The sequence below is a fragment of the Lepus europaeus genome, chromosome 3 (assembly GCF_033115175.1).
Source record: "Lepus europaeus isolate LE1 chromosome 3, mLepTim1.pri, whole genome shotgun sequence".
In the NCBI taxonomy this organism is placed as follows: Eukaryota; Metazoa; Chordata; class Mammalia; order Lagomorpha; family Leporidae; genus Lepus; species Lepus europaeus.
The window spans coordinates 105,178,292-105,726,363 of record NC_084829.1 but is presented as its reverse complement, the minus strand read 5'-3'; the positions used below and the strand labels follow the sequence as shown (position 1 = coordinate 105,726,363).

At 43.8% G+C, this 548,072-nt stretch overlaps 2 protein-coding genes across 4 annotated transcripts; one reads left to right on the top strand and one right to left on the bottom strand.

The window, feature by feature from the left end:
* Positions 1 to 39,055: 39,055 nt before the first annotated feature.
* SOBP (sine oculis binding protein homolog) lies at positions 39,056 to 204,757 on the bottom strand. 2 transcript variants are annotated; one of them, XM_062186575.1, is made up of 7 exons: positions 204,476 to 204,756; positions 192,050 to 192,188; positions 190,058 to 190,243; positions 166,029 to 166,180; positions 112,403 to 112,498; positions 59,032 to 61,005; positions 39,056 to 40,759 (listed from the first exon to the last, which is right to left on the bottom strand). In XM_062186575.1, exons 1-6 carry the CDS (start codon positions 204,569 to 204,571, stop codon positions 59,035 to 59,037), a joined length of 2,640 nt encoding a protein of 879 aa, XP_062042559.1. In that variant the 5' UTR covers positions 204,572 to 204,756; the 3' UTR covers positions 39,056 to 40,759; positions 59,032 to 59,034. The 2 variants fall into 2 exon arrangements, with proteins under 2 accessions (XP_062042559.1, XP_062042560.1); XM_062186576.1 differs by lacking the exon at positions 39,056 to 40,759 and adding an exon at positions 52,174 to 54,243 and having other exon boundaries at positions 204,476 to 204,757.
* A 40,687-nt stretch (positions 204,758 to 245,444) lies between these two features.
* PDSS2 (decaprenyl diphosphate synthase subunit 2) lies at positions 245,445 to 535,682 on the top strand. Of its 2 annotated transcripts, XM_062186573.1 has the most exons (8): positions 245,447 to 246,025; positions 358,495 to 358,629; positions 421,356 to 421,554; positions 444,817 to 444,891; positions 478,888 to 479,061; positions 480,610 to 480,741; positions 501,862 to 501,894; positions 534,938 to 535,682. In XM_062186573.1, exons 1-8 carry the CDS (start codon positions 245,712 to 245,714, stop codon positions 535,094 to 535,096), a joined length of 1,221 nt encoding a protein of 406 aa, XP_062042557.1. In that variant the 5' UTR covers positions 245,447 to 245,711; the 3' UTR covers positions 535,097 to 535,682. The 2 variants fall into 2 exon arrangements, with proteins under 2 accessions (XP_062042558.1, XP_062042557.1); XM_062186574.1 differs by lacking the exon at positions 444,817 to 444,891 and having other exon boundaries at positions 245,445 to 246,025.
* Positions 535,683 to 548,072: the final 12,390 nt, after the last annotated feature.

The window sequence follows — 548,072 nt, the reverse complement described above, 5'->3', positions numbered from 1 at the left end:
TCAGCTCTCTGCTATGGCCTGTGAAAGCAGTAGAAGATAGGCCAAGCCCTTGGACCCTTGCACCTGTGTGGGAGGAAGCTCCTGGCTCCTGGCTTTGAATTGGCACAGCTCCAGCCGTTGAGGCCAATTGGAGAGTGAACCAGAGGATGGAAGATCTCTTTCTCTCTGCCTCTCCTTCTCTGTGTAACACTTTCAAATAAATAAATAAATCTTGGCCGGCGCCGTGGCTTAACAGGCTAATCCTCCACCTTGCGGCACCGGCATACCAGGTTCTAGTCCCGGTTGGGGCACCGGATTCTATCCCGGTTGCCCCTCTTCCAGGCCAGCTCTCTGCTATGGCCCGGGAAGGCAGTGGAGGATGGCCCAAGTCCTTGGGCCCTGCACCCCATGGGAGACCAGGAGAAGCACCTGGCTCCTGGCTTTGGATCAGCGAGATGCGCTGGCCGCAGCGGCCATTGGAGGGTGAACCAACGGCAAAAGAAGACCTTTTTCTCTGTCTCTCTCTCTCACTATCCACTCTGCCTGTCAAAAAAAAAATAATAAAATAAAATAAATCTTAAAAAAAAAAAGAAAAGAAAAAGAAAAGGACCCCAGTCAAGGAGAGAGCACAAACCTACACATTTTTGTATTGATACACTGTATGGAATGTTTCATATGTTTTTAATTAAATTTATTTTTAACTTATGTTTCCTAGACTATTTCAGGAGAAGTTTGTCAAATCTTTGAAGATAATTGGAAATGCCTGGAGGTGACCGGGCCTGGGATTCAGTCGCTGTCACAGTCCTGACTGAGGGAGCCACCAGGCTCTCTTTCTCCCTAAGTAGACGCAGTAGGTGAGCACTGCCTGCTGTGGGCTGCTTTTCAACCCTTCTCCAATGTAGGCCATGCGACTCGCATTTTTTAAGAAGACACAGGAACATGAAGGAGTAGACAATCTTTCTTGTAATTGCAATACAAGAGGGTCTTCAGAAAGCTCATGTTTCCATGCATATTATGAAAAAAAATCCACTGTGCGTGGATTTCACAATATTTGCACTGACATAAACATGTTCCAACACCATTTTCCACCAGTGTTTTCAAGTCCCTTCATATTTTGCCAAGGAGAGTGGTACAGAGCTGTCCACAGGTCTGATTTGGAGCTGAGCACTTGCCGGCTGTCCCTGGCTTGCCACACGTGCACTGTGATGGCAGTGCACCAGGACCCCCAGAGAGGAATCCAGCAGACGGCCAGACACCCAGAGGCACAATTATCCCTATATCCATTGTGTGAGGCCAACCCCAGCAGCAACACCACATCCACGCACACACATTGCCTGTGCCCTGCCCACTGCTGCTTGTGGTGCTGGGAGCCTAAGTTTTGACTGTCATTCCTTCCCGTGACTCCCCTCATCCAAGACTAAGCCTTCACGCACAATTGGGAGCTGGATTTTTGGAAATTTAGCATTTATTTGAAAGAGAATCGCTTTTATTTATTGCCACCCGTTAAGGATTCTGGAAACATGTCTGCTAACAATTTGCTGTGTGTAATTTGTCCTAATGCTAATCAGCAACAGCTGGGACGCTTCCTGTGGTCAATTCCTCTGTGGTTACGGTGGTGTCATCACAGCCCTGCTTCACCAAGATGCTGCACTTGAGACGAGAGCTCACTCCAGCTCCCCGGGCCTTCAGGAAATTCCTCTCGCCGAGAAGCAGTTCTGGGCAAAAGCACGGTTTCAGAGGATTTTTCTTCTCTTTATTCTCTGCTTTCCCAAGCTGCACCCCAGACCTGTACTCTTAAAATCCTACAGAAAGAACAAAGGGGTTTCTGCGCATGCTTAGCGCCGAGTTTAACTTCTGGAAAACAGAGCTTGCCAGTGGCCCCTTCCTCCCGGTCAGAGAGGGCGCAGTCCCATGGATGGGAACTGAGAGGTGGGAATGGTGAGAGCTGGCTCCGCAGTGGGTTAAATAATGCTGCCAGGCAGTGTGGGGACAGGGGCTTCTCTCTGCTCAAAGGTTTGCCTGTACCATTTAGACCAGCTCGCAGCTGTCAACCGAGCACGCCCGGCTTGGTAGCTCCGCCACGTGGCCTGTGTCTTAGGGCTGGACCCACACGCTAGATGCTTACTGCGAAGGGCACGTAACCATCGTCCATTGGATCCAGGTATGGAACATGCCCAGAGTCTTACTTCTCCAATCAGCTCACTCACTACGATAAAAAGGACGCTTACTAGGTGTCATCTTACACAAATCATGGGTGACCCAGGGCCACCCCCATCATAAATGTGGCCTCCTCAAATCTCAGGAAGGCTCTGCCGCCCCACCCAGTGCTGGGACCACTTCCCCGTGACCCTGAGAAGCAGCTCTGCCTGACCACTTCCCATCACAGGAAGTTCACTCCCTTAGGAAGTGGCTTATTTTCTCTGTTGGCCAGCTCCGGTTGTGAAAAAGCTCTCAGAGAGACACAGATGTCTGTGAATCAGACACAGACGTTTGAGATGAAGCCAACTCTGAAATCCTCCTCTTCTTAACAGAGCTTGTCCCTGCTGTAACCACGCCTATAATGCAAACTGACACGGGTGAGTAGATCCCGGGAACAGGCTTCACTGGGTTGTGATACGGGAGCAGATGTTTTACATACATGCAGAACGCAGGCAGGTCCTGGTCATCAGCTTGTCCTGCTATGCAAGCTGGCGAAACCTTTGTGGTCTCACTGTAGTTATACACAGAGCGGTGGGCACCCAGGCCTCTGAACATAAGCATGAATAAATGGATCTGTGAGGTCACGTGGCTCACTAACAACTGAAAGCAAGTATCGCGAGACTCTGAGCTCCTCCACCTCATCGTACTCATCCGTGATGCAATGAGCCAGGGGTGCTTTAGTTACCACAAAAACAAGTTAGGATCTGTGACAGGGAAGTAAACATCATATACTGTGGATTTACAAAAGCGTTAAGCACTTTAGGAACCCACGTGGGAGTTTGGGCTTGTGCTTGTGTGCCAGCATAAGAGATCATGTATTTCAGAGTCAATGCAACAAAAAGGGGAAATTAGAGAAGGACTAGTGAGGGGAGAGTTTTGCTTTCTGGTGCATTGTCTTTCATTCAGAAGAACTTTCTAGCAGTGATTTATAAATGAGACCCAATAGTACACGTGACATATAGTTTATTAGCTTGCTTACATGAAATTCCAGATTATGGAGTGAATGCTCCAGGGAAATATTTAAATCTTGATGACAGGCAAAAGCAGATATGATCCACACCTGCCTCTACAGAAGGCACCTCATAGCAGTCATTGTGTGCCTGACCAGACGAATGAGTACTTGACTGGCTTCCATGCTTTCCCCCAAAGGCCACTAGTTTCTTTTCTAACACCCACCCAAGCTTCATCTTTACTGCAAGGAGAATTGCTAAACAGACAGACCAAAACAAGGCATGCAGAATTTCCTTTCCACTGGCCCTCCAAACACTCGAGCAAAGAGTCGACCGGCCCTGCCCTTCACTCCCCTCGTTTTGTCTTAAACTCTCTCACCTTCTGCTTGCCCAGGCTCTCCCGCCTACTGTAGTAACTGATGATTTACAGTGAGACCTCTGGAACATCTCTCCTTTTTCCTTTTCAATCCATGACATCTCTTGCAAAAAAAAGGATGGTTCCCGCTGGACAGTTCACTGAGCCAGGACAGTGAGCTTCTCTCTGGGAGAGGGCAGACAGCTCCATCCATGAACTCCACACTCCCAACACCTTGCTGTCCTTGGAAAGGGCGGGTAGCAGAGGTTGGCCCTCCCCATGAGCCACCAGACCTCCAGCAAGTGCTGAAAGAAATCATGCAGCCCATGGAGTTGGAAGGAGAAGCCCCTTCCCCTCTATCTTCCCCTCAGAGCAGATTCAGAAATAGCAGGGGTTTGGTTTTTTTCTCCCCAAAAAATGGTTACATAGGAGCCTTGAGGGTAGAATCACATGACTGACTGGGTTTTCATAACCATACAAAGCATAGAGCGTTTCACCTTCAAGGAAAGCATTGTGAAAGTCTGGAGACTGTTGCAAGGGTGCTGTTGTTGCTCACAATAGTTTTGGTCTCTTTTGTGGCTGCCTTTAAAAGCAGGACCCATGCTTTTCAAATGGTTGGTGGAAGCCCATCATCATTTCTTTTTTTTAAACATGTATTTATTTGAAAGGCAGAGAGAGAGAGAAAGAGAGATCTTCCATCCACTGGTTCACTCCCCAGATGGCTCCAACAGCCAGAGCTGGGCAGGGCTGAAGCTAAGAGCCAGGGGCTTCTTCTGGATTTCCCACATGGGTGCAGGGGCCAAAGGAGCTGGATCAGAAGGATGCAGCAGGTGGCAGCTTAACTCACTGCACCACAGCACTGGCCTCTCCATCTTCGTTTCATTCCCCCCCCCCCTTTTTTTTCCTTAAGATTTATCTATTTATTTGAAATTCAGAGTTACAGATGGGGGGAGGGGTGGAGAGAGAGAGAGAGAGAGAGAGAGAGAGAGAGAGAGAGAGAGAGGCCTTCTATCCACTGGTTCACTCCCCAGATGGCTGCAACAGCCAGGGCTGGGCAGGGCTGAAGCCAAGAGGTTCGTCTGGGTTTCCCATCAGGGTGCAGGTGCTCAAGCATTTGGGTCATCCTCCACCGCTCTCCCAGGTGCATTAGAAGAGAGCTGGATTGGAAGTGGAGCACCCAGGACTTGAACCAGTGCCCATATGGGATGCTGGCACTGCAGGTGGAGGCCTTACCCACCGGGCCACAATGCCAGCCCCAGTCATTAAGTTCTTGAGTGTGGATTTTGCCTTATTTTTTTGGTGCAATCCAAAGCCACTAGGACCATGCCTGGCGAACAACACAGGTAATCACTTGGAAGTTTTGAATTGACATATCTTTGCAGCTACTTGCTTGTCTTTCTCCTGTGTGTCTCCTTCCTTGGTCCAAATGGTCTGAACAGCAACAGCCACAGTTCATGTGTTAAATATCTTACGTGTCAGTAGAAGGAGATGCCATGTATAGACTTTGAAAAGCACCATTCCTTGGATGTGAAACATACAACATGTTCATTTTGGAGTAATTACAATTGCTCTATCTTTGGACATGGTAAATTTAGTATGTGGTAAGTGTTTGTTAATGCACAGAGACCAGCTTCACACTAGAAACCTAGAATCCTGAAGTTGGGAAGAAGCAGCCTGAGGGAGGGGAAGTCTCCAGGGCAGACCTTTCCCCACACCTTCCCCCTGGGACCCACACCACTCTGAGTAGCGGTGGGGCAGAGTATGGTGCTGTGCAGAAGAAACAAGACCTCGGAGTGGCCTCCCCCATGCCCTGTCTCCTCATCTGGAGAGGAAGGCTCATCCAATGACCTTTAAAAACATTTACAGCTCAGTTTTTCGGGGTGCGGTGCCAGCACAGTCACGGGCTTATGGTTCCGCCCTCTCCTGTTGAGTGACTTCCAGCTCTGCATCTCCTCCTTTCCCACCTCACTGAGATGTTTCCCGAGCTTCTTCTCTTTGGGGGTCCAGGTGATTCCTCAAAGCCACATCAGCACCATCCTTTCCCATTTAATTCTCATGCAAGATCTCCAGGTTTCTGTGTTTCTGCTTTTCCTTCTCTTGCCAGTGCACAAGCTCATATGCCTATAAAGAGGAAGAGGTGGATAAAGAAATAATGAACAAAAAGCCTCTTCCCGCCATGGTCCAGCAGTGCCAACCTCTGCCTGTCCAGTTGTTGCTGTCCACAGCAGTCCCTGGCTCTGCCAGGCTTTCTGCCTGATCTCCTTGTGTTCTGTCTCCATTTCCAAAGGTCTATGCCCTCTGAGAGGCTTTGTGCTTGAGATTCAGAACAAGAGTCTTACCCTGTTAATGGTGTGACTCATCCTGAGGCCTCACTGCCCAACCAACTATGGGACCCTCCTTATTCAGCCCTCAAGGTCAACAGCAAAGTGACCCTCAATGTACCTCTTGAGAAGCATGAATCGCTTCTCTCATTCTGCATCTGCACAGCTGCCTTGACATCCAGGTGCAAAAACAGTCATTCCAGTTCTGTGAAGAACACGTATTGTCCAGACCCACTTAGCACCAACCGACCTCCAACACCAGGCCAGAGTCTGGTGTTTCAGTGAGGCGAGTCCAGCCCACATCAAAGACACAGGGCAGTGACCTCCATCAGAAGTATTTCTGGGTGTTCACACATGGACAAGTCTACTGAGATGTGTACAATTCAAGCAAATAGGGTAAGAAGATGATGTGTTTCCCAAAGGAAAGTCTGGTTTGGAGAAGACAGAAAAGCAGCAAACATCTAGAAAGGGAATCCTGTACTCCTGGCCTTTATCCAGCACCATCACACATCCTTAAGGTCTTTCTAGAAGTCAAAGCTGTTTCCTCCTCAGGAACTGGAAGTGTTTCTGTCCAAGAGCGGAAGATTTGGGATGGGGGGGGGGGGGGGACTTTGATCTCTTTCTTTGTATTCTAAGCCACAGCATTTAATTTGCTATTATCTTCCAACCAGATCTTTGATCATTTGAAAATTAAAAAAAAAAAAAAAGGCCGCTTTCATCACATCCTCAAGAAAATTTGAAATCCCAGTTGCTTTATACAGCAAAGAATTCTTTTTATGGACGTTGGTAGATTAGAATGTTTCTCTCTCCTGCATCTACCCAGAAGTAATTTTATGAACACAAAGATTTTATACTTTAATTACATTTGTGGATAAACATACTTTTTATTCAATATGCCCACTAAAAAACTTCATCAATGGATGAAATAAAATCGTTTCATCATGTCTTCTGTTGCTACTTTTCTTCTGGGCTATCTGTGGAAACTTTTTTGTTCTTTAAGTGCCACTGTAGTATTACAACGCTTCCAGAGGCCAAAGGTGTGTTTCGCTAGTTACATTTGGCTGCCACCATCTGACAAGGCCCTTGCTCAATCACCAGGCACACCGGCCGGGGAGGAAGTGGAAATGTACGTCCTCTGAGCCTGTGAGGTGGGAGGATGACGACTGCAGCTGTGCCTTTTGTTTCGCGAGCTGACGGGTTCGTTTTCAGATTCTTTCAACTCAGCCTTACTTCATCGAATGTTTCCAGCTCTTTCTCCACTTCTCCACCCCGGAGGCCGGCTGTGGAGACTTTCTGATCTCTCCCCAGCTGGGAGAGGGGAGCAGCTGCCTCTTCTCCCTGGTGAAACTGCTTTCTTTCAGCTTAACCGCATGGAACCACCAGAAACCTGGGGCATAAATAGGTCATCTCGGGAAGATGAAGACAGGGTTGACTTTCTCTACCTTGCTCTACCTAGACTGTCTTTCCTCCTTGCTAATTAAAGATTTTAAAAGGATGTACATGTGTGCATGTTCCTGTGTGCTTCTGTAATTAGGTTTGGGAATTTGAATGAAAGGACATCCAGCTGAAGCGTGTGCAGCATTTGCTTGTGCTGGGGCATGAGGGCAACAAGGACTTGATGTGTGCACTGAACACATTCTAATTATGTGACAATTCATGGGGCTGTTGCTCTTTATGCATATCATGGAATCCTGCAACATTAACTCTGCATTTTAATCAGAAGCACTTGGGGAGAAGGGAATTTAGGCAATGCTGAGGTTCTAGGGACTAGCTTTCTTTTTTCTTTTTAAAAAAGGCTTATTTATTTATTTATTTATTTGAAAGGCAGAGAGAGAGAGAGAGAGAGAGAGAGAGAGAGAGAGATGGAGACATATACGGGGAGAGAGAGGAGAGAGATCTTCCATTTGTTGGTTCACTTTCCAAATGGCTGCAAGGGCCAGAACAAAGCCAGGAGACTGGAATTCCACCCAGGTCTCCCACATGGGTGCCAGGGGCCCAAGTACTTGGGCCATTCTCTGTCACTTTCTCAGGTGCATTAGTAGGGAGCTAGATTGGAAGTGGAACAGCTAGGACTTGAAATCGTGCCCAAATGGGATGCCTGGCATCAAAGGTGGCAGCTTAACCTGCTATGCCACAGCTGTGGCCCATATCTCTTTTTTATTTTTTAAATATGTATTTATTTGAGAGATAGAATTACAGACAGAGAGAGGGAGACAGAAAGGTCTTCCATCTGCTGGTTCACTCCCCAAATGGCCACAATGGCCAAACTTGGGTTGATCTGAAGCCAGGAGTCAGGATCATCTGGGTCTCCCATACAGGTGTAGAGGCTCAAGCACTTGGGCCATCTTCTACTGCTTTCCCAGACCACAGTAGACAGCTGGGCTAGAAGAGGAGCAGCCAGAACTTGAACCAGTGCCCATTTGGCACCTCAGCACCAGCCCTCCATATTTCTTTTTCAAACACCAACGGATATGATTTTGCAGCGAGCCCTCTGCAACTGAACTCACTGGAGTGGGGAGCAGCGCTTACATCGGAGAGAAGAGCAGTAAACCTGGTACCTGGGGAAAGAATGTCTCCTTGATTTTTGCTCTTTGCAAGGATGATGCAATCAGTGATTCCCAACATTGGGACAAGCCTCTCACCTCAGTGTTTCTCTGTGGTGTGTCACTTAATGGGAAACTGTAATAGGCAATTTGGTTCTGTAATTCAGTTTGCAAAGCAAGCAAACATAAGATAACTAGGTTAAATGTAAATAAGCATCACACTAAGGTACGGAAAACGGGGTTGGGGAGAGATACCATGCTCATAACTTAGAAACAACATGAATTTTATTCCTCACGTGCCATGAATGTAGACTTTATCAGGGTTATTTATACTCTAGCTTAATGTCATCACATCCTGTTCATACAAATACTTTATTTGTACATGAACACACATGTGCTCTCACTGCAAATGTGAGTATTTACAAATCTCTCATTTGTAACAAGCATAACAAGCTTGGCATATTCTTTAGGAGTCAGTTGAACTTCCTCATTTTTACAGTGTAAGGTGTTTTAATAAATAGACCACTATGTACAAGACACCATATCAGGGGCCAGTGTTGGGCCACAGTGGGTTAAGCTAACCCCTGTGATGCTGGCATCCCACAGAGATGCTGGTTTGAGTCCAGGCTGCTTTCTTCCAAACCAGCTCCCTGCTAATGCACCTGGGAAAGCAGTAGAAGATGGTCCAAGTGCTTAGACCCCTACAACCACATGAGAGACCTGAAAGAAGCTCCTGGCTCCTGGCTTCAGCCTGGCACAGCCCCAGCCAGCCATTGCAGCCATTTGGGGAGTGAACCAACAGATAGAAGATCTCTCTTTGTCTCTCCCTCTCTCTGAAACTCTGCCTTTCAAAGTAATAAATCAATCTAAAAATGACACTACATCAAAATGTGCTTTTAATTTTTCAAAGACTTTTGTTTTTATTACTTTATTACTATAACTTTTTTTTTCTTTTTCAAAGATTTGTTTATTATTTGGAAGTCAGAGTCACAGAGAGAGAGGGAGAGACAAAGAGAGAGAGAGGGCTTCCATCCTCTGGTTCACTCCCCAAATGGCTGCAATGACTGGAACTGGGTCATCCGGAAGCCAGGAGCTTCTTCCAGGTCTCCCACATGAATGCAGTGGTCCAAGCACTTGGGCCATCTTCTGCTGCTTTCCCAGGCTCATCAGCAGGGAGCCAGATCAGAAGTAGAGCAGCTGGACTCAAACCAGCACCCCTATGGGATGCCAGTGTTGCAGGAGGTGGCTTTACCTGCTACACCACAGCACTGGTCCCTACAACTTCCTTCTTTGGGCCCATTCATTCATTACTTAAAGGTTTGCTTTTCTGTTTTTAATGTATTCTTTAACAGTGACTAGTAAGTACACTATAGTCAGATACGTAGAGTTTAAGTAAACAAGCCTGGGTCTTAATGATTTTAATAGTTAGAGGTTTTTTAAAATGTTATTTTTAATGCAGTATTTTTTCTTAGTATAATATATTGAGACCTGTAGCTGATTGAATAAGATTTTTAAATCTTAATATTTCAAGATAATGCAGAATTTTATACTGATATAACCATTACTTCTGTTTTTAATAAAGAATGAAATTTATGTGAGCCTCTGTGTATTTTATCTTGACTTATTTCTTTATCTTCATTATTATTTCATTAGACTGGTTCATACCGGCCCATAAGTACAAGGGTACTTTCAAAAGTGCATGAAGGAGGCCAGCGCCGCGGCTCAATAGGCTAATCCTCCGCCTTGCGGCACCGGCACACCGGGTTCTAGTCCCGGTCGGGGCGCTGGATTCTGTCCCGGTTGCCCCTCTTCCAGGCTAGCCCTCTGCTATGGCCTGGGAGTACAGTGAAGGATGGCCCAAGTCCTTGGGCCCTGCACCCACATGGGAGACCAGGAGAAGCACCTGGCTCCTGGATTCGGATTAGTGTGGTGCACCGGCCGCGGCAGCCATTGGAGGGTGAACCAATGGCAAAAAGGAAGACCTTCCTCTCTGTCTCTCTCTCTCACTATCCACTCTGCCTGTCAAAAAAAAAAAAAAAAAAGTGCATGGAGGAGTAGGATTTTTGGCCCGACAGTTAAACCGTTTGTATTCCATATCAGAATGCCTAGGTCTGATGCCCACCTCCAGCTTCCAACTTCGGCTTCTTGCTAATGTTGACCCTGGGAGGCAGAAGTAATTGGGTTCCCACCATCCACGTGGGAAATCCGGATTGTGTTCCCAGCTCTCATCTTCAGCCGAGACCACTCGGGCCATTGTTGACATCTGGGGAGTGAACTCTGGGGAGCTCGTGCTCTCTGCCCATCTGTCTCTCAAATAAAATTGAACTGCACGGAAAATGGAATGAGAAAATAAATTTATTTGTGTGCAAAAAAATTTGAAATCCACACATATGAGGTGTCACTAAAACTTTCTTCCTTTTTTTTTTTTTTTTTTTTTTTTTGCAGAGTTAGACAGTGAGAGAGAGACAGAGAGAAAGGTCTTCCTTCCGTTGGTTCACTCCCCTAATGGCCGCTACTGCCGGCGCTGCGCAGATCCGAAGCCAGGAGCCAGGTGCTTCCTCCCAGTCTCCCATGCGGGTGCAGGGACCCAAGCACTTGGGCCATTTTCTGCTGCCCTCCCGGGCCACATCAGAGAGCTGGACTGGAAGAGGAGCAACCAGGACTAGTACCCGGCGCCCCAACCGGGACTAGAACCCGGGGTCTGGTGTCGCAGACAGAGGATTAGCCAAGAAAGCCACGGCACCAGCCCAAATTTTTTTTTTTAAGTTTTTTTTTTTATTTGACAGGTAGAGTTATAGACAGTGAGAGGGACAGAGAGAAAGGTCTTCCTTCCATTGGTTCACCTCCCAAATGGTTGCCACGGTCGGCGCTGCACCAATCCGAAGCCAGGAGCCAAGTGCTTCCTCCTCTGGTCTCCCATGCGGGTGCAGGGCCCAAGCACTTGGGCCATCCTCCACTGCACTCCCGGGCCACTGCAGAGAGCTGGACTGGAGGAGGAGCAACCGGGACTAGAACCGGCATCCATATGGGATGCCGGCGCCACAGGCGGAGTATTAACCAAGTAAGCCACAGTGCCGGCCCCACTAAAACTTTCATGAATGGCCGGCGCTGTGTCGTAGTAGACTAAACCTCTGCCTGCAGTGCCAGCATCCCATGTGGGTGCCAGTTCGTGTCCTGGCTGCTCCTCTTCTGAACCAACCCTCTGCTTATAGCCTGGGAAAGCAGTAGAAGATGGCCCAAGTCCTTGGGCCCCTGCACCCACATGGGAGACCTGGAAGAAGTTCCTGGCTCCTGGCTTTGGATTGGCTCAGCTCCAGCCATTGAGGCCATTTGAGGAATGAACCAGTGGATGGAAGACCTTTCTCTCTGTCTCTCCCTCTCACTGTCTGTAATTCTATCTCTCAAATAAATAAGATTAAATAAAAGAGTTTAAGAAAAATGAATGTTATGGAAAAACAACGCATGGATTTCAATCTTTTCTTTGCACCCAAATAAGTTATCTTTTCATTCCATTTCCCACACACTTTTTGAAGTACTTCCCTAGATAGCAAGGAAAAACTTCCCCAAGGGGCTCCTAGGACAGCCAAGGCTTCTCAGGCAGATTCACCCGCTGCGCTGACCTGGGAGGCAGCTGTCCCCAGGCAGCCAGCGCAGAAACTTAGCAGGAGGCCAGGGTTCCCCCGGAGCTCATTTCTTTTCATACTCGCCTATTCCATCCTGTGACCACAAGGTGGCAGCACTGCACAGGGAAGAAAGCTAAGATTTGCTCAGAGTGTCCACCCTGGTCCTTTGGGGCCATTCTCTCCACAAGGCTCTCCTTCCTGGTCAGGAATCAGCGACAAGAGGCCCTTCCTCCGTGGAGGTCGAGACGATTAAAATTAATGACAGTGGTGGTCAAAGCCTCTCAAACGGCAGCTGTCACAGCTGTAATCCTTTGCAAGTTTCCTGCCCTTGTGGCATGGCTCTCACTCTACTCTGGGGGTCAGGTTTGCTCCTGGTGTTCAGTCCAGTCTCGACCCTGACCTGCCAGTTCCCTACTCAGAAGTCTCCATCTAGCTGCTCCTGCTTAGCAATGACCATGACCAAGGGCCACATGGCTCCCAAAGGACAAGGAAAGGAAAACTCTCCCGGTCAGCATTCTCTGCAGCTGAGGGAGGCCAGTAGGGAAGCTCTGGAGGCAGCTCTTGGGAGAACTGGGGGTGCAACCTGCAGAGCCTTCTCTCACTCCCTGCCCTTGGTTTACTTAACATGGAATAGACTCTGTAGATAAGCTTGAACCTTGCTACTTGTCCTGCCTCAAAAAAAAAAAAAAAAACAAAAAACAAAAAAAACAAACAAAAAAAAAACACCTCCTCCCTCTCCCCCAGCACAGATCCAAACTGGGTAGTCCTCCTCTGTGTCCATGAAGTCTCTGAGCCAATACAAGAAGACTCCCCCTACAAAAACCCACCCCAAGTATCCTCCCTCATCGAGGTTCTCTGAGCTTACACTTTGCAATAGTTGGGCATGAGCTCTAAAAATCCAGATTCCACTACTAGTTTCTCTCATTATAGTTGGTCAAATAGTATAAGTAATATCCTACTTTTATAAGGATATATATAATATCCTTATAAATATATATAATATAAATATATATATAAATATAATATATATATATTATAAGTAGGATATTACTTATAAAAGGTCTAAGGGAGAAGAAATCCTGACATAGATGTTATGTTTTAGCTGTCAAATCTGAAGGTAGATTTGGCCACTGGAACGCTTAGATCTGGAAAGAAAGGAGAAAGCCCCATGAGAAGTGGGGGGGGGGGGTCATCTGGGAATGATCACACTGTGGGTCAGGTATGGAGCTAGTGAGCAAAGCTGAAAGAATGCATTCAGCATTACTTTGTGCTATAGACTTGCACCACCTAAAACTCCACCCCCTTCCATGCTGATCCATCAGGGCTGCAGGCTGGACACAACCACCTCCCCATCATGCATCACTTCAGTTCATGCAGGAGACATCATGATGACCATGTACATGCCAAGGCTCCACATGGAGACACCATGACACCTTCCTAGAGATCGACACCCGTACTGAAGCCCCGCCCAAACTCCACTCCATTTGTATATTCATGAGCGCACCAGCCCCCTACCCGATAAAGGACGACCCAAACTTGGGTAAGGAACTTAGCCTCTGAATGTGTACTAACCTTTAAATATCCTGCTTTCCTTCCTGCACTCTATCTGTGTCTCTGCTTTGAGTTCTCTCTCCACGACAAGAACTAGGAGCAAACCCAAGAACTTGGAGCAAACTCTGCCCCGACTCCCCCAAAAATCAGACATCACTAGGACACACTAGCAGAGCCCCCATAGCATAGGAGGTTTGGAGCTGTTGTACAGGTATGTACACACCTGAATGTGCGCACACACAGGCACTGCCCTCCTCGCCCCCCATTTCTTAACAGCTGGAAGGTAGATCAGACCAGGAGCAAACCCTGATACCAGTCCAGGCTTTTCCACTTTGGGGAAGTCACTTCATCTTTCCAGACCCCGGGGAGTTGGACTAGACAAGACCCACACTCCCACAACCCGAGCCTGGCCCATTTCAACAGCCCGGGGTCTCTGGCTTAGCAGTAGAGCAGGGCCTTTCTGACCAGTCTCTCTCTTCATGATTTTGAGGGTATTTGAGCTGGTCTCTGTGGGGACGAGAACAATTACAGGAGCTTATACGAGGGATCTTCAAAAAGTTCTTGGGAAATGCCTATTAGGAAAAAAACAATGCATGGATTTCAACCATTTTTGCACCAAACTAAACTTATCTTTTATTTTTATTTTCCACCAACTTCTTGAAGTTCTCACACAGCACTGAGATGATGACTCACTTCAGGGGTCTCTCTGTCTCTTGTAAGAATCTAAGTGGGAGAGGACTTAAGACCAGAATGGAGTTGATTTTCTTAGGCAAGTTACCAGGAAAAAGAATTTCCCTCCCACCACATGGATCCCTGTGAATGAGCTATTATCCCACTCTGGGGATTTAAAGTGCCATCACATACGCTGAGTAAGAACAGACCCTGCCTTCTCATCTCCCCTGAAGAACTGTAATTCATTTTAGTGCCCAATGAAGTTGCACAGGTCCCCATTCCTCCTTTCATAAAAAACTCATTTTTAAAAATCAAATTGTTTTTATCCTTGAACTCTGCCCAGACTGATTCCTATGAACCCACCTATGAGTAGCTCCTAACTTATTATTAACCTATTCATGGATGTAATAAAAAATACTGAACAATGAAGCTATTAAAATAAGAAGTCTTTCTGTAAAACCCCTCAGGGAATGGAGGACTGAAGAAGTGGATCTGACAGTAAGTCTGCTGCCACAGTTTCAGGCTAACAGGTTTGGCAACAACATTTTGTTAGCAGCAGTTAATCAGTGAATCCCATTACTTAATAAGGTTATCGCTTTTAGCAAAAGCTGCAAATTACCATTCCTTTCTCTCTGGGCTGAAGATAACATCCTTAAAATTTTGCATCTACAAGTAGTATCTTGCCAGCAGAAACCAGGGAACAGAAGCACACAGAAAATGCCATTGGTGTGCCATTCGGGCTGAGTTTGTAACCCCCAAATGTGAGAGTCGCATTAGCCTGCCTTCAGCTTGGTCCCCTATGGCTTGGTGCTGGACTGGAAAGGGTACCCTTCTGGTAGAAAAATTGCCTTTTCATCACCAGCTTCAGGAGACACCTCTTGTGGCCACCAAGGAGAAATTCAGAGGCTTGTAAAAGACTAACTTCAGTCACCACCAACCCCAGGTCCCTCTGCTCGTCAGCTTGGAGGATGCCTCATCAGACCGTTTTCGCCATGAGCCTATACATAGTCACCCATCCTGTTCCTTTGCAGGGCCTAGGAACCTCAGAGGACTCTGGTGCTAAGCTGTCTCCATGGTGCCACTGCCCCATGTGGCGTAACCACATGGAGGAAAGCGTGGACAGGAAACACTACAGGAGCCCCTTGTGGATGGGGGTGCGGGGGGGGCGCGAGAGAAGCTACTCCCTCGGTGAAGAACACAGGACAGGGGGTGCTCGGGAGAAGAGTCACGGCGCCTTTGCAGGCGGGCACCTCCAGCAAAGGGACTGGGCCTCGCGCCCAGGCCACCTCATCTCCATCGTCTTTCCAGTTCCGCTGTCGCTGGGTTCCAGTTTTCTTCTAAAAACTTGCAGGGGGGACGGGTCTGAGGCTGCACCGCGTTGTGCGTACACACGGAGTCCACACCTCCCTCCGGGGACGACCCCATTTCCCTCGCACGCCCCCACCCTCCACGCTTCCGGCAGCCCCCGGAGCCCCTCTTCTCTCAGCTGCCCACAGCTCCTGGCGGGAGGGGCCTGTGTTTGCTGGCTGAACCACGCTCTGTCCACTCCCAGGGGAACTCAGCATCCGTCCTGGCCTCGGCCCTCCGAGCACGTTTCTTGGCGTTTGTGGAGTCCTCGTGCCTGCCTCCCCACCCGCACCCCGGTGAGAACAGCACAGCTTCCCACGTACATTTTCCACAGAAAGCTCACCGCCAGGGGCCTTGGTGACTTGTGAACATTCCTTCCAAACCCGTCTCCGGGAAGCTGGAAGGCGGCTGAACCATTTCTTCATTAAAAGGAGACCCGTTCCCAAAGTTCGGGAAACAACCCCCGTGCGCTTCGTGCTGTCTGCTTCGTGCTAAGACGCCGGACCCCAGGGACAGGGAGGTCCAGACCCCGTCTACGACACACAGCGGCGCCCAGCAGAGGGGTGGGCGTGGGGCGCCGCGCGCTGCCGCCTCGGTTTCCCGCCCTGCGCACACTGCGGCTGCGCACACTGCCGCCCTGCGCACACTGTGGCTGCGCACACTGCGCCTGATGACCCGCTCTTCTCCGAGGGCGACGACGATTTCTGACAGGAAAAGCCCGTGGAGGCTCTGGATGGGCTTGTAAGGCGTTAGGCTCCTGATGTTTGACTCTGCCGCTGGGCAGTGTGCCCTAAGGAGGCACGGATAGACGGACAGACGGATGGAGAGAGTGGGGTCTGCCGCAAAGCCCCGGGGCAGGGCCTCAGGAGACTCCGGGCCGGGCACCGCGACCGCCTCAAGGCCTCTGGCACCTGAAGAGAAAGGTGGGGTGCAGGGTGCCCCGGGCAAACTGGGCCCACGGAAGGAACCTCTGCCTGCTCTGAGAGGGCCTGATTCTCCTTCGCGTGGCTCTGAGGGCAAAGAGGGGAAACCCAACCCCGCTGTGTTTGGGTCCTGAAAGGAGAGGCCTAGGCAGTTGGCCACTGTCCCAGCACTAAAGGCCCGGTGACCAGCTGAGGACAGTGCAACAGGCCACATGGCCTCAGCTTCTCCACTCAGCCCAACAAAGCCACTGAGTTCAAAGTTCACCTGGCTTGGTTTCCTGTGAGAGGCACACTCCAGAGAGCAAGAAGCGAATCTGCACTTTTCTCCCTGTGTTCTGACAGGTCACGGGCCAGGGAAGCTGGGGCCTGGACTCCTATGTACGCCCCCTTCACTTGGAGCTGCTTTTTTCTGTCTCATTCGATTGTGTTGGGAGAAAAATTATCTTGAAAGCTGCTGGTTTCACGGAGCCTTTTCAGATGTGTAGTTCTGTCTTCCCAATAATCTTCCGTCTCCTGCAAGGAGTACCCTCGTTGTGAGCAGTCATCATCATCATCATTGTCACCATCATCACTGGTTAAATTTGGATTATGATTTAGAGAGTCCAGGCAAAGTGAGTATAGAATGATGTAGAAGCTCTCCTGCGCCACTCAGAGTGGGCCCGCCTCAGGATGTGCATACTTCCGGCCTCTCTCCATTCCCCAGCAGCAGGAAGGGTCTTCAGGCAGACCTAAGCTCCATGACAACCCTCTGTGAGGAACCTCAAAAAATGTTTCTTATTTATCACCTCTACAAAAGGTCATAAGATTCCCTGAGGTGAGTGGCCCAGCAGCAGCCCAGATGCCAGATCGGGTTTCCTCTGTTCTCCGCGGAAGGCCTGGTGACCTTGTCTGGCCCCCACAAGGAAGTGGCTTCTCTCTGAACAATCAGATGTAGGAAGGGCAGCCAATGTAGAAGGAAAAGAATGGTGAGCGGTGCTATTGGTATTCCAGCAAATTCAATACATAGGTAATGGGGAGGAGCTCCCAAACAGTCACTACAAAGCTAGCCCTGCCACAGAGAATCCTGGAAGAAGGGACTTTGCAGCCTGGGGACCAGTGTTGAGGTCCTGTCCTTGCCTCTTCCAAGCACCATGACTTTGAGCAAGTGACAGCCTCTCTTAGGTTCTGCTTGTTCACCCAAAACATGACCATGACCATCACCATGAATAGTGGCTTGGATAGTGAGGATGAAGGAAGAAAATAAACAGATTCCCTCACCTGTTTCCTCTTTTCTGCGACTCTCAACTACAGAGGGATCGCCAGTTCCAGGGGGCTGGGCCAGTGAGATAACCAGCATTCTCTCTGTCCTGTGATTAGGGACTAGACAAGTTCCCAGAAAGGACGGGAGAAGATATCAGGAGGGGACTAAGCAGGGCTTCCTTTTCTGGATCAAGATTCAGGCCATTTCCCCCTTTTGGATGGGTCCTTACTTGGTTACCCAGTTAACCTCCAGCCCAGATTCACCCACCCTGAAGGAAGCAGGGTAGGGTAGGCCACACTGCAGCCAATTACATGTAGAACTAGATAGGACAAAGAAAGGAAAGTGATCTAGTCTCATGAAGTGGGGACATAGAGCATGCATTTAGAGTTGAACACAATCCTCAGCACCTGGAGTCACTGTGATACTGTGACCAAAATTATATTATTCTTTTGTAATCCACTTGCTATGTCCTGTCTCATGCATAGGATCTTGCAGTAATCTGTGTAATTATGAATATAGCAGGAAGGGCAAACACAAGAATTGGGTGTCAGACTACCAGGATTTGATTCCTGACCCTGCCATTTCCTAGCTGTGAGTCTCTGGCAGCTTACTCCATGTCATTTTATCCTCATCTGTAAAATGGGGCTGTTAGTAGTACACCTGTCACAAAGGAGTGTCACAAAGGACATTTAATGAGGTCATGTGTGTCCCATACCTGTCATATTGTAAGACTTGTATTAGGATAAATAATGTAAGCCACTGGAACAACAACCCAAAATACCAGGGGCTCACCAAGGCTTATGTCTCGTTCTGTCACAGCCCAATGTGGGACCCAGCCTCTTTCCATCTTGTGATGTCACTCTCCTCGCCATGTGTCCTCTGCAGTTGCCACAGAAGGAAAAGAGCAACAACAGGGATTGCGTGGCGGGGGGAGGGGGGTGGATTTTGTCAGGCCTGAAACCTGTGTCTATCACTCAGCCTGCATTGACCCAAACCCAATCTAATTGCAAGGAAAGCTGAAAAATATAATTGTCTTTGGGTATGCAGGCAGAAATAAAAGGGGTTGGTGAGCAACTAGCTATCTCTTCCACTGCACACACTACATTTGTGCTAATAATGATGCTCCTATGATTATTATTCACAGAAATGGCAAGGAGGGCATGGTCAAACACAACTTCAAACGAGGAGACTCAAGGTTAAACAGAAGACACATTGTTCATATTCTCCACTCTGTTCACTTTTTGATGTTGGTTTTGTTTTAAAGATTTTTTAGAGAGGTAGAGTTATAGACAGTGAGAGGGAGAGACAGCGAGAAAGGTCTTCTGTCCACTGGTTTACTCCCCAAATGGCCACAACAGCCAGACTTGTGCCGATCCGAAGCCAGGAGTCAGGAGCCTCCTCCCAGTCTCCCACATGGGTGCAGGGGCCCAAGGACTTGTGGGACATCTTCCACCACTTTCCCATGCCATAGCAGAGAGCTGGATGGGAAGTGGAGCAGCCAGGACTAGAACCAGCGCCCATTTATGGGATGCCGGCGCTTCAGGCAGAGGATTAACCTACTGCGCCACGGCGCCGGCCCCTCTATTCACTTTTTGCCTGACCAGCCATACTGGAAACATTTGAACCATCTGCTTTGAGCCTTACCTCCTTTAGAATTCCTACTCACCTTGTAGGAGAGAAGCTCCTGGCCATACAGCTCCTGGAGCTGTATAAAATGCAAGTGACAACAGAACAAAGAGGAAACCCGGAGACTATATGACTAAAGATAATCAACTCGAATCAATAACCATTGTATTCACTGATGACCCATTCAATGATCATCAGTGGATATGGGGGAGTTACATAGGATCCCCATGACACTGAGATGGTTAGAAGTCCCTTTGGTCCTTTCTCCAGTATGATGTCAATATTGGATTCCCAAAAGACTTCCAGCAGGTTTGTTTGCCTTGGATATTTACAGAAAAATCCATTCAGATGCTGAAGATGTAACCAGACCTCTGTTCCAAGCAAGTACTGACTCTTAAGGACCATTCCTCAGGGTATGTGGACACTTTTATTTATTTTATTTATATGGCATGGGGGATGCACACAGCATGGAGTGGATTATTGCAGCTACTTTTACAAACAATCTGCTATGGACATTGTTGCTTTATGGCTGTAAGCAGGCCCCTAGTCTACTTACAGAGGTGGCAGCAGCAGCCACTTGGCTACAAAATAGTGAGACTAGCACAAGTGGTGCTTAGAGTTATGCCAGCTGAAAAGCAAGGAGAAGGTGTGGATCTTGGTGGTCCTAACCTAAGTTCACTGCAGTGTGTACAACTATTTTAGAGAGCAGTGTAGAGATATCTAATAAAGATGAAGATGTGCTTGTGCTACAACTTCACTTCCACCTCTAGAAATTCTCATAGGTGTTTAAAAGAGGAGAACAAATATATTGACATAATATTGTTTGAAGTAGAAAAACTTTGGAACAACCTAAAAGTCTATCAACACCAGGGATGGACAGATGAACAACTGAATACTGGTATACTCATTCAATGGAATAACATGCGGTAGCTAAAAAGTGATACAGATGTATTGACATAAATAAATATCAGAAATGCAGTGGTGAGTTCAGAAAAGAAAACCAAAGAAGGAGAGATAGTAATATGAATGACCTTCAAAAAAGTTCATGGAGATGCATATTATGAAAAAACTGCATAGTTTCAATTTTTTCCACACCAAAATAAGCACTTTAATTACATTTTTCCTTAAACTTTTTGAGGTACCCTTGTGTAAATTGTTTAGATGTTTTTAAAAGATTTGTTTATTTATTTGAAAGGTAAAGTTATAGAGAGAGAGAAAGAGATCTTCCATCTGCTGGTTCACTCCCTAAATGGCTACAACTGCTGGGGCTGGGCCAAGCAAAATTAGGAGACAGCTTCATCTGAGTTTTCCACATGGGTGGCTGGAGTCCAAGTACTTAGGCCACCTTCTGCTGCTTTCCCAGGTACGTTAGCAGGTAACTGGATTAGAAGTGGAGCAGACAGAACTCAAACTTGTGCTCATATGGGATGCCAGTGTTGCAGGAGGTAGCTTAATCTGCTGCATCAAAATGCCAGTGCCAATTGTTTAGATCTTAAAAAACATTAAAAAAAATGAAAGCTCATTTTGTTTTAAGATGTACGCGTGTGTACAAGACACAGAAAACACACATGGCAAAGTGTGATGGTTAATCATGTGTCAACTTGACTGGGCCACAAGATGCCCAGATTGAACATAAGCTCAGTGTGTGACTGTGAGGGTGTTTCTGGGTGAGATTAGCATTTGAATTTGTGGGCTCAATATAGTAAACTGCCCTTGCCAGCGTGCATAGGCATCATCCTGTCCAATGAGGGCCTGGATGAAACCAGAGGTGGGGGAAGGAGGGTTTGTCCCTTTTTGCCTGCTTACCACATATATTCATATTTCTGTATCCATCTCCCGTTGATTCTGTTATTTTAGAGAACCCTCGCACAGAAAAACACTCTCTATATAGAAGTTGTTTCCAGGACAAGGAAAAGGGATCATAGAGGAGTACAATTTTGTGATAGGGGCTGGTGCTGTGGCATAGCAGGTAAAGCCTCCGCCTGCAGGTCTGGCATCCCATATGGGCACTAGTTCAAGTCCTAGCTGCTCCACTTCCAGTCCAACTCTCTACTATGGCCTGGGAATGCAGTGGGAGATGGCCCAAGTCCTTGGGCCCCTGTACATGTGTGAGAAACCCAAAAAAAGCTCCTGGTTCCTGGCTTTGGATCAGTGCAGCTCCAGCCATTGCAGCCAGTTGGGGAGTGAACCAGCTGATGGAAGACCTTTCTCTCTCTCTCTCTCTCTCTCTCTCTCTCTCTCAGCCTCTCTGTAACTCTGCCTTTCAAATAAAATAAATAAATCTTTAGAAAAAAAACCCACTTATCATGCATTAATTTAGACACTTAACAAGCCTGAGTTCTGGTATAACGGGTTAAGCACCTGCAATGCCAGAATCCCACATGGGTGCCAGTTCAAGTCTCAGCTGCTCCACTTCCAACCCAGCTCCCTGCTAATATGCCTGGGAAGGCAGCAGAAGGTGATCCAAGTCCTTGGGCTTCTGCACCCATGTGGGAGACCAGGATGAAGCTCCTGGCTCCTGGCTTCAGCCTGGCCCAGCCCCTGCAGTTGCAACCATTGGGGAGTGAACCAGTGGATGAAAGATACATATCTTCCTTTTTCTCCCTGTAACTCTGCCTTTCAAATAAATAATTTTTTAAAAATTTACTGGGTAGGCAGATAGACAGGGAGAGAGAACTCCCATCAGCTGGTTCAGTCCCCAGGTGCTCTCAGTAGGTGGAACAGACTGAAGCCAGAAACCAGGAACTCACTCCAGGTCTTCCATGTGAGTGGCAGGAACGCAAATATTTGAATCATCTCCTGCTGCCTCCCAGAATCTGCATTAGCAGGAAGCTGGAGTCGGGAGCTGGGGTTAGGACTTGAACCCAGGCGCTGTGATTTGAGTCTTTTTTTAAAAAACATTTATTGCAAAACAATTTCCATTAAAGTCAGATGTCCTCAAGATCATCAGCACTGTAAGAAAACAAAAATAAATGAGATGTATCAGGATCAAAATGGAAAAGTTAAAATTAGTATTATTATGATATGATATTGTGATTTTTACACAGAAAATCCAAAACAACAGATAAACTACTAGAACTAAACAGGCTTTGGTCAATTGCTGTGGACATACACATACATGCACATGCATACACACATACACATAATTGCCTATATATCAGTAATAAACAATTAAAAATATAGATATTCTTCATAATCCCATTACAATAGTAGTGAAAAGCTATAGTTTATTTAGTGGTGAATCTAACATAAAATGCCCAAGGTCTTTTATAAGAAAACATGTTTTATATAAAAGAGAAATCAAATAAATGGAAAGATACACTATGTTCATGGATGAAAAAAACTCTTTGTCACTTTTCACAAATTAATATATAACTTAGTAAAATTGCAGTGAAAATCCCCTCAGAGTTTTTCTTGGCTTGTTTTCAGAGTAGCTAATTTCCACTAAGGGAAGGATCACAGGAGACGCATAATGACCAGTAATGACAGCCTCATCCATTCTCTACCATCTTCTAAGTGTGATAGGGCCTGAGCCCTGGTCCCATTCTCCCCTAAGGTCAGGAGCAGGTGAACCTTCAGTTGGGCCGATGGGTAGGAGGAATTTGGGCATTAGCTGTGTTCTGTGTTTTTAACGAGCAGCAATGGAGAAAATTAGTTCCTGCTATTGCTATTGCTCAGGAACCAAACCCTCTTCTGCTCTAGGGTCTGGCCAGCCAGGACATAATAAATAACCCCACCAGTGGAAAAAACGCTTTCATTCAATTCCGTGAGTTTATAAATCAGCGTGTTACTCAGTTGTCCCCTGACTTCATCTCATATTTTTCTCCATCACTCCACCATTGGGGATAGTGTGCTGCAGGAAAAACTTCCATTCTGCAATGTGCATTTCATCTTCTTCCAGTATGGAAAAGCAGGCTCAGTGAAGAAGGAGGAGGAAGCCTCCCCTGCCAGCGCCGCTTGGAAACAAGCCACGGAAAGGCATCCAGGAAGAATCGAGTTGGAAGATGACTCTATCAAGCTGGATCAGAAGTTTGAGGCTAGCAGCACACCCTGGAGACGCCACACAACCCACTGGGGAGGAGCCAGCCACTTCTGCCCGCTGCAGGGTCTGGGCCTGTCTCCTGAAGCAAGCTGCAGGACACTGCTCTGGTCAGAAGGTGAACTGGTGGCCACACCCACGTGCAGATAGTGCCTCATAAGGGGCGAGTCCCTGTGTCTCACTAGACCCACAGAGCAACCCTGTGACTTGCCATTTGCAAAATGGGGCCTATGCTATGGGGGAGCCAGCCCGGCAATAGCCAGAACTCCCACCTAGAATTTCAAAGGGCCAGTGTCCTGACTTGTTTTTTTGTTTTTGTTTTTGTTTTTTTAAGATTTATTTATTTGAAAGGTAGTCAGGGCCGGCGCCGTGGTTCACTTGGTTGATCCTCCACCTGTGGCGCCGGCATCCCATATGGGCGCCGGTTCTAGTCCCGTTCGCTCCTCTTCCAGTCCAGCTCTCTGCTGTGGCCTGGGAGGGCAATGGAGGATGGCCCAAGTGCTTGGGCCCTGCACCCGCATGGGAGACCAGGAGAAGCACCTGGCTCCTGGCTTCGGATCAGCGCTGCACGCCGGCCACAGCAGCCATTGGGGGGTGAACCAACGGAAGGAAGACCTTTCTCTCTTCTCTCTCTCTCTCTCTCTCACTGTCTAACTCAATCTGTCAAATAAATAAATTAAAAAAAAAAAAAAAAAAAGGTAGTGTTACAGAGAGGCAGAGGCAGAGAGAGAGAAGTCTTCCATCTTCCGGTTCACTCCCCAGATGGCCGCAATGGCGGGAGCTGCACCGATCTGAAGCTAGGAGCCAGGAGCTTCTTCCAGGTCTCCCACATAGGTGCAGGGGCCCAAGGACTTGGATCATCTTCTACTGCTTTCCCAGGCCATAGCAGAGAGCTGGATTGAAAGTGGAGCAGCCGGGGATTGAACCAGTGTCCATATGGGATGCTGGCACTGCAGGAGGAGGCTTTACCCACTACGCTACAGTGCAAGCCCCACAGTGTCCTGACTTCTATCTCAACACCCTGCCCACCCCCACCCCCCAACATACACACACACACACACACAGTTGCTTTCCGTGGCCCTGTCTCTACCCCTGACCTGCTCTGACCTTGTCAAGTTGCAGCTTGGGCTTAGGCAAGATGCCCTGCTGCAGCAGTTTTACTCATCAGAAGGAGAGAGAGGAATGGGGCAGGTACACGGGCAAGGCTGACTGAGGGTCCTTGGTGCCTCTGCCAAGTCCAAGCTAGGAATTTCTGCATGCCTGGCATTCCTCCTGGGGCCTAGGCACCAGCTACCACCTGGCTGGCCCACTGCTGACATCTGGTGGCCGACAAAATTCTTGCCTACTTCCTATCGCAGAATCACAATCAGCGGGATGACTGAACAGTAGGAACCGGCTAGACTGCTCTCTGTCCTTCCGGATTTCCCAGCTAGTCACTCATCTGAACCCACAATACCAGACATATGCTATGGGGCTGGTGTAACCCTTGCTGGGGGTCTGCAGACTTCCGTCAGGGTCAGGCTGCCAAGGGCCCTCTAGGTGGCACCTGCTGCCCAAGGCAGGAACCAGCAGGCACAGTGCTCGCCAAACAACTGACATGATTTGTCCATAAAATAGGCCTGAGCCAGACACCTGCACACTGGGTCTACTTAGGGGCCATGTCTCTGCTGCTACACAGTGTGAGTGTCAGGTGGCAGGCAGAGGACACCCTGCTGGAAACAGAGCTGGTGGTAGACAGCCTGTCATGACAGCCATGGAGGAGAATAACACTGCAAGACACAGGAATCACCAAGGGGTTCTTGTGACATCAGTGAGAAAATACTTGGCACTCCAGGGAGAGCCTGCTCCCGGTAATAGGTAGAGGCACCTGGTGTCCATGTGCATCTGTCTTTGGAGAGTCCTGCCCCTCCCTGAAAATGTGGTGAGCAATGATTTCATCTGAGGTGTTTTCAGTTGTCCTAACAGTGGTCATCAGCACACCTGTGATTAGCTTGATTAGCTTCCCAAGAATCGAAGATGGTTCCATCAACAAGCACCCTGATCTCCCAATACCCCAAGTGGCCAAGGGTCCCAAAGCAACCACTTAACCTCTGGCCTTCTGTTTGCCCACCTACACAATAAGAAGTTTGAGCAAATCTGTATTTTATTAAGGTGTGCTTTGTGAGCAAAGATGTGTGTGCATCAAAGACCACAGGTCTTATTAAAAGATGCAGATATGTGCATTGTAATCCGTTCTTCAAGTAGTTCCTGAATACGCACGAGGTGGAAAACTGTGAGACTAATTGACGTAGGGTCTATGACCTATTCTTTTGAGACCTATGCACTGATGGAAGCAGATCTTGTACCTGAAAGAGCCCACTGGTGTGTTGAGAACACGGACATGTGCACACAAAGGTATAGCAAAGCATGACAGTGCTGGGGGAGAAGGAGGGGAGGTGGGGAACGGAGGAGGTGATGCTGCAGTGAGTCTGGAAAGCTGGGTTCCCCTGGGGCCCAGTGCTGCCGAGGGAGAGCAGGAGGGACGCCGCAGAGGTCAGCGGCATGTGACTTGCTGGGACTGTTGGGACTGAAGCCCCACCCGCAGCAAGGCCAGCGCCTGTAAGAGGAGAGGGACGCACTAGGGATTAGCCTGTGATTTTCAGTGGATCCAAAAATGGATCCAAAGCCCTGGTAATCTCATCCTCTCCTTCCAAAGACACACGACGAGGTCAGGTCCTCACACAGGGAATGCCCAAGGGGCTCGGCACAGGTGCACCACAGCAGGCAGGTGGGAAGGGCATGGGGGTCATAGGTCATGGGTCATGGGTCAGCAAGCCTAGAATTTTGTGCCATCAAATTCTTTTCTTAATAAAAGATAATTAAAAATTAGTAGTCATTTTGCCTTTGTATTTCTCTTTTCCTTTCTTTTCTTTTTTCCTTTCAATTTCTTTGTCTCAAACTTAAAACTGTTTATGTTTCTCTAGCAGCCAGAAAGACATACCCAAAGAATGTCATTGGTTTCCTGCGGCATGGGCTCTCACCTTATGTTTCAGGCTATCTTCTACCCCTCCGTATGAGTTTGGCCCACGACTTCCTAGCCAAGTAGCCATCCCCCTGGTCTCTTCTGTCCAGTGACCTTGGCCACAAGTTGAGCAGAAACAAGGCCATGGTAGGCAGTGTCCTCTCCATCTCCTGTGCTGTGCTGGAGGTGCTGCCATCAGCTCACGAGAGCTGTGGCTAAATTTCCAGGCATCTTGTGAGCCACTGCTAAACGTAGACATTATTATTAAAAATGAAATTATATGCAGTTAAAATTCAATAAGTTATATTAAACCAATGGCAATAAATGTTAAAATGTATCATTTTTCAATTACTCAACTACATTGCATTATTATCTATGCTCTTGAGGTTATTTACATCTATTATATCAGAAAAGTGGAAATATCATCTAATGGTGTGCACTGCCCACGTCTCAGTGACTCCAAGTGCAGCAGCATCGCCTTTGAGCCTGAGATCTAGCACGCTGAGATTCACACCCTGGGCGCAAATTGGCAAGTGCTAGAAGTCAGGTTTTGATTGATCATTTTATTTATTTATTTATTTGACAGGTAGAGTTACAGACAGTGAGAGAGACAGAGAGAAAGGTCTTCCTTCCGTTGGTTCATTCCCCAAATGGCTGACACGGCCGGCGCTGCACCGATCCGAAGCCAGGAGCCAGGTACTTCCTCCTGGTCTCCCATGCGAGTGCAGGGCCCAAGCACCCGGGCCATCCTCCACTGCCCTCCCGGGCCACAGCAGAGAGCTGGACTGGAAGAGGAGCAACCGGGACTAGAACTGGCACTCATATGGGATGCCGGCACTGCAGGCAGAGGATTAACCAAGGGAGCCACAGCACCAGCCCTTGATCGATCATTTTGTTGCTTGTCTAGAGTTGGGAAAGTGAGGGAACACGTTAGTCATGCAGATGAAGCCTAAAAGGATGTGTTCTATCTGTGCCTGTCACTCTATCCCACAAAACTTTGAGGAAACGTTTTCCCAGTATTTGAAAACTATTCATCTGATTTCGAGAAGCCACTCCTGTCACTGGTGAATGAGCAAAGATCCTACCCAGTCTTGTGGCTTCACTTTATGTAATGCACTCACATCTGGGAAAATATCATTCAACATTTATGTCAGAGCTGAACTCATTCAGCAACTGCAACCAGATATGATTACAAGAATTCAGCCAAAATCAGCAAAGGCATTCACTGGGAAGCCATTGGTTCTACGAAGACGCTCACAAAGACTGTTGTATACTATATCATTGTTCGCAAATGGTGTGCTACACTTCCTTAATAACAGCAAAATTTCTAATCAACTTAAGTATGTGCTTGGAAGCACGCAGTTTTTTTTCTTCTCCAGAGAGCCCTCAACATTGATCAGCACACTGTTCATCTCAGAGCTTCTTATCTGATTGATGCGTGTAGGAGAAAGGCACAATTCCCAAGCTGCAGGAGTGCAAACTGGGTAATGGGAACGTGCCCACATAAGGCTTTCCAAACCTACCCTGCCATGCACCACGCTGTTTGTGAAGCCACTGGTTTGTCTGCAGTGCCGCTGCGTTGTTTCAGTAGGAATTGCATGAGATTCAGGTGGCGGGAAGGGGAGGAGAGAATCCTATCTGCCAGATGACAAGAGAGAATTCTGCCTGTGGTTACGGGAGTGATCACCGAGACAAACTACTCTTCAAGCAAGCGCAAGCGCCACCATCCCCACCTCTGCAGCCCCTCTTCCTGTTCCCAGAGTACCTGGGTGCTGAGGCCTCCCCAGTGGAGCTGGGCAAGGCCCCACCCCATATGCTAATTAGCACCTAGAAAGCACTCCAGGGCCTTAACAATATGGGGCAGGAAATGGTTAAGCAGGGAGGGCCCTGAGCCTAGGCAGCTGTGGGCTGGGAAGGGACAGCCGTTTAATTACACTATACAGGAAGTGGAGGCCTCCGTCTCTCAGCCCATTGGGGAAATCCATTTTCAATTCTGACCTCAATGTGGAAGTTACTCTTCCTGCCAAAAGAAGTGGAGTACAACCTTCCCCACACCCACAGCACAGCAGAAGGAAAAGACAGAACACAGACAGAGCGGAACAGCGCCAATGGCCAGCAAAACTGGCCAGGGACAGAGCAGCAGCTTGATGGAGTCACGGGTCACCCTTCCTTAGCGGCACAGGGATGAGACGACTCAACACACTTGAGAAATGAGGAAATGCTACCTGGATCAGCAGGAGATACCGGAGATCAGCAGAACTCAGGAGAGGAGTCCAGACTGACAAGGTCACAGCACCCTATGGGTCCCATAGCAGCCTGTCAAAGGTAGACCAGGAGGCTGCTGGTTATTTTATATATATATATATATATATATATATATATATATGATTAATTTATTTACTTGAAAGTCACTGTTACTCAGAGAGAGAAGGAGAGGCAGAGAGTGAGGGGGTCCTCCATCCACTGGTTCACTCCCCAGATGACCGCAATGACTGGAGCTGCGCCAATCCAAAGCCAGGAGCCTCCTCCTAGTCTCCCACATGGGCACAGGGGCTCAAGGACTTGGGCCATCCTCCACTGCTTTCTCAGGCCACAGCAGAGAGCTGGATCAGAAGTGGAGCAGCCGGGACCCAAACTGCTGCCCATATGGAATGCCAGCACTGAAGACAGTGGCCCAACCCGCTGTGCCACAGCGCCAGCCCTTCATGGTATATATTTTTAAACTAATACTTATGTGTGTGTGTGTGTGTAATCCTTGATTTTCTTTTTTTAAAAGATTTATTTTATTTTATTTGAAAGGCAGAGTTGCAGAGAAAGGGGAGGGGACAGAGAGAGAACTTCCTTTTGAAAGTTCACTCCCCAGATGGCCAATGGCCAGGTCTGGATAGGGCTGAAGCCAGGAGCCCAGAACTCCATCCAGATCTCTCACATGGGTGGCAGGGACCCAAGCACCCTGGCCATCTTCTGCTGCCTTGCCAGGTGCGTTAGCAGGGAGCTGGATTGGATGTAGGTGAGCAAATACTCAACAGAGTGCATATGGGATGCCGGCATCTCAGGTGGCAGCCTGAGTTGCTGTACCACGATGCCAGCCCCATTTTCCTATCTTGATAAAGTCCCAAAGTGAAATTGGAAATTGCTGCGGATGGACAACTGACCCAGAGATTAACCTCTAGGATGTGATGCTCCGGCTGAAACCCAGGTGAGAGCCCTGCCCCTTTCCACCTCATGGCCATCGGGGTCTTTAAGAGGCCTGTTCCCATCTAGCTGGGCATCAGGTTTACAGGTTCACACACTCAGCCAAGCCAAAGCCCAACCAGGAAGTCAGCAAGCATGGTGAGAGTTGACATCTGGAAGAAGGCTAAACAGGACCCGGGACCCCAGCCATGAAGCACTGAGACGCTGGGCAGGGAACAGTCGGGTAACTCTGGGGCTGGAGGGACCAGGGGAGGGGGCCATTTGCAGCTCCTGTGGGCTTTCCAGAGGGGACTGGAGAGGGGAGGAGAGGAGCTCCCATAGGAGATGCTGCCAAGGCAGAGAGGTCGGAAAAGAGATGCCCTTTCCCCAGTCTCCCATGGGCTGGCCTCCCCAGGGCCAGGTGCTGCACCATCCAGAGCAGAGCAGAGAAAGGTAAGGGCTGGGTCTGTGGGCAAACAGGCCCCGAGCCTGCACACTTGCCATCATTTCATTCTGGAAAGAACTCCAAGAGTGGGAATTACAATCTCCCCGTCACTGGTGGCAAGACCAAGCCCCCAACACTAAAGGCCAGCACAGCCAACAGCAGCAAATGCCAGGGCTGTGGTAGAAGCTCAGCACCTCCATCTGTCCACCCACACTGCCCGTGCTCTGTGTTTGGCTGTGTAGTGGGGTGGGCAGGGGGGATGTCTACTGAGACCGTGAGGCTCTTCCAAGCTGGTTCAGTAGTAGCTGTTCTTAACCTCCTGCTCGCTCCTGTGCCAGAAGCCACCATCAGGGTGCCACATGGTGCTCTGGCCACTGTGCACCAAGACTACCAGCCAAGGAGGTGGACTTGGGCGAGGCCTTCCCCGAGCCTCCGTCGGAGGCCTCTGTGTGCCGTTCGGAAGGGCAGAGCAATGGGCCAACCGGGCGGCAGTGCCAGCTCATTACCCAGCCCTCCTTCTGCTCCCTGGAACCGCAACCCTGCCGGACGGGCCGGCATCTGCGAGCCTCATGTCAGATGGCCTGGATACCCCTCGCAGTGGGGCTGGTATTTGGTTGATCCTTCAGGTTCCCATTTGGCTCATAAAACACAAACATCTGCTAGGGCTCTGCTTGACCTGTGGCCGATGTGGGCGTGCAGAGACGGGGGCCAGTGAGGAGGGAGAGAGGAGGAGCGGGCAGCCTTTGTGGTTCTGCATGAAATGCTGTGTGGTGGGGGCCGCTGTAGCAAGGAAGGGACAGGAAAAGGGGATGAAACTTGCACAGCATTTTGTTGGGAAGCCCGAGGTAGAATCCGCGGATGCTCTCCCTCCGTTGCCTCGCTTCCTCCAACTGTTCCTTTTTCTCACCAGTTGGCTATTATTTTCTAACGCATTTTGATAATTACTTTATCAACCAAGAAAGATAAACAAAAGCCTAAAAATACATCTGAGCGAATGAATTCCCAGAGCCAACCCATCTTCAGTACTGTGATTTTTGTGATTTTTTTTTTTTTTTTCACGGAGATGCTTAGGGAGCAGTTTCAGGGCACAGTTGCTTCCTGACGGGTTCTGTAGGACAGAACCGACTGTCTTTGCCCTCCTGCCCCTCGTGGAGAGGCCCAGAAGAACTCGGCGTCTGTCCTTATTAGAATGGCTTGTCTGCCTCTGATTTCTTATGAAATCGCCAGATTATTGGGCCAAGAGTTGAGCGAGCACTTCACGAGCCACCTTTAAAAAAGAAAAAAAAAAAAAAAAAAGGAAAATGCGGGGAGTGTTTGTGAGAAAGAGTGGCAGTGACTCAGGGAAGACGGCTGGTGTTCCAGAAGCCAGCAGCTGTCCAGTTATGCCCCGGGAGCAACTGGACATAAACCCAGCCATCCGCCTCCTGCACATCTCACAGAGGGGCCCAACCCAGCCGGCAACCAGTGGGCGCTGCCTGTGGGCACGGGCACCAGCCTCAGCTTCCGCCTTCCACCTAATTCTGTGGGGTTGGCATAGAAAAGTCACTGGGGCAGCACCGTCCCGGTGACCTGTGGGGAAACCACGTGTCCTCCCAGAGCCACCTCCAGTGCCCGTTTCCCAAGGTCCCGAGCACACCTGCCGGGGAGGGGGTGGGGGTGGGGTCTGTGTTTTGCTTCCTATGAAGCTCAGCGCAGGACTGACATATGCGGTGGCTGTTCCCAACAAGCCACAGCAGGTACTGCGGGGATGTCAGACCTGAAGGAAACCGGCCAATTTATAGCTGCTCACGTAAAAGCCATCAGGAGACTCCTGAAACGATTCTCCATATGGCACCGGGATGCTTCCAAAAACTCTATGAGAAAGGGGCTTGGAAGGAATCCTTTCCTTTTGGAGACCAGGAGGGTAAAACCAGGCATCTGTGGCAGCCTGGAAAAGACTCAGATACCACCCCACCACCACCCCCAAAGCCTGCTCTGTGTCCCTAGGGGCGGCCCAGGCCGGCAGGGTCGCGGCCGGTAGGTGCCTCGGCTTCTCCACGAACCGCGCTCATGTTTTCTGGCAGACACAGGCTCTCCAGTTACATTGTACGGAGGCTTCGGGACAAGGTTTGCCAAATGGAAAAACATTTGGAGGTTGGGAAAATATCGTGCACATAAATTACTGAAGGCGCAGAGAATCTAAAAGAGGGGTGAAATCAGAAGCCAAGGAAAAGCCGGGATGGTGCCAAAGTAGAAATGGAGAGAGAGAGAGGAGAGAGACAGAGAGAGACAGAGACAGGGAAAGCGATGTAATGATTTCCCTTAATGACCTGCCTTCAGACCGAAAGGCGAGTTTCTAAGCCACACTTGAGTCTCATAAAAGCCGAGTGCCCGAGTATGGGGAAACAGCCTTCAAATGCCTCCAGCAGGCCCCCCGTTTTTCAACCTCACTGAGCACAGCTCTCCATGGACAGACGATGGTAAGTGCAAGAAACACAAAAGGCTCATTGTCTTTGACAGTGGCAAAGGCCAGTTGCGCACTTGTTAATTTCCTGATTTATGACACTGGAGAGATGGAAGTGAGAGAGGGGCTCCCCAGCCCCCTCTCTCGCTCATCGTCCTCTCGCTCTTTTCTGGTGGTGGTGGTGGAAACTATTAAAACAGAGGCAGATCAGGAAGTTTGTGATAAAGAAAAGCCAGGCTCTCGCCCGACACCCAATCTCTCTCTTGGCTTAAGTAAACTTGCTCCTTCAAGGCCTGCCATCAACAGGGTCCAGCTCATGTTTCACCACTAAATCTGAGTCAACAATCTCTAATCTGGACACTGGGTTCGGAATCCAGGCTCAGGTTGCACTTGGAAGCTGACAGCAGGGACGAGAGCAGAGAAAAATACAGCCTTTGTTTCTGGTTTGATCGTCCCCTCCTTGCCCAGCTGAGGTCATGTGTCGTTCCTGTCATCAACAAGATAAAAGTTTGCACCTCTCTGGGCCTGAGACGTCTCTCCTGCCGTTGATGTTGAGGCCAAGAAGCTCTGTAGCCCAGAATCCAAGGGCCAAGTTTGTGGAGAGCTTAGATTTGGAGTCCTTTTCATCTTTCTGACATGTGATACCGTGACATAGGCGGCCCTGGCAGGGTTGCTATGCAGATATACAATTTCTGAAAAGTTACACCCGGAAAACGAAAACCCTGGACTGGATCAGCATTTCACGTAGAACAGGGATAAAATGTGTAGCAGTTAGGCTAAAAGGCTAAAAAAAAAAAAAAAAAGTGAATTAAAGTTTCATGAAAACAAACTTTTTTTAAAAAAGGATCAATATGTATAAAAGTATCTTATTGCATTCTGGGCCTTTGGTCGTCAGCCCTAATCCAGCTACTGTGTGTGTGGAGGAGCCGCTGAGCCACATGGGGGAGATTGGCCAGAGAGGTCTCCACATCGGCTCAGGGTTCGGGGCGGCGTGGCGGGGGGGGGGGGGGGGTGCCAGGTAGACTGAAGTTAAAAACGCGTCTGCTGTTTTACAAAACTCTTCTTTTTTCCAAACTGTTTTCATTATTTTTATTTTGTCATCAGCCTTCCCTTTTGTTTAAATAAACCTAGAAAGAAGAAAAAACAATACCACCTAGTCTCAAGTTTCCAGCTAAATGTGCTTCGGCATCCACCTTCCCTTTCTTTGCCAAGGTCAAGGTCATGTCCTCCAGAGCACACTCACTCACAACCTAGCCTCTTCTAAAAATATTGTTTTCGAGTATTTCCAACACCAGAAATTATTTTACGTGGAACACTTAAATGGAATGTGATGGGTTTGCAGGAGACTTGGGAGAGAGATTTTCCTTGTGATCCCCATGGCCCAAGATCTTCCAGCTCAGATGTTGGTATGCTGTTCTGGTGCCCTTCTGGGGGCCGACCTCATTCACAAAGCTGGGGAGGTGGTGGCCCCACACCTGCTGCCCCGACACCAGCATCTCCCAGCAATCTCCACTGCTGGACGTCCAGAGGGAAGCCCAGGGCAGGAAGTGGGAAAGGGGCACAGGGGACATGGAGGAGATGGAAGGAGCTCACTGGCTATGGAATGAGAGGCAGAGGAGCAAGCAACTTCATCACATCAACAGGGATGCAGCCCATAGGCGGGGTGTCTGGAACACAAAGACCACCGAGCCTCCTCCCGCCCTGGCCCCCAGGACTTCTCTCAAGCTCTTAAAGGAAATCAGAGAACCCACGAACTCCCAAATCCAACAGAGCAGCAAAGAGAGAGGAGTGTGGGGCCCGGGTGGGAGGAGGTCACCTGCCTGGAGGAAAGCTCCCTGGACCTTGTGATTGGTTAGATCATGAAGGTGGCAAGCATTGTGATTGGTTAGATCATGAAGGAGGTTTGCCATGAAGCGTTGTGATTGGTTAGATCGTGAAGGAGGTTTGCCATGAAGCATTGTGATTGGTTAGATCGTGAAGGAGGTTTGTCATGAAGTGTTGTGATTGGTTAGATGATGAAGATGGCAGGATTTGCCATGAAGTATTCACACCCAGGACAGGGCTGGCTGGAGGGGTGTGAGGTGAAGAAGGCGTGGCCACTTGATCTTCTTCACTCAAGACCTGGGAACCCCTTTGGTGGTCCTCCGTATCACCTCCGGGTTGATGCTCCATTCACTCTCACAGATGAAATGACACGTGTGGAAGGCACTGGTGGAAGATGTGGCCACACAGCAGGTGCTCAATAAGGAAATAATCGTGCACACGCACATGTCTACCCACTCACCAGATGGTAGATCCCATGCAGAGGTGCTGAAGTGTCGCCTCTGGAATCTACTGTCTCAAGGCAGCTCCAGGCTCTGCCATAGCTTCTGTGGACTTGGCTTCCTGTCTGCGAGATGAGGATGACAGCACCAACCTCACAGAGCTGTTGCGAGGCATCAGAGAAGCAAGGCAACGGAGGGGCATTTGGTGAACTTGGAGTAAAAGTTCCTGGAAATTAAGAGGTGTCCATTCCTGCTTGGAGGCATTCACTCTGCTGGTTTGGGCCAAACCTGCCTGTGAGGAATGGGCGAGGAGGGAGCGCCAGCCCTTTGCTGAGGTCTGGAAGCCGGCTGGAAGGATGTCTTCGGGCAGGCATCCCATTGGCTGATTCGGATTCCAGCTGAGTTATCAGCTGAGTAGATGCTGCTGTTACTTCTGCAGCTGTCAAAAGTGCAGGGCACTGGAGGCAGAGGGTTCATATTCCCTCCTGGTTGCTTGGCCTAAGCAAGTCACTTAACCCTCCTGGATTGCATTTTTCTCATCCAGAAATAAGGATCCTGCTCCTATGTTCGGCAGGTGGTTTTGTGAGCATTGCCTGCCCCTGGCTAGGGGAATGCTGTGGTGTCTGGCATTTGGAAGTTCTCCACTCATCTGTCCACCTGGCCAGCCTTTCGTTCACCTGGTCAGCCAGGGGTCTGAGCACAGCCCAGAAGTGCACAGCAGCCTAGGAGTCCATGCCCTGGCCTCCGCCTGCATGACCCCAGGCTGCTCCTGTTCCACATCTCCTCACCATCTAAGCCAGTACCATGGGAGGAAGCCCAGTGGGAGCTCAAAAACAGAAGAGCAAGGAGTGGACAAAGCCTTTGGTTCCATGGATCTCCTATCTCCCTGCCCTAGGAAGTTGAACAAGGATGCCAACTTGCCTCTCACCTCTCATTCTTTCTCTGAGCTCCTGGCACAGGTCCCCAACCCATGTCCCTGCAATGTTACCTGCCGACACCACACAGTGCCAGTTCCATTTTTAGTCTCGCTAAGACCCGGTGTCAGGAGATGTAGCTGTCAATGTCTTTTTCTCTCCAGACCCAATATCAAGGTCAAGGACACTTCAGTTTCCCTGGTTTAGGCTGCTCCTCAGCTCCCTGCTGGCCCCTTCTTCAAGCCTACATTTCTTTGGCTAGGATGTGGAAATGATGGTGACGGTTGTACCTCCTCGTGTATTAAATTAAATCCATGACTTAGTAAGGCCCTTAGGCAGGGCCCCTGCACCCAGGCAGCACCCTGTGGATGTGAGCCATTTTTCTCAGAACCAGCTTCCGCCTTTCCTAGTACACTGGGGTGGCCACTGGTTCATTCCACCCACCGCCAGGAAGACAGGGTCTGGGGACTATGTTCCATCTGTGAGTGTGTGTGAGGATCCCAGGATTATCTCGTCTCTAAGGCTCTTCCGGGTGAAATGTGTAACAGTTCCGTGACCTGGAACCAGGGGTTAAACACAGACGCACAGGGGCAGTGACTGAGCCTGGCCTTCCTCGCGTGGCCTCTGCACTCAGTGCTTGGCTTTCATTCAGAAGGTGCCCACGGATGTGCTGACCGGAAGACTGGCAGGGCTGGCACCAGCCACCGCCTCCCCTGAGTGTCACAAACACAAGGTGAAACCCCAGTCTTCTTGCGCCTTCTGCACAACGGCTCTGGTTGTCAGGCGCTGTTGTCCTCATCTGTTGTTAGGGGCGTCAACTCAGCCAGAATGGTTCAGCTCCAAGTTCAGTGACTAACTAGCATCTGAAGCCAGGAGGGCCACAGCGTCTGCCTCCAAGGAGCCTGGATGACCAGAGGGGACTGTTTTGCACAGTCCCACAAGTGGCTGTGGTCGACTTAAATAATGCCATGGATGCCCATAGGGAGAAGTAGCAGTAGCTGTCCGTGTGCATGGCCTAAAGAGCTCCAGTCCCCCAGGACTTTGCAATCTAGTATAGTGTTCTGAGCGCACTGCACGCTGCTGCTCGCTGTGGTGGAGGCCAGCAGGGGCTGGCAGGCGAGGGGAGGAAGTGCCCCGACCCCGAGGGTTCCCAGGACACCCTCCCTGGAGGAGCTGTGCTGTGGGAATTGTCCAGGGAAGAGGAAAGAAAGACATTTGGGGGCAGAGGCCATTCTGTGGGCCTAAGACAAAGGGAATGGGCAGGGAGGTCAGGAAACAGCTCTTAATTCAGGGCGGGACGCGTGTTGGCCAGGCTGCTGGGCAGGGAGCTGAGGTGGATGGGTTGGAGAGGCAGCAGGGCCTGAGCCTCGGCCCCGGCCCTGGTGCTGTGTGGGCAGCACGGGCTGGCACCCACACGCTAGGCCCAGGTGGAGCTCTGGCTGGCCTCCCTGCATCCGGGGAAGCCCCGGCACTGAGGGGGCAGCTTTGTTCCGTTGGGAATGCAGCTTCCCAATGTGCAATTACCTAACCCTGGACAACATCCAGGGCAACTCCTGCTGAGGCCAGTAAGGGACACATCTTCCCCGCAGCCCCATCTTCCCTTTAGGGATAAGCCACTGGAACAAGGGCTGTCCACTTCTTTCCTCTCTGGTCCTCTCTCAGCATCATCTCAGGGTCTTGGGGGAGGGGGCGGCTTCATGTCAACGGGTTGGGGGGGGGGCCTGAGAGCCTCCAGGGAAAACACTGCCTGACCCTTCCTCAGAAGGCAGGGCATCTCCGGCACTCTCCTGCATCCAATAAGGGGTAGGGGACAGGAGATACCCATTAACTTCCGACTCTGGCTTACTTTAGCACGAGGGCCACTTTAGAATAAGACCGAATTCCTGCTACAAATTTCCCAGAATTCCAAAGGACCCTTTGGGAAGATATCAAGAGCTTTTCTTCAGATTGGACTGGAAGCCTGGGCTCTGGCCCCAAACCCCTTGGTTTAGAATCCCATTCTGCAGCTCCACTGCCACACAACCTTGGGTGGTGACTACATCCAAGGGGCCCTAAGCTCTCCACGTGGAGTACAGGGAACGGACTGAGCCCTTTCTCACGGGCTTGCTAGTATACACACTGGTTACTGCTTTCCGTCGTTCTCTCCGTCTTTCTTTATATGTGGTTTAGAGGGCCTGGGAGAACTATGCATCCAGGGGGCACTAAGATCAAGCAGAAGAAGAGCAGGAGGAAAGGTACGGGTGGCCAAGGAGAGGCCACATAATCTTCCCCATGTCTGAACAAAGGTGCCTTTTGTTTCCAGAAGGGTCAACATGTTTGCTCAACGTCCTCGGACTATAGACAAAAGCCAAATCGAGATCCTGGATGACTGTCTCTCGGAGTCACGCTATCGGGGAGTTTGCAGCTGGGGGTCCCGGCGCCTTCCACATCCCCGGCTGAGTCTCAGCATAGTTTAGATGGTGTCACCTCCAGGAACACATCCCCGCCCAGGAGGCCTCCTGGACACCCCCCACACTCTGCAAGAGGGAACTGTTGCTGTATCCAAGAATCTGCAGAGCTGACTCGACCCAGTACAGGGCTCTGGACAAGTCAAGATGCTTCGCCAGACTTCACATCTTTCATGTCCAGAGCAAAAGGATCGGGTTAGTTTACCTGGGCTAGGACTAGGTATCAGTGTATGCTCTACCTTAGAAACTTTCTGATGTTTAATGCATGTATAGAGAAAAGCTAGGTGGACCCATCCCACGTAAAGCCAAAGCAAATCGTCTCCCAGCCTGTAGGGTGACACGACATGTGGGGGTGAGAGCACCCATGGGAGAGGGTGCTTCCTGAACCTTACACCTGAGCCCTTGGAGCCGAAAAAGAACAGAGCTCGGAGAGCACTTGGAAAGGGGTCTGTACATCCTCGAGCTGACTGCACTGGCACAGCGCTGTCAGCCTTAGGTGTAGTAGGAAGCAGATGGAGCGGGCTCTCATCGGCAGAGACCAGGTCCAGAACGGCCAGTGCCAACACCATAGCTTGCCATCTTTCAACACCTACAAGCTTTAACTTCAGAACTATTTCTCAGGGAGATGGGGGTGGTGGCAGGAGGTGGGCAAAGAGATGAAGACCTTGTGTAACGGAACCACGACAATCCAATCGTCGTAATAATGAGAAAAGCCAAACCCGCACATGTGAGTGCATTTTTTTTTCCTTAGAGATTTATTTCTGTTTGATGAATCTGACACCAGTCAGGGAGAGAGGAGAGTGTTGTGAGCCCAGCAGGGAAGCGAGCACCCAGAGGGAGGGCCTGCATCTCCCTGTGTGGGTGGGGTGGGGGGTAGGGTGGGTTGGTGGCTTTGATTTGTTGCTGGAAGTTTCTCTTTTTTTGTTCACTTTGATAAATCTCTCCCCGGGCTCGCGAGCTTCCCCTCCCTCCCTCCTCCCTTCCCCAGCCCTCCCCAGATTTCATTTTTAAAAAGCGAGCTCGCTCGCCAGGTGAGTCCCCCAAGCTCTCACAGCTCTAATAAATAAGGAGCACCTGTAAAACAGTAGCTTGACTTGTTAAGTGACTCTGTACAAAGGAGAATATAGAAACAGTATGTACACCGCATCCGCGGCCCCGCGGTGTCTCCAGGCCACCGCCTCTCGGGCCGGCCTCGCCCGCTGCCGCCGCTGGGACCGCCATCCCTCCTCCTGCTGCGGCCGAGTGGGGCGGGGGGCACCTGGACCCCTCCAGAGGGGACAATTGCTTTCTTTGAGTTAGTAAACAGATACACTGAATCACAAGGTGGTTTCTTTTCTTTTTTTTTTTTTTTAAGTTTTCTTCTTTTTTGATTTTTTTTTCTTAAATTTTTTCTCTCTCTCTCTCTCTCTTTTTTTCTTTACTCATCAGAATGGGACACTCCACGACTGTCTCACCAACTCAGTGCCAGGACACATGCTCTAGAGGACTCTGGACTCGCAGCTACAACTGCACAAGTGCACACAAGTAAATCTACCCTGTTACCCTCCACCACCGACTGAGGATCCAATTGCACATTTCTCTTCACCGTGACAGGAGAAAGCAAACAGTGAAACAGAGTCACGGGCGATCTTTCTCACTTTCCCTCTTGTTTTCATTGGTTTGTCCATACCATTCTCATTATCATGAAAGGATTCCGCGTATAGGGAGATTGTCTCACTAACTTCCTGGATCACCGAAAACCATCGGGGGCTGAAATTCCATCCGAGTCGTTCGTGACGCCCAGCAAATACTCCCCCTCGGATTATTTTACACCTTGAGGGCAATTTGGTCTTGAGTTCCACACTCCTGCTCTGTTCCCAAATGGGGCGCTATTTAGGGGAATTTAAAAGAGAAAGCTGAGAAGAATAAACATTTACCGAGTTCTCTTGGCGTTCAGTCTCTGAAAAACCACAGTATAAACTATTCATGCTGCTTCTTACATCTGTCAACTCGAAAATTAAAAGCCATAAAAGTGTAACACTGAAAATATGGCATCAAAAAGGATAAAGGTGGCCTTTGTAAAAAATAACAAGAAAAAGTATATTAGCCAATAAAATATTCTAACTCTTCATTTCAAAGTGCATCCTGGGCGGACAGAGACGCAGCCGAAGTGCGAGGACTCCCGGTGCCACCCCTCTCTGCCATCAAAAACGTGAACAGTATAGGTCCAAAAAACCGTACAATGCAAATCACAACTCTTAGTGTAGCAGCAAAACCACAGCAGTTTTTAAAAAGATTTTTTTTTTTTTAAAAAAAGATGTCTGTTTTCCAATCCGTGTCATCTTCCAGCCTCAGGTGCTGAACCTTAAAGATGGAGTGGGCAGAATACCTACATTGGTCCTTTGTGGCTTGGTGGTGCTCTGTGTTTTTGTTTTTTGGAAAACCAGAGGCCCAAATCCCTAAGTTCCTCCAGGGAGAAGCAGAGATGGCGGTAGCAGTTAGGCTGGGCCCGCTTGGTGGGTCCAAGACGCCGTGGACTTCTCTGGGCTCCCGGCCACCGAGGGAGGGCTGCTTCCTCCGAGACTTAATGACAGGAAGCGGCTTTATTTGCTTGAGTTTTAGCCAGAGCGGGTGGTGAGCTGACCAGCTGGTGTCATTGGATGGCGTGACATGGTTTGCTCTGCGCCCTCTCTCCACGCAAGGTACCCTGTGAGTTGAGCGTTCCTGGGAAAAGAGGAGAGAGGGCTGTCAGAATCCACAGGGCCGGATCCCCCCACCTTCACCCAGGGGATGAGAACCTAGGCAGGGATCAGAAGGCGGCCGTGTGTTCAGACCCAGGAGGAGCCCCTCGATCCCAGGTAGCACCACGTGACTTCATGAGGAGTTCAATCCATGGGCCAGCATCGCCAGCTTTGTGCCAGGAAATGAAACTCCCAGTCGCTTGCTGGAACACCACGATGCGCATGGCGCACTACGCCCTCATCCATGACCCCAGAGTCCTTTGCAGCCTAGCCACCTTCCCCTCCGCGTATGGCACACCTGGCCACACGAGGTCGCCTGCGCTGCCCAAAGTCACCCCTGGTCAGCCAAGGTCTCGGGGTGGGGGAGGTGGGTGCCCGCAGCTCCGGACGGCAGCCCTGCACTCCATGTAACAGCTCTGGAGTTCGCTGCAAGGAGGGCCAAGAGACTCATTTTTTTAGCAAATGAAAAATTACCACGTGCACGAATACATATCTTCCCACGTTTCCTGCAGAGGCGACTGAGCCTGAGGCAACGGGTGCACCTCTCAGGTTGCAGGTCTTGTCTGTGAGCTGGGTGGGCCATGGATGTGTTCACCTCCAAAACCAACCGTGGCTGGGAGACCATAAACCCACCAGGCCTTGGCGTCCGAACTGCACTCTTCGGTAGGGAATCGGTTTGTGGGGGAGGCCCATGACCAGGCCCACCCACAGCCCTGGGTCTCTCCTCCTCACCCCAACTGGTGAGCTTCATGTGCTCCCAGTCCCTTGTTCTGTCGGGAGGAGCAGCCACTTAGACGCCTGCCAAGCCAACTGCCCCGGGCTGGGCCTGCTCTGCTCAAGGCTCCACACCCAGCCCCTAGTGCGGAGTCTCCCACTCTGCCCAATGAGAGCCATGCCCCAACCCGGTACCTTTGCCTCCTGCCAACACCTGGGATGTCACACTGAATGGGTTCCGTTTTGGTGTTGAGAGTATTCTTAGAACAATGAACGAGTAACTTCCAGGAGGTGGTGGAATTTAGGGCTTGAAGAGACCCCAGAGATGCCACACCACAACCTCCTCGTTTTTCCAGATGAAGAAATGGAGGCCGCAAAGAGACCTGGGAAGTTGCTTAGCAAGAGTGTGAGGAGGTCAGGATGCCCGCTGGGAGGACTCAGTGGGAGCTTGTGCTTTGAACCCTGCTAGCCAAATCCTGGTGTTAACGGCAACAATAATAAGCAGCAGCCAAAAAACAGGGTTTGAAAATCTCTACGTGCACGACAGGAAATGCCTGAGTTCCCCAAATCACATTAAATCACCAGATCTGTGTGCATTTAATATGTATATTAAATAACCAAAGTGAAAATGCAAAACACCACAAGTATGCAACGGGGGTGGAATTACAAGGCCATGGAAACCTTTGCATTTGGCATGGTCAGATTTGGAAATGTGGGCATTTCTCTCTGACTAAAGAGCTCACATTTGATTTCTTTCACTCCTCCCTTCTTCATTTCCTTCCTTGCCTCCCTTCTTTCCTTCCTCCCTGACTGGCTCCCTCCCTCCGTGAAGCTCTTTCTTCCTTTTTTTCTTTTCTTGAGAATGAGAGACAATGAAGAACTACAAAAACATCCCCATAGGAAGTTACAAAAGGCTGGGAATGAGCTATGGAAATGGGAAGTGGATCCAAAGACCCAGGGGTAGCTTCTTGTGGGGACAAGGCTATTGCATTTAGGAAACACAGCCCGGAAGTTGCTGTGGAGCGAGAGAAGCCATCCCTACTCCTGGACCTGGGGCCAAATCCCACAGTCAGATGGGGCCTCCTTCGAACTATCTGTTTAAAGGGAGAAGAAAGGGGGAGGGGGGAAGCGATGTTTAACAAACTCCTTCAAAGACTGGGAACCACCGCCATGTTTAATGGCTTACTTAAGAATGCTGCAACTACTTTTTCAATGATGTGGCTTCTTCTTCTTCTTCTTGAATGCAATCATTATTAGCAAGAGATTTCTCAAATAAGTTTCTTTATATTCAAATCACCTTTGGACAGAGACCAAATGTGGACAGCACCCACCGACTTAGAGGAAATTTCCAGGCTTTCACAAGGGACTGGGGAAACGGGCTTATAATGAGAGCGATTCTGGAACCTAAGTACAGCCTTTGCCATCCCAAACACTATAATAATCGTTATTATTCGCTGCGATCTATTATCGTCTGGTAAATAATATGTGTTTTCCCCCGAAGTTGCAAAGGGTGCAGCTGCACCACGCTCTATTTTTTGCAGTCCCACTCTTGCTGCTCAGAAAGGCTCCTCACACTGAGCTTATTTTAAGAGAATGGCAGAGCAGACCATTTGCGCACTTCCCCTCCCTGTCACATCCATGCCCATGCCTGGGACACCCACCAAGGCCAGATGGTGGCAGTACAAGTCCCTTGCTGCTGATAGCATTTGAGGAGGGGGTGGCGCCGAAGGCAACCTTGCATGTTCTTCAGGCTCGGACTGGCTCAGGGCAAGCCTCGTGGTGGTGACCCAGGAATGGACTCTGGAACCAACGATGATGGAGAGCCAAGCTTGGGCTTCAGTTTCCTGGGGTTGTATTGGCACACAAGGAATGGAATCAAGAGAGTGGGGAGGACGCAAGCTTGGATTTTTTTGAAAGTGAGTATGGCAGGAAGCTCTGGAGCCTTGAGCCCTTGCCAAGCACAGGGATCTTACAGAAAATCTGTCTCCTCTCTGTCGACATTTTTTGATCTGTGCAAAGGGGAGATTACTGCAGTAAGTGCGAAGAGACCCGAGCTACGGTCCAGCTTGCCCCTAACCAGCTGTGTGTCCTTGGATCTGGTCCTTACTCCTGCCCCAAGCCTTGATTCTTCCTCTAGGAAACAGGGGGGCTTGGAAGAAATTTTCTGTTTTATCTTCCTTCTCTCACATGCTGTGACTGTGAGATTTTTGGATAAAGGCCAGCATCGAATATGTAGAATTATACACTTGAGCATCTGGGTATTAATCTGCTACCAATGTATAAGGAGGACTAATTTCTAGACCCTGAAATCTAAAATTTGAGTCTCCTTGTCTCTGTTCTCTCTTCCCCCTCTCTCTCACTCACACTCACACACACACACACACACACACAGCCCTCTGGTATCTCCCTTAATACCGGGGTTCTGTGGAACTAGTGGTGTCTGTGTCTCCTGCTTTGGTTCTTCTCTGAGTTGGGAGATTTTCTGAATACAGGAAAACCCACCCCTGTTATGCGAAGCATCACACATACAATGTCACACAAAGAAGCCCATTTCATGTACCATGTACGAACGCGAACCATGTGGGCATTGTGCATGAAGACCAGCACCACAATGCGAGGTCCCCACTGGGCAGGTATGGCCAGCCATCCTCACAATTTTGGGCCTGATTGCCCCCTTTGGTCAGCAGGAGGAAACACCCTTTTCAGGGGCAGGCGTTTGCCTAGTGGTTAAGATACCCTCGTCCGACATTGCAGTGCCTGGGTTCAATACCCAGCTCTGGCTTCTGACTCCAGTCTCCTGCTAGTGCAGACCCTGGAAGGCTGTGGTAATGGCTCTAGTAACTGAGTTCCTGCTGTCCAGGTGGGAGACCTGGACTCCAGTGTTTGGGGAGGGAACTAGTGAATGGGAGCACCTTCATCTCTGTGTCTCTTTCTACCTCGCAAAGAAGAAAAAAAAATTTTTTTTAAATAGGAACAAGAAGGCCATCCTCTTTGTGGAGCCATAGCCACACACCAAGTGCATGGAGTGGCTCTCCAGCCACCTGGCGAATGCCTCTGCCAGCTCATGGGGGAAGCACTGAGCGAGTGAGGCACGCTTCCTCCTTTTCACACAAACCTTCCTAGAGGATTATCAAGAACAAAGATGCGCCCGAGTACTAATAAATTCCTTTAATGTTGTTGCTGGTGAAGGTTGGCCATTCTCACTTTCACTTCTCTGATCTTTGCAGCCTGAGATGTAAACCAATTGCATTTCCTAAAATCTCCTGGCAATCCTTCCCAAAAGCAAGCGTGCATCCAGAGAACAATCTCTTATTCTGCACCCCAACATTTCCCAGCTAGTTCTTCCCCCTCCACCACGATGCCTGCCTCTATTAATCCAACCCATTTTCCAGACTTTGAGTCCTACTTGGTTTCTCAAATACCTTTGCAATTAGCATAACCAAAATCCAGCAGGCCTGCCCTGTCCGACTCGTTTAGAAGGCAAGCTCCTCCATGGCTGTCATATTTATTCCCCGGAGTCTCAAACCCTGTGGCACCAATTCTATGATGTGCAAGAAACGCCTGCTGCCAAGCTGGCTTGCCTTTGTGCAATCACCCAGGCTCCGGCACAGAGCGGCTCACTCGGGGCGTCTGCCCATCACTTATCACAGTTAAATACAGCCATTACGTGCTGGCTGCTGCAACGCTGTTTATCTGGGACAATAACGAGTCCCCGAGGACTGCAGCGCTCTCAGGTAGCTGCGGCTATTCTGGGACACTCACAGGGGTAGGGGCCGGCAGTCAATGGACAGAGCCGCCTGCGCCGGCTGATAAAGTCTGCGTGCGATGCCAGATAGGGGGCCGCAGCACACCCATCCCAGGAAGGGCTGCAGCTCTGGCAGCTTTGGCCAGAGAGGTTCCTTCCCTCCCTTCCTCCCTCCCTCGTCAGCCACGGCTCCGTGCAGAGTTTTGAAACAGCGTTTACCTGGATGGAAATTGCTTCCAGTTTTGACAACGATAGCATCTCTTAGAGTCCATTCATTGATGAAAATAGTGGGGAAATACCCCTTCTTCCTACTGGAGGATGCAACAGAAAGCAGCCCATGGTGAAGCCAGGCTGTGGGGACCCGCGGGGAACTTCAGCCTAGCTCAGCGCTGGGCTCCGAACCCCAGCTTCCTTCCTGGGAGCTGTTCACCCTGTGGCTCTGATGAACTAAGTCTCAAAAAAAACCCTGTTTTAAGCAATATACAATGTATTGTAATTTTTTAATATAATTTTCTCCTTTAGCTATCTTATCTTAATCAACAAAGCTCACAACCACAACTGGGATACCTCCATCACTAATTCCTAATGAAAACGCTGTTTTCTTTGCTCAGGGGGCACGATGAGCTAAAAGGGGAGCTGGCGCTATGAGCTACAAGAGCCCATGCCAATTCTTGCTGGCTTGTAGAAGTTCCTAAGGGACAAAAAGCCCTGAACCAGGGAACCCCGTGTTGGGCACCCACCTAGGCTTCACCTGCTCCTCTCTACCTCAAGTTCTTTCTGGAACCCAGGACTTTGAGCAAACCCAACAATCCTATCTGGCCTTTTTCTAAGAACGTGGAAAGATATGCAATTAACTGTGCACTTTTTTTTTTTTTTTTTTTTTTTTTTACAAACATACTGGCTACGACCATCCGCCCAGAAGAACGACAAAATAATTACTTCCTATAGCTAATGTTCTACAGGAAACTTTGCAGAAGGGCCAGAACCCTTTGCCCCTGGCTTCCAGGATGAAGCACTTCCTGTTGCTGCTTGGGAACCCGGCGGTGTCTTCAAAGAAAGGAGTTGAGTTCTACTGAGCACCCGCATCTTGTCAAATACAGCACTCGGAATTTTAGTAAGTTCATTTCCCTGGGAAACAAGTAGAACTTACATATTTATTTCATTTACACACTTATCTCATGTAAGCAAAAATGCTGCTAAAGTGTTTATTATTGTGTCTACTTGATAAATGAAGCACGTCGCCTGAAAGGTTAAGGAACTGATTTGTTCAAGGTCACCTGCTAGAAGCAGGCAAGGCTGGATGAAGTCCAGCTTCCAGGACCCCCAAATCCAGCCCATTTCTCAGGGAGTGCTGCCCCATCCATGCTTTCTCTCCCCTTACTTATCCTGACAGTGGAGGCTGTCAGAGGCCTTAGAGACATAGGCAGACAAGAACTTGGAGAAGTTATTTGGTAAGAACAAAAATGCATTTTCATTCAAGTCCCATCCGACACTCACACTAGCTGACGCTGGTTCCTGTGACTCAGGAGGGCCCTGGCCTGCAGCTCTGCTCCCTTGTGTGACTACAGGAGCAGGTGTCACTGTGTCCCTGCTGGAGTGGGAGATGCTAAGTCCCGGATGAATTAAGCGACTAGTCCAGGGGCCAGCCAAAAGGCCAGGGTCAGATTCTTCTCCTGTTTTCCACTGCACTGTCTCTGCAGACGGCTGCTTTCCACGCAGTCTGCCTTGGACACAAAGCCAGATGTTTATTGTTTTTAGGAGTGAGTTGTTCTCCCTCTATTGTTATCTGAACACAGGCATTCTAGGTATGAAGAAAGAAAACAGAGAAAAAAGCATCTTCGTGTGGCCAATGGCTACAGCCAGTGGTGCAGCAGCAGATTTTAAGATTTTAGGAGAGGTTTGGAAAAGTTGTTTGTCCCACCCTTTACCTACTGTTTTCAACCAGTCCATCAACAGAGAGGGAGGGAGGGAGCCAGGGAGGGGAAGAAGGGCAAGCGAGTGGGACAGTGCTTCATAGTAGTGGAAATTCCACCACAAAAACCAAGAGTAGGGATGTGGATTTTCCCTTGCGCTGCACAGGGAAGTGCGGGGAGTGGGGTGAACCATGGCTTTTCTGCTGTCTTTCAGCGCCTCAGCCCCAGATGTTCAGGTAAGAGCCGCTTTGCCTCTGAGGTCAGCTGCCCGATGGGAGGAAGCCATGCAGTGGGTGGCTCCAATATGACCCTGGTCCCTGGCACAGGGAATGAAACTCAAGCAGCTCGGGCTGGCTCCTGTGTCCCACTGACAGGAAAGGCAGATGAGGGCTCAGGTTCTGATCCTGGCTGCTCCACTCTGACCTTGAGTGTTCTCTCTTCTCCCAGCCTCAACTTGCAAAAGTGGAACGCGAGATCTTAGGGGAATTTCTGGAATGGTTTCCCCGACCTCTGAAGCTGACAACACTAGCGTGTTCCATTATTTTACATCGCCCATCTCTGGGGAGTTCTGAGCCGCAGGGCCCACCAGGAACCAGGGAGATCCAGGGGCATTTTAGCTTACGTTTCTTCATGGCAGAGTTAAGAACTCCACGAAGTAGGGGTTATTAACTTCATTTGTGCTACAGAGGACATGCACAGTGGCTTTGTATGAAGCATCTGGAGCCAGCCCGGCTACTCCAGCCAGAGCTGCCATTTCCTGGCCCCGTGAGTCTGGCTAGGGTCCTCTATCTCTCAGTGCCTCAGTTTCTCCATCTGTGAAATGTGTTTATAATGGTATTCCATAGCATTGTGGTCAGTATGTAGATTGTGGAACACTGCCCACATGTAGAAAAAGGCTACTTCGAAAAAATTCTTGGAGAAATGAAATTAAAAGAGGAATCCCTTAGGGTGCAAAAAAGAAAAAAAAAATCTGAAATTCCTGAGTGATTTTTCTCAATACGCATTTTCCATGAACCTTTTGAAGATTCTTTGTCTGCATGGATTTCACTTTTGGGGAGCACCAAAATAAACTGGCCTTTTAATTCTCAGTTTCCATGAACTTTCTGAAGTACCCTCACAAGAGCTGTTTTAATTATTTAATTAAATAATTAAAATTAAAAGAATAATGAAAATTAAATAATTTTAATTTAAAAAATTTAAATTAATAATTTAGGCCCAGAGAGGTTATAAAACCTGTCCAGATCCCTGACAGCTGGTGTAACACGGCTGGTTTTCAAATGCAGTCAGGTCTCCTCCAGCCCTGTGCTGTCACCCCAGGCCCGGGGACCTCTCTAGCGGGATGGTCACTGCCATTCTAGGGGTACCTATGATGGGACCCCCATCACATATGCTTCCCTCCAGCAATGTTACACTCATGACCTAGAGCCTGGCTCACAGAGGTGAACTATCCTCCCCTCAACCCCAGTAAATGGCCCCAGAGGATTTGAACCCAAGCCAGGCCCAACTGCAGACAGGTGTCCTTTCCGATTCAACCACAGGGCCACCAGCAGCCTCTGCTGTTGTCACCCCATGTGGAAGCTTCAGATGGTTTCTAAATGGAGAAGGTTGCAAGCTCCCTTCACAGTAGCTGCAGCCCTAGGGGGCTGGGATTCTGGTTGCAGGCAGTCCCCCGTCGATATCTGAGGGGCAGCAAGTACCCCACGCCACTCCTGTGGCGCTTCGGTTCAAAGACGGAGGCTGGGCACCACTGTGGCATCACTGTCCTCACCACGGTCCTCATCAGGGACCTGCTAGGAGAGCTGCTGTCTGCCTCAAGGCCTGGGAGAATATGGGCCCCCACTGTGGGCCCAGAGAGAGAGACATGTCCCCCTCTCCCTGCACTGTGGGACTCCAGTGGCTTTAAGCACTTAGACCACAGACATGGCTGACCACGCTACTTGCACGCTGCAGTGCTGCCAGCCAGCCACGGGTCCTCAGCTCCTCATCAGAACGCAGCATCAGTGAGGCTGCCGGCCCCTCGCTTCCCGTCTATGGCCAGCTGCACCACTAACTTTTCCCAGTCACGGACCCATCCCCTCACACCTCCATCCAGTCCCTGGCTCCTGCCAGGTCCCTCCCCACTCCCCCATCTAGTATAGCACACGTTTGGCTGCATCTGGGCTCCAACATCTGACTGCACCGCTCACTCCTCCCTGCCAGCCCATGTCCCTGTTCAGCTACAGCAGCCACCTCGAATTCATGTGTCGGGGACACTAGCAACGAAACTCATCAGCTATTCTTTTTTTTTTTTTTTTTTTTTTGACAGGCAGAGTGGACAGTGAGAGAGAGAGACAGAGAGAAAGGTCTTCCTTTGCCGTTGGTTCACCCTCCAATGGCCGCCGCGGCCGGCGCACCCGCGCTGATCCGAAGGCAGGAGCCAGGTGCTTCTCCTGGTCTCCCATGCAGGTGCAGGGCCCAAGGACTTGGGCCATCCTCCACTGCACTCCCGGGCCATAGCAGAGAGCTGGCATGGAAGAGGGGCAACCGGGACAGAATCCGGCGCCCCGACCGGGACTAGAACCCGCTGTGCGGGCGCCGCAAGGCGGAGGATTAGCCTGTTGAGCCACGGCGCCGGCTCTCATCAGCTATTCTCTGCTGAGACTCTTTTCCCTCGTGTGCTCAACACACGCTGGTGATGCACTCTGCCAGCTTGTGCCCAGCACTGGACTACAACAACGCATGAGCTGGACCCAGCTCCTCTCACGTGGAAGCCTACTGCCTACAGGAGATAGCAGGGGCTAGGTTCTGCATGTGGCTGGGGATTTTTTTTCTTGCCTCTTTCAGGAAGTTATTGGCCTTTTTTTTTAAAAAAAAAAAAATTGTTTGAAAGACAGTTACAGGGAAAGAGAAAATGTGTGAGCTGGTTCACTCTCCCAAATGGCTGCAATGGCTGAGCTGGTCCACACTGAAGCCAGGAGCCTGGAACTCCATCCGGGTACCCCATGTGTGTGACAGGGGCCCAAGCACTTGGGCCATCTTTCGCTGCTTTCCCAGGCTATTAGCAGGGAGCTGGATAAGAAGAGGAGCAGCTGGGATGCAAACTGGTGCCCATATGGGATGCTGGCACTGCAGGTGGTGGTTTAACCTGCTGCACCACAATGCCGGTCCCAGTTATTGGTTCTTTAAAATAATTCACATCCACTCACACTCTTCTTCGTCCCTCCCCTCTTCCCTTCCCTCCGGTAACCCAGAAACGGCAGTAAAGACAGTGTTAGAATTGCAAAATGATTATGTTTACTACACTCCACTGAAATGGGCTAAAGCGATTGCTGTACTAGGAATGAGCGAAAGGGGCCTCCCACCGGGTGGATAAGATTAGGAGTTTATTAAATGTTGCAGATTGTAATCTAGGAATTAATTATAAATTAAGGATTTATAACATCCAAATACAGGATTTTAAAGTCGCTATTCCCATGCATATGCCACACAAACTCACGCACACGTGCACACACACACACGGCTGTAACAGATGGGCAGAGGAGCTGCCAGGATCACGACTACCATCCTGGACCAGCGGCCCGCATCTTCTCCTGCAAGGTCACGGTGTTTCTCTGCAAGAGCATTCTTCATAGTTTTTCACTGAGTATTTGAAATGTGTGTTGCTGAAACCTTGGAGGACACGAGCATAGCCAGTAAGTCCCATGTTTATGATGTCATCATATTAAATGGGAGGCCTGGAGGGACCTGGATGTGTTTTTGGTTTGGCAAATCCTCTGATTATTTTTTCAAATATTTGGGGTTTGGCTAAAACCAAAACGTACTTTGCCAAGCACTTTGGCCTTAATTTTTAAACCCATGTATATTTTAAGAGAAATTCAATCTATATGTTTCTGACTCATTTACACTTAACTCATGAAAATGCGCTATCAGATGTCCAAGAAAGTCTATGAGCCTTGTAAGCCTTCTTTGCCCTTTGCTTAGCACAAAGTTGTGTTCTGCCAGTCATCAGACTGCGAGCCTCTGAGGCCCATGATGCGCTGGAAATTTATAGCTCCAACGCGTTCTGCCCTTCCCTTTTTTCATATTAAATGCACCCACAGGTTACCTACGACAAAAACAAGATCCTATGTCTTAGCTTCTAAGATGGCTAGAGGTGAACAGCGAATTCAATCGACTCATCAGTAAATTGTCCCTAAGACACTTCGGGGAAACAAAGCAACACGTATTGTCCATGTGGACATGAGACCCAATGCTCTAATGGAAGTGTTACTAATGAGAAAAAGGAGTGGGACTCAACACCCTGCTAGTTAGAACACTCTAGCTTTCAGGCAGGGCGTCGCGGCTCACTAGGCTAATCCTCTGCCTGTGGCGCCGGCACTCTGGGTTCTAGTCCCGGTTGGGGCGCCGATTCTAGTCCTGGTTGCTCTTCTTCCAGTCCAGCTCTCTGCTGTGGCCTGGGAAGGCAGTGGAGGATAGCCCAAGTGGTTGGGCCCTGCACCCGCATGGGAGACCAGGAGGAAGCAACTGGCTTCTGGCTTCGGATCAGCGCAGCACGCCGGCTGCAGCGCGCCGGCTGTAGCGGCCATGTTGGGGGTGAACCAATGGAAGGAAGACCTTTCTCTCTGTCTCTCTCTCTCTCACTGTCTAACTCTACCTGTCCAAAAAAAAAAAAAAAAAAAAAAAAAAAAAAAAAAAAAACACCCTAGCTTTCAAGAACTGGGGATATTTTTTTAGAATCACAGATAACCAATCCTGTTTATGACATCTTACACATTTTTAAAACAAGCTGAATCTACTAAAAATGGCATTGGAATTAAAACCAGCAAAACTAGAACACACATGCGTGCTGCAGCAACTCACTTTGTATCTTCCATAGTGACGCTCAGATCCCATTCAATTACAGTATTCTGGTGGGAGAAGGCTTTTGGTTGAAGTACTTAAAAATGGCTTATAAATATTTAAAGTAGAAGCATCTAACAAATCATAATGACAAAGTTTTACATTTAACCACATGTGCTCCAAATATCTTGAAATTACTCTAAATATGGGTTTAAAATATCAAAAGAGCTTGCTGATGGGATGCAGAGCTTTGGAGAGAAACTTAAACCTGATCGTTCTTGATCCCACAACACCCAATCTGCACAATTTTTAAAGTGTGTGTGTGTGTGTGTATGTAGATTTCTTTGGAAGATCATGTTACCATCTGAATTTCCAAAACAAGAGCTGAAGGATGAAATATAGGGTTTCCCCTCTCTCAACCAAATGCCCGGTTTAGCCACTTTGCTTCTAGATAATTTGTTATTGTAGGTCGGCTCAAATTTAAGAAAGTAACATTTTAGAAACACTTGGAGAACTAAGCCAGCTGCACGGAGGATATCATTACAAATTGAGACGCATGTTGAATAGGAATAACATTCATTTTCAATACCAAAAACACATCTAGGGAAATAAGCCATGCAAATGAGGAGGACATAGACTTTTTAATTGCATTTTTTGAACATTAGATCAATGTTTCATACCAAATAAGGCCATAAAGTGCATTTCTTCTTTTCATTCTTTAAATACTGTCAGCCACAGTCTTACCTCTGCCTGTAGACCAAACAGCTTGCTATCAAAGACAGAGAGCAAATCAGAGGCTCAGGAGGGAGGCGATGGGATAACCAGAGCTGCAGCAGCCCAGTATCTGGACAGGCATTTGGCTGTGGAGCAGTAGAAGCTTTGATTTGCTCCAGCCCTGACCCCTCAGCTGTGTGGAGAGGCTGTTCTGCTCCCAGCTCCATCTCCCCATTCAGCACTGTGCGTTTGGGTAACAGGGTAAAATCCCTTCCAACCGCAGCCCAGTCCTAGGAGTGCCAGAGTTAAGAGATCTCGGGGGTGGGGAGAGGGGTGCTGTCTGCTTTCCAATTTCCGAATAGTTGGTGGTACACTCAGGAACTGTCTTAAAGCACTAGAGGCTAATTGCAAGTTTTTGGTACTGTCATTCTCTTTTGCTCCATTTTCATTAGAATCTTTTACATGACCCTTAAAGCTTCTATGTGTGTGTGTGCTTCCCCTCCCTGTGGATGTCCTCATGGTCTCGCTCCTGACCCCACCCTACTTGTTTTCTAAGCAGAACACTGCAGAAAACCACAAATCTGGAAGAGAGCGCTGCACAGTTAGGAGACAGAGCTGCCATGTGGGAGCGCACAGAGAATGGGATCCCATGCCCAGTTATAGATGACGCCGGTGTTAACTGGGTAAGCTTATCTTTTAAAGCTAGTTTGTTGTTGTCTCGCCAAATGAATTCCTATGGTGCCTTTGAGGTATCTAAAGGAACGAAAGTTGACACAGGCGGAATGCATCGCTTTCACACTCATCCTCAGAGGAAGCATCACCGGCTGAGAGGCAACGGGAGGATGCCCAAGTATTCTGCATAGGACTAGGGGCAGTGAAGGAAAATGGGATGCACCTGCCCTGCCTTGCCCCCCACCATCCCTGTGGTACAACCTCCTCCCCCAGGAAAGTCACCGAAAGGCAGGACTGTCCAGGTGGGGGTCAGGGTTCTCCATGAGCTAGCTGCTCCCCACTGGCTATGGTGTAAGGCGTGTGGGCACAAAGGCAGGTGCACAAGATTGGAGAGGGAGTGAGTCACTGCACTCAGCAGTCAGGGAGCTTAGCTGGGAGGCTTGCAGAAGGCAGAAGGCTGGTCACTTGGCCCCATCCTCTTCCCAGTACACTTGCTTCAGAGGAAGCTGGGGGCTGGGGAGAGATCCCAGACACTGCCACCTCCAGGCCCTGGCATTCACTGACCTGCTCTGTTCCCTGACTCAGCCACTCTGCTCACCTAGCCTCCGAGGCAGGCTGAGAAGCGTTTGCTGCAGAATGGCAGCGTCTCCCCATAGAGCATAAACTGTGAACGTGCAAGGGCCAGGGGCGTGCGTCTCCACTGGCTTTCTTTTCTTGGCTCCCTCTTCGTCTTTCCACCACCGGCACCTGCAGGATATGGTCCCTTGAAGAGAAGTCCCTTGTCCGCTGCCTCGCCCAGCACACTTCCTGCAGCAAGCATGACGTGACGTGGCTGCAGCTGGGATTCTGCAGCATTAGGCTCTTGGCGAAAACACTGTCCAAAAGTGCATTCTACATTTTAAGAGAAGCTTATAATTAATTCAGCTTTCTCGGAGCACAGAAAAATTTCATTTCAGATATTGCTCCGGAATCATGTGTAAGATAATCCTTTGGAGATGTAGAACACACTTTTCTGAAGCCAAAAATCTATAAGCCTCTCCTCCCAAGAAAATTCCTCTGTGCAAAGGCACATAAAACTTTCCATGAAACTTCGGGGGGAGTGGCTGAAAGGCGTCCATAGACCAGTCCAGGGAGCCAGAGAGCAGCTTTCGGGAACTGCCCCCTGGATCAGAAGTCTGGGCAGCACAGCCAGGGTTGGCGCTGCACTTGCACAACTCTGAGTCCCTCTTGAAAGTCTGCACACTCGGTATGTCCCCTGCTGCACTCTCATCCCAGCCCTGCTGAGGACGGAAAGCTATGGCTTTCTATCCACCCGGTCACATATGTCAATTCGTATTCCATCATAATCTGATGGACATCGTAGCTAAAAGCCAACTGCTTGCCCAGGGAAACCCTGCCTGCAAGCCTCTTGTCATAGCGGGCCCAGCAGTAATGAATGTGACATGGGGAAGGTCCATCTTGACACCGTTCCTTCCAGAAAACTTCCCAAGTCTGAAATGCTCACAGCAAGCACCCTCCCAGATCCTCACCACTCAAAGGTACGCATGGCACAGAGCCGATGGCGTCTCACTGGCTCTTGGAAAAGGGGCCTCGAACTGCATCCTAACAGGTGGGCTGATCTTTACCTTATGGGTCATCACTAAGGAACATTTCCATCCAACAAGTGCTGGAACTTGTCTAGCTCGGGATCTGAGGGCATCCAACTGGTACTGGTTTCCTCATGACACTCTCAGCGTTTCTTCTTTCCCTCGCTTTAAAAGTAGGCATCTACAGAACCACTTTGCAAGTATGGGCTTACTTCCCGACTCCTCCCAGGCAGCCTCGTCGCTTGAGCAAGTCAATGAGCAAAGAGTTACTTGTCACCTCCAGCCATTTGGCTTTCCTAACGGGGTGAACCCCTTGCCTTAAAACGGTTGTTCCTGGGACTGTGGTTCCACGAGCAGACTAGTACTACTAACTAGACCCATCCTCCAACCTGCCCTGAGGAAATGGAGTTGACTTCTTGCAGCTGAGCCTGCAGTAGCATCACGGAATCAGGTCCATGGAAAAACAGTCTCGAATTTGCTCTCTGGCTTTAGAGACACACAAGCAACTTGGGAGCCACAAAGGTGGGAAGTCACATGAACCTGCTGCTCTTTGAGAATGGAAAAAGTGAGGTTTCTGAAAGGGTTACTCCTGGGACACATTTTTTTTTTTTCCACTGATTATTTTACTTAGAGCGGCTATGTCATTTCCCTGGAAAATTGAGGAGGGGGAATATTTTCTTTTGAATATCTTCAAACATTTGCAAATGGTTACTCTGAACTCCCCAATGTACCATAAACAAGTGCAAACTGTAGAAATTCAGAAAATGTACAAACACAAACAGCTATCCACCAAGCTTCCAGGAAAAGACAAAGCAGGGAGTATTCTACTTATAAATGGGATTCTTTGTGGACAGATAGTTTGGGAAATGTTTATATGTTGTTTTCCTTATTATTTGGGGGGTGGGGAATTTCTTTTTTCCTAATTTACAGAAGCTGTAGAACTGGTATTTACAGGCTTAACAGTCAAAGATTCAAGAGAGTCTACAACCTTTCAAAATCTTCAACTCAACCTCATTAGCTCTGCTTCTGGAGAAAGGACCTGTTCATTGACATAATTTGTAATCATATCAACCAACAAGAATGCCTAAACTCAGGTAACCAAGAACAGGACAACTTCAACATGGGCGGGGGGAGACGGCCCGGGGCGGGGGGGCCACAATTTGCAAAGAACCAGCAAATATGATGACTTCCTTGTAAACCGCTGTTGCTGCCTGGGTTGCTGATTTCAAAACCGTCTGCCTTGGACCTACTAAATGAGTATTTGAAACATTGCGAGTAAGGTGGACACAGGGAGAAGGATGGAGAATGCTGACCGAGGGGACGGACAGGCTCTTCTGTGAGAGCAGATGATTCACCATCAAGCCCATGACGATTTCACTCACCTGCACCTCACCCACCGCATCTCAGCCCGGGTTTTTTTGTTTTGTTTTGTTTTGTTTTTTTTTTTAAGCTTTCCACTTTCACTTTGTCACCACACAGGATGCTCACCTTCAGGTCCCCAAGGCCATGCAGTCTTTTGTTTAATGGATGCATTTCCCACTCCCCCAACCACATGAATAGGCTGGGTTTCTGAAGCCAGGGGAGAAAAACAGCACCACGTGCACACAGAACACCAGGAGGGGCCGGGAGTGAGTGAATTACAGCAGGCAGACACTGCACGGTGAGCTGAGGCACAGCTACTGAGGGCAAGAGGAAGTGTGATCCGGTGGAGACGAAGCGGGCCTGCCCCACCTTCAGTCACCTGCCTTGTCACCCCTCTGTAGCTGGCGAGCCCGAGTATTCCTGACTTCAGAGAACTGCCATTTCCTGGGGGACCCATCATGAAAGGAACTCTCCAGTCTCGAGCAGTATTGGACAATTTCGTCATAGCAATCTTCTGAAACTGGCTGAAACCAGGTTAATATTTTTCACAAGGACTCTGATCCACACACAAGACCCCAGCCTGATTCTCTATTCAGGAACCTGTATCATCCAAACAGTTATCCTATGTGGTTACGTTTTTAGGTTCTTAGGATCCCTCGCTACTTAGAGGCTTGGTCCCTTCTTATCCCAATCACAGTAGGAGAATCTTTCACCCTCCCATTCCTCCTTTGATGTCACACAGATGAGTGATACTAGAATGTGTTTAAAATGACAATTCCGAAAGCTTCCTTTCTGAAGGCCGTGCCTTCTTTGTCACACACCTACCCATTACTCACGGTTTTGTCAACCAGATTAAATTACTCCCGTGAAGAAATCAGGGGCATTTTCAATTCAGGTGACTGTGAGAAGGCTGAGGCCATCTGTCTTCAGCCAGCAGAAGTTGATGATGTAAAATCAGGCAGGAATGGTGAGGTCGATTTTAGAATCCATCGGTGGCAAAGGAAACCTCAGGCTATGGTGACTGAGAAACCCTGCTTGCAGGCCAGCTAAGAGACAAGGGGCAAGACACACGCCATCAGGTGTTCCCCGATTGCCTGTGTATGTCCCACTATGGAGTCATGTGTTGGAAGTCCAGGTTTGCCACTGCTGCTGGTAAAATAGGAATTAAACACCGTCTGAAGAACTAGAGAAGCTGGTGGAGAGGCTTAGTTTGTTTCATTTTCTAAAGGAACTTTGCCCCAGGACAAGCGCAGTGGAAAAATGAATGCTACTAGGTAGATTACCAAAGGGACTAAGTAGCCTCTTTCCACAGTGGCTTAAAGAAAATGCTAACTCCGGAGTTGGCTGGCCTTGGGATCTCTTCTCACTACTTTAGCGATCTTGGGCAAGTGATGTAATTTCTCTGTTTCACTTTCCCCAACAATAGAACAAAGACAATGACTGTCCTTACGGACACAGATGCAAATAATATGGCTGCAAAGACCCTAAAAAGCGAGCCTGTACCCACAAACGTGAGACAGACTCTTCCTGCGAGGTCCGCCTCTCCCACCCCAGGCCTCCTTCCTCCCGGGTTTGTGTCCTCACTGGGTCCCCACCACCTCGAGAGCAGGAACCACATCACATTCACTTCTGCAAAGAGCTGTGCACAAGTTAGGGGCTCAAAAAATTGCACATTTCTCTCTCTTCTCTCACTCTCCCTGAACAGTTGATGAACTCAACCAAATTCCAGCTTGCTTGCTGTCCACCTGGATGGAGAGGCCAGCCTAGGTTCTGGATCCAACAGGCCTGAGCCCACGTGCCGGCTCTAATGGGTCTCTAACCCGCATCTTCCTCCTTAGTAACAGGCAGCTGATGCCTCTTCCACCAGGATGGGTAGGAGGAGCACACCGGGCCACCTTGGCTACAAGGGATGCACCTGCCAGTTCCCCTTCCATTCTCTGTAAGTTCTGACTCCCCCTTAGTGCTCCCAGGCCACTAAGAAGCATTCTCCCCTTGAGGTCAGAGATGTGCACTCACTTCCACAGTGCCTTCCCTTCCCCTAACAAAACCTTCCCGGGCCTGCTGAGGTGAGCGCTGTGCCAGCTCAGCCCCTGAGCCCCCAAAGCCGGAGAAGCAGAGCTGGTCAGGGATGCTTGAATCCTGCGCTGGGGAGCACCGGTTGGTGCCACAGTGAAGGAAGAAACGAGGGAGGAGGAACTATGCGTCATTGCTCTAACCTCCTACCAGGCAAATGGGGCTTCATGACCTGGGATCCACTGGCAGACTCACGTTAAGAAGCTTAGCTTCTATTTTCATCGTATGTACGGAATCCTGTGGTTATCAAGGACATCTATTGATGGGGCCAGCTCCAGGGTTCACCCGACCTTTTTGCCACTGCCCTGGCACCTCATGCCTGCACGAGGGAGTGACCCAAGCCATCCGCCTTCCCCTCCACATTCCTCCTCTTCTCCAACAGGGTGAGCTATGGAGAGAGACCTAGAGAAACAGGAGCCAGGGTTGCAGGTCAGGTTCAAGAAGGGCACGGCATTCGCCACCTGTGGCTGTTTCCTCAGCTGTAAAATGGGAATGAAGCCACCAAACAACTGGTGGACCAGCAGGCTGGTGGTATGAGCCCACACAGGGCGTTCTGTGAGCCACGGAAGGCCAACTCCTGGCCATCAACGCGCGCCTCGCGAGCCGCGGGGAGAGGCGCCCTGGCACGCGTGCAGCGTGCCGGGGAGGACATACAAACCTTTTACTTATTCTGATTTCTAATTCGGAGGCACCTCCTTTTGAGTGGCGGCTCCAGGTCCTCGGGCCCGGCGCTGAGCATGGGCGAGGAGATGACGCACGGCGCCATGGCAGTCTTCTCGGCGGGTTTTGGCACAGGCTGGATCACGCAGCCGGTCTTGGGCAGCATGCGCAGCGCGTAGGCGTGGTCCTCGTCAGCGGGGTTGTTCAGGTTCGGGTCCGACTTGTCGCCCCCCGCCAGGGCCTCCTCCCCTATCAGCTTTTTGGCCGCCTCCCCGTCCAGGTGGCAGTTGGAAGCGCAGTTGTTCTCCTTGACGGACTCCAGCTCGCTCACCACCGGCTCCTCTGGCGACAGCAGCTTCTTGGGGGGCGCAGGCGGCGGCGGGGGCGGGGGCGGCGGCGGCGGCTGCTCGGGCGGCGGCTCCGCGCCCTTGGCGCCTTCGGAGGCGGCGGCGGCTGCGGCGGCGGCGCCGCGCGTGCCGTTCACGATGACGTTGCAGGCCGCGGCGGCCTCGGGGCCCGCGGGTGCGCCCGGGCCCGGGTCGCCGGCGGCGGGCGGGCTGCAATGGCCGTCCCTGCAGCCGCCGCAGGTCCTGCGTTCCGCGGCGCCCGGCTCGCGCTCCGCCTTGGCGTGCGCATGCAGCGCGCGGTGGATCACGTTGTGCAGCCGGGCCCGGTGGCCCACGGTCAGGTCGATGACGCCGTCCTGCGGGCCCTGCAGCACGCCGGGGAAGCCGCCGAGTGGGCCGCCCGCGCCTGGGGGGCTGCCGGCGCGCCGCGTCAGGTCCACCACCTCGCTCCGGCCGGGCTCGGCGGGCGCCAGGCTCAGGGCCTGGCCCGAGCAGCCGGGCGGAGAGTCCGCCGACTTGGACGAGCCCTGCTTGGAGTCCCGAGGGGACAGGGAGTGTCCGCCTGGCTTGCCTCCCGCCGCCGAGGAGTCGCCAGGGGCGCTCGGAATGAAGTTCTCCCCGTTACTGGAGAATCCGTTGGGGGGCTTGGAATCGTTCACGTGGGGGATGGGGATGGGGATGGGGATGGGCACGGGCAGGGGCACGATCACCGGGTATGGCACGAGCAGGGTCGGGGGCGGCACCAGCGGGGCGAGCGACGGCAGCCCGAAGTTCATCATCTGGGGCACGGGCATCGGACCGTTTGGCATCATGCTCACCGACGGGAAGGGAAGAGTCGGCAAGGGGGCGCCCGGGGGCGGCGGGGGCAGCAGGCCCGCGGGATTCCCCGGCATGGTGGGCGTGCTCGGGGGGTGGATGTGCGGGGAGAGCATGGGCCGGTGCATGGGGCTGGAAGTGGGGCCCAGGTTCCGGGGGCCGCCGGGCGGGGGCCCGATGCCGGGCAGCATGGGGTTGGGCAGCGGGCTGTTGGGGTTGGAGGCGTGGTGCGGTGGCCCGCGGATGAAGGGCGGGCGGATCTGCTGCATGATCTGCTGCTCCATGAAGATGGGCAGCGGCACCGGGCCGCGGTTGGTCATCACCATGGGAGGGCTGCGAGGCGGGACGCCCAGGGGAGGCCCGATGCTGGCCGGAGGCTGCACCGAGACAGGAGGGATGTTTGGCGTCTCGCTGATGGGGATGGACTTGGGCACTGGCGTGGGGATTTTAGTGACGGAGCAATTGGCAGTGTCAGATGGAGAGACGGTGGTGGACGCCGCCAGGCCAGGGCCCTGGCTTTGGCCAGCTGCAGCCACCGGGGAGGGGGCCTTCCTGCGAGCATCTGTTAGCGGGATATTCCAAGAGTCTGGAGTGAGCAGCTGCACCCCGGCGCCTTCTGCTTTATTTTCCATGGGAGGGTGCAGTGTGCTGCACAGCCCAGCTGGGAGATTGGCCTGTGTCTCTTTGTAGAAAATGTCCATTTTGTATTGATTGAGACATTTTGCACTGCAGAACTGAAGCCGCCTTTCCCCGTCCCCAAAATCCAGGTATTCTTTTGTGTGTCTTATGTGCTTGCACCAGTCACATACCTACAACACAGCAATAGAAAACCACAACAGGTGAGATCAGCGATTGCTTGGGCAGACGGCCCTTCACTTTGTCACATAAAGACTCTTTGAGTCTTAACAATTTTTTCAAGCAGGCTGGAGGGGATTTCCTTCTACAAGGCAAAATTCTGAAAGCAGTGTGAAATGATGGGTTTGCTTTAAAAACGTTAACTCTTTGGGACAGCAAGGATCACAGTCTCCTATCCCTCTCCTCCCCCCCCCCATTTTTCTTTTTCTTTCTTTTTTAATTCTTTTGTCCCCTTTAAGCATGATTTAAAGATGGTTCTAGAAAAACAGGAGTGCATCTACCTGCCCCCTGGGGGGGCTATCTGTCCTCAGGTGTCTGCACTCACTGTCGATGCCCATCCAGACAGTTAGGGAGGCAAGCAGTCTACAGAAGGTTCAGCAACTTACAGCGGAACCCCTTAAAATTCTGCCCATGCAAAGTCACTTGGACTGTGTTCGATAATGCAGTTGGAAAGGGTGTGCGGTGTTAACCAGTAACACAAAGCACTACACATCATTATGTCTGGCTTCCAAGGAGAAACTTGGAATTCGTCATGAAGTCTGTGTGAGGTTTAGCTATTCCCAACCTGTGATGTTGCAGCAAGCTAGAATTATTTTTTAAGCTGTTTGCCCACTCTCTCTCAGTAGTCAGAATTTTTGGTGACATTTCTTGGCAGGCAGTCTTATTTAACAACTTTTCAAACACCAGAGAACATTTTCCAAAAGTTGTTATGGCTTCCCCCCCCCCCCCACCTCCCTTACTTCGTATCGACTCCTGGCAAAAGAAAGACATCACCAAATTTATTTTAAAGTTGGGCTGTAGAACTAATTAAAGGCTGAGAGCTTTTCCCAATTGGAAATCACTAGACATCAAAGTTCAAAAAATAATCATTCTCGGCTTCAGAACCCATTACTTTGGAGAAATTATTGTGATTTCATTAACACATTAATTTTGCAACACCATCAGCTCTCACAGATGGTGAAGACATGATCTACAATTCAAATATGACTCTTGTTTGCACAAATGTCTTTCCTTCATATGGCATTTTAAACAAGAATTAATATGAGTAATCTTGCCATAGCTATAAACAGATAAACAGATGTCAAAATTTTCAATAGTTCTTTCAGTGCCGTACTTGTTTTTGGACAGAATTTTACACACACCATCTCTTTTCTCTTCCTTATTCTTATATATATATATATATATATATATATATATATATATATAATTTTTTTTCCATTTCCCTAGCATTGAAGCCACATAGCAGCAGAGACGGAATTGTGAAACACAACAATGGTAAGTTTATTGAATTCAAGTTTCTCCCCCATAAGGTACTGGTTCCAAGACTCTTCTAAAGGGAACCCTGTTTTTGCTAAAGAGGGTGCCTTGTTCTGCTGTTGGTGTGTGCTTTTTTTTTTTAAAACTCTCATAAACGATATAATTAAAAGACGATACATTTTAATAATGATTGGTCACATAAATGATGCACAAACAACATATGCTGGGCATTTGATTACTCATCTCATTTAACTCTCAGCTTTTCCTGATTGTAAACAGTGGTGGCATGCATGCTAGCGTGGGATTGGGCGAACACACACGGCAGATGTGGGTCTGTATGTGTAGATCCACTCTTTGCCTTCTCACCTTTTTTTTTCCCCCCACTGATATTTTCAGGTAATAAACGTGACGGTGTGAGATTGAAGAACATACCCTTATTGCACAGATTAGTTTTTGTTTGGTCTCATAACGAATTAATCTTTCACAATGCTCCTTGACAAAAATGTTAGGGGAGCGAGAGACTGCTAAGTGACCTTTGTTGATGATACAGGCACTGTCTCATTTGGTTATCGAAAGTTGTACAGTTGCTGGAGTGACCAAAAAAATAATAAAAATAATTTCAGTGCTAGGGTGTTTTGGGTTCTGCCTGAAATGAGGGATGTCTCTATTATGGTTGAGATGACAAATTTACAAATACCGCAGAATTGCCTCTGATGAGAAGAGACCCACAGACTCTACCAAATTCTCATGTACACAAAGGCTAAGAAAACTAATAGTGAAAATATGATACACATACATTGGAAAAACATGATCATTTTAATAAAGCTAATGTATAACGATGTGATATGTTAATTCTGTTATGAAATAAAACCTCTTGCTTTTGTTTCACTATTAAGCATCCATGGAAATCCTAAAGTGTAAATTTATAAGTTTAAATGCAGGATAAAACATAGCTTCTTTAATAACAGACTACCAAAAATATTATCAATAAATTAAGCTCATTAAAATAATATACCAGTGTTTTTTGGCATATTTCTTTTGGGTCTTATTTTTAATCATAAAGGGAAATAATTTTTTGAAATCCTCAATTGGTTTTAAATTGCTGGATTGAATTATTTGCCTCTAGAGAACTTTTGTTTCCTCAAGCTAATTAAATATTTTCAAGTGGAGGCCGGCGCCGTGGCTCAACAGGCTAATCCTCCGCCTTGCGGCGCCGGCACACCGGGTTCTAGTCCCGGTTGGGGCACCGATCCTGTTCCGGTTGCCCCTCTTCCAGGCCAGCTCTCTGCTGTGGCTAGGGAGTGCAGTGGAGGATGGCCCAAGTCCTTGGGTCCTGCACCCCATGGGAGACCAGGAGAAGCACCTGGCTCCTGCCATCGGAACAGTGCGGTGCGCTGGCCGCAGCGCGCTACCGCGGCGGCCATTGGAGGGTGAACCAACGGCAAAAGGAAGACCTTTCTCTCTGTCTCTCTCTCTCACTGTCCACTCTGCCTGTCAAAAAAAAAATATATATATATTTTCAAGTGGAGTAAAACAATCTAAATATAACTGAAATGTTTTCCCTTTACTTTCAATAATTCATTGATGAAAAGGAAATGTTCATAGATCTAGTTATCAAGTGAGAGTTTATCTGCCTTGTTTTATCTATTTCCACATTAAAAGAATTAGTGACATCAAAGTTGGTAACAAAATCCTAACTTTCTCATCAATGCAAAGCCTAACGTTAGCTACTTGATTTTCCGCAACACTCGGAGTTGAGGTGGCAGTGTGGCACCGTATGACTGTCTCATTTTGTAGTATGCGTGTGCACGTGTGTCTTCTTGCCTTATTACATTTCAGCTCAGAACAACATCTAAGAATACAGAAAAGCAATCTTCATGATGAGGCCAAAAAAAATTATTAGAGAGGAAAAAAACTGTCACTTAAGAAATAATGAATCAAGTCTGTCTTACAGGACACATTATTTAAGATGAGGTCAATGAATTTATGGCACAAATGGCTATATCATGTGCGGCAATAAAAGGCAATTCCATTATTCATTTTACCTCCAACTAATGACAGCCTTCTAGTAATTAAAGATTTCATCATAAGTGCTTGTGCTGATTACTTAAGATGTGGTAGTTAGGTGAAAATATATATTGCATTTCTCTCTTTAATAAAGTAACATTGGCATATCCATGAAATGCATAGCTCGTGTCTCCTAAACTGTAGTTTTCTGAATTGTGATGGTGTAGGGTACCCCACTCCCATCCCCCCACAGATATCTTTACATTTTACTTATTTAACTTTTTGAGGCATTGTTTTTGCCTCATTATGCCAAGAGGTACCAAAATTTCCTCAGATACTGTAAAAGGTAAAGATTAAGAAGCATAGCATTCAGCTCACTGGGATGATTTCTCCCTGTTTCTACCCAGGCTTTGTTTCTGTTGGAATCTGGCCTCTTGGGTTCCACTCGCCTCCCTAACATGTCCCACAGTGGACAGAGGCTGAAGCTGTTTAATGATGCCAATCTGGGGACCGAACAATCAGCCAGTGCAGAACCACTGAGCAAGACAGCTGAAATGCTTCGTGTCACAGATTCATCGTGTATCACCAGGAAGACAAAAAGATCACAGAGGAGATAAACAAATGTGTACTCCATTCAGCCCTATAATAGCAGTCCTCAAAAAGATTAAATTTACCTTCCTGGGATTTGTCCAATTCGAAACAACAGAATGAACATTTCCTTTCATCCATTTAGAGTATTTATATTTTGGTGGCTGGCGGCCAGGGTAGTACTTACAAGCTCAGTGCCTGATGGATTCACTCCTTTCCTGTGAAATAAATGTGTGGCAACCTACACCACTAAACTGCTCGGAAGACACTGCCTCAGCAGAACTATCACTTGCTCTTGACATAAGAAAACTGAAAGGCAGGATTTCTGGTTCCTATAACTCTTTCCATCTTGTATTGCCCCTGGAAAGGAAGCAAGCTATTCATGTTGGCAATGGAGTTTCTAGTTTCATAGAAACGTCCCAAGTCAAAGCCAAAGTATGCCACGAGGTTACGCGCATGGGCACAATATATACACTCTGCTCGGCTTAAGACTCAAGTAGCGGTGGGGGAGGGGAGGGGTTCCTAATTAACACATTAATCAGCTGTCAGCAGTGGGAATAAAGTTCATCCTGTAATGGAACCCTCCACTACCTTCTGAGTGGTAATCTGGCATCGGACAATATTATTTAATTAAGAAACCCTTTTGTTGGAATCTTTCTTATTTAGGCAAAGACATTTGCCACAAAGGAACAGTTAAAAAAAAAAAAAAAAGCATCTTCTTGAATTCCATCAATTTGAAACACCAGCTAGAATCTTCATGTGCTTCTATCCATGAATCCAGCACCTGGGTAACAAATTGCAGCTCCTTAAGCACGTTTGTAGTTTGTCCTAAGAGGATGGTGCTCTAGGCCTTGGCATATTAAATGTAGCATTGAACTTGTCATCCAGGCCAGTTCGAAAAAAAAAAAAAATCAGTACCTCATTCAAGAGCGAAGACAAGGATGAGAGACACCGCAGAGGTGCTCAGTGTTGCGATTCTGGGGACTGCCCTACTTGCAGTCACCTCACAGTATGATCTGAGGGCCTCGGGCTGACCCCCATCTGGGCTCCTGCTCCCAGCCCTACCCTGCCTCTGGCGGGGGGCTAGTGCAGTGTACCTGGCTGCTACGGGCTGTCACGGAAAGCGCATGGGATTCAGAGTCCCACGTGGAGGGACGAGTCTGGGCACCACGACTAACTGGCTGTGCCGCCTTCTAAAGAGTCTGCTTCGGCCGGCGCCGCAGCTCACTAGGCTAATCCTCCGCCTTGCAGCTCCGGCACACCGGGTTCTAGTCCCGGTTGGGGCGCCGGTTCTGTCCCGGCTGCCCCTCTTCCAGGCCAGCTCTCTGCTATGGCCCGGGAGTGCAGTGGAGGATGGCTCAAGTGCTTGGGCCCTGCACCCCATGGGAGACCAGGATAGGCACCTGGCTCCTGCCATTGGATCAGTGCGGTGCGCAGGCCGCAGCGCGCCAGCCACAGCGGCCATTGGAGGGTGAACCAACGGCAAAGGAAGACTTTTTTCTCTCTCTCTCTCTCTCACTGTCCACTCTGCCTGTCAAAAAAAAAAAAAAAAAAAAGAGTCTGCTTCTTCACCTGCAGAGTGGCGCTATCCGTAGGTACGAGTGAGCCAGGCAGGTGTAACAGAGACTCATTCTAATGCCCCGCGTGCCTCCATCATGGCTGCTGGGTTTCCATATGTTTTTGGAGGGAAACTGGTTCTATGGCAGTGTGAGAAGAGAAGGGGAGATTTTTTTGCTCACCGCTTTCCTATGAGCCTGTGCGTCTCTGAGATAAAAATGAGGCACGTGACCCTCCAGGCAAGTACCCAGAAACCAGTCCCCCCTGCCTGCTAGGAGGCGGCCCCCAGAGGGAGCAGAGGCTGATCTTCAGTGCCAGGGAAGCCAGGCAGCAGTGTAACACGGCCACTCGCCGGCCTGAGAAGCAGCTATTCAACTGCTGCTGCGACCTCTTCTTCTCCCAAGGCTACTCATTCTCTAATTCAGGCAGAAGCTTGATAAAGCAGCGTGCTGCTTGGAAATGAGTGTTAGAACCATTAAAATGAATAATTCCTCTTAGGCTCAACTGCTGTTTGAATAGTGTAAGCCATAAACTGTGCTGTGCATGTTTTATTAAAAAACAGAGCTGATGGTCGATCTGCTGGACTCATTGCAAGGCAGAACGCTCGTCCAAAGGCAGGGCCAGGAGTCCCAGTCACAGACGCCTTGAAGACAGGATGGCCCCACCCTGCGACAGGGGACTGCGGTGGTGGGAAGAGGTGGGAGAGCCGAGCTTAGCAATTCCCAGTCTCCTTGCAAAGTTGGATCTGAGAATGGAGGAAGGAAAAAGGTGACCTGGCTCAAGATGTGCAAAGCCATACGGAACTCAGGAGAGTGATCTGGACAGAAACAGCAAGGGCTTCTGAACAAAAAGCAAATCCATGGAAAAGTTCATTTTCAAAATCAAACTTTCTGTGGGTTTAGATGCCAACATGATGATATTTGCTACATACTTTTTTATTTAAGGATCTTTTTGTTGCTGTTGTTTCATTTTGTTTTGTATTTCTCTTCTGCCTTCTGCTCCCCAGATAGGATTGAGAGGCTCTGAGAGGCTCAGAGTATCTTTGTTAGATGTGAAAGTCTCATTAGAAAGCTGCACTTGGGGCAGGCTCTGTGGTGTTGGGGGTATAAGCCTCCACCTGCAGCATCGGCATCCCATATGGGCACCGGTTCTAGTCCTGGCTGCTCCACTTCCCATCCAGCTCTCTGCTATGGCCTGGGAAAGCAGTAGAGGATGGCCCAAGTCCTTGGGTCCTTGCACCTGCACAGGAGACCTGGAAGAGGCTCCTGGCTCCTGGCTTCGGATCAGTGTAGCTCTGGCTGTCGCAGCCAATTGGGGAGTGAACCAGCAGATGACGGAAGACCTCTCTCTCTCTCTGCCTCTCTTCTATCTGTGTAACTCTGACTTCCAAATAAATAAATAAAAATCTTTTTAAAAAAGAAAAAAAAAAAGAAAGCTGCACTTTGGAACTATATAACATGAGTCAAGTGCTACTTAGAAGTTTCAAGCTGGATTCCAGGAACCTTGGCAAAGGTCACAGGGCAGATCCTTGTCTTTCTCATGTCCCATAAGCTCTGTAAAGCAGAACTGGGCTTGGTTTTCAGGATCTCAATGAATTTTGAAAAATGGCTCATTACTAACCCAAGTCTCTGAGTCTACAGTGAGAGCAAGAGGTCGAATCCTGGCCTGTATTCAAGGACTTCCAGTCCATCCTGACAGCCAAACACATGATTCAGAAGAAGGTGACTTTCCCCTTGGGCTGGCATATTTGGTTGCCTAAGAGTATTAGCATATCATCACAGAACTCTCTGCTTCGAATAAAAGCAACTTACATCTTCCCAACCCAAGTCATCCAGGTGAAACTGAAAAATTCTAATGTCAGGAAATCTGGTCTACGTGGCGCTAAATGCCTACCTCTCTTGTTTTCCAGTTATTTGGCTCTGGGAAGCCACAGAAATAGCGGAAGAGATCCCAGAGCAATGAGATTTAGCTCTGGAAGTGACCTCAGAGATCATCTGGTGCTCACCTCCAACCTCCAGCTCCTGGGGGGCCCAGGCATTGAATCACTCTGAGCCTCAGGTGCTCAGCTGTAAAATGAGATCATCAATAGTGACGGCACTGCCCGGGAAACACGGGAGGAGGAAAGGAAACTGGCAAGTGACATGGAACAGACTGGCAACAGACATGGAAATCGCCCTGCGTAGAAAGTAATGTATCCTACGCTGTCTCCGATTGTCACAACTCGGCCACGCTCAGCAACTCAACGCTCTCTCCTTTTTGTCAACTCCAGATATTATAGCTTACTGCCTGCCTTGAAAAAGTTGCCGTCACATAATACAAGTTCTGCATTCAAAAAGAGCATCGACTGAGGGCTCACTGTGTGTCAGCCACTGTGCTAGGAGCTCGGGATCTGAGCTGAGGAAAATGTAGTCCCTGTGCTCACATAGCCCAGAGTCTACTGCAGGAAATGGGAGGAGCAAGCTTCTGTTTCTACTCAACCGTCTTTGCTACAAAATGAAGCTTAGGAGAAAACTGCACTTCGAATTGTAATGATCTGTTCAAAAATACACACTGAATTGTGCTAAAGAAGGCACTGGCTATGCAACAGTGTAGGCAAGAGACTCAGTCAGTACTCGCCCTCGAGGAGTTTAGAACAGTGGGAGAAATTGACACATAGCTTACACGTATATACTTGACTCTCTTTTCAAATGCATCTTTGGCCTTGTGTATTGTTTTCTAAATACATAAGGGGGCTTCACAAACAGTTCATGGAAAAATGGCATTTAAAGATGTGGCGCTGTGGCATAGCCAGTAAAGCTGCCGCCAGCAGTGCCAGCATCCCATATGGGCACCGGTTCAAGTCCCGGATGCTCCACTTCCGAACCAGCTCTCTGCTATGGCCTCGGAAAGCAGTGGAAGATGGCCCAAAATCCTTGGGCCCCTGCAGCCACATGGGAGACCCGGAAGAAGCTCCTGGCTCCTGGCTTCAGATAGGCAAAGCTCCAGGAAGTTGCAGCCATCTGGGGAGCGAGCCAGTCGATGGAAGACCTCTCACTCTCTCTCTCTCTCTCTGCCTCTGCTCTCCATAACTCTGCCTTCAAATGAATAAATAAATCTTTTTAAAAAAGATAATGCCCACTGCCTATCAATTTTTTGAAGCCCCCTTGTATATCTGGATAATTAAGTTCCAGCATTTGTGACTATAAAAGCCCCCTCTCTACATGGGAATGTTACAGAGAGTGATTTGGGGATGGTACAGAAAGGAGGCCCATCAAACTGATGTGATAAGTGAAATGGGCTAGTTGTCACTTCCCTAGGTAGCCATTCACCTCATTTCTTCCATCATGCATCATTTCTTATGGCCTTAGTTCCGTAACTACCTAAATGTAGCTCATCACTCATCAGCAATATCATTTTTTGGGTAGTGGGCAGCACCACTGAAAAGCCACTGGACCAAGGCTGTGCGTGTGCAGGTAACTCAGGTCAAGGGCGCTGCTGGACAGAACTAACAGCCCCTCTGACAATCCTGCGTTGTGTGCCCCACCTCAGCCCACTTTCTGGCTGCTTCTCAAAGACCTACAGCTGCTCCTGGTGGGGTCTCTTTTGCTAACTAACTATACACAGATTGCTTGGAATCTGCCAGGCACCTGGCTAATGGCTTAACTTGCATTGCCTCACTCAGCACTCTTTTAACAGTCTCTTGCACACTTCTCTGCACCCTGAGCCACAGACTGAACCCCACCCTGTGTGTGCTCCCATTGCCCCACTTCAGCCTCTGCTGTCGATTTTGTCCAGTCCTCAGATCTCCCCAGGACACTCCATCAAAAGTATGGCTTTTATTACAGTGACTACTGCAGGCCCCAAGTCAAGGTAACACTCATAAATTAGGTCAGTAATGGTAGCTGGCGTTCTTTAAGCACTGGTGACCGTGCTACATGGATTACCTCATCTAATCTCCATAAGTGCCTTATCATATAGATAACTGGGATTTAGACAGGTGAAATGACTTGCTAAGGATTACCTGTACAGATAATAGATGGCAGATGCTGTCTCACTATCTCACGGCTTTTTGTATTTTCTTTCATAAGCACAGGATTAAGATGGTTAACTAATATTTGATAACTCTCTTTTGAAATTCCAAAAGTACAGACATTGAGAATTCTAAGGAACTTCACAGCAAGTGTGGGTTTCCATCAACACGTAAGTGGCCTTCCTGGTGACACCCATATCCACTGCACAGCCCAGGAGGGGTTCACACCACTGTGATCGGTCTCCTTCACACCAGCTTTTCAGTTGCAGTTAAATTTCAAAGCTCTGTGCTGCAGAAGGCAGCCTGTTTTGTTACTGGGCAGTGCAGGTGATTAAAAAGTTTAACCACTGCACTCCCCCTTCCACATCCACCCACTGATGGTAATACTGTCCTCCAGAACACAGCAACCCCTCTTCCAAATCGCAGCCTTTCAGATACTTGAAGGGAGCCATCATATTTCCTCCAGATTCTTCTTCTTTTTTTTAATTTTTTAAAATTTTTTTATTTTTTGACAGGCAGAGTGGACAGTGAGAGAGAGAGACAGAGAGAAAGGTCTTCCCTTGCTGTTGGTTCACCCTCCAATGGCTGCCGCAGCTGGCGCGCTGCGGCCTGCGCACCGCGCTGATCCGATGGCAGGAGCCAGGTGCCTATCCTGGTCTCCCATGGGGTGCAGGGCCCAAGCACCTGGGCCATCCTCCACTGCACTCCCTGGCCATAGCAGAGAGCTGGCCTGGAAGAGGGGCAACCGGGACAGAATCCGGTGCCCCAACCGGGACTAGAACCCGGTGTGCCAGCGCCGCAAGGCGGAGGATTAGCCTAGTGAGCCGCGGCGCCGGCCTCAGATTATTCTTCTATGTCCCCAGTGCCTGTACCCTGTCCCCTGTCCCCAGGAGACAAGTTCCCAGAGTTCTCCCCAGTGCCTGCACCCTGTCCCCTGTCCCCAGGAGACAAGTTCCCAGAGTTCTCCTGTCCTGCCTGTCAAGACAGTGAGCACGGCTGCCTGTCACTGAGACATATACTTCACCTTGTTAATACCCCTCTTGAAAGGTGGAGCCCAGAGACAGATGCAGTAGCTTGGCCAGTGGGGAGCAGTGAGATTCTCCCCTCCCTCATGCAGAATACAGCACCTTTGCTAATGCCACCCAAGAATGCATAGACTTTTCCATTGAAGGAATGTGTGTTCTATGAGGGGACTTCAAAACGTTCATGGAAAATATAATGAAAAGATAAGCTTATTTCACTGCAAAAAATGTTGAAACCCATGCATACTTTTTTCAAACTTTTTGAAGACTCTCAAATATCAGTTTCTCTTATGTTATCACTTTCACTGTCTCTCTCTCTTGAAGATAACTTGAAGATTTCATTCATGTTATCTCCCTTAATTCTGACAACAAATTTGAAAAAAAAAAAGTACTCTGTTTTTTTCCCCCTATTTTACTTGAAAATGAGAAAATAAAGGTTCAAAGAGATCCTGTGGTTTTCCCGAGCTCTCACAGTTCATAAATAGTGGAGCCAGGATTGAGATCCAGAACTTCCAACGGATCCTCGTTTCACTCCACTGTGCTCCTATTCTTCGGAGTTTCTGGTCAACCAAAACCTTTTCCTCCTGGGTGCTCATCAACCATGAGCTTAATGACACATGCAAGAACTTTTGAGGTAAGCCTACTGGTGGTGTAGAGTTTCAGAAATCAGAAACCCTCTCCCAATTTTGAAAATTTGGTCAACATCTGTTCATTTCTGTCTTTTTGGAACCTCCTCCATTCATCATGATAGAGCAAAGATGATCCAAAAGTAAATATAAAATTCTCTACAATTTTCCCTATGAGGGTTGGAAGATCTAAATTTGTTGAGGGTAGCAGGTGCTCTCTGCCTATATCTCTCCCCAACTTGACATTTCTGGCCTGCTTTGTGGTATTTGTCCCACCATTTTTAGTATAGAAAACATTCTCTTTATAGATGCTATGGAAACCAAATAAAAGTTGCCCAGCTCTGCCTTTTCACTGTCTTTTGTTGAATATTACACCACCTGCTCTAAACCCTGTTCCATCCACTTCTACTTCTTTTTCTTTCCATGATAATAGACTTACTAGCGCTTTTCACTAACTCAGGCATTTATTTCCTCCTGGGCTTAGACCCTTTTGCATCTTAGCCTTCCTGATAAAATATTCATCTCAAACTTACAGCCCCCCACACTCCTCGAAACACCACTGAGCCTCTGGCTGCAGGACCAAACCCACCATCCTTTGGCATATTTAAAAAAAAAAAAAAAACCTCATGGCTTTTCTGCCTTCTCAGAACATCCACAAGACATGGGGAAAATTTTAAATGTCTTGGTTTTAAAGTAAATGGTAGTCTCAACGGATAGCTCAGTAAATTGCCCCCTATCTTGCTTCCTTGCTACTTAATCTATCCTGTGTGTTTACTCCAGATTTTGTAGTAAATACCCAAAAACTACCCTTCGGATGCCTCCTTTTATTTTCCTCAAATTCCCATTTTGCGTGCCCCCTCAAGCATGCGGATATATGTTCCTGAACACCTATCAGGTATGTCAGTGGGGCCCGTCATTTTGTTTCAGTTCTATAGGGTAGCCCTAGTCTAGGCAAAACCCCTCTCCATGTCTCAGCGGGCTCTCCGGGGCTGCGTTCTCTTTTTGTGCTCACAGTTGAGGGTAACTCGGCCCCCACACCTTTCTTCATTGGCAGAGAGACGTCAGAAGCTCTTTCACAACTGGGAAGAACGGGCTGCTCCTCTACTCCCTCACCTCTTCCAGTGTTACCTGCTGCTCTTAGCCCGTCCAGTTCTGTGGGTTTACTGGGATGATTTTTCTTTTTTCAACCTTGCCTTCCCACCTCACAACTTTAGGTTTTTTAAAATGCGAGCCACCATCTCAATCATTTGGGAAGCAGTGTGGTTTGGTGTGGGACGTGGTGAGTGAGGAATCAGAAGGCCCAGGTGCTGCCCTCCCCTGCAACTGTGAGTGCTGCTTCTGTGCCCTCGGGCCCCCTGCCCACCTTCAACGTCTGCTGTAATGATCAAAACAGTGCAAACGGAAACACACTATATATATATATATATATATATATATATATATATATGTACATATATATATATATAAAGCACCACGCAAATATAGACATCCTATGGTATTATTATAAGTATTCAGAAATAACATGTTCATCATTTTAAAAAACAGGGCCAACTGGTTTACCTATGCTCTACTCTTATTCACTCATTATTCTTCTATTTCATTTCAGTTAGAGAAGACAAAGAGGAAACCCACTGCTATGAATTTTCCCAGGATGTGTACATCAAAGGAAAAAGTCCACCACAGAAACACAACCCAGAAACCCAAATCAACAACACACTTGACCTCTAGACTCTCCTCTCTTCTCCAATGGCATGTGGAGTGTGTGACAGCAATGTAATTGCAATAATGAGGAGGTTTGGGGGCCAGGATGTGGTCTTAAGCTCACTCTGGCTGTTTTAGCCCTAGGCTCAGCTTCAGGCCAGCACCAGTCACCCGGGTCAGAGTCACCAATGGAATCCCTTATGCTCAGCCACCCACAAATGTGACATTTATGGCATCTGGTGCACAAGGCTGCAAATTCATAAGGCCCAGTGTGCTGGGCTCACAAACTTGAGGAGAAGGAATAATCTGCGTTGCCCATTGTCTTGTCTTTCTTCGTTAATTAAAACCTGTGTGAGACAGCCTGCACAGCGACACATTTTCAGGTGTCTGGGAGGAATGTGTTGGACTGTTTCTGATTTCTTTGGATCTGTGTGTTGGTTCCTTTGTCTCTGAAAAGCTTCCTGGCTACATGTGGTCTGATGGCTTGCCTGGTTCCCTTCCATCTTTGTTCTGGGAGTTTAGCCATTCTGTTGTACTAACTACCTGGTTGAAAACCAACACCTCACAAAGGCTAGATTCTCCGCTAAGCATCCCTCTTACAAGTCAGCCTCATCAGCAAATCCTGGGTTAGCCCAACCTAAGCTCCTCATCCAGGCTGAACGCCTGACTTGCCGAACGGAATGAAGCAAGACAAACTGGGATACAGATCTGCATTCACATACATTTAAGCACACCTGTTATTTACATAGCTGCTTTCTTTCAATAAATTCAAGAGGCTTCACAGACACTCTCACAATACCACTCCCCGCAAGTCTGTAAAGAGACAAGCGGCCAGATAATATATCTTATTTTAGAGATAAGTAAATTAAGATGAGCAACAACAATTATGCATCATGTGTCAGCCTTTGGGGGAAAGCCTCATCTCATGCCGCCTGTGTGACTAACTGCATCATTCTGCTGCTGGCCCACGGTGAAGAAGGAATGAAGTGGAGAATCCTTCTGCTTGGCCGATCGTTCAACTGGACTCTTTTTTTTTAAAATTAATTAATTAATTAATTTATTTTTTGACAGGCAGAGTGGACAGTGAGAGAGAGAGACAGAGAGAAAGGTCTTCCTTTGTCGTTGGTTCACCCTCCAATGGCCGCCGTGGTAGCGCGCTGCGGCCGGCGCACCGTGCTGATCCAAAGCCAGGAGCCAGGTGCTTCTCCTGGTCTCCCATGGGGTGCAGGGCCCAAGCACTTGGGCCATCCTCCACTGCCTTCCCGGGCCACAGCAGAGAGCTGGACTGGAAGAGGGGCAGCCGGGACAGAATCCGGCGCCCCGACCGGGACTAGAACCCGGTGTGCCAGTTGAGCCATGGTGCCGGCCTCAACTGGACTCTTAACGCCTGCATCCAAAGAGAAACAAAGATGACACAGCTGCCTGCTCCAAAAAGCCTATACAATGGGCCCTGGATCCAGTGAGATACAAAAGAAAGATTTTGGGGAGATAATCTATATATGTGAAACAGATTCTTCCTTTTAGTGTTTAGTATCTAAGAGTGAAATAAGCAGTATGGCTGGGCATACTCAGTTGTATCAAGACATGTCTTTGGTACAGACTGGCATGTACAAAAGTGGAGAAGAACTGGAAAGAGAAGAAAGAGGAGGAAAAGAGCTGGCTACTAACTACTTCTGCATCAGAACAGAGCCCACTGGACACTGAATGTCTGCTGTGGCCATGGTCCCCTGACCTCCCGGACTGTAGATGATGGGACCCAAAGGTCCCTCAAGGCATTGATGTGGGCCCCTCCTAAGACAGAGTAACTGAATGAACCAGTTATATTTTCTTCTTTGGAGAGTGTGAAATCAAGATAATGCCAAGGGTCTAGGTAGTGGTAGGGACAGAGTCATGGGAAAAACAGCTAGAGAACCATAGAGGAAAGGCAGTTAGCAAAACCCACAGGCAGCCTGGGGGGTAGAGAAGGGAGCTGGAAGTGACTGGAGTAGAAGTTCAAGCTGCAAGGAGTTGCAAATCCTTAACAGCCAAGCACCAAACCAGGAAGCAATGATGCCTGTTCCTGGGGACAATGAGACAGTCCTGTTACACCTTATGTTGCACCATAAGGCCATCTTCACCATCAGAACAATGAGGACAAATAGCAGTGGTTATTTGCATCTTCCTGAATTCCTGGGACTTCTGTGTAGTGACCTCCACATAACTTCAGGAAGCCCCGGAGTTTAGCTCAATTTAACATACTTTCTCCTATTTAACCCTTACCACAACTCTCCCTGGAATTACTCTCTGCTCGAAGACTAGGAAGATCTAGGAAGGTGCAACGACTTCAAGGTCCTAGCAAGATCCCACAATACTTGCCACCATGGTGAAGAAGCTCCTCATGGCACAGTCCCCTGCATCTGCTATGGATGTCAAGGCTAGGGTGGGCCAGTTCATAGCCAGGTGTTGGGAGGCCATGTTTCTGCAGGTTCAGAAGCAGAAAGCTGACACCAGGACAAGCCTCTTAGGGAGCAGTACTATTTCTGAGGGTCACCACAGGAAGGAAATGTGAATGTTCCATCAAGTCCTCGCCCATGCCTAAACCCTTGGCAACTGCCTCCTCCTCATTAACCACTTCTACTCCAGCTCGCAGTTGATCAATGTGTGTGCTGAGAGACACCAGGTTCCACTCCCAAAAAGGAGTCCATCATTAGCGCAGTTAGGGAAATGTTGCAGACCCTACACTCCTGGTTGGGATTCTCAGCGCACACTGCCATAATTAAGCCTCCAGGAAGTTCTGCAGAAAAGAAACATGGCTGACTGCATTCATCCAGAGTTTACCCAACTTTTCAAATAGAACTCTTTTTTTCTAGAAGGATCCTGTAGGAAAATACTGGGAAAATGCTACTTTAATGAACTGGAGGTATATAAGATAGGGCCAGGACATGTAGACCTTACTATGTTCCCAAAAGTAAAGCTTTCTGTTGGTACTGGGCCTGGGTCTGACAGCCCCTTTGTACCCCAGAGTGCCATCTGTACATGGGAAGGGTTCAAGTGCAACTACTGGTTGTACCTGAACTATCAGAGAAGGGGAGGTGGATTCCCACGCCTGGGCCCAGCGGCGTGTTCATAGGCTCCATCCTGCCAGGAATCAAGGTTACTCGTCCCCTTGTGGCACTTTTCTCGGCCACACAGCTCCCCCTCACCCCTGATCAGTTTCCTGTGCTCACAGAGGCCTGGGCCCTATTACATTTCACCCTGTGGTTTCTGCTTCTGCAGTCACTACAAACTCAATTTCTGTCCCCTCAGTTCTAGTTACCCCACACAGCCCGCAAGCCCGGCAGGATGTCATGAATAGTGTTACCTACGGTGTGACCTTCCAAAGTTGGAGGCCGCACCCGAGAGCATTTTAGGTCACACGGTCACACAGCTGCATTTTCGGCCTGATGGCTGAATCCAGGAGCATCTCACCTGCAACCAGCCACCACCATGGCGGGCTCTTCACATGCTCCCAAAGCACCGTGGCCACAGCAAACAGCCTGGCCGTATTTTCATATTCACACACCAGGGACCATCTTTATCTGTCTGCTGAATCAGAACAGAAAACCAAGAAATACTACCTCAACCAGCCTTGCTGGCAGACTAATTTTGAAACAAATTCAGATGGTCTATGAAGGTTTATTCTACTCCAGCTCATACTGATCGTTTTATCTCCTCCATTTGCTGCCATAGGCTGCTGGGCAAATCCACTCTCATTAAGAGTGAGTGACAATCATGTCCTAAAGGGCCAGAAGAACCGCAGTCTCGGGGTGAGAAGGGCTGAGTGGCTACCCTTGCACTAAGGAAATGCTTCTAATCAGACACCTACATCCTCTAAATATTTCATGGTCTGATAATTCCAAATCTAAGAAGCATCATATAGTCAAGTACCCACCAATATGACTAAAAAGTGTTGCAGGGTCGGCGCTGTGGTGTAGCGGGTAGAGCCACCAGCTGCAGTGCCAGTGCCGGTTCAAGACCCAGCTGCTCCACTTCTGATCCAGCTCTCTGCTGTGGCCTGGGAAAGCAGTAGAAGATGGCCCATGTCCTGGGTCCCCTGCAGCCTTGTGGGAGACCTGAAGAAGCTCCTGACTCCTGGCTTTGGATCAGCACAGCTCTGGCCATTGCACCCAACTGGGGAGTGAACCAGCAGATGGAAGACCCTTCTCTCTCTGCCTCTGCCTCTCTGTAACTCTGCCTTTCAAATAAATAAATAAATCTTTCTGTTTAAAAGTGTTGCAACAATTACTTAATGAAAAAGAGTAAAACTGTAGATGCTGCCCATATCCAAGTTGTTAGATACTTTAAGAAAGCTGGAGGGTGAGGGCGTGTCAGCCTAGTGGCCAAGCCATGGGTTAGGATATTCACATCCCGCATTGTAGCAACTGGGTTTGATTCCTGATTCCACCTCCAGTCTCAGGTTTCCTACTAATGTGGGCCCTGGGAGGCAATGATGATGACTCAAGTGATTGAGTGCCAGCCACCTGGACTGAGTTCCTAGCTCCGGGCTTCACCACCTTCCCCGCCACTGCAGGCTCTTACGGAGTGAACCAGCAGATGGGAGCTCCCCCCCTCACCCACCCCATTCCCTTTGTCTCTCAAGTGAATAATGTTTTCATAGGAATTTTTTAAGACTGCCAAACTGTTGGGGAAAGAAACAAAGAGAGCACAGGCTTGGCCTGGTGATAGTTAACATTAACTGTGGAGTAAGCAGGCTCCCTGGCTAATTGAGCTTCCGCTGCGCACCAGTGAGACGTGAGAGATGAGTTTGGATTGGAATTCCATTACGGGTTTTTAATAATTAAACATTACATGTTTAGAACCTCATTCTTCTGTACTGCTTTTAAAATATTAATCTATTTACATCAGCTGGACGTCCTGCAGCTCGACACGCAGTAAATGGGAGTCACGCTGAGACAGACAACTGTGTTCTTAGCGTAAGACATCTTAGATGTTCACCAACAGCAAAAGCAATGCTTGCCCTCTGTTCAGCCCAGTGCTGCACAGTATTAGCTCTTTGAGAAGGTGCTCGTTCCATTTGTCTCGACACACACATTCCTCGTCATTCGTAAATTAGCAAGAATCCAAATCAATCTTATTGACATGTCCCTTAAGGTCGCTGGAGCACCCTGCCCTCTCAGAAGCAGGGTCAGAAAATGTACATGGCAGGCCTGTGAGGGTCTCCTTGATATCACCCCCCACTGCGATGCAGCAAAAAAATTCAGTCCCAGGAGCACGCACGTGCACACACGCACACACACTGCAGCAAGGGATAACCCTGCTCTCCACAGAGCCTCACGCCAGCAGGACCTGCCCTCGGGTGCTCAGAGGCCACCTTCTCCCAGGGCAACATTGCTGCTTTGGAGTCTGCCCCTCCCTCCTCCCACTTCGTCACCCGTGTCAGACTCTGGCACAGACGGCAGCTCAGCCACTCCCCCAGCGGCCCTTCCCTCTGCTTCTGCTTCTGCTGCCCCTTCAGTCTCTCCCAGCTCAGAGGCAGGGCACCCTGGGGACAGAGACAGGTCTTCCTACATGCCTGGATGCACATGGTGCCCAGGTCAATGGCCTGAGGTCAGATTTCCATGGCATACGGGGATACTGGGCCAGGCAGGACAACCAAGGGCGGTCTACATCAAGCCACAGGGAGAACTGACATGGCAAGGGCCCCCTACCCCAGAAATTATGGACCCCACTTGTGCAACCAAGGCAATCATCAGACCCACATCTGCACTCAGCCCCTCGCAGAGGGCACTGTGGAACACACTCTGATTTGTTTTCAAAGTGAGGATTTTTTTCCCTTTTATGACAAGGCTAGTAGTGCAGACCAGGCATGCTTTAAGGCTGTTGTACAGCAAAACATCGCTTTACTTAATAAAAAAATATGTAGGATTCAAAATGGAGAATGACATGGGAGCTACCTCTGTAATAGTAAAACGTATCCTCAGCTGCCCACTGACCCCTGCGACCCCAGAGGGAGTGAGATGAACTGAAACTCCTTAGCACTTAGACACAAAGATCTCCGAACATCAGTATATCCCTCTATTGTCTTATGCCTCAGTGCTCTTGCATGGCTTATGCAAAAGACTTCAATACAAGTCTCTGATACTAATCAGAAGGAAACCTGGGTCCCTGCACCCTATCTAGGTAATGCACAGTGCTAGCAGGGCTGGTCCAGGAATACGGTCCCAACACTTTGATCCGTGGTCCCAGAAAGTTGGGCGTCTCCTTCTCCATGCACAAGTGGCCTTGGAAAGAGCAAGTAGATTACTAGAGTATGAAGAATGCTCCAGAGGGAAGCAAAAGTGCTATGCTTCGGTGGCTGAGGTCTCCGTCCTCCCCAGCAGTGTTGAATCCTCTTTGTAGTGGGCATCCTCTTTTAACTCAGAGTTTCAAAGGACAGGAACTGGCAAACTGGCTTGATTTCACCTCCTCCGCCCACCCTCTGGAGGCAGGATTAACAAACAGGAGAGGATGGGGGGGCGCTGTCCCCCAATTCCCACACTGAAACACGTCCCATGGGAACCCCACCATCCTTCAACTAAGGATGAAATTGGTGAAATCAGCAAACACATGCTGTGGACGGATGGCAGTAACTCCGAAGCAGAAATACCCACTGAGCGTCTCACATTCATAAGACAGGCGAAAGGGGGCAGAGAACGCCAAAGCTCTATGTTTCGCTTGAGCCCCAAAAGCTATGGTTTCCTCGAGGAGATTCTCTCAGCCTTTGTCTCTCTGATTTTCAAGTGACTTAGAAAACAGAGAACAACAATCTGCAGGGATACCTAAAAGCCCAACACATCTACTGCTTGGAAATACCCCACTAATATCCAGTCTAAAGCTTTCCTTAATCTTATTCCGTTATTCCTAACCTAATGATACCCCTTGTTTCAAGCTAAACAAATTCCTTCCTCGGTATTTACGTCCTTCAGATGTCTGAAGGCTGTGATTATGCCAAGCACCGCAGCCCTCAGACCTCACGGATGCGAGCCGCATGGACTATGAGGGATGATCGCACAGCCCCTGTGTGTGCCGCAGACTCCAGCTGGGTCTCCCCTGCTTTGTTAGCACACGAGAGCCCGACTCCGGGGGCAGCTCCACGTTGAGTTTTCTCATTATTAGCGCAAAAAGGGAAATGCTGATAGCTCAGAGCAGTGCAAAGTTATCAGGAAACATCCCATTGATGTTCCCACTGAATTTATGACCAGAAGGAGACAAATTCCTTAACAGTAATTAACTCTAAATATTTCAGAAATTTCCATCACCAATGCTTAGCAAATTTTTTTTTTTAAAGGAGAGGCATACTTTAAACAACTAGCAAGATCGATATCACATTTCCTTTTGAAATTGGTTTTACATTCAGTGAGTGACAAGTGAGCAATCTTTGGAGGGTCAAAGTCATACTGCCTTGGCATTGAACTGGCGCCAGGGGGTCATTGGATTGCACTTCCCAGTCAGTGCAAGGAGCACTACTGTGATGAGCGTGCGTGGCTGGTCATCTGACTCCACTGCCAAGGTTGTGCCAACAGCAACCTCACTACCAGCAAACTCTCCCTGCCACTGAGAAGAGAACTGCCTTCCTGCAGCCGCTACCCACGGGCCCGGCCCTCCCTCTCCCACAGTCACTCAGAGCACAGCATCCTCCTCCACGCTGCAGCCCTTCATACGCCTGGGCTGGGGTGGGGTGTGTTCCCCTGGCCTGTTTGTCCCAGAGGGACTATCCTCTGTCACTCGCACTGTCCAGACCATCAGGGTCCGGGCTGTTCTGTCTCACACCTCCCCTGCATTCTCAGCATGTGACCCGAAGTGAAATACAACACCCTTCTGAACCCGCACCTTGGGGAGTGCGAGAGTTGAATTTGCAGATTACACGGTGTGATTTTGTGGTTGTTGAAAAGGTCTCCCTTTCCTCTCTCTCAGGTATGATATTCTACTTTAGCTATTTCTTTAGCTTACTAAAATATTACAAATCCAGGAGTCCCCTGTTAAAAATCCAAACATCTCTGAAGGAGTGACACTGCAAGTCTCCGGCAGACAATATGAATCCATGTATTCAGTCACTTTGGACTTGGACTTGGATCCTGACAAGGTCATTTCCCAGCTGCACACCCACAGCAAGCTATTTATCCTCTCTGAACAGGAAGGAGTTAAAACAGGGGTATTTGGGTCCATAAATCATCATGACAATAATCATCACCCACTAGCCAAGTATCTGTGGACTTAAACACATGTCTCCTCCGTTTCTTCTCACTTTCTACTTCTACAGTTCTCTGAAAACAGACCTGATTTCCATAAGTAAGAATGGAGTGGCCGGCGCCGTGGCTCAACAGGCTAATCCTCCGCCTAGCGGCACCGGCATACCAGGTTCTAGTCCTGGTCGGGGCGCCAGATTCTGTCCCGGTTGCCCCTCTTCTATGCCAGCTCTCTGCTATGGCCCGGGGGTGCAGTGGAGGATGGCCCAAGTGCTTCAGCCCTGCACCCCATGGGAGACCAGGAGAAGCACCTGGCTCCTGGCTTTGGATCAGCGCGGTGCGCCGGCCACAGCGCACCGGCCGCGGTGGCCATTGGAGGGTGAACCAACGGCAAAAGGAAGACCTTTCTCTCTGTCTCTTTCTCTCACTATCCACTCTGCCTGTCAAAAAAAAAAAAAAAAAGAATGGAGTGATCACGGGAGGTGCTGTGGTGTAGCAGGTAAAGCCGCCGCCTGCAGTGCTGGCATCCCATATGGGCAGCGGTTCTAGTCCCGGCTGCTCCACTTCCAATCCAGCTCTACTAAGCCCTGAGAAAGCAGTAGAAGATGGCCCAAGTCCTTGGGACCCTGCACCCACGTGGGAGACCTGGCAGAAGCTCCTGGTTCCTGGCTTCAGATCGGTGTAGCTCTGGCTGTTGTGGCCATCTGGGGAGTGAACCAGCAGATGGAAGATCTCTCTCTGCCTCTCCTTCTCTCATTATGTAACTCTGACTAACAAATAAATAAATCTTTAAAAAAAAAAAAAAAAAAAAAGAATGGAGTGACCTCTGCAGTAGCTAGCAGCAAGGAAGTCAAGGAGTTTCATAACATACCCGAGTTGGGTCCAGAAACTCTGATCAACAATGACTGAATGGATACGTATTGGTAATAAATATTCTCTGCCATCCTTTTGAAGAATTTTGAGGCATCACCCTTGAAACAAGGTCCAAGAGCATCCCTAATCTGGAAAGCCATTTTTCTCCCAGTTGTAATCTTAAGACCTTCAAGAAACTCTAAATATGGATCTCAGCAGCAGAAACCAAATGCAAGCGACCGCAGCCTTGACCCCTGTCTGGGATTTAGAAGCTGCAGTAGGGCAGGCACAGAGCCTCCAGCTGGTGTTCTGAGCTCCTGCATAAAACAGCTCTAGACCTGAGTGTGCATAGTCACCTAGTGGGCTCGTTAAAACACCAATGCTGATATTTGTACACCAGTGTTCATAATGGCATCATGCGCAACAGCCGAATGGCGGAAATAACCCAAGTGTCCATCCACAGATGAGTGGATAAACAAAATATGGCATACCCATACAATGGAATATTATTCAGCTATCAAAAGGAAGGCTGTATTAATACATACTACACCCAAGGTGAACCTAATACCCTAAGTGAAATCAGCCAGATACAAAAGGCTACATACATATGACTCCACTTGTATGAAATACCCAGAACATGCAAATTCACAGACACAGAAAAGTAGCTCAGATGTTATCAGGGGCTGGGAAGAGAGTGAAGAGTTACTGCTTAGCGACTACAGAGTTTCTGTTTGGAGGGATAAAAAAGTTTCAGACATGAGTAGTGGTGACAGCTGCACAACACTGTAAATTCATTTACTGGTAGTAAATTGCACACTTAATTATGGAAAATGTTGGAGCTGGTGTTGTGGTCCAGCGGGTTAAGCTGCCGCCTGCAACACTGGCATCCCATGTTGGAGTGCCAGTGTGAGTCCATCCATCCAGTTCCCTGCTAATGCTCTTGGGAAAGCAGCAGAAGATGGCCCCAGGACTTAGGCCCCTACCACCCACATGGGAGACCTGGGTGGGGTTCCTGGTTCCTGGCTTCGGTCTAGCCTCATCCCAGGCAGTCGTGGCCATTTTGGGAAGTGAATTAGTAGATAGAAGATCTCTCTGTCACTCTGCCTTTCAAACAAATAAATCTCTTTCAAAAATGGCAAATGTTAGGTTACATATGTTCCACCACAATATAAAAAAAAATTTAAATATTAAAAAAAATTTTTTTTAACCTACAGGTCCCTGGGTCCACCCCAGAATTTCTAACTCAGTCAGCCTGGGTGAGACACAAAAATCTGCATTTCTAACAAGTTCCCAGGTGATCCTGCTACTTTAGGACCCAATTCTGATATCACTGCTCTAAGCCAGCAAGGGAGTGGCTAATCAAGCCTTCCAAACTCCCCTCTGTCTCGAAAAGCTCAAACTTTTGTGCCTTTGTCAACACAAGCTGGAAATAATAAAAACAGCTGAGCTCATCATCTTTGCATACCGGCTGACTTGAGGCCATCAGCTCTGCCCTGTGGTCTTCTTCTCCCTCAGTTTTGAGCCACTGTGGACCAGCAGGAGTGCCAGTCGTTAACACCTACTCAAGGAGGGCAGAAACAGGTGCAAGCCAGAATGGGTGCTGGGCCAATGAAGTCATTGTCCAGGCCTGGTCCCCAGACATCGGGCCAGACAAATCCAAGCTCCCTGTGTTAGCAGTGAAATGCTTTCTAATGGGACCTAGAAAAATGCATGCTGCTTAGAGCTTCAAAGGAACTTGTGTGCCAGGCCTGGTGAGCCTGCTTGGAGCCAGGCACGTATACGGGCAGAGAGGGTGCAATACACGTCTCCTCCGGGGTCTGGTAAACTGCTCCAGAGCTCATGTTTCTGGGATTCTCTTTTTTGAGGTTCCTGGGTTCACCTCAAGTTCACTGGTCTTCCCGATGTGTATTACTTAACTTCTTCAATTTAACATATTTTTATTCTTGCTCATGGAAGGGTTATATTTCCACACGTGCATGCTTAGTTGAGCAAAGTGTGCTGGGCATTTTCCCTGCAGACGTAACACCGTGTGGCTTTCTCACCCAGAAATAACCGCATCCCCGTCGCCACCGTGGAGCAGCCTGACATCAGTGATGTGTAAGTATCCATGGCAACGCAGGTGAACCCGTTGCTAGGCCAGCCGGACATCCCATGGAGTTGGTCCTCTCACTGGACTGAGAGAAGGCGATAGCTTTGACCGAGCAAGCAGATAATGCTGGTCCTTTTCAATTGGCAGGGCTGTCATGTTTAAATACGAGAATGTTGCTTGTAGCCAAATGTTAGTGACAGCAGCCTGTGGCGCCTATCACGGTTTGTACTCTTACTCCTGCTAAAAATAGGCCTGCTTTCTCCAGAGTCCTTCTGATTCCACATCTGCAGGAAGTTTTTGTTGCCACTGCCGGCCTTTTCCTTTCTTTCCCGAAGATTACTGTTGGTTGGCTCCACCAGTCCCCCTCCCCCTCCTCCTCCCCGGGAGAATGCCATTCAGAACGACAATCACCACCCCCCAGCTCAGACAATCCCACAAAGGCCTCACGTGGCTTCTCAGTTATTATCACAGGCCTCCACCTCTGAAGCCCTCAGTGAGGAGCGGACTGGGCAGCTACAAGGGGCACAGTCATCTGACCTTTAGAGGTTGATGGCATTGGCTGGAGAGGTTGGGCAGCAGAACAGGAGGGAAGATTCTGTGTTGGGGACCCACTGGGAAGCATCAGCCAAGCAGACAACCTGCTCCATCCAGTGTGTCTGAATCTTTTATTATTAGTATTATTATTAAGATCGATTTTATTTATTTGAAAGGTTTAGTGAAAGAGAGGGAGAGGGGGAGGAGGGAGGAGGAGGGGAGAAGGAGGAGCAGGACAGTGGGGGAGGAGGAGATTCCATCTAATTCACTTACCAAATGGCTGCAATGGCCAGGGCTAGGGCAGGCCAAAGCCAGGAGACTCCCTCTGGGTCTCCCACATGGGTGGTGGGGACCCAAGCACATCCACGGCTTTCCCAGGCACATTATCAAGGAACTAAATTCGAAGTGGAGCATCTGGGATTCGAATTTGTAATCCAATATGTGATGCTAGCACTGCAAAGGCAGCTTAACCCACTGTACCACAATACCGGCTCCAGTCTGGATCATTTTGTTTCCTAGGTTTAAACCTACACTTTACCCATGAAACTTTGGTAACGATGCATTGATTAAAAAATGACAGGTGGGGGGCGGCACTGTGGTATAGTGGGCTGGGCCTGCACCTTTGGTACCATATGAGCGCCGGTTCTAGTCCCGGCTGCTCCTCTTCTGATCCAGCTCTCTGCTATGGCCTGGAAAAGCGCTGGAAGATGGCCCAAGTCCTTGGGCCCTTGCACCTAAGTGGGAGACCTGAAAGAAGCTCCTGGCTCCTGATCAACACAGCTGTAGCTGTTGTGGCCATTTGGAGAGTGAACCAGCAGATGGAAGGCCTTTCTCTTTGTCTCTCACTCTCTCTGTCTGTAACTCTACCTCTCAAGTAAGTAAATAAAATCTTAAAAAAAAATGGCCAGTGGAACAAGTGTTGAACTCTTCTCAAGGCAAGCATTTAGTTGGCTTTATTAAATCTCTCTGCTGCATGTGGGGTGTGTGTGTGTGTGTGTGTGTGTACGCGTGTGGTGAGACAGGTAGAAAAGGGCATGAGTGTGGGGATGGAGCAAATGGAGCAAATTGCTTCAGGTGTGTTCAGAACCAGCCACAGCATCATGTTTGGACTTGGTCCTGAGAGCCTTTAGATGATCCAAGTACCTTGCAACACATCAGAATCACTCAAAGAGCTTTTTCTCTGGCCCCTGTCCACAGGATTCTCATTCAACTACTCTTCCTTCCCAAAGGCTTGGGTAGCAACATGTGGCACCCACCAGGGCCTTCTGAACAAAGGCCATGCTATAGTGCATGAGCCTCAGACCTCCTGTCGCCCTTCTTTCTCGGACATGTCCCCCTAATACTCTGCTGCTTCCATGGCCCAGCCCCCTTGGATGGCCCCTCCACTTCAGGAGCGGCAAGGATTCTGGCCATGAGATACCTGCTGTCTTGCTCAGGGAGACCAAATAGGCACGGTGGGAAGGGGGAAGTCTGTCTCATTCCCTTCTGCTCCAGCTGCCCCTCTAGAGCGCAAAGCTTGGTAGGAGCTCGAGAGGTTCACTGAAGTGTTAGGTGTTTTCGCTGTGTTTTTCCAGGCATTCACAACCTGTGCAGCAGTACAGGTGGCCTCCAGTTGGGAGAAAAGATGTGACTTAGAGGACGTGGCTATAAATGAATTCCTATGGAGTGAGCCCTATGGAGGCCCCAACTTAGCTTATGGAAACTGGGGATTTGCATTTTATGGGGGCAGAGGGAATTGGAGGAGCTCATGGAACTGTAAATCCTCAATAGGAGAGGTTTGAAGTGTACCAGACAGACGAGAGCTGGTAACACTCAGGCAGCACTTTAAGCTCAGGCCCGGGCTGCCCAGGGCTGACTTAATGCTCCCTCCCCGGTTAGTTCTCTAGGACCAGCGGTGATCTGGGCCGTGCAGGCCCCTACTCCCCTCCAGGGCTGCTTGGAACTTCTATCCTCCTCTTCCTGCCTGGGACTCCTTATGCCTAATGGAGCTGGGCACAAGACCACCCGCCACCCAGAGCTGCTAACACCACTTACTACTTTGCCTAAAAAATGCCCAGGATCAAGCAGGGAGGTCCTGGGAAACATACAGTTACCGACTGCTAATGCGATTTCTGTGCTGTGAGGTGGCCTAAGAAAAAGACTCTCTGGATTGTGCTTCCCAGTTGCTCTGCCATTGCTCTCTGCCATCCAAAGACACCAATTTATCCTTGGAATCTGCTCCAGATTAGGCCACAGATAGTAGCACACATCTCAGGGCTTTTGTTGTCTTTAAGGTTGAATATCCCTTGTCAGAAATGTTTGGGACCAGAAGTGTTTAGGACTTCAGTTTTTTTTTTTTTTTAATTTTGGAATATTTGCATATACTAATAAGATACCAGAAGAATGGGACTCAAATCTAAACACAAAAATTCATTTATGTTTCATTTAGACATAGCTTGAATGTAATTTTATACAATGTTTTAGCAATTTTGTGCATGAAGCAAAGTTCGTGTACGCTGAAATATCAGACACTGGCATCAGATCAGCACTGAAATAGTTTGATATTTTGGAGCATTTTGGATCAGGATCAGGGGTTTTGAGCCTGTGTTATAAAATCATGTACCTTTCAATCGCTTATTCACACCTCTTAGAGTGGTGGTCTTTAAGGTGGGGTGGGGGATCCCGAAGGGTGAAGACCTACCATTGAAGTAAGAGAAGAAAATCTTGAATGTATATTTACAGCTATAGTTAATCACTGCTGTTTTGTGGGAATTTATAATGTATATAGATATTACAACAGGAGTACATGTCTATAATATACCAGTAAGTAAACATTATGGGTGTGTGGTCAAATTTTTATTAGTTGGGGGGGGGGTATGATTAAAAATCTGCCGAGATCACAGGTGTAAGGGGCGCAGTCTCGGCCTCATTGTCACTGAAATTAGCAGAGCAGGGTGTGAAAGCACAATACGTTTGATTACACTTCCCAGGATTTTCTTTGGCGGTGGTGGTTGGGTGTTGAGGGTTGAGGAACAAATCACAAATGATGAATGCCCCTTGTTAGTGTCAGGCTCTGAAGCCTCCTGATGCCAAATCTAACGGATCCATGTGATTCCCTCCTGGTTGAGGATTGGATTCCCAGTTTGGTGTGACCCTGAGTTTTTGTCTTATCTGTGTCTGTCTCTAACTTGTTTTCTGAAGACCTTGCATGTAGTATCTGATGGAGAATACTTGGAAGCATGATAAAAGCTTTCCTCTTAAGAGAAGTATCTATTTCCACAGTGAGATAGCTGGGCACTGCACGGGTCTACTGGCTTTGGAGTCCAGAGTTACTAGAACCGTCAAACCTACTTTTGAGGATGCCACCCCATTTCAGTCCCCTGAGTTATTTTCTCCTAAAGATGTTTTTGAAATACTATTTATTGGGCCAGCACTGTGGCATAGCAGGTAAAGCTGCCGCCTGCAGTGCCGGCATTCCATATGGGCGCCAGTTCGAGTCCCGGCAGCTCCACTTCCGATCCAGCTCTCTGCTATGGCCTGGGAAAACAGTAGAAGATGGCCCAGCCCCTGCACCCATGTAGGAGACCCAGAGGAAGCTCCTGGCTCCGGGCTCCTGCCTTCAGAACAGCACAGCTCCTGCCCTTGCGGCCAATTGGGGAGTGAACCAGCAGATGGAAGACCTCTCTCTCTCTGCCTCTCATCTCTGTGTAACTCTGACTTTCAAATAAATAAAATAAATCTTTAAAAAAGAGAAATACTATTTATTATCATTGTTATTTCAGTTTTTAAAAAGAGAAAAAAGTACATCAGGACCATACAACTAGGAAAAAAACATCATTTCAGTGGAAAAGAGAATCCTTCCTCAAAAAAGGGCCAGGACCTCCTGCCTCCGAATAAAAGCAGCACCCTCAGCTTCCTCTTCCTCATGTCCCCACCTGTACACCACTGTTTATGAAGCTCTGAGAAGCAGCAACACAACAGTCCTACCAAGTCACACAGAGCATTTTGCTCCCCTGGGTGATCAAGGGAGAAATGAGCCCTGTCCTGTACCACATGTGTGTCCCACTTTCTCCTTCATCACTCTGTCTCCTCCTTGCTTAGCCATCCTTTCCCTCCAGGGCCTTGATCCCAGGCAAATGGAACTCAAAATGTCAATCCTCATAGGGCATTACGATGGCATAAGGTGACATTCAAAACCCAGAGAAAGTAACCTCTAATAGTGGGGTTTCATGTAAGTGGGCAGCTCATCCTTCCACCCGAGTAGCACAGCATTTCACAGCATAGTCAAGGCTACAAACAAACTCACCCCTCTCTGGAGCCAGCCCAACAAAAAGGTCCATTGCTCCAGTAGCCATTAGGATGCTGGCCTGACATAAGGGTCTCATACCTGCCCAGGAGCAAAGTTCTCTACAGAACCCATAAAATGCTGATATGGTTAATTCAATCACTGAAACCAAAATAAACATCATGACCATAAAATATTATTATGTTGCTTATAATGCATGCATATAATCCAGAAAGCTCAACTTCATGTACACAAAAGGCTGCCAAACCACATGATCAGGTCTTTCTGAGTGAGTTCATCAGTGTTCATTTTCCTGTTGCTTGTTCAGCCTCAGAATTGCTAGCCTATGCTTGCCACAATAGGTACCAGGTGCCAAATGTATAAGAAAAAGTAGGAGAGAAACTCTCAAATAGAAAAAAAATTATATTCATTAACTTAATTTTTTCTGCAACAATGCCAGCATTTGACATCAGCAGCAGAGCACAAGGGGCCAGCTGGAGGCACACCAGTGTTCCTTGGTGGCCGAGTGATAACAGACTAGAATAGTTCATGTTGGGCCTGTCCCAGAAATTCCAGGTGGCCATAGCCATGATCCTTTAAGTTACTGTCCACTTCCTGTTGTGCAATAAATTGTTACCAATTGCCTGAAAAGAATCAGGACACATTATTGGACCACTGTTTGTTCTCTCGTGAGCAGGATATATGAGGCAGATTGGGAAGTGCAACGGGAGTCCCAAGTCCCTCCATGATTTATAGCGACAACAAGCAGAATATTTGAAAGCAAGGGTCCTGGAAATGTACAGAAGCCATCAGTGACATCACACAAGCATGTCCCCGGAACTGGACTTATAGTCCAATGCTTTGCCATAAACACCTTCTCTCCGGTCCCTTTTCTCAGAATGAACAACAGAACTCAGAATATGCAAAACACAACGTCTGGAGTCTACCACTTGCTAAGCTCCTAGACCTGTTCAGTGTCCATGAAGGGAAGGGAGGAACGAACGGCAATGAGCCCCACGTAAGCATGACTGTAATGTGCTTACAGGGGCTGAACTGTAACTGCCCCTGCCTGGTGGCCCTTCCACAGTGCACACCCACCTGCCTGGGCAAATCCAGCTTCTCCAGTCCTTCATACAGAAAGCAAGGTGATAGGAACGGGGATCCTGGTACATGTTCTGCCACCCCCAACTAGCCCTGCGAGATGACACCCTCTCTTTGACTTCCAGGTATTAAACAATGGAACCCAAATTCCTTGCATTAGAAGGCACCGCGGGCTCATCTCCCATATCAGAGTGCCTGGTTCCAGTCCCATTTCTGCTCCTGATTCCAGCTCCCTGCTAAGGCAGACCCTGGGAGGCAGCAGTTGATGGCTCAGGTAGCTGGGTCCCTGCCAGCCATGTGAGAGACCCAGACTGAGTTCTCAGCTCCTGGATTTGGCCTGGTCCAGCCCCAGCTGCTCTAGGTGTTTGCAGAGTGAACCAGCAGATGGATGATCTCTGTGTTTCCAAATAAATTTAAAAAATAAGGTCTATCAAAAAAAATCATACCCTAGCCTAGAACTTTTCAAACTCCAGTGCACACATGAATGCCCTAGGAGTCTTATTAAACTGTAGTTCTGAGTTAGGAGGTCTAGGTGGGGCCTGAGATTCTGCATTTCTAACAGGGGCCCACGCGGTATCCACACTGCTGGTGGCAGACTACCCTTTGAGTGAGGGACTATACACTTGGGATCGGAAAAACAGCCCGAGGTCACAGGGACCATACAAGGTTACTTCAAAGGGTTAATAGAAAAAAACATATATTATGAAAAAACTGCAAAATTTCAAAATTTTCTGTACCAGGCCAGTGTTGTGGTGTAGCAGTTTAAGCTGCCACCTGCAATGCCAATTCAAGTCCTGGTTGTCTCACTTCCCATCCAGCTTCCTGCTGATGGCCTGGGAAAAGCAGCGGGAGATGGCCCAAGTGCTTGGGCCCCTGCACCCACGTAGGAGACCCGGTTCCTGGCTTCAGTCTGGTGCAGCCCTGGTTGTTGGCAGTCATCTGGAGAAGTGAATGAGCAGATGGAGGATGCTCTCCCCTGTGTCTCTTCCTCTCTCTGTAACTCTGCCTTTCAAATAAATAAAAATAAACCTCAAAAAAAAATCTCAAATTGTTATGCCACAGTGAATTTATCTTTTAATTATACTTCTCCATACATTTTTTGAAGTTCTCTCATATTTTCTGAATCGCAAGCCCAGATGCATGGTCTGAAGGAAGATTTGGGTCTGCTTCCGGGAGCCACACCAGGCTGCAGAAACTCCCCACCTCAGGGCCCTTCTCAGAGAGCGGGGACAGTGGTTCTCTAACCCAGCTCCGGAGGACACGGCCGTGGGCGGGACCAGCTGCAACTGCTACTGCAATCAGATCACTTTTGTCTTCTCCCAGACCATTGGGATGAAATGTTAATGCACTGATTTGGCAAATATAAATTTTTTTTTTCTAAATGTTTTCCTCATCCCTAATTAGAAACTTCCAAAATGAAGCTGTGGCAGAGAATAATCTCTTGGTAGAAGGGCAGCTGGCCCAAGAGAGAGGCAGTGACCCCTTAGCACCACTACCTCTTGGGTTCTCCCATTTTAGCCCTGGTGGCCCCACGTGGGTCTGTGGACAGTGTACTTGATCTTCAAGGCTCTGGTGCAAGCATGGGTCTTTCTTTGCCTTGCTCTAGCGGAACTTAAAAAAGAGGCATTGTGGTAGATGCTAGATGAGAACAAAAGGGAAATGTATCCAGATCATACGGGAAGCACAATGGGTAATCCGTTGAGCATGACAAATTGATGGAAATTGGAGCAGGGGCGGTGAGCATGTATAGGAGTGAGAGAAGACAGTGTGAGGGCGTGAAGAAAGCTCTGAGCAGACTGACAAATGGTGGGGACCTGCAGGGGAGGTGGCCAGGAAGAAATTCCTGGAGCCAAGGTGGCCGAAGAATTTTCATGAACTAGAATGTTGATAATGTTCAGTCTTCTACAGTGCTAAGAATTAAAGCCCATCGCTAACTGGGACTTTCAGTAAAAGTTGGCGCGTGCACTTGGGGACACACGCACACCAGCGTTTGGCTTGGAGAATCTAAAATATCAAGCTCTCAGGCTCCAAATAGCCAGCATAATTTACAGACCTCAGCGCAGATGCCTCTCAGGGTGTTATTACGCCACCCATCTCTAGGGGGCACCCTCGCGGGAATGCCAAGGAGCCTGCCCTCTCCCTGTGTTCACCTCTTCAAGTTTCCAAAGAGAAGGAGGCTTGCAGGGGAGAGAGGTGGCCAAAGGTATGGGGGTAGGGTAAGGGTGGGACAGAGGGTTGGGGCCTTTGTGTGGGAGTACAGGGTTATGTTGACACATAGGACATCACCCCCTTGTCACGTGAGACTCCACTCTCTTCACCAAGGGAGTAGCCAGGTCTTGAGAGGAGTTGAGCAGTGAAACAAAATGACATCACAAGACAATAACCACAGCCTGCATGAACAAGAATGACTCAAATTCAAGACTTAAGTCCCAGACCAGGGCTGCTGTACCTGCTCTCAACAAGCACTCAGAGACGACAAAACCAACAAGCCAGCAGCAGAGCAATACTAATAGAAAACAAGACACAGTCAATCCTGCTCAGACAGCTTGATTATATATTTGGGAACCTGTTGGCTCTTGTTTATGACTTTATATTTCAAGTGTGTATTATAGACGGCGAAGATTACTCCCAGCTCACACTACGGGAATTAAATATGTCAATAACTCACGGTGTCCTGAAAAGATTGACACCATTTCTATATGCTGGGCCACCAGAATGCATTCGAGGGTCACTGATCTATGAAAACAGACAATATATGTCACATAGGGAAGGCTGTGCAAATCTTGGGACATGTGGTTCTCACACGACAGCCACAGTCCCTGTGTCCGCCTGTGGGTATAATGCGCCAGCAAAGGATGTCCCCCAGTACAGCCCTGAATCCTAGCCCAGCAAATAGGGAAATTGGCTCAATCCAAACTTACTCTCCTTCCCTTTCAGTTTTTTTAAAATGACTGCAGGGGCTGGCATTGTGACACAGTAGGTTAATCCTCCGCCTGCAGAGCCAGCACCCCATATGGGCACCATTTCTAGTCCCAGCTGTTCCACTTCCAATCCAGCTCTCTGCTATGGCCTGGGAAAGCAGTAGAAGATGGCCCAAGCCGTTGAGCCCCTGCACCCACATGGGAGACCTGGGAGAAGCTCCAGGTTCCTGGCTTCAGATTGGCCCAGCTATGGCCACTGCAGCCATCTGGGGAGTGAACCAGTGGATGCAAGACCTTTCTGTTTCGCCCTCTCACTGTCTGTAACTCTACCTCTCAAATAAATAAATCAATCTTTAAAAATAAATAAATAAAATGATTGCAAACGTTGGGAAAACTCCCGAACCCCAGAGCTTAAGAGCCACAGCACCCTCAGCCTCCGACCCTGTCTCCAGGAGAGCCCAGGAGACCTCACGGTATCTCACATCTCCAGGCAAAGGGGTCTGGTGTGGAGACACTAGCTTGACGCACCTCTGAGCACAGAAGCCGCCTTCATGCTCCTATGGCACTTTTTTGGGGTTTCTATTACACAGTGTTTAAACTGCTTTTGAGACAGTTTTCCACTGTGTTTTAAAAGCCAGCCCTGGCATGTCTGTAAACATCAGTTCATATTCCTGGAATAAATCTTTTTTGTGTTCCATTCTACTACCCACAGGGGTACAGATGGCATGTTTTATGTGGCGGCCACTATTTACAATTCAATCCCATGGAGGCCCATGCGATGCCACAAATGGAGCCCACACAGGAAGATGGCCCCTTGGGCACAGCCGTTTGTCCCAACAGGGCAGGAGTGCCAGGAAAGGACACACCCTGAAAGTACACGGGGTGCCTCTGTGGCTGGCACACAGTCTCCATTCAGGGCCAGCGGGGTCCTGGGCATCCCGAGAAGGAGCCCTGCGAGGCAGACTCTGCCCAAGAGATGGGGGAGGGGGGCGCAGCTAGTATACAGGGCCAAGGGTTATAAGTAGGGAAAACACCACACAAAATGCCCCAGACTGGCTGTGGAGTTTACAACATCAGCGAAGCCACCTTCTCCTACCACGGAGGTTCACCACATTCGTTTGCATGTTCCCAAGCATCTGAGAGCTCGATCTCAATGCATCCTTGTTTATATTTTGATGGACAGCCATCGATCATGATAGATTTGACCTCGTCAGCACCTCAATAGGCAGAGAGTGGGAGCAGGGTTGTTTATGAGGGGGAGGATGGGGGAAGCTGAGAATACTCACTATGGAGGAACACTCACAAGAAGCCACTGCTGCCTCTGTCTTGGACTAAGATAGCATTTGCCGAAAATGTCAACAGATTGCTTCTTGAGTTTGAGTTGTGCAGACATCAAAAGCTTATTTTAACAGGGCCTTTTGCTTAAAATCGCTTGGTTGGTTGAGGCATTTAGAATGTCTCTGACTATATAATTTGGATTAAGAAGTCCTTGTTGGGTTTTACTGGTTTAGCATAAATCAGGACATAACTGGAATGGACCTCTTTACATAACCAGAGCCTTTAGGCCATTGATGTAGTAAAATTCGCTCTTTGTTCATGTTGCATTTTTTTCTCCTTCTTTCTTTTTTTTTCTTTAAACATGGCTTAGTTACTATGCAGAGGCTTAGCACTCTTGCACAGGGATCAGTTCCAGACGCTGGTTTGATTTGAAACAAGCCAAGCAAATTTGCCCGAATGTGATTTCAAAAGGTTTTCCTATTTCTATCATCAGGAGATTGGAGGAAGCTGAGAGGCAAGTCACTATTTGCGTTCAAATAATGCTGGCCTGATTTTCTCAGGTATTTGGTATTATTCAGTAGACATGCCAGACAGATGACCCTGCCTCTCTGCAACTCTGCTATTCTCCCCCGTCAGGACCGTGTGTCTCAAAGCTAATTTCAAAAGGCAGATTACTTATAATTGCAGATACATTTTTTTCCTTTCATTTTTACCTTCCTTTCAGTCTTTCTTTTTACCTTTCTCTTTCCATATCACATTGATGAGATGAGACTCAAAAAGTTAATGGTAATTGCTCTCATCTTAATTTAGCTTTGAGAGAGAGAGAGAGAGAGAAATGCGTATAATTTTCAGATCTGAGTGCAGGTCATTACAGGTGTGTTATATTAGTGTATTCATGAGTCCCCTGGGACAGCCATGCTGCGCTATCCAATAACTTTCCTAATGTGTAATTACACACCATCGGACTATAATTGATTAATTGAAAAGAGAATGTAGGCAGATGTGAGGGCAAGACTTCTGCTGCTCATTAAATGAATATGTCCTTGCTTCTCTTTAATAAGTTAAGTGGAACTACTCAAAAGCAATTAAGTCAGTAGTGAAATTCATTAAATTTTAAGTAATTATTGGTATTAAACTCTGTAATAAAATTCAAGACTTTGCATAGTTCTGTTTCATAAAGAAGCATGATAAGTCTATGGGGCCAATTTAGCAGAATGAGGGTTCCAGAGAAGACTCTGTCTTAGATGCCCTGGCATCCTGCGTGAACATCCCCTGAGACAGAATGACAGCAGGAGCAGGTGTTTCTAGCAGCTCTGACCGCCATCCTAGACCAGTCAGGGCCAGAGTGTCACTTAAACCCAAGACTGTAATTGTGTTTCCAAAGTAATTCTTTCATTTAAAAGCTTAATCTAAATAATGAAAAATAAAAATATCTCTTTTAAAAATCTAAGGCCTTGCATATTACAATCAATACTTTCTCTAACATCTAAACTTAAATGTAAAAATGGATCTGCAATTTGGAGAAAATTCTTTTTTTTTTTTTTTTTTTTTTTTTTTTTTTTATTAAACTTTTATTTAATGAATATAGATTTCCAAAGTATAGCTTATGGGTTACAATGGCTTCCCCCCTCCCATAACTTCCCTCCCGCCCGCCACCCTCCCCTTTCCCCTTCCATTCATGTAAAGATTCATTTTCAATTCTCTTTGTATACAGAAGATCAGTTTAGTATATATTAGGTAAAGATTTCAACTTTTTGCCCATATAGCAACATCAAGTGAAAAAACTACCATTGGATTACTAATTATAGCATTAAATAGCAATGTACAGCACATTAAAGACAGAGATCCTACAGAATTTTTTTTTTCAAATTAATTAATTTTCTATGCCATTTCCATTTTAACACCAGGTTATTTTTTTTTTCATTTCCAATTCTCTTTATATACAGAAGATCACTTCAGTATTTAATTAGCAAAGACCTCATCAGTCTGCGCCCACACAGAAACGCAAAGTATAAAAATACCGTTTCAGTACCAGTCGTAGCATCACTTGGCTTTAGACGACACATTCCAACATGGGAAGTGGGATACACAGCAGACTCATAGGATGGCAGATGTCCTAAACAACACTCTGGCCTCAGAATCAGCCCTCAGGGCATTCGGATCTGGCTGAAGAGCCCATGGGAGTATAGCAGGCATGGAAAGCCAAGATATCATGGGGAAAAAAAAAAAAAAAAGACCTAAATGAATGATCTCTGTGAGTGAGATCCCAGTGGAAAGAACGGGGCCATCAAAGAAGGAGGTACCCTTCTCCGAAGGGAGGAGAGAACCTCCACTTTGACTATGACCCTATCGGAATAAGATCAAAGTCAGCGAACTCTAAAGGCTTCCATAGCCCTGGCAACTCATGACTAGAGCCTAGGGAGATTACTGACGCCATGAACAGGAGTGTCAAATTGTTAAGTCAGCAACAGGAGTCACTGTGTACTTACACCCCATGTGGGATCTGTCCCTAATGTGTCGTCTAAAGCCAAGTGATGCTACGACTGGTACTGAAACGGTATTTTTATAATTTGGAGAAAATTCTTTCCTCACCTTACTCTTCTGACTTGGCCATGAGGTGAGGGGAAGGACGAGACTGTGCCTTGCTTCAGGGATGGGGCCACAGATGGATCCCAGTGCCCAGAGGTGGCTCTCACACATTCTGCCACTATTCATTTTGCCCACAAAACTGGAAAATGCAGCAAAGAGGAACTCAGCTCCGCCAAGGCTGCCGCATTCCAGACATTCCTGACAACTCCCCAGACACAGGAAAGACCTTGGAGTCTGAACTGACTGTGGAAAGTTGCCAACAGGGAGCCGCACCAGGGCAGCTTGTTCACTCATTCATTCATACACCTAGTATTTCTTGAGCATCTCCTCAAAGCCTTGAGATGACGTTTATACATATACATATACATATAATAATACAACAACACACACACGGTTTAATATGTAAATGCACAACATAAAAGCTAGGGGTGAATTCTATAAAAATCTAACCTATGTAGTGCCCTATCCAAGATGAGCTTGTGCCCAGCACACAGTAGGTCCTCAGTAAAAGCTTGTGAATGATGGAAGCCATCGGTGACATGGATTCTGGGGGAAGCGTGATAGTGTGTGGCATTTGTATAACGTTCTCTATTTAACTTGTGGAAGTGGTGAAGATTAGACCTTAAATGTTAATGTCTTGGCCAGAATAAACCAAAAAGATGGTGATGATGGCAGCTGAGTGAAGAAGAGTGGATTCCAGAACCCTTTTGCCCAGACTTCAGCAGCATCCTTGAAAGCCCTGCCATTGCTTTCTGGCTATAGAAAATTTAAACTGTAAACCCACGAATTGTGGTCATTTATGTTAAAAACAGTAGACTTAACCACATATTTTTTTAAATTTGTACTTCAAAAATCTAAACATAACTTTGTATGGCGAGTTTCACCATCTAAAAAAATAAAAAAGAAATCATTGTATTTTCATTGTTCCCTGATGCCGCCACTGGGATCAGTGACAGCCGGTCCACCAGATGCATGGCTGCAGGCCTGCTGGTTCCCCCAGGGATCTCTCCTATTTGGGACCAGTGAGAGGCCTCCACACTGCAACCCTGACTCAACACAGACATGTGTCTCCTACCATTCCCCATAGGAGGAGGGAAAGGCATTTTACATATATACTGATTCCTGTTGGAAGAAAAAAATTCCAATCCTCACACACGCTGTAATTTTAGAAAGCATAACTAAAGTTAAAACTAAATTAGACTAAATAGGTATATTAAACTCGGAGAAAAAAGCCAGGGCAGAGGGAAGACATTAGGTCTCATTTTCTGTTTGCATGTGTTCCTGCCATAATGGGCACCTTCTTGTCCCATGGCTCATTTTCATCTTGAATACAACCTGGATAATCAGTGTATGAACAGCCCGAGTATTTAACAGAGGGCCACACCTTGAGTTTTCACAAGTTCACTAAATGACATTTTGCTCACATTATTGGGGATTTTTGTTTCTCTGTTTTTCGTTTTCACATCTGTAACAAGTCCCAAATGTACTCCAGACAACTAAGTTAGACCACAGGAAAATGGATAGATTCTGAAACTTAGCTACATATGAACAAAGATGGCCCTCCAGGTGGGTGCTGGTGTTCACCCCCAAAACAAAAGCAGAATCATAAATGGTCAGGTAATTAGAATAACCAGTCGATATGGGATTGTAAGAAAATTAATTTGGGGGGATTAACTAGCAGACCCTTTTTGGGTAGGATATTCTGTTTTCAAAAACATTCTGTATTAGTCTAATGTTCTAACTTAGTGAACCCCATAAATTTGATAAAATGCTTTCTCTTTGATGAAAATCTTGAAAATCGGGGCTGGTGCTATGGCGCAGCAAGTTAACGCCCCTGGTCTGAGGCACCGGCATCCCATATGGGCACTGGTTCAAGACCCGGCTGCTCTCTGCTATAGCCTGGGAAAGCAGTAGAATATGACCCAAGGACTTGGGCCCCCACACCCATGTGGGAGACCTGGAAGAAGCTCCTGGCTCCTGGCTTCAGATCGGCGCAGCTCCAGCCATTGTGGACAATTGGGGAGTGAACCAGTGGATGGAAGACCTCTCTCTCTCTCTGCCTCTCCTTCTCTCTGTGTAACTCTGACTTTCAAATAAATAAATAAATCTTTAAAAAAAAATCTTGACAATAGGATGGTTGTTGGACAAACAGCAGTTGTCCATTCTGTGCCTTGTTTGTGTACAAAATATAAGAAATCAGTAAGACCACATGATCAAAAGCTGTGCACTGTGAGATTCTCACCATTAAAAAAAAAAAAAAACCTCATGAGATTATTTATTAGCATTCCCTCCTGACTGTAAGCAGCTGAGTACAAGCAGAGCACGTATTGCCCTTTATTAGTTAACTTTTATCGGTGCTTACAATATGTTGAGCACGCTATATGTATTATCTCATTTAACTATCATAGCGACTCTAAGTGGCATACACAGGTATTTCTCCTGTTTATTATAGATGCAGAAACTGATCATCCTAAAGCCACAAAGCCAGGAAGTAAATGGGGTCTCTGTGGTTCCAGAGTACATCTCTATGAGGTTTCTGCGTTATTTCCAGAGGGAAGAGGTTACTGTGCTCCTGTAAATGCAGATCCTAAACCTCTTTAAATAACCCCAGTTAAGGAAGCTTCCCCCCACCCTCGTTTGTGCCTGTACAGCTTTAATCACACGGATCCCAGAATCATTCTGGATTACAAGCATTTTGAATTTCAGCTTCTTGCTTCTACTTCGATCTTGTTTTCCTCACTGCACACAACTAGTTACTTACTCAATTAAGACTATTATCCGAAATCTAAATTTACAAGAAAATTGACTTGAGATGAATGTTTGCCAGTTATTTATACTAAGATGGTCATAAGAATTTGATGACCAATATTTTTGGACAGCCATTTGCAGAGTCTTTATATCATCTTTCCAGCTGTGAGAGGTCTTTGTGCCTGAACTGTTCTAAATGCATTCTAGAAGTCTCCCCAGCCCTCCTCCAACTTGCTTTCAAGAAAACACTTCCTGGCTTAGATACCTACTGCAGATCCCTATGGGCTAAGGCACCAAATGTACATGTGCTGCTCTGCTCCCACTTTTCTTGTCCTCTGATCACAATCTACCAACTTGATGGTATTCTCGGCACTCTCAAAGCAATGCCCGCTCAGTCTTCCACATGGCCCCCCATGCGCAGGGTGCTCACCCCACTCCCCACCATTCTACCTCTCTCTCTCTGGATGTCCTTCCACTGCCATCCGTCCTCCAAGGACCAACCTAACTCTCATAGTTTGTTCACGAGTTTCTTAGGAGAAAGAGCCACAATTTTATACTTTGTACTGTAACACCTGACTTTAAGGCTCAGAGCTTAGGAGATGGTAGGTACCTAATAAATGCATGATGGTTCAAAGAAAAACATGGGATGGGCATTCCGTTGTGGTAGGTTAAGCTGGTGCTTGGGGTGCCCGTATGCCACACTGGAGTGCTGGTTCAAGTCCCAGCTTCTCTGCTTCCCATCCAACTTCCTGCTAATGTGCCCAGGAGGCAGCAGATGATGGTCCCTGCCACCTTTGTGAGGGACCTGGATGAAGGCCTGGGCTCCTGGTTTGGACCTGGCCCAGTCCCAGTTGTTGTGGGCATTTGGGAGTAAACCAGCAAACAGAAGATCATCTCTCTCTCTCTCTCTCTCTGCCTTTCCAATAAATAAATAATTAAAAAGAAAAATGTCTACAAAATCTGGGCAATACAAATATACTCCCTAACAACATATTCTTGTGTTAATTCCACATTTTGAGTTGTGTCCATGATGCTGCATATCTACATTTTAAAAGGGATTTTAAATCTTTATAGGTAAATTGCACTACATTATAGTTGTCTTCATGCAGGGTACATAAAAGAATAAATTAAAGATTGGAGATATAAGAAACTACTCAGACCAAATAAGCCAAGGAGACCATATCCCCTGAGAAAAGGTCTCTGGGGTTTGAATTATCAAGACTGGCTGTCTCCATTGATTCAGCTCAATTTTCAACTTGGCTAATCTGATGACAGTCAGTGCATTGTTTAAAAATCAAAATGCATGACGGCTAAGGAAAAAATGAAAATAAATATTCCATTACAACTTGATTTTTTCCATGTATTTTCATACATTCATATGTAAACATCAAATTAGTTCAGAAAAAATATTACATAAATGTTTGAGATGAGTTAAATGCCATAAATTCATAAGCACTTCAGCAATGCTTCAGTTTTTCATTTTCCATTTTATATGTATAAATATATCCACTATATATATATATATATATCCATTTTATATATATATATACATATATGTCCACTTTTCTACATAGGATATCTAAATTTGCCTTCATTGTATGTTAAATTTGTATAAAGGCAATGGTTGTGCATATTTTCAAAATTCAAGCTATCTGATAAATACATAAACATTTGTCTAAGCCAAAAATAGTGTTTAGTTTCTTGCGAATGTCTTCACATGTTTATCAGGCAATTTGGAAGGTAAAGTACCACTGACTCAAAGGGCTATAAACAGAGGCCTCTAAACTATTTCATCTGCAATAATCTATGTGTTTTCTTCACTTACATTTCTGCATGTTCCATGCAAAGGATCACTTTAACACCAGCTCAGTATTTAAACATTGCCTCCCTAGCAGTGATGGCTCCAGTAGCTGAATCCCTGCCGCTCACATGGGAAACCTGAATTGCATTCCCAGCTCCTGGCTCCGGCCTAGCCCCAGCATTTGCAGGCATCTGTAGAATGAATGGGCAGATGGGATGGTTCTCAAACTCTCTCTCTCCTTCTCTCCCTCTCTCACTCTCTTTCCTGTCTCTCAAATGAAATTAAACAATAATAAAAATAAAATACTGCCTCCCTTCCTCAGGATCTACTGCTTGAAATGCTTATGTGGTGTTTTTCTCTTTCTTGTTCACAAAAAGGAGTACATAGCACCTTCTGTTGCAGTATCAGAATTCGACTTAGATTCAAATTTTCCGTTCAAAGGAAAGCAAGCTACATTGAGATTGGAAAACCAAAAACAGCAGAGTATTTCATAATTCATTTTCAAGGGTAACTTTTCCTATATAATTTTATTTCCTGAAGCTAGATCATAAAAGTATACTTTGTCTCTTCTGTAGGTGAGGAACCTAAAAGATAATGGTGTTGGTGATGAAGATGATGGATAAGGGCATCTTAACTTATAAAAACACACTTTATTTTAATGCAATCTACAAATTTTTTTATTGAGAGAGGCAAGGAAGGGGAGGTGAGTGAGAGAGAGAGAGAAAGAATGAGAGAGAGGGAAACAGAAAGAGAGAGAGAAAGACCACTACCAAAGCATCCTTAAAGTTTTTTGAGAGAAATATTAATGGATATGTAATCCAAAGTAGAATACTAAGCAATTCTGAGTAATTAAGGTAAAAATACTGTTTATTATTTCAAAATCAGCTTATCTGGGGTATTGCTTAACTGGTTCAACATTTTATTTGCAAGAATGAACAAAGTCATCTACATCGTCTCTGCTGAAGGGAAGGTGTGCAGCTGTACAAGCTCAACCAGGATAACCAGAGGCTGACCTTCCACGTGGCGCCCTCAGTGGCAGACACACAATCCAGAACTAACTAACTTCTGGGCTTTAGACTCTTACCTGAACTAGAACCAGGGAGTTGTGTTAGTTCATGCATTCATTCAGCAAATAATTGTTGAGCATCTACTTCCATGGCTCATGGCATCGATATCACCATCGTTACTAAAATGCCATTGCTTCAGTACCAACAGGGGAAAGCACACTGACAATTAAACAAGGACAGGTCATCAACAGTAATATGTGGCTCCAATTTTTGCAATGTTAAGACACTTCAGGAAAAAAAAAATGCAACCTAGAATACATGAAAAATGGTGTGGGCCAAGCAAAGTTTTCAGGGGCCCAGTGACTAAACAAGACAAAGCTCCTGCTTCAAAAACTCCAAGGAAGCCACATCTGGGATCAAAATAGTGGGTGCAATCCCCTGGCAAAGGTCCAAATTTCTGGTGTACACAGCCATGCAAGAGGGAGGGAGGAGTTGGGAAGAGAGCTCTCCAGGAAAGCCTGATGCCTCAGGCCCAGAGAGTAGAAAGTATCCAAAAAATACGAGACAAAATTCAACAAGAAAGTGTATCACTTTAAAGACTCCTGTTTTCTTGGACCTGTTCATCTGCAGCTTTACCATGGGCTTCTAAATTCCTTCCTCTCTTTAAAAACTCCTTCCTGCCAGTCCTCCATCACCCCCCACATCTCACTCTCCAATTTGCCTCCCCTAATACTATGTTATTTTTTCTCAATTCCAAATATTTTTTATACTCTTTCCCTTTTTCTCCCAAGAGACTTTCATTAGCTTGTTCTTCTAACCATAAACCAAGCTTATGACTGAACGTGATTAATTTCAGTTCTGGCTGGTTACTTGTATATTTTTATATTGATAATTGATATCCTATCTGATTTCCTGGTTTTACTTGATATTTGACCTACAGTTTCCTTGAAGCCATCAGAGGCAAATTCTCTTTGTTATTTTAGGTAATTGATAAGTTCTAGCAACTAAAGCAATGAGGGAGAATATAACTGACACCCAGTTCTCATATGCTACTTTATGACAGAAGTCTCCAAGGAAATAGATCCGTTCCATCTGAGGAATTCAATTCTACCAAATCTAAACAGTTCAAGCCTTTTGAAAATGACCTTGGTGATCATTTAAAAAGAAATCAAAATCTTCAAAAGAAAACTTAGCACTTACCATACTTAATCTATAGCTGTTAGATTTTTTTAAAATACACTCAAATGTTTACATCACATTGAAAAATACATATTTTCCATCATCTGTAGCTATGCTGTGAATATCCCAAGCCTAGCAAATAAAAAATATATACTTTGGCTCTGTTCCCCATAATTTATTACACACTGGGAATTCTCAAATACTGACATGCCTTCCTGAATAAAATCACCCTTCCTAACTCTCCCTGTAAATGTTCTTTTTGTCTTCAGAATTCTACAAAAGAACTGTTACGAAAAAGAAGCTTAAAAGAGTGATTCTGAATTAACCTCTTAACTTTCACATATGCCCTCCCCACATACCACCACTACCATAGAATGAACTCCATCTCTGACCCTGGGATGGAAAGCCATGTAAGAGGGAATCCCCTACCCTGAGAAGGCAACCGTAGACATTGGACTTGAGCACAGGCTTGGGCATGAAGTCAGAGAGATGTGGGTCAAATCCCAGCTCTGCACCTGCTCATTGGACCCCCGCTCTTCTGGCAGGGCAAGGAATATAACATTTTTTTACAAAAGAAAAAGCTTAGCTCTAATTATCTGCACTACCCTGTACTTCTAATTTCCAAGGATAATTTTGTGGCTTTTGCATGAAAATGTGCATATGCAAAACTCTCAGATAATCTATTGCTAGAAAATCTGGCCAAGTGGTAGCCTATAACATGCTTGAAAGCAAGAAGCCTTGGATTAAATAATTATGATCACAACAATGATGTCTGAGTGATAATTGTTGATCAAACACTATTTTAAGCACCTACGGGTTTCACCCATTTAGACCTCACACCAACCCTACCAGGGAGCTGACAGGACAGACACAGAGATTCAGCAATGGGTCCAAGACTACACAGTCAGTGGGGTGGGGTAGGGGAGATTCCTGAGTCTGAACAAAACAATCTGGCTCAAGAGTCCAATTCTTCACCACAACACCACACTGGGAGAAGTTTTAGATTCTTCTTTGAAAAAGTACTCAGACATTGTGGTACTTCATCAATCAGCGACATTTGCTATGGAGCCAAGAGGCACCTCTAGCTCCTCAGACCCAAACAGGATGAATGTTCCAGGCTTTCAATGAAGTTCTTTTACCCAGATTAAAATACTACATTTGAATTTGCATCCAAACCAATTGAGAAGAGACTCCCAGTTGGAAAATAAAAACAAGTACTCCCAGGCCTCTGCCTCAAGATTTTGTTCTGTCCAATGCATTTCTCTAGCCCTGTTTTATTAATAGTAAGACTTCTGCGTACTGAGCTCTTACTAAGTGCTTCAGATACTTGGTGTCATGGTCTCCTCAAAACAATCTCAGAGTGGTGGGCGTTTGGCCTTGGAGTTGAGACACCCACGTTCCGTATCGGAGTGCCTGGCTTTAATGCCCACCTCCAGCTCCTGATTCCAGCTTCCTGCCAATGCAGACCCCTGGGAAACAACCATGATAGCTCAAGTAGTTGGATCTCCTTCCATATGGGAGACTTGGGTTGAATTCTTGGCTTCTGACTTCGGCTCTGTCCAGCCCTGGCCATTGCTGGGGAATGAACCAGCAGATGGGAGCATTCGTTCTCTCTCTCTCTCTCTCTCTCTCTCTCTCTCTCTCTCTCCTCCCTGTATTTCTCTTTGTGTTTTCCTGTCTCTCAACTAAAAACAAATCAATAAATAGCAACCTCATGAGTTAAGGATGTGCTGTTTTTATCCTTGTTGGATTGATAAAGACACTAGGGCTCAGGGAAGGTAAGAAACTTGTCTGGGCTGCACAGCTGACCGAGCTGCAGAGAAAGGACCAGAACTCCCACTCTTATCCACCAGACAACAGTGTCTCTGTGGAGAACACATCCCTCTCTGAGGCTCCAAGAACTACTGCAGTGTACTGTGTGAGAAGCCAGGATGTAAACCAAGCCATTATTTCCCTGCCCTTTTTGTGCAATGGCCCTGAAACTGGAAAGGCAAAGGTTCTACCATGTCTTGGAAAAGCGAGCCTACAGGGAACCAAGGCTGATCAAATTAAAGCCCCAGACCCCCACAAAAGGCCCCTATATCAGAGCAGAAGCTGAGGGATTCCTAGCTCTCCCCTAAGGTGGCTTCTCCACTCAAGAGAGGAAGTTAAAAGATTTGGATGGATGGAAGGGGAGGAAGGATGGTCCACTGTAGTCAGAGGGTCTTCATGCAGGAAAAGAGAAAGGACCTGAACCATAAAACCATGGCAGAAATGGAAGCCAAGAGATTGAAGAGAAAGAGAAGCAAAAGCCACAGCTAGAGAGCAAGGTGAAGCAGCACTGATGGAACATAGGGATGTGCAGGTGAAGTACGCCGGCTGAAACGGAATCCACCCCTGCCCCCTGGCTACACAGTTTGCTGGAGATCATTATTGTGCCATCTCTTTTGGAACTGCCCCCCACTTGGTCTAAGATTGCTCCTTCATTTCCAGAAAGTTTTATATTTTAAATAATAGTTCATAAAAGCATAGGAGCAGAGGAATCACTCAAGACTAAAGGGTAGAAAAAAGTGATGTGAAAGACCAACTCTCTCTAGACAGCACCTGCCCTGAGGTTTTCTGGTTTTTCTATATCTTTGGGGCTATTACAATTACTATTTCAGGAAACAGTAGACTATGCATGTCTACATCACATGATGTTTTATTTGATGTGATGGGAGTTCAAGTGTGTCACCATGAATTTTAATTTTCAGTGCCTGTGCTAACATCAAAGCAACAATATGTAAATTTAAGTTGAGCCAGGGCATGTATCTGGCTTTTATCAGAACACAATATTAAGGGTCGGGTCTTTGGCTAATTGCACCTATTTTGAAAAGCCCATCAACTTTTCAATCACCTTTCAAGGGTTCTCATTCTATCTCCATGAACGGAAGAAAGGTTCTAGCAATGGCTAATATATGACAGAAATTCAGAACTTCCTCTGATAGCTGTGATGAGGCTACCATGTAGTAGTGAGCTGGACTGCAAAGAGATTTGATCTTATTTTAAAATAAATACATTTAGGACCACAGGCCTGAGAGTCAAAAAAAAAATTCAAGTCAGCATTGGGATGATAGTCTGTCTTTCACCCTAAAGGCTTTTTAAACTTGGTCTGATCTCCCAAGCCTTCCAAGATTATGTTGAGCAGAAAAAGAAGGTTATGGTGCATAACCAGGAGTCATTTGTTCTCTGTCTGCATAGTCCCAAAGCTCCAATTCCCAATCCACTCAAAATCCATGAATTCTTTCTAGCCAGGAAAGAGGGGTGCTAAAGCCTTTTAAAAAAAAAGAAAGAAAAACAACCTCCCAAAGCATCTAAGCTTTCATAATAATCTAGAAACAAAAGGGAAGATAGGATAAAAAGAAATAGATAAAGCAAGATTAACCCTGAGTTGATAATTGTTGAAACTGGGTGAAAAGAATGTGGGAGTTCATTATGTGACTCTCACTACTCTAATTTTGTGTATGTTAGAAACTTTCCACAATAATCTTTTTAATCCACAGACACACTAGGCACTTCCATGAAGCAGAAGCACTAAAATCCATACTCTTTTGAAGGGTGTCAGTTATTGAAACTTCTGCAACTGGGCCTACCTACCTGTCCACACCTTGGCATTCTAACACTCTATGCTAGCCCAACTTAGACACTAATGGGGCTGGGAGACACTTGGCCTGCACATCTCACCTGTATGCCTTTGCTAATGCTATTACCTTCCGCTTGGAACACCCCCTTCCTTTACACACCAGCCCCGATGATCAAAATTCAACCCACATAAGCCCTACACTGGAGGAATCTTCCTTTGTCAAGTCTTTAATGCTGGCAGATGGGAACAAACTCTTCCTCCTTTGCACTCCAGAACTTTGCCAATGCTCTTCTGGGGCAGAGCTCACTGTGCTATGAAAACAATCGTGATTATAAGAGGAATCATAATAGCAGCTACCATGGGCTGAGTGTTTACTATATACCAGGCACTTTCAGATGTATTGCATTCAACCCTTACAACATCCTCTGAGGTTCTAACCTCCCACTATCACATTTTACCAATGAAGATCTGAAGCTCAGAGAAGCCCAAGAGGTGACACAGGGATCCAATGGGATGCGAAGTCAGATATATCACAGTATGTTTTGAGCTTTTGTGGCCATGATCCCAGTGACGTGGTATAAATTAGTCTCGCTGGGGCAGACTGGACTTTCAGAAGACCTGAGAGCCCACTTCCTTGATGACTATGACACTGTATGTACCTTACTCCTCCTGCTGAACTCTCACCACTTCCAGGGAAGGAACGGTGGCCCTTACTGTTTTGTGTCCCCACTGGTATCACCTAGCACAGCGCTTTGTATGTAGAAGATGTTCGGTAGTGTCTTGTTAAGCGAATACTGCATTAGCATAGGGCATCTCCTATGGCTAAGCAGAGCATGCAACTCTCAGAATTCACCTATCTGCCTCCATAAGGAGGTGAGACGCAAAAATCAGTCCACAGAGCAGCAGCAGCTCTCTCTTCCCCGTCATCTCTGTTCACAAGGCCACAAAATGAAAATAGTTTTCATCTTTTCTCCACACTGGCATTGTAACTGACCAGAAAGAATTCTTCCCTAACGCTATTTTTACTTAACCTCCCAGCTGTGTGCCCCGTCTCTCTCCCTCTGCAAAGCTCTCACCCCTAACAGCCGGAGGAAAAGCCAAAGGGATTCAGACTTTTTCCGGGTGAGGGCTCAGGAATCTGGAACTGAGGAAGACAGGCTGAGCCCCGCGCCCGAGCTGCCCCTCTTTTATCTCCCCTTTCAGACTCCCAAACTTGGCTTCCTTCCAACCAAATTCTCCCTACATCGGTTGCTGCTGTTCTTCGGTCATATTTTGACCTTCTCTCTAAACACAGTGATGCTCTCTGGACTGGTCCTAAAAACACTTGGAGGGTAGGCTCGGCTGCCTTCCATTCCTTCCCCCAAACCTCTCAACATTCCTCTTCTTCTAGCTGTCAGTCTTTTCTGTCCAAGGATCCAGCTTAAGCTATGGGCCTGCAAGGTCTTAGTCTTAGTGGCTTTCAAGAACTGAGTAAATGCTGGCTGATGAGATGGTGTAAGCTCTCCCTACGGCTCTTAGTCTGACTCCCACCATTGATACAAGAATCTTAATAGACAAATGAGAAACCTTCCAGTCCCAGAAGAATAAGGCAGTAATAATAAAGGGACCAGCCCAGCCATGGAGCTACACTTCAAGGTAAGTGCTAGTCACCCAAAGCTAACTCTAAATGTTCCCTCTGCTGAGCACTTGTACACCATGTCACCACAATGTAAATGTGATGGTCATAAATCCCAGAAAAATACTCTGGAAACATAAGTTTGCAGCACACACCTATCTATGAAGAGGTAGATGGGGCTACGCTAAATTGTGATACAGCAGATAGTACTCATTTTATCTAATGTCACTCATTTTGACAACCTTGCATTTTTAAAGTTAATAATTAAAAAAACCATAAGGAAACTGTTGCGCAATCACGAACTGAAGAATCTTGGCCACCAAGCTAATATCTAGTCATCTGTGTTGTACATTAAGTGTGAAGGCGCACATCACAGTTTGGGATTTAAATGGAAAAAATCGATACCCTACAGGAAATCTGCAGTTGTGTAGCAGATATTTCTATCAGCGATGCCTTCTTTGTGAGTGCCTTCTGATTACACACACTTGTGTACTCCAGGCATCGATTTTACTTTGCTTTTGTTTAGGTTACTTACTATTCTTCTCTCTTCCAAGAAGCAGAGGCTGGGGGGCGGGGGGGAGGGAAGCACAGGTAGGGGTAGTGGGGAGCAGAGACAAAGTCAAAGCAATGTCTCTCCTACCTGGCCAGGGCACTTTTTATCTGTGTGGGTGGCCTGGAGGACTAGCCTGCTAGCCACGTGCTCCTTGTTGTCTGGGAGCCCAGAAGTCAGCTGTGCCCTCACTGCAGTGCAGGAGCTGTGTGGGGGGAGAAAGCGGCTCTGGCTGCAGCGAACCATGCAAGAGACTTCCCACCCCCACCCCCAAGCTTAAAAAGCACTTCGGAGCAGAGCTTGCCATCTTCTCTGACAGCTTCTTTAAAAATCTGCTCTCAGCTGAACTAAGAAAACTCCAAGGACTTCCTCTTGTCCTCTTCAGAATGAACAAGCCTTTTCCATATAGAAGCACAACTTCTCAGGGCTTCGTCATCAGCCAGACACCATCCCTTTCCTTGAAACCGAAAACAATGAAATTTTTCTTTGGAGAAATAATAGTACTTGTGTTTTCTCTTTATTCTCCTTTTTCTTTTATCACAGGCAAATATGTTGAACAAAATAAAGCATTTGCAACAGATTCTAGAAGGGTGAAGGTTGTAGCAACTCTCGCAAAACTACGGCCAACACAGCACTGTGCTTAAACCCAGTGATGATGCAACACCTATTTGGGGAAAGGTAGCTGTTCACATAGATGCCTTACATCCTCCAGGATAAAGTGACCACAGCCAGGACTCCAGCATGTTCATTTTCTCCCAATAAATAAAAAAATGAATTATGGCATATTACTTTTAACAATTTCTCTAAAAATAAGGAAGTACTCCCAAAAGCATCCTGATACCAAAAATACAGCATAAATGACCCCTATGATCTAGCCATAGATATGGAGAGAAACATCACATCTGAGATAAGTGAACAGGATTTCCCCAGGATGGGTGATGCTAGCAGGCCTGGAAGTGGAAGAGCCCTCTAAAACATAAAGGTGAGCTAAATTTTTAGAAAGAAAAGTCAGATTACAAGCAGTAAACTTGCCTGTGGATTGCTTGGGACTACACAGGCAGAATGAGCAGCACTAGTGTGATTGTGGAGACCGTGGAATGGGGAACAGAGGTTCTTGCCGTCCACATCTAGCTACTGTGGCTGGAAGGGGTGAGAACCACATTTTTCTCTCTTCTCCTGCTCTTTGGACACCTTGTGTTTAATGAACAGCTGTTATCAGACCTTAGCTCCAAAGACTTTTACATGCGGGATTCCCTAAAGCACAGACCTGACGGAGCTACCGGAATGTGTTCGGCCAAAACGCTAAGCAGAAATTAGGCTACCTCAAAACGTGACAACTGAGCCTCCTCAGCCTCTCTCAGCGTTTTCATGGAGTTGGAGCAAATGTTTTGGCTTTAATGTAATTGAAAAGAAAAGAACATTTAGGGACAACATAGCTAGAGCCCTCATAAAGCTTCATTTTCAAAAGCAGTGTTTGAATCTCTAAATAAATGACAATTCATTCTCTGTTTACTTTAGGTAAACAGAAAATGCATTGCAGAGCACTCATTTTCAAAAGCTAATCAAGAACATTAGGTCCCAACAGATTCATTTAATAGAAATATAATAGGCATTCCTGCTTGCTTTTCATCTCATCTTGCTGTAAACGCTAAAATGAACAGCAAATTAACCCTGCGTTGGAACAGAGCTTCTGTCACAGCTGATATCCTCTCTCTCACTTCTTGTAAACATCCCGGATCCTGTCACTGCTTTGACTCCTCTGCAGAGGGGAGACGACTGAGTTTGGCAAGGGAGGGAAGGAACTTGAATTCTAAAGGGAGTACTGCGTGTCAACTCTGCTCTCTTTCCTCGCAGAACAAAATATTGCGATGTTGTCTTCTAAAACAGTGCACAATTAGGACACAGGAGGAGGGATGGGGTTGGGTTTTCTGCCCAAGCTACATATATCAGCTGTCTTCCTCTAGATTGTCAACTTCACTAGCCGTTCTCCAAGTGGCTGCTTATCAACTACCATACAAAACAAGCTAATAAAGACAGGGCCATTCAAGTTCTATCATCAGATATCAATGATGTGCAAACAATTTGAGATCTTATAATTAATAGTCAGTGATAGCAGAATTAGCATTTAGAACTCTATACAGAAAAACTATAATATTTCATAAATTATGTAATCATGAACAAACCCTTCCAAAAACTGTTTTCACTGTGCTAAAGTAACATTCTAGACTTGTTGTAAGTATGTTATTCTTACAAGTAGTTCGCAGTTATTCTTGAAGGCAAGCCTTGGAGTTTCCTTAGCATAGTGCTGCTGGGGAAAATTTTCAGCATGTCCATCTTCATCTCTAGCCTGAAGGGAAATATAATGGCCTATTTAGGGACTTACAAATAATGGTAGAAAAAAAGCTAAAAGCATAACAGCTCAGATCATTAAACAAACGGGAATCCAGAAATAACAACATCATTAAGAAGTTTGTTTAAATACGCAGTACGCCTTTTAGATATCAAAATTTGGGATTTGTTTTTTTTTTACATTGTTTAGTTTGAACATGCAAATTCATTGTGGTGTAATACTTAAAACAACAACAAAGCAAACCAAAATCAAATAATTTTGTTGGAAATGGCCACCACTTTTGTCATCGGGTGCACATTGGTCATTGCACATTTAGGATTATATGACATACGTACGTGTTTAAACTTCTTGGCATGCTTAAGCAATCTCTAGATAATGCACTTTTAAGAAATTCTAATAGCAAGGCCATAAGAAAAGCAATTTGCATAGTTATATTTTGCATTGTAATACTATTAGAGATAACTGATTCCTCTCCATTTTTAAATAAAGATCTGAAAGGAGCGATGATCTAGTAAGAACAATGATTCTTTAATCAAATGCAGTAAAAAAGTAGATTTAATTAAGAAGCTGCATTAAAAGTTACTGGTTATTTTGATCTACACTGTTAATTAAGAACGCTGAAGTTTAAATGGAGACATTAACAGAACCCATTAGCAATACCGCTTGCATTCAGTCTTCTCTTTCTAATCTCCATCGGCTTCTGGTTTGGAGTTGGAGGGAAGGGAGAGGTAGGGGAAAGGAGGCGTGTCTGTAGCACACTCATTAAACCATTCATTTGGGTGACACTTGCACTCCGCTCTGCTCTCATCTCGTCTTAGCCTTAACTGCTCTCTCTTTCCTGGCCTCCTGAAATTCGCAGCTGAGCTGTCTCCCTCACATATGGCTTGCATATAATTATGCATATTCCATTTTGCACTGCATTAAAATGATGAGCTCCTGGCTCCCTGCCAGCTGATTTTAAAAAGCCCCAGTGAAGTAGGAAAAAGGAGAGAAACACAGGGAGAGCCGCACACAGGAAGCAGCAGGTAGTTCTGTCTGCTGTCTTTTTAGATAAAATGTATGTCTGGCACCAAGGGAAGAGCTGAGAACTACCTGTTGTGATGTATGGATTGAGGGGGAGAAAACAAGGAATGTACATCAATGGCATAGTAATGACAGTGAGTATGCATCCCATCGTTTCTCCTATAACGGGGTGGGATCTGCCTGGACCAGGACCTCCCAGAGCTCCCCGGCTACGTCGAGGATCTCAGTTCAGACAGGGCCCTAGATGCAGTACACTTCAGAATGCACTGCTTGTTTTTTTAAAAATGCTTCTGTTACTCATCCCGAGGAGGGAACCAGATGCAGTTTGCAAGTGGAATGCTATGGTCAGTCACAAGAAGTTTGCAGGGGAAAAAATGGCTCTGATTTGCCTTTGTTTTTAAGATCTATGAACATTCTGGGACTTGAAGCCTTCTTATTGTCCTGTTTTATTTCTGCATCAAATTAGGATCAAATAAAAATGCAGTTATGGAATTGGCTACCCACGACAGAGAGGAAAGCATCAGTGTTGTTCGTATCCCGTGGCTAGGAAGGGACCGAAACCAGCAGCGCTGGTTCTCTCTGCATCAGTCCTGCGCGGCAGCAAAGTGTGCATTTGTGCAGCTCCCCTTGAGCCCATCTTACACCCGAGCTGGCCAGGCCAGCAAAGCGGTGCCTAAACAAGAGCCAGTTGCAAGAAAGCACAGAGATGCCAGCGGGCAGCTACAACTTCATAGTCCTCCGAGCAAAATCCCAAGCAAATCTGTGAGGTGCAGTTCTCTCTCTCTCTTTTTTTTTTTTTTTTAAAAAAAGGGTTTACTATTTATTTGAAAGAAAGAGTTACAGAGAAGGAAAGAGACAGAGACCGAGATAGAGATAGAAATGGGGGGGGGGATTATTTTCCATCTGCTGGTTCACTCCTCAAACGACTGCAAACATCGAGGCTGAGTCAGGACAAAGCCAGAAGCCAGGAATTCCATCTGGGTTTCCACATGAGTGGCGGGGACCCAGGCACTTGGACCTTTTTGCACAGCTTTCCCAGGCACATTAGCAGGGAGCTGGATCAAACAGAGCCGCCAGAACTGGAAGCAGCGCTCAGGGGGGATGCCCGTGTCGCAGGCAGCAGCTTCCGCCGCTGCTCCACAGCGCTGGCCCTGAGGTGCAAGTATCCCAAAGGCAGGGACCACATTCCATCTTTCAAACTCTGCCATGCCTGCTGCCTTACTTTTAGTTAGTACTTAACAAACATTTAAGTGAAGAAAAAAAACCCATACATGGCTAGAAATTAGACCCTACCATAAACAACTCTGTGGAAAATGCCACCTCCAAATATGCTAAACTTGATGGTAGGTTTATTCTATTCCCGATGCACTATGATACATATGCTTGGAAACACACTGTGCATATAATTTACAGGGGCTACTATTTACATATGTATGCCTATATTCAGTATATATGGATCTTGTGTATAAATATTCATAAGGTGGAATATGTTTATTATGCATGTACTATGTATACACATTCATACACACCAGATGCCTAGGGATATTTTCAACATTAGTGGCAAAAATACATTCATTCCACTTGCATGTAAGGTGCTCACAATGTTTTTTATGTGTTTAAAGGACCCAAAAAATCCCATTATCTAAGATCTGAGTGTGTTTCCTCTAAGGAGCTACAGATTGCATATAAAGCCTTGTCATTAATGAGGTTAAATAAAGCACCAGTTAAGAGAAAGGTGAGGGAGAATGGGGCATTGGAAGCACAGGGAGAAAGCCAGACACTTGCTTCTATCTGGAGCTGTTTTGTTCACCTCTGCATCAAACTCCTATGGCCCTGGACCCTCTGACACCCAATCTGACTCTCAAGTCCAAGAAACTCCATCCCCTAGCGACTGGCTACATTTCTGCCACATGCCACAGCAACATACAGCACATCAAGTGCAAGGAGCCGCAGGACCATCCCCTCCACAGGTCTGTGCAAACAGAGGCACGTACACCTCTCACCAAAGCACTTCTCTTTGCATTTTGGAGATTTCTACTGCGTAAATGTAAATTTTATTACAGTACTAAGCAGGATTAAGTACATTCATCTAAGGGTGTAATTCTCTACCTTGGATGCATATTCGAATAATCTGGGCTTCTTTGGCCTTTTTTTTTTTTTTTTAACACATTGATATGCCTCAGCTCACTTTTTCTAGATTCTTATTTAATTGGCCCAGAGTGGGGACTGGACATGGTGGCTTTTCTTTTTAAAGCTCTCAGGTGACTGTAATGTACAGTACAAACCGGGCAGGAGAGCACCTAAAGGTATCCAGGGGAGGTGATTGGCATAGTTGGCAGAATGTTCTAACCAGGTCCCAGGCCCACTGGAATGAACCACTGTGCAATGGCAGGAGGATACATCGTGTGGTCCCTGCAGCGTATCTCAGCCTAAAGATTCAAGAGGTTACACGACCAGCTGGTTGTGAGCAAAAATCCTCATCGTCTCTGTCTTAGTTTCTGGTACAAAACAAACAACCTTGGAAGAACCAGTGCACCACTTCCTCAAAAGGGCTACCTGCACCACTCTACCCATGTCAAGGCCTCCATTCTGTCCTCTCTTAGGCGTGATATGATTTGAGGCATGACTTCTGATTCCCCGGGCAGGGTGGGTGCCTGGAGGCTCACCACATATCCTCAGCAGCAGCCACTGCCTTGTGCACAGTAAGTGCTCTGCAGGAACGAGCTTCATTATCCTTCCACACAATGTGCTGGTCACGTGGGATAAAATCCACGTAGGATCACGTAGAATAGTTGATAACCTCTTATGTGTTGAAGTCAATGCCTTATTCTACATATGCCCATTAGGGGAGCCAGACAAGAAGTGTGCACAGAGGGAAGAGCATGGGAATCCTGGAGTCGTCCAAGGCAGATCAACTTGCAGCCAGCTTTATCACTGTTCTTCAATTCTCTACAGTCCATGTATTCTCTGAGTGTTTGTCTCCGAGTGGACCACCCCACTGTTGATGTATGGCTTAGTTCTGAAGTGACAAGTTCAGAAAGAGCAGGCAACATCAAGACCTTTCGTGAAAAACTAACTCTCTCCATGGGTCTTATTCCTAACAGCTTTTTTCTGACTAATGGGCTAGATATTTATGCCATAGGGAAAAGCAAATGAGAGGCTATTGTTTGCATTTTAGAATCAATGGGACTGTCAGATCAAAGGTGCCTTTTTGATGTATTCTTCCAAGAAACCTACACTGTTTGCCATCATACAAATAAAACTAAAAATCCTTCAATTAAACTGCAAAGGAGGTTTTCCTATTTTGCTGACACTCATGCATCCGTTTTTGTGCCATGTTTAACATTTAAATAAACACTCAATTATGTGAGCAAGTCAGACTAACTGTCTCTCCAAAACCTCTGTTCTAAATTTGGTATTCACCTCTTTCCCTGTGATTTATTACTAATTTTCTTCAAGTTCTACTTGAAAATTTTCACTTATTTCTTTGGGCCAAAGTCTTAATGCCATGTGCATTTTGGAGCAAGATCCACATTTTTTCTCTGCTGGAGAGTGCCTTTGGAAATGATAGAACATTCTGGAAACAGTGTCACTTGCCCACCCTAGAGAAATGTGATTTTTCTAGCTCACCAAAATGGATGGATAACTAGGCTTGGAATTTATACCTCCCTGTGATGAGTAGGAGATTATACCTCTGAGTCTTTCTGATTCTAGGCTTTCTTTTGAAAACAAGAAAAAAGTTTGACTGAAATCCACTGGGGAGAGTCCTATAAAGCATCCAGACTTAGCCTTCCAATGCTGTAGCAGATACAGTACATGTCAGCTCACACATGTGATATGGTTACCAGCCTTGGGAATATCAAAAACAATACATCTCAACATTGTGAGAATGGCTTTAGAGAGGAAGTGTTGCAAAGAAAAAAAGAGAACACTAATTTTATATTATAACTAACTGTTTTGAACCAGGAAGAATAGAATTTATCATCTTCAAAACACAAGGTAAAGGGCCAGCGCTGTGGCATAGTAGGTTAAGCCTGTGCCTGCAGTGCTAGCATCCCATATGGGTGCCGGTTCAAGTCCTAGTTGTTCCACTTCTGATCCAGCTCTCTGCTAATGGCTTGGGAAAGCAGTGGAAGATGGTTCAAGTGCTTGGGCCCCTGCACCCACACGGGAGACTTGGAAGAAGCTCTTGGCTCCTCACTTCAGATCGGCCCTGCTCTGGCCATTGTGGCCATTTGTGGGGTGAACTAGCAGATGGAAGTTCTTTCAGTCTTTGTCTTTCCCTCTCTCTGTGTAACTCTGCCTCTGAACTAAATTAATAAATATTAAAAAACAAACAAACAAACAAAACTCAGGGTAAAATCATGGGGACACCACTTGAGAAAACTTGGAATTTCATTTTCTGATATCCCATTTCTGGTCTGTCCTGCCTTTCTCAAATGTCTACCCATGTTCCCTGTAGGAAGCCCCAGAATAAACAGTGGATCTCACACACTGCCTTTCAGAGTGCTGTGAACATCTTGGTGAACTTGACACAAAGGTCAAACTTGACCTTGAACTTGGTGAACTTGACACAGAAGTCAACTCAGTTTCTTTGCCCTCCAGTGAATAGACACCTAGGAGCTCTGTGCAGCGAACCCCTGCCCCTGGCTCAAGTAACACTGGGAGCATCCTGTGAGTTCCTGCCCAGCTGCTCTCCTCTCTGTGGTCCAACAACTCCTCAGGACCACATCCCCCGTTCCCTTCTAGTGGGTTTCCTGGCCTTTACCCCCATCTCCTCTGGGTAAAACTAGATTCCATCTCTCCTCCCCACTTCTGGAGAGTTCTAATGCATCCTTCAAGCCTTTGTTCAGATTGAGCTCTGCCTCCTGGTCCTAACCTGAGCTCTGTGCTTCCTGTATCTGTACACATTTCCATTCCAGCCACTGCACTGAATTATAACCATTGCTGTGTTTGCCTCCTCCACTAATGAGCGGAGTGCTTGAGTAAAAACTGTTCCGTTCAGCTGCAAATCTCCAGAGCCTGGGCTAGCACTTGGCATATTATAAGGCCTCCATCAGTGAGGGAGGGAGGGAGGGAGGCAGGGAATGAGTTCCTGTCTTCCAACCCTAGCACACTGGATATCCTCATTTATACTTTAGTCCCCAGAGGTTGAGTGTCCTGCCCCTTGCACCTCAGGAGTGATATCCACACCTGGGTACCAGCAGGGCTCTGCCGGGGCTGTGGGATCACACCTGGAGCTTCACTATTCCATACACTTCTGCCCAACACCTGTTCCTACCCCCCATGTGGTTAGACTCTAGGGTCTTAGCCTAGTGAGCTCTTGCACTCAGTGCACTTTGGCCAATAATCTTTTTGCCCCACATGTTTTTCTCCTCTAACTCTTCCCCTAAATCCCCACTAAACTGATCCTCTGGTCTTTGCCAAATTCTGACGTTCAGAAGTCCACTCCTAGGTTAGATGAGTCAACCCAGTGTCTTGCTCCGTTTCTTTTTTTTTTTTTTTTTTTTTTTGACAGGCAGAGTGGACAGTGAGAGAGAGAGAGACAGAAAGGTCTTCCTTTTTGCCGTTGGTTCACCCTCCAATGGCTGCCGCGGCTGGTGCGCTGCGGCCAGCGCATCGCGCTGATCCGAAGCCAGGAGCCAGGTGCTTCTTCTGGTCTCCCATGAGGGTGCACTCCCTGGCCACAGCAGAGAGCTGGACTGGAAGAGGAGCAACCGGGACAGAATCCGGCACCCTGACAGGGACTAGAACCCAGTGTGCCGGCGCCACAAGGCGGAGGATTAGCCTATTGAGCCACGGCGCTGGCCCTTGCTCCCTATTTCTAGTGTTCCTCTTTCTCCTAGCACCTCCAGTCAATCTGTAACTCCTTTTGGTTTCGGCTCATGTCTCATCTACCTTTCAAGATTAGGAACTTCTGGAGGGCAGAGGCCATACAGCCTACAGAAGGCCTCTTGATGCCTGAGTAACAAGTAACCCTGCAGACAGATGTTGAGTGGATTCATTAATCCCTTCTTCCTCTTTAGCCAGGGCCCAGATGTGTTCTGTGTGGGTTTTTTTTCCCCTATTCTGAGCTGCATATGTCTACAGATGGATACTCCTTAAGTATGAGACATTTCTATACAAATATTCAAATCACTGGACAGACTACATGGCTCCCAGACAGGACTGTGAACACAAGCAGCTCAGGCTGAGAGCTTTGTCCTGGACTGAGGACTCCCTCCTAGCACCAAGTTCCCAGCTCTAAAGATACTCCTGGAACCCCCAAAACATCCATCTCTGGCCCCAGGCCTCTGCTCAACTCCCATTACCCACTAATCTTTGTGTCAGGTTCCCCTGTCCTCCCTTTCATCTGTCTGTCTTGGATTATCTATGGGGATTCCTGCAGTAGCACTGTTTTACTTTGCTCTTGTAATAAAATGTACTTAAATTCCCTTGTAACGTGTGGACCCAAGGAGAAGCATTTCCCCAGCCAACCTCCTCCTAAGTCTCCACCCTCCTCCACTGGCAAGCCAGGGGCTTTCTCTGCACCTCTTCAAGCTCCTCTGACAGCTCCCCTGCCTCTGATGGATGAGATGCACTCACGTGCTGCAGCCATTTTTTCACTCCATGCAAACTTTTATATGTACCATAAATGTTTAATATCCAGTGTTTAATATCCAATTTGGAGTCTTCAAAGAATAACGGGAACAAATACACAACATGAAGATGACGGGAACTGAATCAAGTTTATGGCTTCCCTGAGCACCTCCTTAAAGTTGTCAGGTCAGAGCCACTCAGAGCCTCACGCAGGGGCTGCTGCGCCCGCGCCTGATGAATGGCTGCCCTTACCCGGGCCCTAATGGATTGCATAGCAGATTCCACATCAGTCTGAAATATGGCTTCCACGTGAACTAGAATCTATCATGCTTGGCCCATCACATTACGGCTGCATCTGGGATAATCAGAGTGGTGGCTAAGTGGTTCTGAAAAATCCCTGTTTTTACTTCTGATCTGTAAATCTATTTTCCCTTTATTGGACAGGTGACCCTTCTGCATTTATCTTGCACTGTTCTTTATCGGGTCACCTGAATGTGTTTCAGTCGGGTGAGAATTGCTATTTCAAAATTTCTACAGTAAGGCCCAACAGCTTGGGCAACCAGCCCTCTTCTTTTTTATTCTCTGCCGAAGCGACTCCACCCTCATATTTGGAAGCTTCCAATTACTCCTGGACCTGAATCCACACTGGGTTATCCAGGCTCCTTGATGGGTCTCTCCTCCATTCCGCCTCTGCTCCCCGCCTAACTTTGCCTTTTCCACTATCATCTGCATCTACCACCCAGGGACTGGTGAGGAGAGACAAAGCACAAAGAAGCCAGACCTTTCCACTTTGCTGCTAGTTGGCACTCAGAAAATGCTTCTGTAATTGGCCAAAAATAGGCATTTCGGGTTGCCTTTTCCTCCTGCTCTCTGAAATCGCTAGGCAGAGGGGCGAGGCTCATATCTTTATACACAGATGTCACCAAAGACCAGAGCACTTAGAGAAAATATGAAACAGGCAAGGTCTGGAGGGGACACCATGACCCCAGCTGTAGGGCAGGAAAACAATCCAGATGTTACAAGAGACTCACCATCTACAGGGCGTCTCCCCCAGAAATAGCCTGGCCGCTGACAGAATTAAGAAACACTCCCAACCAGATGGAAACTCTGCCCTGGACATTATCAGAGGTTAACATCTCTACAGCTCCATGTATGCACCAGACACCATTCTAAGTGCTGGATATGTGTTAACACATTTAAGACAAATCCCTCTCCCCTGCAAAAAAAGAAACACTTACAAGGTAGGTCCTATCATAGCTCTGTTTTCACCTACGAGGAAATGGGCACAGAGAGGTTATGTAGTTCTCACAAACACACAGCTAGTAAGGGTAGGAACCAGGATTCAAATCCAAGCAGTCTGGCTCAGAAGTCCCACTCTATATGCTGATGGTTTCCTACTCCTCACGCTAGTGGCAAAAATAAACCAGGGTATGTGAATGAACAATATTAAGCTATCTCAATAACCGAAGAGAAAAAGAAAGAAGGAGGGGGAGGGAGGAAGGGAGCATCTACATTCTCAGAATTGCTGTCTAGGAACTATACTGAATCTGTTGAAAACTGAAAAACTAAAAATACAAATTAATTTTAAAAATTTAAAAATTTAAAAACTAAAAAACAAATCAGTGTGCAATAACTTGAAAACCCTGGCATCATTAAATTTAAAAGATACATTAAGTATCATGGATGGAAGGTTTTCATAATTCTTTGGTTTTCGCACTCCAAGATCAAATACGCCAAGAAAATCAGGGAAGGAAGGTGTTCAATGACAAATACAACAGAAGTGCAGAGGGAGCAGGGAGGGGAGAGTGCAGTGAGTCAGAAAAGAACCTAGGAGAAAGAAGTGGCAGTGACACAAGTCAGCAGGTCTCTGTCACAGCCTCATAAGACAGCACTTCAAAATTTATAAAATTAATTCCTAAACCAATTGATTTACCCTGAGTCTTATTAAATAAGCTTCAGCTCATTGATTCCAACAGAAAATACTTGCCCTACAGAACTCACTCAACTATTCAGACCCTTTGCCAATCTCCCTTGTGAATTTCCACAAGCATCATCAATATCACGATATCTGTAACTGATGCCCACAGAGGACGGTGCACAGACTACAAAGGGCATTCGCGTTCCCTCAATGACTCTCACCATGCTCGCATACAAATGTAGACCGTGACTTCGGTTAATGTGAGTCCATTCATCCAAGTAGTGAAAATCCTTGGACAAACGTGAAACTGAGTGTCTGGACTTGCTCTGCTGAGAAACAGCCTGGGCTGTGGTGATCGTTCAAAGAGTGGGAGGAAGCAGAGCCCTAAAGACCACTTGGCCTTCCTCTGCTCCATCGAGTGTTGGTGGGAATGACTGAGGCAGAGGCACTACATGGCCAACTGGCTCCACTGGTGGGAGTATCGTGCAAGAGGCTTGCACCACCATCCTGCGTGAGTGAACCTGCTCTGCACCACAGTCACAGAGCACACCCTTCATCCCAACCTGTCATGTCACATGTGCACAGGTCTTGGCAAAAAGGAGATGGACAGTGGAAAACGTGTGAGAGGATGTGGGTGAATCAGTGCATATTTCTCACCACTTCTGGGGGAAAAAAAAAAAACTCAGAGGGCAGACCCTGGGGAGGGTGCTCATGGATAGCCATGAGTCATGAGCTGAAACGAATGGTGACTTGAATTAGTTTCTCCTTCTGAGGTCGAGGACTATAAATTCTCAACTAGAGCAGCGATACTTGTCAAAGACATGATGTCACAGTTGTTATTTGCAATAAGGGCTCAGCGCTTGGACCAGATCACCTTTCTTTTCTCCCATCAGCAACGGAAGAAATGCCATCACCAGTGTCTGCATAGATCTTTCTTGGATACTTCATATGCTAAGCTCTGTCCACGCAAGCCCTGGCTCCCACCACCCTTTGGAACAGGCCTGTGGATGTTCCAAGGATGCTTTCAGCCATCACCTGTGTTCTTGTCACTGACTCCCTACCAGCTCCAGCTTTCCATACCACTCCCAGCTCTGGACCCATACCCTGGTGCTGGCCCTGCCTCAGGCCCTTTGATCTGTGCCCATGGCCTTGGTCGTGTCACTCTTGTCCTCACCCTGGACACCCACAGGAGAGAGTATCCCCACCCTGGTCACTGTGCTGGCCTGAGACAGTTTTATTGTCAGCATCCTGTAACAATGCCTTCAATGCAATTTGTCTTACAGGGTGAGGTTTCTTCAGGAAGAAACGTAAGTAAAGTTCACCCCACGTTTGTAAAGATCTAAAGTCATCCTGAACACAAAGAAGAAAAGCCCATGACTGGGATAAAATCCTGTCTTGGAAGTGTACTGCCCACACAAGTGTTCTGCCCAACATGTAGTGATGCTGTGATCTATGCCAGTGGACAAAGGCAAAGAAGGAGGATGGGGTAGCACACCCGTTGGCTTTGCCCCCAGGGTCTTTCAGAGTGCGAAGTGTGGATGTGATTCTGAACAGGATGGTCCTCCTGACAGCTTCAATTACAATCCACGTGCCAACTGACCTGTTAACGCAGGCACCATCAGCCTTAAAGACGACAAAAATCTAAATTGCCCTGTTTCCAATCAGTCCCTCTAAGGAGCCAAATGCAGAGATGGCAGCAAAGGGATTTCATAAATAATGATGTCTGCTCAAACGACACTCTGGAGTCTTCGTTTTAAACCCCCAGCCATTCTGTCGATGATGGATGAAGGTGATAAATGTGTTTAAATCGGGGATAATGACGCAAACAGAATTTGACTGGGTTTAGGGGTGAGCCTGTTGAAGTCAACAGCTGAGTATCAGGTTAAGGTACATTCTAGATGACAACTTCAGTTAGTTCTGGCTCCTCTGTCACCGTCTTTGTTATTATTACATTTCCAGGGGGTATGTTCTGGGGTATAGGCCAGGTGGAGGAAGATAAAGAACGACTTGATTTCCACATCTCTTCTTTACGTAGTGTAAACTGAGAACAATAATATGTGGCTCTGCTCTGTCCTCTGAGCAGCCCAGCCCCTTCTGTTGGCCCCATCCCCTCCCTCACTCAACCTTCCTGGTGGCCAAAGTTCCCAGGCCCTTCCACTTCCTCTGGAGCTCAGTGTCTCAATGGAAGGAGGCGCTCAAACCACAGACTGGACCCCACTAGGGAAGGCAGCCCCACCGAGAGAACCCAACAACTGCTTTGGGGAGCTATCGCCAGGTCCAAAGGAAGAAAACTCAATCTGGAAGACACTTGGACAATAATAAGATGGAAGGATTATTCTGGACCAGACACTGTGCTCAGCACTTTCTAGACATCACCTCATTAAAGTGCCCCATACCTTCGCACAGTGTCTATCACCACTCCACCACCACATTGCTAGTGAGGAGAGGTTAAGTAACCTGTTCAGGACCAAACAGCTGACAAAATGCAAAGCTGGCTCTGAATGCAGGTGTTGTAACAACAGCTACAGGCTCCTGACTCCCCCAGAGGCGTCAGCAGAGGACGCTTGGTAATGGGCAACAGTAACTGCAGATGTTACCGGCAGGCAGAGAAGTCGTGGGTCAAATGTTCACTCCCCAGGCATCCTTGAAAGAAGAGTGGGTGAGGTTGCTCCGGGCTCTTCCCCTCCTAATGAAGCTCTGACGCCCAACACAGCTCGGATGGCCAAGAGAGCCAGGACCCCACCAAGGGCCCAAGGGCCAGTCCATTAGGCTGTAGGCAACTCAGGCAACAAGAGCACAGCCAAGGCGGAGCAGACCTGAACCCCAAAACCCACCAGTATGGAGAGGAGTGGCCTCCCCAGGCATTGAGTTAAGGGACAGAGATGGGAGGAGAGGTAGGATGGGGACTCCAGATGGAAATACAAGTGGTGAGGAGGAAGGGGGTCACAAGCATCTTTCTGAGAAATCCTACAAAGAGACATCCCTGAAGTCAACAGACTTCTCATTAGATGGGGAGGTGGGAGGGGGTGGTGGAGCAGTATGAGAAGGGGGTTGCTTGCTTTGAAATCTGATTTCTGTTTGATTTGCACACACCACACTATGGGGTTCCAAGGTGAAATTGAAAAAATTTGAAAACTCCAGTTTTTTTTTCTTAGTTACTTAGACACAAACACGTTTTCAAGCACACACAATTCAGGATTGGTAAACCTCTTTTGTCATTGTTGCCTAATTATAGAACAGAAACCTGCTATAGTTTCACTGGGAAAATACTAAAAGGGGAATACAAGCTATCACTTGCAAAATTGTTGCTAATGTCAATCTTCCCTTATTAATAAAAACAAGCAGCGTTTACATGCCAGCAAGTGATCTCCTGTCAAAAATAAACCCCATTCACTTCTTTGCCTAAAGGGATAATGCACCCTTGCTTTTGAATTATAAAAATGTTTTACCCAATTCCATAAACTGTAGGATGCTCTATATTTATACCAAACCACTATACGTGGCATAATGAACCCCTAGAAAGTCACCACTTCCCCCTAAATCTCCATTCATTCATTTGTTCATCAATTACTGAGGGTCTACTATGTGCTTAGCACTAGTAGGCAGCTGGATAACCAGCATCTAAAGTGAGCTGTTACCCAGTCTGCATGTTCAACACATTTTAATCTTTTAAGTTCAGTGATCACATAAAGCAAAAGGTCTGCTGCCAAGCTCTATCTATGCAGAATTTGGAGTGTCAAATATCACATATTTATATCCTACTTAGAATTTAGATTTTTCTACAATTACAATTTTGTAAAGATAAATAAAAGTAAACTACAAAAGATAAGAAACAGATGTAAGCCGCAGAGCCTCACCAAAGACCCAGGAAAGCCAGACAGGGAGAATTTCCGAACAATCTGACATTTTCACCATTTCCAAAAATGAGCAGAAATTATTTTCTTATTTGGAAGTCTGAATCTTTTCTTTCTAACTAAACATTGTTGTCTTAAGTGGGTCTCTATTAACTTTAGAATTCAGGTCAAAAATGATGTCTTTGAGGTTCAGCTTCTTCTTGTTGTAATGTGTTCATCCCCATCTTCTTTTCGCCCCATTTCCTCTTTGCAATACTTAGATGTGACTCTGCATCACCTCATCATTTTCTCTGCCTAAGACAGAACTCCCCTCCCTTGGTCACCTGTGCAACCTGAAACACTCTGCTTTCATTTCATTGGTTCATTTCATTTCAAAGTAAAAGATCCTCCTTGTAAAAAAAAAAAAAAAAAAAAAAAAAGCAAATCTTAAATTTGATTTCTCCCACGCCTTGCCTGTGCTCTAAAGGTATCATACAGCATTCCTGCTCCTTTGTTTCTTTATATTCAAACTGCCCTCCTGTGCTCTAGGATTGGAAGCCTACAAAGACATAATCAAAATGCAGTTGTATTAGTTTAGATTAGCACCTGGGGCAGCAATTCCTGTAAATGAGACAGACAAGGCAGTAGCTATGTTGTCTGCCTTGTTTCAAGGTAAAAATGAAAAATGACTTCTTTGATGGGGAAGACTCCACGGAGACCCAGGTTAGAAACGCAGCTTGTTCCCCGGCTCCCAGACAGCTCTCTTGCCCATCATATGGCTGACAGGTGTGTAATCACGTTCCTTAGTCACAGTTCTTGTTAAAATAACCAATTACCAAATGAATGAGAATGGAGCGCCAGTGTGACGGTGGCCACCACTGCAAAGTGCCTGGGTTTTCAGAGAATCTCTGACCTGGCTTCCCCTCAGCTAAAGATGCTCTCCAAGGTTGCAACAAATTTTACAAAATACTGAACATTTCTTCTTTGGTTCCTGCTGTTTGTCGATGGAAATTCCTATGGGGCCACCATGCATGGCTAGTCATGTTTCCTGGACAACTCAACATCATCCCCAACATTTCCTGTCCGTGACCTCACCAGAGAATGTGCTTCTCTCTGGGACAGCTGTCTCTCTGCCCACCCAGATTCCAACATGAACAAGGCATTATCCACCATGAGCCTGCTCTTTCCCTTGGGCTACAGCAATTCCCACCTTCAACCAGACCTCACAGTGACAAAGGACTAGGCTGAAAGCCAAGAACCCAGCCATTGCAAACCTAGCCTCACCAGGCAAGGAATTCCCTAGATCCACTGGGCAGCAAAGGCTGACTAGAGGGAGCCTATAGAGCCAAGTATTGTTCTACCTTGTGGATATGGTCAAAAGCAGCAATTCTTTGGCATTAATGCAAAACACAAGCACAGAAAATCCACTTTCTATTGGCCCAAAGTTTCTCTGTTACTATGTTAGTTAAAGGAGAAAGTCTACAAATCACTCAAAGACAATGAATACAGTTGAGATACTGACTTATTGACAATGGGTTGATGATAGTAGCACTGATGTAGACTTATGTGGGCCTTCTTCACTTACAGACCAGCGTCTTCTCTGTCAGACATACCTGTTGCAGGGCCTGGGGGTGGAGAAGTCCTGCCCCTCGGATCAGTGGTCCAAGAGTTAAAGAGCAGGCGAAAGGCAGCTGCTGCCCTTTGGATTTGTTTGCATCTATAATATGGGGCCAGTGCCTGTTACTCACATTCAGTTGAATGAGAGTGATTGCAACTGCATTGTAACACTGACAGTCTAACTCAAGACCTTGAGCCGGGGGTCCACTGGTCTTTTTTGGTTAGAAATACTTCCTGCTGTCCAACAAGCATTAAATTTTCAGTGAAAGCAAAGGAGGTGATGATTCAGATTTTAGAGAGCCAATATCACAGTAAAAATTCTCTGGATTGGTTTATTTAGGCTAAAGGATACAAGGAGTAGCAAGACAAACTCAAACAGATGATTGGGAAGAACAATGCTTTTATATCCCTCATTCTTTTTTTTTTTTTCTTTTTATCATGAAATCATTCTTTTTACAAAAGATATTCCACTGAAAGACTTACCTACAAAGACCAGACCAACATGCCTTTCCTAATAATATGTTTGACCCATTCCACTGTGAGGGAGACGAAGAACAGATAACTGCTTTGAGGGAAGAAGAAGGACCTACGGCTTCCCCTTCATGTCACTCCTCTGCAAATGATGAGATTTTAACGGCGGTCTTATCCTCAGCATCGGTGCTAATTACTCCTTCCGCCTCCCACTGGAAGCGCACCTGGAACTCCGCACTTGCCTTAACAAGGGCTGGCCTCACTGGCTAACGCTGAGGGAGAGGGATGAGGTCAGAGTTGTCCAAAGGTGAATGCAACCCTGAATAATAACGTGATTTGCAAGGGGGATGAGAATGCCAGCAGCTGCTGAAAGCAAGGATCTCCTACCAAGGTGTGGCAGAAGCCTGGTGCTGCGTTACGTACAGGGTGTCTCTCCTCCACTTATTCGTACGCTCCTGGCAATTTTGGCAGCGGCACCTCGAGTGAAAAGCACACTACTTAGCACATATGGCAGAGAGAATCTTGTGCATCAGTTGAATGCATACTGTACTACATACACATTCTGTTCTATCTCCGGGTCCAGCCGTGCTGCAAACGCTTGCAAATTGGGAAACCTTCTGTGCAGTAAAAATACGGACAGGAGAAGCTAGACTGTGACTTATAAGATGCAACTCCAGCCAAAAAAACCCAAAAGTATTGAAAAGTTAAGGCGTGTGCTTCATACTCATTGCAACAAAGGCAGTTCTCAGCCCACCTCTGCTACATCTCCCCCGCCCCATTCTGTGGCTGCAGGCACCATGGATGGGCTCCCCTGGCACACATGCAATGCCCTCTTAGAACCTCTGCATGGATCCACTGTTTTATTTGGGGAACATTTGGAATATGTATGGAAAAATGATTTTAGTGAAATTTCTCCGATTCACCTGGGTAGGGGCTAATAGTGAAATGCCTACTTTTGTCCTTTGACTCCAAGGTCTTCAGCCCACTGTCCTGCAATGGATGCCTCTGCCCTCCAGGAGTCACGAGCATCGTTTCTACTTCCTAAATGTTTCTAAAAGGCGAATCTGATACTGCTCGGGATTCAGAACTCCTTGTATATTTGATCTTTCTTCTTGGCCCACTCTTCCCTCCCCTGATTCCCAAATCATGATTTTTAAAATAACTCTTTTAAACAACTGTTTCAGGGCCAGCATCCTGGCACAGGGGGTAAAGCCACCACCTGCAACTCCTGCATCCCATATGGGCACCAGTTCAAGTCTCAGTTCTGGCTACTCCACTTCCAACCCAGCTTCTTGCTGTTAGCCTAGGAAAAGCAGTGGAAGATGACTCCTGCCACTCACCTGGGAGACCTGGAAGAAGCTTCTGTCTCCTGGCTTCAGCCTGGCCCAGCCCTGGCCAGTTGCAGCCATTTGGGAAGTGAACCAATGGATGCAAGATCTCTCTCTGTCTCTCCCTCTCTCTCTGTAAGTCTTTCAAATAATTAAAAATAAATCTTTTAAAAAAGAAAACTGTGGAGAGTGACATAAAAATCCTTTGTCACTTGAAATCACGGGCCTTCCCTTCTTTTCCACTAGCCTTACATATATTAGGACAAAATTGAGAATTTAAAGACTGTTAAGAAATAAAGACAGTAGTGCTCATAGGAGTCACTGCGTAAAGGTTTCCAGAGCTTTCCGGCAGCTGCAAATGGTAAGGTCTCCTTGCTTCACAAATAAAAAGTCTGTGATGTAGCCAGGTGATCTGACAGAAAGTACAGGAGTAATAATAATAGTAATTAGTAATACTAATACTGGATTCTCCACCAGGTAAGGCTTGTAAAGAACCAAAGGGAAGGGGCAGAGGGTGCCCTGAGGAACGCCCCGGCGTCTCCCGACTTCCTGCCGGCTGCTCCTTCTCATTCAAGGACACACCTCTGCTCCTCACCCTTTGGCCCAACGCTCCTCCCGTGCAAGAACAGAGGTGGCTAACAGGGCGGCAGACTTAATGCTGCCGTGTGTGCTGCTCCTCTGTCCTCAGTCATTCTGTGTGTGGCATTCATGGCTCCGTGTCTGTGTTATTTAGAATCATATCCTCTGACAAATGTTAGGAGGGATGGAAGTTAACCCCAAACTGGTGGGAAGTGTACAGTTGCCTGAGGCATGCTTTGGCTCATTTGTGTCGGTTGTTCATTTTCAATATGGTTTTAGTTTGTTGAATTGCTACAAACAATAAAATAATATGTATTTAAAGGACTGTGTTTTATAAGGACTCCACAGGCAACTTCACTGCACTGCTCACAATCCGGCGCTGGCATTGTCCACGCCTACTTTTCTGTTTTGTGTATATGCAGCTGCTTTTTTATTTTAAGGAGGAGGAATACATAGAAAACATAATAAAGTCAATAATTGAAAATGACTCGCCATTTGACTCCTTTGTCAATAGTGTATGATGATTTTTACCAGTATATCTGAAATTTTTTAAAGATTTATTTATTAATTTGAAGAGAAGTTACAGAAAGAGAGAGAGAACACAATCTTCTGTCTACCAGTTCACCCCTGAAATGACCACGATGGCCAGGTTTGGGTCAGGCTGAAGCCAGGAGCCTTATCCAGGTTTCCCATGCAGGTGACAGAGACCATATATTTGGACCATCTGCTGGTGCTTTCCCAGGCACATTAACAGGGAGCTGGATCAGAAGTGGGGCAGCCAGGACTCAAACTGGTACTCATATGATATGCTGGCCTCACAGGCAGTGTCTTAGCCCGCTGTGTCACAACACCAGCCCCACATCTGAAATTCTTAATGGAGATTTCTAAGCAGTACAAACCAGCCAAAGGAAGAGCAATATTACATACTTGGGTAAAGTCTCAGATTCTTAAAATGGACTTTTTTTTTTTAAGATTTATTTTTTATTTACTTCAAGGGCTGAGTTACAGAGAGAGGAGAGATACACACAGAGAAATCCTCCATCCTCTGGTTCACTCCCCAAATGGCCACAACAGCCGAGGCTGAGCCAGGCCAAAGCCAGGAGCCCAGAGCTTCTTCCAGGTCTCCCACAGGGGTGCAGGGGCCCAAGCACTTGGGCCACGCCCTGCTTCTTTCCCAGACACATTATCATGGAGCTGGATCAGGAAAGGAGTGGCCAAGTCTCGAACCAGTGCGCATAGGGGACGCTGGCGTTGCAAGCAGAGGCTTAACCTGCTACACCACAATGTCAGTCCCTTAAAATGGAACCTTCAACAGGGTCACAAAGGGAGCAGCCAGTTCAAAGTAAATTCCGCTCCTGTTTCGACCCAATCATCTGTAGCCAGAAAATGTGCATCTGTGGGGATTCTCTGGCCTACTTCTTGGAGTCTCTGCTGGTTCTCCCTTTGGAACCTCCTTTTGTGCCAGACCTCCCAGGGTGAAGACATGCCATAAGCATCCCAGCTTGCCTCTGCTGGGGCAAGCACTTTCTGCACCATATCCTTACTCAGTCAAGAAATTGCTTCCTCAAACTCTATATTTTTGGGCAGTTCTGGTACTATTATTTGTGTCATCAGAATTTCTGCATGTTTTACTCACCAAATTCTGGGACTGGATTGAGTTTTAATACACAGGAAATTCAAATCATTAACCAAGGCTCCTCCTAGACAAACATCTTCCCATATTCTGAACTCATTCCCCAGAACGTCAACAACAGGAGTGATGGGGAAGACACAGGCAAGATCGGGTCTTTCGAGGAGTTTTCTGTCTGATTAAGATTATACCCAATTCACATTAAAGCCAAATGGAAGAGGCTTGTTTCATATGTGGCCTGTTGGCCAGGGCAGTGGGAGAGAGCCATCCTCTTGGGTCGGAGTGCACAGAAGAAGATGGGATTTTAGGTGAGTCCCATAAGCAGGATTTCAATAGGAATTTTTTTTTTTTTTTTTTTTGACAGGCAGAGTGGATAGTGAGAGAGAGAGACAGAGAGAAAGGTCTTCCTTTTTGCCGTTGGTTCACCCTCCAATGGCCGCTGCAGCCGGCACATCGTGCTGATCCGAAGCCAGGAGCCAGGTGCTTCTCCCGGTCTCTCACGCGGGTGCAGGGCCCAAGGACTTGGGCCATCCTCCACTGCACTCCCGGGCCACAGCAGAGAGCTGGCCTGGAAGAGGGGCAACCGGGACAGAATCCGCTGCCCCAACCGGGACTAGAACCTGGTGTGCCGGCGCCGCAAGGCGGAGGATTAGCCCAATAGGAATTGGCCCAATAGGAATTTTTAAGGACCTGTCCATTCTTCAGTTTCACACTCAAGAAGCGAACAGAAGAGGGAGAAAATGTGTTCTGGATTCTGGATCAGAACCACAAATCTAGCTATGGCCTATTAATCCCTTAACTTCTGTCATCTCCCTAAATGTGCTCCCGGCCAATTCTCAGCTGCTTCCATTCACAGCCATTTTTCCCTTGGAAATGCATAAGAAATCAAGTTCTCGTGTTTTAAGCCAAGAGACCCAAAGCTTCTGACCATGCCCAATGATATGCACTGCACTTGACATATGTGCTCAACGAATATTAGGCAGTGAACTTGAGATATCAACCAAGGTGCAGGTCCACCATGCTCCCTTCTAAAAGATGGTATAACTGTTTTGTAGCACAGGACCCAGCAGGTGCTGAGTGAACCACGGCTAGACATATGACCCAAAGACAGCCACTAGATTGGGTGTCCAGCAACCCATGAGGTAGCCTACTGCAGAAACGAGGGATGATTCCACCAGATGTTCTCCCTCGGGAAGGTGAACGAGCAAACACCGAGAGCCTGCAGCAGGTAATGCTAAGAGCTGAAACGAAAGGTCATGATGCTGAGAGGAGTTGGAAAGGCCATGATAAACTTGTGCATGCTGAAGTGACGAAGACCAGGAAAGACAAAGCAGCAAAGAAAAACACGAAGCAAACAGGGAAAACCAGAAGAAGCAGAGGTGGCAAGGAGCCAAGCCCCAAAGATGCCTCAGTTCTCAGATCTTCTGGTTCCGACTCCAGCCCCCTCTCTGTGAAGAGCCTGGTTAAAACAGTAACATCTTTTGTCCTTTTTTTTTTTTTCAAGATTTACTTATTTGAAAGGGACAGTGACACAGAGAAAGAAAGAGACAGACAGAGAGATGTTCCATCTGCTGGTTCTTTCCCTACATGGCTACAACATGTAGCCTGGGACCCAGGAACTCAAGTGCCTAAGCCATCATCTGCTGCTTCCCAGGCACATTAGCAGGGAGCTGGATCAGAAGCAGAGCAGCCAGCACTCAAACCGACACACCAATATAGGTTGCAGGTGTTCCAAGTGGCGGCTTAGCCTGCTGTGCCACAACAGCTGCCCCACATCTATCCTGAACTGAGCTCTACTCTCCCCCTTCAGAAGTCTGGGTGCTTGTTTTCTTTCTCTCCTCTAGTGGAGAGGGGAAGAGTTACAATGGATGACAGGAGCCTCAAAGGGAAAGAAAATCAACTATCTCAAAATGTGTGTTTCAGGCTGGTGAAATCACAAGGATGCTGAGGACCATCAAGTATCTCATCACAGACTTTCTTTGCCAGCTGAGTCAGGTGGACTGGGTGCTCTGTGAAATCCAGACAAGGGAACACACATGGGTGAGAATAGTTTTTGTTTTGTCCTTTGGGGGCAGACAGCCATGTTAACAAGAATGAGGGTGCCTGCTTTCCTTTATCCCCTGAAATCACCACTAAATGCACAGATGAGACAGTGCTGTCTGTTTGGTAAATAATGGAGTCTGAGTGGATTCTATTTTTGATGGAGAATCAGCCGATTAGTTCACATCCTTTCACCCTTTGGGGTGTCTGTCATTTCTAATTTCTGAGAGTGGCAGATGTCAGCTCCCTTGGCAAGGAACAATTTTTAAAAATCTGTTTGTACACATAAGCTGACACAAGCTCAACTGAAACCCACTGGGGGAACATACAGGACTCTGCTTGAGGCAACTGGAGACTGTGGCTTCCACTGCTTTCCCTGTACCGTGGGGCGGGATGAGCCAGGATGCCTTCTCGCTCCTGTATCCTTTTCCAGCTTACAGGTTTGGAAAATGCACAGACCGGTCAATTAGTATTAGTCATTCCACTTATCTCCTGATACCTCCCCAGTAGTAGCCAAAACCCAGCTGTGACTCTCTACTCCTTAGAACCCTGTCTTCTTTCCTTTGGCTCTCCCCATCCATCTCACACCCATCTGGAACCGGCTTCAGCTCAGGAGGCCTGAAAACCTAGAATAGGCCCAAGTCATCTCCTACCCAGATGAACACATGAAAAGAGGGGCAGTTTTAATGTGCTCTCTCTCTCTTTCTCTCTCCACACACACACACACATAGACACACAGACACACACACCCCTCTCCCAATAATCACAGTCTGGATCAAGACTCTGTACCTGCCCTTAGGAACCCAGCATGAGAAGGCATGGGGAAATGTATAATCCTCCTCCAAGGTGAGGGCTCTGAAGCAACGTGGCTCTGATGAGACAGAACCCGCAGCTGCAGCCTTGTGCAGACTGAAGCCACAGCAGATCAAGACCGAAAGGAGCTCCATGGGACCTGCCAGAGCCTCTGAACCCACAGACAAGTAGGCCTTATTTCTGACCATCTGTGTATCATCTCCTTTGCTTCATTAAATAGCACTGAGTTATGGAAAGATGACTTCCTGGTGTCTCTCTACTCTTCACATGGCAAGGGGACTTCACTCCTTCATTACAGCATGAGCTGAAATAACCACAGGTTCATCTAGCCTTCTCACCCACACCAAAGAATTTGTGTTACCGTCATCTAAACTTCAGTTTCAATAGTCATCTCTTCTTTCTCGCTTTATTTTGATCTGCTGCCCTTTCAGGCAGGGATGCTGTTTTCTTTAGCAAACCAAAGGCAGTTTGTTTCTGAGTTAAATGTCACTTCAGTATTTCCCCAAGTGAGATGTTTGGACCAGTTTATGGGTTTCCTAAGCAACAGAGAAATGCTGGAAAAATATTTGGTATCTCAGGTCTGCAAGTTGCCTGAGACTTTGGCTCCCCAAGGCTAATGAAACAGATAGATTGAATATTCCAGTCTCAAAAAAGTTTCAAGTTGAAAAATAAAAGATGGCCAGAGAGCATGGAGCTCTGAAAGCTGGGCTCCTGAAGCTCCACTCCTCAAGTCTATGCTCCCCAAACGTTTTCATGCTGAAATATTGGGGTGACGGAGAAACAGTCTCTGCACAAATCCAGAATCATGGAGCAATGAGCAACAACTAACGTGGGAGGAGGGAAGTAAGCCTCCCCAGCTAAGCACAGCATTCTAGAGGAAAATTCCTGTGGGAACCTAGATTATGCCCTGAAGGCTGAGATTTGATTAACCTTCTTGTAGCATGTGTAACGACAAATGTTATTGGTCATAAAATTATCCAGCCCTTATTAAAACACAGCTGCAGCTCTGGGCTCAGTGACCTCCTGGGGGAGAGATTTCCATAAGATAGTGATATACTTTCTGGAAGGAGAGTGCCTTCCTAGAGTCCAAACTATGGGAGAGTGCTTTACACTTTAATGAGGAGTTCTTGAGAGAGACCAGGCTCCCAAGTATTAAAAGCTTTAAGAAATAGAAGGGCCAGATTACATTCAGTCTGCTACTTGGTGGGCAGCCAGCCTACGGCTCACAATATGGATTCATCCTTCTTCAGAGGGAAGCGCGCACACATTTGTGTGTGCAGAGTTGCAGTCACACAGACATACCTATTTTGCATCCAAATGTTTCCATTTCTCTTTGTCTTATGTAATCATAGAATGTCAGATGCAAAAGAAACTTAGACATTCTCTTGTCCAACTCCCTATCCAACCTCATCACATAATAGAGCCGTATAAAAATGGTACCTAGCTCCCAGCCTTTGAAAGTGCTCCAGAGGGGCCATGCAACACCATTGGGATGGTACCAAGAGCTGCCATGGCCAATGGAACTGATTCTTTTCGGCTCTGGGTACCCATTTGATCTCTGTCTTGAGTTTGGGAGCCTCCTGGGGGAAGGCAGTACTCTGCTTTTCCAAGCATACTGGAGTATCACTGTGTTTTACAGGAATTTTTGTTTTAATAGACATAAAGTAAGAACAATGAAAATGCGGATTATTTTCTATGGTTTGTTCTTCACTATTTATACATTACTTTCTGCTAGAAGCCACTAGAGTCATTTTCATTAATGTTGAATCCTTTGTGAAATTTTAGATCTACTCTTAGAAATCCTTCCCCCAAAATACAGAATTTAATTTCTCCAAAATGATAAATTTATATGCTGAAAAAGAAACAGAACACAATATTAGAGCTGCATCTCATTCATTTTTTCACAAGAATATAAATTTCTGAGTGACAAAAATTTTTTATCAAATGAAATAAGCCCTCAATGATATAAACTTTTTTCTCAAATAATGTAAAGTTTTTCTTGTGAAATTATTTTGGATTACCAAACTCCTACAACCTATTATACTCATTTTTCTAGTTATTGTATGTCATACTCTCATTGTCATTTCATCATTTTTAAAACTTTTTATGAATTCTTTAAATGTATGCAAAAAGGGTGGGAAGAATGAATTTCCAAATTCTCATCATTCAACTTCAATAATCATGAAAATTTTTATCCCACTTACTTCATCCATCTCTGAATTTTTCATGGCTGAAAATCCTGAGACATCATGTCATTTCACATACAGCAAGACAGATTTCACTTCATTGCTTTTTACATTGTTTTGATTCATTTTATTTTCCTTTTTGAGGTCTTTCAGGTTTGGCCCTCAAGCAAACCAGCTCAGAAAGTCTGGTCTCTTCCTCGAGAGATCTCAGCATCTCAACATGTCACAATCTCATTCTGTCACTCTACTTAGGAGAAGGGAGAGGGGAATAAAATTTTCCCAAAACAAGGACATTCAGTCTCTACCGTGAAATACGATGTTTTGATCATTAAAGTGCATTTAATGATGCCAAAATGGCATCTAAAATTCTTTGGGGAAGACCAATAAGGTGCAAACTATACTACTCTGCCAGCATAACATAAAATAAGCTGCTTTTTCTATTTGCCTTTGTCTTATAAAATCATATGTAATTTCATCAAGACATCATGGCACATACATCAAATGACGAGCCAATACCTAAAGACCATCTTTTTAAAAAAATTATTAACCTCAAGAAGACTTCCTGTTAACATATCACCATTAAATGAAATTCAGTATTTAAGAGCCAGCGAGCCATCAAGAAGCATGCAGGAGATGAGTTAGTAATATTTTAGTTCAAAGAATACATGATTTTAATGATCTCATTTGAACACCACAGAATCCCAGACACAGGAAGAGACAGAAACGTGTGACACACCATTCAAGGGATCTCTTTCTCTCTGTTGTTCTGACTTCCTTTTAAACTATCAAGCTGTAATAATTATTCAGTCTAAGCAGCCCCCAGTAAATGAAACAGCCCTTAGACAGCTGTCAAGGCTCAGTCTTCCGGAAGCTTTGATTTTAATGAAACTCATTAAGGAAAGAAATTAACAGAAAATATCATAATTTGTCTTGTTTCAGAAAACTAAACAGAAACAAAGGGCTTCTTAACCTGACAAGGAGTCTGACCAGCCGAACTCCTTTATTATACTCGGAGCTCCCCACCAGGCCGCTCTGTACAAGCACAGAATAACAGGCAAGTCCCTCCTCCTGGGAGACAGCCCGGCCCAGCCCAGCGGGACATGTCGCCCCCGCCTCACGGAGCAGTCAGGGCAGGAGTCTTCGGAACCATGTTATGCATGCACAGAATATTTAAGGAAATCAAAGACCATGGAAAACAGTCCCTCTTAAACGGCCACTGTTGGAAAAACTGTCTACACATATGGCTGAAAATCTCTCTTCTCCTAAGTCTAACTTCTCTGCAGATAACGAAGGAATATGTAACTGGGATTTTTATTTTTAATCATTTTCTTTTCTTTTGTTAATTTAAAGAAACCCTATGAAGCGTAGTCTGTAATGCCTTGCAGCACAAATTGAGCTGAAATGTCTCAAGACAGGAAGAAGCTCTGCCATCGACCAGCTTGGTACTCTCCAGACGTGGATAACGCCCAACGTCCTTACATCCACTGATGGGTTTGAGATGGAAGATCTTATGATTTGGAGATGCATGGATTCCAGGTGGGTCTGATTGACAACCTGATAGGTCGGCTGCCCTAGAGACAGACTTTTCTAGAAGGACGGACCTTGGAAATGTTTGTATGAAACTGAAAGCAAGTATATTATCCACAGTGGTCTCACTGCTGCTTCCCAGCTGGAAGCACACACTTCTGAGTGTCTCAGGAAACAGCCTGAAAAGGCGGTTGGGCTTTCGCAGAGACTTAGGTTGTGTCAGTAGGAGGACAAGATAGGAAGGAGAACAGGACAGGGCAGGGGCTGTGTACGTGGCACTGCTGTGCCCACCTGGCACTGCCAGGCCCACGAGCCATGCACACCGCGACCACTTTCGCCTGATGGGAGGATACTCCAAAGCACAGTGTGGTGGCAGAGAGAAGCCAGAGTCCATGCCTAGCCTGGCCACTCCGGGGCTCTCTGACTTGGGTAAGTTACATAATTCCAGCAAGTCTCAGTTGCCTTCCATGTAAAATGGGTCACTAACACCATTTCCATCAGACTGCAGAGAAGATTAAACAACCTAAACGCTTAGCCTAGCGTCTGGTGAAGCAAGAACTCTAAAAAGGGGCAGGAATTGTACCTGCAGGCCCAGGGAGAGGGCGTTGCTGCGTTAATCAGTGGGGGGCGGCCAGATCTAGGGGAGGGGTATGCTAGACCTAGAAAGCCAAGTGCTGGAAGGAGAGGAACCAGAGAGGAAGGAACCTCTTGGGAGCTTGTCAGAGAGCCTGGTGGGGAGCAGGCAGGGTGCCAGAGTCACAAAACTTGGCTGGCTTGGCACGCGGGCTTTGCGCTGTTCCATAGCAGATTCCTGGGAGAAGTCTGAAGCCCTTCCTCAGCTAGCGCTGTCTCTATTGCACGCATCTGCACGGGAGACCCCAGAGAAAACTGCACGAAACGCATCTAAATGTCACTTGGGATGGGGGAGGTTAGGGAAGGCTGCTGAAATCCTGTTTTTAAGCAACCAGATTGGTGAGGTGAAGGCAGGAAGCTGCTAGGAAGGTAGAAACTCCCAGACTCCAGGAGAAAAAGAGAAGTCGGTCTGCAGCACGGATCGCTATTTCAGCTGCTGAAAAGGTCATTTCGAATTAGTTCTTTTCTACCTTGTCTGGGCTCCATCTGATATATATGGGGGCATCAGACCACCCCCTTCCACACCCCTGCCTCCCCCCAGTAAGGTCATAAATCAGTTCTGAAGAGACACAGTTCCTTCTAAAGGGAGAAGGAAATTGACACGTGTATGGCAAACCACCTAGAGACCATGACACAAAACTCCACGTGGATGGTACTAAGTGGAAATAATCTGATCTGTGTGCCACCCAAGCTCTGCACAAACCCATATTCTCACACACAACATAAGAGGTTTCATACTGGCCGGCACCGCGGCTCACTTGGCTAATCCTCCACCTGCCGCGCTGGCACCCCGGGTTCTAGTTCCGGTTGGGGCGCTGGTTCTAGTCTCAGTTGCCCCTCTTCCAGTACAGCTCTCTGCTGTGGTCCCGGAAAGCAGTGGAGGATGGCCCAAGTGCTTGAGCCCTGCACCCGCATGGGAGACCAGGAGGAAGCACCTGGCTCCTGGCTTCTGATCGGCGCAGCGTGTCCGGCCATTGGGGGGTGCACCAACGGAAGGAAGACCTTTCTGTCTGTCTCTCTCTCTCACTGTCTAACTCTGCCTGTCAAAAAAAAAAAAAAAAAGGTTTCATACTATGATACCACTGAAAGGCCAAGAAGAAAACAATTACTCCTCCTCCTACTAGTAGCTCGGGAAGACTGACTGATCTGCAACAGTAGTCCATAGCCCTGTGATTCAGTGGCAAAGCCACGTGGATGGGCAATCAGGAGACCAAGGACCTTTAGACCGTGGATATATTTACCCCAGGCAGGATTACGAACACATGGTAACTCTCAGTCTTTGGGGACTATCTTTTTCTTATTTCATGATTGCTTTTTAAAGTTTCCTAAAGTAAATCCTATCTTAATGTTTTCACCTCTGGTCCATGTAGAGTCCTTGTGCTAAAGGATGGCGAAATGAAAGAAAAACAAACAAACAAAAAAGATGCTCAACTAGTGCAGTGCTGACTTTTTCAGTCTCCACACCTTCTGGATTCCCAGGCTCAAAAGCTGCAAGCAGCACTTGATGCTAAGAACAAGGCCATCTACCAGCTTAGAAGCTAGTGTTTCTTCTCATCATTTAGTTCATCTAAATGTGGTAAGCAAATCAAGATGTCACTCCATGCTCCTTGTTTCAAAAAGCCACGCCCAATTTATTTAGTTCAGACCTACTTCACTTTCTTGTTCTATTAATATTTATCGAGAATTCTTTATAGGATGGATCCAGTCTTCGACACTGGAGCTGTAGCCGTGAACGAGGGACATACTGCTCTCTTTTGGAACGTTTATGATAACAGATAGAGTAATAAGTTTCTGCACAAATATGTGATGTTCAGTAGCAAATGCTAGGAAAAGGAAAAACAGCTGTAAAAGTTTAGAGAGCAATGAGGGCTGCCAACCACATAGCTCTTGGTTGAATAAAGTAAAAAGTGCTCAACCTGTAATACCGCCAGGGTGATTTCGGAATTTTCCTTATCCTATGTGCTATGAATTAGCACGCTAGATTGAACATGCTAGCCATGATATTCTGCAGCTCGACTTACTAATTCTATTTTACTTACTTTATTTACTTTACCCTGCCTCCTTCTAGAAAGGATTTATGGCAAAACTACCCTGCAGTGGCACAAATTTCCTTGCCCCTTTGCTATTAAAGAGCTAGGTCTTTACCGAAAATAGCAGAAACACAAACTCACTTCCAAAGTATTTTATTTTCTCTCATCTGAAGTTGATTTCTTTGACAATTTAAGTGTGTCAGTAAATAGAACCAAGATCAAATGAAAAGGCTAAAAGTCAATACAGGGAGCAACTCTTCCTTATAATCACATATTTTGTCAACATGTAACTTTGTCATGTTTTCCCCAATGTGTCGTTCTCAGCAGCACATCAGAATTGATCTTGTGAATCAGCATCCAAAGTTTAAAATTTTACCTACTAGTCTATATACAATGAATGCTGATGCATCGTGGGAGAATGGAGGGAGAAGGGAGAGATTATAAATTATGCAGAGGCATACTTTTCTGTTCTTCCTCTGAATAATGGAAAAAGTCATAATGGCACTAGACAAAGGATAACCTAAAAACTACAAGGAGACATGCATAACTGATCTAGGCCCCACAATAGCCAGAATTTAGAATAACAATGATGACCGCCCTGCAACCCCCTGTGTTGGTATAGAAGCTTAATTCATGAATAATCAAGTACCATCTACACAAAATGGGAATAAATAAAGCAAAATCCCTGTTTCAAATTCACAACTTGGCACTCAGTGTCCATCTACTGAAACACTCGATAACTTCCCAAAACCTTGACTTATTTTGACCAAGTCTCATACACAAATAAAGGATATCAGATGCATCTGTATTTGTGGTTATCTTGCCTTCCCACAAGAGTAGCTGTTAAGTTTTCAAATACTGTATCTTCCACATTTATGTATTTATCTTTTTTTCTCGAAAGGCAGAGAGATGGAGAGACAAAGAGAGAGAGAGAGAGAGAGAGAGAGAGAGGCAAGCAGACAGCTCCTACACAATGGTTCACCTCCCAAATGCCCACAATGGCTGTGCTTCTCTCAGGATGAACTGGGAGCTGGGAACTCAATCCAGGTCTCCCATGTGGGTGGCAAGGATCCAACCACTTGAACCAACACCCGCTGCTTCCCACAATCTATATTAGCAAGAAGACAGAATTGGAAGTGGAACCAGGTATCAAACCCAGGCACTCCAATTCGGAATGCAGGCATCTTAACGACTGAGCCCAAGGCCCACCCACATAATTTTTAACAGCTTGAGAAAAATTTGATATGGAGATAGCAGAAGCAGATTTCTGCTTGTACAAAGCAAACCTACAGTTCACAGAAGCACTAATAGTTGCCTTTAGGTATATATTTAAAATCTCCATTTAAAACATGTTTTTGCTTTTCAAATCACCTCTACAGATGTGTTCATTAATTACGCATGCAAGGAAAATTTTTTTTTCCTTTTCCTGTTGACTTCAAAGAAAAACTCTAAAATGTAAAACATATATTCTATACCTTAGTCTTAGTTCTGATGTGTGTTTATATTGTATTTATTCACAAAACAGTCACTTGCATCAACAACAAAAAGAGTGTTAAATGCCAACAAAATATGAATACATTAAATAAAGGAGGTGGTAAAGATCAGAGAGGGGAGATTAAATTGAAGTCTGGAAGTATATGGATGCCTTACGCATTATAGAATACATTTCAAATGCATGTATTCTTATGACTGCTATTGATGACACGATAACAATTAATTTCCTTTGAAGCTCATTTTATAATGTTATTGGGCCACAGCCTTTTACATTACCACATGGCTCTCTTTTATCAGTCCCCTGGTCTTCAGAGCTGCCAGATGGACCCATCTGTTCCAGGGTTTGACTAGAGGCTGTTTCACCCAGGAAGTGAAGTTCAAGGTAGCCTGGCTCCTATAGCTGTGGAAATGTCCATCACAGCCAATCACTTACACTTTACCTCTTGTTCTTATCCTACCAGGATTCTTGTCTTTGAGTCAATGCTTATAGATGAGGTTGTGCTACTTAATTTGTTAGGCACAAATTCATGCAGGCAAACTATATAATTAATTCATGCCATTTTGTCAAGCCAATTAAAAAAAAAAAAAAAAACAGGATGGGGAAACCAAGCCATTACCTCATTTGATGCCTCCAAACTGTGTGCTCTCAGGTGTGATGGGTCAGAGGGGTCTCCAGAAAGTGTCTGAGGCTATGAAAATCATGATGCTGTGAGTGCTATGAGATTACAGGTAAGCTGATTTGTGTGCGTTGTGTGAGTGCGCAGGTGCAGAGTATGTTGGTACAACTGAAAACCTTTGACTACGTGAAGACTTTGGAGAGGCCATTATTAGGTCATTCAGTATATCAAGGACAAAGCACTGATTTGTAGGTTAGCTCCAGAGTGTGCATTTCCACCTTTTACAAATGACGAGCCACTGAGCAGGATCTTTAGACAGCATCCACTTTCTAACACAGGCTACCCGTGCCCTGTTATAACTTCCCTTCTCCTTTAACCAGGAGAGCTGTGGTCTGCTTCCTGCAGCTTGCCACAGAAATCTTAGATCAAGTGTAAATGCATATTACAGAGCACCCTCTGGCATGTGTTTTTAAAGTCCTCAATTTAAAAACTTTCAAAAGTCTTCAACTATGCAATCGGAAAATGTTTCCAAATCCTCTTTCCTCTCCCCCCATCCCCACAACGTAACAAATTCCATTGTTTATTAAATCCAATGTTTTGTAAATTTGATACTGCCTGGCTCATAGGGGAGAAATATCTTCCAAAAACAACCCAAGCAATTTCTGGAGAACAGAAAAGCAAATCTGGAGAACCCCCTTTTGCATGGAGAAGGCAATTCTAGGATCAGGAAACACAACAGCATTGCTAACCAATCACGGATCTGTCTGGGTCATGCGCTATCCATAGCAGAAAGAGGCAAGATGGCAGATGCCCTGGGTTATTTTAATTAATTTAATCATGTGACTAATTGGTCTCTGCTGGGTTTCTGTGGTAACTGCTTCCTAAGTGCTGATGGGCAATTGTGTTAAATGTAGCTTGGAATCCGCATGCAGGGCGCAGTGCCTTGGAGAGCACGGGAGCAGAGCTGTGCAGCTGCGCTCCGAGGTGCCCTGCTGGGCCTCTGATTGTCTGAGTGGAGAGCGTGTACAGCTGCACTGGCCTCTGGAAACAGGGCTGCCTCCCTCTGCTGAAGGAACATTGCTTACCTACGACCTACGTGGGCGAGAACTCACTGTGAACATATGAAAATGATCTGCGATCAAAGAACGAGCAGATTCAGCAAGCACTAGGGAATCTGACGGAGAAAAGTATGTGGGATAAAGGGACACTGGGATGGGAACAAGGAGAGGGGAAATAAAGGATCCCAGAAGCAAGCATGTGTTATTCATAGCTGTCCAAATGATACTAATAAGCCATCTTTTTAAATGCCTTCTGGGCTTTTCCTTTTTTTTTTTTTTTTTTCCATTCTCTTACAATGCCATTCCTCCTTGTCACCGAGAAGGTGCGTGGGAGAATGGGTGGGTGGGTGGCTAGTTTTAGAGCACAGTCTACTTCAGACAGATGGAAGGAAAATGACTTCCAAATTTTCCCATGAAGTGGGATATGTTTGTATTTGCGCAAAGCATTCTCGCACCTGTGCAGAGAAAAAAAATGTAATCACAGATTTCCCTCAGAAGGGAATTTAAAAAAAAAAAAAAAGCAAAACCACTAACTGCAGCACAAAGATGCTGCTGTATTTGAGCAAACCCTTCCATCTGCAGTGCTGGGCAGGCTTTCAGGACAATAGTTTCTCCCCACCGCATCGCAGACCTCTGTAGAAAGAGCCATCAACACTTGCACCATTCCAAAAACTCAAAAGAAACAACTTCCTGAGATCATTCCTGTGTCAACTGGAAGGGTCGCATGAATGATGCTTTTTTTCCATGGAGAGAGTGGGAGGCAGTGGGAGGATGGTGATGTTTTTCTCTGACAAATACCACAGTGACCCACAGAAGCCATGCTGTGTTCAGTGTATCCCAAGCTTCTGCGCAGAGGCAGCTCCAATGGGCATCATTACCTCCCCTAACCAGCCCTCCTGGACATGAAGAGATGATGCCTTGGTAGATTAAGCTAAGTTGGCATCATCTAAAAATTTCATATTAGAGATGAACATTTAATAGACTGACAGTTTAAATTCCTTTCAGAGGTGGCAAGGAGCTCTGTTAGTATTCAAATGCATTTGACAGGACTACCAGGTGGCAAATGTTATCTAATGCAATGTTTTACTAAGACCTAGAGCTTACCCACACCCATTATGTCTCTGTAATGCAAATGGAGGACTCTCTACATCACTTCACCAGAGTGTGGCTTCAATGCCATCTGTTTGGAGAGGTCTATGGCTGCTCTAAGTCCTGGACAGACTGCTGAAAAAGGCTGTCACTTGATTCTCAAAGCCTACACTTGGAAGGAGCATCATCTCCAGGTTTGAGGCAGAATCCCTCCTTCCCTTGCTCCTATGAAGTTTATCATGAGAAGTTACTCTAAAAATCTGCCTGGGGCCACCAAGCAGTACCAGTCAACCCCCATTCTGGCCATGCTATCCACCATGCTGATAGATTCACGGTTCATCTTCACCTGTTCCAGGTACCCAGGTCAGAAACCTCCCATCGTCTCTCTGAAGGGGAGAAACCTCATTTCTGGAAGAGGAAGAGTGGGAGCTGAATTCTCCCACACCCAGTAACATTTACTTAAGTGGATTCAAGAGATCCATTAGTGGATTTCAAAAAGTCCATGAACCTCATGAAATTATCTATAAAATTATGACTGCGTATCTGTGCCCTAGGGAAAGCTTCCAAATTAAACTTTCTGCAGATGATCAAAGAAGGACATGACTCAAACAAAAGCTTAAAAATTCCCATCTTGGGGCCGACACTGGGGTGAGCAGGTAAAGCCACCAGCTGCTGTGCTGGCATCCCATATAGACACTGGTTCAAGTCCTAGTTGCTCCACTTCCCACTCAGCTTTCTGCTATGGCCTGGGAAAGCAGCAAGAAGATGGCTCAAGTACCCACATGGGAGACATGGAAGAAGCTACTGGCTACTGGCTTCAGAATGGCCCAGCTCTGGCTGTTGCATCTATTTGGGGAGTGAACTAACAGATGGAAGACCTTCCCCACCCCATTCTGTGTCTCTCTGCCTCTGCTTTTGTCTCTCTGTAACCCTGCCTTTCAATTACATAAATAAATCTTAAAAAAGAAGAAGAAGAATCTCCACCTCACCCAGCACTGTGGTGTAGTAGGTAAAACCATCACTTGTGTCTCTGGCTGCTCCACTTCTGATCCAGCTCCCTGTTAATGGCCTGGGAAAAACAGCAGAAGATGGCCCAAGTGCTTGGGACTCTGCTACCCACGTGAGAGACTCAGATGAAGCTTCCGGCTTCAGCCTGGTTCAGCCCCAGCCATCGTGGCCACTTGGGGAGTGAATCAGCAGATAGAGGATCGATCTCTCTCTTTCTCTCTCTCTCTGTCTCTCCGTCTTTCTCTGCAACTCTGACTTTCAAATAAATACATCTTTAGAGAAAAAAAAGAATCCCAATATCAAACAGCTGTCTACGCATACTCACATCCCACTCCATCCCCACCCATCCCACCTCTAACATGGCTTTGAGTAGTGAATTATGAAACAGAGAGGCCTTAGTTATCATTTCATCAGCCTACTTTAAAATAGATTCGGTCACCATTTGTACTTGGGTAGCCAGGTTGTCCTTTCAACAATTCCCCTGATGCAGGCCAGTCCTTGCAAAGGATGAGCCTTATGCCATGATTAGCAACACAGTTCTGTGGATCCAGCCTGGACTTCAGATTGTGACACAAAGAAAACCAGGCCAAAGATGGTGATAGTCTATCCATCCATTCCACTCTCTACCCTCCCAGGCTCAGAATTACAGTGAGAAGCTGCTTACGAGCTGTCCTTCCTAACTGTCTGGACCTCCTCTACCTCCCTGGCTTTGTCCTTCTTACCTCTTCCCCCATCAAGTCACTTCTGCCTTTCTTTGATTCGTTATCACTTAAGCCAAGAACTTGATGTAGCACACTGTAAAAACTGAGCATTCCCTACTACTATCTGATCAATCCAGTCCTGCATCAAGACAAATGCAAGCTTTTATAAAAGAACAGCTACTGAGCATCTTAAGGGATAAATGTCACTCAATTTGGAGCCCACAATGAATTTTTAGAATAACTGATAACACCTCAGTTTAACTTGGTGAAACTGTGGAGCTGAGGTGAAGGAGAACCCAGCAGTGATACCTTAAAGGTCTCCTAATCTACCATAACAATGACAACATAGCTATTAATCTAGTATTTTTGAACTGGGCTCTCAAGCCAGGAGTGAATCCAACCATCAATTTTTTAATGGACTAGAACAGAACGAAACAAAATATCAGTGAATTATATAGAAAAATAAGTATTATTTCATGAAATTTTTGTTTCAGTTTTGTGCGTTCTAAAATCACAACATTTTTCCTTTTTTTTTTTTTTTTTTTTGACAGGCAGAGTGGATAGTGAGAGAGAGACAGAGAGAAAGGTCTTCTTTTTTGCCATTGGTTCACCCTCCAATGGCTGCTGCGGCCGGCACATCACGCTGATCCGAAGCCAGGAGCCAGGTGCTTCTCCCGGTCTCCCATACGGGTGCAGGGCCCAAGCACTTGGGCCATCCTCCACTGCCTTCCCGGGCCATAGCAGAGAGCTGGCCTGGAAGAGGGGCAACCGGGATAGAATCCGGTGCCCCAACCGGGACTAGAACCCGGTGTGCCGGCGCCGCAAGGTGGAGGATTAGCCTGTTAAGCCACGGCGCCGGCCCATTTTTCCCATTTTAACACTTCTGAAATCATGATGCATTTTACAATTGTTAGTTTAGTCAGTATGTAGTTGTGACATAATTGTGTCGAAGTCTTCTGTTGACACTTTCTGGTAAAATCAAGAAAATATCAGCATCAAAGTAACTTAAATTCTACGAAATAGGTTGTGTGTGTGTGTACTCAATTTCAAAGAAAAATGTATTTTTTACTACCAGTTCATGGTAAATAAAAGTTTGAAAAACAGCATACCAAGCCATTTTTTAAAAGGTTACACATACAGTTACTAATATTGGTGTTCTAATCATAAAGAAGACTGGCTTCTCTTGCTCTTTGGATAACTACAGTTGTAATTCTCCTCTTGTACTGAATACATCATCAGAGTCAATGTAGTATCTGCCCCTCACTGTGTGAGTCCTGCAAGGGCCACAGATGTTTCACTGGTGAAAGCAGGACATTGGAGAAGTTTCTAGTATCACTTTAAGCTTGGACAGTTCAGGAAATGTGTAGATAGGTAATATACCCGTCACATGTCTGCCAGGCTCTGCATTACTGACTGTTTTTTTTTAATTAATTAATTTATTTATTTATTTTTATTTTTGACAGGCAGAGTGGACAGTGAGAGAGAGACAGAGAGAAAGGTCTTCCTTTTTGCCGTTGGTTCACCCTCCAATGGCCACCATGGCCGGCGCACCGCGCTGATCCGAAGCCAGGAGCCAGGTGCTTATCCTGGTCTCCCATGGGGTGCAGGACCCAAGCACTTGGGCCATCCTCCACTGCACTCCCAGGCCATAGCAGAGAGCTGGCCTGGAAGAGGGGCAACCGGGACTAGAACCCGGTGTGCCGGCACCACTAGACAGAGGATTAGCCTGATGAGCCACGGCGCCGGCCTTACTGACTGTTATATTTTCTACTTCTCTGCCTCCTTCATCTGCTGAAGAAGATTCTTCATACATCAATCAGAAGTCAGTATGATGTCAGACATGAACTGTTTAACTCATGTAATGTTTCAAATATTCCTATAAGGTTTGTGGTGTTTTAAAATGTTAAAATATAATATAGGCACTCTAACAAGGGTTATGCATCCGTGTTTTTAATATGTGACATGTAGAGCTCTCAGTCCTGACTCATATCCTCTTTGAGCCTCATCATGCTTGGTTTTCTATCCATCCCATTTCCTGAGTTTACATTGTGGTCTCTGGACTAGCATGTGTTCACTCATGCATAGAGCCTGGCCCCTAGGCTGGGTAAAAGTCACCCTAGCGTCCCTGTTCTTCTTACCCACATCTGTTGCCGTACGCCTCCGTATCATTTGTTTACTCCTTTCTTCAACTGTAAGAGCCTTAACAGGCAAAGGCCTTTCCTTATTTATCTCTGTATCCCAGCCACAGAACAATCCCAGTGCTCTATGGATGCTCAGTGATGCTTACTGTGTAAGTAAATAAAGAGATGTACAGCACGAGGTCGACTTCCACACAGGCACAGAAAAACTGACACACAGAGACAGACATTCTTCTAAACAGAATCCATGTCTCAGATTGTCTGCGTTCCATGGGCACCCAGCGCTGAGAGAAGGCCCCGCTCCTTAAGAAGACCTCACTGAGTCATGCATTTGTTGCAGACATCAACTGTACACGAATGCACGTTCTTGTTCTCTCTCTAGCCTTTCACTCACCCACCCGCTCCATCACCCTGGCCCAAGCCAAGAGTCTGAGTCTTGTCCTGAAAGAGGGCTGAGTAACAAAAAGGGTTATTCCAGTCTCACAACCCAACACCAAAGTAGAAGCAACTGACTTCCTTTCTATCCCCACTGACCATCCAGGTTTGGAGAGGAGGGACTGATATCCAGACCCTGTGGCACACTGCCTTGTCCAGAGTCAGATTACATAATCATAAGAGTTAAATTTAACTTATAAGTGCTAAATGCTTGCATTAGAAATATAAAGAAAGTGAGTAAAGAGATTCCAATCAGGAGAGGAGTTGTGTTGGAAGAGGGAACAGAAATGTTAAGTTATGCTCTACCTCTAATAACTTTGATGCACTTTAATTTTTTTCTCCAATCCTATTTAATGTGAAATGATGCCGTAAATGGGACAACTTTTCCTGAATTTCCATTTAGCTCTGGTTGTCCTGATTTAAACATTTATAAATACCAATGACTTTATGAGCTTCACCCCTGATACAAGTTATAGGGCCTAGCGGTGTGCCTCTTCATAATTTGTTCTCTGGGTTTTAATTCACTTTTTTAAAAAAGATTTATTTTATTTATTTGAAAGGCAGAGTTACAGAGAGAGAGGGAGAGACAGAAAAAGACATCTTCCATCTGCTGGTTCACTCCCCAAATGGCCAGGCCAAAGCTGGGAGCATGGAATACCAGCCATGTCTCCCACATGGGTGCAGGGGCCCAGTCACTTGGGCCATCTTCTGCTGCTTTCTCAGGCTCAGTACAGCAAGCTGGATCAGAAGTGGAGCAGCCAGGACTTGAACCAGTGCCCATATGGGATGCAGGCAGTGGCTTGAACAGCTCTAATGGCCCTTTAATTCACTTTTTAAGTCAAGTTTGAATGCCCTGGAATTTTAGAGGCCAATATTCTTTTCTACTTTATTAAACAATCCAGGATGAAAAAAAAAAAAAAAAGCTGAAAATCATTGGCACAAGGCTCTCTCTTGGTGCCAACAGCCCATAAGATTGGGGATTCTTTGTGTTTGTTTAACCAGTATTAACTTGATGTCAGGTTCAAAGCTCCATTAGATTTATAGCACTGGTGTCAGCTACCTTCACACTTCATTCACAGATTCCATATGTTCCATGTACTCTCAATAGTACCACTTCAATCAGAAGCAAGATAGTCGCCACCTTAAATCATGGACCTGGGATGTGAGTCCACTTTCCCTCTCTTTCTCTTCCACTGACCCTTCCCTGAAGTGTGCTTCAACATCTGTGTAGTACAATACAAAGGGAACATGTTTTCCCAACCCACGAACTCATCAACTTGAACCCTGAAGCATGGCATCTGAAAACCTAACTGCAAGAGCAGGAGCAGCTCACAACTGCTATGCAGGACCATTAGCAACCTGCTTGCATTTCCAGGGCTGCCTCGGTGGATTAATGTATGCACTATGTATTAAACCATCTGCCGGAGTTTGACCCAGTCTTTCTCCATGGTGGCCAACTGCAAAGGTTACTCTGAGCGCTAAGAGGCAGGGTACACTTTCATTACATTTACCTTCGCCGGTTCTTTAATTTTATTATTAGTTCCTTTGTCCTCAATAATATACCTTTTCAGGCTTTTGGATCCCATATTTGTATAGCCTGGAACCTAATGAAAAATATTTTTAATCCTCTATGTCAACTCTCTCGAAGTTCAGCATTAGCTGCTTATAAAAATCAGGGTAAAGAATGGACTACACATTGCCTGTGAAGATGAGGCAGAGCATGATTCTCAACAAAACATTTGACATACTTTTGTTTGCTTTAAAAATTGTCTTTAATGCAATCAAGCACTTAAAAGCTTTTTTTGTTTAAATTTAATTCTCGGTAGACAATACAAAGAGCCGCCTATGAACCAGACCAAGTTTCCCTCCGGGGATGCTGAAAGGCAAGCCCCTCAAGTAGCACACAAATTAAAATTTTCTGTTTCCTTGTGCTGACAGTTGGATGAAGAGAGCTGCATCTGATGTCAGGTTGCCTAGGTATATTTATCTATTTACAGAGCAGAATATTTCATTGTATGTAAATGTTTGTGTGGTTCTTTTTCACCCACTATTTATTTATTTGAGAAGCAGAGAGAGAGAGAGACAGAGAGCATTCCCATCTAGTGCTTCATTTTCTAAATGCCTGCAAAGCTGGTGCTGGGCCAGGCTGAAGCCAGCAGCTAGGAACTCAATCCAGGTCTCCCATGTGGGCAGCAGGGACCCAATTACGTAAGCCGTCACCACTGCTTGCCAGGTTCTGCATTGACAGGAAGCTGAAGTCAGAATGCAGAGGCAGGTGTTGAACCCAGGTACTCCAATATGGGCCAAGGGCATCTTAAATAACATCTATGCCAAATGCCCACCCTCTATGGAGTTTGTTTTGATTTTTCTTGGGGGAAAGATAATCCTCTGTCAGTTTTTTTTTTTTTTTAATAGGTAGAGTTAGACAGTGAGAGAGAGAGACAGAGAGAAAGGTCTTCCGTTGGTTCACTCCCCAAATGGCCACTACGGCTGGCGCGCTGCGCCGATCCGAAGCCAGGAGCCAGGTGCTTATCCTGGTCTCCCATGCGGGTGCAGGGCCCAAGCACTTGGGCCATCATCCACTGCCTTCTCGGGCCATAGCAGAGAGCTGGACTGGAAGAGGAGCAACCGGGACAGAACTGGCGCCCCAACTGGGACTAGAACCTGGGGTGCCGGCGTGACAGGTGGAGGATTAGCCAAGTTAGCCGCGGCGCCAGCCTCCTCTGTCAGTTTTTAAATGAAACCAGTTTAGGGCAAAGTAGCAAACGTCCTCTCCTTCCTGTCATCTACTTCCAAATAAGCAATTCGAATATTAAATGACACTACTCCTAATATACACCCTTGGAATGATATGCTACTAATCCGCTGTACTCTGAGGCATACCATCCACTTCTAATTCAGGTTTTAATCCAAGGCAAGGCTTTATTCCTAGTTTTCAGTTGTTTATTTTTCCTCAAGGGTCCCTTCGAGGGAGTCGGCCAAACTCTAAGTGAATTACATGCATTTTCTGAAAAGCCAAACAACTTACCTTTTTTTTTTAATATATAAAGCTACTATGTATTTGGTCATTTTTATTAAGGTCTACAAGTATACTGAATGCAAATGCACAGCAATTTTGTTATTGTTTTTTTTTTTTTTTTTTTTTCCCTTCAGAAGAAGCTTCTCATTTAGTGACCCTACAAACTCTGGACTGAAAATGTTCAGGCTACATTTTCTCTATATTATGAGACGCTCACGGATCTCAAATCCAGAGGCTTTTGTGTGCACATCTGTGTGCGTGCACATGCATGCATGGCACAGGGAGTGACTTGGAGGATCGCACCTACACACCCAGGTCCCTCAAAAGAGGCTGGATGCTCCCCTGCCCCCATGATTTCCTAGTTCTCAGGTGATGTGTACAATTTTTCCTCATACTGTCAGCAGCAACAGACTTTATTCCCTTCTGATTTATGACACTTAAGCCTCTCAAATTTGCTTCCACTGAGATTCCTTGGAGATTCAAATCACCATGTACATGGCACCAAATCCCTATTAAAAATGGCTCTGCATCAAAAGCTAACGCAGGCCAGGGGAGCCACACCCAACCCTCACCACCCTGCATCTTCCCTTTGCTTTGTTTTCTAAGGTCCTTAGTGCACAGCTCCCAACAACCAGGGTACACCAGCTCACTGTGCGTCCTCACTGGCCTTGCTTGCTGTGTGAAATGTCATCTCTTTGCCCTCTCCGCATCGCAGGTCTTCCAAGTTTCCTGTGACAGATTTTGCACTTTTCTAAAGGATGCCTTTTTAGTACTAATAAAAGTTTCATACTTGTCTGCTTAATCACGCCAGCTTTACTGTCCCCTTTTTACTTTTTGTTTTTGGCTCAGAGGTATATGAACCATCTGTGCCTCTAAAACAGTTTGCTTAAATAGCCTCCAGGCAGATTTTATGGTTTTTAAGTTTTTTACTTTAACCTTCAGCCTGCTGTTAGCCATTTTCATCACAGTTTTAAAATCAGCCTCTTTTGGAAATGATTGTCACTATGTGTGGTTTTCAGGAGCTCCTGGAACTGGAGAAGGGGCTCTGACTCCAGTTGAACTGCAGGTCCCCGGTCACACTCACCCGAGGCAGGTGCAGCTGTGTGGCTAGCTTGGATCAGGGTCATCTCTTTTGTTTGGTGTCCTGAAGAACCCCACACACACCTCTCATCTAGAATATCCATGTCCACATTGCCCCGTTAAGATCAGGGAGGTAAAATCTGAATTCCTTACCTGCCTATTTGTTTGTCACTACATTTCCACAGAGTTGTCATCCTAGGCACTAAAATTAGATACCAGGCTGAAACAAAGAATACAAAGAAAGGGAGGAGAATCTTTCCTTTCCGCCACACCAAGAAGAGCCCTCTGTTATCGTGCCAGCACACATGCTGTGCTGCTTCCACCAGGATCACAATTGTCTAGGTCGGGGACTTGAGTGTGAATAAGTACGTCTCTGTCCTGGAATTTGTCATTTCCCAAACTCACCTGTCTGCCCTTGCATTAATGAGTACATGGCTATCCTCACATAGTTCTCTCTTTCTCTCTCAGACACACACAAACACACACACACACACACATAACAAACCGATATCTCTTCTCCACACCCAGAGATAGAGAAGGAGGGGTGGATGGTGGTGAGTACTGGCCATTCTGTAGCTCGCTCTATCAAAAAGATTTATCTCATTTGTTTTCAACCATGTTCACCAGGTGATAATTATACCATTCTCTCTCGAATCAAATCATTTCTGCCCAATCTTTTCTCTATTGTCATTATTGCTTTTCTGATACATTTGAAAATTGAAAGCACTTGATTTCTTATAGTTAGCATTACTATTTTTATTATTTACAAAATGCTTCTACCTTTAGAAGCTACAAGCCGTCAATATGCTCTCTGAAATGAATGAGTATTAATGTGCTAACTCTGCAGTCCCTGAAGCTGAGTGAAAAGTCGAGAGAGGCCAGCAGGCAAGCAATGAATCCCCAAGGGTTGTTTGAATGAATGAATGAATGAATGAACAAATTTACAAATGGATAAGCAGAATTATCATTCCAGGGAATATTCTGTTCATTCAACTATTTTCTCAATTTTAAGTAAAGCTCCATTTCTTCACAAGGAATTGAAATCAGCAAAGAAGGAGTAAATCATGGCTAGAATTAGAAATCGCAGGCTACGTTCTCAGCTCTTCCTTCCCTCTTTCCCTACTTACACCTATTCATCCTTCAGATTTCAGTTCTAGCACCACTTTCTCAAGGAAGTTCCCAAATCCTCTGACCAGCCAAATCCCTGTGTCAGAGGCTCTTGTGACACTGTGTCACAGCAATTTCACAGGTGCATGATTATGTCAATAAACCACTGCCCCTCACTAGACTGCAAGCTTCAGACAGGCAGGGACCAGGTTTTTGTTGGCCACTGTAACTCCAATGACTACCACAGTGTCTGGCACATAGAAATGACTCAACAACTATTTATGGGTAAATTTTTTAAAAAGCAGACTAATCAACAACTGCAAAGTTGTAACCTTCCTGACCTCTACTCCTTTGGCCATCTGAAGCTAATGCATTCAGCCTCATACTGGATCATAATTGTCTTGAACACTCCTTTCCCTTCTGTGTAGCCAACACTTTTCAGCCACAGGGAAAGTAGCTCCAGTGTGTGGCTGCAACAGCAGCCTCATTCCATTATACATCAAGTCCAAAGTACTTGTCTTACATCTAATATGATCTTGGTCAACCTCTGCCAGGCCACTTACACTGATGACACTATAAATAGGGCTATCCTGGGGCCATTGCCTGCAGTGCCGGCATCCCAAGTGGGCGCCAGTTCAAGTCCCAGCTGCTCCACTTCCGATCCAGCTCTCTGCTGTGGCCTGGGAAAGCAGTAGAAGATGGCCCAAGTCCTTGGGCCCCTGCGCCCTTGTGGGAGACCTGGAGGAGGCTTCTCCGGCTTTTGTGGCCAGTTGGGAAGTTAACCAGCAGATGGAATACCTCTCTCCCTCTCTCTCTCTGCCTCTCCTTCTCTCTCTGTGTAGCTCTTAATTTTGAATAAATAAATAAATAAATCTTGAAAAAAATAGGGCTATCTGCTACTTGAACTGCATCATTGTTCCTCTTCATAACTAGGGATATATATGTAAGATTTAGCTGAGTTAACCACAATCTCTTTTAGCTCAGCGCACTCTAATGTTCTATGGAGTCCAAAAAGAATAGAAGAGTACCTTAGTCCTGATACTAAAGCCACCATTGTAATAATCAGGTTTTTCTGAACAGTTTGTCTTGGATGGAAGCAGTAATTCATCTAAGCACACTTTAATGAGCGCTACCCACATTTTTACCTTCACTCCACACTAGGATTCCACATGACTAAAGTAGAAAGGAATGACACATTTCATGCATAAAGAATTCATCTTCATACAACAATGTCATGAGATCACCTCTCTCTCTCTCGAGCAGACATCTGCGGGCACCTACCACCAGCCATCCCTCTAAGACCTTCCGTCTTTTAACTTCCCAGATTTTCATTCTGTGGTCCATGGGCTTTGGAGGAAAATGAGCTCAACTCCAACTTTGGAGGGAAGCCATGATTTGCCCAAGCTAATCAGAACATTCCATTGTCTTGATGATAGTCCCTCATTCTGCATAAGCAGGTGATGTAAGCATAGGTAATGAGCATGAATTTCACACTTTTTTGGAATGCTAGAACACAGGAACTCATTCTATTGGGCGTGAGCACACTGGGTTGGGGACAGACCCCCAGCTACCCCACAGGAAAAAAAAAAAGTCATTGTGACAGAACATTTAACCCATGCATCCTGGTTCCTTTCCTCTTAACACATCCCTTCCCTCCCAAAACTAAATTAGCCCAACACACTTTTGTTATTGGGAAATATTTCATAACTACTAATGAATAATTCAGCAAATAAGATATTTTAAGTTTTCTACTGCCAGACACACCCAAATTTGAAAGGAATGCTGCATGCAGCCTTCCTTACTCTCCAAATCCCCATCTGCATACAGGATCTTAAATGTGTTACTTCCTTAACAGAAGTCCAATCAACAATAAAAATCAGATCGTATCACCCACACTACTTCACAGCTACCAACAGTTGCCACCACACTCAGAATAAAATCCAAGCTATCACCTTTCCGGTCTGCATGATCTGGCTCCTGACCACCTGGATCACTCAGTTCCAGACCCTCTGCCCTTCTTGCTACTGTTCAGAAATGCTAAGCCTGTGCTAGCCGTAGCACCTCTGTTTCTCTGTCACTCCTGATCCTCCCTAGGGCCCTCCACTACAAGTTCTTCACACAATGGGCTCTCACTTGCTTCTGTCTCTATGCGTACATAACTTCCTCAAAGGTAACTGCCGCGATCAGCAGATATAAAAAAAGGTACCCCACCACTTGCCATCCAAGAAGCACTCTGCTTTTTCTTCATAGTACTTCTCACTACTTTGGCGCTGTGGCGCGGTGGGTTAATGCCCTGGCCTATAGCGCCAGTATCCCATATGGGCACTGGTTCAAGACCTGTCTGCTCCACTTCCAATCTGGCTCTCTGATATGGCCTGGGAAAGCAATAAGAAGATGGCCCAAGTCCTTAGGTCCCTGCACCCGCATGGGAGACCTGGAGGAAGCTCCTGGCTCCTAGCTTCAGATCAGTGCAGTTTCGGCCACTGCGGCCAATTGGAGAGTGAACCATCAGATGGAAGACCTCTCTCTCTCTCTCTCACTCTCTGCTTCTCCTCTCTCTGTGTATAACTCTGACTTCCCAATAAATAAATAAATCTTAAAAAAAAAAGAAATTATATTACATATATATTTTTAAGCTCATATACTACCTATCTCCCTCATTAGAATGTAACCCCCATTAAGGTAGGGACTGTTTGTCTTGCCCAATAACGTATGCACCAAACCTAAAACATGCCTGGCACATAAAAGGGGTTCAATCTATCTTTTCACTATATTGTTAAATGTATGTATAAAAAGGTCATCTGTTTGCTTTTTAGCTTAGATAAAAACAAAACCCAAAAAAAGAGAGAGAGACTCTTATCTTTTATCTCCTATTGGGTAAAATCCCCTTTTCTTTGACATCACAATTTATACTGACCCAATTTATGAAACATGCAATCCTTTCAGATAATCACAGAAAAGTGTCAGGGTTTCAAACACTCCCTCTTAGGGGCAGGTGTTTGGCACAGTGGTAAAGACACTCCCTGATAGCCAGCGCCACGGCTCACTAGGCTAATCCTCCGCCTTGCGGCGCCGGCACACCGGGTTCTAGTCCCGGTCGGGGCGCCAGATTCTGTCCCGGTTGCCCCTCTTCCAGGCCAGCTCTCTGCTATGGCCAGGGAGTGCAGTGGAGGATGGCCCAAGTGCTTGGGCCCTGCACCCCATGGGAGACCAGGAGAAGCACCTGGCTCCTGCCATCAGATCAGCGCGGTGCGCCGGCCACGGCGGCCATTGGAGGGTGAACCAACGGCAATGGAAGACCTTTCTCTCTGTCTCTCTTACTGTCCACTCTGCCTGTCAAAAAAAAAAAAAAAATACTCCCTGAGATGCCCACATCCCATATCTGAGTGTCTGGTTTAAGTTCCAGCGGCCTGCTAATGGCACCCCCTGGGAGGCAGCAGGTGACAGTTCAAATACGTGAGTGCCTCCCACTAACATGGAAGACTCAGACTGAGTTCTGGGCTTCTGGCTTCAGCCGGACCGAGTCCCGGCTGTTGCAGGCACTTCCAGCAGAGGGAAGATCCCTGTCTCTGTCTGTTTCTCAAATAAAGTGAAAAAATAAACAATTTTTAAAAGATTCCTCTTATAATAGAGTATTGGATGTACAGTCATATCACTGCCCACCGTACTATAAACAATCATTCTTTCAAAACAGATCATAAGATAGCGTTTATTGGATCCATATGGAAATCACCATTTTATTGTGGAATGTTTGGCAAAATGCCTGTGAAGGAGATTAGCAGGCACAACACCTTAAAATTCCTATGATCCATAGAGCTCCCAAAATACACTCACTAGGGCAGAATCCAGTTCTAACTGCCAATGAGCTAATCAAGAACATTAAGAAAAGTTAAAGTCTGTGTAGCAAAAATCTTTGATTTTTTTTTTTGTCACAAATTCCATTATTTCTATGGAAAAACAATCATTTCAAAGTCAAGGCAGCAGTTTTTCCATGGTCAAAAGTGGTTAAATACTTTTAAATACATTTCAACATATTTACGGAGGAATTCTCCCACATGCCTCCAAAGCTTGCTCATAAATCAGTATAATATTTCCAAAGCACATTTGGAAGTAAAACATTCATATCTACTAAGTACACTTTCCTCTATTCGAATATGAATTAGGCAGAAAATATTTTATCTTAATTTATAATAGGACTGGTTAACCCTTAACTAATAGCAAACTGACGAGAAATATTTTACCATGGAGGATTAATCAGGGCTCTCCAACTTTATCAATTTGACATTCTGAGGACTTAATCAGGAGTGGATTTTATTCTCTTATTTGCTTTTCATCATGATGATGACTTACAAAGATATTACATGTTAGAATAAATATAATTCTTGAGCTTAATCTTGTCACTTTAAAGAAAAGCTATTTTAAACGATATTCCATAGCTTAAAAATAGTCCTCACAGAAGCAACACGACTGAAGATTATGTCACCTCTGGGCCACATTCAGCCCCTGAACACTGAACAAATATCAACAATGAAGCCTGAATCTGACCGTCCGGCTGTTCGCAAGGAGACTGCACAGATTCTGGGAGGGTGTGATTCCTGGACACTGGCTTCCGTCCCTGGCCATTGATTATCTCCATCTTTGCTAAAGACTACAGGACTTTCATTTAACTAGAGTGCTCTGTAAATTGCAGCACAGTTCAAGCATCTTTTATGGACTCATTAAACCATTGATCTGTCTTCTAGGGCTTGCAATAGTGTCCAGCTCTGGCGCAGAGCCCGTGTTCACAGAGAATGCAGTAGACTGATGTTTGCAGCTTCCACAGGCAGTCCGTCAGCAGACATTAGATTCCACTGTATGCACAGCCACCCTAAGAGTGGATTGTAACACGGAGAATTTCCCATTCTCAGGCTGAACTGCTGAAGCAGAAACTAAGTAGCCATCTGCAGCAAGATTGTGTTTATTCCATCCTAATCTGTGATCATAGGAATGAACAAAGAGCAAAGAGCTCAAGGAACAAAGAAGAACACATGGCTTGCTCTGCTCACACGTTTGCTTCTGTATACAAAAATTACCTAGATGTCCTGAAGTGGAAGAAAAATAAAAATGACCACAGGCATGCCTATAGCTGAGATTTCCTGCATATGGCCCTCAAGTATACCAGGTTTTAGATCAGACATTGCAAACATGTATGAGGGAAATTCTGGACCCAATTTATTACCTAAGAATATCTCAAGACAAGCCACTTTTCCTCTGATGCACGCAGTTCTTTAGATACTTAACGATTTTAACAAAACACGTGAATCAATAGAGCATAACCACAACTCCAGGAAAATACACAATTTTCCTCTCCTGGATTCTCTGGACAGCTCACTAAGAACTCTTAGAACCCTCTTCCTCCTCTGGTCTTTATTAATAAAGACTCGTGACACCTTCCTTTTAAAGTCAGCCGCAAAGAGTGACTCTGCTGAATGCAGCTTACAGGGGGAGACACACATCAAAAGACCCATGAGATAATCCTTTAAATGCTCAGTGTTCAGATAAACCTGAACACTGTTAGCAGCAAGGTGAGAAACTTGGCAATGCTACTGACTGGATCAATAAGAAGAACGTACATTCCAAATAAATAGATCCCTTCCCATTCATTTGTTTCATGGAACTGCCCACTGCCCAAACAGACAGTCGGACTATGAACTCCAAACACACACATTCATCACTCTGGAGCAGCAGTCACCAGAACACCGTGCGGCTGATGCAATCTGACACTGTGGTTAATGTTAAAAGGGAGCGTGCCTTTTAGATGGATTGGATAATTACCAGCAGTTCAGATGAGAAAAACTTGATTTAAGTGAACAGCATTAGCTATCACCAGCAAGATGGCCAGAGATTTACTGTGTCTGAAAATTAACATTGTAGCATTTATGTCAATAGCCCTGTGTATTGATTTCTAGGTGTATGGATTCAGATCCATGAAAAATTCCCCCTCTTCCTCCCCATGGAAAAGAAATACTGAACACACATTGAGGCTTGAAGCTATTTAGAGTTTTGATCCTCCTTTCACATTTAATCTAAAATAATATTATTCAGATTTCACCCCACAATCTCCCAAAATGTGGCCCATTAAGAACTAGAAGTGGGGAGGGCATTTGGCCTGGCAATTAAGACACCTGCAGCCATACTGGAGTGCCTGTGTTCAATGCCTGGCTCTGTTCCTGACTCCAGCTTCCTGTTGGTGCAGACCCTGGAAGGCAGCAATGACGGCTCAAATAACTCAGTTCCTGCCATGTGTGTGGGAGACCTGGATTGAGTTCCCAGCTCCTTGCTTCTGCCCCCAGCCTGAGGTCATTGAAGGCATTTGGGACGTGAACCAGCAAAGGGGAGCTCCTCTGTCTCTCTCTCTCTCTCTCTCTCTCTCTCTCTCTCTCTTTTTCTGCCTCTCAAATATGTAAATAAAAATGCTTTTAAAAATTAGTGGTGGTTGTTATGCCTTTCTTTCTGTACAAACCCACTTGCCCTATTCTATTTATCTATCAGGTATTTCTTCGACTGGTGGTTTTCATCCTTTGGTAAACATGAAGATCCCACTCCTCTTCCTGTACCTCTGATGGCTTCCTAGGGTGCCATGTCCCACTCCACCTGGAGAACCTCTGCTATGGAACCCTCTCTAGCTTTCCTCAGGGGCCCGCGTGTCACCTGAAACTAACCCACACTCTGTATCACGAGCCATAGCCTTCCTGCTCTAGCCCCAGCCCGAATGGATTTCCCAAGGAAATGTTTTCCACCTTCTCTGCTATTGCCTTTCATGGGCTCTCATCTGCAGCAGCTCATCGATATTCCATCCCATGTTTCAAAATACGAGAGAACAAGAGAACAGCTGGGTTTCTTGTTCTTTCCCCAGAGCTTCCTGAGGACACCTCTGTTTGCTGTAACCAAAAGGGAATTTAGTCATCAGCTTGGGAGGAGGTCACTCTCCTTGCAAGGCCATGGACAGGCCTGAAGCATGGTTCCAACAGACACCTCAGAACCAAGAAAATCATCCTGCAGGCCAAGGTGCAGGTAGACAGACCCAACAGGCTCACTGGCGCCCGATTCGAAACAAAGCCGAATGCACAGGAAGAACCCTGGGGCTCCCTGGGAGCGTTTACTTGTAGACCAAAGGCAGTGGCAAGAAACTGGCCACAGCGAGTCTGTGGCCTGAGCCTCAGGGGGTCAGGGGACATTAACTGCGAGTCATTTCTTACTGTCTTTCTTTAAATCCTCATGAATGGTAGTCATTTGACAAACCAAATCTTGCAGGTGTTTAAAAGACAAAAACATAGGTCAATCACTAGATGAACACATTAACTGTCACATAATTTTTATCCACTACCAGCTACTATAATTAAAGCCAAAACTGAGAAATCTATCCGTAGACATATTCAAGTTTAATGAAAAGACTATGTAGTTTCTGTCTAAATAAAACTTAACTCCAAATAACTTGATACGTGCTACTTAGCACCGACTGCCTCCAAAAGAGATCTCTTCTACGAAAGGACCACTATGTATCCAGGGCTATAGTTTGGAAGTAAAAGAAATGCTTATTATGCAACAGTCTGCTTGTTGAAAATACATGAGAAATTGCTGAAAATCATAATGGCATCATTTGGAAATTTTTTTCTGTCTATATCTTTTATTTTTAACACATACATATCCTTATTTCTTATCCACACAGGTCTACTGAAGAGCAGCGACATTACGACACTGAACAAGAATTTCTATTCTTGTTCCAAATTATGGGAAAACTAAAAACAAGGAAGCACAACTTTGGTGATCTTAGGAATTTTTATTTTTTACTAAACTATTAATGCTACCAATCCAAAAAGAACTCTTGAGACCTGATAAAAACAAATGACCATCCTTTATACTGCCTGTGTTGGCAGTTTGTCTGGAGTTTTGATTTCCTGCTTGGTGTGGGGCTATTAGTTTAGATAGTAGGATATTTCCCACGCAAAAAGAAAAAAAGATCAAACATAGGTCTTTTGAAAATGACTACTATTTGCGGTCTTGTTTGTTACTCTGTTTTTTAGGGGGATAATGATTTCAAGGCATTATTCCCTTAGGAAAGAATATTTTTAAGTGTCTTTCATCTTGCAAAGTAAAACTGGTATTAGCAAGTTGGACTAAATGTTTCTGCATCTCTTGTAAACCACTGAAGAGTCTGTAACTCTACAAGTGCTAGGTGAATCACCAAGCCTGAAATGTGTTCAAGTCCCTCCCTACTGTGGCCTCAAAAGGGGTCTGGGGAAAGAGCTCACTATTAGAACCCTGAGAAGTCTCCAGTGTCTCAAACAATGAGTTTGACATCTCATCGTTCATCCAGTGCCCATAGACTATGTAAGTGTTTTTCTTACCCACTGTTTCAAAAACATTTGAGCCAGCAACTGGGCCTTTTGGGGATAAGGATCCTATGAAATATATTATGAATTAACACTACACGCTTCTCAGAGCCAACATCCTGAAATGTGTAAACTAGTAGTTAGATGCCTTAAGTGAATACAGCTGCGATTCGCGGCCTCTCCCAGCAGTGTTTAGTGGAAGCATTTTGAAGAAAGGCTACATCCTGGTAGCCATCCAAACAACTCTTCAAATAAAATTCTAAATTCGGTTTTCAAATACAACCTACATGCCATCCTCCATTAACTTGCCTTCAGTCTATCCCACCTTGCTTCGTGGTGCCAAGTTTTGTGAGAGATAAAGGTAGCACTTTTCAACCTAGCTCATTAAACAGACACAGAGGCCCAAAGAATAAGGAAGGTCAGAGAAGCAAATGAAATTTAAGGAGTCCATTTTCAGTGGGCCTTCATATTGAGACTTGGGCTATTTTTGTCCTGTTTTTAGCAGCAAATCAATTCCTGCATTTGTGGGGAGGAAAGCACACGGACCACAGCACAGCTGTTCCATTTACATTCACAAATGCAGGTGTTGCTCAGACACAAAACAGAGGTCAGCTGAAGACTGCTCCTAATTAGCTACCTTTTCTACTAGGACTTTTCTTTGTAAAGTTATGCATGCAATTCAAGTTCAACTTAGAGACCATTTTTAGATCCCAGCATGCTATCCAGCAAGAAACAGGCTGTCATTATAAGGCACAATTTACAGCATAGTTAATTTTACATGTTTTTGTTTTAAATCTACATTATACCTAAGACAAAATTCTAGTCTGTACTCACATGATTCACTCTGTTTCCTATTCACTTCTCAATATTTAAAACTGCAGAAGTTAGGCAGAAAAATCTGCAATGGGAGGGGAAAAATTTTGCCCTTTTTCTAAGAGTAAGTCTACAATTTTTATAATGAGGACTAAGGACTGTGTTAAAAGACACAAGAAGCAGCTATGGACTGTTGTCTTCAGTAGGAAACATCCTGAGGCTTGTTAACGGCAGTTCTGAGGAATGGCAGGATGGAGACGGGTATCTAATACAACCCATTAGGAAACCCAAATCCTACATGCAATGACCACAAAGTCCTATCAGTTAACAGAAATGCAGCAGCTGTACATGTTTATTGTAATACAATATAATAGTGTCACCGAGATAATATTCATAAAATTAAAAAAAAAAAAGAATCCAGCAGGTAATGAATTTCTCTATTAAAAAAAAAAGAAGGTATAGCATGGCACAGCTTTAGAATACACAAATAAGGCGAAGACTGCAAAGAAGACAGGGATTGTGTGTGCACTAATGAGCTCCTAGGATCAGCCACAAAGTCACTGCTAAACAGCACACCACTACAACTCCCAGGTGTCGCAAAATGTCCAAAGATCTACCCCAATTGCTCCTGAGGGGGAGTGGAATTTACCATTCCTCCTCCTACTGCTGAATTTACCTAATGTAAGTATTCCAAAAACTAATTCTTAGCTTGGCTCCCAGTTAACTATTTTTCTAAAATACATGCTTCTGGAAGTTTAGAATCCATTTGACCTGAAATTTTATAATGATGCAAATACGTATTTTGGACTATTTTTCCAAAGGGAATCGGGTGCCATTCTCCATAGGCACACTATAAAGTAAACTCTCTCTCCAAATGGAGCATGGGTCACCAGGTTTGTGACAAATCCATCTTGCTTGATTTTATTCACTACAAGCAAAGCCCATCAAGATTCAGACCCATAACCCTTCAGAATTATAGAAAGACAAAAAGCCCTGTTCTATAGCCATATTCTGGGATGGAATGCAAAGTATTTTGTTGTGGTAAGTAGGGCTTTGAAGAAGAAAGAGCTAGGCCCACTCCTGGGATTGTTACCCCAGTGCTCAACATTCAAAACAGGAGCCCCGGGGTCTTGGAGATCATTTTAATCCCTCTATATTAAAACAAAATGTGTCTCCCATGTGTCGTTCTTCCCACCCTCCTCCCCAGCCACTCTGGCCCCTCCCCAGGGCAAGTGAACTCGCCTGCTGAATGTCCCAAAAGAATTCCAAACAATTGCCTTACTTGCCTCTCTGTTCCAGTGAAGATTATGAGCCTAATTCTTAGAGACTGTTACTAAAACTCCACCTCGCTGAATCCTGCAGTCCACTTCTTTCAACATCATGTTTCTTGGCAGAATGAATGTGACCCAAATTTGCTGCAACAGTGCTTCTTGCAATGCAGTGAGCCCATGATCAGCATTTCAGGATTGCAAATACATTTTTTAAAAAAAATAACTATTTCCACAAAAGGACATATTTTTTGATATTGTCTTATGGAAATGTTTAGCAAAACATGGACGATTTTTATGAAATAAGGAAACTTAAGAGAACTAGCAATTGACTTCAATCCTTGGTGGCCAAAGGCAATAGCTGATTAAAAATCAGTTATGTGTGTATGTGTATGTGAAATTACAAAATCATCATGCATCCCATTCCCATCAATTGGTGGCTACTGTTGTTCTAATCAGACAACTGCAGACTCAAAGGTAACTTCACAATACACAGAAACAAACTATAACTATGGCTATTCCTGTGTTTACCCACCATGCTTCTCACAAATGCGTGCTGTGTGAGTGATGTTGGTTCATGTGTTCATCATTTCACCTTGTCTCAATTATCAGTCAACTTTCCCGTAAGGTGTCCAGAGAGACTTGACATTTTTCTTGTCTAGAATGTGTGGGTCAGATTTTGGAAAGAGCAAGAGCAATCACCCCACAGGGAACAAGAATCAGAGTGAGTGGACTAAGAGCTTCCTGGCCATGCTTCCGTGGCTAGATTCTCGGCTCTTACAAGAAATCTCTACCACGTCTATTCCATGAACTCTAGACTGCGCGCTCTCCTGCTGAGAAGACACTGACGACTAGGAGACCAGCTGTGACCCTGGTGTCCTCCTCAGATTCATTCACCCTCTCAGAGCTCAAACGCCAAGCCAAGAGAAACTGACGAACAGGTTACACATGAAAAGGGGATTCTTTATTCCAAAAGGTTAGGCATGACAGGGAAGAGAATGGACAAAACAGAGAGGAAAAACACACGGAAGTACAAGGTGCGCAGTGTTGGTGGCTAGAAGCTAGGAGCACATGCGCACACGTCGGGGCAGGCGGCGGCCGCCTCTCCCAGGTGCTCTTACCTTGTTTCTCTTGAAGTAGGCTCGTCGGCACGCTGCAAAGCACTTCTCGCTGCAGAAGCTTTTCACCTCGCTTCCCATACTCAGGGAATAGCGCTTGATCCCCACTTTCTGGCACCAGGCACACATTATTTGTACATTTGACACATCATCTTCTATAATAAAAGTATAAGAAAAATGTTCATATCAGAAGCAAACATCCCTTCAAACTTAGACACACCCTGAGCCTGACGGTGTCTGCTATTTGTTTCCAGATCTCACCATTTTCTGACCCAGTAGAACAGCCAGTTTTGGGGGGCAGTGGGACAGGGTTCATGGTTTTTTGTTTGTTTGTTTGTTTGTTTCTCTCTGGCTTTTTTTTGATGGGGGGGAAGGACTTCCCAAATTTCCGAAACACGTTGACTTAAAAACCAGAGGATGACTACAGAGCCATGAAGGTTCTTGGGGCTTCTTAGCCTAGTAAAAGTGCTTAATCTGCCCAGTGAAACCAGCCCTATTAGTAATGACGCTTGCAAAATAAATGGCCTGTTTCCTCAAACGTTCTGCTGAAAACCTACAAGCTGTGCACTAGGTGGGATGATATGTAGGGTGTTAACCTATAGATGTGATGCCCTCATGTGCAGCTTGACAGTCAGGGGCCTGGCTGCACCTTCGCGTGTTCCCTATCCCTGTTAAAAGGCAGTGGCTGTTGTTCACTCTTGCAATGTGATGTTACCCAAATGACATGTGTAGTCGAAAAGGGCAAGATGTGAGGGGCCAGGTCCTGGCAGTGGAAAGGGTGCCTGGCTCACAGAGCAGTCTCCGGCAAGACAGCCTTCCAGTGCTGCCGTCCTCAGGGAGATGCAGGCCCAGTGTACACTTTCCTCCTTGTGATGTGGTTCCTGGCCTCTGGATGGAGGGAGGTAACAGGTGTCAGATCATCCTCAGCCTGATGGTGGTCCTCCCAGCTCCTGGAGGAACTGTCACACCCATGTTAAGGGAACACTCAGAGTGATTTTAGATAGAATGCAATTATTTCCAATATTTAAAATGCTGCATTGCTTTTCCTTTGTAGGATAAGGAAAACAAATGCTAACACAATGAGCCTGTGATGTCACAAATATTACTGCTTAAAACAGGGCTTTCAAAGCAAGGCACTTAATAGAATGTATTGAGTAAAGAATGGTGCAGGTGGTAAGAAATTATACCAAAATTTGTGATGTTGATATTCAAATAAATGAACTCTGGGAAACACTGGGCTCTTTGGAGGAAAATAAAAGGAGACCTCAAGTAAAAGTCCAAGAAATATTTCCTTGCTGCCTTCTAGGACCTTTGGCTGTATCTTGAGTTTTCTCTGTCCTTCATTTGACAATGTGTGTGTGTATGTGTGAGGGAGAGACAGAGAGAGAGAGCACCACTATTGCACTATTGGCCACATCTCTTCTTTTATGGAAATTTTTTGGTACTAACTCAGACTTATGCACCAGACATGAATTGTAATCACAAAATCCCCAACAAGCTCTGAAACAGTGTTGTCTGATTTCTGAATAAAATCCTCCAAAGACTAATTGCTAAGCAAGGCCTGGTCCATGAGTTGTTGACATATTCATGGTTCACAGAATCTGTCATGCAATCATTCCATTTCCAGGGAAAAGATTTGGTTTGAGGCAGTACGGTCATCAGCCTGCAAAATTAGAAGCAAACTAATTTGTAGTGCAGTGATACGGCTTTGTTCCCCTGAGTATCATCACTCAGCAACGTGCAGCATTTTATTTACCTTAATGGAATAAATATTGTCATTTTAATGACCTTTTCTATCTCACAAATTACACATTGTGATCTATTGTTAATTATCCAATGAAAGAGCCTAAAAATGATCTTTGATGTTAGTCAAACATTTTTGATAGCAAAACTCTTTAAATGGAGTCAAAATAAGAATTCAAGTGTCAATTACTGCATTTAATCATTTGTCATATTCAAAGAAAGTTTTTATTTATATTTTATATGGCTTTGAATACGGCTTCTGTCAAGACATTTTACATGGTTTGAAAAAATCAACAGAACTATACAATTTACCTTGGAATATGGAAGGGTTTCCTTCAGTTATATTAGAAATAACATCTTTTAAAAATAACAACCATCACTACTAAACTAACTAGCATTAATAGTTTCTATTTTTCCTAATCAGTAAGATGCTTTGAAATCATAAATTCCTGAAAAAGAAGACAATACAGCAAAACGCTCACGAATGATCCTTGGCTATAAGCTTGAAATCTGTAAGGAAAAACATTTTTATGGGGAAATTATTTGGTCTCACATTTTAATGAGGAGATCCACTTCCCAAAAAGTCATTTGAGAACATGTATTATGTTCCCTTGTTATTTATTCCTTCAAATGGCCTGATTTGGGAAACAAAATATAAGATTTCTTAAGTCCTGGCTCTTTTTAATGAATTTAAACTGAGCTGAGAATGGGTGGCAGCAAAGCTATTGGAAGGCAGGCACCTGGCCTAGCCACCAGGGCCTGGCGTGGAGCAATGTAGCATAGGGAAGAAGGCAGCTCCCGGGTCCTTCTCACACCTCGTTCCATCCTCACCAGACCGGACCACTGATTGCTTAAAGGGAGAATGAATGCTTTCTTATACAATAGACCTACCAAATAAACAAAACAGTAAATTTCAAAACAAATTATTTTTGTAAGCCATTCTTACTACAAAGTAACAGGATGAGACGATGAGACAGAATAAATGTGCACTTTTGACCTGGAAGTTTGAAAACTTGAAAATGGTACCAGCATCTGTCTTGTTCAGATAAATGAATATTCCCATCCATTTTTTCACAAATTTTGTTTCACAAAGGCAATCACTTTGGAAAATTTCCATCAGATTTCTCCTTTCTGTCATCAAACAGTTATCAACAGCTAATGATCCAAAGAAGAGTCTGATGGATGGGTTATTCCAAAAGCTCAAGAAAACATTTTAAGATATCTCAGGTATTCAAGGCTAAAAACGTCATCTCTATCAATATTATATTTAAGAAACTAAAAGTGGACTGCAATTGTATACATTAATTTGTCAGCCAAATTTGGCCCAAAATGCTGCTACCAGACGTGAGACAGTACTCCCATCCTAAACAGCATGGCTGTACTCCTGGAAAAGTGAACTCCCCCTAAATTCTTAGATCCAAAGGGATGGGTTTATTTCACCCAGCTCTCTTTTCATTTGAACCCTGGTAATTTCATGCATGCTTACAACAGCAAAGTAGAAGTCCCCAGTCCTTTAGCTTTGCCAGCTTGATCTGCTTTAAAAATTTGTATTAAAGAAAAATATTGCTTCAAACTAGGGAAAGCCTGATTTCCTATCTTAATATTTAGGCTAAAGGTCTGTGCCATTACAAACTTGATATTTTCTCAAAGATTCACAAAATAGATTTTTGTATTACTTTATCTTATGGTCATTAACCTGTGTATTTCTCATAATGAACAATGCAACAACAAACACATGATGTTTACAGCATTAAATCACATCCCAAAGCATATAGTTTGCATAACATGATAAAATTTTCATATTATAATATCATATAAATATGCATCAGTCAAAATATGCATGTTTCAATTAATCATGAAAAATTTACACCACCTCTTTAGGATATAATTAGGCAGAATGTTTAGGGTATTTTCTTTCCAATCTAATGTTCAAAGAGCTACAGAACATTTTTTTCTACTTTACATCCCAGAAGGAAAAGTTCAGATTAATTACTTTAAGATGAAATCAAAAATTGTATTTATTTACTATAGCACAGAGAACTGTGAGATCAACCATTTCTGGAACACCATGCTGAAGCTGCTGGATAAATTGTCTTATCTGGTGACTTTTGAAAATAAAGATGACCACTGGTCAGTGATCTTCTTGGAACATTTGAACTGGCGCTGTAAACATATACACTGGCTTAACTGACCAGATCCCAAGGAAAATTCGGAGGGCTTTACCCAACTCCAAGCAACTGAACAGTAGTTCAGATTTTTAACTTTTCATGGGTGTTTATAAGACCTTGGAAGAATTCTGAAAGGACTTGCTGATAATATTTATCTCCTCCAACAGCTCCCAGGATGCACCCACCCAGACAATCACTTCAGAATCTGAATTCTATTTATGACAGGTTGCAAAGCATTCTGAGGAGATGCCTTTGTGTTCCCCAAGCATTGAAACAAAAGCACCTCAGGGCGAGCACTGTGAGTCTAGTTCATGGAACCACTTTACTAAGGACTGAATAAAGACCCAGCCTGGAAGGTGGGCAAGAAACCAGGGTTAGAGTTTGCTTTCTTAGCAGTTCTTCTGTAAAGAAAAAGTTCCTTCTTGGAAGAGTTCAATTCCAAAGACTTTATGATGGTCCATGTTAAAAGTCTCTACAGAATCGCCCCAAAGTGGCTCTGTAATCCCCTATGCTTTAAAAGTGAACACACAAGGAGATCCAGAGAAAACTTGGATCATTGGACCAAAAGGAAAATAACCATAACTAGTTACTATTCAGTATTCAGTAGGTGCCAGGTACAGAGTATGGTTCATGTCAACATCATCTCATCTTAACACAACCACCGGGTACTAACATTATCCCCGCTGTGCAGGTGGGAAAAGTGAACGCAGAAGCCAGTAGGCTCCAAAACATACAGCGCATGCATGAGGAAGCCCGGATGAAGACGAGGAGGCCATGTGACGGGAGAGCCCTTTCTCGGTCAGTATACCTTCGAGACCATGACTTTTCTAAGCCTATGAGATCACACCATCCACACGGCCTTTCCTCCACAGCAAAGACTAAACACACTCCCACAGCACATGCCAGTGACATGCCAACAGACAGAGAACAGGGAATCCAGAAGGCCAGGGTGTTTTTGAGGAGACAGCTAAAGAGTTAATCAATATTTGTTGGTTGATTTTTTAAAAACTCAAGTTAAGTCCCACAATGTAAGCTTTTCCTTCTTCATGACTGTGAGACATGGATCTGTGCAAACCTTCTGTCCAGACTTGCACCAGTTAGTGCTCCTAAAACACCAAATGATGAGACAGAACCCATAATATTTGGATCTCAGAAAGCAGTTACTCTAACCACAAGCTAACAATACTCTTTTTTAAGGAGGAGGGATCACAACAGGACATGGATAAGTCTGGCTTTCCATGTAAATGGGAGAGTATCTGCATCCATAATTTCAAGAGTACCAATAAGAATATCCTGATTCAGGGCCAGCGCTGTGGTGCAGCAAGTGAAGCCACTGCCTGCAGAACTGGTACTCCATATGGGTGCTGGTTCGAGACCCAACTGCTCCACTTTTGATCCAGCTCCCTGCTAATATGCCTGGGAATGCAGTGGAGGACAGTCCAAGTGCTTGGGACCCTGTATCCCCGTGGGAGATCTGGAGGAATCTCCTGGCTCCTGGCTTCGGATTGGCCCAGCTCCAGCTACCGTGGCCATTTGGGGAGCGAACCAGCAGATGGAAAATCTCTCTGTCTCTTCCTCTCTCTCAGTCTCTCTCTCTCTTTTACTCTACCTTTCAAATAAATCTTAAAAGAAAAAAAAATAGCCTGCTTCAAAAAATTATCCCTCAGTTACCCACTAAGATGAAATTCTACCAGTAGAGGGTCATTTCTTTGACTATATGTTGCTTATAACCCATTAAAATACAAATTCCCTGAAAGCAAGAAGGCTCAGTACATATTTGTAATTAATGATTTATGCTTTAGAATGAGAGGTTCTTTCTGAAGAACAAATTTTCACAAGGAATGGGGCAACATACTGAGGAGAGAATTGGATTCCAGTGAGGAAGCTTGTCGGGGGGCAGAGCCTCTGGTCACTAGTTAGCTAATGTCTAATCTTGGGAATATAGCTAGAGCAACCTAGGAGCAGCCATATTGAAGGCAGAACAGACATAAAAAGAGTACTGTCCGATCACACTGTAGCATAATGTCAAATATTTTCAGAGTGCCTTTTAAGCGTGAATATAAAACACAGTAGACATCGAAGGGGATGGGAAAGAACAGCATACAACTAGTGATTGCTATAAAAGAAAAACAGCAGGCAGACCCACTTATGACCATCCCAAGGGATGATTTATTTAAAGCAAATGAAGTAGTCTAGATAAACCAACCTAAGTTGTTACTATTTGAAAGACAGTGTGGCAGAGTGTAGAGACATGGAGACAAAGAAGTACTGACATAGCCCATCCTAGTTGTGTGATGTGGGCAAATTGTCCGAGGCCTAACAATGCTTACTGTAGCTGTGGTGAGGATCAAATAAGAGAAAATAAGCACATACTCTATGTAACTAAGCCTTCCTTAAAATGACTGGTGCTTAGGGCCATAAGGAAAGGCTAAGTGTCAACCACAGGCAATCTGAAGAGGCTGCTGACCAGGCACCTGTGTCTCCCACCATGTCCCTTCACATGGAACACATGAACCACTATCCTTGAATACCAAGAGGAACCCGGCAGTTGGTTAAGTTTCACTACCTTGAATTGAGTAAAGCCATTATAATGAATAAAAACCCTCACAGCTATTCTTTTTAAAAAGTACTTAACTTGAATTAATAGTTGACAAGATGTTGCCAAATATATCACTGCACTGCCAGATATTCTGTAATTAATAGATGGGAATTCTTTGTAATTATTACATTAACTATCCACACATGGGTGGATCTTCCTAAGTGCCTGAGAAGTTCGCTCTTTTAAAAAGTACCAGAATCACAACTAAAAATGTCTGCCACCTTGGTAACAGAGCCTTCAAAAATCTCCAAGCAGTAGATTGAACTAACGGAATTTTATTGTACTCATTTTCATTAAAAAGATAGATGCAATTAAATGATAGAAGTCCATTCACCTACATGAATCTTTGTATTACCTAAAATTATACCTAATTTTCTTCTGAAAATAGATTTGAAGTAATTTCAAGAATTTAAACAGTCTATATTCCTCTTAATAGATAGGACTTAACCTCAAATAAATCTATATCTCTCTATATAAACTAAAATTTGGTTCCAATATGTAAAAGGAATAAGCACATACTACACAAAATCGCAGAAAAACAATGTAATGTTAAATTAATTTTCAGTTTTCTAATGGAACTTTTTAAGCTCCTTTTAATGATGTATATATGCATTGGATGAATGTGTAGTTATAGATGGAGGTAAAGGTTGTGATTTCAGAAACAATTAAACATCTACACGCAGGTCCCTGTGCTAGGTAATGGTGAAGAATGCTGAGATGAGTAAAACAGGGTCCTGCTCACAGGGGAAAAGACGGAAAGGATATGGCTCATCACATGCAGGCAGACTGCAGTCAGGGTGAGGTGAGGAGAGCTGTGAGAGCTGTGGGCAAGGGCACAGCGTTTGAGATGAATCTTGAAGGACCTGGAGAGGAGGAACTTCAAGAGAAGGAGAGAAAGAACAATGAAAGCGCAGCAGACAGGGACTGGCAGAAAGACGCAGGTGGACAGAAGTCCTCAGGTCATCCAGGTGCCCAGGACTGTTGAAGGGAAAAGGAGACTAGCCTGGGACTGGTGGAGCCCGAACCAGGAATCTCCTGACTGGCATTCTGCTATGCAAATAGGGAGGAGGCTCATCTTTATTCCACCAATCATAAGAAGTTCCAGAATGTTCCTCAACAGAACGTGACAGGATCAGAGATATGAGAATTGTTACTCCAGAGGGAAGGATCAGAATCGAGGAAGACTGGAATCCAGTTCTGCATCTAGAAGCTTCACTAAAGCCGCGTGAAGGCAGGGACCCCGTCTCATTCATCTTCACCTGTTCAGTGCCTAGCACATACACAGCAGTGCTCAAACCATGTGAAATGAATAAATGGACAGATGAATGAATGAATGAATGAGAGGAAAGGATATAAAGTCCTGAACCTATAGGTGGATGGTGGAAATGAAAAGATAGATGTAAGAGTGAAACTAAGACAAGCACTAAAACGAAGGGATGTAACTGACCCAGAGAATCCATCCTCCTGTGTTTCTAGTCAAAACAGACACTGGAAAAGTCCAAAGAGTTCTTCATGGAAACTGACTCTGGAGTTAAAGTCAAACAAAAAGAAAAGTTTTACATTCAGCGTCTCTGCCTCACTTATTTTTCCAGCACTCAAAGAAGGAATAAAAAAGTCACAAAGTAATACAGGCTGAGCATCCCTGATCCAAATATCCAAAATCAGAAATGCTCCAAAATATGAAGCTTTTCGAGTGCAACATGACACCGCAAGTGGAAAATTCCACACTTGACTTTGTGTGATGGGTTTCAGTCAGTTTCAATCAAAACATAAGTGCACTAAAAATTCTGTATAAAATTACCCTCAGACTGTTTGTTTAAGGTGTATATAAAATACAAATGAATCTCATATTTAGACTTGTATCCCATCCCCAAGAGATATTTTATATATACATACACACAAATATTCCAAAATCCAAAACTGAAAGCACTTCTGGTTCCGAGCATTTTGGATAAGAAATACTCAACCTGTGGTTCCCTCTTAAATAACTGAACTTGGGATCTTTACCATGACACCACAAAGCACATGTGACTCTGGTTCCCTGACATTCACCTGAATAATCCCCCATAATTTCACCAGTTTGCCAACAAAGGGGTTTCTTCTCGTAAGTCTCTTTGACAACCTCACCCTGCTTCTCAGTATTCACTGTAGGGCGCCTGTCTCTCCTGCGCACTCAATCTCACAGACAGGAACAGGAGAGGAAAAAGACAGACTGTCAGAGTAAGGAAAACCCACAGTCCTGCATGCGACATCTCCCTAAGCACATTCTACAGAACACTGATCTTGTGGGGCACTGAAATGGGTGTTATTTTTTGAAAGATTTCCATGGTTAAATATGTATGGAAAAATACCAGGTGAAACAGAGTTAGACAACAGCCTTTTTAGTGCAGGACATTTTGGTTCCACCCATGTATAATTAAGAATCTTCAAGAGGGAGATAGAGCCTGCTATATTTCAAATTTGACCACAGACACAGCCTTTCACAGAAAATTCCCCAGACTGGACCCCCCAAGAAGCCTCCCCCAAGATGCGTTGCTCTACTGCCCTACATTAGCACTGAGGCATGAGCACTTCCATGTGGGTCATTAATTATCAGAAAGGTTTCTCCTCTTTTGCCCAGAATTGGATCTTTGCTGCCAGGAGCCTCTTTTGTCTGCACTGGGCAGAAGGACAAGGCCTACAGCCATGTGGCCAGGGCTGGGCATGCTAACCAACACCACTAGTCCTCAACAAATACCACCAAAGTGACCAAAGACGCTCATGGACACAAAGTTCCATGGAGTCTGCTACACACAGCAAACACAGAGAAGGCAATTCCCCGTTCCAGTACAGTCCACAAAAATATGGCAGAAACCAACAATAAGTCAAAGAGAAATAACACTGCTCTCAACAGATTGAATAATTCATATTCATTGTGTGGTTGCCATAGACAAGGAGCTCGAGTAAAATCCTCCCCCCAATCCTTGAGCCCTAGATCTGATCTTATGACCAATCTAGATGATTGTGAAAATACTGCTATCAGAAATGGGTCTGCTCTCCTCCTCCACGGCTAAAGCCCACTCAGCGTTCAGTCCACAAACGCACATGATTAAGAGCAGGGAATCAGGTCAAAAACTCTGCACCAGCAACTCCAACACTGCCAGAAAAGCAAATCAATAAGTATTTATCAAGTCTACTTACGTGCCAGATGCTATTCTAGGTGGCTTGTCCTTCTGGAATATTGCTCTCTATACCAATACCTACTGTCCATACTACAAGTGGCTTCCTGACTCACTCTGTCAAGTGCATGGTATCCACTCTGCATTCGGGGAATTCTGACACTCCTATACGACCATGGCTCTCAGCTGCTCAACGCTCTCGGCTGGCACTCACTATCCTCAAGGAGCCAGGTTTCCTCAGCATGGTGTCCGTGGCTCCCTGGATCAAGTCAGCCTCTCAGCCCATCTACACCCCAGCCTCTGGCTTCTTTCATTTCCTTGAAGCTCTTGCTTTCCACTCCCAGGCTATGATGAGTTGCTTCCTCATCCTCAACCCCACATCCTTGACCAGTTCAGTCTTTTGTATCTTTTTTTCTTAAGACCTTTTATTTGTTTATTTGAGAGGTAGAGTTACAGAGAGAGAGAGAGTGAGAGTAAGTGACAGTGAGACAGGTCTTCCATCTGCTGGTTCAATCCCCAGATGGCTGCAACAGTCATAGCTGGGTGGATCCCAAGCCAGGAGCCAAGAGCTTCTTCCAGGTCTCCCACACAGGTGCAGGGTCCTAAGGCCTTGGGCCATCTTCTACTATTTTCCCAGGCCATAGAGGAGAGCTGGATCAGAAGAGGAACAACCGGAACACGAACCAGCGCCCATATGGGATGCTGGCACAGCAGGTGGAGGCTTAGCCTACTACGCCACAGCACTGGTCCCTTTGTATCTTATGTTAAATCTTATCCTATGGAAGTCTGCCCTGACCCCAAATATGGATTTGACAATCCTCAACCTTAATTGAAAAAAAAAAATGTACGTATCTGTCTCCTCTATCAGACCGTAAGACAGGAAAGATAGGAACCACATCTGTCTTGCTCACCAAAATGAAATAACTGACCTGGGACTTCTGCCTAAGGAGGAGAAAAAGCGGAATCTTACCAGGGGCACCTTGGGTGGTCAGATGCCCAGGGTGGTACCATCTTTGGTGGATCACTCAGAACAAAGTTGCCTTAGAGGGAAACACCAGTGAAAAGCCCCAGAACAGAATGGGATCATTATTTCCACTCTCCCTGGCCAAGTCCACAAACTAAGTCTTCTCAATTTAACAGGAACTCTGAGAAGTCAGCATTGGGAATGTCCCTAGAATAACAAGAAATTCCAGAAACATAGCCACCCTCGGACCAGCAAGGGAAGGCACAGCTGACACTTCCTCTTATTTCCTGTTGGCATCTTGGCTCCCTGGCGACCTGGGGCAGGGTATCCTAAAAGCATTATCCAAGCTAGGTCATAACCCCAAAAAGAGTTTAGATAATGTTGCCTCAGAAGTCACGGGGTTATATGATTATATGGCGTCTCCACGGAAGAAGAGGGTTCTGATCCTGTTTCTGCCATGAACAAACTGGGTGAGTTTGAGAAGGTCATTTAGCCTCTCCAGACCTCATTTTCCTCTTATATAAAAGACAACCTTTAACTAAAACATCTCCTAGGTCACTTCCAACTAAAACTCTACGATTCCAAATCTTTCCAAATAACAAGATCCATTTAAAGGAGCACCAGCATAGGACACTCTCTTTCCCTTGCTCTTTTTCTTGAGCACCTGGTTGGCTTTCTTCACTCTTTCTCCTTCTGTGTGGCCACTACTGTTATGCCTTAACCTTTGCCATAACAGCCTCTTACAATTTTAGAAATGGCCCTGAGTGTGCCAATATTTTCACCACCAAGAATTTGTTACCCTTTTTATTCTCACTACATATTTATGCTGAACTTGAAAAACAAGAAATGTTCATAAAATTTTAACTTTTCATATTCCCTTCCATTAACTTCTTGTCTTTGTGGACTCAATACCCACGGTATTTTTATCCTGAGTTTTCCAGAAAACACAATCTGAGACTAAGACTTGCATTCAACTGGTTTGTTGGATGTATAATTCCAGGAAATAGAAGTTGGGGATAAGGAGAATGAACCTGTGGACACAGAGGTGTCAGTAAAAGTATTTGTTATTGAATTGGCCACTGCTAAGGGACACTGGTTTCAGACACACAGGTAATTTCATAACTCTACACCCACGGGACAAAAGAAAGATGGATTCATATATCAATTCTCATCCTCCATTGATCTAGTGTGTTCATTTTTCATTTCCACTTTGCATACATCTGAATATCAAAGAATCCACGTGGGATGTCCATGCTACCATGTCAGAGAAGCCCAGAGCAGAAAACTAGAAACATACACCACAGGCATGGGGCAAGGTACTTTCAGAATAACACATGCCCAAACTGGTCAAGAACTATAGCAAGTGATTAGCAAGTACAACCAAGAGAATTTGGAGTGCTACACAGAAGTGCCACATACACAAGAGCTACCACCACTGTTGAGCCTGATTTCTTTCTTTTTTTAAATTTTATTTCAAAAGTAGAAAGAGACAGAGACAGATAAACAGAGATCTTCCATCCACAGGTTCACTCCCCAAATGTCTGAAACAGCTAGAACTAGGCCAGGCTGAAGCCAGGAGTCCAGAACACACTCCGGGTCTTCCACATAGGTAGCAAGGATCCACGCACTTGAGCCATCACCTACTGCCTCCCAGAGTGTACATTAGCAGGAAGCTGAAATCAGATGTGGAGCTGAAACTTGAGTCTAGGCACTGTGATACGGGGTTTGGCCATCTCAAGTGGCATCTCAACTGCTGTGCCAAACACCTGCCCCAGAGTCTGGTTTCTTAAGCATGGCACTGCTAACATTACAGGAGGGATAACTCCTTGTGGGCTGATCTGTGCATTCTAGTATGTGCACTAGGATGCCAACAGCACTTCTGCTTTTAGTTAATTGTGCCACCAAATATCTCTCCAGATATTGCCAAATCTCCCCTGGGGGGGCAACGCTACCACCCCCCCGAAGAACCACCAATGGGGGGGCTGGCACCACAGCATGGTGGGTAAAGCCGCAGCCTGCAGTGCCAGTATCCCATATGGGCTCCAGTTCAAGTCCCGGCTGCTCCACTTCCAATCCAGCTCTGCTATGGCCTGGGAAAGCAGTAGAAGATGGCCCAAGTCCTTGGGCCCCTGCACCCACATGGGCAATCAGAAGAAGCTCTGGCTCCTGGCTTCAAATCAGCTCAGCTCTGGACACTGCAACTATCTGGGAAGTGAACCAGCAGATGGAAGACCTCTCTCTCTCTCTCTCTCTCTCTCTGCCTCTGTAACTCTGCCTTTCCAATAAATAAATAAATCTTTTTAAAAAATATTATGAGGCTGAGTTTCTTAACACAAGAGGAGTTAAAAATTTCCCTTCAACTATGAAAACACTACATCAAATATTCTTAACATTCTTTTGAGACATGAATCTTTTTGAGATAAAAAGGACCAACTTGGGGCTGGCACTGTGGCGAAGCAGGTTAACGCCCTGGCCTGAAGCGCTGGCATCCCATATGGGCACCAGTTCGAGACCCAGCTGCTCCACTTCTGCTCCAGCTCTCTGCTATAGCCTGAGAAAGCAGTAGAAGATGGCCCAAGTCCTTGGGCCACTGCACCTGCATGGGAGACCTGGAAGAAGCTCCTGGCTCCTGGCTTCAGATCTGCATAGCTCCAGCCATTGCAGCCATCTGGGGAGTGAACCAGCGAATGGAAGACCTCTCTCTCTCTCTCTCATCTGGGGAGTGAACCAGCGGATGGAAGACCTCTCTCTCTCTCTCTCTCTGCCTCTCATTTCTCTGTGTAACTCTTACTTTCATACATATATATATGATATACCTACAATTTCACATTCAACTTCAAGGGCCATGTTACCTAGATAAGCCCATCCAAGGAACCCCCAGGAGCCTATGTCAATATCTGTTGATGGGCATTTTGAGTTGTTTACAGTTGTTAGTTGTTACAAGTAAATGCTACTATGAAGATTATTTTATATGTGGAGTCTTCAAAAATTCACAGGAAATTCATATAATTAAATACTATGCATGGATTTCAAAATTTCATTGCATCAAAATACATTTATTTTTAATTCCATTTTTCCATGAATGTTTTGAAGTACTTCCATATGTCTTTGTCTCATATCTATATAAGCATATTTATATTGAGGACACACTTAGAATTATTGGATAACAATATATGTATATTTTTAGCATTAACAGATACTGCCAATCAGCTTTCAAGAGTGGTTATATTGATTTTCACTCTCACTACCTATGCATGAGAGTTCCAGTTGATCCACATTCTCATCAAATCATGGGTCATTAGTCTTCCATGTCAGCCCTTCTAATGTGTATGTATTAGTCTTTCATTATTATTTAAATTTTATTTCCCTAATGAGTAATAGATTTGCATAAGATAGTTTAAGAGAAAGCACTAACCATAAAGAAAAGATTAAGCAGACTATATTAAGAAAGTTGATTTTATAAAGTTCTTTCAAAAGATTGAGAAAGCAAACCACTGAGTAGGAAATGATATTTGTAATGAATTCCCCAACAAGATATACACTGACAATACACAGATATAAAGAATTTCCATAAATAAAAAACAGCCTTTTAGAAAATTGAGCAAAAAATATAAACAGGTGCTACCCCAAAGAAAATTTCTAAGTGACAAATACACATCAAAAGTTGTTCAATCCTCAGCTGGGACAACAACAAGCTGAGAAGCTTCTGCACTGCAAAAGAAACACTCAGTGAAGAAGCAACTGACAGAATTGGAGAAAATGTTTTCAAACTATGCAACTGATAAAGGATGAACATACAGAATTTATAATGAGCTAAAGAAATTCAACAACAACAAAACAAACAACCCAGTTAAGAAATGGGCAAAGGACTTGAACAGGAATTTTTCCAATTTTAGTATATGTGCTGCCGAAGCGAGCACCAGGCATTTTTCAAGAGAAGAAATTCAGATGGCCAACAGACACTTGAGAAAATGCTCAAGATCACTAGCCATTAGGGAAATGCAAATCAAAACCACAATGAGGTGTCACCTCACTCCAGTTAGAATGGCTCTCATACAGAAATCAACAAATTACAAATGCTGGCGAGGATGTGGGGAAAAAGGTACCCTGGTCCACAGTGTTGGTGGGAATGTAAACTGGTGCAACCACTGTGGAAGACAGTCGAGATATCTAAGAAATCTGAATATAGACCTACCATATGATCCAGCCATCCTACTCCTGGGAATTTACTCAAACCAAAAGAAATCAGTATATGAAAGAGTTATTATCTGTACTTCTGTGTTCATTGCAGCACAATTTACAATAGCTAAGATATGGACTCAACCCAGATGTCCATCAACTGTTGACTGTGTATATATACACACACACACACGCACACACACACAGTATGGAGTACTACTCAGCTGTAAAAAAAAAAAAAAAAAAAAAAATCCTGTCTTTTGCAACAAGATGGTAGGAAATCATTATACTTAGTGAAAAAAGCCAGACCCCAAAATACACATATCATATGTCTTCCCTGATCCAAGGTAACTAACAGTAGACCTGAAATGTAATGTATTGGAGTGAAATAGACATTGTGAGAACCGATGATTGCTTATAGCCCTGTCTCTTCCATTGAGGAACAGTGTTTTGTTATGTTTTGTTTTCTTTCTCTTCATACTATTTGTTGAACTCTTTTACTTAGAGTAGGGTTAACTATAAGATCATTAAATATACTGAAAACATATCATTCTAAGAATTAAGAGTGGGAATCTGAGAGGAAGGGGCAGGAAGGGTTGGAGCATGGGCAGGAAAGAGAGTTGGGGGGGAAGTGCCACTATGTTCCTAAATCTGTATATGAAATATATGAACTTGTATAAGTTAAATAGAATTTTTTATAAAGTTCTTCAATACTTTAACTCATATGCTATAGATTGGCTGGGGGGTATATAAAAAGTGACATTTCTACCTATCAAATCTGAAGGGTTTTTTTATTGCTTTATTCCATTCTAAGTGAATTCCAGAAAAAAGGGAACAGAAATTATAATAGTGGTCATCTTTATCTTATTCTTAATCTCAAGAGGAAAGCTTTCAATATTTCACTATAATGCACTCTGTAGTAAGTTTTTTGTGAGTAGTTTTTCTCAGGTAAAGGAAGTTCTTTTTCTATTTAGCCAATAGCTGTTATTACCTATTGTGTTAAATTTTATCAAATAACTTTTCTGCATCTAATAAGAAAGTCTGTATGAGGTTTTACTTTACTCTGTTAATGTGGTTAATTACTCATATATTGACTTATTTTTAAAATTTAAGCAAACCTTGCATTTCTTAAAAAACACAAATTAGGTATGATGTACTATCCTTTTGTATATATCAAAGACTTTAATTTTCTATAATTTTGTGGAGTTTTTTTCATCAGTCTTTACAGTGAACAGAATTCTTCTTATCTAATTTAATCTAATTACATTAAATTATCATTCTCTTTATTTACAATGCCCTTGACATGTAATGTGATTAAGCTTCTAACTGGAATCATAAAATGAGCAAAAGCATTTCCTCTTCTTCTATTCTCTAGGAAGAGTTTTTAAGTTTGGTTTCATTATTTTCTTTAAATGTTTCATAGCATTTACCATTGAAGCCATCTAGGGCTAGAATATTCTTTGTAAAGGCATTTAATTATTTGATTTCTTTAATAGATGTAGAACTACTGAGGCTTCCTATTTCTCTTGTTCCTCTTTTGAAAAGTTAAATTAAATGTAATATGCAATTTGTAGAAATTCTGGGAATCATTGCATTAACATCAAAATGATTATGTCTTATATGGATGGTATGTTCTTTTTTCTTTATTCATATTTCACATTTTATAGCACCTTTTCTCTTTTTAAAATATTATATAAAATAACTCACTTGTTCAGAATAAAATTTAACAGTCATTAAAAGTTGTCAAAGGGGCCGGTGCTGTGGCACAGTGGGTTGAAGCCCCAGCTTTCAGTGCCGGCATCCCATATGGGCGCCAGTTCAAGTCCCGGCTGCTCCACTTCCAATCCAACTCTCTGCTGCAGCCTGGGAAAGCAGTAGAAGATGGCCCAAGTCCTTGGGCACCTGCACCTGCGTGGGAGACCTGGAAGAAGCTCCTAGCTCCTGGCTTCAGATCAGCGCAGCCCCAGCCATTGTGGCCATCTGGGGAGTGAACCAGCGAATGGAAGAACTCTCTCTCTGTCTTTCTCTGGCTCTACCTCTTTCTGTAACTATGTCTTTCAAATATATAAAATAAATCTTTTAAAAGAAAACAAAAACGTTGTCATAAGGAGTGGATGTTTGCCCTGGCAATGAAGCTGCTGGTTACAATGCCCACATTCCACCTGGAGTGTCTGAGTTTAACGCTCAGCTCTGGCTTCCGGCTGATGTGAACCCTTGGAGGCAGACACAAGGGCTCAAGTAAGTAGGCTTCTGCCTACACCTGGATTGAGCTCTCAGCTTGCAGCTGCAGCCCCCCGCCCCACACTGCGCAGTGAACCAGTAGATGGGAACTCTCAATCTCTGTTTCTCTCTCCCTCTCTCTCTCTCTCTCAAATAAGTAAATAAATACAATTTTAAAGTTCTCTCCTATAACAATACATATAGCGGGGCCAGCGCCGCGGCTCAATAGGCTAATCCTCCGCCTGTGGCGCCAGCACCCTGGGTCCTAGTCCTGGTTGGGGTGCCGGATTCTGTCCTGGTTGCTCCTCTTCCAATCCAGCTCTCTGCTGTGGCCCAGGAGTGTAGTGGAGGACAGCCCAAGTGTTTGGGCCCTGCACCCGCATGGGAGACCAGGAGGGAGCACCTGGCTCCTGGCTTCGGATAGGCGCAGCGCGCAGGCCGTAGCAGCCACTTGGGGGGTGAACCAATGGAAAAAGGAAGACCTTTCTCTCTGTCTCTCTCTCTCTCACTGTCTAACTCTGTCTGTCAAATAAATAAATAAATAAATAAACTTTGATTGTATAAAAATAAAATGGGGCCCATATCATACTAGCTAACATTTTTGGGTTTAATTTTTTTTATCTTTTTTATCCCTTTGAATTTCAAATGACTGCTTTCTGGCCTGCATTGTTTTAGATGTCATTTCTCTCTAAATGTGTAAATAGATCAGTTCTTGTTATAAAGTATCTACAATTTTTGTTACTCCATTATAGCCCTTGTCCTCCAATCTCACACCCTCCAAATGCAGCTAAAACTATATCATACATTCCAAAGTCAAGCTAAAATAGTGTCTTGATTATATGCCAACTAAACTGTAAATGCTTGGTAGTTAGGGATGATGATATACATTTGTATTGTCTGCTACAATATAAGAAGCATTCAATAAAAAATGGACTGAAAGACTGGCTCTGTGTTTTGGATAATCCAGGGGCTAAGGATAAGGGTTATGGAGTCGTAATACATAGTTTCAAATATCAGCTCTGTCACTAATTACTTGTGTGACCTCATGCAAATTGCTTAATTTCTCTGAGTCTGTTTCCTCATCTGTAAAACAAGGCTAATAATAGCATCCGCATACACTTGTTGTAAAAATTAGATGATATGATCTATTTTTAGCACAATGCCTGGTCCATAATAAGTACACAAAAATATGAGCTGTGACGAGATTATAGCATGATGTTATTAACTCCTCCTATTTCTGCCACTCATCATAATTTCTCGTGTCCTTGGCCTAGGTGGTTTGTAAAACAAAGGGTTCAGTGAACCTCTCTTACTCCTTTTTGAGAACTAGATCTGGTACGTAAATAGTAAGTCATCCAAATCCCATTAACTCCAGGTAATTTTATTTAATAATCATATTTTGAAAGCTGGACAAATAAATCAATGCCAAAGCAATTTTGATTAAATCCTGTTTTCTCAGTGGCTATTTGGGATACATCATTCATATGCAAGCCCCAAGAATATTGAATATCAGATAAAATAAATAATGACCGTAATGCAAAACACATTCTAATTCCCACTTCCCTGCAAGTACAACTCCATGTAAGAATTCTAAGAGCCAAAAAGTAACATGCTTATTAACTGTGGGTCACTCAGCTATATACACAGAGCTTAGCAGGTCACAAGAATATTTCCATATTCGAGTTAAGCTAATGGTTCCTTAAAGCCCAGTTCTTATAACCTCTTAGGAATTTCAAGATTTGCCTGAAAAAATAGATCATATTTCCATGACTATGACTGAACACAAATTTGGAAAGCTCACTGAAAGCCAACCATCCTGGAGGACAGGAAGTGGTCATTGTTTTCAAAGAAAGACAAGCCAGTTCTGCACACAGGAAATGGAACCGGTCTTAGGAGAGGGAGCTCCTCCCCCTCGACAGGAGCCAGCGTGCACCATGTGGGTGGGAACGTGGTGGGGAGAAGAGCAAGGGCACTTAGCATTTAGGGGGAGAGGCATTTTATTCCAAACCACTACATGAATGCATCAGGAGAAGTCTGCTGCCTCCTTTTTTTCCACATTTCATTTCATTTTAAGGTAGTCAGGGATTTGCAGGGATTCTGGACACAGAATAGGCAAGTTGTGAGCCCCTGGGGAAGCCTGTCAGGACTCAGATCTAAACTGTGGTTTCCTAGATACGAAGCGTTTTCTGCAGCAGGGATGCTTTCACTAGAAAAAAAAAAAAAAAAAAGTTGCTTCATTTCCTCTTTCCTTGTGAACAAAAACAACTACACTAAGAGTTTCATTGATTTTTTTTTTTTTTTAATTCTGGGGAGCAAAATATTGAGGTGGAGAACGAGGATGAGACCAGGAGACAAAACTGGTTTGAGTCCCATCTGGGCCCCAGTCTTCCCTTGGAGCAGAGGCGGACAAGGAGGGGACGCTCATTCGCAGCCTCGGAGCGGCATCAGCCAGGACAGGCGCTATTAGACTTGTAAAGCAGGAAAGGCCGTCATGAGGGCTTTGTAAAACCCATCTACCAGAAACCCACTCTGAATGCTGTATTTCACTCCTGGAACTCGGGAGGGGCAGGGCAGGGACAAGTGTTTCAATGAGGACTCAAGATCGCACCATTCTCATCGTCCAGCCCAAAGCCAAGGCCCAGAGGCTCAGGCCCACGTGAAAATCTCTAACGGGAAGAATTACAGCAAGGTTACAATATAATTAACCTGAGTTATCTTCCGAAATGCTCGCTGATATATTGCTTATCACTTCAGCCTATATTCATGATGTGATTTTTAAAATCAGCAAAGGAGCCTTTCGCCTTTGTTCAGACCAAAAGGATAAAGGCGTGTTTGACCAAAGAGAAAGAATTGTCAACAGTTTTTAGGATTTTCTAATATTAGTATAACTGTTTTTTAAATGGCTGCTTTGTGTTAGTCACCTCCTCAAGCCTGCAAAGGGAAAAGTCTGTGATTATTATTTAAGGATCATGGTGATTCCCTCCACTGCATGGGATGGGGGGGGGGGGGGGGGAGAGCAAAGTCAGGGCTATTATCCTGTGTTTATAACAAGTCTGTTACCATAGTAACACCTGTGATATCACAAATGGTACACCAAGGGCCAGAGGCTGCCTCTAAGGGGGGAGGGAAGCTCACTTTCAGAAGACGGACGCTAAACAAGTAAGGCCAAAGCAGGGTCAATACCGTGGTAATCACCAAAACACAAGGAGCTCCCCTCTTCCAGAGAAAAGAGGGGGTTGAGGAGGGGAGGGTCAGAAAAGCAGTTCTCCAGGCCCAAAAGCTAACACTCACACTTCTGTACGCAGCTGTGAAAAAGGAGAGTGGAAATCCAGGCGAATGTGGTATCGCCGTGTTCCCAATCATGAGTATTCCACTGGGCCCGCTGGCTGCCAAGACATGGATGGGATCCAGAGTTCAGCTTGCCTGAGCACATGAAACACGCTCTTGGGAACTAGGGCCTGACCAGATGGAGCCCTCCGGGGCCCCAGAAGAGATGCAACTGGCCTCATGACGGCAAGCACTTCAAAACCAAGCTAGGGTTTACTCGACAGGCTACTCAGGTTTGCAGAACCATGGTCTCCTGGGGCTGGGGAAGAACTCGTTGAGCCTCCCAGAAAGATGTGAACTTTAAAAATACACTTTTGCAGGAAGATGCCCTGTTACTGGGAATCTGGGAGTAGTATATGTACAAATATTGTCATTCCAATACAGCCTGGGGAAGTTGTATAGGAATATGCTGAAAAGGCAATTTTATATTAAAAAAGAATATTGGATTAGGAGTCAGAAACACCTTAGTACTATTCTTGGCTCAAGTACTTAGAAGCCACATGACTTCAAAAAAGTCATTTACACTAGCTTCAGTTATTTGTTTCATTATATCTAACATGCTATTTCCCAGAGTTAATATTGTAAAGATTAAATAAAACAAAATAAAGAACACTAATGAGTTTCAGAAACTGTAAAGAATTTAATACAGACACAAGGTGTTACTATTAGCATTCTCGCAAAGCCAGCTCACAGGACAATAGTGTAGCACAGCATAAAGTATACCCATGATTCTCATCTTCCCTGTGTCAAGACATGGACATTTGCCTGATACAGTCAACTCTGAATCTCAGGGCTGATTAGTGAGAGGCTTTGCTTCTGGTCATCATATCCTTGATCACTTCCCCTCAGCAATGCCATCTTAACCTACAGGCAGCCAGAAAAGTGATACTGAATGTACCCCAATTGAAACTTTGCTAAAAGTTTCAGTAAAGGAAGAGTTGAAATGACTGGGTGTTTTTGGACAGTTTGTGGGTAATTAAGATGGATGGCATCCTCATTTCGCTCCTCAGGAAGTTGTGGTCAAGGCCAGCCTGTCTGGACAGATTGGAACTAAACCCTACAGAACAAAGGCATCTTCTCAGTGAACAGCAAAATGAGCCATCCTTGTCCTCCACAAGTGCCATGTGATTAGAACTCAAGCCACTCATTCACTCTACAAATAGTGGTGTGCCAGAGCCCACCACATACCCTGAAACCACACTATCTTCCTGTTCTTGCTACTGTCCCCTCCTTATGCTATGACATGAAGTCCACAGCCCGATTCTCTGAAACACTATTCAACTTCCCATTATCCTGAGACTCTGGCTAATCTCACCCTGGGCAAGGCTCAGCAAAGGACAGTCCCTGGGTCAAACTCTGACCATTGCCTCTTTTGCAAATAAAGTTTTATTAGAACACAGCTACATTCAGTTGTGTATATATTATCTATGGCAGCCTTCCTCCTACGAGAGCAGAGTCCTATAACTGTGATGGAGCCAGTCAGCTCCACCTGGCACTTTACCAAAAAGGTTTGTTGACTCCTGCCCTGGGATAGTGCAACCAAATTAGAATTCATCTTCCCAGGAAGTTTCTGCTTAGAGACTAACAGAATAAGCTTCTTGAAAGCAAAGAACCTCTCTGCATCTTGGTCTTTTCACACAGAGCCCTGGAGGTGGACAAAGCAGATACAGAAAATTAAACACATCCTTTCCTACATTTTGTTTTCAACAGATGAGTGCCTCAGAGTTTCATGGAAGACAGCACAAAACCACTGGCTTGGTTACTCTGGCTTCTAATTCCTCAGAGTTCCTACGTCTAAGACTTCCAAGGCTCGGTTTTTGGCGTCTATCCCTTTTCATATTTATTTCCTGATCTGATGTGGAATTAGAGTTAAATAGGAGCTGTGTGCTTGAATTCCACGTGGCTGGCTCAGCAGGAAACTCCAGGGCAGGTTTTTTGGCATGCCAAACTCCTGTTAGCCTCAGCTATGCTAATTTCTAAAGCTGTTTGCTTTGCTCAAATAAATCTTAGGGACAAATTTGCATTTGGATGCACACCTTTTTATGCACAACTTATGTGCAAGATAACTCTAGGGCAGAATAAGGACTTTAAAAAAAAGAAAAAAGAGGTATGGTGTTTACTAAATGACTTGTGTGGCAGGTACTATGCTAAGTGCTTTACAAATTTTTTTATCTCATCTCCACAACAACCCCTCAAGGCACTACTATGATCCCCATTTTACAGTCAGGAAAACTGCAGGTACAGAGCTTATAGAACTGCTCCATGTTCACAGAGCTGGCAAATGAGAAAGCCTAGTTATGAGCCCCATCTGTCTGAATCAGAAGCCCATGTTCTTCTCACTCAGTCCTATTGCCTAATTGATACCCTCATCATCAACATCACCCCTCACCTAAGCCACTGAAGATACCTTCGAACATAAACTGGTTACAAAATCAGGCACAACTTTTTCTCCAGTTGGCCTATGCAAAGTTTGTCTTTGAACCTTGAGAGATAAAGTTGGTCCCTTCTGTATCACAAAACAGCCACCTAACATAGAATAGAAATATAAGACAAACTTTAAATAACTGACCAATTATATTTGTAACTAGTAGACAAAAACGATTTTGACAAGTAGTAGATTTAATGACATATCTAACATCCTTGGTATGGAGGGACAGTTTTTCTGTGAAAATATAGCAGGCCAACCCAGAGAATCTGGCCATAACCATGAAGGAAAATGTTAGTAGCACTTATAGTAGAATGTGAATGTATCTGTAACATAAGTTGAGTTACTTTTATCTATCTTCTCTGCTTATGGAAACATAGCCAAATACTTTCCTAATAAAAATAAAAGCATTATCTTTACTTTGTTACCATAAGCCCTGCTACTGAAAGTCAGTATTTATCATATTCAATTCAACACACAGAAATATAACTAGTGTCACAATTAAGCATTCTAGCTTAATCCCAACATTTCACAGCAAGGCAGAGAAAACATTGTTTGACTTCTTTCTCAGTGTGAAATGTATCTGCAGCCTGGCTCGAAGCATCACATAATGCTTAGCCCACTGCCACTTAGGTCCAACACACCGCCATCTTATTTTCTGAAAATGCAAAAGAACTGATTACATTTCCATGCAAGTGAAATTCAGCTCTCCGTTTCTTTAAAAGCTCTTAAAGAGAGTTTTCCAAGAATTAGAAAGAAATCTGTGGAGAAGATGCACAATCAAAGTTGTTTCTTGAATGGCACGTTGAGGACCACACTGCCACATGCTTTTATAAAACTAATCCATTCCTCAGAAAATACAGAGACCTGCCCCTCCTAAGACACCACCCAGCTAATCCATGGCATTATTATTTTCTTGCTAACCAGTCATTGCATGTATCTCATTTATTTTTAATTATTTCATCCATTTTTAAACAAGTGACTTCAGAGAAGGAAAATAATTTTTTGAAGCTCGTAGTAGAAAAGGTTTATTATTTGCTGAAAGTTTCTAGCCTAAGCAAGAGCAGATAAGGGAATTTTCCTAATATTACAATAATACATTAAACGATGCATCCACTAGCATTTCTAATCTATAAAATTCCTGAAACAGATTTACTGAAGGTAACTAGAACATTTAATAATTATTCTTAACACAGTTAAAACAACTTTCTATGAATCATTATCATTGGAAACCCTAGTAGTGGCTTACCTGCTGGTGGCTTTATAAAAGGTGGTGGAATTAAAGGTACAATAATGGGCACATTGCCATGATCCTTTGACCCTGCAGGTGAGTCACTAAGTCCATTTCCAGTGGCGAGCCCTGAATAGCCTGTGCTTATATTGTATGGTGAGATAACACTGTCCTCAGGTAATTTTGGTTTTGGCAAAGAATTTTCTGTGTAAAAAAAAAAAAAAAATCACATTCAGTGTGACAAAAGAGCTTATTCAGTAGATTTTAAAATTTTCCTTATTTTCTCAAGTAAAATGGTCATGTAACAAAACACATTTTTCCCTGCAAATCTTTAAACAATTTATTAGAACTCCACAGTCCATTCTGGACCTTTTTAGTCTTGTTACCATAAATTTCCAACGGGCGTCTTTATAATTTGCTCCACTATGATAGCTAATATCCCAGTTGAATCATGGTGATGAATTTTAGCACCGTAAAATCCCATAGAAAATTGAGAGGCAATTAACCTTTTCCATGTGTGAAGTGATATATACAGCAGGCATCCTTCTCCAGCTCCTAGGTATCAGGAGAAAGCCTAAAATGTGTCTCCCCCAGCACTGTACCCAGACCCCACTGTATTATATACATAGACCGTAATAATCAAATGAACCCATGAGAAAGAAGCAGCTGATTAAAAAGAAAGCTGCTGTTTCACAGGTTATTGATAATCCTCATTAAAAACTAACAAAAATGAAAATAAAGACAAATGACAACGTTATGAACTTTGTACATTTTATCCTTGCAGACGAATCATTAAAAAACCCTCAACTATGGAAAACAACTTTTGGCCTTTAGTAGTACATCCTGGCACACTCTCTTTCCATGTTCCCTAGAGGCAAAAATTATTACCTAGCCAAGTATTATATGAGCTATTAGTTTGTAAAATATGAATTCACGGCTTGCATTTTTCATTTACAGCGAAATGGATGATACTATCTCTGTAACACGATGTGTACAATTTCATAGCAAGCTTAACATAAAATTTGCCACATGCATTCCACCTGCCCGCAGGACAGCTCAGCGATGTTCTTTCTTTGTGTTTGTTGGCACATAAGAAGGAAAAGCACTATCTTAAAGACTGGAAATAAAATGTTTGAACAGGTAGTTTATGCCAATAGATTTTGAATGCAAGGCAAATACTGATTACACTGGCAGTGATGTTGCCTAATTAGCTTTACCTACATCTTATTAAAGTTCCCCAAATGGGTTACTTCTCTGTTCTTTCACAAACAAATATAGCTTCATAAATTCAGTGTTCATACAGGCATCTCTGTATGAACATCTCTGTAGCTATCTGGCACTGCTGCCCGTTGGGAAAATCAGTGTTAACTCAGCTCTGCCAAGCCTCTGTAATTTCCCCTCTTTCCCTGGGCTTGCGTGAATATTCTTATAGGATAATATGGGATACAATTATTTATTACTTTCTCTCACTCCTCTCGTTACCCAAGTCAAAAATGTAAAGTCAGAGAAAGACAGAAACTTCAAATACAAAATGAAAATAGAGCTTCTCTTTAGAATTCTCACCAAATAAATAAATAAATAAAATAAAATGGAAGGAGGAATGCCAAAATCACCGTGCATCTCACTTGCAGTCTGAAAATCTAAATCTAACATTTCACTTACAGATCAGTCCTCAACAGTCTGATTATATATATTAAAAGGATCACAAATCTAGAAAAGTAATTAATATTGTCTCTTTCTATACGCCTGTGGTCAGTACAACAGCACTGAAGGACCCTAGTCCCTGTCTAGTTTCCCGACTGCTGGAAGGAGATTTTTGAGTCTATTTTTGTTTTAGGTTGTGCTCTTGTATTGTGTGCAATTCTGCTCAGGGGAAAGCACGGCTGGGGATGTATATTTAAATCAACCATTGGCATAATCAACAAAATGAGGCCCAAAGCAACTCAATTCTGGCAGGTTGAGATAGTTAATCCTTCTCTGAATGAACAAAGGGACATTAAATGTCATTACCTTTGAGAACAGAAATGTGCTGCCGGCTCTCCCCATCTGTAGGGTAGCTCCTGAATTCAATATCTTCACCATCTTTTAATTCAACCTTATCATAGCCATACCAGCCAAGGAGTTCATTCATGGTGTTTTCTGCAAAGTTCTGAAAGAGAAGCATAAGCTACCACTTATTTCTATAATCAATAACTATTTGAAAAGAATGCATAAATTGAATTGTTTGCCCCACAATTTACTGCTAGCTCAGGCCCACTTCCCCCAGACTAGTATTCGTTTTTCAAGTCACAGTCAAAAATTATCATGCATTTAAAGCTCAGAATGATGCATCCCATTACGACTGGCCTTCAGACATTTGCAATTTAAAGAGAATAAGGAAAAGGCATTTGTCAGTTTTGCTTATGAATAGGAAGTCATATTTTAGCAAATTCTTCTGCCAAGTCTATATTCCACAATAATACAAAAATATTGAAAGGTAGACACAAAAAAACAGCTAAGAAAAGATTTGAAAAATGAAAACAATTAATAAACATTTGTGCAGCTCAGATTGGTTTAAATTAGCATTGCTTTCTGAGTTAGGTGCTGTTTAACATGACTCTTTTTTTCAGAGAAAGCAAAGTTTCAACAGAGACATAATTTTTCAATTGTCAACCCTTACCATACAGAAAACTCAACAGGGTACAAGGGTCTCCCTTTTTAGCTTTCCCTTTTACAAGAGTGTTTTTTTTAAGGTCAATGCGTAATTTGCTTTGCAAATTTCATTAAGATTCTTACTCCATGAAATCAAAGGTCACTATGATTATCTCCTGACAAGTAACATGAAAGTACAAGTAACTTCAAGGTTACTAGCCAGCCCAAATTTTTGGACAATGAATAAAACTACTCTATGATCTATAAATCAATAAACAAACATAAGACATTATTATTGTTACTGTTATTATAGATATCAAACTTTGAAAAATAAGTATAGTTGAGATTTAATATTTTATATCAGATGACTATTATTTACTTATCAATTGTTACATCTAGAAACAAGATGTGAAACTGTGTGTGTTTATGATCTTAATGCTCATTTCTACCTTAAACATCTCTATTTGCCAGAGGACTGTTAGCCTCCTAGATTGAGCTAGGAAAACCATATATTCTAACCTTCTCTGTGGCTCAAAGAATCTTTAATTATTCTCCTTGGAAGCTGTCATTTCCAAATTACACTGGGATGTATAATTTATGTACCTGAAACAAAGCACCAAGGCTAAACCAGAGTGTGCACAGCCACAATGTGTGAGCTCCATGTTTTCTTGAATTTCATGATTCCATATTCAGCAAGGTTTGCATAAAAAATAAAAGATATCATACTACTGACTCCACAAAAACAAACCTAGAATTTCAAATCACCCACGAGGTGCTCAATTTTTTGCTTTAGTACCCATTTAAGTTCTAGGCTCCAACTGGGGTCAATCTGTGATGGTACAGTGCACCAACAATTAAAAAAAAAAAAAAAGCTAGCCAGACTGATTCAGGGTTACCATCCAAAAGGCCAACGGTCAGCCAGACTATGCTTTACTGAGGCATTTATTCTTTCTGATAGCTGGTCATGTCCACATTAAATAGACATTTTTTTTTCATGAACACACAAAGATGTGATGATCAATATGAATAATAAGCTCAGCGACCTGGGGAATACCACTCAGAAGGACTGGGCTAAATGCTGCTCTACTCAATCAAAGGAGGTTCTTTTAATAGGATGTTAGTCTCCCCTAACACCCAATGTCTTTCACTGAGCTGAGTGCCTGACTTGAGAATGACAGTCCTAAAACACACAAATCGAGGTTCTCCATCAGTGGGCTGGCAGCAGAAATCTCCAAGGATGAGGCTTATACCCAGCATCAAAAACCAATTCCCAACAGCATTAAAGGACAAGTTCAAGCCAGCCTATTGGTCCCTGTGCTGTTGGCCTGCAATCTCAAGAGAACTGTGTCAACAAGACAGAAAATCTTTTGCATATTAACTCCAGGCTCCCACACCTAGTTTTGTAGACTATTCCTATCTGGGCACCACTTTCTCTGATTCTGCCTAACCTCTCAAGTCACACAAAGGCTATAGATGCATAATTCATGGAGCAACTTCCCAGCCAAGGATATAGATTTGTTTTAGTTCAGTTGCAAATCCAGACTTTCAGAACCAATCCTAGGGATGGGATCCAGAAATTTCAGACATTTGGATAAAAACTGAAACCTCAACTGGATTATTAACACCAAATTCATATTATTTGGGCATCTTAACTGCACCAATTTAGTTTATGGTTTCTGCTGAAAACTCAGAAGCTTCATGGAACAGTCAATATGAACTTGATCTATCCCATGATTTTTGAGTTACTATAAATGTCACGGAAAATAAACCCTACAGCATTCTCCTTCTTGTCACTGAAAATAAAAATAAATAATGCTTTGATATATGACTGCAAAAGCAGAAAACAAAAGGCTTTTAAAACCTCAAACCATAAGTTTCAAAAGTTTCATGAAAGGAAGATTGAGATGAAAGAGAGAAAACAAAGAACAAAGCTTCTTTAGAATAGCTACAAGAAGTAGACTATTACTTCTGTCATATGTGCTACTGCATAAGAAACCAAAGGATCCCAGGAAGTAAATTATTTATTTATTTAATTCCAAGGTGGTGTTTGATGCTAGATATCATATGGGTTCATTATGGTGCTAAGCCAAAGCAAGCAAAATAAATTTTTGCAGTGATCACTCAAGAAACATCACATTTTCTAGGGGAAATGAATGTAATGTTTATGGTTTTTAAGAGTTTTCAAGTCTTTCTGGCACAGAATTACAACAAATTTTTTTCAGCATTATTTGTATTAAAATCCTTTAAACAAGAAGTTTCTATTAAAAGACATTCATTTCCTACATTTCTCATTTTTTTAAACATTAAAAAATGTGAATAGAGTTAAAATGCAGAGAGATTTCTGGGTAAGGATACTCATTAGTAAGGTAAGCTACTATACTAATGGAGGTTGTAGAATTTGCTCCCCCAAAATTTTTACCCACCATTTCTGCTGGAGACCTAAGATAGGAAATGAAAGCAGAGGTTATCAAAAGTTCCTAACAGCTTTGGGATTCTAAGGAGAAACAGAAATTTTACTTACATAAAATATATATATTTATAACTTTTATAAAGACATTGTATAATTATAATAGCAACACCTCATGAATTTTACGGAGCAGTCACTATTTCAAATGTTTTATCACTGCTCCTATAAACCCTCGAAATGTGCCAGAACTTTTGATGCTTTGGCACCCAAATTACATTTTTTTGCAGACCGCCTCTCCCCCTTGGAAGTGACACAAAAATCCTCTCTCTACCATGTGGTCCAACTTGGAATTGGAAAATAGGTCACTATCATTATAATGATAATTCTATCACTTGCAGCACTTTTCTATGTTCTTTAATTCTCTTATTCCTTTCAATAACCCTACATGTTACGTATTTGATTTCTACAATAAACTTTTGGTGAACCTATGTGACATCCTCATTTTATAACAGCAAATCAGAGCATCAAGAAGATAAGAAACAAGCATGACAGATCACAAAGTAAAGTCAGAACAAAAATACAGATCTTCTGGTTCTGATAATTCTGTAGAGTCCAGTGGATCAGCAATTACAACAGAGCCACTTCCCTGGACCAAAGAGTTGCAAAGAAATCATACCAGAGGATGCTCATATCAAATATAAAGAGGGTTCCAAGGCCTGAGATTTCACCTGCCTTCAAATGTGATCACTGGCCTCAGCTCTCCTTACTGACTTGTATTGTTGGAGAAGAGGTGCTCGGAATTCACAACCAAAAATGAATCTTCTCATTTTACAAGGTTCTGACAGCACATCTGACTCTAATTGCTCTGTCCTCCTAACACGGATACCTGAGTCCCCTACCTCCAGCTCATCCTCTCTCCAATTCCCTGCCCGGCTAGGGCCCCTAAGGAAAGAAGGCAATCTTAACGTTTTGTCTGAACGTTTATATATGATCTCTTCGTAACTTTCTTAGAGGCCACAGAAAGATGGGTGGGAAATAAATTTTACTATTTCCTCATTCCTCCTGGGTTCTTCCTATACTATCAGAATTTATCTTTGTGGGATTTTGATTCACAGGACATTCATTAGACATCCTCCTTACTCAACTGGAAATACTACACAAATGTCAAATTGGAAACTTAATGGTTTTAATCGAACATTTCAGCATGTAAATAATAAAGAGTTGACTTCAAGGCACTTTGTAAATATCAATCATTTAAAAGTCTTGAAAATACCTCTGAAACACAAGAACTTCAAGGTCTTCAAAAAGGACTGATGAGTTCATTTATTTTGGAAACATCAAACAGATTCTAAAAGGTAGGTAAGCACCACTGATTTTTTTTTATACCAGGCCTTGTATAACTGAATGTTGATGTGTTCTCAAATTTATGTCCTACCCAAGACAGCATGAAGTATTCCAAGAGCTCTCAATCATTCACCAAACGAGGGAAACGTCATGCCCTCCCTCTCCCCATAAATGTAATTCCTATTTTTAATCCAAGTCCCAGTTCTAGCAAAATATGTCATTTATCACAAATACACTATGAGTTATCTGAGGGCAAAAGCCTTTTATTTAATTTTATGCCTCACCTAGCACAATACCTGACACTTAGAATGTTCCCAATAAATGTGCAAATACATTTGGATACATTCACAAATATCAGAAAAGATGTACCAATACAGAGAAGTGATCAAACAAAATTAAGGAAAATGTGATTCTAAAAATAAACATGTAAAAATTTTTTAAATTACGTAGTATTAGTGAGTATTCTCATACTATTGGGAATTTAATTTGATTCAACTTTTGGAAAGGGCATTTTGAATCCATGCATTAAGAGCCTTAAAATTTTTGCATACTCTTTGATAGTGATTTTATTTCTGAAGACTACAGGAATTATCCTATGGAAATAAGTACAGAAATATCCATGTTCAGGAATATTTATCTCAGTGTTGTTTTCTCAGAAACAAACTAAATGTCAAACAATAGAAACTTGGTTAAATATGCTATAGTTTAATCATAAAATGGAATACTACTTTGCCACTGAGAGACATGCTATAGATAAATTTTTATTGCTATGAAAAGCTATTAACAATGTATTAAGTTTTAAAAGGAAGGTTAGTACACCAGGCGATCATTTTTGCTTTTTAAAAAGCTACATATCATACATAGAAAGAAGATAAAAAGGCATACATCAAAATGTTGACAGTAATTGTGTCTGGGTAGGAAAATTATAGGCTTTGTTTTTCTTTTTGCTTATTCTATTCATTATTCTACTATTTCTGTCATGCCTGTATATTATTTTTGTAAAAATAAAAAACTAGTTCTAATTAAAAATTAATTAACACATAGTCTCACTCATCAACAACTGCATCAGCCATATTTACAATCCTAATGATAATAAGAAGGATCTGTCAGTTACATTACTTAACTTAAAAACCTCCTGACACATATTACCAAGAAAGCAGAGTACATGAGATATATAATCAAAGGAAAAAGGAATTCCCAATCCTGAACAATTTACAAGGCAGGAGAAAAAATATTAGGATCTCTGCTAGTTAAGGTTATGAAAAATAGAATGATGTTATTTTTGGGAAAATATTTTATCTGCCTTTCCATCTGTACGTGTTCTGACTTCTGCAGTAGATTTCAATTAGGCATCATGGACTTGGTAATAAAGAAAAAGGAAGGATCTATGGCAGAAAAGGAGAGTCATGTTCAAGTTCCAGAGTAAAGCAGGAATTGAACTCGGTCAGGTACTTAGAGGTCGTCTCTAGGTGCACTCCCAGCCCCCGCTCCAGGGCAGAGTCTTAAGTTGTTTTTCTTAACACAGATCCAGTAGATCAGCTTTATTTTATATTTCTGCTAAGAACATGGTCAGGAGGTAAAATTTAAGTAGTGCAAAAGAAATACTTGAAATGCCCTTTACCGATCACAAAGTACCTTCAGACTCATGATCCCACTGGCTCAGACAGAAGAGTGAGGATAAGCTATTGTCCACAGATGAGCAATGCATCAACATGCATGAAATAATAAGAGAAGACAGAGTCACACCCTTGGTCAAACTTTACGTGTTGTGTGCTGCTGTTTTTATCTAAACTACAGCTTTCCAGCTTGAAACCCTTCGCAGATAGTCACTGGACTCCATTTTGGTTGCTTCTGCCACACTGTTCTCAGCCCCAACACGATGATTCACTGCAGTACTAAATGCAGAGTACACACGGTAACACGAACACCCAACTCTGGCTGAAGGAGCCCTGAGGAAAAACAGTCATGTCCTCTTTCTATCAGTACATTCTGAATTGGATGGCTATATCACTGGCATATAAAACTAAAATTGGGGGACTGGCATGATAGGGAAGGAGGTCTAGCTGCTACTTGGGATGCCTGCTTCCCGTAGGGGAGTGTCTGGGATTGAGCCCGCCTCTGTTTCTGATCCTGCTTCCTGCTAACGTGTATACCCTGGGAGGCAGCAGATGATGATTCAAGTACTTGGGTTTCTGCCACCCACATGGAAGACCCAGCTGGAATTCCTGGTTTCCTGACTTCCTACTGGACCAGAACTAGCAGTTGCAGGCATTTGGAGGGTACAAGAGTAGATGGTAGATATCTCTTTCTCTCTCTCAATCTGTCCTTTCACCTTTAAAATAAACAAATCTTAAAAAAAAAAAAAACTAAACTAAAATTGTGTGTTTCTGCATATAAAGTCTATGGTGTCACATGGCCTTCTTGTGACATAGCAAACAATCATGTCCTCATATTTTAATCTGCTGCCAAGACATAAAATATCCTAAAAGGGTCAAAAAATACTGTGAAATCACAGATCATGGCTCTCAGCTAACACTGTGGCAGGCATGGCAGGTGTACAGCTGTGTGCAGCTGTGTCAGATCACAGCTGCAGAACTGCCTTAAAAATCACCACGACTTGTTACATTGTTTCCCTGCCTGTGCCAAAGCCACTGGCCTTAAAGCAGTGCAGAGTTCCACCAGCTTTTGGTTATATAAGAAATATTAACACCCATCAGTCTACAGATCCTAAAATATACATTCAGCAAATCTCACTTACCACATGCTTTCATGTCTGTGTACATGTTTCATTTGGCGCTATCAAAAACAAGTATTCTATTTTTTCTTCTTTTTCTACGCTGTAGTATCCCTTCCCTTTTAGGAAAATATTCAATAATCTTATTAGCTTCAGAGTGCAAGTGTGGCTAACTTCCCATTCCACAAGAGGAAGTATTAGACTTCAGGGATTTTTATGATCCACCTCCTACTACTCCTAATAGTTAAAAAGAAGTAGACGAAGAATTCAATAGATAAAAGGGACATTTTCTTAGAAGACATAAAGACACAAAAAGTCTAGCCACACTGATGAGATGCTTTCTTTCCTTGGAATTCTCCTTTTCAGAGAACTACTTGCACTCACTAATATTTGCCCCTTTTTGAGGCCCTGTTTTGACTTTCCTTTAAAACTGTTAGCTCTTGGTTTCTATAAGTCTGTCTTTCACACAAGGAGAGTAGGGTTTGGCTTCTCCGAGCAGCGCTTGGCAAGCACAGAGGCAGGAAACGCAGAAGGGAATGAGTCTGTCAGACTCATTTTCTTCTCGTTCAAATGTTTATTTCAGATTTGGGAGGAAGTGGAGTGGTTCCTTTCCATTTCCTCGCTCGCCTCTGGAACCAGCAAGTTGCGTGAGGCTCAGAGACCGGCACTCCACCACACATCACACTCACCCGCTCACAGATGGAGAAAAAGACTCTTTCCCAGAATGCACAGCCTTCCAAGCGCTCTGAGGACCATCTCTTTGGGGCTAAGCCTGGAGCCTGGAGCAGAAAAACTGGGATGCTCAGGAGCATCCAACACCTGCTTGCGAGGGCCAAGGGCCATGTTCCCACAGGAATTAGTCCCTAGTCTTGCCACAGGGCACACCTGAGGCCACTGCTCAGCAAGGGGGGGCCGACATAATTTGTAAATGCCACAGTGGGATCTGGCCCCAAGCCAGCTTTCTAAGCTCCTGAGACTCTCTGTGTCTGATACCAGGATGGAACTTTAGCAGCAAACTTAAAATATACCTGTTTCAGTAGTGAAATGATTTCCAGTTCACACTCTGAGTTCTCTAATTTTGTGTTTGTAATGGCAAGCTATTTATCTCAGTGCAGTCACCAGCTCAGCTCTGCAACTTCCTGTACGGTCTATGCGATTGACACAGGTCATTTTTAATGCCAAAGGGAGATAGATGATCAGAAACCAAACTAGAAAAGCTTGTGGTACGTTTACTACTAAACTCTAACAGATGTGCCTGACTCAAACTGCAGGCATCGGGACTGGAGCATAATTTTAGGTACAAATTACTTACTGAGAATATTTATAGACAGAAAACTTCTTCAGCAAAGCAGAAAAAGTCTATGACATTTAACACAGATTATCCTATAGTTTAACAATTGATAAAGAAGCCAAACATTGTAAGTGCATTAATTATGGTTTGTTTAGGAAAGTTTCCAAGACAGAGCGCTTAATCTAATCATGTTTGTTTTGTCAAAGAGTTTGAAAAGATAAAAATACAATCCATTGACTCATCATCTCTGCTCGCAGTTTGGATTTTTTATTTGTATCATTGTTCAGTCACTACTGATCACAGTTCACTAACATCTATATGCACAAAATACATATCGCTACGTGTGACAATATTTATACTTACACATATTTTTATACTCACACATTTACTAGTACAAACCAGTTTTTATATTATATCTACTACATTCTGGATGAACTCCTGAAACTAATTAACCCTTCCATATGTCAGAATTCCCTCCTGACATCCATCCACTATAATACATGTGAGCCAACAGTATATGAGAGAAAGATTATATTAGATACAATCCCAACATTCATTCAGAAACAAAAAGGAGTCAAAATAAAAATTGCATTGCCATCTGATTATTTTAAAAAACCTATTAGTCACTAATTGAATAAGGCATACTAATCGTAGGAGCATAGTGCATAACCAGTCTTTTTAACCAAGGAAAATCAGACTGAAGGGAAGAAAAAAGGGAAAGATAAAGATTGTTAAAGGTCGTGGTGAGGCAAACATTTCTACTTGGAGATATTTTCACTACAGGACACTATAAGCAAGCTAGCCAAGTCATGTACTTCTCACACACAAAATTATATTGTATCAAATTTAAATTTGTTACAATGCCATGTACATTAAACCAGTGATAACGAAAATGTAACTCAATATCTGATCTAGGGAAACAGCAACCAACATTAGCTCCCAGCCACATGAAGTCAATCTCCAATGCCATCCCTGGTGTCAGCTAAACCTCAGCCAGTTTGTCTTCTGCAGGCATTTTTAAATAAATATGTGATTATCTCAATTAGGAAATCTTGAAGGAAGTCTCTGTGATGAGGCAATTTTGTTGCTCATTCTCAGTACCCTGCATTTGCTGTACTTAAAATAGACATTTGTACCAATGTCCTTTCTATTACCCGAGGGGGGGGGGGGGGGAATCACATACACACGAGTCCTTTTTCTTTCAGCTCACAGAGAAGCAACTTGATCCAACCCGAGTTGAAACCTGAGTAGGTCACTGTACACCACGATAAAATTCCCTAATCCCTGAGCCAAATCTCCCTAAGGGGGGCCTCCTCCTGAGCCTCTACTTCCCAGGCTGACTTTTCCATTCGCTCTCTCCTCTTTCCCCCTTTCATTTCCCCTACCTTCAAGCCTTGATATGTGATCCTACGTGGGGGCTCAGGTTTCCGTTTTTACAGCTTAGGCCGGGCTAGCTGTATACATTCCTTTCTTTCTGCTGGGCAGTGATTACTTACCAGGGCTTCGTTTACACTGGTCCAGATGAAAGCCGTTCAGATGAAGGCAAACACAGCCAGGCAGCTCCAGCGGCACCGATATGAAGCTGCACAAGGCCACATTGTGTTCTCGGTGACATTTTGCTGCACACATTTTTATACAGGGCAACCAACTTGTTATGTTACACTACCCTTCAGGTCCAGCAGCTAGACGGGTAACAATACCACGAGATTGGGGGAGGGGTTTTGTCGATGCGGTTCTTGACATTAAAAACAGAAAAATATTAATGAGCTCGAAACCCTTTCGACTCTGAGAAGCCACTTATTAAATGAGGATTGGGGTGCTGTTACATCAGAGGGGCACCTACAGGGTAATTCCACTAAACACGCTGGCACGGTGTGTATGGACATGACTGAAAATTCTGGCCAAGGGTCCCTCACATTGTCCCAAGCCAGAGAGAAAAATAGCATCCCACAGGCAATGGAATCATTTGCTGTGTTGAACTTCTTCTTTAATGCTACTCTGGATCGAAATGACGAGGATTAAAACTACAAATGGTAGGTGGTGATTTGGAAGAAAAAATACCATTTTCAAGAGAGGAAATTCTGTGCACTAAGGTTAATTCCATACTTAGTCCTGCAGCACTGGCTAAAACTTGTGTAATTTTTCCCCTTCACACAATGTTGTTTTTGTTTCTTCCTCACCAGTTCAGACAAACATCTGTTATACTGTAGAAGGACAACTATCTCCCAAACCACGGAGTGCGCCTGCAGCCAAAGTCAACAACACGAGCCCCGAGCTCAGAGCACAGTCAGCCTTTATATCCAGCCGGGATAACATTTCACATGTTTTGATTAAAATTAGCTAATTTGTAACTCTAGAACCTATGAAACTTAAAAACTGCCATCCATATAGATCCCATTAGGCAGCGTTTTAAAGGGCCAGAGCATGCTACAATTTCCTAGCTGCCCTCACCTCTCTCCTCCTCCCTCATTCCCAACGTAAAATGAAATGGAAAAGTAATCTGGAAGTGCTGGGCGGGAGGACATAGTGAGGAAGAACGGTCCCTGCAGACAGTCTGGATTCCACGCTCGTCCACAAAAAAAAAACTTCTCCTGATCTTTTGCTTGTTCTCTCTCTCTCTCTCTCTCTCTCTCTCTCTCTCTCTCTCTCTCTTTTTAACTGTCTGTCATTGGAATCCATGGAGGCACCCATGACAAGGAATGGCATTGGTTTCCAAGGTAAATCTTCCTTGATTTTCCAGTGGAGTGAGCTGCACCTCGAGCTTCCAGGCACTAAGTTCCTCACCCAGAAATAAAGACCCTAATTCCAAAACTTGGGTGGCTGGCTAGGTAAGCACACGCTCATAGGCGCTCAGGCATAGGGTGTGTGTATCCACAAGCCCCCTTTGCCGGCTCCGCACAGGGCACTCTCCATACAGTGGTAGTAACCAAGAAGACGTCAAAATACAATACACTGGACGTAGTGCTCTATCATTTCCCCGCAGTTTTGTCTTTTCAATACGAACTTGAGCAAACCTGACCACGTCACCTGGCAGGAGACGGGGAACACCCAGAAAGCTACTTTTTTTTGTAACTCGCAGAAAGAAAAAATAGAGATTCAATAAAAATTGTTTCAAAAGAAATAAATCCAGAGAGACTCTGAAATCAACCCAGAATAAAACCCTCGCCCAGGCAAGAGCCACAACTTCGTGGGGGCGACGACGAGGGGGTCCGGAGCCGAGCGGCGTCGGGGAGCCACCGCGGCGACGCGAACAGCTGGAGCGCTGTGCGCTGCGCTCGCCACCGCTGGGCACTGCTGGCCTGGCGGGGAGCCCGGCCCGCCGGGAGCCCTCGGGGCTGGCCTCTGCGAACAATGGACAGGCGCCCCGCGCAGGCCGCCCCGCAGAAGCGGTCTTTCGACGGGGCTCGCCGGGGGTCCGCTCCACCCGGCCGGGAGGCGTAGGCGGCCGCGGAGAAGAGCGGGCGGGGGCGGGTGAGGCGAGCCGGCCGCCGGGACCGAAGCCAGCCCCGCGCAGCCCCGGCCGCACCTCGCCCCGCACTGCCCGCGCCTCAAACACCGCGGCGGGGCGTCTCGGGAGCCAGCGGGACGGGGGAGCGGGCGGTGGCGTGCGCTCGCGGCTGCCTCGGCCGCACCGCTCCTAACTTTGGAGGGGTCCAGGGCGCCGCTTCCCGGAGAAGGGGGGGACCCCGCCGCGCACCGGGAGCGCCCTCCGCGCGCCTGCCCGCCGCGGCGCCCCGCCGTGCTCCCCGGGACGCGCCCGTGCCAACCCGGGCTGTGAAAGGTGAAACAGTATGCGCGCCCCCCCACACCACCACCCCCACCCCCGAGCCCAGCCAAGCGCTAGCGTAGCGGATGTCGGAGATGCAGCCGCGAGCCGGCCTGGGCTCGGAGCCCCGGGAGGAGCGAGGTTCCCGGCATCCCGCAAGGCTGACAGGCGCGCCCGGACCCCTCGAAGCCACACAACGAACGGCCCCGCGCAGCGGGCGGGAGAAAGGGCTCCGGCCTCCCAGCCCCGCGGTGCAGAAATACCTTCATCTCCTCGTTGATCTCCCTTTTCACGGGGTGGGCCGGTTTCCTGCTCCTTTTATTTTCCGGAGGTCTCCCCTCTTTCTCCATCTCTGCCATGTTTTTGTGTCTGGTTTCTGTGGAGATGAAATGGCTGCTGCCGCCGCCGGCGCTGGCGGTGGTGGCGGCGGTGGCGGTGGAGGTGGTGCTGATGGTGGCAACGCTGGCGGAGGTAGCGGCGCTGGCGGGGCTGGCGGGGCCGGGGCGCGAGGGGGAGGCAGGCGCCGAGGAGCGGGGTCTCGTCTAGCGGCGGAGCACGTCAGCGGCTGTCACGGGGGAAGGTAGCTCGGGGAGTCTCGGGGATGCCGCCGCCGCCGCTCCTGCTCCTGCTGCTGCCGCCGCCGCCGCCGCCGCCAACGCCGCCGCTGCCGCCGCTGCCCGCGCCGCCGCCGCCGCTGCTGCTGCTGCCGCTCCCGCCGCCGCCGCCGCCGCCGGGCTGCATCCTCGGTGCCCCGTGGAGTCGTCAGCCATCTTCCGCCGCTCGGTCCGTCGGCATGGGCGAGGGGAGCCGGGCCCGGCGCGGAGAGAGCTGCTCGGGCGTGCGCGCGCGGACGAGTGTGTGTGCGCGTGTGTGTATGTGTGTGTGTGTGTGTGCGCCCCGGAGAGCGCGCCAGCCCCGGCGCCCAGCGCCTCCCGCGAGCCGAGCCGGGGGCGGGCCGGGGGCTGGCGCGGGGAGGAGGGGCGGGAGCGAGCGGGACAGGGCGGGGGGCCGCAGGGAGGGGGCGGTGGGGGGGGGTGGGCAGGCCGGCCCCCGGCTCCGGAGCGGGCGTGGCTTCCACCGTCACTGGGCGCGCGGATGCTGCGCGGCTCCGGGGGCTGCTCGCGGCCGCCTGTTCGTCCACGGCGGGCAGCGGGAGGGACGCGGCGCCCCTCTCGGCCGCCACCCCTGAGCGACTGCCCCCCGGGCGCCAGCGCCCTCTCGGACCCCAGCCCCTCTCCCTAGCTCCGTGACGCGGGCTCCCGTGGGTTTGGAGTTGGTTTTTGGGCTCCCCTGTCCTAGCAGCTGCTGGGGAGAAATGAATGGGGCTGAGGGGAGGAGGTTTGGGAGGCTGTGGGAGCGCTCAGGAGAGAGGGCGGGGGACTCGAGGTCGCCGCTGCCCCCCTGGGGAAGGCCGGTGGGGCTCAACGCGTCGGGACGGCAGAGCCAGGCTCGGAGCGGGGGAAGAAGCCCACAGCCCTGACCCCTCCTCAGCTGCCAGGACGGAGCGTCCCCCTCCGGAAGGCCACCGCAGGGCGCGTGGAGGCTGGCGGCCCCTTGGAGAGGTCCCCGCGCCCTGCCCAGCAGGTCCCCAAAGTGCGGCCTCCCGCTGAGCTTGCACGGAGATTGTGCCTCTCAAAGAACCACTCAGCAGTGGGACGTGTCGTCCTACAGCCCCCTGTTCTTTTTTCTTTCGCTTCCCGCTGTGGTCTCTCTCTCTCTCTCTCTCTCTCTCTCTCTCTCTCTCTCTCTCTCTCTCACACACACACACACACACACACACACACACACACACACACACACCCTTCTACAAAGTAACAGCTTTACTACGTGCCCCCGTGCGCACCCTTAATCGGGTGCCCTGGCTTCGGCCGTTTAAGGCTGCAATGAGCGGGTGCCGCCGGGAGCGCAAGGTCCCGCCTAGGGTTCCGACGGGGATCCCGACGCCCTCGCCACGCCCCTGCGAGACCCTCCCCTCGCCGCTGGCTTGCGCTCTGCACCCCCAAGACTTCGCAGCTCGCTTCTGCTCTCTGCGGAGCGGTGCTTGCCCCCTCTGCGCCTGCACAGGGCGCCCCCTCTCTGGTTCTCTGCCCCCGCTGTGTCCACGCCTGGCGCCAAGGTCGGATTGCGTTGGTCCCGCTCTCTGGGTTGAGGCATTGGCGTGAACTTCAATGAGACCCAGGGCCCTGGACGCCCCTCCACGCCGCAGGGGACACATTGAGGTTCCGAGCGTCGGTCGCTCTCCTGCGCCGCGACACTTCGTAATTACCTACCACAATGCAGTGTGGGGGTGTCCATTGTTCCCTTGCTTGTTATGGTGGAGTGTTCATTATGACAGCGGTGGAACTTAAAATTACACATTTTTTTAAGTGCTTGAAAGATAGAATGAATTCGGAGCGGGGCTGTGAGTAAGCGTTCCATTAAGACCTCAGGTTGGCTTGTCAAACGAGGCTCAGCCTGGGTATCGCGTTGCCCAATTTGCATTTTAGCATTGTTTTGTTTCTTTCGGAAACGTCAACTTGAAAATGCTTGGGAGGCTACCCAGGAGGGCTGAGCACCCTCTCTCGCCTCCTCCCGGTGCCCAGGCAGCGAGAGGAAAGCCCACCCCGCTCAGCGTGGCTGCCGGAATCCCGGGCAAGCTGGGCGGCCTGAGTGAGCGCGGCCCAACCGGGCTCCGCGCCTGCAAGGGGTCCAGAACGAGACACTTGCTCCTAGGAAAAGTTAGAATTCCCGGGACTAGTGAGATTTTAGGGAGCGCTCTGCACTAGTTACAGCGTCGTCTATTCCAGATTGTCCCAGGTGTCTGTAGACCCAAGCTGTGCAGCCCACGGCGGACCTGCGACGACCCTGGCAGAAAGGGGCCCTAACCTGCCTGCGCCAACTCCGCCTCTCCCTCCCGCAGCTGTCACAGCAGTCCTGAGCGTATCCGAGTGGGTGTGTATTGCGGTGGGGACTTCCCCCGAGGTACTGTTGCTGGGAGCGGAAGGGGGGGAGGCAGAGGCTCTTACTCTGAATTTCTTCTAGAACATCTGATAAATGATACCTGGGCTGCAGGTAGTCTTCTGTCTGGTCCTCTTCGTCTTTCATGGGGAAAGAGAAAACTTTTTATTTGGACTTCTGAATATTTTAAACTGTTGGGAACATATACAGATGAAAAAAAAAAAAAAACAGCTCTCTTGTCTTTTGGAAACGTATTTAAGTCCCCTCCGTTTCCTTCGGTGCCAGAGCCATTACAATTAATTCACTGTTGTTCGGCTGATATCAAATAACAAGTTCTATACCCCAAGTTCTAAGATACAGTTTCACAAGTTAAGAATAAAATAAACAGAGAAGGTGAACTGCAGCCCAGAGTTAGAATTAGAGGCATCTATTGCAGCCCAGAGTTAGAATTAGAGGCATCTATACTTCCTTGAAAGAAAATGACTTGCTCTGTGATGGTTTAGGCATTTAATTAGAAAATTATGTTAGGGGGCTGCATCTGTTGTAGCCCAGTGAGTGAAACCACTGCTTGTGTCAGAGCAATGGTTGGAGCCCTAGCTGCTCCACTTCCGATGCAGCTCCCTGCTATTGCACTTGGGAAAGCAGCAGAAGATAGTCCAAGTGCTTGAGCCCCTGCCACCCACTTGGGAGACCTGGATGGAGTTCCTGGCTCCTGGCTCCTGGCTCTGGCTTGGCCCAGCCCTGCCTTTGTGGTCAACTGCAGAGTGAACCAGTGGGTAGAAGATCTGTTTATATGTGTGTGTGTGTGTGTGTGTCACTCTGCCTAGCAAATAAATCAATCAATCTTAAAAAATGAGACTCATCAGCCACCTGTTCCTTCACAAGCATATGTCCTCCAGAAAAGTGAGGTGAGAAGATTGTATCACAATCCACAGTGCACAGCTTTAGTGACAACGAAAGCTCAGACCGTTTCTAAGAGGGAAACTTTTAGCCCAGGATGAACTTCAGAACCACGATTGTTACACCTTGTTGAAGACTCTAGGTTTCTTCAAATGTAATGTAGGTGAAGACAATGATCATAAGAGTTGCTGGTGTTTGGACATAGTGTCAGTCATTTACATTGCCTGGAGAACTTCAGAGTGTATAATTTATACTCTATGGGGTACCATACTACATGAACATGCCACAGAAGAGCCACTCTTCTGCTCTAACTTATACGCTCCCAATCGCCAGCATCAGTGCTCGCTCTCGCTCGCTCTCTCTCTCTCTCTCTCTATCTCTATACACACACACATGCTCTATACTCAAGGTTCCAGATATACAATTTTCCCTCTACTACCCCTGCCAGAACAAGCCTGATCTTTCATACCTTCCTCAGATATATTTTCATGACTGCCTTTACTCTTCAGGGCTGTTCTTGGTGTCCTTTCTGGCCCACGTTGTCTAGAAAACACATCAGAGAGTAAAGGGAAGAACTTAGGGGGATCTGACTTGGGCTCTCCACCTCTGGATGCCTCACACATGGTGAGGAATTAATCAGTGTTAGCTGATTGATTAGTATGACCTGGTAAGAAACTTTAAAAACAGGTTTTCCTGTATTTCTTTTTTTTTTAAGATTTATTTATTTATTTATTTATTTATTTGAAAGGCCAAGTTACAGAGACCCAGAGACAAAGGCAGAGGTAGAAAGAGAGGTCTCCCAACCATTGATTCACTCCTCAAATGGCTGCAACGCTTGGAGCTGAGCTAATCCAAAGCCAGGAGCCAGGAGCTTCTTCCAGGTCTCCCTCATGGGTGCAGGGGCCCAAGGACTTGGGCCATCTTCTACTGCTTTCCCAGACCACAGCAGAGGGCTGGATTGGAAGAGGAGCAGGCAGGACTGGAGCCGGAGCCCATATGGAATGCTGGTACTGCAGGCAGCAGCTTTACCAGCTAAGCCACAGTGCCGGCCCCTTTCCTGTGTTTCTTGCTTGAAATGAATGCTATCTTGAAGTAACTCTGCGACCTAACCAAGTAATAGAATCAAACCATGTGGAATAATTGCTATACTGAACAGATTGTAGGAACTGTCTTACTAAATACTCACAAAACCCTGAGAGGTCACATCTACTATTATCTCCATTTTACAGATGAGGAGAGTAAGGGTTATACAAGCTACAAAGGCACAAACTAATAAGTAATGGAATTTGAATTCATAACTTCCTGTCCAATTCTAGCATTTGGAGCTCTTAACAGTATGCAAATTTGCTTTAATGAATTCCTTTAGCAATCTGTGTTTTATTTAATCTAAGGCCCATATTTTCCACATTTAACATCTCCAAGACTATGATGCATTTTACATTCAGTTCTTACAATTATGAATGGTATCTCTTTTTTTCTCAGTGATATGTAAAATATCCGCACATTTCCCAATCAGTGCTGTGCTAGATTACGTTGGATTATGCTACAATAACAAGTCTTCAGAAAATCACAGGGACTTAAAATAGCCCAGATTTATACTTCTTGTTCAGACAAAGTTAGCTAAAGATCTCTGTGACTTTGCAGTGCAGCCATGATTTGTGTGATGACTTGGTCATCATACTTGCACGCTGGTGTGTACTTCCACCATCCCTACCCTTGGAGAAGAGAGAGTGCTAGAGCACCCATCTCACCAGCATTGAATGCTCCAGCCTGGCAGTGACAAATGCTACTTCTGCCTCCAACCCATTGGCTAATATTAGTCACATGGATCTGCACAACTCCTAAGGACACTGGGAAGTTTGATCTCTCTCAAATCCCACAAAGAGGAGGAGAACTAGAGCATGTAACTTTTTTTTTTTAAGATTAATTTATTCATTGAAAGAGTTACACAGAGAGAAAAGGAAAGGCAGAGAGAGAGAGAGGTCTTCCACCTGCTGGTTCACTCCCCAGTCGGCTGCCATAGATGGAGCTGCACCGATCTGAAGCCAGGAGCCAGGAACCAGGAGCTTCCTCCAGGTCTCCCATGTGGGTGCAGGGGCTCAAGGACTTGGGCCATCTTCTACTGCTGTCCCAGGCCATAGCAGAGAGCTGGATCGGAAGAGGAGCAGCCAGGGCTCGAACCAGCGCCCATATGGAATGCTGGCACTTCAGGCAGTGGCTTTACCCACTGCACCACGGCGCCGCTCCAAGCATGTAACTTTTTTTCACCACAAAGGCATTGAAATATGGTCATTAGGATACATTGACATAAATATTAGGAAACTATGTAATTCAAAACACATGTGTAGTGATTAGCCTGTGATTTCTCATCTTCCATCCAAAACATACTTTCGAAACTCATGATAATGTTTAATTGCACAGAACAAAAAATTCTAGAATCAATTTCAGAAAGAAAATTTTTAGAAATGTAGCTGGCGCCGCGGCTCAGTAGGCTAATCCTCCACCTTGCGGCGCCAGCACACCGGGTTCTAGTCCCGGTCGGGGCACCGATTCTGTCCCGGTTGCCCCTCTTCCAGGCCAGCTCTCTGCTGTGGCCAGGGAGTGCAGTGGAGGATGGCCCAAGTGCTTGGGCCCTGCACCCACATGGGAGACCAGGAGAAGCACCTGGCTCCTGCCATCGGAACAGCGTGGTGCGCAGGCCGCAGCGCGCCTACCGCGGCGGCCATTGGAGGGTGAACCAACGGCAAAGGAAGACCTTTCTCTCTGTCTCTCTCTCTCTCACTGTCCACTCTGCCTGTCAAAAATTAAAAAAAAAAATGTAACTGATGCAGTTTGTTTAAAAAGATTTTTTCTTTATTTGAAAGGCAGAGGCAGAGAGAGAGAGTGAGAGAGATGTTTTCCATCTGCAGGTTCACTTCCCAAATGGCTGCAGTGACCAGAGCTGGGCCACACCAAAGCCAGAAGCCAGGAGTTTCATCTGGGTCTCCCACATGGGTGCAGGGCCCCAAGTATTTGTGTCATCTTCTACTACTTTCCCAGGTATGTTAGCAGAGAGCTGCTTCGGAAAGTGGAGCAGCTGGGACTTGAACTGGCACTCATATGTGATGCTGGCATTGCAGGTGGTGGCTTAACCCACTGTGCCACCACACCAGCTACAGTGCAGGGGTTTTAACTGGGATTATAGATGAGCACACAGGGCTCTGGGATCTCTTAAATGATATGTAAAACTTCCAGTGCTAGTTCCCAGATCTCACAGAACTTGTCTGTAAAGCGCACAATAAGCACTCAAGCAAGTAATAAAGAAGAGAACTTTAGGTCCAATCAGCTGACATGGAAGGTTAATATGATAGAGGGCAGGTGTAGGAGCACGGGGTCTGCTTGGCTTACAGAATCGTGAAAGTCCTCTATGAGGAGAGATTTGAGAAAGAAGAAAAGGGAGGACCTGTGTAGAGATCTTGAAATCCTGGAGAAAAGTGTTCCAGCTGATGCTTTAATGGATCTGGAGAATGGATGCGCTTGGCTCCATTCCCAATTTCTCAAATTTCAGGTTGAGAAATTGAAAGATGCCTGGAGTATAGAGAGGACAGTGGTAGGAGAAGGCATGAAAGGAATGCGAAGACCAGAATACACCGCACCTGCAGGTCATGGTGAGGGATCAGGACTTCCAGAGCTAGGCGGACAGACACAGCTGAAAGACACTGCCCTTTGCATGGGAACACTTTAAGTTCTTTCTGGCCCTGTTATTTGTATGTGTGGGTCATCAGGCTCTGCCACTACAACACCAGGTTAATCTATGAGCAGACCCCTCGCTAGGGTCCCCCTCCCTGCTTGCTGCTCCAAGAACATCTTCGCCACCTTTTCCGTGCAACATGAAGACTGTACATAGCCCTCCCAGAAGGACGGGGGGCTCCCTCAGTCATGGGGGTATAAGAAGCCCCCCTAGCTCACAGCTTCCAACCTCCAGGTTCCTTGCAGGAGAGTGAGGAGCGTTGTCCTTTGCAGTGGGGCCTTGAGCTTATCATTTCATCTTTTCATCCCTTCAGTGTTAAGATGAGCTTAATAGAGTTGAAGATGTTGTGATATTGCATAGTATCTATTTCAATGAACCAAAAATAAGCAGCACACATTTCGATAAACAAATGTGCACTATTTATTCTTCTGAGAATCATTATTGTTTTACAGGAGACTTACATTTATAAACACAGCCTAATACAGATATGTATGCTAATTTAAGGAAACCTGACACAAAGAATAATTGCCTACCTAATAAAATTGTTTTTCATTTTCAAATTAATGTACACTAGGATTCCTTTTAATAGTATTTTCAAAAGTATAATACCATTAATTTATTTGTTTTTTTAATACCATCAATTTATAAAAATGAGATTTTCGTGTATACTTTTAAGAATATTCCAACAATGCCTGTTGAGATAAACATACTGGTACCTATACATTTAAGAAGTCATTTCAAGTTATGACTTTTAAAATTTATTTGTTTGTTTATTTATTTGAAAGTCAGAGAGAGAAGAGGCAGAGAGGTCTTCCATCCGCTGGTCCACTCCCTAGTTGGCCCTCACGGCCAGAGCTACACCTCTCTGAAGCCAGGAGTCAGGAGCTTCTTTCAGGTCTCCCATGCGGGTGCAGGGGCCCAAGGACTTGGGCCATGTTCTGCTGCTTTCCCAGGCCATAGCAGAGAGCTGAATTGGAAGTGAAGCAGCTGGGTCTCGAACCGGCACCCATAGCTTTACCCACTGTGCCACAGTGCTGGCCCCAAGTTATAATTTTTAATTCATATTTATCAAAGTAGAAATCAAAGCTCAGTATTTATTTACTTCAAACATCTCTATGTTCAAAAATTGTTGAACTCAATTATCAAAGTGCAAATCGGAATATATGTGGATTAAGCCTACAAAATTAAATGAAAACCACTCCAAGTAAACACAACAATTACTGATTTAGAGCAAGGCCAGTCATCATCACTTGTATTTGGTGGATACTCAAAGGCAGGCATAGGAGTCGGAAAGTTGTGCAGTGGAGAGAAGAAAGAGAAATATGTCAGGTGTTCTCTGATTGTAGTTGTTGGGGTGGAGAAGCCAGAAGAGGACGAAGCAAAAGTCCAGCCCACCAGAGGCAGAGCATCCAGTAGGATTAATGTGGAAATGATTTGGCTTTCTCTGATTGCTCCTAGTTGCATTGGAAGTAATGATAAAGGAATCAGGAAGCTGGTAGGCATTGACCAAGTCTTAACAACCATTCTTGTTGCACCCAAAGATGGTGCTTTGTCCTCTCTGGCTTGTTGCTGCCAGGATCGGAATTCTGTCATGGTGTATGAACCAACCATACCTCATTGGTATAGACAGTCTCTCAAGTCAAATAGAAAATAATTGAGCTTAACTAAAGAGAAACTAGATCAAGATGTAAAGCAGCTTCCATTTATGCTGTGATAACATTTTGATATATTAAGTGTTTTGTTTTATTCGTGCCCTCTAACTTCTTTCTACCCCATGTAGTCATTCAAACTAGACTTTGGCATCCATTGCTTCAGGATAAAAATGTTACAAAGGGAATTCACAGAAAAACATAAGTTATCATGACTTGAATTTTAAAATGGACCTATGCAATTCAAGGCCCAAAAAATCATTTGAAAGGGATTTTTCCTTTGAGTCTGAAAAGCTCAAATTTTGTATATGAAGACCTAGTGACTGGTGCCGGTGCTGTGACAGAGCAGGTAAAAATAAAATCTTAAAAAAAGAAAAAAAGCTGCCGTCTGCCGTGCCAGCATCCAATAGGGGCACCAGTTTGAGTTCTGGCTGCTCCACTTCTGATCCAGCTCTCTGCTATGGCCTGGAAAAGCAGGAGAAGATGGCCCAAGTCCTTGGGCCCCTAACCCCGTGTGGGAGACCTGGAAAAGGCCCCAGGCTCCTGGCTTCAGAGTGGCACATTTCTGGCTGTTGCAGCCAGTTGGGGAGTAAACCTGCAGATGGAAGACCCCCCCACACCCGTCTCTCTCTCTCTCTCTCTCTCTCTCTCTCTCTCTCTCTCTCCTCTGTCTGTGTAACTTTGACTTTCAAATATATAAATAAATCTTTTTAAAAATGGAAAAAAAAAGACCTAGTGACCTGAAAGATTCAGATTATAAAGTTAATGTCATAAAAATTAGGTTTAGAAAAAGAAACAATAGGTCAAATCTGAAAATCTTAAAAAGCATGCTTCTTTGGGGTTGGGAGAGAGAAGGAGCAAAGAAACTTAGACATTGCATGGAGCTCCCTGTAGTTTTCCACCCAGGTCCCAGTGCCTGGGATAGTTGGGAGTTGGGGGAACTACCAGAATAGGTTTGAATAAATATGAAAGCAGGCAGCAGAGAGCACAGGTGACTCACGCCTTTGGAGACAGAGCCCATAGCAGCAGTAAGCATTACAGAATAGACCACCCCAGTACGGCCCAGCCAGGCACAGTGGGTAGGTGTAGTACAAGGAAGGAACCTGGGCAGGAGGGCCTGGGCTGGCTTTAAGAGTCTCTCCACTGCAATGTATATGCCTCCTAAATGACTGAGAATGGAATAGATTGCTCAACTGGAGAAGTCCAGCCCCCGTGATGTTCAATCAGACTCTCAGGACTCATCTCAGGGGTACCACTTGGAGACTTGACTGTGGCTGAGGAGTAAACACCACCCACCCTCCCAACCCCTCTCCGATGCCAGCCAGCTGAGAAAAGCATAGAGGCTGGATAAAAGAGAAGTCCAAATCAACTAAGATTATCTGCAGATTTCATTTCCAACTTCTCATACAGGAGTCTTGTCAGAGTTAGTCCAGTTGTAAGAAAATAAAGTTGACATATATCAAATACTTGAGGTCTTTACATGGATATTTGTAAATTTTGCTATGACTCAATTTTGCTTTTCAGCAATTTTTTGACTCCTTAAGTAAATTTGGGGCATCCTCTGTCTAATTATTTAATATATAAATAGTATCACCCAGATGAAATCCTTTCTTTCAGGTTATGGTCCCAAAGAGATGTCATATTAAGACCAACTTAAATATAGAACACTTTTCGGTAATTAATCAAATTCTGATAAAAACTTAGTATTTGAGTTATTGCAAATTTCCATTGCCTTCCTTGATGAAATTCATTGATGAAACCAGCAGTCTTCTCTTTATTTGATTTATATAGATACTAATGTAGGCTTATAATAATATATTTCCTTTAGATTTATGATCAAATGCAATTTAAATCTTTGAACCTCTGATCTTTTGCATCAAGTACTGAGTATTGAACTCCTTCCATGAGCCAAGTATTTTGCATCCCTATTTCACACCTTATAAAAATGAGCCTGAGCATGAGATCACTCTATCCTGTGACCAATCTGGTATAAAAGTGCCCAGTTCACCAACTCCTACGTGGGTAATATGCTTCCCTGATACTACACTGTTGTTCCTCTTTGCTCAGCCCTTCCAACATTTTTGGGTGGGAGGGGTAAGGAGAGCATTGCAGAGGTGGTGAATAATTTTAATTCCTTATTTTTTTAATATTCTTTTTCTCCTTTACACATGGCCATTATGTACACTAAAACAGCTAGAGCAAAATCCTCAACCTTTTAAAAGTAACATACCACATTTTAATATTCTCCAACCAAATAGGGTATTCAGTCAATGGTTACAGCTGATTGATATCTATGTTTTGACCTGCCTCCTTTGAGAAACATTACATGTAGTAAAAAACATTTTTCTATCACAGAAAATTTGTCTCCGATGTGCTGTTGGGCTATAAGTTGTCTCTTTATTACCTCCCAGAGGGAGGAAGTTGAGTGGAAAAGATTCTGCAGTTTAACTATGAGAGAACATTACACATTTGAGTGGAAGGAAAAAATCCATCAAAAGCTAAGTAGATAAATGAAGGATTCCATCATAAGTCCTGGGACATGGACTGTGTATTTGTTTTTGTAAAAATTGCATCCAAGCTATTAAATCTGTATCCCAGATGCTGACGAAGGACTCTTGCTTCTACCAGTCTTGTCCTTTCCACCTGCAGCTGAACTCCTTTTGGAGGCCTCCTTGTGAGAGGGAGCTGGCAGGACAAAATCCAGATGTACTGGCCAGAGGCTGTCCCACGGAAGAAAAGCTCAGGACGGACAGTATGGGGAAGAACTCAAGCCCTAAACTGGAAGACAAAGCAGATCAAAACAAAAACCCAACCTGGGAAAAAATGAAGTACAAGACTGAACACGCAGCCCACACTGGGCTCACTTTTCCTGTTGTACGTGGTAGAGTTTTGTAGCTTGACACGTGGACAATCACTTGGAATTTTAGTAATAACAAAAGCTACTCTTTACTGAATGTTCCTTTATGCTCCAGACACTGTGCTAAATACTTTGCAGAGATTATTCTATTCAGTCCTCCCAACAAGTCTATGACATGGTTACAGGTGTTGGAGGAAGTGTGAGGTTCAAGCGAGTCTTTTGCAGGAGGGCACATGCTGGTGAGTGGCCCAACCAGCTGACTCCAGAGTCTGCCTCTCTGCTCCCTTGCGGTACTGAAGGTCTCCAGCACGGTGCTTGCTTGGAAGCAGCAGTAATGATCTCTCACTGTCTGAAGAAATGAATCATTGAAAGGAGTGCGGTGCTCACAGATCCCAGCAGGCTGGGAGAACAGGCTTGGGAAACAGAGGAACTCAGAGCCTCAGGAGACCAGGCCGCAGGTCGAGTCTGTCCAAGTTGTCACCATCTCTGCTTCTGCAACTCCCTACTGCCTAGAAACCACCACGAGACACCCAAGCTGAACGTCCTTCAGCTCAGTGGTGCACAGGCATGGGTGGGAGGGGCTATTGCCAACTGTCAGGCCCTGTTCCACCTGCCAAGGTGTGGGGAGATCAAGATTGGAACATGTTGGCTTCCACAGTGGAAGGAAAGTTCTGGTATCCCAACAAGATCATCCTCAATAAGGAATTCTCCCTAAAGGTAAGGACCCAAAAGACTATTGCAAAGTCTTTCCAGACTACCCACTGCAGCTACTTTGTAGCAAATCATTCCATTAAGAAAGTAAATGTAAGGCTGTAAAATCATTTTGACAGGTCAGGCAAAGGTCGAATTATGCAAACATTAAATACTGCAAATCAAATCCTGACTGACCTAGAAACTCATCCTAATAGATGTATTTGCAATCTTTAAGTGCAAGCTTTGAAAGGCAAATTTGGTAACCCATATGCTAAACATCAATTAATTGGAATGTTTAGGGAATAAAATGTTCCTGTTAACTTAAATTTCTAACTAGCTGTGATGAGCCTTTAAAAAGACTCATGAACCTTTATATTTCCGATCTTGCCTCGAAATTCTTTTTTTTAAGAGGCACATTTATTCATCATCATGATCAGATTATTGCATTTAGCAATCAATAATAGCATGGGGACAAATAGGGGGAGGGGGAACTCTATTAAATTCCTTTGTTGGAATGCTTTAAATTTTCTTTAGAACCAGAAATTAAAAGAACTTGTTAAATAGTCACAAATATAGTCCTTGAGGTTTGTTTTGTGTTGGGTTTTTTTGGTTTGTTTGTTTGTATTGCCCATGTTCCTGAGTATTGTCTAAAAATCTCTTCTTTGTAGCAGCAAGGCCCTGAGACCACTGTAGTCGGCTGGGTCCACAAATCAGTTGTGACCTGTAGCTTCCCTGGGACTTCTCTGCTCTCCTCTTTTCCTAAGCTTTGTTTCTTGGCAGTTCTTAAAATTCTGCCGCTGCCACAGCTTCTGCTGCTTCTAGAACCACTGTGTAACCACCTTGATTTCAAGGTTTGGGTAAAAAAAAAAAAAAAAAAAAAAGAGCTGCCACCACCACAGGGCCAAGCTTCCGTCTCCAAAGTTTCCTCCTTTCTTGGGTCCAGAATTTGAAGATTCGCTGTTGCAATTGCCAAAAATCACTGTAGTTTCCATCACCTCTGAAATTGCTTCTGTCATTACCAAGCCATGCCCGCTGCTACCACATCTACCATCACCATGGTCTTCACAGCAGGGACCTTTCACAGTAGGGTATTTGGGAAGGACAAGCCTATCCACAGAGCCATGGTTACCAAAGTCACAAAGGTAAAGCCCCTCTGCCTGCCACTGCCTCTGTCAGTCACGGTTTCAATGGCTTCAATTTTTCCAGATTGTTCAAAATAACCTCTGAGATGATGTTCATTGGTGACTTCTTTTAAGCCAGCAACAATGATCTTTTTCACAGTGAGGTGGGTCACTGGTCTTTGAGAATCTCTTGATACAGCACTCTGTGGCTCCACAGTTCGTCTATCTACCTTCATGTGTGGCCATGCATTCAGGGCGTAGAGCGATAAACCCAAAGCACCGGGAGTGTGTGCTTTGGATTTCTCGTCACTGCAGAGTCCCTGAGCATCCCCATGGCTCAGAGTGGCTCCTGGGACTCTCCATGGTGGGCTTGAAGCTCAGCCCTCTGATGAAGAGCTGCTGCAGCTCGCCAGCTCCTTAGGAGATTCTGACTTGGATGTGACAGCAGTGGGAAGAGACTTGGACGTTGCTGCTTCAGTGACATCTGTGAGCAGAAAGCCACCCCCGAAATTTTTAATGCAATATTTAGATTGGGGCCAGCACTGTGGCATAGTGGGTAAACTTGTCACCTGCAGTGCCGGTATCCCTTATGGGCGCTGATTTGAGTTACGGCTGCTCCACTTCCAATCCATCTCTCTTGATATGGCCTGGGAAAGCACTAGAAGAAGGCCCAAGTCCTTAGGCCCCCGCTCCCATGTGGGAGACCCAGAAGAAGCTCCTGGCTCCTGGCTTGGGATCGGCCCACCTCTGGCCATTGCAGCCATTTGGGGAGTGAAACAGCAGATGAAAAATCTCTCTTTGTCTCTGCCTCTACCTCTGCCTCTCTGTGACTCTGCCTTTCAAATAAACAAATAAATCTTTAAAATATTTGGAGTGTAAAGATTTTGCCATGTTTCCCACCATCTGGGATTATAAAATGTACTGGTGGTGAACTGGGCTAAGTGTATACAAATACTAGGGTGTACTTTCCATGTGCATTTCATTAACATACATACATCCACTGTGAATTTCTCCTTTCTTTTCTCCAATGCATAAACATTAGGGAAAGTGGAGGAAATCAATTCTATGCATTTAAACAAGTGTTTTATTTGGAGTCCACTAAATAAATTCCAGAATTGGCTAGGCATTGTGAACATAAATATAAATGATAAAATTGTTTTTAAAGTGAGGTGGGAACTAAGGATAGCAGAAGACTAATTCTAAATGGGAGAACAGAGATGGTGACCACCTGAGTTGGGCCTTGAAGGATGATGAGTAGGACACTGACAGCTGAGGGAGGGAAGGGGAGGAGCACCCTAGGCAGAAAGAACAAACATAGAAAAGGTATCAGAATATGAAAATACAATAGAAGTAAGGGGAGGGTGAAAAACTCAGTGAGCCTACGATGAATGTGGTACAAGTAATTGGGAGGTCATCCAAACGTAGGATAGGACCAGGCTGGCAATGGCCTCCAATACCGTGCTAACAGATCATGGACTTTTCTCAGAAAGTCCTGGAAGCCATGAGGTCTTTTTCAGTATAAGAATGATAAGAATATAAATGAAGGCTAGGACGACCATCCTACAAACAGTAAAAGGCAAAAAGAGATCAGAGGTAGGAAGTTACAAAATTAGGGTTTGTAATAGTCCAAGAGTCACTAAATGATGGTTTAGACTCGCATGGTAGTGGCTAGAGGGAAATCTTTCTCTAAGATTCACCTTATAGGCAGAATCCATGAGAATTGGTATCTGTGCATGGTGTGCCTGTGGTGGTGGTGGTGGGGCACACTGTGGGAAGAAATGAGTATTTTGGATAACAGAACCCACTGTGCGATAACTATCTCATTTCGAGAGTGAAGAGCAGTCATCCATATTTTTAAAACTCTCCAGGGCTTCTGATGATCAGCTACTTTGAGAAAGGAGGACTTAAGTTGAGAAAGTGAAAGGAAATAGCACCCAATAACATGAGATTTGTTATTTTATCATGTCCTTTCTTCTCCACCCCTGAGACATATCCTGAATCTCACTTCTCTCTAATTCTGCTTTGCCCACTCTAATCTTGGACACATTTATCAATTGCCAAAACTAAGTGATAGCTACTTACCTGGGCTCGCTGCTTCCACTCTTGCCCTGTGCAACCCATATTCCACAAAGGAGCTAAAGCAATTCTTCGAAAGAAAAACATACTATGTATTCCCTTGTTGAAAATATTCCAACAATTTTGTACCATACTGTGAGGGTTTTAAAATAAGTCTGGTAAATTCTTTGATACTCCTTTCTTGAGAAAATAGATCTTGATTTTTCTCCCCTTGATTGAAGACTATACTTAGTGACTCACTTCTAAGAAATAAAATGAGGGCCGGCACTGTGGCATAGCAGGTAAAGCCGCCACTTGTGGTACTGGCATCCCTTCTGAGCGTCACTTCAAGTCCCAGCTGCTCCTCTTTTGATTCAGCTCCCTGTTAATGTGCCTGGGAAAGCAGTGGAGGATGGCCCAGGTCCTTGAGCCCCTGCACCCACATGGGAGACCCAGAAGAAGCTCCCGACTCCTGGCTTTAGGTTGGCAGAGCTCTGGCTGTTGTGACCATTTGGAGAGTGAACCAGTGGATGAAAGATCTCTCTCTCTGTCTCTCCTTCTCTCTCTTTCTCTCTGTAACTCTGTCTTTCAAATAAATAAATATTTTATTTTTTAAAGATTTATTTTATTTATTTGAAAGACAGAGTTACAGAGAGAGGTAGAGACAGAGAGAGGTCTTCCACCCGCTGGTTCAATCCCCAGATGGTCACAACAGCCGGAACTGCATTGATCTGAAGCCAGGAGCTTCTTCTGGGTCTCCCACACAGGTGCAAGCACCCAAGGATTTGGGCCATCTTCTACTGCTATTCCAGGCCATAGCAGAGAGCTGGATTGGAAAGGGAGCAGCCGGGTCTCGAACCAGCATCCACATGGGATGCCGGCATTTCAGGCCAGGGTGTTAACCTGCTGCACCACAGTGTCGGTCCCTATAAATATTTTTAAAAAGAGATAAAATGGAAAAAAAAAAAAACGTTAGTAGGCAATGTCTGAGATTAGGGCATGAAAGGCATTGTGGTTTCCTTCTTGTTCTTTCTTCTTGGGTCACTTCCTTAGAAGCCAGCTTCATGTCATGATGACACTCAAGCAACCCTAAGGAGAGGTCCATTCCACAAGGAACTGAAGCCTCATGTCAACAGCCGGCCAGGACCCAAGTCTTCTCCCAGCAGACAAGATCTCCTAGCCTCAGTCAAGCCTTCGGATGCCTGTGGCCCCCAACCAGCATCTCAACTTCAGTTATACAAGAGACTGGCTGTCAGGCTCCCAAATTCCTGACCCAACAGAAACAGCAAACACTGATGTGGGAGAAATCTATAAAGCAACACACAGACCTAAACTTTATCATTAGGATGTAATCCAAATTCTTGTCTTGGCCTGTGTGGCACCCCCCCTACTCAGTATTCTGCCTATATTACTAACTTTCTCCACCACTCAGTTTGTGGGAAAGGCTGTTTGGTGTCCCCTAACAGCTATTTATGACTTTTTGTTTAGAAATCGAGTCAGTACAGTTTAGCAGCTATGTAAATCCAAGTGAATGACTGTGTCTCCTAGCCTCCCTTACATCTGTGTGTGGTTCTATGGCTGTGTTACGGCCAACGGGATGTGAACAGAAAGATGCGCACAACTTCAAAGTGTGGTCTTAAACGAAAGGGCTGTCCCTTCTGCTTTCCTTCCCTTCATCGCTGCTGTTGACTGAATATCCACATGACAGAAAAAGGAGGGGAGCTGGAGTAGCCATCTGAAGCCACAAGATGAGAATGGCAAAGCAGTAAGCTACAAAAGGCCAGGATTGTCTTCCTGGTCTTTTACATGAGCAATACATGTATTTTGCTTTGCTTTCTTCATTACAACAGCCCAACTTTTGTCTTAATTGATGTCCAGCTGTGTCTGCCACATTCTAACCGCATTGGTCTCTCTTAAATTACTCTGAGATCTTTTTTTCCCTCCCTCCCTCCCTCCCTTCCTTCTTTCCTTTGTTTCTTCCTTCCCTTTCTCTTCCCCACCACCTTTCTTTCTTTTTTTATTTGAAAGGCAGAGTGACAGAGAGAGATAGGGAGAGAGAAGAGAGAGATCTTACATTTCCTGGTTCAGTACTCAAATGGCTGTAACAGCCAAGCTAGGCCAGGCCAAAGCCAGGAGACTGGACTCTCATGTGAGTGACAAGGGCCCAAGCACTTGGACCTGACATCCACTGCTTTCCCAGGCTCATTAGCAGGGAGCTGGATCAGAAGAGGAGCAGCCAGAACTCAAACCAGCACTCTGATACAGGATGCCCAGGTCACAAGTGGTGGCTTAACCTGCTGTACCACAATGATGGTGCCTACCCTGAGATCTCCATACTTGCTGGTGTCTCCGGAAGACTTTCTCCCCAGATCTTTACATGATTGACTCATTTCTGCTTGGTTTTACTGTTGCATCAAAAGTACCCTCCCCTGATGTTCTCTTTCATAATCATGAGCTCTGTGTTTTGCGGCTGTCATCAGCACCTGGAATTTTTCCCCTTTAGCCCTCTGTTGTTTGTCTTGCTCCACTAAAGTACAGTCTCCATCATATCGAGAACCTTGGCTGTCTTGTTTCCTGCTGAATCTTCAGTGTCAAGAAAATGCCTGCATGTAGGAGGTGCCTTATAATTATCTGATGTGTGAATAAACAAATGAATTAATAATAAATGACATCAAGAACATAATCCTTTAGTCACTTTCACATGATTCAGCCACCTTTACCCACAAAATTGGGTAACAAAGAATAACTTAACTCAGGATTAGCAAAATAATGTCAATAAATCTTTTTTACTTCCTTACCAAGTTTTCTGATTTAATGGGGGAAACAGACTAGGAAAACAGTAATGACTCTTTTATTTTGGTCTCTAAAACTCAACCAGAAAAGAAAGAAGCTTATAGGCATATCATGCCCAAAGAACAGATTCTCTCTTTTTGTAAAGAGAGAGAGAGACAGAGAGAGAGAGAGAGAGAGAGAGAGAGAGAGAGAAAGAGAGAGATTTGAAGATCAGACTTACAGAGAGAAAGGGAGAGACAGAGATCTATTTGCTGACTCACTCCCCAGATGGCCACAATGGCCAAGAGCTTCTTCTGGGTCTCCCACATGGGTATAGGAGCCCAAGCACTTGGGCCATCTTCAGCTGTTTTTCACGGGACCGTTAGCAGGGAGCTGGATCGGGAGTAGAAAGATCAGGACACAAACCAGTGCCCTATGGGATGCCAGTATCATAAGTGATAGCTTAACCCACTGAACCACAACGCTGACCCCAGAACAGATTCTCTTAAACCATAATATAGGTTATTTGATTGCAGTGGCTCTAAGATGCCAACTGTCATGAAATATATCACTGTTTTATACACCATGCAGGAGGGAAAATGCTGTCTTGGCAGACTGCATTATTCTTCCCAATTCCAGTCCCTGGTGCTCCTTCCCAGCTTTATGGTAGCTAGAACATACACCCGTACTTCATTGCCAAACTTCATGTGACTTTCTTTGGCCAATTGAATGTGAACGGATGCGACAAGGACAATATCCAAACGGCTTTAAAATGTGTTTTCAGGGTTTGAATTAGCATTGGCTCTTTCCCAGAATAGTCCCAAATAGTGTCTAGTCCTTCTATCTGAGTCTCAGAATAACATGTGTAGCCGTGCAGAGCTAAGCCAATCCCAACGAAACCAGTCATAGTAAAGGCAAAGGGAACCATAGCTCTCACATAGTGTGAAACGAAAAATAATTCTCATTGCAGGCCACCAAGATAGCGATAAGCAGAACAAAAGCTATGACAACTAAACTACTACACATCATCAGTTGTAAGGTGCACCTTAATTTCAGAGGTGCTAAAATGTAAACAAGTATATGTTTAGAATCAATAAAGCGTGGTGTGTATTACACTTGCTATCATATATTGGTACAAGACATTTGGCAGGTGCCTACTAAATATTTATTGATTCAATGTTGTGTACATGATGCTGTAGAGTTTATATTTTAGTAAGAATCTCTTGACAAACATCATATATAACAGTATTAACATATGATCATATGCTAACAGTAATGGAAACTAAAGTTTATATAGCAAACAAGTTCAAACCAAGACACAGTTGTGACTTTTGATCTGTTCCTTACTCCTCTTCTGGCTCATATGATTCCTTACTTATGGCTTATTCCTTACTTATACTTATACTTATTCCTTACTTATGGCTCATATGTTCCTTACTCCTCTTCTGGCTTACATAATGAAAGACTTCCTTCTAGCTCCTTCTCCCACTGTCCATAGAGTATAGAGCTAGATATGAGTCTTTTGTTTGGGGAAATTAGAACATAAAAGGAGGAACAATGGAGTTCAGTAAGACTGGCATAAGCATATGACACAATATTCAGATGCATGCTTGGGAAGCAAGCTTTCACACACCCCAAACTAGATAGGAGATTGAATAGGGTGAAGGAGGGGAGGGTGGAACCACATGAACCACAAGCAGCTTACACCAGGTTAAGCACCATCCATGTCGATACCACGAATTGTGTGGAAGCCAGCTCAGAGCCTTGCTCACTTGAGATGATCTAGCATTGTGCTTTTAATTAATCATAATATATAATTTGGATACAAAATAATGGTGACGATGCTGAAACAACAATAAAAGTAACTATTGAACAGAGCATCAAGTGTATGCCTAGCACTATGCTAAGTGATTTACATCAATTATCTCATTTGTTCCTCACAATAATTTTATATATTAGTCAGTTACTGCTGCAATAGTGTTTTATAACAAATCACACAAGAAATGCAGTAAGGGACAGTCATAGCTGTCACCGTTCTCATCAGTTGGAAGGCCAGTTATGGTCTGTGTGCTCCAGGCTGAGCTCTGCTGCACAGCTCCGGGCAGCATAGACTCGGCTCCAATGTGGGTGTTTGGTTCAGTTATGCTCTACTTGTCTCTCATCATTCTGGAACAAACAGCTACCTGGGGCACAGTCTTCTCACTGTAATGGTCACCATAAGACAGTAAAAGGAAACCTGATGCTGGGCTTGGATCTGGCACACTGTCGCCTCCACCCATGCTCCATGACCAAAAGTAGCATTGATGGAGAAGAAACAATACTCCTTCTCAAGGGACATGGGAGTGAATATATGTCGAACTATAATCATATATGTGATTAGGTAGGTGTGTGAGTATTTTGTATACATTTTACATAGTGAGAATAAACAATTTATCCAAACACACAGCTAGGAAGCTAGGAAGCCAGAAATTGAATCCAGGCCACCTGATGTTAGAGCCTAGAATCTATTTTATTTTTAAGGTTCATTTATTTATTTGTAAAGCAGAGTTAGAGAGAGAGAGAGAGAGAGAGAGAGAGAGAGAGAGAGATCTCATCTGTTGCTTCACTCCCCAGATGGTTGTAATAGCCAGGGCTAGGCCTGGCTGAAGCCAAGAACTCCATCTGGGTCTCCCACATGGGTGGCAGGAACTGAAGTACTCGAGCCATCATCCCTGCCTGCTCAGCCACAATAGCAGGGAGCTGGATCAGCAGTGGAGCAGCAGGGACTCTGAATATGAGATGCCAGTCCTCTGAGTCACAACACCAGCAGAGTCCAGGAGCTTAATGAACACTCTGTATGGCTTTAACAAACCAGACTCCAGGAGGCATCACAAAGATAATAGCAGTGCTAATTTTATGACAGTAAATCAGATGCAGGAAAGGCTTGGCAAGACAAAAGACTATTTTGAAACGCTACTCAATACAGATGCCTTCCTCATTAGCTTTCATAACTGCAAGAAAGTATAGTGTAGGAATCCACAGAAGGATGTGGGTTCATTTATTTTTGGAATTCTCCCCTACAAACACATTAACATTTTATCTACTTAAATCCTACCTTTGCTTCTTATTTCCTATCCACTTACTCTGAAAGGAAAACCTCATTTATTCTGATAATTACAAGTAATCCATAAAGTAATTATAAAGTGTTTCCTTGTAAAAACACTTGAGGGATACAGTGGCAGTCATATTAAATCAACATTAAAACAACAAAGTCCAATGAAAACATTAGATTATGCCTTAAGAGGCATGCAAATAGTCCTGTACAGAAAGAAAAAAACCTGAAGGGTGATTATACAAAGTGAGAACCAAGACACAAATGTCCTAAGTAAGTCCCCTGGAAATAGATGAGCAGCAGAATCTCCACCTAGAGGACTTCTAAGATTGAGAGGTTGGCCTGAATCTTGCAACTTCAGGGTTTTGCAATGCCCACAGATCAGCTATTAAAAAAAGAAAAAAGTATTGGACAGGTAGAGAGAGACAGAGCTCCCATCCAGTAGTTCACTTTCCAGATGACCACAATGGGCCTGGGGATAGAGACCCAACAACTTGAGCCATCACGGCTGCCTTCCTGGTTGCCCATTAGCAGGAAGCTGGAATCAGGAGCTGAAGCCCTGCCTGGAACCAGACTCAGGTAGTCTTGTGCAGGACTCAGGGTCCTAACTGGCATCTTAACTGCTAACCCCGATGCCCACCCCTGACAAGCTGTTTTTGAATTCCCTATGCTTCTTACACTACAAGTACTTTAGATGGATTATTGTTCCTATTTTCACAGTGACAAAAGAATCTACCATCACATAATAGAACTCTAGGTCAGTGTTACAAATAAAACCCAAACCTACTGCAAGACTCATTTCTCACTCTAGTTTTCACTGTTATTACAATGATTTCAATTTCAAATTGCAATGCAGTCATTCATTTGCTTTTGGAATAAGAATAAAACCAAAACATCTTCCAGAACATAAAACCAAATGGTGACAACTTTTCACCTTGTTTTGGATTCTGATTTAGGTAAATCAACCATGTAAAGATATTTTTGAGGGCCAGAGCTGTGGCGTAGTAGGCTAAGCCTACAGCTGCAGTGTCAGAATCCCATATGGGCGCCAGTTCGAGTCCCGGCTGCTCCCCTTCTGATCTAGCTCTCTCTTATGGCCTGGAAAAACAGTGAAAGGTGGCCCAAGTCCTTGGGTCCCTGCACCCACATGGGAGACCCAGAGGAAGCTCCTGGCTCCTGGCTTTGGATTAGCCCAGCTCTGGCCATTTCAGACATTTGGGGAGTGAACCAGTGGATGGAAGACCTCTCTCTCTATCTCTACCTCTCTCTCTCTCTGTAACTCTACCTCCCATATAAATAAATAAAATCTTTACAAAAAAAAAAAGATATTTTTGAGACAATTTGAATGTTAAGAATTTTGGTAATTTTGTAAGGTACAGTGGTATTTTGTAGCTTTTTTTTTTTAAAGTAAGTTTTTATTTAGATAAATTCTAAAATATTTACAGACAATATATTATGATATCTGAATTTTGCTTCAAAACATTCTAACATCGTTGGAAAGGAAAGTGCAGAATGTTGATAATTTACAAAACTGGATAAATAGTACATAGGAACTCATTATCCTATTTTTGCTACTTCTGTGTAAAGTTTGAAAACTTCTATAACAGCCAGTGCCGCGGCTCACTAGGCTAATCCTCTGCCTTGCGGCGCTGGCACACCAGGTTCTAGTCCCGGTCGGGGTGCCGGATTCTGTCCCGGTTGCTCCTCTTCCAGGCCAGCTCTCTGCTATAGACCGGGAGTGCAGTGGAGGATGGCCCAAGTGCTTGGGCCCTGCACCCCATGGGAGACCAGGAGAAGCATCTGGCTCCTGGCTTTGGATCAGCGCGGTGCGCCGGCCGCAGCGGCCATTGGAGGGTGAAGCAACGGCAAAGGAAGACCTTTCTCTCTGTCTCTCTCCCTCTCACTATCCACTCTGCCTGTCAAAAAATAAATAAATAAATAAATAAATAATAAAAAATAAAATTAAAAAAAAGATTAAAAAAAAACTTCTATAACAACAAATAAAAATGAAACAAACACATTTTGAAAATGCACAAAAAGACCACTGTAAGAAAAGTCTAGTTCAAAAGGTACCTTCCATAGTAGATAGATTTCTCTCTAAAATAAAATCATAAGCTCTATGTCCTACAACTGGGAATAAAATCCTTAAAACAACATCATCAAAATATTCACAAACACACAGCATTTCAATTGTCTCTTGTACATATATAAAAATATGTTTATGTTATGTGGGCAAATTCTATGATTTGTTCTAGAATTAAAAACAGCTGTAGTCCTAATACTGCACGAAGAAAAAGCACCTTATATCTCTATTTTTTACTTGACTTGATGTTAAAAGGTCTTTTCTCTTGAATTGTGGAGAATAATGAGGGTTTGTGTTGCAGGCTTACTATATGTCAAGCACTGGTGTAAGTACTTTAGGCTAAGCCCCCATGCTAATTTTCAGAATTACTCATTGATATAGTATTACTGCTTTTCTCACTTTATAAATAAGGAAACTACAGCACCAGCTCGTTCCATATTTGGCTCAAGAGCACACTATTAGTCGATACCAAAGCTGGGATTCAAGCACAGGGTTTCTGGCTCCCATGTCTGATTCCTTAATCACCAATCCATGTCACTATCCATGGAAAGAGCATCTTTTACAGATTTATTCTTTGCTTTGGAGGCCCAGTCTTTTTATTCTTTTTTTTTTTTTTTAAGCAAGATTTATTTAAGTCAGAGACCTCCTGGCAGAGCGGCCAGGAGGGGGAGGCTCCAAGAGAGGCAAAACCCCAAGGGATTTGTGGTAGTGGGATTTTTTAAAGCACAATTTTGGGGAAGAAACTGTCAATCAGTACAAGACAGGAACAAACCCATCAAAAGAACTGATTTGTAATCTTTTTGCCCTCTCTGGCTTGCTTATGATAAAAGCGCCATCACAAGGGTGGGATACCTAATTTGTTTTACAGTAAACTGGGAGCTCAGAAGGGTGGAATCCCCACTCCCTTGCTAGTCTCATGGTAAAACTGCAAATTCCTAAGGAGTGGGGCAGGCACTTTTGACCTTACTAAAGGTAATTTTAGGGAAGCAAACATTCTGCACCCTCAGTTTCCACTGGGACCAAATTGGCTGCTTTATTAACCTGTCCAACTCCTCACACTCCCTCCCCAAGAAGAATGGACCCTAACTTCTGTTAGGAGATATGGGATGATGACCGCTCTGGCTCCTACAAGCTGAGTAGGGGTGGAGTAGGCAAAAGCAGTCAAGACAGGGTTCCAGGGGACTGTGCCCGAAGCACTGGCATCCCATATGGGTGCTGGTTCTAGTCCTGGCTGCTCCTCTTCTGATCCAGCTCTCTGCTGTGGCCTGGGTTAGCAGTAGAAGATGGCCCAAATCCTTGGGCCCCTGCACCCATGTGGGAGACCCGGAGGAAGCTCTTAGCTCCTGGCTTCAGATCAGCACCCTTGTGGCCAGTTGGGGGAGTAAACCAGTGGATGGAAGACCTCTCTCTCTCTCTCTCTCTGCCTCTCCTCTCTCTGTAACTCTGACTCTCAAGTAAAAAATTAATAAATCTTAAAAAAAAAAAAAAAACCAGGGTTCCAGCAGGAGGTGGCCTCTTGAGGGGGACACAGTGTGGCATCTTGAGGGGGACACAGTGTCAGTTTACAGAAACTGCTTCCAACTGAGGTTTCGTTTACAGGACCATCTAGAATTTCACTGTTTCAAGTTTGGATAAAATGAATCTAACAAGCAGATTAAATACATAGGGGTTAAAACAAAGGACAGAGTCTTATTAGAGGACCTAAGAAAGGTACTTTCTAAACTATGAGCAAATTTTCCCATTGAGAGGGATTTTATAATAATCAGATGAGTGTTAAGGCCAGGTGTGAAGCCTAGACCTATCTACCTCTTCACATGGGGTACCAGAAGGGATATAATAAGGGAGGTGTGAACCTCCTTAGGAAAGGCACCCTGTTGACTTCCATTACCTAGCTGGCCTGGGGGAGAGGGGTGCTGGCCTGAATAGAAGGTAGGTGGCATCTCTTAAAGGAAGTTTACAGTTCTGCCTGCAAAGTTACTGACCCTACTTAGCTGTCCCTTCAACAGTGGTGGCTACTTTGGAAGCTGGGCTCAGTGAAGGGCTTTTTTCAGCTTAAAGCCAACAGAGTCTGTGGTTCTGACCTAGGAGTCCTTCAACCCCCAGGGCTTTTCAAAAGCTGACTTCTGTGTCTGTCTGATGCCATGGCTTTCCACATCAAAAACCAAAGCCATTTGTGGTAGACTAGCCTAGTGGGTCTCCTTGATGGCAGATCACTGTGCAAAGCTGTTATTAACTGGCTTGCCACCCATCCTACATTGCTCCTGCTGCCTAGCTTGCTGCTTTTCCTTCTGGCTTCTGGTAAAATAGACCATGAAGGCATCCTTTAATGTCAGCCAGCAGGGTGCTCAATCCCATCCCTAATCTTTGGTGGCCTAAACTGGAAATCTATAGTCATAAGCATATTCCGATAGTGGTTTTTCTGTGGGGCAGACAGTGCCCTTGAGAAAAGCTATGTCTTAATTTAAGAGAAAACATGATCACCAGCTTATCTATAAATTTCCAAGTCATTAGTAAAACCTTCTCTTCCTTAGTTTGGTTTGAAAAGGGAGATTTTGCCTGTTTACTGTGCCCATGGCGAGATAAATCTAGCTGTGAAATCATAATTTCTTCTATATGTAGCCAGACTATTATACAGAAAATTATTAGCCATCCCTTTTATAAGGTCTAAAGATCAAACTGTACATCCTGGAAAGTTCTTCAGAATAGAATCAGTTTCCCATCTTGAAGAGAATGGAGAAATGAGGGAACAAGTCAGGTTTCCCAGATCGCTTATGTTCAATAACTTAATATCAAATGAAAACTTAGCAAGCAATTTCAACTGTCAAATAACAACCCATGAAAACATTTACCGAAATGTTCAATAACTTCTGTAAATTTCAAGACAAGAGTACATGTATTTGGAAACATCACTTAAATATCTAACATAACTGTAACTTGTTTGACCAGCAAACCCAAGCACAAATATGTCAATGCCAGTCTTTTTATTCTTAAAAGCAACTCTCATCCCCTTTGACATCAGGATATTCTTTTTATTGTGTCATGCACTTCAAATCCATAATATAGTTATACCAGCCCTCAGATGTTCAAACATATTTATTACAGATGTTTATGGCATGATTTCAGAGAATAGAAAACATCAGAGTAAGCTCTTTTAGTTGATTTAAACCAGAACAATTTTGAGAAATAGTTCTGACACTGTAGTAGCTGACAGTGACATCTTTTTTTTTTTTTTAATGTGTCAGCTTCTGGGAAATAGCCTTGAATGATTTTCCCAAATCACCTGATTTATTCAGACGGCCTTTTCAAATTTTTTTATATCCCAACAAGTTGACATCACTGCTTCTTTTTGAATTGCCATATTGTCAGTGTAAATAATGGAAGAATCTTTCTTTCTCTCTCTGGATATATGACTTTATTTGGGAAGAAATAATTTTTAAAGGTCCATTGTCTATAGGTCACATAATAATATTTGAATAAGATGACTTCCAACTGGGGGACATTAATATATTTTTATTTATTATGTTTTTATTTCGGAAATTTATTTGAAAGTCAAAGAGACAGAGATGGAGGGAGGAAAGGAGAGAGAGAGAGAGAGAGAGAGAGAGAGAGAGATTTTCAGTTTGCTGGTTTACTACTCCAATACCCACTACAGCCAGGGTTGGGTCAGAACAAAGCCAGGCATACAGAACTCAATCTGTCTCCCACATGGATGGCAAAGACCCAAGTGCTTGAGCACTTGTTGCCTCCCAGAGTACGTACAGCAGGAAACTGGAACTGGGAGTGGAGGAACCAGGCAGCTGATCCTCACATTGACTTATTAATCGAAGGGGTTGTTGAACTTATAAACAGAGAGCCTTGAGTTTTTCCACTAAAGGTGTGCAAAGTGATTCTTAGAATTAATTGACCAGTCTGATTGGTTTGTTCAGTTATAGGAACATCCATCCAAAGCTGTGGCAGCAGCTTTACCCGCTACACCACAGTGCCAGCCCTGAAATATTTTTTAATTTCAGAGGAAAACTATACTTTAAGATAGAGGAAATATGTTCACACAATTTGTGGGCTATACTTATTACCATAGGGCAGCAGTTACCAACAAGATACCCTGACAAACTCAATAACTTGAAATGATCGATCTATATACATATAATAAATGCCATTTGTCCTCACTCCCTTTTTTCTGATATTACCTGTATGTGCATTCTATGCAAGAAAAAAAGAAAATTTCTGTATATAGAACTCTTTCAGAATTCCTCTGGAACTCAAAAATAGAGTCTGATCAATTTTTCCTTAAAAAGTAAAGGAGACCCAACAAATTGACACTCTAGTTTATGGCGCCAGTAACCATCCTAGGCTGTCGTCATGAGTTGCCAAGGCTATGGAAGCCTTCCAAGTTCACCGACTCTGATCATATTTAGACAAGGTCATAAAAGACAGAGTGAGGATAGTAACCAATGATCCTAAGAGTGGCATTTAGCAGGTTTGAACAATTATACAGCATTAAGTGGGGAAGAGGACCATCAGTACACACATGTTGGGAGTAGAGCCATTGGTGGTAGAGTAGAGGTTATGATTACAAAGGAATGAGGCCCAAGTGCACTAGACAGGGTCTAGAACAAAGGACAGAGTCATTATTAGAGGAGCTAAGAAAGGTGCTGTCTAAGCTACAATTAAGTTTTCTGATTGAGAGGCAAATAGAACCTGATAGAAGGGGCTTGATAATAATCTGGTGGGCTTTAGGCCTTGTAAATTCAGAGGCCCAGACCTATCTATCTCTTCACATGGGGTATATCCTAAGGGAGGTGTGAACCTCCTAGGGGAAGGCACTCTGTTGACTTTCATTACTTGGCTGGCCTGGGAGGAGAGCTGGCCAGGTAAAGGCAGGGGGCATCTCTAACAAGAAATTTACAGTTCTGCCTGCAATGTTGCTGACCCTACTTGACCATCCCCTCAGCTGCAGTGGTCACTTTGGAAGTTGGGCTGAGTGAAGGGCTTTTCAGCTTAGAGCCAATAAGATCTGTGGCTCTGACCTGGGCATCCTTCGACTCCAGGGCAGGTCCATTACCAGTGATCCAACTCTTGGCAGAGCTGCCAGGGCTCTTCACAAGCTGACTTCTGCTGAAGCCCAGGCTTACCACATTGAAAGCCACTGCAGTGGACTGGCCTGTTGGGTCTCCTTGAGGGCAGATCACTGTACAGATCAGCCATTAATAGGCCTGCCACCCATTGCTTCTGATGCCGAGCTTTCTTTTCCTCCTGGTTTGTGTTAAAGCAGACCAGAGGATGCAAGTCAAGGGAGTGCCCGTTTCCCATCTCTAATCTTTGGTGGCCTGAACTACAAGTCTATAGTCACAGGCATGTTCTGTAGTAGTTTTTCTAAGGTAGACAATGCCCATGAGGAAAATTATATTCTCACTTTAAAACTTGCTCCTCATGTGGGATCTCTGTCCTTAATGTGCTGTACATTGTGATTTAATGCTATAACTAGTACTCAAACAGTATGTTTCACTTTGTGTTTCTATGTGGGTGCAAACTGTTGAAATCTTTATACTAAATTGATCTTCTGTATATAAAGAGAATTGAAAATGAATCTTGATGCAAATGGAAGGGGAGAGGGAGCGGGAGGGGGGAGGGTTGCGGGTGAGAGGGAAGTTATTGGCGGGGGAAGCCATTGTAATCCATAAGCTGTACACTGGAAATTTATATTCATTAAATAAAAGTTAAAAAAAAAAAAAAAAAAAAAAAAAAAGTAAAGGAGAAAGAAATGAAAGAATGAAGATGGAGAGTGAGAACAAGGGAACCAAGAAAGAACAGAAATAGACTAGATTACAGATTTTCTAGAATAGTGACTCTTATCCTGATTGTGTGCTAGACTCTCCTGAGGCCTATTTAAAAAATACTGTGGCCTGGTCCTCAAGCTCAGAGGTTTTGAGTCAGTTGAGTCTGGCAACTTTGGCGTTCATGGAGAATCTTTAAACAGCAATGGAGAGGTAGCTGGATTTGTAGTGATGAAAAAATTCTCTACTCTGCTTCCTACTCTTCTTGTAATAAATAAAGCACAACTCATACAGCTTCTAGATTCGAGTATGATGGCAGAATGATGATGGGAATGGAGAATAAAGACCTATTTCATTCATTGATTATTCACTCAACCGACCAACAAGTACTTAGGTGGTGCGTGTTCTTCAGCAGACACGGTATTGAGTGCTGGGGATACATCGGCTAAGAAAATGATTCAAGAAACACAATGGCACCCAAGTTTCAGCCTGTGTCAATTTGGTTGGCCAGGCGAGGTTGGAGTGCTAAGTGTTGCCAGAGGAAGTAGAGAGAAAGATTAAGAGAATGAAATAACCGTAAGAACCAACTGGTCTACTAGTTAATTCTGTCCATGGAATAAAAACATTTCTGGCACTTAAGTGGACACCGTCTGTGTTCAAGTACAAACCTTCTCAGCGATTTTCTTTTTCATTCCAAGTTTCTAAAAGAAAATAGTCCCCTGGAAAGAGCCTCTGTGAAAGAAAAGGGCCAACTTCTTCTCCTGTTGAGCTAATCCTAGTGTGAAATTAACTATCAGCACCCCTAGTCAATTCCACACTGCTGCCCTGTAGAGAGAAAAGCTAGAAAAAGAGAGTAGGTCTTGGCCCATTTCCTTCCTAATTACAGTTGTTCTAAGGTCAAATACTTAGAACATTAGAAGAAAATGGCAAGAAAGGACTATTTAGAATATGAGGACTGAGACTGAAAAAGAAAGATCCAAAAATTAAACCAACGAGAACTTTATAATGGAGAGTTATAGTTACACATAACTTTCCATCTCCCCTTTGAGGCTAATCTGCAAGATGGAAAATGCAATCAGCAATCTCCCTAGTGATAAGAGAGATGGAGGTCCATACCATAAGGAGATTGCATTTTATACCTATTTCTTGGAAATCTTCACAAGTCTGACAAGATCGAGTGTTGAGAGGGTGTTATTAACTGAACATCTCGTAAGTGGCTGGTGGGCATATAAATCATAGAGTCACTTTGGAAAACTGATTGTTGTAATCTATTGAAGTTGAGTATTCACATACTGTACAGTCCAACAATTCCGGTGCTCGATATAGACTCTTGCTGTGTGCACCTGGAGATGCTTATAAACCTGTTCACAGTAGCACTGTTGTAATAGAAAGAAATCTGGAAGCTGTCCAAATATGCATTGACAGGAAAATGGAAAAAGTGTGGTAGATTCACACAATGGATATTAAATAGTAGTCAAAACAAATGAACTGCTACTATGCACACTGATATGGGTAAATATCAACAATGTTGACTGCATAAAAAAGGTCACAGAAATTACATCTAGCATAGAACTTTTTTAAGTTAAAAATAACTGATATATATTTTTAGTAATACATATGTTATTGAATTACAGTTTTGAAATATGATGAGAATGATAAATATAAAATTCAGGATAAAGATAAGCTTGGATTGGAGAAGTAGGGGGAATGGGATAGAGAAAAGTCACGTAGACAGAAATAAGCTATTGTTAACATTCTAGATCTCATGTTAGTGGTGGCCTCATTTTATGCATTAAATCTACAAAGACTAACAGAATTGTTATTTATTGCAACATAACAAATTATCATCTAACTCAGCGACTTAAAACAACAAACGTTTGTTATTTCACATAGGGTCAGGAGTCTGAGCACATATTAGTGGGGTGCTTTTTGGCTCAGGGTCTCTCATGAAGTTATAGTCAAGCTGTCAATCAGGGCTGCTGTCTATGAAGGATCCACTTCCAAGATGGCTCAATCACATGGAGTCAGTTTTTACCATATGGGCCTCTCCATAGGACTGCTCATGACATGGCTTCCCAAAGCAAGTAATGATACACACACACATGGAGAAAGAGAGAGAGAGAGAGAGAGAGAGAGAGAATGAATGAGCAAGAAAATGCCCAATATAGAAGCTGCAATGTCTCTTATAAAGATAACATTGAAAGTGACACATATTCACTTCTGCTGAATACTACTGATCACAAAGATCAACCATGGAACAACATGGAAGGGGACAAGATGAGATTATGAAGGGACAGGGATTGTAGGGCACCACATGGAGGCTGGCTACCATCACAATACAACACAAAAGAACAATGCATGGACCAATGATGAAAACCATGTCACAGAACAATAATGTGTACCTAAGGTTAAATAATAAACAAATAGGAGGCTAGCACCGTGGTGCAGTAGGTTAATCCTCTGCCTGCAGCATCGGCATCCCATATAGGCACTAGTTCTAGTCCCAGCTGCTCCTCTTCCAATCCAGCTCTCTGCTGTGGCCTGGGAAAGAAGTAGAAGATAGTTCAAGTCCTTGGGCCCCTGCACTCACATGGGAGACCTGGAGGAAGTGCCTGGATCCTGGCTTCGGATTGGCGCAGCTCTGGCTGTTGCGGCCATCTGGGAAGTGAACCAACAGATGGAACACCTTTCTCTCTGTCTCTCCTTCTCACTGTCTATAACTCTATCTCTCAAATAAATAAATAAAATCTTTTTAAAAAAGAATAAGCAAATAAACAAACTACATTCAGTTCTGAAGGTAGCAGAACACATGGGAAGGATTGAGATGAATTTGCTCAATTTTGGCTCTACTACTTTCTCACTTTAAGACTTTGTGCAAGTTATTTGGCTCCTTTCCATTTGTGAAGTACAGATGACGAGACACTTTCCTCTGAAAAATTTTTAAAAGATTTATTTATTTATTTAAAGTTAGTTACACAGCGAGAAGGAGAGGCAGAGAGAGAGAGAGGTCTTCCATCCGCTGGTTTATTCCCCAACTGGCCGCAATGGCCAGAGCTGCACCGATCTGAAGCCAGGACCCAGGAGCCTCTTCCAGGTCTTCCACATGGGTGCAGGGGCCCAAGGACTTGGGCCATCTTCCACTGCTTTCCCAGGCCATAGCAGAGAGCTGGATTGAAAGTGGAGCAGCCAGGACTCAAACTGGTGCCCATATGGGATGCTGGCACCGCAGGTGGTGGCTTTACTTGCTATGCCACAGTGCTTGCCCCTGAAAAATTTTTATTATAAAAATATTCAAATATACATAAAATAGAATAGTACAATGAATGCTATATGCTCCAGAATATATGCTATATCACATAGGCTATATCATCCAGAATTAACAACTTTCTAGACTTTAGCATACTTGTTCATTTATTTTTCCCCATCACAAAGTGTCATTTTGAGTATATTTGTTTTTAATGTATATTTTTAAAATTTATTTGAGAAAGGCCGGCGCCACAGCTCACTAGGCTAATCCTCCACCTGTGGCGTCGGCACCCCGGGTTCTAGTCCCGGTTGGGGTGGTGGATTCTGTCCCAGTTGCTCCTCTTCCTGTCCAGCTCTCTGCTGTGGCCCGGGAGTGCAGTGGAGGATGGCCCAAGTGCTTGGGTCCTGCACCCGCATGGGAAACCAGGAGGAAGCACCTGGCCCCTGGCTTCAGATCGGCGCAGCATGCCGGCCATAGCGGCCACTTGGCGGGTGAACCAATGGAAAAAAGAAGACCTTTCTCTCTGTCCCTCTCTCTCTCACTAACTCTGCCTGTCAAAAAAAAAAAAAAATTTATTTGAGAGAAAGATTTCATTGGCTTGGCTTGTTCACTTTCCAAATGCCTACAACAACCAGGGCAGAGGTAAGGTTGAAGCCAAGAGATAGGAATTCAATCCAGGATTCTTCCACATGGGTGGCAGGGCCCATCACCTGCTGCCTCCCAGGGTTTGCATTAGCAAGAAGCTGGAGTCAGGAGCCAGAGGTGGTTTCAAACACAGGTACTCCAATATGGGATACAGGTGTCTTAACCAGCATCTTAATTGCTAGGCTAAATGCCTATCCTTCCTCAAATGTTTTAAAGCAAATCTCTGATATTGTATTATCCCTATATACATTATTATGCATTGCTTAAAATATGAGGTTTTCTGATTGAGAGGCAAATAGAACCTGACAGAAGGGCCTGGTAATAAGCCGGTGGGCTTTAGGCCCTGTAAGTTAAGAGGCCCAGACCTATCTATCTCTTCACATGTCAGGTTCTATTTGCCTCTCAATCAGAAAACTTAATTGTAGCTTAGACAGCACCTTTCTTAGCTCCTCTAATAATGACTCTGTCCTTTGTTCTAGACCCTGTCTAGCACTCTTGGGCCTCATTCCTTTGTAATCATAACCTCTACTCTGCCACCAATGGCTCTACTCCCAACCTGTGTGTACTGACAGTCCTCTTCCCCACTTAATGCTGTATAATTGTTCAGACCTGGTTAATGCCACTCTTAGGATCATTGATTACTATCCTCACTCTGTCTTTTATGACCTTGTCTAAATATGATCAGAGTTGGCGAACTTGGAAGGCTTCCATAACCTTGGCAACTCATGACGACAGCCTAGGGTGGTTACTGGCACCGTAAACTAGAGTGTCAATTTGTTGGGTCAACAACAGGAGTCACTGTGCACTTGTTCCTCATGTGGGATCTCTGTCCTTAATGTGATGTACATTGTGATTTAATGCTATAACTAGTACTCAAACAGTATGTTTCACTTTGTGTTTCTATGTGGGTGCAAACTGTTGAAATCTTTACTTAATATATACTAAATTGATCTTCTGTATATAAAGAGAATTGAAAATGAATCTTTTTTAAAAAAAATTTTTTTTAAATTTTTTTGACAGGAGAGTGGATAGTGAGAGAGAGAGAGACAGAGAGGAAGGTCTTCCTTTTTGCTGTTGGTTCACCCTCCAATGGCTGCTGCGGCCGGCGCATCTCGCTGATCCGAAGCCAGGAGCCAGGTGCTTCTCCTGGTCTCCCACGTGGGTGCAGGGCCCAAGGACTTGGGCCATCCTCCACTGCCTTCCCGGGCCATAGCAGAGAGCTGGCCTGGAAGAGGGGCAACTGGGATAGAATCCGGTGCCCCAACCGGGACTAGAACCCGGGGTGCCGGCGCCGCAAGACGGAGGATTAGCCTGTTAAGCCACGGCGCCGGCTTGAAAATGAATCTTGATGTGAATGGAAGGGGAGAGGGAGCAGGAGAGGGGAGGGTTGCGGGTGGGAGGGAAGTTATGGGAGGGGGAAGCCATTGTAATCCATAAGCTGTACACTGGAAATTTATATTCATTAATAAAAGTTAAAAAAAAAAGAAAATAAAATACGAGGTTTTCTTATAAATCCACACATAAAATTAATAACTCCTGGGCAATGTATAATATGCTAAAACTATACTCTATTTTTCTGAGTGTATCAACATGTATTCTTTACAGTATGTTAGAATGGAGATCCAGGGGCTGGCATGGTGGTGTGATGGGTTACTGGCATCCCATATTGCAGGACCAGTATGAGTCCCAGCTGTTACGCTACCAATTCAGTTTCCTTGTAATGGGCCTGAAAAGGCAGCAGATGACCTAAGAATCTGAGCCCCTGCCATACATGTGGGAGATCAAGATGGCGTTCTTGGCTCCCAGCTTTAGCCCAGTCCTGCCCTGGCTGTTGTGGCCATCTGGGGGAGTGAACCACTAGATGGAAGGTCTCTCTCTCTCTCTCTCTCTCTCTATCTCTGCCACTCCGCCTTTCCAACAAATAAATAAATAAATCTTTAAAAAAAAATTAGAATGAAGACCCAAAGTCAACACATTAGACTTGGATTATGTCTCCCAAAAGCTTTCGATTTGGAGTTTCTTTGCTTCCTCCCCTTTTTAGTCCTAGTCTTATTGATGGAAGCCAGGAACTGGACTTGTAGCATATGCCCCAAGGGCGATTTCTCACTTGGCTTCCTTGTGATGCCTTTTCTCTTGTCCTGCGCCCTCTTGCGTAGAAGAAAGAAGATGAGAAGTTAGTCCTAAAGACTTGGTAAGATTTAGATCCAACTCGTTTGGCTAAGGTATTTCTTAGGTGGTGTTTTGTACCTCGTAATGCACCACATCAGGAAGCATCAGGAAGTGTGTGGATGCCCAGTCTCAGGATGCTGAGACTGACTGGAAATTGCAGGTCCAGTCAGCTCAAAGCCTCCTGGTAAAGTTCCCATCAGCCTCTCCTCTGTTGATGCACGTTGCCTGAATCCCTTAATTCATAAGGAATACAAAATGGCGATTTCCTAATTCTGTCCTTTCTCTTTTATTTTGTGGAATTGCTTGTATAAAAAGAGCTTTCTTGGAGCCTGTTCTGTGGTATAGTGGGTTAGGCCACTGCTTGTGATGCTGGCATTCCATATTGACTACTGTGTGAGTCCCAGCTGCTCCACTTCCTATGCAGCTCTCTGCTAATGTGCATGGGAGGTAGCAGACAATGGCCCAAGTACGTGGGCCCCTGCCACCCATGTGAGAGACCAAGATGGAGTTTTGAGCTCTGGCTTCAGCCTGGCCCAGCCCCAGCTGTTTCAGGCATTTGGGTGGTGTACCAGCAGATGGAAGCATCTCTCTTCATCACTCTGCCTTACATTAAATAAACAAACAGATCTTTTTTAAACACTAAAAAGAACTTTCTCTCATGATACTGGGCAATTTGGTCACACCATCAGAAGCAGCTAGTTGCCTGTCTCACATTCTCTCAGCCTGCCTTTCACTGCAGCCATTGCTGTTGCAGGTGTAACCCCACAGCATCTCTCCTCATATGCATGGCATGCATCGAACTTTCTGTCCTTCCTTCCTCCCCAGATTCCTGACTCTAGGTGGGTGGGACACATGCTTAGCACTTACACATGGCAGCTCCGAAGTGTGAGGGAGTTAAGGCCCCAGGGGGAAACTTGGACCAGCAGGAGCCAGAAGTTGGTGAATAACTGCTTTCCTCTTGTGTCAAGTTAACAATTCTGAATGTATCTGACACGGCTCAAGGCCTCATGGCCCAGAGTGACAAATAACTCGAGAACACCACTGTATTGATTTTCCCAAGTCATCCACTGCTGGTTCCCGAGATCACTGTTCAAAATAAATGACTTAAAAAGTAAACCCTTGTTTCAGGTTCAGCTTTCAAAGGAGTAAGGCAGGCTAAGACACCACTGAATATAATTCATACAGGAGAGGCAAGATAAATGCTCAATTCTTCCATTACAATGAAAATATTCAGAGTATTATTCTAGCACATCGGATGATGAATGAATGGATCTATATGTAATCAATGAATTCCAATCAGTTGCAGTCTAACCTGTTTCAGACAGTGGGCGTTCTTTAAAGCCCATCCCTTTGTGCCTCTGACCTGTCCCACTAGGCTTTGGAGTTTAACGGTTTCCTTGATTTCTGACTTCCAAAGTGTTCTAGGTTCATAAGACACATTCCTTTCCTCAGATTGAAACCAGCCATTCCTCCAAAGAACCTCACTGTTTTTCATAGGAAATGAATGTAGTATGGGGCTAGCGCCATGGCACAGTAGGTTAATCCTCTGCCTGCGACGCCGGCATTCCATATGGGTGCCAGTTTGAGTCCTGGCTGCTCCTCTTCAGTTCTCTGCTGTGGCCTGGGAGAGCAGTGTAGGATGGCCCAAGTGCTTGGGTCCCTGCACCCGCATGGGAGACCGGGAAAAGACACCTGGCTCCTGGCTTTGTATTGGCGCAGCTCTGGCCATTGTGGCCATTTGGGGAGTGAACCAGTGGTCAGAGACCTCTCTCTCTCTCTGCCTCTCCTTCTTTCTCTGTGTAACTCTGACTTTAAAATAAATAAATTAAAAAAAAAAGGAAATGGATGTAGTAAAAGTACAAAATAAATGCCCAAGGTGCTTATTTCCTACGAGACTGTGATTACTGCTAGGTTTTTTTCAAGGAAGTAGGCAACCAAATGCTTCCCCTTTCTCCCAATAAACATAAAACGTTTCCTATTGGAATATAAGAAACATTTTCTTGAAAAGAAAAACTAGGGCGGAGGAGCGTCAGCAGCCAGGCAGCCCAGCTTTGCGAAGACTCCCGGCATGCACCCGCTCTGCTGCCAAGATGCCCAAGAGGAAGGTCAGGTCAGCGCTGCCCAAGCCGTGGTGAAGGAGGAGCCCAAGAGGAGGTCTGCGCGGTTGTCGGCGAAGCCCAAGAAGGCCGCCGAGAAGGGTAAGACATCAGACAAACAAGAGCAAGCAAAGGGCAAGAGAGGAGCAAGGGGAAAACAGGCTGAGGTGGCTAACCAAGAAACTAAAGAAGACTAGCCTGCAGAAAACAGAGAGACTAAAAATGAAGAGAGTCCAGCCTCTGATAAAGCAGAAGAAGCAACATGCTCCATCCCTCTTCCCCACAGCTGCCAACCAAGTAGGTGGTCAAACTCCTGGGTTTTTGCTAGTGTCATTACATTTCCTCTTTTACCATTCTGCCACAAGATAGCCTACAGTACTTTCATCTGCTTTTGGAAGAACTCTCAGGATAAATAATAGGTGACTGTGTTGAGAGTGATAGGAGGGTGCCTGCAGTGTTGCTATTTCCATTCACCTAATCATGGAAATGCTAAGGCTCATAGTTATCACCGTTCTTGTTAAGACCTGGTATTTCCAAAGATTGGCTCTGGTTTCCAGCCAAAGAAGAGAACATCAAATATGACCCCACTTCTTTCTAGGGCCAGTAGAATGCATGGCCAGTAAGGGAAGTCCACTGTATGTTACCAGTCTCACAATCCTGAGAAAGGAAGAGGAGCTGTGGTCATTTTTTTTTTTTTTTTGTTTGCTCGCTGCCTCCAGAACAATCCAAGTCCTTGCATATGGCTGGAGGTTTCTACAGATTGTGGAGTGACCGCTCTCTAATCTGCAGGACTGGTCACCCCCAGCACTTTTTTTTTTGACAGGCAGAGTGGATAGTGAGAGAGAGAGAGAGAGAGAGAAAGGTCTTCCTTTTTGCCGTTGGTTTACCCTCCAATGGCCGCTGCGGCCGGCGCATTGTGCTGATCCGAAGCCAGGAGCCAGGTGCTTCTCCTGGTCTCCCATGCGGGTGCAGGGCCCAAGCACTTGGGCCATCCTCCACTGCCTTCCCGGGCCATAGCAGAGAGCTGGCCTGGAAGAGGGGCAACTGGGATAGAATCCAGCGCCCCAACCGGGACTAGAACCTGGTGTGCCGGCGCTGCAAGGCGGAGGATTAGCCTGATAAGCCATGGCGCCGACCTCCCCAGGACTTCTTTTACTGCTTTGTAGAAGGTAGCATCGTGATAGGCACTATTTTTCTCTTAGTATCTCCACTTCCTGTTTTCCAGTGGGTGACTTTGCCCTTCAGAGGACCTATATTTGGCAATGTCTGAAGATAACCGGTTGTCACAACATGGAGAGGGATACTGTGGCATCTAGTGGGTAGAGGTCACGTATGCTACTTAACATCTTACAGCACAAGGACGGCCTCCCCTGCGACAAAGACTTACCTGGTGCAAAGTGTCAACAAGGCCAAGGTTGAGAAACCCTGCTGTAATTCTTTCTTCACGCACACATTCCCAGACATCCTCAAAATGACTATTATCAGTGTCCGAGCAAGGGTAGAATTATACACACTCCCTCTTCCTTCTCCTCACTAGCGATTCAGAAATCCCCTTCATCATAAAGATTCTAAAGAATTATATATTTATCTGTAAGATTAAATAACAAATACTATCTTCACCTTCTAAAAACGATTATCATTAGAAACAATGCAGCTTTCTACCTGTAAGTATAAATGGAAAGGGCTGATTATTTAAAGTAAATGGGACCAAAAGTCCCATGAATAATCAAAAACTTGGTTAATAGAGTATGACCAGAGAATAATGCACTTGGCTTCTGTGGAGAAATTACAGTACATGATGTGAATGAGTATTAAGGAAATTGCATCAAAAGTTACTCTTAAAGTACCGTGATGCTGAAGAAACAGCCGCAGGTGCACAATATATCACGTTCAGTCTTTATCTTTCTTAGTATTTTCATGGCTTCTTTCACCTTGGATAACCCAGAAGCTCAGCCCTTGGAACTTTTTGGAACAGTAACGTGCCTTACTCTCCACATTTATTTTAATCTTGTGATAGACCTTAATTTTATTGCCAGTAGTTTCTCGGTTTCGCAGGAATTATTTTCAAACTTCAATTGACCTCACTTATTTTGAGGGCATAGACTCTCCTTAATAGTTAAAAGCATAATCCACTTTAAATGAAATGTGTGCCTGAAAAGTTATACCTCAACTGAATTTTTGTAAATAAAATTGAATTTTTAAACCACAAGGGAAATTTGCCATTCCAAGGGAGTTTGAAGCTAAACCTTTTGTAAAGCATCTTGCTTTGCATAGTGAACCATTATTCTTTACTTTGCCTTTTTAGTACCAATTTTGATATTTGCTCAAGTCTAGTCCAATATTATGCATGATGCTTTTTTTTTAAATGAACATTTAATTTGAAATGGTTTTGATAGGTGAAGAGAGTTTTGCAGGCTATTTCCAAGGGAGTACAGACTGGGCAATACATATACCCTTTAGTTACAAGGATTTGTTAACATTCGTTCCGGGTGATGAGAAAGGAGACAAACGGAAATAGGTAGCCGAAGTGAATCAATCATCGCTTCCCCTCTGCAAGGAGCAGAAAACAGCGGCTGGTGCCTATTACTTGGTGAAGAGTCTACATTCAGAAACTAGATTGCCTGGGTTCATAGCCCTGCCTAGTGTGGTCTTGGGCCATTTATACGGCTCAGCTGTGCCTTGGTTACCGCCCAGGAGACATGGGGAAAACCACTGTTATCTAGTGTGGCTGCTTTGAGGACCAAGTAAGTTAACTTGTGAATCCTGGTGGAATCCCGGCGGGAGAGGGGAGCGCCAGGGCCAGGGGTGAGGAGGAAAACGAGAGGCGGGGAGCCGGCAGGACGTCATTCTGCCGCTGCACCCTGGCGGAGGAGGCACGGCCGGTTCCGTGTGGGCCGGACCCCGGAGGGTCCAAGGCTGGTAATCTGAAGACACTCCTTAGTGTCTGTCTTCCCACGGCACCTGGCACCTGCCACCTTCCGCCGAGGGCTCAGCCAGCTAAGCAGCCCGCCACGAGTCATTCTTCTGGGATTTTACCACATCGCGTTCCACCGCTGAGCCCTGGCCCACGGCCGCAGCCGCCACGCAGCCCGCGAGACGGCCTCCACGGTGGTCCAGGCTTACTGCCGGGGGCCGGAGGTGGGCGGCGACAAAAGGCGAGCGCCTCCGACCGTCCCCGGGGACCGGGGAAAGAGGCTCTGCAGACACCGACCGTGACTCGTCACGTAGATATCTCTGCATGCCCGTGTCTTCCTCCTGTCGCCACCGGAGAAAGGGTCGGGAGAAGCCTTCGGGCGGTCCAGCTCCAAAGCTCCGCCCCACGGGGGTGGGGGAGGAGCGTTCCGGACTGCGCCGTAAAGCAGGGAGCGCGCTTTGCCGCTCCTCTAGCTTTACGGCAGGCCGTAAACCACACCGCCAATATGGCGTCCCCCACATAGGCAGGGACCGTGGTTTCTAGCCTAGGTGGCCTGGGTCAGTGCTGAGCTGGTGCTCCCAGTTTTTCCAGCCCCGGCCACAGAAGGTATCAGTCAAATTTCATTTCGGCCCCTGGAAGCCACACCCTGACGAGGGTCAGGAGTCGCCGCTTCTGTTTAGTTCCTGCAGATTCCTCCTCTGCCCGCGGTTGGTTTCCCGCGCCACCTCCGCGGACACCCGAGGTCCCTGACTTGCACAGTCTAATCATGAGTCTTCGGCAGTTGCAGTTACGCTTGCCCCGTTGTCTCGGAGCCTCGGGTCCCCCGCGGCGCTTGTGGTCCCGGCCCCTCGACACCGTCTTCTCAGGGTGCAGACACCATCTCCTCCTGGGCTCCTGCCGAGCGCAGTCCTCCAGGTCCCCGGCCCACTGGAACCAGGTGGTGTCAGAGGCGGAGAAGATAGTGGGCTACCCCACGTCCTTCATGAGCCTCCGCTGCCTGCTGAGCGACGAGCTCAGCAACATCGCCATGCAGGTGCGGAAGCTGGTGGGCACTCAGCACCCGCTGCTGACCACGGCCAGGTGAGCCACCCCTTCTCTGCCGCTGGCGCACGCGCGCCCACTCCTGTCCTTGACCCTGGACGGCGCACACTGACCCCCGGCCACTTCTTTTTACTTCGTCCTCCCTTCAGCTCTCCGAGACGTTCTGTATGGTGCGTCTTCTGTAGTTCGCTCAACATTCTTCCTCCACGTGCTCAGCTGAGCGGAAAAATGGTTTCCTTTTCTAAAGCAGTTGTAGGCTTTTCGCGATTTTGCTTCCTAACTGGTAAAGATGAAGATGCCTGGATTCGTGGAGAAATCGAGCAGGGCTGTTAAGTTTATCGCCTCACCTTCTGGAAATGGTCCTCTAAAATTGGGACAGATTGGATTTTCAGTTCTTAGAGTGGAGAGGACGAGATAGGCTAAGAGTGGATAGTTCTTTCTAATGATTGTCCAGACTTGAACTAGGAATCTCTCCGGCCAGTAGTCATGATCCTCTTGGGATATTTGTTGCCTATGCTGGCTTACTGCTGTGAAACTTGCTGTTAGAGTTTTTAAGGGCTTTTTTTCCCCTCCCTTTTAAATCACCTCTTCTGATTTGTAATTGATATTAAACATACAGAACGGTTGCCAAAGTAAAAATAGTATTAAGAACACATTTTTATGCCCTTTGATCAGATTTACCTACTACAAACACACACACATTTTTTTAAAGATTTATTTATTTGAAAGACAGTTACAGAGAGGCAGAGGCAGAGAGAGAGGTCTTCCATCTGCTGGTTCAATCCTCAAATGGCCGCAATGGCCGAAGCTGCGCCTTATCTGAAGCCAGGAGCTTCTGGGTCTCTCAAGTGGATGCAGGGGCCCAAGGACTTGCAGGTGGTCCTGGTATCCTCTCTGCTTTCCCAGGCCATAGCAGAGAGCTGGATCGGAAGTGGAGCAGCTGGGACTCGAACCGGTGTCCGTATGAGATGCAGGCACTGAAGGCAGAGGCTTTACCCTACTACACCAAAGCGCTGGCCCGAACACACATTTTGTACTTCCTGAATCCTTTGAGGATAAAATGTTTGCATTATGGACCTTTATCCCTGAATACTTCAGTATGTATTTCCTAAGAATAGGGATACTCTCGAAGAACTACAGTTCAGGAGCCAGCATTTAGCCTAGCAATTAAGAGCCCGCATTCCTCATGAGAGTGACTGGATTTGATTTGTGGCTCTGGCTTCTGGCTCTAGCTCCCTGCTAATGCAGACCCTGGCAGGCAGAGATGATGGCTCAAGTAATTAGGTTCCTGCCACTCATGTCAGAGCCATGAATTGCATTTGCTTGCAGTCATCTGGGGAGTGAAGCAGCATATAGGAGCTCTTTCTCTGTGTCTCTCTGCCTCTCAATTAAATAAAAAAAAGTAAAACTACAGTACAGTTATCAACTTGGTATATTTTATCTTTTTTTTTTTTTAAGATTTATTTATTTGAAAGGCAGAGTTACAGACAGGCAGAGGCAGAGAGAGAGAGAGAAAGTCTTCCATCCACTGGTTTACTTCCCAAATGGCTGCAATGGCTGATCTGAAGCTAGGAGTCAGGAGCTTCTTCCGGGTCTCCCACCTGGGTGCAGGGGCCCAAGGACCTAGGCCATCTACTGCTTTCCCAGGCCATAGCTGGGAGCTGCATCATAAGTGGAGCAGCTGGGACTCGAACTGGTGCCCATATGGGATGCCGACACTGTAGACGGTGGCTTTATCCACTACACCACAGTGCCAGTCCCAACTTAGGTATGTTTTAATATTGACGTAATACTTTAATGTACCATTCATATTCCAGTTTTGTTAATTTAGCCAATACTGTCCTTCATATTAGCATCTGGTTCAGGATCCCACTTTTGATCCGGTATTGCATTTAGTTGTTATATCCCTTTAGTCTTCTTCAGTCAACGACATTTCCAAAGTTCTTGGCTTTTATCACTAGAGCAGTGGTTCTCAACTGTGACAGTTTTGTCCCTCTCCCCCACCCCCAGGGACATTTGGCAGTGTATGGAGACTTTTTTGGTTGAAATAAAAGGAGTTGGGTATTCTAAAATGCTTAAGACAGCCCCCACAAAAAAGAATTATGTGCCCAGAATGTCACCATGTGCCAAAGTAGAGAAATCCAGGATAAAACTGATGTTCTTTTCCTATTTTCCTTTTTTTTTTTTTTTTAAGATTTATTTATTTATTTGAAAGTTGGAGTTACAGAGAGAGTTAGAGACAGAGAGAGATCTTCCATCCACTAGTTCACTTCCCAGGTGGCTGCAGTAAGTGCTGCAGATCAAGGCCAAAGCCAGGAACCAGGAGCTTCATCTGGGACTTCCACATGGGTGGCAGAGGCCCAAAGATTTGGGCCATCTTCCACTGCTTTTCCCAGGCTATCAGCAGAGGACTGGATTGGAAGTGGAGCAGCAGGGACTCAAACTGGCACTCATATGGAATGCCGGCATTGCAGGCAGCAGCTTTACCTTCTACACCACAATGCCAGCCACATTTTCCTTTTTTAAATTAAACTTTTGAGTTAATTGTAGATTCACAAGCGGTTGTAAGAAAGAATATGGAGAGATCCAGAATGCTTAGTGAAACTAGTACAGTGTAATAAGTAGGGTATTAACATGGATACATTCAAGATACAGAACATTTCCATTCCCACAGGGATCCCTCATGTTACTCTTTCACAGCCACACCCACTTTCCCTGCTCGCACAACACCCCCTCCTTTAGTTTTTTTTTTTTTTTTGAGACACCTGTCATTTTTCTTTTTACCAAAGTTACAAGTGGCAGTACTAATTTTTATTTTTTTCATTGTTGTCAGTTATCAGGAATGTTACTTTTACATCAGGCAATCAGACTAAACCTGTTCTGTAGCTCGAATGTTAGTTCTGGTGAGACTGTGGCTGATACATATTCAGAACACACACACAGACAGATGTGTGTGTGTGTGTTAAAGCTTTTCAAAGATTTATCTATTTATACGAAAGGCAGAGCTACAGAGAGGCTGAGACAGAGGGAGAGAGAGAGGTCTTCCATCTGCTGGTTCACGCCCTAGATGGCTGCAGTGGCCAGAGCAGAGCCAATCTGAAGCCTGCAGTCAGGAGCTTCTTCTGGGTCTCTCAAGTGGGTGCAGGGGCCCAAGGACTTGGACCATCTTATGCTACTTTCCCAGGCCTTAACAGAGGGCTGGATTGGAAGTGGAGCAGCTGGGTCTTGAACCAGCGCTCATATGGGATGCCGGCACTGCAATTGGCGGCTTTACCCACTATGCCACAGTGGCAGCCCTGTGTGTATGTTTTAAAGCTTAATAATGCAACAAGTGAGTCTCTTACCCAATTTAAGAATTCTAGGGTGCTGGTGCTGTGGCATAGCAGGTAAAGCAGAGCTGGCATCCCATATGGGTGTGGGTTTGAGTCCTGGCTGCTCCACTTCTGATCCAGCTCTCTGCTATGGCCTGGGAAAGTAGTAGAAAAAGGCCCAAGTCCTTGGGCCACTGCACCTGCATGGGAGACCCAGAGGACACTCCTGGCTCCTGGCTTCAGATCAGCCTAGCTCTGGCTATTGCGGCTATCTGGGGAGTGAACCAGTGGATGCAGGACTTCTTTCTCTCTCTTTCTCTCTCTCTCTGCCTCTGCCTCTCAATTAAAATAAATAAATCTTTAGGAAAAAAATTAAGAAAATCATGACAATTAATTGAAAAGAAAAGAATTCTAACTTAACCAATCCTGTTGAAACTACCTATGTATTCCCCAGTCAGTTTCTCTGACCTCCACTATACTGACTTTTTGGGGTTATTATTTTTGTAAAAGTATGTAAGTGTGGGCATTTGGCCTAATTGGTAAGCTTCCAGTAAAGATGTCCATATTGCAGTTTGGAGTGCCTGGGTTCAATCTCCAGGTCCAGTTCCTGACTCCACTTTCCTGTTGATGTGGGCCCTGGGAGGCAGTGGTGATGGCTCAAATAGCAGTGTTCCTGCCACTGATGTTGGTGATCTGGATTGTGTTCCTAGTTCTTGGCTTCAAGCCTGATTCAGCCCCAGCCGTTGTGGGTATTTGTGAATGAACCAGCAAATGGATGGTCTCTCTGTCTTTGTTCCTGTCTCTTTCTAAAAAATAAAAATAAATACATAGGTATTTCCCTGAACAAAAATAGCATAATGAATTTTTCTCATTTTGAAGGAAATTTAGTAATATGACAGTAAATTACATATGGCTTTCTGTGAATTAATTTCTTTTTAAAGACTTTATTTTTTAAAGATTTATTTATTTATTTTTTTATTTATCTAAAAGATTGAGTTACAGACAGAGGAAGAGACAAAGAAAATGGTCTTCCATCCACTGGTTCACTCCCCAAATGGCTGCAAAAGCCAGAGGTGAGCTGATCTGAAGCCAGGAGCCAGGAGCTTCCTCTGGGTCTCCCACATGTGTGTAGGGGCCCAAGCACTTGGGTCATCTTCCACTGGTTTCCCAGGCCATAGCAGAGAGCTAGACTAGAAGAGGAGCAGCCAGGGCCAGAATTGGTACCCATATGGGATGTCAGCACCCCAGGAAGAGGCTTAGCCTAACATGCCACAGCGCCAGCCCCTAATGGCTTTATTTATTTATTTGAGAGAGAGAGTTACTGACAGGGAGAAGGAGAGAGAGAGAATGATCTTCCTTCTGCTGGTTCACTCTCCAAATGGCTGCTACTGCTAGAGCTGGGCTGATTTGAAGCCAGGAGCCAGGAGCTTCCTCCAAGTCTCCCACTCAAGTGCAGGGCCCCAAGCACTTGGGCCATCTTCCACCACTTTCCTGGGTCATTAGCAGAGAGCTGGATTGGAAGAGGAGCAGCTGGGATGTTAACTGGTGCCCATATAGGATGCCAGCACCACAGGTGGAGGCTTAGTATACTCCAGCCATTCGGGTGGTGGGCCAGTGAATGGAAGACCTTTCTCTCTCTCTCTCACTTTCTCTGTAACTCTACCTCTCAAATAAATGGAAGAAATCTAAAAACAAACAAACAAAAAAACCAAGGATAAGCAGTACAATAAAGTAAAATAAACAGCATAAACAGAACAGTATAGTATGGGCAGAGGAATAGATAGATCAATGGAACAGAACAGAGAACCCAGAAATAGATCAATACAAGTATGTCCAATTGATTTTTAACAAAGGTACAAAAGAGCTTTAATGGAGGGAGGATAGTCCTTTCAACACATGATGCTGGAACCATTGTACATCATAGGCAAACAAATGAACCTCAGCCTAAGCCTCATAGCATAGTTTTTAAAAAGTCAATGTAAAATGGATTTAAGGGTGAAACATAAGACTATAAAATTCTCATTAGAAAGCAAAGGAGAATATCTTCTATAACTAGACCTAGGTAAACAGTCCTTAGACTTGGTACCAAAACCTTAATTCATAAAAGAACAAACCAGTGATTGAACCCCATCAGATGTTTGACCTCGTGCTTAAGATGGCCGTTAAATGCCTGCATTCCTTAACTGAGTACCTGTGTTTGATTCCTGCCTCTGGTTCCCACTTCCAGCTTCCTGCCAGTGCAGATTCTGGAAGCATCTGCTAATGGCTCAAATAGGTGAGTCCCTGCCACCCACTTGGAAAACCTGGATTTTGGTTCCAGCTCCTAGCTATAGTCCAGTCATGGCCACTGGTGGCATTTGGGGAATGAGCCAGCACATGGAAGTGCTCTATTGCTGCTGCTCTCTCTCTCTCTGTGTTTCTCTCTGTGTGTGTGCTTTCTCTCTTGGATAAATAAAAAATAATTTAAAAATTGACATAAAAAATTGCTCCACAAAAGGGTAAAATGATTTGTTACAGAACGGAAGAAAATGAAAAGAAAGTCTTGTATTTGGAATATTTGAAGAGCTCTCTAAACTCAACAATAAGAAAACAAAACAATTAGAAAATGGGCAAAAAAGAAAATCTTTATATAAAGATGGCAAGTAAGCATATGAAAAGATGTTTAACATTATTAGCCTGTACAGAAATGCAAATTAAAACCAGAATGTGAGGGGCTGGCAATGTGGCAATGCAGGTTGAACTGCCATTGTGACACTGGCATCTTATATCAAAGTGCAGATTTGAGTATTGGCTCCTTTGCTTCTGATCCAGCTCCTTGCTAATGCACCTGGGAAGGCAGCAGAAGATGGCTCAAATAATTGGGCTCCTGCCACCCTGTGGGAAACGCCAGTGGAGCCTGACTGCTGCCCAGCCCTGGAAGTTGTGGGCCTTTGGGAAGTGAACTGGCTGATGGAAAGTCTCAGTCTCTGTGTCCCTCTTCCCCTTTCTTTCTCTCTCTCCCTTCCTCCACTCCCCGTGATTCTGCCTTTCAGATACATCTTCTAAAAAGAGCAACCCTGCTACTAGATTGACTAAAATAAAAAGATAGGAATTTCTGGTAAGTTTCTCATACATTGATGATGGGAACATAAAATGTCACAGCCACTCTGGAAAACAGTTGTTTTTTTTGTTTTTTGTTTTTGTTTTTTCTTTTTTTAAAGATTTATTCATTTATTTGAAAGACAGAGACATGGAGAGAGGGAGGTTGAGATCTTCCATCTACTTTTTCACTACCCAAATGGCCACAAGGGCTCGAGCTGGGCTTATCTGAAGCCAGGAGCCTAGAGCTTCTTCTGGGTATCCCACATGGGTGCAGAGGCCCAAGTACCTGGGCCATCCTTACCCACTTTCCCAAGTGCATTAGCAGGGAGCTGGATGAGAAGTGGAGGAACCAGGACTTGAACCAGTGCCCATATGGATGTCGGCATTGCAGGTGGAGGCTTAACTTTCTATGCCATAGTGCCAGCCCCAGTAAATTTCTTGTATAACACATAGTGTATATCTCAGCATAATTTATATTCTTAAGCATTTATCCCAGAGAAATAAAAACATATCATAATGAAAGCTATACACAAATGTTTTTAGCAGCCTTATTTGTAATAACCCCATACTGAAACAACATAAATATCATTCAGTGGAAAACTGCTGAACAAAATATGGTACGTAGAAAACAATGAAATGTTACTCAGCAATAAAAAGAAATGAAGTAGTGATAACCACCACAACTTGAATGAATCTCAAAGGAATTATGCTGACTGAAAGAAATATTTTTCCTCAAAATTAAAAATAGAGTACTTATATGATCTACCAATTCTACTTCTGGGTATATATCCACAAGAATTCAGTGTAGGGGCTGGCATTGTGGCATAGCACATAAAGCTGCCACCTGCAACACTGGCATCCCATATGAGTGCCAGTGCATGTCCTGGCTGCTCCACTTCCAATCCGGCTCCCTGCTAATGACCTGGGAAAAGCAGTGGACCCAGATAAAGCTCCTGGCTCCTGGCTTCAGCCTGGCCCAGAATTGGCTGTTGGGGCTATCTAGGGAGTGAGTCAGCTAATGGAAGATGTAAGAAAAAAGGGGTACAGAACAGAGAGGAGGCAGGGTACAAATTTGCAGCCAGACCAAATTTATTCAGAGAAAATAAATCCATAGAGATGATTGACCATCTGTTGGTTTGAACACAGCCTGAACATGTGGCAGAGGGCTCCAGAGGTGGGTGACCAACTACCGATGTGCACATAGACTCTACACTTGGCAGAGGGCCTAGACCCCAGGGGCTGTACTTTTTTTATATCTTAGGTGGGCAAGGGGTGACGGTGGGGGTAGGGGTAGGGGTAAGCGTAAGCATTCGGAAGTGATTTCCTCCATACATATCTTTCAAGTTTGGCTTCCGAACCTGGGGGAGAATGTGAGGATTGGATGGGGTGGGGTATAAAAGGTGTGAGGCTGAATTGAGATTCAGGGACAAGAGATAAATTCCAATTTTATCTCTCTTTTTGTCAATGAGCTAGAACGGCTGAGGCTTATGTTCTTGCTCCATCAATCCTGACTTTGAGTATAGATAAGTGTTGGCTCATCCTGTGAGGCCCACACTATTGGGATTGGTGGGGCACCAGAGACAGTTTCAGTGAACATGTCTGTTTATTTACAATCAGGCACAAGTTTTTATAGGGCGGGCAAAGGGGAGTAGCTAGTTCAGAGTAGCAACACTAATTCTATAGGATAAAATACCTCTGGCACCTCTATGCTTCTCCAGTCAGCTTGAAATAGCCTTCCACATGGTCTTTATGAGTCTGGGCCACACCCAGAGAGCTGTTAACCTAGTTGACAATTACAAGGCCCTTCAATGGGAAGTGAGTGTGGGGAGATGTGCCTGGGGCTTTTGCTGCCTGCCAGCAGTCAGGTCATGTGTGGATCCCAGTGTGCTGAGCCCCTGACCAGGGTCTTTGCTGGTAGGCATGGTGTGCTATGCTCTCTTAACCTCTTGCACGGGCTAGGCAGGCAGTCTCCCAGCCAGGCATAGGATCACCCACAGATAAGGAGATGGGGTGCTTATTTCTTTCTAGCTACTTCCTCGTGATACAGGGGTGTAGACATGGGGTGAGGATCTGAGCAAGAATGTATACTCGGATTGGATTGATTTAAGAAGAGCAGTTTTGTGTTGCTCCTGTGTGATGGCTTGAGATACAGTGCAGGGTCTTAGTCCACCCGTACAAGGATGGACTGGGTCAGAGGAAAGGTAAGTGTGCCGCTCTCCCGTTCCCCAGCCTCCCAATCCCGGAGACAATCAGATGCAGCGGGGAGTCAAGTCTAGCAAGAACTCGTTTATTTCATGTGTAACAGAGCCTTTTATAGCACAAAACTGCAGAGTCATTGGGGCAAGACTAAGGACCAACCAATCACTTAAACCGTCATTTTACGGGGTGATTTCTATAGGACTAGCCATATGTCTATACACTTGTTACTAGTTTTGTTACCTCCCCTGATGTTGCATAGCCAATTAGTTTTGGTGGTAAACAACTTTGGATTCCGTCTACCTTACTTCGTTTGGGCGCCATCTTTGAATTACCTCATGTAACTAATTTCCCCACAATACAGCAGTCATTCGTTCTACTTTTCCTGAAGAGGAGGACAATAGGGAGTATGAAAATGTCGTGAGATATGAAGAGAGGCAGACACTATTTGAGTAACTTGAGAGGTAAACTCCAGTCCGTTACCTGATTGAATGGAAGCCAGTAATCCAAATCTTGAGATAATATCATTTAATAGTATAGTGAAACACTGGAAGCTCTTTTATTTGTAGTACAGAAAGCTTCCACCCACCCCAAGAAAGTGTCCACCATAACCAGAAGGTAACATGTTCACCTAACTGGTGGCGTATGGGTGAAGTCAATCTGCCAGTCCTCCCTGGGAGTGGGAAATGGGGATAGCCTGAAATGAGAGTTGGGGTTAGTGGTTTGGCAGATGCTACATGTCTGAGATGTGTTATGCAGAGTTTCTCATACGGTGGGAGTTATGTGTACGTGTGATCTCAGGAAGTGAAGAGAGCTGGGGTTTCAGTGATAGAGACAGTGGATTTTTTTTAGAAAGGTAACTTGGAGAAAAGAAAGGAGTATTGGTTTTTTGTCTAGAAACCACCATGAGTCCTTCCTAGATGGCTCTTGTTGTTGGAACTGAGAGATTTCTAAGTTTGAATATACAATAGCTAAGTTAAAGAGAAAAGATGGGATGTTATCCACGAACTGCTGCTTTAGCTGTTACATCCGCCTGATTGTTAGCTTCAGAAAGGTACTATTTACCTTTCTGGTGGCCTTTGCAGTGAATAATAGTGGCTTTTGTTGACAGCTGGGCAGCATCAAGAAGAGCTTTAATTAGCTTGCCATTTATTATAGGGTCCCTCTGGCTATCAGAAAGCCCCTTTCTTGCCATATTTGGGCATTGGAATGGATAATATTATAGGCATTTTGGGAATCTGTGTATATATTAACTGTCTTTGGCTATGGTGAAGGCTCAAATCAAGGCTAACAATTTGGCCTATTGGAAAGTAGTGCCTTGAGGTAGGGGTCTAGCCTCTGTGACCCAAAGTGGGGGAAGAAGATACATCATCAAGGTACCCCTCAATTGTTGTGTATCCAGTGGAAAAAGGGGGAGTTTTAGAAGCACTGCCATCAATGAACCAATCCGGGGCTTTGGGGAGAGTAGTGTCTTGTGAGGTAGTGAAATGTAGTCAGGGAAAAATCAAAGAAGTCAGGACAGGAATGGGGTTTGAGGGAATCAGAGAGAGTGATGGGGAGCAAAGTAACTGGGTTGAAAGAACAGTAATGAAAAGTAATGGTGGACTGGAAAAGGGTAGAATGAAGAACTTGGACATGAGATGGTGATATAGATTGAAAAGCGTGGTGGCTAAGGAGGTCTTGCAACCCTTGGGAGGACCAAATTTGTAAGAGTTGATAAAGGGTCACTTTTTGGCCCTCAGTAAAAAGAAGGCTGCTTTGGCTAGGATCCCTAGGCATTGGGACCAGCCTTCATAAACCCCATCTAAATGCTTGGAGAAATAGGCCATAGGTGCCATAGAGTCTCTGGCCTTTTGGGCCAGGAGACTGAGTGCTTGCTCCTTAGAGTTATGGATATAGAGGAAGAACAGTTTAAGTGGCTTAGGAAGGCTCAGGGTGGGTGCTTGTGGAAGAGTTCTCTTTAGGGTTTGGAATGGGGTCTGTAGGGAGGAAGTCTCTTGCAAGGTCTCATCTATATTGTCCTTGGTAGCTTCAAAGGGAGGTTTAGCAATAAGAGAACATTTTGAAATCCGGATGTGAAAATATCCCATGAATCCCAAGAAAGAGAGGAGGTCACACTTAGTACATGGGAAAGGGAGAGTGTATTGCCTGTTTTTGGGCTGGAGGAATTGTGCGTGGGTCTGGCATGTAGAAGTAGAGAATTAGAGAAGTAGAGATTAGCTGAGCCTTCTTTTGAGATACGCTATAACCTTTTTCAGCTAGAAAGTTCAGAAGACTTGTGGTATGTTGGAGACATCTTTCAGGAGGGGCTACAGAGTAAGAAGATCATCAATATATTGAAGAAGCATGCTGGGTGAAAGGTTACTAGAGGCTAGATCTGTATAGAGTGCCTGTCCAAAGAAGTGCCCACTGTCCCAGAAACCTTGGGGTAACACTGCCCAGGTGAATTGTGGAGTAAGACAAGTATCAGGGTGAGACCAGGTAAAGGCAAAGAGTGGTTAGGAACAAGTGTCTAGAGGAATTGTGAAGAAGACATCCTTCAGGTCCAGGATGGAAAAGCAAGACATCATAGGGAGAAGAGAGTATAGGGGTTTAGCACAGCTGGGTTTGTGGGATAGACAGCGCCATTAATACGTCAGAGTTCCTGTATTAAGCGATAAGAACCATCAAATTTTTTTGACAGGAAGTATAGGTGTGTTACAGGGAGAGTGGATGGGAATGAGTATGTTAGCTTGGAGGAGGCAGTCTGTAATAGGTTTTAGACTGCTGTGGCCTTCTGGCTTAAAGGATATTGGGGAACAGTAATAGTTTTTGAGGGTGTTTTAGAGAGATGTGAATGGGGGTATGGTGGGTGGCAATTACCCTATGGTACGTATCCCACACTACGGAATTAGCCAAGGGAAGGGAAGGAGTCTGGGGTGGAGAGGTGGGTCCATAATGTGAAGTATAAAGGCTTATGTTTTATTCCCGGTGGGAATGGAAATAGATGCCCCCAAGTGGTGGAGAAGGTTCCTGCCTAAGAGGGGGTGGGGCAGTTAGGAAGGATGAGAGAGGAATGCAGGAGAGTAATATTCCAAAGGAGCAATATAAGGGAGGGGTCTTATTAGGCATTTCGATAAGGCCTTTCATGCTAACAACAGAGACTGAGGAAGGAAGGAGTGGGCCACAATATTCATTTAAAACAGATAAACTATCCCCAGTGTCCCCCAAGGAAGAAACTTGCTTGCTGGACACTGTCCCTGGACTCATTTGCAATGGGGCATGTAGAACCCTGGGCCTCCTCATTCTGTTAAGTTTAACAGAGATGAGATGTCCTGTGCCAGAGGGGTTTGAGCAGAGGGCTAAACCAGAAAGGGTGGTTTCTCTGTTTCTCTCTCTGGGGGCAATCCATTTTCCAGTGACCCCATTGTCTGCACTTGGGACTCGAGGTAGAGGGAGGCCTAGGGTTAGGGCAATTCCTGGCCCAATGTCCAATATTGCCACATTTAATACAGGCCCCAGGAGGGCTAGAGCCTTGAGCTGAGGTGGGCTTCGAGTTGGAGCACACCTTAGCCCAGTGCCCAGTATTGTTGCATTGATAATAGGGCCCCTGAGGGGTGGGTCTTAGCTCGAGATTGGGGTCTTGGTGGATTACAGAGGCAAGCATTTAGTTTTCTGTTTCCTTCTGAGTCCTTAATCCCTTGCCTCTATTGTTAAAAACATGAAAAGCCCATGTGTGAGGGCCCTCTGGGGGTTTGTGGACCATCTTGTAATTTTTGGAGTTTGTGGTAGAAATCTGGAGCTAACTGGGAAATAAAATAGGAATTTAAAAACAGCTGTCCATCTGGGGAATTGGGATTAGTGTTAGTATATTTTGTCATTACCTCTATAAGGCGAGACATAACTACAGCTGGGTTTTCCTTGGGTTCCTGGGTGACCTCTTGGATCTTCTCATAATTAACCTGTTTATGGCTGTTCTCATCCATAGCTGCCAGCAGGCATCAGATCATGTGGTCTCAGGCCTGTAGCCGCGGGTAAGTCCAGTTTGAGTAAGGGTTGGCTCTGGGTATGGCTCCAGCGGCCTCTGGCTGCCTGTCTGGGGCCTGGCGGTGCATCTTGTCTGCACATTGTTCAAGTTCATCCGGAGTTAGGGTAGAGGACAGAACCAGATAGAGATCATTCTAGGTTAAGCTATAGGACTGAGTCAGGAAGGGAAATCCCTTACGATATTTGAAGCGATTCTCTGAGAATGAGCCTAGACGTTCCTCAGTCTGACTAAGGTCTGATAGAGGGCAGGGCACATAGACCCTAACCTGACCTTCCACTCTGGCCACCTCTCTTAAGGGGAGGAGGGGTTTGGGTTGCACAGTTCGGGAGCCTACAGGGTGAGGAGGAGAGAGGATAACGGGAGGATGAGGGTGTGATCAGATGAGGAGTTAGGTGGGTCTGTCAGAGGGAAGTCTGGAGATTGAGGCTTGGGAGGACCCTGGGGCAAGGGGTAGGGCAGAGGGTCATCTGCAGAGTAAGGTCACAGAGGGGATGAGATGAGGGAGGGAATGGTGGGGCAGAAGGCTTACTGGGGGAGGTTTTCCTTCCTTGGGGAGAACTGGGTAAAGAGACTTTTGGGGAGAAGAGGATGGAGGGGAGGCAACAGCCCCTGCTGCCACTGGTGGCGTGGAAGAGGAGGAGGGGCTGGAAAGAGAGGGGGATGAGTGAGCAAAGGGCGATGTTCCTGAGTTTCTGGCTTCTCAAGTGGAGGGAGAGAGGGGAGGGCTGGGGAGATAGGGAGTTTAAGGGGAGGCTGCAGGCCTTCTTCCTCCAGAACTTAGAGTGAGGGAAGTCGACCCTAAAGGAGGAAGAAAGCCTGGACATAAGAGACCTCTGACTGTTTGCCATTCCTCTGTGTCAAACTGTTAAGGTTGCGGAGAATTTGGAGATCAAAGGTGCCACATTCTGGCCATTTTAAGCCACTGTCTAGATCATATTGAGGTCAAATTTTAGTATAGAGGCTAATTAGTCACTTCTGCTTTAGGCTCAGCTTTCATAAGTGCTTTAAGAGGCAGGCCAGAGGGGCGTCTTGGGTGAAATGTGAGAAATGTTGGAACCCATGGATTAAGCAAAATACAGCCTGAGGAAAGAGGTCCTTTTACCAGGCATCCCCCCCACCCCCCCGCGCGCCCAAAGAATCCCTCAACTGAATCCTTTAAGAGGAGAGAGCAAGAGAAAGTGACCGAACACTCCAGGCCCTAAAAGGGGGATGACTCCCACTTGCACGAACTCATTTTCCCAACGAATTTACAGCCAGAGCCCTATGCCACGTGTCCAGTCTGCGTGCATGCTGGCAGTTGGTCACCCACCTCTGTGGATTTATTTTCTTTGAATAAATTCCGTCTGGCTGTAAATTTGTACCCTGCCTCTCTGTTCTGTGCCCCTTTTGTCTTACAGAAGATCTTTCTCTCTCATTCTTCCGCTCTCTCTTTCAAAATAAATGAATAAATCTTTTTTTTAAAAAAAAACCTGAATGTAACATCTCAAAGGTTTATTAGAATACCCATGTTCATAGAAACAGTATTCCCAATAGTTAAGAGTTTGAAACAATCCAAGTGTCCACTGATGGTTGAATGAATGGATTAGTAAACTGTATATATCGACTCTATACAGTGGAATATTACTCAGCCTTAAAATGGAAGGAAGATTTGGCAGGTGTTAGAACATGAATGAATCTTGAGGACATAAGCTAGTCACAAAAAGGCAAATACTGTTTGATTCCATTCATATGAGTTCTAGAATAGTCAAATTCAGAGAAACAGATTGCAGAAATAGCAAGATGGCTGTCAGGAATGGAAGGGAGAGCGAAATGCAAAGTTGTTGTTTGATGAGTATAGAGTTTCAGTTTTGCAAGATTAAAAAAAGTTCAGGAGATTGGGTATACCACAGTGTGAATATGCTTAACACCACTGAGCTATATACTTAAAAATGGTTAAGATGGTGACTTTTGTGTATGCTTATTTTAGCACAATTTTTTTAAAAAGTCAATCTCAAAAGTTTATATATTGTATGATTTCACCTATATAACATGTTATTTCCAAAAATCAAAAAGCTCTGGAGATGGGGAGCTAATGATTTCCAATGGCGTGGTCAGTTCTAGACTACTCTGTAAATTGAGTGTGCCAGACAGGGTAGCCATTGTCAGTTCACAAATGGAGAGTAACCAGGTTGTACACAACATAGTAGTACACATCTATAGACTGTTTCCCACAATGTAAAAATCCTAAACCTCAGAAAACAGAATGTCTTTTCAGACTCACAAATCTGACCTCAACGGATGTGAAACTATTTATAGTTTTTATTTATCCCACTTAATGTGAATATTCATGCATTTTGCAACAGAAATACTAATGCATTTGATTACGGGATGCTGTTCCAGTTTCTGTTGGAGTGTTAGGTAAATTGTAACTTCCTAATATCAGAAAAAAAATTGAATTCTGAGAGAGATTTGATTTCAGGAGCTTTAACTGAGAGGTTATGGACCTGTCTAAACTGGACAGTGGTATGTAGGATGGCCCAAGTATGCTGTAGCTTGATCATGTGAGAGAAGTAGAAGGTAATGACAGAACATCAACCTTGCTTCCTGCCAGTACCATCTGCACCCTGTGGTTTCATTACTGCCTCTCTAATTAAGTGTAATTATCCACTGTGCCATATACATATACATGTATGTACATTTTAATCACATTTCTGTATAAATAATTAAAGTATAAGTGCTTTTAACTCTTTCAAATTTTCTTCATATACTAACTGATGTCAAGAACTTAAATATTTTTATCACGTGGAGGATTCTTGATTGTTTGAAAGCTAATGACCAATACTTTTTCTATTATAGACTGAGTTTATTTTTTGTTTTTATTTAAATAGTTGATTTCTCTCAGTAATAGACTTTATTTTCATTGAGTACACTAGATAAGTTTGGCTTTTACAGTAAGTTCTTGTTGAAATACTCTTTTTTTTGCTTTTGCCTTCAAAACATTCAACCTTCTAATTTCAGATATAGATAGATGAGATTAATTTAGTATGCTGCTATTGGAGATAAATTATGACATTTAGTCTCATAGAGAGCATTGATTCCTTGGTAGAGTTTTTGTTCTTTAGTTCAATATAGTTACTTGGCCACCTAAAAAACCTTGTTAGTCTTTTCTGTGTGGTAAAATTCTTTAGAGCTTTTTAGTTTATTATTAGAAAATTAATTTTGGTTTCTTCCATGTTTGTGAAAGACCCTTTCTAGATTCAGTTCTGTAATTGCTGGCTGAAAAAAACCCTACATTACTTATAAAGAGCTTTTTCTTGGATGAGTAGGAGAAAATTATAAATTTTAATTCATTCCACAAATATTTGAGGTGCTCTGGGCATGGGATGTACAAACAAGAAAAAGACCTGGTTGCTGCCATCCAGGAATTCATGAGAGACACTGTAGTTAGCATGAGCTCTGGAATCACAGTGTGGATTCACATCCTGGTTCTACTATTACCAAGCTATGTGATGTTGGTTAATGTACTTAACCTCTCTGTGCTTTAGTTTCCTGATTTGTAAAACTAGGATATGATAGTACCATATATCACAGAATTTTATTAGGATTGAATGAGTTACTATAGGTATAGTGCTTAGAACAGTACCTTACAAATAGCAAATACCTAAATGACACGAATTGTCATCATTAGAAATTTGTTTTAGTGGAGGGACATGCATGGTCAGAGTACTTTGAGGTAAATGCTGTAGCATGTGTGAATAATATGACCTAGAGATAGAGAAGGAGAAAAAGTTCCTTTCTCTCTCTCTCTCTCTCATGAAAATTGAAGACTTCAGAGATAAGGAGCATAAGAATTGGGTCATGTTGGTTGAAAAAGAGATGACTGAGGTAGGAAAAGAAATTGAAAAGAAATTAAGACACAAGAAATTATTTTGGCAAAGTCTAGAGAAATTTATAGTTTGGTGTAGACAAAAAGGAGGATAGGTTGGAAAAGTCTGCTTCTGCCATGACAGAGTAGCTGAGGTTAGACCTCCCCTTCCACTGAGAGCACATAGAAAATGGGACAGAGTGTTTGGACCAATTGTATTTCATTTTTATTCCAGAAGAGAATTGCATTTAATCATATAGAGCAATTTGTTTATTCAACTTAAATGAACATGTAGATTGTTTCTAGTTTTGGGTTATTGTGAATAAAGTTTCTGTAAACTAACGATTTGAAAGCAAAGTTGGGGCCAGTTTTGAGGAACTTTGTATGTCATGTTAAGTAGATCGAATTTTGGTCAGTTGGGTGGTAAAATACTGTATTTTAGGGCTGCTCAGACCTTGTAGAATAAGGAAAAGGAATTTCTCTAAAGAAGAACTGAAATGTTGTTATAAAGCAATGGGAGACAAATTCTGGGCAGGCTACCCTTGCTTGAATTTATACCCCCACCACATTATTATTTATAGACAATTTAAAATATGCCTTCATTTAAAATGATGTGTTTATTCATACCACTTCTCTAAAGAGACAACTCATAATCAAGTCTAGGGACTCTGAGTGATATTCAGTCCTATAATTTTACTTTAATCTGAGTTTTATATTCTTCAGCCTTATACTTCTATAGGCATGGGAAATAATAAGGCAGAATAAACACGAAGGAACCGTTTTGGCAAGGAGACTACTGGTTGTCTTTCTCAACTTTCATCTTCTTTCTCTGTCTTGGTAAGAAAACCCTGAATTTATTTAGGATGACAATACTCCCAGCTGAGGAACTGCATTTCTTGGCTTCCCTTATTGCTCAGTGTGGCTGTGTGACTTAATTTTTGGCCAATAAATAAATAAATTTAAAAAAAAAAATTGGTGAAGTACATGGAATTTCTAGAAAGTCTTCTCAAAATGAAGCACCTACCCTTCTTTGATCTTTGTTTCATCCTGTTCTCTGAATGTTGATGTGGTGACTGGAGATCCAGAAGCCATTTTTGAGGACTGTATTGTAAGGATGGTAGACCAGAGAGTAGGAAAGAGCACAGGGTCTTTGTGGCATTTCCACACCATTCTGCCTCACCCATCTCCAGACTCCTTTCACATGAGAAAGGAATAAACTTTCTTAAAAAAAATGTATTAATTTTAATTGGAAGAGTTAGGGAGAGACTGAGAGAGAGAGAGAGAGATTTTTCATTGCTGGTTCATTCCCCAAATGGCTGCAACAGCTAGGACTAGGCCAGGCTGAAGCCAGGAGTCTGGAACTCCATCCCGGTCTCCCACATTGGTGGCATGGGTCCATGTACTTGGGCCATCTTCCACGACTTTCCCAGGTGCAGGGAGCTGGATTGGAAATGGAGCAGTCAAGACTTGACCTGTGCTCATGAGGAATTTCAGTGTTGCAGGTGGTGCCTTCACCCATTGTGCCACAATGCTGTTTCTAGGAATATAGTTATTATTACTTAAACTGTTATTTTGAGTTTTATGCCACAATCAGTGATACTGGATCTTAGCTTATATACACCAAATAAATATTTGGATTATTTATGTAAATAGTTATGTCCTCAGCTGACTGAGATGCTTTGCTTGCTTGAATAATACCTTTATCCTAAAGAATTAAGCCATTGGTCGCCCAGCTTATTTAGAATTGTTAGTGGTCTTTATTTTCCTTTGTTGTAGAGGCACTCCATAGCATTTCTTATGTTCCATCTGTACTTGTTCTGGCTCTCTTGATGGTTGATATATAACCCTATGTAAGCCTTTCTTTAGCATTTTCTGGCCTGATGAACCAAGCAGAACTCTCAGCTCAGAGGCACCATTGCTGTACCTCCTGGCAAAAACTTCCCTGGCACAAAACCTTTAGTACTTCCTAGTCTTAGTGACAGGAAACAAAATTTTGAGAGATCATTAGTTATAGTTTGAGAAGTACAGCATTCAGTACCTGTTTGGAAGAGTGTTGGTTCAGCCCATAAGCTGCAATCCGTAGCAGTAGCCCAGCCTCCTAGCAGGTAACTCCTACCTAGAGCTATCTTGTCATAGACTATTTCACCATCGTGTGCACAAGCTGCTTCTAGAAGATGTGAAGAGTATGTGTTGAGACCAAAGAAGCCCTTGGTCATCAGTGAGTCACCTTACATTGTTGGACAGTGATTCTATTCACCAAAGGCACTGCTGAGTGGGATGTTATGCTAGCACACAAGTCCACAGATGGTAGTACTGGTAGCAGCATGGCAGGGAAATCACATATAACACAGAACAAACCTCTCTTCTAAGAGGGCAGATTGCTAATTTTTTTTAGGATAAAAAGAGGCACTGAGGACCATCTCTTATGAGGTGGGTGGTTCATCTGGAGCAGTGTGTCTTATTGGGGAATACTTAGCAATGGTGCTACCAGGCCTGCCTTAGTTGGAGGAAATCCCCACCACTAGGCACATCACTGTCACCATCACCACATAGTCACATGCTGAGTAGACTAGTCAGGGAACACAGCCTACTCTGCCAATTACAGTTACCCTGTGCATCTGCTTGCTAAAGATCTCCTTCTTGGTGGGGGAAATTTTGTTGAGCATTCATGTGGAACACAGATGTTCTAGTTCCATTCCCAGAGATTTGTCTAAATACCTCTTTCCCAAGCCACCTTGTCACTAGTAACCCAAACATGCTCCTGTACAGTCCTGATCATTCAGCCAGTCTGTTATACGTGCCAGAAATTGCCTTGTAGATCCTGAGTTCAGGTGAGCAATCACTTACCCTGCTCTAAATCCTCTCCATATTTCTTTCAGCGAGTTCTCAGGATCACCCCTGAGTGGAGTTACGCACTTGTAGCTGGTGCTAGCATGGTGTCAGACTTTCTTGTCCCAAGGAGGCATCATTTTCATCTCAAGCTTGCTGACCATAGGGGACTCCTAGGAAGCCATAGGTGCAGGTTGAGGAAGAGGTGGCAGGTAGCAGGAAGGAAGTGTTAGTGATCTGATACACAGTTAAATTGTACCTTCAGAGTACATTTGGGCCTGCTGGAATTTAGAATTAAATGTGCCCAATAACAACTAGTGATGGACAGCTAGATTGCGCTGTCACCTTATGTTCTATTTGGTTTTCACTGGAGTCTAGTAGCAAGCCAGGAGCTGTTTCTCCAAAGCAGATAGTTACTTCAGTTGCTTTCTGAAATGACCATGACCTCGTTTCAAAACCTTGGGGGGGTGGGCGGCTTGTGCTATGGTGTAGCTGGTAAAGGTGCTGTGGCATAGTGGGTAAAGCCGCCGCCTGTAGTGCCGGCATCCTGTAAGGGTGCAGGTTCGAGTCCTGGCTGCTCCATTTCCAATTCAGCTCTCTCTACCATGGCCTGGGAAAGCAGTGGAAGATGGCCCAAGTGCTTGGGCTCCTGCACCCATGTGGGAGATCTGGAGGAAGCTCCTGGCTCTTGGCTTCGGATGAGCCGAGCTCTGGCCCTTGTGGCCATCTGGGGTATGAACCAAGGATGGAAGACCTCTCTCTCTCTCTTTCTCTCTGCCTCTGCCTCTCTGTAACTCTGCCTTTCAAATAAACAAATAAATCTTAAACAAAACAAAACAAAACCTTAGGGAGCTGAGCTGTGTTCATTGGGCCTTTTCACAGGTTCGGTACAACACCATTTAAACAAAGACTTTTTTTTTTTTAACTTTTGTAAAGAGACAGTTTATTAGGGAGAGAGATAGAATTTCCATCTGCTAGTCACTCTCTAAATGCCTGCAAGGACTAAGTCTAGGCCAGGAATCCCAAGCAGTGTCTTAACTGTAAGGCCAAATGCCTGCCCCAGAGACATCTTTTAAATTGTCCATACAGTAAGTAAATGAAGGGAGGCCAGTGGTATGTATACTTGCTATTCAAGCCAGGGGTTCCCTGTCCAGAATCTGTTATGCCTTTGTCTTGTGATGTTTCATTTTTCCTTTATAAAAATTTCCCCTAAATGCAGGTTTTTTTTTTTTAAAGAGAATTTGATCAGCTTCAACTTTGTGCTGCTGCTTCTTCTCTCTCTCTCTCTCTCTCTTTTTTTTTTTTAAGATTTATTTATGTATTTGAAAGAGTTACAGAGACAAAGGGAGAGACAGAGAGAGAGAGAGATCTTCCATCCACTGATTCACTCCCCATGGACACAATGGCCAAGACTGGGCCAGGCCAAAGCCAGGAGGTTCTTTCTGGTCTCCCACGTGGGTGACAGGGGCTTAAATAGGGACCATATTCTGCTGGTTTTCCCAGGCGGTTAACATAGAACTGGATCAGAAGTGGAGCAGCCGGGACATGAACTGGCACCCATGTGGGCTGCAGGTGTTGCATGTGGCGGCTTATCCCACAAAGCTCGCCTCCACTTTGTACTTCTTAAACAGTCCTTCCTCCTGAGCCAAGCAGCTATTGTGGGGGTTCTGACAGTACTTGGGGTAACTGGAAACTGAAATGTTTGGACTCTCATGACCCTCATGAGGCGTCATCAGTCCAACTGATGGATCCATGGTATTCTTAATTCCTAAAAGTTAATCATCGAGTCAGTGTGTTTCATCAAGAGGCTTGAGTGTTTCTGTTTTGTCAGCTCATGATTACCTGGGTAAGTGGCCTGCGATCCATTTGCGAGGAAGGAAGAAATCTTTCGAAAGGGATTTAGCCTCCACTTCATTCAGATGTCTCAGGTTTGAGTGAGAGTTTGACACTCTACTGGAGTATCTGAGACAAGTTTATTAGTTCTGGAGTTATTTATTGAAATAAAAACCAGAACTTAGTGGGTTGAATTCTTGCATACAGACAAGTTTTTCTGCCCCTAAAAACAAATCCTGAGATGACCTAATATCCCATATCCACTGTTGCCTGTTAGGATCACTATATGCACTTTGCTGCCACCAATTAGCTCTCCCATTAATTTCTGAGTCCAGAAATCTTCAGTAGCAATGCCTCCAACAAAAATCCTTAGCCCTAGAAACAAGAGCCACTGGCAGGATTCACAATGATTGTGGTGTGCTCCTCACCAATCTGCTTTTTCTTTTTTTGAATGACAAGAATGAAGGGAAGAGGGGCAGGTGTTTGTTTGACCTAGCAGTTAAGACTTTGGTTGGGAAGTCTGCATATCCAAGGAAGCAGCAAGTAATGGCTAGTAGTTGGGTCTCTCCCACCTACTTGGAGGATTGAGTTCCTGGCTCCCACAGGTGCAAACTTGTTGCATGGCCTTATTCCACCACACAAACTTTTGGGGAGTGAACCAGCTAATGGGAGCCCTGTTGTTCTCTCTTTCTCTCAAATAAACATAAAATTTAAGAAAAAAGAGTGAAAAGAGAATCTTCTAGGCCCAACCAGGAAATAAAAGAGTAGCATGTCATATAAACAAGTTTCATATAGTTTGAGTAGACAAAAGTGGTAAGAAAATGCATTTTCATCATTGACGTCCCTTTTTCCAAAGAACCTTCACCAAGGCAGTCAGCAGCAGTTTCCTACTGGGGATAGCAAGTCAATTTAAATCAAGTACCATCATTTGTCATATTAAGTTAGGGCCAATTTGAATATTTTGTTTTTAATTTTATTTTAGTTTTTAAATTTATTTTATTTATTTATTTAAAAGAGTTACACAGAGAGAGGAGAGGCAGAGAGAGAGAGAGAGAGTTTTCCATCTGCTGGTTCACTCCCCAATTGGCTGCAACAGCCGGAGCTGCAAGGATCTGAAGCTGCAAAGAGCCAAGAGCTTCTTCCGGGTCTCCCATGTGGGTGCAGGGACCCAAGGACTTGAACCATCTTCTGCTTATTTCCCAGGCTATAGCAGAGAGCTGGATCAGCAGTGGAGCAGCTGGGTCTTGAACTGGTGCCCATGGGTTGCCGACGCTTTAGGCTAGGGCATTAACCTGCTGCACCACAACGCCAGCCCGTATTGATTTTAGTTTTATGAGAACTGCAATATATAGTTTAAAATTTTGTATTTGTACAAATTTAATAGCATTTTAATAAAATTATTTAAGGCAATACTGAAAAACTGAATTATTACCCTTTAAGAAGGGTTTGTGGGGGTTGGCCTTGTGTTGTAGCAGGTAAAGCTGCCACCTGCATATGGGTGCTGGTTCCAGTCCCAGATGCTCCACTTCCAATCCAGCTTCCTGCTAATGGCCTGGGAAAGGAGTGGAAGATGGCCCAACTACTTGGGGCCCCTGCCCACCCACTTGGGCATCCCGGAAGAAGCCCCTGGCTCCTGACTTTGACCTTGCCCAGCTCTGGCCATTGTGGCCATCTGGGGAGTGAACCAGCAGATGGAAGATTGATCTCTCTCTCTCTCTCTCATTTTCTTTATGTGTGCCTGTTCCTCTCTCTCTCTCTAACTCTGCCTTTCAAATAAATAAATATTTAAAAAGAATAAAAAAGAAGGGTTCATATTTCACTCAAGATTGAGGACTAGTCTATGCTATTAACTGTGAGCCTAGTTAATGAGAATAAATTTATTAGAAGTTCCTAGGTGCTATACTATGCAAGTTAATTCTTTGTCCTTAGATTCCAACAAATTGGAATTCAGGTACACATATTTCTCATATTGCTTGGTACAGCTCTATTGCCTGTTTTTCATTAGTACTGCATCCCATAATTGACTCTTCATTGTTCTTTAAGATTCAGAATTTTCTCTCTCATTTTAAAATGCCATACAGGCCCATTAGATAAAGAAAAAAACCATCTGTGCTTGTGGTTTGAAGAAAAACTTAATGAATGTTTTTCCCAAAATAGCCACCTTAGAGTAGGTTTTAAAAATGGGTACTAGATGTTAACTCTTCAGAGAGTTGTCTTCTAATTTAATACTTACTGTGAGTTCTAGATACAAATCTTCAGTTCATGGAGTGCAGCTGGATTTGCTATGACTCACCAAAGGCTCCTTAAAGCCTGTCATCTTTTTCTATTTTTGTGTACTCAAACTTCATTTTAACAAATATTTTAAAATAGCTTTAAAAATTACTGTTCTCCCAGAATTTCCTTAGAATGTTATTTCATTTGCCTTAGAATTTTTTTTAGCAAACTGAATTAGTTTTATTTACAGTATTGTGAAACTAGAGGTAGCTGTAATGAATATTGTATCATACTCTAAAAACTTAGCAGTAGGTGTTTTGAATTTTTCAAACATTGATAATTTTTATGAACATACTCTTGATAGTGTTTAATAATTACAGGGGATATGTGACAGGTAATTTCTGTCAAATTGCTCAATGTCACCACATAAGTGAAATTTATTGTATTTTTGGAATAAAAATACCTTCACGAATCTTCTACTTCATTATCATTACTCTAACTTTATTCTTTTTTTTTATGTTGCTGTATATTTAAAAGGAAATGCTATTGTATAGGACTGTAGTATATACAAAGCTTTTATTAAAAGCATTTTTATTAGGTTTTTTACTTTCCACGAACCAGTGTAAAGTTTACTATTATTTTTCACTGTGTAACATAGAGATTATTTAGTCAGTGATCTTTTTTTTTTTTTTTTTTTTTTTGGCAGGCAGAGTGGACAGTGAGAGACAGAGAGAGAGAAATGTCTTCCTTTTCTGTTGGTTCACCCTGCAATGGTCACTGCGGCTGGCACACTGCGGCTGGTGCGCTGTGGCCGGCGCACTGCACTGATCCAAAGCCAGGAGCCAGGTGCTTCTCCTGGTCTCCCATGCGAGTGCAGGGCCCAAGCACTTGGGCCCTCCTCCACTGCACTCCCGGGCCACAACAGAGAGCTGGCCTGGAAGAGGGGCAACCGGGACAGAATCCGGCACCCCGACCGGGACTAGAACCTGGTGTGCCGGTGCCGCAGGCATAGGATTAGCCTATGAGCCGCGGCGCCAGCCTAATCAATGAATCTTTATTTAAGGAATTCCCCATGTTATGATTCTTTCCATTGCCCAGCAAGGTCATGTTAGTTCCTGTATGTTTTCTTTCTTCTTCTTTTTTTTTTTTTTAAGATTTATTTATTATTTATTTGAAAGTCAGAGTTACACAAAGAGAGAAGGAGAGGTAGAGAGAGAGAGAGGTCTTCCATCTGATGGTTTACTCCCCAGATGGCTGCAATGGCTGGAGCTATGCTGATCCGAAGCCAGGAGCTTCTTCTGGGTCTCCTATATGAGTGCAGGGGTCCACGGGCTTCGGCCATCTTCTACTGCTTTCCCAGGCCAAAGCAGAGAGCTGGATTGAAAGTGGAGCAGCCAGGACTTGAACTGGTGCCCATATGGGATGCTGACACTGCAGGTAGCGGCTTTACGTGCTACGCCGCAGCGCTGGCCCCTGTTCCTGTATATTTTCAAAGTAGTCTTTTTGAACAAAGTGATGCTTAATCCACAGCCATTCTATCAACTCACAATTATCTGGTCTTCTTTATTTTCTTACATATATTTTATTTATAACCGTGATTAAAAATAAACATGACTGGATGACAGTGACAGCAGAGTAGGTGAGGTGCAGTTTTGTGAATATACAGAAAGGAACTCCAGAAATGAACATCTAGAAAGCAGTGATCTTTGCCAGAGCATTTATTTATTTATTTTTAAGATTTATTTTATTTATTTGAAAGAGTTACAGAGAGGGAGAGCGAGAGAGAGGGAGAGGTCTTCCATTCGCTGGTTCACTCCCCATATGGCCACAACAGCCAGAGCTGAGCCAATCCAAAGTCAGGAGCTTCTTCCGGGTCTCCCACAAAAGTGCAGGGGCCCAAGCACTTGGGCCATCTTTCACTGTTTTCCCAGGCACATTAGCAGGAAGCTGGATTGGAAGAGGAGCAGCTGGGACTGAAACCGGCACCTGTATGGGATGCCAGCACCACAGGCCAGGGCTTTAACCCACTGCATCACAGTGCCAGCCCCACCAGAGCATTTAAATCTAACTTTGAAAATACTTCTGAATGAACAGTTCAACCTAGGGGAAAAACTCTGGTGGAGCTTTTCATACTGATGATTTCTGCTATGTCATAGAAAGAGTTTATTAAATAATGTTTTCTTATTTTGAGTATACATTAGAATAATGTGTTCATTTATTAAATGGTCACGGTAATAATATCTCTTGTTCCAAAGAGGACAGTCCTGAAATCTTGATGGTTTAATTCCTCCCAATCCCCATTATATGTCTGTCTTTTTTTTGTTGTCTGTCCATTGCCAAATGAAAAATTCTTTTAAATTCCTAGCAGATATTATTCTACCACTTATTTGCCCTTTCTATTAGATAAAGGAAATGGGAATGCAGACTGATTTTAATTTCAACTTGAGATCCTAACTGATTTTAGTGTGACTTAATTATAGTGAAGAGCACTGCAGGTTAGGGAGGCAGTGCAGTGTGACATAGATAGGGTCATGGGTTTGTGACTCTTCCAATACTGGAATTTTAGTTCTAGTGCTGCCATTTTCTGTGTGAAAGAGTTTCTTTTTTTCCCCTACTATAATGATGCAAAGCATATCCTTATATAAGATTTATTCTTTTTAAAACATGACTTATTTATTTCTAAGGGAGAGTGGAGGAGAGAAAGAGAGAATCTTTTACCTGCTGGTTCATTCCCAAATGGCTACAGTGGGTGGGGCTGATTCCAGAACCTGGAACTCCATCGGGGTCTCCCCGGGGGTACAGGGGCCCAAGTACTTGGACCATCTTATGCTGCGTTCCCAGATGCGTTAGAAGGGAGCTGGATGGGAAGCAGAGCACCTGGGACTCAAATCAACACTGTATATGGGATGCTGGCATTGCAGGTTGCAGCTTAGCCTGCTGTGCTACAATGCTGGCCCCGTTATAGAATTTCCTCATTTCTTGTCTGTAAAAAAAAGACAGTATTGTAATCATTCCTGTCTCATAGGATTGTGATGAGAGATACGTGAGTTAATAAATTATAAAACGTTTAGCTCAAGTGTTCAGTAAATACAGCTCTTGTTATACAGCTCTTATTATTTGCTGCTATTTGTGTCCAATAATCATTTATCTTTGATCTTTGGGTAGTCATCTTTTTTCCCCCCTCTACCTAGGTTTTCTTGAAGTATAGTTTTAGGAACCCACAGAATTGTAGGTGAAATTTATGTGAAAGGTATACTGCACTGCACAAATAGAAGGTTGAAAGTGGAACATCGTGATTGATTACTAGAAATAGTAGCAGTTAACGGTGTGTGGTGTAGTGGAAAGAATATAGTTTTGGATGCCGACAGATCTGGCTTATGTCATTTACTGCCTTGTACTTGGGCTAGCCAACTACTCACAGCTTTAGTTTTCTCATCAGCAAAAATGGGAATAATAATGCCTATCTTGTAGAATAATAATAGCTATCTTGTTGTGAGAGTCACTGAATGAAAGGCTTGAGTGACAGGACCTAACACTTTTCTTTCCTCCTTTCTAAGTGGAGAATAGATTTCCTTGGCAGAAATAACAATCCTTTCCAGAGCAAAATGTAGATTAATTTTATGCTAAAGTTGATATATTTTCATTAATAAATTACAGGTAAAAATAAGGTTGACTAACTTATTAAGAAGATGAAAAAAGTAGGGGTTTTAGTTAGCATATGACCCTGAATTAGATTTTAGGACTTTGATGTTGAAGTGGTTTGGTATAAAGGAAGGAGTTCAAAGTATGGAAACAATTGACTACTATGAGTTTGTTATAAACCCAAAGTAGAAATTAGGAATCTGAGGCTCTCAGGTGGGTAAGAATAATATATTTTAAGAGGTTTTATAAACTCTAAGCCATTTTAGTAATGAATAAGATTTTATGAATTTTTTACCCTTGCCAAGAGTAAAGATGAAACATCTAAAGATGGTAAATGTCACAAAATCTTTCTTTCTGGATTTGGTGTGTTTTTCATGGGTAAATTGGCTTCCATTTATGTAAGGAACCATTGCTGCTACTAGAGCCATATAGGCACTCAGATATCTCAATAGTTAGAGTCCTAAGAGAGTGTTTAGAAGTGGTGATAACCAGGCTAGTTTTATGGATTAAAAGGAGGGTGCCTGCCTTTTAGTATATCCATCAGGTCTTGAAATCTCATGGAATGGCAATTTGATGAGGTTTCCTGCAGATGGGTCGGTTATGCTCATCGGTGGTACCGTCACAGCCCACTCTCCAGGAGCTTCCTGTGCTGCCTAGGGTGGTTGGCTTGTGCACAGCTTCCTTCCTCTCTGTTGTTTCTCCTGACACTCCCCACTCCTAAACTGTAGCCACCAGGAGGAAAAAATAATCTATGTTAATCTTTAGAACTCAGTTCAAGTGTTAGCATTTTTAGTAAGCATTCCTTGATTTCTCCAGATCAGATTGCTCATTCCTTCAGATTTCTGTCTTTCCAAACAACCAAAAGCCATGACACCACTGAGCTTGCATTCCCTATGGCCTCAATCTGCTGGTGCCAGGTGGTGGCTGCCCCCTTTAGACTGTGCATGTTTTACAGCTCACCATTTGAGATGCTTCAGTCCCAGCTGGATGCTTTGTGGCTTACCTAGCTTACCTGTATTTTGCCCCTCTAATTTAGTTATAAGTGTTTCCAAGACTGAATTTTTGGAAAGAGGTTTTTCTCTTTAAATCACCATGGCCCAGCATAGGCTTGACACAGAAAGCTTTTAATAATAGTCACTTAGCCTAGGAGCTACCATTCCATTTCACAGTACCTGGGTTAGAGTCCCGGCTCTGACTCCCAACTCCAGCTTGCTGCTAATGTGCATCCTGAAAGGCACTGGTGTTGGCTCAAGTAAACGGGTTCCTGCCACCTTTGTGGAAGACTTGGATTAGTTTTCTGGCTGCCAGATTCTGCCTTGACCTAGACCCAGCCAAGTGCAGCAGTTGTGGGTGTTTGGGGAAGGCATTAGCAGATGGAAGATCCTTCTCTCCCCCTCTCTCCCCCTCTCTCCCCCTCTATCCCCCTCTCTCTCCCTCTCTCTCCCTCTCTCTGCCTCTCTCTGCCTCTCTCCCCCTCTTTCCCCTTCTCTCCCCCTCTCTCCCCCTCTTTCCCTCTCTCCCCCCTCTCCCCTTTCCTCCCTCATTCTCTTCTCTCCTCCTCCCCCCTCCCCTTTCCTCCTTCGTTTTCTTCTCTCCCCCTCCCTCCCTCCCTCTCTTCCCCTCCTCCCCTCCCTCTCTCTCCTCTTCCCCCTCTCTCCCCCCTTTCCTTCTCCCTCTGCCTCTGCCCCTCCCCTCTCCCTCTTTCCCTCTCTTCCTCTCTTCCTCTTTTCATCTCAAATAATAAAATAAAATACAACAAGAGCCTCATAAAATTGAATGGAGTAAAACTTTTCCTAACCAGGAGATTTTGCCCTTTCCTGACCTTTGCCTTAGTTTTTACTTTAGTTAGATCTTCCCATTCTTCTTCACAATATAGAACCTCATGGTTAAAGTTAGTGATCAATTCTTCCTGAAGACAGAACAAGAAAAACATACAGTTTAATTGTAGTAGGGTTTATTAAAATTAGGTAGAGAAACTTCATAGCTACAGTTGTTAGGAATGGACTACCACAAGATGTTTTTGCATCCTTTTGTTTTGAAATCTTTGATGGGATTGCCATTCATACTTTGAAAACAGGGAAGGGAAACATAAAATTCCTTAAGTCTGTGTAGTATGCTATTAATTAATTAGAATGTTAAAAAATTTTTTACTAAATATATAGCATGAAAATTGTAGACTTAGATAAAATTTGAAAACAAATTCTAGTTAGCATGTTCACAGCTTCTACAAAAAATAAGGAATTTGTCATTCCAAAATTTCTTCCTCTATGAGAAACAGCTGTCACTAGTGCTTCATACTGTAGGCAAATTCATTACACATGTAGAAGGCAACTCCTGTTGCATATGATTATGATTTATAAAAATAATGTAGATGTTAGCTACCCACAAACCATCCTTGATTATTTTTAGTGACAGTCTTATCTAAATCCTTATGTTTTAGCATTACATTATTGTCATAAGTTTAGATTCTGCAACCTCCAGAAAGGTAAGAATGAACTCATTTAGGATGGAATGGCAAACATTTCCAATAGGTCTCTTATTTTGGTTTCTACCTTCCTGCTCCTGTTCTTTAATCCAAAACCAAAACAAAGCATCTAGAGTCATTAGGCAGCATAACTAGTCTTTTTTTAAAACAATTCATTGTTATACAAGTTTCATGTATTTCATATAAGCATAACTATTCTTTAAGAGAAGATGAAGCTTCTGACTCCTGGCTTCTGCCTGACGCAGCACTGGTTGTTGCAGCCATCTAGGGAGTAAACAAGTGGATAGAAGATCTCTCTTTCTCTCTCTCTCTCTCTCTCTCTCTCTCTCTCTGCCTCTCTCTCAGTAACTTTGACTTTCAAAATAAATAAATCTTTGGAAACCAAACAAAAAGAGTGGAACTCTAGGGGCCAGCATTGTGGCCCAGTGGGTTAAGCTGCTGCCTACAATGCCGCCCTGCCGGCATCCCAGGTGAGTTCTGGTTTGTGTCCATGCTGCTCCCTTCTTACATACATGGCAGAAGAGCAGAAGATGGCCTGAGTGCTTGGGTCCCTGCCACCTACATGGGAGACCTGAATGGAGTTCCAGGCTTCTGGCTTGGGCTTGGCTGAAGCAGCCATTTCAGGAGTGAACTTGAAGATGAAAGATCTCTCTCCCTCTCTCTCTCTAACTCTGCCTTTCTTCAAAAGAAAAAAAGTGGATTTCTCCTCGTGATTTCTGGCACTAAAAAAGGCTTTTGAGTAGATAGGATTCATGTGATTGATAAAAATATCTTTGAAGTCATAAAGGCTCTCTGAAATAGTGTGAGTGCAAAGTTTGGAGTATTGGGAACTGATGGTGTTCTTCCTGTGCCTTGAAAAGGAATCAACCCATACGTGCACAAGTATGATTCTCTTAGAATATTCTCCAGTAAGAACAGCTAATCTCTTGTTAAATGATGATTGTTTTACTAGGAAAGACATGTGCCAAAGGTATACATTTCTTTTTTCTTTTCACATGATGCAACAAGTTTTTGCTGCAGGAAGACAAAGAGGAAGCAGTGCCCTGCAGAGCCCCCTGTTTTTAGCCTCTCCTTTATATTTTTGTTCTTGTAAGTAAGACAGAGGATAGGTGGGAGGAATAATAGCTAAGTGTTAAAAACTTGGTATCAATTAAGGAGTGGAATTGAAAGGTATACCTTGTTGCAATGGATCAACAAATATTTATTGAGTATCTACTGTGTATTAAAACAGCAATATGTTGAAGTAAAGGAGGTTCCTGTCAGAGCCTCAGTGTGTTCTGGACGAAACTACATGTAAACATGTGAAAGTTTGAATGATGCAAGATGAAAATGATTGTAACCATTAGTAGTTGCTGAATGAGGAGTCAAGTGTAACAGGAGTTCAGGTGGACCACTGTGGGCTGTCTGCAAAGGGCTCTAGCGAAGAATAATTTAAGAAGCTGCTTGGAAAATGCATAGAAATTGAGCACATGGAAAATAGGAAGACACTGTTCCTGTCTTCCCTTTAATAATTGCAACGCTAAGCATGGACGCATCAAGAGCAGAGCTGGTATCGTGTTCATTTTGCATCAAAATCAGCAGTTAATCATGTGGGAGAATTTTAAGTTAATGAGTCCAGGAAAACCTCATGATGATGTCAGCTCATGAGTGTTCTAAGTTTTCTTAATTCAGATCTATAAAACAAAAATAATAAGTTTAAAACCTGTTGGAAGCATTAGGGACCATGATTCAATCCAGGATATTTGGTGTGAACACAGCAATATTTTATTATTAAACTCGGACATTTTAGACTGTTTAACTGAGGGAGAAAGCACACACATAAAGAAGCTCTGTGTCTCTAAGAGAGAAACTTTTAAACTCAACAATAGGCCTTGGTAACTACAGACTTGAGGTTCTGATTTTAATGCAAATTACCAATCTCAGGAGGAAAAGATTTCCTACATACCTGCCTTGTTTTTTGTCCTCAGAACTTAAGTGATTGTTTTTTCTCAAGATCATGTTAAGGAAGATATTAATGTTATTGTAGTCTCTTTATCCTTTTTGCTGTCTTTCTTTTATGACAGGTAGACAGTATACTTGTCAGTATGTTATTAATAATTTAACTGTTAAAAATATCTGAAACTATACCCACTGCCATTTACAAGTAGATATAAATGGAGCTGCGGAGATTATCAACTTCATGGTGAGTGGGCACCCAGTCCTCGATTTGCAAAGATACTCTTTTCCTCTAAAGCCAATCTGGTCAGCCTTTTCTGTTTGCTCTTATATGAAAAAATGAATGACATCTTTTCTGGAGGAATCATAAAGCGAAAGAAAATTTTGCTGTACCAGGCTGAATAGTTCTATTTTTTTTTTTTTGTAACACTAAGAAAATTATGTCAAGCCTATCACATTATAATATATAAACTCCCTAGTGAAAAAGATCATTCTTTGGTATGTGTTATTTTATTTAATTAATTTATTTTAAAGATTTTACTTGAGAGGTAGAATCACAGAGAGAGGGAGAGACAGAGAGAAAGGTCTTCGATCTGCTAGTTCACTTCTCAAATGGCTGCAACCATCTGGGCTGGGCTGATCTGGAGCCAGGAGCTTCTTCCGGGTCTCCTATGTGGGTGCAGGGGTCCAAGCACTTGGGCCATCTTCTACTGCTTTCCCAGGCCCTAGCAAAGAGTTGGATTGGAAGAGGAGCAGCCAGGACAGGAACTGGCGCCCATATGGGATACTGGCACCACAGGTGGCAGCTTTATCTGCTATGCCGCAGCACTGGCCCCCTTATTTTTATGTTTTGAAATGTTGTTAAACAGTACAGAAATGGATGAAGAGCAAGTATATTTCTGTGATGAAGCAATTTGTATGTATGTCATTGAATACTTCTTTATTTCTGTAGGATTTTCAGGATTAAGGGTATATAAACCTTCTTTTGGAAAAATTTTCATTTTTAATGTACTATATTCATAGTATATAGGAGTACCTGTTTTTCTTTGTTCTTGCTAATATTCAGTGTTGAAAGTTTTTGCCAACGTGACAGATGATAAAAACTATCTTGTTTTATGCTGAATACTAAATACTAATAGTAGTATTTGAATACTAATGAGATTACATATGTTTTCTTATGTTTACTGGCCAATTTTATTTCTTCTTTTTTGAGTTGCCTATTTATATCTTTTGCTCATTTTAGTTGCATTATCTCCATATTCATGTATAAGAGCTCTTGTATGTTAAGGGTCTTTTTGTCAAATATTTTAAATACTTTTCCCAACTTAAATTTTTATCATGGATTTTTACTGTACATAAGGATTTTTTTCATTTTTCATTTTTAAACGATTATAGACTCATAAGAAGTTATGAAAACAGTACAGAGATGTCCCCCGTGCCCATCACTCAGCTTTCTCCATTGGTAACATCGTGCATAACTGGAGAATATTACAAAAACCAGGACTTTGATATTGGTAGGAAGCTGTTAACTAAATATAGACCTTATTTGGAGTTCATGTTTTTACCTGCATTCATTTGTATGTGTTTGTATGCTCTGTGAAATTTTAGCACACATGTAGATTTATGTAACTGCTACAACCCAGAATAGCACTGTTCTGTCACCACAAAGAAACTGTCATCTTTACTCTTTTCTTAATCCTAGGCATTCATCTTCTGTTCTTTTCTCTATATTTTTATAATTTTGAAATGTTACATAAGTGTGATTATATAGCATGTAACCTTTTGACTTTTTTTAAATTTTATTTGACAAGTTGAGTTATAGACAGTGAGAGAGAGAGAGGTCTTCCTTCTGTTGGTTCAATCCCCAAATGGCTGTTACGGCCGGCGCTGCACCGATCCAAAGCCAGGAGCCAGGTGCCCCCTCCTGGTCTCCCATGTGGGTGCAGGGCCCAAGGACTTGGGCCATCCTCCACTTCTTCCTGGGCCACAGCAGAGAGCTGGACTGGAAGAGGAGCAACCAGGACTAGAACCCAGCACCCATATGGGATGCTGGCGCCTCAAGGCGGAGGAGGATTAGCCAAGTGAGCCACAGTGCCGGCCCTGAGCTTGACTTTTAAAAATGTTTATTTTTCATCTACTTGAAAGAGAGATTTTTCTGTCTTCTGGTTCACTTCTCAAATGCCTATAATAGCTCTGGCTGGGTCAAGCTGAAGCCAGGAGCAAGAAAATCCATCCAGGTCTTCCACATGTATAACATAGACTGAAGCACTGGAGCCATCTTTAGCTGTAGCCCAGATGCATTAGCAGGAAGCTGGATAGGATCCAGAATAACTGGGACTCAACCCAGCCCTCAGGTATGGGATGCAGGTGTCCCAAGTGGTGGCTTAACCTGCTGCACCACAGTGCTCGCCCCTGGAGATTTTTTTCACTCAGTGTAATATCCTTTGGATTCATGTAAGTTGTTGTATCAAGTTTACTCCCTTATGTTGCCAAATGTTACTCCATTAGGAATGTGCCATAATTTTCTTCACTTTCAATAAAGGACATTTGGGTTGTTTTCAGATGGGCTATTACAAATAAAGCTGTTAGGAACATTTATGTATAGGTTTTTTTATGTGAACATGAGTTGCTTTTCTCTAAAATAAATGCTTGGAAGTGTGGTTGTTGGGTTGTATTGTAAGTATATGTCTAACTTTATAAGAAAAAAAAAAAACAAATTGTTTTCCAGAGTAGCTGTTCTATTTTACATTTCCACCAACAGTGTATGAAAAACTCAGTTTGTGGGGCCGGCACCATGGCTCACTTGGTTAATCCTCCGCCTGTGGCGCCGGCATCCCATATGGGTGCCGGGTTCTAGTTCCGGTTGCTCCTCTTCCAGTCCAGCTCTCTGTAGAGGCCCGGGAAGGCAGTGAAGGATGGCCCAAGTGCTTGGGCCCCTGTACCCGCATGGGAGACCAGGAGGGGGCACCTGGCTCCTGGCTTCAGATTGGTGCCAGTACTGGCTGTGGTGGCCATGTTGGGGGTGAACCAACAGAAGGAAGACCTTTCTCTCTGTCTGTCTCTCTCTCACTGTCTAACTCTATCTGTCAAATAAATTAAAAAAAAAAAAGAAAAAGAAAAAAAAAACTCAATTTGTCTACTTCCTTGTCAGCATTTATTTTAGCTGTTCTAATAGGTGTGTGTACTAATACTTCATATTCATTTTAATTTCCTTAATGACTAATGATCTTGAATGTCTTTTCATATACTAATTTGTCATACCCATATCTCTTTGGTAGAGTATCTATTAAAGTCTTTTTTTATCCTTTATTTTTTATTTTTAAAATTTTATTTAAAGTATACAAATTTCATGTATTTCCTATATACAGATTCAGGAACATAGTAATACTTTCCACTCTACCTTCCCTCCTGCCCATGCTTCTACCCTTCTTCCTCTTCTCACTCCTTTCCCATTTTATTTTTTTAAAGATCTATTTTCAGTTAACTTCATACTTATAAGATTAACCCTACATTATATAAAGAGCTCAACAAATAGAATGAGGAAAAAAAGAATACTGTTCCTCAACACTCAAGACGAGCTGTTCAAAATCATTGCATCTCCAAGTGTCGGTTCAGTCCTGTAGATTACCTTTTAGGTACTCTATTAGTTATCACAGATCAAAGTAATAAAAACATAAAAATGGATTTTATTAAGAACTGAAATCTTTGGCACAAACATATCAGGTGTTGCTTTTGCCAGAAGTAGCAAATGTTTGCCATGTTAAGGCTGAGTTTGAAGTCATCTTAAAAGCCTTTCCTCTCTAAATCCATCAGAAACTACCAGAGCATTCGATTTAAGGCAATGAAAATAGAAGTAAAACAGGAATTCTGCCACATTTAGCTCACAGAAAAGTACTGAAATTGGCTTTATAATTTTCAGCAGGTAAGCTTTGTGATGTGATACAAGGAATTTTAGGGGTGGGGTAGCTGTGCAGAGGGTTAAGCTGCCCCTCGGGACACCCACATACCATATCGGAGTGCCTGGTTTTGAGTCTCACCTCTGCCTTCATCCCGTTTTGTACTAGTACTTCTGGGAGCCCATAGGAAATGGCCCAAGTAGAGGGTTCTTGCCACCCATGTGGAAAACCCTATTGGAGTTCCTGGCTCTGCATCTGTTTAGCTGATCTCTGGCCACTGCAGGCACTTGTGAACCAGCCATGGAAGATCTCTCTCTTTGTGTCCATCCCTCTCTTTTTGTGGCACTTTGGTTTTCAAATAAATAAATATGTTTTAAAAATACGAGTAATTCTTAATAACTGTGATTGCCTCATATAAATAAATCACTTCATGTGGGATCAATGCTACATCTCAGCCATACACAATAAAATCAAGCCAGGAAAAAGGCTTTGTGATAACAGTGACAGGGAACTGAGACTTTACAAAATGTTCCTAGTTTGATAACAGTGGAGTCTCCAAAGAAAAGCAGAAAAGGGTTATAAAGGGTTATTGCTTTTCCTGAAGGACTAGTAAATAGGAGAAACACTGTAAAATTATTCTCTTTCAGTAATCCAATCCAGTGAAAACTCTCCATTGAAATAAATAGAAAAAGAAGGAAGTCTGATTGTAAAAAAATGATAAAAGGGGGGAAGGGGATACGCATATGAATCAATTTCTCAGTTAAGTTGGATAATGATGAGAGCCCAATATGGTCACTCACTTTTTTTTTTGCTCATTTTTACTTAAATGCAAGACTTGAAGCTTATTAAACAGCAATTGTTGGTTCTTTGAATTGCTATTTTTTATCAAATATCTAATAAAGTTCTATATGTTTCTGATGCAGTCTGAGTTTTTTTTAAAGATTTATTATTTATTTTTATTTGTATCTCATAAATGCAACATTATGAACAGTAATTCTCCCACTGGACCTACCCTCTCACCAACTCTCTCACCCCTCTTCCTCCTCCCTCTCCTGTTTAGTCTGAGAAAGAAAGAAAAAGAAAGATCAAAAAGAGTGGAATAAAAAAACTAAGAAAATTGTTCCTCAACAATCTAGATGAGGGCTGTTCTATATTATTACTTCTCAAAGGTGATTTTTTAAAAAAGATTTATTTATTTTATTTGAAAGTCTGAGTTACACACAGAGAGAAGGGGAGGCAGAGAGAGAGAGGTCTTCCATCCACTGGTTCACTCTCCAGATGGCTGCAATGGCCTGAGCTGCACCGATCCGAAGCCAGGAGCCAGGAGTTTCTTCTGGGTCTCCCACATGGGTGCAGGGGCCCAAGGACTTGGGCCATCTTCCACTGCTTTCCCAGGCCGTAGCAGAGAGCTGGATTGGAATGTAGCAGCTGGGACTCGAATTGGCATCCATATGGGGTGCCGGCACTGCAGGCGGTGGCTTTACCTGCTATGCCACAGCGCAGGCCTGTCGAAGGTGATTTCATTTTTTTTTTCTCCCTTCCTCTTTTCCCTTCCTTCCTTCCCCTTCCTTCTTTTTAGAAACTTAATTATCTTTAAAGAAGAACCCAAGGATGATATATCTTTTGCAAGCTTTTAAACATGACTATAACTTATGAGACATAATAATATCCTACATTTAATACACTGAAAGGAAGTGATTCTTGAGAAAAAGTTTTACTATTGACTCTCATGATATAATTCTTTGGGGATAGAAGTCCTGCATGGGAATTTAGTGCACAGTGACTCTTGTTTATTTAACAAGTAACATTCATATGTATGATATCAGTGATCACCCAAGACCCTTTCATGAGCTGCTTTGGCTGTGGAAGCCCGTTGGATTCACTAGCTTGACAAGGCCATAAGCAAAGTAGAAGTTCTCTCCTCCCTTCAAAGAAAAGTACATTCTTCTTTGGTAGCCACTTCTTTCCACTGGGGTCTCACCCACAGAGGTCCTTTATGTGGGACATTTTTTGCCAGAGTGTCTTGGCTTCCCATGCCTGAAATGTTCCCCCTGGGCTTTTCAGCCAGACTAGAATGCCTTAAGGGCTGATTCTGAGGTTGGAGTGCTACTTAAAGCGTTTGTTGTTCTGTGAGTCTGCTGTATGGACTGTTTCCCATGTTGGAGCCTTCACCCCCTCACCCCTTAATATTTATTCATTTATTTATTTGAAAGAGTTACACAGAAAGAGAAGGAGAAGTTCCTTCCATCCTCTGGTTCACTCTCCAGCTGGCTGCAACAGCCAGAGCTGTGCTGATCTGAAGCCAGGAGTCAGGAGCCTTCTCTGGATCTCCCATGCAGGTGCAGGGGCCCAAGGACCTGGGCCATCCTCCACTGGTTTGAGGCCGTAGCAGAGAGCTGGATCAGAAGCAGAACAGCTGGGACTTGAACCAGCGCCCACATGGGATGCTGGCACTGTAGGCAGCAACTTTACCCACTATGCCACAGTGCTGGTCCCCCTTAATTCCTTTTTGATTCTATTATTATTTCCAAACACTTAGTCTTATTTATATTGTCACTTTAACACTTGATCCTATCTATATTTGATCTTTATCACACTTAAGCTACTATTTTTACCAGCAAGCTTAAGGAAATTTGGGGTCTCATGGCAAGTTGTTAAACTGTATCCCTAGAAGTAAGTCCATAGAGTCATCGTCTTCCTTTTTTGGATTAGCTGGGACAATGGTGTGTCAATTTTATTCATTTTTTTGAAAAACAAGCTGTTCGTTATGCTGATCTTATGTATTGTTTTATTGGTTTCAATGTTGTTGATTTCTTCTCTTACTTTAATTATTTCTTTTCTCCTAATAGTTTTGGGTTTGGCTTGCTGTTGTTTTTCTAGATTCTTGAGATGCATTAATAGTTCATTTATTTAGTGCCTGTCTGATTTCTTGATGTAGGCTCCAATTGCTATAAACTTTTCTTTTAACACTGCTTTTGCTGTATCTTGTAAGTTTTGATGTGTTGTCATCTTCATTTATTTCCAGAAATTTTTGATTTCTCTTTGGTTTCTTCAATGACCCACTGTTAGTTGAGGAGCATCTTGTTCAGTCTTCATGTGTTTGCGTATGTTCTGGGTATTCCTGAGCTATTGATTACCAACTTCATTCATTGTGATCAGAGAAAATGCATGGTGATTTTGATTTTTTTGAATTTGCTGAGACTTGCTTTATGGCTAGCATGTGATGAATCCTAGAGAAAGTTCCATGCACTGGTGAGAAGAATGTGCATTCTATGGCTGTAGGATGGAAAGCTCTGTAGATATCTGTTAGGTCCATTTGGTCCAGAACTCCATCTGAGTCTCTTATGTGGGTAGCAGGGATGAAAGCACTTGAGACATCACCTGCTATCTCCCAGGGTGTGCATTATCAGGAAGCTGGGTGGGAAGCAGAAGTGGGACTCCATCCCAGGGATTCTGATATGGGATGTGGGCTTCCGAAGCAGTGACTTAACCTACTGAATCACAGTGACTGCCCCTGTTCATGACTTGGCTTTTGCCCATTTTCAAGTGGATTCTTTACTTTCTTTCTTTTTTTTTTTTTCTTATTCTTAAGTTTAGAGAGTTAGTTCTAGGGGCTGGTGCTATGGTATTGGGGAATGAACCAGAAGATGGAAGGCCTCTCTCTCTCTGTCTTTCCTCTTTCCGTGTAACTCTGACTTTAAAGTAAATAAATACATCTTTTAAAAAAATGGTGATGGAACAGCCACCTCCACTTCACCTGTTAAAAAAAAGAGTTAATTCTTTACATATTCTGGATACAAGTCCTTCTTTGGATATGTGATATGCAAATATTTTCTCCTAGTCTGTAGCTATTATTTTTATCTCGTTAGCAGGACCTTTTGCATTGTAAAAGTTTCCTTTTTTCTTTTTTTAAAGATTTATTTATTTGAAAGGCAGAACTACAGAGCTGCAGAGGCAGAGAGAGAAAGAGAGAGAGGTCTTCCATCCTCTGGTTCACTCCCCAGTTGGCCACAACAGCCGGAGCTGAGCCAATCTGAAGCTAGGAGCCAGGAGCTTCCTCCAGGTCTTCCACGTGGGTGCAGGCACCCAAGAACCTGGGCCATCTTCCGCTGCTTTCTCAGGCCATAGTAGAGAGCTGGATCAGAAGTGTAGCAGCTGGGATTCGAACCAGAGCCCATAACGGATCCCGGCACTGCAGTCTGCAGCTTTATCCACTATGCCACAAAGCCGGCCCCCCATGTAAAGGTTTTTAATTTTATTGAGGTCTTTTTTTAAAATTTATAAATCATATTTTTAATGTGATGTCTGAACTGCTCTCTTAGCCCTATGTCCCAAAGTTGTTCTGTGTTTTTTTCTGAAAGTTAAATAGTTTTACATTTCACATTAAATCCATGATCCACTTTGATTCTTGTACATGGTGTGATTTTTTTGTCAAATTAACCTCACCCTCCAAGGATATCCAGTTGTTTTAGCAAAATTTAATGAAAGGACTATTCTACTCTTCTCCCTCAATTGGAACTGCTTTGGCATCTTTGTCAAAAAATCAATTGGTGTATTTGTACTGATCCATGTCTGGGATCTCTGTACTGTTGTTCTATGTGAATACTACATTGTCTTGATGATGGCTATATATTAAATTTGACATTAGGACCGGCGCCGTGGAGCAGTAGGTTAATCCTCTGCCTGTGGTGCTGGCATCCCATATGGGTACTGGTTGGAGACCTGGCTGCTCCACTTCTGATCCAGCTCTCTGCTATGGCCTAGGAAAGCAGTAGAAGATGGCCCCAAGTTCTTGGGCCCCTACACCCGTGTGAAAGATCGGATGGAAGCACCTGGCTCCTGGCTTCAGATTGGTGCAGCTCCGGCTGTTGCGGCCATCTGGGGAGTGAACCAACAGAATGAAGACCTTACTCTTTGTCTCTCCCTCTCACTGTCTGTAACTCTACCTCTTAAATAAATAAATAACATCTTTAAAAAAAAATAAACTTGACATCAGGCAGAATGTTACCGCCTATATTATTCTTCTTTTGCAAAGTTGTTTTCGGTTGAGCTTATCTGTATCTTTTGTAGGAAGAAGCTGGCACCTTTCTAGCTTGCCTGTGTGTGGCCCTAACTGATGCCAGGAGAAGGTGACAGTACTGGTTGGCTTTGTACTTTGTGAACTTCTGAATGTCCAGTTAAGCAGAGGATGGGAAGTAGTCCCTAATGTTAAACAAAGACATGGTATAATTTAAAATTTTTTTTTTGTAGAAAATGTTCTTTTAGTGCTGTCAATGCAAGGCTAGTAGAGTATTTAGGATAGCATTTTCCTGCTTGCAGTCCAAAGGGTAAGTGGGTAAGTTCTCAGGGACCCTCTACTCTTGATTTCATTTTATCTACCTTTGTCAATGACTTGATTTTAAGAAATCACAGTATGGACTATAGAATACCATGATTTTGTGTGCATGTGGTATTAGCTTTGATGCCTTATATGTTCTACATGAGGTGGAGTTATAGTTGGTGGGGCCCGTGTTGTGGCATAGTGGGTAAAGCCATCACCTGCAATGCTGGCATCATGTATGGTTGCCAATTCCAGTCCTGTCTGCTCCACTTTGAATCCAGCTCCTTGCTAGGCGCCAGGGAAAGCAGTGGAAAATGGCCCAAATGCTTGGGCCCTGGCACCATCGTGGGAGATCTGGAAAGAGCTCTTGGTTCCTAGCTTCAGCTTGGCCCAGCCCCAGCCGTTACAGCCATTTAGGAAGTGAGCCAGTGGATAGAAGATTGATTGCTCTCTCTCACGCACGTGCACGCTCTCTCTCTCTCTTTCTGTTTAACTCTGACTTAAAAATAAATCTTAAACAAAACAAAACAAAAAGCTCATGGAAACTAACATAAGAAAGTGTGGATTTCCAAAGAAAAAGTTATACTTGTTATGGAGATCCGTCTTTGGATATAGTTGGTTGATATGGATGTCTCTTATATGGATTTTGTTGCTGAAAGAATGTGAGGTGATGCTGTGAGTTGACCAAGAGCTACAAAAGTCTGCCCAACAATGTCTTTGTAGCTTAATCTTGCATTTGAAAACTTTGTTATACCTTTGCTCAATGACATACTAAAATGTGTGTGTGTGTGGTTTTTAATGTGTGAGTTTGACACCTAGGAAATCCAGCAAAAATTGATTCTGAAGAGCACATTATCAGAGGAATTTGACAGACCCCTTCTCTTGACAATTCTATGCTGTTTCTAATTCAGACAAAATGTCTTAGATAATTTTAGTAGTTTTTGTGATAACATCAGTTGCTGGTAGATAAATGAAGGGAGCACAAGTTTTCTTACAGCTACTCTAATTAGAGTGTAGATCCTGGGGGTGGTAATAGCTAATAAGAACCTTTCTGAGCACTGTATCTAAGCAGAATCTTTTGAATTCCCTGAATGAACAATATCAAGGAAGTAGAGTAAGTGATTTATTTTTATTTCTCATTTGACAAAGTGTCAGTTAAACTATAATCCAATTCTAACCCCTAAATTTAAGCTAATATAGATAGTTGCTGAAGGTTTTTATTTGTAGAATATTTTAAACAAATGTGACCTCAGGTTGATGTATGCTTGTGCTTTGGGTTAGGAAAACTTGTCAGTTCTGAGTTTCTACATTAGTGATTCCCAAGCCTGGCTAGACATTATTTTCTGGAGCTTTTATTTATTTTTTATTTTTTTATTTTTTGACAGGCAGAGTGGACAGTAGAGAGAGACAGAGAGAAAGGTCTTCCTTTTTGCCGTTGGTTCACCCTCCAATGGCCGCCGCGGTAGGCACGCTGCGGCCGGCGCACCGCGCTGTTCCGATGGCAGGAGCCAGGTGCTTCTCCTGGTCTCCCATGGGGTGCAGGGCCCAAGGACTTGGGCCATCCTCCACTGCACTCCTTGGCCACAGCAGAGAGCTGGCCTGGAAGAGGGGCAACCGGGACAGGATCGGTGCCCCGACCGGGACTAGAACCTGGTGTGCCGGCGCCGCAAGGCGGAGGATTAGCCTATTGAGCCGCGGCGCCGGCCTATTTTCTGGAGCTTTTAAAAAGTGCTCAAGAAACTCAATAACAACAAAACAAATAATCCAGCTAAGAAATGGGCAAAGGACATGAACAGGCATTCTTCAAAGGGTGAAATACTAATGGCCGACAGACACATGAAGAAATGCTCAGGATCACTAGCCATCGGGGAAATGCAGATAAAAACTGCAATGACGTTTCACCTAATGCCAGTTAAAATGGCTATCATTCAAAAATTATAGAATAATTAATGCTGGCAAGGATGTGTGGACAAAGGTACTCTAAAATGCTGTTGGTGGGAATGTTAAGCTAGTACAACTATTATGGAAGGTAGTATGGAGATTTCCTCAGGCATCTGAAAATAGATCTACCATATGACACAGCCATCCTATTCCTGGGAATTTACCCAAATGAAATGAAATCAACATATGAAAGAGTTCTTTGTACCCCGTGTTTATTGCAACTCAGGTCACAATAGCTAAGATATGGAATCAACCCAGATGTCCATCAACCAATTACTGGATAGAGAAAATGTGGTATATATACACTATGAAATACTACTTAGCTGTAAAAAAGAATGAAATACTGTCTTTTGCAACAAAATGGATGCAACTGGAGACCATTATGCTTAATGAAATAAGCCAGAGGCAAAATGCAAAGATCATATGTTTTCTCTGATATGTAGTAGTTAATATAGAATACAAAAAATGTATAGGAAAAAAATGGACATCTTACAGTCTGATTGCTGTTTTTATCCCTTGTTTATACTACTGTGGAACTATGGTCTTTATATTTTTCACTTGTTGAAAATTATGGTTAGTAGTGCATTAAGTCTGTGATTATAGAGTGAAATGGGATTGTGTATTTGCACAAGTTAAAGAAGAAGAAGAGAAGAGGGAGGTTGTGAGAGGGAGAAAGGGAGGGGCAGCATTATCTTTGTTTTATTAGTTTTTTAAAAGATGTATTTATTTGTTTGAAAGTTACAGAGGGAGAGACAGAGAGAAAGATCTTCCATCTGCTGCTTCACTCTGCAGATGGCTGAAGCCGGGCTGATCTGAAGCCAGGAGCCAGGAGCTTCCTCCAGGTCTCCCACAGAAGAACAGGGGCCCAAGCACTTGGGCCATCTTCCGCTGCTTTCCCAGGTGCATTAGCAGGGAATTGGATTGGAAGTGGAGCAACTGAGAGTTGAACTGGTGCCCATATGGGATGCCAGCGCTGCAAGCAGTAACTTAACTGGCTATGCCATAACGCTGGCTCCTATGGTTGTTTTCTTCAAGTTGTACCTGTGGAATGCATGAGATCTGTTCTCTTTATATGGATAAAAATACCATTATTTTGGTATAGGAAGGACAAGAAGAAGACATGACATTGTTGTTCTCCTTCTCTCCCTCTACCCCCTCTTGATACCATTGTGGAACCAGGGTTGAGGACCACTATATCAAAGTATGTTTTCATGTAGAATCTTAAATGTTAGCACCAGTAGAAGTTTAGAAAGGTCAGTCTTATTATCTATATTAGTTTCCTATTGTTGCTGTGACAGATTATCGCAAATTTAGTGGCTTATAGCACTGAAGTTTGTTAACTGTGTTCTGGAGGTCAGAAATCAAGAGCAGCTACGTTCCTTCTGTAGCCTCTAAGGGAATCTGTTCTGTTTCTTTTCTGCCTTCTAGAGGCTGCTCACTTTCCATGACTTACGGCCTCACCACTCTGACCTCTACTTTTGTCCTCAGGTCTTCTTCTCTGACTTGCCCCCTGTTTCCCTCATGTAATTACCTTGATGATTACATTCAGCTAATCTGGAATAATCTCCCCATCTCAACATCTTTAATTGAGCCACATCTGCTGACTCCCTCTTGCCATGTAAAGTGACATTCACAGGTTCTGGGGATTACAATGTTATATTGGGCAACTTTCCATGACTTTAAATACTTTGTAATATTGGAGAGGAGCTCCATAGGAATGGAGAAAGTTTATTTTGGCTCACAATTTTGGAGTTCACAGTCCCAGATTGGGCAACTTCATTAGTGTAGAACATGTGCAGAGGGAGGATAACTTGGTGAGCCAAGAAGCAGAGACAAGACGCATGCTCAGCTTTTGTAACCAACTCTTCCATGAGAAATTACCTTCTGAGGACAAGTCTTTAACAACCTAAAACCTCTTTAGATGTCATAATTAGATCAAGCCTCCACACTTCACACATTGACCATTATCATAAACTTTGGGAACCAAGTTCCCAATACATAGACCTTTGAGGGAGACCCAAACTATTATCCAAACCATAGTAGACATGGACCTCTTTAGGAAGCAACTATTCAACCTACCACCATCTTGACACAATGATTTTCACTTTGGTATTTTCCTTTCTAGTTTTTTTTTTTTTTTTTTTTTTTTTTTTGACAGGCAGAGTGGACAGTGAGAGAGAGAGACAGAGAGAAAGGTCTTCCTTTTGCCGTTGGTTCACCCTCCAATGGCCGCCGCGGTAGCGTGCTGCGGCCGGCGCACCGCGCTGTTCCGATGGCAGGAGCCAGGTGCTTCTCCTGGTCTCCCATGGGGTGCAGGACCCAAGCACTTGGGCCATCCTCCACTGCACTCCCTGGCCACAGCAGAGAGCTGGCCTGGAAGAGGGGCAACCAGGACAGGATCGGTGCCCCGACCGGGACTAGAACCCGGTGTGCCGGCGCCGCAAGGCGGAGGATTAGCCTAGTGAGCCGCGGCGCCGGCCTCCTTTCTAGTTTTTAATATGCATATTTTATTTGAATGAAATCATCAGGTACTTTAAAAAAATTTTTTTTTAATTTATTTGAATGGGAGAGTTAGAGAGAGAGAGAGATTGAACTCCCATCCACTAGTTCATTCCTCAAGTGATCACAATGGTGGGGCTGGGCCAGGCTGAAGCTGGGAGCCATGAACTCCATCCAGTTCTCCCACATGGGTGGTAGGGGCCCAAGCACCTGGGCCATCTTCTGCTATTTTCCCAAGTGTATTAGCAGGGAACTGGATCAAAAGCAGAGCAGATGGAACTCAAACCAGTACTCACATGGGATGTTGTCATTGCGGGTGGCGACTTAACACACTGTGCCACAACACCACACTGGGTACATATAATTTTCTCTCTGTTTCTACTTAGTCTCTCTAATGGTCATTTTAAATAGCTATATAACATTTCATCAGTGATTATATTTTATGTTGTCTTATGTGTATCTTTACCCTGTTAGGATTTGTTTTGTTTTGGTTTTAGGAGAAAGAACGCAGTTGGAACAAGAGAGCACACCCCTCCACTAGTTCACTGCCCAAATGTCTGCAATGACCATAGCTAGGACAAGGTGAAGCTAGGATGTTGGAACTAATCTAGGTCTCCAGTATGAGTGGCAGGGACCCAACTACTTGAGCCATCATCTGCTGCCTCCCAGAGTTGGCATTAGTAGGAAACTGGAGTCAGGAGTGGAGCTGGAACTCAAACCTAGGTACTCTGATATGGGACATGGTTGTCTTAACCAATATACCAAACACTTGCTTCTACCCTGTTGGAATTTCATGTTCTTTCACATAATTATTGATGGAGTAAACTATGAGCTGAAATTGATAAACATTTTTGTAGTGTTTGATTTAAACTGTCAGATCACATTTTTGAAGAGTCCCAAACAATTTACAATACTTTGAGCAATGTATGAGAGTGCCAATGTTGGTCATTATCATTAGAAAAAGATTTTAGGGGCCAGTGTTGAGGTGTAGCTTGTAAAGCTGCTGCCTGTGATGCCAGCTTCTTGTGTGGGCATTGGTTTGTGTCCCAGCTGCTCCACTTCTGATTTAGCTCCCTGCTAATGGCCTGGAAAAAGCAGTGGAAGATGGCCCAAGTGATTGGGCCCTGGCACTGACGTGGGAGACCCAGATGAAGCGCCTGGCTCTGCCCTATCCCAGTGCTAGTCATTACAATGATCTGGGGAGTGAACGAGTGCTTGGAAGGTCCCTCTCTCTGTCTGTCTGTCTCTTTCTCTGTTCCTTAGTCTTTCTCTCTGACTTTTAAATAAATAAGTAGGGGCCGGTGCTGTGGCATAGCAGGTAAAGCCGCCACCTGCAGTGCTGGTATCCCATATGGACGCCGGTTTGAGTCCCAGCTGCTCCACTTCCAACCCAGCTCTCTGCTGTGGCCTGGGAAAGCAGTAGAAGATGGTCCAAATGCTTGAGCCTCTGCACCTGTGTGGGAGACCTGGCAGAAGCTCAAGTCTCCTGGCTTTGGATTGGCCCAGCTCCTGCCATTGCAGCTATTTGGGAAGTGAACCAGCATATGGGAGCACTCTCTCTCTCTCTCTCTCTTTCTGTAACTCAGCCTTTCAAATAAATAAATGTTTAAAAAAAAAAAACAAATAAGCAAATCCTTTTTTTAAAGTAAGATTTTTATTAAGTATGTGAAAAAATGCTATCTTGATTTAAATGTAAACTATTGAGCATTATGTTTGTGTTTGTCATTTTCTCTTTGGTTCATTTATTTCTCAGTCTCAATTGTTGTTAATTTTGAGATCTTTATGTAGTGAAATTATTATCTTACATGTTACAGGTACGTTTTTATACACAAGTTTTTGATTTTAAATATAGATACTTATTTTTTGGTGATTCTTCTATTTTCTCTCTATTTAAATTTTTCACCTAACAAAGATTTGTAGTAAATATCCAGTTCTGTTTTCTTCTTTCATGGTTTACTTACTGCCTTTGGCAAATTGCTAATAAGCTAAGACATCAGGGGACTTGTGAGTTCAGATATTACTCTAATTTTCTTTGACAAAACAAGTACCAAATTAATTCTGTTCATTTACATACTTTGTCAGAATTGGAAACAGTTTTCTAAAAGGACTGGAGAAGAAATCTAGCAATTTTAGTATATTCCTGTTTGTTGCCCTTTGCTCAAAGGTTTATTCACCATGCTGTCATGTTGTGTGTTCATGCAGATAATTGAGAATTATAGAAAGCTGTCTTAGTCCATGATAAACAGAGAGAATGCACTTTAATTACATTCTAATTTATTATCTGGTGAAAGTACCTTGCTAACAAATCAACCCGGATATGCCTTATTAGATAGCCTTTGCACTTAGAGAAATAATCAGGCTGTAATCATAAACAACATGAACCGTTTATCTTCTAGATTGCTATCATATTTATTACTCTCAAATGCCTGTGCCGAGTCTCTTTCCTGTTTGTTTCCCATTTCATGGCTCATGGGCCTCCATGCTGCCTGCTGTAAGTTGGAATCCTGTGCTTACAGATTTTTTTCCCCTTGAAATAAGTTAGGCACATGCCTGGGAACAGAGTTTTGTTGTTTCACCATAGGAATAAAATGAATTTCCCTCCAATGACAGTAAATAGAATAAAGTGTCACCATATTGTACTAATATGTGATTTATTCTCTGCTACCCTAGTAAGAGCTAGCACAATTCTAATTCTATAAAGAAATAAAAACATTGCCACTGAGATTAGCCACCACATCCTTTAATGTCCTTTATTACTCCCCTCTGGTTCCAAAAAGAAGGTATGTAACTTAAACTACAAACCAGCCAGCCCCTGATCCTTTCCTTGGAGACAGTCTCCTACGGAGAATTGATAGCTGGGAGTAGATTTTAGGAAGTGAATGTAGATCTGATGCAGTACTTAATGATTCCTCCAGGTAAGACTGATGGCAGAGTAAACAACCGAGGACACTAGTTCCACAGAGTAATTCGGAAAAGTTTGTAAGAAATCTTTCTGAATGCTGTTTTGTTAGGTGAGCCCTGGGGTAGGGCTAAGGTGTGTGTGCTTCTGTGGTGAGAGGGATCTCCAAAGCAGTGTGGGGTGACTTAAGTACATTTATCACCAACCCCCTGATGGAGCTACAATAAAGAGCTGTTAATTGCCTTCTTCACCTCAGTGATTTTAGTTGAATCTGCTGATCCTGCTTTGTATCTCTAGCAGCCCAAGAGGATAATAATCCTGGTCTGAGAGGGCGCTCTTTAATAGCGAGGATCTTACACGTAGAAGAGACCTTACTAGTGCTTTCTGCTGCAGTGATGTCACAACAAATACACCCATAATCATGTGGCTGGTAAGCGGTGGAAGGGACCTAGAACTTAAGGGTTTCTGTGCTGTGATATTTCTTTTTAATTGTTGGTCCAAATTGTGTTAAAATGGGAGGTAAAAAATATATATTGGTCAGTTTTACTATTATATTTTTCTATGTTGAAAATTGATTTTGGCATGCAAATCGGCTTACGAGTCCTTTAAATTCTGGAGAATTTTGCAGGAACTACACTTTAAAAAATGTTTTGTTTTTTTTTTAAACACCTCTGATATATTCTGTTTATCAGTTCCATTTGAGATTCCTAATTTTATTTGGCTCAAATATGAGTGATAAAATTGTATTGTAAAATCGCCTTTCCTCTGTTCGTTCCCTCTGTCTCTTTCTCTGTCTCTCCTTTTGCCTTCTCTCTGCAGCAGATAACTCACCATGTGAGTCAAAGTTTTAAGAGCATGTCCCGTGATTACTATGTTGTCTTCTGTATGTATTTCCCAGCCTTACACAGACCCAGGTTTCTGGAGTTTTCAGTGAGTCGTTGTCCTTGGGGCTTATTCAGCTTCAATTTGGTTCTGACCAAGCTGTTGTTACTGCTTTATTGACTCCTGTATTTCCTGACTTTTCTACTTCCTTGTAGGTAGATCCTGTGTGTTGCATTGTCTGTGACTATTAGCAGGAATTAAGGAATACCCTTGAATATGTTTATTTTCCTGCCTGTGAAAGCCCATATATACTTCCCTCAGAGCTAACTGAAACTGAGAAACCACAGTTAGGATTTTGAGATCAGGTTGAGGACAGAGTAGTATCTTGATCAGATGCAGAAGGAAGTATTTCTGAGCAGCCAGGGCCTAGTTTTTGCATTCAGTTAAGTCAGGCACATATTTTATGTAGCTCTCTGGCTGTGCTTGAGAATGTATGTATGTATCCTTGCAGGGGCTATGCCAAGCCAAATCCTTCTCCAAAGTTATAGCCTAGTTTGCTTTGGAGAAAATTTACTTCATCTTTGCCACCCCCTTGGCTCTATAGCTATTACTTCCTACTCTGGTTCTTGATATTTCCTTCTATTGGCAGTATTTTCTGGATCTTTGCGTTCTTTGTGTGAATTATTCAAGAACCTCCTTCTGAGATTATGTTTGAACTCCATTTTAGAAATAATTACTATACAGTTATATTCAGAAATTAGTGGCATTTTGATCTTTAGGAAATCCGTTTTAGAATCACATCAGAGCCAAAGAGCCATATTTAGCCATACTGGAGTATAAGTCCCACTTTGGCTTCCAGCCTTATAATTCTCCCAGAATAGATCCTACTAAGACCACTAATGACTTCTATATCACTAAAGCTAATCAATTTATTTTAGTCTTCATTCTAATTGTACTGCTAACAGTTTCCTTTTTCTTACATAGTTTTCATGGGGCAGGCATTTGGCCTAGCAGTTAAGATGCTGGTTAGGATATCTCCATCCTATATTGAAGTACCTGGGTTTGATCCCTGGCTCTGGCTGTTGATTCCAGCTTCCTGCTAATGCAAATGGCGGGGGGCAGCAGTGATGGCTCAGATAGTTGGGTCCTTGCTACCTACACGGGAGACCTGGATTTAATTCTTGGCCCCAGCCTTAGATTCTCAGGCATTGTGGACATTTGGGGGAGTCAAAGGGGGCTCTTTTTCTCTCTGACTCTCAAATAAATAAACATTTTTTAAAAGCATTCTTCATTCCCTCCCCCACCCGCGCTCTATTTTTTTTTCCCCTCTCTGTGGCAGACTGATTGAAATGCTCTATTCACTCTTCATTCTCCAGTTTGTCTCATCCATATTTTTCATTTAGCAGAAACAGTCTGCAGTAGTTTAACCAGGCCAACTGTCTTATTTTCAGTTTATTACTCCCTATGTTCCTGGAGGACAAAAGTAGACCAGGAAGATATGGAAAAGCATACCATATTCTTGGGTAGGAAGTCCCAGCATCATAAAATATTACTTGTCCTTTACTTGATTTATAAATTAAAGTGATTCCTTTAAAGATACTGGAAAAACTTATGATAAAATACATACCAAACTTTGAAAAACAAGAGTAATAAAGGGGAAACTAGCTATTCCAGATATTAAAATATAACAAATTTTAATGAAGGCAAGGTAGTACTGGTGTATTTATTCATAGACACACTAACAGGGTAGAATTGCATTCAGAAACAAACTAGGAAATAAAACGATTTAGGACGTGGTAAAAGCAGTGTCTCACATCAGTAAAAATAAGAATGGATTCTTTTTTTAAAAAATTATTTATTTGTTTGAGAGCTAGAGTTAACAGAGAGAGAGAGAGGGAGAGACAGAGAGATCTTCCATCCACTGGCTCACTCCCCCAATGGCCACAGCCACTGGAACTGGGCTGATCAGAAGCAGGAGCTAGGCCGGCGCCGTGGCTTAACAGGCTAATCCTCCACCTTGCGGCACGGCACACCGGGTTCTAGTCCTGGTTGGGGCGCCGGATTCTGTCCCAGTTGCCCCTCTTCCAGGCCAGCTCTCTGCTGTGGCCCAGGAATTTAGTGGAGGATGGCCCAAGTCCTTGGACCCTGCACCCACATGGGAGACCAGGAGAAGCACCTGGCTCCTGGTTTCGGATCAGCGCAGCGCGCCTGCCATGGCGGCCACTGGAGGGTGAACCAATGGCAAAGGAAGACCTTTCTCTCTGTCTCTCTCTCACGCTGTATATTGTTTTGTTCGTAGTAGGATGGAATTGTAAGTAAATTAATTGGCTAAAGTTTAAGGAAAAATTCTGACTTCCTTTGCCAGAGAAAGGATTACCTTTGAAGAGGAGTCTTTTAATGAGAAGAGAAAGCTGTTATTCCCACTATTCTTGGCTCTTTTGTCTAAACCAGACAGTAAGAAAGCAGCTTTTGCCCAAATCTTTTTCCATTTATATTTCCTTTTTTTTTTTTATAAGTCAAATAACACACCATTTTACATAGAAAATTTCATTTGGAATATGGGAAATAAGTACCTGTAATTATAGATCTGTATTTGTTTTATCAACCAAAGTTGTAAAATTCAAGATGATGGGATCCCAGAGGATACAATAGATATGCCATGGTTGTAGCATAGGGAACAGGCTTGTTATTAATCCCCAGGGTCATAGTCTCTGTCCAGTGTCTCGTCAAAGATTTATTTATTTATTTGAAAGGCAAAGTTACAGAGGGCGAGAGTGAGCGAGAAAGAGAGATCTTCCAACCACTGGTACACTCCTCAAATGGCCGCAATGGAGGAGGCTGGGCTGACCCAAAGCCAGGAGTCAGGAGTTTTTCCCAGTCTCCCACATGGGTGTAGGGGCCCAAGGATTTGAGCCATCTTCTACTGCTTTCCCAGGCCATAGCAGAAAGCTGGATTGGAAGTGCAGCAGTCAGGACTCGAACTGGCGCCCATATGGGATTTTGGCACTGCATGGGGATGGCTTTACCTGCTATACCACAGTGCCGGCCCCTTCAAATAGTTAGCAATTATATTCCAGCTGCTTAATATTTTCTTCCATTGTTCTTCAGTTACCGTGGCCTCATCTTGGTTCCTGACGTTTGGAAGTTGGTAAATTATATACTTTAAGTGCCAGGTTTTTTACTTTTGTACATTAAATGTATTAAGAAAATTGCCCTTTCAATTTTTTCTTCTGCTTTCTTTATTTTACATTATTTGAATGTCCCCTGCTGCGCTGCTGTTAGGGGATTGGAGACCCAAACTGAGATATTTATAATTAAGAAGTGTTGTTTCCTGTTGTTTTTCTTCAGAGCTTAAAGGATATATTTGAGTCAAAAAGCTCAAACTTGGGGTCTTTGGGCTCTTTAGAGTTATTTGGGTTTACTCAGTTCAGAGTATGTTGAAAAATAAATCATTTTTGGAAATCGAAAAGGCATGTTAACAGTGGGAAAAGTAAGAATATGTGGCTAACAATGAAGAAACAGCATTGGCCCATGTAGCAATTGGCAGTGCCTCTGTACTTATGGCCAGAGCACTCTGTTGCTACAGCTTCTGTTCTCTTATCCCTAGAACTGTCGCCCTTGCTTGCTTCATTCATTTGCATTCCTTGCCTGGCCGCTGGCTTCTGTAGGCATTTGAGATGGTGAGCCCTGGCATAGACTAGCAAATAGGTTCAGAGCAAGGGATGCTACCAGTAAGATTATATATCAAAGAGTACTTGGTAAAGGTGGTTTAGCCATAACACTATGAAAAGGTTTCTGTGCAAAGCTTTTTGGATATAAAGTTACAATTTCTTACTACATAGATAAATGGGAATCTGAAGAGAGGAAGGAATGAGTTTAGGACTAGTTAGCTGTGTCTAAAAAGTAAAAAAGTCATATCTATCTCAAACATTTTGAAAAACTGATAATATTTGCAAACAGTTTCAATGCATTTTACAACTCTTTGATATAGCCACAAAAGCTACCATTCTTACTTTTATCCTTGGGCCTGACACCTGACCAATTTGATACACCTGACTCTATTAGAAAAAGGAAGTGGGAGCATCAAAGGTGGAGCCTGACAAATTGATAAAGCTGATGCCAGTAGTTTGCAAAAAGATTTTATAATTTCCTGGCTTGGTGAATTTCCAAAACCATTAACCAGCTTACTTTGAGGAAACATTATAGTGTTGCTAACATTTCAGTTCACCAAGAAAAAGTTATAGATCAAATATGATCTGTTACCCCTATTTCATAAAAAGGAAAAGAAAAATATTCTAACAGTAAAATGTAGGAATTATCTCAGAGTAAAGGATGGCTTAAAAAATTGAACAGCAAATTATATTTCTATTTTTTTCATTTTTCTGTACATCAGTGTAAATGAGGTTGTGAATTGGTATTTAGGGGTTACTATTAAGATATAAATATTTCTGAAACTTAGAGGAAGAGAAAATCATAATTGCCCAGGGAGGCCAAGGGTAGGAAGGATGGAAGAAGAACTGGTACCAGTGAGAGAGCAGGTGTTTAGGAAAGGAAGTTTATAGGAGATTAAAGAATATGCTTTGGCTTTTAGACATGCTGAATATCCAGGTTGAAGTCCAACATGCATTTCGACAAGTTGGACCTGGAGAAAGAAGATTTAGACATCAACCTCGAGGTGATAGTAACAGTCATGAAAGTGGGCCAGAGTTTTGGAGGGAAAATGTGTTGTGGATGAAGCAAAGAGTTGTTGTGAAAGGTGTGAACTCTGAAATCCCTAGGTTTGAATCTTGACTTCACTACTGATATTAACTGGGTAACTTCAGTGGGTATAGTTGTAGTAGCCACGTTATTATGTTATTATGTTGCCTTGAGAATTGAGTTACTATTATGTAAAGTGCTTAGAATACTGTCTGTTAGTAGACTAAAAGACTTGTTTCTGGGGAGAGTGTGGTGGATAGTGGCAGACCACAGCTCCTGTGTAGAATGTAAGTTGCTCAGATTTTATTAAAGTTATAAGGGGAGCTCTGGAGACAAGGAGGAGAGACACTCACATTAGAATGTAAATTAGAATAGAGAAGGCACAGCCCTTCTCCTGTAAAATGGAATGTCAGCTGTTTTTTTCCTGAGAGCAGTTGCCAAGTATGGTCATGAACCTAGATCAGATTTGGTCCTGGCAGAGGGTGTCCACTGTGGAAAAGGAGAATCAAACTTTCAGCAGTTATATGGCTGTTTGGACAGCTGGAAGCCTAGGGGAGCCCAAAATGCAGTCCCATCCTAACCTTCCCCCATTCAGACATTTTCTAAGTGCTGTGGCCTGACAGGGTGGAGTGGGGGTGGGGTGGGGAGGCTAGGCCGGAAGAGCAGAGTAGAATCTCTGGTGTTTAGGACACTTCTTGATTTTAGGATCCCAAGGAGATTTTGCTTCTAAGGCTTCTAGTTTTTGATATTTATTATACTAGAAACCCATAAATTAAAAATAAGAGAAAAATTAAATATTTATTAACTTTAAGAGAATAATAAAAAAACTCATTACATGTTAACATATATATGGGGGAAAAGAGAGAGCCAATTTACTCTCTAGTTTAAATAGGCAAACAGTTGAATTTTCTTTAACTTTTTTTTTTAACTTTTATTTAGTAAATATAAATTTCCAAAGTACAGTTTATGGATTATAATGGCTCCCCCCCCCCATAACTTCCCTCCCACCCGCACCGCTCCCATCTCTCGCTCCCTCTCCCATTCATTTCAAGATTCATTTTCAATTCTCTCTATATACAGATTGATTTAGTATATATTAAGTAAAGATTTCATCAGTTTGCACCTACATAGAACATAAAGTGTAAAATACTGTTTCAGTACTAGTTATGGCATTAATTCACATTGGACAACACATTAAGGACAGAGATCCTACATGAGGAGGAAGTACACAGTGACTCCTGTTGTTGACTTAACAATTTGACTCCATAAACAAGAGTGTCAGTAATCTCCCTAGGCTCTAGTCATGGGTTGCCAAGGCTATAGAAGCCTTTTGAGTTCGCTGACTTCTATCTTATTTAGACAAGGTCATAGTCAAAGTGGAAGTTCTCTCCTCCCTTCAGAGAAAGGTACCTCCTTCTTTGATGGCCCTTCTTTCCTGGGATCTCATTTGCAGAGATCTTTCATTTAGGTTTTTTTTTTTTTTTTTTTTTTTTTTTTTTTTTTGCCACAGTGTCTTGGCTTTCCATGCCTAAAATACTCTCATGGGCTCTTCAGCCATACTCGAATGCCTTAAGGGCTGAATCTGAGGCCAGAGTGCTGTTAAGGACATCTGCCATTCTATGAGTCTGCTGTTATCCCGCTTCCCACGTTGGATCATTCTCTCCCTTTTTGATTCTATCAGTTAGTATTAGCAGACACTAGTCTTGTTTGTGTGATCCCTTTGACTCTTAGACCTATCAGAGTGATCAATTGTGAACTTAATTGATCACTTGGACTAGTGAGATGGCATTGGTACATGCCACCTTGATGGGATTGTGTTGGAATCCCCTGGCACATTTCTTCCTCCTCCTCCTCCTCCTCCTCCTCCTCCTCCCCCTCCTCCTCCCCCTCCCCCCCCTCCCCCTCCTCCTCCTCCTCCTCCTCCTCATTTGAAAGTCAGAGTTACACAGAGAGAAGGAGAGGCAGAGAGAGAAAGAGGTCTTCCATCCGCTGGCTCACTCCCTAATTGGCTGCAGTGAAAGAGGTCTTCCATCCGCTGGCTCACTCCCTAATTGGCTGCAGTGAAAGAGGTCTTCCATCCGCTGGCTCACTCCCTAATTGGCTGCAGTGGCCGGAGCTGTACCGATCTGAAGCCAGGAACCAGGAGCTTCTTCTGGGTCTCCCACGTGGGTACAGGGGCCCAAGGATTTAGGCAGTCTTCTGCTTTCTCAGGCCATAGCAGAGAGCTGGATCAGAAGTGGAGCAGCTAGGATTCAAACCGGTGCCCATATGGGATGCCGGCACTGCAGGTGGCGGCTTTACCTGCTTCGCCACAGCACCTGCCCCCAAACAGCTGAATTTTCATATCTACTCTTCTTTTAGTTTGTTGGAGTGTACTGTTTTGGTTGAAGTAAATTAAACAAAAAATTTAGTCTCGTACAGAGATAAGTAGTTGGAAAAAAGAGAAATAATTTAGTAACATTTAGAAATAATTGTGAATATTATTTTATCCTATACCAAAACTTAAAGGTAGTAGATCCATTGTTTTGTCTTATATTTTGAGTGGGTTTTTGTGCACCCATAATTTTATATCAACACTTGGAAATAAACATTCGTTCACTGAGATCTTCCAAACATTAACATGTTTCATTAGACAGAGCTTTAAAAATCTTATTTGAAAAATCACCACTCTTCTCATTAGAAAAACTGTTAAACTTTTAAGATTATGGTGGCTGATGTAAGTTTTCCACAATTCAATTTTTTGCCTGAAAATTCAAGTTTCACCATTGGCAACAAATACTATTACTTTTACCTCTCCCTTGTCCCCCTGAAGTGACAGGTTTGCTGCGTTCATTTTTGAGAAAACACATGTTAAAAATCCCAGTGAAAAGACTGTAACTTGTGTATTAGTTGTTTCTTCAAATAAAATAATGTTTCATGAAAAAAAATAACAACAGATAATTTAGTTTCAACTCAAAGAATCACAGAAGTGCTTTTCCTTGCAACATCTACTGTGCTTTGGTTTATAGCAGAAGTGCTTTATGCATACTTCCCATTTTAAAATTTTGACTATTAAAAAGCATCTACTCAGGGTTCAGAAGTTAAGAAAATTAAAAATTTTTACTGTTTCATCAGCGACATTAAGTAAAACTTAATATTTTGGCTGCCAGTTCATGACATTGAAGCATATTAATTGCGATGCCTCTGCCTTTATTCATGCTACCCACCATTGCTTTTGTACCATCAGTGCTAATGTCACCATGGTGAGAAGGGCAAATATTATCTTAGTACTGTTATATTACCGTTTTTAATCCAGGTACCCTCAACCCTGAAAAACATCTCAGGGACCCCTGGAGTCTGCAGACAATATTTTGAGAAATATTAATCTAAAGGAAGGGATCTGTTCAAATATATGACAGTTTCACCCTTGAGACTTTTTTTTTTTTTTTTTTTGACAGGCAGAGTGGACAGTGAGAGAGAGAGAGACAAAGGTCTTCCTTTACCATTGGTTCACCCTCCAATGGCCACTGCGGCCGGCGCACTGCGGCTGGTGCACCACACTGATCCGAAGCCAGGAGCCAGGTGCTTCTCCTGGTCTCCCATGGGGTGCAGGGCCCAAGGATTTAGGCCATTCTCCACTGCCTTCCCGAGCCATAGCAGAGAGCTGGCCTGGAAGAGGGGCAACCGGGACAGAATCTGGCACCCCTACCGGGACTAGAACCCACACCCTTGAGACATTTGAAGATAGAGGTGTGCTGGATCTAATTAAAGGTGCCTTCTAGTTCCTAGCTCAATGAATTTCTGCCTAATGGAGGAAAGTGGCAAATAACATCAACAACAGTGTCTGCAGTTATTTTTTATATAGTGTATGACATGCAGTCAGATATTATAAGAAAGGACTTTGCGTCTAGCTATGAAGGAGAAATAGGATCTGGAATTGCCTTTTCTCTATAGACAACAACGAAACTGGACAATATACATGAAACTATTGTCAATATTGTTTCCTGAGAGAAAGGAAACAAAAGAGGTAGCTTTATGATTGTCTTGGCTTTTTGCCTGGAACAATTTTCAGATCTTGGTGTAAGGAAGAGAAAGCCAGGCCTGGCACTGTGATGCAATAGGTTGATCCTCTGCCCGTGGTGCCGGCATCCCATATGGCGCCAGTCCTAAACCGGCTGCTCCTCTTCCAATCCAGCTCTGCTATGGCCTAGGAAAGCAGTAGAAAATGTCTCAAGTCCTTGGACTCCTGTACGTGTGTGGGAGACCGGAAGAAGCTCCTGGCTTTGGATCGGTGCAGCTCCATCCGTTGCGGCCATTTGGGGAGTAAACCAGTGGATGGAAGACCTTTCTCTCTGTCTCTCCCTTTCACTGTTGGCAACTCTACATCTCAAGTAAATAAATAAATAAATAAATAAATAAAATCTTTAAAAAAACAAAAAGGAAGAGAAACCCAAACAGTACCCTGAGGCGTTTCTGAGTGGTGTGAGATATAAATCAGGTTCTGGGGAGGTCTTGGTGGCTAGAATGTACAGGGCAACATGCCAGAGAGGAGGGGGATAGATAGAAAAGGAGCACTGGATGCCTGTCCAGGAGTTCCTTTGAGTCCTATTTGCAGGTAGGGTGAAATTCCATGAGGGTAGGCAATGCACATGGGGAAAAGTTTATTGCTGTAAACTGAACAGTTAATTCCCATGGCTCATGCAGGACCAGAAATCATCTGATTTCACATGAGGCAGAGTGGAAAGACCTCACTGAATACATGGGATATCCAGAAGCTTCACTTAAAAAGAAAAAAAAAAGTTTTATTTAATTGAAAGGCATAATTAGAGAGAGAGAGAGATAAATCTTCCATCCGCTGGTTCACTCCTCCAAATGGCTGTAACAGAGCTGAGCTGAGCTGAAGCTAAGAGCTAGGAGCTTCCTCCAGGTCTCCCACGTGGATTCAGAGGCCCAAGCACTTGGGCCATCCTTTGCTGCCTTCCCAGGTGCATTAGCAAGGAGCTGGATCAGAAATGGAGCAGCTGGGACTTGAACTGGCGACCATATGAGATACCAGCACCCCAGGTGGTGGCTTTACCAGCCATGCCACAGCGCAGGTCCCAGTTTCACATCTCTGAAGTGGGACTAAATTAATTCTAGAATAAAAACAAAACTCTTCTGTTTAGTCTTTTTCTTATCTCTCATAAACTGTATATGGAGAGCGTTGTGAGCCCTCCACTTCCCCAGTAATCTTATGAATAAAATGAGATTTCTCTTCTGATAGCTGTGTTGTTCTTATATCTTCTACAAGAATAAAATACTTAAGCCCTAAATATGAAACTTAAATAGAAAAGAATTTTTTAAAAGATTTTATTTATTTATTTGAGAAGTAGAGTTATAGACAGTGAAAGGGAGAGAAAGAGAGAAAGATCTGTCTGCTGGTTCACTCCCCAAATGGCCGCAACGGCCAGAGCTGCACTGAAGCCAGGAGCCAGGAGCTTCTTCGGGTCTCCCACATGGGTGCAGGGGCCCAAGGACTTGGGCCATCTTCTACTGCTTTCCCAGGCCATAGCAAAGAGCTGGATAGGAAAAGTGAACTGGTGCCCATATGGGAGGCGGCTTTACCTGCTATGCCACAGCCCTGTCCCTCTGAATCATTTGTTTTTGTCAGTACAGCTTCATGGATATTTATTTTATGCTTTGAGCTATAATTCGTTATTATTTTGTCCTTCATGTAGTTCCAACTTCGACTATTGGGAGCACTCAGTTGACTCTTATGTACCTTTGACACAACCCCATCCTTTCATTTCTTTGAACACTTCCTTACTACAACCCATTTTGTATTTTCCTTACCCTCGTCCTAAGAAGCAGCCATTTCTCCAAGGATGTATGGGTCCTTGTATGGAATAGTGGTATTTGGAAACAAACATCAGTGAAGGTGTGCTGATTGCTAGTGTCACTGTTTTGAGGTTCTCTCAGCAGATCAAGGAAATACATGTGTGTATTTGAGTTCATGTATACATACATATCTAAAGTTATTTCTGTATCTGTATTCAGGTAAAAAGAATTCATAGTGATAAATCTACGTCTAATCTAGTACTACAGGATTCTTTCTAGCTTTTCTACTATTTTTTCTGTAACTTCCCTTTCCAACAGTGAGTAACCTGGCTTCTACCATCTGCCATCTATTTATTTATTTGTTTAGCTGTAATATACATGTAAAGCAGTTTCAGAACTATTAACTCATACCCCTGTGAGCAACAACTTTACCAACTAGAAAACAGTATTTGTGTACAAATCCTTTTGCCTCTGGCCTTACTGTTTCCAGTCAAAGCATGATTTTCCCAAGTTATTTAGGTCAGCTCCTTTTTTTTGCCCTTCAGTGAGATTATGTCATACTTAAATACTACAGTTAGGTTCTTTAGTCACAATTTGTGTTTCATCCTTAGATCTCTTGTTTGGTTTAAAAAAAAAAGATTTATTGTATTTGTTTGAAAGAGTTACAGAGGGGGAAAGAGAGAGAGAGAGAGAGAGAGAGAGAGAGAGAGAGGTCTTCATTGGTTGGTTCACTTCCCAAATGGTTGTAATGACCGGAGTTGAATAGATACGAAGCCACGAGCCACGAGTTTCTTCAAGGCCTCCCATGTGGGTGCAGGGGCCCAAGGACTTGCACCATCTGCTGCTGCTTTCCCAGGAACATTAGCAGGGAGCTGGTGGAAGTGGAGCAGTTGGGGCTCTAACCAGCACCCATATGGGCTGCCGGCACTGCAGACTGGGGCTTTAACCTACTGTGCCACAGCACCGGCCCTTCCTAGTTAATTTTTTAAACTTCACATGCATTAAAGTTCATTTTTTGTATTGGGTAGCTCTTTGGGTTTTACCAAATGTATGGTGTTATATGCCCTCCACCCCATACAGAATAGGTCTATCACTATAAAATTCTGTATGTCTCCTTTGTCAATGTTTTGAGATATTCTATATGTCTCCTTTGTGGTAAACCCTTCTCCATTCTCCCAACCACTGATACGTTTTCTGTCCCTTTAATTTCACCTTTTCCAAAATGTCATATAAATGGAATAATAGAGTAAGAAACATTTCAGATTCAGCTTTTCGTCACTTAGCAAAACACATTTAAATTTCAATCATTGTGTTGTATAAATCAGTTTGTTCCTTGTTATCACTGAATAATAAGTATCATATTGTGTATATATACCACAGTTTCGTTGCCCATTTCCCTGTTGAACATGTTGGTTGCTCCCAGTTTTTAGTAATTATGAATATAGCTGCTATAAAATTTCATACATAGGTTTTTATATGAATATGTTTTTAGTTTACTTGAGTAAATACCCAGGAGCATGAATACTAAGTTCTGTGGTGAGTCTAACTTTGTAAAAAATTGCCAGACTGTCTTCCAGAGTGGTTAATAATGTTTTGCATTTTCATCAGCAGTGAGAGTTTGTGTGGCTCTGCCTCCTCAGCCAGTATAATGCTTAGTAGTACCCTCCTTCTCCTTCAGCTGTGTCCTGGTTTGGATGATAAACTCTTCTGTACTAAGTAAACATACTGACTTATTGTTTCTCCTCTGATGTATTGTGACTGTAGCGGTGAGGGAATAGAGCCCAGCATATTTAAAAATTGTTTTAACTTGTTATTTGTAAATTTTGTTTATTTGAGAGAGAGAAAGAAAAGCTGATATAGAGTTCCCATCGGTTGATTCATTCCCCAGGGACTGCAACAGCTAGAGCTGGGCCAGGCAAAGCTGGGAGCTAGAAACTCAATCCAGGTCTTTCACAGGGGTGGTAAGGACCCCAGGACTTGAGCTATTACCTGCTGCATCTCAGAGCCCACATTAGCTGGAAACTGGACTAGGAAATGGAGCTGAGACTTAAACCCAGGCGTATGAGCTATGGACCTTTCAAAGGGGCGTCTACACCACTGTGCCAGATGCCTGCCTCTGCCAGTTTGCTTGTTTTTATACCATTCTTCTCCTAGGCATGTATTGACTTTCTTCAATGACATCACAAGTAATTTTGTAGTTTTTTACATTTTATAAAGTATCCAAACTGTAATTTGGAGCTTTCTTAATGTTTCATGAGGTAAAAAAAATAAAATCTTTCCAAGTTCTCATGTAATTTTCTGACCAGCTCTAGCTGAAGCCCTGAGGGATGAATTATAAGGCCCTCTGCCTGATAACTTGAGAACTTGTTATCCCTCAGACCTTTATGCCTCTGTGGTATTTCACTTGTTATATTCTTCAGATTTTAGGGATAAGATATTTCAGTTGTACCTTTGATATGCTGCATATAAGCCTTGGGTAACTACTCTTACCTATCTTAAAGTCAAACACAATAATTAGTACTTTGCTGTCTTTGAAAAATTTGCTTCCCTTCTATCTCTGTAATCTCTTCCTTATGCGTCCCAAAGTAATGGTATTAGCAACAATGAGAGTTAAAGGTTTGCTGAAGGAAATTTTGAGCAGTTCATTCATATCATCTACACAGAGTCTCCAGAGAAAGTTCATGAGAATGAAAACTGCTAATATTTATGAAAGCTGCTGTTTCAGTTAGTCATACAAGTGAGAGTTCTGCTGGCAGGTCAGAGGCCACAGGTGCATCTGCAGGCCTGTCATCTCATCTGTTAGAACAGCCAACCAACCTTCTGGTATTCTGCACAGGTCATCCACAGGAACAAGGAAATTTCCAGATGTCATGATCTAAGTAGGTCAAGCCAGACTCTCCTTGGGAATGTCTGGTCCAGAACAGTCAGAATACCAAGGCAGGGTGCAGTGGTTGGCAGAAAATTGCCAAACCTGTCAAACTGATTTGAGGAGGAAGCAGCTTGTAGATTAATTCTTCTGTTGCTCCATGAGTGATTTTCCTCTCCTTAGTTGCTAAGTTCAGATGTAGTATTCTTGTCCACCTTGCTTTCAGATGTAGTATTCTTGTCCACCTAGCTATTGTGGGAGAAAGACAATCAGGAGAACATTAGCTTTGGACTTTTCAGATTTGTTTAATATGTATTGTTCTAGGTACTAGGGAAATATTTTGAAGATTTCCTTTAGTATCCAAAGTAATTGTTAGATGATCTTTATATTCTCTTCCAAACTCTAAAAATCACTTTATGATGAAAGACCAAAGCTAGCTAAGCCTTTGAAAAATGTCCCTTTCCTGCCAAATATGATTCAGTTAACTTCAATCTTAAAATATTATAGCCAACATTACGCTAATCCTGAGATCACCAGGCATGTTAGGCAAGTCATTTAACTTCTCTTGGCCAATGTTTATTCTTTTGTAAAATGAGAGAGATTGGACTAGTGGGTTCCTGGCTACCTCCCAACTCTATAGACTGTTTTTGTTTTTTTTTTTTTTTTCCATGAGATGAATGGCCAGATGGCTGCAACAACCAGGCAAGGCCAGGCCAAAACCAAGAATTCCATCTTGGTCTCCCACATGGTTGGCACAACCCAAGCACTTGGGCTGTTGTCTGCTGCCTTCCTAGGTGCTTTAACAGAAAGCTGGATGGGAAGCAGAACAGCCAGGACTTGAGCCAGTACTCTCATCTGGAACGCCAGTGTTGCACGTGGTGATGTGACCTGCTGTTCCACTACATTGGCCCCCAGTATTGTGCTTTCTTAAAGGTAGAATTGGTGGTACTTAGAAACTTATAGATTTGTTAAAAGTTCCACACCACATAAAATTGTTACAGTGAACCTACCCCTAAAGGAGCACATGTGCTTAGCCTAGTGTGGTTGTCTAGGCACAGACACAGAGAGAGCCATTGACAGGCCCAAGAAGATGAATGGACTTGTCTCTTTCCATGTCTTCATCAAGCCAGTAGAGCTCCTTTTCTCCCTAGTTTCTTCACACCCACCAGGGATCATTCCTGTTCGAAGCACTGTATGAACTCCCCCCTTCTTTTGCCCCCCTGCTCTGCAAGGACGGTGAATGCCAGCATTCCTCATTGTTAAGATTTCATTCAGCTAGTTCTTTTCTTCTTGTCATCATTCGGTAGTGAATTACCTATGTAATTTGTTTTTTTAAATGTTCAGCTTTCAGGTTTGAGCTGTCAGTGTCTTGGTTTGACTCTATTACATTAGAAGTTGTGTGGTAAAAGTAGCTAGTATTATTTCAGCTAAAGCTTTCTTACTGACTACACCTGCAGAAACAGCACAACATAGCAAATAACGATAGTTTGTTATAACAGTGACTCTAAAGCACTGCAGGATATCTATCCCATGTTTTCTTATTTATCCAAGATATATGAGATTTTGGACAATTAAACTTATTATTTATTTTGTTCTAACTCATTTAATGAATGCCATCTAAATATGGTATTTTGAAGTTACCAGAGTACCCTATTCTCTGATCCAAGAGGGTAGCAGGATTTTGTATTTTGCTTCAACTCTGCTACAGAGATTGTTTGCATAGTGTTTTAATTTTTAAATGTAAGAAGGTAATTTTTGTGTTTTTGATATTAGGATTATATTCTGAAGATTTCTCAGATCTCTATTCCTGATGAAACCAACCAAAGTGTAGCCTGGCAAGCAGGGCTCCTGCTGTCAGGTAGCTTACATTTTAAGGATTGATAGGGTAGACCAAGAATAGAAATGAAGATATGTTTCATAACCATACTAACATGAGTCTTTAAAATTTCCTTTTAATACACATTGTATTTTAAAATTCAGATTAGATACTTTTGTGGACCAAAAAAATTATAAAAATAAATCTGTACCTTGTGACTTCTGGATTCTACTCTAACATGTAAAGAGCTTGGAAATTGTCACTGCCATTCTTACAACAAGAAAAAAAATTAAAAACTGAAAGTCAATAGCTTTTGTAAATGTATCAGATAATTGAGGCAGAGGGCAAACTGCCACTTTGAAAACCAGAGAGACAGGCAAATGCCAAGCATCACAGCTTACCAGGAACATAAATGGCCAGGGCTGATAGGATCACTTAGGTGATAATTGACTGGAGACTAAGTCTGGACAATGTGAGAGTTAAAAACTTCTGGAGACCCGGTGTAAGGAGTCATCCCCACACTTCCATGTATGTGTGTGTGTTTTTTTTAATTTTTTTTTTTTTATTTTAAAGATTTATTTAGTTTCTTGAATGTCAGAGAGACAAGGAGAGAGAGAGAGAGAGATCTGCCATCTTCCATCTGCTGGTTTACTCCCCAAATAACCATAACAGCCAGAGCTAGGCCAGGCTGAAGCTAGGAGCCAAGAGCTTCATCTTAGCCTCCCAGATGAGAGGCAGGGGCCCCAACTCTGCTGCTTTTCCCAGGCCATTAGCAAGGAGCTGGATCAGAAGTAGAGCAATTGAGACATGAACCGGCACCCACATAGGATGCTGGTGTTGCTGGTGGTAGCTTTACCTGCTATGTCATGAACCTGATCCCAAAATAAATTTTAAACATTGAAAAACAAAGCTTATATAAAAAAAAGAAAATACAGCAAACAATATATTACACATAATACAAAAGTGTGACATAGTTGATATCTAACATAGTAATCATATCATCATATATCACCTCATCTATTAATAAAGTATTTTCAATTTGGCTGGAAATTAAAAAATAAATTATATGCTGTAAATAAGAGATATACCTAAAACAACACAAATCAGAAAAGCTAAAAATCAGGAACAAGCTTCTAGCCTCGTGATTAAGATGCTTGTGTCCGTATCCGAGTGCCTGAGTTTGATGTCTAGCTCCAGCTCCTAACTGCAGCTTCCTGCTAATGCAGTCTCTGGGAGACAGTGATGATGGTTCCTGCCACCTGTGTAGGAGACCTGGGTTGCATTACTGGCTCCTAGCTCCTGGCTCCTGGCTCCTGGCTCCTGGCTCCACCTCAGCCATTGCAGGCATTTGTGGAGAGAACCAATAGATAAGAGTTCTCTTCCTCTGTTTCTTACCCTCTGCCTTTCAAATGTATGAGTAAAGAGAAAACTTTTTTCACTCAGAAACAATTTGTGTCTGTAATGAACATGGACAGATTAAAAAAAAAAAAAGTAAAGCCAGAAATTATAAATTTTAAATATTCAAAGTGTAAAATAAATACCTGTGATCCACATTGACATAAATAATTGAATAATTAACTGGGAGAAAAGAGACAAATCTCTGATGTGGAGAATTCTAAATAATTTATGTTAATATTCTACCCTCAACTCCTTAAGTGTGGGCTAGATATAGTAACTTCTTTCCAAAGAAAATATAGGAATGGGAGAGGGGGACAAAAGAAATTTTACAGTAAAGAACTGTAAACATATCCCAGCCGGGCAATCACGACCATTACTAACAAGGATAAATTATGCCAATTTTGTGTACCATTGATACAAGGTGGTAAAATTGGCCCTTTACTGCCACGGTCTTCCTCCCCAAAATCCATAACCAGTCTGATCATGACAAAATGAAATTTTATTACAGGCTCATTCTATAAAACACCTAATATTCCTCAAAACCGTCAAGGTCATAAAAATTAAGGAAAATCTGCGAAACAGCCAGGCGGAGCCCAGAGAGACCTGAAAGTCAATGCAGGGTGCTCTTCTGGATGGGATCTGAAGGAGACACACAGACTGAAGATGGGACATTCGTTGAAACTTAATAAAATGAAAATTAAGCATGGATTTTATAAAGCTTTTTAAAAAAGCAGCAAATTACATTTCATATTTTTTGGGATACATTTAAAGTAGTGATCAGAAGAACATTCATAGCCCTGGGGCCGGCACTGTGGTGTAGTGGGTAAAGCCATGCCTAAAGTATTGGCATCCTATATGGGTGCTGGTTTGACTCCCGTCTGCTCTTCTTCCTATCCCGCTATCTGCCATGGCCTGGGAAAGCAGTAGAAGGTGGCCCAAGTCCTTGGGCCCCTGCACCCACTTGGGAGACCTGGAAGAAGCTCCTGGCTCTTGGCTTTGGATTGGCTCAGCTCTAGCCGTTGTGGCCATCTGAGGAGTGAACCAGTGGGTAGAAATCCTCTCTCTCTCTCTCTCTCTCTCTCTCTCTCTCCTTCTTTCTCTGTGTAACTCTGCCTTTCAAATAAATAAGTAAATCTTTAAAAAAATATGAAGGAGTAATGTATATAAAACAAATTAATGAGGAAGGCAGAAGAGAAAATAAATCTACCAGCAATAAAATTTATAAGCTAGATGAAGTACTAGGTAATCTTATCAAAATAGGAGAATGCAGGAATTTACAAATAAGAAATCGCAAGGAAAAACTGACCATTAAAATCAAAGAAAAAAATTTTAAATAGTAACTACTCACATCTATACCAATATATTAGAAAGTATAAATGAAATTAATGCTTCTGAGAAAAATATAGTTTACCAAAATTTGTCACACTGGAGATAGAAAACAGTGAATCAAGTTAGTTTGGGAGAAAGCTAATATTTTAACCATATGAAATATTCTCATTCAAAAGCCATTCACTTATTGTTTTGTTAGTATTACATGATTTTTTGGTGCTGTTTTAAATGATATTGCATTTAAAGCTTAAGTTTACAATTGTGCATAGCTAGCATATAGAAATATAGCTGATTCTTAATTTTTTTTTATTGTATTTGAAAGACAGAGAGAGACAGACAAAAAGAGATCTTCAACCTTCAGGTTCACAGCCCAAAGGCACACAACACTCAGGGCTAGACGGGACCAAAGCCAGGAGCCAGGAACTCAATCTGGGTCCCCATGTAGATGGCAGGGACCCAAGTACTTGTGCCACCATGTGCTGCTTTCCCAAGATGTGCATTATCAGGAACCTGGAATGGAGAGCAGGGTCAGGACCTGAACCTAGGCACTCTGACATGGGATGCAGTTGTCCCAAGTGTCAGCTTAACTCCTGGGCCAAATACCCACCCTATATAATTGATTTTGTACTGTGATCTTGCTACATTTATTTGTTAGTTCTGCTTTTTTATAGATTTCTTGTGATTTTCTGTATAAATAGTCAAGACATTTGCAAATAGAGATAGCACTGTTTTTTTCATTTTTCAGCTGTATATCTGTTATTTCTTTTGTTACTGTACTGGCTAAAGCTTCCAATATGATGTTGAATAGTGTTGGTGAAGGCAGACATTCATACCTTGTGCCAAATCTTAGGGGGAGATTCACTTTTTCAATATTAAGTATGATGTCGGCTGTAGGGTTCTTGCTAAATTGAGCAAGTTATAATGCTAGAAATTGCTGCCTCTTGTCATAAATGGATGTTAAATTTTGTCAGATGGTTTTCCTATATCTATTGAGGTGATTATATGTTGTTGTTGTTGAAGGTTTATTTGTTTGTTTGAAAGTCAAAGTTAGAGGGAGAGAGAAAAAGAGAGATGGAGATACATAGAATCTTCTACCGTCTGGTTCATTCCCAAATGGCCACAACAGCTGGGACTGGCCTAGTCCGAAACCAGGGGCCAGGAGCTTTTACTGGGTCTCCTACCTGGGTGCAGGGGCCCAAGCACTAGAGGCATTTTCTGTTGCTTTCCCAAGTTCATTAGCAGGGCATTGGATTGGAAGTGGAGCAGCCGGGAATCAAACCTCTGCCCATGTGGGATGCCAGAGTCACAGATGGTGGCTTAACCAAGTACTTCCCAATGCAGACCCCCTGTTGTTTTTTTATACAATTTTTTTTCCACATAAATGTTAAACTAGCTTGAATTCTACTTATTTGAAAAGCAAAGAGACGGAGACAGAGAGCCATCTTCCATCTGTTTCACTCCTCAAATGCCTACCATACCTGGAGCTGGGCCAGCCCAAAGCTAGAATCCTGGAATTCAGTCTGGTCTCCCATGCGGGAGGCAGGGTCCCAAGTACATGAGTCCTCACCTCCTGCTTCCCATGGTGTGCATTAGCAGGAAGCCAGAATTGGAAGCAGAGTGGAGACTTGAACCAGATACTCCAATATAGCATGGGGGTTTCTTCTGCCCTAAATACTGGCCCCCAGCCTTATATTTTTAGTGTAACCTTATTCTGTCCTATTGCAACAACACTTGGGATAGCAAGATGTTGTTGCAGCCAAATTTGGAAAATACAGTCTGCCACCAACCTCAACTGTGTCCTGTTGTGAGTTTTGATTCTGATCTTTTTATTTTTGACAGGCAGAGTGGACAGTGAGAGAGAGAGAGACAGAGAAAGGTCTTCCTTTGCCGTTGGTTCACCCTCCAATGGCCGCCGTGGCTGGCGCGCTGCAGCCGGCGCACCGTGCTGATCTGAAGCCAGGAGCCAGGTGCTTCTCCTGGTCTCCCATGGGGTGCAGGGCCCAAGCACTTGGGCCATCCTCCACTGCCTTCCTGGGCCATAGCAGAGAGCTGGCCTGGAAGAGGGGCAACTGGGACAGAATCTGGTGCCCTGACTGGGACTAGAACCTGGTGTGCTGGCGCTGCAAGGCGGAGGATTAGTCTATTGAGCCACGGCACCAGCTTGATTCTGATCTTATCCTGTCTGTGCAGTGTAGAGTCCTGGGAGTCCAGTGTTAACAAATGCAAAACTGGTGTGGAGTGGCACAAAATAATCATACCTAGTTGTGAGCCTACAAACAGAAATTATAAATATATGTAAACATAACCCAGTGTAAGTAAAAGGAAGCAGTAGACCTAGTATCTCAGGCACCTGAAGTATAGAAAAAATATTATTGGACTATAAAATAACTGTTCAAAGTGATCAATGAGGTAAAATAAGAAATATTAGCTAAAAAATTAAGCTACTATGAAAAAGGCTAACATTAGGAGTATTTCCTCTACCAAGTGTGCTCTAAGCTCTGTAGCAAGCTATGCAAATCACTGCTGATGTGCTTTGACCTATGATGGGATTACATCCTGATAAGCCCATCATAAGTCAAAAATATCCTAAGCTGAACTTACATTTAATATACCTAATGTCTTAGTTAGCAACCTGTGCACTGTAGAGAGTGTTGGTAGCTTACCATCATGCTCATGAGGCTGACTGGGAATTGTGGCATGTCATCAGAGAGAATCATACCACGTATTGCTGGCCTGGAAAAAGATTACAGATCCAAATTTGAAGTCCAGTTTCTATGAAAGTATTTAGTTTTGGTTCCAACCTAAAGTAAAACAGTCGTAAGTTGAACAGTGGTCATAAGTTGGTGGCACTTAAAACACTATGTTGAGAGCATTTTATGACCCAGTCTCCCCGCTGTCACTCTGCCCTCAACCAATCTTGAGTTGTGCGTCCACGGATTTGCTGCTAACTGGACTTTATTCTCTGTGCTTTGAATGCCTAGCATAGTGCCTGGCACAGGGGAGAGGGCCTCAGTAATGGTGTTGCCAACAGTAAATGTTGAATTGAATAAAGACTGCAAATCGCATGCTAAATTATATAACACAAAAATGAAATCAGTTCCATTGATCAGTTTGAAAGAGAGGAATATGTTTTTGTGCCTAACATTAAGCATTAACATTGACGGTTGTACTTAGAATTTTCTGCCTTTAGTTGCTTTAATTGGTGATAATTTGTAAGAATTGCAGGATAATTTATACGAATTACAAGACTCCTCCTTTTAGACAAATGAAACCTTACTCATTTATTTACCTCAGGGAACAGAAGTGCTTTCCTTTGTCATAAGTAGTGATACAGACCAGGAGATGGGACAGAGATCCTTGCTAGAACTTCTGCTTCAGCCATCATCTGGAGTGAGGAAACATCGGCAGACTTGACCTCTGTGCTTTCGTTAACTGTGGTCTCTAGCAGAGAGATGGTGGGAGTAATTCTTATCCAGGCCCTGTAGGAAGACAGGTTGCTCAAGGGAAGAAGGGTTGCTTTTTTCTCCTTTCAGATTTATTTAAAAGTTATCGATGGTACTTTTGATGGAAAAATAGGCCCAGCTTGAGAATTCTTAGTGGAGCATGTGGGAGTTTAAGCAACAGCGGGGCACAAGACAAGGCCATTATCTGTCTCTAGTTTGAAAACAAGCTCCCAAAGTGTATTTAACACATTGCTGCTTATATATAAGTAAGATATAGCATAATAGTGTAGAAATGGTACAACAGATAATGAAAAATTATTTCTTTAGCTCATTCTCTGGTTAGTTTTAAATTCTTTAAATTTTTGAAGGTCTATTATTCTCACTCTGCCTCATAGACTAAGAAATCATTCAATATACATATAAAATGGATTATTACCTTTCAGAAAAAAAAGTCAAGTGTGTAAGTTTAGGTTTACAACTGTTTTACAGTTACCAGTCTATACTGAGCAACATGAAAATTGAAGCCTGGACTTGAAAGTGGTAATTTGTATTATACTTTAAATTTACTTGTTTAATTGGAAACTGGTAATTCCATTTTTTTCTTTACTAGTATGGAAATATTAGAACATGGAATGAATTATATTATACTGATGAAAATTTTTACTAAGGAGAGATGTTTTTATTGACCCCATTTCCAAGTTGTGCAATTACAGGACTAAATGGTATTACCATGAATTTTCCCTAAAAGCAGTATACCTAGAAAATCTTAGGATAGCTATACTTTAGAGTTTTTTTATTTGCTCATTCTTTTTGATTCATTCATTCAACAGAGTTCTTCAGGCCACTAGTATACAATAGTGAGAGAGAAACCAAGAACCAGGAGAAGGAAAGGAGAATAGAGGGGAAGAGGAGTGAGGGGAGGGAGGGAAGGGAAGAAGGGAAGAAAAGTAACAGGCATCACTGGATTAAGCCAACACTTGGAACACCCACATCTCGTATCAAAGTGCTGGTTTGAATCCTGGTCGTTCTACTTTCTATCCAGTGTTCTGCTTATGCACCCGGGAAGGCAGTGAATGATGGCCCAACCACCTGGGTCCCTGCCACCAGCATAGGAGACCAGGATAGAGTTCTGGACTTTTGGCTGGCTCAGCTCCTGCTGTCATGGGCATTTGGGAAGCAAAACAGTAGTTGGAGGGCTGGCACTGTGGCACAGGGGGTTAACGCCTTGGGCTGAAGCGCTGGCATCCCATATGGGCGCCAGTTTGAGACCCGGCTGCTCCACTTCCCATCCAGCTCTTTGCTATGGCCTGGAAAAGCAGTAAAATATGGCTCAAATCCTTGGGCCCCTGCACCCACGTGGGAGACCTGGAAGAAGCTCCTGGCTCCTGACTCCTGGCTTTGGATCAGCGTAGCTCTGGCCATTGCTGCAAATTGGGAAGTGAACTATCAGGTGAAAGACCACCCCCCACCCCGCCTCTCCTCTCTCTCTGTAATTCTGACTTTCAAATAAATAAATAAATCTTTAAAAAAAAAAAAACAGTAGTTGGAAGATCTCTCTCCTCTGTGCCTCTCACTCTGTCATTCTGCCTTTCAAATAAATAATTTTTTTTTTTAAAGAAAAGTTAGAACGTGCTGAACCTTTTGTCTAAGGACTTTGTCTCCAGTCTACAGTTTGTTGATTACTTTCCTGACTACCTAATAGAGTTTAAAAAGTCCATAACATCAGGTAATAATAAATAGTTGACACCTTCTTTGTAACTGAATCTTTTAGAAAATTTGTCTTTAAAAACTACTTATTTGTGAGGCAGAGAAACATAGAGTGCCCATCTGCTACTTCACTTCCCAAATGCCCATGACAATGGGGGACCAAAGCTGGGAGCCTGGAACTCAATGCAGGTCTCCCACATGGTGGCAGGAGCCCCAGCTACTTGAGCCATCAGCGCTGCCTCCCAGGATCTGCATCAGCAGGAAGCTGGCAGGTGGATATCAAACTTAGGCAATCCAATATGCGAAAGGGGCTGTTTTCAACTGCTAGGCCAAATGCTTACCCCAGTAGAATCTTTTAAAAGCATATGATCTCTAATATATTAAGCAGGTTACTTAATTCTACTAAATATCAGATTCTTTATGAATCAGGGGAAGATTTCCTGTTGGGGTTACTTATAAGGATTACATGAGATAATGTATAGTACTAGCATGTGCCTGCATTAGAACAGATACTAAGTCTCTTCCAATCTTGTTAGAACCTTTGGCAAACTGGCTAATTAAATTTCTTAATTTCCTTAAGAAACTAGTATCTAAGGTATCCTAGGTTTTAAGATTCATTTTTTTTTATATTTATTTATTTATTTGAAAGTCAGTGTTACACAGAGGAGACGCAGAGAGAGAAAGAGAGAGAGAGAGAGAGAGAGAGAGGGGTCTTTCATCTGCTGGTTCACTCCCCAACTGGCTGCAATGGCCAGAGCTGAGCCAATCTGAAGCCAGGAGCCAGGAGCCTCCTCCAGGTCTCCGACACGGGTGCAGGAGCCCAAAGACTTGGGAGAACTGGATAGAGTTCCCAGCTCTACCTAGCCTAACCCTAGCTGTTGGGGGCATTTGGGGAATAAACCAGCAGATGGAAGATCAATTTCCCTCTCCCACTCTACCTTCCTCTCCCTCTCTATCTCCTGTCACTTTGCCTTTCATATTAAAAAAAAAAAAGACCCATAAATCTTGAAATGTATGCAGTTTTCTGTAGTAAGCATTTTAGAAGACCCCCATATTGTTACCAGTTTTACATTCCACTGGAGGATTTTCGCTTTGAAATGACTTAACATAGCATGCCAGGAAGTATTTAACACTTACTTTGAGAAAAGAACTAAAGTCATCATTCACTTAGATTACAAGGAAATCTGTCAGTTGAAGTAAAGGAAAACATGGGAACATGTACCCTGCAGATAGTTTCTTTGCAACTTCAGATTGTTCTTTAATCTTGCTATATTCAGCTAATTCTTAGGCTTCTTGTGTGGGAGTTAGAAAGGAGTTCTAAAATATTCTATTTCCTTTCCCATACACCTGAATTTTGAGTGCCCAAATCCTTTGGTAAAGAATTCCCTGAGTAGAACCATGGAAACATAAATAGACCTTACTTAATGATGTTTTACAGGAAAATTTTCGGGAGACTTTTCTTTGGCTGCTGCTGGTGGTTGACATTTCCTTAAAGCCTTTACTACACCTAGAATTAAAGACTTAAAAAGGAGGATTGCTCTGATTGTGACCTGGAAACTTGAGGCTCAGAGAGTACCCTGATTTTCTTAGCATCATCAAGAATGATCTTGCCTTCTGCCACTTGAGAGGAGGTGATAAATTATTCTAGAGTTGTTATCTGTAGCTCTAGAATTGATGTTTGCTAAATGGGGAAAGAACAAAATTGATACGTGAATGCCCTGCATTGTAACCAGAGAGGGAGAAATTAAAATTTCATTATTCTTTAATATGCACTTCCTTATCTTTGAAATACACCAGGCTGTGCTTAAATGGCAGACTTAAAATTCAACATTGTAAACCACACCATGCTATCTTTGGAGATTCTTTAATCTTGCAAATGTTATTGATGCAAAGTTCCCAATGGAAACTGCAGAACAAGAAGCTTTGACTGATGAGATTCTTTGTGGAAATAAGAGTCTGGTGGTGTGTTTAACATCTTTTCTTCAAATGGGGATCATTCTTGAAGGTGATCTTGTGTAAATGATCTGATGAAGAGTTGCTGATGCTTTCACTGTAACACATCCTAGTAATCACTGGTGAATATTCCCTGAATGGCTCAAGACCTTGCCAGTAATTTGTACTAAAAATACCTGGACCCTAGGATGGCGATTTTAAAAAATTTTAGCAAATCTGCTAAAACTTTTGAGCCTACTCTGGAACTCTAACTACAGGTTGTGAGGTGATATTCTCAAAAAGTCTTTGGTTTGGCTCTGCTGCATAGTGGATTAAGCCTGCAGTGCTGGCATCCCATATGGACACTGGTTCGTATCCAGAATGCTCCACCTTTGATCCAGCTCCCTGCTAATGCTCCTGGGAAAACAGCAGAAAATGGCTCGAGTGCTGGGGTCTCTACACCCACGTGGGAGACCTGGATGAAGCTCCTGGCTCCTGGCTTTGACTTGGTCTGGCCCTGGCTGTTGTGGCCATTTGGGGAGTGAACCAGTGGAGAGAAGATATATCTCTGTGTCTCTCCCTCTCTCTAATTCTGACTTTTAAATAAATAAATATGTCTTTACAAAAAGGTCTCTTTTCCTCCTCATCACTCCAGCTCTTTTGGGGTTCCACAGCTCAGAAATTCAAGGCTGTGGTTTATTTTTCAGAATTGGGAAAAATGTTTCTCATTTTTAAGCATCTTTTGGGATTTTTCTGTACTTTAAAAAAAATTTAACAGTTTTTAAGTTGTAAATTTTATAGAAATATGTATGTTATTCCCATTCTAGTAGTTTCTATTTCTTAATGGTTAAAAAAATCTACGAAATAAAGTTGTCAGCTTTATCATGAGTAAAAAAAACAATGCCCGGTGGTGTAATAGGCTAAGCCTCCGCCGGCAGCGATGGCATCCCACATGGGCGCTGGTTGAGTCCCGGATGCTTCTCTTCCTATCCAGCTCTCTGCTATGGCCCGGGAAAGCAGTAGAAGATGGCCTAAAGTGCCTGGGACTCCTGCACTTGTATGGGAGACCTGGAGGAAGCTCTAGGCTCTTGGCTTTGGATCAGCCCAGCTCCAGCCATTGCAGCCATTTTGGAAGTGAACCAGCAGATCAAAGACCTCTAGTTCTACCTTTCAAATAAATAAATAAAAACATTTATAGGAGGCCAGCGCTGTGGCGCAGCGGGTTAAAGCCCTGGCCTGAAGCGCCAGCATCCCATATGGGATCCAATTCTAGTCCCGGCTGCTCCTCTTCTGACCTAACTTTCTGCTATGGCCTGGGATAGCAGTAGAAGATGGCCCAAGTCCTTGGGCCCCTGCACCCACGTGGGAGACGTGGAGGAAGCTCCTGGCTCCTGGCTTCGGATCAGCATAGCTCTGGCTGTTGCGGCCATCTGGGGAGTGAACCAGTGGATGGAAGACCTCTCTCTCTGTCTCTACCTCTCTCTGTAACTCTGTCTTTCAAATAAATAAAAAATAAATTTTAAAAATTTTATAAAAATTTATAAAAACTGCATGATATACAAAGAGTTTTCAGAAAGTTCATGGATTTTGAATTTTTTGCATCAAAATAAAACAAATTTAATTTTCCATGAATTTTTGAAGTAGCTCTTTGTACTTATCAGTAGTAAAATAAATTAACCTAAAATCCCATCATGATAATACAGTGTTTTTAGACAGCCTTCCAATATTTGGTCTTTCCAAATTTATTTGTGCTTATGAATATCTTACATAGGTGATGTTGTAGTGTATATACAGTTGTATTCTACTTTCCATTTAAGCTAAATAAACATTTTCCATATTGTTACAGTCTTTATTATTATTGTTTTAAAGATTTATTTATTTATTTGAAAGACAGAGTTACTGTGAGGCAGAGGCAGAGAAAGAGAGAGGTCTTCCATCCAGTGGTTAACTCCCCAAATGGCTGCTATAGCTGGAGCTGGGCTGATCCAAAGCCAGGAGCCAGTAGCTTTTTCTGAGTCTCCTCCACAGGCACAGGGGCTCAAGCACTTGGTCCATCTTCTACTACTTTCCTTGGCGATAGCAGAGAGCTGGATCGGAAGAGGAGCATCCAGATGCCGACACAGCAGGTGGCAGCTTTACCCACTATGCCATAGTACCAACCCCTGTATTTATTTATTTATTTTTTGGACAGGCAGAGTGGACAGTGAGAGAGAGAGAGACAGAGAGAAAGGTCTTCCTTTGCTGTTGGTTCACCCTCCAATGGCCGCCACGGCCAGCGTGCTGTGGCCGGCGCACCATGCTGATCTGAAGCCAGGAGCCAGGTGCTTCTCCTGGTCTCCTATGGGGTGCAGGGCCCAAGCACTTGGGCCATCCTCCACTGCACTCCCTGGCCACAGCAGAGAGCTGGCCTGGAAGAGGGGCAACCGGGACAGAATCCGGCACCCTGACCGGGACTAGAACCCTGTGTGCCGGTGCCGCAAGGTGGAGGATTAGCCTATTGAGCCGCGGCACCGGCAACCCTGTATTATTTTTAACAACTGCCCAGCATTCTGTCCAGTTGACTCTAACCATTACCTTTTTCTTGGGAATTTTGATCACTCAGATTTTCCGTAATAAATAATCCTGTAGATATTAGTTCTGTTGTCATGCTTATGACTTAGTTTTTTGTGTATATGTATATTAGATACACATTCTCTGAACTTATCTGATGTGAAAACAAGAAATAAGCATCTCAATTCATAAAGGACAAGTACCATGAAAATCACTTGATCTGTTTCAAAGATAAGTTGAGCCTACAGAACAAATGACATAAATACCTGAAGAACATGTGAAAGCTGGATCTGAGAAAAACTTTGTTAATCATTTTTTTCTCATGGTCATTAGAATTATGTATTCTTTTTCTCCCAAAAATATACCAAAGAGTTGGTGAAATATGTTTACTCTTATGTAAGAGAAGTCTCTGAATGAATTGGCAGTGGTTTTCTCTGTGACATTCTCCCTGTAATAAAAAGAAACAAACACCAGTGGAGAACTGAGTTCTTGGTTATGTTAGTTTATCTCTCTGGTGCTCAGATTCAATGAAATTTGGTTAGGAAACTTATTTCCAGTCATCTCCTGGACCCCGTCAATAGATTTTTATTCTAGTTTTACTAATGAGGATATTGAAGCTCAGAGAAGGTAAGTTATTTGGTTGAACTATTCAGGTAGCAAATGCTCAAGGTGATATCAAGCCCAATTTGTTTGATTTAAAATTTGCTCAGAGTGGGCACTGTGGCATAGTGGGTAAAGCCACTGCCTGCAGTGCTGGCATCCCATATGGATATAGGTTCTGGCCCAACTCCAGCCGTTGTGGCCATTTGGGGAGGGAACCAGTGATGGAAGATCTCTACTCTCTCTTTCTCTGCCTCTCTCTAATTCTGCCTTTCAAATAAATAAACAAATAAATAAAGAAAAAAATCTGTTTAAAAAAATCCAATGGTTTGTTCACATTCTATAGCTGCCATTGGTATTTGAGGAATAAAATGGATTAGGTATTTTCTAAGCTGAAGTACACTAATGTTTTAGCATTTTGTTGATGTTTCTAGAGGTGTTATCTTAAATGCAAAAGGAAATTTTTTTATTCAAGAAGTAGATAAATTGTTAAGAACAATCCATCAAGATATTGATAGAAGGAAATACTCAAAGGACATATTGAAAGTGTTTAAATAAATAATGATGAAAAACAATTTCGGGAGCACTATAATATAGAAGATTTGTAAGGATGAATCAAATACAATGTTTCAGTTTAGTTAATAATTTAATGGAATGGACAGACCTACCTAGAAGACAAACAGATTGACAAACATTGAATTGAGAAAGAGAAAATTGCTGAGAGTGAAATGATTTTTTTTTTTTTTTTTTTGACAGGCAGAATGGATAGTGAGGGAGAGAGACAGAGAGAAAGGTCTTCCTTTTTGCCGTTGGTTCACCCTCCAATGGCCGCTGTGGTCGGCTCATCGCGCTGATCCGAAGCCAGGAGCCAGGTGCTTCTCCTGGTCTCCCATGCGGGTGCAGGGCCCGAGGACTTGGGCCATCCTCCACTGCCTTCCCGGGCCATAGCAGAGAGCTGGCCTGGAAGAGGGGCAACCGGGATAGAATCCAGCGCCCCAACTGGGACTAGAACCCTGTGTGCCGGCTCTGCAAGACGGAGGAATAGCCTGTGAAGCCACGGCGCCGGCCGTGAAATGATTTTTTTTTTAACTGAGTTTCTCGGCTATGACTTGAAACTGGAGTGCAGGATGTTTCTGACTGATAGTTGGGTCTGAAGACGAAAAGCAGGGGATCTGATGATCCTATTATAAATGGCATTATCTTAGGCTGGCCTTCAAATTTATTGACAAAGAACAGTAAAGTCATTTTATATCAAATGAAGTATGGTAAATCCTGAATGAGCAGAATCAGGTATCTGTTGCATTGTAAGTCAGATAGATGGTTATAGGCATTAACACCTTAAGAAAACAGCATATAGGGCCCAGCACTGTGGTGTAGCTGAATGCCAGCATCCCATGTGGGCACTGGTTCGAGTCCCAGTTGCTTCACTTTCAATCTAACTCCCTGTTGATGCACCTGAGAAAGCAGTGGAGGATGTCCAAGTCCTTGGACCCCTGCACCTGGCTCTTGGCTTTGGATCGGAGCAGCTCCGGCTAATGCAACCATTTGGGTAGTGGGCCCGTGGATGGAAGATCTCTCTCTATTTCTTCGTTTCTCTCTATAGCTCTGCCTTAAAAATAAATTAAAAAGCAGTAAAGGAGAGTTTGGGGAAATAATTGAGAAAATTTTTCACATTTTTACTTTTATTTGGGAAAACGCAGGTATGGTTTTTACTACCGATAACTTGGACCAGCCTAAAGACCAAGCATAGTTTGAGATCCTTTGGCTGTGACACAGCATTATATATAAAAGGAAACAGCAGTACTAAATTTATTTGAACATGTATTTCATGTTATTTGACCAAGTATTTCATATAAGTACTTTTTTTCTAGTATTTCTTGTAGTTGTCATGCTTAATTAATATCGCTTCCTCTATTTCAAATTTAAAAATTTTAATATTGAAATTTTAAGTTGTGAAACTTTAAAAGTCAGCTAATTTAGATCTTTTCTAGAATAAGATAAAAAATAAATGTTGAGGGGTTGGCATTGTAACATAGCGGGTAAAGCTGCTCCCTGCAGTGCCAGCATCTCATATGGGCGTCCTGTTCTAGACCTGACTGCTTCTCTTCTGATCCAGCTCCCTGCTATGGCCTGGGAAAGCAGCAGAAGATGGCCCAAGTCCTTGGGCCTCTGCAGCCCATGTAGGAGACCCCGAGGAAGCTCCTGGCTTTGAATTAGCCCAGCTCCAGCTGTTGAGGCCATTTTGGGGAGTGAGCCAGCAGATGGAAGACTTCTCTGTCTTTCTCTACCTCTGCCTCTCTGTAACTCTTCCTTTCAAATAAATAAATCTTAAAAAAAATATTGAAATAAAGCAATTTAATGGCAGGAGTGACTGTAGAAACCAGTATTTGCTATAAGAATAAATTATGTGAAGAAAAACTTAAAAGTGAAAAAATTTTACTCATCTTAGCATTTTCTTCTGTGAATTAGAAAACGAGTCACTCTTCCTTTATTTTAGAAGTATGTGCTTTCTGAGCTATTTGATAACCACTATTATACAGTAAGATCTCATGCTGAGTCTTCCATTCACCTTTCTTTGCCCATGTTGAAAGTACTAAACTCATCAGCAGCCTGTATACCCTACCATGGATCCTATTTTGATTCAGAAAGGTAGAGTTAGTTTTGTATTGGTTCCTTTTTTAAAAAATAAGCTTTATTAAATGATTTTTATTGTGTTTATAGTGTTGCTTAATCATTATTACCATCTAGTTTTAGAACATTTCCATGTTCCCAAGAAATTCCCTTGAGGACATTTGTAGCGAGTCCTTGCTCCCATCCCCAAATACAGGCAACTACTGATCTGCTTTCTTCTCTATAAATTTCCCTTTTTGAGAGATTTCATGTAAATTAGATGATACAACGTATAGTCTTTTGCAACTAGCCACTTACACTTAGCATAATGTTCTTGAGGTTCATTTATTGTGGCATGCATCATCATTTTGGTCTACTTATTGCTGAATTCTGTTTTATTATATAGATATACCACAAACTGATACACAATTGGATTTTTCCACTGTTTTGGCTATTGTAAATAATAGTGGTGTGAATGTTCACCTTTAAGTTTTCATATAGATGAATACTTGAAATTCTCTTGAATAGAGTCCTAGGAATGGAATTGTTCATTCCTGTGGTAAGTATATGTTTAACTTTAAGAAATTACCAAGCTATTTTCTGAAATAGCTATGCTACTTTAAATTCCCAATGGCACTGTATGAGGAATCCATTTCTCCTCATCCTCACCAATAGTTGGTATTATCTGATTTTTTAAAGATTTATTTATTTGAAAGGCAGAGTTAGAGAGAGGGAGAAGGAGAGAGAAAGAATGAGAGAGAGAGAGAGAGAGAGAGAGCTTCAATCCACTGGTTTACTCCCCAAATGGCTGCATTGACCAGGGCTGTGCCTGGCCAAAGTAGGAGCCAGGAGCTTCATTCAAGTATCCCACATGGGTGCAGGGACCCAGACCCTTGGCATCCTCTGCTGCTTTCCCAGGTGCATTAGGAGGGAGTTGGTTCAGAAATGGAGCAGCTGGAACTGGAACCGATTTCTATATAGGCATCACAAGTGGCAGCTTAACCTGCTGCACCACAACACTGGCCCCTAAATTTCTGTTGTTTAAGACTTTTAATTTTATTTTCCCAGCGATTTTACTAGGGATTGCAGTATACAATCTTAATTTATCACAGTATATTTCAGAACAGTATTCATTTTTTTTAAAGATTTTATTTATTTATTTGAGAGGTGGAGTTACAGAGAGAGGGAGAGACAGAGAAAAAGGTCTTCTATCTGCTGGTTCACTCCCCAAATGGCCACAATGGCCAGAGCTGGGCTGATCTGAAGCCAGGAGCCAGAAGCTTCTTCCAGGTCTCCCACACAGGTGCAGGGGCCCAAGCACTTGGGCCATTTTCTACTGCTTTTCCCAGGCCATAGCAGAGAGCTGGATCAGAAGAGGAGCAGCCGGAACATGAACTGGCACCCATGTGGCATGCTGGCGCTGCAGGTAGAGGCTTAGTCCACTACGCCATGGTGCCAGCCCCAAAGGTATTCATTTTAGTTTCAACAAAGCATAGAAACTTAGTTCCAGTATATCTCCATGACTCTCTTATGTTGTTAAATATATCTATATGTGTTATAAAACATTAATATATTGTTAAAATTTTTGCTTTATATAACCATATTCTTTATAAAATTTAAGAGCAGAAATAAAATATTCATAGAGTCTTTTACATTTACTCATATATTCACCATTTCTGCTATTTTTATTTTTTCATGTAGATTCAGATTACTATCTGGTATCATTCATTCAGCCTGAATAACTTCCTGTAGCATTTTATTTAAGGTAAAAGCCTGAGAGTAGCTAATTCTCTCCATCTTTATTGACTGGAGAATATCTTTATTTCACTTATGTTTTTATAGGAATGTTGTACAGGATATGGAATTCTTAGTTGCTACTTTAAACCTATCATTCCATTGTCCACTGGCCTTCATTCTTTTTAATGAGAAGTCAACTGTTAATTATTGTTCTTTTGCACATGATGTCATTTTTTTTCAACTTCCAGGATTTTTTCTTTCAACAGTTTTTGATATACCTAGATGTATCTCAATTTGTATTTGTTATTCAGAGTTAATTGAGCAGCTTGGGTAATACAAATTAATATTTTTCAACAAATTTGGTAATTTTTTCCATTACCTTTTTTTTTTTTTTTAAAAAAAGATTTATTTATTTATTTCAAAGGCGGAGACATGGAGAGAAAAGGAGAGAGGGAGACTGACATCATACATCTGTTGGTTCACTACCCAGATGGCACAATGGCCTGAGCTGGGCTTATCCAAAACCAGGAGCCAGGAGCTTCTTCTAGGTCTCCCATGCAGGTGCAGTGGCCCAAGGACTTGGGCCATCTTCCACTGCCTTCCCAGGCCATGACAGAGAGCAGGATTGGAAGTAGAGCAGCTGGAACTTGAACCAGCGCCCATATGGAATGCTGGCACTGCAGGTTGTGGCTTCACCAGCCATGCCACAGCACCATCCCTTCATTACTTTCTTCTTTTATATTTTTTTTGTTTGTTTGTTTTTGACAGGCAGAGTGGATAGTGAGAGAGAGAGACAGAGAGAAAGGTCTTCCTTTGCCGTTGGTTTACCCTCCAATGGCCGCCGCGGCTGGTGCGCTGTGGCCGGCGCACCGCGCTGATCCGATGGCAGGAGCCAGGTGCTTCTCCTGGTCTCCCATGGGGTGCAGGGCCCAAGCACTTGGGCCATCCTCCACTGCACTCCCTGGCCACAGCTGAGAGCTGGCCTGGAAGAGGGGCAATCGGGACAGAATCCGGTGCCCCAACCGGAACTAGAACCCGGTGTGCCGGCACCGCAAGGCAGAGGATTAGCCTACTGAGCCGTGGCGCCGGCTGTCTTCTTTTATATTTTTTAAATCATTTTTATTTATTTGAAAGACAGAGTTACAGAGAGAGGTAGTGCCAGAGACAGAGTAGTCTTCCATTTCGCTCGTTCATTCCCCAAGTGACTGCAATGGCCAGAGCTGATCTGATCTGAAGCCAGGAGCCAGAAGCTTCTTTAGGGTCTCCCCCACGGGTGCAGGGGCCCAAGGAGTTGGGCCATCTTCTCTTGCTTTTCCAGGCCATAGCAGAGAGCTGGATTGGAAGAGGAGTAGCCAGGTCTCGAACAGGTGCCCATATGGATGCCGGTGCTACACGCTGGTGCTTTAAACTGCTGTGCCACAGCACCAGCCCTGATTACTTCTTTATATAGCGTTCCCCCCCCCCCTTTGTCACTTTTCCTCACCTTACAAGGTACTTATTAGACATATTAGTACACTGGTTATCATCTCATAGGTTCTTAGGCTATTTTATTGTTCTTCAGTTTTATTCTGCTTTTCATATTAAATAATTATTCATGGTCTATTAAGCTCACCGATTCTTTTTATGCTATATTAAATTTACAGTGGTATTTTCATTTCAGTTAAACTTTTCATCTCTAGAATTTCCATTTGGTTCTTTCTTAAAGATAATTTCTGTCTTTTCACTGAAGTTCCTTGTTCACTGAGTCATTTACTTCTTTATACATAATTTCCTTTAGTGTTTTAAAAAGTATGTTAGGCTAGCTGGTTTGAAATCTTCAGTAATACATTATCTTAAAGACACTGAGACAGTTTCTGATGATTGCTTTTTTTTTTTTTTTTGGGGGGGGGGGGACAGGCAGAGTTAGACAGTGAGAGAGAGACAGAGAGAAAGGTCTTCCTTTCCATTAGTTCACACACACCCCCCCCCAGTGGCCACTGCACCAATCAGGAGCCAGGTGCTTCTCCTGGTCTTCCACACGGGTGCAGGGCCCGAGGACTTGGGCCATCCTCCACTGCCTTCCCGGGCCACAGCAGAGAGCTGGACTGGAAGAGGAGCAACCGGGACAGAATCCGGCGCCCCAACTAGGACTAGAACCCGGGGTTTGGGAGCCACAGGCGGAGGATTAGCCAAGTGAGCCATGGTTTTTACTTCCTATTTAGGCTTCTTGTTTCTCTCCTGCACAAGTCTGCAGGCTACCTCAATCAGTGTGTATGTGTGTGTGTGTGCACACATGTGCATTTGTGCACGTGTGCTTGCCCCTCTTCTCTGATCTCTATAGCATTGTACATAGCTGCTGGTCAACCCTAAATATGTAGGATCCATTTCCCTCTGGCTGCTGTAATTCCTTTCAAGTCCTGGACTTGTTTGTTAGTCTGTGGCTTACCCAATCGGTTTTGCTATTTCAGATTTAGGGAGCCACAGCACATGTCTGTTTGCTTGCCACAGGTCACTATTACTAGAGTGCTCCAACTCACATGCGCCCCTATGTAGAAGTAACATAGCTACTCACAGCCTACCCTGCCCTGATTTAACTACTGCACAAAGGAAGGGGTTGGAGGTGGGAGGAGACTCTGCCAAGAACATGTTGGAGTTACACTATTCTTGTTTGAAGTTCAGTAGTTTCATGAACTATTTGCCTTTCGTTCAATTGCAGAGTGCCAAAGTTATCACTTTGGACTCTTTTATGTAGCTTTAGAATTGCTTTTAGAGGGAAGATTGTCTACTACCTCATTCCACTGTGATCATCATTGGAAGTCATGTCTATACATTTTAAAGCACTGGTTATTTGAGTTGCATTAAATATGTGATTCTCTCTTTCATGTTGATGTTATTTACAAGTAAGGTCTCGATTGGTTAGTCTTTTGATGGAGGGGCCACTACTTTCTATTGTGTAGAAGTATAGATGATTTGTTAACCCAAATGAAATAATACTTTAGGGAAAAAGACATTTACAGGTTCAAATAGAGTATGTCAACCTTGAGGCTTTCCTTGAAACACAAATTGGAAAATGAAATGCGTCAGAGAGCATTAATTATTTCAGAGCTCTTTTCTACTGTAGTTTGCAGTAGCATGTTGCCTCTTGTAACTAAAGAATCCTTTGTTAAATTAATCTGCAATGTGGGAGATGTCCACAATATGAGTAAATGCTTAAAGTGAAGGGTACTGATTGATATTTTATAAAGAAATTAATTTATATAGCATTCATCTTCAATATTTAGAATTATTCAAGGAATATCAAAGAAACTTGAATTTATTAGTAATAAGACTGATATCATTTGTCAAACTGATTTGTTTACTTTTTTAAAATGAGAACATTCTTTAAAATGTGCAACACCATTTTGTTGGAATTATAATGTTTTCACAAGGAAGGTTTTCCAAATAGGATTTGAGTATTTATGATATATCATGAATATTATAATATATGTAAATTATAGCATTAAATGCAAAATAGTTTGGCATTGCAATTTTTTCCAACTAAAAATAAGTTGTCCTCTATATAAATCGGATTTTGCTGTACCTCTAACATTTGAAATTAAATTTTCATGTACTATGAAATGCTCCTCCTGTTAAGGGAAATACTGCCCAGTATGTAAATTCAGATTTAGCAAATTATGTCCAACTTTCTAATGTTGGAGATACCACTGTGCATAGAGCCAAAACAAAACAGTATTAACAGAACTTTTCAGCCTGTAGGCATCCCTTTGTGAAAACACAGAGCGCTCTCTTCTTTCACAATGTTGAAGAAGCTGAAGTTTGTTGAGTTATAAGAAATCGAGACCACTTGGTAACTTTTCAAGGGAAGGCAAAACCAAAACGAGCAACACTCTCCTTTTATGATTTGTGAATCTGAAGTTCATCCATTGTCTAGTCTATTTTTGTTTGTTTTCAGTGCAGAGCCTGTGGCTCCCAAGAAATAGAGAAGACACTGATGGACTATCCCTGTGGTGGGCCTAATTCTTTTTAAACTTGATCCTAAATCAGCTCACGTTTAGCCACTGATTTGCAAACATTCTTTTCCATCTTTCTTTTAGTGTCGTCTTCTAGAGCACTTCAGCATGTCCTCTGCCCCATACTTTTAGTGAAACGCTGCCATTACGAAGCAGCTATTCAGATAGAAGACAGAGGAAGAAGATGCATGAGGCAGAGCAGGTCGGAACCTCCTCTTGCTGTATTACGTAGATCTAACGTCTCACCACCTCAGTTATTTGGTCCTTGATCTTAATATTTTAGCAATCTCCCGTATAGTAAACTTTTGGAATTTTTTTAAAGAACGATTTGTTTATTTGAAAGTTAGAGTTACACAAAGAGAGAGAGGCAGAGAGAGAGAGATCATCCATCCGCTGGTTCACTCCTCAATTGGCCACAAGGGGCAGAGCTGCGCTGATCTAATGCACTGATCCGATGCGCCTGATCTGAAGCCAGGAGCCAGGAGTTTCTTCCTGGTCTCCCATGGGGGTTCAGGGGCCCAAGGACTTGGGCCATCTTCTACTGCTTTCTCAGGCCATAGCAGAGAGCTGGATCGGAAGTGGAGCAGCCAGGACCCAAACCGGCACCCATATGGACTGCCAGCACTGCAGGCAGTGGCTTTACCCGTTATGCCACAGCGCCAGCACCAACTTTTGGAATTCTTGAGATCCTTTCAAAGTATGAAACTTAAGAATGACTTTATAGTGATTTTTTTGCCTGTAAAATTCATATACAGGGGTTGATGTTGTGGCACAGCCCGTTAAGCTGCTGCCTGCAACACCAGTATCCTATATGAATACTGGTTTGAATCCTAGCTGCTCCATTTCTGATCCAGTTCCATGCTAATGTATCTGGGGAAGTAGCAGGCTCCTAGCTTCTTCCTGGCCAGTCCTGGCCCGTTGCAGCCATTTGGGGAGTGAACCAGTGGATGGAAGAATCTCTCTCTCTCTCCCTCTCCCTCTCCCTCTCCCTCTCCCTCTCCCTCTCCCTCTCCCTCTCCCTCTCCCTCTCCCTCTCCCTCTCTACCTGTCTCCCCCCATTTCTGCCTTTCAAATAAATAAATGAATCTTTTTATAAAAAATCATATACAGAGAACAAAGCCATATACAGAGAAGAAATATAAAACATTGTTTTAATGTCCCTAGGCCATCAGATAGGTTAAATTTAATTCTGAGGGCACTCAGATTTTTATGTTGTCCTGACTCCCCTTTTCATCCTTTTTCTTACTGCCTGTTATATGATTGACCTGTGATTCTGCCTAATGGAGAGACTGTTCTTATGCTATTTCACTCTATACCACCTCTTTTTTTTTTTTTTAATGTCCCTAGGCTATCAGATAGGTTAAATATGAACTAAATGGCTTGCTCCTGGACAACAGCTTGGATTTATATTTGACTGAAATTTGTGCTTTAGCAAAATGACAAGTTATATTTTGGGAAAGAAGAGAAACTATTTCTAATTTGAGAAATCTTAGTTTAATGAAAGATACCTATTTCTCATTAGGAACTTGGACCCAGGACTCTTCATATTTCTTTGGACTTTTTTGCGGTTGGTGGCAGAAAACTGTAAAATCAAAACCAAAGCCACACCTTTGTTGAAAATGTGATTTTATTCTTCTACTCAATTATCCTAATGCCTATTGCCTTAGATCTGAAGCCATGTATAAGAGAATACTAAAGCCCTGGATTTATTTTGTCTCTAGGTGATATTTAGTATCTTTCCTTAAGTGGAAAATCAACATATAGTAATCTGCCTTACTCATTAATTTTCAGTCAGGAATGTCTTTGCCCTCCTGAGGATATATGGCAGTGTCTAGGGCCATTGTTTTGTTGTTGTTCCTGCTGGGGAATGCAACTGGCATCTGTCTAGTCAGGTAAAGACTAAGGCAGCTACTAAACACTTGTAATGTAGATCTATCTCAGCATAACACTAGTGCCAAGATTGAGAAACCCTGAGCTTATAAAATTATTTCTATTTAAAATACCACCATGGTGGATACTTAGCATAGTGGTTAAGAGACTATTTGGTACGTCCATGTCCCATTTCAGAGGGTCTGCATTTGAGTTTCCGCTAAGCACCTAATTCCAACTCTCTGCTGTGAACATTCTGGAAAGCACCAGGTGAAGGCTCAAGTAATTGGGCCCCTTGCCACCTCTGTGGGAGGCCTGGATTGAGTTCACAACTCCTACCTTCAGCATGCCCAACTCCAGCTGTTATGGGCATTTGGGGTGTGAACCAGCAGATGGGAGATGTGTGTGTATATGTGTGTGTGTGTTAGACACAGATAAATGTAACCATTTGAAATAATAACAGTTAACTCATTGAGTTTTTACAGCATCCTTGGAAGATAGGTGCTTTTATCCTCATTTTATATAACAATATTCAGATATGGTGTGTGGTCATGTGGTCAAAATATTGTAGGGTTTACTTTAGCCAAATTGCTTGGCCTTACTGTACCTTATTTTCTTGTGCTGTGAAAAGGTATACTAGACTAGATTATCCCTGCTGTAGCTCCAGCTCTTACATTTTCTTAAAAAGTTTTATTTACTTATTTAAAAGGCAGAGTTACAGAGAAAGAAGGAGAAGCAGAGAGAGGTCTTCCATCCGCTGGTTCACTCCCCAACTGGCCGCAACGGCCGGAGCTACGCTGATCCAAAGCCAGGAGCCAGGAGCTTCTTCTGGGTCTCCTACTCAGGTGCAGGGGCCCAAGGACTTGGACCATCTTCTGTTGCTTTCACAGGCCATAGCAGAGAGCTGGATCAGAAGTGGAGCAGCCAGAACTAGAACCTGTGCCCATGTGGGATGCCGGCACTGCAGGAGGCGGCTTTACCCGCTACACCACAGCACTGGCCCCTAGTTCTTACATTTTAAAAATCTTTCAGTAAAATGTAAAGAGTACTCTAATAGTTCAAACATTTAATTTCTTAATCATTATTTGAAAGAGTGAAAAATTACTAGAGGATAAGTAATAAGGAGTTTAAAATGTGATGAAATGTACTGGATTAGGGCAAGAGGTTGGTTTGATTCCCTTCCCAACTTTTTAAAGATGGAAATGATTATTTGTTGAAGTTTGGATAAAAATTTGTCTCTTAATAAATAAAGCATATTAGATTTTTGCAGGTCAAGACAGAAGGGCATTCACTAGTTTTTTTTTTTTTTTTCTTTCTTTCTTTCTTCTGCATTCAAATAAGGTTTAATATGAAGGTCTTTGTTTTGGGACTTAGGAAATGTTCTCATATGAATTTCAGTATCCTCCTGTGATCAGAACCATAGAAAAATACCTTTGTATTAAATTAGACTCTGGAAAGCTAGGAATTGCTTTCACATGCTAATAGATGGACTTTAAATTTGTATTTATTTTTAATCAGTTGCCTAGTACTAAAATAAATTTGGATACCAGCAGCTCATAATAGTTAATAGCCTGTATAAATGGGTCCCAAGACACCTGTTCCTTTATTGTTAATGAAGCCCTATTTTATGTGCAGGAAGACTAGAGTTCCTGTTGATTCTTTGTCCTAGCACATCTCCCTGTCTCCTGTGTGCATATTTAAATAACATTAAGAAATGTTGTTTCCTCTTGTTTTCTGTCATCTCCAGAATACTGCCAGACACACTTATTCTCTTTAATAGGTTGTTTGTTCCAAAATGCATTAGAGTGGTATTTTTTCCTGTTTTGTGTGTTTTGAATTTTTTTAGAATTAAACCTTAATCATGTTATGTTATATGAGGATTTGATGCAAAATTATGATGAGTTAATAGCACCAGACACACAAATAGCCAAATAAAGTTTCTCAAGGAAGGAATAAATGACTTGTGGAAATTTTAGTAGCCTTTGGAAATGTAAGAAAAGAAAAAAATAGAGAAACCAGTCTCAATCCTCTAATATTGTCATGTTTTATCCTCTGAGATTATTTAACTGTACATCTTAGTACTTTCCGTCATTGAAAATTTGGAAAGTTTATATTTATTTATATTTGCTATTTTATATAAGCAAATAAACCACTGGTCTTGAAAATAATTGGAAAGGAGAAAACATATAGAAAAAAGAATTATTACCATACTCTACCTGACATTTTTTTTTTCCCACATGATAAAATCTTGTTATGGAGGTGGAGGTTGAGATAATATTTGTGATCTAGGGCATTCATTTCTACTTTTTTCAGGGGACAGTATATTAACAGATTTTTGTGGGTTTTTAAAAATTGTTTTTATTTGAGAGGCAAGAGACAGTGAGATAGAGACAGCCTCCATCTGCATATTAACAGGGTTTTAGAACATTTTTTGAATGTGTGCTATGGAAGAAGAGGGAAGGTGTCCTCCTTACCTCTCCAGCTCTTCCTGTTCCAAACACCTGAATTTTCATTACTGTGGGTGATACTTTAAAGGTCATTCTTAGAAAAGAGAGTGTGATATCTGGGAAATAATAAGTGAGAATTACATGGCTGATCAGTTCAGCCAGTTCTTCAGGATCTCTAAGTGCACTGAAAACCCAGAAAGCATTTATTTTGTTCAGTGTGGAGGATACATCAAAATCAGCTCAAATACTGAGCGCTTCCTGAAATGAATGAAAGCAAATTCACTATTACAGTTATTGATAATGATAATCTTTCTAATGGATGAACATTATTATTTGAAAAAATTCATGGGAAAGTGTTTTCACTCCTCAGTCTAGTATTCTGTTGAACTCCTTTACAGTGAGATTTACTACACCAGGTAGCTCAGCACAAATCTGTAACACTGAATTGTGTCCCGTAGAGATGAAAGCAGTGCTGTTTGTTTGTTTGTTTGTTTGTTTTATTCCTTCTTTATCGTAGTCTCTCCAGTGTTTGTTTTAAGATTTATTTATTTGAAAGGCAGAGTTATTTATTTGAAGGCCAGACAGAGAGAGAGAAAGAGATTTTCCACCCACTGGTTCACTCCCTAAATGCCTGAAACAGCCAGGACTGGGCCAAGCCAAAGTCAAAAGCCTGCAACTCTATCTGGATCTCCCATGTGGATGTCAGGAAACCAAGTATTTGGGCCATCTTCCACTGATTTCCTAGACACATTAGCAGAGAGCTAGATTCATAGTGGAGCAGCCTGAACTTGAACAGGTGCTGGGCGGTCATATGGGATGCTGGCAGCAGCTTCACTGATCACACCACAATGCCAGCCCCCTCCAGTGTTTTTTAACCCTTGACTGCACGTTAGAACCATACCTATGGAGTATTTTTTAAATGCTCATGCTTGAGCCCCATCCCAACGAATCTGCTTATGTTAACTTATGAGATGTCAATATTGTTATATTTAAAGCTCTTCAGGTGATTTCTTTTTTTTAAGGATTTATTTATTTGAAAGAGTTACACAGAGAGAGAGGAGAGGCAGAGAGAGAGAGAGAGAGAGAGAGAGAGAGAGAGAGGGGCCTTCCATCCAATGGTTTGAGAGAGAGAGAGAGAGGCCTTCCATCCAATGGTTCACTCCCCAGATGGCCACAACGGCCTGAGCTGTGCCGATCCGAAGCCAGGAGCCGGGAGCTTCCTCCTGGTCTTCCACATGGGTACAGGGGCCCAAGGACTTGGGCCATCTTCTGCTGCTATCCTAGGCCATAGCAGAGAGCTTAATTGGAAGAGGAGCAGCTGGGATTAGAACCGGTGCCCATATGGGATGCTGGTGCTTCAGGCCAGGGCATTAACCCACTGTGCCACAGCGTCGACCCCTTCAGGCAGTTTTTGTTTTGCAACCAGACTTGAGAACCATTCTTAGGCACCTCGTAGAACAAGTTAAGCTAGACTAAGAGCTCTCAGTTTCTGGAAGTTTTCCACACTACTTGTATTGTATAGAAGGCAAACTGAAAACCTGAAAAGGGCTTCCAGTTAGATGATCACTTAGGTAGGTAGGCATGGTTTTGGGGTGGATGAGCTTGATACGTTGTGAGGACTCTCCAGTCTTGCATGATAAAGGTACTTTCATAGATCTTCCAGATCTAAGTAATTTCCCAGAGTTTTTGGTAGATTGTGGAGCTCACAATGAGCTTAGATACATGACTTAGAAAAGAAAATATTTTTTTACTTGTGGGGCCAGCATTGTGGTATAGCAGGTAAAGCTACCACTTGCGACATTGGCATCCCATATGGGTGCCAGTTCGTGTCCTGGCTGCTCCTCTTGTGATCCAGCTCTCTGCTAATGTACCTGGGAAATCAGCCAAAGATGGTCCAAGTGCTTGGGCACCTGCACTACCAGGGAGACCCAGAAGAAGCTCCGGGTTCCTGGCTTCAGCCTGGCCCAGCCCCTGATGTTGTGGCCAGTTGGGGAGTGAACCAGCAGATGTCTTTCCCTCTCTCTTTCTAACTGTCTTTCAAAAAAAATTTTCTTTCCCACATGTGAGTCAAATGTGCATCTAAGACAATCTCCACAGTCTTAGAATGTTTTAAATGAACATTTTTGTTTTTTAATTAAACCATGACATACCTTGCATCACATAAGTCCAGTTCTTTCATAAGTATGCAAACCCTTTTCTGTGTTCCCATCATTTGTAACTCATTTCTAATAAATTTGCTTTGGTTTAAGGATCATATAGGAAGCTATAAATGATAAAAATCAGCAAGATTAGGATAGGTACATGAAAGTAGGACTTTATGAGAGGAAGAATGTAGGACAAGTTCAGTCAAAATGGGCATTTATATTTTACTACTTAAAAGTAGCAAATATTGTCCCAGCTTTCTTTTAAGGTATGCATTTCTCAACCTAGCTTGGAAAATACACCAGGCCCTTTGAGATGAGTTTATTAGAATCTTTTTTTTTTTCTTTTTTTTTTGACAGGTAGAGTGGACAGTGAGAGAGACAGAGAGAAAGGTCTTCCTTTGCCGTTGGTTCACCCTGCAATGGCCGCTGCAGCCAGTGCACTGTGGCCAGCGCACCTCGCCGATCCAAAGCCAGGAGCCAGGTGCTTCTCCTGGTCTCCCATGCGGGTGCAGGGCCCAAGGACTTGAGCCATCCTCCACTGCATTCCTGGGCCACAGCAGAGAGCTAGACTGGAGGAGGAGCAACTGGGACAGAATCCGGCACCCCAACCAGGACTAGAACCCGGTGTGCCGGCGCCGCAGGCGGAGAATTAGCCTATTGAGCCGTGGCGCCGGCCAGATGAGTTTATTAAACTCGTGGGGCCCCAGTCCCATGTTTAGCTCCTTCTGACTGACTCACTTCCAGTTAGAGCACCACTGCCTTGAATGTGTTGGTAATACATGCAGGGACTCGCTGTTCAAACTTTCACTGCCAGACAAATCACATTTATGGTCTCTTGGCTTCTTTTGGTTTTGTAGCAAGTGGTACCTTGCAAGTTACCAGAATTAAAATAGTGGAGCTCAGAGCACCTGTATTTCTGAAAGCCGCTACTGTATACATGGAATGAAATCTTTTTAAACAACAGCAATTTTGCCTGTCCCTGTATAAGCTATTGTTTATTATAAAGAAGCTTCATGTTTCTTAATTTCTCACTTGTTTTATAAGAAGAGATGGCCAAAGGATATGATTACAGGGATGATTCCACTTTTATATTTCAATCTATTATTTTCTCCTCATTAGATTCATATTTGTGGTTCTATGCCCTGAATGGCAAGTGCTGAGAAAACATTTGTACAAAGTCTTGCCAAGGAAGACTGTAGAGTGTATGGAATATAGGGACTTCACTGTTGAAGATCTTCATGCGTTTATTAAAAGATTGAGATACTAGTTTATTATATTCATCTGAAGTACTACATCTTATTTATTGAATAGTATACTCAATACAGTATTGCAGCAGTTTTATTGATATACTGGCAAAGAAACAAACATGACCACTCTTTACCATCTGTTTATAATGCTATATAAAGAAGACCATGTTGGTTGCTATGGAAACTACATTTCCAAAACCACTGAGTGTTTGCTTAAATTCTCTAACCTTCTAAAGTCATATGCTTTTTCCTGAGAAAAAGAATAGAAAAATACATTTTAAAATTTCCAGTGATTTTCTAAAAGTCATTTCTCTATAAAAACTCACATCTAGGCTAATATTTTGCCTCAGAATTTTATTAATTAAATCTAGAGGGCCTTAATTTGAGAATCTTTTGCATTTTCAAAAACTAGAGAGAAAATTTTAACACTGTTGTACTGAGGGATGCCACCTATTTTTTGATAAGTGAAGACTTTGCTTCTTTAAAAAAACTTTTAATTGATGTAACAAGAAGTTTGAAAAAGGCAATAAATATAATAACATGGTATCTGGGAAGGAAGAGCTGTAGTAATGTAATAACAGTGGCTAACTGTGTTTAGTTATTGCTGTCATATTAGCCAGTATGAGAAAATTACAGCAGCAGAATACTTGGCTTTAAACAGAATGATTCTGACTTTTAAAAGTGTAGTGGTTAAAAGTACTTTATTGTAGTAACTAAATAAAATCAATGTATATTTCTGGGAATATTGCCATAGAAGAAAGTAATAACATTTATATACATGTGTATGTTCTTGCTAATGTAGAACTAATTTTTCTGAATTCAAAATGATTGTGTGTATCCACATATTTTATTTATACAAACCTGGTATCTCATAAAGCTTTTCATCATATTCTTCAAAAAACTGCTTTCTTTGTCATTTTTTAAAAGGCATTCTTGATCTTCTTTATTTAAAAATCTTAGCCAATGGCCACTTCTCTAAAATCTCATAAATTATAATGTTTTTCTATCATATGACAGACTGTTTCAGAATTGTACACCAGCACCTGACTCTGTTAATACTATTGTGTAGGAAAGTACCAGATCCTGCTATTGTTAATTAGAAGAACATTTTAAGAGAATGCAAGCATAGTAAATAAGCTTTTATTGGAGTTAGAGAGTATTAGACCTTTCAGATATACATAAATGTAAAAAATAATTATGCTGAAATTGTAATTATAATTTTTAATGTAGCAGTAGCTTACCCAGTGTTTATATTTTGTGATGAGATTGGAGAGGAACCAGAGTAAACAATGGGGGTGGTGCTCATCTTATATGTTATAGAGTACTTTTCACTTCTGAATAAAATGCCAGCAGTTAGAACCATTTACTAGGCATTGCTTTAGGTGAAAATTATTAGAAGGTGAAGAATATATTATAAACAGTCAAACATTTTGATCTGCCTCGCAGCTCTATTGATAATTTTCTTCTTTCTGTGTACAAATAACAAAAGTAAAATAATCAATAATCCTGCAATATATAAGCCACAGGATTCTCCTGATTTTTAACCTTAGTATCTGGCTACTTTTGGCGAAAGGGAGAACTTTTGCTATCAGGTGATGCAGAAATGCAATTTTTGTGACTAGAACCACAGTAGAACTTTATGCCAAGGGAAGTCATGGCCTTTGTGTTAGGACAGAAATATCTATTTTGTGTCTCTGCAATTCATTTAATCTTGGGTAGATGTGCTCATAAACAGAATTTTCACTCTTTTATCATTGTCCTCAGATTTGCAACGTTTGGAATTATATTGGCAATGTGGAGAGAGTAATTGCTTTCATCTCCTTTATCAATTTTATTTTACTCTTAATATGATATAAAACATTTTTTGTCTCAGTTTAAATAATTTTTATATCACTCCTGAGTTTTCTCCCTCTTTGCTGAATTCAAAACCTTATTTAATTTTCATCACTTTTTAAAAGTTTTATTTATTTTTTTGAGAGGTAGAGTTAGAGAGGGAGAGAGCGAAAGACAGAAAGGACTTATTTCCACTGGTTCACTCCCCAGATGACCACAATGGCCAGAGCTGAGCCAATCCAAAGCCAGGAGCCAGGAGCTTCTTCCAGGTCTCCCACATGGGTACAGGGGCCCAAGCACTTGGGCCATCTTCCACTGTTTTCCCAGGATATAAGCAGAGAGCTGGATTGGAAGATGGACAGCTGGACATGAACCGGTGCCCATGTGGGATACTGATGCCTGCATCTTTTTTTTTTTTTTAATTTTTTTTTGACAGGCAGAGTGGACAGTGAGAGAGATAGACAGAGAGAAAGGTCTTCCTTTACTGTTGGTTCACCCTCTAATGGCTGCTGTGGCTGGCGCACTGCGGCTGGTGCACCGCGCTGATCTGAAGCCAGGAGCCTGATGCTTCTCCTGGTCTCCCATGCAGGTGCAGGGCCCAAGGACTTGGGCCATCCTCCACTGCCTTCCCGGGCCACAGCAGAGAGCTGGCCTGGAAGAGGGGCAACCGGGACAGAATCCGGCACCCCGACCGGGACTAGAACCCGGTGTGCCAGCGCCGCAGGCAGAGGATTAGCCAAGTGAGCTGCGGCGCCGGCCCTGCATCATTTTTTTTAAAGCTACCATTTAAAACAAAATATCTGTTTGTGATCTTGATCATATTTAGTAAATGTGGAGTTCTTTTTTTTTTTCTTCAGGGTCAAGATGATTATCTCAGCTATTTAAACTGCCACTGTCTAGTTACTTGCTTATGAATTAAATCTTGTAATTTTTCTTTATTCAATTAAGAAAATATCCTTTGCAGAAATACATTTTTAAAAAATTGGGGAGCTGGTGTTGTGATACAACAGGTTAAGCTGTCGATTGTGACACTGGCACCCCATGTAGGCTCTGGTTCGATGAGTTCAGTTCTTCCAGTTTCATTCCAGCTCCCTCTTGCTGTGCCTGGGAAAAGTAGAGGAGAGTGGCCTAAGTGTTTGGGCCCCTGAAACCCATGTGGGAGACCTGGATAGAGTTCTATGCTTCTGGGTTCAGCCTGACCAGTTTGGGGGTTAACCAGCAAATGGAAGATATGTCTGTCTATCTGTCTCTCTCTTTCAAGTAAATAAAATCTTAATAGTAAATAAATAACAAAAACATTTATTTGCAAAGCAGATGACAGAGAGAGATAGAGATCTTCTGTCTACTGGTTCACTCACCAAGTGTCTACACAAGCGAGGGACAGGGCAGGCAGAAGCCAGGAGCCAGGAACTCCATCCTGATCTCTGTGTGTTTGGCAGGAACTCACATACTTGGACCATCATACACTGCTTCTCAGATGCATTAGGAGGAAGCTGAATCAGGCATACAAATAGCTCTGACTTGAACCAGGCACTCCAGTTTGGGATACAGGTGTCCCAAGTAACAGCTTAACCCATTGTGTCATGACAGCGGCCCAATTGTCTTCCCAGCGTGTTAGTTTTAGTCTGTTGAGCTAATGTTACCATGTGTGCTCAAGAGGGCAGTTGATTGTAGGTACCTACCAATGTTTAGCATGCTTTGATGTGTGAGGAATGGGATATTTATATAGCTTCAAAGCACTTCCCCATGAAACACTTAATAATTTAAAGCAGAAAAAATGTACCTTTGCTCTGGAGAAGCTTGTTAGACATCACCTCACTCAAGTGGTCAAAGTAAAAATCTGCTGTCGTGGGACAGACGGACCTTCAGGTGGTCAAGTAGAACATCATTTTTTCTGAACCTCCTGCCAGAGATGCATAACCTGCATCCAGTCACAAAGAAACATCAGACAGTCCCACATGGAGAGAACAACTACAAAATAACTAGCCTGTAAGCTTCAAAATGTTCAAGGCTGTGAATGCCAATCAATGACTTAGAGACTGTTCCTGATTAAAGGAAGCCAGAGAGACATGCCACTAAATGCAGTGTCTAATTGTGAACTGGAGCCTTTAGCTTTAGGGAGCATCTGGTGAATCAGACAATAGGAATAGTAATGGTATTCCTGTTAATTTCCTGATTTTGATGGTTGTATTGTGGTCATCAGGCATCTTCATCAGTTTCCCATTGCTATAACAAAATACCTGAGGCTGGGCAGTATGTAAAGAAAAGAGGTTTATTTGACTCAGTTTTGAGGCAGACTCCAAACAGTACTGGGCAGCTGCATCAGTTTGGAGACTGGTGAGGACCTTTTGGATGTGTCCCAACAGAGTGGAAGATATGGTGGAAGCATGTGTGAGAGGGGGAGAGCAGTTATGTGGCAAGACTGGAAGCAGGAAGTTTTCAGGGGTCAGGCTTGTTTCTTGGTAACAACTTGCTTTTGAGGTTACTAACCCCTGTGTTATGTTAATCCCTTCCAAGGGCAGCACCCACAATAACCTAACCACTTCCCTCTTTGGGGGACACACTGCAACCATAGCATTAGGATTTGTAGGATTTGCATCCTGGAGTGTTCTGGGTGATTGAGTTCCAAATAGGCAACTGAATTGAAATGCTTCAGGAAGAGAAACATTTTTGTTCTGCACTTAGAACTTTTCTGTAGGTTTGAGGTTAGTTTTAAAAAGGAGATGGGGAAAACTGTGGTCTCAAGTTCTAGTGCCTGGCTTAGAATCATGACACTGTCATTTACTTACTGCCTCTTTGTGTCTCAGTTTCCACATTTGTAAAATTAGTACCTTACTAGCTTATGTGAACTTTGAGTACATTTTCTTTAAAAGTACTGGGAGCAGTGTCTGCAATATATACTAGCTATTGTATCATTCTGGTTTATTACTTTCACCTTTCTAGGATAAGCTGGCCAAGATCGTATATCTGATGTATCCCTGAGTAGTGATTTGTTGTGATAAAATGACCTTTGTATTGCCAGAAACAGTTCCGTTTAGAAAAAATGGAATATACACTTGTGCTACAGGGCAGCATATTGAAATAAATGTAGATATTAGATTTTTAAAATTTGGATGTGGAATTTAAAAGCTATTAATAATATGGATGTTTGATCTTTCCTTGATATTCTGGTGATTGTATAAAGGCTTTTCAAACTATATCAATAATAAGCAAAACCTGGCATGTTTGTTTCTCTCTTAAGTTCCATCTGTTCTTTCATGTTGGAGTCATATCCATGCCTCAGTAATATTGGTCCCTAGGAGCCAAAGAACTTCATTCCACAAATAGCCAAAAAGGTAGTAACTTTGGAGTCAAACTGTCCCAATTTTGAATTCTGACTCTCCTACTTGCTTTTAACCTAGGAAAAGAAACTAGCCTGTCTCTAAGCCTTAGCTTTTTTACCTGTAAAACTACTTTGTAGAATTGTTATGTTCTTGTGAAGTTTGTAGCCTATAGTATATGTTGTAAAAATATTAATCTGTTGGGCCAGCATTGTGGCATAGCAGGTAAAGCCACCTCCTGCAATGGTGACATCCCATATGGGCGCAGATTTGAATTCCAGCTGCTCCACTTCTGATCCAGCTCCCTGCTAATGTGCCTGGGAAAGCAGAGGAAGATGGCTCAAGTGCTTGGGCCCTTGCACCCACTCAGGAGACCCTGATGAAGCTCCTGACTCCTGGCTTTGACCTGGCCCAGCCCTGGCCATTGTAGCCGTTTATGGAGTGAACCAGTGGATGGAAGATTTTCTCTCTCTCTCTCTCTCTCTCTCTCTCTCTCTCTTTCCCTCTCTCTGTAACTCTGCCTTCATATAAAGTAAAATAAATATTAAAAAAAACTGACTTGCTCCCCACCGTCCCTCCTGTATTGCACATTTCCTCAACCCAGAAAAGACAGTGAAAGGGACAGACAGGTGTCCCCAAGTTGCACTGTCTTTTTGGGGGGTGAAGAAGGAGAACATATAACTTATCTCCTAATACTTTTTCTCATTTCCAGTGAATAAAAACTATCACTTTCAGCTCATGCCCAGCAACTCTTCAGGAAGGAAAACCCTGGGGGAGCAATGACATTCTCATGAGTGAAGCCTGTTAATGACCACAGCATCTTCTGCATTTCCTAGTACTTTATAGCATTTGCGTTCTTTTACCCTTTTTACCTTTTAAAAATGGCTGATTTTAACGATAATTAGAATAAAATATAGTTATTAGAATGGTAGCAAAAAGTTAAACATCATAATTTACTAGGTTTCAAATACAGATTTCCTATCTTATTTTAATATATTCCTGGAAATAAAAACATAGAATATATACAAATTATTTCTTTTAAATAAATAGCCACTAAATCAACTTATTTCCTTTTGAAAGAAATTATTTTATTTGAAAGACAGGGTTACAGAGAGAGAGAGGGAGAGAGAGAGAGGAGTCATCCATTCCCTGGCTCAGTCCGCAAATGGCTTCAATGACTGGGGCTGGGCCAGGACGAAGTCAGGAGCCAGGAGCTTTTACCAGGTCTCCCATGTGGACCCAAGGACCTGGGCAATCTTCTGCTGCTTTCCTAGGCCCATTAACAGGGAGCTTGATCGGAAGTGGAGCAGCTGAGACTCAAACCATCGCCCAAATAGGATGACAACACTGCAGGCCATGGCTTTAACCCTCTGCATCACAGCACTGGCCCTAAATCAACTTATTTCTGTGGAGAAATTCACCTTCTTTCCAAGTTCAAGGAAAGAACCCAAGATGTCCAGAAAAGAACAAAGAAGGACACAATTTCCTTCTCCCCTAAAAGTTGTGATTTTGTGGACTCCTTGAGAGGCTCAGCTGTCACAGACTATCAGAATGGTGCATGGCCACATGCTGCAAGCTGGGCCTATGCAGGTCCTGGATTCAGGAACTCTCCTTGGCTGTAGGGGAGACTGCAGCTGCTCTTGCAGTCTGTGAGGCTTTGTTTTTGTTTGTTGGTTGGTTTTTGAGTATTGGTTTTTAACTCGGACAGCACCTCCACTCTACGGCAGACTTTTCTCAGCCCCTGTGTGAATGGGGCTATTCAAGGCTTCCCTGGGCCCTTGTTTAATGAGCCGCCAATCCTCTGGCTCTGTGCTGCTTGGAAGTCTCAGAGAACACGCCTGTGAGGAAGAGGCTGCAACCTTCCGTTGGTCTCACTCTCAGCACACCGCACCTGTGGTCAGGAGACATTTCAACGAGGTGTCATAGAAATGTAAACTTAAAAAAATTCTTTTCACACCTCTTACCTCTGAGGCACTATGAGACCCCTGATCCTAAGCCATCTTTCTTTTTTATCCTCTGTATTTTAATTCTGCTGCGATCATTTTCTCTGTAGCTTGAGGACTTATGGGTTTTGGAGACAGACATCCAAATTGAATCCCAGGTCTCTCACTTATTGGTTGTATAATTTTAAGCAGGATATGTTGTTAATTACTTAAATATTTATTAAATAGCTTTGTGTGCCAGGCACATTTCTGACCCTGGAGATACATTTCTAGATAAGCAACTATGCTGTAAAATGCTTATATTCTAATCAAGAAAGACAAAGAATGGCCAAAATAAATGAACTAATATTGTTTGCAATGTATGCTACAAGTACAAGGATGCCAGATGATAATAATTGATATGGAGAAAATAAACTATCCCTATGAGCCTCAGTATGCTTATCAACAAAAAGGAGAAAGCTACCACCTCACAGGTTGGTTGTCAGGTTAAAGCCGAAATTGCATGTGAAAGCTTGGGGTCACCAGGGTAAGGGTGATAGTCTGCCCCCAAGTGGCTTACTGGCAATCTGGTAAGTTAGAAATTTCCTCCCATACCTTTTGACCTGCTAAGGCAGAAAAAACGTTATTGTTCTCTGAGCCTTAAGTCAGCTAGAAGAACTTTGCAGTTTAATCTGAGTATGTCTTTATGTAGGTGCCATTCTAGTCAGTAGGCACTGTGTAATTGGGACTTTAAAAAAGCAAACCGTGTTTTTCTGTTGACACAATTTGAGAAATACCACTGTATTTCACTGGAAGGTCTTTTTTTGTTGTTAATACCTGAAAGTCTTAATGTTAACTGGGAAACAACATTTATGATTGTGAGAATTAATAGTTTTGAAGTTAGATACCCAGTGCTAGAATCTTTTCTCTGGTGGAGATTCTTTATGTGGGAGATAAACACAGATGATCTGTCTTGCTCCCCTTGTCATTTTAAATTCCCTTGTGTGTTGTTCTTCTATACCTTGAATTCAGTGGTGATTCTGGGGGCAGGGATGGGGAAAATTGGATTTTCCTAAAAAGCTTACACTTTGGATCATCATATTGCAGTAATATAATTTTATGTCTTGATTATTTTCCATTCACTTTTAAATTTTTAGTTTATTTGTTTGAGAGACAGAGAAACACATTTCTCATCTGCTGGATCATTCACAAAGTACCCAAAATGGCCAGGATTGAGGCAGGCCAAAGAGAGACTCTGGGTCTCCCAGGTGGGTGGCAGGAACCCAATTACTTGAGCCATCCACTACTGTCTCCCATGGTCTACACATTACCAGGAAACTGGAATCAGGAATGGGCGATCAAAACTTAGGCACTCCAGTATGAAGCATTGGGGCATCTTAACCAGCATATTAAGTGCTAGGCAACTACCCTCGCCCTGTTCATTTTTTAAAACACATTTTTCCTCCAAAGTCTCTAGCTTTCACTTTGTAATTCCCCCTCCACCCTCATCCTGCCATTGAGGTATTAGCTGTTTCTCTCTAAACTGTTGCATTGTTTTTTTCCCAATTTGCTGATGTTTGCTAGCTTCTTCCATGTGCTATTTTATCTTTTACATTTGGCTTTAGCCTCTTAACATTTTATATAAATGCCAGTTGAATGACCTTCTACCTTTTTGTCTTTTTCAACTTATTCAAATCCAAATATTTTAAATTTTGCATGGTTCAACTGCCTTCGTTAGCTAAATAGGACTGATACTCCAAAGCACTAAATATTCATTACTTACATTGATATATTCTTTTTGACAAAAACAGGGCCCACATATGAGCCAAGTCAAACTGTAGAAAATTGTAGCAGATTAACCTGAGAGCAGTCCCCTTGTATTTGAGTGGCAGAGCCCATTGAAATCAGGAGCTGCAAGTTGAGAACAGCACTCACTGAGGACTAAGGCAACATTCATTCATGTTCGGTTGATTTGTTCTCTGTACAGGCGGGCCATGGTGGTAGGAGGTGTAATTCACAGCACATTAGCTTTTAGCTGGTGTCATGGTGTGAGTGGTGGTGTGAGGCTAGTATGTCTGTGTAGTGTGATGACACCTGTATTCCAGCACTTGATCTTTCTACCCTCCACACATACTTCAACACAAAATAGGTTTTTAAAACTGAACAAAAGGGGTCTGTAAAAAAAAAAAATTATGAGCTCGCTTTAAGAATTTTCCATGTGACCAAAAAATTATTTTTTAAAATGCCTCTATTTTATTCCATTAGTACTTTTCTATAACTCTTCAGTTATCATTCCAGTAGGGGAAATCAGGCAGTGTGTTCAACTCCAAGGTATCTAGCTCCACCTTGCTGAGACTGATCAATTATGACATTATTCCAGATTTACTTTGCATTTCAGTCATATTTCAGTAAACTACTGGTAGGCAGTAATCATTTCTGAGAATTTTCCTGCTTCGTGTCCCCTCTGCTCAGCAACACCTAGATCCTCCCCTCATTCTACTTTCTCTTCTTTCTCCCTTCCTTTTTTCCTAGGTACCTGTCTTCTGCCACCTGCCTATCAAACCTAATTGCGCCATCAGGAGGACTTTGGTGAGGCAGTTTCCTGGCCTTGCTGTCCCTCCGGGATTCACTGCCAGCGGAATGTGCATGTGGCCCTCGAGCCATGTCAGTGGCTGCTACAGCTCCCAGACTGTAAAGGCTGGTCACCTCAGGCCCTAAAGTTGTTTCAAGTCCAGGGCACTTTAGTCTTAGGATAGATATGGCAGTAATAATACAATTTGGGTCATTTTGTCAATGGAAATTAACCTCCAGTTCTTCTGCTAATTTTATATAAAAATCTGTGACAAGCAGGCTATTTTTAGTCTCCATCAAATTATAGTGCTTTAAAACAGTTTTCATGAGTGTCATTTTTTTCTCCTTACAACTGAGTAATATTACTGTCATTGAATTGCTAATTATATAAATTTTTTAGTGTTGCTTTTTAGATATCATTGAAACTTTGGCCCTGTATCTAAATCTTAGAAAAATTATAGGTGAATAATGAGAACTCAAAAGTCACCTAACAGAGGGCCCCGGGGTTTATTAAAATTCAGGTTAAACTTTTTTCTTCAAATGAGAAACAGCTATTTGGTAAATCATCTGACGTCTTCAAATTCTGTTGTTTTTAAAATATACTCTTCTTTCTTCAAACATAAAAAGAGAGCTAGAACTACTGAACAACTTGGAAACTCACCTTTAATCTAGAAATGCACTGGTACTATTTTCCTATCACATTTCTTGTTATTTATTTTTCATAAAGATTTGTTTTATTTGTTTTAAAGACAGCGTTACAGAGAGAGAAAGAGACAGAGGGAGAGGTCTTCCATCCACTGGTTCACCCCCCCGACGGCCACAACGACCGGAGCTGCACCGACCCGAAGCCAGGAGCCAGGAGCCAGGAGCTTCCTCTGGGTCTCCCTCATGGGCACAGGGGCCCAAGGACTTGGGGCCATCTTCCACTGCTTTCCCAGTCCACAGCAGAGAGCTGGATCGGAAGAGGAGCAGCTGGGACTAGAGCTGGTGCCTATATGGGATGCCAGCGCTTCAGGCCAGGGCTTTAACCCGCTGTGCCACAACACTGGCCCCTCTTGTTTTTCTTTTAAACAAAACATTTCAAACATACAGAAAAACACAAGAACATTTAACATTTAACATATAGGAGCACCTATAAAATGATACCCAGATTTAAAATGTTTCTTTTGCCATATTTATTCCTAGTTTTTGTCCTTGACCTTGTTTATATATGAGTGCATGTTTTGAAACATAGTTGAGATCAAATTATACATGGAATTTTTTAAGAGATTTATTAGGGCCAAGATTGCAGCGTAACAGGTTAAGCTGCCATTGGTGATGCTGTAATCCCATATGGGTCTCAGTTCAAGTCCTGGCTGCTCCACTTCTGGTCCAACCCCCTTTTACTGCGCCTGGGAAAGCCACACAAGATAGCTCAAGTATTTGGGCCCCTGCACCCACATGGGAGACCCAGATGAAGCTACTGGCTCCTGACTTCAGCCTGACCCAACCTTGGCCATTGCGGTCATTTGGGGAGTGAACCTGCAGATGGAGGATTTCTCTCTCTCTCTCTCTCTCTCTCTCTCTCTCTCTCTGTCTCTGTCTCTCTACCTCTCTACTTCTATCTCTACCCCTACCCCTACCCCTACCCCTACCCCTGTCCTTCTTTCTGTGTATCTCTGCCTTTCAAATAAATAAATCCTTAAAAAAAAAAAAAAAAGACCAGAGTACCCTATGGTTTTTTGGCAAAAAATGCATATCATAGTCAGTCCTTTTGTTTCAGTTGTCTGTATGTAATACAGATCTATATATTTCACTAGGAATCACAGTCATAAGCATTATTAGGAATCTAAAAGTCTGCCAACTACATGTATGTTGGAATTTGAAATCTTTTATGCTTGTGTTTTTGGATGGATTTATTGGGATTGAATATATGGAAAGTAGGTAATAAGATGGTAAAACACACTCTCTGACTCTAGGGCTTAGCACAGAGTGAGTTCTTCCCCTCAGGGTGATTCTTCGCCACTCAGTTTGACTTTGTGGTGCTTTGCAGGTCCTCAAGAGTGATGGTCCGTTATAGATAGTAAGTAGTTTCTTTAATATTGCATTATTAATTTACCTAAAGATTGCATTTTAGATTACTGACATAAGTTACAATTCTGAATTTTAAAGCATAAACAGCAAGGCCACAAAGCATAAGTGAGCCCAGGCTTTGGAGTCTGAATTCTGTTTAAATCTTGGCACTTCTATTACTAGTTGATTTGTGTGACTAGTAATTATTTAACTTTTTTAAGCCTCCTTGCTAATTTCCTCATTTGTAAAGAGATATTACCAGCTACCTTGAATGATTTTTGCTGTAATTAGAGTGCATGCATGTAAAACAGCAGATGCCTGGCATCATACATAGTATGTTATAACTGTTGTCTGTGTCATTGTTATTATTACCATTTTTGTTACTTAGTGTGTTAAGTGCCAACCTCGAGGTTTATAAAAGCTTCATAAAAGCCCACAGAAGAGGCAGCTAGTTTCTGCCCACTGCACTCTTGTATTCTGTGCCTCTATGGTGCTTTTGTATACACATGTCTTTATAGTGGAGACCATTTTTATTTATTCATGGACATAATGCATTTTTTTCATGTTGGTTACTCATCCTTCCTCAGTGCCCTAAACATGGAAATTCTCCAGGATTCCTTTTCTCTTTCTTTCAGTTCCTTTCCCTTCTCATTTAAGCTCTTCCCATTTCTTTTCTTCCTTTTCCTCTTCCCTTCTTTCCTCTTTTCTTCCTCCTCAAAAACTCACCCGTCAGTTCCTACTGCTTCAACCATCACTTCTGTGAAGATGGTTCCCAAATCTGTATCCACAGCATTTCCAGCTGCCTGCTGGGCATCTCCATCTGGAAGTCCTTCTTGCATTCAAAGTTAACATGTCCAAAACTGAACTCATTAATTCCCCATTAGCACTCTTCTTCCCAGTCCCTACTAATGGCAGCATCATCACCTCCAGCAAGCAGGCTTGAATCTTAAATTCAGCCCTACCTTTCCTTTGCTTCCCAGTTCCTCCCTGATGCCTCCTTCATCTAGTCAGTTGGCCAGACTAACCTATTCCACTGCCATGCTGCTGCCATCATTCAGGTTTTCTTCCCGTGCCTGCTGCCACTACATTAATTTAGGCCTCATTATCTCCCGCCTGGACTACTGGAAGAGGCTCCTCCTAACCCATCTCCTCTGTTCTTTCTGCTGCACCCAATGTGCTCCTGCCAGAGTAGCAGTGTTGGGTCCAGAGTGATGGCTTTAGTCTTTTGCTCTCATCAGAAGGTTCCCATGCTGACAAACCATCTATGCCCCAGATTGCCTGCAGAATGAAGTCCAGACTGTACACTTGACTTTCAAGGCCCTTCACTCATTAGGCTGTCTGTTTTTCTGGCTTGTTCACCTTTGCACAATGCCCAGATGGATAGCCCACAGCTCATGAACCTGGCTGTTGTGCTTCCACTTTGTTGTCACTGTCTACTCTGTTTTTCTCTCCTAAAATGTCCTTCTTCCTAAAACCCTCCCCATTCCTCATTCATTCTACTTACGGAAATTTGACCATCTTTCAGGCTCAGTCTGAAAGCTCTCTCTACTTTCAGGGGCACCTCTGGCAAGAAGCAATGTTCTTTTTTCCTCTGTATACTGATAGCCACGTTACTTTGCTGTTTTCATTACTTATTCTGTTACTTGACTTAGCTATATTATCAACTTAATCTTACAGGTCTATTCTTACAGATCTTATTTCTCCCACTTGAAATGAAATTTAGAGGAAATATGAAACCATAGTGGTGGTTTGAATATTTGATTGGGTAAAGAAAGAGGAATTAGGGGCCTGTGTTGTGGGCCAGTGGGTTCAGCTGCTGCCTGAGACACTGGCATCCCATATGGGTACCTTTGCAAATCCCAGCTGCTCCATTTCTGATCCAGCTCCCTGCTAATGTGCCTAGGAAAGCAATGGAAGATGGGCCAAGTGCTTGGGCTTCTGTACCCACATGGGAGACCTGGATATAACTCCTGGCTTCAGTCTGGCCCAGTTCCACCCACTGTGGCCATTTGGGGAGTCAACCAGCAGATGGAAGACCTCTCTCTTTGTCTCTTATTCTATCTCTCTCTGTAACTTTCAAGTACAATAAGTAAATATTTTTTTAAAAAAAAATCTGATTATCTTACTGGCTGCTTAATAAAATTCTGCAGTGCCTTCTCCTTGTTTTTGAATACAGAGCAGGTATTTTATGGTGGCCTGCTCTGCCAATGTGATCTCATCCCTGTCTTCAGCCTCATTTCATACTGTGCCCTCAGCGTCGCACAGACTCAGACTTGTACTGCAAAAACCCTCTCCTTGCCTGTCCTCTCCCCACACTCCTCTCTTGCATCTGTTCTTCCTTTGGCTGTCAACTCAGTCATCACTTCCCTGAGGAAGCCTCTGACTGCCCTAGTGAGGTTACTTCCTCTGTTATAAGCTCTCATGGCACTTTTTCCTTTGTACCACTTACTGTCATTGTAGTTTACATTTATTTGTGATTCATCTCTACCTCTCACTAGATTGTAAGTTCCACGAGCCCCGTGCCAGTTTAGCTCTTCCACACCTGCTTAACACAGTGCCCAATGTATGGAAGGTGCTCAGTTTATGTTAGTTGAATGAATGATACATGATGAAGTTTTGGTTCATATCAGCTAGCAGGAAAATAATTCTGCAGAAGTTTAGTGGATGAAGAGCTCAAGATACTAAATACTTTTTGGCTTTTAAGATTTATTTATTCGAAAGGCACAGTTAGAGGGAGGGAGAGAGGGAGGGAGGAAGTGAGAGAGAGAGAGTGCGCGCCAGAGAGAGCACACTTCCATTCACTGGTTTGCTTCCCAAATGGCCACAACGGCTGAAGCTGGACTGATCTGAAGCCAGGAGCCAGGAGCTTCTTCTGGGTCTCCCATGTGGGTGCAGGCACTCAAGGACTTGGGACCATCTTCTGCTTTCCCAGACCATAGCTGAGCAGTGGATGGGAAATGGAGCAACCTGGTCTGGAACTAGCACCCATATGGGATGCCAGGACTGCAAGCAGCAGCTTTACCCACTATGCCACAGCACCAGCCCCTAAATATTGCTTTCATTTATGACACTGGCAAAGTGAGATCATGTAGAATCACATAGTAGGAAAGAACTTCAGGTATCAGTGCAGGCTTCTCAGCAATGTGCTGGGTCAGAAGCTATGCAGTTCCCCTTCCTTCCTTCCTTCCTTCCTTCCTTCCTTCCTTCCTTCCTTCCTTCCTTCCTTCCTTCCTTCCTTCCTTCCTTCCTTTTAAGGATTTATTTATTTATTTAAGAGGCAGAGTTACAGAGAGAGGGAGAGAGGTCTTTCATCTGCTGGCTCACTCCCCAAATGGCTACAATGCTTGGAACTGGGCCAATCCAAAGCCGGGAGACGGGAGCTTCTTCTAGGTCCCCCAAGCAGGTGCAGGGGCCTAAGCACTTGGGCCATCTTCCATTGCTTTCTCAGGCCATCAGTAGGAAACTGGATCAGATGTGGAGCAGCCAGGACTCCAACCAGCACCCATATGGGTAACTGCACCACAGGCGGAGGCTTAGCCCACTGTCATAGTGCTGGCCCCTGTGTAGTTTCTAAGGGACTCAGCATTTCTTCTTCCTCTCAAGTCAAGATTGGCCTGCTGTCATTTCTGTCCACTCTGTCGACATCTGCAGTTATGTTTACAAGGCCTATCTTCATGGAACCCTTCCAACTCATGTGCTCCTCTGGGTTTATTTCTCCCTTCGTGGACTGGGTTCTTGCCCTGTTGGCTCTGGAAATAACTGTGTCCTCCCACCTTTCCATACTGTTTCTCTCTTTAGAACATATTTTTCCCCACACACGCTAGGTCCCCACCCTAGGTCCCCTAGTTACTTCTTCCTCACTGTGTGGATCTACTGGAAGTCTCTTTGACCCCCTTGTTATGCCCCTTTTTTTGTGTTCCCACAACCGTAATTCGTCCCTCAAACAACTCCTACCACATTTTATTGTGATGTTTTAATCCAGACTGTTCTCCACGAGAAAGGAGAGCCCATTTCGTTAGTTCTGCTGGTGCTTCCACTGTCTGTTTAGCACCACGCCTGACGTGTAGTGAGCGTTCACTGTTTTGGGGGGAATGAATATGAAGGCACCAGCTTTCCCCCTCTCCAAGCCAGCTTCTGTGCGTATTGTGGTGTGTGATTTCACCATCTTCCAGATGGGCCCCTGGCTTGTCAGTGTCCCTCCTTAAGGGAGGAACGGAGAACGAAACTGTGTCCGAGGTAAAGTGTGACCTCGGCTATATGAAGCATATTATCCCTGTGAGTTTAGAATCCTAGGGATTGTTTTATGTTCTCTCCCTCTCTCTCGCTCTCCCTCTCGCTCTACCTCTCGCTCTCGCTCTCGCTCTCCCTCTCTCTCTCTGTGGTTGTGAGCTAATTTTTGAGCTGTGGGCGTTGTCAGTTTATATCAGTACTGCTTTTTTAAAGGTGTTAATGAAATGAATTTAAAGCAATGGTGTTTTGGAAACAGTTATTTAATTTAGTCAAGCTGTTAATCTGTCCTCCAGGTTGCTACCAGCTGTCTTATGTGAGAATTCATGGTCAGAAGGTGTACTTTTCTGAATGCTCTCTTGATTTTTGTTAACCCATCTATTGTACTTCCTTCTCCTGATCTTTTCATTAATGCATCCTGAAAGGGACAAGTGTTTAGAAGATAGTGATGATTAGGAAAGTAGGAAGAAATCCTTAACTTTTGTTATTTGGGGAGGTAGAGAAGTAAACAATATCTATGATTATTTAAATGCTGGTAGAGAGGGAAAGGCTTTTTTGAGAGAGAAAAGAAGAAAAGGAGTAGAAGAAAGAAATGTAGGGGCAGCTTTTGGCCTACCCTTAAGAAAGAAAATGTAGTGATTGAGGAAAAAAAATAGATTGCACAAAAGGAAGAGAGAGAGAGAGGGAGAGGGAGCGAGAGGGAATGTAATTTACGGATCACATCCCCTGTGCTTTCCGCAGTGTTCTATACTTTATCCGTGTTCTTTCTTCCGTACAATGCTGTGGGAGGTAGATCTTATGCTCAGTTTATAGGAAAGAGCCAGTAAGTGACTTCTGGAAGTGTCTTTCAGACCTTGGCCTGTCTGGATCTAAAGGCTGCTGTTTAATTTGACCTAGCAAATTGGTTTATACATGAAATGAAGCAAACAGAGAATCACCATGGCATAATGGTCAGGAGTGTATGTGGGAGCCGGTGCTGTGGCATAGTGGGTAAAGCCACCGTCTGCAGTGCCGGCATCCCATATGAGTGCTAGTTCAAGTCCCGGCTGCACTTCCAGTCCAGCTTTCTGCTGTGGCCTGGGAAAGCAGTGGAAAGTGGCCCAAGTTTTTGGGTCCCTGCACCTGCATGGGAGACATGGAAGAAGCTCCTGGCTCCTGGCTTTGTATCGGCGCAGTTCCTGACATTACGGGTATCTGGGGAGTGAAGCCAGTGGGCGGAAGATTCTCTCTCTCTCTCTCTCTGCCCTCTGTAACTCTGCCTTTCAAATGAATAAATGAATCTTTTTTTAAAAAAATAGAAGAGTATATGTGGTCTCTGGAACCTGGTGACCTGAGTTCAAATCTTGCCTCTGTCAAGGGTCTGCTACCTACCAGTTGTGGTACCTGGGATGAGTTCGATCTTTCTGTGTGCCTCGTTCTCCCCATCTGTAAAATTAAGGTTCTTATGGTACGTTCCTGTTAAGAGTTGTGAATTAATTTTGTTGATATGGAGTAAAACATGTAGAATAGTTCCGGCCTTACAGAAAGCAATATATAACATACTGGGTAAGTGTTTGCTGCTGCTATTATTATTAGCTGAGTGTGTGTCCCCTGTGAAAGGTCCTGTCCCAGAGAAGCTTGGGGTAGATGTTGTAAGATCTGTTGCCAGAGCTGTTTTCATCAGTGCGTCTCAGTCAGACTTGTCTCCGGGGTCACCTGTCAGAGTTCCTGCTGACATCATATCTTGCAGGGCTGACCAGGCCCAACACAGACACACACACACCCCTTGCCTTCCTCTTTTCCCTTTCTAGAATTTAAAGTCGATTCAGACTTTCTCTTTAATATTGTTCAAAAAAAAAAAAAAAAAAAGGAAAAATCAGATTCACTATAGGTGATTCATAAGTGGAGATCTAGTAGCCTAAGTTTGAAGCAAAAATATTGGGAGAAAATGCTCCCATTTTATGTTTTCTTGTTGAAAAGTAGAGTGCTTCCCAACCTCCCTGCTGCAGTTTGGCCTTTAGGATGTAAGCAGATTGTTACATGACAATAATCAGTTTGAGGGCCAGCGCCATAGCTCACTTGGTTAATCCTCTGTCCGCAGCGCCGGCATCCCATATGGGCGCTGGGCTCTAGTCCCGCTTGCTCCTCTTCCAGTCCAGCTCTCTGCTGTAGCCCCGGAGGGCAGTGGAGGATGGCCCAAGTGCTTGGGCCTCTGAACCCACATGGGAGACCAGGAATAAGCACCTGACTCCTGGCTTCAGATCAGTGCAGCACCAACCATAGCAGCCATTTGGGGACTGAACCAACAGAAGGAAGACCTTTCTCTCTGTCTCTCTCTCTCTCACTGTCTATAACTCTACTTGTCAAAAAAAAAAAAAAATAATAATCAGTTTGAAACACTTCTGATGGTTGTATTTGCTTCTCTTGTGGTGTAACCTAATCACTTTGACTTCATTTTCCTAGGAAGTTAGACTGTTTTTTAAAATCGCTAAGCTCTCTAACTTTCTGAAGATCACTTATGGTTACGGAGAAAATACCGGTGAACAGAGAAATGACCATGGCTGTCACTTGGCAGAGAACCTGATGATTTGTCTTATTTTGAAACTCTGAGGGGGCCCTTTTAAAAATTTCTGTTTGGAGGCTTAAAGGGTGAAAATTTTTCTTACAGAATGTACTAAATCATTATTTTTGGCTATGCGAACTTAATTAACTTAAATTGATTCTTTTTTCAGAACTCACCAATGAAGTCTTAATGCAATGAAGTATTATAATACTAATTTCTAATGTCTCCTCACCACATTCAAGAACTATATTTCAATATTATTTATGTTTGCTCTAATTATCTAAATATTTGATTAGTACTTGTGAGCTTTGTTCTGAATATTAATTCATTGTAATATAGTACTCATAGTTTTCTTTCTTTTTAAAAATGGTGCCATTTAGTTCTAATATGGCAACCATTTGTAATACTTTAAAAAGAAAACCCATTCCTGGGAATTATTCTTAGCCTCAGTTATAGCAGAAATTATGAAAGTTCAATCCTCATAATGAAAGAAATGTGACATTCTGAGTTAAAGCCTTTTTGTTGCCTAGAATGATAATGCTTTCCATGAGTAATAGGAAATGGCAAGATTTCTGCTGATGGCATTCATTTCCATTTACTTATCAAATAAATTTTTAAGCCATTTTGGATTTGATTTAATCTCTTTCTGCTTCTCTGCCTCTGAAGACAAATTATTTTTCTACAACTCCTCCTTACTACCATCACCACCAAATACCATCACTTCATCCAAGCCATGTAATTGATATTTCAGCTGCTATCAACTGCCACCAAAGCCATGGGCTCCTCTTATTATCAGAGCAAATGATTAGGATGCACAGGTAGTACATAAATAGTGGATAGAACCTGGGAGAGAAGGGAGCCAGATCATCAAGCTCATAATTGGAGTCTGTCACGATGAAAACCAGCCATGAGTTTCTCCAGCTGTTTTCCTGAACTCGTTGCTTCCATGTGTTAACTCTTTCTTCCCCTAGCCCTGTTCCTTCTCATTGTCTGGTTTTAGAAGTTTGGGCATATTCGTAGCCATTTTCTAACATGAGCTGTTTGATTCTAGGAGGGTTTTAATCCTTTTCTTTCTTTTCTTGCTGGCAGGGGCCTTGTCCATGACAGCCGGCACAACCTGCAGTTGAGGGGACTGGTGGTGCTGCTTATTTCCAAAGCAGCTGGGCCCAGCAGTGTGGATGTCTCATGTCAGAACTATGACATGGTCAGTGGGATCTACTCATGGTAAGAAGAAATTAGCCTTTTCACATTGCTCTCTAGGTTGTTTTTTCTTTCACTGGACAGCAGATGGTAGAAATTGCTACTTTGTTTTTTTGTCGTTCTCCTATACAAAGATAAATTAAAATGTATTTTAAGAGTAGAATATTGGAGTTTACTCTTCCTGTAAGTCCAGCATTCTTGACAAGCTGTATGCATGACTCTGGTAAGTGACCCCCACATTTCTACCTTGAGCATTGACAGTTTTCTGTTTACTCCCCCCTCCCCCCATTATGGTATCATTTTTTCTCTGTAGAGACTTCTTACTGCTTACTTGGAACAGAAATTTTTATATTTTACACATTTAGATTAAAAAGCAAATTTGTGAGTATATATTATTCATTTTCTGCGTATAAAATGGACTTAAATTTTGGATTTTTTTAAAAATCACATGTATTTTTAGAAACTCTATATAAGCAATAATTTTATTTAATCCTAGCAAGTGAGCTTGGCACTGTGTTAAAAGCCATTGTAAAAGTAACAATTCTCAGGTAGACTTTGATATGTGAAATTATAACCACTCTAGGCCGGCGCCATGGCTTAACAGGCTAATCCTCCGCCTTGTGGCGCCGGCACACCGGGTTCTAGTCCCGGTTGGGGCACCGGATTCTATCCCGGTTGCCCCTCTTCCAGGCCAGCTCTCTGCTATGGCCCGGGAAGGCAGTGGAGGATGGCCCAAGTCCTTGGGCCCTGCACCCCATGGGAGACCAGGAGAAGCACCTGGCTCCTGGCTTCAGATCAGCGCGATGAGCTGGCCGCAGTGGCCATTGGAGGGTGAACCAACGGCAAAAAGGAAGACCTTTCTCTCTCTCTCTCTCACTATCCACTCTGCCTTTCAAAAAAAAAAAAAATTATAACCACTCTAAAAACATTAATGACAAGGCAGTTTTATTCACAAAAAGAAGTACTTCCAGAAAATATTTTTTAAAAATATTTATTTGTTTGAAAGGCAGAGTGACACAGAGAAAAGGAGAGACAGAGAGAAAGAGATCTTCCATCTGCTGGTTCACTCCCCAAATGGTTGCAATGGCCAGTGCTGGGCCAGATTGAAGCCAGGAGCTGGGAGCTCTATCTAGGTTTTCACATGAGTGGCAGGGTCCCAAGAAGCTGGGCCATCTTCTGCTGCTTTCCAAGGCACACTAACAGAGTGCTGGATTGGAAGTAGAACAGCTGAGTCTCACTGGCACGCCAAAATGGGATGACAGTATTGTAGGCAGAGGCTCAACCCGCTGTGCCACAATGCCAGTCCCTAGAAACTGACTCGTGGCTCATTGACCTTGTTGATTTACTTTAAAAAATCAATCTATGTCTTCCAGAGTTTTTTAATTCCTAGCAGTCTTGCCCATAAGTTTTTTTTTTTTTTTTCTTCTATACTATTTAGAAATGACTGTTGTTTGCTGGCTCTGAAGTCCAGTCTGAAGTCGTTAACAAGCAAGCCAAGTCCCCATGGTCACTCCTCCAATCACCATATTTGTGTAGGCTGTTTACCAAGTATCCGTACAAGTTTCTTAACTCCAAGGGATATCTTGGGATCATTCTAGTTACAATTCACTCCAAAATAGTATATATTTGTTGAGTGCTTTTAGGTTACTGATCATTTTTATATCCCAGTTATCCTGTTTGATCCTATTTGTGGATAAGAGCTGTGACATTTATTTTTCTCTTGAGAAAACTGAGATTCAGCAATCTTGAGAGGCCGGCGCTGTGATGTGGAAATTTAAGCTGCCACCTGCAGGGCTAGCATCCCATATGGGCACTGCTTCAAGTCCTGGCTGCTCCACTTCCAACCCAGCTCCCTGCTAATGTACCTCAGAAATCATGAGCGGATGGCCCAAGTGCTTGGGTCCCTGTACCCATATAGGAGACCCTGAAGAAGCTTCTGACATCTGGCTTTGGCCTGGCCCAGCCCTGGCCATTGCAGCCATTTGGAGAACGAACCAGCGGATGGAAGATTTTTTTCTCTGTTTCTCTCTCTTTTTATCTCTGCCTTTCAAATAAAAAAAATAAATATTTTTTTCTTTTTTTTTTTTCAATTTTTTATTTTTTTGACAGGCAGAGTGGACAGTGAGAGAGAGAGACAGAGAGTAAGGTCTTCCTTTGCCATTGGTTTACCCTCCAATGGCCGCTTGCGGCCGGCACATCGTGCTGATCCGAAGCCAGGAGCCAGGTGCTTCTCCTGGTCTCCCATGGGGTGCAGGGCCCAAGCACTTGGGCCATCCTCCACTGCACTCCCTGGCCACAGCAGAGAGCTGGCCTGGAAGAGGGGCAACTGGGACAGAATCTGGCGCTCCGACCGGGACTAGAACCCGGGGTGCTGGCGCTGCAAGGCGGAGGATTAGCCTATTGAGCCGCGGCGCCGGCCTAAATATTTTTTTAAAAAAAGAAATCTTGAAACTTTTTCAGATGGCATAGCTGGCAAATGTGAAAAGCTGAGAGACTTTAACAGTAGTGCTGTTTCCCTCTACATCTCATTTTTTTCCTTGTTTTCATTTCATCTTTCTAGTCTGTTTCAAATAATTTATTTCACTTTTAGATTAGACTAGCCAATAAATTAATATTCCAAAAAGCCCTTTTTCTAATATGGCTTACAAAACTTCTAAATGGAAAGCAACTTGGCAAATATTTAACATAAGGGTACTTCAAAAAGTTAGTGAAAAATGTGTATTATGAAAACTGTGCATGGATTTCAAGGGGGTTTTTACCACCAAAATAAACGCATTTTAAATCTCATTTTCCATCAACTTTTTTTTAAAGATTTATTTCTTTATTTGAAAGTCAGAGTTATACAGAGAGAGGAGAAACAGAGAGAGAGAGAGAGAGAGAGATCTTCCATCCGCTGGTTCACTCCCCAATTGGCCACAACGGCTGGAGCTGCGCCAATCCAAATCCAGGAGCCAGGAACTTCTTCCAGGTCACCCATGCGGGTACAGGGGCCCAGGGACTTGCGCCATTTTCCACTGCTTTCCCAGGCCATATAGAGAGCTGGATCAGAAGTGGAGCAGCCGGGTCCCGAACCGGCACCCATATGGGATGCCAGTGCTTCAGGCCAGGGCGTTAACCCACTGCGCCACAGTGCTGGCCCCTCCATCAACTTTTTGGAAGTATCCTTGAGTATGTACATTCTTCTCTCAAACTTGCTATTTGAATTAGAGCTCAAAATACCTTAATTTTGCAGAAAACACTTGGCTAACTTCAACAGAGATAGCTAGAGAAAAAACACAAAGATCTAGAGTAAAAACTAAAGGCTCGGGCCTGCGCCGTGGCTCAACAGGCTAATCCTCCTCCTTGCGGCGCCGGCACACCGGGTTCTAATCCCGGTCGGGGTGCCGGATTCTGTCCTGGTTGCCCCTCTTCCAGGCCAGCTCTCTGCTATGGCCCGGGAAGGCAGTGGAGGATGGCCCAAGTGCTTGGGCCCTGCACCCGCGTGGGAGACCAGGAGAAGCACCTGGCTCCTGGCTTCGGATCAGCGTGATGCGCTGGCCGCAGTGCGGCGGCCATTGGAGGGTGAACCAACGGCAAAAAGGAAGACCTTTCTCTCTGTCTCTCTCTCACTATCCACTCTGCCTGTCAAAAAAAAAAAAAGCTAAAGGCTCCATGGATCCTGAAAAGCAGATTGACCTCATGCCACCTTCTATTCCATGTATCTGTTTCCTATTCAAAATACTATTGATGTCCAATTTGCTGATTATGATCTTACTAGTCAAGTGTCTCCTTATACATGTGAGTAATGACACATATTTTAATGAATACCAGCAGTGTTTTATTAACACTAATCCTAAAATAACCCCTGGAAAACACTACTTGACATATTAGTAAGTGTTCTATAAATGTTTGTTGCATGCATGAACCATCACACTGCTTCTTTTACAGAAGAGAAAGCCAATACTGAGGCTAAGGCTTGTCTAAAAATCTTCTAAGTAGCAAACAACAGTTGGGGTTGAAATTTCATTTATATTCTGAATTGAGTGCCTTTTCTCCTATGCAGGCGCTATGTTCTGTATGTACGTGGTACCCCATGATATTATCTTGTGTTTCTGATTTCTAACCTACACTCTCCTAAACAATCACATTGCTTCTAATCCTTCACGTAATATATTTGGTAGATGGCCATTGTAATCTGAACAATTTCAGTTAAAGAACATTTTAAAGGGTAAATGTACATTTTGAACATGCAAACTTTTGAAATAACATAAGTGAATTTTGTGCTCAGATATAAAGAAGCCACAGTTACATGTAGGGAATGATCCTGGCATGGAGTTCCAAGCTGGTTCCTATACTCTAACTTGATCTAGTTAGTCATTGGTGTGTTTGGGTGTTTTACACACTTGTTAACGTGCTAAAGTAATTTGGCATAGTACTTTGAGAAAACATTAATTTGTTTGTGTACCACTGAAGTCATTTGTATGACTCCTGCTTCCTTAATTGCTCAAGTGTAACTTGCCAGAGGCTTGTATTTATAATGCCACAGTGAATTATTTAACATTTGCAGGAAGTACTGATTTGGGAGCTTTTTAATTCACCTCCAAACTACTGGATTTACACTGTTGGTGTTTTCTCTCATAAACTTTGACTTTCCTGTCAGATAATGGAACCTGAGTAAATTACCTCTAAGGGACTAGAAGTAACTTAGGGGGATGTGTTTCATTTAGCCACAAGTTATAACTTGTAATGTAGATGTGTCTAGTGAATTTATCACATAAAGGCCAAGTCAGGTAAAATTTACTCTAAAATATTCTAACTACATTTTGAAAAACAGATAAGAGAGTCATATTTATAATAAACATCCACCATAGCCTTTTGCTAATGAGAATGTAGACTTTAGGTTTATTCTACCAACCTTGGCTTTTAAAAAACTGATTACAAGTCCAGTCTAATGAGTATTACTAAGTGTGTAGATATCCCTAGCCATAACTGAGAAAATATGAATCATTGCCTCTCCGTTCTGTTAATAATAGGGTATTTTTATTTTGTGTACAGAAGATCATTACAATATATTACACATAGTATTAAAAGTATAGACTTTTCTAATGTCATGTGACTATTAAAATTTTTTTACTAATGGTTCAGCTTTATCAGTTATAAGAAGGGATTCAATTTCTTCTCATCTAATTAGCAGTTTAAAACAAATCACAAAGTGAAAGCAATTTCTTTCTACCTTTATTCCCTTAATTTTCCCAGCGTTTAACTGTGATAGAAGATACTTAGGTAAGTGTACCAAACACATTTTCTTTTCTTCCTCAATACCAAGCTAAACTATGTTTCCCAGCTTCCCTTACAATTCGCTGGGTGATGTGAGATATACCCATTACAGTCTGAGCAGAAGTGATGTTTACTATTTCCTGATCATAAAACTCTTGCATTTGTAACATTCTTTAAGCAGATCATGTTGGAAGTGATGCATTCAACGGGCCGGCGCTGTGGCTCACTTGGTTAATCCTCAGCCTGCGGCGCCGGCATCCCACATGGGCGCCGGGTTCTAGTCCCGGTTGCTCCTCTTCCAGTCCAGCTCTCTGCTATGGCCTGGCAGGGCAGTGGAGGATGGCCCAAGTGCTTGGGCCTCTGCACCCGCATGGGAGACCAGGAATAAGCACCTGGCTCCTGGCTTGGATCGGCGCAGCGCCAGCCGTAGCAGCCATTTGGGGACTGAACCAACGGAAGGAAGACCTTTCTCTCTGTCTCTCTCTCTCTCTCTCTCACTGTCTATAACTCTACCTGTCAAATAAATAAATGAAAAAAAAAAAAAAAGGAAGTGATGCATTCAAAATGAAAGATGTGGGTTAGTTACTCACCATAGAAGTTAAGACACCAGGGGCCGGTGCTGTTGCACAGCAGGTTAACGCCCTGAAGTGCCAGCATCCCATATGGGCGCCGGTTCTAATACCAGCTGCTCCTCTTCCGACTCAGCTCTCTGCTATGGCCTGGGATAGTGGTAGAAGATGGTCCAAGTCTTTGGACCCCTGCACCCTCGTGGGAGACCCAGAAGAAGCTCCTAGCTCCTGGCTTTGGATTGGCGCAGCCCTGGCCGTGGCGGCCAATTGGGAGTGAACCAGCAGATGGAAGACCTCTCTCTCTCTCTGCCTCTCCTCTCTTAATGTACCTTTACTGTTTCTGTTAATGCTGTCACTATTCTGTTGCCTAGTTACCTTAGTGAATTTGGTGATCTTTCCTACCACCCTTTTACTTCCCTGGCAAATAAACTACCAGCTCGCAAGTTTCTCCATGTCTCCTCTTTCAATACATTTCCACTCTGCTGTTTCAGGCCTCTGTGACTCCATGTCTAAACTTTAGCATTTGCTGTTTGTCTGGTCTTTCTCTGGATGTTCCTCCTTCAGAGTCTTCCTCTTAGACCTGCTAAATCCAACACCCTAAATTCCTAGTTTGATCACACAATGAACGAATATTAAGCACTTACTATGTGTGTGTTTGATGCAGTAGATATGAACTGAATAGTGTGTATTTTCCCTCAGTGACCTTAGCATCAGGGAATATGCAAATTTATAAACAGCTGAAACACTAACTGTAGGTGCTGTAAATAGAGTATCTCAGAGTGTATGGAGGTATTAGGCATGTTGGAAGGAAGAAAGGAGAAAATTTCAGAAAAGGGAACCATTCAGGGCCTACAAAATAGGAACTTGTAAGTAAGCTTTGAAGGTAACTAGGAGGTCATCAGTTGGAGGAAAGAGGTGAGTCGGGGGCAGAGTATAGAGTGTTTGTTTCCTAAGCAGAGAAGTAAGGAACTCCCTGATCAAAGACGGGGTATGAAAGTACCTGGAAGGGTCCAGAGAAGTGCCATCCTTTTTTTTTTTTTTTCATTTTCAATTCTCTTTATATACAGAAGATCAATTTAGTATATATTAAGTAAAGATTTCAACAGTTTGCACCCACACAGAAACACAAAATGTAAAGTACTGTTTGAGTACTAGTTATAGCATTAACTCACATTGTACAACACATTAAGGACAGAGATCCTACATGGGGAGTAAGTGCACAATGACTCCTGTTGTTGACTTAACAAATTGACACTTTCCTTTTTTTTAAATTATTACTTATTTAATAAATGTGAATTTACAAAGTGCAACTTTTGTATTGTTGTGGCTTCCCCACCCCCAACCTCCCTCCTTCCCGCGGCCCTCCCCTCTTCCACTTCCTCTCCCATCCCGCCCTTCATCGAGTTTCATTTTCAATTACCTTCATATACAGAAGATCAAGTTACTATATACTAAGCAAGGATTTCAACAGGCTGCACTCACACAACTGCACAAGGTATAGGGTATCATTCGACTAGTAGTGTTGTCTTTAAGTTTCATAGTAAAACACATTAAGGACAGAGATCCTACGTGGGGAGCATGTACCCAGTGACTCCTGTTGTTGTTAACAATTGAGAAGTGCCATCCTTGTAATAGGCACTCGGTTCATAATTGTTACAGAAATGTACAAATATAGAGAACAGAGATTACCTTCATTATGTATATAACTGCTACAGATGGAATTGTATCCTCTCAGAATTCATATATCGCAGACCTAACCCCCAGTACCTCAGAAAGTAATCTTATTTGGAGATAGGGTCCTCATGAGGAAATCAAGTAAAATGAAGTCATTAAAATAGACCCTTTACTAGTTGAGATCCTTATGAGAAGGATGAATTTGGACACTGCTGTGCTATACAGAGATCACCCCATGTGCTGAAGACAGCCGTCTGCAAGCCAAGGAGAGTAGCTGGAACACATTCTTCCCCATAGCCAAAGCAAACTCGTATAGTAAGGCATCAGGATGTGGAGATGAGATGGAAAATGAGAGATTGTGAAAGACCTGAGGAATTAGGCTATTTCCTGGAGAAATAGTGGGGAGCTATCCAAGTAGTAGCAGGACTTGGATTCTGCAAATAGACTGCACCACCCACCAGCCGAGCCTCTGCTTGTACTTCAGAGAATGTTTTTAAGAATTAAATGAGGGGGTGCCTATGCTATGGCATAGTAGATTAAGCCTCCACCTGCGGTGCAGGCCTCCCATATAGGCACTGGTTCATGTCCTGGCTGCTCCTCTTCCATTCCAGCTTTCTGCTAATGGCCTTGGAAGGCAGGGGAGGATGCCCAAGTGCTTGGGCCCCTGTATCCACATGCGAGACTTGGAAGAAGCTCCTGGCTCCTGGCTTCAGATCAGCTCAGCTCTTGTCTTAGTGGCCATTTGGGGAGTGAACCAGTGGATGGAAGATTTACCCCTACCCCAACCCCATAACTCTGCCTTTCAAATAAATAAATAAATCTTTAAAAAAAAAAAAGAAAATGTGATGGCAGATTATAAGTATGGTAATGAAGACAGTGGTATTGGCAAAAGGATAAATAGATCATAAAACAGAATAGAGAGCCCTTAAAAAAAGACCTTCATAAGTATAGCCAATCAGTTTTGACAAGCAAGGATATTACAATGGAGAAAACATCATCTTTTCAATAGATGGTGTTGGAACAACTGGACATCCCTATGCAAAAAAAAAAAAAAAAAGTGGATACAGTCTTATAACACTTAAAAATCATTGTCCCTCCATTCTGTTAATAATAGGGTATTTTTATTTTGTGTACAAAAGATCATTACAGTATATTATACATAGTAGTAAAAGTATAGACTTTTCTAATGTCACATGACTGTGGGGCCAGTGCTATGGCATAGTAGGTTAAGCCTCTGCCTATGGCGCCGACTTCCCATGTGGGCACCAGTTTGTGTCCTGGCTGCTCCTCTTCTGTTCCAGCTCTCTGCTAATGGCCTTGGAAGGCAATGGAGGATGGCCCAAGTGCTTGAGCCCCTGCACCCATGTGGGAGACCAAGAAGAAGCTCCTAGCTCTTGCCTTTAGATCGGCCCAGCTCCAGCCATTGCAGCCATTTAGGGAGTGAACCATCAGATGGAAGACCTCTGTCTCTGTCTCTGCCTCTCTCTGTCTGTAACTCTGCCTCTCAAATAAATAAATAAGTCTTAAAAAGAAAAAAAATTAAATTAGGAACCCAGCATTGTGGTGCAGTTTGTAAAGCCGTGCTTAGGACAGCATCCCATACTGGAGCACTGGTTTGAGTATCAGCCGCTCTGTGTCCAATCCAGTTTCCTGGTAATAGGCCTGGAAGGCAGCAGATGGGGACTCAAGTACTTAGGTCCCTGCCACCCCTGTGGGAGACCTAGTTGGAGTTCCTGGTTTCTGTCTTCAGCCTAGCCCAGACCAGGCTATTGTGGCCATTTGGGCAGTGAACTGTGGATGTGAGATTTCTTTCTCTCTCTCTCTCTCTCTCTCTCTCTCTCTCTCAAATAACTAAATATATCTTTTTTAAAAGGGATAAAAGGGAGGCAGACATTTGGTGCAGTGTTTAAGATGACACTTGGGATGCCCACATCCCATATCAGGGTACCTAGATTTGAGTTCCAGCTCTGCTTAACAATTGCTTTACAATTCCAGCTTCCTGATAATGCAGGCCCTGGAGACAGCAGGTGATGGGTCATGTACATGGGTCCCTATATCCCGAAGGGAGACCTGGATGGAGTTCCTGGCTGCTGGCTCCTGGCTTCAGCCTGGCCCGGCCTGGGCTATTGCAGGCATTTGGGGAGTGAACCAGCTGTCTCTTTCTCTCTCTCTTTCTCTCTGCCTTTCAAACAAAGTAAAAATAACTAATTTTTGAAAGAATTAATTACATGAATAGGAAACAGACTTGGAGGGGCTACGGAGGTTTTGTCCAAAGCACTCGGTTAAAAATTTGTTGAACCACCCTCAGACCCATTAGATCCTCTGATTTATCCCCTTTTTCTACCCAGTATTTCCCAATTTCTATTCCAGGGCTACAGAGATTGACAGAAGGCCCTATGATGAAATGAATGTGCACGCTGGTGTTACGGTTTAGATGTTAGCTTGGATGTTCCCCAAAACTTCGTATGTTGAGGGGGCGGAAATGGTCTCCGAAGTCTTTTGTCAAGAGTGAATGGATTAAGGGTAAAGACGATCTAATTATGGTGTGCGGGAGGTGGGCCCAGTGGGAGTCCTTTTTAGGTCATTGGGGACTTACCCTCAGAAGGTGGTTCTCGTGAAGGGGCTGGCTTTGTAGGCCAAGTTCAGCCCAGCTGTTCCCTCTCTTCTGCCTGGCTCACCATGTGATCCTTCCTCCCATTACCCTCAGCAGATGCCAGACAGGTAGGCTGCCTAGTCTTGAGCTGTGGCCTTCCAAAGCTGTAAGCGGAAATAAGCCGCCTTTCTTCCTAAATAGCGTCTCTCAGGTATTTTACTTGTAGCAAAGAAAACTTAATATACCGGGTTAAACAGAATTACAAAGATTTCTTCATTTCAAATTCCATGGGAGTTGTTACATGCATATGGTATGCATTGTGAATCTGCAAGAGATATCATTTCCTCGTTATTTGACTGCAGAATCCTTTAACTTCTATCAACAGTTCATCTTGTGGAATGCTACAAAACTTTGGTAAATGTTATTCTGTTTCAGGCTGTCTGAATTTCAATCCTTATGGAAACCCTGTGAGGCAGAAATAATAGTTTTTTTTAAAGATTTATTTATTTTATTTGAAAGTCAGAGTTACACAGAGAGAGAGAGAGAGAGAGGTAGAGAGAGAGGTCTTCCATCTGATGGTTCATTCCCCAGTTGGCCGCAACAGCCGGAGCTGCGCCAATCCGAAGCCAGGAGCCAGGAGGTTCCTCTGGGTCTCCCACATGGGTGCAGGGGCCCAAGGACTTGGGCCATCTTCTACTGCTTTCCTAGGCCATAGCAGAGAGCTGGATTGGAAGTGGAGCAGCCGGGTCTCAAACCAGTGCCCATATGGGATGCTGGCGCTTCAGGCCAGGGCGTTAACCCGCTGCACCACAGAAATAATAGTTTCATCAATGAGAAAGCTGAAACATAGAAAGGTAGTGACTTTCTGATGTCCCACATTAGGTGATCAAGAAGGGGAAGAAATATATCAAATTGGTTATATTTGCATGAGTTCAAATCCTTATTCTATAACTTACTAGCTGTGTGACTCCCAGACAAGTTAGGTAACCTGTCTGTGCCTTGTAGATTTGTTTGTTGGGTTGAAGGTAATATGACAGAGGATCTCTGTGAGACCTCAGAGGAAAGAAAGGGTCATCAAAGAAGGAGACACTCTTCTCTGAAGGGAGGAGAGGACAAGCACTTTGCTCATGGCCGTGTCCAAATACTGATGGAGTCTGTGGTCACAAAAGGCTTCTATAGCCTTGGCAGCCCTTGGCAAGAGCCTCAGATGATCACTGACGTCATAAAAAAAGAATGTTAAATGTTAAAGGAACAGCAGTAGTCACTGTGCACTTGCTCCCCATGTAGGACCTCTGTCCCTATTGAATTGCAGTATGAGAATCGACTGCAAATTCTCTCCCCAAACTGTACTCTGTATGTTGTGTGTGAGCATGGGTGCAAATTGCTGAAGTCTGTGATTAGCATGGAGTTGGTCCTCTGTATATAAAGTTATACTAAAAGTGAACCATAATGAAGAAGGAGACAGAGGGAGAGGGAGGTGGGATGGGAGCTGGGGGGAGGGGTGTGGGGGAAAGAACCACTGTATTCCTAAAGTTGTATCTATGTAAAAATGCATTCATTAAATAATTTTTTTTTAAAAAAGAAGGTAATATGTATAATACCTTTAAACTGTGCTTACCAAGTATTGCCTGTTATTGTTAATGCAGATCCCTGCTTCATGTCTTGTATTAGATTTCTTGGTCCTTTAGAGCAGGCATGTAGCTTTGTATACATTCATATGTCTGCAGTGCCTTGGACATAGTATTTATTTAAGTCTTTGGATGGCTGGATCTTCAGTATAACATTGTATTCTAGGCCAAAATAAAATAATGTATACTTTCAAATTTCAAATTTAAAAATAACAAATTTTAAAGCTTGTCAATTATGTTTTTATAACAAGCACTTCTTTAAAAAGTGACAGCGGGTAAAGCCGCCTCCTGCAGTACCAGCATCCCGTATGGGCAACGGTTGAGTTCTGGCTGCTCCACTTCTGATCCAATTCTCTGCTATGGACTGGGAAAGCAATGAAAGATGGCTTAAATTCTTGGGCCCCTCTACCCGCATGGGAGACCCAGAAGAAGCTCCTGGCTCCTGGCTCCTGGCTTTGGATTGGCTAGCCCCAGCCATTTGGGGAGTGAACCAGCAGATGGAAGATGTCTCTCTCTGCCTCTGGCTCTGCCTCTTTGTGACACTGCCTTTCAAATAAATAAAATAAATCTAAAAAAATTTTATTTATTTGAAAGTCAGAATTACAGAGAGATTTCCATCACTGGTTCTCTCCTCAGATGGCCACAATCGCCAGGACTGAGCCAGGCTGAAGCCAAGAGCCAGGAACTTCTTCCAGGCTTCTCATGTTGGTGGCAGGAGCCCAAACACTTGGGCCATCTTCTGCTGCTTTTCTCAGGCTATTAGCAGGGAGCTGGATTGGAATTGGAGCAGCTGGGACACAAACCAGCGCCCACATAGGATGCTGGTGTTGCAGGAGGTTTCTGCCTGCTATGACACAATGCCAGCCCTGAAACAAGTACTTCTATCATTACTTACATGATTTTTAGGGGGCAGGTGAGCTAATGAGTGAGAATAAAATTATCAACTGAATATTTTCTGTAAGTGAAAATTGATCTTGCTTTATGGAGTGTTAAGGGAAGTAGTGGTGGCGTATTTGGAGGCCTGTGTGAAATCATCTTGAGAAGAAAACTGGAGAATAAATATAAAAAGCTGTGAAAGGGACCAGTTATTTTGTTTTTCTATAAACCTTTGAATTAGGAAATTGGACTTGGTCTCAGCTGCAAATATTGTGGTTCATAATTTGTCATTTTAATGTTATACTAATTAGGATCTGATGACTTCTAATTATAGTAACAATAGGTTGTGACTATCAATCCTCACCTTCATTCCACTTATTAGAATGTGTCTAGCACTTAAAAATGCCAAACAAAATTAGCAAACTGTACTCATTTTACTCTTGGGGATTGAATAAATCAAAAAGTATCTTAAGAAGTGAGGCTTATATAGGAGCATGTTCATATTATTTATTTAGGACTCAATTATATAAATATGAAGTAATGAATATTGAAATATATAGCATTTTAGAAACGATTATGAATTTTTTCTTTTAAGGAAAAAAACTTTGTAGAAAAAGTCAGGAGTAAACCACACTCATCTATATTAAAGGTGGTTGCAGAGTGGGGGTAGGGTGTGTTAGGAACAAGTTCAGGGACACAAATAGTCAAAGCCTGGGCTGGTGCTGTGGCGTAGCAGGTAAAGCCACCAACTGCAATGCTGACATCCCATATGGGCGCCAGTTCAAGTCCTGGCTGCTCCACTTCTGCTCCAGTTCTCTGCTATGGCCTGGGAAAGCAGTGGAAGATGGCCCAAGTTCTTGGGTCCCTGCAACCACGTGGGAGACCTGGAGGAAACTCCTGGCTCCTGGTTTCTGATCAGCACAGCTCTGGCCGTTGTGGCCATTTGAGGAGTGAACCAGTGGATCGGAGACCTCTCTCTGCCTCTGCCTTTGCCTCTCTGTGGCTCTTCCTTTCAAATAAATAAATAAGTAGTCAAAATGCTTTCTAATAGTCAAAGCGGACTTTATTTGTCATTTTTTTCAGCTTTTTTTACCTTTTATTTAATAAATATGAATTTCCAAAGTACAGCTTTTGGATTATAGTGGCTCCCCCCCCCCCATAACTTCCCTCCAACCCACAACCCTCCCATCTCCCACTCCCTCTCCCATTCCATTCACATCAAGATTCATTTTCAATTATCTTTATATACAGAAGATCAATTTAGTATATATTAAGTAAAGATTTCAACTGTTTGCACCCACACAGAAACACAAAGTGTAAAGTACTGTTTGAGTACTAGTTATAGCATTATTTACATTGTACAACACATTAAGGGCAGAGATCCTACATGAGGAGTAAGTGCACAATGACTCCTGTTGTTGACTTAACAATTGACACTCTTGTTTATAGCATTGGTAATCACCCTAAGCTCTTGTCATGGGTTGCCAAGGCTATGGAAGCCTTTTGAGTTTGCAACTCAGATCTTATTTAGACAAGGTCATAGTCAAAGTGGAAGTTCTCTCCTCCCTTCAGAGAAAGGTACCTCCTTCTTTGATGGCCCTTCTTTCCTGGGATCTCATTTGCAGAGATCTTTCATTTAGGTGTTTTGTTTTGTTTTGTTTTTTTGCCAGAGTGTCTTGTGTCTTGGCTTTCTATACCTAAAATACTCTCATGGGCTCTTCAGCCATATCTGAATGCCTTAAGGGCTGATTCTGAGGCCAGAGTGCTGTTTAGGACATCTGCCATTCTATGAGTCTGCTGTGTCTCCCACTTCCCATGTTGGATCGTTCTCTCCCTTTTTTATTTTATCAGTTAGTATTAGCAGACACTGGTCTTGTTTATGTGATCCCTTTGACTCTTAGACCTATCAGTATGATCAGTCGTGAACAGAAATTGATCACTTGAACTAGTGAGATGGCATTGGTACATGCAACCTTGATGGGGTTGAATTGGAATCCCCTGGCACGTTTCTAACTCTATTGTCCAGCAAGTCTGATTGACCATGTCCCAAACTGTACATCTCCTCCCTCTCTTATTCCCACTCTTATATTTAACAGGGATCACTTTTCAGTTAAATTTAAACACCTAAGAATAATTGTGTGTTAATTACAGAGTTCAACCAATACTATTAAATAGAACAACAACAAAAAAAAATACTAAAAGCACAGCAGCCAAAGCCAAAATTAACAATTGAGGTTGCATCAAACTGAGAAGTTTCTGTACTGCAAAAGAAACAGTCAGGAAAATGAAGAGGCAACCGACAGAATGGGAAAAAATATTTGCAAACTAAGCAACAGATAAAGGATAAATAACTAGAATCTACAAAGAAATCAAGAAACTCCACAACAACAAAACAAACAACCCACTTAAGAGATGGGCCAAAGACCTCAATAGACATTTTTCAAAAGAGGAAATCCAAATGGCCAACAGATACATGAAAAAATGTTCAGGATCACTAGCAATCAGGGAAATGCAAGTTAAAACCACAATGAGGTTTCACCTCACCTCGGTGAGAATGGCTCACATACAAAAATCTACCAACAACAGATGCTGGCAAGGATCTATTGGGGAAAAAGGGACACTAACCCAATATTGGTGGGAATGCAAACTGGTAAAGCCACTATGGAAGTCAGTCTGGAGATTCCTCAGAAACCTGAACATAACCCTACCATACAACCCAGCCATCCCACTCCTTGGAATTTACCCAAAGGAAATTAAATTGGAAAATAAAAAAGCTGTCTGCACCTTAATGTTTATTGCAGCTCAATTCACAATAGCTAAGACCTGGAATCAACCCAAAGGCCCATCAACAGTAGACCGGATAAAGAAATTATGGGACATGTACTCTATAGAATACTATACAGCAGTAAAAAACAATGAAATTCGGTCATTTGCAACAAAATGGAGGAATCTGGAAAACATCATGCTGAGTGAAATAAGCCAGTCCCAAAGGGACAAATATCATATGTTCTCCCTGATCGGTGACAACTAACTGAGCACCAAAACTGAAACCTGTTGAAGTGAAATGGACACTATGAGAAACAGTGACTTGATCAGCCCTTGTCCTGACTGTCAATGAAAAATTTTTCAGCTTTTTAATAAAGAAAACCTATTCATGTTTTGTGTAATTAAAATTAATTTAAAACTTAAAGTTTTATTTCATTTTTGGAAAGCAATGAAAACCCATCTGAGAAATATATCTTCTTGTGCTGCAAAACCCTTAAAAATGAGGAGTGCTATTGAGAGTGATTTTTAATGATTATGCTGAGAAATTGATTTAAAAGTGCGCTTTTGAAAATAATTTCTTAAAGATATCTCAGCTCCTATTCAGGGAGAGCCCAAGAGATGAAAGCATACACAGTTTGATTACAGATTCCTATTGATTGTATTCCACTTACAACAATAAAAATAAACTCCAGATACAAATCTAGCAATATTACTAATTCATTACAACTGGTACTTATTTTCTTCATTAACTTTTTATTGTTATTTTCAACTTACACAGCATGCACAAATGCAGCAATTATATGTTGAGCAAGAAAGGGGAAGGCTCTTTATGTTCAATGTACTGTATACAGCAGAAGTCATTACTTCAGCGGGGCTTTTGGAAGCACACAAAATAAGATCAGCCTCATACAACAAGTATAATTAACCACAAAAAGTAGGTGGGCTAAGCTACTAATCTATTCAGCTGAGAGTTAGTTTAGCATATACAAATCACATGATATAGATTAGCCTGTCTGACTATATCATAGCAAAAAACCCAGGCTGCATAAATTGTTTTGTAGGACAATATGTTGACTAGAAAAAAGCCAAAGCCAAAGACAATGTCTTGTGCCCAATTCTACGTTTTAAACAGTGCTTAACTCTTTTTTTTTTTTAAGAGATTTATTTAATTGAAAGGCAGAGTTACAGAGAGGCAGAGGCAGAGAGAGAGAGGTCTTCTATGCACTGGTTCACTCCCCAGATGGCTGCAATGACCGAAACTGCGCTGATCCGAAGCCAAGAGCCAGGAGCTTCCTCCGGGAATCCCACGTGGGTGCAGGGGCCCAAGGACTTGCACCATCTTTTACTGCTTTCCCATGCTGAAGCAGAGAGCTGGATCAAAAGCGGAGCAGCCTGGACTTGAACCAGAACCCATATGGGATACCTGTTAGCAGACGGCGGCTTTACCTGCTATGCCACAGTGCCTGCCTCAACAGTGCTTAAATCTTGACATTCCTCAGTACAGTGTTGGTTTTATGCATTGTATGCATGTGTTGAAATATCACAGTGGAAATATACACAATTGTTATTAAAAATTAAAGAAAGATATGCAGTCACTTAACATGTTTATAGCAGAGTCTGCTTAATAGCTTCCAGATTTAATGCTGTTCCTTTGAACCCAGAATCAAGGCATCCTCAGTGCTAAACAGCATGTTGTAAAACAGACATAGATAAAGAGCCAGAGGTCTGAGTTCTTGTCTGAAATCTGTACCTGGTTAGTTATTTGACCTTAAGCAAGTTATTTAATCACTCAGTGAGATTACTTGTCTATAAAACTTGAACAACAATAGGGCTTCAAATCAGTAGTTAAACTAACAGGGCACATACCCTGCTAGATCCAAGTAACCTGTGGTCTGATATAACCCATTCGGACCACTACCTCTCTGCAAGACATAGGGCTGGGTGTTGAGGGAAATGTGAATGTGAGGAAGAAGTAGTCTTTGACTTCAGGTGTTAAAGCAAGAAAATAATCTATGCAACTAGCAGCATTCCTGACATCTATTACTGATGTGTTTTTATTTCTAGAAATGTTTCTAGAACTTAACTGCTAGAGCTATTACTCACCATTGGGTCCACAATCCACCCTTATCCACTGCCAGCCTCCTTGTTTAGTGAAAGAGAGGAAGAAAGAGAGAGGGAAAGACTGACCAACCTTAGTCCCCCCTCCCATAAGGTACTGGGTGAGACAGGTGGCTTGGTGGCTGAGGAACTGTGTCCTCATTGTGCTGACTTTTCTTCTCACTCTTGAAAACTGCAGAGCTAGATGGTGCAGGTAATAGAGGCAGAGCTCAGATTCTCAGGTAGGTTGTCTCTTACCCAGGCATCTTTCCACTCTGTAGTTTTCAGCATTTTGGGTCTCCATTTTCTGTTAATAAGATTATCCCATTCTCTCCTCGTCTCAAGTCTTTAAGTGCAGTAAAGTGTCCTTAAATCTTCAATTGCATCCTATCTCTGCAGGATCAAATAGAAATCCCGTAGTACAGCAAAAGACAATTCCTGCTAGAGTAGAAGTGAAGAAGATAAAAACATGATCAGGGCCGGCACCACGGCTCAATAGGCTAATCCTCTGCCTTGCGGCGCCGGCACACCGGGTTCTAGTCTCGGTCGGGGTGCCGGATTCTGTCCCGGTTGCCCCTCTTCCAGGCCAGCTCTCTGCTGTGGCCCGGGAGTGCAGTGGAGGATGGCCCAAGTGCTTGGGCCCTGCACCCCATGGGAGACCAGGAGAAGCACCTGGCTCTGCCTTCAGATCAGCGCGGTACGCCGGCCGTGGCGGCCATTGGAGGGTGAACCAACGGCAAAGGAAGACCTTTCTGTCTCTCTCTCACTGTCCACTCTGCCTGTCAAAAATTTAAAAAAAAAAAAAAAAAAAAAAAACATGATCAGGGTGTTTTCTTTGCCCACACACCACCACCAAAGGGTTTCTACAAGAGTGTTGCTGATCTAATGGAAGGAAAAGAAATGAAGCTGAAGGAGCCCAGAATTAGGAACAGTGACCAAGGGACTGGCAGTCATGATGAGTCAGGTTACAGGGGCAGAAGTAGTAATGCAGTGAGAGAGCTGAGAAGTTAGGGGGTGGCCGATAGAAAGTAGGAGATTTGAAATGAAGATTTCAAAAGTGTAACAATTCCGAATGTTTATGTTTCAGTTGTGGCCTGAGAGTAAGTTAGACAGAATATGGTAGATTGAATAGAGGGATAAACTACATGATGGGAGGTTTACATGATTGAATTCAACCAGGAAAACCACCAGACTGAGCAAGAGGCCAAGGACATCAGTGAATGCAGAGAGAGAAGCTGGGTGATGGTGGAAAATAGAGCTGATTTCAAAGAAACTAGTTTTCACCAGGATGGTGAGGAGATAACGGGTCCTGTATCTCTAACACCTCAGTTTGTGGCTTGTAAGGGTCAAACATACCTCATATACAGGATTCAAAACCTTAGGAAAAGCCATGACTCAATTAGAGCTGGAACCTATGAGGACTATTCTGTGAATAATTCTTCTCCCCTTCCTCCTCCTCCTCCTCCTCCCCTCCCCCCTTAGTTACATAATTGTTATATACTTTTTCATTGGCTTTCAAAATCCTAGCACTGTGGCCAGCACTCAAATGTTCCATGTATTATTGTTGATTTATTGAGACAAAATTTCCTTCGGGGTTGAACATGAATTTTGGTAGAGCTCTGTACAATTTCAAAATAAAAACTCTGTATGACATATATCTTTTACTGCACATCTTCTTTCACAGATTTATTCTTTAACTGTTGTGATATACAGAAGCTTGTATATTTTCTTTGATACAAGAACCATTTTTAAAAATCAACTTGTGCCTTAAGCAGAGGTACTGTCTAATGGACTTCTCATTTAGACAAAGAGCAGAATCCCTTTCATTTGTTATTGTCCCCAAATGCTTAGTGCTTTGAGTTTTGGTATTGTTAGTTATAGTTGTACTCATTGGAGATAGCATATCAAGAAATACTTGAATGATTATGTACCTGTAAGATTTGCTGCTATCCATGGGTAATTTGTATCTTGCAGTAATACAAAGCTCTTATTACTCTATTATAATTACTTATATATTCATTGCAAATAATGATGTAACGGATTTTTAGAGGCTATACATAAAAGAACCAACAAGCTGAGACATAAAACAAGTTTCCACCCTTTCCTTCCAAAGCTGCAGTTAATCACTTGAACGCTAGCCAATATAAGAGAAAGCTGGCAGACTTTTCTTTGCAGCAGGCTATGTAAAAATGTTTATAATTTACAGCTTATTATGCCATGCAAATGATTGTGTTCCCAGTGAAGGAGAGTGAGAAAATATGTCTGTGAAATTACTTAGCTCCCCTTTGTTGTTTTCTGGCAACAGTGGAAGGATACTTTGCACTTAAAATGCATTTTTGTGTTTAATTGTATATCATTCAATGCACATCTTTAAAAACCAGGAATTTACTTTTCTCCTCTCTTTATAGGCAATTTTAATTTAATAAAAACAATAAGATGAAAAATCAGAATTGTCAGGGAATTTTAATGGAATAATACTAAACTAGTAGGGTTTAATTCCATTTATGGTTTTATTTTTGATACACTTGCAGTGCTTAACAGGCATATTTCCAAAGATACCTTATACAAACTTTGTTTTACCTGTCTGTGGCATTTGGCTGAGAGTTCATCTTCCTCAGGAACAGCAGGTAAGGTACCTTGGTCCTCTCAGTAATTTGTTGGATATATCCACACGTTTCAGGTCTTGTCTTAGCATTTTCTAATCTAATTGACTTTCCCTGTTAGATTCACAAAGCTCTTGACATCAGATACCATATAGTCTTTCACGTTTGCCCTTCTCTCTGTATCTGGAACACTATGCCAAGTTTACCCTCAGCAAGCACTCCTCAGATCAGATTTTGTTGGGAAAGTAGCTGAGGCTGGCTCTTGGGTGTCACAGATGGGCCTTCAAAGAAGGCGGTTGCTGAGGGAGGCAGGTGAAAGCACAGGAGCTGGTACCTAAAAATCTGCATGGCCTTTTCCTTTCTAATTCTTCAGCTTCAAATGCCAGTGGGAGGGCTTTCTATTTTGTTTACACTTCCCTGAAGGTAAAAGGTAGAAAAAAATTATATTTAAAACATTTAAGAACACGTTTAATTTTTCTATTCTCTAGTTTGTTTTAGAAAGAATTTATTAGTTGGGGACATTGTACTTGATCAGTTCTTATTAACTGCACATCCCCACCCACCCACCCACCCAGCACAAATAATCAGATTTTGAGTATATTTAAATGGAAATTTTTGAGCACCTACAACTCCTATGTTTTTGAGAAATAATGAAGTACCATCTCAGAGTAAATAGGATGGTTAAGTCAATATCAAAGCATTATCATTTTTAATCTTCATTGTCTCCTTCCTGGGGTTTTTGGTATATCTTCCCTTTTACCAGTGCACGAAAGAAGTTTTTTGTTTTCTATCTCAAACCTTTCTTTAGAAGTTAAGTATTACAACAAGATTAAACTCAGCTCTGATTGTGTCAGAGTAAGCAAATGACTGTCAGGGTGTATTCTATCTTAGCTGAGGTCTACAGCAGCCAGTCCTGTGGGTGGCAGGACAGGTGCCTGGCTCTGCTCTCCACTGACCTCTTCTGGCCTCCTGTTGGATGTACTGTGGATGGATGGCCACTTCCCCGGCATCCTTGGGGCATGAAGGCGGTGGCCAAGGGAAAGCAGAGGAAATTAACCAGGGCACATTATCTCCCAACCTCTTCACCACTGAGCACCCCTTTGTTGTTACCCTACCCCCTTTCAAAAATAGCCTGTTTACCAAACACTTTCTGCATAAAATCGCAATTACTTGATTTTCCATTTTCTTAGATGCACTTGTAACTGCCAATCTCCGTATCTGATGGCTGTGAGATGACCAATATCTCATCTTATTAAAGGGTGCAAAATTAAACAAAATTGAAATTTTTATTAACGGATGTACTTTTTTCCAAGGATAAACGAATGGCTTCCATAGATATTTCGGAAAATCGAGTTGGCATTGTGCGTAGTGGGTAAAAGCTGCTACCTGTGACAGTGGTATCACATTTGGGCTGCTCCATTTCTGATCCAGCTCCCTGCTAATGTTCGTGGGAAAGCAGCAGAAGATGGCCCAAGTGCTTGGGCCCCTGCACCCATGTGGAAGACCCAGATGAGGCTCCTGGTTTTGGCCTGGCCCAGCCAGGCCATTGTGGCCATCTCTGGGAGCGAACCAGAAGATGGAAGATACCTCTCTCCTCTCTCCTCTCTCCTCTCTCCTCTCTCCTCTCTCCTCTCTCCTCTCTCCTCTCTCCTCTCTCCTCTCTCCTCTCTCCTCTCTCCTCTCCCTCTCTCTCTCTCTCTCTCTCTCTCTGAAACTCTGACTTTGAAATAAATAAGTAAATTTTTTTAAAAGAGATTTTGGAAAATAACCTCTATGAAGAATTCTTCACCTGCTTAAAGATCCTTAAAGATCTGAGTACCCCAAACTGTGTGTGCTCCACCCGGTGTCAAGCAGGAAGTGCTCACCGTTTCTTTGTTATGGAAATGGTGACCATTACTAGGTCAGCACTACACTCAAACAGTGAAGGTGACTCTCCCATGTTATTGTTACAAATGAGTATTATATTAGACATGCTTTCATTTTTTACCCATAAAATAAGAAGCTAGACATTGAATCCAAAGGTCTGATGGTGTCCTGGATAGTTTCCCATATTTCTTTTCTTTTCTTCCTTTTTTTTTTTTTTTTAAACATGTATTCTTTTATTTGAAAAACAGAGATAAAGGATTCTTCCATCTTCTGGTTCACTTTCCAAACGGCCACACAACAGCCATGGCTTTGCCAAACCAAAGCAAGGAGCTTCTTCTGGGTCTCCTATGTGGGTGCAAGGGCCCAATGACTTGGGCTGTCTTCTGCCGCTTTCCCAAGCACATTAGTAGGGAGCTGGATGGGAAGTGGAGCAGCCAGGACACAAACTGGCACCAATATGGGATGCCGGTGTAACAACTAGTGGCTTAACCTGCTGTGCCACAACACTGGCCCCTTCCCTTCTTTCTTAAAACTGGAAGGTCAGGCAAGCTTTTAATTTGAGTACTGTCTTTGGAGAATGCATGGTCATAAAACTCCAAATCCAGACATGTTGTTATTTTGAGATAAAATAACAGGTTTGTCACACACATAGAGGAAAGATTTATTTCTGGGACTGCATTAAAGTCTGTGATTCAGACTATTAATTTACTGCCTTGTTCTCCCCCTCACCCATTTGTGCCTTTCCTTCTCAATTCTTCACACTGTCTTTCATCAAATTCTTGTCTATATTCCCCACAACTACTAGCTGTGTTTTTTGTCTGTTATTGAACATCATCTAATGTAATACCTGAGCCATCTCAACCTCTGTAGAATAGGGCAGAGGAGGAGAGCAACTGAACAAATGACAGACCACAGAGCAGTGGAAAGAAACCGCACTGTCACAGTGGCCTCTTTAACAAAGCCTCGGGTTCCCCAGAGGAGTGGGCTGTCCAAGGCCTTCTGTGGGTCCACCCTCAGCAGTCTTGTTCTCTCTTTGTACCTTGGCATTCATAATTATATGTACTGCTGAAGTGCACTTAAGCAGTGATGATCACTTTGAGGTTTGGTTCCTTTTGCTTTCCTGTGGTTCAGCAATATGACTTCTTGGTTCTGTGTTGTAATTATCATCTTGTGGTCGTTTATACCTTTTGTGACTTCTGATGTTCTTTACCAGAGGCTTTTCTGGTAGAAGAAAATACAGTCTAGTAAGGTTCAAATCCAGGAATAATATCACAACCGTTTATTCAAAGTTATGTGTATAGTACATGTACAAAGTTATAGAGATGTACTTTTATGTATAGTTTTTAAAAAAATGTAATCTGTGCTTATCACTTGTTCATTAGACAGAATATATTAGAAGGTCAAAAACTGCTGAATTAAAACACTTTTGAGGATGTGAAAATGGCAGTCATTTAAAAAGCTGCATCAGAGTAGATAAATAAGGAAATCTCTTTTACTCCAGAGGAAAGGACAAACTGCTGTCATGATGCTACTCTCAGTGGCTTCTTGAAACCAGCAGTCTACCCAGGAGTCCACTGGGCTGTAAATCAGAGCATAAGTAGACACTGTATTAGGACATAATGACATTTCCATAAAAAAGAAAAAAATTTGTCTAAAGTATCGGATTATACATAAATTGTACTGAGTACCACTCCAAAGGAATTAAATGAATCTGTTCTCTGTCTTCTAAAAGATTTTTTTATATCTTGCAGGTATTTTGAAAATAGACGCACATACTAGATGAAAAACAGATTACAAAAATTAAAGTGGTGCTGTTACAGATAGCTCATGTTTAGTCAGTTGAAGGAAAAACATACAAGATTACTGTTGTATCTCGTTGGGCAGAGTAAGATTAACTAAGGAGGGGCGGGCATTGTGGCCTAGCACCTAACGCTGCCACCTGCTATGCCAGCTTCATATGTGGGCAGCCAAAATAGCCCATGTGTTTAGGCCCCCGCCACCTAGGTAGGAGACCTGGCTGAAGCTCCTGGCTCCTAGTTTCGGCCCAGCCCAGCACAGGCCATTGCAGCCATCTGGTGAGCGAGCCAGTGAATGAAAGATCCTCTCTATCTCTGTCTCTTGCTAGAACTCTTTCAAATAAATGAATAAATAAGTCTTTGGGGGAAAAAAAGAATAAGAAAATTCAAAATTTGGTTGTAGCAAATTATTCAGACTTATAGTTAACATTAAGTAGATTGTACATTCATATATCTGCATTTTTTTTTTTAAGATTTGTTTATTATTTGAAAGGCAGAGTTAGAGAAAAGGAGAGAGAGAGAAAGTGTGAGCGAGCGAGAGTGAGAGAGCGAGCCTGCAACTCCATCTAGGTTCCCCCTATGTAGAGATAGAGAGAGAGAGAGAGAGAGAAAAGAGAAAGCACGAGAGCGAGCCAGCCAGAGAGAGAGAGAGAGAAAGCACGAGAGCGAGCCAGCCTGGACCTCCATCTAGGTTTCCCCCATGAGTGGCAGGGCTCAAGCTTTTTGGCCATCCTCTGCTGTTTTCCAGGTTAAGTGGAGTAGCTGGGATTCAAACCAGTGCTCATATGGGATGCTGCTGTCGCAGATGGTAGCTTAACCTGCTGTGCCACAGTGGTGGCCCCTGCTCTACAATTTGGTTGACCAGATCTGGACCTAAAGCACAGTTTTCTTCAAGATACATTAAAAAAAAAAATGGTCTAAACCATTTTAGGACTTCTTGCTGACTTTGTTCCATAAAGTCCATCAATATAATTCAGGATATTTTCCTCCCATTTATATCAACTTCAGAAAAGGAGATCGGCCGGCGCCGTGGCTCAACAGGCTAATCCTCCGCCTTGCGGCGCCGGCACACCGGGTTCTAGTCCGGTTGGGGCACCGATCCTGTCCCGGTTGCCCCTCTTCCAGGCCAGCTCTCTGCTGTGGCCAGGGAGTGCAGTGGAGGATGGCCCAAGTGTTTGGGCCCTGCACCCCATGGGAGACCAGGAGAAGCACCTGGCTCCTGCCATCGGAACAGCGCGGTGCGCCGGCCACAACGCGCTACCGCGGCGGCCATTGGAGGGTGAACCAACGGCAAAAGGAAGACCTTTCTCTCTGTCTCTCTCTCACTGTCCACTCTGCCTGTCAAAAATTAAAAAAAAAAAAAAAAAAAAAGAAAAGGAGATCCCTTACAGTTGTGTATTCTGGTAATCTGAGGTCATTGATCCATTTCAGCTGTGTCCCATTCCTCTGTCTTCCCTTACCCACCTTCTCAGTGTATTTCTCCCCCATGGTTCTCATTGGGTAGAATTCCCTACTCGGTCCTGCTGTGAGTGCTACTTCTTCGGGAAATTCTTGCCTCACTCCATCAAGATTTGAGTTAGGCCCCCTTCCTCTGGGCTCTCTTGGCAACCTGTGGTTACTTCTGAGATAATATTTACTGCCCAGGATTGAAATTACTTGGTTTCCTGTCTGAATCCTTCACTGTCTTGGCCATGAGCTTCTTGAGTCACAAGAGCTGTAGTTTTCCCTCTTGCTTCCCTCCAGTGCCTTCTCAGAGTCTGATATATGACAGGCACTCAGTAATCGTTCATTAAATGAAAACAAGAGATCCTTGAATAATCAATATAGTTGATTAATGATAAAATATGGGAAAAGTATATTTGGAATATTATCCCTCTGATTCTAATGAATAATAACATTTTATCAACAGAAGTCTCTTCGAATGATCGCTTTGCTATAACTGTTTACTCTGCCAATAACTCAGATGCTGTTAACTAATTATCTGCTGATTTGGTAAACTCCACTAAGTATTATTTAGCAGTATCCATTTTAATTTTTGTAGCTTTTTCCAAGTTCTGCCTTCTTGACCAGATGTTCCAAGTTATAATAGTTATATCTGCATGTTACAATTTATTAAATATCGATAAATATGTGTTTGCCACAAAGGTGAGAAGTCAGGTTATGTTTTTAAGAAATAAATATAGCAGAGGTGAATTTATAATCAAATTGTGCACAAAGGCAATATAAAAAAGGTTTAAAAATAAGTTGATATAAACGAGGCATATCAAAGTATAGCTTGGCACTTCATCATTAACTTTAAGTTAGTGACTTTTGTCAGTTGATGTCACAACCTTGGTGTTATTTTTAAGATAGCTTTTTTTAGTGGTATTTAATTAAGTAATGTGGTGTTTGCTTATTTCAAACCATCTGCCTTCGTTCCTGTCACAGCCATGCTGCCAGGGCATTGCTTTTATTCTCTCTTTTGTTAATATTCTGTGTTAGATAATGGTTTCACAAATAATAGATTCCAAGGACCTTTGATCCACCATTACTGTAAAATAAAATGCAACTTAATTTTTTTCTAGGCATAATGGTTTTAACCTCGTGTACTAATTTGACTGTGCTTGTGGGGGCAGATCCTTAAATGAGACGCAAATGAAGGAAAAATTGCTAATGCTGCCACTGTATATCTAATGAGCACTGTGTAATAAACCATAACCTCTTCGACATTTCTCTGGAAAGCGACGTGATTATTTTGGATGGCTAGCCCTTTGTGGATGGCTCATTACCATCTGGCATAATATGTATTGATAGAGACTGTAATTGTCAACCCCTATTTGACATGCTGCCTCTAATAAATATGGCTGGCATCACTGGAGCCCACTAATGGTTATATAGGAAACTGTAATTAAAGGGAAAAAATATATTTTTAGGTTAAAAGATTGTGTGTGTGTGTGTGGGTGGGTGTAAAACGTCTCTACAGGAAATTGTCTGTCCTTATCCCATTCCCACAGCTTTTGTATTTGAGTATGTGAAGCTTCTGCTAAGGATTGCTGCTCTTTTATCAGTACAGAGACCAACATGTGACAAGACCTAAATGTGCGTGTTGGGGAAGACAGAGAGAGAGAGAGAGAGAGAGAGAGAGAGATCTCTACTGGCAAAGAAGTGACAATATGAAAAGCTCCCTCTAAGTATATGTAAGACTTGTAAGACTGTGCTTTGTATATCTGGGTTTAGCTCAGGGAATTAATGCTTTGAAGACAGTGTTGGTAGCCTCTTATGATCTTTCCCATAGTTTTGTTTTAGTTTATTTTTTTAACCTTTATTCTCATTTTGTTATAAGAATTTTATGTTCTTTGATAGAAAGAAAAAGATATCTAACAAACCAATTACTCTGAAATATGAGTCCCAAGTATACTAAAGGCCCACAGGATACCTTACACAATATTTAGACTTGAAAAATATGAATTAAAGAGTAGAATTGGGCCCAACTTCATATTATAAAACAAATGCAGTCCTAGTTAATTTATAATTTCTGAAAACACAGAATTGGAATTCTAAGAGAATGAAATTTTTGTTTCCCAAAACAAAAAATTTAATATATTTTGAACTCCTGGGTAAGGAAGTGTATTCTTGGTTTATATACTATAGTTCATCATTTTTATGAAGTAGAATTCTCAGCATGGTATGTAAAATTAGAATGTGAGCACATGTTTAGATTTCCTGGAATAGACCTAGAAAATCATGTGAAAAGCTAGGCAGCTCTTAGGTTTCTTCCTAGCAATGTGATGTCTGATATTATTCTCAAGCTAAGAAAATGGAAGCCTAGGGAGATGAAAGGAAGTAGCTGATGGGAGAGCATAACTCTGTTCATGCACCATAGTTCTGAATCTTGGGCCTGTCTACTTTGTCTAGACAGTTGTCTCATCTCTTTTTTAAAATTTTTGTTCATTTTTATTTTATTTTATAGGCAGAAAGATGGAGATCTCCCATCTTCTGATTCACCCTCAAAATGCCCTCAATGGCCAGAATTGGGCCAGGACCAAGACAGGAACCAGGAACTCAATCCAAGTCTCCCACATGGGAGGCAGGTGCCCAAATATTTGAGCCTTCCAAGCAGTACATTAGCAGGAAGTTGGATTCCAAAATGGAGCTGGGATTTGAACCTAGATATTCCAGTAAAGGATGCAGTCATCTGGAGCAGCCTTTTAACCATTGCACCAAACACCTGTCCCTGAAGTGTTCATGCAATACAAATCCAACATAGCTGTCAAGGGTAGGGAGCATATTTCTGGGGAAGATGAATGGCAAACCATGTGAAGGAAGAAGCAACTATGCTGTAGGATGCCAAAGCAAATGGGAACTGAGTAATAACCATTCTTGCACTAGATCTGCCAGCAAATGCCAGATACTTGCAGTGCCCTGCATACACTGTGTGTTTCCTCTGAATGATACTGTTCCCACCTTTCTTTTTCAGACTAACTCTTACTTACTCCGTAGGATACGGTTCTGCTGTCATCTCCTCTGGAGATCTTCCCTGACCCCCACCCAGGTAGAGCTAAGTACACTCTTCTAGACTTCCATAATACACCTTGCACAAGTCTGTACAAACACTGATAATAGCTACCACATACTGAACACAGACCCTGTGCCAAGACATTGTGTTGAAAGCACTTTGTATGTATTATCTCATTTATGTCTTATAACCATCCTAACCTTTCGTCAGTAGTGAAAGTCTTTTTATATAAATAAAGACAGTAAGACTTCGAGATGTTAAATAATTTAGCCAAGATCTACGTAGCCAATCAGTAGCAAATCTCAGATTTAAACCAGATTTTTCTTCAAACATACTTTAAAAAAGAGAAATTTATTTATTTGAAAGGCATAGAGACAAAACTGGGCCAGGCCAAAGCCAGGAACCTGGAACTCAATCTGGGTCTCCCACGTGAGTGGCAGAGACTCAACTACTTGAGCCATCATATGCTTGTCTGCCAGGATGTGCATCAGCAGGAAGCTGGAGTCAGAAGCAGAACTGAGACCTGAACCTGAGAACTCCAATGTAGGAACCGGGTGTCCCAACTGTCATCTTAACTGCTGTGCCAAACACCCATCTTCAAACTCATTTTCTTTATTTTTATTTTTGACAGGCAGAGTAGACAGTGAGAGAGAGAGAGAGAGAGAGAGAGAGAGAGAGAGAGAGAAAGGTCTTCCTTTGCCGTTGGTTCACCTTCCAATGCCCGCCGCGGCCGGCGCGCTGTGGCCGGCGCACCGCGCTGATCCGAAGGCAGGAGCCAGGTGCTTCTCCTGGTCTCCCATGGGGTGCAGGGCCCAAGGACTTGGGCCATCCTCCACTGCCTTCCCGGGCCACAGCAGAGAGCTGGCCTGGAAGAGGGGCAACCGGGATAGAATCCGGCGCCCTGACCGGGACTAGAACCCCATGTGCCGGCGCCGCTAGGCAGAGGATTAGCCTGTTGAGCCACGGCGCCGGCCCAAACTCATTTTCTTAATAACGGTAGTATATGAGGGTGTTTCCAAAAGTTTGTAGAAATGGAATGAAAAGATAGTTTATTTTGTTGTAAAAATTTGGAAATCCATGCATAATTTTTTATAATACACATTTTCCATCAACTTTTAAAAGATCTTTGTTATGCATGGATTCCAATTTTTTTACACCAAAATAAATTTCATCTTAAATTCTATTTTCCATGAACTTTTTGAGATATCCACTTATCATACTTTATTGATATGATCTACTTTTTTCTTTCTCACAATCATTATAAAATCTTAAAGGACAGGACTGCATTTGTCTTATTCATCTTTTGTCTTAGATTCTACCAAAATTGTGCTTTAGAGAGTAAAGAAACAGAATATACATTAAAATATGCTTGTTTTTACAAATGGACTTCAGTTTTAATTGTGTTTTGTAATAAACTGAATTCAGTGTTATTTCTTTGACTTGGTATGTTGTCAGACTGTGAACACTGTACATAGATATTGCTTAGTAGGTGTGAATGAATGGTATCCCCCAAAATTTGTAAATTGAAGCCCTAATGTGACTGGCTGTATTTGGGGATGGGACCTTTAGGGAGGCAGTTAAGGTTAAATGAGGTGTTAATGGTGAGGTCCTATTCTCATAGGACTGATTAACTTAAAAGGAGAGGGAGAGACAACAGTGAGGTGGCTCCCGCACCATGCACACACAGAAGAAAGATTGCGTGGGCACACAGTGAGAAGCTAGCTGTCTGCAAACCAGAAGGTAGCCCTCACCAGAAGCTGAATTTGTTAGCATCTCCACTGTGTGCTTTCAACCTCTGGAACCGTGAGAAAGTAGATGTCTGTCTACCGGCAGTAGGGATCATCCAGCCCATGGGCCATGTTATGGCATCTGAAATAATTTGATCTGGCCCTGCTAAGGCAACTGCAGGTGGGACTCAAAATTTAATAAATCTATAGCAGGCTAATTTTATGTTGATAATTTTGTATGACCCACGAATGATATTGTAAATATCCAGATGTCACTGGGCAGAAAAAAGGTTCCTCACCCCAGGAAGCCACCTTGTCTGTGCTGTCTTGTTGTGTCGTCCTGGGCAGACTAATATAAGTAGGCTATTCTGGATTTTCTTGCTTTAGGGTTTAAATCATATATTATATGGAGAAATGTTCATAATTCTTTATTTATCTTGATAAATATACAACTATGGGTTGTGCCATGTAACTGCTCAAGAGTTGCATTAATAGTATAATTAGAATAACCATGTAAATACTGTGTAAAATACAGAGAAATGTAATTGCTTTTGTTATCAGGGATCAAAGTGACAGCTGCCTACAGTGGGCCACCTGAGAAACAGTCCAGCCCCCTTCCTTTCCCCTGGTGTGAGCGCTGAAGCTCTCCTGCTCTCTCCTGGCTCAGTCTTTCCTGAAGAAAAGGGCCGTGGTAGGGCAGGACCTGCACAATGGAAGGAAAGTTCCATTACGAATCATCTCATCCTGTGACTTCAACTTAAGGCCAAGGAAAGCTGAACATTGTTATCTTTTAAGACGGCTCGCCAGAGTGTTCTCTGTTATCAGCTCTCCCGTTAGAAATCTTCACTGCCTTCTTTTCTTTAGGATGAGAGGGAAGACAGAGGGCTAAGTTAGCGTCATTTATTTCTCTGCTCTCTTCGAATGGAATTAACTCGATAAGGCTGCTCTGATTAATATGTAGACCTCTGTTTTAGACCACAGCAGGGCACTTGCTGGAGATGAAAGTATGCCGGTGAAATTAGGTAGTATAATGACTTGACATTCAGATAATTAACTGGCAGTGAATATTCTTCCATGCTATGTAAGGCCCAACTGTTAGTGCGTGTTTCACTGGCTCAGGTAATCTTACTTAAGCAAAACATAAATAAGAAGCATGTTAATTTTCTTTTGTCCCTGTGAAAATGACTTTTTGGCAGATAATAGCAATTCACTCATTTTATTCTTAATTTACTGAAGTCATTTGGGGCTCTGGCTGTAAGATGAGGGATGTTGCTGGATTTTGCTCCTTTATTAGACTAATTTCTTTTTTTCTCAGGCCCTGAGGTGACACACTCAAGTCTTTGTCCTAAGCGTACACCCCACCCATGTTGCAGTTTCAGTCTGCTGGCTGCAGCCATTCTTTCTCGAGCCACTCCATGGCAGCTATCAGCTCTGCTCATTGTCCAGCACTGGCAGGGGAGCCCTGTTTGGACGAGCAGCAGCAGCCACCCTCCTGGAGTCTCCAGCTAACTGCAGTGGCAGCCCCCCGTGACACCAGTAGGCATAAGCCATAGCAGCAGCCTTGCTATCAGTGATCCCAGAAAAGCCCAGTTCTCCTGTAACCTCTACATTCTAGCCTTCCCATCCACTCCTCCCCACCAATCCTTAGTGATCATAATTGAATACCCCTTCAGCAACTAGGGACCCTGACATTCATATTACTCTTATATATTTTGTAGTTACCTTGTTCAATCTTTTTTTTTTTTTAAGATTAATTTATTTATTTGAAAGTCAGAATTACACAGAGAGAGGAGAGGCACAGAGAGAGGTCTTCCATCCGATGGTTCACTCCCCAATTGGCCGCAACAGCTGGAGCTGCACCAATCCAAAGCCAGGAGCTTCTTCCTGGTCTCCCACACGCGTGCAGGGGCCCAGGGACTTGGGCCATTCTACTGCTTTCCCAGGCCACAACAGAGAGCTGGATTGGAAGAGGAGCAGCCGGGTCTCGAACCAACGCCCATATGGGATGCTGGTGCTTCAGGACAGGGCGTTAACCCACTGCACCACAGCACCAGCCCCTTGTTAAATCTTTTTCCGTATTGTATCTCCAGCCAAACTCTGAGCTCTCAAACCACAGACCATGTCTTAAATGATTTTCTCATTGCTAAAAACATTTTTAAAAGATTTATTTATTTATTTGAAAGGCAGAATGACAGAAAAAAGACAGACAGACCTTCCATCCACTGATTCACTCCCCAAATGTCCGTAACAACTGGGGCTGGACCAGGCTGAAGCCAGGAACCAGAAACTCCATCTGGGTCTTCTGAGTGGATAGCAGGGACCCAAGTACTTGGGCCATCATGTGCTGCCTCCCAGTTGCATTAGCAGAAAGCTGGCTTGGAGCTGTAACCAGATCCTAGGCATTTCACTGTGGGGTATGGATGTCCCAAGTAGAGGCTTAGCCCACTGTGCCACCTTGCCCACCCTTTGTACACTTTGTTTTTCTAAAATTTGACACTTATTTTATCTTCTTGTCATGGCACCATATGTAATCTGAATTGGATATTTATTAAATGGGTCTTTGTTCCTTTCTTATTATGTTCTGCTGATGTTTGACTTCCAAACTGGTTTGTGAGTCCTTTGGTATTATCAACTATCAAGAAAGGAAACTGATAGCTTCTGCTCAGCTGTTTCAGGCTGGTTTTAGTCCAAACAGTCTTCCAATTTAGTGTTTACTTATAAACATACTTATTTGTAAAGAGAAGAGTCATTAATATTTTTAAAGTAATTATTATAAGCTTAGGTTACTCTTTAAGTAATTAAACATAAGAAAATCTAGGAATGCAAGATGGTGAGAGGAAGCTGGTCTCCCTTAAAGAAACCATTCTTGGGGGGAGGGGTTAAAAACAAAGAAAGAAAGAAACCGTTTTGTAAGGGGCCAAGCGTTATGGCACCGTATTGTCCCAGTTAGAGTCCTGGCTGCCCATTCAGCTCCCTGCTGATATGCTTGGGAAAGCAGTGGAAGATGACCCAAATAATTGGGTTCTATAGGAGACCCAGGTGGAGTTCCAGGCTCTTGGCTTCCACCTGACCCAGTTCTGGCTGCCGCGACCATTTGGGGAAAGAACCAGCAGATGGAAGATCTCTTTCTTTCTGTGTCTTCCCTCCACTCTCTAATTCTTCCTTTCGAATACATCCTTAGAAAAAGAAAAGAAGAGACGAGATGAGACAAGACCATTCTGTGCGCAGGAATTAACTAAACCATAGAACAACAAAGTCATGGCAGCAGAGTGCCCAGATGATTACACGTGAAATGTATAAAGGCAGGAAGGGAATGTGAAACTCACCAGAAGTGCAAGATGCTCAGATTACTTGGAAAAGCATAGAGATTTTGCACAGTTTGGTCAAAATAAGCACAATTAAGTCAGCTACTACACTCTCAAATGCCTCTTTAAAAAATAATCTGGGGCCAGCGCCGCGGCTCAATAGACTAATCCTCCGCCTTGCGGCACCAGCACACCGGGTTCTAGTCCCGGTCGGGGCGCTGGATTCTGTCCTGGTTGCCCCTCTTCCAGGCCAGCTCTCTGCTGTGGCCCAGGAGTGCAGTGGAGGATGGCCCAAGTCCTTGGGCCCTGCACCCCATGGGAGACCAGCAGAAGCACCTGGCTCCTGCCTTCAGATTAGCGTGGTGCGCTGGTCGCAGTGTGCCGGCTACGGCGGCCATTGGAGGGTGAACCAACAGCACAAGGAAGACCTTTCTCTCTGTCTCTCTCTCTCTCTCTCTCTCACTATCCACTCTGCCTGTAAAAAATAATAATAATAATAATAATCTGGAATAGGAGTAGTACCCCATCTATGAACTAGAAGTATGCTAATGAGCTTCAAGTTTTCCACTTAGTTTTTAGACTTCAAACTTTTTAATCTGCTATTTAGCATTGACTTAAAACATGAGTAAAATGTTTTCTGGCTTGAATTTGTAGTTATATCCCTTTGCAGAGTTCATGTGTTTTCCAGGGTGAACAGGGGGCATTTTTGGATACCTGCTTCTATTTATTATTAATTTTTTAAAGGTTTATTTTAATATTTATTTGAAATGAGAGTTAGAGAGGGAGGGAGAGACACAGAGAGAATCTTCATCCACTGATTCACTTTCCAAATAGCCAACAATAGCCAGCACTGGGCCAGGCCAAATCCAGGAGCCTGAAATTCCATCTGGGTCTCCCACGTGGGTGTCAGGGCCCCAATTACTTAGGCCACTTTCCGCTGCTTTCCTCAGCACGTTAGCAGAGAGCTGGACTGGGAGTAGAACAGCTGGGACTCAAACCGGAAGTCATGGGATGCTGATGTTGCAGGCAGTAGTTTATCACATTACACCACGATGCCAGCCACTAGTATTATTTTTTATTGCTCCCAGGGTATAAACTCCTGGAGGGCAGAACTCTGATGTTTTAACTGTGCAACGACATCAGCAAGCAGTTTCTGGCATACCACAGATACTCCTAAGATGGACAGAATTGCATGCACATTTGGCCATCCTTCCAATGAGTTATATGCTAAAAATATACATTCTCAGAATGTATACAGAGTTTAACAACCCATATCACCTGCCTTCTCCAAAACTGGGGACCAGTACTATGGATGCAGAAGGCCAGGAGAAGTCAGGCCAGGAAAAGAGAGATTTAACTGTGGGAGAGAAGATGCAACAGAAGCAATGTGGTCCTCAAAGTCTCTATGAAAATCAGGTCCTAATATTTATAGCTGTTTTGGGCTTGAAGCCAAAATTGTAAACTTAACATATTTTGCAAATTTAAAATGTTTTTCGAGGTGACAGGGGACGTTTTCAGACATCTCAGTTTTTGTTTATTAGCAGATAAGCTTCACCAAATTTGATTACAAAATTCATCTCTGATCTTTTTTTACTATTTTAGCACCATGTAATCAATGTTAATTGATTTTTAAGATTACCTATCAAATACTAATACATCTTTTTAAAAATCTTTTTATAATGATATATCTATGTACTGTATCTAAAGGACCACCAAAAAATATAATTTCTGGAACATATGCATTCCAGCACAGTAAAAGAATTTGCTCATCTTGTGCTGATTTTATCTTGTCACTAAACAAGTATTTTGAGAAGGGTTCAACCAGGAAACTTAAATTGTTTTGTCAGGCTCTTGAAACATGATAAACATTTAGAAAAGCATGATGAACATTTAGAAAAAATTAGAAGTACAGCTTATATTTTTTTTTTGACAGAGTTAGACAGTGAGAGAGACAGAGAGAGCTTATACTCTTACTATCTGCATCCCCAGAAAGACCAAGGTACTTGGCCTCTTTGGATAATTTACGTATATGGCCCTGAACCAAGTGCTTAGAGCCACTGGGCCTCAGTTTCGACCACTGTGAATGAGACAGGATGGATGATGAAAGACCACCGTCCTCGATATTCTCCTGTTCTAAAAAGAGTCCTAAACCTAGCTTAAGCAAAGTCTAGGGACTAATCTATAACTTCAAGCCTCTTTCCTACTGGAGTATAAGTTTCTAAAGCAGTGTTTTAATCTACTCTATTCCCTGTGTTCTGGAGTGGTACCTTCCATGGAACAGGTACTTAATAAATGTTTCCTGAATGAATAAATAAAGCTAGAGAACTAGGCCTACTTGTTTAAAAACAGAGAAGAGCACTTATTATCTCTCCACCCCTCTAAGCTGGTATAATTAGGAATAGGCCATCTCTGCTTCCCAGTGGATAGCTGATATTCCATAAATGCTTGTTGCTTGCACAGTGAATGGAATTTATTTGCTCTTAACAACAGTAATATAAACTACCTGTTGTTGACTCCATTTTCTTTTCTTTTTCTTTTTTTCTTTTAATTTTTTATTTTGACAGGCAGAGTGAACAGTGAGAAAGAGAGACAGAGAGAAAGGTCTTCCTTTGCCATTGGTTCACCCCCCCAATGACTGCTGTGGCCAGCGCGCTGCGGCTGGCACACCGCGCTGATCTGAAGTCAGGAGCCAGGTGCTTCTGGTCTCCCATGCGGGTGCAGGGCCCAAGCACTTGGGCCATCCTCCACTGCACTCTGGGGCCACAGCAGAGAGCTGGCCTGGAAGAGGGGCAACCAGGACAGAATCCGGCGCCCCGACCAGGACTAGAACCCAGTGTGCCGGCGCCGCAGGCGGAGGATTAGCCTGTTGAGCCGCGGCACTGGCCTGTTGACTCCATTTTCAAATGAGGTTGGGGAATAAAATAACTTATAAGTTTCTGCAGTTCATAGGAAATGAAATCAAGATTCAAAACCAGAGCTTCTTTTAATTGAACCCACTGGTTAGGTAAACTTGTAAGTAAACTTACACTTGCTTTAAAGTATAGATGACTTAGGGTTATTCCTAGAGAAAGGGTCTGATGTGGGGAAACAAGGTAAAAATAAGAGGGCAGTAGATATTTGAGGTGGAAGATGGTCAAACTGCAAGGAGACAGGACTCGGAAAGCAAATTTACCATCTTTCTAGAGTTGTCCCTGATCCAGCCACTGAGATCACTTGAAATAGTTGGCAATTTTATTTGCAAGGTGAAGTATTGATATTTTAAAGAAAATATTCTGTGTTGCTGGCGCTGTGGCACAACGTGTTAAAGTCCTGACCTGCAGTGCTGGCATACCAAATGGCCTCTGGTTTGAGCCTTGGTTGCTCTACTTCTGATCCAGCTCCCTGCTAATGTTCCTGGGAAAGCAGCAGAAGATGGCCCAAGTGCTTTAGTCCCTGCACCCATGTGGGAGACCCAGAGGAAGCTCCTGGCTGCTGGCTTTGGATTGGCACAGCTTCAGCTGTTTTGGTCAATTGGGGAGTGAACCAGCAGATGGAAGAACTCTCTCTCTGCCTCTCCTCTCTCTGTGTAACTCTGACTTTCGAATAAATAAATAAATAATATTTTCTTTGCTGATGAAGCAAACTTATTGATTGTAGAAGAAAAAGCAACAGATGGGATTTAGGGGACCTGGATAACAGTTCAAATATCTACCACCCATGAGGCGTTAATTATTCAGTCAGCCTTTCCTGTCTGCTGGATCTTCCTCCGTAACACAGATGTATTAGTCTAAATAAATGATTTCTCATAGGTTCATCAAGGAACGTCAAAGGCTGGTCAGGCCTGGAGGCTGAGGAGGGTATGGAGGGGTAGAAAACAATTGCCCGTCACCAAGAGAGCATCAGAAGTCCAGGGGATTCTGGATCTTGCCAAATCCACAATGTCCCCACAATATCATGGATGTTGTGATGCCACGGTGACTCCCTGTCACCCTGGGTTGGGGGCTCACTGCCCTGCAGGTGACTCCGTCCTGACCTGTACTTAGCAGCTAGGTGGGAGGTAAAGTTTCCTCTAAAGATTTATTTTAAGAGACAGGTGTGCTGATGCACAAGCAGTTGAAAGTTAACATTCAGTAACCACTCACTATGTAAAGGTGCTGTTCTAAGAACTATCTCTACGGTCAGTTAACAATTAACCCTCACAACACTGTGACCTGTGCTGACATCACCATTTTAGGTGTAAAGACTGGGCGCTGAGAGTGGCCCAGCTAATGTTCAAGGTCACAGAGTTAATGAATGGCAGAGCTGGGATGTGGATCTAAGCCATCTGAGTCCAGAATCTGAACTCTTCAGCTTTGTGCTTTCTGGTGTCTAACAGTACATGTAGTAGCCACAGAAATGACATGAGCAGTGCATGACTATGTGTTCAGATGCTCTTCTTGAATGCTGCTTGAGCATCTCCCAGAAAACCCTGAAGTTCGCATTCCCTGGAAAACAAATTTGCATGCCGTACGTAGGCTGGGCCAGGTGCTCAGCTGGGGGTCACTCAGCCAGGGTGGAAGAAACAGCTATGTGGAACATATGTGACAGCTACTCTCCACCTTATGGTCTGAGGGCATTGGAGAGAGGTACCATTTCCAGAGAAACGGAGGTCATTTTCAGAGGGAGCTCTAGAATCACCACCATAATCAATGGCTAAGTCTGGGCTGATTTCAAGGCACAAGTTGGAGTTGTTTTTCTTCACTGAATCCTAGGTGTGAAACTTATGTCCTTATCATTTCAGAAACTTAAAGGGGAAATTACGGATGGTCACAAACCAGGTGTTTTATTTTTGTTTTGAAAGTGGAGTAGCCCATTTGGCAGAATTTCATAGTCTTTGACACTATAGTTTTATTTCTAGAAGGGTGTCCTACAGAATTCTCCCACAAATGCACATAGATATATGCATGAGAATGTTTTATAATATCATTATTTATAACAAGAGCAGCTAGGAAGTGACAAGTATTTATTAATAAGGTCTGAAGAACATTGTGGTTCATCCTTACTATGGATAAATATCCATCATGAAAGAGAATAAGATAAACCCATATGTAGTGACATGGAAAAATCTTTAAACTGTACTCATGTTAAATAAATAAGCAAGGGGCCTGTTCTGTGGCGTAGTGGGTAAAGCCGCCGCCTGTGGTGCCAGCATCCCATATGGGCGCCTGTTCGATTCTTGGCTGCTCCTCTTCCCATCCAGCTCTCTGCTATGGCCTGGGAAAGCAGTGGAAGATGGCCCAAGTCCTTGGGCCCCAGTACCTGCATGGGAGACCCAGAAGAGGCTCCTGGCTACTGGCTTCAACCAATTGGGGAGTGAACCAGCAGATGGATGATCTTTCTTTCTCTCTCTCTCTCTGCCTTTCCTTTCCTCTCTGTGTAACTCTTTCAAATAAATAAATAAATCTTTTAAAAAAAATAAATAAAACAAACTATAATACCATATATGTATGTGTGTGTGTATATATACATATATATAAACATATTTTTATGGGAAGATGTATAGCATTTGTTTCATGTTTATAAATGCTTAGCATTTTATTTATGTTTATAAACATTTGTTAAACATTTAACAAAAGTCTGAAAGAAAATATGCTAAACTATAATGAGAGAGAACTTCTGGAGAATGCAGTAGGATGGGGGGGTAGTGAACTTTGTGGCACCCCAGAGAAGATATAAAGATACTCTAAAAAAATTGTGGAAAATGGAGTTAAATAATAAGTTCATTGGGGTGCAAAAAAAATTTTGAAAAGCAAGAGTCTTTTTAAAAAGTTCACGGACGGGGCTGGCGCAGGTAAAGCTATCACCTGCAGTGCCAGCATCCCATATGGGCATGAGTTCGAGTCCCAGCTGCTCACTTCCTATCCAGCTCTCTGCTATCGCCTGGAAAAGCAGTGGAAGATGACCCAAATCCTTGGGTCCCTGCATCTGCGTGGGAGACCCAGAAGAAGCTCCTGGATCCTGGCTTTGGATCAGTCCAGCTCCAGCTATTGCAGCCATTTGGGGAGTGAACCAGTGGATGGAAGACTTCTATTTCTCTGCCTCTGCTTCTATAAAACTCTGCCTTTCAAATAAATAAATAAAGCTTAAGAAAAAAAAAGTTCATGGGAAATGCATATTATGAAAAACTGTATGTGGATTTAAATTTTTTTGCACCAAAATAAACTTGCCTTTTTTTTTTTTTTTTTTTTTTTTTGACAGGCAGAGTGGACAGTGAGAGAGAGACAGAGAGAAAGGTCTTCCTTTTGCCGTTGGTTCACCCTCCAATGGCCGCCGCGGTAGCGCGCTGCGGCCGGCGCACCACGCTGATCCGATGGCAGGAGCCAGGTGCTTCTCCTGGTCTCCCATGGGGTGCAGGGCCCAAGCACTTGGGCCATCCTCCACTGCACTCCCTGGCCACAGCAGAGAGCCGGCCTGGAAGAGGGGCAACCGGGACAGGATCGGTGCCCCGACCGGGACTAGAACCCGGTGTGCCGGCGCCGCAAGGCGGAGGATTAGCCTAGTGAGCCGCGGCGCCGGCCAAACTTGCCTTTTAATTCCCTTTTTTCATAAACTTTTTGTAGCACTATATTTTTAAAGAAATACTTTTTAAAATATATTTATTTAGTTACTTATTTGAAAGACAGAGTTACAGAGAAGTAGAGACAGAAAGAAAGAGAGGTGTCTTCCATCCACTGGTTCACTCCCCAAATGGCTGCAATGGCCAGAGCTGAGCTGATCTGAAGCCAGGAGCTTCTTCCAGGTTTCCCACGTGGGTGCAAGGTCCAAGCACTTCGGCCATCTTCCACTGCTTTCCCAGGCCTAAGCAGGGAGCAGGATCAGAAGAGGAGCAGCTGGGACTCGAACCAGAGCCCAGCGCAACAAGCAGAGGCTTAACCTACTTATGGCACAACACCAGCCTCTATTTTTTTTTTTTAAGTTTTATTTATTTACTTGAAAATCAGTTACACAAAGAGAAAGGGAGAGGGAGAGAGATCTTCCATCTGCTGGATCACTACCCAGTTGTCTGCAATGGCCAGAGCTGTGCCAATCCGAAACCAGGTAACAGGAGCTTCCTCCTGGTCTTCCCATGTGGATATGGGGGCCCAAGGACCTGGGCCATCTTCTAATGCTTTCCCAGGCAGAGCAGAGAGCTGGATCAGAAGGGGAGAAGCCGGAACTTGAACCAGCGCCCATATGGGATGACGGCACTGCAGGTGGTGGCTTTACCCGCTATGCCACAGTGCTGGCCCCATCTATTTTAAAATTTTCCAGTAGCCATGCTAAATATATGAAAGGAAATAAGTAAAATTAATTCAAATATTTATTTAAACTAATATATCTAAAATATTATCATGTCAGCATGTAATCAGTAAAAGGCACTTACTGAGATTTTTATATTCTTTCTTTGTACTAAGTCTTTTACACTACAGCAAATCTGGGTTCAGACCATCTATGATATTTTAAGTGCTTAATAGCTACCTGTAGTTAGTGGTTATCAGATTGAACAGCTAACCTCTCTATCCTTTTTTTTTTTTTTTTTTTTTGACAGGCAGAGTGGACAGTGAGAGAGAGAGACAGAGAGAGAGGTCTTCCTTTTGCCGTTGGTTCACCCTCCAATGGCCGCCGCGGTAGCGCGCTGCGGCCGGCACACCGCGCTGTTCCGATGGCAGGAGCCAGGTGCTTCTCCTGGTCTCCCATGGGGTGCAGGACCCAAGGACTTGGGCCATCCTCCACTGCATTCCCTAGCCACAGCAGAGAGCTGGCCTGGAAGAGGGGCAACCGGGACAGGATCGGTGCCCCGACCGGGACTAGAACCCGGTGTGCCGGCACCGCAAGGCGGAGGATTAGCCTGTTGAGCCACGGCGCCAGCCTCTATCCTTTTGTATTAATTTTTTACAGTAAGAGTAAGCTCTCATCTGACTTGGACTATTTTTTTTAAATAAACCATTTAATATTTGTGATTTTTTTTAAAAAGATGAGTTGTGATTTTATCTTTATGCTTCTGGCACCTCTTTTCTATGAAAAAATTTGAATGGCATCTTTGTTTCACTTGAAATAAACAGTTACGGATTTTTGTCCAGTGAACATCCATTAAGTGTTAATTCTATCCTTGAATTAGGTAAAAGGGTCCAATTTGAAAGAATGCATAGCAGACTTTTTCATTACTTTGTTTTTATGTATTATGCCTTCCTTTGTAAGACCGTGGCAGCCTCTGGAATATATCTGTTGTTTCTATGGGTCAACAAAAAACATGCAAAAAAAAAAAAAAATGTGAAATGTAAGGATTGCCTGGTGTGTGTGGTGTGAATATAAAGTGATAAGGTAATTTTGGTAAATAAACCATATATAATTGCCATTCAAAATAATTTGTTTAAAAGTGGCATATGAATGGAAAGTGCTCAAGGTACCTTTCTGCATCCATGTTTTGAAATACCTTGTAGTCTATTAAAAAAAATTCAAGCATTACTTTGAGATACCTAACAGATCTGTCATTTGTATTTGGCTTCAGATCACATACAGATGCTCCTCCATTCACAGTAAGGTTATGTCCCATAAACCCATCATAAGGTGAGAATGTTATAAGTAAAAAAAAAAAAATGCATTTAGATGCATTTTTAGTCAGCAATGGGGTTAATGCACCTAACCTAGCAAACATCCTAGCTTAGTTACACAGCACTCTGTTGTGAGTTTTTTCCCTTGTGATCCTGCAGCATCAGGAGAGGATGCTGTCCCACACATTGCTAACCCAGGAATAGATAACAATTCAACACTTGAAGTATAGTTTCTAAGTACATAGCATTTTCACACCATTGTAAAGTTAAAAAATCATAAACTGAATCATCATTAGATGGGGACCATCTGTATACATGTGTCGACATACCTGGTTTTAGTCTTTGCTTCTGGAACTCTTCCAATCCAGGTTCTTGCTAGTGCACACCCTGGGAAGCAGCAGGTGAGGGCTCAAGTACTTGGATTCCTGCCACACTCGCACATGGGAGACCTGGATTAAATTGCAGGCTCTTGGCTTGAGCCTGGCCCATTGCCAGCTGCTGCAGGCATTTAGAGAGTGAACCTGTGGATGGGAGATCTATCTATTGCTCTATCTGCGTTTCTCTGCCTTTCAAATAAAGTGAAAACAAATATATTTTAAAAAAATAAAAAACCTTTCAGGAGACCCGGGGCAAATCACTGAACATCTCTGAGCTTCTATTTCTTCATCTGTGAATATGGAGTTAATGACTAAACTTGGTGAAGTAAAATGAGATTCTGGGAGGCTGGCGCCACGGCTCACTTGGCTCATCTTCTGCCTGCGGCACCGGCACCCCGGGTTCTAGTCCCGGTTGGGGTGCCGGTTCTGTCCCGGTTTCTCCTCTTCCAGGCCAGCTCTCTGCTGTGGCCCGGGAAGGCAGTGGAGGATGGCCCAAGTGCTTGGGCCCTGCACCCGCATGGGAGACCAGGAGGAAGCACCTGGCTCCTAGCTTCAGATCTGCACAGTGCACCGGCCGTAACGGCCATTTGGGGGGTGAACCAATGGAAAAAAGGAAGACCTTTCTCTCTCTCTCTCTCTCTCTCTCTCTCTCTCTCACTGTCTAACTGTGCCTGTCCAAAAAAAAAAAAAAATTCTGTATAAAAAAATCTTAATGTCTGGGAAATAGTTATGAACTATCATTAGCTGTACAGAGTACCTGCCCATAGCTTCTATTGTCTGATTAAAACGTGCTAGGAAATAACTGCATTTTTATACATGAAAAGACGTAACAAAAACATTTTGGGGACATCTAGAATTTTTAAAAAACATTTTATTTGTTTGAAAGGCAAAGTTACAGAGAGAGATAAAGAGAATTTTTAAAGATTTATTTATTTTACTTGAAAGAGTTACACAGAGAGGCAGAGAGAGAGAGGTCTTCCATCTGCTGGTTCACTCCCCAGTTGGCCACAACAGCTGGAGCTGTGCTTTTCCAAAGTCAGTAGCCAGGAGCTTTTCCTGGTCTCTCACGCAGATGCAGGGGCCCAGGGATTAGGGCCATCTTCTACTGCTTTCTCAGGCCATACCAGAGAGCTGGATTGGAAGTGGAGCAGCCATGACTTGAACTGGCGCCCATTTGGGATGCCAGCACTGCAGGTGGTGGCTTTACCTGCTACACCACAGCACAGGCCCCAGAGAGACAGAATCTTGTATCCATTCCTAGACTCCCCAGCTGGCCACAGTGACTGGGCCTGGAGTCAGGAGTTTCATCCGGGCCTCCCGTGTGAGTGTAGGGGCCAACGCACTTGGGCTATCCTCTGCTGCTTTCCCAGGCACATCAGCAGGGAGCTGGATTGGAAGTGGAGCAGCCATATGGGATGCCAACATTGCGACCAACAGCTTAACCCACTACCCCACAATGCGTCCTTGCCTCTTGTTCTTCAGTTGGGGAGATCTTTGCAGAATGACATTTCCCTCCTGCAGTGCTTACTGTGGCCCATTTAACATGTAGTCTTCACTTTCTCTTAACCCCTGCTTGCTTTCTAAGAGACCATAATCACTCGTGAAGCAATTCAGAACTCGCAGAACCTGGCGATAGGCATTGGGCCCAGCAGTAAACTTCAGTAATGGGTCAGGTTCCCGTTGTTTTTAACCAGTCTCAGGTGTCCCCATGTAAAAATCAGCTTGTCTTCATTTGCTAGCACACGTCTTTCCCTCTGCGCCTTCTAAAACCAATGTATGTTTGCCATCTCTAATTCACCAAATCTGTGTATCCTCCTCTTACACTGGTTCGCTGAGCAGCAGTTTTCTGGTGTCCTCTCTGGGTTGTCACTGGTCTGTCATTTCTCTCAGTCTGACTGTGCCCGAAGCAGTTTCTTAGCTAAATGACGAGCCCTTGAAGAAAGGGTTTGTAATGAATTGGAAACACAGGCCTGCTCTTTGTAATTAGTTCTTTAATCCTCCACCTGCCATGCCATGGAAACAACTCATAATTATTGGAGCAGAGAACTGAACTCCTGGACCACGGCAGAAAGTGCTATAGGAGGGCAGGCGACAGAATCTACTTCCAGCGAGGAGAGGGACAGATGTTTTGGAGAACTTTGACATGGAATCTGGTGTATTTGTATAGCCTTTTCATGCAGAACCGTGCCGCAGTCAGAGAGGGGGCTTGGGTTTTCTCCATTACAAGCTTATTAAATGAAGAAGTGGGACAGTCGCTTTGCCTGGGTAGAAGGAGGCCAGAGAGGCGGGTCTGCGCTCTTCGGGATATTAATGTCTGCCTTCAGCCGGGGGAAATGAGCCGCCACTTGAGTTCGAGGCAGCTTTATGCACTCATCACTAGGGATTCCCATATGTCCAGGGAGCTGCTGCAGAAAAATGGCAGAGCTCGGCGGGAGAGTGCAGAGGGCCCTCATTGGAATTCATGTCAGGAAGCTCAGCTCAGGCTGCCCAGAGCAAGTCTGTTTCATGTTGATCAGCTGTCCATCTGATAAACCCAATTGATACGGGCATTCCCTCCCAGGGCTGCCCTGACAGTGACAGCCGTGGCACCCAGATGTCTTGTTAGGCTCTCTGGTAGTCTCAAGTATTTTTAACCCCTTTTGTGATACCAAACCCAACAGTATTTTCAGAGACTTGGATAAGGATACCTCGTTAGACTTTCCCTCCGTTGCTGTGGCAAGGTGGCCGGGAAGAACCAGGCTTCAGGGTTTCACAAAACCTCGTACTATGGGTTAGCTTCCCCTCCCCCTCCGCAACATAAGCATCTGGTTGTCCTGCAGGGTAATTATGTGTTGACAGTGTCAAGGTTGTGCCTGAATTATTAACAAAGATTTCTTTTTTAAAAAATGTTTTTAAATATAGTGAGTAACCTGGCCAGGTTATGCTTTGTTAGAGTGGTTTCATAGGTGTGTGCATTGATCATTAAGCAGAACTTTGTTCCTACCTAGAGACAGTGTAATACAAATTTCTTTTTTCTTGGCTAATTTTTAGTGATAAATATGGTGACTCCTTGCTGAGTCCCCACATCCCTCTGCTCCTTCAAGTGTGACCACCACCACCAAAGGCAGCTCACCTCTGTGCAGACTGGTTGGCAGGTGTGGAGGGAATTAATTACAGAGCACACCAATGCTGAGCTTTCCTTTTGGAAGCAAATCTAGGGGAGTGGGGGAATAAACACAAATTTGTTAAGCTGTAATTATTTTTAAAATGTATTTCTACAAAACTAATAATTGTAAATTATAGCACTGGGTATGGGAGAATTTTAAGGATTTTTGTCTTTTTTTTAATTAAAATAATTTAAAAAACTTATTTGTTAGAGCAGCCATCTCCTTGTTCTCTCTTCAAGTGCTTGCAATGGCCAGGGGGCTGAAACTGGGTATAGGAAACTCAATCCAGGTGTCCATTGTGAGTGACAGGAAATCAATGACTTGAACCACCAAAGCTGCCTCCCAGGGACTGCATTAGCAAGAAGCTGAAATCAGGAACTAGAGCCCGGGATCAAACCTGGGTGCCCTTCTAAGGGATGAGGCATTTGAACTGCTGGGCCAAACTGCAAAGCTTGTTTTCCTTTTTCCTCCTCAGTTTCAGAGAGGACAACGGGGCCAATCCAAAGCCAGGAGCCAGGAGTTTCTTCCCAGTCTCCCATGCAGATGCAGGGGGCCAAGCACTTAGGCCATCCTCCACTGCTTTCCCGGGCCACAGTGGAGAGCTGGATCGGAAGAAGAGCAGCAGGGACTAGAACCAGCGCCCATATGGGATGCCGGCACTGCAGGCTGAGGATTAACCTACTGAGCCCCACAGCACCGGCCTCCCAAGCTTGATGCTTTTGAAGTATGTTTTAGGGATTCTTTGGCTCTTAGCTGCTGCTTCGCCCCATTCCCCATTTTCATACATTGCCTCAATGGAGCTTTTTCTCCATAGATCTGTTGGGAAGAAAAACAAAACACAAGTCAGTCAACTAGCTAGTGTGTCAGATGACAGTGAGTGCTATGGAGGGAGGAAAAGCAGGCAGTGGATACTGGGCGCGCTGATAGGGAGAATTGCTGTAGTAAATGGAATGATTGACAAGGCCTTACCTACCGAAGGAACAGTCTTGCAGAGGTCTGAAGTGGGAGGATGAGTAAGTCTTGTGGATGCATAGGGAAGAAAGTCCAACAGAAAAGACAAAGACCTGAGGCAAGAACAGGCTCGGCATGTTTAAGGACTAACAAGGAAGCCAGTGTGGCAGTAGAGGAGTGAGTGAGGGGGAAAGTGGAGGAAATGAAGGCAGAGGGGTCATGGCAGACACTTGGGCGTTTCCCAGTGAGTGAGATGACATTTCAAGCACAGGGGTGATGGATCTGATGATTCCTTTATTTTCCTGCTTGCCTTAATCTACTATTTTAGGTAAAATGCCTCACATCTGAGAATGCCTTACATCTTCATCCTCCATATCCAGTCACACTGCAATTCAGTGGTCCACTTTATCTATAGTTTTGCCTTGCAAGGTTTCAGTTTCCGACAGTCAACCACAGTCTGAAAATTTTGAATGGAAAACTCTAGAAATAAACAGTTCATAAGTTTTGAATGGCACACAGCTGAATAGCACCATGCAATCTCACACCATCCTGCTCTATCCTGTCTAGGGTGGGAATCTTTGCTTTGTCCAGGGTATCCATGCTGTAGACGCTACCTGCCTAGTAATCACTTAGTGGCCGTCGGAGTTATCAGATTGACTGTCATGGTGTCACAGTACTTATGTTCAAATAATCTTTATTTCACTGAACTATGGGCCCAAAGTTCAAGAGTAGTGATGCCAGCAATTAGCATGTGCCAAAAAGAAGACAGTACTTCCTTTAATTGTCATCTCACATCATCACAAGCAAAAGGAGGTTGAGTACAATACAAGAAGATATTCTAAGAGAGAGAGACTGCATTTGTACAATTTTTATTACAGTGTACTGTTAAAATTGTTTTATATGTGCTAATTTATAAAGTAAACTTTATGATAAGGATGTATATATTAGAAAAACAGTATATCTAAGGTTTTGATACTGTCTGTGGTTTCAGACCTCCACTGAAGGTCTTGGAATGCATCCCCGTGAGAATAAATGGGGCACGGGGTAGGGAGGGACTACATCACTCCTTATCTATCCTGTTGTCAATTTAGAGTCCCTGTTCTAGTCATGTCACTCCTACATTACTAGAGAAAAAGAAACAATTTTGTAATAGTTACAGGTTGACAAGTTGTGGTGTAAAACCAGAAATCAGTTTCTTGGTTTCCCCCTTGAAGTTACCAGGTTCTTGTTGCTGGAAGTATTCTGCCAGAAGCTGAGTAACTTTTCTGAGTGGGAGCTTGCCCTGGTTAGTCTCGTAGATTCATAACAGCTAGAGTTCTCTAAAATGCTGCTACCGTAGTCTGGTTTTCCTGATAATTGCCTCAGTGCATCCTGGGTTATACTAGTATATTCCATTCTTAAGGTGCTAATTTCATCTGAGCATCGTCATGTTGCCTCTTAGCTCCTTAATGGCTACACATCGTAATTTAGAAAAACCTGACTTCTTGGCTATATTCAAGATTCTTTCCAGTCCATGAGTCCAACCATATCAGTCTTCCTCTCTGTTAAATGGTTTAACCTGCAGCTGTCCCATATATCCCATACTTACCTCCATATCTAAGTCTGCTTTGTCTGTCCCCACAACTTTAAAAATTTAAATACTGAAAAGTAAAAATTACTGTTTGAATGTTTATACTCCCATGATGGGCATTTAGCCTAGCAATTAAGATGCCCTCATCCTATGTTGGAGTACCTGGGTTTGATTCCCGGCTCTAGCTTCTGACTCCATCTTCCTGCTAATGCAGATCCTGGGAGGCAGTGATGATGACTCAAGTAATTGGGTTCCTGCCACCCATATCGAAGACCTGGATGGTATTCCTGGCTCCCAGCCTCGGCCCCAGACATTGCAGGCATTTGGTGAGTGAACCCCCATCAAATACATTGATTAAATTTTAGAAAAATAATGAAAATAAAAGTTTATAGTTCCAGTATCTGCTTCTCCTGCCTTCTTATATGCTCTCTTTCCTTCTGTCATATTATTTGTCTTTCCTTTTTGTCTCTAAATAATGAACCCATGCTCTCATTCATTCATTCAGCAAATGCTTAATCTATATTGTACCAGGTACTTATCTAGGCACTGGAGATACAGTAATGGAAAAACATATACATAAACCTCCAAGTCCTCATGGAGTTTACATGTTTCTCTTTGCTTTTTATACTTACCAACATATCAAAGACAACTTTCCAAGTTGGTATATGTAGACCTGCCATTTTATTTTTCATTTCTACTTGGTATTATGCTACATAGTGGACATTTAGATTGTTTCCATTTTTTTGCTATTACCAAACCATGTACTGTATGCTGTTAAAAATAAACATATATCTGTGTAAAAAAATCATGCTATTATTTCAGTAGAGTATCATAAGTTAGGGGGTATCCAAATTTTTTATTTTGTCAGTTACCATACTTTCCTAAGTTATTATGCCAATAGCAAATCTGTAGTATATTAGGGAAATTTTTCATATAAGCTTTGCCTCCAAGGATCAGTTTGTTCAAGTGAGTGAAAATGGTAGAAACTGGAGAGCTTATGAACATAGCTCCAAAGGCTTTCAAATTCAATTGATTTTGAAAATAGTATTTCTTAAACAATATGCCTGTGAGTTTCATTTGGTTTTGGGATGTCAGTGTAAGACCGTATGTCTACTCTCACCAAAAGTGTGTCCTGAACTTTTTCATTTTGCAAAGTTAACAAACTGGAAAATATTATCTCATTATTATAATATTCCTTTTCTAAATTACTGGTGAAGTTGAGCATCATTTTATATGATTTTGTTAATTAGTGTTTCTTTTAGAATTACCTCTTCATGTCCCTTTCCATTGTATTCTTGAGCTTTCCCTGATTAATTTTTTCCAGTTTGGACAAGTTTCATACATCCTTTGACTATATATTTTTTTCCCCAAAGAAACTTTTTATTTAAGGAAAACAAACTTCATGCATTTTGTAAGTACAACTTTAGGAATATAGTGATTCTTCCCACCATACTCACCCTTCCACCCACACTCCCACCCCTCCTCCTCCTCCCTCTCCCATTCTCAGTCCCATTCTCCACTAAGATTGATTTTCAATTAATTTTATACACAGAAGACCAACTCTATACTAAGTAAACATTTTAACAATTTGCACACACAAAAAAAACCTGTTCCTCAACAGTCGAGACAAGGACTGTTCATATCTTCCACTTAATACACTAAAATGAAATAAATCTTTGAGAACAAGTTGTTTTTTGTTTGTTTGTTTGCTTTTGTTTTTTGTTTTTTTTTTACAGGTAGATTTACAGACAGTGAGAGAGACAGAGATAAAGGTCTTCCTTTGGTCAGCTCGACTATATTTCTTTTAGCATTGTATGTGTTGTGAAATACTTTAATTATGTATTTGCCTTAGGTTTTGTATTTTACTATTAAACTTTTTGTTTATGTTAACTATTCAGATTTATCCATTATTTCCTTTGTACTTTCCTGAGTTCCTTTATTTTACAAGATGTTCTCCCTAGATCTAAAGTCATAAGAATGTTTTCCTAAATGTATAGTTTTGTTTGTAACATTTAGATTGTTAATCTACCTAAATATTTATCTATTGTATAGCAGGTAAAGCCTGCAATGCCAGGATTTTATATGGACACCAGTTTATGTCCGGGCTGTTCCACTTCTGATCCAGCTCTGCTAATGGCCTGAGAAAAGCTGGGAAGATGGCCCAAGTGTTTGGGATCCTGCCACACAGGTGGGAGACCTGGAAAGCTCCTGGCTTTGGCTTGGCCTAGCACTGGCCATTGTAGCCATCTGGGGAGTGAACCAGCAGATGAATGCTCTCGCCTTCTCTCTCTCTAACTTTGACTTTCAAAATAAATAATTGCATTTTTTTAAAAAAGAATAATCTGTGTTTTCCCTAATGATTTAAATGTTATCTTTACAATAAATAATTAACTTCCTAATATATTTGGATCTCCTTTTGGATCTATTCCACTAACTTATTATGTCTATTCTTATAGTACCATACTTACTGAAATTGCAATAGTTTCATAATAGTTTTTAAAATCTAGACTGGCAAACCTCTTATTTTCTTTTCCAAATTTTTCTTTTGCATTTTCAAATTTATTCTTTCCAAGTAAACATAAAAATTAGTTTTTCTAGTTTAAAAAAACTTTTAGGATTCAACTAAAATGACTTTAAATGGTTCTTCCCTACCATTTTAATAATTTTAGAAAGACCCTGAATTTTGTGTATGTTGTGTTTGGGATTTTTATTAGTTTTCTATTGATATGCAAAGAACCTGGCTGTTAGAGCACCCAGGGCTCGAATCCAGCTCCTGCGGCTACTAGCTGTGTGAATTTGAGCAAGTTCACTAGTCTGTCAGCCCTGCTTCCTTCTGTACAGAAGAGATAATAAGGCTTACCTTAGAGAGCTGTTATTTTTGCATGATTTTATTTATTAATGTTAGTTGAATTATTCTTGCAAAGATAGTTTATATAAAGTGTTCAGCATATAATAATTAATTGGCTCAAAGTAATTAATTCAATAAGTAGTAGCCATAATTACCATTAGGAATTTTTAAGAAACAGAATATTTGAAGTATTTTCAGATGAAATAACTTGATATCTGACATTTAGTTCAAAATAACCCAGCACAGGAGTGAAGTAAGTGGAGCTGAAACGAGGTTACCATGGGTTAGTAATTCCTGAAGCTGGTGATGGGGCCAAGGTCTTCTCACTTGTGCGTGTTTGAAAAAATTCCAAAATCAAAAGGCTTATACTAAAAACCCTAAAAGCTGAGAAAGTGTAAGCATGTGTTCTATTTAAGTGGAAGGCTATGTAAGTGTTACTCTCAGTACTGTTTTTTAGATCTCTCCTTGAAAAGAGGGTTGAAGAGAAGGAAGGGGGAAGAGGAAAAATTGAACAACAAAGAAAAAGTTGTCTCTTATCTCCTTTGCCTGTGTGGTAAAGCACAATGGACACTTCTGCTGTTCTAATGCCAATCTTAAATGTAAAACATTGAAAGGGATTTCAAGTTATTATAAGGAATAATTTTTAATAATTAAAGCTATTCATTAGCAGACCTGGTTCTTGTGAGGTAGTCATCACTCATCCCTGGAAGGGACTAATTGGGGTCACTAAGAATGATAGCAGTCGGGGCTGGTGCTGTGGCGCAGTGGGTTAAAGCTCTGGCCTGCAGCACCAGCATCCCATATGGACACCGGTTCAAGTCCCACCTGCTCCACTTCTGATCCAGTTCTTTGCTGAGGCCTGGGAAAGCAGTGGAAGATGGCCCAAGTCCTTGGACCTTTGCACCCATGTGGGAGACCCAGAGGAAGCTCCTGGCTCCTGGCTTTGGATCAGCCCTGCTCCGGCCGTTGCAGCCTTTTGGGGAATGAACCAGCAGTAGAAGACCTCTCTGTCTGTCTGTCTGTCTGTCTCTCTCTCTCTGCGCCTCAGCTTCTTTGTCACTCTGCCTTTCAAATAAATAAATAAATCTTAAAAAAAAAAAAAAAGGAGTGACCTCAATCCCCCAAAACTGTTAGTGAGTAAAGAGCTGTTCACTGAACAAACACAGGGAAGGCAACCTAGAGAAGGGACCAGTGTCCACAATGTAGAGTAAGGGAGGGTTCTCAGGGAGATAACAATAGTGGCAAAGTGTGATCAACAACTTTGCTATGATCAAAAGCTTGAATTCAAGCACTGAAGAAGTTAACTCTGGATAAGTGAGGGCACGCTTCACCAAAGATGTCACAAATGGGCTGCCTCTTAAAAAATTCTTTAAACAAAAAAACACTGATTCCCTCACCTCTGTAGCAGCAAAGTTGTGTGGTGCCTTCATACAATAGCCCTCTGTAGAGATGTTAGAGCAGGGAGGTTCTTGTAAATCACATGGGAACTGTCCCCAAGAGACAGTACTAGATGAATAAAACCAGAGAGCAGAGTGTGGCCATAAAGTGTCTGTCATCTTCACAGCACAGATTTTATTGACTGTATCTTTCAGGAATTTATCTGGCTGTGTTTAACTGGACTCTAGCAAACAGTAGCTCATAAGAGTGCAGTGTTCATTTATCTCAGAAAACCAGAAGTCTAGATGGAGGTGGGCACATCAGAGCTGCTGCAGCCCCCAAAGAAGTCCACAGGGCTGGAGCTTCTCCTTTCCTCCTCCGCCATCCTAGGCTCAGGAGCCCTCCGTAGCATCCTTACGTTTCCTGTGCTTCTAGGCAGTGGGGCCATGTTCCAGACAGGAAGAAGGAGTAAACCACAGATGCCAAAGGTGCACACCACTGGCTTTGCCGCCTTCTGTCAGGCACTCAGCGATTTCTCAACAACCTCACTTAGCAGACTGCTTTCATTCCCCTGGCCAGACTGTGTCACATAATCACATCAAGCTGAGGGGAGCTGAGTATTTTACGTCAGTACATTGCCACTCCAAGTATAATCAACCATAATCTATGTCGTCAGTACCAGAGGGAAAATGGGCTGGGAACTCGCAGTGCCTGCCATCCTTGTTTCTGAAGCTTAGGAAGCCAGAAAGTTTGGAGAAATGTTGGAGGCAAATGGACAGGACATAAGCAGATGAAGCTGTTTAACATGTAATTGAAAGACAGTGACTTGGTGAGAATTCTTGTAAAAACATCAATGAATCCTCAGGGTTTCTTTCAAAGTGATAATTACTTCCTTACTCTGATAACTTAATGTGAAGTGATATTCATTTGTGACTCTTCCAATCAAGAGTTAGCAAGAAAAATACCCAAGAGTACTAAAATATTTGTACAAAAAATGGCATGGGGGCCAACATTGTGGCACAACAGGGAACTGTTTTTTGCACCGCCTGCAAAAATCGATTTGGAAACAACTTGACTACTTTCCTCAGTTAATAAAAGAAAGAATCAAGCCTATTCTTTTTTTTTTTTTTTTTTTTTTTTGACAGGCAGAGTGGACAGTGAGAGAGACAGAGAGAAAGGTCTTCCTTTGCCGTTGGTTCACCCTCCAATGGCTGCCGCGGCTGGCACGCTGCGGCCGGCGCACCGCGCTGATCTGAAGGCAGGAGCCAGGTACTTCTCCTGGTCTCCCATGGGGTGCAGGGCCCAAGCACTTGGACCATCCTCCACTGCCTTCCCGGGCCACAGCAGAGAGCTGGCCTGGAAGAGGGGCAATCGGGATAGAATTCGGTGCCCCAACCGGGACTAGAACCTGGGGTGCTGGTGCCGCAGGCGGAGGATTAGCCTAGTGAGCCGCGGTGCTGGCTGTCAAGCCTATTCTTAATGTGATGTCTCCTAGCAAAATTCTCTGCTGCAGTGCTTAAGAACTAGGGGTGAAAATAGGACAGGTCTGCAGAGGGCATGTACTGGAGTTGATAACATTGGTAACTTTGGCTTATTTTGTCTCCTCATTTCTCCTCTGACTCAGTAGGTAAATAACCTTTGTAATTGTCACTGGTCACTTTGACACAGTAAATCTGAGTTCCAGCTTTCTGCTCTGCAAACTGAATGTTCTCGGTCAAGTATTCATCTCCCCAGACCTGCAGTCACCAGTAGATAATATAAATGCAAGTTTTTTGTGAATGCTGCATACTGTACAAATGATGAGTTTTCAGTTTTATTGCCATTATTTTTGTTGTTTCTGGCCATGTGGCATGTAATAGTTGCTTTTTTTTTTTTTTTTAGAGGCAGAGTTAGTCTTTGAGAGAGAGAGACAGAGAGAGACAGAGAGAAAGGTCTTCCCTTTGCTGTTGGTTCACCCTCCAATAGCCGCCACAGCCAGCGTGCTGCGGACGGCGCATTGCGCTGATCTGAAGTTAGGAGCCAGGTGCTTCTCCTGGTCTCCCATGCGGGTGCAGGGCCCAAGTACTTGGGCCATCCTCCACTGCACTCCCGGGTCATAGCAGAGAGCTGGCCTGGAAGAGGGGCAACCAGGACAGAATCCAGCGCCCCGACCGGGACTAGAACCCGGAGTGCTGGTGCCACAGGCAGAGAATTAGCCTGTTGAGCCACATCGCCAGCCAATAGTTGTTATTTATTTAGTGAATGCTGTTTTTTTTTTTTTTTTTTTCCTATCTGACACATAGAGTTAGACAGTGAGAGAGAGAGACAGAGAGAAAGGTCTTCCTTCCATTGGTTCACCACCACCCCCCTCACCCCCGCAAATAGCCACTATGACAGGAGCTATGCCGATCCAAAGTCAAGAGCCAGGTGCTTCTTCCTGGTCTCCCATGTGGGTGCAGGCGCCCAAGCACTCGGGCCATCCTCCACTGCCCTCCTGGGCCACAGCAGAGAGATGGACTGGAAGAGGAGCAACTGGGAATAGAACCCGGTGCCCATATGGGATGCTGGTGCCGCAGGCGGAGGATTAACCAAGTGAGCCACGGCGCCGGCCCCTAGTGAATGCTGTTTTATGTTTATAGATGTCTTTACTAAAAGCTCACAATTACTCATCCTCATTCTTAGGGTAATTCAAAATACCTACAACTTCTTGCTTGCCAAGTTATTACTTTCTTTCATAAGCTAATATATGAGAGATTTGTCTAAATGCTTAATTAACTCTTTTCAAGCTTTATATATATTTTTTATATCTCATTGTGTAATCTCTGTGAAATATGGCAATGTGGATTTACTTCAGTAAGTAATTTTATAAACTAGAAAGCCTTTGTAGGGTAGTAATGAAATATATTTTTATTCCTTCCCTCTAGTCACTTTTTAAAAAAATAATTTTAATGTTCTGTTAACTTCTTAATAGCCTTACAAGCTTCTATCCTCAGTGATTTTTCTTGGGGATATAGTGAGATTTCAATCTAACCATGAATGTAGTTTTTTTTCTTTGAAGTTATTTAACTCCCTGGGTCATCTCTTGTTTGTATTCCCCCAGTTTGTAATCAAGTATAATATGTCTACTGGGTCAGCTTTATATATGTGATTTTCCTTTTTAATGAAGCCAAGTTATTAGCTCTTTAATTTTATTTAATTGTATCTGTATGTAATAAGTACATTAAAGTTGTTAAACTAGTAACTGTTTTTAGAGAAGATTCTTACGTGTTTAATGTATGATTATTTTGTATTTATTCTTCTCCATGTCTACGGCTGTCATCTAGGGTTAAACCTTTTTGTTTTTTCTCCTTGAGACCTTGGTAACTCCCCCACCCCAGCTCCCTACTCTCCTATCTACTATTCCAGATTTTTCTACATGTCAGCTTCATCCCTGTTCTCAAAAGCATTATATGTACAACAAAATATAGACCCTGGAACCTCCTGTAACCTAACTCCAGAATCCTGTTTCTCGCTTAGCCACACAGCCCTTACTTTCTGGTCAGACTGACTTCCTCACCGTTTCATCACACATTATATACTCTTGCCTTCTCCAAACCTTGATTCCTGGTCTTCCTACTAGGGGTTCCTAATTCATCTTGTCATTCAAGGTCCAGCTCAATTTAACTTCTCTGGGGGAACTTCTAAAAATCTTTTCACTGGTACATCTGGAAGGCAGTCTAGTGGAGTAGAAATCATTTGGATTTTGGTATTTGTTATTTATTATTGTGTAACAAACCACACCAAACCTTAGCGACTTAACACAACAAATGACAACCATCTTATTTCTCTTAATTCTGTGGGTTGGCTGGACTGTTCCCCTGCTGATTTCTCTGTATTTATTTTCTGTGGCTGCATTCTACCTGGTAGATCCGCTGGGAGCTGGGCTTGGCTGGGACAGCTGGGCCTCTCTGAGCCATGCTGTCTCAAACAGATAGACAAAGATCTTCCATCCACTGGTTTACTCTTCAAATACAACAGCCCTCAACCCAGGTCTGCTAAATAGGTGGCAGGGGCTCAAGTATTGCGCCATCACCTGCTGCCTCCGAGAGCACGCATGAGCAAGAAGCTGGAATCAGAAGCAAACCCGGGCCTCAAACACTGGCACTCCAGTATGCATTGCGGGTGTCTTAACTGCTGTGCCCAAAACCCACCCCAACAGAGTTTCTTAACAGAGCAGCATTCTAAGAAGAAAAGCTCAGGGCCGGTGCTGTGGCGTAGCAGGTAAAACTGCTGCCTATTCTGCCAGCATCCCATATGGGCGCCAGTTCAAGTCCCGACTGCTCCACTTCCATTCCAGCTTCCGGTTGATGCACCTGGGAAAGCAGCAGAAGATGGCCCAAGTGCTTGGGCCCCAGCATCCACGTGGGAGACCCAGAAGAAGTTCCTGGCTCCTGGCTTCGGATCAGCCCAGCCCCAACCATTGCAGCCATTTGGGGAGTGAACCAACAGGTGGAAGATATCTTTCTCTGTCTGTCTGTCTCTCTCTTTAACTCTACTTTTCAAAATAAATAAATAAGTCTTTTTAAAAAAATAGAAGAAGATAAGCTGCAATGCAGCTTATCAGGCCTGTTTATCTCCCGTTTGCTGATGCCTCATTAGCCAAACAAGTCACGTGATCAAACTCAGTGTCAGCCAACAAGGAGACTACCAGGAGTTGTGACTTACTGTTCTAACAGCCTGCCACAGTCTGCCCCTGGACCCAGGGACTCACATCCCTTCTCTATGTAAAACATGATCACCCCCTGGACCTAAAGTCTCATCCATTTCATGGCCTCAGTTCAGAGTCCACGATCTCATGATTTCTGTGATCCAGGTATGGAGCTGGCTCCATGGGTGCAATCTCTCTTGAATCAGGGACCCAGGAACTAAAAGGCAAAGTAGTCTTCCCTACCTTCACCACCACCACATATCCAACATACAAGGGTTTTCAGAAAGTTGATGGGAAATGTATATTATTTTAAAAACCATGCATGGATATCAAAGGTGTTTGCACCAAAATAAGCTTATCTTTTAATTCCGTTTTTCCATGATTTTTTGAAGAACCTTGCACAGTCATGAGTCAGCAACAAAATAAGCACAATAATCTATTCCGTTAAAAAAGAGGGAGCAAGGGGAGATACAGAACAGTCACTGGTCCATAGCAATTCCAAAATCCAGCTGGGCACTTGCCAGGCCCATCTTCAGTGGGAACAAGGAATGTATCTTCATTAGGACCCAGTTCCATTCCCTGGAAGTGGTTTTCTAACCCACCATTCTCTTTGGCTCTTGGCTCTGTGTTCTGATCTGTCTGCCCTTTTCAGTAGGAAATGGCTCATATTTGTAACTGAGTACTGGTCTCAGCCTGCCTCTTGTCCATAGAAAGTTTGGGGTTGAGCCCCACCCCATCATCTTTTTTTTTTTTAAAGCTTTTATTTAATGAATATAAATTTCCAAAGTACAGCTTATGGATTACAATGGCTCCCCCCCCCCAATAACTTTCCTCCCACCTGCAACCCTCCCCTTTCCTGATCCCTCTCCCCTTCCATTCACATCAAGATTCATTTTCAATTTTCTTTATATACAGAAAATCAGTTTAGTATATATAAAGTAAAGATTTCAACAGTTTGCCCTCACATAGCAACAAAAAGTGAAAAATACTGTTGGAGTACTAGTTATAGCATTAAATCACAATGTACAGCACATTAATGACAGAGATCCTACATGATATATTTTTAAAAAGTTGATTAATTTTCTATGTAATTTCCAATTTAACACCAAGTTTGTTTGTTTCATTTTCAATTATCTTTATATACAGGAGATCGATTCAGTATATACTAAGTAAAGATTTCATCAGTTTGCACCCACACAGAAACACAAAGTGTAAAAATACTGTTTCAGTACTAGTTATAGCATTACTTCACATTGGACAACCCATTAAGGACAGATCCCACATGGAACGTAAGTACACAGTGACTCCTGTTGTTGACTTAACAATTTGACACTCTTGTTTATGGCGTCAGTAATCTCCCTAGGCTCTAGTCATGAGTTGCCGAGGCTATGGAAGCCTTTAGGGTTCGCCGACTTCGATCTTATTCCGACAGGGTCATAGTCAAAGTGGAAGTTCTCTCCTCCCTTCAGAGAAAGGTACATCCTACTTTGATGGCCCCGTTCTTTGCACTGGGATCTCACTCGCTGAGATCTTTCATTTAGGTCTTCTTTTTTTTTTTTTTTTCCAGAGTGTCTTGGCTTACCATGCCTAAAATACTCTTCAGCCAGATCCGAATGCCTTATGGGCTGATTCTGAGGCCAGAGTGCTGTTTAGGACATCTGCCATTCTATGAGTCTGCTGTGTATCCCACTTTCCATGTTGGATCGTTCTCTCCCTTTTTGATTCTATGTATTAGTAATTAGTATTAGCAGACACTAGTCTTGTTTGTGTGATCCCTTTGACTCTTAGACCTATTAGTGTGATCAATTGTGAACTGAAATTGATCACATGGAATAGTGAGATGGCATTGGTACATGCCACCTTGATGGGATTGTATTGGAATCCCCTGGCATGTTTCTAACTCCATCATTTGGGGCAAGTCCGATTGAGCATGTCCCAAATTGTACATCTCCTCCCTCTCTTTTTCTCATTCTTATATTTAACCGGGATCACTTTTCAGTTAAAATTTAAACACCTAAGAATAATTGTGTGTTAATTACAGAGTTCAACCGCTAGTACTAGAACAAAAAAATACCAAAATGGATAAAGTATTACATTGTACAACAACAGTCAGCACAAGAGCTGATCAAGTTACTGTTTCTCATAGTGTGCATTTCACTTCCACAGGTTTCCCCTTTGGTGCTCAGTTAGTTGTCACCAATCAGGGAAAACAAATGATATTTGTCTCTTTGGGACTGGCTTAATTCACTCAGCACGATGTTTTCCAGATTCCTCCATCTTGTTGTAAATGACCAGATTTCACTGTTTTTGACTGCTGTGTAGTATTCTATAGAGTACATGTCCCATAATTTCTTTGTCCAGTCTACTGTTGATGGGCATTTGGGTTGGTTCCAGGTCTTAGCTATTGTGAATGGAGCTGCAATAAACATTAATGTGCAGACGGCTTTTTTGTTTGCCAATTTAATTTCCTTTGGGTAAATTCCAAGGAGTGGGATGGCTGGGTTGTATGGTAGGGTTATATTCAGGTTTCTGAGGAATCTCCAAACTGACTTTCATAGTGGCTTAACCAGTTTGCATTCCCACCCCACCATCTTAAACTGTCTCTTTTAGCTCAAACTCATACAACTGCCTTAAAAAAGTTTTTTGGATTTCTCTGAATTTGATTAGAGTTCACCCCGTACCTTAGAAGCCACATCCATGATTCTTTTTAAGTCCGACCTCTCCATTCCTGAGAGGAAGGCTACTGTGGAACAATACCCTTAAAACTTAGAGAAGCCCTTCTATCTAGCTGGGGTATCTGACAGGCACCACCTTCCATTTTCAGGTCTTTACAAAGGGTCTAACAGCCATAACCTTGATCTGTTTTCCTAATACCATTTCTTATGTTGAAATGTCTTTTTTGCAAAAATTGTGAGAAGCAGTTTTACTTTCAACCATGCAAGTCTTTTCTCACTTATTGTTCCTCTAAAATGTGCTTGCAAACTGAACAATTTTCTGATTAGTTCATCTCTTTGTTACATCATTATATGTGGCTAAAAGAAGCCATTGACATTTTCAGAATTCTGCCTAGAAATCTCCTTCGATTCCTAAGTTTATTAGATATATTTTATCTTTCAAGTTACCATAGGCAATTGTTTTTCCAATCATTTCACTATCTTATGATAGAGTATGTCCTTTCCTCACTCCTCCAGTAAGTTCCCTCACTTCCTTTCTAGCTTCCATTTAGAGTTTTCTGTTTCTTCAGCCCTTGTATCCAGCTCCTGCTGTTCAAACTCAAAGCCATGGACTCGTATTTTAGGTTTTTGTCATGACAGCATCCTACTCTTAGATGTGCCAGTTTCTGTGTTACATATCTATTTGTTACATCGCAAACCACTCAACAGTTTAATGACTTTACACACCTTTTTATTTCTTCCCATTGTGTGGATTCTGCCTGGGGTTGTTCCACTCATGCAACTGCAGTAAACAAGCTAAGGCTGTCCACTGCATACGTACTTGTCAGGCTTTGCTTGTGTCATGTTTGGTGAGTCCACTTGGCCAAAGCAAGTCACATGACGAAGCTCAGGGTCAGTATGGAGGGAACTACATGGAAGCATGGAACCCTAGAGGCACAGAGCCATTTATAACAGATTCCAATAGATTTCTAGTTCTACATTAATTACTGTGTGTCCTTAGAGAAATAATTTCACTTATCTCACTTATCAAAAGGAATTAATACCACCTATCATAAGGTTGTGATGAGTTTCAAATTTTTAATACTTATTTTTGGGTTTCTCTTTTTTTCAGATTATAAAAATAAGACTTGGGGTGGGCATTTGGGCTAGCAGTTAAGATACCCTTATCCCTTATCAGAGTCATTGATCTGATATCTGGCTCCAGCTCTCTGCTGATCATGGGAGGCAATAGTGATGGCTCAAGTGACTGGGTTCCTGAAGTGCTCTCGCTCGCTCACTCGCTCGCTGTCTCTCCCTCCTTCCATCCCTCTCCCTCTCTCTTCCTCTCTTTCTCTGCCTCAATGCCTATCAAATAAATATTTTTTTTAATTTTAAGTAATACATTTGTCATTGTACAAATATACAAACTGTAGAAAATTATCAAAAAAGGGAAGCAAACATCCCTGAGATCTTACCTAATACAGAGCTATACTATAAGCCCCTCAAGGGCCTTTTCTGTCTCATTTATTACTGTGGGTCTTGCTGTGGATTCTTATTCTGAGAGGGTGAGGCCCCGAAGGACCTTTTTTATTCCTGGAAATCTCAGTTAGGATTAAAAGAGGTAATTTACATAAAGTGCTTGGCTTGTTGTCTGGCACAGATTTATTCTCATTTAAATTGGAGTTTTAGTAGATACTAATAACGATTTGCAAAACTCTGGAAGTTATAAGAGAGAAAAATATACGGAGGGCAAAGCATCTAAATAGCTATGTGATACTTGGCCCTCCACTGGTCAGTTTCTCACCGAGCCATCCTGGTGGCTTTGGGTAGAAAGTAAGGAGTATTATACAGAATAAAGGCAGCAACATCTGCTTATGGATCCCAAACTACTCAGTAGAGAAGTCTCCATTGCAATCTTTGTGAAAAAGGAATTTCAAAAAGAAATACTCTATGAAATATTTTATTGTTTTTTTTTTAAAGATTTATTTATTTATTTGAAATACAGAGGGACCAGCAGTGCCAGCATCCCATCTGGGCACCGTTTCAAGTCCCGGTTGCTCCACTTCTGATCCAGCTCTCTGCTATGGGCTGGCAAAGCAGTAGAAGATGGCCCAGGTCCTTGGGCCCCTGCACCCATGTGGGAAACCCAGAAAACGCTCTTGCCTTCGGATCAGCACAGCTCTGGCTGTTGTGGCCAACTGGGGAGTGAACCAGCAGATGGAAGACCGCTCTGTCTGCCTCTCCTTCTCTCTGTGTGTAACTCTGACTTTCCAATAAATAAATCTTAAAAAAAAAAAAGAAGAAGAAGAAGAAGAAGAAGCAGAAAGTAAGGAAGGAAGGAAAGCAAGCAAGCAAGCAAGCGCCGGTTTGAGACCTAGCTGCTCCACTTTTCGATCCAGCTCTCTGCTATGGCCTGGGAAAGCAGTAGAAGATGGCCCAAGTCCTTGGGCCCATGCACCCCCATGGGAGACCCTGAAGAAATTCCTGGCTCCTGGCTTCAGATCAGTGCAGCTTCGACCATTGCAACCAACTGGGGAGTGAACCAACGGTTGGAAGACCTCTCTATCTCTCTACTCTCTACCTCTCTTCTCTCTGTGTAACTCTGACTTTCAAATAAATAAATAAATCTTTAAGAAAGAAAGAAAGTTATAGAGAGAGGTAGAGACAAAGAGAGGTTTTCTTTCTTTCTTTTTTTTTTTTTCCTTAAATATATTTATTTATTTGAAAGTCAAGAGTTACACAGAGAGAGAAAGAGAGGTCTTCCATTCACTGGTTCACTCCCCAATTGGTTGCAATAGCCGGAGCTGCATTGATTTGAAGCCAGGAGCTTCCTCTGGGTCTCCCATGCAGGTGTAGGGGCCCAAGGACTTGAGCCATCTTCTACTGCTTTCCAAAGCCACAGCAGAGAGCTGGATCAGGAGAGGAGCAGCTGGGACTTGAACCAGCACCCATATCGGACGCTGGCACTGCAAGCAATGGCTTTACCTGCATTGCCACAGTGCCGGCCCCAAGAAGTTTTTTATCCACTGGTTCACTTCCCAAATGGCTGCAACAGCAGAAACTGAGCTGATCTGAAGCCAAGAGCCAGGAACTTCTTCTGAGTCTCCCATGAGGGTGCAGGGGCCCAAAGACTTGGGCCATCCTCCGCTGCTTTCCCAGGAATATTAGCAGAGAGGCATATCGGAAATGGAGCAGCTGGGATTCAATTGTTGCCCATATGGGATGCTGGAGCTGCAGGCCGAGGCATTAACCTGCTGCACCACAGCACTGGCCCAATATCTTATTGTTCTAAATTGAACTCTGACAGTAGTGATAAAATGATGTTCAGGACACTCAGATAAATCTTACCTTTCCCTTCTAGTCAAAGAAGCTTGGCAGAGATCACAGAACTTATCCATACTGCTCTCCTTGTACATCGTGGAATAGTAAATTTAAGTGAATTGCAGTCTTCGGATGGGCCACTGAAGGATATGCAATTTGGAAATAAAATAGCCATCCTGAGTGGAGATTTTCTTCTAGCAAATGCCTGCAATGGACTCGCTCTGCTACAGAACACCAAGGTAAAAATGGGCGGGTTTGCTTGTGCCTGGCGACCTCACATGGCTCTTGGTTGACTGATAGAGCCACAGAGATATTTGCACATCCTGCTCCCCAACTTGTGTCATGCAGATTCTTAGTATACTGTGATGAAGATGATGATGGCAGTGTCAACACCAGGCAAAACTGGTAAATGCTAGGGAAGTGTTTTGAAATTAATTTCTATTTTTTATAATTATACATGAAAGTATTTGTTAATTATAGGATACCATTAAATATTTCAAAATATTTATAAATAATTAATTGATATTCTGATGCATTTGCTTGCTATCTGTTTTGTTGTTCTATCATACCTTTATATATGTGGATTTTTTTTTCTTGGTAACACAGTTGAGCACTTGCTAATTATAAGGTCTTAATATCCTGTCTGTTTTTTCCTGCTTCGTGTTTTGAAGTGGGCATTTCTCTATGTTAATAAAAATTTACTTGTTAATGGCTGCATAATATACAGTCATTTAAATGTAATATCATTTATTTAAACAAGTTCCTCATTGTTGGACATTTAGGTTAATCTTAATTTTTTTTTAAGATTTGTTCATTTATTTTTTTTTTTAATTTTTATTTTTATTTATTTATTTTGACAGGCAGAGTGGATAGTGAGAGAGATAGAGAGAAAGGACTTCCTTTTTGCCATTGGTTCACCCTCCAATGGCCGCTGCAGCCGGCGCATCGCGCTGATCCAAAGCTTGGAGCCAGGTGCTTCTCCTGGTCTCCTATGGGGTGCAGGGCCCAAGGACTTGGGCCATCCTCCACTGCCTTCCCGGGCCATAGCAGAGAGCTGGCCTGGAAGAGGGGCAACCAGGATAGAATCTGGCACCCCAACCAGGACTAGAAGCTGGTGTGCCGGTGCCGCAAGGCCGAAGATTAGCCTGTTGAGCCACGGCGCCGGCCTGTTCATTTATTTTGAAAGAGTTATAGAGAGAGACAGAGAGGGAGGATCTTCCATCCCCTGGTTCACTCTCTAGGTGGGCACAACAGCCAGTGCTAAGCCAGGCCAAAGCCAGGACCCAAGAGGTTCATCCTGTTCTCCCATGTGGGTAACAGGGGCCCAAACCTTCGATCTGTCTTCTTTTGCTTTTCTCTGGCCATTAGCAGAGGGCTGGGTCAGAAGTGGAGCAACCTGGACATGAACCAGTGCCCATATGGGATACTGGCATAGTATGCCATACAGTATGCCACAGCTATACCACAACGCCACCCTCTGCCTCTTCATTTTTACTGTCATAAATCTGCAGCAAATATCTTTGCACAACAATCTTCTCATTCCAGATTTCATATTTAAAATAAATACCTAGAAGTAGTTTAAATGGTTTGAGCATCTTTAATGTCTTAATACACATTGCCAAACTGCTTTCTGGATAGGTTGCAGAGGTATTCCATGCATATCAGGTAAGGTAAGATTTGACTTGGATAATAGTGGCCTAAATGAGTTAAGAGCTTTTTTCCCCTTCCATGTATAAATACCTAGGAGTTGGTGTGGTGACTCTACAGTCAGGAACCCAAGTTCCTTCTTTCTTGTGGTTCTGCCACCCTCACCTTCCCACTTCACGGCTTAGTACAACTCCGTCACATCCTCCCTCCATTCAGTAGAAAAGAGGAGGCAGGAAGGGCAAAGAGGGGCAGATCTGCTTCCCTTGAAGGTCAGGTGAGTGTGCATACTGGTTGGCTAAAGGCAGTTGCTGTGTCCAACCTAGCTTTTGTCCTGGATTTTTCATTTTTTAATAGATAATTATGAGTAATAATTGCATTGGAATTAGCCAGGATTCATTTGATAGATTTCCATTTTGCACTTCCAGACTCTGCCTTAATTTTTGTCTCATATAATCTAATAATATTGTGAGCCCCTTACACAAAGGTGAGAGTTCTCATTTTAAGATATCTTTAGAGGCTGCATCTATGGTGTAGCCAGTAAAGCCGCTGCCTGCAGTGCCAGCATCCCATATGGGCACCGGTTCAACTCCTAGCTGTTTCACTTCCGATCCAGCTCTCTGCTGTGGCCTGGGAAAGCAGTAGAAGGTAGTCCAAGTCCTTGGGCCCCTGGCTGCATGTGGGAGGTCCAGAAGAAGCTCCTGGCTCCCGGCTTCAGATCAGCACAGCTCCGGCCATCGCAGCCATCTGGGGAGTGAACCGATGGATGGAAGACCTCTCTCTCCCTCTCTCTCTCTGTTCCCCGCCCTGCCCCTCTGCCTTTATATCTTTAAAGATAGAAAGATATCTTTAAATGTGCATGACAACCAGCAATAACTCCCATCTTTTCCAAGTCCTTTCAGTCACAGCATAACTAACATTTCCCAGTCAAGGACAGAGTGCAAGGCAACTCTGACAAAGTGCACTCAAAAGATGTCTGGAGACAGCTCGCTCCTTCTTGTGTCAGGTAGTAGAAGTATTTGACACAGCTGCCACACCTGGCTACTTGGTGTATCACTCAGTGATCCCTGGCCCCTGCATGGCTTGAAAGACTCATAAAGCCACCCATAACCCATCAGTGAGTTCAACAGGAAGAAAACTAAGTTGTAGATTTGGTGTCGTAAAGTATGCATGGAAAAGCAAGGCTGATCTGTCAGCTGCTGTGGAGCAAGGAGTGAGTAGACTGAGCATGCTTGCTTGTGTGGTCTGAATCTGTATTTAAAAAAAAAAAACACCTTGGTTTTGCAATAAACTTTTTTCCAGCAGTTAAATTCAAAAACCTAAAAGTATATGTTTCAATTTTTAAAGGCACTGAAGTTTTGTTTCTTGAGAAAGTTGAATTGGCATGTGTAACTTAGACAAAACACTTGTGGACATTTGCTATCGCAGTAATATCTGTCACTGACCACATAATGACAGGCAGAGTCAAGTCCGCTGAACAGAGTGTTGGGATCCACTTCCGCAGTTAGTAGTTACTTCTGCGTACCACTCTATGAAGCCTAACTTTTCTTTCTGTGAACTGTTCTTCTAATGTAATTTGACACATTTCAATTACAAGTTCTTATGTGCACATAGGAAAAGGGCAGCAATAGTTCTTTTGCTTGCTGGCTCCATTGGTAGAAGAACTTTATAAACAGGTAATTGCAGTTTTGGTGCATTGTCATCAGGTACTTCAAATAATTAAGTCACTCAAACTAATTATGCTTTTTAACAAGATGACTCAAACCAATATCTGTCTTCCTCCTTTTTCTCCCTTTCTCTCCTGCTTTCTCTCTCCCTTTCTTTTTATTTATTTACTTATATTTGAAAGGCAGAATGACAGAGACTGAGAGATCTGCAGATTTCTTCCCCAGATGATTCCCGCCCCAAATGCTAGCAACAACCAGGGCTGAAGCAGGATGAAATCAGGGGCCAGGAACTAGTCCAGGTCTGCCTTGTGGGTGGCAGGGACCCAGAGCACTTGACCATCACTTGCTGCCTCGTAAGTGTGTGCGGTAATAGGGATCTGGACTTGGAAACATAGCTGGAACTCAAGCCCAGGCACTCCAGTGTGGGAAGTAGCATTCTAAGCAGTATCATAACCACACAATTGCCCAACCCTGATTCTAAAAATTGTTAGTTTGTTTTTTTTTTCTTTCTATCTATTCATGAGATCAAGGTAAAAGCTTTTGGAAATATGTTCTATCAAAGGTAAAGCCTTTGTGAATAAAATTGGAAATTCAATTTAAATGTTCAACATTGAAAGTAAATGAAGTTCAACACTGAAGATAAGTTATTAGTGTATAAAAATGATACAAATACAAACTTTGGTGAAGCACAGTGTCATAGCAGAAGCAGTGTCTTTGCTACATTAAGAAGCCTGTGGAGTACTTTGAATTGGTGTGGTACATATATAATTCATAATTGCATTCAAATACACTTTAATATTTCTCTAATTGAAATAGAAGCTATTGCTACATCAAAAAAAATTTAGAAGATTTATTTTATTTATTTGAAAGGCAGAGTTAGAGAGAGAGAGAGAGAGATCTTCCATTCACTGGTTCATTCCCCAAATGGCCGCAATGGCCAGTGCTGGGCCAAGCCAGAGCCAGGAGCTTCATCTGGATCTCCCATGTGGGTGCAGGGCCCCAAGCACTTGGGCCATCCTCTGCTGCTTTCCCAGGGCATTAGAAGGGAGCAGAATCAGAAGTGGAAAAGCTGGGACTTGAATTGGTGCCCACATTGGATGCTGGCATTGCAGGCAGTGGCTTAACCCATCACACCACAGTGCTGACCCCTGTTACATCAAAATTTACAAATATTTTTATAGTTGAAGTTGATGAACTGTAAGATTTAAGGAATGGAGCTGATGTTCAGTATGAAAATATACTGAAGCACAGTGGTGTCTGGCTTCTCTCTTCGTTGTCTGTCATCAATCAGATTTTAAAAATCCTTATAAATATCTATGCTCAATGATGGTATTGGACTTTGTTCTAATTTGCCCATCAAATGTTTGTTGGCTTAGGAAAAAAAAATGTTTGTTTGAAAGGCAGAATGTCAGAGAAGGAAAGACAGAGAGAAAGCGATATCTTCCATCTACCGGTTCATTCCCCAACTGCCCACAACATCCCAGAGGCTGGGCTGGGCTGAAGCCAGGAGTCAGGAACTCCATCTGGGTCTCCCATATGGGTGGCAGGGACAAGTACATGATCCATCGCACAGTGTCTCCCAGGCACATCTGCAGGGAGCTGGATAGGAAGCAAAATAGCCAGGACTCAGACTGGCTCTCTAAAATGAATGGAGGCATCCCAAGAAACAGCTTAACCCACTGTGGTTGGCATTTTATTCAAACTTGATTGGAAACCTTAAGTATTCGAAAAATTGAATACCAAATAAAACTTTTTTGGAATTTCAATGAAAACAAGGCTTCCGTTGGAATTGTTCCCTACAAAAGCAAGGAAGGACCTGAACAAAATAATAGTAAAAATTATCTGACCTACCAGATTAAAATGTTTGCTTTGACTATGGTTGTGATTTGAAGTGGCTCACTTTTTAAGGGTGCTCATATTTTGAAAAAATGTTCAGACACACACATGGGTGGAATGAGACTGAGAAGGCTTAGATTTTGCAGCATCTGATTTTGGTAGAACATTCAGAAGAATCAAAGAGATGATTTATTTGACACATTTTGTCTTACAAATATATTTGTCACAGAAAGGTTCTCTAAAGAAGGCAGAGAGTGCCTGTGAAAATATTTGGGCTGGAATATTTATGCTGTTCAATATTTTAAAAATTAGAATTGAGTATATTTTCCATTTTGCAAATTTGCTCTGCACTTATCCAGAGCCTAAAGAAAGAGCGTTTTCTCAAAATAATATGATCCACCAAGAAGAGTCAGTTGAAAGAATCAAAAGTTAACCCCAAAATGCTGCTGTAAAGACTATTGCTGCCAATTTTAAAATGTTGTATTTTAAAAAACACATTGTTCAGAAAAATGCCAGTGACCCAGTATTAGACAGATATGACTAAGAAATGGCTTAAAATATGTGAATATGCATCAAAAATTACTCTGCTTATTATGTTTAATATTTAGATAATCAACATAAAGAAATTATTTTTATTTTAATGTATATTGATACTTTTTGATACTTTTTTTAACTTCTGAAATTTTATTTTTGAAAACAATTTTTTTAAAAAAAGTTCTTGAATGAACTTACTGAGTTTAGCAGTATAATTAAATCAATTGTTAGGGGCTAGCACTGTGAGACATCAGGTTAAAGCCCTGGCCTGCGATGCCAGCATCCCATATGGGCACCAGTTCAAGTCCCAGCTATTCCACTTCCAGCTCCCTGCTAATGGCCTGGGAAAGTAGAGGAGGATGGCCCAAGTGCTTGGGCTCCTGCACCCACGTGGGAGACCTGGATGAAGCCCCTGGCTCCTGGCTTCGGATCAGCTCAGCTCTGGACATTGCAGCCATTTGGGGAGTAAACCGGCAGTTGGAAGACACCTCTCTCTCTCTGTGTCCCTACCTCTCTTTGTAACTCTTTCAAATACATAAAATAAATATTTTTTAAAAATCAATTATTAGTTAATAAATATGTGTTTCTAAAAAATATAAAATGTTAGTTGTTTTAGCACTCCTTTGTACTCTGCAGTGTCGCCCTGTGTCCCTGTGAGTGTGTTGTATAGTGTCTGCATTTTAAGAGCTTTTCCCAGAAGTTACATGAAGTCTTTCTGCTCAAGTCCTGTTGGCCGGAATTAAAGGTTCTGGCCAGTGGTGGGCTTTTAACCTCACAGTTAAGGCTACAGTTAAGACACCAGCATCTTGCATTGGAGTGCCTGAGTTTGATACCCAGTTCCAGCTCCTGACTCCAGCCATCCTGCTAATGCAGATCCTGGGAGGTGGCAGTGATGGCTCAAGTCACTGGACCCCTGCCGCCTGCATCAGAGACCTGGATTGAGTTCTCGCTCCTGACTTTAATTCAGCCCCTACTGTAGCAGACATTTGGGAATAAACCAATAGATGCCCCTCTCCCTCTTTTCCTTCTCTCTCTCTCTCCATAAAGGATTATAGAGCCATACTGTGTTGTAAGGGAGGCTAGGAAATATGGTATTTATTACAGGTAGCCATGTACCCAACCAAAAATCTCTGAGAGGCAGAGAATAAATACTGAGGGAAAAGTAGCATTCTATCTTATCACAGTTTTGCATTTTTGACTAACATATATTCTCCTGAGATGGGCCTGCTGATTTTAATGGAGAAAATATTATGATGAATTTAATATCTAGATTATATCCACTTATAAAACAAAAACTACAGAAAGAAATGAACTGGCCATATGAAGCAAAACAATAGAGAATCTCAGATCTCCCTCTTATTATTGGGTATTCTTTCTAATTTACTCACCCCCCCATTTCTCTCTCCTCAGTGCATAGTGTACCTTATTTTTATTAAGATTTTATTTATTTATTTATTTCAAAGGCATAGTTACAGAGAGTTAGAGGCAGAGAGAAAGAAGTCTTCCATCCTCTGGTTCACTCCTCAAATGGCCACAATGGCCAGAGCTGGGCCGATCCGAAGCCAGGAGCCAGGAGCTTCTTCTGGGTCTCCCACATGGGTGCAGGGGCCCAAGAACGTGGGCCATCTTCTACTGCTTTCCCAGGCTATAGCAGAGAACTGGATTGGACTCAGACTAGTGCCCATACATGATGCTGGCACTGCAGGCAGCAGCTTTACCCGCTAGGACACAACACTGGCCCCTGTGTAGTGTGCCTTGATGGGTAGTACTAAATGCTCCCCTACTGAATTCATAGCAGAATTTACATGTTAATGAAAGGCTGAGTGGTTCCTTGTGCCTGGGAGTCATTGACTGTATGGTCCATCATTTCTCTTTGCCATACCTACTGTGATCTGTGAGGAAACTTGGGCCTCGCTTAGAGAAGGAAAAGGCCTCAGAATGTACAGTTCTGGTCTAATTTCTGGGTACCTTTCACTGCACATGGCTGGCTCAAACCATATCCTGGCCATTCAGGGATTAGACCCATGTAACTGAGGGGAGGAGATATTCTGAATATATTGCTTAATAGCACCAACATCCACATTTTAGTAATTAACCTCAGCATAGTCCCCACCAAGGCTCATTGCCTTTGTAGAAATTTCCATTTGTTTTCTCTCATCATTGGTTATTATTTACTTTGAGCTATCCTGATGAAATCTTACCTAACATCAAGATTATGGTATGTGTGCAAATAAAATCATGCTTTCGTGATGCAAACAAATAATTGCTTATTTAAAACAGTTCCTTCTTATGGGAATACTATTTAATATGTTCCTTTTTCTTCACTAACTTGTATCAGTCACACATTCTTTCTTTCAGTGTAGTTCAAGTTCAGTGAAAATGGAAGCTTTACTCCCATCAAAAACAAATCAGATTCACAGCCTGTGAAATCCACTCTTGGTGTTTTGCATGCAGAAGCATCACTATAAATGTTCCAGAGTCTAAGACCTCCACCATCTGCTCCATTAGGCACTGGTTTTCAGTAGCACTACTTGATTTACAAAGAGAAGGGGGAGAAAGCTTAGCATATCCGAGCAACAATTCAGCCTGAAACTTCCCCCTGCAATAAGAGTGATCAGGCGTCTCCTTCCCCTTCAGTGAGTCCCACATCTTCATGGTCTCTGCACAAGTTTGCACCTTTAGATTTGCATTTTATGAACCGTTCTCTGGTAAGGAATTCTTTCCTTTTTAGGCCATGATATGTTTTTTTTCTGAATTTGATAGTTCTGTGTTGAATTGAAGCCTTTTATTCTATGCAATCCTCTTGTTCATCCAAAACATGGATCTTTTGCACCTTGTTCTTCAAAGGGTCATTGAAGGCTCTGCAAGGTCAATTTCAAAAGATGCTTCTGGCTTACCTTGTATTGAAAGACCTGGAATGCCATGTCCAGGGGTCCCTGACTGATCTTCTACTCTTTTAATCATAATAGATTGTGTCCAAATCATGTGAACAATATTTTAAACTGAGGCGATTGTAAAGGGTACCTAAGGTGCTTGAAAGTCAAGAATTCTTTTTCATAAAGCAAATCTCCCATATTTACCAGTTCCTTTCATTTAAATACTTAATAGTAATTTCATCAGGTTTTTTTTTTTGGTAAGAGAACTGAAGTAATACCTTAGAAGAGGTGTTGTTTTATTAAATTTGTCTCCCATCGGTTTAAATTGATTATGATACTAACCATTAGGGTTGTGTTTTGTTTGCCTGCTTGCTTTTGGAAGGAGGAGGTGGCAGTAAATATTTCTTTGGGCAGTATTAAGTTTTCTTGTTTCTACATATGGTTACTGTCTTGGTAAAGTTAGATACTATTTAATGATGTCTTAATTTTATCTAATAAGGAAGAAAATTTGTCAGCAATAGCAATGTAGACACCAGAGAAATTAGGGAGCAGGCAGAACTTAATACAGAATTTCTGTTTATAATATGTCACCATTTTTTCACAATGACAGCCTGCTTTTTCTTTGAGGATATATATTTAACTTGGTAAGTAAAGTTGGCATATTTGTAGCAGCTTTAATTTTTTATGACTTACTCATCCTACCAATTTCCCATTTTCCTATGTTACTGGGTTCTTGTCTGAATTTCTGTGTGATGAGTTTATCTCTGGACTTCTCCCAGGACAGACCATTAGATAAATAGTTCTGCAGTCAGATGGAATCCAGAGCTGTTTTATAATTGCCAAGGGTAAAATTAGCAAAGTCAATTATTCTCCCTTTGGCTTTTCCCTGAAGATATTAGGGGTCTTCAAGGTAATTGCCTTAGGTAACACTTAGATATTTAAATATCTCCAACTATAGAAATTGGTATATTAATCCTCTGGTAATTGTCTTCATACTATTATAGCCAGAATCACTAAGTGCAAGTTAACAAGATTTTGAATTCAAGAGTGGGTTGAAAAATTAATGCTTGCGTTTTCATTCATTTTCAATTATGGGACATAAGGGCAACTTTATATTTTAGTACTTTATTGTATAAAGACAGGACTAAGAGACCTTAGAATGCCTCTTTCTAAACCGTAAATTTCCCAACTCCATGGAGGTTACTCTGTCTTGTGTTCATGTACAACATTATTGAATGCTGAAAAGATAGGGTCATGCCAGAATCTAAAATTTTAGTGTTTGAGCATTAAGCTATCAATGAGATATGCTAACCATTTGGAGTGAGGGGAAACGTGAAATGGGAAAACACTATAAATTAGAAATCTAGATGGCCATTACAGGTCTTGTGTGGTCCCTGTAGCAGACTGGATTTATATTTTAGGATTAGCCATAGTGCAAAATAATAAGACTGTGAATTATTAGCTGTTGTCTTTTTTTTTTTTAAGATCTTTTATTTTACATGTGTAGATAGCATAGTATTTAAAGAATTCAGTTTGTCATGTTTTTTTTTTCATTTTTTTAATTTTTGTAGTCATTTTAATTTAATTGACCTATCCCTGTACTTCAAGTGGTAGACTGTGAGTTAGCCTGGGTGTTTTAAATACCCAAGAGTATTGCCATGATGTCACTCCTTGGGGCTGTTCTATTAAGCATTAGTGATTTATGTTTCTAAATAACCCGTGGCACAGATGTACTCCTTACATAGCTGATGTATTTCCTTATGTTAACTTTGTTTTCCTAAAGGCATAAATATGTTGTTTACGAGGAAGAATTTTGTTTGTATAAATATGTTCAATTTATGCATATAAATCTTTTACACTGTCTATATATTTTAATAAAGAAGCTGCTATTGTTTAATCCATGTTGTCTTTTATATTCATTTTACTTTCAAATTCATTTATAAGTGAAACCTTTTAATATTTCCTTATATCAATTTAAACTAGGCACTACAAGAATAGTGTATATTTATAGTTTTGCCAGCGCTGTTTTACTTGTGGAAATTATTGAACTAATGTCTTGTTTAGCCCATTAGATCGATCGCCAGGATCAGTGTTTGCACTGCATATAGACCTAGCCCATTGAATGCAGAGCCCCATGACCAGGGTAAATGGGCACAGAAGGTAACTGGGGGTCATATCCTGGTACTACCATCTCTGTGATCGACTAAATGGAGAAGTCAAGATGGCATCCCCCAGAAGAGTCTCCAGCTTTTTTATTGTCTGCTAACATAGTCATATACTGAACAGAGATTGTAGCCATTTTCTGAGCCTGCTTCCTTAGTCTTTAAGGAACAAATAATACATACTTAGTATGAACAAAGTGTACTAGAAATCAGAAGAGAAATATATCTTGAGCTTTCCTCATTCTGATGCTATCAAACAATAGAAGATTGTATTTCTTTGGCATAGGAAGGTCAAAGGTCACAGCAGTGGCCATTACACTGAGCGTCCATCAAATCAGGAATCTGACAAGGAAGAAGAGCAAGGGAAGCTCACACATTTCTTTTATTTGCCTGCCATTCAAAAATGCCCATTAAAAACAAAATCTGTGTTCTACAAAAATGCATCTTCTGAAATGAGTAAGGTTGAACTCCACAATATGGTTGGCTGTGAGAGGGAAATGTATTGATTTAGCAATCTTAGGATACATTTAGCAACCTCATTTCTAAGTCCCATTTTGCACTTTCTAGAAGTAAATTTAATTAAATCAATTTTTCCATCCTCCATTTTCACTAACATAAATTGCTATTTCTCTAAAGCCAGAAAGAGGGAAAAAAATCTATTCTCAAGCTAGTTAGTCAGTGCTCTTTTTTTGCCTTTCTGATAATCTTACCCAAGAACTTCCCGAGTTATGAGTTTACAAAAATGCTAGGCAGTGAACAGCTGATTCCTTCCTCTGGATCCCTAGCTCCCTGACCCAGCGTCTCTTTACCTCCACAGACTGTGCATGGTTCCCCTTCACAGTCTCAGTCTCTCACTCTCTGTCTCTGTCTCTGTCTCTCTCTTTTTAAAGATTTATTTATTTATTTGAAAGGCAGAGTTACAGAGAGCAGAGGAAGAGAGAGAGAGAAAGAGGTCTTCCATCTGCTGATTCACTCCCCAGATGGCTGCAGTGGCTGTTCTGGAGCCAGGAGCCAGGAGCTTCTTCCTGGTGTCCCACATGGCCCAAGTCCTTGGGCCATCTTCTACTGTTTTCCCAGGCCAAAGCAGAGAGCTGGATCGGAAGTGGAGTGGCCCAGTCTCCAGCCAGCACCCATATCGGATGCCGGCTCTGGATGCTGGCACTGTAGGCAGCAGCTTTACCCGCCACGCCACAGCACTAGCCCCTCTCTCTCTCTCTCTCTCTTTAAGATTTGTTTATTTTATTTGAAAGGCAGAGTTAGAGAAAGAGAGAGAGAGAGAGCTTCTGTCTGCTGGTTTACTCCCCCAAATGGTGGCAATGGCCATAGCTGGGCCAGACTGAAGCCAGAAACTGAGAGCTCATTTCAGGTCTCCCATGTGGGTGCAGGAGCCCAAGCACTTGGGCTCTTCCACTGCTTTCCCAGACCCATTAGAAGGGAACTGGATCTGAAGTGGCACTGCTGGGACTTGAACCAACACCCACATGGGATGCTGGCATTGTAAGCAGTGGCTTAACCCACTACACCACAGTACCGGCCCCCACATTATCTCTTACTCAGTTAGCTTCAACTTTAGACAACTCTTTTCTTCCAGTTTTTCATTCTTCCTTCTCTTACCCATTATTTCAGAAAAATTACCATACACCTTTTTGTCATCTCCTTGCTCCTTTCAAAAGAAAAGAAAAAAAAAAGGCCAAGAACCTTTACTTGGGGCTGGAAAACATCAGAGTAAATCTTGGCATACTCTTGTGTTAATAAAAAATAAAATTATATAATTATATTATTAGAAATGAAATAGATATATGAAAGAAACAGTGTTTATTAAACCAAATTTCCCTTTAACTGTCGAGATTTAAATATATTTAACAAGTATTTTCTATTCAGATTTGTTCCACTGTGTTGTTTAATTGAGGGTTTTATAAGAGTGTGGCTTTCTACTATTCTATTTTTAATTAGTATATGGTATTTCTAAAATTGTAAACTAACCAAGCTTTTGTGGACTGCCCTCTAAACAAATTTTTTTTTTTAATTTTCACTTTCTTTGAAAAGGAGAGAGACAGAGATAGTTTATCTGCTGATTCACTCCCAAAAGGCCCGCAACAACTGGAGTCTGGCTGGGCCAAAGCCAAGAACCCAGAACTCATTCCAGGTCTCCTACGTGGGTGACAGGAACTCAGCTACTTGAACCATCACCTGCTGCCTTCTGGCATGCCTGTTTTACCTGGAGTCAGGAGCAGAGCTGAGCACTGCTAAAACCCAGGCACTCCAAAATGGGATGCACACTTTCCAAACAGTGTCTAAACTGCTGTGTCAGATGTGTGAGCTGCCCGTGTATTACATTGATATGTTGGGGAAATGCGCTATCAACTCCAAATAACTGACTTAAGTAGGAGATTCCAAAATGCAGGGCATACATAATTTGGGGCCTGCTCTGGTAGACTAACACTGTATCTGAATACCATAAGCAAAAGAAATTTAAGACTATCCAAAAGAATCTGTGTAATCATTTTTCATTAATAACCACATATAGCTCGTTTGTGTTGATATGCTTTTGGTTTTAGCATTTCCACCATTTTTTTAAATTCTTAGAGTTGTAAATACTCAACGAAAAAATGTTCTCTAAGCCAAAGTTGGCTTATAGGGCCTAAGCCCAGGAGCAAATTTTATTTATTTAGCAATAGTGATTGGAGAGAGCCCTTTCTGACAGCTAATGACCTACTGGAGGACATGTGTGCCCAAGGCAAAGCTGAAGGCCATTGGCCCAACAGGTCATTAACTGACAAATGCCTGACCCCGAGGTCATTTCTAATACTGTAAACTGTGAAAACATTAAAGTGAGTTTGTTGGAAAGTATGGCTGTGCCAAGGAAGCTTCTTTTTATACATTTTGGAAAATGTATTCAATTTGTTGTCATTCATTTGGCTTAACTGTCTTTGTTCTGGGGCCATTTTCACTGTGCATAATAAGTCAGCCAGACTTCAGAAAACACCAAAATGGAGAAACTACATTGTATATCCAATCATTGGTTTTTAAAGGCCAGCTTCCCTGTTGAGAATATCAGAGTAACTATTTCATTACTAGTAGCAGTTTCAGCTATACTCTGTGGATCATTTATATTTTCATAATGTAGTGAGCTCTATAGCACTTAGCTGTTTTATATTTGTAGAGATGACATATAAAGCTACAAAGAGAAGTGAAAAGAGCACTGGTGTAGAATTCTGTGGACCTAGTTTCTAACCTTGGCTTTTTTTGCTTTTCCTTTCTTTCTTTCTTTTTCTTCCAACTAGCCATTTATCATTGAACTACTCATTATATTTCTCAGAATTCCAGGTTCAGGCCATTCATCTTCTTCTCCAGACTATTTATCTAAGGTCTTAATACCCCATTTTTTTATCATTGAAATCAGAAACTTCATAGCATAGAAAATTTAATCTTTATTACAATGATTACCAAATATTTTTAAAACCCTAACTTAAATTTCTGAGTGCTTACTACATGGTGGGAACTATATTAAATGCTTTATGTGTACTAACCAATTTTTTGTCACCCAAGGTAAGATTAAGAAATTTCCCTGAGGTAACACCACTAACAAGTGGGAGAGCTGCTGTGTAAGTCCAGGCTGTCTGGCTCCAGAATCCTCATGTTTGGCTGAAGTAGAAAACTACCTAACCAGCAAAGTACCATGACATATATTTTGCCAGCAATTTTGTAGTTATAGATCCTAGAATTTGTATCTTAAGCTATCAGTTTCTAAATTTCAGAATAAATATTTCAGTACAAGCATCAATAGTGACATCAGGAAATACTTTAGAAAAGTAATAAACAAAAGCAACTTTGTTGCTTGTCTGTGAAGTCAGCATTGTGCCCATCTCCATCCTTGTCGGTTCCAGGATTCTAAATTTCTGAGTGTTGTTAAGAAAGAACCTGGGGCAGCATTGTGGTGTTACAAGTTAAGCCACTGTCTGCAACACCATGTGGGACAGCTTCAAGTCCCAGCCACTCCACTTCTGATCCAGTTCCCTGCTAATGCATTCCCTGCTAATGCATCAGGGAAAGCACAGAATATGGGCCAAGTGCTTGGACCCCTGCCACCCACATGGGAGACCCAAATCTGGCTCCTGGCTCCTGGCTTTGGTCTGGCTCAGCCCTGGTCATTGTGGTCATTTGGGGAGTGAACTAGCAGAAGGAAGACCTCTCTGTCTCTGACTTTGCCTTTCAAATAAATAAATAAATCTCCCTCTGCCTCTGTAACTCTACCTTTCAAGTGAATAAATGAATCTTTAAAAAAAATAAAAAAGAAAAGAAGAATCTGAATTTGCAGGGTATAATCATATCATGAAAGCAGCGTGCCGTATGAAGAAAAACAGAGTACTCCAGAAAAAATTGTTAATAAAATCAGGGCTACCGTAGAAAATCCAAAATCTTTCAGAAGTGTCAGAGATCTGAAGATTTGCTTGTGTTTTTTAGCAATCTAAACGGATACCCAAATTAGTGAACTTGCCTTCTTAGCAGATTTGTGTTGAGAAACTTGTATGGCTTCATTTGTTTGAATATGTTATAAAAGCTGCAATATGAAAATGTAAAAATGAGTAGTGATTAAGCAAAATAATAGTTGTTCAAATTTATTTTAAGGTACTTGTGATTTATACAACTGATTCACATAAAAATATTAGGAATTCAACAGAATTTTTTGTGTTCATTATGCTAAGTCTTGAAGATACCTGTTTGAGTCAATTGTACACTTTTCTATAGACTGAGGACTTTCTAACCCAGGAATAGCCCTTATTTGATTCAATGGTATAGTGCAGCCAGTAACAAATTTCTACTACTGGATTTTTTTGAAAAAAAAAGAAAAAATAATTTCCTAATTTTCTCGAATACAGTCCCAGTACACCAATTTTTTTTTTTTTTTTTTTTTTGACAGGCAGAGTGGATAGTGAGAGAGAGAGAGACAGAGAGAAAGGTCTTCCTTTGCCGTTGGTTCACCCTCCAATGGCCACCGCGGTAGGTGCGCTGCGGCTGGCGCACCACGCTGATCCGAAGGCAGGAGCCAGGTGCTTCTCCTGGTCTCCCATGAGGTGCAGGGCCCAAGGACTTGGGCCATCCTCCACTGCACTCCCGGGCCACACAGCAGAGAGCTGGCCTGGAAGAGGGGCAACCAGGACAGAATCCGGCGCCCCGACTGGGACTAGAACCCAGTGTGCCGGCGCCACAAGGCGGAGGATTAGCCTGTTGAGCCACGGTGCTGGCCACCAATTATTTTTAAAATTCCATTGAGCTATAGGTTTTGAAGAGCTGCAAAATATTTGGAAGAAATACAATTTAGTTCTAGACAAGATACATGGATTTTAATTGCCTATGAGTCATGCTTTTCTTTTTGTGCATACCTTGGGATGTCTGAACTACACACATCTGCCCTTCATGTGGCCCAGTGTGAAGAGGCAGTGATTGAGCTGAAAAGTGAACTGTGCTACCCCGAAGATACTGCAGTCCTGGCATTTGCAAACTTTCTTTACATGTCCTAGGAAATTACTGAAATGTTAGCTCTTTGGCCAAATGTAGTCTAAGCCAATTTGTTTCCATGAATCTACCAGGATCAAAGCTAAGAGTCAACATCAGTGGGGCCGGTGCTGTGGCATAATGGGCTAAGCCTTTGTCTGTGCCGCCGGCATCCCATATGAGCACCAGTTCAGATCCCAGCTGCTCCTTTTCTGATCCAACTCCCTGCTGATGGCCTGGGAATGCAGTAGAGGATGACCCAAGTGCTTGGGCCTCTGCACCCATGTGGGAGACCTGAAAGAAGCTCCTGGCTCCTGGCTTCAGATCAGCGCAGCTCCAGTCATTGCAGCCATCTGGGGAATGAACCAGTAGATGGAAGATCTCTCTCTCTCTCTCTCTCTCTAACTCTGCCTCTCAAATAAATAAATAAAATCTTTAAAACAAATCTGTAATATAATCCTACAAAATTGAAATATACCTAATAGAATATCGCCCATTGTACCCAAGAATAATTCCATTTAATCCTGTCTTTTTACCTTCAGTTAATTTCATGTTTCTCATATAAAGTAATAAAGAACTTAACAGCTTTAAATGTATATTTCAGAATAACAATGGCTTGTCAAAAATTGAGGCCCCCTCATTAAGACACAGACCAAGGTATGAGGTGTACATGAGGTAATTAGCATAATTTCAAACCACAGATCACATCCCGTTCATTAATGAGTGATCAGATCAATGTAGTGGATCATTATTGACACTTTTTAAAACTGAAATGCAATAGAAAATAGAGGCATAAAGAAATTTGTCTTATGAAACATTTGGTTTATTTACATATGTATGCATAACATGCATGTGTATATTGCTGTGTCGTACATGAAGTACAGTTCTTACTGTGGGTTGCGATTTAAAAATTTTGAAAGCCACTACTATAAGACAACAGTGTAGCCAACAACAGCCTTTCTGTGGACATCACTGAGGAGGCCCTCAGATGAAGAAGCAGTGAAACCAGAAGGGAGGTTATCAGTCACACTGAAAAATGTGGATGCATCACTGATACGGCAGGCACGATCTCTCAAAATTCAGTCAGAACAACTTGTAACCGTGCCTCTGAGACCATGTGGGCAAGTGCTGAGTGGAACATCCTACACACAACAGACTTCCTATTCGAGAATTCCCACGTCATGGAAAGTGGAATATACAGCAACTCACAGCTGGGTGGTAGTATCACAAATGCTATTTTGTGACTAAGCATCCAATTCTCATCCACTGTTTATAGCTTTTGTAGTGATGCAAAATACTTGATACAACCAACTTTTAAAAACCCACGGGAAAGCAACTGCTTTTCCTTTATTTCTTAATGAAAATTTTCATCTTAAGCATTTTAAATTATCTGCCACTTTTTCAGGAACCTAGTCATTGTTTAATCCAGTAAATAATTAGTTGGCACTGGTCAATGACCAAAAAATAAGCCAAGGACCCCGCACTTTAATTCAGAAAATGAATTCAACTTTTTTTATCTTTTAAAATTGTTACTAAAAGAAATGCATATTTTTGGCTAGTTAATTAACTACCTCACAATGGTAAACAGCTGCATAGTTAAATAGTGCTGATCTGGAGGCTTATTGCTAAGCACAGATAACCTGTCAACCAGCTAAGCATACCGAGGCCCCTAAATGTCATGGTTTGCCCTAGTTCTTGCCACTTACCTATGTGTTAATGATCAAAGGCAAATTAATGACCTTTATCTTTAGAACATCATTTATCCAGATCAGATGAATGTATCCTTTAAAATGTTGAATAAAAATGTACTGCCCAAAAATGTACAGTGTAATACACTTGTGCATGAGACATGATCTGACAGTGGCGTTTTAACAAGAAACATCTTTGTGTATGTTAATTGAACAGAGGAATCAGGACAGATCCTTTGGGGAGTGCCTTAAGGGTGCAACTGGGCTAATGAGACTAGCTTCATTAGTACAGTGGCAGGCACATAGTAGGGTCTTAGCAAATGTTTCTAGAATGAATACAATGCCACTATGAACTCAAAGCTCAACTCTTCATATTCAAACCATTTTTTCTAAACTGTGACCTGTTTCAAATCGTGTCGGTGGCAATTTTATACTTTGGTTTTGTTCACTAAATTTCCCTGAAACCTCTTTAATAAATGTTACCAGTCATTGGTTTATAAACCAATGTATCAGCTGTTCTAAATTAAAAATTAAGATTATCAATTTGCTTAGTTTTTTGCTGCACCTGTCCTATTGGTAGTTCCATCTCTCTCTCGCTGCCTCTGCTCTCCCCTCTTTGCCAGAAAGAACTTCCAGCTCAGTAGAACAGATTGCCATCCCTCCCACAAATAAGCAAGGCCTTACACATTTGGCAGCACTGAAAAAGGCGTCCTTCAAAAAAGCCAGTGAGGAGCTTCCTCCAGAACTCCTGTGAGTTAGTGGTATGCTCATTGCAACAGACCTTTCATCATTGTCTTCATTAAACCTGGGCCTTGTCTGATAGGAAGGAGTGGAGACAGCCATTCTTTCCTAGGCCCCAGTGATGGCTTTATCAAAGCCTCTCATTTATATTAATCAGCATGCAGAGTAGGGCTCATCTGGGTTGTCTGTGCCCAGGTGGTGGGTGAGTAGATTTACCTCTTGCTTGGCCACTGCTGGTGCTCCCTGTGTTCTCTGCTGTGGCTGCCAGCCTGCAAGCTCGGGCTGAGTGCTGGGAACGCCAGGAACGCCATCCTCCCGGAACGAGGTGATTTGCTTTAACCCTCTTTGTAAATGATGAAGTGCTTTATAAATGTTAGACATTATTATCTGCCTCTGTGGGAGAGCACTGCAGCCAGTCCCTCTCTGCCTTCCCTTGGTAATGCAAATTTTGGCCATCTTTGCTTGCATCTCTCAAATAACCCTGTGCATCATTGTGTAAAGAGGAACTAAAGACTACCACTAACTGCTCCGGGTCCCCTTCACAGCCTATTCAGTGCTTTCTCTCTATGAAAACACTTGTAAGATACTTTCACGGATAACATCACTGATTTTTGTGGCTTAGAAAGGGATCTTTGCAATATCACTTCAAATGCCAAAGTTCCTGGTAAAGGATGTATTTATGCTAAATCCTTCTCTTTATTCCTCCCAAAATGTGTAAGAGAAGGATGTTTTCCCTTTACTCCTACTTCATGCATTGCTATTTGTTCCTAAGGCAGAGGAAGGAGTGCAGTAAATTAGTGTGCAATTAATGCTATCAGCAGTGCAAAAGCGAGCACGCATGCACACACACACACACACAGTTTCCTTTGCTAGCAGGTGTTGAGTAGTAAAGGCTGAGGGGCCCCATGTTCATTTGCTTCCTAAATAGAATGATGGATCACACACTGTTATTCTGCACTGTAGTAAAGACATCAATAAAATAGCTTCTTAAGGGAAGAATGCTTAAAGCAGATTATAAATCAGGAGCGGCCCCCACAGTTTTCATACACTGAGCAAACTAAGTTCTGAAGCACCCATCTTTGAGTAAACCATGTTACCACATCAGCTCAGCTCACACAGACTGGAGTTTTCACTGAACCCCATGAGTTTATAGCTACCGTTCTTTCTAAAGATTGTGTTGCATTTTACTTTTAATTTAGGATAGGCACTCCTTTGCTCAAACCAAAATGGTCTAGTGTGCTAGTTACATATCTACAATCTGTTGAATCTATTCTGTCTATCAGGTGTTGACTGACAGTATTCCAGAATTGCATGTATGGAAAAAGCCACAATTTGTCTACTCAGAATGCTTCCCACCACTTCCTGATCCTACTTTTTTTTTTTTTTTTTTTTTGGTGACAGGCAGAGTTAGAGAGAGAGAGAGAGAGAAAGAGAAAGGTCTTCCTTTTTTCCATTGGTTCACTCCCAAAATGGCCAGCGCGATCTGAAGCCAGGAGCCAGGTGCTTCCTCCTGGTCTCCCATGTGGGTGCAGGGCCCAAGCACTTGGCCATCCTCCACTGCACTCCCGGGCCATAGCAGAGAGCTGGACTGGAGGAGGAGCAACCGGGGCAGAATCTGGCGCCCCAACCGGGACTGGAACCCGGAGCGCTGGTGCCGCAGGCTGTTAAGCCACGGCGCCGGCCCATCATGTACCTTTTGTGAACATATTTGTCATCTTAGTTTTTCAATTAAATATTTTCATTCAATTATAGTTACCCTTGCCAAAAGACAAAGAATGATGCAATTATGTATTCCTTTAATATTTCTTATTTAAGAAATTAATTTCAGGGTTGGTGTTGTGGCACAGTGGGTTAAACAGCCACTTGCATTGTGGGTGTCCTTGTCAGATTGCCTGATTTGAGTCCCAGCTATTACAGTTCCAATCCAGCTTCCTGCTGGTGCATCCTGGGAGGCAGCAGGTGATGGTTCAACTGCCTGGACTCTTGTGCCCCTGTGAGAGACCCAGGTTGATTTTCTGGCTCTTATCTGTGGCCTTTCAAAGCTTTTTCTCTCGGTTTCAAATCAATGAAAGAAAATAAACATTTTGTAAAAAGAAATTAATTGCAAAAGTAATATCTCTTCTTGATAGAATTTTTTAAATATTTATTTATTTATTTATTTGAAAGACAGAGTTACAGAGAGGGAGAGAGACAAAGAGATCTTCCATCTGCTGGTTCACTCCCCAAATGGCCAAAACCAGGATCCTGGAACTCCGTCTGGAACTCCCATGTCGGTGCAGGGGCTTCAAGGACTTGGGCCATCTTCTTCTGCTTTCCCAGACACACTGTCAGAGAGCCAGATCGGAAGTGGAGCAACTGGGCCTTGAACTGGCGCTCATATGGGATGCTGGTGTTGCACGTGGCAGTTTAACCTGCTATGTCACAACACCAGCTGCTCCTTGCTATAATTTTTAAAATAAAAGCAACAAAAAGGGATTTATATATGCACTGGGCAGATCACCCTGGGCTGGATGTGTTCAAGTCCCCTGTGCTATTCCTGATTTTCATAATCTCTTCCCTCCCTTTACTTGTTAACTTCAAGAAGTCCAATACTTTTTCTTTAATGGTTGACTTTTACTGTTGAGGTGTATTCTGTTTAAGTGTGGCCATTTACAAGTACAGATCATTTATAAATTCATAATTTATATTTATTTATTATAATTTATATTTGCTAATTACATTAAGAATAAGAGGACAACTTGTTCTTGTTGCTTCTACCTGGTGTGGAATTTCAGGAAAGTAAAGGAACTCACTAGTTATTCAGAGACAGATCCACTGTTAAAAGTTCATACCATCGTTTTGACATTTAGTGTCAGACTTTCTCTTTGTAAATCCTTCTTCACGTTACAGCTGCTGGTCCCAGAGCTCGAACTGTTTCAAAACCATAACATTTCTTAGTGAGTGATTGATCTGTATTATGTGTCCAGCCATCAGGGAGATCTTGGGATGTTGCTTGTATAAACTGTAACCCAATCTGATGCAGTGCATTTAGTTACAGTCTTTCATAGACCTATTGGCGATACTCAATCCTCCTGGATTTGGGAATAGAGCTTATCTGATACCTTCGGGGGAAAAAAAATCCATTCATTTTCCTCTTTTCCCCACTTAAATAACTCAACACATCTGGTAACACTGTAGGATCATTGTCCTCCCAGTTCCTCTGCAGCTCATATTGCTACAATATTTTTTAAGTATTTGGTTACCTAAAGGACAATGTGATTTTAAAAAGGGGGTGGTGGCTGTATAGGTCTTAGAAATTAACCCATCTACAGAGCTAGAAAAGAAATAAGCCTTTAATCAGCAAAATTTCCATATCAGCAGCCCTGTGTATGTTATACAGTACGAATGTAAACATCAAATTGGAGATGAATGCTCATGTGTTAACATTTTAAAACAAATCTTTCTACAAATTAATGTAATTCGCCTCTAAGAAAATGTTTATTAAATACAGGGTACCTGAGATTGAAGTATCTTGTTGTTTGGGTCTGTATCCTTTGGCTTAATGTGTTCAGTTACAAGAATGATAAAAGCTGAAACCAAATCCTTTAATTCAATCAGAACAGAGCTGAGTTTTAGGAGCAGAGTGGAAATCAGATACAGGGCTGCATAATATAGGAAGTTAAATACACAAGATATTAAGACTTCGTAAGAAGCGGATGGGGTTGCCTGGAGGAATTTTTGTTTGAAATGGCTGCAGTGAACATTATCATAAATACCACCTTTTTATCCTCTTGAATTAAGATTCTTTATGCAAACAACTCTAAATTGTGCAGTAGTTCCAAAGAGACCATTTACTGTTTTCTGCTTGTTTTACATTCTGGAACAAGTTCAAAGCTTTTGATTTTGCTTGATTTTTTTTAATAGTCTGAGCCTTGAAAATAATACAGGTTTGATGAATAAGATTTCAGCATGTGGTTCTGTAAAAATGTTCAGTGTTTATGGTACATTTGACCTAGGGGCCTTACACCAAATAGATCTGTAGCGCATTTTAAGTACAACAGAATGAACACGTTTGAAAGGTTAACCATTCTCTTGCTTTTGCTTTTCTTTCTGTATTAAGTATGAAAATTAGCATTGCAATGGCTCCCAGAATGGGAATACTGAAAAAGTATCCACCTGATAGAAATAAACATGCAGAAGATAAATTAAGATTTCATTATTTATATGAAACTTAAGCTGTGTTCACAATGGTTATTATAGGATTTTCATGTATATTAGTTAAATGCTGTTCTTATATGATTTTTTAACTTAAGCTTTGATTTTAAAAAATTGGATCACAGCTTAAATATCCAGGTGGGCAATGCCATTTGCCAGGATCTTTGCATATAAATCTCTTTTTTCTTTTTAAAGATTTTTTTTTTTTTTTGACAGGCAGAGTGGACAATGAGAGAGACAGAGAGAAAGGTCTTCCTTTGCCGTTGGTTCACCCTCCAATGGCCGCCGCAGCCAGTGCGCTGCAGCCAGCGCACCGCACTGAGCCGATGGCAGGAGCCAGGTGCTTCTCCTGGTCTCCCATGCAGGTGCAGGGCCCAAGGACTTGGGCCATCCTCCACTGCACTCCCTGGCCACAGCAGAGAGCTGGCCTGGAAGAGGGGCAACCGGGACAGAATCCGGCGCCCCGACCGGGACTAGAACCCGGTGTGCCGGCGCCGCAAGGCGGAGGATTAGCCTATTGAGCCGCGGCGCTGGCCTAAATCTCTTTTTTCTAGCAGACACAAATCCTGCCTTACGACTAAACCTTCTGATGCATTCTCAGATTAAAATGGGAATAAATCTTTAAATTGTTTCTTCTCTCCCCGCCCCCCCTTTGTGTTTTAGGTTGTGGAACTTTTAGCAAGTGCTCTTATGGACTTGGTACAAGGAGTATACCATGAAAATTCAACTTCCACAAAGGTAAAAGAGTTCAGAGTCATTGTAAAATGTTAGGTTAGAAACCCTCACGGCAAAATTAGAATTGAATGCAAATATCATTCTTGTTTTGTGTTTAGATTGTACATGACTTCTTTTTCTTTCTTTTTTTTTTTATAAGATGAATGTTTTGGCTACAAATTCATGGCCATACGCTTAGTACATAGCAGATTTAGCCAATTAAAACAACCTCTTATCCTCTGGCTGGATTCGCCGTCTGTTCCGTCCATAGCAGCCTGGTAGACACCAGGACTCTCCTGGCTAGCAGGTAGTACTGTCAAGGCAGGAAGGCTGGAGGAGCAGCTCGTGCTGAGGCAGCTGGGCCAGAGGAGGGGCCTTCCCTGTCCCAGAAGCGTGGAGCATAATCCCAAGGAGATGGGGGAGGAATGTCTTTTATATCCAAGATCCAGAATTTACTGCATTATTAGATTCTGTCTGATAAAAAGTAGGATGGTTGCACAGTTGGATTATTTTGATTAATTTTATAGGTCTAGGATTCAGATTTTTTGACTCATTTAGCAGGATATCTCAGGAAAGGTTAGGTTTTATTTCCTTTAAATGTGGTTATTTCATTTCAGTAGGATATTAGATGTGAAGTAATTGCTTCATTGACCACCACCATCATTGAATATGGTATCTACTATTATAAGGGATTCCTATCTTAGTGTTCATTATTCTAATTTCTTCAGCTTCTGTAATAGCAAGATTTCACTCACTGAAAATTAGAAAAAATATGCATGTATGCACAGCTTAAGCTGAAACATTTCCACTTGAAAACAGATTTTACTAGATGTGAACTACAGGGCATGAGCAACTTGGATAAGAAATGTAAAATTTTAAAGTATGACCCAGGGACTCTAATGATTCAGAGAGTGCTTAGTGAAGTATGAAGAACTGTTCCTTGGACACCTGCTGACTCTTGGTTCAGGGTACCACAGTGCCCGGTAGGCAAATCTAACCTTACCTAACTGGCAGATTGGTATGTGGGGACCTCACAGGATGTATGGCTCCGGTGAAGCACTTTTCTTTCTTTCTTTTTTTTTTTTAATTTATTTATTTATTTGAAAGACTGAGTTACACAGAAAGAAGGGAGGCAGAGAGAGAGAGAGAGAGAGGTCTTCCATCCGATGGTTCACTCCCCAATTGGCCGCAACGGCCAGAGCTGCACTGATCCAAAGCCAGGAGCCAGGAGCCAGGAGCCTCTTCTGGGGCTCCCACGCAGGTGCAGAGGCCCAAGGACTTGGGTCATCTTCTTCTGCTTTCCCAGGCCATAGCAGAGAGCTGGATTGGAAGTGGAGCCGCCCGGTCTCAAACCAGCGCCATATGGGATGCCGGGCACTTCAGGCCAGGACGTTAACCCGCTGCATGCGCCACAGCAATGACCCCAAGTGAAGCACTTTTCAAAAGCAAGCATTGTTCACTATTATGGCTGAGTGTTAATATCAGATAGCAAAATAGGTGTTTTCTGGCCTACATAGTGCTTCAAAGAGTTCATGAAAACCGAAATTTAAAATATATTTATTTTGGTGGAAACAATTTGAAATCCATAAGTAGCATTTTCATAACATGCATTTCCATGAACTTTTGAAGACCTTGTATATCCATGGATTTCAAAAATTTTTGCACCAGAGCTGGCACTGTGGCATAGTAGGCTAAGCCTCCACCTGTGGTGCCAGCATCCCATGTGGGTGCCGGTTCGTGACCTAGATGCTCCTCTTCCAGTCCAGCTCTCTGCTTCTGGCCTGGGAAAACAGTGGAAGATGGTCCAAGTGCTTGGGCCTGCACCTACATGGGAGACCAGGAAGAAGCTCCTGGTTCAGCTCTGGCCGTTGCAGCTATATGGGGAGTGAACCAGCAGATGGAAGACTTTCTTTCTCTCTAACTCTATCTCTCAAATAAATAAAATATCTTAAATTGTTTTGCACCAAAATATAGATTTAACCTTTTAATTCCACTTTTCATGAACTTTTGAAGCACCATCATCATTCCATCATACAAAGTTACCTTGTATGTCGTATCATGAAGATGATGGTAGCTAAGCAAATAAGTAAGTGACTTACCTGTTTCTTCTTTTAACCTTCGCAGAAATCCTGAGAGTTGGTTCCTGCTGTTCCCAGTTTGTAGATGTGAAAGCTGAGATCTGGGAAAGCTTGGGAAATTTCCACAAGGTCACATAATCTGTTAGCCGAGATTTGAACTCAGGAGCCCAGGTTCTCAATCTCTCATTCCACTGCCCTGTATCTTGGTAGCATCTGTCTGCCACTGTATGATTTTGGAGGCCTGCTCCTGCCTTAAAGACATTGTTTTTTCTTGGGATTTTCCTGTGTTCAATCTAGTTCCATATAAGATACCAGTATTTTACAATTAAATACCTGTTAATCTTTAAGTGAAAGTTACTGTTAGTTTTATGATTCTTAATTTATTCTTACCACGTGTCCACTATAATTAGCTTAATCCTAATGGAGCATTTGGTAAGTATGTCCTATTGTCATGCAGACGTAATAGCAATACTAATAATAAGTGCTTATTATTATAAATAACACTTTACAGTTTTGTTTTGTACACAATAACCTAGGCTGAAAAGGGTGACACGTGTTGGCATTCCACTTCACAGAGGAAAATCCTGAAATTCAGAGATGATGAATGGCAGGGATGCGCAGTATCTAAAAACTGACAGGGACGTGGTCTGGACCCAGGGCTTTGGACTCCAAGTGCTTTGCTTTTTCTAATAGAATGTGTTTCTTCCTGGGAATAGAAAAGCAGCAGCAACAAAGTCTTTGGAGGACTGTTGATCATCCTTGAACGGTCGCTTAGCAAGCCCAAGTTGCTGACGTTCATTAGCTAATCAGTTATACCCTAAAGAGTCCGTAGCAATGCCTCATTCATCTGGCCTTTTTCCCTACCACCCTCCTAAACCCAGTCCTCTAAAGTGCTCCAGCTCTTTTTTAAGCAGTTGAATTTCTAAATACTGTGGCCAAACCATGGAAAGAGCTGTCCGTATTAAATGATGGAAACAAAAATGCATCATTGAACCAGAGCAGTGGGAGTGCTCCTTGCTGCCTCCATTTGTGCCTCCACTCCAGTTTAGGTTAACCACATTTCCCTTCCTAACCAGAAAAAATTCTGGCTTTTTTTTTTTCCCCCTGAGTGTGCTTGCCATGACAGTGCCTTTTCAGAATTTGGTTTTTCGAAGTTGGCCCAGGGATCACTTGCGAGGCAGAGAGAGCACTGCCCCCACATGGAGTGCCTTCAGGGTTTGCATGTTCTGGCATGATTGGGAAGGAGCCACAAGTGGAGGTCACATGGGAAGTCAGGCCCCCTCTGTCATCCCCGTTGCTCAACCTCCATAGCCTTGGGCCAATTCAGCACACAAAAGAAATGCTTTGTGATTTCAAGTAAGCTGCAAACCATTTCATCCCTCTAGGGATACGGGGATACAATAGTGGTCTGTTTTCTATATGGCAGCTTAATGCAGTGATGGAGAATCTGGGCAGCAGCAAAGTAGCCTTCTGTGGAGTGCTATCTGTGAACTAGAGTAGATGGGTTAAAGCAAACAGGGGAGTTGGAATTGGATACGCTAAAAATCGCCTTCTCCCAAAGACGTTTGTGGAGTCATTACCTAATTCTCTGTAGAGCTATGTGACTGATGTTACCAGTATATAGCAGATAGAAGGTAAATTGTGATCATTGTAGACCTATGAAGTAATTTAGGAAATTCATCCTTTTTTCACGCCATTGTAAAATATTTTTTTTATTTTTGGATTTGCTAGTTTGTGAACCATTTCTTCCATAGAACAATTGGTCATTGTGCTTTCTTTAGTAATTATAAGAAAATATTTTCCTTCCCTCTACCTGCTTTTTCATGTTAGCTAATTTTAAAAGCTATGTGAAGTTTTAAAAATTGCATTTTAATTGACCATTTGTCATTCTACGAGTTCTCCACTGAAGCTCCTCCTTAAATTATGTTTATGTTACTCATTGTACTTGCTAAATATTCTGCATTTTAATAAAATTGACCTTGTGTCCATAGAACTATATGCCTAAAACCCTTTAGCATAATCATCTTATTGTTATAACTTATTTTCCAGTTAGAGAAGTCAGTATATGTTCATGGAATAAAAATTGAAAACAGAAGAATATCAAGAGGGAAATCTAAAATGTTATATAGCCATCCCCCAGAAATGAATCATGATTACATTTTGTCATTTTCTTTCCAGATTTTAATTTATTGTGTAGTTCTCTTATTTGTAAGTTATTGCTTTATATAAAATTTTGGATCTTGATGTACTTATTTATCATTAAAAGTCTTCAAAATACCATTTTAATGGTTATTTACTATTTTTTCATATTGTTGTACTATAGTTTACTGAACCATCCACAATTTTTTAAAGATTTATTTAGTTATTTGGAAAGGCAGAGTAACGGGGGGGGGGGGGGGGGGAGGATCTTCTATCTGCTGTTTCACTCACGGTTGGCTGCAAAGGACAGGGCTGGGCCAGGCTGAAGCCAGGAGCCAGAAACTCCATCCAGGTCACCCACATGGGTGGCTGGGGCCCAAAAACTTGGGCCATCACCCATTGCTTTCCCAGATGCATTAGCAGGAAGCTGGATCAGAAGGGAGAAGCTGAGACTTAAACCATCACTCCAGTAAGGGACCTGCTTCTTCATGATGTCGGCTCCCACTCTACAATTTGTAGACACTTTGTTCTACTTTTCACTCATTTAAATCATGGTGGAGCCAGCATTGTGGCATAATAGGTTAAACCACCACCTGCAATGCAGGCATCCCATATGAGTGTCGGTTCAAGTCCCAGCTGCTCTGCTTCCAGTCCAGCTCCCTGCTAACGTGCCTGGGAAGGTAGCCCTCGAAGATGGCTCAAGTGCTTGGGCCTCAGCACCCAGTTGGAGCTCCTGGCTTCTGGTTCTGGTCTGGCCCAGCTCCAGCCATTGCAGCCATTTGGGGAGTGAACCAGCAGATGGAAGACCTCTCTCTGTCTCCTTCTGTCTGTCTGTAACTCTGCCTTTCAAATAAATAAAATAAATCTTTAAAAAAATAAACCATATGATGATAATTATTAGTAGATCGAACTTAGATTCCATACTTTCTTGCTTGCTCTATTTTTATTATCTGTTGTAAAATACTGAAAGTGAGATTCTTGAGTCAAAAAGTATGCCTGCTATCAGTCTATCTCTATGCAGATTACTATCCTTAAAAAACTTTTGTCAGGTTCACCCTTGGCTGGGATCTGGGAAGCTGGATAGGGGGAGCATTCCCACCATTCCCCCACTGATAAGAATGGCTCACAGTGCTTGAACTGTTTCTGCAAACTGCTTTCCTCCTACACACTAGGCAGAGACTACCTGCATGAACAGTGACCCAAAAACCCTGAGCACTAAGTAGCCAGTGAATTTTGCTGGTAGATACTGTTTCATTCGTGTTATCACAACTCATTATTGGAGGAATCAAACATGCCCCATGTGACTGCACGTCTAAAAGACACTTGGAAGCTTAGACCTCATCTCCAGCCCTCATTCTCTGGGACTTCTTCCCGGTGCTGGGTTTGCTTTGTATATTTTGCTACGATTTTCTTAAAATCGTAACTCTTGAGTTTGACTGTATTCTGTGGCAACACAAGTTATCCTGAAAAATCATCAAAAGCAAGGTGGTCTTGTGGCCCCCCGCAACACACCTGCTTCCTGATTCTTTATTATTTTGACCCACTCCTGGTCCCTCCTTAGGGATTTAATCAAGGTTCTCTGCAAAGGCCGCGTCTGGCTCATGCTGGTGTTGAGATGGGGAACAACACACCTGTGCCCCAGCTTCAGAGGTTCTGCTCCCATTGGCTTGGTCCCTGATTCACAAAGGGAGAGGGCAGAATCCAGTTCTCTTGGGGAAGAACTGAACAGTTGCTGAAATTGTAAAGATCTGGTTATTTTTTATTTCATGTACAGTTTATACTTTTCAGTAATAGCAGATTATGCAGTAGATTATAATGAAGACTATCACTATGTTTTTGTGAGACAAGATAACGTCTATCCATTGATTTGTCTTATCTTTATGTTTCTGTGCCTTTGCTTCTAGGCGGCTTTGAAGTAAAATATAAAAATAAGATAATTCAGTCCAGCAGGAAGTTACGGGTCATCCCCTACCTGCAAAGCCCCCATGCTACCATCTAAAATATAATCAAAAGATGAGCCAGATGAGTTTTGCCCATTGAGAAAAATGACAGTCAGGAAATGTGAACAAGAAGTCACATCTGGTGGGAGGAATCAGAGAAGGCATCAAGGAGAATGTGATAGCTGAGACAGACATTAAAGGATGAGAGGATGTCTCTAGATGGAGAAGGTTGGCATTGCATGCAGAGGAAACAGCGTGATGAAAGGAAGAGAAGCCTATTGGAGGTCAGGGCTTCTTTCATTTAAGAATAAAGGAACCGTGAAAAGTACCACTGCCAGGGTGGGTTTATGACACCTGGTGGAAGACCTGTAATGCCAGAGCGAACTGCTAATACCATTAGTCATCTTTGGAATTAGAGAAGGACTGACGGTTTTTGAGCAAAGGAATTGCATAATTAGATGAACTTCTGGGAAAGTTCACTTGACAGTGATCTTTAGAACGGTTTACAGAAGGAGGCTGCAGGGAAATGAGAACAGTTGGGAAGCCCAAGTGATGACGAAGACCAGGGATCTTCTTCCGCTTTGACGTCGTTGGCCCCTTCTTGACAGTCCTAACTCTGTGTTGGTAGTCTCAGAGAGACCACTCCACTACACCAGCCCAGAGAAGCTATCCTGCCTAAATCTCTTTATCTTAATCACAGTTGTCACCATCTGATGGTTTTCTCTTATTTTCAGTCTCCTCCTATAATATAAGCTCTACACAAGGACAGATTTTATTTTTACCATCAAATTCCCCAATACCAGAAATGTGCCTAGCTCATTAGTAGTAGCACAAAAATATTTGTTAATGATATAGAAAGGCCTAGAATACTTAGAAGATTTTTCTCATCTTTTTGGATAGTTTTATTAATGTACAATAAATTACAGATATTTGAAGTGCCTAGTCTGGTATGTTCAGATACGTGTATGTATGAATGAAATCATCCTCACAATCGTGTTAATAAACAGACCCATCAGCTGTTTGCTTGTGCCCCTTTAGTGATTCTTTGTAATCCCTCCACTCACACCCCCTCCCCTGCTACCAACTTTGGGCAATCTGCTGTCACTCTGGATTAGTTTACATTTTGTAGAATTTGATATAAATAGAACCATGCAATATTTTCTCTGCTTGACTAGCTTCTTTGACTTAGCATAATTTATATATATATATATATATGGATTTATTTATTTTATTTGAAAGGCAGAGTTACACAGAGAGGGAGAGACACGGAGAGATCTTCCATCTGCTGATTCACTCCCCAGAGGGATGGATCAGCCCGAAGACAGGAACCTGCAACTCTATCCAAGTCTCCCACACAGGTGCAGGGGCCCAAGGACTTGGACCATCTTCTGCTGTTTTCCCAGGCCACAGCAGAGAGCTGGGTTGAAAAACAGAGCAGCGAGGCGCCACGGCAACTAGGCTAATCCTCCGCCTTGCGGTGCTGGCACACCGGGTTCTAGTCCCGGTCGGAGCACCGATCCTGTCCTGGTTGCCCCTCTTCCAGGCCAGCTCTCTGCTGTGGCCAGGGAGTGCAGTGGAGGATGGCCCAAGTGCTTGGGCCCTGCACCCCATGGGAGACCAGGAGAAGCACCTGGCTCCTGCCATCGGATCAGCGCGGTGCGCCGGCCGCAGCGCGCCTACCGCGGCAACCATTGGAGGGTGAACCGATGGCAAAAAAGGAAGACCTTTCTCTCTGTCTCTCTCTGTCCACTCTGCCTGTCAAAAAAAAAAAAAAAAAAAGAAAAACAGAGCAGCGGGACCAGCGCTGTGGCACAGCAGGTTAAAGCACTGGTCTGAGTGCCGGCATCCCATATGGGCACCAGTTTGAGTCCCAGCTGCTCCTCTTCCGATCCAGCTCTCTGCTATGGCCTAGGGAGGCAGTAGAAGATAGCCCAAGTCCTTGGGCCCTCGCACCCGTGTGGGAGACCCAAAAGAAGCTCCTGGCTCCTGGTTTCAGATCTGCGCAGCTCCAGCCCATTGCAGCCATCTAGGGAGTGAACCATTGGATGGAAGACCTCTCTCTCTGTCTCTACCTCTCCCTGTAATTCTTTCAAGTAAATAAAATAAATCTTAAAAATAAAAAAGAAGAAAGAAAAGTAGAGCAGCTGAGACTTGAACTGGCACCCACGTGGGTGCTTATATCACTTAACTGGCTATATAATACCAGTACTGTTTAGCTATTTGGGGGTACATCCATATTGCATATATCAATGATTCATTTCTTTTTACTGCTAAGTACTGTATGCTTATATGGAAATATTGTAATCTGTTTAATCCATTCATCTCTTGATGGACATTTTGAGTATTTCAAATTTGAGGCTACTACAGGTAAAACTACTATGAGCATTCATATGTGAATAGCCTGCAGGGATGGGGGAATCTTTGTATGCCAAGGGTCATTTAGACCACGCAAACTTATCAACTTAAATGTTAACCCAGGAGCCAACACCTGCAATGCCAGCATCCCTTATGGGCACTGGTTTGTGTCCTGGCTGCCCCACTTCCAATCTAGTTCCTGGTTAATGGCCTGGGAAAAGCAGCAGGAGATGGCCCAAGTGATGGGTCCTTGCCACCCACATGTCGTTTCTGGCTATCTAGGGAGTTTTGGCCATCTAGGGAGTGAACCAGCAGATGGAAGATCTCTCTGATATGTGTGTGTGTGTGTCCCTCTCTCTGTGTAATCTTGAGTTTCCAAATAAATAAACCTCTAAAACAATAACAACAACAAAAAGTTAGCCTGCTATAGATTTATTGGATTTTGAATCATACCTGTGGTTGACTTCACAGAGCGATACCGAGTGACTTCATGGGCCCTGGATGGCCCCACCCTTGGCAGAACATATACTTTCATTTCTCTTGTAGAAACACTTAGCACTAGTTCACGTGCTGTCATTCCTTTCCTTTTGGGCAGTTACTAGGAGATGAATTGCTAGGTCATGTAATAAGTATATGTTTACTGGTAGGCATTTGACATTCCTGTCGGCAGTGTAGGAGAGCTCCAGTTCCCCTTGTCCTACTAAAGCTTCATCTGAACAGTCTTTCAGATCTGGGCCTCAAACCCAAGCACTCTCAGATCTGCTCTTGATTCCAGCTTCATGTTAATGCATGCCCTGGGAGGCAGCTGGGGCTGGTTCTAGTAGCTGGGTTCCTTCCTGTCACCCATATGGGAAATCTGGATTGAATTCCCAACTCCTGACTTTAGCCTGGCCCCACCTTGCCAGCTGAAAGTAAGCCAGTGGGGCTGGTGCTGTGGTGCAGTAGGTTAATCCTCTGCCTGCGCCCATATGGGCGCCGGCTGGTCCACTTCTGATCCAGCTCTGTGCTGTGGCCTGGGAAAACAGTAAAAGATAGCCCAAGTGCTTAGTCTCTTGCACTTCCATGGGAGACCTGGAAGAAACGCCTGTGGCTCCTGGCTTCGGATTGGCAAATCTCCAGCCTTTGAGGCCAATTCAGGAGTTAACCAGCAGATGAAAGACCTCCCTCTCGGTCTCTCCCTCTGTTTGTAACACTCTTTTTCAAGTAAATAAATAAATATTAAAAAAAGAAAGAAAGCCAGCAAATAGGGCATCTCTATCTATATATATAGTACCATAGGTAAGTAGGTAGATAGATAGATCTGCATTTCAAATAAATAAAGCGGCTTTCTTTTAGCATTTATTTGGTTGTTCTTTTATCCAATCTGACAGGTTCTGCATGTTGATTTATATGTTCAGATCCTTTACCTTCTATGTGTTTATTGATATGCTTCCGTTTAAATCTGCCATCTTGTTGTTAGCCATTTGTCCCATTTGTTCTTTTCCTTATCTTTTCTGCCATCTTTAGATGATTTTTCATAATAGCATTCGGTCTTTTGGCTTTTGGCTTATTAGCTGTAAGTCATTCATGTGTTTTTTTGTATGTGTGTGGGATTGCTCTTGAGTTTATAATATACATCTGTGACTCATCATGGTTTGCCCTCATGTGATAGTATATCTTTTACTTATAGTGTAAGAACCTTACAAAAGTGTATTTCTAATTCTCCTCAGGCTCTGTATTATCATCAACATACATTTTATGTCCATACAAGGGGTCTTCAGAAGGTTCATGGAAATGCATATTATGGAAAAACCATGCATGGATTTCAAATTTTTCAAAACAAAATAAACCCATACAAACTTGTTATATTGTGCCTAAATAAGATCTAGTTTGAGGCACTAAGAAAGATAAGACATCAGTTTGAAAAGAGCCCCTACTCAGAAAAACCAACATGAATTCTGTTAAAATTAAAGCAACAAACATCCAATTTAAGTGAAGCTTGGGTGGAAGAATAGTGAAACTTTTTGAAAAGCTTATGGGGACCATGCCCCAAAGAAATGAGCAATTTACCAATGGATAACTGTTTTTTAGTTATTGTTCAAGGATTTATTTTACTTGAAAGGCAGAGTTAGAGGGAGAGAGATCTTCTATCTGCTGGTTCACTCTTCAACTGGCCCGCAGAGCTGGGCCAAACTGAAGCTAGGAACCAGGAGCCTGCGTGAGACACTAGCATCCATACAGGCACCAGTTTGTGTCCCGGCTGCTCCACTTCCAATCCAGCTCCCTACTAATGGCCTGGAAAATTGGCAGAAGATGGCCCAAGTGCTTGGGCACCTGCTATCCATGTGGGAGAGCTAGAAGAAACTTCTGATTCCTGGCTTCAGCCTGGCTCAACCTTGGCCATTGCAGCCATCTAGGAGGTGAACCAGCAGATGGAAGATGTCTGTCTGTCTGTCTGTCTCTCTCTGTAACTCTGACTTTCGAATAAATAAATCTTAAAAAAAAAAAAGAGAGAGAGAGCAAAGGTCATGACAATAGTTTTTTTGGAATACTCAAGGCATTTTATTTATTGAATTTTGGGGGGAAGAGCCAAAGAATAATAACTTCTTCTTATTACAAGAGTGTTTTGAGAAACACAGCAAAAAGACATTTGGTCCTTCTTCACCATGACTACGCTCTTGCTCATTCCCCACACAGAACAGAGACAATTTTGCAAATTTCTGTGGGAATCTTTGGGTATCCACATTGCAGTCTTTTAATTCTATTTTCCCTTGGCTTTTTAAAGATTTATTTATTTATCTGAAAGTCAGAATTACAGAGAGAGAGAAGGAGAGGCAGAGAGAGAAGTCCTTCATCCACTGGTTCACTCCCCAGTTGGCTGCAATGGCTGGAGTTGTGCTGATCTGAAGCCAGAAGCCAGGAGCCTCCTTTGGGTCCCCATGCAGCTGCAGGGGCCCAAAGACTTGGTCCATCCTCTGGTGCTCTCCCAGGCCATAGCAGAGAGCTGGATCAGAAGTGGAACAGCTGGGACTCAAACCAGGCCCCACAAGGGATGCCGTCACTGCAGGCGGCAGCTTTACCAGCTACACCACAGCGCCAGCCCCTCCCATGACTTTTTAAAAAAGGTTTGGGCCGGCGCCATGGCTTAACAGGCTAATCCTCTGCCTTGCGGCGCCAGCACACCGGGTTCTAGTCCCGGTCGGGGCACCGGATTCTATCCCGATTGCCCCTCTTCCAGGCCAGCTCTCTGCTATGGCCCCGGAAGGCAGTGGAGGATGGCCCAAGTCTTCTCCCTGCACCCGCATGGGAGACCAGGAGAAGCACCTGGCTCCTGGCTTCGGATCAGCACAATGTGCTGGCCGCAGCGGCCATTGGAGGGTGAACCAACGGCAAAAAGGAAGACCTTTCTCTCTGTCTCTCTCTCTCTCACTATCCACTCTGCCTGTCAAAAAAAAAAAAAAAAAAAAAAAAGATTTGTTTGTTTTTTTGAAAGGTAGAGGACTAGGGAGAGAAAAAGGGAAAGAGATAGCTTTCACCCACTGGTTCATTCCCCAAATGGTCACAGCTGCCAGGACTGGGCCAGGCCAAAGCCAGAAGTCAGGAATTCCATCTGGGTCTTTCTACATGGTTGGCAGGATCCCGAGTCGCTGAATCAGAAGCAGAGCAGCCCAGACTCCAACAGCCAATGCCATGTGGGCTGCAGGTGTCTCTAGTGACAGTTTAACCCACTATGCCACAGCATCGCCCCTTCCCATGAACTTTTTGAAGTCCCCTCATATATATTCTGAATTCTGTAATGGATCCTTATTAATTTTGCTTCAAACAGCTGATTATACTTAAAAAGCATTTGAAGTCTTAAGTCTTCTATATTTATGACCGTAGTTAACATCCTCAGTGCTCTTCATTTCTTTCTGTTGATCTGAATTTCCTTGTATTATTTTCCTTCCTTCTGAAAGATTTATTTTAACCTTGTTTATAGTGCTGCTGCTGATTAATTATTTTAGAAAGCTTTTGTGTGTGTGAAAGCTGTGTTTACTGGATACAGGATTCTAGGTTGATGAATTTTTTCTTTCATTGCTTTAAAGAAGCTGCTTTATTTATGTACTTCCCTTCATTATTTCCAGTAAGAAAGCTATTGTCATCTTAAAAAAAAAAATTATTTTATTTACCTGAAAGGCAGAGGTACAGAGAGAGACAGAGACAGAGGGAGACAGATCTTCCATCTGCTGATTCACTCCCCAGTGGCTGCAATGGCTGGGGCTGAGTCAGGCTGAAGCCAGGAGCCTGGAACACAATCTAACTCTCCTATGTGGGTGGCAGGAGCCCAAGTACCTGAGCCATCTTTGCTGCTTTCCCAGGTGCATTAGCAGGGAGCTGGATTGGAAGTGGAGCAACCAAGAGTTGAATAGGTACCAATACAGAATACTGGCATCACAGACAAGGATTGAGCTTACTGTACCACAATGCCAGCCCATATTTTCAGCTCTATCTCTGTTCCATAGTCATGTTTGGATTGTAATGTGCCTCATGTCACTCTTTCATGTTTTTTTTTTTTAACTTGGACTTCATTGAGCTTCTTGGATCTGCGAGTTTATTTTGTCAAATTTGGAAATATTTTATTTTTTTACGATTTATTTGTTAATTTGAAAGGCAGAGTTAGAGAGAAAGATGCAGGGGGCAGGAGGGAGAGGGAGAAGTCTTCTATCTGCTGGTTCACTCCCCAAATGTCTGTGATGATCAAAGCTGGGCCAGGCCAAACCCAGGCTCCTGGAACTCTATCCAGGTCTCACACATGGGTGTCAGGGGCCTAGGTCCTCGGGCCATCTTCTGCTGCTTTCCCAGGCACATTAGCAAGGAGCTGGCTGGGAAGTGGCGCAGCCAGGACTCAAACTGGTGCTCATATGGGATGATGGCATTGCAGGTGATGTCTTAACCAGCTGTGCAACAATGCCAGCCCAGTCATTATTTCTTCACATTTTTTTCTGTCATTTCTTTTCTCCTCTCCTAAAAGGATTTCAGTTATGTAATAGATTCACAGATACTTGGTTTTGTTTTATGTTTTCGGAGTTGTTTTTTTTTTTTTTCTCTGCATTTCATTTTGGCTAGTTTCAATTAACATGTATTCAAGTTCACCAGTTTATATCTTATGTGTTCCTACTTAATGTGCTCTATGGTTCTTCCGGCTTCTTGACCATATGATATAGAGTGATGAAAACTGTCTTGGAGCCAGCACTGTGATGTATTGAAATAAGCTGGTACCTGCAATACCAGCATCCAAAATCGGAGTGCTGGTTTGATTGCCAGCTGCTCTCTTTCTGATCTGGCGTCCTGCTAATGCACCTGGGAAAGCACCAGATGATAGTCCAAGTACTTGGGCTTCTGAAACCCTTGTGGGAGAAGAGGGTGGAGTTCCTGGCTTTGACCTGTCCCTGGTTTTTATGGCCATTTGGCAAATGAACCAACAGATGGAAGATCGATCCCTCATCCTGCCCCTCCATCTCTCTCTCTGTTTCTCCCTCTATAACTTTGCCTTTCTTTTTTTGTTTTTTAAAGATTTATTTATTTATTTGAAAGTCAGAGTTACACAGAGGAGGAGAGGTCTTCCATCCAGTGGTTCACTCCCCAACTGGCTGCAATGGCCAGAACTGCGCCAATCCAAAGCCAGGAGCCAGGAGCTTCTTCTGGGTCTCTCATGTGGGAGCAGGGGCCCAAGGACTTGGGCCATCTTCTACTGCTATCCCAGGTCACAGCAGAGAGCTGGATCGGAAGAGGAGCAGCCAGGACTGGAACCAGCGCCCATATGGGATGCCGGCACTTCAGGCCAGGGCATTAACCCGCTGCGCCACAGCGTTGGCCCCCAACTTTGCCTTTCAAATAAATTATTTTTAAAATTTTGTTTACAAAAAAAAAAAAAAAAACTTATCTTAATGCCCCTCTCTAATTAATGATACCATCTGGGTCAGTTTCATTGGACGATTTTTCTCCTTGCTAGGGGCTGTGTTTTCTGCTTTTCTGGTTGGCTTGATTATTTCTGACTGGGTTCCAGACAATGTATATTTCATTCTGTTGGATGCTAGATATTTCTGTATCCCTGTGAACATTGGTGAGCAGTTAATTTATCGGAAACAGTTTGATCCTTTCAGGTGTTACCTCTGAGCTTTATAAGATGAGAGTGACATTTAGTCTGAGGCTGATTCTCTCCACCACTAAAATGGAACTCCTCTGAGTGCTATACTGATGCCTTATGAATTAGAAGTCTCTCCCTCTCTGCCTGGTGGAATAGGAATTATTCCCAGCCACATGTGAGCCCTAGGGATTGTTTGTTCTGTTCCTTCTGAGGGAGGCTTTCCCCAAACTTTGTCGTTTCTTTACATTGGTAATACTGTCAGCCCTCCGTAGCCAAGGTTTCACATCTGTGGATTCAGCAAGCATAGATGAAAAGTACTTGAAAAGAGAAAATCTGTGTCTCCACTGAACATGTCATTATTCCCTGAGCAGTACAGTGTAACAACTATACGTAGCATTTTCATTGTATTAGGTATTGTAAGTCATTGAGAAACGACTTAAGGTATATAGGAGGATATGTATAGTTTACATGCAGATACGTTTATAGGTCAAAATGCAGCATTAAGAATTCATGGTGGGGCCAGTGCTGTGGCATAGCTCGTAAAGCTGCCACCTGCATTGCCAGCATCCCCTATGGGTGCTGGTCCAAGTCCCAGCTGCTCCTGAGAAAGCAGTAGAGGATGGCCCAAGTCCTTGGGCGCCTGCACCCTTGTGGGAGACCCAGAGGAAGCTCCTAGTTCCTGGCTTCAGATCGGCGCAGCTCCGGTCGTTGCAGCAAGTTGGGGAGTGTACCAGTAGATGGAAGACCTCTCTCTCTCTCTGCCTCTCCTTCTCTTTCTGTGTAACTCTGACTTTCAAATAAATAAATAAATCTTAAAAAAAAAAAAAGAATTCATGGGGCCGACACTGTGGTGCAGCAGGTTAAAGCCCGAGCCTGCAGTGCCGGCATCCCATATGGGCACCAGTCCCAGTCCCAGCTGCACTACTTCTGATCCAGCTCCCTGCTGATGTACCTGGGAAGGCAGCGGAGATGGCCCAAGTGCTTGAGACCCTACACCCACATGGGAGACCCAAAAGAAGCTTCTGGCTTTAGATCAGTCCAGCCCCGGCCGTTGTGGCCATCTGGGGAGTGAAGCAGTAGATGGAAGACCTCCCTGTCTCAGTCTCTCTCTCTCTCTCTGTCTTTCAACCAAAATTTAAAAAAATAATTCATGATGTCTCAGAGGCAGTTTCTTGGAGGATAATTTCTAAGTTGAGCTTTAGAATATATAGAAGAAGTGAATCAAGAGAAACGGGTTAAGTTTGTTGGGAGCAGGAAATCGCATTGAGCATTGGCTGGGAAGTTACATTTGCTGATCCACTCATTTAATGTATCTTTTGAGCATCTACTGTGTGGCAGGCACTGGAGATACAAGTGCTCAGAGAACAAGGTATCTGCCTGCATGGAGTTTACATCTTAGTAGACAGACTGATTATAAATAAGTAATCACATAAGGAAGTGCATGAGATAAGTAACTAATAATGATAACTGCATAGCAAAGAACAAAATAGGGAGAGAGATAATGAAGACTTGGGGGGAGGCAAGCATTTGACACGCAGTTAAGCTGCCACTTGGGACACCCTCATTTATGTTAGAGTCCCTGGGTTCATGTGTGGGCTTTGCTGTCCATTCCAGCTTCCTGCTAATGTGCACCCTAGGGGACAGCAGGTGATGGCTCAAGTAGCTGGGTCCCTGCCACCTATGTGGGAAAACCAGATGTAGCCCCTGGCTCCTAGCATTGGCCTGTCCCAGTCCTGACGGTTGGCAGACATTTAGGGAATGCACTAGCAGATAGATCTCGCTCGCTTACTTGCTCTCACTCTCCTTCTCTCTCCCCCAATCTCTCTCTGTCTTTTCAATAAATAACCATATAAATAAATTTTTATAAAGGGATTGAGGGAGCTACTTTAGAGCAGCTGTTGATGGACAGCCCCTCTGAGCAAATAACCTATAAACAGGTTCAGATGACAAAACAGTTAGCCATGTGAAAAACAAAAAGCGGGGGGAAAAGCATTCAAGGAAGAGGAAGCAACTGAAGCAGAGGCCTGAGAGAGGAACTGGTCTACTTTGCCCGGGGACTGGAAAGAAGGCTGGCCCAGTGGGACATGGTCAATGGACAGGAGAGTAGTTGAAGATGAGTTCAGGAAAGCAAACACGGCTAAGAAAACACATGTGACGCAAACATGAAGGTGCTTTGGACAGAGATTTAACTGAACCTAGATAAAGAAAGAAATACACAATTTTGTTTCAGCATTGCCTAGTTATCACTAACAATTGTGCTTCCAACAAATGTTATTGAGCACCTGTTATGTTCTAGCAACTGTACTGGACAGATCAGGTATATGTGCATTGAGAGCCGGGTTGGAGACAAAGGTGTAATAGGAGCTAGAGCTGGGGCCTCGCTAGGGAAGGGTGATTATTTTCAAGGGAATGAATAAATCAGGGGAATCAATCTTGAATATTTGTACCAGTGAGGAGTGTGGATTTAAAATACTAAGCTGTAGGAAATCACCATAGGATCTTATAAAATGGGAAGAGCTGTGAAAAAGATTATTGTAGAATCTGTGAAAAGCATAAATTGAAAGCCAAAGAAATTAGAAGCAGAGAGACCAGCTGGAGACGTGTTGAAATAGCACAGGTGTGAAGCAGCAGATGAGATTGGTTGGCATTGAAAACAAGTATAGGGCAGGGGCCCAGGACTTCAGCAGGTACCCTACTTCCCAACCTAGTGAGTGATTTACAATTTATGTCTCCTGTTTCATTACTCTCTTACTGTGTGTTTTGTAGAATTAATCTTTCAATGTGTTCTTTACATATTTTTATTTTTATTTTATTACCAAATATCCTCTAAATAATATTTTCCCACAAAATTAACTGCATTGCACTTAATATGGTTTAAAAGGTAATAGAAAATCATTAGAAATTCAAGATATTTACCCACGTTCACTTCTATCTCTTTACCCAATATAGCATCTCTAGTGTTTCATGAGAGGGTCAGGGCTAGAACCACCAGGATGAACCATTCCTAAGTTTCTGACCCACAGCAATTGTGAGACATTGTTTCTTTAACCCACTAAGTTTGGGGTAATTTGTTGTGCAGTGATAGATAGGTGATATGCTCGTCCACATCCTTGACGAGGTAGCTGTGATGACCTCCCACCATGGGTGTATGCTGTAGTCTCCTTGCACGCCCCTTGACTCTGGGCTTGGCCACTTGACCTGCTTCATCCAGGAGGAGGCTTCCTTGGACATCTGCCATCACTGTAAGCACGCCCTGGCTAGCCTGCTTGTCCACCGAGAGTGAGACACTTGAGGAAGAGCCTCTCCAGCCAATCAGAGATGTGCAGTCAGCAGCAGAGCCAGTCTAAAATAGTTGATTCCCAGCTGATCCAAAGGCACCCAAGCAATAATAAATGAGTGTTGTTTGAAGCCATTGAATTTGGAGGCAAGCTTTATCAATAGTGAAGGACAGTCACATGGAGTCCAAGATCTATGGGGACCTGGGGCTCCAGGCCAAACCTATCATTAAGGATCTGGTTTGAGGAGTTTATCTGGAGGCTTCCAGAGGACACATGCCCTGCTTTTCAGGATAGGAATGATTAAGTAACTGGAATGTCAACCCTCCTCAGGCTAGAGAGAGCAAAGGTTTAGCCTTGGAGTCCCAGGAATGTCATGCAGGGCTGTTTAGGAAACACTGACAGTATTTTAAGTTTTTGTATCTTATTAATTCTTTGACGAAAAAATCTACACAGTCACCATGAAGTCCTTGAAAAATCTTTGCTCTTTTTTCTTACCAGAGTTTTGCCTTTCTTCCTTCTGTTCTTGGGGGCACTTTCAGTGTTTACTTGAGGCTTTTTCCTCTCATACAAGCCATATCTTGCAAGTCTATGTTTGGTTTCTTTTTTGCTTGTCTTTTTTTTTTTTTTTTTTTTTGGGGGGGAGTGAAGGGAACCAAATGGCCACAACTGCCAGCACCTGGCCAGGCCCAAACCAAGAGCTGGGAACTCCATTGACATTTCCCAGATAGGTGGCAGGGACCTAATCACTTGAGCCATCCCCTGCTGTCTCCCAGGGTCTGCATAAGCAAGAAATTAGATTGAGAAGCTAGAGGTGGGTGTTAAACCCAGCCATTCTGATACGGGATGCAGGCATCAGCTGTTAGACTGGATGCTCATCCTGGTTTCATTTTCCCTTGTGTAATCCAGGAAGTCATAAATCATGCTGAAGCCAGTTGTCTTGCCACCACCAGTATGAATTTTGGATCCAAACATAAAGGTAACATCCCATGTGATTTTGTACATTTTAGTGATTTTCCCCGAAGGCAATAGGTGCTATTGCCTTCCCGGGTGAAGGACACCAAGGCAGTCAGTTGGTGATGAACCTCCTGGTCCTGTTAGGTACCATGCCATTCGTGATGGAAGCCAGAAAGGACTATGGTGCTCACCACTCAGACATTAGTGTACATGTTTGCAGACAGCACAGGATAACAGCGCTGGAAGATCCAGGGCTATTCCCATAAAAATGGATGAGGGTGAACAGAGGGGTTTGGTTAGAGAATGGGAATCAGTGAGTTTGAGTTCAAAGAAGCTAATTAACCCTACCCAAGTGGAATGGAGTTCATATTGGAAGTTTTATTTTATAGATCAGAAATGGGAAAAGTTTATTTTCCTTTCTTTTGAAGTTAAAAATATCACAAGTATATAGGCATGTAAAAGCTGTTTAAAAAAGAAAATGTGTATTTTAAGAGGTTTAAAAGTGAAACAGTGCCATGTAAAAGCATTAAGACACTCTAGGGTGTATTTCATTGGTCCATTTACTCACAACCTGTCCCCTCACATTGTACCCAAGGCATGCATTAATGAGCTAGTAAAACATGCCATGTCACGTTTTAGTGGTTGCTGGGCATCTGTTCAAGCTTGTATCACTCACAAATCCAAGACTGAAGATGCTGGCAGTGATAATAATACCCGTAATTTTACTTTTTCACAAAGTAGACACCATCAAATCATTCGTTGCAAATAGAAATGTTGAACTTATTCTGATTTAAAGACTATTGAGAATATTTTTAAGTGGTATTATAAAATATACAAAACATACAAAAGCATATATTGCAGATATATGTAGTTTGTTTTTTAATTATATATATGTATATATGGTTAAAGAACAAAAATAAAACACCTAGCTAACTACCACCACATTTAAGAAACAGTACTATATGTTTTTTAATCATTAAAATATTTGTATTTAAAGGGAGTTCAACAATAACTAGTATATGTGAAATAAAAAATAAAATAAAAATATTAAAAATCAAACCTAAAGGTGTTCGATTAAATATGCAAAAGATGGTGAAGTGAAGGTTGATAGAGATATCGAGAAGGCAGAAAAGCCACTGGTGTCTGAGAGAGCTCAGAGTGTGTAATGGCCCCTTTGATCAAGTATACCATCAAATTTCAAGTGGGTCTGCTTGGTGAACGTTTTATTTGCTAAATGTTTAAACTGAATTTGTACACCATTTGGAAGTACTCTAGGTCACTCACTGCCAACCAGCACCACAAAACATCTTAAAAGGCAGTTGATTTGCCTGAGAGGTGAAACATCGCTATTAAACATGGAAAGTGTTTAATAGAATACCATTCTGATCAGAGGACAAGAATGAACTGTCCAGAAAATGAAGCCCCAGTTACCATCTGTGTGTGTGCCCGGCAGCCCCAGATCAGTCTTAATCCCAGATCACTCCTGGCTGTGGAGCTAGTGCTTAGCTGCTCACTCTTTCCACAAATGGCCATCTCAGACTCCGCACATCTAAGAGCAGGAACTTGCTCCATCCTGCCAGAACCGCTCTGTTGCTGTCTGTCTTCACACCCAGATCTTCAAGTCAAAACCTTAGGAGTCACACCCAACACCTCTGCCCCTCCCCACGCCCACCGCTGTGGCTGCCTCACTCCATCACTGTCTTCTTCTGAAGCCTCGCTGAGAGCGAGCAGAGAAAACAGTGGCTCTCCTGAGCGTTCTCTTCACCACTAGACTGGTGGTTAAAAAAGAAGGGGCTGAAGATCCTTTGACTCTCCTTTCCTCCTCTCCCATCTAGTGGTGGGGATCTAGGTCTCTTTCACTAGAATCTTAGGCTTGTTGTCTTCCTCACCCCTAAGATACATTGGGAAAGGGCTGGCACTGTGGTGTAGCAGATAAAGCTGCCAGCTGCTCCATTCCCAATCCAGCTCTCTGTTATGGCCTGGGAAAGCAATGGAAGATGGCCTAAGTGCTTGGGCCACTGCATCTGCATGGGAGACTGGGAAGAACTTCCTGGCTCCTGGCTTCAGATCAGCCCCGCTCCTACCATTGTGGCCTTTGGGGAGTGAACAGCGGATGGAAGACTTTTCTCTGTCTCCCCCTCTCACTGTCTGTAACTCTACCTCTCGAATAAATAAATAAAATCTTTTAAAAGATATATAAAGACGCAGAGGTTGGGGCTGGCACTGTGGTGCAGCGGGTTAACTCCCTAGCCTAAATCGTTGGCATCTCATATGGGCGCCGGTTCGAGACCTGACTGCTCCACTTCCGATCCAGCTCTCTGCTATGGCCTGGGAAAGCAGTAGAAGATGGCCCAAGTGCTTGGGCCCCTGCACCCACATGGGAGACCCGGAAGAAGCTCCTGGCTCCTGGCTTTGGATCGGCGCATCTCCAGCCATTGCAGCCATCTGGGGAGTGAACCAGCAGATGGAAGACCTCTCTCTCTGCCTCTCCTCTCTCTCTGTAACTCTTTCAAATAAATAAATAAATCCGAAAGATGCAGAGGTTGTCAGGACCAGAGATAGTTAACCCAATAGTACAATGTCAAGGTTCTCTGTCTCTCTGCTCTGCCTCCTGGTATTGTATTTATCATCAGGCTGACACCAGTTTGGCTACTGTAATCTGGAGACCATCTCATCAAGACTGAACATCTGGAGGAAACAGTTCCCACTTCTTACCAGAGTCTCTTTCCTGAGAGCTCCCTGGTGTACTCTACCCACGTTTCCTGAGCTCCCACTAGAACACATATCCATTCCTGAGTTAATCACTGGCCAGAGCAGTGAGCACCTGAACAAGATTAGGGCTTTGTTAGTAAGGTGAGGAGGAACGGCTCCTGGGTGAGCAGCTGTCCTGGGTCCTGTCCACAATAAGGTGACTTTTGTTTCACTTTTTAAGCAGCTCGTATCTTTCTTGCCTCTTAAATCCCACTCACCTGGGATATAACACTCTACCCAACTCAACTGAGCATGGAATCCTGTCCTTTCCTGCTTTGAAAACAGTTTCCCAGCACCTAAATGATGAGGTCCTAAGCTCCTGGGCTCTTACCCACCTGGTCCTCTTGTCTTTCCTCGCCTATGTCTCCCACTGCACTTGGCAACAATATAGAACTGACATCAGTACCCCAGGGTCATCCGCTATCTTATCTTCCTGGCTAATTCCAGTTTGTGCAGAACATAGTCCAGCCACTAAAGCTCCCCCTAAGGCTTCCTTGAGAGAACTGTTCACTCCCTTCTCTGAGAGTAAACACGGCTCTTTCTTTTCACATCCACAGCTGCTTTATAATCATTTACTGTTTCTTCCCCTGCTACCAACTACTCCTAAAGGTCAAGGCCTAATGCCTAATTCTCAGGTCCATAGTGCCTAGCATATAATAGGCACACACGCAAAAACCAGTTAAACTGCAGCTACTGCACATTTACATGGTAGCCACCTACCAGCCCATGCTGCATTTTATAGCAGGCCAGGTTTCCCTGATGTACCATCTAATTAATTCACCTCAAATAAATTATTCCATATTCCCTTCTGCCCCTTCGTGCACTCTGTCCAAAGACTGTCTGCTGCCGTCCAGCTCTTCAGGGCCCCCCATGCCAGGCACCCCTCCAGCTGGTGGTGTGAAGGAGCCATGCTATAAGACAGTCTTCCCTCCTCCATCTTGCCCCCCCTTAGCCTGGCCATTCCCGAACATCTTACCAAGAACTGACTAGTGGGGAGAGCGGAAGGGGCTGGCTGACCCAAGGCCAAAGAATTCCTAAATTTTTTAATTCCCTGGCAATCCTTCTCTTTAATTTCTGAGTAAAATTTCAATGCTGTATTTTATAGAAACATTTTTTTACCAGTTGAAATTCCTGGCTCCCAGCTTCAGTCTGGCCCAGCACTGGCTGTTACAACAATCTGGGGAGTGAACCAGCAGATGAAAGACCTCTCTCTCTCTCTCTCTCTCTGTCCCTGTCCTCCTCTTTATCTCTATAACTGACTTTCAAATAAGGAAATAAATCTTTTTTTAAAATTATACTTTTTTTCTCTCAAGATTGCTGAAAAATACTTAAGATATCTATTGCTTCTAATCTTGTTTTTTTGTGTTCTCTAGGCTCTTGGATCTCTCCAATGGATATGATTTAAAGGCAGAATATACAGGCTTCAATCCTTCTTTTTTAGCATGTAGATGAAATTGTGTCTTCGCTGTTAAATTCAACCTATTTTGAAGCCATAGCATTGAGTATTGCATATACTTCTGTGCGTTAAGCAAAACAGAATCTGACTGTTCTGTATTCTGCCACTCACTAGTCTTAGTCAAAATACACTCGTGAAATATCTTTACCTATTAAATGGGGACGATGATGCTTAGATTTTTGAGGACTGTAAAGAATGTGAACAGGTCATTGTGTAGTTAGCTCCCAAGAAATATTCAATTCCATCCTTCTATCCCTACATGTAGAGATTTATAGAAAACTTTCCTATACTTTTTTTTAAAAATAACATTGGCTGTTTTGTTTAGCTTCTCAAAATAATTATAAAGGACAACTTAAAGCAAACTTTTTAAATGATGAAATATGGCATTGGAGAGATATAGTCTCTCATCCAACCCAAATTTAGGTTGTGTTTATATAGAGAGAGTTATTTGTTTACTTATTTATTTGAAAGGTAGAGTTAGAGAGAGAGAAGAAACAGAAAAAGAGCTCTTCCATCTGCTAGTTGACTCTCCAAATGGCCACAATGACCAAGGGTAGGCCAGGCTGAAACTAGGAGCCTGGAAGCCCATCTGGGTCTCCTACAGGGGTGGCAGGGGCCCATGCACTTGGGCCATCTTTTGCTGCCTTCCTAGGTGCCGTAATAGAGAGCTAGATTGGAAGTGCAGCATCCAGGGCTCAAACTGGCACTCATATGGGATGCTGGCATTGCAGGCAACAGCTTAACCTGCTGCACCAGAATGCCAGCCCTTAGGTGCATTTATAAAGGCAGTGGCTCAGAGTGTGAATCTGAAAGTGGGAAGCATGAAAACAGAAACATTTGCTTATTTCCTTTAAAATACGTTTAACTCCACAGGTAGCCTGCTTCTGAATTTCCAAAATTCTCTTCTGATACTTGGCAGGTTCTAGCTGGGACTTTAACATCTTCCTGGGCCTATTAGTTTTTCTTTTGTTCTGGGCCATGGGCTAGATCTTTCATTCTGAGCAGCCCCTGTTACAAATGTATCTTGGTCTCACGTGAATAGATGTGAAAGTACTTCAAAAAACTCATGGAAAATAGAATTAAAAGATAAATTTATTTTGGTTCAAAAAATAATTAAAATACTGCATTTTCTTTGAGTTTTTTAAATGTTCTAAATTTATTTTCACTGTGCTTGAAAAGAGAAAGATAGAAACAGAGAGAGAAAGAGAGAGAGATCTTTCATTTGCTGGTTCACTCCCCAAATGCCCATGGCAGTTGGAGCTGAACCAGGATAAAGCTAGGAGCCCTGAATCCAGTCTGTGTCCCACGTGGATGGCAGGGCCCCATGTACTTGAGCCATCACCTGCTGCTTCCCAGGATGTGCGTTAGCAGGAAAACTGGATGGGCAGTGGAGCTTAGACTCTCATCAGGCACTGTGATGTGGGATGTGGGAGTCCCTGGTGGCCTCTGAGCTAGACACCCCATGGTGGATTCCAAAATTTTGTGCACTGAAATACACTTACCTTTTAATTCTATTTTTTCAGACTTTTTTTTTTTTTTTTTTTTTAATTCAAGCAGCACAGAAACAGAGAGAGCTGCCATCTGCTGGTTCACTCCTCAAATGCTTGTAATAGCCAAAACTAGGCAGGGCCAAGGTGGGAACTGTGGACCCAGTCCAGGTCTCCTATGTAGCTGGTAGGGACCGAACAACTTGAGCCATCATCTGCTACCTCCCAGGATCCACAACATCAGGAAGCTGGAATCAGAAACCAGAGCCAGGAATCGAAATAGACCCTCCAATATGGTAACCCCTAGGCCAAAAACCTGCCTCCACAAACTTTTTCAAGAATCCTCTGATATACAAATCTGTAACCCCCGTGAGAGAAGCAATCAAAGTGCATGTCTGCCGGTCAGTAAAATGACGGAACAGCATGTTCCATCCGGGCAGAACCACTAGTGCCACTATCTTGGGAAGCACTGTCCTACAGCTTCTGTGTTATTTCTTGTGTTATTTGAACCAGCTTTGAGCAAAATGGTCATATGATGGTGAATAGCCAACCTACATTTTTCAGTAGATAAACTAATATCTGGAGTCATTTTATAAGTTTGCTAACATACTTTACCTTTCTGAAAAAAAGGACATCTCATCAAAAGCAAATATTCACTGAATATATTCTCCTTTTATGTATAATAAATCTTTAGAAAAAACTGTGTGTCTGAATCTCAATTACTCTAACTGCATTCATTCATTTCACACAAGTTCTATATCTCTAACATCTGCAGATACTGGTTTGGAGGGGGTTACTGAGCCAGTTTCTTGATTTATAGTTGTATACTCACTTCCTTTGTTTTGTTTTGTTTTTTAAGATTTTATTTATTTATTTATTTGAAAGTCAGAGTTAGAGAGAGAAGGAGAGGCAGAGAGAGAGAGAGAGGCTTTCCATCCGCTGATTCATTCCCCAGTTGGCCACAATGGCTGGAGCTGTGCTGATCCGAAGCCAGAGCCTGGAGCTTCATCCAGGTCTCCCACACAGGTGCAGGGGCCCAAGGATTTGGGCCATCTTCTCCTGCTTTTCCAGGCCATAGCAGAGAGCTGGATCAGAAGTGGAGCAGCCGGGACTTGAACCGGCACCCAAATGGGATGCCAGCACTGCAGGTGGTGGCTTTACCTGCTACGCCACAGCGCTGACCCCACACTCACTTCCTTTGTAATAGAGCATATTCTTTTAGTGCTCATATATACACGACAAACAGAAATGAATGGAGGGATTTTGTTTCACTAATAACCAGGTTCACAATAGGTAATAATATTCAGAAATAATATTTTTAATTAACTTAGAAACAAAATTGTTTACTTATGGTGATAGATTTCAAGAGATTTGTTTCTGGGTCACTTGTATTTTCTAATTTTTTCAGTGATTGTGTATTACTTGCATAATTTAATGTAGAAATTTAATAATAATTTAATGTAGCAGTTAAGGCTCAAATAAATTGGTGTCTGCACCCATGTGGGAAACCTGGATTGAGTTCCTGGCTCCTAGCTTTGGCCTGGCCATTGCAGGTATTTGGGAAGTGAACTATCGAATGGGAGGTCTCTCTCTTTTTTTTTTTCCACCGCATGGAGCCCTCAGATCTGCTCGAGCGGGCCATTGGGAACGAGGACCCCTCACCCCTGCCATCCTGCCCACGGAGTCTCCTCTTAGAAAAAAATCAAAAGGTTATTGCATGGGTCTGGCTGATCCCACTCTCAGCCCTCCACGCTCCCAGCCAGGGAGGTCTCTCTTTCTCTCTCTCTCTCTTTTCCTCTCCCTCTCAGATAAATAAATTTTTAAAAATTTTAAAGCATAGGCATTGTGTGCAGCAGGTTGAGATGCCTGCATGCTATTCTGGAGTGCTTCATTCAAGTCCTGGCTGGTTGTGTCTGATCCAGCTTCCTGCTAGTGAGCCTCAGAAGGCAGCAGATAATGGCCCCTGTACTTGGGTCCCTGCCACCTCCCAGTGCAACACTCAGTTGGGGTTCCTGCTCCTGGCCTTGGCCTGGCCCAGCCCCAGCTGTTGCACACTTCTGGTGGAGGGAACCAGCAGGTAGTGCTCATTCTCTCTCTCCCTCTCCCCACTCCTCTCTTCCTATCACTCTCCTTCTCTCTCTTGGCCACTCTGCCTTTCAAACAAATAAATAAGTCTTTAAAGAGATTTTTAAGGAAAGAATATAGTAAATAAAAGATCATAACCCCAAGAAATACACAATGGACAAAACTAAATCTTTGGGGCCAGCACCATGGCGCAGTAGATTAATCCTCAGCCTGTGGTGCCTGCATCCCATATGGGCGCTGGTTCTAGTCTCAGCTGCTCCTCTTCCAATCCAGCTCTCTGCTATGGCCTGGGAAAGCAGTAGAAGATGACCCAGCTGCTTGGGCCCCTGCACCTACATGGGAGACCCAGAAGAAGCTCCTGGTTCCTGGCTTCGGATTGGTGCATCTCCAGCCATTGCAGCCATCTGGGGAGTGAACCAGCAGATGGAAGACCTTTCTCTCTGTCTCTCCCTCTCCCTTTCTGTAACTCTACTTCTCAAATAAATAAATAAAATATTTTAAAGAAAAAGACTAAACCTTTGATAATTAGAGATCCTGCAATTATTATTCTGAAATAGAACTATTATATATGAAGATATCTAAATTTTATATCTACATCTTTATACATAAACATTCTATCCCTGAACTTTGAGCTTCTTGAGGACAGGCTGTTCATTAATCTTCATATCTAAATTGCTTTGCAGGGAGCCTGATCAACAACAGAACCTCAGTAAATCTTTGTTGTGTGAATAAATTAACAAAAAGTTGAGACCAAGATGTATAGAAATTATACATATCAGAGGCCAGCACCGTGGCACATCGGGTTAAGCTGCCTCCTGCAACACGAACATCCCATATAGCACTGGTTCCAGTCCTAGCTGTTCTACTTCCAGTCCAGCTCCCTGCTAATGCACCTGGGAAGCAGCATAAGCTAGCCCAAGTATTTGGGCCCCTGCCACCCACATGAAAGAGATGGGTGCAGTTTGAAACTCCTGGCTTCAGCCTGGCACAGCCCTAGCTGTTGTAGTAATTTTGAGAGTGAACCAGCAAATGGAAGATATCTCTCTCTTTCTCTATGTGTGTGCCTTTGTCTCCCTCTCGGTAATTCTGCCTTTCAAATGAATTTAAAAAAGATATTTTTTAAATTTTTAAAAAATCATGCATACTTTTTTAAAATGTTATTGAGGCATATTTTATGTATCACAGAATTCACCCATTTCAAGCATACAGTTCAATAATTTTTAATAACTTTATCAAGTAATGTAAGCATCACCTTAAATCAGTTTTAGGACATTTTCACATAATCCCTCACACGCATTTACCATTCCTACCTCCAGCCCTGGGCAACCACGAATTTACATTTCATGTAATAATCTTACAAAATATGTGGTCTGTCACATCTTGCTTCTTTCACTTAACATATTCCATTTGGGACTTATCCATGGCATAACTGGTATCAGAAGTTCTATTTATTTATTTATCTATTTATTTATTTTTGTTTCAGAGTCAGAGACACAGAGATGCAGAGAGAGAGAGAACTCCCATATCCACTTGTTCATTTCTTGAATGCCTACTATGGCTGTGACTGGGCCTGGGCCAAAGCTGGAAGCCAGGAACTCAATCCAAGTCTCCTTTATAAGTGGCAGGAACCGAATTCCCTGAGCCATCAGCGCTGTCTCCCAGGGTCTGTATTAACAGGAAGCTAGAGTCAGGAGCTGGAGCAAGGAACTGGACCTAGATGCTGCAATGTGGGAAATGGACATCTTAACCACTAGGCAAAATCCCACTCCATTAGTTCCTTTCCCATTATTGCCAAATAGCATGCCATTGTATGGATATATCTTCCCATTAGCTTTTAAAGTTTAAAAATTAGTAAATGCAACAGATAAACACAATTCTGTTCATTTAGCAAACATCTGTTGAAACTTCAGTATGACCTGATTAATGAAAGCGTGTGAAGGTGACCAGGACCAGTTCCAGTCTTCAAGGAAACAGATTCATAAGCAGTCATACAATTGAAAGAGAATTAAATGCCATGCTGAAATATTAATAAAGTATTGTTAATCTAAAGACAAAATATTTGTGGGTGTTTTTGAGAATGCTCCTCAAGTAATTTTGGACTGGATGCGTTGAGGTCCACTGGACAGAGGATGGGAGCAAATGATACTCCCTTGAAGGAAATAATATTCTTAGATTCACACGAGTGTGAAAGTACGGGCTTTTTTGTTTTTTGTTTTTGTTTTGTTTTTTTGTTGGTTGGTTGGTTGGTTTTTTGTTTTGTTTTGTTTTGTTTTTTGCTTCAAGAAATGGAAAACGGTCCTGTACAGCTGAAATGCCAGCCTCAAAGGGACTAATCTGGATTTAAGAGTATCACTTGCTATGATAAAAAGGAAGGCCTTGAACTCTCTGCTATTTGGAACTTATCTTGATTCTGTGAGCAGTAGAGAGATGTTAAAGGAGAATTATTTTACTCCTTTTTGATATCAAGTCTGGAAGCATAGAGGAAGGTAGAAAAGAGAAATACAAAACGGAAGGAAGATAAAAGATCCCACAAATATTCATTGCATACCTAGTGCACTATTTTAGAGGCTACTGATTCAACAGAGGACAAAACAGATTTCCTGGCTCTCGTGGAGTTCGTGTTCTAGTGACAGGGATACACAACCAACTATTGACCGCAGCTATGAAGGTCCAGTAGTATCGAGGGGAAAATGTTTAAAGGAAAGACAGGAAGTAACGGGAGAGGGAGGTGGGCTGTTAAAGATGGATTGAATTTCGAGCAGAGACTGGAAAGCAGTGAGGACTCCAGCGGTGCAAACATCTGGGGAGAATGTCTGCCAGGGAGCAGCATGCGAGGCCTCCAGGGGGAGCCGCCTGCAGTGCTTGAGAAACAACCCGGAGACCAGCATCCTTCCAGCACGCCTTGCGAAAGGATCACCTTGGCCGCTGGGTGAATTAGAGACTAATCTTGTGCATATTTCATCCCGTGTGTATAGGTGTATCTGTGATTAATTCCTGGAAGTGAGATTGTTGGATCACAGAGCCGACACATTTGTAATGTTGATAGATAGAGCGTTGTGAAATTCCCTCCAGTTTCCACTTACCCCACCCATATTTGAGAGGCCTGTTTCTCCCCAGCTTTAGGGAGGTGGGGACTTGTTTTATCCATCAGAAGCCACAAAAAGCAAGATACTGACAGGGTGGCATTCCTTCTGGGGGCTCCTTGCCTTTTCCGGTTGCTGCCTTCATTCTTTGGTTCACGGCCCTGTCTTTCAGCTTCACATCCAGCAGCGTGCCTCTCCCTCCATCAGTACTTCGCTTCCATGACATTGCCTCACTGCCTCTGTCTGATGAGGACCCAGCACCCCCTCCCCAGCCCCCATCTCAGAATCCTGAAGGGAATCTTGATGACCCCCCATAGAGATTCCAGCCATCTTTGCAAGATGAGTGGATGTTATTAAGCCTGACATAGGATATTCGCCATTTTGTCTATTATAGGAAATGCAGTTTATCTTCTAATGTTGCCTATGATTTTCTGGTTGGTTGTCTTTTTTGAACCATTTGAAATTTATCCTGATCAGTGGTGTGAAATGCAAACTTTAGTTTTTGCAGATAGCACCATATACTGAAAAGTCTAACTTTTCCCTAAAATATAGTAATTCCTGTGTATGGCTTGTTTGCTTTCTGGACTTTCTATTCTGTCCCATTATCTGTTTACAGAATACATTTTTTGTTTGTTTTTAATTAGGCTTTGTAGTATGATATTTAACCATCCCCGCCTTCACCCCCCCCCCCATTACTCTTCTTTTTTTTCAAGTTTTCTTGACTATTCTTGTTTGTTTATTTTCCCTGTGTGAACTTTAGAGTCAAGTTACCTGCTTTCAGAGTTATTGTCAGTTTTTTTTGTTTTTGTTTTTTTTAAGAATAAGATTTTTTGGGGCCAACGCTGTGGCGCAGTGGGTTAATGCCCTGGCCTGAAGCGCCGACATCCCATGTGGGCGCTGGTTCTAGTCCCGGCTGCTCCTCTTCCAATCCAGCTCTCTGCTATGGCCTGGGAAAGCAGTGGAAGATGGCCCAAGTCCTTGGGCCCCTGCACCAACGTGGGAGACCCAGAAGAAACTCCTGGCTCCTGGCTTCAGATTGGCGCAACTCCAGCTGTTGCGGCTCTGGGGAGTGAACCATCGGATGGAAGCCTCTCTCTGCCTCTCCTCTCTCTGTGTAACTCTGACTTCCAAATAAATAAATAAATCTTTAAAAAAAGATAAGATTTTTATTAAATATTATATGTTGCATTCTATTGTCAGTTTTATTAAAGCAACTTTATGAGGTTGGATCTTACTCTCTCTGAACATCATGTGTCTTTATATTCATTTGAATTACTTCTGTTCCTTCAGTAGTATCTTAACATTTTCTTGATATCAGTTTTGCATATTTCTGTTTATTCCTGACTTTTTAATCTTTCATTTTGTGTATAGAATGGAAGAAAAAAAATCCTGTTTATAATACTTTCTGATTAATTTTTATGCATGAAAGCTATAATTAAAACATTTATTATATTTATTATAAATTATTAATTTTACACACTGCCACCTTACTGAATTATCTTCTGAATTATAGTGATTTTTTTAGTTGAGTCCCTTGTTTTTCCTAATGTAGTTATATTGTCTTCCAGCAGTGATAGTTAAGCTCTTCCATTCCAAGTTTTATTTATTTTTAAATATTTATTTTATTTATTTAAAAGGCAGAGCCACAGAGAGGCAGAGGCAGTGTGAGGGGTGATCTTCCATTTGCTGGTTCACTCCCCAAATGGCCCCAATGGCCGGAGCTGTGCTGATCTGAAGCCAGGAGCCAGGAGCTTCTTCGGGTTTCCCACGTGGGTGCAGGGGCCCAAGGACTTGGGCCATCTTCTACTGCTATCCCAGGCCATAGCAGAGAGCAGGATCTGGAGTGGAGCAGCCGGGACTAGAACCAGTGCCCACATGGGCTGCTGGCACTGCAGGTGAAAGCTTTACCTGCTACACCGCAGTGCTGCCCCTCCCCCCCTTTTAATTCTTAGACATCTGCCTTTCTCTTGTCTCTTTCATTACAATGTTGAATAACAGTGGTGGTGTGTGCATCTCTGTCTTATTCCTGATGTTAGTGAGAAAAGATTCATGCTTCTCTATGAAATATTTTTTGACATTTAGCTGAAATATGTACATCCATACATCCATCATGTTAAACAAATACACATCAATTCCTATTTTTACTAACAGCTTTTGTCTCATCAAGAGTAGAAGTTTAAGGGCTGGCATTGTCAGATAGTGGATAAAGCCACCACCTACAATGCTGGCAAATCATAAGGGCACCGGTTCATTTTTTAGCTGCTCTACTTCCAGTCCAGCTCCATGCAAATGGCCTGGGAAAAGCAGCAGAGGGGACCCACAAGTGTGCCATCCATGTGGGAAACATGGATGAAGCTACTGGCTCCTGGCTGTGGCCTGGTTTAGCCCTGGCGTTGCATCCTCTTGGGTAGTGAACCAGCAGATGGAAGATGTCTATCTCTCTGTCTCTGTGTCTCCTTTTCTCTGTAACCTGACTTTCAGATAAATAAATAAACCTTTCAAAAAGAGGAAGAAGAATAGGAGTTGAGGAGTGAGTGTCTGATGTAGCGGTTTTGCTGCTTGGGACTCCTGCATCCCATATGAGTGCCTGGGTTCAAGTCCCAAATCCACGCCCGATTTTAGCTTCCTGCTAATATGCACCTTAGGAGGCCACAGGTGATAGCTTAAGTCCCTGCCACCCGTGTGGAAGACCTGGATTCAGTTGCCAGCTCCTGGTTTCTGATTGGTCCAGCTCCAGCTATTGTAGGTATTTGAGGAATGAATCAGTGATGGGAGATCTCCCCTGCCTTCTCTCCCTATTTCTTTTTTTTTTTTTTAATAAACATTTTTTTAAAGATTTATTTATTACTTATTTGAAAGTTACACAGAGAGAGGAGAGGCAGAGAGAGAGGTCTTCCATCCAATGGTTCACTCCCCAGATGGCCACAATGGCCAGAGCTGCACCGATCCAAAGCCAGGAACCAGGAGCTTCCTCCAGGTCTCCCACACGGGTGCAGGGGCCCAAGGACTTGGGCCATCTTCCGCTGATTTCCCCAGGCACATCAGCAGGGCCTCAATATGGGATGCTGGCATGGTGCGCAGGAGTTTAACCTGCCGCATCACAACTCCAGCCCCTTGAGCTTTCTTTTGGTTGCAAAGTTGAGTGAAATTAAGCTGAGAGTTTGACTTGCCCAGTGGGCTGAATGTTCCCCTCAACATGATGAAGGAGGTGAAGCTGAATGAGACCATTCAGTGACCCCATTGAAATTTTCTTAATATTTTTATTTTGTCCTCAAATAATGGTAAAAGTAGAAGGGTCATGGCAGGAGGGGTGTAGGAAGGAAAATGTTTGGAGTAATCAATTACTCCTTCGGGATGAGTTCTGATTTCAAAGAAATGAACGTTGTTCTGCGTGTTTGCATCATCGTTTCTGTCCGCTGCCCAGGCCCAGCTGTCCAGTGTGGAGCGCTTGGCCTGTGACTGATGTTGCAAGTGTAAAGTTCGCACAGATTTCAAAACCTTAGTGTGAAAAGGACTGTACAGCACCTTGGTGGAATGATAATATTTGGATGTATTGGGAGAGATGAAATATGTCATTAAGATTAATTTCACCTGTTCCTTGCACTTTTTTTGGTGTGGCTACTGGAAAGTCTTATTTTGTGCACGCAGTTCCATTACATTTCTATTAGAAAGCACTGGCCGAGAGGTTGCAGCCATACCTGCTTTCATGCAGATACTACAGTGATTTTCATAATTGTAAAAGGTCAGATCTAATATACCACAGTTATATCCTCCGGTATCGCCTTGCTTCTCAGGAGAATGAACTGATGGGTTCTGTGATCTAACCCTCCTCCATTATAGTGGTTTACTCTCTCTGATTTTTCTGTGTAACTGTTGATAAGAGAAAGCAGTCCTTTGTTATGCCATTGACACTCTCACGTGGCTTAAATGTGATAGACTTCTTATGTTTCAGAAAAACATTCAGTATCACTCAAGACCTGATGAGGGTCGAGTTGGAAAGCCCAAGTTTCTAGTTTTTGCTGTATCCTACAGGGTGTATTTTAATAGAAGTTACTTAATAAGCTTTGCTGTAACACTTCTTTCACTTTTTCCCCAGGACCCTAAAACGCCAGTACCCTTACTCCCCATTTCTTTTGAGTTGAGCTGAGGTTCAGCATTTTTTGGTGATGTCTTATTGCAACAGCATGAGTGTTTTGGATGGTTTATTTCTTAACTCTGATTCTTCAAAAAAAAAAAAGAAAAGAAAACACACAGAAACGATGATTACCCTTAAAGCCTTTTTTGCCTTGGCTTTTGTTACAATTTTAGGAAAATTGTATCACAGAAGACATCGGAATATCAGCTTGGAAGGAGCAGACTTTCCTCTCCCATGGTGCCTTGCTAGCGAAGAGCTGCCAAGCTGCAATGGAGTTAGCAAAGCATGGCGCAGAGGTTCAGGAGAAGGCATTCCAGTACGGGAAGCACATGGCCCTGAGTCACAAGGTATCTGCACGCCCTTTAGCTTCTTTCTGCACTTACACAGCCAACAGGGTTCGCAAAAAACATTTTGCCATTTAGTAAGCTGCTTTTATGTCTCAAAAAAAAATGTTTATTGTGTGCTTAAAATCTATCAGTTATAAAAGGTGATTGTCATGTGATAGAAACAGCATGATTGTTAAGTGCTGTATAATTTTGGCACAGAGCTACAGCTTACTGAAACCATATTTGTGCTGATTATATTTTCTCACCACCCAAAAGGGTTCTTGAGAGAACTCTTGCAGATTATTAAATAACACGTAATAGCGCTATTCACATAATGGAAGAATATAAGCCTACTGCGAAAAATTCATGGAAAATGGAATTCAAAAGTAAGTTTATTGGGTGCAAAGAAATTTTGAAATTCATGCAGGTTTTTCATAATTTGCATTTTCCATGACCTTTTTGTTTGTTTTTTTTTTTAATTTTATTTAATGAATATAAATTTCCAAAGTACAGCTTATGGATTACAATGGCTTCCCCCCCCATAACTTCCCTCCCACCCGCAACCCTCCCCTTTCCTGCTCCCTCTCCCCTTCCATACCATGACCTTTTTGAAGACCTTTCCTGTCTGTTATCATTTTTGTTACAGTGTCATTAAAGCTCCTATGTAAATCAAATTATGGACAGTTAATGGAATTTGGAAACATGCTCAATAAAATTAAAAACTCTAATTCTAATAACTTATATTTTGAATGGTATGTGAAATACAAAATGTCCCCGAATTAGTGGCTATGTTGTTGCCTCTTTGTATGTATAATTTTTTAAAGATTTATTTATTTATTTGGAAGTCAGAGTTATACAGAGAGAAGAGGCAGAGAGAGAGAGAGGTCTTCCATCCACTGGTTCACTCTCCAATTGGCTACAACAGCCAGAGCTGGACTGATCCAAAGCCAAGAGTCAGGAGCTTCCTCCGGGTCTCCCACACGGGTGCAGGGGTCCAAGGACTTAGGCCATCTTCTTCTGCTTTCCCAGGCCATAGCAGAGAGCTGGCTCAGAAGTGGAGCAGCTGGGACTCGAATGGACACCCATATGGGATGCTGGCACTTCAGGCCAGGGTGTTAACCCTCTGTGCCACAGCACCGGCCCTGTATATATAATTTTAAAATGGGATTTAATATTTTTCAGGTGTTACTTAAATAGCTCATTAAAAGGTGGAAAGTGTATACATATGTAGGATATCTCTAGAGAAGTTTTTGGAATATTTTATTAAATCTTAGATAATTTATAAAGTAATTACATTTATTAAATCTTTATCTAAATCCTCACCTGTAAAACAAAGTGTGATGCCACACACACAAAAGAAAGTGTTAGAGAAAATTACTTCTAAAGAATTTTAAAGGTTATTGTTAATCATCCAGAATGTCCTTTTGCTTACTAAAGTGCATCTAAAAACTGCATCCCTTACGCTTCATTTTTCAGTACATTAACTTAGCTTTCTGAATGTGACGAAAACATACTAGTGCATATACACTGCACTGATTTGACTCTTTTAACTGTTTTTTTTTTTCCTAGATCAATTCTGACCTCCAGCCCTTCATTAAAGAAAAGAGCAGTGACTCCATGGCCTTTAATCTGAACTCAGCACCTGTAGTCTTACATCAGGAGTTTCTTGGAAGAGATTTGTGGATGAAGCAGCTTGGAGAGGTAAATTGAAATTGCTCACAATTTAGGTACTATTAGTGTGTATTATAGAGCATAGTTATTATTTTATAATGATGTAAGGCAATAGTTAGCCATCTAAGAGCATATTTAAGTTAAATTCTTTCCTTATAATCTATAATTTTTAGGCAGTAAAATATTAGTTAAAAGTTAAGAGGATGCACTATTGTGTTTTCTTATTATCTGAGTTCTTACTATTGCAACACAAAACAAGTGCTTTGGTGCATGCTAATTAACTGCGATGATTTTTTTTGCTGAAGGCTTTCAAACACTGGGGTATGGTAATAGCACCACCCCGTAACTGACGGCAGTTTCCCATCTGTGGACTCTAGCACAAGCTGCAGAATTCCAGGAGCTCCGTCTGTCAGCTCATTGGGTTATTTTAAAACAAACTTGGACCCTGAATACTCATTCTGAGGCATTATGCAAGGTGGGTGGGGGAGGCGTGGTGAGCTGGGAGGAGTAAAGGGGCTCAGATTGGGAAATTGTCTACGTTTGGGATAGGGACAGCAGATGCTAGGGAATATTTTTTGTTTTCTTTTATTTCAGACATTGGTGCAAAAAGTTCTTGCATTTTTTTATACAAAGCCTCGTGGAGTTTATTTAGCTTCATGTTTGTAATTGGCTGGGTTCATCTAAGGCCCTGGACATGGGAAGCAAGGCACCGCTGAGGGTATGGGCAGCTGCATCCTTAGAGCAGAGAGCTTACGTGATCATCCGTGATCACCTCTTCTCAGACAAGCCACTTCCCCTTTTCCCAAATCTCACCCTTACGGGCTCTCCAAATGCTGGCAGCTCCCTTAAAGTCCCTCCTAGTCCCCAAGTAGAAGACTGGAGGGCTCACTGCTGAGGAAGCTGGCGCACACGACAGGGAACACCTACAGATGGGGACGTGACAGGGCCCAGCCTGCGGTGGGGGAGGCCTCCGAGCCGGCATCCACGTACAGCGCCAGCCTGAGGCAGCACAGGCCCCAGAGCACTGCTGGGCGTTTGAAAGAGCAAGTCAACAACAGACGATAAGACTGGAGCTTAGAGAAACACAGGAAAGAAAGACGTTTTCAGAAGCTCTATAATCAATATACTCAGCAAGATACGGCATTCAGTCTGTGAAGTAAGAACAGGGCGAAACCCAGGTCAGACTGAAAGAATAAGTTCCTAGTGTTACCCAGCATAGCGGGGAGATTAAGTTCACAATAGCCTAGTATGTACCCTATGACCAACCAGAAGAAAGAAGCCCAAGCCTGCAGTCATAATGTCAGAGAAGGGGGAATGTTGATTACCCTGTTTAGATCAGTACACATTATACACCTATATTGAAAAATCACTCTGAAGCCCATAAATATGTACAACTATTGTTAAGAAAAATTTCTAATGGAAGGACAGGGGACAGTGGGAAAAAGGATAACCCAAGAACAAGAAATCAGAATTATAAAATATAAAAATATGATTGTAGAAAAATGTTTAATTATTTATCTGAAAGACAAAGAGATAGAGATCTTCCATGTGTTGGTTCACTCCCCAAATGCCCACAGCAGCCAGGGCTGGGCCAGCCCAAAGCCGGGAGCCCAGAACTCAACCTGAGTCTCTCATTGGGTGGTAGGGACCCAGCTACTTGAGCCATCACCTGCTGCCCCCCAGGGTGTGCCTTAGCAGGAGGCTGCAGTCAGAAGCAGAGCTGGAATTGAACTCAGGCCCTCTGATTCAGGATGCAGGCATTCCAAGAGGAGTGTTAATCACTGCACCAAACACACACCCACCCCAGAAAACCTTTTTAATAAGAAGAAAAGGGGTGGACATTGTGGTAAAGCTGCTGCCTGCAGCTCTGGCATCCCATATGGGTGCTGATTCATATCCTGGCTGCTCCACTTCCGATCCAGCTTCCTGCTAATGGCCTGGGAAAAGCAGTGATGCCCCAAGAGCCCAGGCCCCTGCTATCCACGTAGGAGACCTGGAAGAAGCTCGGCTCCTGGATTTTGCCTGGCCCAGCCCTGACCTTTGTGGCCATCTGGGGAGTGAATCAGTGGATGGAGGATCTTCTTCTGTTCCTCCCTCTCTGTAAATCTCACTTTCAAGTAAATAAATGTTTTTTTAAAAAGGAAGATACAAATAAACAAACTGCAGGGAAATAGAAAATACAAAAGATAAGAAAATTAGACAACTCTTTCAGGAACTCTTATATCTGTTAAGAGTCCCAGAAAGAGAAAACTGAAAACAAAGTTGAGAAAAATGAACACTTTTTTAAAATTTTCTTTAAGTTTTTATTTATTTGGAAGGCAGAGAGACAGAGATGTCTTCCATTCACTGGTTCACTCCAGAAGTGCCTACAAGTGCCAGACTGAGCCAGCTGAGCCAGGTTCCCACATGAGTAGTTGATACCCGAGTATTTAAGTCACCACCTGCTGCCTCCCAAGGTGCACGTTAGCAGGAAGCTAGATCAGAAATAGAGCCAGGGGGCTGGCGCCGTGGCTTAACAGGTTAATTCTCCGCCTTGCGGCGCTGGCACACCGGGTTCTAGTCCCGGTTGGGGCGCCGGATTCTCTCCCGGTTGCCCCTCTTCCAGGCCAGCTCTCTGCTATGGCCTGGGAAGGCAGTGGAGGATGGCCCGAGTCCTTGGGCCCTGCAACCGCATGGGAGACCAGGAGAAGCACCTGCCTCCTGGCTTCGGATCAGCGAGATGCGCCGGCCGCAGCGGCCATTGGTGGGTGAAGCAACGGCAAAAAGGAAGACTTTTCTGTCTCTCTCTCACTATCCACTCTGCCTGTCAAAAAAAAAAAAAAAAAAAAAAGAAGTAGAGCCAGGACTCAAAACCTAGGACTCCAATACGGGAAGCATGTGTCCCATATAACAATTTAAACTGCTGTACCTAGCAAGGAAATTTTTGTTTTTAAAGATTGATTGATTGATTGATTGATTGATTTGAAAAACAAAGTGGCAGTGGGAGAGGGAGGATAGGGAGGAGGGGGAAAGAGTGAAAGGAGAGAGAAAGAGAATCCGAATCTTCCATTGGCTTGTTTGTTCCCCAAATGGCTGCAACAGCTAGGTCTGGGCCACGCCAAAATAGGAGCTTAGAACATCTGTGTCTCCCACATGGACCGTCTTCTGTGGCTTTCCCAGGCACAGCTGCAGGAAGCTGAATGGGAAGCAGAGCAGCCAGGACTCATTGGTCATCTGGGTGCTGGAGTCACACGTGCTGCTGTAACTTGCTGTACCACAGTGTAGGCTCCTAACAAGGAAAACATTTTAAAGATTTATTTATTAATTTGAAAGAGTCACAGAGAGAGAGTATGTGTGCACTTCCAACTACTGGTTCACTCCCCAAATGGCTACATTGGGGGTCCTTTCACCTCTCAATACCATGAAAACAAAGCAGTAACCAAGAAAGGAAAAGGTGTGGCATCTAGGAACCAAGACGCAGGCTTAGGCAGGAGGCAATTGGAATTCCAAGGGCAATGTGAAGGGAAGAAGGACAAACAGTGGTGCCAAGCATTATAGCACTATGTGTCGAGTGCTGTCCTAAGGAGGAATCTGAGGCTTGCACATGGTCCCGCAGGTCGAAAGTCAGGAAGTCAGAATTCAAACTCAGGCCGTGATGTCCACATCTGTACCAGGCCACGTTGCGATCCTAGCAAATCCTAGGCTGGTGACTGTGCATCCAGGCCACACTGGGACAAGAAGAAAGAGGTCTCCAGGAGAAATATCTCCAAGGAAAAAACAGAACCGATGAGTCACCTGGTATGCTTGACCACATTGAATTTAGGGATGACTTAGTTACAGATATATAGAAAACTAACTGTTCCAATTCCTATTGCTGTATAACAAATTACTCTAAAACTTAGCTGCTTAAAATAACCAAAATGCTTATGTTCTACATGTTCTACATGTACAGAATTTTCACAGGGCACAGAGGGGATGGCTTGTCTCTGCTCCACGGTGGCAGGGGCCTCAGCTAGAAAAGCCCAGATGCTGGAGGTGACTGCACCCTACTGGGTGCTTTTGTCAGTTTTGTGTCATTGTAGCATAATACTGATGCTGGATAATGTGCACGAAAAAAGGTTTATCTGGCTCACAGTTCTTAAGGCTGGAAAGTTCAAACAGCATGGCACTGGTGTCCTGGGGAGGGCTCCTGGCTGCATTGCAACATGATGTAGAAGCAAAAAGGAATCATCCATGTGCTGAGGAGGCAGGTGCATAAGCAAGGAAGCAGGAGACCCAGGGAGGCCAGGCTCTCTTTAATCCGTGTATGCAAGTAGAGCCCGAGGATTTAGTCACCTCCAATGGGCTCCACCTCTTAAAGGTTCCACCACCTGAACATCACCACACTGGGGACCAGGTTTCCAGTACATGAACCTTTGGGGGATAAACCACATCCAGACCACAGCACCAAGGGACCACAGTCATCCGGAGGCTGCTTCACTCACACCTGGCATCCAGGCTGAGCGGCTGACCAACCGGAGTGCTCACAGACAGCCCCTCCATTTAGCCTGGTGTCTGCCTTGGGTGGCAGCCTCCAAATAGTCAGACTTCTCTGAACCTGAAACATGGTGCTGGTGCTGTGGCGTAGCAGGTAAAGCCACCGCCTGCAGTGCTGGCATCCCATATGGACGCCGGTTCCGGTGCCAGCTGCTCCACTTCTGATCCAGCTCTCTGCTATGGCCTGGGAAAGCAGTAGATGATGGCCCAAGTCCTTGGGCCCCTACACCCGCATGGGAGACCTAGAAGAAGCTCCTGGCTTCCCATCAGCCTAGCTCCGACTGTTGCAGCCATCTGGGGAGTGAATCAGCGGATGGAAAACCTCTCTCACTGTCTCTGTCTCTCTCTCTGCCTCTCTGCCTCTCAAATAAATAAATAAATCTTTAAAATAAATAAACCTGAAACATGTGTGTCGCCCCAGCAAGACTGAAGATATGTTTCCTTTTATGACCAGCCACAGAAGTCCCAGGGCCATCTCCATTGTCATCTATTCAGATGCACACAGGCCAGCACAGGTCAAGGGGAAGGGTCACAGACTTTGTCTCTCCATGAAAGAATGTCAAAGAATTTAGGGACCACATAGTCAAACATTCTTGGCTGTAGTGATATGTAATCACAGTATTCCACATGGTGTAGAAAATAATATTTATACAACTTAGAAATACAAATTTTGGGGCGAACATTTGGCACAGCAGGCCCAACCCCTGTGTTCCATGTTGAAGTGCCTGGGTTTGAGTCCCTGCTCTGCTTCCAATTCCAGCTTCCTGCTGATGTGCACACTGGGAGGCCACAAGTGATGGGTCAAATAGTTGAGTCCCTGCCACGCACATGGGATCCTCGGACTGAGTTCCATGCTCCTGGCTTTGGCCTGGCCTAACCTTGGCTGTTGTAAACATTTTGGAAGAAAAAAGCAAATGGAAAAATGGAAGATATCTTTGTGTGTTTGTCTCCCAACCTCCTCCCTCCCTCTTCTGCTCTCCCCTGCCTTTGAAATAAAATGAAAATAAGCAAAAATATTTTTTTAAATTTATTTGACAGGTAGAGTTATAGACAGTGAGAGAGAGAGACAGAGAGAAAGGTCTTCCTTCCGTTGGTTCACTCTCCAAATGGCCACTACAGCTGTTGCTGCGCCAATCCAAAGCCAGGAGCCAGGTGCCTCCTCCCAGTCTCCCATGCGGTACAGGGGCCCAAGCACTCAGGCCATCCTCCACTGCCCTCCCCAGCCACAGCAGAGAGCTGGACTGGAAGAGGAGCAACCGGGACTAGAACCTAGCACCCACATGGGATGCTGGCGCCGCAGGCAGAGGACTAACCAAGTCAGCCACGGCGCTGGCTCCAAGCAAAAATATTTAAAATATATATATAAATACTGAATATTGATTTAATTAAAATGTATGATTGAATGGGAGGAAGGTAGAGGAAAAAAGTGTGTTTGATCATGTAAGAGATCTAATATTCCTTTCGTGTAGGGTAAATAAATAATACCTAAAATTTAAAAATCAAGAAAGCAATATGAAGTTAAGGAGCAGAAGAAGTAGCTGAAGTGAGGCACGTGAGACAGGCCGAGGAGGATGGAGAATTCTCGATTGTTTTGTTAGAAGTGTGCTTCTCTTAGACTTCTCACTTTTTTTCTTTTTAAAGCAGTCTTAAAATTGACACATAATTGTACAACTCTATGAGGCTATTTTATGTTTTGAATCCTCTTCTATGTGTTTTTATTTTAAAACTTTGTTAAAAATTCATAGACTTTACTATAATAAGACAACTGGCAATCAGTCCTAAGAATAATATCAGAGCTGTGGGCAAAGACTTACATATCAGCTGTGCGCCAGAACATTGATTATAGGAGGAGGCAAATGCAAACAGGCCCATTTGATAATGAGAAAAAAGTTAAATGAAGTATGGGATAGTGAAACATCACCTGCAATTATCAAATATTGTATTACTTGGATATGTTTGTGTGATTTTTTGATAGCTGAACTGAAAATATATATATACAGATGGTGTTAGTAGCTATAATTGGGTTACATTAGAATATATTAGATTTAGATTTACATTTTGGTTGAAAACATCCAGCTGAATATATTAAATGGAAACTGCTAACTCTCCCTTGGGTATTCACAAATATATCCATATGTAGAGGAGTATTTTAAAGAAGAATTTTAAAGAAGCTTAATAGAAAAGGGATATGTTTAATTTTTACATTTCTTTGCAAACATACAAAATTGTAAATGTAAACATGAGCACACCAGAATTTCCTGAACAGCTGATAAGATGTCCCAAATCATCACCCCCAGCTTGATTTTAGCATCAGAGGGGTATCCTTTCCAGAGACTCTGTCTGGAGGGCAGTAAATCCTGAGCCATGTCACGCCCTCCAACCTAGATCCCCTGTGGTTGTTTGCAAACCTCATCCTTCAGGAAAGATGAGAGTTTATCACCTGCCTCCAGGCTACTCGGGCTTGCTGCACTGACTTCAGGTCCTTCTGACATGTCTGAGTCATGGAGGAGAAGATGAGCTCATCCAAAGCAACAAGGAGCTGGTTTCTGTCATGCAGGGGGATAGCATTCTTTTCCTTAAAGACTCTTCAAGTTCATTTGAGTCCAAGCTGTAATACATATGTTTATGTAAAGCTCTATAGCATAATGATCTTGTTCCTTGAATGCCTGTCTGACATTTGAGAATGACATTCTGCTAAATCTCAAGGAGATTGCTTGTTAATACTGAAATTTATTCTAGCTTTACTTCGCTTTCCCATTTTTCCCTATTGTTTACCCTCCCATGTGTGTGTATGTGTATGTGTATAAATTGCTATTTACTTGTTTTTACTTAATTTGGAAGGCAGAGCAACAGAGACAGGCAGACAGAAAGAGATCCTCCATTGGTTCATTCCCCAGATGCCCGCAACCAGCTGAAGCCAGGGGCCCAGAATTCAATCCAAGTCTTCCTAATGGGTTGCAGAGTCCAGATATTTGAGTCATCATCTGCTGCCTCCCAGGGTGTGCGTTAGCAGGCATCTGGATTGGCAGCAGTGTAGCCAGGACTTGAACCAGACACCCTGATATGGGATGTAAACATCCTAAGCAATGATGCACCATTCCTGTACATTTTTGTGATTCTTTCCTCCCAGCCACAAGTGAATTTTTTTTTCAAGATTTATTTATTTACTTGAAAGTCAAAGTTACACAGAGAGAGAAGGAGAGGCTGAGAGAAAGAGGTCTCCATCCACTGGTTCACTCCCCAATTGGCCGCAACAACTGGAGCTGCCCCAATCCGAAGCCAAGAGCTTCCTCCAGGCCTTCCCATGTGTGTGCAGGGGCCCAAGTACTTGGGCATCTTCTTCTGCTTTCCCAGGCCATAGCAGAGAGCTGGATCAGAAGTGGAACAGCCAGAACTTGAACCAGCACCCATATGGGATGCCAGCAGTGGAAGCGGCAGCTTTACCCGCTACGCCACAGCGTGAATTTAATTGGAAGATATTTCATGATAATTGTAAATTCACCTTTGAATTACCCGTAATATCTGAGAGAGTGGCTTACTGCAGTATACATCCAGTTAATATTTTTCCAAAAGTGTGTGTGGTGTGGTCCTTGTGGAAGGAAGCTATTTGCTGGCAGTCCTGTTCGTCAAATGGAGAGTCGAGTTGGCATAGCAGAACTGGCCCATGGAGGACCAGGGTTTGAAAGGCCTGCATGCCCGTTTGGGCTCTGCAAGCATTTGTGTAATCCTAATCACATTCTCACAGACCCTTATCATTTTCTGTAAAATGATGGCATTGGTCCCGATCATTTCAGCTCTCAAATAAATCTAAGGAATAGATCTCTTAGGCAAGAGGTGCTTTGTAAGAAAAATATTTATCTCCATTAGAAACTAATAAAAGTTTTGACACTGAGAAATAGAAAAGTCTTGCTCCCAATAATGGAGCCACCTATGATTTTTTATTTCCACATGTAAAATTACTTCCCTGCTGTGCCCAGATAGGTTTGTGTCCCATCTACCCTTTTTTTTGATGTTTCTGCTTGGAAAGACTAAGAATTATTGACAAGGAAGCAGTAAGATCACGTATTCCTTAGTACCTGTTCAACATCCTTGTGAAGCTTGGAGGAAGAACATCTCTGCTGTCACCCCACCCCCCAAGTCCTAGGCTTAAGTAGTCCTGTTCTGTCACAACCATAGGCCCACAGTTGTGCATGTGCACACACACACACACACACCATACCTTTTCACAAGAAGCAGTTAACAGCGCCATGCTGGACCCAAAACAGCTGAGAACTATTTGTTGAGCATTATCTCCATACTAAATTCCACAGATCCTGTCCTACCCTTAATTTGAAACTTGTAGTTGCTGAAAAACACTGAGAGTGAATGGGTGACCCACCCCAGGGAGGTGAAGTCCTTGCTCAGTTATCATTTTAATTCCCCTTTTTGAAAAACACGTGGGATCCTTCAGAGAACCCCAGAGCTGTATGTAGCTCTCAGGGAGTCCAGGGACTAATGCAGGCCAGCAAGCTTTATCTTTAATGATCAGTCTAGCTTTCCACTGCCATTACAAGTCACCTGAAGAAATAAGAATTATGATTATATTTTCTCGACTGTTCCTGAAAGTACTGAAGTGTCACTTATGCTTGTGACATTCTGACATTGTCAGAACCAGCTTTAAAATACCTTAAGTGCACCACCTATTACCATTGCTAAGCTGCAACTCACTTGTCCCTCAATATTATGCTATTCTTCCTTATTCACAAAATTAAACAAGCAGGGCTGGTGTACATAAAAATAACACATCTGTATTCTTAAACAGAAGAGAAAATGCACATTCAGAGAATCATCATGAATACCACATGTGATAGTCTTTAGTTTTAAGATACCTTGAATCATTTCAAAAGGAATAATATTAACATCATTCTCTACCACAGAAGTTGTCCAGTCTGGGTATTCGGAAGAACCGTAGGTACAACCACAAAGACGAAAACCACTCGAGATGACTCCCAAATTAAAATATTTCTTAAGGTTTTCCTTAAACAGCCATTGACCACAGGAGACATAGCAACAAATTGTGAAAGGTTGAGGAGGGAGATAAAAGAAATACACAGATGAGAACACTGTAATTAATACCATTCGGGAGGGCCGGCACCGTGGCTCACTTGGTTAATCCTCCACCTGCAGTGCCAGCATCGCATATGGGCGCTTGGGTTCTAGTCCCGGTTGCTCCTCTTCCAGTCCAGCTCTCTGCTGTGAACGGGGAGGGCAGTGGAGGATGGCCCAAGTGCTTGGGCCCCTGCACCCGCACGGGAGACCAGGAAGAAGCACCTGGCTTCTGGCTTCAGATCAGCACAGTGCCAGCGGTGGCGGCCATTTGGGAGAGTGAACCAACGGAAGGAAGACCTTTCTCTCTGTTTCTCTCTCTCACTATCTATAACTCTGTCAAATAAAAAAATAAAAATACCATTCAGGCACTCAGAGGACAGAGAATCAGTATCCAGCCGGGAAGGCCAATGCAGGGTCTGGGCAGTGGACAATATGGGCTATGGCCTTTGCAGAAGATCCTGATAGCACAGATGGGAATGGAGAGCTTCCTCTGTAAAGGAGGCCATGAGAAAGTGATGCCAATGGACACGCATACAGTATATTCAAAGGAGAAAAAGTAGAATTCAGATGTGAAAAACAAGGGACAAGTGAAGAATTGCTCTGAAATAGTAGGGAGTAACTATATTCAAAAGACTTTGGTTCAAATGGAAACATGTACATGAACGTTCACATCAGCAGTATTCACAATAGCCAAAGGTAGAAATAGCCCAATGTCATCTGATGACTGGATAAACAAAATGTAGTATATCCATACAATGGAATTATTCAGCCATCAAGAGGAATGAGGTATGAATACCTGCTAGGGCCGGCGCTGTGGCATAGAGGGCTAAGCCTCCACCTGCAGTACTGACATCCCATAGAGGCTCCAGTTTGAGTCCTTGCTGTTGCACTTCCTCCAGCTCCCTGGAAGGCAGCAGAGGATGTCCAAGTCCTTGGCCCCTGCACCCATGTAGGAGATTTGGATGAAACTCTTGGCTCTTGGCTTTGGCCCGGCTCAATCCTGGCCCTTGGAGCCATTTGGGGAGTGAACCAGCGGGTGGAAGATTTCTCTCTCTGTCTCTCTCCATAATTCTGCCTTGCAAATAAATAAATAAATCTTTAAAAAAAAAAAAAGGAAGGAAGGAGGGAGAGAGAGAGAGAGAGAGAGAGAGAGAGAGGAAGGAAGGCAGGCAGGCAGGCTACCTGCTACAACATGGATGCACCTTGAAAACATTATGATAAATAAAAAAGCCAGGCACAAAAGGCCACTTATTTGGTGATTCCATTATATGAAACATCCAGACTAGGCAAATTCAGAGACAGAAAGTAGATAGGCATTTGCCAGGGGCTGGGAGGTAGGACATATGGGGAGTGACTATTTAATGAGTGCAGCCTCATTAAAAATGATAAAAATGTTCAGAACTTTATTAATAGTTGCACAACATTGTGAGTGCACTAAATGACACTGGATTGTAACCTTTTCAGTGGTTAAAATGATGGATTCTCTGTGAATTTTACCTAAATGTTTAAAAATAAGAGGTTTTGAGATCTTTGCCTGTGGGAAATGTACTTGATTAGAAGTCATGAAGCAGGCACTGAAATCCCTTGTGCCGGATAGTGTCAAGGTCTGGACTGTGTTTGAGGGAGGTAGATCTGGCCACATCACGGAGGATGAAGGGATGGAGGCGATAGGAGAGGCAAGGAGATTAGCTAAGAAGTTTATGGAACCCTGCTGAGAAGAGCAGGAGAAAGGTCCCAGAGTGTCGGTAATGAGAGCAGGAGAATGGAGAGGTAAAGCTCATCTCACAAAGAAAATATATAGGACCTGGAAACTGATAAGCTAGGAAAAAGCTCACGGGTGTAGACTGTAGAGAGGTAGTCAGAGGAGTAGAAAGAATTGTGTTGTGAAGAGAAATAGGGAAGTTACATGGGAAACTGGTTAAAGTTTGGTTTTCAGCATGGTGAGCTTGAGGTGCACCACCACTGTTGATGGCTGTCACCTTGGGGTCTTGCTACTGAAAGAAACAACTCAGTTCAACCTCAGCTTGATTGCCTCGTTCATGGCTTTTCTGAGATCTAGGTAGATTTTTTTGTTATTGTTTTTAGTCAAACTGTGCAATTTTAAATTTCATGTCTCACCCAGATTCCAAGAGCACATAGCAAGAAAATAGATTGCAAAAGAATAACAAAGATGAGTTAATACACGCCCCTCCCCTTTCAAAAACTAGGCATCATAGCCTTTTGTATCTGGAGGATGAACCAAAGAAAGAGAATATGAAAAAGGTAATTGCATAAACATTCACATTTCCCTCCAGACGTTGATTCACTTTCCCAAGTGACAGAGATAGTAAAAATCAGTGCACAAGCAATCCAGTTCTGAATGTTGTGGACCTCCTTACAGACACCTCTGTGCTGTGTTGTGTGTGACTAATGCAGGAATGGGCATTTGGCACAGCAGCTAAGACCTCACTTGGAACAACCTCATTCCTTAGCAGAGTGCCAGGGTTCCAGCCTCAGCTGGGCTTCCAGTTGCAGCTTCCTGATCATGTGCATTCTGGGAGGTAGGTGATAGCTCAAGTAGGTGGGTCCCTGCCACCCACATGGGAGACCTGGAGTGAGTGAGTCTGAACTTCAGCCTGGCCCAGGGGTTATGGACATTTAGAGAGTGAACCAGCAGTTGGGAGAGATTTCTTTCCCTCTCTCTGCCTTTCAAATAAATAGAAATAAATTTATAATTTTTTGAAAATGAATGATTAAGATAGCAAAGAAAAGGCTTGTCCTGTTCCTTTATATTCTGGTTCTTGTCCAGCTTTGTTAACTGGATAGCTATGAAACAGAAGGCCTGTTTCTACCAGCCCACTCTACTAGCAGATCTAGTAGATTTCTGATTTGTGACTATTTTTTAAATCCCCATATACTATACACAAACAATTCTGGAAACAGGATAGAGATACCCTTCCTGTGTCCTCCTAAAAAAAGACTCCTTTTTACATATAATCTAAGCCTTGACCTCTAAATTCCAATGCAAATAAACAGAGAATGTATTTTCAGGAAGCACTGTTTTCTCTGCATTAGCCAGTGATATTTCTGCTGGTCCTAAGGCAAAAGGCCTTTAAAACATGATTCCTTAAAGCCACCAGTATAATCTTCTGTTCAAATAAGAATCATCAATGGATGATTGGTTAAAATAATTGAATGAATAGTTAACAGGAACTGAACATTCCCATGGACTCAAAGCACCCTACAGATTATTTGCTAAATACGTAGGGAAGCAATCAACAAACTTAGTTTCACCAATAATAGGACAGACTGTTATTATGTGACTCCTGATGTATAAGAGATTGTACAGCTTTACTTCTGTGATTGTCTTCCAGAAGTGTTTAACCTGAATCTCATCCTGAGAATATAATCAGACAAACCCAGGCAACTGACCTGGCCTCAAAAACACACACACACACACACACACAAAAGCCATTATTCTGAAAGACAGAAAAGGTGGTGATATGGTGGTATGGGGGCTGTTGCAGAATAGAAGTGGATTTAAAAGCTGATATCCAACAGCAGCATATGATTTCTACTCTCATCTGAATGGGGATCCATGCATCTCTAGAAGACATTATTCGTTAAATTTGGAGAATTTGAATCATATTTCCAATAATATTACAGTAAATGCCAGTTTTGTAGAATGTGATCATGAGTTTGTGGTTATGCAGGAAAATGTCTTGCTCTTAGGAAATAAATGCTAGAATATTCAGAGATCTGCATCATGATGTCCACAACATGTTCTCAAATAACAAGGGGGTGTTAGAGAGAGAAAAGCAAAGGTGACGAAAGGTAAGCAACTGATGACTCCAGGTAGAGAGCAAATGGGTGTTCTTGTTTTCTTTCAACTAAAAAGTTTGGGATGAGGGAGGTAATTGTCCTTGAAGGTTTAAAGAGAAAATCTTTTAAAAATGACTTACTCCAAAATGCAGCTGATAACATTCGGGAAGAATAACCTGATAGGCAGAGATGATCAGTCTCTAGCAATTTCTGGGCTCCCTGCTGTGGAATATTAGTTTTCTGCTTTTAGAAAAAAAGGTGTCCCCATATCCAGCTTTCAAGTCCAGATAACAGTAGCTGGAAATTGGAAACAGTTCATTTATGTCATCCAACCCTTCTTTGTTAGCTGACTTATAAAAAAGCATTTGTTTCTTAAAGTAAAAGACCACATTGTACATCCATTACTTACCAACAGGGAATCCATCTGCCTTTGGCCTGCAGAGACCGGTATATAAACCTTTGGAATTAATCCCTTTGTTCATCCTCCCAATCAGAGTGCTGGCTTTTTTCTGCTTTTGTAGGGAATATTGTTTTACACAGCGCTCACCGTGGCTGTCGGAGGAGGCCTCCAGTGTCGTGAGCACTGGCACTCTCTCTTGTCTGCGTTCACATTTTTTAAAGATAAAACAAGGTTCAAACCACACATTCTCTGTGAACCGCTAAAGAGTGGGAAAAATTACTTTCTTTTCTCATGACCCGGATTGACAAGAAGCACACCTACAGGAGGCGCAAAGATGAGTGAATCCCTTTTCCAAGACCCGCGTAATGAAGCCCTCAGGGAATGGCCGAGTGTGGTAGAATTTGCAGCAGCTGCAGGAGTGGCACAGCGAGCAGGAAGAGCTCCAGGATGGCGGCTGTTCAAATACACACACAGCCCGCATCGATTTCCCATCAGCCTAGCGTGGGCCCCAGTGAGAAAATGATATTAATAAGCTCTTGCTCTGCTAGAAATATGTGTGATAAGTGGCGGATGTTAGAGAAGGGAGGGATAGTTAATATTCCATTCTCCTTAAGGAGACTTTGGGAGTTTATGTAGTTGTTCTCTTTTGGCTTCTGAAGTAAACACACTGACGCACATAGACACCTGCACTGCAAAGCTGGATAGACGCAGGCCAGTCCAGTGATGCACAAATGAATCATGACCTCAGGGGTAGACTGTTGAAAACCTGCATCTTTCACAAGTTACCCAGGTGAGCCCAGTCCCACCAGCCTGGCATTTGGGAACTTCTGGTCTGGCGCAGTACTCTGACTTTACCAATAAGGAAATGGTAAAAATTTTAATGCTATTCAAGGAATTAACCAATTAAGGGCTAGAAATCCTATGGGTTTTTTTTTTTTTTTAAGGTTCATTTATTTATTTACTAATTTGAAAAACAGAGTTCAGTGAGAGGGAGACGCAGAGAGAGCTCTTCCATCTGCTGGTTCATTCCCCAAATGCCTGCAACAGCTGGGTGGATGGCAGGGACCCAAACATCTGATCTCTCTCTTTCTCTATAACTCTGTCTTTCAAATAAATAAATAAATCTTTTAAAAATAAAGATATATATTATAGGCTGGTGCCGTGGCTCACTAGGCTAATCCTCCACCTGCGGTGCCAGCACCCCAGGTTCTAGTCCCAGTCGGGTCGCTGGATTCTGTCCCAGTTGCTCCTCTTCTAGTCCAGCTCTCTGCTGTGGCCCGGGAGTGCAGAGGAGGATGGCCCAAGTCCCTGGGCCCTGCACCTGCATGGGAGACCAGGAGAAGCACCTGGCTCCTGGCTTCAGATTGACACAGTGCTCCAGCCGTAGCAGCCATTTGGGGGGTAAACCAACGGAAGGAAGACCTTTCTCTTTGTCTCTCTCTCTCTCTCACTGTCCAACTCTGCCTATCAAAAAAAAAAAAAAAGTAAAATGGTTTCACAAAACTAGAGTGCCTGAGTTCTTTCTAATTTTTTAAATTTCTTACAGAGGGCTCTTCCATCTGCTCGTTTACTCCCACAATGTCCACAACAGCCAAGGCTGGACCAGGCTGAATCCAGGAATGCTGGATTCAACCTGGGGCAGAATGCTATCAGGGTCTCCTATAAGGGTGGCAGGAGCCCAGGCACTTGCGCCATTCCCTGCCTCCAGTGGTGCACATTAGCAGGAAGCCGGATTGCAAGCAAAGCCAGGACTCAAACCCAAACACTCTAATATGGGATATGGGCGTCCCAAGCCATGTCTTAACTGCTGCTCCAAACACCTGCCCCTATAATGTTTATTAGAATAAAATAAAAAGAGCATTCAAGTGAACTGTGTATCAATATTATAGTCTGTTCATGTTACAGTGGCAGTGGTAATTGTGCTGTCATTTTATGTAAGCTTCTACCCTCTCAGCTTTCAAAACCTTGCAAAACTGACATTGAGCAGATATAGATTGTGTATGTGGCACTTCTCTGTCATCCTCCCCAGCAGTTGGGTGAAAGGGTGGTGGATTGCAAAGTAAAAGGAGAACTTGAGGTTTGAAAGTAGCTTGTGCCTAAGCACAAGTACTTCAGAGCACTGATATTCTCTAAGATGATTCATCTATCATTAAAATATGGGATGGGAAAAATGGTTTTACAAAAATTTGTGATAGGGCTGCTACTGTAGTTGTCCCTATCTGTGAACAGCTTCTTATTCACTCTTATTACCTAAAGAAACTGCTTTTAGATTTGTTTTCATGGGAAAGCTGGGAAGTGGCTCAATATATCCAAAAGGAAAAGTCCACCCTCAGTCACTGTAAATTACATAGCTTCTCCACAGTTCCCTTTGCAGTCTTTTTATTTTTTGTTTTTTAAGATTTATTTATTTATCTGGAAGGCAGAGTTACATAGAAAGAGGAAAGAGAGAGAGAGAGAGAGAGAGAGAGAGGTCCTCCATCCACTGCTTCACTCCCCAGATGACCACAACAACCGAAGCTGCGCCGATCTGAAGCCAGGAGCCAGGCACTTCTTCCAGGTCTCCCACGTGGGTACAGGGGCCCAAGGTCCTGGACCATGCTCTACTGCCTTCCCAGGCCACAGCAGAGAGCTGGATCAGAAGTGGAGCAGCCGAGTCTCCAACCAGCGCCCATGTGGGATGCCTGCACTGAAGGCAGCAGCTTTACTCACTACGCCACAGTGCCAGCCCCAACTTGTAGTCTTAAGATACCAATGTTCCTTAGCCTCCTAGACTTCAGAAAATTTCTTTTTTGATGCTCTTAATAGGCATTGTGTATTAAACACTGAAAAATGAGAGAACGTTGAAAGAGAAAGAATGAAGAGGAGCTGGTTAGGACAAAAATAAAACTGATGGTGAGGAAATGGTAGGTGTGTTTTGAGAATGAGTTGTTTGACAGTTGAAACAGTTCTGTGGGACTGTTTTGTTTCCTTTGTTTTTAATTTTTACTTATTGTCACTTTACTTGAGAGACAGGGAAAGAGGGAGATTTCCCATCCAGTGATTCATTCCCCAAATGCCCACAATGGTCAGCCCTGGACCAGGCCAAAGCCAGGAGCCCCAAACTCAATCCAAGTTTGCCACATGGGTGGCAAGGATCCAAGTACTTAAGCCATCTCCTGCTGCCTCCCAAAGTGTACATTAATAGGAAGCTGGAACTGGTTGCAGGTCTGTGACCCAAACCACGAGAACTCCGATGTGGGATGCAGGCATCTCAAGCAGCATCTTAAGCAGTGCACCAGACACCACCCTGAAGACCCCCAGTCTGCGCTGTGGCTGAGCGGTGCGTAGTAATCAGCAAGAGACAAGGGAAAGGATGAATAACGGGAAAGGTGGAAAACTTGTGACCACAGAATCAGCCTCGATGTCAGATGCCTATTAACCTAAAATGAATTCCGGAGTCAGCTGGGAATATGAGAGCTTTAAGACGAAGCATGCTGTGAACATGTTGCTCCTGAAATTTTTTTTTTTTTTTTTTTTTTGACAGGCAGAGTGGATAGTGAGAGAGAGACAGAGAGAAAGGTCTTCCTTTTGCCGTTGGTTCACCCTCTAATGGCCGCCACGGTAGCGTGCTGCGGCCGGCGCACCGCGCTGATCCGATGGCAGGAGCCAGGTGCTTCTCCTGGTCTCCCATAGGGTGCAGGGCCCAAGGACTTGGGCCATCCTCCACTGCACTCCCTGGCCACAGCAGAGAGCCGGCCTGGAAGAGGGGCAACCGGGACAGGATCGGTGCCCCGACCGGGACTAGAACCCGGTGTGCCGGCGCCACAAGGCAGAGGATTAGCCTAGTGAGCCGCGGCGCCGGCCTCTCCTGAAATTTTTTTTAAAGGTTTATTCATTCATTTGAAAGGAGAGGCAGGGGGAGTGGTCTTCCATCCAGTGACTCACTCCCCATTTGGCTGCAACGGCCGGAGCTGCGCCGATCAGGAGCCAGGAGCTTCTTCTGGGTCTCCCACCTGGGTTCAGAGGCCCAAGGACTTGGGCCATCCTCCACTGCCTTCCCAGGCCACAGCAGAGAGCTGGATCGGAAGTGAAGCAGCCAGGTCTCCAACCGGCGCCCATATGGGGTGCCGGTGCTTTAGGCCAGGGTGTTAACCTGCTGTGCCACAGTGCCAGCCCCAAGCTACTAAAATTTTGGTCACCAGCCATCCTTGGAATAGATGTTCACAGCACCAAGGCCAGGGCATGTTTGTTCAGTATCAGAGTGGCTGGCAGGACCACGAGTTAGCCAGGTAGATGTGTTCAGGGCTCTGTGCCACTCCTACAGAAGTTGCTGACTCGCATTCCTTTTGCTACAATGTGTCTCAGTACTAGGTTCAAACTCTTCTTAGTTCACTTAAATTTTACATCTCTGAAAAACTTTGGAAAACCCTAAATTATTTTTTATTGTGTATTGGTTTCAGAGGACTTTTGTTTCATTGAAAACATTCAAATTGTAATCCTGGAGTGGTTTATGATAGCGCCAACAGCTCTGTATGAGCCATGGCTTGTTGCTAGGTTTTTGTTGTTGTTGTTGTTGTTGTTGTTGTTGTTTTTGACAGGCAGAGTAGACAGTGAGAGAGAGAGACAGAGAGAAAGGTCTTCCTTTTCCATTGGTTCACCCCTCAATGGCCGCTGCGGCCAGTGCACTGCGCTGGTCCGTAGCCAGGAGCCAGGTGTTTCTCCTGGTCTCCCTTCCGGGTGCAGGGCCCAAGGACTTGGGCCATCCTCCACTGCACTCCCGGGCCGCAGCAGAGAGCTGGCCTGGAAGAGGGGCAACCGGGCAGAATCCGGCGCCCCGACCGGGACTAGAACCCGGTGTGCCGACACCGCAGCTGGAGGATTAGCCTATTGAGCCACAGCGTTGCTAGTTTTTTATTATGAAAATAAGAAAAACAAAATGTAGGCTGCTATGGATAAATCTTTAAAGGCTTGTAAATAAGCAAGAAGAGTCAGGACCAATGTTGCAAATGTTCCCTTTCCCTGGCGGAAGTAACCTGCCCATGTTAATCACCTCTATAATGTCAGCTCATGGTCTCAATACCTAACGTGTTGGTTTGTTGAAGGCTCCTGTTCTGAGCAGAGGTGGCAGGAGTTTTAGTCTGAACTCTGCAAAGCACAAGTTGGCCTGACAACAAATGCTAATTCAGTGGTTGTCTCTAATGTGATAAGATTCAGCCTTAACAGTAGGTTAAACCATGGCCTCTGGCACCAGCTTCCCATATGGGTGCTGGTTCATGTCCTGGCTGTTCTCTGCTGATGCACCTGCGAAAGCAGTGGAGTATGGCACAAGGTCTCCCTTGGGCCCCTGTACCCAAGACGAGGCTTCTAGCTCGTGACTTCGGTCTGGCCCAGCCCCAGTTGTTGTGACCATTTAGGGAGTGAACCAGCAGATGGAAGAGCTCTCTGTCTCTCCTTCTCACTCTGTAGCCCTGCCTTTCAAACAAATAGGTAAATCTTTTAAAAAAAAAAAAAAAAGATTTGGCATATAACACATTTGAGAAAATGTGGGGTGTTTTTTTTTGTTTGTTTGTTTGTTTTTTTTAAGATTTATGTATTTGAAAGAGTTACACAGAGAAGGAGAGGCAGAAAGAGAGAAAGAGGTCTTCCATCTGCTGGTTCACTCCCCAGTTGGCTGCAGTGGCTGGAGCTGCACTGATCTGAAGCCAGGAGCCAGGATTTTCCTCTGGGTCTTCCCCACCGGTACAGGGTCCCAAGGCGTTGAGCCATCTCTGCTGTGGCTTTCCCAGGCCACAGCAGAGAAATGGATCAGAAGTGGAGCAGCCAGGACTAGAACCGATAACCATATGGGATGCTGACACTGCCGGTGCCAGCTTTACCCATAGGCCACAGTGCTGGCCCAAGTGTGTTCATTTTAAATTGTGTTTTGTTGCCAACTAAAAATTTTGAAATAAAATTTGACTTCGCAAAGGGTATATTCATTACCTCATCTTTCCTTCCTTGTCCTTATCCCTAGTGTGGGTGGGAGTAGGGATGAAGGCCTTTTGACATAATACAGCATAAGTAAAATTATGCCAAGGGAAGTAAAAAATGATGACAACCCCCCCCACACACACACACACACACACATTGTTTGAAGATTGTGCAGGAGGAAATAAATCATTACAGTAGGGTCACCTGACAGTCACCACATCAACCAAGTTCAAGCATGGCATCAGCAGGACTCGGACTTTTGTGCCTCCTAGTCTGATAAAGTGTGCAGTATTGCACACGGCGTATTCTTGCCAACGTGTTTAACCTAAATCTAAGCAAGCTTCTGCAGACCCAACTTGCAGATTATAAGTGAAACATGGACAAGTTACATGACGCAGTAAGGCGTGGTAAGACAAATTTAAGAAGAGACATTTTATAAGATAGCTGTCCTGGCCTCCTCCAAAAGAAGTTAGTGGCTTTTATTTCCATTTCATGAAAAGTGGGGAGGGACTGGTTTAAATTTAAAAGGCTGAAAAGAGACATAAAAGTCAGATGCAATAGGTGAACCTGGATGAGTTCTGATCTGGGGAAGTTATGAAAGGTATTCTTGGGACAATGGAGGAATGTGAATGTGGGTCATATGTTAGACAATACGGCATTGTTGTCAGTTTTTAAGGTTTAATAGTGGGGCCAGTGCCGTGGCTAAACAGGTTGAAGCCCTGGCCTGCAGCACCAACATCTTTTATGGGCACCAATTCGGGTCCCAGATGCTCCTGCTAATGCATCTGGGAAAGCAGCAGAGGATGACCCAAGTCCTTGGGCTCCTGCACCCACATGGGAGACCTGGAAGAAGCTCCTGGCTTTGGATTGGCTCAGCTCTGGCCATTGCAGCCATTTGGGGGATGAACCAGCAGATGAAAAACCTCTCTCTCTGTCTCTACCTCTCTCTGTAACTCCTTAAAATAAATAAAATAAATCTTTAAATAAAGTTTGATAGTAGTTACATGTAAGTCCTGGGGATACAGAATGGTGTGTGCCACAGCACACGGAGTGAAGCCATTATGGTGTCCACACCTGTGTGGTATAGATGAAATGTGCTCATTGTCCTGTCCTTTCAACTTTCCTGCATGTTAGAATTTTTCAAAATGTTTCAAAAAATTTTTATACCAAAATTAACTTATGTTTTAATTCTACTTTCCCATGAACTTTTATAAGAACTTTTCTATGAACATTTATAAATGGTTCAGTGTGTATGTACATCTACCTATGTGAATATATATAGGTGTGTGTGTGTGTGTGTGTGTATATATATATATAGTCTTTAAGAAGCAAAAGTTACAGAAGCACTAAATAGTTTATAAAGAATGAAATTAATCTTCCCCTCTCTTTTGTTTTAGGCTCAAGAAAAAGGAAGATTAAATTACGCTAAGGTATGTAGATTTTATACATACTACACAGTTTTATACATTTAAATCTGTTGTTTGCTTTTCATTTATATTTGAAAGATCCAAAGAGAATCTTCTCATCTAAAGCGAAGTGGTATTTCCTGTTAAGTGAAAGGCATTAGCAGGGAGAGTAAGGTTCACTGAATATTTAACGTCCTTACTAAGTGCCTGTTCCATTCCAGATACTGTATTAGGAATACAACAGTGAGCCAGAGGAAGTCTTTCACACTATTTATAATGTAGTAGGGAAAATGGATAACTAGTAAACAGCTAAATAGATCCATAATTTATATTATACATGTTACTTGTTACATAATACATAATGTAATGTCAGAAGGTGGTAAGTGCTTTGAAGAAAACTAAACAAGATCACTAAGCATTGTTGAAAGATGCCCATTGCCCATGCCTGGAAGAGAACTTTTAGCTCAGTCAGGTAATGCCTGTGATGCACTGCCCAGGACAGACTCAAACTCTAAAGGGAAGCGTTCTCATATCACCTGCGCAGCTTTGGAAAACACAAGTACCTAGGGCCTACTGCATCAGAGAACAGGGCGGGGCCAAGCTAGAGTGATTTGAAAAAGTCTCCCCACAGCGCCGGCACACCGGGTTCTAGTCCCGGTCGAGGCGCCGGATTCTGCCCGGTTGCCCCTCTTTCAGGCCAGCTCTCTGGTATGGCCCGGGAAGGCAGTGGAGGATGGCCCAAGTGCTTGGGCCCTGCACCCCATGGGAGACCAGGATAAGCACCTGGCTCCTGCCTTTGGATCAGCACAGCGCACTGGCCGCGGCGGCCATTTGGAGGGTGAACCAACGGCAAAAAGGAAGACCTTTCTCTCTGTCTGTCTCTCTCACTGTCCACTCTGCCTGTCAAAAAAATAAAAAAAATAAAAAATAAATGAAAAAGTCTCCCCAGATCATTGTGACACACAGTCCTGCTTTTAAAAAACAAAAACCACTACAGGAGTTGAGATCTCGCACAGTTGGGTCACATTCTGTTTTCCCCTCAGGGGCAAGAGGGATATGTAGCAGGTGCATGGCATGCATACAGCTGCCTGGCTACAGGAGCGCGCCAACCAGCTGATTTATGCAGCAATCAGAAAAATTCAGGGGGGGCAGCACACCTGCACTCCAAAGACAGGCAGGAAGAAATATGACCCAGAAAGGCTCTGCCTGCAGCAGGATGGCAGAAATCCACAAAGACCTCCCTGTCCAGGACCTAGCTCATCACACATGCAAGCACACCCCTGGTGACCCACTGCTGCATCTCCATGGCTCTGACTCCTCTCCTTGCTTGAAACGCAGTGCCTCCTTCTATTTGCCTCACGATCTTATGCCTCTTTCAAGAGCCACTAGGCAACAGAGACACCTCTAAGCCCAGAGGTCCCAAATCTGTCTCTCTTCCTTGGATATCTGCTGAGGCTCATCACACACCCAAGCACAAGCTCTGACCCATCGTAGAGCTTCCCACAGGCATACAAGCCCAGTATGTCTTAAACACAACCCAGCACCCTCCTGGCATCTCTCGTTGTTTTCCGATTGCCTTATCTTTTAGAGCGGTTTTGGGTTCACTGCAAAATAGGGGAAAAGTTGGGAGTCATCACACACACACAGCCACCCCCACCACCAGTATCCTGCACCAGAGCAGTACCTTTGTCTATAGCAACCCGTGAGCCAGCACTGACATGTCCTGCTCACTTGGCGTCCGTGGTTTGTGTTAGGGTTCATCTTGGCACTGTAGCTTGGTCCTTTTTACCTGTTCTCTGTCCTGTTGCTGCCACTGTCAGCCTGCCAGTCAACCCTATGAGGAACTCACCACACGAGAAACTGCACCTACTCCCTCACTCTGTGTGCTTTGGGCAAGCCACATCTGTTTTATATCCTCCATGTTCCTGAGTGCCCCTCCTCTTGACCTCTCTCCCATTGTTCACGTTCACGGTCTTTTCATCTGATCCGCTGAAAAGCTGACTGCTGCCTGGGCTCCCTGCCTGTCTCCTCCCCGCAGCCCCATTACCAGCCAGAGTGTCCACCAACACCACAGATCTGACGGTTTCACTCTCCAGCTCAGCAGCCCGCACGGGCTCCCTGTTGTCTGTGTGGCACATGCAGGACTTGCTTGGGTTGGCATCCATGGAGCAGTGATCACGCCCCCTAGAGGGTTGCCCCTGCTTCCTCACCTATTCCAGCTGCAGCAAAGACCACGACATGGACCGTTTCCATCCCCTGTGCCTCTGCTCTGCTGTCCCCTCTGGAATGCCCTTCCCCCTCTGCTCATCCTAGAAGGTTTAATTTAGCCTCGTCTTCTATAGGAAGTCCTCTGTGACTCCCCAGGCTGGGTTAGGTGCTTTCAGTTCCTTACTCCTATATTATAATGAGCTGTTTATAGAGAGAGCATAAACTGTGAGCTCTTCCAGGGCAGGGGCGGTGTCCATTTTATTCATATACCTGACGCCTCACATAGTACTTGGCACCAGGGAAAATGTTGAGTAAGTGAGCGAGTAAGTGGAGGCTATAAGAAAATAGGAGATGCCTGAAGTAAATTGGAAACATGTAAATGGCAGCAGAAAATCTGGTATCGAGCTTTTGATCTCGGTGAAGGAAGGGAAGGAAAGCTTTGTCGCAGGGTGCAGCCATGCGCAGGACTAGGAAGGCTGCTTAGGAAGGTTGTAATGAACCAGTGTGAAGGTGAAGGCTGGGATGTCACTGCCGGGGTGGAAACAGGCTGAGCACTGATGTTCTTTAGGACTCAAAGAATACCTCTGCGGTTTCTAATTGCAGGCGCACTTGACAATGGAAGAGATTTCCATTGGAAAGGGCACAGAGAAGAGCACCCCAGACCAAGCGTGGCTCTGCCACCAGCTCACTGCAAAATCTGACCCTCAGTCACTTCGTCTCTTTCGCCTTCCCTTACTTTCCTCAGTACAAAGTGAGCAGTTGAGAATAGCCCTGTCCCACTTGCTAAGGCCCATTCCAAATTTAGGAAGAGAGATTTGCCTTTTGTTTTTTTTTTTTTAAGGTTTGTTTTATTTTCATCTCCTTGAAAGTCAGAGCAGCTTCCACTGGTTCACTCCCTAACCAAGGCCGGGTCAGGCCATCTGGCTCTGCCACGTGGGTGGTAGAGACCCAAGTGCTTGGGCCATCATCTGCTGCCTCCCAGGTGCATTAGCAGGAAGCTGGATGGGAAGTCCTGGAGCAGGGACTCAAACTGGCCCTCCAGTAGGGGTTGCGGGAGTCAGGAGCGGCAGCTTCATCTCCTGCACTGAATCTGCTACATAGTCCCAGTCCCTGGGAGGAGACACTCTTATCCTGCACACTGCTGAGGCCAGACGCAGCCTTCACCCACCCAGCCAATGTTACGTTGCCCTTGACCATGTCCAAAGCACTGCGCCCATGCCAGGATGGGCACCGGGAACAAGGCTCAGGCCTTGATGTGTCCGGTAGTCACTCCCCTGCCCTCTTCTGCTTTCCCTCTGAACATTTTCATTTTATTTTATTTTATTTTATTTTATTTTATTTTATTTATTTGAAAGTCAGAGTTACACAGAGAGAGGAGAGGCAGAGAAAGAGAAAGAGAGAGAGGTCTTCTGTCCGCTGGTTTACTCACCAGTTGACTTCAATGACCAGAGCTGCTCCGATCCGAAGCCAGGAGCCAGGAGCTTCCTCCAGGACTCCCACGTGGGTGCAGGGGTCCAAGGACTTGGGCCATCTTCTACTGTTTTCCCAGGCTATAGCAGAGAGCTGGATCAGAAGTGGAGAAGCCGGGTCTCAAACTGGCGCCCATATGGGATGCCGGCACTGCAGGTGGCAGCTCTACCCATTACACCACAGGGCTTGTCATTCTTAACACAGGCTTACCCCCAAGTAACATGGTGGGGAAGATGCAACCTTCCTGTGCTGAGTACCATGGAAATGTCTGCAGGGTGCAGCTCTCAGTGCTGTGTCTCACACAGGATGTTCCAGGCCTTCAGTAACACATCCAGACTCGGGGCCTCCCCACCTCTGCCTGTGCAATCTCACTGCTCATGACACTCACTGTAACCAGTGCAGGCTTCACACTTGGTGACCTGGCTTCTGCTGGGGGTGGGGGAGTGATTGGTAAAATGCTATTTCAAAAACTCAGGGGCTATCAGGAAGCGCTTGTGAGTTATGAAATTATTATGAAATGTATCTGTTGCTGAACATCTCATTATTTCCAAGCAATGAATATTTACTCAAAAGCCACATTTTGCCTGAAAAAAAAAAATCAGATTTCAAGAAACCACAGAACATTATGTTGGTCACGCACTCTGTGGCTTTATTTGCCACCAGGCACATTTTGTCAGCCTCAGCTGCAGGGAAGCAGGGGAGAGCATGGAAGAGGCGATCATTTCAAACCCTGTCCCAGCTGGATCTCCGGGGTGTTTGTCACGTTCAGCCAAACAGTGGTCTGGTCCTCAAACACTCAGATAAGAAATTGAGTTACCTTTTAATTGAGTTCCTGTTGAGATGGACCCTGGATGTGAATGCTTCCCACTGCAGTAGTGCCTTTCGTCGTAAGATAGCAAAGCACTTGACAACTTTTCATTCATTCGGTCTCCCTGCTCTGAAGGTGGTTAAGCCCCCGCACCAGAGTCCCTGCTCCCACTGCCGAAGCTCACCGCTGGGAGGTGGGCAGAGTTGGAAGCTGATTCTCCCTCAGGCACGCCCCATCTGGGGAAACCAGGAACGTCTTCCTGACCTGGGTGAACCTGTGTGGGTCTTGGGAGATGGAAAGTGATTACCTCAGTGAGCAAGACCAAGGCTAATAGCTGTGCGCATGTGCACAGTGCTTTAATTACAGTGATGGTCTGCAGCCCTGGGTGTGTGTGCGCCTCTCAGACCATCGCATGGACTTTCGGCTTTTGGCCCCAAGTACACACAGCTGATGGAGTTGGGCGCTAGAGGGAAGAGTACCACCTACTGCATTGTAGGGAATCTTGGACATGCCTTGGGCCTGGGTGGGGGGAGCCTCTCGGACCACATTCACGCTTGGTTTGCTATGGCAACTAATGTATATGTCCAAAAGAAAACGCCTATGTTGACTACCCGGGCTCAGACAAACGTCTCCAAACGTCTGTGTATTTTCCCCAGCTGGAGCCGAGCGTATGCCTGTAGTTTAGCCTACTGCTACTTGAAATAAGCGTGCTGCTAAAAGACGGAGGCAGATGGTATTTTTACCACTTCAGGCAAAACATGGCACCTATGGTTCGACTTTCTGCAATCTTAATTTTTTAACAGTTAAAATGGCTTGCTTAAATATCTCCATCATAGAAACACAGGCTTTTCTGCAATTTCTTTTTAATAATTGCCTGAGATATACAGATATGAACAAACGTCATTTGGTCAGAAATAGAGCCGTCCAGCACTGTGGACTCTGCCTCCTCTTCATTCTCACACAAGAGCCTAGGACTGTGCCTTAAGTGGGCTTTGGCTTTGGCATTCGCGCTAATTTGGACACAAAGACGGCTTACGATAGCTTGCTTTATATCTAGCTCCGGTCTTTACTATGCATTTCATAGACTTTGCCCCGAAACTCAGTACAGAAAAGTGAATTTTGTGTTTTCTTTAACATCCTGTTATGAGGTTCACGGTAGCACAGAGAATCACTCAGGGTTATACACTCAGTAAAGAAAGCTCTTGCAGGGGCTGGCACTGTGGCATATCCGATGAAGCTGCCTCCCGTGGCACTGGCATCCCATATAGGCGCTGGTTCAGTGTGTGTCCTAACTGCTGCACTTCCAATCCAGCTCTCTGCTATGGCCTGGGAAAAGCAGCAGAAGCTGGCCCAAGTGCCTGGGCCCCTGCACCCACGTGGGAGACCTGAAAGAAACTCTTGGCTTCTGCCTGGCCCAGCCCTGGCTGTTGTGGCCACCTGGGGAGTGAACCAGCAGATGGGAGATTTTTTTTCTCTCTCCCTCTTTCTATCTCTCTCTTCCTCTCCCTCTCTCTGTAACTCTGCCTTTCCAATTTAAAAAAAAAAAAAAAAAAAGGCAAGCTCTTGCAGATGCCAATTCTTTAGGTACCCAGTTCTTCATGAAGCGCATGAGGTATTTTTCAGAAGGGTTTTGACTCCCACTCCCCCAGGCTTGCTGAGGGTTCCGGAGCGGTCCGTTCTGGCCCTGCCCTCCCCTGCCTCTCAGACCGGAGCCTCCAGCAACTGCTGCTCTCCTCTGCCCTCCCCACCCTAGAAGTCCTTGCACATTTTGTTTTATTACAAAATGTATTTGCATAGGGTATGCATTAAAATTCTCTTCCCACCAGCAAACAGTAATGCCCACAGACATTTACATTTGCATGATCACGAATCACCACTTCCTTTTAAGAAGGAAAAAAGGGGGGGGGGGGCTTTCCTTTCTTGTGTTTCTCCTTTCCCAGGTTTGCCCTTTTAGCCATCTCTTCTCGTTATTATACATAGCGGCTGCAACCATTTGGCTGCATACGGAGTCCAAGATTCTACTCTTTAAACCTTGAGTATTGAAATATATTTTTGGTAAACATTATTGTTCTCTCTTTTCAGACAAAGGCAGCCTCCTTTATTTATTTATTTATGTATTTTTGGCAGGCAATTTTTGCCGCCCGCTCTTTCCCATAACCCTAGCTAACTGGCTCTGAGAATTCTTCACATTGGCACATTTAGAGAACAGATGTTGCCATGTTTTCTCTTCCCAGTACCCCTTCCATGGGCAGATGCTGCTTCTCCTACCCTGGGACTGTACGTTACCTCCTTTGGTAAAATATTCCACACACTGTCGTTGTTGACGTGAAGCCACCCTGCTTCCTCCAGCCCCCTGAAGATGTCTTCACACTTAGCATTTCTGTTTGAGTAATAACTGCAGAGACCACATAGATGCGTTGACATTCCCTCCCCTTTCTTGTTCTATAAAGGACTAGTGGTGCAATTAGGTAAGATGTTTATAGCAACATTTAAAGGGAAAAAAATGCAAATACCATTATTATGTGGGTACAACTATGTAAAATTTTATATGCTCCATAAAGACTGGAAGACAACATGTAAAAAATACAAATCAGGGCATTAGTGTTTTAATTAAGAAATAAACTGTACTCTTGAAAGATTTCTGCTTTGTAAGTAGACTTTGATTTGAAGTGGAACTTTCTCGGATTATAACCCAAGCTGGTAAGAATTGAAAAATGGTCTGAAATCATACTTTTATTGACATAACCAGAATTTAATTGTGGGTTCCTAAAGAATTGCTTGCTTCTGTGTCAACAGGCAGAAACGTGTAGTTGGAAAATGTAAATGTTGTGCTCCGTGAATATTTGTGCTGGGCTCTGAAGAGTGGTTGCAGGGCAGAGGCTGACTGCTGAGCAGTCCCTGTGGGTGTCTGTGCGGTGGCCTACCTGCAGGGAGAGGCACTGGGGGTCTCTGCCAGAGCTGTCATCTGGAAGTTCTAGATCCCCCCTCTTGGGGTGGGCATTTGGCACAACAGTTAAGATGCCACTTGGAGTGTCAGTTGTTAAATCAACAACAGGAGTCACTGTGCACGTACTCCCCATGCAGGACCTCTGTCCTTAGTGAGTTGTACTATGAGAATTAACAGTAAAAGTAGTCTTCAAACAGTACTTTATACTTTGTGTGTCTGTATGGGTACAAACTGTTGAAATCTTTACTTAGTATAGAGGTGGTCTTCTGGATATAAAGATAATTAAAAATGAATCTTAATGAAGAATGGGATGGGAGAGGGAGTAGGAGATGGGACAGGAGTGAGGATGGGAGGGCAGATATTGGGGGAAGAACCACTATATTCCTAAAGCTATACCTATGAAATTTATATTTATTTATTTTTTTAATTTTTGACAGGCAGAGTGTTCCGATGGCAGGAGCCAGGTGCTTCTCCTGGTCTCCCATGGGGTGCAGGGCCCAAGGACTTGGGCCATCCTCCACTGCACTCCCTGGCCACAGCAGAGAGCTGGCCTGAAAGAGGGGCAACCGGGACAGGATCGGTGCCCCGACCGGGACTAGAACCCGGTGTGCCGGCGCCGCAAGGCGGAGGATTAGCCTGTTAAGCCACGGCGCCGGCTTGAAATTTATATTTATTAAATAAAACTTTCTAAAAAAAGAAAAAAAGATGCCTCTTCGAACACCTGCACCCCATATCGGAGCACCTAGATACAAGTCCCAGCTGCCCTCCTGATTCCAGCTTTCTGCTAATGCGCGCTCTGGGAGGCAGCAGGTGATGGCTCCAGTACCTGGGTCTCTGTCACTTATGTGAGAGACCTGGACAGAGTTCCTGGCTCCTGGCTTTGGCTTGACGCAGCCCCACTGTGGCTGGCATCTGGGGAGTGAATCAATGGATGGAAGATCTCTCCGTCTCTCTGCTTCTCAAATAAATAAGTCAAAATCTTTTTTTTGTTTGTTTGTTTGTTTTTTTGACAGGCAGAGTGGATAGTGAGAGAGAGAGACAGAGAGAAAGGTCTTCCTTTTTGCCGTTGGTTCACCCCCCAATGGCCGCTGCGGCCGGCTTATCACGCTGATCCGAAGCCAGGAGCCAGGTGCTTCTCCTGGTCTCCCATGCGGGTGCAGGGCCCAAGGACTTGGGCCATCCTCCACTGCCTTCCCGGGCCACAGCAGAGAACTGGCCTGGAAGAGGGGCAACCGGGATAGAATCCGGCGCCCCAACCGGGAATAGAACCCGGTGTGCCGGCGCCGCAAGGCGGAGGATTAGCCTGTTAAGCCACGGCGCCGGCCCAAAATCTTTTCTTTTTAAGATTCATTTTATTTATTTGAAAAACAGAGTTACAGAGAGAGGTGGAGACACACACACACACACAGAGAGGTCTTTCATCTGCTGGTTCACTTCCCAAATGGCTACAACTGCCAGAGCTGAGCCTATCAGAAGCCAGAAGCTTCTTCCAGGTCTCCCACATGGGTGCAGGAGCCCAAGGACTTGGGCCATCTTCCTCTGTTTCCCCAGGTACATTAGCAGAAAGCTGGATCAGAATTAGAGCAGTTGGGATTGGAACCAGCACTCATATGGGATGCTGGTGCTACAGGCCAGGGCTTCAATCCGCTGCGCCACAGCACCAGTCCCATAAGTCAAAAATCTTAAAAAAAAAAAAAAAGGAAGAAAGAATTGAATCATCTTTTAAAACAAACAAATCATGGGCGCTGGATTCTGTCCCAGTTGCTCCTCTTCTGGTCCAGCTCTCTGCTGTGGCCCGGGAGGGCAGTGGAGGATGGCCCAAGTGCTTGGGTCCTGCACCCACATGAGAGACCAGGAAGAGGTACCTGGCTCCTGGCTTCGGATCGGCGTAGCTCCGGCCATTGCGGCCATTTAGGGAGTGGACCATCAGATGGAAGACCTTTCTCTCTGTCTCTCTCTCTCATTGTCTGTAACTCTACCTGTCAAATAAATACATAAATAAATAAAGCAAATCCCCCTACTCCTCATTTCCTTAAAAAATTGGATAAAACCAGTTATTTTTCTTTTGCCAACCATATTTCATGCAAGTGTTTTTTCTTGGAGTAATAATAAATAGAAATCTCCTTAGTCTGTTGTTTTTCAGAACAATTTCTTTTTTTTTGTTTTGTTTTGTTTTGTTGTGTTGTGTTGTTTTGTTTTGTTTTGACAGGCAAAGTGGACAGTGAGAGAGAGAGACAGAGAGAAAGGTCTTCCTTTCCCGTTGGTTCATCCTTCAATGGCCGCTGCGGCCGGTGTGCTGCAGCCGGCACACTGCGCTGATCCGAAGGCAGGAGCCAGGTACTTATCCTGGTCTCCCACGCGGGTGCAGGGCCCAAGCACTTGGGCCATCCTCCACTGCACTTTCAGGCCACAGCAGAAAGCTGGCCTGGAAGAGGGGCAACCAGGACTGAATCCAGCGCCCCGACTGGGACTAGAACCCAGTGTGCCGGCGCTGCAAGGTGAAGGATTAGCCTATTGAGCCGTGGCGCCGGCCCAGAACAATTTCTTTAAATCAGTTGTTGCAACTGCAGCCTTGATTTCAAAATTATTGATGATGCCATTATTGATGGAAAAGCAATCAGTTATCAACTTCTGTTCATAATAAAACATAGAAACTTTTTGCTCAACATACAACTTTATATTAAAAGTGAATTCTATGGGTGGGCATCGTGGTGCACTGAGTTAAGCCCCCACTTGGGGTGCCCACATATCAAGCATTGATTACAGTCCTGGCCACTCTGCTTCTGAGCCTGCTCCCTGCCAGTGCACCTGGAAAGCAACAGACACCAGCTCAAGGACTTGAGTCCCAGCCATGTGGGAGACCCAGGTGGAGCTCTTGCCTCCTGACTTAGGGATGGCTCAGCCTCAGGTTTTCTTTGTTTATTTTTTTAAAGATTTATTTATTTTTTATTTGAAAGTCAGACTTACGCAGAGAGAGAGAGAGTGAGTTCTTCCACCTGCTGGTTCACTCCCCAATTGGCCGCAACAGCCAGGAGCTTCTTCCAGGTCTCCCACGTGGGTGCAGGGGCCCAAGGACTTGGGCCATCTTCTACTGCTTTCCTAGGCCATAGCAGAGAGCTGGATTGGAAGTGGAGCAGCGGGTCTTGAACCCGGTGCCCATATGGGATGCCGGCACTTCAGACCTGGGCGTTAACCTGCTGCACAACAGCGCTGGCCCCAGCCTCAGCTTTTGTGACCATCTGGGCAATGAGCCAGTGGATGGAAGATCGATTTCTCTCCATGTGTCTCTCCCTCTCTCTGTGTGTCATTCTACCTTTCAAATAAATAAGAGAATAAATCTCTTTTAAAAAAATGAATTCTAAATCAGACAAGCAGTAATCAGTTTTCTTAAACCAGAGCTGTGCCTTCTTATGAGCCCTCTAGCCTTTTTGCACAACAGTTGCCTTCACGCTGGCTTTTCCCTTGCAAGTATCTGAGTATATTATTTTGCATTTTTCCCCAGTGACTATCATCTTGCTTTGATGATCTGTTCTTCTAATTTCTTCATGTTATTTTAAAATTAGATTCTTATTCTCTGAGGTGTTAGCAATCCCACACACCTCAGTGGCATCCAGATTTAATGATCATAATCTCTGTTCCCCTGTGGACATGAATACAATTATTAAATTATTTCGATGTTAAGCCACTTTATGACATCATAAAATATGCCACCCTCTCAGTTGTTAGCCCAAGTACTATTTTTTAATGTTTATTTATTCATTTTTATTTATGCAAAAGGCAGAGTGACAGAGATCTTCCATGTGCTGGTTTACTCCCCAAACACCTACAACGACCAGGCTGCAGCAGGCCAAAGCAAGGAGCCAGGAACTCCATGCGAGTCTCCCACTTTGGTGTGAGGAACCCAAGTGCTTAGGCCAAATTCTGCTGCACCCCTGGCACAATAGCAGGGAGCTGGAGTCCAGGTGCTTGCAGGGCTCAATCCTGAGTGCTCCGGTATGAAATGTAGACATCCCAGTGGCAGCTTAACATAGCCCAGCCCAGATACCATTTGGATGTGGGCCTTTACGAATCTCTCCTACTTTTCTTCAGATCATACATTCCTGGTTTGTTGATCTTTGATTTACACTGGTATCCATAAAATGTTAAATTATTGAGTTCATGAAAACAGTATTTAGTGGGGCAGTCTCTCCTACTCTTAAAATCTACTGTTTTGAATTACCAGCCCATTAAAAGTATATATCTACATAATACCTAACCTTCATCAGACAACTGAAGCAGACTTAGATTGTAGCTCAGGGTCGATGTTTGGCTGTAAGCCTGGAGTGATGTGTGCATTTGTTCATCATTAAACCCTGAGGGTTACCACAGTGCCTGACACAGAGGAGGTGCCCAGTAGATATCTGTTGAATGCTGAATGAATGAGTCCAGACACCCCACGTGCTTGTGCCTATTTCTGTTCTAATTCCTAAGGCGTATTTGACACCCCCCCTTCTCCTCTTATTTTCCCTCACGTACACTCCTGATCAAATGGTTGTATCCTCAGTGCCCTGCACGCTCAGGGAGGGCAGTCTTCTGACCGAGTCTGGAAAGTCAGCCAAAAATGCCCTGCAGCCTGGTTCTGTGGGTGAGCGCTCTGCACCGTCGGGTAGCTGGATTCAATTATTGCTCCCAGTTTGTGGTGTAGGAGCCACCTGTGCGCAGGGGGAGCCTGTATGTCTTCATGCCATGGATGGAGCCTTCTGTGCCCATAGAAGAGCCTGTTTTACCCACTGACACAGTTTGTATGTAGATCTGAAGGAGGTGCTGTTTCTTTCCCTGTCATAAAATATCACAAGGAAGTATAGGTTCCCCAAAATTATGTTATTTTGTTGTTGTTGCTGCTGCTATTTGCTTGGGGGGTGGGGGGTGGGGGGAGCAGAACAGGGACCTCTGTGTAGACAATGAAGTCTGAAATGTAGTTTGAGTAAATTAGACATGTTTGTTATTTCCTGGGTCCATATTTCCAAACTCACACCCTAATCCTCCAGTCTGATTGTGTGCAGAATTAAGGATTTTTGTGATTTCAAGCTGTTTGTTCCACCGGCAGCTGTAATTTATCTAGTTCACATCTGAAGCCCTTCTCCCATGTTTCCTGTATAGCATCTGTATGCCCCATTCAGCCTCCTGCTGACCTCATCAGACAGAGTATTGATCCTGATCCCATGCTGAACTGTCTCTCCTGAACTACCAAGGTGTCTGCCCTCCCCCCCCCCCCCCAATTCTCAAATAAAATTTCTGCAATAATAGTGGAGATCACAAGACCAGCAACGTAAGTGAGCAATGTGTGAGGCTCCACTAAGGACTGTGAGTGAACAGATCCTGTCCTTCTCTGCCAGCCCTGGACTCTCTGGCTTGATGAAAGCTCTTACCTACGCACTAGATCATAATAAAGCCAAAGCCATACCGCCCAAGCTTGAGTAGTGCACAGTGCAATGGTGCCCCCTGTGGAAGATCTCCCCATTCTAGATCGCAGGAAATAAGTCTAACCTTGACAAGATTTGTGTGTGCCTGTTTAGAAAAAGTTGTAGGCCTCTCTATGTGCTAGGCTTTTTCTAAGATGCATGCCACTGTTTGCCTGTTTTTCGGTGGGCAGTATGTTCAAGGCATACCTGAGCACCTTAATCAAATGATTCTATGGGGTTCTCTCTCTCTCTGAAACCTCTCATTATACAGAGAGAGCTTGGATAACCTAACAGTGTTAGCTGTCATCTCAGAGCCCTTCCCAGACCTGCTGATTCCACTGTGTATGTTGTTCACACCATACAGTTTCTCACAGCCCTGTAGATGTTCACCAGAAAGAAGCCATGTGCAGGCTGTGGTCTTGCAAGCATCCAGGAGATTGGTTGTATTACCCCATAATCTAACACAGCTCTAGAAATGAAGTTGTCTAATAAATGAGTGTCCTAAGAATTATAGTTGCGGAACCAGGGCAGTAATTATTGTGACATTTTTAAGCTGGTAAGCATTCTTCAGTCTTCCAAGAAAGTTTCCATAGATGTAACCATTTAAAACAAGTTCTCATCACCATTTTCTGTTGAGGGAGGTGAAGCTCTATGTGAAAAAACCACACTTTCTGTAACACCATAACCTAGAGACCTGAACCTCTAGAATAGTACTCTTGCGAATTCATTTGCATTAACATGGCTCAGAGAGTAACATCTTCACCCTGCCCATTGATTCTTGCATTGCCGCCTGTCTGATGCAAACTACCTGAAAGACATGGCTGATGTGCACGTTTTGTTTGCATTATTCTCTCTAGATAAAGTTTCTGTTGTTTGTGGTGCTTCCTTATGAACTCATACATAGTTCTAAGCTCATCTTGCATCAGGATGCATATTGGGATTTTATTTATTAACTTACCTATTTAACAAGATTTGTGTATTTAATTGAAAGGTAGAGTTACAGAGAGAGAAGAGAGAGAGAGAGACCTTCCATCCATTGGTTCAATCCCCAAATGGTCACAATAGCTGGGGCCAAGCAGGGCCGAAGCCAGGAGCAGGAGATACTTCTGAGTCTCCCATGTGGGTGGCACAGGCCCAAGCACTTGGGCCATCCTCCACTGCTTTCCCAGGCACATTAGCAGGGAGCTGGAACAGAAGTGGAGTAGCCAGGACACGAACCAGCACCCATATGGGATGCCAGCAGTAAAGGCTGTGGCTTAACATTGCGCCACAGCGTCGGCCCCGTATGGTGGGGTTTTAGGAATCTAGGGTCACAGGGATGGTGCTGGTGGTGGCAGTCTGGGGCAAGCGACCTCCGAATATCAGCATCCATACCCTGAAGCAGGTGAAAAAAATGGACCCTGAGGAGATGTAAGAAATGTCAGATACAGACTGGAGTAAAACGATAGAAAACCAAGCTCACTCTTACATAGTTTATATAGTTCTCCAGTGACCCCCAGGACCATTTGATGCCCGCGTGACCTGAGTGCTCTTGTCCCACAGTGTTCTTTTTAATTAAATAACCAGCACAGTATTTATAGTGAGATTTCAGAGCTTACTATTTATTGATTGACTCCGAAAAAAGCTACAGGCAAGAACGGTTCACTGCCGCAGTCTACAGCCTGCAACATGTTTTGCTTGTTGAATTTCTGTTGCAGGGTTTGCTAAAAAGCTTCATGGTCCCAGTTCTGTTTTGTTTTTGTTTTTTTTTTTTTTGTTTTTGTTTTTTTTGGAAATTTGGTGTATAGAATTAAATTCCTCTTTGGAATATGATATTAAAATTAAAAATTAACTGTAAATCAAAGTATGGATAAATCCAAGATTACTTATAAATCATCAATTTTTCTTTGGAAGACCTGGTAACCAAAAAGTAATGATTGCTTTTCCTGTGGAATTAATCCTGAATTTAATATAATTCCATATTGGTAACCTTGAATGCCCAACCTGTCAACTGTTGGTGAGAGTTTATGAATTAGGGGAGCAGGCATTTGGCGCAGTGGTTTAGTCATCACTTGGGATGCCTATGCCCAAATATCAGAGTATCTGGGTTCAAGTCCTGGCTCCATTTCCATTGCAGCTTTCTGCTAGTGCACACACTGGGAGGCAGCAGGTGCTAGCTCAAGTTCTTGGGTCCCCACCAACCATTTGGAAGACCCAGATTGAGTACTGGGTTCCTGGCTGTTCCAGGCATTTGGGAAGCAAACTAGCAGATAAAATATATTTCTCTCTCTCCCTTCCCTCTCACCTATTCCCTTCCTTCTTCTCCCTCCCTTCCTCCCTTTCTCTCTCTGTCACTCTGTCTTTCAAATAAATAAATAAAACTTTCTAACAATTGATCCCAAAGGAACAGGAGTTTGACCTAGCTGTTAAGATGCTACTTGGAACACCCACACTGCATATTGGAGGGTGTGTGGATTTGAGTCCCAGTTCTGTACTCTATTCCAGCTTCCTGCTATTGCAAACCTTGGCAGGCAGCAGGTGACAGATCAAGAGTTTGGACCCCTGTCTCCCACATGGGAGACACACATTGAGTTCTGGACTCCTGACTTCTAACCTGGCCTAGCCCTGGCTCTTACCGGCATTTGGGAAGTGAACTTGCAGATGGGAGGCTTCTCTTCCTTTCTCTCTGTCTCTGCCTTTCAAATAAAATGAAAATACAAAAAAAAAAAAATTTAATAAAAATATTACCAAATATGTTCCTATGTTTTTTATTTGTTTTGAGTTTCAAATTCATTTTTCAAAAACAACCATGTTGAGGCCAGAATTGTGGCATCCCAAATGAGGGCTGGTTCCAGTCCCAGCTGTTCCACTTCTGATCCAGGTCCCTGCTAATGTGTCTAGGAAAGCAACAGACAATGGCCTTGGTGCTTGGACCCCTGCCACCCACATGGGAGACTTTGAGTGAGTTCCTGGCTCCTGGGTTTGGATATCCCAGTCCCTGCCATTGCGGCCATCAGGGAAGTAAACCAGCAGATGGAAGATATCACTCTCTGTCTCTTCCTCTCTCTCTCTAACTCTGCCTTTCAAATAAATAAAATAAAATCTAAAAAAAAAAAAAAAGTTTCCAAATCATCAGTAATCACAGATTAAAACTGAACTTTAAACGCCTTCCTGAGCCTGTGAAATGGAGCCAGAATGTTTGTCTTGAAGGCCAGGTGCATTCTGCACAGGTTGTACAGGGATCTCTATGCCCCTGCCCTCTTAAGACCTTGCAATTGAATAGCATGTTACTAATGCCAAATTCATTTCACATACACTGTGTTACTTGTTCACAATAATTCCTTGTGGTATAAATATTATCTTCCTGCTTTTGTGGGTGAGAAAACTAGGGCTTAGAATAAATGCGCTAGGGCCGGCGCCATCGTATAGTGGGTAAAGCTGTCACCTACAGTGCCAGCATCCCAAACGGGCGCCAGTTCAAGTCCCAGCTGCTCCACTTCTGATCCAGCTCTCTGCTATGGCCTGGGAAGGCAGTAGAGATTGGTCCAGGACCTTGGGCCCCTGCACCCACATGGGAGACCAGGAGGAAGCTCCTGGCTCCTGGCATCAGATCGGCACAGCTGAAGCTGTTGCAGCCACCTGGGGAGTGAACCAGCGATGGAAGTCCTCCATCTCTCTCTCTCTCTCTCTTTCTCTCTCTCTCTCTCTTTTTCTCTCTCTCTCTCTCTTCCTCTCTGCTTCTGCCTCTCTGTAGCTCTGCCTTTCAAATAAATAAATAAATCTTAAAAAAAAAAAAAAAAAAAGAATAGATGCTCGGCCCAGAGTCACACATGTTTAGGCCCAGAGTCTCCCTACCACAGTCGGCACACTGCCTCTGTCTAAGCATTTCTCATATTACTATGAAATAACAGAAATGAGTTAATCAGTAGTTGTCCTAATGGAAGAGAACAGCTCAAGGGTATTCCCTGTTGTAAGATTTTTTTTAAAAGGTTCTTGTATGGCCTCACCTGGGGGATTCTGCTCCAGTGCTTGAAGAGCCATCACATCTACAGACAGTGGCATTTTGTCACCTCCCAGAGCCCACCTTTCCTCCTACTTTCTCCGTGCATGGGCTTTGGGCCCCAGGGCTCTGCAAGGCAAAAACAGAGCAGCATAACAAAAGTCATGAGCTCCCATACAGTTATGCAGGATGATTTTGTTTTAAGATTTGTTTATTTGAAAGGCAGAGTTACAGAGAGAGAGAGAGAGAGAGGTCTTCCATCCACTGGTTCACTCCCCAAATGGCTGAGAATGGCTGGAGCTGGGCCAATCCAAGCCAGGAGCCAGGAGCTTCTTCCAGGTCTTCCATGTGGGTATAGGGGCTTAAGGACTTGGGTCATCTTCTACTGCTTTCCCAGGCACATTAGCAGGGAGTAGAGCAGCCAGGACTTGAACCAGCACCCATATAGGATGCAGGCGTCCCAACTGACAGCTTCACGCTATGCCACAGCACCTGCCCCTGCAAGAGGATTTTAATTCCACACACACACACACACACACACAAAAGGAAAGAAAAGAGCTTGTTAAGATTTCTACAGAATATCTTTAGTCTCAATACAAATCCGTATTATTGAAGTTTTACCAGCTGTTTTACAAAGGAAAAGTAACATAATACTTTAGAACAATAAAAATGTTAAAGCATAGCCCAAATTATATTTGTCATTTTGAACTCACTAGTACATTAGTAATGACTTAAATATGGTATAATGAGCCCTGAGATTAGATTTTTTAAAAATAATAAAAAATAACCTGAGGCAATATTTTTTCCTATTGCTATGTGAAACCACAATCAATGTCTTTGGCTGAGAATTTTAGCAAAGATAAGACTTTGTTAGTTAAGGATTCACATGAAAATATCTTGGTTTTACTTTATAACTCACTAGTAGATAGAATGATACCTCAGTCAGCTTGAAGCCTTTTTGTTAAAGAAGTATTTTATTTATATATATAGATATATGACTAGAAGAATATGCTTAACAGTTGAGGTATTTATGACCTTTTTCTTAACAGAGAATGTGGAAATTTTCCACCTCCCATTCCTGCTGACATTTGTTCTGCAACCATCTGGCATTTTTAGTTTGATGAGAGAAAAATTGTATATGTTGTCATAGCGGTGCATAATTAATCTAATGATGGCTTCAATTTTCAGACATCTCTATAAGTATGGTTTTTTTCCTTAGTTATTTGACTTGATGTATTTTTTCTAACCTGTGATATGTATTTTTAAAAATTACCCTGTGTGCAGATATGAAAATGGCATTGTTGACATAAGTATGTGTTGCTTCTCAAGTGGAGCTCTTTAGGAATAAAGGAAAAGCACAGTGGCATAGTGGTTAAGGGCAAGCACTCTGGGGCAGGCGTTTGGCACAGCATTAGGGCATCACTTGGGACACCCACATCCCAGATTGGAGTGTCTGCATTTAAGTGCAGCTCCGTTCCTGATCTCAGCTTGCTGCGAATGTGCACCCGTGGAGGCAGCAGATGATGTTTCAAGTAATTGGATCCCTGCCACCCATGTGGGAGATTTAAATTGAGGGATTCTGGCTTTGATGGGCTCAGCTTTGGCTGTTGCTGGGTTTTGGGAGTGAACCAGCAGATAGAAGATCTCTCTCTGCCTTTGTGTCTCTCTCTGTCTGCCTTTCAAATAAAACAAAGATAAATAAATAAAAATTAAAAAAGAAAAAAAGGACAAGAACTCTCTTGTGGGACCTTGACAACTTACTCTTGCTAAGTTTGTAAAATAAGAATAATAATAGCATCCGCCTCGTAGGCTTGTTGCAGATGGATGATACATGTGCACGCCACTGGGCGGATCTTTACAAAGCTCATTAAAATATGTGTTATGAAAACTGTGCATAGACTTCAAAAGTTTTTTGCAGCAAAATATACTTTTTAAAAAAAATTTAAAACCTTAATTTTTATTTGAGAGGCAGACGGAGAGAGATTTCATCTCCTAGTTCAGTCCCCCAAATGCCTGCAACAGCTAGACCTGGGACAGGGATGGAAGAACTGCGAACACAGTTCAGGTCTCCCGTGGGGGTCTCAGGAATCCAATTACTTGAGCTATCACCACCATCTCCCAGGGTCTGTGTTTGTAGAAGGGTAAATGGAGTCAAGAGCCAGAGCTGAGAATTGAAGGTAGGCACTCTGATGCGGACATGGGAATCCTAAATGCTAAGCCAAATGCCCACTCCTCTAAGCTGACTTTTTTTTTTATAATTATTTTATTTATTTGAAAGTCAGAGTTACACAGAAAGAGAAGGAGAGACAAAGAGAGAGAGGTCTTCCATTCAGATAGTTCACTCCCCAAATGACCCCAACAACCAGAGCTGAGCTGATCCGAAGCCAGGAGCCAGGAGCTTCCTCCAGGTCTCCCACACAGATGCAGGGGTCCGAGGACTTGGGCCATCTTTTACTGCTTTCCTACGCCATAGCAGAGAGCTGGATCAGAAGAGGAGCAGCCGGGACTCAAACTGGCACCCAGATGGGATGCCGGCGCTGCAGGCTGTGGCTTTAACCTGCTGAACCACAGCGCCGGCCCCCTAAGCTTACTTTTAATTCCATTTTCCATGAACTTTTCAAAGTAGACTTGTGTATCTCCTGGAATAGTACTTGGCCCACAGTAAGTAGTATATATGGAAGTATTATTTTAACATTGAGATGCACTATCATTCTGCCTGTGAATTAATGCAGCTGCTCCCTTCGTTCTGTCTCCTTCCATTTTTGCCAAAGATGTTAGTTAAAATTAAGTGGATTTTTTTTTTGCCTATAAACTTCTGCAAATTTGTTATTCTACATAAACAGGAATGCTTTTATGTTGTATCCAATCCATTTTGCAGTTTGTTGTGCTAAAAAAACATTTTCTGTTTTCTTTTTATTTTTTATTTTATTTTATTTTTTAACAGGCAGAGTGGACAGTGAGAGAGAGAGAGACAGAGAGAAAGGTCTTCCTTTGCCGTTGGTTCACCCTCCAATGGCTGCCACGGCTGGCGCGCTGCGGCCGGTGCACCGCGCTGATCCGAAGGCAGGAGCCAGGTGCTTCTCCTGGTCTCCCATGGGGTGCAGGGCCCAAGTACTTGGGCCATCCTCCACTGCACTCCCTGGCCACAGCAGAGAGCTGGCCTGGAAGAGGGGCAACCGGGACAGAATCCAGCGCCCCAACCGGGACTAGAACCCAGTGTGCTGGCGCCACAAGGTGGATTAGCCTATCGAGCCACGGCGCCAGCTGTTTTCTTCTTTTTAAAAAATGTTTATTTTCATTTTTTTTTTTTTGAAAGGGAGAGGGGCCAGTGTTGTGGCATAATGGGTTAAACCATCACCTGAAATGCCAGCATTGCATATGGGTACTGATTAGTGTCCTGTCTGCTCCACTTCCAATCCAGCTCCCTGTTAATGAGCCTGGGAAAGCAGCAGAAGATGGCCCAAGACTTGGGCCCCTGTACCCATGTGGGAGACTCAGATGAAGCTTCTGGCTCCTGACTTAAGTCTGGCCTACTCCTGGCTGCTGTGGCCTTTTGGAAAGTGAGCAAGCAGATGGACGATCTCTCTCTCTCTCTCTCTCTCTCTCTCTTTCTTTCTGTATAACTCTGCCTTTCAAATAAATATAATAAATCTTAAAAACAAAAAAAAAAGAAGAAGAAGAAAAGCAAAGGAGAATAACAGTGATATCTCCCCTTGCTGGTTCACTCCCCAGATGCCTGCAACAACCAGGACTGGGCCAGGCCAAAACCAGGAGCTGGCACTTAATGCATGTCTCCCACATTGGTGGCAGAGACACAGCCACTTAACGCCATCACCTGCTGTCACCCTATGATATGTGTTAGCATACAGCTGGATTGGAAGCAGAGGAGTCGGGACTCACATCGGGCACTTTAGTTTGGTATGCACCAAACAACACCCTCCTTTTTTGTTTTTTAATTTGTAAAAAATTACTTAAGAGACAGAGATTTTTTTCATTCTTTCATCCACTAATTCACTTCCTAAACTCCTGCAACAGCCAGGGCTGGTCCAGGCCAAAGCAAGGAGCCAGAAACCGGGAACTTGATCCAGTCTCCCATATGGGTGGCAGGGACTGAACAACCTGGATCATTACCTGCTGTCTTCCAGGGTGTACATCAGCAAAAAGCTAGACTCGGAAATGGCACTGGAACTTAAACCCAGACACCCTGATATGACATCCCAGGTGATGTCTTTTTTTTTTTTTTTTTTAGGAGAGAGGGAGAGAGGGAGAGACAGAGACAAAGGTCTTGCACCCGCTGGTTCACTCCTCAAATGGCCCCAGTGGCTGATCCGAAGCCAGAAGCCAGGAACTTCATCCAGGTCTCCCACATGGGTCAAGGGCTCAAGCACTTGGACCATCTTCCACTGCTTTCCCAGGCCATAGCAGAGCGCTGGATCAGAAGAGGAGCAACCCGGACTAGAACCAGAGCCCATATGGGATGCTGGTGCCACAGGCGGAGGTTTAGCCAGCCCCCCAGGTGATGTCTTAACCACTGTGCCAAATTCCTGCCTTGAGAAAGAGGTTTTAGTTGTGGCTTCTTTCTCACCAAATGTTGCTGCTTAGAAGTAGTCACGACATTTCAATTAAAGCACCATCAGCTAGAGTCATGGGATTGGATGAACCCTCGGAGACAGCCTACTTCTTCCTTCCACACTGGCTAAAGTTTCATTCATATCTCCTCTGTCATGTAGTCATCCAGACACTGGGGACTTTCAATAGTAGAGACTTCACAGTTCGTCTAATTTTTCTGGAGTAGGCGTTAGGGTCCAGCAAATTAAGCCACCAACTACAGCGCCAGCATCCCATGTGGATGCTGGTTCGAGTCCCAGCTGATCCACTTCCCATCCAACTCCCTGCCTGGGAAAGCAGCGAAAGGTGGAGCAAGACCCTGGGTCCCTACATCCACATAGGAAACCCAGATGGAATTCCAGGCTCCTGGCTTTTGCCTGGCCCAGCCCAGCCGTTGCAACCATTTGAGGAATGAACCAGCATATGGAAGATCTCTCTGTCTCTCCTTCTATCTGTAACTCTGCCTTTCAAATAAGTAAATAAGCTTTTATGATAATTTCTATTCTATTATTCTGTTGTCAGACAACTCTGGTCATTTGAAAGCTTGTTCTCCTCTGTAATGGAAATTTGCTTCCCAGATACTTTACTTTGCTGCTCTTTGTTCTGTCTCCTGAAGCATACAGAACTGTTCCTTCCCTCATTTGATTGCTGTAGATATTTGAAGATGGCTTTCATGTCCTCCTTTAACCTTCTTTCTTCTGGGTTGATTGTTCCTTAGATAACATGCTTCCAAATCCTTCTTTTGGCCAGTTACGTGGCTCACTAGGCTAATCCTCCGCCTGCGGCTCCAGCACCCCGGGTTCTAGTCTCAGTTGGGGCGCCGGATTCTGTCCCGGTTGCTCCTCTTCCAGTCCAGCTCTCTGCTATGGCCCGGGAAGGCAGTGGAGGATGGCCCAAGTCCTTGGGCCCTGCACCCGCATGGGAGACCAGGAGGAAGCACCTGGCTCCTGGCTTCGGATCAGTGCAGTGCACTGGCCATAGCGGCCATTTGGGGGGTGAACCAATGGAAAAGGAAGACCTTTCTCTCTGTCTCTCTCTCTCTCTCTAACTCTGCCTGTCAAAAAAAAAGAAAAAAGAAAAAATCCTTCTTCTAATCCTGGACCCAATCTATCATGTCAATGCCCCTCTTAACATTTCACCCAGGACCAAACATAGTTTAGTGCTTATGTTTTTTTAAGCATGTCTTATTTATTTATTTATTTACTTATGTATCAAAAGACAGAGTAACAGAGAGAGAGAGAGAGAGGAAGGGAGGGAGGGAGGGAGGTCTTCCATCCACTTCACTCCCCAAATGCCAGCAATAGCCTGGGCCAAAAGCCAGGAACCAGGAACTCAATCCAGGTCTCTGTACTTGAGCCTGCTGCCTCCCAGGCACGTTTGCAGGAAGCTGGATTGAAAGCAGAGGTGGTACATGACCCGAGGCACTCTGATGTGGGGTACCCTGCCCCTTGAACACTGTTTTTTAAGCGTGAGGTTATGTCAAAGAATGCAGGGTAGCCATTTCTGCCTGTGTTTGGATGCGTATACTGTTGATGATGCCACAGTTTGCCTTTGTTTTTTTGGTTATCTACATCACAGTCTTGGCTAATATGAAGAAGATAGTTATCATCAAAAATCCTCAGCATTTTTTTTCAAGTCATTGCCAAACTGAAGCTTATACTTTTACAATTAATGTTTTAACACTAAATGTACAACTCTACAAGTATCCCTGTTGCATTTTGCTAGCTACTATCAGTCTATTTTTCAGCATGTCAAAACCACTATGATGTTGGTGCTATCTATGTGTTAGCTACCTCTCCTGGCAATATAACATCTGAATATTAAGTTTAATATGCATTTATTCTTCATCATCCAGCAATGAATAAAAATGTCAAGGGGATGTGGGGCTACATTTTGGCATAGGGGTTCAGCCACTGCCTGCAACACTGGTATCCCATGTGGCCGCTGGTTTGTGTCCTGGCTGCTCCACTTCCAATCCAGCTCTCTGCTGATGGCCTGGGAAAGCAGTGAAGATGGTCCAAGTGCTTAGGCCCCTGCATCTCATGTGGAAGACATGGAGGAAGCTCTTGGCTCCTGGCTTTGGCCTGGCCCAACCCCAGCCATTGCAGCCATTCTGGGAGTGAACTAGTGGATAGAGAATCAATCTCTCTCTCTCTCTCTCTCTCTCTCTCTCTCTCTCTCTGACTACCTTTCAAATAAATAAATAAATAAATTTTCAAAAAAATGTGATGAGGGAAAGAAACCAAGCACTGAGACTTGTGAACATGACATGTGAGATTGCTTTCCTGCCCAATATAGATCTACTAACTTTAAAAAAAATGTGTTTTCATTTTATTTGAAAGGCAGTGAGAGAGAGAAGCAGAGAAATATGGGGAGAGAGCTTTTATCTGGTGGTTCACTCTAAATGCCCACAGTCAGTGCTGGGCCAAGGCGAAGACAGGATCCTGAAACTCAAGCCAGGTCTCCCACATGGAGGCAGGGACCCAGCTACTTTAACCATCAGCTTTGCCTCCCAGTGTGCACGTTGGCAGGAAGCTGTGCAGGAAGAAACACAGCCAGGACTCAAGCCAAGCCCTCTAATGAGGGATGTTTGCATCCCAAGTGGTGACATAACCACTGCTGCAATGCCCATCCGTACCACCTCACATTTTCTAGAAATAGTTGTTTCACATGTTCACACCCATGTAGCCATACTCCATTTCTCCAGATCCAAATGCACTCTACCTTTGCTGTTTCTTTTTTTTTTTTTGACAGGCAGAGTGGACAGTGAGAGAGAGAGACAGAGAGAAAGGTCTTCCTTTTTGCCGTTGGTTCACCCTCCAGTGGCCGCTGCAGCCGGCGCATCACACTGATCCAAAGCCAGGAGCCAGGAGCTTCTCCTGGTCTCCCATGCGGGTGCAGGGCCCAAGGACTTGGGCCATCCTCCACTGCCTTCCCGGGCCATAGCAGAGAGCTGGCCTGGAAGAGGGGCAACCGGGATAGAATCCAGCGCCCCAACTGGGACTAGAACCTGGTGTGCCGGCGCCGCAAGTCGGAGGATTAGCCTGTTAAGCCACGGTGCCAGCCAACCTTTGCTGTTTCTAAAACTGGCAGCCAAATGGCCATATCGGAAGACTCCATATGGACAGATGGAGATATGTCAGGTAGAGAGAATGGCTGCTGTGCCTTGCCCATTGTGACCCCCCCTGTTCCTGCCACCACCGTCACCACCGCCTTTTCTTTTAATTTTAATATTCTGGCAGTATTTCAAAATATGATCTTTTAAATATTTTATTTATTTACTTTATGTATTTATTTATTTATTTGAGAGGTAGAGTTATAGACAGTGAGAGGGAGGGACAGAGAGAAAGGTCTGCATCCGCTGGTCCACTCCCCAAATGGCCACAACGGCTGGAGCTGGGCCAGTCTGAAACCAAGAGCTTCTTCTGGGTCTCCCACGTGCTTGGGCCATCTTCCACTGCTTTCCCAGGCCATAGCAGAGAGCTGGATTGGAAGAGGGGCAGCCGGGACTAGAACCGGCTATGGGATGCCAGCACTGCAGGAGGAGGATTAACCTACTGTGCCACGGAGCCAGCCCCTCAAAATATTATTTTAAAAAGAGTCAAACTTGTTCCCTCTAAGGGGGATGCCACCCTGTTTGCAGCACACACACATGATCAAAGGCCACGATGAGACTTGTAAGAAGGCTTCTTGCCTCCATGTTTTCCATGGCGTCTCCAGGGACTAGCAGGCAGCAGAAGGAACATGGAAGCTGAGAGGCCCTCAGGAGACAGGATGTGGCTGCTGGATCCTGAGCACCCTGAAGTCTGTCTGTCCTTCCTTCCTTTTTTGTTGTTGTTGTTGTTGTTGTTGTTATCAGTTATTTAATTAAATTGTTCCTACGAAATTTACAACACCAAATTGTGAAGATAAATTCCATTCGTTAGAGCAGAAATGGATCACAGGTAGCCCAGGAACTGAGGAACAGCTCTGACTTGGGGTAAAATTGGCTGGGTCCACGTTTCTCGGCCCCACCTTGCGCTGCCCCGTAATCTCGTGTTTCTCCTCCTCCGTGGCGAAGAGCTCACCTCGCCGGTGTCAGGGCTGCCGCAGCTGCTGCTGCTTGACATAAGCCTCGGTGAGACGTTTTGATGGCAGTTTTCCTGGAGGTGGCGAAGACAGATTTCTGGTGTGGTCTACACAGAGGAGCCCAACTGAGTGAGATAGGTCCAGCCCAGCCGCTTCAGGAAAACTGCCCTCTCGCCTCCGGGCACCCGGTAGGACGAGCAGAACGGTCCCAGCAGTGATGCTGGCCCCATTTCCTCGCCCACTGCCTAAAGGGCTTTTGCCTGTCTCCACCACCGTCAGGGCACATCCGCAGTGGGATGATACCCAGGTGATCTGGGAGCCTTAACTCCTGGTGGCACCGTTCTTGTCACCAGCTGGTTTTGTGACAGCAGCAAGAACCTCTTTTCAGTCCCAGATCTGGGAGCCGAGCACTTCCTCCTGTAGACGGCCTTCCTGGAATACGTGGCAGGTGGGGAGTCTCTCCAGTCCCTGTCACTAGGGACGGGATGTCCCCTTCTTGGTTCCTCTTTTTAACTTTGCCACTGGCATCAGCCACCTTCTTGGCTGGAGGCTTCTTCTGGAGCCTTGTCACCTCCATCTACAAGATGGGGAAAGGAGCTTGAGGTGGGTCTTGGTGTTGATTGGGCATTGCAGATCTTTGTCGGCTGGGAAGAAGTGAGTGGGATGGTCCGAGCAGGTCTGTTGTCCGTGGGGTCAGAACTCTTCAGCGTTTAGACCCCGTCTCCCTGCCCTTGGAGGCAATGCTAGGCCAAGCTGAAGCCAGGAATGGGGAGCTCAATCCAGGCGTACCTCATGGGTGGCAGTTACCCTATTATCTGAGACATCTCTGCTGCCTTCCAGAGCCAGCATCAACAGGGAACTAGTGTCCAGACAGCACCTGATGTCGGACTCAGGTGCGTTGATGTTGAATGTGGGAGCCTTAACTTCCAGGCCAGATTCCCACCCCTGGCATTACTCTTTATGCAAGATCCCTATCACCTTCACATCCTGTTTTGTTGTCATACTTAAGCGAAAATGCTTCTCGCAGCTTCTGATACATAAGAGTGTCATTCAGGCACACCACAGAATGCAAACTGGAGCAGAAGTTCAAAGGTTCAAGTCCCCTGTCACTTCCTGCCTTGCTCCCAGCTTCGTGAGCCCACCAGGGAAGCACGGTCCACTTCTCCCCCTGGTTAAGACATCTGTGGTCTCTCCGTACAACACCGCGGCTGCCGTTTGTTGCCTTTCACTATCATCCTGGGTCTTGAATCCTGAGAAAACTTTGCTTTTTCCACTCATCCACACCCCCCCCCCCACCACCACCACCACCACCATGGTTTGTTCAGAGCAAAGTCTACTCGGTGTCGCCGGTTAGCTTTGGCATCTCTGTTGTCTCCCAGCACTCTGAAGCGCTCTTCACACCTTTCCCAGTGCGTGGGTGGGGAGGAGCTCTGGAGGACAGAGACGACACCCAGGCCGCCTCCCTGTCGCTGAGCCTCGCTCAGGCCACTGTGCTCTCCTGTGAGAGGGTAAGACTGTGCTTGCGATTCTCCTGAGTCTTACAGTCTCTCTCTGGTTTTCTTGGGCAGAAGTGGCTGCTGCCTCCAATTCTACTAAAACTACTTGGACCCATGTAATATTCAATATTTTTTAAAGATTTATTTTTTTAATTTATTTGAAAGGCAGCATTACAGAGAGGCAGAGGCAGAGAGAAAGAGAGCGAAAGAGAGAGAGAGGTCTTCCATCCACTGGTTCACTCCCCAGTTGGCTGCAATGGCCGGAGCTGCGCCGATCCAAAGCCAGGAGCCAGGATCATCCTCCGGGTCTCCCAAGGACTTGGGCCATCTTTTACTGCTTTCCCAGACCATAGCAGAGAGCTGGATCGGAAGTGTAGCTGGAACTCGAAGCGGCACCCATATGGAATGCCAGCACTGTGGGCGGCAGCCTTACCTACTACGCCATAGCGCTGGCCCCAATATTTAATATTTTGAAAGGACTTTTGTACAAAAGAGTTATCAGAGACATATAATGTATAATGATTTGCTCAAAAAGATCTTATGAGAGCAGCATTTGGCACTCAAAAGGTGTTTAATAAATGTTAACTAAAAATGTGCTTAACTTTAAATACTTTGCATCCTCTTCTCTTTGTTAATATCTTTAATTAGATTCTCTAACAGGGGAGTTGGGTTAATTTATTTCAGGTGATGCTGCACTTGTACAGTTATTCAGCTGACTTCATTAGAGAGAGATTTAATTATAGTAGCATAATATCAGAGAAATAAAACACAGGCTGATAATGCACCTTTTTGCACTCCTGGTGCTATTTATGTGGACTACTCGCAATTGTAGCTGCATCCTAATAGGCAGAATCCTTTCTGTGCATCAGTTTGGGCTTGGCCAAGTCAAAATATAGGTAAAGGCAAAATTGGAAAGACTTTAAAAAAAAAAACAAAACTGTAGTCTTTTCTTTTGCAGATACTAGAATCAAGGTTATGGAACAATCCCTCCGTATTCCACTTAAACCTCTGTTCTACAAGCCTATGACTGTTCCTCTCCCAGGTGGTCTCCAGGGACAGGCAGCAACTATGTTTCTCTGGCTCTCCGGCCCCTGCTATATGCCCAGGTCATAAAAGTGTCCAGTGCTTATTGAACTGAACTGGAACAATGTAAAGACAACCAATTGAAAGTATGCTAAGCCCAACACAACTGTTTTAAAATGCATTAACTCAAAGGACATAGCCCAGCGAGCGAGGTACTCCCAAGTCTCACCTGTCACTGGAGTGACCAGAAGAGCATCTTTCAGGCCTTACTGGATCCATCTCCCAAGGGTGAGGGCACAGGCATCAGCATTTTCCCCAGGGGAATCTTATAGCCAGCCAGGGTTAGGAATTCCAACAGAATGTGTCCTTAGTCACATTTATTTACATGGACAAGATCATTCTTGTCAACATAGATGTTACCTGGTCTAGTCTACGGTAAAAATGAGTTTCATTTATGGTTTATTAGTTATGTCTAAATAATTCCCTTTGGGCTAATAATGTGGGTTTAACTAATGGGAGTGTTTGCAGACAGCAGTGAGGAATAATGCATTCCACCAAAGATTAGATTGCTGGTGAGTCATGAAATTGGTGTTTTCCACATGGAAGCAGGTCTCTTGGCAAGCAAGGCCCTGGAGCCCAACTCGGGATTTGTTTGCTGACTAAAGCAAATAGTCATTATGGGTGGAAATGAACTCTTTTAAGACTTGGGTAGCTCTCAGTGATGTCCTGGTTGCTGTTTTGCCCTCATGAATTACCCATCATCATAGGGTGGGATCCCTGGGAGCTACCGTCAGACATTCGGTTGAGGGGCAAGCATTGGGCCTTGCAGTTAAGACATTGGTTGGGACGCCCTCATCCCACTTTGGAATGCCTGGATTCGAGTGTCAGCTCTGCTTCCAGTTTCAGCTTCCTACTAATGTACACCCTCAGAGGCAGCAGGTTGATGGTTCAAGTGGTTGGAGACCTACCCTAAACTGTGGCTCCCAGCAGGCATGTGAGGAGTGAACCAGTGGCTGGGAATTCTCGTTGTCTCTTAATGTTTCTCTTTCAAACTAAAATAAAAAATTAGCCTGGCTGAACAAAGTTCATAAAGCAACAAACTGAATGAAATCATCAGAGAAAAACAGCCATCTGCAGCACAACCTGACCCTTTCAAAATGACAACGTCATAGGGGAAAAAGAAAATTAAATTCCCGTAGCAAACAAATGTGATGTGTGAACTGGGATTGATCGTGCTTTGGAAAAAAAAAAAAAAAGGCTAAAAGAAATATTTTGGAACCAGTTGGTGGAAATTTGCATATGGACTGAGATGTTAGATAATATTAGAGAATGGTCTCATTAAGTGTTCTTGCTGGCTTTCCTAGCTATGATGATAGTAGTGAGTCTGTATTCTTACTCTGGGAGATGCATGTCCTAACAGGCAAAGTATCCCTCAGCCCATGGAAGTCCCAGCCAAGTCCTAGCAACTCAGAGCCTACTGTTAAATATTCAAGAAGTTTGTGATCTCAAGACTGTTGGCAGCTTGAAACTGCCCTGATGGGAGTGTTTATACCACAGAAATCTGCAGATGCTACATTGAGGGCTTTCTCCCCCTGGAGAGCTAATTTACCAGCATCCACTGCCTGCAGCTTCCTTTCAAATGGTTCAGGGGGAAAAAGGAAAACATGCATAGATAGAACAAAAATGACAAAATATTAGCAATTGTTGAATCTCACTGGAGAATGTGTGGTCATTCACTGTACTAGTCCCAGAGTCAGCAGACTTTTCTGCAAAGGTCAAGTGTATATATTTTGGGCCTTACAGGGCTGTAATCTCTCTGGCAACCACTCAGCTCCACAGCTCTGCCTTTCTGGCACAAAAGCAGCCATGGAAACAACCACACTTCAATGAATGGACGTGGTTGTGTTCCGACGGAACTGTATTTACAAAAACAGCTACTAGATTTAGCCCAGGGCCATCGTCTTTCAACGTTTCTGTACTCTGAGAATACTTTATAGTAAAATAGCTTTGGGGGGAGATGTAAATGTCTCAGCCTGGTTTCCAGAGTCTGCCTGGGTCCCCTGACACCTGACCCTGCAAGCTGTCACACTCGGCATGTTTTCACTCCCTGGGTACTCTTTCTGGTCTCTCCTCTTTCTCTACAGTCCTCTTGCTCTCCCTGACCGCATGGCTTCTTATCAATACACATGACACCTGCCTCAAATCCCACTCTGTAAGGCCTTGTGGAGTCTCTCCCAATGCAAGTCAGTCTCTCATTCCTCTCAACAGCTAGCTTCACTCCCTTTCTCATTCTGCCCTTAATTAGCTCCTAATCCACAGAGCAGAGCAAGCTCATTCTACTCCCTACACATAGCAGGTGCTCAGTTATTACTGGTAAACTGAGTCTCCCATCCACATGCTTGCAAGCACCAAACTAAAAGTCTAGGATTAGGAGAGGATGTTGGCCTAATTTAGATTTGGGGGATTAAAGACAATGAAAATATGGGCGTGTTCTTTCTTTTTAATCTTTAAGGCTATTCTGCTCCAATTCAACTACCTTTGGGGTTATTGGATATTAAGCCAAAGTAGACCTGACCTTGGAGGACAGCATAGTTTTTCTTGGCAATGGCTAAGGGCTTGAGGAGGGAGAGCTAAGTCATCTGAGCAGTTGTCGGGATTTAGACACTGTCAGGCACTCTGCGCTGTCTCATTTGTCCCCTACCAGCCTTACAAGGGACTCACTCTGTCCCCATTTAGAACTGAGAACAGTTAAGTGGCTTCCCGAAGATGATAAAGCTAGAATGGAGTTTGAATCTGGCCACCTCTGGGTACTCAGCACCATTTTCATGTCTTCATGCGTTCAGTGATTGGCAAGAGACCAGGGGAACCTGGGCTGAAACAGTCTCACAACTCACCTGCCGTGTGGGGAAGTCTGGAGAGCTGCAGGTCTGAGGGAGTTGAGCGTTAAGCACCACCAGATGATTTGTTAGAAAGCCCAGCCCTGGGGCCCGAGTCGTGATGCAGCAGGTTAAGCCCCTGCCTGCGTTGTCTGCACCTCACACAGGAGTGCTGGTTGGAGTCCCAGCTGTTCCACTTCCGATCTAGATCCCTGGAAGGTAACAGAAGATGGCCCAAGTACTTGTACCCCTGCCACCCACGTGGAGACCCCAGTGGAGTTCCAGGCTCCTGGCTTCAGCCTGGTTCAGCCCCAGAAATTGTGACCATTTAGAGAGTGACCCAGTGGATAGAAGATCTCTCTCTGTCCTTTCTTCTCTGTCATTCTGCCTTTCAAATAAATAAATCTTTAAAAAGAGGGGGAAAAAAAAAAACCTTCCCAATCTCAACTTTGCCACTTTCTATTCATAATCTTGATTCACTGAATGTCTGTGGGCCTCTGCTCTCCCAATTGTATGATTAGAGGAATAGAACAGCTTATTTCTTTGATTTGTTATGTTTCCTGTATTATGCAGTAAATAGCTTCAGGTCTCTTATAGAGATGGATAAGTGAATGGAGAATGAAAAGACAACACTGTGTGATAATGCTGGATTTGAGTTGTGCAGAGGGAGGGGGCATCTAGCTCGCCCGACCGTGATCCTAGCTGAGTGACCGCATTCCTACCAGGCAGAATGTGGGGCCTTGTGGGGGACGCAGGGGGTCGTCCCAGGGCAGGTGGCAGGTCACCTCTGAGAGCTGTAACTAGACCCTAATACATGATGAAAGGAGGAAAATAGGGCGAGACAAGAGCTAGACCAGGAAGGGACTGTGTTGCCTCATGAAAGCGCTTGGGCTTTTCTCCTAAGGCTATGAGGAGACAGTGGAGGGTTTTGAGCAGGATCATATTTGCATTTTATAATGAGCTCCTTGGCAGCCGGGCATGGCCGATGGAGTCCAAGGATGTGGAACTGGTGATGAGAGGATGCTTTAGGAAATGGCGGCGCAAAATAGCCCAGGCGTGGGACGCGGAGCACCCAGATGAAGGTAGCGGCAGTGGGAATGAAGAGTAGGGGATGTTTCTGAGCGCTCTGAAGGGGAACCCAGGGACTGTATCAGTTACAGAGGCTGCAGAGAGCCTGGCGGTGGCTTAACACAGCAAAGCTCCCTGTGCCCCGCAGCGGGGAGAGGCACCGTGGGGCCCTCGCAGGCTCCCAGGGGCCCAGGCGCCTCCACCGTGATGTCAGCATATGATGTGCCAGAGGGACAGCTGGACGGTGCAGTGCTGCCACCCAGAAGCGGTGTGCATCCTGCACAGCTCACAGATGCACTTGTCGCCTGGCTCCACCCACTCGCTGGGGACCAGAAATTCAGGGTGAGCAACCCTGGCCCAGCCTGGCCTGACTGGAAGTGGAGAGTGAAGCGGACTGCAGGTTTCTGACTCCGGAGAACTAGGCAGACATTCGAGGCACTCTCTGGGGGCGAGAAGATGGAGATGGACGTGGGACATGGAGAACAGGGCAGACAGATGACTTTTGCCCTCAGTTAAGCGCGGGGTTGGAGATGCAGCTGGGCTTCTCGGCTAGAGCTCACTTACCCTGCTCTTAACACAAGTCGGATCTCTTCATTTTAACCATATAGTGTTCACATCTAATGCTGTGTGTCTGTCTGGAATTTTCAGATGGGCTATCGTGTCAACATACGGTGTTTAAAAAAACAAGTTTGTCACTAAGATGTTGGTGAAGCCTTCCTCATGGCAGAATATCAGACTGCCGCATATGAAATGCCCTCGCCTCCCTTGCCCGGCCTGGAGCAGTTAGGGACATCAAGCAGAGGCAGCCGGAGAGGTGTAATTAGGATGCTCGGAGCCGTTGTGCCGCTCTGCTCGGTATGGACGTGGCACAGGGCAGCCCAAGGGAATGTGCCTGCCCGAAGACCCTGGGGAATGACGTCCTCTTTTCTTCAACAGAGCAGAACAGAGACCCTGAAATCTGCAAGGGGGGGGGTTCTCCCTGTCTTTGTTTCCCACCTCCCCTCCCCAGTGTAATTGCAGTGCTAACTGCATCCCTTAAAAATTGACTTTTTATTGTGCGTTTGTTTCTTAACAGTTGCGAGAAACAATCAAAGCTGGCAAAGGTGTGACTTCGGCTATTGACCTGTGTCGTTACCATGGAAACCAGGCCCTGGCGGCCCTGGAGAGCTTCCCTCCCTCGGAGGCCAGATCTGCTTTAGAAAACATTGTGTTTGCTGTGACCAGGTTTTCATGACACCAAATTAAAAAAAAAAAGACCCCATTGTTCCTTTCCACCGAACAAACCTGGGCCATGAGGTGATGGGACGGCTTTTGTGATGAAAAATCTAAATGTGTTAATGACTTTAACTCCTCCCCACCTTTTCCCCTTCCCTCTTATCATGTTGCTAAATGAACACTGCCTTCTTATCGGAACTGCTACAAACAAAATTTAGAAGAGAAAAAACAAAAAAGGTCAAGCAGTTTTCACTTGTCACGCCAGAAGCACACTTGAAGCTGCAGAAGCAGAAATAATTAATGAGATTCGCTCCTGTGACCTCAGCAAATGGACAGGAAATAAGTCCTTATTGATTGGCCTGAGCCAGCGATGGCGCCAGGGCGGTAGCCTGTGGTTTTCCTTCCAGGGGGACACAGCAAGCTGGAAGCTGCAGGTGTCAAGAGGAACACCATCCATACCGGCCAGTGCAGACAGCGAATCAGAAACGAGTGACTGGTTTGTCGTAACGGAGCACAGTTCAATGAATCAAGGGAAAAAAAATACTTCTTTTGCCATCTTGCAATTATGTCTCTGCATCTTTAGATAAAAATATGATTAAACCTTGCACTTCATGGTTTTTCTAAGACTTGGGGTGGGAGGCGAGCAGAAATTACTGGGAAGTTGCCAAATATTTGCACTAGTAAATTAAAATGTTATCAAATGATACCTTGGTTTTATTAGGAAATTTGTGTTTTTCTTCTTTCTATAGATCATTGTTTTAAAAACACATTTCAAAGAGCCAAACTCTATTTTTCATGGAAAAAAAAAAAAAAAGCCTTCTTTCGAGGGGATCTGTGTTTGTTTGCAGTACTTTGGTTCAGAGTTTCCCTTTATTTTGTATGAGCTTCAGAAATACAGTTGTGGTACCCGGGGCTTCACTGGTGAAAGTTTTGGCCTTGAACCACAGACATCCAGCTGCAGAGAGGATACACGAGGCAGTCTCGCGGCCCTGCAGCGGGACACTGTCTCTGGTTCACACGAGATGATTTTGCGGTTTGCGCACATGCAATGTGAGAGCATCATTGACAAGAAGGCTGAGTTTACATAAATGATCTAGACTGGGGCTCGGCTACCTTTCTTCCTCATGTGGTGTAATTACAGCCCTATCTGGAGACAGCGAGCACAGCAAACAGATTTTATTACCTGGGCTCACTCAAACACCAAGTCGAGTTATTTCACTTGGATTCCTCACTCCAAGGGCCCAGCATGTGTCATGCAGTGAAGAGAAAATGTGAAACGACAGAGGTTAAGGTATGGGAGGGGGAATATCTCCAAGTGTACCTGAACTAGTGTAGCACTTTATGCCACTATAATGTGAAGGCCTGTAGGTGTAGTTGGAGAGAACACTCCGCTCTTCAGTTTGAAATGGTTTTTCTCTCTGCAATTGGCTTAATTAGTAACTATGGTTAGATGCTGGGGACTAGGTTGTAATCATTAACTTCCGCCAAGGAGGACCCGGGCTGTGGTGTTTGGATGTCCGGGGCTTCTGCAAGCTGTAGGTCTCTGGGAGCAGCTGGCTGGGGACACCCGGGCACAAGGCAGCACCCAGGGCCCCTCTGGTTCTTCTTGGCTTCTTCTGGTCAGCAGTCACTTCCAGTGAACTCCAGTTTCCTCATCTGCAAAATGGGATGATGTGCGAAAGCCCTTCCAGGTTTGTTTTATTTCCTTCGAAGTTTCGATTTCTGCCTGATCATCAGAGACGCTACTGGGAGATTCCAGGGAAAGGGGAGGCAAAATCCAGAGAGGCTCTGAAGGAACCCAGAAGTCAATGGCGGCAACACAGGGGGCCTGGAGTATTCCAGCGCTTGGGAGCAGGTGTTTTGCCTGCTGGTTAAGATACCTGCCTCCCATATCAAAGCCCCCGCCTTCCATTCCTGGCTCCAGGGTCCTGCTGGTACAGACCCCGGGAGGCAGCAGCGATGGCTCAAGGAGTGGGGGCCTCTGCCACCCGTGCGAGTGGCCTGGATTGAGCTCCAGGTTCCTGGCTTCTGGCTCAGCCCCATCTGCTGTAGGCACTTGGAGAGCGCCCCACTAGATGGGAGTTTGCTTCCTCTCTTTCTGCCCTTCAAATTAGTAAATAACTTTTTTAAAAAAAAATAGTATAGCTCCCTTTTATATACGAAGACTTCAAAAAATGCATGGAAATTGGAAGGGAAAGGTAAGTTTCTTTTGGTGCGGGAGTTTTTGAAGTCCATGCGTAGTTTTTTCATAATAGACATTTTCCACGAACTTCTGAGGACCCCCTGTGACGCGCAGTGATGGACCGTTCCATTGCAGCGTCTGCCCTTCTGCTCTCTTTGGAAACTTTCCCACCTCCCTCTCATCTTCCTGCCTGCATTCACGCGCTCTTTTCCATCTCCTGTGCCTTGACACCCTGCCGCCCGATCCTGGATCCCCTCACTACCAGGCGACAGCCCTGTCCCCGTAAGGCTGCCTGACCTCTCTCTTCAGGTCGTACTTGGCAAAGTTCTCACTTCAACATTTTTTTTTTAAAGATTTATTTTATTTATTTGAAAGTTACAGAGAGAGAGAGGTGTTTTCCAACTGCTGGTTCACTTCCCAAATGGCCTCAATGGCTGGGGCTGAGCTGATCCAGAGCCAGGATCAGCTTCATCCAGGTCTCCCACATGAGTACAGGGGCCCAAGCACTTGGGCCTTCCTTGATGCTTTCTCAGGTGCATCAGCAGAGAGCTGGATAGGAAGTGGAGCAGCCGGTACTTGAACCTACCTCTGTATGGAATGCTTAGCCAGTTATGCCACAATGCTGGCCCTGAGCAAGGTTTTGTTGTTTTTAATAAAACCCAACGCATCAGCTAATCCACTCTAAAATATGAAATAGTGATAGACTTTCTCCATGCCCCTTCTTTGAGGATCATCATCTATTAGCTCTTACTAAATTCTTTTAATTTCAGGCAATCTCTAAGGAGAAATTTGGGGCCTGGGAGACATTCCTGTATCATACTTCTGAGCCTACCGCCTGGGGATGGCCAGTGAGAAAAAGGAATGATACAGTCAATGCCCTCCAGGCGTCCCTCCCAGCCTCCTGGAGAGGGAAGGGTTCATTCCTTCTCCTTTGTCCTGCTTTTCTCCACCTATAATCCACCCACACTGGGAGTTACCTGACCCATGAACCCACCTCTGCTCTCCTGTCTGTCAGTTCTCTAGTAGAATGGGGCAAACAGTTAAGCCGCAGATTGGGACGCTCACTCACTCGGGCCCCAGTTCCACTGCCAATTCCAGCTTCCTGCTAGAACGCACCCTGGGAGGCAGCGGGTGGTTCAAGTACCTGGGTCCCTGCCACTCCTGTGGGAGACCCAGATTGAGTTTTGTGCTCCTGGCTTTGGCCTGGCCTGGTCCTGGCTATTGCAGGCATTTAGGAGGCGTGAACCAGCAGATGGAAGATCTCTCTGTCCCCACCCCCTCGCTTTCAATTAATAAGAAATGATGTATTAGTTAATTACAACATTTTTAAGTACATTGAAGCCTGTGCTAGGGCTCCTGTGCACCAGGCACCCTGGTAAGGGCCTTAACGATCCTACAGCTCTCCAGGGTAGGGATTGGCTCCCATTTCCAGACAGAAGCTGGCAGAAAAGGCCACCTGGGACTGGCTGGCCCCCATACCCTGCCTCCTCCCGGCCCCAGGGCCTCTCTCACTGTTGCCTCTTTCTTCTCTTTCCAAAGACCCCCTAGCCTATCTCCCCTCTCTCCTTCAAGTCCCCGGTCTTGATGCACACATCAGTGTCCACACACTCAGTTCTCCCTGCGCCTAAAAGAAATCCCGCACTTAGCCCTGTGAATCCTGCCACCTCCGTTTGCCTTCCTCCCAGCTTTACCAACAGACCTTACAAGATGCTAACTCCTTAACTCTCCCAGTCAGCCGTTGGGCGACCAGGGGCCCCTCACGTGGGCCAGCGCCAGCCTGTCGGGCACTCAGAGAATACTTGTTGAACAAGTGCACGTGGCCTCTCCCAGCAGCGCTCTGCTGAGCCGGCTTCCACAAGCTCAGGTGATGTCCTCAGTGAGAAATGTGGGAGCCGCGCCACGTCCTTGCTCTCTGCCCTCCACTTGCCAGCAGCATTGCGGGTTGCCTGGGGCTCCTGGGACCTGGTCTTGTTCAGCTTCTCGCCCCCTTCTCTCCCCTTCGGCCACAGCCTTACTCCCAGCCCACGGAGGAGCCAGTCTCCTCTAAACTAGTTCCCCAAAAACCAGAGTAGTTTTCTGTCCCCACTAAATCTTATTTTAAATTCCTCAGCTTAGTAAGATCAACAGCAGTTAGATATTGATGATGAGATTAGCGTGCTGTTTACCGGCCTTGATTAGCTGCTTTGAAGGAAGATAAGGACTATCTTAAGTCCACTGGTTTTGTTGTTAGTTTCGTTGATAACACAGAAGTTATCTCCAGGTCTTCTTGCTTATATGATGTTGCTATCCAGTCACACCTCAAAATAAATGATCAGTGACATTGGTCCACAATTCCATTCTCCAATGCTTGTGACTTTATCTTATTTAGGGCAGTGTTATTGCTATGGCCCAAGATGTGGACAACACCTGAAAACTTGAGCTAAAAAAGATCCATGCGTGAGTGGAAAAGGTTCCAAAACAATACGATTTCTTCCAGTGTACGTAACAGTGAACTCCAGTGGCCAGAAGTCATTTGAATAATCTTCAGTAATCTCTAAAAACTAGACAAGTAGCTCTATCAAAGGTACAAGAGGGTTGGGAGGGGCATCTGTTTAATCAACAAAAAGTACAGCCAAAGAATACTTACCAAGAGAAATAGACTTCAGCTGCGCAGCAGGTCCGTCCCTAGGAGACCCTGGCTTTTTAGAAAACATTTCCCTAGCCCCTCCACAGAGTTTTTAGCATCAGATCCTTCCCTGCTTCTTCCTTTGTCTTCCCACTCTGAAACCTTGTTAGGATCGCCCTTCTGACCAACAGAAGCGCCAGGGTTCATCCTGAGCACCTGTGCGAACTGCCTCTCTCCCTGGGCCACACCCACGCCAAAGCGAGGAAGGCCACAGGTGAATCTTGTTGCTCACCCTCTGTGTCACTGAGTAACTGGAGGATAGTGTCATGTGTTTTTAAAAATGATAATAAAGGTTTGAAATTGAGGACATCCCATCATTAACAGTGTACATATTTGTTAATCACGTGTATTAATAATGAAGATGTCTGTGCTTTCTTATAAAAACACAAAGCACTCTGGGAACTGGCACTGTGACACCAGTTCAAGTCCCGACTGCTCCACTTCCTATCTGGCTCCCTGCTAATGCGCCTGGGAAAGCAGCAGAAGATGGCCCAGGTCCTTGGGCCCCTGCACCCGCCTGGGAGACCCGGAAGAACCTCCTGGCTCCTGGCTTGGGGTCGGCCCAGCCCTGGCCATTATGGCTATCTGGGGAGTGAACCAGTGAGTGTGTGTATCTCTGCCTTTCAAATAAATAAAATAAGCTTTAAAAAGAAGCATTCTAACAAGATAATCATTTACTTCTTCCTCTCTGTTTCCTCCTTCAGTCCTGATCCCTCCTCAAATGGATTCTTTTCTTCTTGCAGAATGGGTCCTTCCTCTCCATTAGGGAGTATGGAGGCTTCTAAAAGTGACTTAAGGGGCCAGCGCTGTGGCCCAGTGGGTTAAAGCCCTGGTCTCAGGCATCCCATATGGGCGCCAATTCGAGATCCGGCTGCTCCACTTCCAATCCAGCTCTCTGCTATGGCTTGGGAAAGCTGTAGAAGATGGCCCAAGTCCTTGGGCTCCTGCACCCACGTGGGAGACCCGGAAGAAGCTCCTGGCTCCTGGTTTCATATTGACGCTGTTCCAGCCCTTGCGGCCATCTGGGGAGTGAACCAGAGGATGGAAGTCCTCTCTCTCTCTATGTCTCTACCTCTCTCTGTAACTCTGTCTTTCAAATAAATAAATCTTTAATTAAAAAAAAAAAAAAAAAAAAAAAAAAAAAAAACCTGGGGAGAGGCCGGACCAGGTAGTGAAACTCACTCCTCAGGTAGGTCAGGGTCAGGTCACCCACCCCAGGGTGCCTTGGCCTCCACCACTGGAGGGAGCAGCCCTCTGACACACACGTGTCTTTGTAGAAAGAGGAAGTTTCCCCAGATTCTCTTTCTCCCATCTTTATGGACATGCTGGCCCCCTTTACCGGGAGAAACCGTATCTGGCTTTGTCAGCGTGATCTGCTCACAACTAGGATCCACTGTGCCTCTATCACCATGTGCTCCGTGAGCAAATAAGGGTTGGAGCTTCGGGCCGGCATCCCATACGGGCACCAGTTCAAGTCCCACCTGCTCCAATTCTGATCCAGCTCCCTGCTAATGCACCTGGGGAAGCAGTAGAGGTTGACCCAAGTCCCTGGGCCCCTGCATCCATGTGGGAAACCTGGGTCAGCTTCTGGCTCCTGGCTCCTGGCTTTGGCCTGGCCCAGCCCTCGTTGTTGGTGGCCATTTGGGGAGTGAGCCAGGGGATGGAAGATCTCTATGTCTCTCCCTCTAACTCTGACTTTCAAAGAGATAAGTAAAACTTTATTTAAAAAAAAAAAAAAGGAGCTTGCCACTGTCCTGACTGTTAGAATAGCTTTTACTTCATTTTTTAATATATTTTTAAAATTTTACCTTGATTTTATTTGAAAGGTAGAGGCAGAGAGACAGACGGAGCTAGATCATCCATCTACTGATTCACTCCCTCAGATACCTGCAACAGCAGAGACGGGGCCAGGCCAAAGCCAGGAGCCCAGAATTCAACCCAGGTCTCCCACATGGGTAGTAGGGATCTGAGTACAGGAGCTATCAGCTGCTGCCTCCCAGGGTATGCATCAGCAAGAAGATAGATTAGATGGGGCTGGCACTGTGGTATAGCAGGTAAAGCCGCTGCGTGCAGTACCAGCATCCCATATGGCTGTCAGTTCGAGTCCCAGCTGCTCCACTTCCAATCCGGTTCTCTGCTTTGGCCCCTGCACATGTGTGGGAGACCCAGAAGAAGCTCCTGGCTTTGGATTGGCCCAGCTCCAGCCATTCCAGTCATTTAGGGAGTGAACCAGCAGATGGTTCTTCTCTCCCTCTTCTCTCTCTCTCTCTCTCTCTCTCTCTCTCTCCTTTTGCCTCTCTGTAACTCTGCCTTTCAATAAGTAATAATCTTTTTTAAGAAATAGATTAGAGGGCCAGCGCCGTGGCTCACTTGGCTAATCCTCCGCCTACAGCACCGGTATCCCGGGTTCTAGTCCCAGTTGGGGCGCCGGATTCTGTCCCAGTTGTTCCTCTTCCAGTCCAGCTCTCTGCTGTGGCCCGGGAGGGCAGTGGAGGATGGCCCAAGTGCTTGAGCCCCTGTACCCACATGGGAGACCAGGAGGAAGCACCTGGCTCCTGGCTTCGGATCGGCACAGCGCCGGCTGTAGCAGCCATTAGGGGAGTGAACCAACGGAAGGAAGACCTTCCTCTCTGTGTCTATCTCACTGTCTATAACTCTACCTGTCAAATAAAAAAAAAAAATTGCCAAAAAAAATAGATTAGAAACAGAGAAGCTGGGACTCAAAACCAGGCACTCCAGTAGGGCATACCAAGTGGAAGTGTAACCGCTGCAGCAATGCCAACAGTTTTCAGACACATTTAAGTAAATAACCAATTTAAAGAAGCTTTGGAAAATGGGGAAATTATTCTCAATCACCATCTCAAGGTACAGCATTACCATTTAATTTTTATTTCTTCCAGGCTTTTCTGCCATGCATATCTTTTTTTTTTTTTTTGCATGATTGTAATTATATTATAAATTCAACTTTTGGTCCTGCTGTTTTCATATAACACATCATAAACATTTTTTCCCTGTGCTGCAGGCTTCATAACCATTATTAATGTGCAGCCTACATTCTAAACAAGGCCTCTAAATTCCTGTTCCTGGGTGGTTGCTCTGCTGTAAACAGATTGACTTTGTAAGTCAGCCTCCCGACCTGGTGCTAAGGCCTTGACTTGGGAAAACAGCGCTACTGCAGGTTCTCAGTAGCGGGTTAAAACTATGGAGTAAATTACCTTCAAATTCTTCTACTTGGATTACTGATCTCAGCTGTGACAGCCGCGGTGGTTCCTGTTCCTGTAAGATGATGTTCAAGACATCATCCGAGTGTTTTCCATTGTTCTCAGCCAACCACACTTCAGTATGACTTCTCTGTTCCCACTGAAGTTCCCATCTCCTAGGGCAGAAAAGGCCCTCCTTCCATTTCCCTGGCTTCTCTTTTGGTCAAAACCTTGGGGAAAGCATCTTCTAAGGGATAAGGCACCCTCAGGGCAGCACAGTGATGCAGGAGGGTGAGCCTTCACCTGGGAAGCCCGCACATCCTAGGTGGCAGCAGGTGCTGGCTCTAGGACTCCAGTCTCTACCACGGGAGACCCGATGGAGCTGCAGGCTCCTGACTTTGGTCTGGTCCAGCCGCAGCTATTGTAGGCATTTATGGAATGAACCAGTGGATAGAAAACATTTCTCTATCTCTCTCCCTTTCAAATAAATAAACATTAAAGCAAGAATAAGAAGCTAGCTTTACTTCCTCAAGGACTTGGGAGAAGCAGGTTCCTAAGTGATTGTTCAAAGACAAACAAAATAATCTTTGACTTAAATCTGTCATGCTGTAACACTAAGAACCTGTTGTGTGAATTCTCATTGTCGTATTCAGTCTTTTTTTTTTTTTCTTTTTAAAAATATATTTATTGGGGCCAGCACTGTGGTGTAGCAAGTAAAGCTAGGACCTGCAGTGCCAGCATCCCGTATGGGCACTGGTTCCAGTCCCAGCTGCTCCACTTCCAATCCAACTCTCTGCTGTGGCCGGAAAGCAGTAGAAGATGGCCCAGGTCCTTGGGCCCCTGCATCCATGTGGGAGACCTGGAAGAAATTCCTGGTTTCTGGCATTGTATCGGCGCAACTCCAGCCGTTGCAGTCATTTGGGAAGTGAACCAGCAGATGGAAAATTTGTCTCTCTCTCTGCCTCTGCCTCTCTATAACTCTGCCTTTCAAATATATATATTTTTATATAATACATATATGCATTATATATAGATATATAATATTATTATGTATTATTATACATATATAAATATATAAAATACATATATGTGTATATATATTTGAAAGGCAGAGTTACAGAAAGAGATCTTCCATCTGCTGGTTCATTCTACAAATGGCCACATTGGCCAGGGCTGGACCAGACTGAAGCCAGGATCTCCCACATGGGGAGGGTCCCAAGCACTTGGGCCATCTTCTGCTGTTTTCCCAGGCACATTAGCTCCACATCAGAAGTGGAGCAGCTGGGACTTGAACTGGTGCCCATATGGGATGCTGGTGTTACAGGCACTGTCTTTATCCACTACGCCACAACACTGGCCCCCAGTGTGTTTTCTTAATCTTCAGATGAACTAGAATACAACATTGTCTTTGCCCACTTTGTGTTGCCGTGACAAACTAACTAAGGCTGAGTGGCTATGAAGTAAAGAGTTTATCTGGTGTAGGGTTTTGGCTGTTGGACAGTCACAGGCCTCTGGTGTGGCACAACGTGGCAATAGCATTATGGCAGGAACACATGAGAGAGGTGAGCAGCATGTGCAGAAGAGATCACAGGATGGGAGAGGAAGCAAGAGAGAGCGTGCAGAGAAAGCCAAACTCATTTTATAACAACCCATTCTTACTCCAGTCCCATAACACCTGCTGTGCTCCAGAGCTATGGTATTAATCTCTTAAAAATAATTTTTTCATTTATTTATCTATTTTGTTTGAAAGGCTGAGAGGCAGAGACAGTCAGAGAGAGGTGTTCCATCCACTGGCTCACTCCTGCAACATCCAGGACTAGGCCAAGCCGAAGCCGGGAGCCAGTAACTCAATCAGTGTCTCCGTGTCTCCTATGTAGAAGTGGCAGGGACTCAAGTACCTGAGCCATTTCCTGCTGCCTCCCAGGGCGCACATTCACAGGAAGTTGGATCCAAAGCAGTGCCTGGACTCAGTCCCAGGCACTCTGATACGGGATGCAGGAATCCGAAGTGGTGTTTTAACTACTGCACTACCCCTCTCCCTGTGTTGCTCCCCTTTGCCAGTGCCTCAGGAGCTAACCTTCCTCTAGGCTGCATCGCATAGAGATCTGTGGCCTCTCAGCATCACCATGCAGGAGAGCAAGCTTCCAGCCTGTGAACCATTTGGTGCACACATTATTCCCCAAGAATTAAATTCTACTTGGAGCCCTTTCTTCCCTACATTAGTTTTCATAATCTTACTGTGACTGCTCACTTTCTGGGCCTTTCCGTAATGTCCCTTGACTGCCCTGCCCTACATCATGCATTGCACAGTAACTTAAACTCACTTATGTGTGTGGATATGACTGGTTGTTGTGAGTTCCTAACTGCCGCTTATTTATGCAGTTCTATACCACGCTTCCCTCCCTCCCTCCCTCCCTTCTTCCCTCCTTCCCTCTCTCCCTCCCTTCCTTCCTCCCTTCCATCTCTTTTCTTTCTGAACCTTATAATTTCTTTCATTGCATTCATTTTCAAAATCAGCTTTGTTGGGAAGGATAATTTATGCACCACAAAATTTGTGCATTTTTAAGTGTACAGTGATCTTTTTTTATTTAAAATGTTTTTAAATGCCACATGGCATAGTTCACATCATTTAAGGCAGATAATACCATCCATGGGCTTGACACATTGGTACTGTAACCAGCCATATGAGCAATTTTTTTTTTTTTAAACAGAGTTAGACAGTGAGAGACAGAGAGAGACAGAGAGAAAGGTCTTACTTCTGTTGGTTTACCCCACAGATAGCTGCTACGGCCAGCGCGCCGTGCCGATCTGAAGCCAGGAACCAGGTGCTTCCCTCCTGGTCTCCCATGTGGGTGTAGGGCCCAAGCACTTGGGCCATCCTCCACTGCACACAGCAGAGAACTGGTCTGGAAGAGGGGCAACCGGGACAGAATCCGGCACCCTGACCAGGACTAGAACCTGGGATGCTGGCACCGCAGGCAGAGGATTAACCTAGTGAGCCGCTGCGCCGGCCTGTACAGTGATCTTTTTTGTAAATTTACAGAATTGTGCAAGTATCGCCACAATTCAGATTCACAATAAAAAGTCCTTTTGTGCTGCAGCAGGGAGCTTTGCCCCACTGTGACAAATGCTGTGGAGAAGCTTCCTGTGAAGGGAAGCTTATTTTGGTCACAATTTTGGAGGTTCACAGTCCAAGATCAGGCTGGCCCCACTGGGTCTGCCGTCTGGTGAGGCTGGAGGATGGCAGTGGTGGGGCCAGTATGGAGAAAGAATCATATGGTGAGCCAGGAAGCCAAGTGAGTGGCGAGGTCCAATTTGATTTCTATAACCAACCCTCTTGTGAGAGCTGGCTTCTGAGGCCATACCCCCATTGACCAAAGGACTGCCTGCTAGGCTCACCTCCAAAACATCATAACTGGACCAAGTTCCTACTTCACTGCACCATTAACTTGCATGAGTTTGGGCACCAAATCTTGTTTAAACCCTAGCAGTGCCCATCTGTAGTCAACCTCTACTCCCACCATCAGCCCTAGACTGCCACTAGTCTGCTCTCTGTAGATTTACCTTTTTTGTACAGTTTGTGTAAGTCAAATGATACAATATCTGGTCTTTTGCATCTAGTTTCAATCACTTTACATAACGTGTTTGAAGTTTGGTCACGTTGTAGCGTGTCATTCTTTCATCCCCTATTGTTGCTAAGTAGTATTCCACTGTAGGAGAACAGTGTATTCTTTATCCATTTTCCACTTAATGAGCATTGTGTTGTTTCTACTTTTTACCTATTCCTAATGGAATAATGCTGCTGTGAACATTTGAGCACAGATCTTTGTGTGGACTTATGTTTTCATTTTCCTTGGATAAATTTCTACAAGTCAAATTGGTGAGTCATAGGGTAAATTTAAGATTCTTTTTAGAAACTGCTATACCCAATGTTGTGGTTTAGTGAGTTAAGCCACCACCTGCAATGTCGGCATCTCATATGGGTGCCAGCTCAAGTCCTAGCAGCTCCACTTCTGATCCACCTCCCTGCTAATGTGTCTGGAAAAGCACCAATGATGACCCAAGTAGTTGGGCCCCTGCACACACATAGGAGACCTGGAAAAAGCCCCTGGCTCCTGGCTTCAGCCTGCCCCACCACTGGCCATTGCAGCCATGGTTGGGGCTGGGCCAGGCCAGAAACCAGAAGCCAGGAACTCCATCCCAGACTCCCACATGTGTGGCAGAGGCCCAAGCACTTGGGCCATCTTCTGCCTGCCCAGGCACATTAGCAGGGAGTTGGATCAGAAGTAGACTAGCAGGGGCTGAAACCTGTACTCATATGTAATGCTGGCATCACAGGCGGTAGCTTAACCTGCTGTACCGCAAGGCCAGGCCCTATAAGCATTCTTATTACTAGTATCTTCTGGATACAAGTCCTTTATCAGATATACAGTGTACAAATATTTGCCCCCAGCCTGTGCCTTGTCTTAATTTTTTAAAACGATATATTTTGAAAAACAGCCTTTAATTTTGATGAAGTCCAATTTATCTGTCTTTTTCCTTTTATGGATTGTGTTTTTAGTGTCATATTTACAGAATCATTGCCTAATTCCAAGCCACAGAGATTTTCTCTGATTTTCTCCTTAGAGTTTTAGCTCTTAGACCTCTGTCTCTGGTGCGTATTGAGTTAGTGTTTGTGTCTGGTGCGAGTCAAGTTCTAAATCGGAGCTTCTCTTGACACACTGGGCTGTAGCGCCCCTGGCAACCTGTCCTGTGTATTGCAAGATGTGTAGCAGCATCTCCAGTGTCTACCCACCCGATGCCAGTAGTTGTTACAACCAAAATTGTCCCAACGTTGCCAGCTGTTTCCTGGGTAACTACAATTGCCCCTGATGAAAACCACTGGACTTGGCATTTGGTGCAGCAGCCAAGGCACCAGTTGGGACAAGTGCGTCCCCTTTCAGAGTCC

What these genes read in the sequence shown, in the direction of transcription:
- SOBP (XM_062186576.1), bottom strand. Translation starts at nt 204,571, where the DNA reads ATGGCAGAGATGGAGAAAGAGGGGAGACCTCCGGAAAATAAAAGGAGC. An exon ending in AGATCAACGAGGAGATGAAG is followed by an intron (nt 192,189 to 204,475) that starts GTATTTCTGCAC and finishes CTTCTCTTTCAG; the next exon opens with AACTTTGCAGAAAACACCAT. An exon ending in GCACATTTCTGTTCTCAAAG is followed by an intron (nt 190,244 to 192,049) that starts GTAATGACATTT and finishes TTTTTTACACAG; the next exon opens with AAAATTCTTTGCCAAAACCA.
- PDSS2 (XM_062186573.1), top strand. Translation starts at nt 245,712, where the DNA reads ATGAGTCTTCGGCAGTTGCAGTTACGCTTGCCCCGTTGTCTCGGAGCC. An exon ending in AAAATTCAACTTCCACAAAG is followed by an intron (nt 444,892 to 478,887) that starts GTAAAAGAGTTC and finishes TTACAATTTTAG; the next exon opens with GAAAATTGTATCACAGAAGA. An exon ending in GGATGAAGCAGCTTGGAGAG is followed by an intron (nt 480,742 to 501,861) that starts GTAAATTGAAAT and finishes CTTTTGTTTTAG; the next exon opens with GCTCAAGAAAAAGGAAGATT.